The 576716-nt window shown below is 41.6% G+C and overlaps 9 protein-coding genes and 2 long non-coding RNA genes across 31 annotated transcripts; 5 read left to right on the forward strand and 6 right to left on the reverse strand.

The window, feature by feature from the left end:
* Positions 1–277: 277 nt before the first annotated feature.
* On the reverse strand, positions 278–14341 carry RGCC (regulator of cell cycle). Its single transcript, XM_055703147.1, has 5 exons — positions 14144–14341; positions 13806–13985; positions 4103–4210; positions 2509–2571; positions 278–870 (listed from the first exon to the last, which is right to left on the reverse strand). The coding sequence occupies exons 1-5, from the start codon at positions 14229–14231 to the stop codon at positions 863–865; spliced, it is 447 nt and encodes a 148-aa protein (XP_055559122.1). The 5' UTR covers positions 14232–14341; the 3' UTR covers positions 278–862.
* Positions 14342–27460: 13119 nt separating this feature from the next.
* On the reverse strand, positions 27461–106374 carry NAA16 (N-alpha-acetyltransferase 16, NatA auxiliary subunit). 7 transcript variants are annotated; one of them, XM_055703324.1, is made up of 20 exons: positions 105658–106048; positions 93821–93905; positions 91479–91583; positions 79690–79847; positions 78429–78563; positions 72258–72411; positions 70825–70944; positions 68599–68694; positions 64900–65006; positions 41103–41175; positions 40660–40829; positions 40163–40315; positions 38124–38252; positions 37337–37550; positions 34466–34659; positions 33630–33738; positions 33023–33121; positions 32302–32445; positions 29526–29623; positions 27461–29257 (listed from the first exon to the last, which is right to left on the reverse strand). In XM_055703324.1, the coding sequence occupies exons 1-20, from the start codon at positions 105709–105711 to the stop codon at positions 29057–29059; spliced, it is 2598 nt and encodes an 865-aa protein (XP_055559299.1). In that variant the 5' UTR covers positions 105712–106048; the 3' UTR covers positions 27461–29056. The 7 variants fall into 7 exon arrangements, 5 of the variants coding, with proteins under 5 accessions (XP_055559299.1, XP_055559301.1, XP_055559300.1 ...); XM_055703326.1 differs by lacking the exon at positions 32302–32445 and having other exon boundaries at positions 105658–106053; XM_055703325.1 differs by lacking the exon at positions 68599–68694 and having other exon boundaries at positions 105658–106049.
* Positions 105577–131660, forward strand: MTRF1 (mitochondrial translation release factor 1). Of its 6 annotated transcripts, XM_027815899.2 has the most exons (11): positions 106404–106723; positions 110407–110475; positions 113286–113740; positions 116286–116377; positions 117219–117300; positions 117533–117640; positions 117732–117904; positions 119184–119301; positions 120503–120639; positions 122242–122340; positions 123722–131660. In XM_027815899.2, exons 3-11 carry the CDS (start codon positions 113305–113307, stop codon positions 123842–123844), a joined length of 1368 nt encoding a protein of 455 aa, XP_027671700.2. In that variant the 5' UTR covers positions 106404–106723; positions 110407–110475; positions 113286–113304; the 3' UTR covers positions 123845–131660. The 6 variants fall into 6 exon arrangements, with proteins under 6 accessions (XP_055559310.1, XP_027671700.2, XP_005433303.2 ...); XM_055703335.1 differs by lacking the exons at positions 106404–106723; positions 110407–110475 and adding an exon at positions 105577–105712; XM_005433246.4 differs by lacking the exon at positions 110407–110475.
* On the reverse strand, positions 127471–151772 carry WBP4 (WW domain binding protein 4). 2 transcript variants are annotated; one of them, XM_055703337.1, is made up of 10 exons: positions 151638–151772; positions 145237–145309; positions 143709–143771; positions 143487–143610; positions 142576–142797; positions 141630–141685; positions 138510–138576; positions 136387–136547; positions 135099–135325; positions 127471–132642 (listed from the first exon to the last, which is right to left on the reverse strand). In XM_055703337.1, coding segments are annotated over exons 1-10 (1206 nt in total). In that variant the 5' UTR covers positions 151640–151772; the 3' UTR covers positions 127471–132431. The 2 variants fall into 2 exon arrangements, with proteins under 2 accessions (XP_055559312.1, XP_055559313.1); XM_055703338.1 differs by lacking the exon at positions 143709–143771.
* Positions 151762–244006, forward strand: ELF1 (E74 like ETS transcription factor 1). Of its 7 annotated transcripts, none has more exons than XM_055703333.1 (11): positions 173169–173285; positions 174896–175095; positions 176283–176412; positions 202340–202649; positions 210397–210571; positions 218400–218507; positions 219186–219350; positions 224153–224236; positions 226578–226770; positions 227868–228335; positions 242329–244006. In XM_055703333.1, exons 4-11 carry the CDS (start codon positions 202578–202580, stop codon positions 242942–242944), a joined length of 1881 nt encoding a protein of 626 aa, XP_055559308.1. In that variant the 5' UTR covers positions 173169–173285; positions 174896–175095; positions 176283–176412; positions 202340–202577; the 3' UTR covers positions 242945–244006. The 7 variants fall into 7 exon arrangements, with proteins under 7 accessions (XP_055559305.1, XP_055559306.1, XP_055559308.1 ...); XM_055703332.1 differs by lacking the exon at positions 173169–173285 and adding an exon at positions 173445–173631; XM_055703334.1 differs by lacking the exons at positions 173169–173285; positions 176283–176412 and adding an exon at positions 173445–173631.
* Positions 166594–172842, reverse strand: LOC129735463 (uncharacterized). Its single transcript, XR_008731143.1, has 2 exons — positions 172661–172842; positions 166594–172424 (listed from the first exon to the last, which is right to left on the reverse strand). It is a non-coding gene; the product is annotated as an uncharacterized LOC129735463 (long non-coding RNA).
* A 1532-nt stretch (positions 244007–245538) lies between the features above and the next one.
* SUGT1 (SGT1 homolog, MIS12 kinetochore complex assembly cochaperone) lies at positions 245539–272375 on the forward strand. Its single transcript, XM_055702234.1, has 13 exons — positions 245539–245717; positions 245797–245842; positions 249492–249582; positions 250301–250370; positions 250727–250797; positions 255542–255595; positions 257344–257360; positions 258361–258395; positions 259005–259101; positions 260164–260271; positions 270092–270182; positions 271030–271211; positions 271842–272375. The coding sequence occupies exons 1-13, from the start codon at positions 245689–245691 to the stop codon at positions 271941–271943; spliced, it is 993 nt and encodes a 330-aa protein (XP_055558209.1). The 5' UTR covers positions 245539–245688; the 3' UTR covers positions 271944–272375.
* A 4730-nt stretch (positions 272376–277105) lies between these two features.
* CNMD (chondromodulin) lies at positions 277106–291744 on the reverse strand. 2 transcript variants are annotated; one of them, XM_055703309.1, is made up of 7 exons: positions 291509–291744; positions 291105–291239; positions 288539–288679; positions 285760–285873; positions 282933–283086; positions 281425–281627; positions 277106–279046 (listed from the first exon to the last, which is right to left on the reverse strand). In XM_055703309.1, exons 1-7 carry the CDS (start codon positions 291578–291580, stop codon positions 278831–278833), a joined length of 1035 nt encoding a protein of 344 aa, XP_055559284.1. In that variant the 5' UTR covers positions 291581–291744; the 3' UTR covers positions 277106–278830. The 2 variants fall into 2 exon arrangements, with proteins under 2 accessions (XP_055559284.1, XP_055559283.1); XM_055703308.1 differs by lacking the exon at positions 291509–291744 and having other exon boundaries at positions 291105–291500.
* On the forward strand, positions 288686–291021 carry LOC106631606 (uncharacterized). The gene is made up of 3 exons (XR_001335403.3): positions 288686–288990; positions 289105–289232; positions 290214–291021. It is a non-coding gene; the product is annotated as an uncharacterized LOC106631606 (long non-coding RNA).
* Positions 291745–313289: 21545 nt separating the features above from the next.
* PCDH8 (protocadherin 8) lies at positions 313290–317656 on the reverse strand. 2 transcript variants are annotated; one of them, XM_005433250.3, is made up of 3 exons: positions 315144–317656; positions 314791–315001; positions 313290–314312 (listed from the first exon to the last, which is right to left on the reverse strand). In XM_005433250.3, exons 1-3 carry the CDS (start codon positions 317553–317555, stop codon positions 313939–313941), a joined length of 2997 nt encoding a protein of 998 aa, XP_005433307.2. In that variant the 5' UTR covers positions 317556–317656; the 3' UTR covers positions 313290–313938. The 2 variants fall into 2 exon arrangements, with proteins under 2 accessions (XP_005433307.2, XP_005433308.2); XM_005433251.3 differs by having other exon boundaries at positions 314791–314998; positions 315144–317647.
* Positions 317657–407768: 90112 nt separating this feature from the next.
* OLFM4 (olfactomedin 4) lies at positions 407769–432345 on the forward strand. Its single transcript, XM_005433267.3, has 6 exons — positions 407769–407849; positions 410029–410106; positions 413799–413951; positions 420139–420351; positions 421282–421435; positions 429118–432345. Exons 1-6 carry the CDS (start codon positions 407769–407771, stop codon positions 429909–429911), a joined length of 1473 nt encoding a protein of 490 aa, XP_005433324.2. The 3' UTR covers positions 429912–432345.
* The last annotated feature ends 144371 nt before the right edge of the window (positions 432346–576716 follow it).

Here is a 576716-nt window from a genome sequence, read left to right on the forward strand (position 1 = left end):
ACTGATAGCCAGGAAGTCTTTTTCAGAGTGGTAGACTGTTTTGGACCCAAGGGTCTGCTATCAACAACATCCAGACACTTAAATATTTTCTTGCTGCTACAGGAACTCCATACCTTTAAATCCATGGGCCTAACTGTCTGACCTCCCAGCTTGTACTTCAGGTAGAACGGTATGTACTCCTTAATGCTAGCTTTTACACAGGGTTTGAAATAGATGTTATTGTTCCAAGTCTGTGCTAAACCAGCGTTCTTTCATTTGTATTCAAGCAAATCTGAAGTAACAGTTTGACCAATTTTATTATTTTCCTGGTTGTATTCATTTTATGTAGTACAAAATTCCCTTATTTAAGCAATTTGAAAAGAAAAATATGAAGTTCCACACAAAGCCAGCATAACACATTTTACCTAACAGGAAATACACCCTTGTCAGATATTTTAAAGCTTGATGTTTTCAATAAGAGCTTAATTTGTACTTATGTTTGAGTTCACAGCTTCAGACATCTGGATTCCAGTTCAGGGTTTATTTGCATACAAAAATATATTATAATGGAAAAAAGCATTAAAAGTTCTCAACTATATAAAATTACAAATATATTTTCATAAAAGCAACTTTAAATTAAAATTCAAGCTATATTTTAAAGCAAAATACAGCTGTAACACTTAAGTTAATTTTATTCCATCTGCTGCAAAGTAACAAAACTGATGTTGCCAGTTAAATACTTGTAGGAGTTTGCAAAGGTTATGTTCCGAAGGTGAATATCTTGGGTAGCAAAGTTAGCAGACAAGGGCAGCAGTTCTCAGTGATTGATTTTACTTATCCTTCAGAAGAATTTCACAGGCAAGCACAATGCCAGAGATTCATTTCACATACCTGGAAATAACACAACAAGAAAGATCATTAAGTTCCATATTAAACAAGATTGCATGTTGTTGATATACCAGACACCTTATCTATGCCCAGCTTGCTAAACTGCCTGACAAGCCAAAATTATGCCTTTTTTTTAATTAAAATGAGAGCCAGAAGGTTAGTGTGTAAAATATTAAGGCAATTACTGTTCTAATGAGTGTTTAGGCTTGAAAAGGCATCTGTACAAAGTTCTGTGTCACCTCAAGCATGTAAATACAACTCCTCAAATATGTGGTAAGTATCAGATGGAAGCTGGACTTTTTCCTCAGAATTTCTGTGTACGATAAAGATAGTGTCACTTCTTACAGTGATACACTATAAATGAGACTCTGCTGAAATCACTAGAGATTTGCTTAGGATTAAAAAAAAACAAAAACCAAACCAAAACAAAAAAAACCCCAAACCCACTACAGCAGGTGGCAGTCCCTACCCTCACCTTCAACATGTTTTGCAAGGGGACAATGAAACCCATACACTACAGGCAATTCTTTCAGAGTTAGCTGCAACACAGCTGTGCAAGATACAGTAATGTAAATACTTGCTGGTTTGGGGTTTCATTGTTCTACAAACCTTCCGAAACTCTGAAGTTTTTCATAAAAGCTGTCCATTAGGTTTCAGTGGTAAAGATAAAGTTAGCTTAAGCATACATCCATGACAGAAGTCAGGAAACTACAAATATATTTTAAGTCAGAGAAGTGAAACCAGGATTAAGATACACGAAAAACAATAGGGAAGCAGGAAGCTCGTAAAGGCAGCTGTCTTGCGTTAAGTCTAAGGCAGATGGCCAAGGGTTCAAGAATTACAGGGAAGGGAAAATACCTAATGAATACAAGAAACTCAGTTCACAATTTACTGGAAGAGGGGAGTAGGGGGGAGTATCATGCTGCTGTTTAGATCTAGTCCTACAGTTTGTTGGTTTGGGATCTATAGTCTGGTTCCATACAGGAAAAAAAAAAAAAAAAAACCACAACACACATCAGCAGTACCATGTCTGTAACAGCACAGGAAGAAGGAGAAAGAATAGGCAGAGTATGTGGCTGGGAACAGAAGGGCTTTTTTTTTTTTGGTTTTGCTCATTATGATTTAAAAAAAAAAAAAACAACAAAACCAACCACCAACAATTTAGTACTGTGACTGGAAAACACAATCTGTAGATAGTGACAGAAAAAGCGATCTAAATTCCATTCCTGGTAGACAAGCACAAACAGAACATAGCAGCTCTGTAATTCTTCCATAAAGCAAAGTCTAGAATAGAAAGGTTCCCTTCACCTACAGCTACTCCTGCAGTCACTTAGCTTTATAACAAAGAAACAAAACACCACTTTTTAGCTGAGTTTTGAGTATTTACAAAAGTGATGTTTACTTGATCTGCACATTGTAAAGGAGAGGTGAATTGCAGCTGCCCCAGAGGTGGGGACACGGGTCCATTGGAGTAATATGTATGTCTATCCACATAATGATCCATAGGATTAAAAAACTAAAATGAAGCCACCTATGTAAAAGTATTGCTAGCCTTCCCTTTCCTCTCCTCCCATACACTGGCTTTCATCGCCCTTTGACAGTACCAAGTGAGATGCAGCCTACTAATAAAAATCTACTTACTTGCTAGTGTCCTGTCAAGATCAGCAATGAAGTCTTCCAGTTCTTTTGTGTCTCCAAGCTTTGCTGCAACGTAAGAGTAAATACTGCTTAGACATGACATATTTCTTTGGCCAAAAGAAACACTGGAACCACAAGATCCTCCAAATCATTTTCAGTGGTATCAAACATGCTGTGGATTATTTTCAGGAAAGGTCATTAGAGTTGCTGCGATGTCCAGATGCATTCTTAGAAAACAGGGGAGACAATTCAAATTCTGGTTTTTATGGTTTTCCATTTGACAGAAGCAAAGCAATTCTGTTTAATTTCAACCTGTGCTTTTTAAGGAAGTGGAGGAAAAAAAAAACCTCTATGCCAACTAATCCATGTCCTTGCTATGTGGGAGTCTGCCTTATTACATCTATTCAGATACTGCATTCATGACCCTAATCAAACCCCACCCAGTTAGCTCCCAGTCCTACTAAAATCTAAGCCTCTTAAATCATATCAGTATCACTGGTTTGTTGTGATGGACCAAGACCAAAGGATCTGACATATAGTATAAATTAGGATACAAACATCCACTTAAGTTTCCACTCTTGAGAACACCACTGGTTCACTCAATCTAGTTTTACTGCAAGTGGCTTTCTTATTTCTGTGGTCCATTCCAAGCTGGTTCCAACTCTATTTCTGTCTTTCCGTCTTCTCATCAGGAAGAGCATCTTGACTTTTAGTGCAATTCCTTGCCAAGTATTTCCTGACAGTTTAACTGAACTCTTTCTTGCTACTTCTTAGTAACTATTACTCATTATTTCTCCCTAGTATCAGCTAATTAGAAAGAAAGCATTTAACTGTTTTTTTTGTAACTGGTCACTGTGGAAAAGCCATGAAAGCATGAAAAGCTCTCCAGCATGCATCTGAGAAGACTAGTTGCAACAAAAGCACCATGTAGTACATTACGTATGACTGATCATTTAACTCTGGAGTAGACATAGCAATAAACTAAGTTAACCTGAATTAAAAAAAAAAAAAAGCTCCTTGATCATCTGCAAGACAGAAGCCGCTTTGAAACAACATTTCTAGGGTTATATAGCATAGCATGGGTTGTATCAACTGGGCAAGGTCTGTATGGATCCAAGTAATTGTGTTAACTTGAATGACAGATAGGGCTTTGGAGGAGTTGCCAACTGTACCCCTGCATTCAGGCTAAGTATTTCTGCGAGCAGATGGGACACTTATGGTACTTAGTTGCTTCAGTAAGAATTAACTTGTGTTATTTCTTAAGTGAAATATTCTGTAAGTAGTACTATGATTCTTCATCAACCAAAAACCTGGACTTTTTAGTTTAGTGTTTCAAAACCAGAAGAGTTGCCAGGTCACCTGCAAAGAAGTGTAGATGCAGTGTGCTATTGCTGTTGATAATCAAGACAATAATACTTGAATCTGTAGTGTGCTCAACAGTAATCCTTAGTTTTGTTGTAATTAAAAAAAACCAAAAAACAAAAACACACACACAAAAGAGCGAATGCATGTATGTGAATCCTGGCTCACAGAAAGAAGCATATATAATGAAGATTTAGGAAGAAATGCCAGTGCCAGCAGTTAAAATTAAACTTACCTCTACACGGAGTTACGGATGGAGATGGCAAGCTTGGAGTAGATGCAGTTGGAGAATTAAGCTTTTCATCACTGAGGCTGAAACTATTTCTGTACAGTGAATCTGCACCTGTAAAAAGTTTATTATAAAGTGAAATTAACACCTTCTGCAATTTTGCAATAGAATTGAAAACAAAAATAAGGCCTTTCCTCATATGGCTTTCAAAGTCTGCAGAAAAATTTATAGACTTCAAAGTCAGAGGGATAAATAAATCATCCATTGTGTGAAAGCTACTGTTCAAAAGCAAGCAGTCCTAGGCCCAGTCCTCACTCCCAGTGAGGAAAGTGTCAGCTTTACCTGCAGTCAGTATCATTTGGAAAATATTACAAGAATGACAATTATCCCACATGACTAAATTCAGCCTGGTATGACCCGACTGACTAATTCACAATATTCTGGGAAAATCTGGTTACCTGATTTTTTCAAAAGCCATTAAAAAAAAAAAGCTGAATAAAGAGCTCCAGGACAAGGACAGTCCCTGGAATGGAGAATATATTCAGCATTGTCCTCATCCCTGAAGCAAACTCACCCATTTCTCCATACATTACTCTGCTGCTTTAGGTCTTGCATTCTAGATAAATGGTATGGCATCAGAACGTCTGTACACAAGACGTTCTGCAATCTTATTTTAGGTGGTCTTTCAAAGAAAGCTTTATATGCCCTGGAAAGTTCCGATATCATTCTGATGTTCTTTGATTTTTAGACAATGCCTTAAGTTTCAGAAATATCAAAAACTGATCTTTATATTGTCTCTTTTTAAGAAGAAGTTTCAAAATGCACAGTGCACACAAAGTATTAGTCAGGACTCCACTGGAAGGAGGAATTGTCATTGTGTTAGACACACTAAAACTGCTAGTTTCTGCAGCTTTGAGCCAGTGACCTGAAAACTGCAGTTCTACAAAAAGAAACCACTGTAATATGAACATGCCAATGGTCTCCATTTATTTGGCACACTTCCTAGGAAATAAGCGTATGTCTCATTATATGGGGTGGTACTACCACCACTTGCCATTGAGGCCAGCAATTTTGTCTCCCTGCAGCACATGTATCATTTGTCCTTGCAGCCCCAGCCTAAGAAGTGGTTGCACTGAAGCATTAAGTCATCCGAGTCAGAACTGTCACACTTCCTTGGATGCCTGTCCCATTTGCTAATCCAGGAGATGACTGCCTTAGTTAAATTAAGGGTGTCTTGCTGAATTAGCCAAAAGGGGGCAAGAACACAGCTTGCCTTGTCAAGACGCACCCATCTCCACCCCGACTGAAAACTGCCATGACATTTGCAGATAGCAAATGTAGAGACCATCCTCCAGCAGACTACTCCTCTACCACAGTTTTCCCATCTTTGGGAAGAAGAGCATGTGTCCACACCCATCTCCTCCAGCCTGCTGTCCTTACCAGCACAAAACCACCTTCCACAGGAATATGCAGACACAGTGACAAATCAGACCAGACCAGTTGACAGCATCTACTTAGCCTGTCAGATGTCTCCTCAGCCATAGGCCGACTGTCTGTTTCTTCTGTGCTAGCTTCCAGGCCTACCTCTGTTGCAATACACTCCAAAGCAGCTTGTGCGAGAAGCTTCATCCTGGAATATTTTCCTCGTTCACAGGCATGTTGGCCCGTAAGAGTACTGTACCTTTCACAGCTCGCACTGCAATCAGTTCTGATCTTGTTCTAGCAAACACGTGCTACCCACAGCACTATGCAGACATGAGCAATGCTGTGACTGACATCTGTTACCTGGGACTATTGCCTGCCCAAATCAGCCACCAGTTGGTATTTCTTGTTTAAAAAGAGGGGTATACTTCTTCATGCCAGCTTTTTATTGCTATTTCTTTATCTTCACTCCTAAGTCCCTGTTCTCTCTAAACCTGAGCAGACCAAAACCTATCTACTTGGAAGTTCAGATATAAGAAAGATTTGATTAATACAATCCAGGATTGAGATAACTGTAGATAGAAAAACGGAAGAGTAAGCGATTTTGAAAGTAGCTCCTAAAACCATAAAAACCTATGGGGAGGGGGTAATCTGGCAATGCTCTGCAATGATGTGTGTCACCAGTATTGTACTATACAACTATACAATACGAACCCTGTTACTGAACGTAACAGGTAAAGGTAACACAAATTTCCTCCTGAAATCAGCTTATGGACCAACTTTCTACTACAATCACATTTTTTTTTCAGCCAAGATGCAAACACTAGTGACCAAGAAACTTAAAACGGAAAACTAGTTGTTCAGGACAGACCCCTCCCATCACAAAAAAGCCAAACAACTTGAAACACCTCACACAAACAGTCCTGTAGCCAAGAGTACAACTTGCTGAAACACTGACAGAACAGACCAAAGATAAAACACTTTCCAGGCAATGTATTTGAAAAGAGCAGAATAAGAACTTCCAAATTATTTCATACTTTAAAGGTTTTAGAGCTCACTGAATTAACAAAAAATAATCCAGAGAACAAATGGCTACAAAACTGAGTGTACTTTTAATGTGGAGTCTACGCTACTAGTATCCAGACACCAAATGGAGCGATGCTGTGAATTTATATTACAACACAATTCTTTGCATACACCAAATCCAAAGCTCCAGTTGCTCTTCTACATAGCTGGAATAAAATGTTCTTTTTGTGAATGCCTGTGGGGGCAACTCACATTATGAAAGCTTTAATAAGCCATTTAAATTGGCCACAAACTATTCACCCAATTCTTTTTATTTATATCCATGTACACATCCAAGCTAGCAGTCAAGTCAACTTTGATTCCTTTTGTGGTTTTCTCACCATATTCCTTCCAAAAGAAGTTTAAAGTACTGACTTCTCACCTCACAATCTATTGAAACTAGAAAATGTTATTTCATACTGTCTTCCACAAACCTTATGCTGGGAGATATTTACAACTGGGCAAAAAGAAAGTAAGACAGAACAGTTGCTTTAAGTATCTGAATGTTTTTCTTCCACTATCAAAAGGTGAAGTGTTCTCACAAAACAGCTTTATCTTCTGATGGGTTGTAATATTAATAGTTTCATGAAAATATCAACATTTATCTTTCTCAAAAAAGCAAAAACATACTTTAGCTACTGGCTGTGGATTACACGTGCCACCAAGCAGCAAAGAAACTCTGGTGATGGAAGGAGGAAGGCATTGGCTCTACTATCACAGTCCTAACTGCTGTAAACAATGTACTATTAAAAAAATACTGTGATACCCATCACACAGTAATATCCTATTTGGTGAAGTGTGGCTGTAGGGCAGAAAGCTCTGGGAAAAGGACACATCAATCCTTGCTCTCTACTGGCTGCCTCAGCCAAGATTTGCTCATTCACCTCTAATAATGGCCCTTGGAAGGCTTCCACTGCCACACAAATACAGCATCCCCTGCAACCCAATAACCAGAAGCTGATGCCAAGGATCTCTCATCACTGCTGTCCTTTCACATGGAGCCCCTTTTCTCCAACTGCAACGCAAGTTTATCTATCATTCCTAACATTTTTCACTTTGGATTTTGATTCTACTGCCTGTGTGTACATATAAACTATGTCCCTTTGGCTGTTTAAAAAAAAAAAACAAACTCAAACTGTCTCTTAAAGAAAAAAAAAGCCTTAAAATCTGAGAGAGTAAGCTATTGAGCTGATTTACGCAAGTCAAACTAAACCAACAGCTGCAAAATTAGGGGGTTGGAATAAATATGGGCGTATGTTACTTTGGCAAAATAATCTATAGTTAGTATTGACATTTGCTGTTCCAATATATGGTTAAACCACAAAGAACAAGCACGGCAATACCATGTAAATATAGAATGTCCCCATGAAATGAGTAATTGAAAGGTTCTGGGCAGTAATTAACTGAAGGAGGAAAACCTCAAACTTTTCATTTTAAAGCAGATAATGGAAAAGTTCAGCTGTCTGACTTCTTCAGTATTATGCTCTTTCTAGTACCATAGTTCAAGATACAATTTTAAAGAGCCCTGGAGTCAGTAAAATTTTTACGGCAGTTTTCAGTGGGGAAAATTTAGGGGAAAAAAAATAAATCACATCCCTAAAGTTTTCAGGAAGGAGCTTTAAAATTCCTCTTAAGTCTCTACAAGCCATGAATTTATTATAAAACAATAGTTCTGCATTTAATGAGCAGACTACAACTCGCTCCTAGTTAGAATATAGCCTACTTACTAAAAAGATAAAATTGGGAATTTAACGCCATTGGAAGTGAGAAATATTCATGATGTAAAGAGCTTGTTTCACAACATGTGTTGCAGCCCTCAAGGATAGTGTTTATTTCGATCATAATCACACCTATGCTTGGCTCCACTGGGCATTTTTTGTGGGTTTTTCGCCTAGCTAACAAACATCACTTCAAACACTGACACAAAAATCACACCTTTTCATTTTTGACATGCCTAGGCCTCACTACTTAAAAGATTTCAAATCACATAGATACAAGGAAGTGATCTAGGAAGCCTGAAATACAGATGCACACACGCGTGCCTTCTCATTATATACAAAGCTTACCTTTCCACTCCCCCACCACACTCGGTACCTTTGAGGCTGTGTTTCCAACTCCGACCTTCCCATTTAGTAATGTTCCCTTTCTAAAGTGTAATAGAAACAGGAATGCTGGAAAGATAAGAACAGGAAACCTTACAAAACCCCCACATTTCTCATTAAATTGAAATACCTGGAGAGAAGCCTATGCACCTGAAACTTCTGGCTTTTCCTCCCCCTGAATATATCAGTAATTTAATAAAACATTATTTCTCAGATCATTTAGTAACAGGTTATTTCTCCATGAGTCTTGCTTCATGTTTTCCTTATAAATATCATACTGACTTCTTGTTAGGGACAGGTGTTAGAAGTCTGCAGAAGCAATCTAACTCCTCAAAATGTTCTCTTTATCATACAAGACTGATGTGCTGCTCACCTACTCCACATTCTGTCTCTCCTAACAACTCCTAACAGATGCCTATTTAAGAGCGGTGCAGCCACAGACTGATGGCTTCAAGATAAACTCTATCAAGGCACAGACCAGTATCTTTTCTAAGACAGCAGCAGCCTACAGCAGTCCCCAGTGGCCCCATCCCTCCTGCCATAATTTTATCTGATTATTTTTTTGAGCATGTAAACTTTTAGCACCCATGATACCTTAAGGCAATATATTTTACCATTTAAGTATACACTGTGATAAGAAATAGCTTCTCTTATTTCTTTGAAATGTGCCGATTTAATTTAATTTCCTCATACTTGGTAACAGTAAGGCACTTTCCTAATGTCACTTAGGATTTTCTGGAAGACTAGCTTGTCCCCACCCAAGACATCTCTTCTCTAGCCTGACAGTCCCAGCCTATTTAATCACTTGGAAACAATTTTATGTCTCCAGTCATTTCTGTTGCCTTTTTCTGTACATTATTTAGTCACACACTGCAAGATTGCCAATGTAAACAGGCTTTTCAAGATGAGTGCTGCAGTATTAACAGTGTCTGATGCTTCATCTGTAGGCATTATTGCAAGCACATAGAGACATTCATGGCATGCAACCACGAATGCTTGCAGTACACCAGGCACTGGGTGTTAACAGATACTGTTCAACCTCTTCGTAAACCTGCACCTACTTGGTTTTGAGATTATAAAATTAAGAGTTCTAGATGCACTCAGGGTTGGTTTTTTTTGTTGTTGTTGTGTTTAAAAGCCGGAGGTATTTGTCAGAAAGAATTTACATACTCCTAAAAAACCTGAAGATACACTGTAGGCTGTATGAGTGCAAGAATTGAATCTATGCATTTAATTTGCAATGTTTTTAACAAAGAGGCTGGAAGCTGAACCTGTCTCAAGAAAATGCATCCAGAGCTAGAAGTGTGAAACATTTCTGAGAGCGCAACAACAGATTACAGTTTAGCTTTCTGGTGTTACTGTAACTTCAGCAAAAGAAACACTGAAGTGCTTCCTTTCTCAGCCTCTCAAAGTCCAACTTTCTATTCATTATCTTAAGCCTAAACTTGGAAGACTGTCCAGACATTGCCATATACTGTACTAGCACAATGCACCAAGAAGGCATGCAATTTACGCAGGCAAGCCTGCACTTTTCTTTGCAAGCTTATTCCAACACACAAGAAGCAAATTATATCTCTAGGAGTTCATCAACATAGCTGCATCTACACTAGTAGCTTTTGCCAGTACAGCACTCCTGTTTTATCCTATTTTATCACAACCAACACACACTGTAAATAGCAAAGAGTTATAAGGTATCCCTCAACCTACAAGTTTCAGCATGATTAATAACCTTAAGTACAAAGCTGTTATACTCCTATTCAATTGAATACATCAAACAAACACAGTTGGTACTCACTCACAGTCCAGCAACTCAAGAATGTTGGAGTAACTCATCAGTTGCATCATGATTTCCAGCACTGACCCCATCAGCTGTTGTGGTTAATGTAACACTTGTGGGCCAAGTACTAAGATCATCATGAACATCTGCACTTGCGAGCCTTTCTATTACTGTAAGGTCTAGAGTCCACAGTGTTACGTACACTACTTAATGTGGCCAAGACTGACCTCGTCCAAAGATTATTTAGTCAAATAGCAGGACAAGATAGGGGAGAATCAAGTGCTATCATTCCCATTTTCCACAGTAGTCTCTTGAAACGTCTAATTTTTCTTCGGAGCCTGAAATATGTAATGTAAGAATTTAAATCAGTACTTCTGGAGCTAGCTCCCTCAAGAGGGGATTTTAAGGTTAAAAGCAGTATTTGCAGGATTGATAAAGATCTTTTGTAAATACTTCTGTTAAACAGGCTCATCCTCATGGCAGAAACCCCAGGAGAGGAAAGGCTTTCCTTACCCTACTAAACAGTGCTATTCGAGTAGGGCCACTTGATATCTGTTATTAGCTTCTCAAAGTTCAAGACTGATACAGGGGTCCTGAAACAAACAGCTGCAACAGTTTAAAATGTTACCTTACCTTACAGTCCCATCCTGGACTCAAAAGGTATCACTGCAGAAGTGACCAAGAGATACATATGCCTAACCTTCAGTCACACTACATCTGTTAGGAGAATTAGATTAACAAACAAACAAGAGATAGTACTAACACAGGACAGTCTGAACTGTTCTACACGTACACGACAAAGTATACTTCCAATAGTCTTGGCATTGGATAACAAAATTCTTGCAAAGATGTGAAGAGTCTTCACATGAACAAGAGAGTCATTCAAACTATCTGCAGATAATATTGTTGGAATTCTTTTTGCATTGCTACAGATTCAAGTTGTCAGAACTTGGTCTTTCAGCCCTGTTTCTCCTTGACCCTGCAGTGGCATTTAACCTAAGCACTACCATGGGAATTGCAAGGTCATGAACTCAGCACTACACAATAGAGACCAAAGGAAAGGTGAACCTAGGGGAAAAGTTTGAGTTTGAACAGAAAAAGCCTGGATAAGTAGGAAAATCCCTGCATCTATTCTTAAAATAGAGGCAGGGAGTGTAGCTGGATTACATCAGACACTGGAGCCTGTTTTGTAAAAGGAGCTCTTCATAAATCTGTGATTCCTTTCCAATCCTACCATAACTTCAAAACAAGAAGGTGTCTGCACCAAATGACGCCTTTAGGAAGAAGTGTTTTACTGGGCCTTTTCTGAGAAACAAGGCGAACTGGCTGTTTTTCTGTATCACTTTCCTTAGTCATAACCTCATACACTTGACACCACTGGATGCCAATAGGTGACTCTTAGTGCGCCATCCTGGTCCAGTATATGCCAGTGTCCAGAAGACAGTGATTTTGATTTCTCCAGAGCCACCTTTCACATGATGCATCACCAAGGGAGGAACCCCAGCAGAGGGTGGGGTTTGAAAGCTCAACGAGTTCCTCATACAAGAGCCTCAAGGACTTCGTATAGAACCATCAAACTCTGCCTCCCCTGCCATCCCCTTAATGTCTTCAGCCTAAATAAATCAGCGCAAATTTGTGACACAGATTTTTGTTTTCCAGATCTTCCTGAAGAACCAGTCTTCCAGTTTACATGAGTATGCCGTTTCTCACCAGGCCTCCTGGCCTGCCAGAGAACACCATCACCTTCCTTCAAAGGTCCTTCCTGTCAATTCTAACAGAGGAGTTTTAAGCAGCATTCAAGATTTAAGTTTTCCAAACCACAGCAGATATGCTAAGTAACTACAGATAACTTTATCCATGCAAGAATTAAGTTCTGGGTTTTTTATGGTTTTCTCAACAGCAGATTATTTCACTCTATCATTTTAAGCGTCTCATTTGTGGCAAGAGTATGTGAGAGGTTAATATATTACAAAATTGAAGACTGCACAAGAAATAGTAACACTACAGCCATATTGCTGTAGTTAATAATAGACTTAAGATTTGTAACGCAGCTCACATACTACATCAGCTTGACTCAGTAAAGGCAGCCCTCACCTTACACACCCTCAGCCACCCAAGAGGGTCCAGCCTAGATTAGGCACATATTTACAATCTTCCTCAGAGGGAGACAGACTTACAAGGAGTGATTCACCCACTAATTTATGAAACAGCAGAACAGCATCTGGATCCATGTATCTCCACTGACTACAGGAAAAAAGACCCAAAGGCACTGCTAGACAAGGTATCCTAGTTCAGAGCAGGTAAAACATTACCTGTCAACAAAATTAACGCAATCTTAGCCACAATACTGAAATAAAGGGCTCTAATAACATGGAGAAGTAATGGTCTTGCAGCTTAAGTACTAGGACGATTATATTAATATTTTAGTGCTAAGTCAACAGAACTGCACAGTAACTCCCTGAACTGATAAAAACGCACAACAGAAATTAAAGACACAACTTTATTATAAATAGTTGAAAACCAGGTAAGTTTCATGAAGCCCCCTGTACAGTTAGGACCTAGAACAGTGGCTATAGTTTGCTTTTAGCAGAACTTACTTCTGACAAAGTACCCCTTGCACCTACTGCTCCCAAGGAGAACAGCAGTTTCCAATCTAACTGTCTGGAAGAGAAAAGATTTCTTCTTTTCCTGACTAGCAAATTAAGTAAGAGAGATAACGCTTTTTCCCAAGGTATCTGTAAGAAAAAAATTTTCCCATTTCTACGCTTTCTTGCTCACAGCAGGGCCTAAGCCAGTATCTGCTCCCCACCCTTCTCAGGGGATGTTCTGCACGCACCATTGCTATAGATCTAGCATACTTAGGTGCAAGTTCGCTTAAGCTGATCACCTCTGAAACAGCAGTAACACCAAACCAGGCACCTGGATGAGCTTCCAAGTGTTCCACAAAGCACACTTTAGTTCCCTCACTGTCAGCTGGTATTTTGGCTACTGAGATACAACGGACAGCCCCTGTCAGCCCCAGGTTTTGAAGACGCCGCGATGCCCCAGCATTCCGGCAGCCCGACCTTCTCCCGCAGCAGTTTTCGGCCGTGCCCGCTCTCAGAGCGGCCAGCTGTGATGCGGCTGCCCTCGGCACATCTCACCCTCCCTCTTCTGCTGCTCAACACCGGGAGGATGAAGCCAGCGGGGCCAGACTTCGCATCCTTCTAACGCAAAAGGTAAAGGGAAACGTGTCGTTCTCTTGAAAAAGCAGGCGGGTTCCCCACCCTGCCCCTGTCGGGAGCGGATCGCGCTGGTTTTCGCCGCGCTGACCCCCCACCCCCGGGCCCGCCCGGACACTCACTCTCCGAGTCGCTGAGGCCGCTGCCGTCGCTGACGCTGGCGCTGCTCCGCCGCTTCATGCGCTCCAGGTGCTCGCCGTAGTGGAAGCGGCGCCGGCCGGCGGGGCAGGAGAACTCCGCCAGCACCGCGTCGAACTCCCCCAGCGCCTCCGCCAGGCCCCCGCCGCCGTCCTCCCCCAGCGCTGCCGGGCAGCAGCGTGAGGGCCCGCCGGGCGCTGTCCGCCCCGGGCCCCCGCGCTGTGAGGGCAGACCCGCCGCCCGCGCCCCCCCCCGCCCCCCCACCCCGCGGCGGGAAGAAGCGAAAGGGCCCCGCCGCGCCCCCTCGGCCCGCCGCTCCCACCTTGACCCGCCGGCCGCTGCGCCTGAGGCGACTTCATGGCGGCGGGCCGAGGTGCCCCGCCGCCGGCCCGGCCTGCCGCCGCCAGCATGGGCGGCCCGGCGCCGCCGCCGCCGCCTCTTATAGCCCGCCGGGCGGGGGGCTGAGGCGGAGGGGGCGGGAGGGGGCGGCGGCACCGCGGCCGGGACCGGGGGCGGGCGGTGCAGGTGCGCGTTGCCGGCCCGAGGCGGGCGCGGGGCCGGGGGGGGCCGGGGTTCGGGGCGAGTCGGGTCCCGGCAGCAGCTCACCGGTACCACGGGTGGGGGCTGCCCTCTGACCGTCCCTCCCGACGGCGCGGTCGGGCCGTCTTCTGGCTGGCCTCGGCCTCCCCGTCCCGGCTGTCTGCGGGTCGGGACGGGGCCTGCCCCGGGCGTGTGCCGGGCGCTGGCGGAGGAGAGGAGCAGCAGAGCCGGCTCACGGAGGGAATCTCACAAGAACACACGGCTGGATCATCCCCCCCTGCCCCGTGGGTGCTAGTCGCTAGGTGCAGAGCGGGACGACGAGGCGGCAGTCCCTTCCAGTGAGCCTGTGGCTTCACTTCAGCCACCGCCGGGAGCCCCTGCCACGGCCACGGCCACCCGCTGCCCACGGTGTGCTGGTGTGTGCCGGTGGCCACGGCTCAGCTCCATCCCTTAGCGAGCGGCCATGTGCACACAGCCACCGGGGCAGCTGGGCCGGCTCGTCACAGTCACAGAGGGCGACCAGGTGGCAGGGGTGGCACGGGGAACTGCTCCCACACCCAGAGCCGCGGCCCCGGCTGCATCGGCCAGGGCGTTCTCCAGTGGAGAGCCTTCCTTATTCACAGAAGAAAGGTATTAAGCACTTGTCCTGCAGTCAGGTTAACCTGATGTTTACAGACGCCATACCTACCAAATACTGCTCTTGTGCTGCCTCTTGCTCGTTGTGAATATAAGCTGAGCCACTAAAATACCAGTTCTGCTAAATACTTACTGGGGGAGGCTCTTGTCGTGTTTAGTTACAGCCAGTAATACTGAAAACAGACATCAGGTGCTATTCCATGCATATGTGTCAGGAGTTATGATTATATTTGTGTGTTGATGAGAATACCTAGAATTAAAATAGAAGAGTCGAGGACGGGGAGATGGAAGAAAAATGTCCCTCCAAAACTTCTTGACACTTTCAGACATGTTGTCATTGCTCCTGCAAGACACAAAATGAGAAAAACAATATTCTAGACAATAAGCCATCTGTATCTAACAGATGTGCTCACCTCTCCTTACCGGCTGATACAGAGGCGTTTATTTATTTTCACAGTGGATGAAAAGAAGTTCTTACGGCGAAGTTCAATCATTATTTATTCTGCAGCTTCCTCCTTTCTTGTTGTCTTCCTCTGTTTTTCTTTCTGCTAATAAAAGTGGCTACAAACAATTGTTTCTGAGGACTGTAGTGACACAGATGGAAATCAAGGTTAAAAAGTAGGGAACAAGGAGATACGAGGGCACATCAACAGCACAAGAAGGATGAAAGACAGTAGACACAAGGCAGAAAGGAGAACTGTTGAGTACATGACTAGGTAGAACCCACAGCCCCAAAAGATAAGGACCTGGCCTGCAGCTGGCATCAATTCTCTTTTGCCCAGGCACCTACACATACGATGAGCCCTACTGTCCACACACATCCCCACCAAGCGCTGGTCATTTGGTCCTGTGCTTGGGTTGTATAGCAAGACATGACTTTGCAGCAAAAAGATGTTTTAGATTAGGCTTTAGATTATGAATCTATCCATTGTGTGAGGAATACGGGCAAAATAACCAAAGGCTAAAAGTCCTCCCGGGCCTATTATTGCTCCTAATGATGGTCAAGGAATCTCACAGCTGGGACAGGGTCTTATGCCACATCACAAAGAGCACACGTAGGGGGGTGAAGCTGTACAATAAGGCTTGAGTTGTTCAGGGGCCTCGCTGCCACAAAAAGGGGAATGACCTGCGCTACTTCTTCCTTCTTGTACTCCTGGCCTAGACCTTCTGCGTGTCTTTTGTAGTGGGTTTGTCTCGTCTTCTGCTGAGCCAATTCAACACATTAGAACAGCAGAAAACTAATCCAGTGTAATTTTCTGGTGGGCTGAGTTGAATGGGCTCAGCTCAGGTAGGTGAGCTCCAAGAGCTGATAAAAGTAGAGAGCGGATGGGGATGTGGGTAGGGAAAGAGAACAACTGCTTCCCTGTAGTGATACAAGAGTTTATCCCTGGCCTTCTCTTCAAATTATCATTTTACACTCAAATTTACAGTTTTCAGAATAATTTATAGGCATGCTGAAGAAATTATTCCGTAAACCTCCCTTCTTTACAGCCATGTGTTTGAGAATCTTCTTTCCTTAAGAAAAACTGGGCTTAAAACTCCTTGGTCGTGTTTACTGCTCCATAGGCGAGTCTTTTAACATTTCTTCCAGTAAATACTCATGCTTTCTTCTAAGCAGCCTGAGATTCCACTGAGTGCAACTGACATTCAGCTGGTGAATTTCAATCTTCTGCATAAACAATTAGCTTATACACGAGGAAATGAAGACCGACTTTTACACCTATCAGTTCTATGTTATCGACCACATAGCTGTGCACCTCCATAAATATTACTGAAGGGCCCCAACATGCTCCTGCTGAACCAGATGCATTTTCACCACTGATGACAACGGGAGCAGCCCACACCTGGCAAAAAGAAGAGGCCACTTTTAAGCGCAGTGCCCTGAAACACCGCAGACCGATGCGCCTGGCTGCTCGTGTTTATAGGTAGAAACATGCAATGCAGCTTGTAATGTAAACTTCAGCTACTGAATCCATCCCATCTTCTAGGCAGCCATCTAAGGTGTATTTAAAGTGAATTTCTTCTTGACCATTTGACACAGTGTCTCCGGATCCCTCTCAGCTGGTGATGCAATGTTTACAGTGGTTTCCTACTGCATTTTTAACCTCACAAACTTGTGAGCCACATAGTTATTTAAATCAACAAATTCTGCCTGTAAATATGCTTCAGGGTAAGACTTTCAAAACGTTAGCAGGTATACTCTGATGTAGCCAAGTTGCAAGGCTCACAAGATACTAGTTTTCTAAGTGAAACGTGGAGTAATTTGGGATAAAAAACCTTGCACTGATACACAGAAGAGAATGCTAGCACTGGTTTACACAGACATTGGTGCTGCAGGTTGACTAATCTAGTGGTTTTCAAACCATGACCCAGAGATGCCTACAGAATCATGAACAACTTCTGAGGCATTCATGTAAGACAAGCAAAAAAAGACAAATTTATTAGAAGTAGGTTAAAATTCATAATAGATATGCAGCCCCATGTGCAGAAACTGGAGCTGCAGAAGGGGCAATTTGCAAGTCAGAAATGGCTGAAAAGTTCTGGTCTAATCAATCCTTTCTTTTCACTGCTTCAAAGATCCAAAGTACCGCACAATATCAATCCTGCTGAGAGAACACCATGTTCCCACAGTTAAGAGCAGACATGTTCTGAAATCTAAGCCCATCTTCCCACTAGTACTGGTGCCAGACAACAACCAGAGTGACAGATCCCTGCCCATGGAAGCAGCCTGGAGATTTGAACATATAATTCCCATGAGTCTTTTAATATTTTTCAGTTTATCAAAATAATAATTCTCTACAAAAGTAAGAGTACCAAGTGGGTAAAGTAGATACTTCATTTAAAACCTGTGAATGACAAACAGGCGGCCATCATTGCCAAACTTCCAGCTGAAGGAAAGCAAGGCAACCCAAAATTTAGATAGCTGTGAAGGAGAAAAATGAAAACTGCCAGAGGATGAAAAAGCACAGGTGCCAGCCAGACTGACACACAGGGAAACCCAACTCCTTGAGCCACAGAGCAGGAATAGACCAAACATCATCAGCATAACTTGTCTCCCTGTTCAGTGCATTGCAGCCCTGCCCTCAGGATGCTCTTTTGAAGGGTGGAGGCAGTGCTTAACAGTCTGTTTTATCCTTTAACACTGCAAATGGAATTGCCTGTGTGAGTGAATTGCTAAACTTGTTGTGTAATAAGGACAGCTGCCTAATTAAAACTTGGCTGAGATGAGCTATGCATTTTACACTACCTAACTACCATCAGAGGCGAAACAACCTGCAATTGCTGCCAGCCGGGCTAAATACAAGCCTGTGACCTGTAGCTCAATCCACGGCGCCAGTGGGAAAAGTGAATGACTTACAGCAGTAAAATTAATCTTAAAAAACTGCTAAAAGTTAATCTTTTGCCAGAGATCTTTCACAGGACTTCCCTTCCTCTTCTCCCAACTTTTCTGTACACCTTAAACCTGAACCTAGACTTACTACAAACTGATGCAATACCTTCTGTTTTTCCCCTCTTCCTCTGATCGACACACAGTGCATGCAGACTCACGGACCAGCTCACTGCTACCCGTGACTGCGGCCTTGCAAACAAAAAAAAAAAAAAATAAAAATCTTCCTGCTGACTTCTGCCAAAACTTAAACTCACCTTCTCTGACCCATTACACTTTCAAATTTTATGGTTGTCAAATTCACCTCCTAAATGCAAACACCATATAGCCTGTGCAGTTTTTTCTTCCTCTGTCTTTCAGAACCAAGAGGGAGAAGCTCTTGGAGTTTTGAATGGATATATTTAAATAAGTTTACTCTGAAACATGTTTATGGCAGTTTAAATGTAATCACTGCTGTTCCAGCTGGATTAAAAGTCAGAACTGATAGGTGTCATTGTAACCTGTATTGACATTGCTGGCAGGGGCAGTTTAGTGTGCGCTTCTGTCCACAGCAAAGAGATATGCAAAACCGCTCAAGAATCTGAGAGTTCTGGGATGACAGGCTTTGGCTGAGCATTGCATGGGAAAGGGAGAGGAGTTCACATAAGGAGCAGGATGGTAGTGAGTAAGTAAGAGATAAGCAAGTTTCAAAATAACTCATATGCCTTTTTGACAGAAGATGAAAGGAAAGTGTCACTTAATTAAAGGTATGTTCATATTATTAATCTGACTTGGGACAGTAGTAATTTTGATGCAGATCTGCTGTTGTCTCCAGCTGCCTTCTGGTGGTTTCAGTTTCTAAGCATTTTTCTTGTGCATGAGCTAACCTCTTTCAGAGGAAACTTAACTGGGAGACCAGCCCTACTGTACCCCAACTCTACAGGAGACATGACTGAAAACATGAAGATGGTCTTTGCTTCTTTGATTCTTCCATGCTCAGAAAAGTACTCTCTGCATGTCCTTGGTACTACTTCCATTTCTGCTTTACATTGGTGTAACTTAAGCTAAATTTTAGCTGAGACAACTACTGGCAACCTAATTCCTGGTCACATTTGCAAAAACACTTCTAATATCAAGCTGCATGACAGGTCCTTTTCTTCTTTTCTTCATTGAACACCAGGTTTTTCCAATGATGCCTGTGCGTTTTGCTAGTACAAAGCATTGGCGATATCCCGAAAACAGAATGTCTAGGAGCAAAGCAAACTGAATGGAGTGCATTATAAAACCAACACAAGAGGTACTGGGCTGTAATATATATATTACAGACAGGTTTTCGGGAACCTTCAATCTTGAGTTCAATAAAAGTCACAGCAGAAGTTCATGTCCATCAGAAAATCCTCAAAATCCAACCGCACAAAGCATGCACTGACCATAAAGTATATAGGCAATAGATAATGCTATGGTGGCAGTGGAGACACGCAAGAAGCTCCTTTTTAGAGATCACTTCAGACGTAGGAGAAACTAACCAAAACACTGCTTGAGAGCTGTACTAGTGTTTCTGGGTCTTAGTGCAAGGAGATAAACATCTGGTAGTTTTTTCCCCTGCAGTGCAAAGGAGAAACCAGAGAACAAGCAGAAAGAAGTGGTCAAAAAGCCAAGACGACAGCAAGGGAAATGTAAGCAAAGAAACCGTGGCAGTAAGCCAGGAGGGGGAGAGAGCCTGGTGGCTGGAGTGCTGTGTGGCAACTGGAAGTGAAGAAATTGCCTCCTTTTGACTCTACCACCAGGAAAGCAAGGCTGTGCATGTATCCTCTGCACGGGCAGATTGCGCACGAGACTGTGCAAGACTGGGTGAAGGGAACAGTTTGTTCTTCTTCCATGAAGTTGTCCCCCAGTGGAAGTCATCCAAAAGAGTCCAGCAGCAGTAAATACCAATTTAAAAGGGTAGTGTGAAAAAAAAGGAAAAAGTATACACACAAATTCAATTTGACAACTTTTGTTTTGTGTGTTAGGTTGTGGGCTCTAGCTCAGGGCAAACCACTGTTTTGACCTCTACCTGATGCTACTGCCACTACAGCGGGATTGGTGTAAATCAATGTGCTGGATCATGAACTGGAGAAGCCGAGTTCTTCACTTCTCTGCCAGTTTTGCTTCAGAACCTTTCATGACTACCACTCCATCAGGAAACTTGTACCATTTCAAATGAAAATGTGAAACAGTTGTTGTTTTCCACCTGCTTTTGCTCTGAATTGTTGATAAATTGAGGAATTAAGATGGCTGGATACTGTGCTACTTCAAAAAAATGGTAAGTTTGTCAAGAGGAGAAGGAACGTTGACTCAACAGTGGGCAATTACAAGAAACAAATGGGAATTTAAGGCTTAAGAGGCTTGTATTTAATGAAAAATATCTGACACACAAACCACATCGCAAACAGATTTTAAGTCTTGTAAAGTGGAACACGTAAGGGAGCTCTAATGTATTAAAATAATGAAACATCTCTCCTAATTCATCTTCTCCGTAAGTAAAATAAAAGGCAGTGAAATTTTCAGGCAGATGTAATTTACATCAATGCTATTTGCTCTGACTAAAACCTAAGCATTTTGTACTGTTTCTGTTATGATATTTCAGACAGTCACATACACGTAGCCTGTTTGGCTCAGTCATCTTGTACTTCATATCCAACATTGTTTGGGGACTGTGCATTTCCAGAGCCTTAAACCTGGCCAAAAAATACAGATTCTAAATTGTTGTAATTAATAATTACAATGATAATAAAATATACTTGTGGCCAAAATACCTGCTAGAAAGATACTAACCGCATCCAAAGAAAGAAAATTGTTCCTTGCCCAAGAAGAATTCTTGTTAGATTTTCCTGGGAACACTGAATATCCTCTGGGTTTTGTGGTGTTTTTTCTTTCTTTTTAAAAATGTTTCAATTTTGTCTGTTTTACTTGCCCTTGTATGACTAAAGCAATGCTTTGTTTTTTCCATGGTCCAGAAGCACCTCTCTCTCGTATTGCACCAATCTCAAGGTAACTCATGACCAGTACAGCCACAAGAGTAAGGGAAGTCAGGAACGGCAGGGGGTGCAGGATGTCATTCCCATCCACCCTACCAAAGCAAACTGCCAAAGCAGGCTGAAAAAATCAAGTCTTGCTCTCCCTCCCATGCTCTGTTGATTTTAAGGCAGTAGGAGGCAAAAGGAGAAGCCAAGACTACTTGTTTGCTGAAGGCATGCAGTTGCATATGTTAGAACAGAAGTGGAGCTCTTCCTTTATTTGTGTTGCAGTAGTGCCAATCATGGACCAGGACCCCATTGAGTCAGTCACCATACAAACGTGGAACAAAAGCAGTAATCCTCGAGCTTTGGTGAGCCACTAAATCACCCTCCTTTAAGGGATGGGGATTTGCATATTTATGGTTGGGAAATAACCGTGCTTTGGTCCATTGGAGCCTCTCTTGTTATGAGTGCACTCACAGGGGGTTGTGTAGATGGGAAGAAAAGAATCAGTGTTACCAGTCAGTAACTACATACTGCATCCAGCTCTTTCCTCTGACCGAGACAACTGCATTTCAATTTAAGAATAATTATTAAAAGCCCTGGGTTTCTTCCATTTTTCTCAGCCTCAAATAATTTTTGTGACAAGCCATAGCAGCATCCCGTTTTCTTCCCAAATGAAAGTTAAGTAAACCATGCTCTAATTCTCCCAGCCAGAGGGAGGATCCGTGACAACTTCTTCCATATGCTCACTTTCTATTTCCAGCTTTTATTTCATAAATAATAGGCTTTCAAATTGTCCACGCCATGCTGCCCAGCACTAATTTACTAGTTGCATTTCTAAGAGAACTACAGTGCGGAAAAGACAAAGAAGTTTTTAGCAACAAATTGTCAGATAAGCTCAAGGAATCCTGTGGATAAACATCTTTCAGCACAACGTGTTACAGTCTAGGTGGCACATCAGAAGCAAAAAGGGTATCAGCCTTGCAGAGCTCAGTATTACAGTAACTATTTTTAAATGTTTGGCATCCTGAGGTGCCCATAGCTTTGAAGTGGATATGGGGGTTGCCTGACAGTAGAGTTGTCCAACTTTTTGATTTTTAAGAATTCCCTGCTTACTAAAAAAGAAAGTCTCTAGTGAAGCTGTAGGATCCCCAAGATTTACACCTATTGAAGTCACTGCAAATACTGTGTGGTTTCTGTTGCCTCTGTGTCCTGGAGAAGCACCTCGTGGATGCTTCAGTGTTCACAAATCACACAGCTGCGTGCTGTAGCCCTGAACATGCAATAGCGGGAACGTACCTGCTGAGATTTCTATACCGGTTCACATCCGGATGTTTTGCAGTGCCCGAGCTAACCATCAGTACATGTCCCCACCACCTGGAATAGAACTCTAACCCCAAAGCAAATGAATCACGGTCTGTCCTATGGATCCCAAAGTGATAAATTTATCCGTGGCATTCTGTCCACTGGTTTGAATTTCCCTAGAAAGATATTTAGACATGCAGGGAATGTTATTAATAGAAATAAAAGTTCCTCCAACTTCAGGTACTCTCTGAGCTCACTTCAACTATAATCAAGTGAGCGGCTTAGCTGAAATTTGATTATACATCTCCAGTGACAGTTAATAGACTCGTCTGGTGCCTGACACCTTTGATATCTTCTGCACTGCTGTTTACAGACCCAAGCCTCAAGCACATATAATTTGCTTACATTTATAGATGGGTTTCACGACAGTTTATTATTTGTGGTATCAATCCTTGTCCTGAACTAGAAGTGCTCTGCGCAAGGCACCGTGCGTGGGGAACAGGAAGACAGCTCCTGCTCTGCTCCTCCCTTCCTTGTTTGCTTTAAGTTCAACCATTTATCATACGAAATCAGTCCTGGAAATACGACGTCTTTCCTTCTCCCGCCTTACTGCATACCTAAAATACCACTAGGAACCTCTCATAAACCTGAACGTCTTCTTAGTTGTTAACAGCATGTTCTCAAATACTTTGTCTAGACTTGAAATATGTTTAAGCAGCGAAGTCTGAGTGGTCAACGGACAGCATACTTAGTCTGTGATAAATTTAACTGAAGCGAAGGCTAATCTTCAAGGCCAATTCATGCTGCCCCTCTTCAACAGCCTGAGATTAAGGCAGGAACTGGGTTGACTGATGCTTTCTGCATACTAACACAGTATCTCCCCAAAGGCCAATCTCATCATCTGTGGGCTCAAATATGCTTTCACAGTGTCTCTGCTCTCAGCTGGTATGAAATAAGACCAAACAACTGTGCTCTCAACTTCAGAACCCCAAATCAATGTCTACAGACAGCTGGTTATACAAATACAAGTCTAATTCCACCACTTAAGCACAACACAAAAAAACAATGGCCTCTCTCCACTGCCCAAAAGAAAGGAGAGGCATTTTCCAGTGCTCTTACTACAAAACCAGGAAACACCTGAAAATAAGCAAGACTGGAGCCTTCTGTTCCCATGAAAATATTCTGGATGCAAGGCTTCCCTCTAGTGGAAAACCCATTACCTGGCCACTTTTCATTAACGCCTGTGGTTCAGATGTGAAAAAACAAATGCCAAAAGTACACAAAATGTTGCTGTGGAAACAGTAAATGCCAAGTGCATTCCCATATGAAAACATGCTTATGCTTAGAGTTTGTGTGACGGTTAAAGCCTGGCCTCTTCCTAGCTCAGGCATTCATTATTTGGGAAGTCTGGGGATGGTCGAGCTGAAGAGATGCAAGAAACCGCCCCTTCCACCGTAACTGTTAACTCTGGACTAAACTTTTGTTATCTGTGTGAACCTCAGGTACAGGATGTTCCATTAGGGCCTGCCTGGGCTTTTGGAACAGGCTTATTCCCTATGATGTGTGTCAGCCTCAGAGTTTGCCTGCCTGCCTGCCCGCTGGTGGGAAGGAGAGAGGGAAAGGTGGGTACTCGGTGAGATGGCCAGCACTACTGCAGGGACCTGCGTGAGGCTGGGTGCTGCGTCAGGGAGTTCTCGTGGTGTTTACCTTGTTAACACAATTATTTGGTTTGTGCAGAGATAAGCAAAAGGGATTTATAAAAGAAATCCACAATAAAACAGATCAAAACAAAAAGCTTTCAAAGATCCACAAAACAAGACAGGTAGTTAAACTTACAGTAATTTACAGCAATTGCAATCAATGCATCAACAATTTCACATCTTGACTATGTAAGGCATTTTTAAGGTTTTGCTAAGACTGGTGATAAGCAAATGAAGCCTAGCTAATCTATATATATACACAACATAGCAGAATACTTAACGTAAGCATATAGGTGCTACATGAGTGCAAAGGCCGCAGAACACCTGTTGTGGACAGCAGCAAATGCACCTAACCCAAGTTCAAGTCAGAATTGTGCCCGTACCTTTGCTGCCTCTCTCTCTCTAGGGGAGTCAGTTACACACTTACAAAGCACTGCTGCTACTGCCATCACTTCCAGCTCCTGAAAGAGTGCCACAGGCTTCAAGGAAGGGCACAGCCCCAACAGATCTGGACAGAAATGCCCAGCCATATAGGCAGCTTCCCGCACCAAAGGGGATGCAGCATTTTTGATACCCAGCTAGTCAGCACGGCCAAACTGAGAGCCACAATGGCTCGTGGTTCAGTCCGCCGGCACTGAAGCCCAAGAGGACGCACGTATGCCACCCAGCTACATGCTTGCGCTGCCATTGAAGATGAGCTGGCCCGTCTCAGATTGCTCCTTCTGCCACTGCTTCTGGTGATCACCTGATGAATTAATTTCATTAACCACCAGATATTAGACAAGTCAAAAATACATTGAAACCTTTCAGTCAGTTCAGCGAGCTGAATTAGCTCTTCACTAAACCATGCCCTCAACTATCTAATACTGCCGGGTATGCAGCGATAAGCAAGGTCCCGCATCCTGCAGGCAGCATTTTGCTAGGCTGTTGCTGCATTCGCACATTTTCCTTCTGCCTGGACAACAAATCCCATGTTAAGGTAACTGCAGGTGGTTGGGGCACACATCACACCACGCCCACCGGCAAAGATTAAATTGGAAGGAGATTGTGACAATGCATCACAAAATTGGGAAGCATTTGAATACAGTATTGATAAAAACAACTGATAAAAAACTGTAGTGATATATTGTTGAATGTGTTTGTTAATCTGCCAGAGGAAAACAATATGATTTCCTTTATTAGTCAAAGGCTTCTTTTTGCTACCCACCCCATCCCCCAGGATAAAAATACTCAAGCATGTTACAAGACCTGGAAATTTTTTTTGATCTTTAGCAGTTCTAGATTTTTTCAGGTTTGAATCAGGAATGAGTTTCAAAGATTTAGCTACAGCTCTAGTTGTAGGGTATCACGGCTTCACTTCCTACACTACTCAATTTTCTAAGCAGAACCACTGCTACCATCAGACAAAGCTTAACAGTCCTTACCACAAAGATTTGTCTCCAGCTGCAATACGCTATGTATCAATAGCTTCATTGACATGGGTCTGCATGTGGGTGGCCACAGAGAATCTTAAAGCAACGTCCTTGCTGCCTTGCTCTTTATGCATTGAGGCCAGGCCAGAGCTCCAGAAGGAAGGAGATCTGCAGCATAAACGGGTCACTCCTACCTCCCTGTGGGTCAATGGAACAGGTGATGCTGAAAACAGGAAATATCCTAGTCTCAGCCTAGCATATTTTCCGCTAGCCTCATTTGAGAGAGGGTAGCCAGTCTCAGATTTCAGACCTAAGATGAGGTGTAGGGTGTGATTGTGTTGGGGCAAAGATGTGAGGTTCTTCAACTTCACAGTCACCCCCACCAGTTGACTCGATCCACAAATTCTTGAAGCAGCCAAGCAGTTAAGCCTGATGTCAATGGACTGGTAAGAAAAAGAGAAGTCACCTCCTGGGACATCACATTTACTAGAGAAAGAAAAAGGATAAGGGAGAGTGGAGCAAGAATGACTATAACTGACTGCCAAAGTGGACTCTATTTTTGAGATGACAAGTTGCAGAGGGGAAAAAAAAGCAAAACAGTGATGAAGAAAACAAGAATGAAAAAGACAGTATGAAAGGAAGAGTAGAGCTAGGTCAGCTGATAAAATTTAAACATTGAAATATGACACATTGATTCTATGACACTTAACATTTATGTATTACAGCACGTTTCCTTTGGGACAATTTAACAAATCCGTTAAGTTTGATGCCTTTTCTAATTCAAGTTATTGAAAAGACACTGAGTCTTTTCAGAACAGTTTAAAGAAAAACACCTTTCCTTGACACCTGTTCTTCTCTATTACTTGTTATCCTTCCCATACTACCCTACCTGCTCTTTGCAATGGTCTAGCCTACAGGATTGCCAAGAACATACTATCGCAAGCAGTTCACACCTGCGATGACAGCCCTGAAGAAAAAACTCAGCAGCAGTAAGAGAAAGCCTCCAGCAGTTCTAAGAGAAAACCACACCACACACTGGGTGACTGAAGACTCACTTTTTGTGTTTTTAGCGTTTGCAAAAGAATTCCTAATTTATTAGTCTAGAAATCAAAACTATTCATCTGCTTTCTTAAGGAATAAACTGCTGCTGACACCCCAGGTATTTTTGCTCAATGCCAATCTAAAGCGTCAAGCTAAAAAGATACAGAGGACTGGATTAGCACTTAACTGTAGTACTGCAGCCTTCTTTTGAAGGCCTGAATTAAATCCCTAGCAAACCATCGTCACTATAAAAGACAGAAGACCACTGTAACCACTTCACGTCTTCACCTCATGTGCAGGTTGAAGTGGATGTAGGGTATTGCTGAGGCACAACAATCCCATTATGTCAACTCCCTCCCTGCTTCAGACATCTTTGAGCAAGTTGTTCCACAGCAAATGGCACGCAGTCAATACGTAAGACAAAAACATCTTGTCATATTTCTCAGGGTAGCATGTTACTATAGAGAGAGACGTGACTCAATGTGCTAAATGGTGTTTTGGGGTGGGTTTTTTCCTTAACTACTTACAGAGTTCACGTTAAACCAGTGGATGTTGCAACTGAATGGAAAAAACCTAATGGATGTGATGGGCTGAAGTTTAATGTCCATAAATATGCAAAAACTCCAAACGAAAGGCAAGTGTGTACAAAATAATTTATTACAGCATAACATATGTTGGCAGTATTTTACAGTGAGTTTTCCATTCAACAATTTTGAATCTAAACAGATGACACACAAAGGAGAATTTTCATTAGAACAGTTTATTTGTCTTAATAAAATCCCCTCTTCTTGAATGTATATTTGCCTTTGAGGGGCTAGTTAATATTACTGAAATTATTTACATTGCAGTGAAATAAAAACAAACCAGGATTGAATGATTCCATTACAGTTTCCAGGAAACAGATTTTCTGTACAAGCCACAGTATAGTTATGTTTTGATAGCAGTTCTTACAGAATGTAAAGCTGTCATATGTAGCCATTTTGTCCAGCAATACTATGCTTTAAATAGTTATATTAGATTCAGACTTCCATTTTGATGTGTTGTATATTAAATAGTTAATGCACCAGAATACAAAGTAAGAAAAAGGTTCATTATGGTTTGTAGTCAGCCTCTTTGTGCTCCCTTAAACAGTTTTTAATTGTAAAACACACTCCTCACTATTTGCTTTGCAGCACCTCAAGCAACAGTATTTAGGCATGAGAAGTACTGGAGTATCAGCCGTAAGTGGACAACTAAGACTTTTAACGGAGGTAATACATTAAACTTACCGGTGAATTTTTATGCTGTAGAGAAGAACTGTATTCCCCATTACTGTACCTTCTGCGTTTGCCCAAAGTTGGAGCAGCTTTTTCAACTTAAGTGTCAGTAAGTGAACAGATGGGGGGGAACCAGAAGGAAGAGAAGGAAGGGGAAGATGGACACAGGACAAACAACAATATCAAGTTCATTATGTTTTCTTAGGGAATTGCTTCTGGATATTCAGAAAAGTTAAACTGACCATAAACTTAAGGAAACAATAGCTATGGAACACAAGGTAGATAGAATAGTTTTCAAAAAGCCTTAAGGTGTTTTTTTTGTTTGTGGGTTTTTTATTATTTTTTTTAACACACAGACCTAATCTTCATATCCATCAACACTGGTTCCATATAAGACACACACCTGACAAAAACATGCAAACCCCCAATGCTTTCAATGTCACTGTGCTTCAAAAGAAACCAAACTGAAGGAACAGAAAGATAAAATAAAATGAAAATAAAACCAAAAAAGCCTAAAGGACAGTAAAAGACGAAGAGGGCAATTCAAGCAGCACTTCAGTCTTAATCTGCTAAAAACGCTCAAATGATAATTTATTAACAAGATATGATCACATTTAGCTGTATATGTAATGACACTTATGTGAAAGCAGTCTTTAACATCCATATTTTTTGTGAGGGAGGGCTGATGGATTATTAAAAGACTTAAAACTGTACAAGTATAAACATGAAAAATGCTGATTAGGATAATGTTTACATAAATATTGGCAGTTTTTGTTGGGAGGGAAAAAAAAACCAACTAATAGCATACTCCATTTCATTTAACTATCCAAATATTTTGTTTTATACCTGTTAAAGATATTAAAATACAACCTGGAAAAGTAACCCTGATCTGTATCCAGCCAGCATGTAACGAGTCAGAGTTTTGTATACATGTGTGCATGTAGGTATACACACACACGGGCTTGCACACACTACTTCAAATTTCATTAGACAGCAAATCATGGTTAATGGCTGTATGATTCACAGATGCAATGCTGCTATCATCCTCGTTTGTGGCAGGCATAAAGGCAGACGTAAAAGGAAACAGTTTATGACATGCTGCTTGATATTCTTCACATTGAGTGTGGCAGCTTCCAAAACTGCCATCAAGCAGTGCCTCAAAAACCTTTGTTAATGTCTAGAGAAACAAAAGTAACAGTTAATATATGTGATTTACAATTATTTTATTACTAAAAAGATGTACTGTTAAACAATACTAATCTCAGCAAACACAGGTTCTCTGTTGGTATTCAGGTATCTTAGTTACTTCAGGGAAAAATCTGAAACCTTGTTCTTCCAAATAACATTAATTTATCATGATATATGAAGCACACACATTACCCTGCAATTAAGTATACATTCTTTAAAAGCCCACATTTTTTAGCTTTAAATACTCTATCTTTTACCTTCACATTTTTGTCTCTCATGTTTTTATCCAATCTAGTAGCAACAGCAATTGCTTTTTCTTGTCTTGATTTGTCCAGGAAATACATCATCTTTGCACCTTATCACAAGAAAGAACACAACATTTACATAACAGAGTTCCTAAATGTAGTAATACCACATACACAGACACACAGAATCCAAAAACTTACACATCAATGTGAATTAGGATTTCTTACAAGGTTTAAACAACCCTATTTTCCTCCCTTATTTAGAACTTAGAACTAACAGAACTAAAGCTATTTTGAAATGTATTAGAAGCGTAAGGACTGAGTAACACCGATCTGCTTCTGCAAAAGTGAAACGCCTCACTCTACTGAAGACCTGTCAGCCAAGAAATACACATTAAAAGTATGTTGATGTCAGAGTCCTTCAAATCGGCAGGCTAAGTGAAATCCATCCTACAAATGTAGAAGTGAGTAAAAGACATTTCCTCAGAGATACTCTGAATTCCTTTGAAAAGTATTGGATGTAAGTGAACAGTACAGGTACTAAACAACTGTGGAACACAGTCTAGAAGTAATTCAGACCAGTATATGTCTGTATGGCAGAAAGTAAGGTCAGGCTGGGCTACTAACCTGGAGCTGAATGAAATAGCTTAGGTACAAGGAAAGTGTAATGCAAGTTTGGTGCTTTGCCTGGACTAGACTGCATTGGTGACAAGCAAAACACTGCATTAATGTAACTATGCAACTTACTGGGCCACAAGCAGTTTATCAAAACCAGTCTGGGCATCTCTGCAAAATACTGTGTTGCTCCTCATATCACAGCTGCCTTAATTTAAAATCTCACCTTAAAGAATATGTAGGCATTTTGTACACTTTCCTTTTCCCAAACACAAAGCCCAGACACATGACACCTCACCACATAATCTACTACAAAGCACAAGAAGATTAAGAAATCATTTTACTGACGAAGTTAAACACCCACATTCTGAGTGTATTGTCTCTTCCTGCTCAACATATTTCCCTAATTATTAAATTTGTTTTCCTAATTAAAGAAAGTTTCCTAGTTCTTACTGCTTTTTTTTAATCCAGAAAGTTTCAGAGAATAAACTGCTAGACTGAATATATTTGGGTTTGAGTCTTAAATGTCAAAAAAATTAAACTTAAGCTAGTTACATTTGTTTAAAGTCAGGGAGACAACAGTACAGAAACTGAAAAGGTATTAAAATTCTGCTTGCTCACTAGCAATCATTTTAAGTTAAGAAAAAACTCATCTGTACTCTCAGATTTCCGGTTTAGGTCTTTCAGATCTTTACCTTTTCAAACCTGAATTCAAGATGAGTTTCAGAAGTTACAAACTGTACAGTAGATAAGTCAATTGCTTCAAACGAGTTTCCGCATAAAAAGACGACAACACATAGGTGAAGACCTAAAGCTACCAAGGACATGTCTATTGTTAGTTCACTCCTGATTTCACTTTAAAATCCTGATCTCTACGTTTGTTCCCACTGCCTGCAAATTGATACGCTGTTGGATGACAGTCATCAATGGACCCTAAGGTCTGTTGATTGACCCTAAGGAGCTTTCACATTTTTAAGCCTCTCACCTCCACTGAATGCGGATCTGCCTGCTTCAAAAGGGTCCCTGACATCTCGCTAACATGGGTGCTGCCACTGTCAATGATCTAGCTTGGGTTCTTCTCAAAGGCACTAAAGATGTAGGCAGTGTGAAGCCAAATTTGGAAGTATGAGTCTTAGCCTGTAAAATTACTATGTCAAAGTGACTATATATACACTATTTTCCATAATAATGGAGGACTAGAAAGTAGAACCTGGAAAACATCCAGTTAGATGCCCAACAATGACAAGAGTGAAAGGAGCAACTGCCTGCTGAGATATCTGTACTTGACTTCTTGAGCCTGCTCACAGGAAAGCTGTGCCAAGTATTTTTCTCAAGATGCTGTCCTGAAACAGGGATGTTTTAATGGCCTCTTAAGTTTGGGGCTCTTTAAGTTACCTAACCTTCCTTTAAGAGAGATGAACAATCCTCTGAAGCTAACTTTCTCCAGTAATTCTGGACAGACCACAGGTAACTTTTACCAACTAGGTGAGATTAGTACTGTTCTAAGTACTTTGCCTGATAAATCTACACCTATTTTTGCTTCTTAACTGCTGAAGTAGTGTTTTGGTTTCTCCTCTACTAGCTTCTCTGGTGACATCAATTTTTATCCCAAAATTTTCTTTACTCAGTAGACATGATAAATTTAAATTCCAACTTTCCTTGACTTAATTCCAGCAGCTACTTCTACACAAATAGTGTAAGTGTCACATTTCAACATATTCACAGTTGACCATGAAGCAGAAAAGCAAAAGTAGCATAACAAGCTTGTCATGGTCATGGTATTTTTTATTGATGTGACAAAGCTATGAATAGGAACAGAGACATTCCAGCTGACAGGAAAACAGGAAAAAGCACTGCTTCTAATATATAGGATGTTCTGGTTTCTAAGTGTTTCAGAACTAGAAGCTCCAACAGGAGGAGTAACCATGCTTCCATACTTAAATAACTGTGGTGGTTTGATCACACTTTTTGGAGAAAAGCAGCAAGTTCCTTATGCATCTAATAAAACAAGTAGATGAGCTTTTTTAACTTGGTAAAAGCAGTCGGAAAAAAACCCCACAACGTAAACATGAATTTCTGCCTCATTTACATCTGATTTATGGACTCCAGATAAAGATTCTGGATTTAAATCACTCAATCTCCTTTTCAAGAGCACTAAGGAAGTTACACAAACCTGACAGCTGGTGCTGAATGGAGGTAGCATTGTGTTTGAGAAATTCTTCATTAAAACTTTCCAAGTTTTTATTAACAAAGATTTTCTGCATTTCTTGAGTTAGGACCTTGCTCACAATTTCTGGGAGGTTACTATGGTCAGATACTAGAAGGAGGAAGGTAAGAAGGAGAGAAGCAAAAAAAGCCATTTAAAGACCTGTAGAAGACAGTGTGAAACCACATAAACATCACTGCTAGAATTCCCATTTTTAAAATTTGGGCACAGAAAGAAACAACAAATCTCAGTTCAAAACAGGTAAACACAAGCATTACCGATGCATTTATAGATGAGACATTCATAAAGGGCACTATGTAAACTTTCTGCTGCAAGTTCACAACACATACTTTGCTTCAGTCAGAATCTTTCTCCCATATCTGCCACGTATTTTCTTAAAACTTGAGAATTTCAAGAATCTTTGGAATACCTACTCCTCTGTGAAATCTAGCCAAAATGAGCTATTGGGTCCACCTGGTGGATTAACAGAGGAAGGAGTATAATATAGTACATGTACAGTACCCTGCATAGCACAATCTGTGTTTTCTTGCGTATTACCATAGAAAATAAACCATTTATTTTTATTTTTTTATATCAGTTTGCATTTCAGAAGTATTTATGCATTACAAAAATACATAGTTATGTCCTTGTACAATATAACTTCCTATATCTATACATACATACATACCAGCTTTAGAGAATTTAATCAAGCACTCATGTAGCCATGGGTTATTACTGTTGATAGCAAAAGCTCTTTTGACAGACTGTAACATTAAAAGAAACTTTCCTGTGGGAAGGAGAAAAAACAAAAACATGCCAAGATTAAGAATACAGAACTTTTCCTCTTTATATCAACTACTGTTTTCTTTAGTGAATCTAATACAAACATTAGAAACATCAATGCCTACACAGAATTAGAAGAGAGATTTATTTTTCCCCATCCAGACTGCTTAATAAGATAGAAATGCCTGCTGCTCAGACAATGGCAGCACTGCTTAGATGATATTACTACCCATTTGGCTTTGTTTCCCCCTACATAATTGAAGATCACACTGCAAATATCTTTTTACAGCATTTATTAGTATATACTACAATCTATATTGCTCTTAGGTTGTTTGTTTTAAGGGTGGCTAAACATAAATGCTATTTCCCCTATTATTCCTGGATATGATGCAAACCCCAGCTTCAGTAAAGTAAATATCTATTCCAGACCATTTTCAGCTACACTCAGATATCAGGCTGCAGTGAAGAGTTAACATTTTGTAGAGCAAAAATAAAATTAAGCAGTACTTTACCTTTTCTAAAGTATATTTCAAATGCTAATAAATGTGTTTCTATGTCATCTCCAATAAGATTCTTAAGTGGTATAAGGAACTTAATGGCTTCTTCTAATGGATTTTCTACCTGTTTTAATAAAAACACAGTTAAAGCTTAAAATAAATGTTAAAACCCCCACCAAGGGTAGTTTCTGCTACTCAGAGCATTTGAATAATCAGAGGCCAAAAGTGGACTGTAGATAGCTTTCTGAACTAAACTGAGCCACAACATTTGTATTTAAACACCAGATTTTAAAATGTTTACTCATGATTTCATGGTGACAAAGACAACTTCATTCTAACTCTGGCACTGCTTATGTAATGTACATGGTGATGTAACTTAGCATTTAGGAAACAGTTAAATATGACCACCTTAGACATCAAGCTTAAATTTCTGAAGTTACTGTGATAAAGGAGATAGCCTACAGTTCTCTAAGCACAAAGAACTCAAGTCTTCAAATTTTTTGAACAGCCATTAAATTTCTGTTAGTTTTTCCTCTACTCACTGTAGGAAAACCAGATTTCTTCAGGCAAGAACCATCTTTTTGTTCAATATCTATTTTAATGAAGGATGGCCTACCGTTTGAAAGGACAAAATTTAAAGAAAGTAACAATACCAATAATATAGAACTTTGATTTATCAGAGTAAAAATACTGCTTTTCTTTAGTGTAACTAGAGTTGAACTACAAAAAGATATCTTCATGCTAAAACAACCTTATAAAAACCCCTGCATTCTTTAAGAACCTGATAGTAATGCCATATTATAGGCCTTTTATGATAATCACATGAATTTAACAGGAAAGACCACGCTCACCCTTTCCAGTTTTTCAGGAACTAGCTCTTCCCTGGGTCCACTTGTTTCCTCCTCCTCTTCATCTCGTTTTTTCTTTTGATTTTTTTGCTGTCGCTCTCTTTCTGCATGTTTTCTTTCCTCTTCAAGTTTTGCTTTCTTCTGTGCTCTTCTTTGCTTACTAAGCATTTTCTTCAGTTCTTTGGCTGAGAGATTTTCTACAGATTAAAGGTAACAAACAGATAATTCATATTAACAGAGTATTTAATTAAAAAACTCGTCTCTCTCAAACAACACTCAGACATGCCACTACCTTCCTGCCCCACATCAAAATGGCATATTTTACAGCTATTTCCATAAGTATCAGCCTTGACAAACTATCATTACTAAATAGTCCAACATTACTACTAGATTACTATTTACAGCATAGCACAACACTTGATCTTGCCTATTTTCTCTTACATAGTTGTCAGAGAAACCTCAGCTATCTTAAAAGTTAACTACATAAAGTTGCTGCATCTATGACATGTTTTACCTTAAAAAATGGACAATGGTTTTCAAGGGCAATACTAAGCTCCTGTATTGACTGTAGCTCAGCTTCCTTCTAATGCTAACTAGTAACATCCAGATGGATTTACACTCCATCTTAAAACAAGCTTGTTATATTTCATTGAAGTGTCTGAGTAATATACAGCCATGATCACTGCACTGACCTTCTGCAAGAGCCATGGAATATCTATATGGATGCAAGCAAAAACTGATACTGTTTGGGGTGAGGAGCGGTAAAATATTCTGGAATGTATTAGCAGGATCATTATATGAATCTTAAGGCTGCTTGCTGTGTTTGTATTTTTAGACTGGACTGGCATTTAAAAAAAGCACAAAGGTTAAACAGTTGCGTGAAAAGCAGAACACAGAAAACACGGTTTCCTACAGGATTACACAGAAGTAAGGAGCCTTCAGCCTTTCCATTCACGCCTTTTTTTCCTTCCCTGGTGTCCCACTGACCTGACAAGTTTAGCCAGAGTAATACTGTAATTTCCACTGTTTACTGTGGTGTTTCACTGAAACCAGGATTTGTGCTGATAACATGGCAAGGAAAAGAAGTGTGGGCTACTGAGGGACTAACACATCTTTTTTGTGGCTATGGCACCATGACCTCTGTGCTGGGGCCACCCACCATTCTGAGACAGGGAAGCAAGTAGAAGCAAGCATTCTTTTTACCACATTCGTACAGTGCTGCCTTCCCCTGTGGATGACCCTACTGAATCCCTATGTACAGCAGGCAAATAAACGAACATCAATTCTTACGTTCTTCTCTTCACCACCTCAGTTTCTATGACATATTGCTACCAAGACCCTCTGTCACACACAGATCTTACATTATATACAGAAACAAATTAAAATTCAAGACAAAAAAAGATGCAAGTTGAACTGTGCTGTGAAATGGGCCTCTGTTTATATGTACTTCATTATACACAGGCAGATAGGGAAAAACGTATTATTTACCTGTCCTGGTTTCAGCTGAGATGGAGTTAATTTTCTTCTTGGTGGCTAGTGCAGTGCTGTGGCTTGAATTTGGTGTGGGAACAATGTGGTCAGGGGTTTTTTAGTTTCTCAGGCAGGAGGGCTGGAGGGGCACAAGAAACTGGGAAGGGACACAGCCAGGTCAGCTGACCCAAACTAGCCAGAGGTATTCCATACCATGGGACTTCATGCTTGGTATATAAACTGGGGCGGTGGGGAGGTTGGCCAGGGCTGCCACTCAGTGCTCAGGGACTGGCTGGGCATCGGTCAGTGGGCAGTGAGCAGCTGTATTGTGTGTCACTAGTTTTCTTTTTTCCCCTCCCTTTGGATTTCATTCCTTTCCCCTTCTCCCTCCTTTTTGTTATAACCGTTACTGTTATTATTATTGTTCTTTCATTTTTATTTCAATTATTAAATTCTTCTTATCTCAACCCTCGAGTTTTACATTCCTTTCCAATGCTCCTCCCCACCCCCCGGGTGAGGGGGGAGGCAAGGGAGCAGCTGCATGGTACTTAATTACCAGCTGGGGTTAAACCACAACATCACCTCTGAATGAAAGGTAAGATTGTATTGACAACATTAAGTAGCATTTTCAGTTTAATTTAACTTTTACTCCCATTGTCAAAAATTCTTCCCTTTGCAAAGAGCTAGTCATTAATTTAGCCCCTGCCCCGTTAGTCGAGCCTCTGCAATGCTGCGATTCCACTAAAGGAGAAGCAACTATTTATCTTACAGAAAAAAACCTCAGAACTCGTTTGTCATTGTAGCCTCAGTTTTCCAAACCACACCCCACTGGTTTCCTAAGAAAATCCACTTCCCATTTAACACTAGTTTAAAATAATTTCCTAAATGTATCAATTTTGCTAATACACTTATCCATGTATTCTTTGGTCCTGAAGTTACATGAAAAATGATAAAATATAATGCAGTGTTAACTAGTATTACTATGCAATAAGTTAAATACACTAGATCAAGATTAAATTCTTACAATTCAGACTGATTTCCCCCAAAATCTATCCATTGTTTCATAATTAATCTGTTAATTAAATTTATCTTTTGTTTAAATGAATACATGGCTGAACTGAATTTGATTTTTCCTCTTAATATTCTGAAATGCCACTCCTCCCCAAGTACTCCAACTATAGCTAGGTTCATTTGTGTACTAGTTTAACAATATGATGAGAGGAGAACAGAGAGGAAGAAAGTTGTAGGATGTTATCTATGATCTCTTTTCTGCAATCAAATCATGACAGAAAAGAGGAAAAACTTGTGTATGTTACAACTCATTCATCCTATAGCACGTAGCTTAGCTTAATAAGCTTTTTACATGTGTCATACACATGTGAGCCTCCATTATGGTCTAGATACCTGAATTCACTTCTTGTTCTTTGCTTTCATTGGTAAGAGGATTATCATGGAGCTTCAAGTAGATTTCAATTGCTGATCGAGCAGCCTTGAAGTAGAAGGCATGTTTCCTGAGCACATCTTCTAATCTCAAAAGGTCTACATAGGCACGAAGAGTCATCTTTCTCATGCAGTATGTGTGGAAGTCAAATTGGTCATCCGTTATCTCAAAAAAATGCTTCAAAAGAAAAAACATACAACTCTTATGCACTTCCCTTGCTTAATTTATTAATCTCCACCTAATCAAAAAAAGTTACAAGTGATGTATCTACAGGCAATTTTAACAGGCATAGAAATAAATATCCCTATAATACTGACTGTCCAAGAGAACCTGTCAGTAGGGGGATGAAAAAGACCCAGAAAAATGGAATTTTGTAAACAAAAACTACAATGTGATTGTTCAAAGACTTAGGCACTCTTAAAAAGCCAACTGAAATGTAATTGTTCCGATTAAAAAAAACCAAACAAACAATTGGCAGAAGACCACACAAAGTTAATGTACAAATAGTGTATAGTTTGGAGACATGGCATTGTACATTGAATCCTCTCCACTTCAAATAACCAGTTTTCACGTAATAGCCAGGCAGAACATCTTACTTATTACAATACATCAAATATTAACCTGTTTTTAAAAGTCATTGTACTATAAACTTTATACCCAAAGAAAATCATGCTGATTACATCAGCAAGTGTCTTCATTACCATATGAGAAATACAGGGAAACAAACTGACAGCGTTTGCACCTACTTACCCTTTCTACTTCATGGCATTTTTTCAAGGCATCACCATACTTCCCTAGCCTTTGATAAGCTGCAGCACATTCGGTCTGGAACCACATACACTGCATCTCATTTAGGTTTTCCATAGCAGAAGTTCCTTCCTGAAACAAATATTACTATCGCTTTTTGACATTATACTTTACCAGCTGCTTCTTTCAACTATGGCTAGTTTCAGGCCGTTAGTAGGAAACAATCAACGCTTCAACTACTTGGAACACAATAGAAAACGAATATAACCACCCAGCAACTAGGAGTAATACTTGTGATACCCTATGTTCCCCAAGATAGAAAAGAATAGATTTAAATTGTTTAAAAAAAAGAATTATCTGAACAAGATTAGTGTCTCAACAGATTTTTAAGATTAACTCATGCTCATATAAACAATCTTACTTTCACAAATTGGAGGCAGAAAACAACACTATTTTTACAAACCTTGACATTCAGCAAATAATTTCCATTGTTTTTCCTGTCAGTTAAGTGGCATCTACTAGTCTAAAAACTCACCAATTTACTGCTTTATCATGTAGTATGAATAAGTTTCTTAGAATTTGTTAATCTAAATAAATGTAGTTATAACTTCATAGTTTTGCAAGAAAAAATCCTAGGATTTATTCTTCGAATTTTCAGTGCTCCAGATTAAGAATAAACACATTCCACATATCATGAATGCTAGCCACCATCTTTTCAGAACAGTCTTTATAACTAGAAAGAAAACCCAGTTCAACTCACAACACTTAGTTATTTAGGACCAGATTTATCCTATCTTACCACAGATATCTACGCTAGAGTTCTGTATTTCTTGCTCTAACACTTCTGGCAAGCATACACGACAAGCTTTAGTTATCAAATTTTCAATCATTCCTAGAAATATCTAGGAAGGTCAGATTCACTTTCAGTTCTTTTCACACCTAAAATTAGAAAATATTAAGGAGCTCAATTTATTTATGTGCTTCATGAAATCCCACCAAGTAGCTGTCTTCATATTTAATTACATAAATCAATATGGAAATCTGGTCTTTATGAATCTAGATTTTGTTTAATGTCAAAAATATACAGTTTTAAGTGCTTATCCCATCTTTTAAGGATAGGATTTGCTTTAACAATTTTGTCTGTAGTACTAGCTTAAAGGAATGAAATATTCAAGTCCAAATTAGTTTTTGCTAATGCTAAATCACAACAAATACAGTGAACATTCCTGTGCAGTTAGCTCAGATGGTATTACTGGGAAGCAGCAAGTTTTGCAAACAAGGTGTTCATCGGATGCATTTCCAGAGATATTTAGAAACATGGCAATAAAAAAATACTTCTGGACAGCTACCTTTGAACAACCAATTTTTCCAGTATTTACTGGGTCTATACAGCTGGAGTACTGCATCCAGCTCTGGAGCCTCCAGCACAAAAGTGACATGGACTCATTACAGAAGGTCCAGAGGAGGGCCATGAAAAAGCAGAGCACTGGAGCACCTCTCCTGTGAAGACAGGCTGAGAGAGTTGGGGTTATTCAGCCTGGATAACAGAGGGGTCCAGGAAACCTTAATGAAACCTTTCAATCTATAAAAGGGGCTTGCAAGAAAGATGGAGAGAGACTTTTCACCAGGGCCTGTAGGGACAGAACAAGGTGTAAGAGTTTTAGACAAGTAGGTTTAGATTGGATATAAGGAAGAAATTCTTCACTGTGAGGATGGTCAGATGCTGGCACAGGTTGCCCAGAGAATGTGTGGATGCCCCATTATTGCAAGTGTTCAAAATCAGGTTGAATGGGGCTGAGAGCAACCTAATTTATTGAAAAGACATCCCTACCCAAGGCAGGGCGTTGAACTAGATCATCTTTAAAAGGTCACTTCCAATCCAAACCGTTCTGTGATTCTAAAGTTATTTACCATTAAGTGTAAGAGCACTATCTTAAAAATGGACATTAATAAAAGATAATTCTTGTTTTGCTCAGAAGTTACGAGTGAAAAAAAATGCCAGCGGCAAACAAAATCTCTCTTCGTTAAAGCAGTATACTTACCCTCGTGAATTTAGAGCACATCTCCTCTGCATCCTTCACCATATTTGCTCGCAGCATGTACTTAGCACACTTAGAATTGATAAATCTATCTGCAGTATCCAAAGACTGTGCTTCATCCATCCATTTGGCAGCTTCCTTGAGGTTACCTACATGCTGTTAGGAAGAAATTAAATAGCTTTCAGTATAAAATCTGAAAAATCTATAGTTACTGGTATTTCTCCCTCAGAAGTAACAAAAGGCAGTATTATTGTTCCTTCTCCCCTGCCCACAGATTTTTTCAGAATGACAATTTGCTGTAAGTTGTGACTTGCTTTGCAAAACCTAAACAAAAGGGTTTTCATTTTCTTCCTGACAGAATAGCACCCCAAAAGAAATCCGCATGAAAACCATGCCCATAACCATTGCTAACTGAAATACTATCCACAAATTTATGCCAGTTTGACAAGTTGGGTTTTTTTATAAACTAGGTATGCCACACGTCCAAACTAACTTTTTACCTTGTAAATTTTTGCTTTTAAATAGAATAGTTCTATTAATGTTGGAGTGCTTGCAATTGCAGCATTAATGTAATCCAAGGCCAAAGAACACTGGCCAAGTTTGTCAAAGTGCTGTGCCAGGAAATAACGAACCCAAAGCAGTGTTGTTGGGGGCTCTTTCTCTCCGTTTTCTGCAACAAAATGGAAAAAGTTAAAATAACCACTGAAGTTGAAGACTGCATTTGAAAAACAAACAGAAAAAACAAAGCTTGGAAAATTCAGGAAATATTTTCTGTAATGCATTCATTCATTCATTTTCTTATTACAATTATTATATATTATATACTACAAGGTATTACAGCTATTTTCTTGCAACAAGTATCAGTACTTCAACAGTTCTTGGTAACTGCCACGAACAGTATTAGTAATTACAATGTAATTAATATAAGACCTTAGACACTTACCACATGTACTAAAAAGGTCACAAGTTTTCAAAGAGGCTTCATAACCAGTAACAAGTTCTTGGATTGTAGAAACCTGCATATGAAAAAATATCAATGCAAATTATGCTTTACCGTCATGTTTACATAAATTAACACACTGTAAAAAAATACTTGAGCAAAATTAGAACTATAATAAAATTAATTTGGAAAAAATTGGATGTATCCTTATATAAGTTTATCCTTATATCCTTATATATATCCTTATATAAGTTTACTTCAGCTTTCACCTTTGATCATGCATTTTAACTTGTGATACGGCAGGGAAACAAATGTAATCTTTGGCAGCTTATGGCAGAAAGTAATCAAGTACATTTAATTAGTATCCTTTTTAAGCTGTATTTGGGAATTTTTGTTTATCTTTACTATTAGTTTTCAAGTGTCCAAACTGAGCCAACTGAAGAAAGATGCTTTGGAAAAGACTGCATGAACTTCCCACAACAACGAAGATGCAGAAGAGACTTCTGTGGTTTTCTGGCAGGCTGATATGTACTATTAAAGATTTAATTTTTGTGTTAAGAAGGTATTGTTTGATTAGAATATGGGCTGCAACTTTTTACATAAAAATCTATACATTGATTGAAGGCTAATACTTTCTGAAAACAGAACTTGTCAATAATATTGTTATTCATTCCAAGGCTTGAAACTCAAAATTCACCCAGACAATTTTAAACTCACACTACACAAGTTTGATATTTATGATACATACAAATGTTAGCATCCGTGCATTTCACGACAGTGAACTATTCCAACACCAGGTCCATGGCTTACAAATGCCACATATTTCTAAGCATTTTATGAAATGCCTAACCTGTTTTGTAGCTACATTCTAAACGTGCCTGCCATATCCAGCAAGTAACCAGCCTCTTACAGAAAAAAGAGCAATACTAAAGAAATAAGATCTATGTATATATACCCAAAACACAGAAGGGACTTAAAAAATAACATCTGACTGTAAGCATAGCAGGATAATAGCTACACTGACTGATCAGGTAAAACCTACAGACGGTAAAAAAAAAAACCAACCACCTAAACCTCAAATGGTTAAAAGTAAGATTATCCTACATTTTAAAAAAAGCTGTTTGCAAGAGTAAGATGAAAGAAATACTGCGGAGAGACAGCAAAATTTAAAAAAGCAGGATTTGACAAAGCATGCATTCATTTCAAGATATACTTTGGGAGAGGAAGAGAACAGAACAAACCTTGTTCTAGGAGATCAAAGTATACAATTTGAAGGATACTACTTTATTTAACCTAAATCAGCACAACAGGGAAGAAATGCCAAACATTTTGTTTCAAAAACAGCAAAGAAGGTGACACGCCCAAGTCATACACAGCCAGTGTAAATGTCTCAAAAGTATATAAAACAAAACCACACATATTCTGTTTGGAAAGCTCTGGGCAAATCTCATAAAAAATGGTTTCTGGTAAAAAAACCTCATCAAATACAATATAAAGTTTCTAGACTTCAAATAACTACAAAGTGATAAAGGAATGTAAAGAAGTCACAAGTAAATGGACCAAGGCAAACAAATGCATTAAGCTGTTCTCTGGCCTCAAACACCTATTTACTAAAAGAAACCAACAACCTCAGAAAAATCTTTGAAGATTCTCTTCTCTAAAATGAGTTTAAATTCAGAAATTAACATCTGCTTCAGGCAGCAGGCTTGCTGTATATATGAGCAACAGCATGTTATTTCCTTGCTGCTTTTCACTGCAACATCAAGGTTGATGTCCCCCAAAGTTAATCTTATCTGGCTGTTAGTTAACTCAAATTCCTTTGAGACTAGCCATCTTTGCTAGACTGCATGTGAACTGTGTGTAAAGGGGGAAAGACCCCATTCTCTTCTTCGATAAACACACCCCATCATAACCAAACTCCCACTACTGCACACTCTGAGTACGGCTTCATAGTTAAGACAAAGACTGTGCTTCCACCAAAAAGAATGGCGCCACCATCTCAGAGTCACATGTGCCTGGTCCCTCCTTTGGGTCAGGACTAGTAGCTGTATCCAGGGTTACAAGTAATTTACTCCCTGCTCCACCTCAGTGTACAGATGCCAAATTACTAGTTCTGTCATCAGGTGGAGGTGGCAGTGGATAGACCTGGGGCAGCGTAGTAGTAAGAAAGCCTCTCTTCCTAGCCGGAGGGTCTTCAACCAGCTTACAGCAACAGCAAAATCAAATCCTCTGATCTCGAGGTCATGGAGAATACCAAACCATACCATGTTTAAAAAGATGCCAAGTTCTCCCAAATTCAGAACTCTGCAGTGGTTTTGGCTTCTACAGTCCAGGAAAACACAGTGGAATTGTCATTCTGAAAACTACTTTGAACAATACATGTGGAAACAAGTATTCAGTGAAAGCAACACCAACAAAAATAATGCAAATCAGGTAGTTAGGTTATTGCAGAATTTCTTGATGAAAATGACAGTATTTTTGTTTCCTGTAACTATGCAGAATCTTTTTCCTCCCTTTTTATGCTTGTGCTTCAATCTCTCGCTAGTAATTTTGGAAAATAATCCCAGGTTCATGTGCTGCTTCAGGTAACAAATAATCTGGAAATATGAACTCTTAATTTCTGTGTCCATATTAACTGCAAGTTTAGCAGCAAAATCTGTCTCTTGGACTTACTACCATCTATTATCTGTATTCCAGAGTCATCACTGCCATCTTAAAGGCAGTATTAGTTTACTATTTCTGAATGCTACAGCATTCTTCACGAAGATCACTTTACAATTTCTAAAAATCAAGCTGAGGTATCTGATACTGACCATGAGTTAATTTCAAATGGTATTCTTCTAGGCAAAGTTTCACTTATAGCCTTGCCATGGATCTAAAAAAGCTTAAGGTATTACAAAAGCATAGCAGAAGTCATTAACAAATCTCAGGTTTTGTTATAACAATGATGGAGCCAATTCCAGAACTGGGCCCACTGGTTTTAGAAGCATCTTAAATAACCAAAATTCAAACCTCAAACCTTTTCACAGGTCACTACCTACAACTTTAATTTTATTACAAAAGAACAATGACCTAAGAAGCATGAAAGTAAAAGGGGGAAATGGGCTCTACTCTTAGCACAGACAAGTGAAGTGCTCATTTTCTCTTCTATACCTTATATGTTAAAGATTAAAATTGCTCACAAACGAGTACAGATTCCTGTCCAGTGTAATAATCTGGAGAGTTAAGAAAGTATCTTCCACTCTCTGTACTACTTGAAGCAAAGACTGCACAAAGGCCAGAATGGTCTTTATTTCCATTCCTGTGCAGTTTATTTCCATTGGAAAGGGTAGTTTCCCAAGTAAACTTGAAGTAAATGCCTTAAAATGAGTATCTGAGAAATACAAACTGAGACGGGAATAAATATCACGCATACACATCTTAATTTATTTTTAAACTGTAATCAACAGGAACACAATTCACTTGAACCCCAATTCTGAATTAATTTTTCCTGTGAACATGAGTTTTTTACTTATCTGATTATACCGAGAAATATTTTGTATCCTCTTTTGTAAGGGACAGCCTAAGGGAAAGTTACTGTTTTCCAGGTAAATGGCTGATGGCTAGAATTGTTTTATTATCAATTTAGCCAACTGTTTTATCATCACTTGTAGCACCTGTGGGCCTGTCATTAAAAGGAAATCTGTACTGCATGCTATGCCATGTACCAAGCAACTCCTGCCACAGAAATTTTTCTTCAGACAAAGAGCAAAAGAGGGCTATCAGAGATAAGAAATTAATACGGGGGTCCAAAATGGGATGTTAGGGCTACAGTAGCCTAAACCCTAGTAAGATTTTTTTTTTTTTTTCTATACTCCATGGAGGAGGTAAGTTGAATGGAATGACAAAGGAATAAAAGTAAAGCAAAAAGCAATACAAAAAGGCTTTTAAGAAACATATATAATAAAGGTGAGGTGAAAAACATAATGGAAGATGAAGTCAGCAGCCCACTAGCAGGAAAGCAGGGATGCAAACCCTTCAAATAAGAGGTTCAGACTCTCGGGTTCATTTCTGTGGAAGTTAAATTACTACACTGATAGTATAACCTATTATTAAAGCAGTTGGGCAAAGTATTTTATAATAGACTTGTGTTTCAAATACAACCTTCAAAACACTAATACTGTATCTCCTTCTTCAATGAAACAACTGCAAGAAAAGGAACTAAACTATCAATACCAATCATAGAGAAATATTGTAATGTACTATAAAGTTGTCAGACTCAAGCTGTATCAATAACCTTTTCCTGTTAAAGGATTCAGCTTGTTAATTTATCAGTCACAGTCACTATGTTGAAGTATTTTTTTCAGTTTCTGCCATTATAAATCAGTAAGAAGTTACTAGCACTGCCACTGCACAGATTAAAAGCTACTGTAGGCAGTTTCAGAAGCAATCCATATGTTTAACACTTGGCACAGGTTTGAGCCCCTATCTTTTGAATTCCTGAGAACCTGTTTAGTATTACCTGCACTGTTCTCAAAGGCAAACAAACAACAGGGAAAGTTTTAATACTGCTACTGTGATATAAAGTTTCAGGGGACATCCATAAAGCTGCCCAGTCAAAACATGCTACTGACCTGTACAGATGCAACAGTCTTAAATTAAGAAAATTTAGTTAAGCATTAGTGCAGAAGAATCTTCAGGCAAATCCCAGAAATACGTTAGAAAGATGTGCTCTAGTATGTGCTTTTATAAAAAGATATAACTGTTAGAAAATTCATACATATTTAACGCTACTGAGACACAGGCAAGGAGTATGTTTTCTTGCCTTGAACACCACCAGAAATGAAAAGGAAACAAAACAGCGAGAAGAGTGAAAAGATAGAAGAACACATTACTTGGCACAAGTATGTTCAGAGTGACGTTTAAATCACTAAAATGGCCTATCATTGTGCATCAAATGGATCACTTCTGGGAATTAACCACACAGTGGGAGACTGACACTTTAGAAAACCACTTTAACTGTTTCCTTATGGAATGCCTAATAATCATACATACCAGAAGCTAAGCAGTTGTACATTGCTTGGGTTTTTTGTTGTTGTTTTTTAAAGACTAAAAGGTAGCTATTCACAGTTCTGCACTGCATCCAGAACAATTTTAATTATTCAGTTACTTTAATGAGACTTTTTCTTCTCCTTCAAGCAACTGCAACAGTCCGCTGCAACCTAGTCTAAACCAGTAACTTCTATCTTTAAGAGATGATGATGCTGCCGCCTCAGAAAATAGTCCAACCTCGCCTCAGTGTCAAATCTGCCAGCTTCTGAAATTTCAGTGTCTGAAACTGCACCTTGTTCTTCAAACAGAATTCAGTGGATGCTACAAATCTGAGACCCACATGACAGAGCTGGAGACTTTTCCATGTGAGAACACTAGCTAATTTCTTTCATAACCTTCCTTCCACAAAGGGCTAGAGGAGAAAAATTAGTTAACAGTTCTTCAGCTTCCAGTAGATGACCCAACTAGGCTTCTCTTAAGAAAATTCTGAGTATTTACTTCTCAGTAATTACAGCAGATAAGTATAAAAAAAAAAAAAGAAATTTCACAAGAATCTCACCTACTCAGATTCATCTGTCTCAGAAAGCTCTTGAATTAAACTGTAAGAGAAGGATGACATAGAAGGATCATTCTATATTCAAAAGCCATCTAGTATCAGTACTTGTACTAGAGAAAACAAAGAGCTGAAAGCGTGGGTGCTTCTTATTCCCCACATACACATACATAGGCTTGCACAAACACACACCTCCTTTGAGACACCCAATTCTGAAGCAGCACATAAAACCTTCGGTTGCAGGAAAAAGATTTGTAATATTCAGGAATCAGAACTGCCTTGGTATTACTGAGCAGGTATCTTCCAAACAGTTAGCAGTCTGAAAGTTCAAACACTAACTGTATTTTGGCACAAGTACCCAGTATATCCCATACATGCATTCCTTTTGGACGCAGTTGTTATATGGAGCATTACCTATCTGAACTTCAGTTTGCAGACTATTTTAAAGACAGCTGTAGCCCTTCCTGAGAAGGGGCTGGGTTGCTGCCAAACTTTTCTCCCTCCTTCAAAATAAGGGAGTAATTTCACAGAAACATCTTCTCTTATATTAGTGAAGCACTTCTGCTCTAGCAAAAAAAAGATGTCTACTGCAGAAGGGCCTGAAAAAGAGGGAAAACAGCAGGCAGAAGGGGATACCCTTCATGAACTTGATCATATTCTACAGGATGAAGGTATTCTGTGCTGGAAATGAAACAGGATGCTTCTTAAGACAGATGTTCTCAATTCTGGAATCTGACAATTCGGCTCAAATGTCAGACAGCTGCATTTTCTTATGATTCAAAGTGTCAGCATGGGTGGTCTTCACCACTAGGAAGCTTGATTTCTCAGCTGGTTCTTAAGATCTAGAGTGGTAAAAGGCTGCAAAAACAACCAGCAAAGGTAATACTTCTGCACATTTAATTTTCACTTAATGGGAAAGGATGCACACAAAAAAAAAAAAGCGCCAACAGACAAAAAAAAGAAGGAAAAGAGGAAAGGGAGGGACAAGGAAAAAAAAAAAAAGAAGATAAAAGAGCATGCATTCTTGCCCTTCAAAGAAAGGTTATGCTGTTTGTCCTTGAAACTGAACAAACTTTCTTCTTAAATAGAGATTTTTCCACAGTAGTTTATTTCCTGAAGAAAACTTGTTTCTTGCAGGTATTGCGCATGGTGCTGACAACAGTGGCCTGCAGGTCACAGAAACTGATTCCAAAGCACCCCATGGCTTGCCATCAACAAATCAAACATCTCTGAATGAGATGAGAATGTATTTGAAAAACCAACTCCTAAAGATAAAAAAAAAAAATATCTCCTTTAATAGCAGAAAAGTATGTTTCAAGGCTGAATAAATCAATCCCTTTGTTTTCATCTCAAAGTACAATTAAATTTTGACAGTATTTCCCATAACCAATATTCTAAGTAGTGGTATTTGAACAAAACCTCTGGTTCCCTGAGTAAGAACAGTATTCTTTATTCAGGAGAATGGGATGTAGTTGAGTTTGACACCACCTTTCTAGCACAGCAGAAGAGGCATCCACTAGACTTGGTAAGAATCCTTATGTCTGTGCGAGAAATTAAAAAACAGTCGTACTTTTCAAAATATCTAGAAACCACTTGTGAATTGCTTTGCTACAGAGTACCCAAATGAAACTGCTGTCGTGCAACTTCAAAACCAGTCCTCATCATCTAGAAAAACGGGATACCTCAAGACTGATTGACAATCTAAGCCTTTCAACAGCAGCCCAGGCAAAGTGTTTTCCTTGGGCCAGAAGAAAACCTTGTTGACATTAACAGATAAAAGTCCTTGTTATTAGTTATTAGGAGTATCTTTTACAAGACAGAAAGTACTATCTAGTACACACCCTGATGCAATACTCTAAATGCCCCATGGGAAATGGAGCAGCAATGATAAAAACAGTCCATAAGAGTACTACATCAATACTTGAGGCCTTTTCTATGAGATTGTACCTAAGAGAGAGAGAAGCAGCTGCTGACAATGTGCAGAAGAGGTATCAATGGACCCTGAAAAGTATTTATGAACTTGGTACCAAGTAAATTAAGATAGAAAAAACCAGAAAGCAGTTGCTGGTTCAGTTCTGGAGAAGGCCTTTGATGACAGCATTTCGAACAGGGTTTGCAGCTTTTCTGCAGTGCACTAATAGTACTAAACCACCCCTTTCTTGAGTTGTCTCCAGTGTGAGTCCATTTCTGAGACAGTGGTAATCATTCAGACAGGCACACAGAGCTGAACCCACAAAATAAAGAGGAATACTATAAAGAATTGGTTCCTTGCTTTTCTTTTGAAGCTATGCTCTCCACACCATTCTAAACAGAACCTTTCCCAGCAACAGCTTAGGACTGAAAAAAGCTCTGATACAATGATGGCACAAACAAGAGCATCTTCTAAAGTAATATTTCTTGAATAATTCAGATTCAAAACTCCCTTTGCTCACAGAGGCACCTTCACAGCCTCCCTGAAAAGGATTACTTGATTACTTGTGATGGATGAGACATACAGCTTGGCAAGGAACTTGTACCCCCTTCTCTAGGCCCCTAGAGACACTGTACAGGAAGATCCTGGGTTCAGAGCCAATTAAGCTCTGCCCATGTGGTGAATCTGCAAACTAAAGTCCCAACTCTACAAACACAGATGCTTATATGTGAACTTTCAGGCCTGAGAAGTATTTATGGATGGTAGCAGAGGCAGCACATTTCTGACGATTTATTGTATCTAGCACAGCCCCATCATGTGATTAACAGTATTTCAATCCAGGGCAGCACTCTGACCATACCTTTCAGGATGGAAACACTGATGGGAAGGAAGTTTCAAAAAAAAGCAGCTGCCAATAGACTCAGAAAGACAAAAAGCTCAGAAATTCAATTAACCACATCATGGAAAAAAGGGCAGGTGCGAGGGAAAGGCAGCTACACATTTTAAAAGAAGTTTTTACTACAGCCCAATGAAGACAAGAAACATCTTAATCTATAGCCAAGACTTAATCTATAGCCAAGAGGTGATTTCGCATGAATTGAGATTTGGTTTTTAGAGGCAGCAAAGAACAGAGCATGCCAAACACATGAGCCAGCTGGCACACTTATACTGCACAAAAGGTCTGAGTTCAGGCTCTTCCAGTGTATCCACACAGGAAGGTGTATATGGGCAGCCACCTAAAAAAGTTCCATTTCCAATGGCTTACTATAAATCTATCTAAAAGGATATCTAAAATCACATTTGTAAGCTTATACAGATCGCAGAAGTGTTCATCAAGGTGTACAGGGATTTTTTAAGGCACTGTTCCTCTGTTATTTAAAAAATGTCCCAACTAGCTACTTTGAAACTTAAGATACTGACACTCAGATTTATGATGTATAAAGCAGGTGGTGTAGGGTATGCAAATGACTCAGTATTTCCAATTTTACTCAAGGCAGCTACACACTAACTTACTTGCAACAACTTCCTTAGTCTCACTTGAAAAGTTTCTGCTCCACAGCTTGTTATACAGCTGATAAGAGATTTACGCCATCCAATAAGTTATGAACCACAGAACAAGTCCATAGAGACTACTCACATAAAATACTCCAATTGTGACAAGATATTCAGCCTCATACAGAGAATTTCCATTGCTTACATTTTAGTATATGGCTAACATCTAAATTAATCAATTAAAAGTTATTTTACCACCTCATGAAGCAGCCTTCAACTTAACACAAGTCTCCTTAAATTTCTTATCTATCTTTAACATACACAGATGCCAAGGGTTTTTTTCTGTAAGAAGCCTTACTATTTTGTATAATACTTAATAAAAGTGTTGATTTGAAACTAACAGCTGTTCAGATGTAGGTGCATTTCTGTTTTTAAGTTTATTGAGCTGAGCCATCAATACTCACTCCTGCTTCCCTAAGAAAAGCACTGGTAAACGTATGCATATGCTATGTATGCATACACAGGGGAAGATAAAAATCTGTCACTTGCACTAACACACACATCTTAAGGGGAAGTTCCAGTCATTTTAAATTGACCTGAATTAGAGTCAATGACCAAAAAAAATAATCAGTGGGTTTTCATTCAGATCTGTTCCTTGAATTCAGTCTGCTAAGCAGCTGCACAGTCTTGCACCCCTTTTGGTGGAAACCTAGATATTCTACAACTTCAAGTAGCCATTATAACACCTTTCCAGTCAGCTTGCATCCAACCATCTTGACGCAGCTAGTAGAAAATTTCTATTAGTTACTTTTTTGTAAAGCTAATTCTATGGTATCATGGTTAGTCACTAACTTCAGCGTTTCTCAGTCTGATAGCTAAGCAGACACGATTCTTGGGAATTCCACCAAAGAGGTACCAGCTTCTAAGATCTGGCTAGCCACAAAGCATTAACTCTGCAGTACCTTTTTAAAACAAAACAGAATAAAAAGAAAAAAAAAACCTAACCCATTCCACAACCCTGGAAAGTTACACATTTCTTTTGTTCCCTGACCATCTAAGAAATCAGTTACATTTTGAAAGCAACAGAGAAAGTAGCCTTCTATTAGATATGTTTCTTTACAGCTGATTTACACTCTAAGGAAGTTCATGTTTTGGTTTATTGTGTATTTTCATAGAAAGAATGAGATACAAAAGCTTTATTATCTTTTCAGATTTTTCTTTACACTTACCTCCTTACAACTAAACACCTCCATTAATGACTTATATTCACTTTCAAATGTGAAATACGTTCACTGCAGTGTCAGATATACTCAGAATTTAAAATGCACTAAAAATCAAGCACAGCTAGAGCTCCTTACTGCCTTGGATAAGGTTTGGAGGTGTGCCTCATGACACACATCAACTCTAGTAAACTGCAAGTCTTCATGAATGGTACAGCTGCATTGCAGTAAGTTTGTGCGTAATCTGTACACACTTGACTATATATATACACCATCAAATCCTACTCTGATTTAGCATCGGAAGATAATGCTAACTTGCTGTGCAAGTGAAGATTACTGCTGCTGTCCATTGCTGCTAGCACTGGTAACAGCTACTCCCGAAATAAAACAAGTGATACTTTTTTCTAGTGTCAATACCATCGATGAACACACAAACTATCTGAAATACTAAACTCCAGAAGAAAAAGCTTGATCCATTTATCTAAATCATTTTAGCTTGTATTTGTCATTCAAAAAATACCACGGTATTTAGACACTTGCTCAGCTGAAACAGCATGATTTCTTTTTTAGGGCATGCTATGTACTAGCATAATGAATTTGAAAGTTTATAGTACAAGTAGCATTTGAGAAGCACTACAACTGTTTTGTAAATTTTCACTGAACCATGCAACATTTCTAGTCATATGTGACTGTGTTAACCAGTTTTTGTCTCAAAAAGCTGCACTGGAAACATATTTTTGTCCCATATGTAACGGGCTTTGCACTTGCAAGCTCTTTCTTAGAGAACTCTCAGCTAGGGAAGCCTGCTCGGTACACCAGCTTTGTAGAAAGTACAATACTCAGGCAGAATGGCAAACAAGTCCCAGGAAGAACATTCTTCATAAAAGACTTTACTGCTGCTTTGGAAAGGTCTAGTACACATATGCTTACATATTGAAAGTACAACTGCACAAGCTCCTTTAGAGCTGTGCAACAGTATTAGAAGTACAAGATCAGTCTCATGTTAAACAAACCAAACTTTAAGTAGGATAACTATAAATACAACAGTCAGCCATGAATTTTAAGTGCTTCAAATATGACAAGTTGAATATTAAAACAACTCCTTTAAGATTATTTTAAAAGAACACTCCTTGAATATCTTTATAAACAAACTGTTAGGGCATCTATTTGGGATGGAAAAATATAGGATTCATCCAGACTTGGAAAGGTGGTCTTCAGGGAGATTGCTAGGAAGAGTCATAAATGCTCAAATCTTTTCCATGAAATATAGCATCTTTCCATTCAGAAAGTAATAAAAGTAGGACTAGAGTAATTAAATATTTTTTCAAATTCAACTACACATCTAGCTACATTATCAACCCAGTGAAGTTTAACTTCCCTCAAAAACTGAAGGAAAGTTCAGTGAAAATGTATATTGGCTATAGGTGCAACAAATACCCTGCCCATAGTAAAGATACAACACCTAAAAGTACAAACATTAGCATTCAGCTGTGTCATAAATATTAACTAACTTGACAGCTATGTTCATATCAGATTTCTACATAATTATCTTTTTCACAAGTGAAAGCTAACACAGATTAGCTGTTTACAAAACTGTCAATGAGACACAACTGGAAAACTTTTGTGCAGAACCTAGAGTTCAGTAGGACTGCAACACTGAAGTCAGACCAGATTTACTGTCCCAGAAAAAACTCTCCCACAGTGGTCAAGCTGCAAAATGTACAACACAAAATTTTTAAGTTTCTTTTCTGATGTTACACTTCCAAACACTGATCTTTCACTGCATTTTCAAAATAAGCTATAGAAACTCAACACAGCACTCTACTACTGAAGCCTGCACATACTTAGAGCTTACAAATGTATCTGTTATTTCCAATTACACACAGAGAGACTTGTAGAAAAAGTGCATTGCTTAAATGTGTTAGACATTTTTCATCTAGGGATTAGCCCAAAAGGATAAACAGACTATAAATGGGATATTATTCTTACCCAGACATAGTTACAGACATGACGGAGCCTTATGAAACACTTTTACAGGCAGATAGTCATGAATTGGAAAGTTGTGCTAGAAGAGCACTTCATACTCAGGACTGAGGATCTGAAGTCTACCCTTTTTTTTTTTTTAAGACTCCACCCCACCTCAAATTAATTTACACTTAATAGTGAACTGCAAGTATCTGTTAAAACAGTTGACACTTTCTTGATATGAGTGTAGTATAGAAGAAAACCAATACTAAAATTCAGAGGTGACTGGCTAGCTCAGACTTCTTGTTCTCATAGCAGTCCTTTGAGTTACACTAAAAACAATGCGTTATAAGGCACAGATCAAGGAGATGCTCTAAAGGGACAGAAATACAGATAGCAAGCAACACCATATAAAGTATTTTGCTATACACTTTTTCCTGAAGAGTTCTTCCCTCATTTAACATACACCAGAATGAATGAAATAGGAAAGAAATGGGATAATATTCTACAAAAGTATTGACACCCACAGACTATTTGCTTTCAGTTTCATATTGCCTTAAAATCTGGTTCTGGATGTTTTCTAACATGCTGAGCATTCCACAACAACTGAGCTCAAAAAAAGCTTCTGAAGATAAACCTCCCTGAAACCTGACTCCTGGGCTATATGATCAATGCCTGGAGAATTTGGCCTTGACATCTTACTGCCTGTTTTAATATGTGAAGTATGGATTATACTTCCTCTATTGTACTGTGTCAAGACTAATAACATGTGAGATGTGACTTAAGCCACAGCATACAAGAAAACTGCCAAACAAAAAATTTGTCATACCACAGTATATAAACACACTTTGAAAAACCGTATTCTTACTATTAGAGCATCTGACTTTCCAGTTTTACTATTACTTCTAATGATCCAGTCATAAAACTGTTGACACAATGGAATAAGTTAACAACAGCAGTACAAGTCTGTACTGAAAGTTTCAAGACACTCATAAGAACACAAGTTCAGAGCAAACCAATGCTCTAGCATGTCACTGTGCTGATCACACAAGTGATTTCACCAGCAACTGTTTTTTTGAAAGCTTTTGGACAAGCCTGGGGACTGCACAAAAGAAAGAAAATAGTATCATACGAGCAGAGCATCAGTAGGAGCAACTATGAGCAGAGATGAGAGCATTTCTTGTGGGTCTTCAGATGGGTATTTGGATCAGTTATTCCCAATGTAGACCACTCAGACTAAAAAGCTCTCATGATAAAGTAGTTCGTAAGTCAGCTGCTACACTTGTCAGCTCTTGGCTTATGTGTTACCTCAGGGACCCAAACTGTCAGCCATCAACGTGTTTTACATTACCTATTCTCATTGCAGAGCAGAAGCATCCTACCCCAGCAGTATCTAGAATGAAGTTATTCGTCCTTCTCCTTCCTCCACTTATTTTAAAATTTCTTTACTTGTCCTTAAGATACAGTTATATAGCAAAAACGCTATCTTCTCTTATGAATGCACCAGTTGTTAACCAGATCTTGAGCAAGTCCACTTACCAGATTTCCCCTCGCAGAGTTTTAACTCAGAGACACTACTTTCTAAAACTGGAACTGACAGAATCAGTATGAACTAAAGGCTATCCTTGGTCAATCTTAAGAGTTATTTCATCTTAAAGTGTAGAGAGATTCCTAGTAGAACTAATGTTTTTCTCTTCCTTATGTAATCCACCAATAGTTCACAAAGGGCATCTAACTACAAAAAGTTGCAACTTGCTTTAATTCCTTTAGCTTTCCACATAGAGAAGGAAAAATGCCTTCTTTCCTGAAAGGGTTAAAGAAAGATCTTCACTGGAGACAGCCTACCTTCCTGCGTAGACAGTCTTACACCTTTTTTTGAGACTGTTGTTTCTGATGTTTCTTCCAGCCAGACATTTTCTCTCATCCAGTATTTCCTCACAGTCTCCATGTTTTTAGTTACTCAGATAAAGGGCACATGTGCACTAATGGCGAGCTTCAATGGAATCAACCAACGTACCTGCAACACAATCGACGCAAACCTTGATGTTGACTAATTGAAGATCTTCACTCTTTGGACTTTTCTCTCATGGATAGAGAGACCACCGTGTAGGGGGAACCAAAGAGTATTCCCAAATACTGCTCAAGTACAAAGAAAATTTCTGGGTAGGAGGTGGGGGTGGCGTTTCAAGATCTCTCTTTTGTGAGGAACAAAAATAAGGCTGTTTGCAGTTAGTTCTAATACATCTGGACAGCAGCTTACAGAATGTGAAAGTTACTGTATCCCATGCAATTGCTTATAGTTCAGGTTATTAGCTTCCAGCAGAAACATTCTGCCAAGAGCCATGGCTATATTCACCTTGAACAGTAACTTTGCATGAACAACAAAATCCATAATAATGCAGTGGCACTCCTAAACACAAGTTTTTGCTTCTTGATTATGCCAAAAAGACTACAGCTTCTTTCTGAGAGAATATGTATTGTGCCAACTGTGTGAATTTTACTCAAGTGCAATGATATCAACATGACAAATGCTGTTTAAATAGCCAAGTATACTTGCTATTTAGAAACTAAAAGCCCCATTAAAAATAATAATAATACTAATAAGCCTCCATGCTATGTAGCAGCCTTTTTAAATTAAAGGTTTAGCATTATAGAAAACTCAAGAATGGCTACTTTGCCAATACTCATTTTTTAGTAACAGCAAACTTCAGAAACTAAAGCACTAGGCAAAGAATAAAAACTGTAAAACCACTTGTAGCATAAAAGATGAAAAGTCCAGTAGCTAGATAGTAAGTCTACACTAGAGAAAAGGATTAAGACATTCATATAAAGCGGGTGGAAATGTACACACAGACTGTACTGTGAGACATTTTCCTTGTAAATGTTCCTTGTTTCTGAGCATGTAAATAAAACATACATACAGTCACACTTCGAAACCTTTCATTTGCACAGCAGTATATTAAGTGGTTATGCCAAAGGGTACCACAAATCATGAAAATGAAACCTTTCATACTGTTTTCGAAGTATCAACTCTAAGTAATAAAATCCACTATATTCACATTTTTAAAACCCATGTTTTGTTTAGATAACATTTCAAAGTTCTAGAGGAAAGCAGGGTATCTTGTTAGTCAAGAAACCCCAAACTACAAGCTCACAAGTTTCCTTACGCAGGATGAAGCTTCCTTTTTTATTACAGCATCTCCTGCTATCCTCCCATATATCTCACTTGCTTAGAATTAACACATTTTAGTTAATCACCTACAATTTTTACTACTTAGTTTTACTTAGTTTTACTACTTAGTCCATGGTTAAAAGTGACAAAGCAACAAATTCACCAGTATGGCAAGATCAAGAAAATCAAGAAAGTAAATCTTCAAAGGCAGTAAAAATATGTTTTGAACATTTACATTTTTAATGTTCTTAAGTAAAAGAAACTACTTTTTCCAGAAAAAAGCTACAGTTCTTCAAGACACACTACCAACATTGGCCCCACTACACATATGTATCTCTCTCATTGCATGTCAACTTTTTCTACATCATGTGGGTAGATTTTTCAGGCAAGAACAACAACAAATTTTTTTCACACATTGAATCCAACCATCTTTTAAAGACTGCCACTGCAGAAATTATTTGTTGAGCAGCTGCACTTTTAACTAAATACAACATATTCAAAAAAACAAAAACGAGTATAAATTTAAAGCTGTACAGATTCAGAAACTGGTACTCAAACATCTGCACTGTTCCTTCAGCAGAAGTGGCAACCAAAGGACAAGGGTGGCATGAACAACTGGGAACATCGACCACTGTCCATGAATCAGGGCCCTTAGATAACCCATTTTGACTTGCATGACACGCACATACTTGTGAATCAGTTCCTTAAGTAGCATCATCTGCTGGAGTCCTACAAATTCCATCCCTATTACTCTCACCTTCAACACACAGAGTCTACAAAGATCAGTGAAAGATACCAAGAAGATTGGAATAGAAGTATCACCATACCCAGTGTTTGTCTTGGTGCTAGTAGATGAGGGAGGATGCAGGTTGAGAAGGAAAAACAACCTAGTAAGTACCTGCTTGGGACAGTCTTCCTCCCAGAAAGAACAGGTATCTGCTGTATCTGCAGATTCAGTGGATGAAAGGCACAGTTTAAACTGGGGATTTAGTGTAAACATCATCATGATGTTTAGCAGTGTCTTCCTTTTCTAGGTAACTTTTCCCCCCGAATTCTTCCATTTTGCAATAGAAATTACCTAAATAAAGTTAACATGGGGGAAAAAAATCCCAAGAAACCAACATGGAATGAACTTAAAGAGTTTTGCAGAGCAGCAGGACATTCAGAGGGATCCCTCTTGGTGTCTTGAACAATAGCCAGACCCAAAGAGGAATTGTACAAAACAGACACAAGCTGGTATTTGAGAAGGTGACTGAACCCATAGCCAAGGCACATGTGTTTACTGTCAAATCTCTGTAATAGTTACATACTGTAAAAGCTGCTTTAAAATCAGATATTCTTCAAGAGAACCAGGAGTTGCTAGCATTTCTTTTAATATACAGAACAATTTAGGTTGGAAAAGACCTTTCAAGTCAAACTGTTAACCCAGGACTGCGAAGTCCATCACTAAACCATGTCGATACGCACTGCATTTACATTCAGCAAATTCTAGAAACACTTCAAGTCTATAGTCATATTTTCCCCATCTTAGTTTCTTCCTTCAATTTAGCAGCCATACATTAATGTAGATGACTAATTAAAATTTGATTAACGTAGATTAAAGTATGTTCTTCTGAAGACTAAATTTTCTATTTTTGACAGGAAACAGCAAATTGTTTCCAAAAGACAGATAGCAACTACCTAAAACCCACTGCAAAAGTATCAGTATTATTCCTCTCTTTTATAAATACTTTGGTAAAATCATGTTTCATAACACATGCTAATGAAATTACTATAAACTCAATCCAACATGTACAGTTTTAGTAATAACTTATGCAGGAAAGTGGGTGAACTTAATTTGCTGAACAGAGACCTGCTTTTCACATTTTGCTTGTGACTGTTTTGCTACATGTAAGAGCCATCTCCCTGCACTTGCTCCACATGAGAAGCATTTAAGAGTCTGATAGCTGTTTCAGCAACCCAGAAGTTAGCTAACTGACACACCAAGTCAAACACACTTTCCTTACAAGACACTACAAGGACAAATAAATATTGAGCTCAAAATGCAGTAGGTCTGTTCCTTAGCAATAGTAACCTGTATAGGAAGGCCTCAGGTCTTGTTCAGACCAGTCATTTCCTTTCCCTTCTCCAGTCCTAACAAGTAAGTAGAACCCGGTACAGTACTTTTTACTTTGTGAGCTTTGACTTTTATGTAACTACACTTACCTCGCACTCTTCATCATGACCAAGAGTTTTCATATTTAAAAAGCCCCTGACTGTATTTACAGCATTCTCTAGAGGCTACCATATAATAAACAGAAGGAAGACAGCCAATTTCTTCACAACATACAGTGGTATTGTGGTTTAACCCCAGCTGGTAATTAAGTACCACAAAGCTGCTTGCTCACTCCACCCTCACCCAGAGGGATGGGGAGGAGAATCGGAAAGGAATGTAAAACTCAAGGGCTGAGATAAGAACAATTTAATAATTCAAATAAAATAAAAATGAAAGAACAATAATAACAAGGACAACAATTACAGTTGTAATGAAAAGGGGAAGGGAAAGAATAAAATCCAGAGGGCAAGAAAGGAACATGTGGTGCACGATGCAACTGCTCACCACCTGCTGACTGATGTTCAGTCAGACCCCGAGCAACGATATGCCCGTCCCAGCCAACCCCCCAGGTATAATGTATACCAGGCATGATGTCCCATGGTGTGGAATATCCCTTTGGGCAGTTTGGGTCAGCTGACCTGGCTGTGTCCCCTCCAGCCTTTTTGCTGGTAAGGGCTGAGGAACTGAAAAGTCTCTCATCAAAGCCAAAACACAGCACCGCACTAGCTCCTAAGAAGATAATTAAGTCCATCCCAGCTGCAACCAGAACATATGGCTACTTCAAGTCATGTGAAACAAACGATTTCCATCGTTTTCATCACAAAAGTGGTGAACATTATTCTTCCTATTTTTTAAAAAAAATAAGAACAAAACCATCAAGATAGTGTTTCATCAAATGATTTCTCTAATATGTTTTAGGTAAAAAGTGATCTATGACTGAGTATCAGCAATGATGTACCACTGAACATAGTCTATAATAGCATTACAAACTTGTTTTGAATGAGACACTCTGGAAAATACAGTAAGACTCAGTCTGACAGTCTCTACTACCTTCTAATAGATCTTTTCTTCAGTTGGAAAGACACAGAATCTGGCTGTGTACCAATGAACTCTACATAAACATCCCCATTCACTCACACTACCTGTAGAAAAATCACTTGCCAATACTATAGCAAATAAAACAAACATCTTTTCCGTTGGCCTTTGTCCAACACTTCTTTTTGCAATTCAGTGCTCCCCTCTTTTTTTTTTATTTCAATATTAATTTTGTGTTATAGCATGGTATAGGAGTGTGCTCAGGATACTGAACCACTGACATTATTCTTTTAATTATACAGTATTTTAATAATCAAAAGGTCTATCCATGGCACATTTGATCAAGTTTAAATGGCAGTACAGTTTCTAGGCAAAAGACAATTGTTAGCTCTATTTCTTCAAGCATCTCACCTTTCAATCTCTATTACTTCTATCTCCTCCAGTCTAGGTGGTTTGACAAAGAGGAAGAGTCAAAAAACAGTTCACATGCTACTTAACAGACTAGCCTAACAGCAGAAAACCTTAAGAATCACAAGCTCATTTCAGGAACTTTGAAGGATTAAACAATTTATTGGATAACTCCCAAAACTAGGGAGAAAAACCACTAGATCGCTGCTTTGCAAGCAGTGAAGGACCATAGAATCCACATTTGGATCTTGCTGCAGAAGCACGTACAATAATTTATAGCAAAGCAAGCTTAACACTTTCACCCTCTCCCTATCAGCTTCCAGAGTTATTCCGAAGTCTGTCTTAATTAACACTGAAATATAATTACCAAATCTCAGTGAGTTAGCAGCTCACTCCAAGAAGGTGACACACAATATTGCTGAGACTGTGATGAAACATCCAGCTAACCGGTTTATCCCAGGTTTCACCACACCGTATCTGTTACCTTCTCAAGTATCCAAGTTTCAAGCAGTCAGCAACTCATGAACAGTTTCCTTTTCAACCCAGTTCTGCAGTCAAAACCTCTGCACATATCACAAACTGAACAGAAGGCCAACATGTATGATTTTTTTTCTGCTCCAGAATTTTAGGGGAGACAGATTGCATAACATAATATAAAATACACTTTAACTCATTACAGACTTACTTATTAGGGAATATTTTACCTCAAAGTAAGTTTCTGAGAATGCCAAAAAGCAAAGCTGTACATAATCTTTCTTTACTGAACAGGTATCAGATCCTCATGCCTTCGGTTACTCAAAGAAAGTCTTCCAGAAATAACCTCATTTTTTTTCATGAAACAAACAGCTTTACATTATCGTACTACGATGTCTTTCACTTATGGCACTTTTCTATGACTTAACCCAAACAATTTTAAACAACAGTTCTACTTTAGGTGTGAAGGAAGACTACAAGCATCTTTCCTCCTTAACCAAGATAAAGCTTATTTATTTTAGTGAAGTGATAAAGAACCAGTTGTACTCCACACCTTTCTCCACTTAATAATGGCACAACTATGTAAAAAAATTCCAACTAGATACCCGAAATAGTCACATCCCCTCCATCCAGTCAGCACTTACTTCAGTTTTGGGTTTTGCTGGGACATTTATTTATTTCCAGAAGCAACTGCTATAGGTTCCTCAATGTTAGTTTGATAGGAAGTACTCACATAATAGATACTTTGGGAACAAATATGAACAGTTCCCAACACACCCCAGTGAAACAGACTGGAAACATGGGTAGGCACCTTCAGGTTCAGGCTAGATCACCTATACTTATATCACCATAATATAGGTGCCTGTGCTCCCTCTAGAATCCAAACAGATCTATCAGATCTGCCTAGCACAGTCAAAAGGAGCCTTGATAGCTGTTCAACGGATCCTGTGTAGGAAACTACTTAAGGCAGTGAGCTGAACAGTTCCCCATGTCCACTAACCTAAATTCACATGCCTGAACCTGGAATTTAATGGCATTCCTTGACTGTGAAAAACAGATTCCAGAGAATCTGGGAGAAAAAAAACAGATTTCAAAAACTTTCAGTTTGAAAACATATCTGCCTAAAACAATTCACCTACCAAAGAAATAGAACCAAGAAAACAGAACTACAGATAACTACTTCACTGGTCTTTCTACTGGATGATAGTCATGCCATATTTAATTTGTCAGAAATAATGCTTAGCATACAAGAACTATACTCTTTTGATTTAATCAAATACACTGAAAATTATTATCTGAATACAATATACTCTTTATAAGCTATGCAAAGATAATTCTAAGGGTTTTTTCCTACTCCTATAAAAACAACAAAAATACTGCCTTCTCTGTCTTCAGGACCCTGTATTTAGACACAGCCTATTGATCTCCAATTAAGTCTTCGATAAGAATTCAAACAACAAAACAGGAAATTTCAGTCAAATATCAGACACGCTTCTAGTTTCCCTAAAACAACTCTGTGTAACAAACATGTAAAAATAGTACCAGAGAACAATTTGGTCAAACAATTCCCAAAACAAAATGAGTGTAGTTGAAAGAAAGAGTTAAATGTAACATTTGGCCAATATGTAAATTAAAAATTACTCCAGTGTATCCTTGGTGGATTTGATTACTTGTTTGTTGAGCTATTTACCTTTCCAACTCCTTAATTGCTTAAAGTCAAATGATCAAGTCAATGCTAACACAACTAAAACACTGATAGCTGATCATCAGCTGACCATCATAAAACACAGCCAAACTTTAAATCCTTAAATAGACAAAAAAATCAGAATTTTTACCACCTTATTTTCTGATGCTACTTCTACAACTTACACAAGTACAGCAAATCTGGTTTAGATCTTTATCCCACAGTGTCTGCATTAGAATACAAAGCGTAACTTCCAACCTATAACCTTGGAATTTAGAGTCTAAGCAGTGTAAGTACTGAAGAGTTTCTAAAACCTCCCTACATAGTCTTTGTTATGATGTGGGCAAGTCCTAAAGCTGTGCAACTCTTATCTGAAGACAGATTTCACTCAAAACTGTTAACTAATGTTAGTAGACTAGAATCTGGTTTTAAATCAAAATATGCCAGCAATTTTTATTTAACAGTTAGTATCAAGTACCAACTTATAGCAATTAGTTAAACAACATTTTCCCGAATACATTTGACAAACATTTGCCTTCTATAGAAACATCTTTTTTTTCCCTTGCCCTCTCGAAACAGAGGAGAGATCATTATTTTTCTTCTAGAATCAGCTGCTCTTTTGGTCTTCCAACTCTGGTATAAAAGGTGTTCCTTTACACCAAAATCTTAAGTGATACCTACTGAGAAATAAAATCCTCATCTTCGCTGCGCAAGTAAAGCTATAGTTGTTCCCCCATTATTCTTCTGTATTCTTACAGGTATCAAATTCAGTAATTTCCCTTTTCCATTCCTATGTATAAAACATTACAGCATTATTTTTTTTTATCTAAGTACACACAAATAAAAACTTATTTTAATATAAATATTGCTTATATCACCTTTTTCCGCAAAACCATGGTTTATGAAAGATCCAGGACTCACCTGGAGTTCTAGAAAGAAGGAACTTTCTTGGCTTAAATACTCACACTTTCATAAAATCCCCGTATCTACGCCACTTAAAAATGCAACTGCAGTGGACGACAACAAATTACACCTGTTTCCAAAGAAATAAACAGGGAACTGTTCATTCCCAACCTGTAGAAAAGTCAGTAATTTGCTTGGTATCTTCTAGTAGGCATAACAAGATCCCGCCTGCACTTCTCTATTTTCAGTCCAAATATACCAGTAATTTATGTGAGAAGCTAGTTAAGCACAAACTTAGCCAAGCTAGATACCAAAATACAAGATTTTCCTGAAAAGTGTAGCACACATTAGTTTGCCATGGTTCTTCTGATTTTAGTCTGAGACTAGAAGTTTCTCTTAGTTTCAGAGATCCTTCTGTTACACTGTAGTTAAATGAAAACCCAACCAAGTGAAATGCAGAAGAGACCCTGTCTTGGTAAGAGGACAAGAAAGAAGAGGAAAAAACTTCTGTAGAAGTTAGCAGCACAAACAAATCCAAGCATATCTGGAAACCGTCAGGCTCTTGATTTTAATTTTAATTACTTTTTAGGATTAAGTTGGCAGTTCTGAGTGGCACTGATTTGATACAATGAAGATAACTAGCAGCAAGACACCCTTCCGGATAAGTTTGCCCCTGAACACTGTAGTCCTGATTTTTTTCACCCATCACATCAAAACCAATTAAGTGCTAAAAATCTTTGCATACACCAAATGACTTCATATGTATCTTTCAACTTTTAAATTTTCATCCTTCAAATAGCAGAGATACAACTTCCACAGCACTGACTGTACCTCTGTCTATAGTCTGTTCTGTTCTATGATCTGTGTATCATCATTTTAAAAATTTTCATCTAGTTTCAAAAATTTACATTGAAAAGTATGCAGTAGCAATAGGCACTGTAGAAAAGCTTGTCCTATACGATACCAGAATTTACTAAAATTATGTCAACCATGGAGATAACAGTAAAGACTACATTCTCCAAACAGAAGTGTATTGAAAATTTCATGTTAGAACAACTAGGAAAGAGACTCTTAGAAAGAATAATTTTAGTCCAAAGGAATATCCACTGCTGGCTGAAAAACTGCATCATGTTTAGCATTTTTCCAACTAAAATCGCCTCTTCTTACCTAGCCAAGAATGGATCTGAATAGCCAGAGTTTTCTTGCTTGTAGCAAAGACAGCAGTGTCTGAATAGACTGATGTTTATCTCTACACATTTTAGTAACATGCTTTAGTCTTAACATTTATTTTTACTATACCTTACTGACAAGCTTGGAACGAAGAATTGCATTTGAAACAATAGCAGTACTAATGTTACACAATTTTGCCAAAACTGTGTAGAAGTGCGAAAGTTAAAACACTAAACTTTTAGCTGAAGACTGAAGTGGGAAACAAGCCTTTGTGGTAAATACCAATGTATGCATGCAATTTGGAAATGTATGTAAAACAACCAGCATTTGTGTGATATTTTAAAATTACTTCTGGTGACATCATAAACCATAAGTTGAAAAAACCCTGACATACCTGCATTCAGAGTACACAAAAATAAAGTTATTATCTTTGATTTCTCAAGAAATTTAGTGCATTCTACACCAACTTCAAGCATTTTGACATCAACTGTCTTCAGAAGGGAAGCTTCATACATATTAAACATCATCAAGTGATCATTCACATGTGACAAAATAGCACATTCAGGAGAAAAATGTGGAGCAAGTTATTGGGAAGTTACAGGAAAATCTATATAAAAACAATTAGATAATCTATCAGAAATTCAATATAGATAACTTAACCAAAACCAAATAAATACTAAATTTTACCTTTTCTGGATTGTAATATAAAGATTTCAAAGTGGTAAACAAGGGTGGGCAGCCTTTACTGAAGTTAACCCTCAGGAACTTATCCATTAGTTCTCTAAATTTTTCACCTAGAAACAAAAGTGTATTTGGTTATATGTCAGTGATTGCAAGTGTTATATAAATATAAGCACTGATTGCTGTGCAACTCTGGATAATAGAGTAACTGAGAAACTGCAACTGAAAACCCTTAGGTTTTCATCTTTCCTGTTATTTAAGAGTAAGGTACAAATATGCTCTGGATAAAAAAAGATCAGAGTAAAATGCTTAAATTGCTGGTGTTTAGAAGACTGCTGACGAAGACATGGTAACAGTCCTCAAACCTGTAAAATCTATTAAAAAGGGAAAGTATTAAATGCTGACTACAGAAGATGTAGCAAGGGCTATTTAAACAAACATCGGAAAAAATTATAATGGTTAGCATAACTAAGCACTGGAATGGATTACCTTGGAGATCTTGTAAAAGCTCCATCATTGGAAGTTTTTATGATTTAAGTTAGACAAATGTGTGTTAGGAATAGTGCAGATAAAAATTATCCTGCTTTGAGGAAGAAGAATGGATGAAATGAACCCTCTAACTCTCTTCTAGTCCTACTTTTTATGAGTAGGACATGACCTCTGATGATAATATGATTGTTTCTGGAATCAGAAACAGAATAGAAGACTGGGTTTCAGAAGGATAAGCACCATACAGAATCACCTTTATCAAAATACACTGGCAGAAAGCTAAAAATCTTATTTTGTTTTCAAGTAAAAAATTACAGTACTCGCAGCTTATGCCACCTTTCTGAGAAATGCTGTTTCCAAAAAAAAAAAAGTTTGTTTCAATTTTGTGCTTGGTTTTGACTTTTTTTTTTTAATTGGTTTTGTTTGCTTCACATAGGGGTGAAGTTGCTACTTCACTGCCTACTCTGCTGTGGATTTTCTAAGTCTTTAAGCAAGTAGTACACTTCATATAATACTAACAGACACATAAAACTACTGAAATAACCTTCGACTGATTAAGAACACACTACAAATTTGATTAACAGATTTGTTTATAGAAATTCAGAAAATGAAGATACTACTGCTTTGTATGTAACATTCTTATGTAGTTCCACCAGTTCTTAACTGTTATCGGCACCGTTACTAATAAAAGTAACTCATATTCTTGCCTTGCTGTACTAAAACAAACGGCTGTATACAGAAACTCTTACTACCTGTGGCTGGGGATCCATAACTGGCCTATAAGCCCATGCTTTATTACACTTGGATTAATTAAAACTTGTTTTCTCAAGAAATACAAGAAACCCCTCTATGACAAAAAAATCCATCTCAGTTTCTCAATTTCTTCTGTTGAATTATTCTAATTTATATTCTTGATGGAAGAACTGTAATTCGGAATTAATGAAAGCAAGAGGTGTGTTTCCAATTACGTACATATTTATTTATATAAAGCAGAATAACTTTAAAACAAAGTCTGAAAGATGCAAAACACACAGCTAGACACCCACCTATGACATGAAGCCAAGCTCAAAATTTAGTCTGAGGCACAGGAAAGACCTGTCCACAGCATCAGTGAATCCACAGCAGCATAAACAAATCTAAAAATGAATGGCCAGACTCCAACGCTCCACCCTCAATCAGTCTGAAAATTAACTGTAACAGCTTTCCTCCATAAAGGTGGTTTCCAGCTGGATCAGGGAACTCATTTGTATCAAATACAAGGTTATTAAGAGACAATGCATGGCAAGGTCTGGGAAGGACTACTCTTTCAATACAAGCCTGCACTTTAGAGTATTTTAAGCCAATTCTGAATCAACGAGTGTCGGTTGCAAGCAACTGGGCACACTGGAACAGCAACCTCATTTAATGAAAAATTCTATGCTCTTGAAGTTTACAAATACAATTCTGCAAACAAGTTTGTTTCTACACCTTCACATTCTTACTATTACGTTTTGCCAACAGAAATTACCTGCTGTACTTATAAACACCAGAAAGCACTTAGTAAACAGGTTCATTTTTAGAGGATCAAAACCAGTCTTATACATCTATGACTGATAGAAGCTTAACAGACTAACAGAAACACAACTTTTAATTTAGTAAAATTCTTATTTGTTATGAAATGTTGCAGAAAGATATTTTTCTTGACTGATCTAATCATTAATTTTGCTTTCATTTAGACTACTGCTATAGCAGGAACAACTAATCCTTATTACCAAGCATATTTCTATTTCAACAAATATTAGCTGTGAAACTACACTGTCAGGTATGATAAGGTAACCTAGTGCAAAACACACAGTGAAATAAAGTCAATGGCAAGACACACTATTATTAAAGATATGGAAAAGCGTTCTGCAAGTTATTTCCTGGTTTACTATGTATTAGCACAACAATTTTATTACAGCAGAAAAACAACTGCTTGTCACCTAGCTTTTCAAATATAGCTGAACTGCCTTAAAATTTGCCCTTGTATCTTCAAAAAGACTGAAATATCTGGGATTAAGTAAAGCACAAATGCTAACTTCAGGACTAAATCTCTTACAAAGCAATTAACATCTTGTAATTTTACATAGGAAAGGTGTATGCACATTCAGACTCCTGAGCAAGAACAGAGAAGCAGACTAGCTATGCACTGTAGCATTTAAAGGTACAACAAATGCAGTTCTCAGTAAATGAACTAAACTAAAGAGTAACCTCATGAAACTAAAAGCATGAACAGTTAATGCTGGGAATTTGCAGCTGAACTTAAGAATTTCATAACACTAAGATATCTAACCTATGTACTTCGTATTTCTTTCCAAAAGTTTTCTACTGGAGTTACAGCAGTTTGACAGCTACATACCAAGCGGTAAATCCCATAAAAATATCCATTTCATTTAGCCTCCCTCCTTCTATTTTTGAAGATCATAGCTCTCTGTTTTAAAAAGTGTATACATATTCCCTCCAGAACTCAGGATATTTGTGCACTGTATTTCAAAACAACTTCTGAAAGGACAGTTACTGAAAGAACTTAGCTATAAAATTAAAAATAAAATAATTTGTGCAACATAACACTGCAGACCTTCTTTTTGTTCCTATTCTTATTATCAGCACACAAAGTTAGTTTATGCTGTAGATTTAAGTTCTAATAGTTCTGCAACAAAGTGGTGTACACCCAGTAAGGTATTCAGATTCATAAAAATAGATTTGGTGTTTTCTGTACAGTACAGAAAGTGTTAGGAAATTCATCAGTCCTATGCTATTGTGATTGTTATAGACATCCTTTACACCCAGTCTCAGGGTCTATAAATTATGTTACCTTACATATATGTGTATTACAGATACAGAAGCAGCCTTTTACCTTTTGTTCAACAAAACACCCTCTACCTTTTAATTTACAGTTCTTAACTTGCATGATGCAGAAAAATTATGTACAAGAATTCCTGCAACCTATATACATTCTGTACTATAGTTTCATCAATACAAACATCCCTTAGTTTGTATCACCATATAAAAGCACATGAACTTACTCTGTCAACTCTTAAAACATAAATAATTTTGTGTATTCCAAGAGAAATGTGAACATCTGATTTGTGTACACGTACAAATAGGTATTAAATGCACATTCAACAGCCTGATAAAAAAACTTAAGAAAAAACCCAAATAAAAAAACTATTACAGAACAGATATGCAACTTGTTACCTGAAACAAAGTTTAAAGGTAATCTTCTAGGTGAAACTGCTCTGGGATGTCTTTTACTAACTTCTTCATAAATCTGAAGCCTCTCTTCTAAAGTGCCTATTATCAGTAAATATAATAAATATAAGTAAAAGAGATCAAAATCTATTCTTGTAAGTGTTTTTAAATGTTGAGAATTAATTTAGCTAGGCTTCTTATACAGTTTGGATTTGGAACAATTTCAACACTTCAAGCCATTTTTTCCAGTTAACCATAGACATTACTGTGTAAAATTGTGTACTGAAAATGCACTGTATGTACAATACGCAACTACCAGAATTAATCACTGTAAGGATAAACTGCAAACAGGACAATTACCTTGCACATTCAACCATACAGTGCTACAGTTTGGTTCCTTTCAGTTACACGCTGGGCAGACCCATTCACACAATAATTTTACATTCATAGCTTCAATTAACTGCGTTTTTTTACAACGCATCCATTACTGACATACTTAAAGCATTCAAAGAAATATATTGCATTTCTAAATCATAGGTATACAAATAACATACTAAACAAGCATGCCTTAATAGGTCCTCTGGTGGCAGCAAAACCAGGACACAATACTGCCAGTGTAAGTACTGAGCACCAGAATGCTTTACAGCTTAGGGTTTAACAAAAATAAAGCTACTTTAAAGATTTTCTTCCCACTCCTCCCCTTTCCCCCATAATATGCTTTGGAGCTCCAATGTGGTTAGAACTGAAATAAAACTAATCTGTTGCTTTGAAAGATGATTTTCACATATTTAGGATCAATTTTGCTTAAATATTATTAAATTCATCAAGCAATTTAAATAAAACTGAATGTACAGATCAAGACTATGACAACATATATTCAATAAATACATTTGTTTTCCTTTCATAAGAAAAGCAATTTATCTTGTCACTGAGCTCAGATGTTGGGGAAGGGGGGGGAAATATGTTACCCAGTGGCTCCAAGAGATGTAGAGTTCTAAAAGTTATACTAAAATAATGTTTGGATTGGAACTAAAGCATATAAAAGCCCTAATTGAAGTCACAAGTTGGAGCTCCAGAACTTACCATGGGGGAGGAAATAGTCCTAAGACCACCTAAAAAATAAAGTAGCATTATTAGTTTTATAAATTAGTACAGTTTTAATCTATATAGGATTTTAATATGTCAAATAAACTGCTGGGTTGGTTCTTTATTAAGAACTACACATTTTCATTAACATATTTATTACATCAAACAGAATAATCAAGTTCTTGGGTACTTTATTTTGAGAGACAATAATCATGTTGTTCAGCTCTATGGATACACTAGGAAAACCATTCAAAGAGCAACATAGCAACAGGCCATATTCCCAGATCTTACAAAGCCCAACTGTAAAAACTTTCTAGAAGAAAGCTGGTTGAGAAATATAATGCAGCTAGAATAGCTACAAATAACAAATACCCTTGTGGGCTTATGATTTATGATGTCATCAGAATAACTCCAATAAAACTTCCACTAATTAGTGAACAGTGAAATACAAGGTAAACATTCCTGTGTAAAGGTAAACACTTGGGACACTTGCCACTGCAAACCCCTTATTATGGTATAAATTGTTGCAATATTGTAGTTTAAACAAAAAACAACCCCCCCAAACAATTAGCTATTTTCCTGGCAAGACAGAACAGTAACACTGTGAACTAGCACTGGAATAACAAAGATCTTGTATTTATCACCCTTTCCTCCAAAGAACAGTCAGATTAAAAAAAAAAAAAAAAAAAAAATCTTTTTTTCAGATGGCCTATCTTTAAAAGGCCATCTGAAACAGGTATTTGAGTATTTCTCCACATGCCCATACAGAGTTACCACCTAAACAAGTTTCACAATGACAATTTTATGTTGTGGTGTATGATAGTAGTCTGATAATCAACTACTAGACAGGAACAAATTGCAATTTGGTTTCCAAGTTCATGTGTGGCAAGGAAATGTTCTTTGTTTAAGCAAATGCTACCTTTAGCTTCAAGAGAAAGACTTGCTGTTGGTATTTTCATGCATACAAGTTTTTCAGTGAACATTTTTAAACTAGATAAAGACAACTGTATCACATTCAAGATTAGAAGGTACATAATTTTCTGCCAAGTAAAGCTTTTAAATCTAAAACAGAACACATAAAACAGGAGTTTTCAGTATATCCTATATTGTATGTTATTTTCAATGTATTTGTGTATCTTAACTTACTAGGTTGTAGGGCTTTTTCCAAGCCTTCATAATAATACCAGTTTTCTGCATTGCGCTCAATTAACTCTTTGTATACTTCACCAGCTTCTTTCAGTCTTCCCAACTTCAGTAACATCTCTCCTAAACACAATGCAATAAAGAACTGTGAATTACATAAGAAAACATTGATGGCTTGGGAGTAAAGGTTACAAAACCAGATACATAAAAATTGGCTTAATTGTATGCAGATACTTAAAAAGCGGCTTTGTTTTTCCAAATGTATTTACTGCATATTACAAGTGCTACTTGAAGCTACCACACATAGTAACAGTTTGGAGCATTCAGCACCTGTGAAAACAATGACTATTTGTATGTCTCTATCCAAGTATTTAAAATAGCTATTGGGATTATCAAAGAAACAAGCAACTCCTCCTTCCAGGACTCCAACACATGAGTATGTTGCTTCTTACCAAGCTGTTTTCTTAACTACACCTACATTTTTCACAGCAACTAACCAGTTTTTAAACAGTTAAATCACACTGGTTTGCTACAAAGTAAATTGTTCTACCAGGTCTGGTTTGCATTGAATGAATTGTCTTCACAGCAGCCCATACAGTGCTGCGTTTTGGGATTTGCGACTAAACACTGACAACACACCAATATTTTCACTACTGCTAAGCATTACTTGTAAAGCATCAAGGCCTTCTCTTTTTACCCCTACTCTGCCACCAGCAAGAAGGTCAGGGTGGACAATAAGTTGAGAGCAGACACAACCTGGACAGCTGACCCAAACTGGCCAATGGGCTACCTCATGTCATTTGTGTCACGCTTAGTAATAAATTTGAGAGGAAGCGTGCTTGGGCAGGGGGCCATTGCTTGGAGACTAACTGAGCACCATTCTGCTTGTGGGAAGTGGCAAGTGATTGCCTTTGCATCACTGGGGGATCTGGAGTGTTAACTCAGTAGTAGTACTTTATATCTACAAAACTACTATGAGTTATTTTGAATCAAAATAGTTAACTTCAGTATTCACTGAAGTACAGCAATACATTCATGCTTTCTTAAGCATTAGAAAGCTTAGGAAGGGAACAAGCATTTGATGCTTCAGAAAAAAAAAGAAAAAAGAAAAAACTAGTATTCTTCAGGAGATTGAACCTGGGTTATACTAGCTCCGGTTTATGGAAAGCTACCCTAGTATGCACCAGTATAATAATCTCTGAGATCTCCTCTGCTCCTGTGTCAACCCAGGTTAAACTACCTGCATCCACTATCCACTTTGGTAAGGCAAGTTACTTGAGCACAAAATTGTAAATCTTGTATTGTCAGTTTCTCTATAGTAATTTCTTTCATATCAGTTAAAGATTTCATGTTTTTTCTTTTACTGCTTTATTAAATCTGAAACCAAGTAGCAAAAATTTAGAACAAAATTGGCTGAGGGAAGATGAATGACTTACCTTTGATTTCTTCTACTATTAATTTATCACATATTTGCTTTTCATATGTCTCTATATGTTCTAAAGACTCCTGAAATAGATCTGCCTCTCTCATCACTTGATTTTGATATAAAATCAGTTCACTATATTCATAATCTATTTTATTAGGAGGAATCTGAGGGGGGAAAAAAGCAATAGGTTAGTTAACATTAACCTGTACCTCAACTATATGCAATATTACAGCATACAAGATTCAGGCTACAGAATATATCAGGTCTACTTATATACCCATCCAAACATTCAAAATATAAAATTCCCATTATTTACAATCAAAATAGATTAATTCAGGATATCCTTTGTTAGAGAACAGTTTAAAGGAACTCCTGTATTTCTCTTTTCTCTATCACTGTGGCGAGCTAATTAAAAACAGAATCCTTGCCTTCTCTCATACAATTCAATAAAATTTGCAAAGATCTTTGTAATCTTTTCCTTCTGAAGGACTCATCTACTCCACAACAATTCTGACTTCAGTTCCATAGAAGATTGCTGGGATATCAAAATACTAATTTTCAGCAGACTAAAAATTCTGGATCAAACTATTTCCAAGAGCAATGAACAACTCAAATATTGGCCATAGCTTGACAACTAGAATTTTTCAGACAGGAAACTTACACTATTTCTCTCTAACAAAGTATTCTCTGTATTACAATCCCCTAGAAAGTACAGTGCACAAGCATGCCAAGAGTGTTTTCAAGCAGCATATTTTGAGGTCTGCTGCCTGTTGCACACTTAGGACTCTGTCTACATGCCATAGTAAAACTAGCAGATTATCCACCTTCCAGTGATATCAGTCACTGAAACAGAATGACATTCAAAAGTATTCCTTACTAGGGATAATTCCCTAAAGCGTATTTAGGCAATGAAAAGTCTTGCCAGAGTTATTATTTCAGACTAAATGGTCTTCACTAAAATACACAGAAGCTACTTCAATTACAAATAAATTACAAGAATTTCAGAGACCAAATGCAGAAGTCTGCAGACAGTGCCCTGCAGATATATACAACAGTTTTACTATGTGAAATATACTGCCTCAACAGAAATTGTAGGAGACAATTATAGTCCAACATGATTTTTTTAAAATAATAAAAATAGATAAATAGCAGCTGACCTTAATAAACATTAATGATTTTCTTTCCCATGACACTACACACTTTGTTTCTCCCTGAACAAGCAACACTTTGAAGTCACATTGGGCACCAAACAGCTTACTATTACTTTTCTGCTCCCTGAGTAAAGCTTTTCCTCTTTCTTTAAAGAACCAAGTAATTTCATAAACAGCAAAAATAAACCCAAAAAGCTAACCCCCAAAAGATTAAACTGGTTGAAATTAACATTCACATTGAAGGAATCTTGTCCTAAACTACTACTTCCAGCCCTTCCCTAAGCTCGGATCAGTTTTATAAGAGTTAACATTTGTTTACATGCTCTTTGAATTTTTTAGAGGCAGCTTTTATAATACTGTGCATTTTTTCAAGGAAGATTTCCCTTTTTAAAAAACATCCAGAAAGACAGCATAACTAAATAAAATACTGTAAAGAAGTTTATATCTGAGAATTAACACCAGTTTGGGGGCTGAAAATAACAGTATTCAATTATTTTTTAGTAACTGCTAACATATTGTAGCAAATTATGGCTAATGGAACAAGACTAGACCTTGCACACACTAGAGTCAGCAGGCAGCATGAACTCCTGTCCATTTCTTTAAGTGTATTTCCTCTAGTTACAGCTCCATTTCTGTTTCCACCTTCGTTCAAATGTTATCCATATTAAACATTGGAAGTCATTAATATAAACATTATCTGAAAAGTTTCTTAGCTGCTTCGCAGAATCAACACATGCAACAGGGGTTAAGTGTTTAAGCATGTCTTCCTGCTTACCCTTACTACAGAAGTGAAACTGCAGAGCACCAATTTAGTCCTTTCTCCTTCACCTCCCCCCTAAAAAATATCCTCCCCTCCAGTACAATACACATCTAAATTCCACAAGCAGCACAGCTTTTTGGCACATCATGAATTTGTTTTAGGCCTTCAAAAGATGGATTACCCCCAAACCCCATAAGAAAGTATATATAAAAGGCAAGAAATAGATACCAATTAACCTTCTTGTAGCTCTTCTGACTTGGCAGGACTAACATAAATTATGAGATGTCAAAAAAAATCAAACTCCCTCCCTCTTATACATAGGGAAAATCCACCTGAAAGTTACAGCGCTTACTGTCACTCCATTTAAAAAGCCATTTTTAAAAGTAGTTTTAAGAAAAGTTCAATTTGAGATTTTGAAGTATCAGGTTCATGATTTAATGTGCAATTCATCAGAAGGCAAGCAGTTTATAACCCCAGTACTTCATCTGAATAATCAGATTGTCTTATAAAGCATAAAATACTCTATAAATACTTTTTTCCATGCCATTGTTATTGCTGCATAATACATCTTTATTCCTCCCTCCCCCCAGAAGAGTTATGATTCTCGCTCATGAGACGTCCAGCTTTCTCTTGAACTCAATTCTGCTGTTTCAGAATAAATTTCTTCCTCTCCTGGACCAAAAAGAGTCAACTTTACAATCGTAGATGCCCTAACATAACTGTCACTGAAAGAATGTGACAAGATGCAGCCAAAACATACCTAAGAGCAGACCCCCAAAACTCCAGAGGTTTTCTGTCCATATCTGTAATTGTGGGCCTGATGCAGAAATTAGGAATAAAATAAAAATTAAGAATAAAAATTTTGTTCTGGAAAAGAAGAAAGGAAAAATGGGACATACAACAGTAAAGCAAATTGCATTGTTGTTTTACACCTTGGTTCCCAAAATTTTAAATTCTGAAGTGTCTCTTAAATCATTTGATTTAACTTGGACAGCACAGGCTGTTATATTTCCTGCAGCTATGTCTGCATTCAACCTCATAACCTGTTTTTGACTGAAATATTGTGCATCTGGCTAGTTTACAGCTTTCAGATGACAGGCAATGTTGATCTGGATACACTAAGAGACAGCAAATTCACCATTTCCAATGATAACTTAGCCATTCAAATAAAACTGTCACTGATAAAAAGTGATTTATCATTTGAATGTTGTTACTCAGCTTCCTGCCACTACTTGTTCCTTTATTTTTCCCCACTAGGGATTCTTCCTAGCTATCATTCTTCCCCAAACCAGCATCTAAACTGTACTAGAATCACCTAGGGGTTTTACAGTAAACAAAGAAAATTTCTGACCTTCACTGGACAGCATTTTCTCTAGTCCTCTTACATTTCTGTATTCTTTTAATTTTCTAACTTTTTATAAACAGGGTCATCAGTAAGTCTTGATCTCTCAGTAATCAGTGCTCTACAGAGAAAATCCCTGCTTCTCAGAAATAAGGGTATTTTTTTGTTTTTTACCCGCAAGTTTGCCCTGAAGGACAATTTTACAGTAGAGCTAAGCCAACCTAACTGCAGCCTAGATCAACAAAGGCAGTTCACTTCCCTCTATTATTCCCCTTCCTTTTTCCCCTCTCACCTCACAGTTGTTCAGTTCAGCCAATCAATCCTTCAAAAGAGTGATTATTTTTCTGTCACTTTGGCTTCCTGAACCAGCCCTCCACGAGTCAACCAGTGCTGCACAAGGAAGCAGTGGGAGCACACAGGAAAAAGTCAGACTGCTGGTTTTGGCAACAGCTTGTAGCTAATTAGCTCCATTATTTTGTAATATTGCGTCTTCAGATACTCACCTACAAACACTAAAATCACAGTTCCTTGATCTTTTTCTTAGTTTTACTACTTGGTTTTGGCTGTGTTAATTCACATCTGAATGGACAGAGCTGCCTGAGTAATTCAAGTAAATGAATATGATCACCCTACACCACCATTATTTACCAACTATTATGACAGCAGCATTTTACATAACATGTTACATTTACTTCCTTATTCATTAACAATAATGGTAAACCATATCAGGCCTAATACAGATTGCCATAAAACTCATTGAAAACATCAGTTCGTTGAAGATTCCCATTCACTAGTGATTTGGAAACCCTTCAGTCTTTTAACACTCCTTTTAAACTTTGACAAGTATCAGTCACATGCAATATTCTATCAAGTCAGTCACAAAATCTCATCTATTGAGTTGGAGTGCATACAAAGTACAGGGCAAAGGGGAGATTTGGAAAGTGAAGTAAGCAAGAAATGCACCTCCTGGAAGATCAATGGAATACCCTGAACTCAACTATTTGAAGTGCAGGACTCAAATATCCAGAGATCACACAAACAGTAAATTGGAGGACTACCATGGAAGAGTCAATTTGTGGCAAAATTGAGCTAAGAGTTAGCTTGGGCTCTCCTGACTGTTCTGGACCCAACGCATTGACTCTCTCTTCCAGTGGCTGGGGCTCTGCATGGGCCTGCCCTCCTCAGCAAGCTAGCACAGCAAAGCCAACTCCCTATTTGCAAGAAAAATTAAACTAACATGATCATCCTTATTTTCAGTGTTTTGGGGGAGAGCACACAATATGCCACTTAACTGCCTCTACCGATCTCAAAAAAGAGGAAAGGCTTGACAATTAGTTTTCTGTAAACTCATGTTGTCCAATATTTGTAGCATATTTCTGTCCGCTTTTCCACTATTTCCCTGTGACTGCTATTAAAGGATATTTCCCAAGTATTTCCAATTTTACCAAAAAATGGCATCAGAGCTTGAGATCTTCTCAGGATTTCTTTGGTTTTGGGCAAGGTTTACATTGTGGTACCTTGCACAGCAGACTCAACTGATTTAATGTGTTCATCTACAGCAAATGGTATTTGAATCCGGCTTGGCTGCTAGACTGACAGGATTATCAGCATGACTGCCCTCAAGCAAGCATATTTACACACAACCTTTCAGAAAAGACAACATTAACAGCATCCCTTTCATTCTCTCCAAGGGGCCAACAGCACTGTTAAGCCTGTAGTCCCTAAAAGAATCTCAACTTTTTACACTTCATTTACAGTTTGTCCATGTATTATATACTCCAATTTGACTAGTCATTTTGACACTGAATTCAGTCAGATTGGGCTCTGCTGACTCAGTCAAGAACCATGACTTTCTAGCTGTCAAACACTCATAAAAGATGACCCAATTTTCATTGAAACTATTGTTATCAGTTTTTATTCAACACTGAAGTTACAATCTTTTGAAATATCAAGCTATATATACCCAGTTTGCAAAATCCTTTTTTTGACCACGATACATGATCAAGACGCAAACACTGGTCCCTCCTAGCGATTATTAATTTCTTTTCTTATAGTGCCATTCTGGTTGTGTAAGATCTCAAATGCAGTTATTTCAAAAAGGATGAAAGATTTTGGTTTTTAAAAACAAAACCAAAAAAAATCACTATCTATAGGTCAGATAATATCTTACTATTTGCACATGGCACTGCCAACACACCACCCAAGCTGAATGCATTTATAAACATGTTTTTTCCTTCCAAGTTATAGAATAATCAACACATCCACTCTGTTCTGTTAATTCAGACTTCATAGTTCTGCGTTACCACTAACAGAACAAGGGAATGTCTCTCTCAGAAAAGGTTATAATCTGTGATTTTAGCATTATACCATTTGATTCACTCCAACAAAGTTTCAGTTAACACCAACTCTCCTCAAAGAATTTTCAGCTATGCTTTCCTACTACCAAGTACTGATTTAATTACACCAAGTACTAATTTTAAGTGCATAATATACAGATGCATACAAAGCAATGAAAGTGTCTTTTAACACTCTTTGTAGAGACCAAATGGCACCCAGACTATGGCAGGAGAAAGAGCAAATGAGCACATCTAACACTAAATAGTATTTTCTGAAGTTTTACCTACTGTAAAGGGACAAGACCATCATGAATTTTCTTTAGCTACAAGCCTCACAAATCACAATTTACCTCACAAATTACTGCCCATCAGTCTACCCTCATATCCTCAACCCAAACAGCCTACTGCAAAGCATATGTGTTCCTTTATAATTTGCATCAGCTGCTAAGCCCCTGGAAATCTTTCTGCTCAAAGCAGAAAGCTCCACAAATTTCCTACTAATTCTTCATTGGTTCCTAATTATGAAGAACTAATTCCTCAGATTCTGTCTCCTATACAGAAAAGTGTTTTTTTTCCAGAATATAAGTCTTACCTGTTGCGTTTTCCTAAACTCTTCAAGTAGTTTTAAGGCCATATCATAATCTTTTAGTAAGTGGTAAGCAATAGCATATCCAATCCAGGAAGCTCTTTGTGTGGGGCGCAGCTGAAGTAGCTGGTATCTTGTCTCCTTCAGTAAAAGAAAAGCAATTTAAAAAGAACAGAGACGTTAAAAACAGTTACTCCACCTTTCTCATTATTTACTACCAGTAAGGCTAATATTCTAAAATATCTTTCTTAAGCCCTAGGCATTTTTTAAAAATTCTAACAGCAAAGGGAAAACCAGCATGTTTCTGTCTCATAAATCTGGGGGCTACCTTCTGAGTATAGGAGTAATTGCAAAAAGCATAAAATCTGTTTGTTGGGACAGAGGTGGTATAATTTTCAAAAGTACTTCTTAAGGGCCTAAATTACTTCCAAAGGCTGAGCTTTGAAATCTCAGAGAAGGATTTCTGTTAAAAAGCATGAGCTCACTGCCACTGGAAGAGCAGTTCCACTCTCCTCAAGTCCAGGCACATGGTCCTCATACTGCTGCAGCACTTCTCAGACTCCCTTCCCCAAGTCAAATTACATCCGAAAATCAGTTATTCCCTTTTCCCACATTAGCAAATTCAACATCCACAGTGAAAGAGACCAACTAATACCAAAGCCCACAATCCAGTCCTCTACTTCACATGAACTAGAGAATGGAAGATAAGCAGCACTCATCCCTTTCACAGCCAAGTTAAATTCAGCCATTCTGAAACCACTAACTCTGGTTTTAGATAAATTTTAAGGTTTTATTCATGATAAAATCAGTATTGGGATTCAAGAAATCAGCCATCATGTGGCAAGTTTCACACATACTTGAAAGAAACAAGATAGTGTGTTTCTCACAAAAAACACCTTCAGTATATGCACCGGAAACACCATCTGCAGTACTTCACAATAGCACAGTAAGCACTCCCACTTGCTAAGCTTTAAATTCTTATCCTTTTTATTTTCATTATTTTAGTGAAAAAATAATTGAGAATGATATATAAAGTGATCCACAACTCAAATTGTACAGAATAACTGCACTTCTAGTTCTGTTCTCAACATTACATGGAGCTCTGCTGCAATATGCTTTCATGCTTTCCTAAACAAGAGCTTAAAACACTTCTGAAACATCAAAACCAAGTAGCAACAGAATTACTACCAATAAAAGACTTAATAATGCAATACAGTAACAAGAGAATGCTAACAATAATAAATAGGAATTCAAAGAGAATACTTACTCTATACCCTTCTAAATCCCTCATCTGAATCTGCAACAGAGATAGATCCCTCAAGATCTGTAGATTATCTTTATCTAGTTTGAGTGCATTCCGGTAACACTTGATGGCTTCATCGTATTTCTTATCAGAACGTTGCAAAAGACCATAAACATGCCAACCTAATGCACATTAAGGAAGATACATTCACAACCTTCACAAAGTAACTGCAGCGCATTTGTGTTACAGACCAAAGAACTTGACATCTTCCTTGAAGATTAGCACCCTGAAGTTTGATTACTGCTGCCAGACTCTACTGACACATTTTAAATATTAAATGTTTCCAAACAAGCAATGAAGTCTCATTTAAATATCTTCTGCTAAGTCATATTCATAACCCCACAAAACAGTTATGCAAACTAAATGATTCAAGCTCCATATGACCCAGAAGAATTATTCCTAGAGTTGTATTGTTTAAAACATTACTGTAAATACAGTAGGATTTCTTACTCCTAGAAGTACGCTGATTGTATTGTTAGAATGAGATGCAAGTTTTACCTTTCCTCCCTTGCCTATCTGTAACCTCAATTAGTTTCCAATTTTACAGTAAGGGATAAACACAAAGCTACGCTTTATTCATTAACATAAGGAAATCTTAGTATTTTCTGTGCATCAAGTCTTTGTCACATTCTCAACATCTCAGATTTCCATCAGCATTGTGTCGTTTCAGTACTTTCCTTTCACAAGCATCCTTTTTATCCTGGAAAGATTCTGAATTCAAAGCATGAAACAAACATACATCATAGCAACGCATTACAATGCGTGTGTTTACATCAGTCTCCAAAAGTCACATTAAAAGAAAGATTACTTGACATTATCTACCTTTTGTTACTCCAGGTTACTAGTTGCTCACTAAGGCAACATCTTCCACAGTAGTAAATCTGGACTTACTTTGATTTTCAAATTTTCTCTCAAGAAACTCTCCCATGTGCCCCTGAAGCTGCAAAACACAGCAAATCTTAGGAGAGGTATATGCATCCTTCACCTGCTTTCAATAAAAATGGCACAAATAACTTGGTATGCTGATAACCAAAATATTTAAAAGTTCTTATGCTATTGAATTGAAACAGAAACAACCATTCCTTCCAAAGAAACAATCATTTCTAAACTTTGCATCTCAAAAAGTCAAGGAAGCACAAAAAAATTCAATGGGTTAAACTCGTCAAATTAATCAAAGAAACAGAACCGTTAAGTTCCCTTTTTCTAAGAAAGGCTCATATACTGAACTAAGTTCTATGTATGAAGATATAAAGCAGGTTTGAAGTTATTAAAAGGAAAAGATACACAAGACTCCAGTCAAAAGAAAAGACTTGTGAGAATTAAGTCTGAAGGAAACTTCCAGTATACAAACAAGAGACCCTGTTTCATATTTCTATGGGAACACAAAATTAATTTCAGGCAGCTGAAGCACACAAGAACTCCACATGCATCTTTGAGACTACTAGGAGAGCTCCTATTGCTGCTGTGAAGATTGAAGACTAAACATGAAAGGGGAACAAAATGAGTTTGGATACAGTTACAGCAGTTGGACTAACATCGCTACTTGTTTCTATAAATCCTACCTTGCCTAATTGAGCTCAAGTATTCAGGACATGGATCAAAGCTAAATATAGCATCTTCATACGCCTCAAAACTACTGATATTTTAGATTTTCACCTAGAGCAAGACAATTCAGCTCCTAAGAATTTATGTGCACTTTAACAGCATACTTAAACTAAGATGATGCTTTGAATAATTTAATCAGGCATCATTACCATTCCTGGATTTAATAGGTAATCTGAGTTAATCTTTCATAAATCACATTCTTCACTAAGCAATCAGGTAAAGAAAAACATAAACCCATTCAGAAGTACAATAATCAAGACTAAGCCTAAGAAATTTTAACAGCTGATAAAACCAGCAAAGCACAGCACCACCAATTTATTACAGTAGACAGACATCTCTGGGCAGTCTGGCCTGTGTTCCTACAGTGCCTTGTCTGTAACATGTCACTATCTGAAACATTTATTCTTGAAATTAATGTAGATCTCTGACCTGATCATTACTTAGGTTGTATCCGAGACCACATCAGAAATAATTTGCAGTTTGACGAGAAAATTTCTGTATTTTTAAACAATTTTACAGCCAGCATTTTCCCCAAAATCTCAATATGGGCAACTATAGAAGAATTAAAACCTACTCCTCCTCTAGTAAGTCACAACACTGAAGTGACCAGCTGTATTTTACACATAATCTACCAGGTGCTCTCTAAAAAGTACAGATGATAAAATATACCAAAAGTACCTTCAAATGTTAAATACACGCATATATATATATATATATATGAACCCATAGATGTACTGCACTTGCTCAAAACCAGCTACTGGAACAAGATTACTTTAGTGGCTACCCCCTGCCTTCCCCTTTAAAACCATAGTCAACTGGCTCACGGATATGTGATTAACAGAAGACCAGTCCATTATTTAACCTAAGATTTAGACAAAACATGTGAATATCTATAGTGAACAGGAGAGAGTTTGAAAAATATTAACAGATATTTTTATAACTGAACTATATTATATAAAAATATATATAATTATATATATAATTCATAACTGATTATATTATAACTGAATGTTACAGATAGGTGGCGGAACACAGCCTTGGGAGAAGGGACAGACATCCTAAATAAGTCAAGCTGAGGCATAACAAGATAAGCTTAAGGGCAGCCAAACAGCTAAGGAGACCAAACTGAAATTTATTTGAACCATGCGTGAACTACCCTGATTAGCATAGTAAAAGATCCACCCTTGAACCAAGAAAGCCCCCTACTAAGGGAGCTCCTCCCCACAGAACATGCCCAGTGAAAAAAAAGAATGCTGTACCTTTAAATGGACATAAAGCTTGTAAGAACCAATGAGAATGGTTGGTGTGACTAAACATAATTGTAAACCATTGTTCAAAGTGCATAAAATGTTTTACTATGTATTAAAAGGTGTGCTGGCTTTGTGGATTTACCACCCAGCACCTATCTCTGCACAGACATGCAATAAATAAATGCCTGGTCTGGCTGTGTGAACCAGGGCTGTGCTCTCTTTGTGAGCCAGCAGCTTCTGACAACCCATGGGGCTGCCACAGTACCCTGCCAGGATCGACCAACGGCTCCAGGCAAAGCGGCTCTGCCAGACAAATTCCAGCGGTCTCTCCCAAATAAATTCCAGCGTGTGCTGACCTTTTTGATCAGGGACTTAGTACAACCAGCCCCAGAGCCAGAACAACCAGTGACTCAATGGTGCATCATATAGAGGTATTTCTTGGGTGAGAGGGGGGCAACTGGGAATTGAAAAAGTAGCAGCAGGATTTTTTCAGTCTGGGCCCTACGTAAGACAGACCAAGATGATATGCAGCAGGAGCTGTTTGTACACAGGTTTACACACTTGGTTTTTTGGATATGTGTGTGAAAATAGGGACTGGAAGGCTACGCATTTATAATTATATTCTTTTATATATATATATAATTAAATTCTTTTCAGTACCAAAATATGTTCATCTGCTTCTGCAAAAACGCCCCTTCACTCTCCTCTCAGATGCATCCTGAAGAATTTTAGTAAGTTTGGAAGTGATCCCTTGACTACAGATAAAATGATATTGCAACCACTAGTGGCCAAATTATAAACTGGGGAATGGTGAATGGTGGACAACTGATGTTTTGTTGCCAGCTGGGGCAGTGGAATGAAATGCCTCCTACTGATGCTTTTATGACTTTGCATAGAGAACCATACATTCAGAAGCGTAAATGGAGGGGCGGGGGCGGCGGCAACATGTTGCTGCCAGGAGCTAGAAAGAAAGAATGGGACTGCGGGGAGGGGTGTGTGTAGATTTGCAATTGTTGGTATCTACAGCCCCACCCCTTTATGGTACAAATGCAGGATACTTAAAAGAGATGAAAACTTTAATCCTGTTTCTAGCAGGCTTGCTCTGAGACAAGCCATCGAGGTGGAAGGCTTACCAGTTTTTGTACATGTGCCATTTGTCTCCAGTTCAATAAATCAGAGGTAACAATCTGTCAGCTATTTTCAGGAAAACCCTGATAGAAAGTACCAGCTTTTGGAAAACATGGCCCTAAAGAAAGTCCATCAGCTTTTTATGAGTGGTTATGAGGTAGCCAAGAGTGGATGGATTTAAACCCAGATGAGAAAGCTACTCACAAAGCATTTAACATGTTGTTCACTGGAAAATAGTCACAAAATGTAAGAAAAGTTACAGGAAGTCGATGGGGTAGGAGAAGAGTCTGTTCTGCAGTTGATAGAGATAGCATATCAAGTGTGTAAGTGTGTAACAACTCAGAAGAGAAATAAAGCAACACAAAGAACAGAGTAAGATGAAATTGCAAACATCTCTATTGACAGCACCTATAACTGAGACTGCTACAGGTAAGAGAGGAATAGGGAGAAGAAAGCGGTTGGGAAGAAACCAGCAAGGTCACACACCCTTAGGACCAAAACAGTGTGCTATACGCAGAGGGGAAAAAGAAAAGAAAAAAAGGATAGTGGAAGAATAAGGGCCCTACCTGGCAGGAAAGATTGAGTCACAGGACAATATTAAAATTTTCCCAGCTGATCCCCTGGTTCCAGTTCAGCTGGGGAACAAAACTATTAATGTCCTAGTGGATACAGAAACAACATATTCATTCAGTTATAACTAGCTGTCGGGGTTCTTTAAGTAATAGCTATATGCCAATTGTGGAGTAATGGGAAAGTGAGATTTGAAAACATTTCAAAAACTGATGGAATGTAAAATTGAAAGTGAAACCAACCCATGAATTCCTCTATATGCCAGAATGCCCCTTACCCCCTTCTTAGGGTGAGATCCATTGTGTAAATTAAGAGCACAGAAACCTTTCTCTGATAAGACAACATAGCTACACCTGCTGAAGGGAAACATGTGAAAGGCTCAAATCTGTTTATTAACAGAGAAACAACAGAGAGATGCAAATAACCCAGAGGAAATTTTGGATGCTGTAACATCCACCTTATGGGCAACCAACAGACTTGGAAGAACAAAGAACGCAGTACCAGTAAAGATTGAATTAAAACCCAGAACACAACTTGTCAGAAAAAAAACAAAACAATAGCCTATTAAGTTAGAAGCTTGAATAGGCTTAGAACCACTAATAAGTAATTTTATTAAATATGGATGATTGAAGCTGTGTCAATCTGAATATAATACCCTGACCTTAACAGTTAGAAACCCCAAAATCAGTAATACCAATTGGTGCAAGATCTGAGGGAAATTAATTAAATCACAGTCAACATACATCCTGTGGGTTTGGACCTCTATATCTTGGTATCATCCTGACCTAATAACAATATCTATTTTATAGTATTGCATTTGAAGGATGCCTTCTTTTGCATATCCTTGGAGGAGGGGAGACAAAAATCCTGCATTTGAATGGGAAAACCCAACAACAGGACAGAAAGTTCAACTCTGCTTGGCTATGTTACTTCAGGGATTCAACAATAGCCCTACTTTGTTTGGTACTGTATTGGCCAAAGAATTGGCAGCACTGGCAAGGTAAGAACTCTTTCATTACCTGGCTTCAATATGTAGATGACAATTCTACTGGGAGCCACAACGGAACAGGATATCATGCAGCCACCGTTAGCTTACTGAATTTCTTGGGACTTGCTGGGTACTGAGCACCACAGAAAAAAGCACACATTGCTCAGCCAACTGTAAAATATCCGGGGTCTGAGACTTCACAGGATGAGAGAGGACTGGGAACAGAACAAAAGGAGGCGATATGCCACACAGCCCTTCCAAAATTGAAGAATTAAGAGGACTTTTAGGAATGGCCAGGTGGTATCACCTGTGGATATGAAATTTCAGTTTAATTGCTAAACCATATATGCTGCAAAGGGTCTGAAGAAATTCCTTAATGGACTCCTGAATGTTGTAAAAGCTGTGACACTACAGAATTACAACTTGAGGGCCCTCACACTAGGATTCCCAGACTTGAGTAAACCTTTCACTTTGTATGTGTATGAAAAACAACATGTGGCCTTAGGAGTTCAAACTCAAACCCCTTGAAGGCTGGAAAAGGCCAGTGGCATACCTCTTTAGGCAATTAGATGAGGTGAGCAATGGATGGCCCAACATGCCTCAGAGCAGTGGCAGCAAGTGTCTTAATTACAGAAGCTCAAAAATTGACTTTGGGACAACCTGTTATTGGTTTTATGCATTGTGCTGTTTTGGCAGTATTGAAGCAGAAAGGCCATCACTGGTTTTCCCCAAACAGACTGATTCAGTATCAGGCATCCTTGATCAAACCAGATGATGTCACTTTGAAGGTGACTTTCGTCCTAAAGCCTGCAACCCTACTCCCTGTTCATGAAAATAATAAATTGGAATAAAACCTGTTTACGTGTCACAGAACAGGTGTACCCCAGCCAACTAGATCTGAAATACACCCTTAGAGAATCCAGACTGGGAGTTATTCACTGATGGAAGCAGTTTTATGGACGACAGAGAGCCAAAAGCAGGATAGGCTGTGGTAACTTTGAAAGGTGAAATGGAGATGAAGCTGTTATCTGTCAAAATATCAGCTCAGAAACCTGAAATTGCTGCATTGACTCTAGCCCTGGAACGGTCTGAAGATAAACGAGTCAAAATATGCATCTGAGGTGGTACGTGCTCATGAGGCCATCTGGGAAGACGACAGCTTTTATCTTCACAAGGAACTCCAATCAAACATGGGAAAAAAAATTTAAGATTCTTATGTGCAGTTCAAAAATCAAAAGGAGTATCTGTGACTGACTGCAGCGCTCACCAGAACGAAAAATCAGATGTAATTAGGGGTAATCAAAGAGCAGACGAAGCCACAAAACAAATAGCTCTATCGAATTCTATAACGGAAGCCTTGATTCCTATTGAGAAAGTATTAAGAGAGCCTCCAAATTACTCTGAAAGGGATGATCAACTGGCAAAACTTCTGAATTGTACCAAAATTCAAAATGGACGGAAAACAGACAATAGACAAATTATAGTTATTGCTCCCATTAATGAGGGAATCAAAAAATAAAACTCACCAGGAAACCCATATGGGAGCTAGAACAAGTGGCAAGCATAAGACCTTATGCTGTAGAGCCAAGAATGCAACAGCTTGCTAATATTGTGAAACAATGCCTGATTTGTCACAAATAATCCAAAGATACAGAAAATGCCCCCTCCAGGGTAAGTTAAGATCGGACATACTCCAGGGGAGTACTGGCAAATAGATTTCTCTGAGTTACTAAGATGTAATTGGTATAAATATCTGCTGGTTCTTGTAGATACCTTTTCTGGATGGGTAGAAGCTTTCCTGTGTTGAATGAACAAGGAAAGAGAAGTAATCAGTGTTATTGAAAGAAATTCTTCCTAGGTTTGCAATACCCAAGAGTATACCATCAGATAATGGGCCTCATTTTATTGCTAAGGTAGTGCGGGAAATTGCCAAATTTTCAGTTTGATTGGGACTTACATACACATTGGAGGCCACAATCTAGTGGGAAACTAGAGAGAACGAGTCAAACTCTGGAAAGACAAATCTTAAAATTACACCAGGAAACCCAAATGAATTGACAGATGTCTTCACCATAGCTTTATCAAGAATCCAAATTACCCCCAAGGTTTGAGAAGGAATTAGTCCTTTTGAAATTTTATATGGTAAACCATACCCAGTAAGCAGCTTAACAGGGAAAGGTGATCAGATGCATATAAGCAATAATCAGATACTTACTGAATACATGCTACTGTTGGGGCACGCTATCTTCGCTTCATAGGTACCTGAACAGAAGAGCACCTGTACCTCTGGACACCCCAGTACATACCTTCCAACCAGGAGATCTAGTTTATATCAGAACCTGGAAAGATGAACCCGTAAGAGAACAGTGGAAAGGACCACATTTGGTATTATTAGTCACATCCACAGCGATCAAGGTAAACAGAATAGATTCTTGGATTCACTACACTCTAGTGAAGAGTGCCCCTCTGGAAAAGTGGAAGTCAAAAGAGACCAGACTTTTGAAACAGAAGTTAACATGAAATCAATGAACCCCACCTTGACAAACTGAGAATCAGTAGTTCATTTAGACTGTATACAAGGAGAAATGTTTTTATACTTTGTATTATAGGGAATAACATTATTACTGTATCTTTAAAAGTATACTGGCTTTCAGAAATAGAAATGAATGAACTAAAAAGGTTAATAGTCTTCTTTTACTTGGTATTACCATTACTCAAAAGTGAACGAGGACAGTCTTCCAGGTCCATGGGACCTTAATATTCACCTCAAACTGAAGAAGCAATGAGAACTGAGAAGATGACAAATTGTTGGGTCTGTACATGCTTTCCTGAACGTGCAAAGAAAGGAATGTCAGTTACAGGAATCCCTGTTCCAGCAGAAACAACTTGGCAAAATTTATGAAGAAATACTTCTTTCAATGTAAGCTCAGACAGCCAACAAGAACGGGATATAGAAATTCCTGATCACCAGAGTGGTTACCGTAAATGAGTCCAACAGTGTACTCCTCCAAAAGGCACTGGCAGATTTGACTAACAACAACATGGTTACGGTAGAAAACTATTCTAAGTGCAGTGAAATTATTAATTGGGAAGGAATTTTCAGGAATCCTGGCCTGCTCCAGAAAGAAAAGGTTGGTATTGGCTTTGCATAAAAAATGCTAGAAAAAATTTAGTGAAGAATTATGCAGGAATATATACCTTAGGAGCACTAGTTCCAAGCATTACATAACATAACAGAAAAACTAGACTCTAAAGCCTGGTCAAGAACTTATTTACAGAAGCATAAAAGAGGCTGTAATCCACTGATACAGAGACCTATATATAGCTTTTCACTCTTCTGCTCTGTGGTTCCTTCCACGGCTAGAAGGAAGCAAATTTAAAAAGATATTGTAAATATCTCTGCAATTATAGACATATTAGAAATGAAATCGCAGATACTGCTGCAGCTTTACAACAGGAAGTTAAGACAATCAGCTAACATTGCAATTCAAGATAGAATGGTTTAGATATGCTTTTAGCTTCAAAAGGGGGACTGTATACTACATTAAACACTAGCTGCTGTAGACTCATTTCTACTGATTTGAATTAAATTTGGAAACAAACTAAGATTTTGCATGAAATACAAAAGGATGTCTTTATGATCTGAAGAAACATGGAAGTGGTTAACATCTTGGTTGCCTAAATTAACCACATGGATAAAAAGGCTGCTACATTAATAATTGGATTGTTAGTGTCTGTATGTATTTATGTATTGATTCAATGTGCCTGTAAATGTTGTTCAATGTCAATAATGCAATCAGGAGATAAGGTGAGACTTATCTGAAAAAAGTATTCTTAAACAGCCTCAAAGAGGGAAACTGCAGTTTACCAGCTCATAGATACATGATTAACAAAAGGCCAGTCTATTATTTAACCTGAGATTTAGACAAAATATGTAAATACCTACAGTCAAGAACAGGAGAGTTTGAAAAATAGAAAATGTTACAGATAGTTGGCACAACATGGCCTTGGGAGAAGGGATAGACATACTAAATAAGTCAAGCTGAGGCATAACAAGATATGCTCAAGTTGCACTAAACTGAAAATTACTTGAACTATGTGTGAACTACCCTAATTAGCATAGTAAAAGATCCACCCTTGAGCAGAAGAAAGCCCCCTCCCACAGAATACAGGCAGTAAAAAAAAAGAATGCTGTACCTTTAAATGGACACGAGGCTTGGCTTGTAAGAACCAATGAGAATTAAGTGTGACTAAACGTAGTTGTAAACAATTGTTTAAAATGTATAAAATGTTTACTATGTATTAAAAGGTGTGCTGGCTTTGTGGATCCATCTCTGCACAGACATGCAATAAACACATACCTAGACAGGGTGTGTGAACTGGGGCTGTGCACTGGGTAACAAAGTGTTAGGCATTAAATTCACATAAAACAGGGAATGTTTACATTATTTCAGAGAACCTCCCAAGTTCTGTTTAGGTAGCACTGAGGATCAACAGGCCTTCAAGCTTCCATGTGAACTTCATAGCTAGTCACAAGCCTTTGCGAAGGATGTAGAAGGAACCTTTATTAAAAAGCTCAGCTTCTCATAACCTGCCTATATATTCTCCTAGTCTTTACTCTCCCCAAGTACTGAGCCCCACCATTAGGAAACATTCAGACATTTGGGCTCTTAAATGTGTGGTAATTGTAAAAGAGGTTTGCTATTCCTTTAAAATTTAGCAAAAGATGACAACTGAAAGTACTGTGACAAACCTGATGCCTAGTCTGGAATTAATCTAGTATCAGTTAGCTTGTGCACACTAGAGACATTAATTCTGCACAGACAAGACTACTCTAGAGGATTCTCTGTAGAGCTGCAACAATACACTTGAATGCAAAAAGCTGGCATTTCTTGCTTTGCCAGAGCTAGTTCTGTGGATACAGCTAAAAAAAATAAACAGCCACAACTTTGTGCCTAATAGGATTCAGATGAGTTTACACTTTCTCCGAGTTAAGAAAACAAAAATCTTTGTAGTTTTCTTAAGCTAAGGCAATTTAACAAGTCAGTAAAACAATGATGTAAATCCGCTAGAACTCCTAATCAAAAAAACCCGGGTTTTTCTAAAACTTGTCCAGGAAGAAGGTCCCTTTGACTACCCTAATCCCCAAGTCAGATCTGAAAAAGCACAGATCCTTCCAGCATTGGCAGAAAAGTCTTCTTTACAATTGTAAGAGACAGCATAAATTGCAAGCAAGAATTCCTGATGCTGATAAATCCCACTCTGGATTTTTGCTTAGGAATCAGAATCCCCCTATACTCTCCAATAACTCACCCAGATTCTATTGTTCCCTGATTTAAGGGGTGAGACTTCTTATGCACAGATTAAAGTTGCTTTGGTATTCCTTAGGTGTTCAACTTCTAAGATCAACAAGGTACAAATCACCTTTGATTGTTCTGCGGCACACCTCTAGTAACTCTGATATCCTCCACATACTTAAAGAGGTTTTTCCCAGCCTCAAGCTCCCTGGACATTTAATACAGGAATGGTTAAGACAAAGGGATGGCTGTTTACACTAGATGGCCATCAGGAAGTGTTGCCTGTGATACTAAAGGAGGATTTTTTGGTAATGTTAAAAGCTTAAATATTTAATAGGAAACCTGCCCCTTAACATGCAACTCAAACACGAACAGAACAAGTGACACATTCTGTGCAAATGTGAAACAGCCTCCTGCCTGTGGCTTAAATAGAAGACAGCTACTCCCAAAGCCCTTGGGTAGCTGTGAAGTATTTCACAGGTATAAACTTTTCGAAAACAAACTTAGAACAGAGTAGTAGCCATCAAGTCAGTAGACCTAAACTGTTACTTAAAAATCTAGTGGCAAAATAGGTATTTTCAAAGCACCTCTAGACTGGATTTATACCTTTAGGAGAGAAAAGAACTTTAGAAAAGGCCAGATTCTATAAGTCATATCTATTCTCTGTAGAAAGTTATCATCTTTTCCTAGAAGTGTAAAAAGGCGTTTTTCTTAAAAATTCTGCAAAATTGTAAAAAGGAGAATAAAACCTACTTCAAGTATTTGATTACCAATCAAAATTCACTGTACACATTTTAGATTTTATACAGACCACATTATGTACCTCAAAAGCATGTACTGATACAGCAACAAAATCATACATGCAGAAGTGAGAACTCATAGTAAAAAGATCAGGTTTTGCATTACAAAGGATACAGACATGACTCTTTACATCATTACGAAGTCCTTTACGAACAAATTCATATGCTTCTTCCTTCTTCCCTAAGCAGTTCAAGGTCAGTCCTTTCATCGCGAGCGTCTCTGTAAGAAATATCATATTATGTTTCTGACTTCCCATATGCCAGTTTCACAGTGCAGATAGCCTTTGAAGTTGTTATACAGTGAAGTTCCCCATTAAAAGATAATTTTACATCAGGATAGCAGCATGGCACAGCTGACTTATATGAAAGCATTTCCTTTCTTGAAATTGGTAAAAAGACCACTGCAGAGCATCATACAGATGTGATGAACACAGACAACACAGACCTTTTTAATTAAAAAACACATTTAACTGGCTTTAAGGGAGTCAGGAATAACCTAAAACAATTTTGGAGAGCTTCTCAATGTGTGTTCAAGTTCCAGGTAGGCAGAAAAAGAAAGAAAATCGTCAAGTTGTATCATACCATAAGAAACAGATGTCAGTCAGCTCCACTACAGTTTGCTTACAAAGCATTAGTTTTAAGAGGCATATTTCCTGCTACAGTATTTTGGAGGTAAAAGACCTTCTCTAAAGTAGTAGCATTTTAATCAACATTGCAAGACACAAGATATAAATACATCAGTTTGACTATTGCTCCCCCTCTGTCCCCATTCTTCAAGTAACAGTGTGGGAAACAAGTTGCATGTAATGCATGCACTATGCCTGAAAACTGTTCCAAATTCATATTTCAGCATTTTTTTGCTAAGTAAGAGACCACTTAAGTTTTGCCCCTGCCAGAAGATTAGTCACATTTTCACCACAGTACCGTTTTTTCCAATAGCAACATTTCCCCAGTATTAATGGCAACAGCTCATCATCTCAAGCTCAGTCATAACAGCAGTTTGAAGCTTCATCAATAGACCTGTTAAACACCATTTTCTGTAAAAGTACACCTAAAGAAAATGATAACCCAGAATGGACCAGGGTTTTAAAACAAAAAAATTGTTTTTAAGTTATCCTACATCCAAGCTGTGAAACAGAGAAAGCTAGAATGATACCTTCCCAATAATATCAGGAAGCTTCAAAAACAATATCCCCACTGTGGGAAGGAGGACAAGCTACTCCTACCTTCCCACACCAGGGAGGTAACTGTCCAGCCACAGCAATCCATCTGTTTGTCACCTTCTCACTAAATTTTTCAAATTCCTTGACTCTGAAGCTAAGTGTAACAACAGTGCAGCTTCCCATCAGCTCATTTCATTGGCTTAGTTCTGCTTCAGCTGTTCGTTCCAGGCTTTGCTCCCAAGCTTCAAAGCCATTAGTGGCTCAGAGCCCAAGTTGTATGTGGACTGCCAAGGCAGCTAGTTGTCCTGGAAAAGTTTAAGAGGCAGCAAAAGCAGAAAAGACAGAGATGGATACTGGCATGTTACAAGACGACAAATGTTAGCAGAGACAAATGCATTAGGTCAGAGCTAGGTAAGCCACTCTAGCTTTGAAGCAAGAAGGAAGCTGTACTTTTATCTGTGGGTAGTAATGAAGACAGTGAAGAAACAGCAGACACTGATGGAAGCATGAAAAGGATTAGTCAAACATTTTGCCAAGATTTGACAATGTCAAATAAAATAATTTCACTGATGCAGTACATGCACATTCCACGTTAGGTTACTTCTACAGTAGACAAACAAAAAATTTAGTGTATCAGAAAGGAAGACTGGCTGAACCATGCAACAGAAATCCTGTAATACATTGACTAGAGTACCTTATTGACGATTAAGTTCTGACAGATGTAAAAAGAAGCAACATTTTGCTGTCCTGTTTCCTGCAGTATTTATCAGAACAGGATTTCCAGATTCTGTCTTTACCTTCAAGTCTTATCAACAAGAGTATTACACCTAAGTTTGCTCCTTGTAAGTGGCAATTTGGTATGCAGTACAGAATATTTAAGAGCATGAACTTGATGAAAAAGCAAGATTTTTAATTCATTGGCAGAATGCTTTCATGCGATATTCAAAAAAAAGGCTGGGCTTGCTATTAAATAGGAATGGAATTAAAAACCACACTAGCATTCTGCCCCAGAAACCTAGAAAGACTACCTACTTGGAAGCTTCACTGAAGTGTGCTTCCACAATACATTTTGATCTTCATCATCCCAACACACAGGACTGTGGCTGAGCTAGGGTGAAAACTTGGGTCTGAATGCCCAAAGACTGGAAATCCAGAGTAATTATTCAGTCCTAAGGACAATACCATACCCAGCAACAGGCTCCTTTCCCAATAGTACAGAATTGGCTGATTATACATTTTAGCTCATGACAGGGGGCGGGGGAGGGGGGAATCAATCTTTTGAGTCTGCAGTTACCTCCATGTTCAGCGAATTTCGGATTAGAGAGGATCATCTTGCAGAACTTGAGTCCATTTTTGTACTGTTTTTGTTCATAACATTTCTGGAAAAGAGGTGGAATACGATCACTGAAATGTATTTTAAAAACAGAGTACCTTAACATACTATTAAAAATGCAGTAGCTCTTTTCAGTAAGGCATGGTAATCAGATCACTAACAAGCTCTATTTGAATATGACAATTTATACTACATTGCCTTTTTCCAGCATTCAGAACAGTATCTGCCTTCATTTACATAAAGCCAATGCTCTACTTCATGGTCTCCTTTTTATAAATTGGTAGTACCTTTTCAAGCAGAATAGGAAAGTCAAGTAGGAATATCTACTTCGATTCTGAAATTCTAAGGATAGAGTACCAAGTTAGAAATCTTGACTCAATAGAATTTTTGAGAAGAGTAGTTACTCTTAAGAAGTCTAGACACTCCTTTCAACATCCCATTTCCCTGGCCTAGTGACCTTCCAGAGTAAGAAATCTCAGATAGAAAAGACTTTCCTTGTTGCCAGTGTAGACATTTGAGAGGAAGAGAGATGAAGTAGGATAAATCTATCGTAACCTCAAAAAATCTATATACAGATATCCAGGGAGGGAGAATTTACCTGGGCATTAAAAAAATTATTTAATTTCTAGCTGGAACAGTACAACTAAGGGCTACTTTTAGATTTATTTAGAGAACCATTTACCTAATCACTTAGTAAACTGGCAAACAATGCAGTTCAACTGTGGAAACACAAGGAAAAAAACAACATGTGAACCCGAGTCCCTCTTCTTCCTTTTAAAGATACTACCTGATGTTTATAAGTCAGTAAGGTCTTAGTAATTTACATTGATTACTGATCACTACAGTTAATCACTTTAAAACATATTTAAAATATACTTAAGCCAGTTAAAGGCACGCTTGTATCAATTGCGGTAAGCATGAAAGTTACTTAAGCTCTTTAGCTTGAGGAGAAATACCCAAAAGCAAACCAGGCTTAACCTGGCACTATTTTCAGTTAAAAGGTGTACTGTCCTCCTGTAATTTAGACAGTTTCTCCTGAGAATAGCTGTCATTTCAGTTATGTGCTTGAGTACTTTTAATGGTCTCTCATAGATCACTCCCACTCCATCAATCTTGCAAGACAGAGGTAAAGTTTCTGTTAAATTAATGCAGAGTGTAGTAACTCCTTTGCAGTCATAACGTATCACAGAATCACTCCCCAGGGTACAAGCAATACAGAAACATGCCTATGTTCACTTTTGGGGGAATTGGTTAAGGCGTCAAAACAAGGGTCCTCCTCCAGTCTGTGGGAAAGGACTTCACCGCTGACAATTTAAGTCTTGGTTGCCTGAAACTCAAAATACTTGCAGTTAACCATGAAAGTGGGGACTAAATCACAGAATAATTTAGGTCAGCAGGAACTTTTAGAGGTCACCTAAATCACCCCTCAAAACAAAGGAGAGCTAACCTTGATGTATCAGGTTGCTCTGCCTGGCTGACTTCTGCCAAGATGGCCAGGGAGTTCCCAGAGGCAAACGGTTAATTACCACAGTATAAACAACAGCAACAAAAAGATTTGAAAATTTTTAACTGAGAACTAGTATCCACATGCTTATCTAAAATAACCCAGGTTGCAGAAAAACTTGGGAGTCCCCTCTACGAGAAGGTCAAATTCTCACATTCATCTATTTTTTCCTTCTTAACATAAGATGCTTAGTATCATTTTTAAAGAATCATAAGATACCACCAATGCTCTAAAAAGCTTTCTAAATTTATTCAGGTATGCCTAAAAAAAAAAAGCAACAGAACAGTGAATGTTCATCTACAATTCTACAACTCTTGCAATGTTGAGTGAAACTCCAAATATACAGCAATGCCTAATCATAGAACAGAAGCTATTTGAGTCAAGTGTGCACTTAAAATAGATTAACTACTTGAGGAAATCATATCTGTTATCCTTGTTCTGACATTTTTATCTTACAGAGTTCAGTCTCAGACCTAGAATAAGAACTGAGCTTATACAGTTATGGAGAAATCCAAGATTTTTATAAGACAAAAAAATCATATTTTCCAATGGCCAACAGATGTACGGAAGAGAGAAGTTAATGCTCTCCACCAGAAAAGAAGCACAAGTTCAACATTCACAGTTGGCTGGCTTGCTGACAGAAAATCAGCATGCTTGCACTTGTCAGTAAACAAGTTAGCTTAAAACCAGACAAATCACAGCATTTCTTGCCCAGCTGCTAGTTACTAGACAAAAGAGGGGCTCACTACAGAAAGGTAGTGAATCAGCAGGAAATACAACTTCATGTAATTCCTTTGCTTATGGATCAAGCCTTGCTCTTTAGTCAAAAGGAGACTTCCCAGCCCCGCTCCCTCTGAACACACACACACACACAAATGCATTTGTAAGTAAGTTATATATTCTAATACATTGGCTTAAATGTATACCAATATAAAAGGACTTTGCTTAGCAATATAAGTTGATTCTCATCATCAGCATACACAGATACACCAAAATACTTAGGTTCAGTTACATGAACAAGCCTGGGGCATTAGAGTATCCAAACTTCATGAACGGACCACTTTTAAACTTGTCTGTCCAAAAACTGTGAATAAGCACACTGTGCTCCACCTGTATCTTGTTTACAGGAGACCAGAGTTTGATGCCATGTGATACCATCTCATTTTGTAGTACAGATGGGAATTTCATAGTTGAAAAACCTGATGTCACCATGTGCATTCTAAAGTCTTGTACTACTCAGGAGAAATACAGCTGAAGTGTATTCATTAGTACCTGTCCCACTGCCATTAAGCCTTTGGTATATTAAAAGCCTGAGCTAATATGCTGTGTTGGGGATTATTTTGGTTTTGTTTTGGGGTTTGGGTTTGTTTTTTTCTTAAACAGCTTTATCTGTTGTGTTTAATGTGAGGCTCCCCACCACCCTTCCACAGCAATAATTCCCTGCTAAAACTGAAGCCAAATCACAAGTGTTTACACACTCAAAATCTCAAATGGGAGATTCTGGCAAGGCCAAAACATTACCCAGAACTTCTGCTACCAGGTATTTCTGCAAGGATGTTACCTCCTCTAGCACACACCTTCTCCTGATTTGTTCCAACATTAACTCAAAGATACAATTACCTATGTTCTTTGCCACAGAATTAAGCTAGACATCTTACGAACTTTCAGTTAAGTATCAAGTGCCTTTACATAGAGGTTGAATAGGCACAGCATCTAGGAAGTAAATGTAACTGTAAAGGTAAAAAATACTAGTAACAAGGATATAACAATGAAGAGTAAGAGTGGATTTCAATCCTACATTACAGTGCTCTGCTGCTTCTATTTAAGAATGCACCATTCACAAATTGTGATTTATTTTTTGTGTGATGCCATCTTTCACAGACTGTACCTCCCTAGATAAAGCATTTATCACATAAAAAAAGTCTTGTATCAAGAGAACAGCCATGAGCTGTAACAGAGCTGCAGCTAAGTAGTTCAGTCCAACTGAGACACACTGTCCAGTCTCATGGTGAGCATGTGTAATAGGGGCTTACAAGAAAGATGGGGGGTAAAATTTTTAGTGGGGCCTGTTGCAACAAGAAAAGGGCTAATGGTTTCAAACTAAGAAACTACATTCAGACTAGATATAAGGAACATTTTTTTACAGTGCTGGTAGGGGAACAGGTTGCCTAAAGAGGTGGTACATGCCCCATCCCTGGAAACATTTCAGGTCATGCTGGACAGAACTCTTAAAGCACACTGATCTAGTTGAAGATGTCTGTGCTTATTGTGGGTGTGGAGGGTGGACTAGGTAACCTTTAAAGGCCTTTCTAACCGAAAACGTTAATTTTTGTGTAATTATCTTTAGTAATAATAATGCAATTTGGAAGTTGGGATTTCGTTGTCTCTTGACAAGAACTTGTCCAACAGTAAGTGTAAGTGGCAGTCGATTTAACACTATTCTCAGATCCCACCTGTGCAGACCACATTCTGTTAATGCAGGTCTGCACATCTATAGCCTCACCAGAATCACACTGGACCATCAGAACCACCAATAATTAAAAAAATTTCTACCGATTTAACTACTTCTAGGTAGTGAATAAAACCAGCTTCAAGCTTTATTAGAACATCATTTATTTATGTTTTCATCTTCTCTGCTACTGTACTTCCATATAAGCCTGCCTGTAGACCTCTCAGCGCTCAACAGTTTCAACACTCTTCTTGCCAGGCAGTGTCTTCTCTCTTGTTGCCATGACTCTGGTGCAAAACTTTTCTTTTTTGGCAACACTTAGGAGTCGTTTAAACAAAATTGTAATCCTATGTTCTCAGTGCTTATATCTTCAATTTTTTTTAAAATGTTTTTTCTGCTGTGTAACACCGATGGGAGGTGCTGGGTAAGGAAGGAACCCAAGGGCTAAATGTAGAACATCAGAGCCTAGAGAAAAGGACAAAGCTTATACATCAAGCCTTAGGGAAAGAAGGCTAGAAATGCCACAGTGGTGACCAAGTTCAGCAATAAAGAACCATTAGAAATTATCACTGACTGCAGTTCTTACCAGCAACTTTTCCTGGGAGCTATCCGACAAGTATTTAGGGGCTGTTATTAATACACATTTCTGACCGAAAACAGGCACAATCAATACAGGAACACCAGCATACTGTCAGTATTACTCTTAATTGGCATTTAACATCTGGACCTTTTAAAAAGCCTTCCTTGTTTTATTGCACATCTATAAAATAATGTCATCTGCATCTACAGACAACTTATTTCATCAACTGCTGTGAGAAACATAAGATTGTCCAAGTACCTTAATCAGATGTTAGGCAGAACTCAGTATGTACAGTTCCCATGCTAACAAATTACCAAGTTATTCACCAGTTTGATAGCAAGGTGTGACACCATCTTGTTTGAATGACATATGATTAAGACCCAAAAGAGTTTAGCATTTGTGTTGGAAATGCTCCTTGTACGATTAAATACTTTTATAATTTGCAATGCTGATACTGGAAAAGTGTCTGATATTATTAAGTTTCAGAGGCAAGACTAGGGACTTCTGCATGAGGTCCCCCAAACAGCAACCCTCTCTCCACACCAATTTTAGTTCACTGATGTTTGAGAAAATTGATAGAAGTACCAGCTGGAAGGAGCTTAAACTCATGGAAAAGGTCATTATCACTTCCCCATTCTCACAGCATCTTAGATTTCTAGTCGCAGAACAACCCTTCCAAAGTATCAACAAGTTCAATCCTTTTTACCCCAAGGCGCTACTGGTATTTAACATATGCATGACCAGCCCTGCTCTCTGCTGGTAAGAGTGGTTAACCTCACCACCCGAAATAAAAAAAAAAAAAAAAAAAGACAATGAAGACAACCTAGCTCCAGCCTTACTGGCTTCAACTGTCAAAATGGACAGGTCACACAGTTCTACCACAGACCTAGGGACTTGGCAATGCAGAACAGTGCTTAGTCAGACCACAGATTGATTGTGCACAAAAGAACAAGTGGCCAGTAAAATCTAAGCTTTCATTATCACAATTCTCTGTATACATTTTTTCCTTTAACCAGCTTTTTCCAATTATTTAAGTTCAAATCTACAGAGTACGCAAAACATTTCTACCTGCATACAGTAAATTGTAAACACTGCTTTTTGTATTCTTTACTGTTGGCAAAATAAAACTGATAATGCATTTGTTATTGGAAAGAACATGTACAGTAAGAACGTTGTTTCAACATTTGTCAGAGACATATTTAACAACCCTATAAACTATGCCTCTTTTAAAAGGGGAAGCTTGCCTTAGATTAAGACCTAGTCTAATTCTGCACTGTGCACACACACTCAATACTGAATCCCTAGAATATTCTTTGCTTTGAAGGGGCAGAAACAAGAGAATATGCAGTAGCAAGAGCTCTTTGCTTACAAGTACTTCACATCTGTAGCTTCCTCATTATTTGATTTAGTAGAGTTCCCTACCATTTATGAACACATGTATACCTTGGCAAAGCAGAAACCATAACAGCAACACTAGAAATCAGACTAGTCATAGCCCCGTCATAGATTTTGAACCAGTTTTTAATCTGCACTTTGTGTAGAAGTACTGAAGAGACCAATCTGCCACATCTCCTGGGATGAAACTGCAGCTTGCCTAGCAAGAACTCAGACTGAACAGGCACTCCACAAGCTAGTGGAACTGCATCTGTAAGCAGTTAAGCAAATGAAACTATCAACATCAGCACTGTTTTGTGAAACCCAATACATACACATGTAAGTCTCAGGCTTCAAAAAAGTTTATGCTTATTTAGACACCTTGAAGCAAGTTAAAGGCAATTACCAATGTAAGTCTTAACTGCTAACTTCACCTCAATCAACATTCTGTAAGATTTCAGTGATTCAGATTAAAGTGCTGCATAAATCATAATAGATCAGGACAGAGATCAGACCCACCTGGTACAGGCTACTAGAGGTGAGATATAAGTGTTAAGATGCATAGGGAGAGGCTTATGGGTAAGACAAGCATTATTAACAGTTCCCACCAGAATGTTCTCAGCCTCCCGTTATCTGTGGGTTCAGCAATCCTCTGAGCCAAAGGCTGTATCTTCACACACACACCCTGTAGAGCCTAAAAACTTTTCATGGTTACTACATCTTGCAGCAAAGGGTTCCACTGTAACTTCTTTTTTAAGAACTTCTTATTTGAAGCCTGCTACTTTGCAGCCACCACTCTTACCAAAATGAAAACTAGGCATGATAGTTCAAAAACAGGCAAGTCCCTACTTAACTTCTCCAGATAGATAGTAGATTCTGAAATTACAAGCTATTAAGTTCTTTCTCCTTTAAGAAAGTGATTTCATATTTGCATCCTTCTTCTGAGGAGGCTCAAGGGCAGGGGAAACAGCAACACACACAGCATTGCAAACATAGACTTGCAGTGTACTTGAGCAGTGCCATACCAGCATTTTTCTTTTCCCAGTATTCACCAGTTTTCAACTACCGTACAAAGAAACTGTTTTAACAGAACTTCAAAAATCCCTAAAAATGTCAAATCTAAGGGGCAATCTAGCTCACAGTCCATGCTAGAAGTACATTAAATTAGGATTTCCAAGTCTAACATTCACCTACAAACAATTTTACTTGCTATGACTCAACTTACTCCAGAAACATGAAGTATTTTCAGGTGGCCTTCACTCTTGTGCCATGAGCAGTTTAGCACAACTGAACTCACCTTGCTATTCATCACTTGTTCTGTTCAATATAGCCACAGGCAATTAAAAAGTTCAGCACAAAACACAATGGGACTTAACTCTGGAAGTTATCATATACAGGAACTTGCCTTTAAAAAAAAAAAGTCCAGAGTGAATAAAACAACCAGTACCATTCCACGGAAGCCTGCTTTATGAGCCTTTCACCATGACATTTATGAATTTTCAAAAATTAAAACAGGAATATTTATTTGGGATGAAGTGTTACCCAAATCAGACTCCCTCAAATCACTGACATATGTGAAACATTTTCCCTTACGAGTTTTACTGCCTCTTACCTTTAGTCTATTATCCATTTGCCACAATTCTGTTATTTTAGTAGTTTGCAGCTGGCCAGGCACCCTCACCACCTCTTTTGAGAGTTAGTACCAAGGAAACAGCCTACAGTCATCCTATGCTGCCCCTCCTTTAGCAGCACCACACCACAAATCAGTCTTATTAGTTACACCAGAAGATTTTTACTGACAGCTCCATATACCTATCTTTAAAGGAAGGGATCTTTACCACAGACTTCAAATTTCCACTACTCCATTAGTGGATTACAATGGCTACCTCTGCTATGTTATCAATCTGATTTGGGAGGCATTAATTAGCCCAGATTCATGTGTTCCCAATTATTGAATTTAATACCTTAGTAACTCCCCCACATCATTACTAGGAGACTATTTGCATGCTTATAATTATTATTTCATTAAATAAAATTTAAAAACCTTTAAAATTTTATGAATAAGAATTAGTTTAACTCCTACAAGCACTAGCATATTTATCTTTTATCAAAGGAAGAATCTTTTAAGATTATTGTAGAAGTCAGGGAACAAAAAGGATGCCACAGAGAAGCTGAACTCCTCAGAGACAGGGCACTTCAGATAATTTCTAAGATTTCCTCACCCAAAAAAAGTGCAAGATGCACACCTGAATAAACTAAGCAGCAAGACACTACTATAAAGGGATACACTTTGCAGACTTCCTGTGTTTAATTACTTGAAGTCAAACAAGAGTAAATGACTAAACTGGTCTCAGCAAGTGTAATGCCTTGTACCTGAACAGATACAAGGACTTATCTCCCACATACCAGGATGAAATACTCACAGGCTAGCCGTTCCTCAAGGGAAATAAATACATTTGCAATTAAAGCAGCAAACCTTATTTTATGCAACAACAATATGTTGATTTCACTAAGAAATCAAAGGATTAATTATTTACAGGCATGATACCATTCCAAGTTATATTAGGTATCAAACAAACAGCAGATAATACCTTACACTGTAATGCCAGGCAGACACCAGCAGTTATTACAAGACCCCAAGCATTTCTTAAAAACAAAACTGATTTGACAAGTAAGCTATGAAAGTATGACAACCCCATGGCCTTCCTCTAAAGCACTCATAAGGATTACAGAGCTGATCTGATTCTATAATGTCAAAGATTAAAACTAATTGTAAGATGAGACATACTTCATAATCTGGGTTCTCAGGTGGAGAAAAAATAAAATTAAAGCTGCTTAAAACTGAAACATACTCTGAAGGCAAGCTTACAACTCAGTTTTAAATACACAAAATAGAAGATCTGCCTAAGCATACTGTAAGTAAACTTAAAAATGCATCTTGTTAACACTGAAGTTATCACATGTACATGTTTATTTTAGATTGCATCTGCCCCATTCACTTAAAGCCACATGAGCTGAAGACCGATTTTAAGTGACAAGAAACACAAAAGCATTCCTGTATTAATTCATCTTTATGGATGCCGTTCTCTTTCCATGAAGGGGGAGCCAGGAAGCTTTCAAACACTTCCTCCATGCTGAGTGACTCAAGAAGTGAAAGAGAAGAGCTTGACCCCACCCTTCCCAAGCAACATCACACCTGTAAGCACCATCAGAGCTTCCAAGGGAAGAGCACCAGTCTGAGAAAAAGCCACTGTGGAAGAGTGAAAGTAGGGCTTAAGAAACAGACCTGGAAGTCAAGACAGCAAGAAATATGAGCGCTAGCACTACCTTACAGCAGTACTGAGAAACTAAGACACTATTAGGTATGCTGCAATTGCTCTTAGTTCCCTAATAACATCACAGCTAGTTTTAGGTCAGCTTGTTCAACAACTGCTAAGCATGCAGGCACATAAATTGATATGGCTTAAAGATGATTTACTCAGCTTCCTGAGCAGACTTCACAGCTTACATGAACTCCATGAGACCACACTAGTTTGGGCAGCTCGCTAAGCTTGGTCTGCTGTTAACATGGTCACCTTGTTCAGACTTTGATAACCTGTCTCACATGTTACATACACACATCAAGGCACCAACTCCTAAGTAGTTTTCGTGACCTCCAAATGAGTTTCCCATTTTGTAATTGCTAATTCTCTGCAGTGTGCTTGTAAAAATACTTAATATATGAGCACAGTTTCCTCACATCTGTTCCAAGTGATTAAAACTTGGAAGGTCTTATTATACAGCCTCCCACATACACACCCCACCTCCAATTTTTAAAATGCCCACAGCATCCCTAGTAATTTCAAGTATTCTGGCAGTGCTAAAGTAGGCAAGAGGCACTTCCATTAAAGAGCTTTTAGCACTACGAGCTATACTACTACACTAAAATACTCTGAAACATGTCATGCAACTGAAGGGTTCTGTCTGTACTACACAGACATTAGTATTGCAGAAAAAGTGCACCACTAAGCCAAAGCTAGCTAGAAAAAATAGTACAAAAATCAAGCTTCAAGACTTATTAATCTATGAAGTAGCAAGCCAAGAAGTAAACGTTTGTGATTAACACCAGGAACTGTGACTAGTTAAACTTCCTGAAGGCTGAGAAATTCAGATTTCCTGAGAATTTTACTCCTGAAGTAAATTTCTGTATCAGCTTCATTGAAGTTTTATGCACCTCTTTTCCTCCCCTGCTTCATACAAAAACAAATGTCTAGAAAAGCTCTTCTCTATTTCAGTTGAAAAAGCTACAAAGTGACTGCTACTGTGAACTTGTTTGCTACTAGTAAGAATAATCACTTAACTGTTCTAATATTAGTCATTTATTTTTAGCAGAGAGAAAGAGGAGTGCTAGAATGACTTACTAAGATGCATACCATAGGCATGCAGTAAGCAACACATCACCATTAAGAACCATGAAGTCTTTCTAAAAACTGCATACTACCCAAAGCAGGTAAAAGGGAATGGCTCTGAAGCACCTGCTGAAATGAACCAGCTACATAAGAGTACACAGGCGTTACACGTCATTTATCTTGAGCTCAGCTTCCTGAAGCCAAAATGCCCACCTCTCAACCACAGAAGTATTGAAAATCACCTAACAAATTCTGATATAACCAAAGAAATTTGTGCCAGCCAACAGATTATGATCGTGCTGCAGAGACCTGCTCTGCCTGCAGACTAGCAACTGGCACAAAATACCTCGACTTTGCTGAGGCTCAAACTCACACAGATTACTATCACATGGAAAAAGTTCACAAAAGGGGAAGCCTGGTGTTTTGGTGTGGGTTGTACTTTTATCGGGGGGGGAGCTTTTTTCCTTTCAGTAAAGCATTATAAAACATACAGCAATTGAGTAGAAACTTAAAAGTAAGCTCTCTCTTAAAAGTTACCTCACAAACACCAAATGTCCTTTTCACCAGTAAGTCTCAAAGAGCTGAATCAGCCCGAGATGGTAATTGAGTCGAAGTAGCCCAGCACCTAAAAGAGACGAATCTCCCAAAGGGCGTACAGAGTCGGGATACTTTAACCCACCAGACATCTCCACTTCAGACTGCTCAGTGAACTAGCTTTAATCTAGTCTCTATACTAAAAGTGCCGTTCTTACTGACCGCCAAGTACGTGCGGAGGTCGACTTAGCAACATCAAATCCCTGCTGCACTCGCATCGCGCTTCGAGGGCTCCTTCCCGCCTCCGGGACGCGGCGACACGGTCCGCAGGCGGCTGAGGTGAGCGGCAACCGACCCTCGAGCCAGACCCCCGGCGTGCGGCCGGCAGGGGTGGTGTGACAGCCCCCCCCGGCCGCCGCTCCCAGCCGCCCGCACGGCCGCCCCGGGCGCGGGTAACGGCCCGCCCACGCCGGCAGGGCCGCCGCCCGCTGACGGCGGGAGGGACGGGGAGGACGGAGCGGTGGCGGCGGGCTGCCGAGCCCCGCAGCCGGGGCCAGCTCTGGAGTTACCGTGGCGGGCGGGTAGGAAGGAGAACGGCGGCCTCCGGGAGAGCGGCGGGCAGTAGCTGGCTCCCTCCCTCCTTCCCGCCCTCGCCCGGCCGGGGGCGACACCAACCCTTCCCGGCGCCCCACACGAGCGAGAGGGGCTCGCCCGGCCTGCTCGGCGGGCCCCAGACAAAGGACGGAAACGGGGACGAACCGGGACGAGGAGGCGGCGGCGACGCCGGTTCCCCTCAGGCGAGCGCGGCCGCCGCATCCTTTTTCGCTCAACCGGAGCCAACTCCAGCAGCAGGCGAAGTAACCCGCGCCGCGGGTCGGAGGGCGCCGAGCAAGGCCGGCGTGCGAGAGGGAAGAGGAGGGAGAAGCGGCGGCGGAAAGGAGGGAGCGAGGCGCAGGGCTGGTGGCTCACCAGGATCCGCTTGAAGAGGTTGCTCTCCTTGGGCGGCAGCGGCACGGACGGCATGGTGCGGGCGGCCCCAGGGCAGGCACGGCGGGAGGGAGGAAAGGGAAGGGAGGGAGAGAGGGAAGAAGGCTGCCGCGGGTGGGGGCGGCCCGGGAGAGACGGCCGCTGGTGCGAGGGAGGGGAGGCGGGAAGGAAAGCCCCGAACTCCGCGGGGCGGCGGCGGCGCGATTCCTGCCCGAGCGGCGGCGGCGACTCTTTAACTCATTGGCCTGCACCGCCCTCCCCGCCGGCTCCCCTCAGACGCTGCGCGCGAGCGCGGCCCCTCTGCGCAGCTGCCGGGGAGGCCTCGCCGCTCGGCTGACGCTGCAAAATGGCAGCCGGGGTCCCCTCCGCGCAGGCGCACCGCCGCCGGGCGGCCCCCCGCTGCTTCCCCCACGTACCCCCCCGCCTCCCGTCGGCCATGAGGGGATCCTCCGCGGCGCGCTTCCGCGTATCCGCTTAGCCCGCCCGGCCTCGGGGGAAGCCTTATTGCGCGCTGGCCGTAGCTCTCCGCCCTCGGCGGCCCCGCAGGGGTTACCTGCCGTGAGCCGGCTCCGCGGGGGGGAGCCCTCGGCAACGCCCCGGGGGGAAGGGGCTCCCCCCGCCGGGCGTGACAAATAACGGCTCCGGCGCCCGCGCGGGCGGGGCGGGGGCCGCGGGGCCGGGGCGCGCAGGGCTCTGCGGCGCTCGGCTGCCGCCGGCCGCGGGTGAGAGGGCAGAAGGGCTTTGTGTGCTCGCGGTCCTGCTTCCCTGCCCCTGGTAACCTGGTTTTAGCGGCCGCCATCCCAGCGGCTCGCTTAAACTGGGATTGTGGAGAGCTCGGCTGCCGGAAAGCCTGGGAGGTATTGGAGGAGACAAACTGCAGAGCGTCGAGAGGCTGCGTGCGCGCTGTGCCCTGGCTGGTATTTAAGGAAACAACAGCAAACTTCGCAGTCAGACTTTCGGCAGGCGGGGATGTCATCTATTGCATTAATGCATTTTTCAGCAGTGGGTTATGTAAAACTTGCCAGCGCTATCGTGCATGCTTAGAACAGTAAGCATTTATTCATGGCTTGGCTCCTTTGCCAAAGGACATTTAAGGTCTTTTGAAAACAATTTTTTCTTCTTGTTATTCCCAGAAATTGCTCTTAAATGAATCTTCGCAAAAATTTAAAAAACAAACCAAAACAAAAAAGCCAGAAACACAAAGACCAAATCGCCTGGGCCATTTACTTAGGAGGAAAACTGGTTAAACCGTCAAGGTTACAACCAGTTAAAAAGACCATCTTACAGGGAAAGAAAATAGGCAGTTTCAATTAGAATATCTGTTTATGTCATTACCCTTTTAAAACCTTAATTATATTTTGGTATATTTTAAAAGGATACTAGTTTTGTAATAAAATGGTTATTCACGTACTGTCCCAGATGAAGAACGTGATAGATAGCCACAGTAAATAGCCACAGTAAAGCAAGCATGTATAACGAGACCCAATTAGAAGAGCTGTGTACTTAGCACATTTTTTTTGGTTACTCATAATGTAGGTGACTATGTGATTGACTGGTGATCCCAAGCAGTGCGTCTGACTTGTCAGAAGTCTTGCTGAAGCTGATGGATGTGATAGCTGCATTTCTTTCAGGCTAAAGCAAGGAACAAGAGAGTAGACAGTTTTTGGAAGAGAGTAACCTGGATGATGGCCTACCTTGGGGACTATTAATTAAAAAAAAAAAAAAAAAGTGGTAGGCTTAAGAAGCCTTCTGAGATGAAAATATCAAAGGCAAGGAGAATATTAGAGAACTGCAGCATATGCTTTCCTAGTTCTTCTTATCTGAACATCAGTTTATGGACACTGTTTTTGTGGATGGTGGTAGTTTTCGGTGGTGTTTTGTTCATTTGTTTAGATGTGTGGTCTTGCAATACATTTCTTTGTAGCAGGACTATCTTTATTGTGTGTATCTGTTAGGTCGTACTTCTAATGATGTCAGTCACTTGGATCACTGATAGCAGTATGTGTATTTTCCACAAGCTGTACCCAATTCACTGTTTTCTGCTATATGGTATAGTACTGCTGTGTTTATTATCTGATTTTTTTCAGAGCAGTACTGTCAACAAGGATGGCCAGCTTGACTTTGCCCTGCTGCATCATTTTCAGAGCGTGTATTCAGCGCTTTTTATAACGAACTGAAGCCTTGACTTTATGAACTCTAGTTTTCTGTCTTAGCAAAAGGCGTATTATGCCTCCAGTTGGGTTGAGTGATAAACAGATGCATCTCCAAGATGATCAGGCAAATATTGTGCTAGGTGGACCTTCGGTCTGAAGCAGTAAGTCTGTTCTTGGCAGCTAAAGGTTTCTGTTTCCTGCTAGTCCAAATACTGGAAAAAACGCTGTCTGGAAATAGGCAAATTGCAAATAAGAGGCAGGGGTTCGATTTGCATTTAGACATGTGTCAGTGTCAAAAATCTGTGTTAAAAGCAGCAAGAAAAGGAAAGCAAGGAGGCAATAAAAGAAACGTTTGTAGACTAGCTGGGAGAGAATAAACAAACGAGCTTTTGGGGGAGGCAGAGCTCTAGTTGAAAGTGAGGTTTGGGAGCGCAGTCAAGAAAACTTCTTGTCATTTAATCCCACTGTGCTGGGCAAAACAAAGCTCTTTCTAAAGGCTTTGTTAATAAACAGGACTGTATTCAAGACGTGTATGATTCTGTCACCAGTTTTTCCTTCAAACAGAAAGCATTCAGAAGTCCGTTGACAAACCATTGGGGTCGAAAGGGGGGAGCAATACTGAAGTAATACATACTTTATAACATGCTTGTGATTTTGCCCTGTCTCTCACTTTATCCATGACCTGTCAACGTCACTTGGTATCTGCAGAAGTTGTGGCACAATGTTTGCAGACTGCTAAACCCAGTTTGGGCCCCCTGAGTAAAAAAGGGCCTCTGTGTGGCATGGCCCTGCCTTCAAGCCAAGCACATTGTGAGGCCTGGAGCCCGTTTTGTCTGATGAGCCATTTCTTTGCCTCCAGTTTCTAAAGCAATTGGCAGGTTAGGATTATCAGATTTAAAGTACAGGGCTGCCATGTCTGTCGTGAAGCCCAGCTGTATTTCTGCTGTCATTCTTCCCTTCTGCACTGACGTTCCTGTGGGCTGCCGTGGCTGCTGAGGAAGGCAGTGGCACCCTGGCCCAAGCAGCCTCTGCCCCACAACCCCTGGTCCCCACTGGCTCCATAGGCAGCTGCTTTGGACACACAGGTTTTAAGGCATCAAAGCAAACCATAAAGGGGGTGGAAGCACAGACAGCAATGAAATTTCCCGTTCTTTGTACTCAATTCCCATATTGCATTCTAAAAGCATACAGTAAATATTGGGAAAGAGTGTATCTTGTATGTTTTGAAAATGAGATGCATGGACTAGGTCCTGTGGTTGGCGGTGTATCTGGCAGCCCTGTTGACAGTAGTGAGTCCAGCTTTTGTTTTGGCCATGTGGTCCCTGCATGGTCTGCTGCCTGGTAGGGAGAGTAGGGAGAGCAGAGAGTTTGTTGCAGTCTCAATTTTCACACTTAAGATGAAGAATTCGCCTGCAAGGCGTAATAAAAACTGAATTGTGATTGCATTTAATCAGAGGATTTAGTGAAGAACCATCACTGGCTGGAGTAGAAGCTGATTTAATTTTCCTTGGCCTACCCTCTTCTTATATAACACATTTTTGAGTGCGTGGTCTACTTACAGTTTTCATGTACTTATTAGCTTCTTGGTTGTCCTCCCATGGATTACCTTCCCAAGATTTTAGTATCAGATTGCATATTTAGATTCAGATATCAGTTTGCATCCAAATGCAAGGATAATTTTATTATTTCATTTCACAGAGGTCTCAGTCATAATGGAAAAAGAATGATGCGTGTTGGGGATTACATCTGGACAATGACATCTCTCACAGTGTGGCACTGCAGGCTCAGGCCTGGGAAGCACCTCTGAGGTTTCAGGGTGCTGTTTGCTGTGGCCCTTGGATCATCTCTGGGTTGGGACCTATTCTCTGGAAGAGCCTTTTAGCCTGTTTTCTTGCCTTCTGTCCCAGGGGATGGAGCAGAGCCAGAATCTGTCCTCAGACCTAAACAAGCTGTTAGTAGTCTTTCATGTGCTGATGAGGTCTGAAGTCTTCTTTTCAGTCTTTTGTAATATTTACCTCACCAAACCCCAACGACATTACAAGTGTCAAATGCCAAATTTTTACCTTTTTTTTTAAATCCTGTTGAACAACAGGGGCTGGGAAGGAATCTTTTTGGGTGATTATAGGTATAAAAAAAGCAATGTTACTTAAGTCTCTTTAAATGCAAATATAATTAGGGAGGTAGTTGTATAATCTGTTGAATATTATCTTTTAAAATGGTGTATAGGTAGTATGTTTTAAAACACACCTTATTAGGAAGCTGCAGCCTATTAGCATAATGATAATCTGAGTGGTTATGTTTATTAATATTTTGTAAGTGATATTTGTCTTCAGTAGCGTAGTAATAATCCATTTAAAATATAATCGAATAGTGAGCTTTGACATAAAGTAGAACTTATCATTGTTTTATGCATACTTCTCTGAAATTAATCTTTGAATAACCAGATTTGAAACGACATTTATTTTCAGCTCATGTTTTGGGAAAATAGATGGAAAAGTGTATGTAATATAACAGCTTAGAAGCTGGAAACAGGAGTGTGTATTCCCATTTGTTGTTACTCTTGCCATTTCTCCCAAAGTGTTGCTGAAGTCAGAGTGTTACTGGGCAGCTGTGAGGAAGATACCGAAAACAAAGATCTGTTTTTAAGGTCACGTTCCCCATTTTTTATTTCAGGGCTTGCATTTCACAAAGTAAAGCAAAGTCTGCCTTTACCGATAGCATTGCTCAAGTGATACCCACAGACTCTTGGTGCCGGTACGGTGCCTCCATGGGCTGGCCACATGGGCCAGAGCCAACGCATGCTTCGAGTCATGGTTTTTAGCAGGCATGCTGGGGCTTGGAGCTCTTCTGCTCTGCTTACCATCTGCCATGACCTCGTGTTTGGAGGCAGGATCTGTCAGGCGCCGATGTGTGCGGACAGTGAGTGCCAAAGCTTTTTGACAGGTGGTGGGGAGCAGAGCCCCCCATGTCCCTCACAGCCCTGCGGCCTCCAGCTGCTCCTGCCTGCTCTGCAGCCCTGCCTTCCCTGTCCACCCTCAGCCCCTGCAGTGGGGGAGGGCTGCCAGGGGACTTCATGCACAGCTTCTGGGGGGTTTGCTCGGGGTCGCTGTGGTGGGAGGCAGAGGTGTGTGAGAAGTGGCTTGGAGGCCCAGCCTTGAGCTGTTCCTGTTACAGTGTGCATTGAAATACGTGCTTGTTCCATGTACCTACATATTCTTATGTGTCTGAATTCAGTTGCATGGAGTTGATACCATCTTTGATTGTTAGAAATTATTTTTAAAATCTTTTAAAGTGTTCACAATATTGATAACTCTTTCCCATCTGGAAATTATAAATTTGCTTGCTTGTTTGTTACTTTAATAAGACAATTACAGCTGTCACTTTTGCTTAACTGGTTTTGATTTGCGATGTGTACGAGGTAATTTTGTCACATTAAAAAGTTATTAAAATCTGGTTGGGAAAGCAGTTAATAGGTCATCTGCTCATATCACTGTAAAAGTTTTATATGTGCTTATTTCTTTTCTCTGAAAAGGGGATACCTTTTTTATTTAACATAGGAAAGTTATTTTGAAATTCCTGGCTTCCTTTAAGGTCTGTGTCATGCCATTACTTAGGGGTTTTTAGGCATTGAAACCCAAGAATTTTATATCTGAGAGCTCAGGCAAAGCGATACTACAAATCTATTATTATTTGAGTACATCGCTTCTTAACTACACCAGTAAAAACTGAGTTAGATGCTTGTATTTAATATAATTAATTAAAATAGTTACATTTTGAAAATGAGTTAATGATGGTTAGCACTTGACAAATGACAATGGGCCATGCTGATCTGGAGCAATTCCAGTATCATCATTGGAATTAAGTCTTTTGTAGTTGAGTCTACATGTGCCCCTGAGCAACTAAGTCCGGGATTGTGGATGATTAGCCAGATATGTGCCTTTTGCTGTGTGCGTGGTGGAGGGAACATGATCCTTCTTCTACAGCTGGTTTTAGTCACTAGAGCAATCCATGAGTGGTATCGGCGGCTTTCTGTAAATTAAAGCAGTGCTGAAGTTGCCCTGTGGGTTCAACAGCACCTGCTGGCTGGGAAATCTAGGGAAGGTAGTAAAACAGACATCCAGGCAAGGAAGGCACAATACTTCTGGCTTTACTGCGTATTGCTCTTTCTTTGTTGTGGACAAATGGATGAAAGTAAATAGAGAGGATGGTGGCTAAGTTGAGTAGTTAGAATGCCATAGTAATTTGTTAATAAAATGCCTGAAGATGCATAGAATGTCTTGTTACTGATGAGTAAAAACTAATTGTGTTAGAAAACTGAAGTGTATGTTTCACGGAGATCCTGTAACAAAAGTTTCATGCTCTCATTTTCTTTGAAGCCACTTTTTTGTAAAAATCCCTAGACAGATGCGATTGTGGCACTAGCAGAGGTATTAAGGAGTGCTTCTTTATTTGTTAAACCTTTTCTGTGTGAGTAGTCCTAGAATACAAATTATTTCAATTTAGTCCTCTTGGTAGACCCTTGCACTCAAATATAAAGTTTTTGAGCACCATAAAATTTCATAACATAGTTTGCAATGTTGATAATACAAAATGAAGAGGTCTTTCCTAGAGCAACAGGGATGCTAAGGGGAGCCTGTGTTCTGCAAAACTGTAGGCCAAGTCTCAGAGAAATGCAGAGGTTGCATTTCAGAGTACCAGCTTCTTATTCACTTTTTGGATGGAAAATATTTGTCACTTATATGTAAATATATCATGGGAAGTAGTACGCAGGTATATGGGTACGTAATTTCTTGCAAGTGTATTGTAGTCCTGTTGACTAATCTGTTGCAGGGTCACCTCAATGTTCCTAATGTTCTCCTGCCAAAATGTTATCCTGTTATGGTAGTGGGTACAGTTTTGCACATAACACTGGACATATCTTACATTGCCTCTATAGAATTGTGTACCTCTAGTATGGATTTGTCTTCTCTCAGCAATATTTTTCTTTCACCAGTAAGGTATGAAATGGTCGTAGTTTTCCAATGAGACATATGGCAAAACGAAGCTGTTGTCTGTAAAGCCGCATCTACAATAGCTTTTCCATTTTTCAGCGTAAATAAATCGAGGAGGTAAGGGAAGAGACATCTTCCAGCGTAAAATTTTCAGCGTAAATAAATTGAGGAGGAAAGGGAAGAGACCTTTTCTAACCCTCAGTCAGTACAATCGTGCTGATAAGAGTTTCTGGTTTAAATCAGGACTAAAACAGGAATAGTTTTGTCCATGACAGTTGCATTTATGTTGGTGTAATCAAGAACAAGATTTGGGCTTGATACAGTTTTTGTTTGCTTGCTCTTTGTTTGTTTTGGTTTGTTTGTTTGGGATTTTTTGTTGTGGTTGTTTTTGGGTTTTTTTTAAATGGAATGCTCTCTTTTTTTAGATAATAACACTGGTCCATGTACTATCTACTTTTAATTTCAGGTGGTGGAAAAGTAAGAAAATGAAACCTTTCCAAAGGGCCTGTCTTTTCAAGAGCCTCCTTGCCAATTGCTGCTGTCATGGTCAACTTCACAGCTGTCTTCTCCCTCCTGTTGCAAAGAAGATAGGTTATGTGGTGGGACTGCAGAACTGTGGGTTTTGGAGGCCAGAATCTTTATTGGACACAGCTAGATTTGCTCTGTCTTTTAGCAATCAGCACAGGAAAAAACATCAGGATTCTCGAGCATTGTGGAAGCATGAGGCTGTGCAGAAGCATCTGGAGACTCTAAGCAAGGAATACCAGCAAGTTAGTAATCTGTTAAATACTGACTCAATAAATGACATTGAGCAAAGAACCCTGAGGAGAAGATGTGCCAATCTGTCCCCCATTGCAGCTGCATTTCAAGAAATCAAATGGGCTGAAAGAGAAGTTCAAGAGTTAGAAGCCATGTGCAGAGGTATAGAGAACACATCTACTTACTTGTTTCAAAATGGTAGCTGTGTTTGTGATCAACTTCATTGCCCAGACTTTGAGGAAAGCTTTTAAGTTAAGCCAGCCCAGCCCTGGAACACTCTGGTCCTGCCTGCTCCTGGGAGCTTGTGTGCTGCTAGGGCTTTCTGCATCCAGCCACATCCTTCCATTTTTCATCTCACCTCACTTCAGTTTGAGGTCTTAATACTGCCGGTTTGGGAGAGTAGGGATCATCTGGAATCTCAGGGCTATCCATCTAGCAGGAATAGTTTGGAAATGTTTGTTAAAGGTTGCATTTTGATAGAACCAAGAGCGGTGTGAACTTAAGGAAAAAAAATTAGTGAGCCTAATACATTTGATAGATGCAGACTTCACCCGTCATTGTTTAAAATGGGATTCCAACTAGATACTGAGTAAATAAAATTGAAAAAATAAGTTTTAGAAAATTATGCTTGCTGAGCAAATGACATGAACTTTCATTAGGCCCTGAATTTCCAGCTTCCAATTTAAATGGCAAAAGCTGATATTTCTTTGAAAATATTTGAGGACCCCTTCAGGGAATAAAAATATTTGTCACCACCAGACCATTCTTTCATCTCTGCTGACAGTAGTTAATTTGATACTGTTTATTTAACTAATTAATAATGATGCTTTTTGGACCAGCTAGAAGCTTTTGATTCAGTAGTAGGTTTGGGTTGGAGTTGTGACATACTGTTAGGGAAATGTGTATGGTTTTCCCTTATGTACGGGAGATGCCATGTTTAAGTGTTGATCTGACATTTTGTATTTAAGGAAGAAAACCCCAGAGCATAACTGAAAGGCTCAGATACAGAGGAGCTGCTGCTGTACTTGCTCAGTGCACAAAGCTGACTCAACATCCCAGCCCATTCAGTTCTTAACACTTGCTGCTGAGGTCACCAGTAAACGTGCATGTGTGTTAGGTGCTGAGAACAGGAACCACGCTCCAGATCCTGGAGATGTGGAGCTCACAGTCCTTGCACGGGCCTGCTGCAGAATCCAGAGCTCAGGCGACTGGTGATGCAAGGCCAGAAGATGCATTCAGCTGTTGAGCGTCCACTTTTACGCTGCATCTCAGACAAAGCCACTCCTCAGCTGGTAGAACAGTGGGAAGAAAGATGAGAAGTAGAATGTGCTCCCTGTTTTGGCAGTGGCAGGTTTTCCACTTGACTCCCAACTGTCTTCCAAGTTTCTGCTTAGTGTATAATCTAATGCTAACTGAACAGCATCTTTAATTACTGTAAACCGGAGCCTCCATAGCAGAAGAGGTTTAGTTTCTGCTGGCTTTCCTTGAGAATGTTTCCTACTTTGGTGGTTAGCTCTAAAATGTGGGAAGAGGCAATCTAATCACAGAATCATCAAATAATTTAGTTTGAAGAGGACCTCTGAAGGTCATTTGGTCTGATGTCCTGCTCAAAGCAGAACCAGTTAGAGCAGGTTGCCCAGGGCATTGTCCAGTTGACTCTGGACTATATCCAAGGATAGAGATTCTACAACCTCTCTGAGGCCCTGTTCCAGTGTCTGACCACCCTTAGCCTTAAAATAGGTTTCCTAATGTCTCATCAGTATTTTCTGTATTCCCACTTATGTCTCCTTTTATCACAATATACGGAGTCTGTTTCCATCTTTTCAATGTCTTTTCTGTTAGGTAGTTGTACAATAAAACTTCCCCTCCACCTGCTTTCCTTGAGGCTGAACAAACACAGTTTTCTTGGCCTCTTCTCATACATCCTTTGCTTCAGCCCGTGACCATCTTGGCAGAAATACTCACGGCAGTATTTCCATGCCTTTCTTGTACTGGGGAGCTCAGAACTGGACATGGTGCTCCAGATTGTGGTCTCATGTGCTGAAGGGAGGGGAAGGGAATCTCCTTAAGCAAAGCAGAGTCCAGGTGAGGACTCCCATATCCTGATGACTTGCATCCATAACTCCCACATCTCAGTGGCCTCTGGAATAGCAGGAGACAGAAGGTTAGAAACCTCATTGTTATCATCATACCGTTATTTGTAGTGCTCACCTTAATGAGTTGCCTACAAATTGTTGAATAGAGGAGTGTTTCTGGGCTAGTCTAGAAACAAAAGATTTTGTTGCATGAAAAATTGTAATAAGGGAAACTGAGGTGGTACTTGTCTGCAAGCGTGTTTTTGATGTATTTTGTCAAATCCATTTGCGGACTTACACTGGACTATCAATCTGTGTGACATAACCATCAGTATAACTGATAATAAATAACTGTTGGGTGGGACTGACATCTCTGTGATGCAGCCTTTGAGCCATAAAGTAGAGATTGAGAGGTAAGAGATCCACTGCTCCTTCCAGCACACCTGAAAAATATGATCATTTAGTTAGCAATATGCATCCGGGCTTGGGCTGCTCTTACTTGGTATTTCATGCTGGCAAAATGCAACTCCAAGCTTTTACGTGCTGCAATGCCCGTCCTCGGGCAGCTGTATTACAATTTGTTCTAAGCTAGGTGAGATTGGCTAACATCTGTTCCTGTTGCTGGAATTTAGAGCTAGATGGAAGAGACGAGAAACAACTTCTAGAGCTTGCCTTAGAAGAGAAGGAAGCCCTGGATAAAAAAATCAACATGTTGTGCAGAAAGGTGAGCCTGAGGTAAAATTACACAGCTTTCTAAATAAAGATGTCAGATAAACATTCCTTTGTGATCTTACCAATAGACTCTGACACTTGCATTTAATGAAACAGAAGTCCAGCTTCTGGATTCTCCCTAAAAAGAAGTGGCAACATTAATTATTAATAAGCTTCTAACTGACAATTGTGTCTTAGAAAATTACTATTTTAGTCATTTTTGCTTGCTTGCTTGTCTGTCTGCAGATGCTGAAAGGGATTAAAAAAATAGTGAGTCCGTGCTATTGAGACTTGACATGACATCCTAGCAACTGTTTGTGGCAGCGGAACATGCATTCTTGAAAGATTTCTGATTGGAACTTGCAGTCTTTCATTTTCTCTTCGGCTAATGGCACCCCATGAGTGGGGAAATTAATTATAAGCAGAGTAGCCGAAACGATTCAGTGGAGAAGCTCGTATGTTTGGGCTCACTTCTACATTCAGATTAAAGTAATATGAAACGAAACTTTCTGAAAAATAAGATTAATGTAAAGTTTGTTTGGGTTATGGCTAATAACTTTGTGTTCTTAGGTAGTTGAGGCTGGAGTAGATGACCTGGCACCTGACTTTGCAGGACTGAATTTTCAACTAGCTTTCCTACGTTTGCACCAGCATAACCCATTTCCACACTGCACTGCGTTGCAATAGCCCCTGGACAGTTTTTTGGTCCTACTTACTAGTTTGCTGAAAGAAATCGGTGGTTGTGTACGCTCAAGCTGTGGCAATTGTGAAGGTTGGCTGTAAATTTGATTCAGAGGAGATACAGAGTCATGAAGGAGATAATGACCTTTTTTTTTTTTTTTTCCCTTTTCCAGCTTTTCCAGCTTCTAGTGCCAAAGGAAAAATATGATAGAAGTCACGTCATATTAGAAGTGACAGCTGGCAGAACAACCGGAGGTCAGCAAAGTCCCCACAGTAAAGATTACTTCAAACCTCCATCCACCTTCATTAAGCCTCATACGGGTTGTTCTTAATGCCATTTGTATACTTTAATTTATGAAGTAACACTTTCTAAAGAAGAATATTAATCTGTCTGATGACTGTGGTTAGAGTTGCAACTAAATCTAAAAAGTGGTGGCTGCCATTTTGTGAACTGCTATTTATGTTGTAGCGCCTTTTTTATTTTTAGGAGACATCTGCCAACAGTTCACTAAAGAAATGTTTGAGATGTACCAGAACTATGCAGACTATAAACGGTGGACCTTTGACATTGTGAACTATACGCCAGCAGAGATAGGTACAACGGTTCTTCAGACATTCTACCAAAACGATGAAATTAAAAGCAGTGTTTCTGTGCTGTATTTGTCACACATTATTTGTCTCTCTAGGTGGGTTGCATCATGCTGCTGCTCATATTTCGGGAGATGATGTCTACAGGCATCTGAAATATGAAGGAGGAACTCATCGAGTCCAGCGAATCCCTGAGACGGGCCTATCATCAAGAATGCAGCGTATTCACACTGGGACAATGTCAGTTATCGTCCTTCCTCAGCCAGAGGAGGTAAAGTAGCTGTTAAGTAAGGGTGGTAAGGTGCTGTATCCCCGTTCTCCTATTTTAGCATTGGAGTGGGTGTTATTTAAACCCATGTTACTGTTTCGGGATTTTACTGATACCCAAGTGCTTTGTGCAAGTCCCAGCAAGTGAACCACAAGTTCTCTGACTCTGGAAAGCAGTAGTCCTTGCCTCTGTACCTTACGTGTTTAAATGTCATCAGAAGCAACTCCGCAGACATTTGATATTGCCTGAAGTGGCATGTAAACCAACGATCGTTTCAATGAGTATTCCAGTCCCAACGCCTACAAAGCTGCCTGCTATGAGTAAGCCAGTTCTAAATTACTTCATGTATTAAGACAGGAAACATATCCAAGAAATATTCAGTGTTGCACAGTAGTGTGATTCTGCCAGTCCTTTTTATTTTTTTGATGTCATTTAAATTATTGGTGTCCTCTGTTAAATCGAGGACAACCTGCTTTGAATTTGAATGAGTGAGTGTGTGTTGTCTGGTCTTTCTGAGATCTCACTGATAACAAAAGTTCTCACTTAAACCAGCAATTTACACACAAAATAAATGAAAACAGATCCTGTAGACTTTCTCTGCAGGTTCTTTGCTTCCTTGTAATGCTTTCCTTGCAACATTGATCAGATCTGAATGTTCCTTTCCCATCCACTGAGCTCAAACTATGGCCCAGGTCATCGCGGACTCGTATTTCCAATGCTGCAGTCTGGATACACCCATTTTTTCCTCAGTTAGATATTTTTAAGCCCTATTGCAAGAATCATTCAGGCTTGACTTGTGAACAAGATTCTTGCAACGCTGTTTGAAAGTATTTTTTTATTATTTGCTTGTTTCTTACTCTTCCTGCCAAATCTAGTGGTTTTTAAAAAAGTTGTTGATTTTGTTTTGTTTCACACAGAATCACACAGAATGGTTGGAGTTGGAAGGGACCTCTGGAGATCATCTAGTCTAAGCCCCCCTGCTAGAGCAGGTTCACCTAGAGCAGGTTGCACAGGATCACGTCCAGGAGGGTTTTGAATGTCTTGTTTTATGAAGGACCTGGAGTGAGAGTTTGAAAAAATAAGTGAAATATTTAAAGCATCACTTGCTTCGTAGAGATATTTGACATGCATTTTTAAAAAGTATAGTAATTATAGCTGTTAGTCAGGAACAACTGTAAAGGAGTAATTTTTTGAGAAGTTGTGGGGTTTTTTTACAGTGAGTATCATTGACATTCAAATATTTTTAGAATGAGCAGAAAGTAGTAATTTTCTTTGATTCTAGGTTGATGTTAAAATGGATCCCAAAGATTTGCGTATAGATACATTCAGGGCCAAAGGAGCAGGAGGGCAACATGTTAACAAAACTGATAGTGCTGTGAGAATTGTACACCTTCCCACAGGTAAGTCTGGCTGTATTTGGTACTTCACCCTAAATGTGTCTTGAAGAGAAAGCTTGTGATTCTGCAAGCTGTCTCTTAGAGTGTCTTTGCAGGGTTGGGCCTTATACCAAAAAAAGGAAGTAGCCCCTTCTGGTTCAGCCCCTTTTCTAGCCAGGCAATGTGTGAGAAAAGGGGTATGTACCAGTGGCGCAGTGGTCAGCAAGTTGCTGTTACGCCAGTTTTGTCTTCAGAGGGAGCGTTTAATGAATACGCTGTCTTTGAAGGATGAAGGGATAAATGGAGGGTGACAGGGATGGGATGGAAGGTGGAAATATTTAGTGCTGTGTGCTCTGTACCTTCAGCAATAATGGCCATTGACAGCCAAGGGTGTGCTTTGCCAAGCTGGAGCTTGTGTAGTTACATGACTAAGAAAAAAAGGAGGCTTGAAGATTTGCGTTCAGTGCTAGGTCATGCTATCATATATTGAATAGGAAGGAAAATACATGCTGATGGGAAGGTACTTTATAGACTGGATCACTCTGTCTTTCTCCGGATTTGTGTTTATTGAAATTCAGTGGGCTCCTATCTGTCCAGATGCAGAATCTTTTTAGCACAGGAAATTCTAGTAGTGAGCTGAAACCAGCTGTTTCCTATATGCCTTTTTGTTTCAGAAATCAAATGAGAAGTAAAAATAAGTACTAAATTGCTTTTAAAGACCTTTCTTTTACTTTATTTCATGATTCATAATTAAGTTCAAGATTCGCCAGTATTGTTTGTTTAGATACCTTTCTCTGCTAGAATAATGCATTTTTCAGCCTCCAAGAGCTTATCTAAACTAAGACTTTAAACACTTGTGTTATACGCTGTTTTAAACATGCTTCTGTAGACTGTGCAAATTACATTTTTAACATGTGATACTTAATTGGAGTGAACCTGTTTTTTGGAGGCAATGTCAGAAACTTGTTTGCTTCATGAAATTTTAAAATACCCCTGACTTTTCTGTAGCACTGAACAGAGCCCCTGGTGCAGCTGTGAAGAGTTTAAAAACACACTAATGGTTCTGGCCAGTGTGTTAAAATGACTTTTTATCATACAGCTGAAAGGCCCTACAAACCAGCACTCTAGAAGGTTTCATTGGCCCAATGTGTTAGAATTAATTTAGCTTGTTTGTTCTTTGTTATAATGGGCTTTTGATCTGAGCTTCTTGAATCCCTCCGTAAAGGACTAGCAGTTGAGTGCCAGCAGGAGCGATCGCAGCAGTTGAACAAGGAAAGAGCTCTGCGGACACTGAGAGCTAAGCTGTACCAGCAGATCATTGAAAAACAAATAAGTCAAGAGCAAAGTACCAGAAAACTGCAGGTGAGAACATGTGATTGCTGAAATTTGGAGAGGGTGCTATGTTGTAGATTTGTTTTTGGTGTTTTTGAGTGACAGTGACAGTGCAAATAAATGTGTGTAAAGGTGTGCAAAGGAGACTCTTGTATTTTAAGATGGGAATCCCGGTTTTCACTTATCCCCCTTCAGTGCTGTTATAGACTTCTCTGGCAGGCAATGAAAATAGACATCAACTGTAGCTGGAAAGAAGAGTCAGACTAGCTGGAATTATCCAAAAGGCAACACTCAACATCATGTACTGAATCCCTCTATTATGGCCAGAGTTACACAAACAGAGCATCAGTAAAACGTTATTTTCCATAAAAACTAAGATCAGAAGTTCTCAAAGTTGTATTTTAACCTGTTTCTAAACCAGAGTATTTCATAAGACCATATAGAGCTTCTGAAAGAAACAAGTATATCAACAATTGTGCCACTCTGTGGTTAGGTAGCAGTTTGCTTGATACGGTTTAGGTAACCTTTTAAGGACGAAACAGCTTCTGTAAAAAGAGTTACCTCGAGTTGTGCTGCTAAGTGTGCTTTTCTCTTGAAATGTGCTATCATTCTATTCTCTTTCTTTGAGTATTTTCCCATTTGTAGTGCAAATTTCAGCTGTGATCAACAGGAATAAAAATGCTTCAGAATTACAGAGTTATTCAGTGCTCCAAAATTTCCAGCTTAGCTATTTAATCACTAATTGCAGGTTGCATTTAAGTGTATTGGTCTTGCATATTATTAACCCAGTCACTCTAAGTGGCAAGCCATTTATCTTTTGTTATTAATTTTAGCTTGAGAGCCTTCAAAGATGCATAAAGTACTTAGATGTATATTTGTATGAGTACTACAGAAAATCAGGCAAAAGTAAATTACCTTTCTTAATGTTTCAGAATTTATTCAATAAATTCCTTGTTTTGAAAAATATGTGTGTTGAGTGCAGGTGAAATTTTCAAAAAAGCGCACTGAAGCAGACACCCGTTTCCCTAAGCAGTTTTTGCATTTAATTCTCCATTTCAATAAAGCATTTAACCACACAACAATGCTACATCTGGATTTGTTTTAAAATTGTTTGCATTCTTGGACTTTACCGCTAGAGGACTACTCTTCGTGTTCTTCATTTACTGCTCTTCCAGTGCTAATTTCCGACAGCCAAATGTTAGTGGAACTGCTTTGCTACACGTTGACTGTGCTGCTTCTGTTAATAACGGTGCCTACTTTCATTATTTTTTGTGGGAGCTACAACCCCCCCAAAAATAAGACCACATTTTTTGAACTAATGTCTCCTATAAACATACCTCTTGCCTTATGTGACTTTTGAGAGTTACTCAATTCTTCCAGTGACAGAGCTGGAACAGAATGTACTAGAGGATGTAAAAACTTGATCTGTGATACAGAATCACAAAACAATACAGTTTAGTAATGCCACAATATTTTAAAAACCCCATATGCTAAACCAGTGACCACTAGATTTGTAGTTGTAATAGGCTGATCCATGAAAGTTTATTCGAGGTATGCTGTTTTAGAGTAGTATTTGATATTTCTTTTTAAAACGCAATACAATAGAAGTTTTTTTTTGCTGCTTCGCTGCAGTTGGGAACAAGAGCCCAATCAGAGAGGATTCGTACTTATAACTTCACCCAGGACAGAGTCACTGACCACAGGATCTCATATGATGCACGCAATATCAAGGTAATGGTTGCTTATGAGAGTATTTAAAGTTAGATACTTATGTGTGCCATAAGGAGAAACAATTAACTTAGTGAAAACTTAGAAAAATTAAAAAATTCATATATATGAGGAAATCAGATAGCCAGTTGTGCTCTGACAAAACATCGTAGACTTAGAAACGCTAAACTTTTTTCCTGCCTTGTTGTAGAATACTGTGAAAGATCACTGGCACAGGATATAACTCACTGGCCTACTTGTCTGTGTATTTTTCTCCTACTATATGAATGAAAAATGATCAAGCATGTAGTCCTTAGTGAACTCTGAGTCCCTCAGCCAAACTGGGCAAGGGACATTTGAGATCCTTGAAGCTTAGTACATGCAAAAGGAAAACGTGAGATGAAGGACTCTTTTTGTTTTGGTTTGGGTTTTTTTTGTTTTTTTAAGTCATTCTTTCTTCCTCCTAATGCTGGAGTGGCCAAAAATGAAAACTTTTATGTTTCCCGTGCAGGCCACAGTTAAAAGAAACTGAAACTGAATGCTTTCATTTTAAGATTATCTGAGGTCTTATTTCTGAGTAAATCTCTACACATGGCGTGAATCTTATTTATTTATTGGGGTTTTTTACAGGGAAACAAATACCTAATAATGCATTTTTGTGTATTAGATTTATGAAAATGTTTCGGATTATAGGACAAAGTTTAGGGAGACCCTTCAACATTTTGGCTTAGGTATCCAGTTTACTGTTAGTGCTGTGGCATAAGGAGCAACACTTTTTCAGCTGTACCCACAGGTGTCCTGGGTAGCTTCAGGAACCACAGGGCATGCTGAATATGGAATGGTTGATATTTAATGGAGTGGGCAACAGGCACACAAGTACCGTGGTGGGGGAGAATGGGAAGAAGTTCCATGACTGCATAAAAATTACTTTTGTTAGTTGAGCTTTGCAGTTACTTAACGTTGGAAACTCGTTACTTTCTTGAGTGAAACTGGAACCATGAACTGCCTAACAAAAGTTAGCTGGGCTTTGCTTGCAAGGCGAACTGGTTCTGGGCATGAGCAACAGTATTTAAATTAGGTTCTTCAAGCCTCGATTGTTTTTGCTAGGGGATTTTCATGTAAATGCATGGGTTACATGAAAGCATGGTGGGAAGGCACCAGTAGCTCCTTTTGTTGCTGCCAGAATCATTGTGCTTTTCACAGGCAGCTAGCTGAGGTCCTGCTGCGGGGCACCATGCCACGTTGCTTTCACATGGGGAAGCCGCAAAGACGAGCAAGTGGATGCACCAAGATAAGACTCCAGGCAAAGTGCATTCCAGGAGCATCTTGTCTGAGTAGCCAGCATTTCGGAATGATGCCGACGTACAGTCAGTAATGCTTTTGTCTGTTTTTATTTTTTCCATAGGAAGTTCTGAGTGGGAAAGAAGCACTGGATAAGCTAATAAACAGACTACTGGAGTTTGCAGAGATGGAAGCTGTCACCGAGTATCTAGAAAATTTGCAGGCGTTAGAAGGAGGAGGCTGCTGAAGACCTTGTGTAAAGTTAAAAGCAGAAATGCTGTGTTCAGTAGCAAAATAAAACAGATGCATTTGTTAGATGATAGATTGATTAAAATCTATGCCTCTGTTTACAGTGTATGATACTACTCTTTTTTATATATATTTTTTGGTGCAGATGGGTTGAATTCATTACAGCTACCCTAGCAGAAAAGAACAACCTTGCAGTACTGTGTGTGCACACCTTCTGTCTTGGCAGCATGGCTTTGGTAAGCTGGTCCTTCTCCCGACCATGTTGCAGCTGGAAAGATACAGAATCGTGGTGATGGAGCAGAAGAAATACCACGCAGTGCATGTTTTGTTTTGGGGCTGGGAGATGTTCCTCTCCAGGTGAAAAAACATGTGCGCCCCAAACATAGTTTAGAATCCGGCTTCATGAATGCTTATTTTTATCCATCGATTGGGTGAGCTTCCTAAATGTAGTCCCTTAAAAATTACTCTATATTATGATGCTTTATTTTTTAGAGTGACTGTAGAAAAGCAAAGGGAGCGATCTTGGCAAGGGGCCAGAATCTTAGGAGAGAAGCCTGCCAGTTTTCTTCCAGCCATTCTTGGGTCCGTTTAGGGTGGGTCTGGACCACATGCTGCAGTGGCATGTAAAAGTATATGTTCTAGTTTCAAATTAAGTTGATGAGATTTTGGAAGGAGTTCAGCAGTGATAACGGGCAGCTCCCTGCTTCTTGGCAGAGAAAATGAGTTCATAGCGTTGATATGAGTTCATAGCGTTTTAGCAAATCAGGTAGCTCTGGAATTCAGTTTCTGCCTTGATATCTTTGGGAATGTGCGCCTGTCCCTGTGGGCGATCCAAGTATTTGTAGAGCTCACTGGGCTTTAATAGGACTTGTGTGCGTGTTTTCACCTCCGCGCATGTTGTACGGTGTGCTGACAGGCAGATGTGTGTCGGCAGGCAGCGGTCGTACGCAGCGATTCAGGAATACTCCCGTATTTAACGTTACACAAGAATATGCAAGTGCTCTGCTGAACTGGGTCGATGTGCTAGAGCACGGAGTTCGCTTGTTATCCTGCTCTTCCCAGGTTACGCTGTAAAGCTGCTCTGCCCAATCTTGAAGAATCAATTCATTGTGACAGTGTAAATTACACCATGTGGTTGATTTACATTTGCACATTTATTTGTAATTATGAGTGATACAGGACTGAGAAAACATCAGTTATTTTAAGAAAAATAATTATTTCAATACTGAGTTCTAAATGGTGCAGGTTTTACTACTGTATGTCAAACAAACAACAGTTTTAACTTTATCCAGCTATATTAAGAAAGAGGATTTGTACCAGGAAAAAAGCAGGTAAAATTATACTCGGTTTCTCAGTCCTGGAATTATTTTTCAGTTCTTTTGTGTTTTCGCGCGTTCTTGTCAGCAAGCTTTGCCTAACAATTTTTTTTATGTTTCCAACACTTCAATTACAAAAGCTTTTGAGTTCTGGTTGGTGGTCGGGGTTTGTTTTTGGTTTTTGTTTGTTTGGCTTTTTTTCATTTATAGCTCTGTAAGTCAGTCAGGAAACATATTACCATGCAATTTAAGAGTCATTCGTACACTTGAACTTTGGCCTATGAAGTTTTCTTTACCATGAACAACTGTTGAAACACTTTTGAAAAATGAGCCTCATTTTTTTTTTCTGGAAAGAAGATGGGCATGTTTTGACTGCAGCACTTCAAGGATATTTGCAATTAAGTTAATCAATTTTCTGGAGCCCTTTGTTGTTGGCTTTGTGCAGCATGATGAGAAAGGGGAAAACAGAAAGCAGCTCCCCTCTGCTATTAAATCCTGGATGTTCCCAATGTAGGCATTGAAATGTGGTGGCTAAATCCCTTTTCCCATCCTGGTCCAGTGCATTCTGAAGGATCTTTGCCTTATTAAGCTTACCCTGCAATCGCTCATACCTGTATATGACAGCAAAATACAGCTTTGCTAAGTCGTGACACAGAATTGGATACAGAGCAGACCCACTTCTACAGGTCACTGCCTGCTTTGCTTTAATAAAAGCAGATATATTTGCTTCTCCTCACTGAGAAAGCATTATTTGAAGCTATGTTTCCTCCTAACTTACAAAATACTGTTTGAAGCCATGTTTTATTCTAAGTTCTTCCACCCCAGTCTTTCTGTGGGATGCAAGAGCTGACAGATTGTGGTGGGGGTTGGCTGTGGGCTGGCACTTGTCCCTGAGGGAGGGATGTGGGGTGTAGCAATGGCACCTCTGAGGCGTTTTCAGGATGGAATAGTCCACACTTGGGCTTCTCAATTTCTGCGAGCAACCATGACTTTCAGCACTGAAATTGCTAGCAGGAAAAATTAGGGAGGAAAAGGAAAGGGAAGGCGGCTCCTTGGAAGGCAGTGAGCAGTCCCAGGGCACAGCACAACTTCTTGTGGGAGGGCAGAGCAAGAGCAGGTTCAGGTGGTAGAAACAGCCTTCTGCGGCTTCCCGTTTCGTTATCAAATAGTGTTACAACAAACAGAACAAAATACCGCCCGTCTGCCTGGCTCCCCCCATCGCTGTGCGTCACCCAGGCCTTACGCACGGATGTGACGTTGCAGCTGGTGCAAAAGACACCAACCTCATCTCTCTTCAGCTCCTGTCGACTGACGTGAAACTTAGTTCCTGGATCTCTTTCATTTCCCTGCTGAGGTCCTGAGCAGGGAAGGAAGCCAGCCAAAAGCTGCGCCTGTAAGTGGCCCTTTTTGTGACAGCAGGAGGGTGGGTGCTTACCCTCCGCACAAGCACAGCCCGGACACCTCACCTGGATTACTTTCATTTCATCATCAACAGAATGTACAAGGGAATGCCTCAGAAATCCTGCAACTACAAATTCATTTATTCACTCATAGCAGCACGCTGCTTGTTCTCGTTTAGTTAAAAGAAAGGACTAACTAAACGCTGTTAACAACAAAATATATTTCATAATCTAGCAGAACTCTTTGCCTGCATCATACCTTTTTTTTTTTAGCTGCTTAGTACAGCTGAACAGCTTCTTCACTTTCTGTAAAAAACAGCTGCCAAAAGACCACGCTGACAGAAAGGGGTTTTTTGGTAAAAGAAATGTTATGAAATAATTTACATGCACTCCCCACCGTTTAAAAGCGTGTATCTTTAACTCTCAGGGCATACTCGTCATTCTTAAGACCAGCAAATATGAAGACTAATGAATCACAACCCGTTATCATCAGGAAGTCTATCTATTCAGCCATATTTTGAATATAACTAAATAGTAACTACAACAAAACTTACCTGAACTCTGTTAAAAATTTTAAAATTAACAGCAGTATTAAATTTAATAAAATTAAAAATTTAAAATTAAAAAAAACTATTAAAAAACTTTAAAATTAACTCAGGTCATTTGTTACTCATAATTGATGCAGAATAAAACAATTTCCAGTATCTGTTTCATGTACTGCTGGAAGGCACCTAGATACTACACTGGTGACCACAAAACAAAAAGTATTCATTTTAAAAAGCGTCCCCATATTTATGTACCTATTTTGTTTTTTATTTAACCCAGGCCCCATTTTTAGCAGAATATGCATCCATAAATCCCTCAGGTTGTCACAGAACCCACAAAAAGATGAACAACGGTAACACAGATTGTTGAAAGGAAAGCTTTATTCAGTATTTTCATATAAACTCCACTTCAAGAGCCTGCAATATTCTATAATCGCAACCAAGAAGCTGTTAAAGAGAAACCAGCTTGTTCAACTTTGCAGACAATACTTATAAACTGAAACAAGTGCTTTTCAATCACCCACTGTTTTTTACTGTATCTTCAGTTAAGCAAGCCATTAAAACCCACTGCCTTCAGCTTGTGGTCTGTATTACGCCATCTGCTGTTTTTTTTACAGAGACCATTTCTTTTACAGTTAAAATCAAACCTGCGTTTGCTAACACTCTCTGGAAATCCTCGGGCAAATTTAGGCTTTTTCAGATTATTATTTGCAACACTTTTTGCTTTGTACAGAAACTTTAATTCAAGCTCTATCCCAAAACATTTCACAAAGCTAAATTTGTTAATCACACAAATGGTTAACACGATTTCTACGTTCAATAATTTAGTAGGTAGAAGGTAAAGAGGACTTAAGAGGTAGATACAAGAGAGACTGAAGAGAGAGGCTGACAAAACAGAACCAAAGGGTTGCTGCAGCAGACAGCGGAAGGTATGCAGACAGCTTTCGTACCGACAAGCAAAAGGATTTAAGGGCTGCAAACCCTGTAGGAGGAATGGAATGAAATCTGTCTCAAGAAAATGAATTATCAAGGAAATCAAAAGAGCACATGTAGTCAGTCTTGAAATAGCTTGCGTGTTTGAAAATAGGCAAAGTTGTACTTCTTCAGGGCATGACGCACAGAGGCAGCAGAAGTGCTCAGCATAAGCTGGGATCTGGAGACACGGTGGCCTACATAAGACAACGTGAAGCTTTCTGAAGGTCTCAGTAGAGCAGGGGATAATTATGGTGGAGGTGGGTGCTAGAAACGCGGCACAACGGTGATACCGAGATTTGCATATATAGGGGTACTGGAGGAAGACAGTTTGAGGAAGACCGCAATAATAAGAAAAGTACTAAAAAAGGGAGGCACAACGCAAAAAGCAAATAAAGGAAACCAAACAGCATGAAACAGTTTTTTACTCCCTTTCTGAGACGCCACAATTTACACTGAAATAACATCTTTTTTCAGGGCAGGGGATGATGCTTTTATACACGCACAGGTTAGTGAATTTAACTTAGATCGATGTCGTGACCAGCCCTACCACTCCTACACCCGAATACTGGGACTGGATGATGCTGCATCACAGATTCTGTCTATGAGGTTCAAACAAAAAGCAAACTTTACCCTATTGTGGAATTCTGAATTTCAATCTACAGATTCCCAGGTGAAGGGTTGCGATTCACCTTAGCCTAAATAGGAACAAGGATTGTTCTATAACCTGGGTCCAGTTAAGCAGGTCTCTGCCCAGCTGCTGGAATAACAAATGCCCAACAAAATATGTTTTTTCTTAGTATATGCAATACATTTGCTGCTAAAAGCATCACCAACTTTAAGCATGCCCTGCTGTAAAAACACGCACACCAAAGACAAGCATCCTGCACTGGGAAGCTGTCTTTCCAAACGAACAAAGATGAGTCAAGGAAAGAAAAATAGAGAGCAAAGAAACTCGCTCAAAACCACACAAATCATCATCAGAAATTGCAATGACTCCCCCTTTTCTCTCGACTCTCCTTCTCATATTGCTAATAATGTCTACGACAGCTTATAAAACCAAGGATGTCTTGGTTTAATATGTCTCGCTCAAGGAGCTTGCCATAAAAGCAGGCAAGCAGACAAAAACACGCTGCATCATAGAAAGTGAATTAATCAGAGAACAAAAAACTCTTCTGAAAACACTGTTCTGGAACAGTAAAAGGAACATTCCTTTGTCAGAAGCCACGGCAGCCCAAGGAAGGATTAGCAGATGAGGAGTGTAACTGTGGTAATACCTGGGGGATTCCTATGGCAAATTCCAAAGGCAGATTTTGCAGGGAGATAGCACAGAAGGGCGAGAGACCTGTGCAGCACAGATGTCCTGGAACAGCAGCGTCTGCCTTAAATCTCACACAAGACTATTTTTGTATAGAAAATACTTGGTTTAGATACACATTAAGGAAATGGAATGACAACATGGTGCAAAATTAAACAGTGGCTTTGGATAGATCAAATTTGATTCAGTTGGCCCTTAGAATTTACCCTTAAGGACAAAGAATAAACTGGTCTCTCCTCAAACTGACTTTCAGAGGTAGTGGGGAGCGAAGCGCTGGATTTGTTTGTGAAATGCAGCCTTTAGATGTCACATCAGCAAAAGCAAGCATGTGGTATTTAAACCAACTGTACTAGCAGTGAGAAAAGAAAACATTTAATCTTTTTTCCTAATATTTTGGTTTGTCTGTTTGACACAGTACTTGACAAAGGCCTTTGGTTCATATTACGACTGATTAACAGTTGTAATTGTTCTTCAAGGAAACAAGTTTTGAACACTTTTATTTTCAGATGTTTTTAAAACATCTGCTCAAGCAATTTAGTTACAGCTACCTTAAATCAATGCCTATGACCACTTCAATGTGACTAAACATTTCAAAGGAAAGACGCTAGTGTATTTTGGGAACCTTAGTAAAAGAGGAAAGATGTCTTCCTCAGAGGCTATTAAAAGTGGAGCCTACAAAAAGACTAAAGTATTGTATAAAACTACTAAGAAACAATACAATCAATTTACAGAGATCATACAGAAATGTATATACTTCAGGCTTGGAGTAACACAAGCAGGATAAGTACAGCAGTACAAACTGAATTTGTAAGGAAAAAAAACTGCTTGAAAAGAAAGCATGATCAGCTGTTAACTCTGCAGCTGGCAATGGCAAAGGAGTAGAAAGAGCTGGTTGTACTGGTGGATCACAGGGCACCTACGGCAGACAGCACGATGCAGTCATGTGAAAGGCAAATGTGATTTAGGAACATTATCAAAGGAACATTATCAAAAGTTACTTGTGGCCTTCATCTTCCTTGAACATAGAATCTAGGGAAACTCGGGCTGGAACAGATGAAGAGAAGTGCTGGTGGGGCACTGAAGGTCCTGTCACACAAGGACGCTTTATGTGATTCCGAAAAGATGTGATGGATTCAAGAGGAAAAAAAAGCTACTTAGCTGAAATAAGTACCATTACTTGTGTAAATTGGGAGGAAATTAGTTTAAACTGGTCACAAACACACAGAAGCTTCAAATTAGAGCAGGCTCCTAGCTGCAAGAATAAGAACAAAACCCGAAAATCTGTTTTTTAGGAAACCTGACAACCTCTCCTTGGCATAAAGGACATTTCTGTTCTAGCCTTGCATGTGAGGTCTTTCACGCGGAGTACACGTTGTATTTTCCTGCATCTGTGACTGTGGTAACACCCAGCACACATCCTGCATCTCTAAATGGCAATCCAGGGCTAGATATTACAGGAATTCTCAAAACAAACATCAGAAGAAATACAACTACCCTGATGAAGCCAAAGAAACACACAGGATTAAATTCAACACTTAATTCTCTTCTACACATAACGAAAATATAACAGAGTAGAAAAAAGGTCTTCAGCCTCTTTTTCTATACATGATAAACCAGATTCTCTGTCTTGCGCTCCTTTCTCTGCTGATCTGACAGATTAACAGTCATTCACAGTTACCAACTCTTACTTTGCTGCAGCTGGACTCTGACAACTAGTTGTCTTAAGTGCATCCTCTGTTTTTGATCAAGATTCTCCTGAACAAAACACCGTGAGCTTTAGGAACAGAGGCATATTTTTTTGTGGATTAATGATTTGAACCTTTATGGTCCATTGTTTGATACCTAGAGAAGCAATTAATGTAGCTGTATTTATTCTTATGCAGCCAGTGAATCCTGATGGTGCTAAATGAAGACCAATCCAAGCAAGTGAAGAAATCAAATCCACATTCCTCAAGAAAATGCCCAAGCCATCTTGGACAGTACAGCCACAAGCTCTGCTTATTCATCTTTTGTCTTCCTCTCCTATGCTACTGAGAATGATGAAGCTTCAATACAGTTAGCTCCTCTCAGCTTAGCGAACACTACTGACTATTCAATACACTCCTCTTACCAACAGACAAACCCCATCAACCTCAAAAAGGGTGCTGTATGCTGTAGCAGGGCCAGGTCTTTGGAATGTACTTTCATGAAAATGTCAGGCAATTGGTTTTTTACAAGGAAAGAGACAAAAAAAAAAAAAAAAAAAAGGCCAAAAAAAAGAAAACCTGGTATGTGAAAAGAAGGAACGATTCAAATAGAGACAACAGTAAAGCAAAATACAACAGGAAAGACACCACAGAAATATCTACTCCAGCAGGGGTGGCACTGGTGCTGTTATTGAAAGTTAAGATTCATCAGGTTTAAATCTTCTGCAGAGGTTTAATACATTTATCATGCATGTACACAAATAATTTTGTAGAACATCTTTTGGAATGAGTGGCACTGATGTGACTCACTCTGCTAAAAACAGCTTTTAAATGATCAGTTTGAAATGTTGGCAGTCTCACCACCTACTCTTTTGCAAGCGAAAGGTTAGTAAGCACAATATTTTTACTCATTAGTAGGGAAACTACTACACACAAACTATCTTGGGGGATGATTTTACTGTCTGGTACATGCCATTGATCCAGTTCCTCTGTAAAAATAAGGATCTCCATCATTTTTGCCAGATTAAGGATTATTATATTCTCCCATAGTTAGAAAAGGAGTAAAAAACCTTACATAATGTATTTAGAACAGCATTCACAGAGCAAATTGAACTTAGATGGCATGGTAAAAATAAAAAATATATTTACAATATTGCATAAGTAATATAACACAAACTTCCATTCCAATATCACTCACATCAAAATAAAAAAATATGACAACTCACATATGTTTTAATACCTATAAATCCTTAATTTCTACCCAACATTTTCTTTATAAAAGCCTGTTTAAAATATTAAACTTTTGATTCACTCTAGCTTAAACAGAATCTAAAATGATTTGCTTAGTACTACTGATCACTTAGTCTTTGTCTTAAGTTTCTAGATTTTCCATTTTCAAATTTCCTCTTTTTAAATGTTGGCACCCCTTCTGTAAGGTCTCCCAGGGAGGTGACTGTCTTCTCTTTAAATATCACTGTTGCATCTTCTGGAACCTCTAGCACTGGAGGTGGTGGTACATTGTCACTCTCTGTACTAGGAAGCTCCAGGTCCACTTTTTCACTGTGAGAAGACAGGAAAACATGAAAGGGTTAATCTACATGGAGAAAGCAACACGCTGTACTGCAGACAATATTATCCATATTTAATTGTCACAGCAGCTTTGGGCTAGATGCAGTCTTCTAGCCAAGATCATCATCATGATGGGACCAAGAAAAGAACAGAACACACGTTCTTTGTTTCTTCTGCGTGGGCTGCCATAAAGAGTAAAAAACTAGGACCTCATTCTGTACAGAGCTTACAGCATGGCCCAAGCACTCATCATCTAAGCCATCCTGCAAAAGACAACAGAGCTGTGTGTATGAATTTAAGAAAGACAGCAGCCAGTGAGTAATTAACAATGGTTCACGGACAAAATACTATTGAGTGTTCTGCCACAAGTGTCCATCCTTGAGGGCGTGCATGACAGAACAGAGAACAGGTTACCAAATCAGCCAGAGACCCCAAGCTGGGGGAAGCAGTTTTGCAGAACAAGAGCAGAGCTAACACTGATATGAACAAATCAAAGACATGGTCTCATAATGACCAATCAGTTTTAAGGGTTTTAAAGGTTTACACAGTTTTAAAGGTTAAGCAAACCACTGTGTTCTACAAGGACAACCTGCGGCACAAACATACGATGGGGAACAACCGAACGGTTCACAGAAAATGATCTAAATCACAAGCCCATTAGGAATCACACCAGCATAATGCTGCTGCAAAAAGATACACATCATATTCCTGGCCAATCCATACAAGAAATCTTTCAGTACTACTGAGCGTTAGTCTGATGCCAGCTCGTGTACCATACCTAGTTTCAGGTCCTGTGCTTCAGGGAAGACACAGATCAGCTCAAGCACGCAACCAAGAGCCATGAGAATGACTGCAAGCCAAGCAAGTCAAGAAAATGCAACTGTTACAGTATTGCTAAAATGTAAACCTCCTGAAAGTGGCTGGCACTGTGCCTAGTTTCAATTAAAAGTAAATAACAAACAGCTGCATTTTTTTTATTTACACGTGGGTGTATCTCAAGCCTGTGTGTAAATGTACAGAATGATCTATAAGGTTCAGTAGCTGAAAGCACTTCTTATGGGACACTGCTTTCCAAAAACCTGAAAGAATTTATCAGCTCTGAAGTGAAGGCAAAGTTAGCTGGTCCAATACAGTAGGTGTTATGAGAACATTATAATCTCCAAGGAAGCGTATCAGTTCTCAGTTTAGTTCAACCAATGTATCCACTGAATAATTTAGAACTAAAATGCTGGAGAATGGGGTGAGTATGAGGGACAAAGACTCACTGGTGTCATCCTCTGAAACCTAATTTATTCAGACTCCTAGAGGGCCCCACAAGGAAAAGCTGGACATGAAAGCATGCTTCACAAAAAACCAGAAAGAGCCATCTCAGGCATTATGCAGTAAAACGAAACAAAACAAACCTCCTGATCAGATGCATGTGATGAAAACACCTGTAGTACATTGGTTGGACATGGGAGAGAGAGAGACAGCTTCCAGATTTAAAATTGGCATAGCTACATTACACGTTTTATCTTTCATCTCCTTAGTTAAATCATTACAGAAAGCATCTCTCACATTATAGGAGCCTCCAGGACTTACCCACAGTGACAACAGAAAAGGTTGTAGTGGATTTTGGTTCGGTTTTACTTAACTTTGTTTTGAAATGATAGAAATTAGGGAAGAAGAAAAACAGTTGAACCAGGAGTTTTTTACGGCAATTATGGGTGGAAGTAAGACAAAAAAAATTGAAGTCTTTTAGGCTGTGTCCTTCAAGTGAACAGTTAGAATTAGTACATCACAAAGTGAGAAATAATGCACTGCTTGTGGAAGTAACTCAGTCAAACCTATCAGGCTTAGGTAGAAATTGCTTGGAGTCTAAAAAAGCATACTCATTATATCAGCAACTATTGATCCCACAGGGAAGGAACTGAAAGCAATGCTAACCTAGTACAGTCAACATATGATTGCTGGTGGTCCTAGAAGACCAAGATAGATCTTAGCTCAACTAATTACTCATCAGAAAGAAACAGAACTTAGCAGGGAAGCTGGAGGCCCTGAGAAAGCTGCCTGTGCTGTTCCAAGGCTGAAAGCAGTTGAAAAAAGAGCCACAAGAGCTCCTGAGGCAGCTGAACTAGACTGTTGAAGGAGACAATGTTAGGGAACATAACTACATTTAAACAGTTCATATTCAGCCTCTGAGAAAAATGATGGATGACAACGATCCTTTAAATGACTTCACTTTGTACTCATGGTGAGCTTCTACACCAAGACCAAAACAGCACCACTATCCACCACGGAGAGCTATGACTTAAAATAATCACTGTGGAATTAACTGTATTTGGGCTATGTTTTCCATCACTGCTGTGCTAATTCTGCCAGAATTCAGAAGAAAAAGCTTCAGCTCTTGAAAACAAGTTTTCTGGAAACAAGTATTACCACAGTAACTATAGTATAAAGATCCTCACCATGGTTCTTTTTCTTCTTCTTCTTCTTCTTCCACTGCTTTAATTGCTTTCCATTTTCCATAAGGGTTAGGTGCATCACTAGAGGTTTCTTGGGAAGCTGAAGTACTCTCCTCTTCATTTACAGTTTCTTCTGGCTTCACTTCTCGCCATTTCCCATAAGGACTTAACTTTTTAGCTCTGGGAGATCTTTTCTTTTCCTCTGATCCTTCACCATTATCTCCTTTCCTCTAAAGAGGAAAAAACCCACCTTAAGCAAAAATGCCTAAATAAAAACACAATGTAGCTTTATTTTACATCTTTTATTTGCTATTATCTACTATTCATACTTTTCAACCAAGAGTAACTTGAAACAATAAACTCCTAAAGTAATACAATATTTAAATTTTTTTCCTTGAGATTTCATCACATACAGAGTTGGAAAAAAACCCTTAAAATGTTACGAAAAGTTAAAGCTGGAAAATCCTATCTATCACGGCTGAAGTTAGCAAGGAGAAGCCAATACAAACTTATGTAAAAGCAAACCTTAGCACGTGTTTAGAAAAAAAAAAAAAAAGGAAAAAAGAGGCAAAAATTCACATACAGCTTTCTGCGCAAGCAGATACACACACTTTACAGCTAACACCTGGTAATAGTTTATAATGATGCCCAGTGATTCTAAAATACGTATTTTAGAATTAACACTTGTCTATTAATACATTTTTATTTAAACTGTCTCTGCCTGATCTGAACTACCAGTTTCAGAAAAACCATTTGACCCTAACAGAGCCATAATCATACCCTTTATCTTGTTTTAAATCTGAAGACAAGAATTTATAGTTGACAAAGATTTTGTACTATGAGCTGCCAATGTTTTTCTCAGTTAATAAGGAAACTACAACCATTTCAGACATTTTCAGTCAAAAGCATTCTCTGAAGGTCTCTTGGCAGTCACATTTACCAATAAAGGTTTGAAGACACCCTCACACTGAAATCCAAACCATTTTGTGGATTATTTCAGAGAGATAACAGTGACCTTTCTCAGAAAACATCGCATTTCTGGCAGAATTAAAGCTGCTTCTGGTGGGCTGAAGGAAAGATCATGCTTTCTATTCTGGAACAGTGCCACTAATGGGCCAAATAATTAAATATAGATTCATTTTACTATTAAAACAAGTGTAAACATCTCCTTTCAGTCATACAGTTTAACCTCATTACAATGAGTACAGCCTGTCGCAGGAGGTAAAAGATAAATCATCTTACACTAGAAAATTAATACTGTACGTAAAATAAATCTGAAGAGAAAACCTACCTTGAAATTTGTTTCTGAACTCTGTGCTTCATTTTCACTGTCTTCTGAGTCTGATTCAGATGCTTTGGAATCTGTTTCTGCAAGCTCTTCAGAATGCTTGTCACGTTGACTCTTCTCATTTGAAGATGAAACAAAACCAGCCGGCTTATCCCATGTGGATACTGTCCAAGATATTTGAACAACCGCATTATTTATGTTTCTAATTCTGATCTGTTATTGCTTTGACAACATTACCTTACAGAATCAGTACTGCCTTATGCAAAAATACAGCAAATAATTCAGCGCAAGGCTTTTGCCTTTGTTCAGTATGTTTGTTTTAATAAACGTAATCAGAAAGATAACATTTCACTTCCTAGCAGAGAGACAGTCATGACAGCCGAGTCCACTGTTGATAAAGCTTGTTTTAATTAGTGTTTAAGAAAAATATCATCCACGGCAAACTACGGTTCACAAGACTGTGGCTCCTCTCATCCTTACACAGGACAGACAAATTGCCCTCTAGAGGTGCCTATTTGATTTGAGTTGTCCATTAATTACAAAGACAGGATAAGGTGAAGAATGCTAACTGCAAGCCTCAGGTCTCCGGGCAGACAACCCCCTTCCCTGTGATACTTGGCTCAGTAACATTAGATCTCTAATTAAAGAGCTCTGAAGCAAACAAAGAAATAAAAACATGAATCTGAAAAGTTATGAAAGCATGTACAGTATATGACCTTATTTTCAATTAAAAGGTCGTATTTCTGAGATTTCAATAAAAGTTGACTCAGTGGTCTTAAAACTGGTTTTAAAAACAGTAAGGTAAGAGTACACTGATTTTCAATCTATTATTTTATATAAGCTTACATGTATAATAAAACTACTATTTTTCCAATTATTTTTATCTGTTTCCAAAGAAATCTCTAACTGAAAACAACTCTGTGAGTATGTACCTAGATGTATCTTGAAGAAAAAAAGGTGCAATAAACTGGCAAGAAGTGACTTTGCATGAACAGAAAAGTCTCTTAAGGGTACTGCTGTCATCTGCCTTTAGACTAGTAACTGACAAAGTTCATGTTCCCAGGTGCCACGTATAGCCAGTGGAGTAAGGTGCAGCCTTCCAAAGCATGGCTTGTAGTGCTAAGCCTAGAGATATTGGTCTCTTAAGTTACATGCCTGAGACGAGACACTACAACTATCTCCCTTAGTTAAAAACTCGTCTTGTCTTCATTGGCGTTAACAAAACTGACAAATAATTCTCAAGTATTTCCGAGGCACTTACAGTTATACAAAAGTAATGGATCACTTTAAAATCTCACAAACCAAAATTTTACCAAATACGATGATTACAAAGACATTCTTCACAAGTGTCATATGTCCATGAAGCACTTTAAAAAATAACACAACCAAAGGCAAATAATGTATCCGAACTTAGAATGCAATGTTTAAAAATAACCAGCATCTCCTTTCCCTTTCAAAAGAAGAAATCAAATAATCTGGGCAGGGGAGTGGCATGTTAAAAAAACTAAAAGGTTTGTGGGGTTTTTTTTTTTAATTCTTGGTATCGTTAGGAGCACCACTTCATACCCATCAGCAGAAGGAAATCTCATAGCTAGCATGAAATCACTTGCTCTACGGAGAGGCATCACTGACCTTAAAATGTATTCAGATTTAGAAAACAGATGCTTATTCTGAGGGAGTTACCATTAAGTTCCCCATGTAGGGAAAAAAAACAGGTAAAAGAATGAGGAGGCAAGATTCTGGACTCTCTTACTAATGCTATGTCAGCAAGAGGAAAAGTTTAATAGATTCTTATTCAGTCCTACAGGCTTGTCAAAATAAAGCCCTGCCTCTTTCTGGTTTCCAAATTACAATTTCAATATCTATGTAGAAAAGGAGAATCCGTCGTTTATAGTTGCAAGTTGAACATCTAAAACAACCTATGAAGTGCAAATGCATACACACTGACAATACAGCTACAATGGCAGCACCGACTTAAGCAACAAGCGTATTTCAAATAAAGTAGCAGCTTAAAAAATACAAAACTTAGTAACAGCCTTAAAATGCAGTTATTTGCAAAACCAAATGCTTCTCTGAAAATCCTCTCCTCTGAAACAGAGCTTAGGTGGAAAATAAGCTCTCCTTACCTCCTGTCTGTGTGTTATAGTAATAGGTATGACCATCTTCAGTGACACCTTCTACCCACTCCACTGCCTAAGAGAAAGATACAGGAGCTACTTAAAAAACTTTTAAGGACCAGCCAAAGCATCACTTATAAGACCATTCAACCCTTGAGTATTTTTTGTTCTTGATAATTTTAGTGTTTTAAAGCCTGAACCCCTACAGTTGTTAGAAAGTATTCCCTTTGACTCAAATGAGATTGAATTGCTTAACTTACAATACTGCAAATGCACATACACAGTTTTTTTCAGTGGCTAATTAGTACGAAGCAGTACTGTAAGTGTTGTCATACAATTAAAATTATTATACAGGCCATTATTTTACATGTTCTTGATTTTCCAAGGTATTCACCCTGAGACTGTAATTTCCTGTTTGTGTCATTGTTTTTAGTAGAGATTGATAAAAATTTTTTAGAAGACTCAGAGTTTTGTGAGGGCTACAGAAAACCAATACCAATAAATATGATCACAAATTAAAGATAAACAAACAAACAAAAACTCTAAAATTTATCCCAAAATAGATCTTCAGCAAAAATAACTGAAGAATCAAACTTTGCAGGAATGTGTGCCAATGAATTTACTTCTTTAGTAAAGCACAAATTTCAGCAAACCACTGTTTTTCCCTACTGATTAATAAATTTGGCAGAAGTTGCTGGTACATCTTTGAGGACGTGTAATTAAAGATGTTTCGCAGAATCAGCCCCAACTAGACGATCAGTCATTACCCATGACTTAACATCTTAAGAACCCAATTTCCATCAACACGTAAATGTACAACTACTTCACTGCTCTGCCCACTACTAATACTGCCCACTCCTCTGTATTAGGCAGAACATCTATGGAGCTTCACCATACATTATTTTTGCATTAATATCTATCTGTGTGTATACAGACACACATCTAGACAGGCTTTTGTACACACATATCTATACATCTGCTTAATACTCTATTAAAACTTTGGTGTTTTTTCAAAAAGCACAACAAAATCAGAAGTTATGTTTCTTGCACCCTTTCTGTAAACAGAAAAAATTGTACCAGCAGGTTTAGAGCAGGGAAAAGCAAGAAAGCCTTCAGTGAGCAAGTTTCCTCAAGGTTTTGCTCTCAAGTTTCGGTGTGCTAGTTTCAATAAAAGAAGCAGAAGGAAAATTTACGTTATGTAAGTAGAAAGAGGACAAAAACATAGTTTTAAGTATAACCTGTCCTTTTTGCTGAGTTAGACCTCGTTCTTCAAGGTTTTCAGTTGATAATCTGACACTAGGCAGAGTATCCTACTACCTGCATGCTAACAAGCAAGATGTCAATCCAGCTGAAGTTACAGGTAGTCTTTCACATGCCTTTTCATTACCATTTTCTCCACCTCTTACAAAGTTTAAGCAGCAAGCTAATGTGCTGTAAAACAAGGAGGCCCTGTGAATCTTGCTTGCACTACGTATTGCAAGCATGCCCTTTTATTTCTGGGCAGTGAGTCCTTCTTAGAGATCTGGAATGTTCCCCATATCTTTAGCTCAGACTAAATAAGGGAGCAATCAAATGCTTGTTTTTAGCAATAGCAAAAATAACTCAAGACACCACAAAGTCACTGGGCAGGGTGAGGGAGGAATGGCAAAATACAGCCATGTGGCATTAGAGAGATATCTGAGGCCAAAGGTGTGTGTTTATGATATAGCTGAGATGAGCTAACTTCAAATTGCTGCCAAGAATGAAGCTCCTCTCCTCCATCTGCTCTCCCCACACTGGCATTTTTCTGATTACCCAGGAAGCTCATGACAAGGGAATAAGCCTACAAAACACTAACCTAAACTCTTTGCTCCCTGAACTAGTTCACTGTCAGGGCAAATATGCACCAAGGACCATACAAGCTTAGTCACAGGACCACTTTTTTCAGTGGAAGGCTACAGTAAGACTGGCTTATGAATATTGCAAAGCTACATGCTGATTGAAAAGATTAAGTTGAAGTGCTGGTTAACAAGTTGTGCAAACCCTCAGGATAAAGGAATCGGAAAGCCAGAGTTGCATGTGATGGGCAGCTCTCACACAAAGTGTGCAGTGTCTTAGGAACAAACACTGGATGGCAAAAGCCTGCATTTTTTACATAAAACACTGCCCTAACAAGAGATGGAGTACAGACATGACGTCATGTACTTTGTGAATTGATTCAATTGCCTAAAAATATACACAATTATAACCATTTTCTCCTCTGACTGCAACTAAACCAGTATCAAGCATAGGCTACCTTCTGAGAGGGGCCAAGATTGTTTCAGAATGTCAGGCACTCTGAAAAAGCCAAGCTTTTTTGGTCTCTAACATAAAATTCAACATTAGCAAACAAAATTGACTTTAATTTATACTGTACTTATGACATCTATCTTGAAAATGGGGAAACAGATCACTTCACAGGAGTGTCGTAGAAATCCTGTTTTTAATGTTGTGAAGCACAAAAATCCTGGAGTGGTAAGCATCTGGGGAAAGTCCATTAATCATTAGAAGAAATATAACTGTCTTTGGACTATTCTGCAAGTTTTCCTGTGCTTTAAATAAGGACAATAAAGTAATATGCTAAAAGGTTGCTTGCACGTTGTTTCCGTGACCGTAAGAATCCTTTGAAAAAGACAAATTATTACATAACTGTATCCTAAAGCAAACACAAAAAACAGGCATTCTTTTTTTATAATTATCTGGACAATGCAATCTCCATGTTTCTTAAGACAAAGGAGTCTTAACTATTTCAAATGTCTAAGACTTATTTTTTAATTACATTCAATCACAAAAGGATGAACAGAATTTATTCATAATTTCTGAAAAGCTTTCAGTTTTATGGGCATCAAAAAAGTATATTCTGTAAAAATACAAATGACACTATCACTTCTGTTCCCATGATAAACAAAGCAGCCAAGAAAGATTTGTATAGTAAAATTTCAGTTTTCATCAAGGATATCATAAAACATTCTATATAGCCAAATTATGTTTTCCTAAGCTTACTAAGAGCAAACAATTAATCTTCTGCAATTAGAAGACGTGCAAATTGCTTACCTTTTTTTTTCTGGTAACTGTTTACAAGGACACAGAAAAGTAATAGTATTTGATTACCGTTTTTGAGTTTTGAGAGCTGCCTTGGAATCCTTTAGGTTTCTCCCACTGCGATTCTTGAAAAAACAAAACCACATTTTACCTATCATTCAATCCTGTGTGTGTTTCATAATCTTTACAAAAAACAGATCTAAAGGATATGACACTGATGTATGCACACATACAAATGAGTAATACAGATACATCTTATTGGAATATACATCATCCTTGATCAAACTATGGTATGAACAATAAACTGAAGTACCATAATTACAGTTGGCTTTTACCGGGACTAACCACCTTCCAGACTCTATTAAACTATGGCTGATACAGAGACACTGGAATTTTGGTACAGAAAAGACGCTTGTTTTTTGAAATGGTAGCACAGGCCAGAAGAACCGAAACACACAAGATTTTTACCTTTTGGAAGTTATCTTGTATGAGGAAAGACTACAGTAAATACTAACGTCAATCCTTAAATTTGTAAGAAACTGTAATATTCTCAGTAATCATAAAAGAGGGTTACTTTTACGCTCTAAAGCAGATCAAACACATAGCTCCTCAACCAAAATCAGTTAGATAAATCCTGTGAATGTGGAAAGAAACAACCAGACAGCAATCCATAACTGCTCTCATTTACTTGGGCACAATCAATTTATTCACATTCCTCATCAGAAAGCTTCTTTAGGAAGAACACAGCTATCTTTTGTATACCTAACCTGTGAAAGGCTAAACATTTCAAGAAACTGTGGAATTACTGCATTCTTCCATTATTAGCAAACAGCAAAAGCAGTCTGAAGTTCTGGATGCCTAAGTCTTGAACATTAAATATCTAAACTCCATCTAACTGTTCACGTTTGAATTACTAGCTTACTACTGAAAGAGCTAAAGAGTAAAGAAGTGCAGGTAGTCTTTTCTTACTTATCTCCAATAACTATATCTGCATTCGCTCCTCACTACTTTTTACCTCCTGTTCTTGTGTTGTAGTAGTATGTGTAACCTTCAGGAGAAAGTCCTTGTACCCACTCCTTTGTTTCAATTTTTGGTGGCATTGAGGCATCCTGAGGTGTCTTGTTTTTCTTTTCTTTCTTTTCCTTCTTTTCCTTCTTCTCCTTCTTTTCTTTCTTTCCTTTAGTTTCCACTGTGTTACTCTGTGTTTTACTCTGTGTCGAACTGGGACCTACATCATCTTAAAGAAAACAATACTCCCTTTTAAAAAGAGCAATAATCTGAGCTTAAATATTAGTCACTCTTGAGCAACAGCAAACAGGAAATTTTGTTCTTATGAGTATTTTCACTCAATAGTATTACACTCAAAGCAGGTAAACTTAAAAAGATTATGTTCAAAGAGTCTTGCACTGTAGCAGTACTATAGAGTCCTAAGAAAGTTTAAGTATCAAAAGATGAATAACAAGAGAAAAACTCTAAGGACCAATGACCTCTAACTAAACAACAGCAAAAAAGAAACTAGAAGAGTTATGAAAAAGATGGCTTCTACAGGAGCTTGAATCTACAAACTGTTTTTAAAGGCTAATATGTCTTCGCACAGACAGAGCAAAGATACTTGCTGAACTGCAAGATGAGTAGGAGATTCTTATCTCCCCTGTTTGACACTGGTGGAAACACAACCTCTCATACTCAATAGGAATTTTTGTCTCCAACTGGCAAAGTGAAACTTAAAATCAACGAAGGGAAGCTACACAGCTGATTCAAAGGACCAACTAAAGCCTATTTTTTGTTATCACTGTTTAATTTTTCTACTCCAAATCGGATTGTTCCATGCAGCAGAGGATACTGTAGCTTCTACTTAAGAAAAAACTTTCCTATTCAATATTCTTTCAATTCTGTCTTTAATCTTCTGGCAGTTATATGAACTACCTGGCTTAATTCCAAGCCTTTTCAAATCCTCTTGATATGCTTTCATTGCAGCCTCCTCCATTGCTGCAAATTCTTTTGACATGTTTTCTTCTTCTTTTGCTTTTTCCAAGCTTTTCTTTTTAATCTAAAACAAAACAAGAACACAAAGAGAATAAATTAAACAAATCTGATAATGAAAGACATTAAAAATAAGCATCTGTGCAAATAAGATATTTGAGTTACCTCACTAATTCTATTTGCCACATTTTCTTTATGATTCTTTCCTCTTTCATGAAACTCAATGCTCTTCAAAGTGAGAAAAAAAACAAGAAAAATAATACATATTATACAATTTTAATTTATTTATTTTTAATTAAGTTAAAATTCAGTTACACTAAACTTAGTTAAACAGCCTGAATATATCCTGTTCTGAAAACACAACCAACACTACAGCTATAAAATGACTACAGGAATTCAGGGACACTGAGAAACTATCAACATAGAAATCATGAAAAAATCAGTAACACTCCAAAATGGTATCACAAAATTTCATAGTCTGTTATTTATAAGATTTAATATTTTTCAAATAATACTGTTCAGCACACATATTAGCAACAAGTAACAGGGAGACTGGGCTCTCTCTCTATGCTATCCTTCCAAATATCATACTTTGATTCTTGTTTTACCCTCTCTGTTTTCACGCAAACTTTTAAAAACCATATGGTTTATTTAGTGTTCCAAATACTAGCTACAGTCCTTAGATTATGCTACACCCCACAGATATCTTACGAACTTAAATTAGTCTGCAGGTCCAGAAATCGGGGGCGGGGGAGGAGGAGCAAAGTGGGAGAGTTGGGTAACTAAGAACAGAACAATCTCCAAGAAAAAAGGTGCCAAAGACTGAAGCCAGTAGGAACTGCAAGGAATTCAGCTCTACAGATAAAACAGTGGAAGTCCTCATGCCTCATGTGGTACTCGCTAAAAACATCTGACCTCACTTAGGTGTTCAGAAGTTAGATGCCTAAGGCTGGCCCAGTAACCTTAGAATTTATTTGCATGAACTGATGAGCAGAGGATGCACACCCAGGGGACAAGTCATCTCATTTAAAGACAGATTTTGTAAGTTACCCAAATCCCCCCCTTTAATGTGTATTTCTTTTCACTGACTACAAGAAGAAACCTAAACCAATTAGCTCCCACTCATCATTCTGAACTCCAGATCAAGTCCAGCTCTAGGACTACCCCTGGCATTAAGTCAGGAATGAAAAACTTATTTCTAAGTAAGAAACTAATGGGTCTAAAGTCTACAAAAGGCATCTGCAAGTCAGGAACACCTTTCTGTAACCCTGTAACGTTTCTGTATGAAATGAAAGAAATGCGCTTTAAAGCTCAGCGCAATGGCTATACCAGGCCTACCATATAAAACAGTACGTATGCCAGGTTTTGCTTTCTATTTGCATATGAAGGCTAGGAACTGCCGCAGACAAAGTTTCAAGACAGATCAACTGTTAAATTACAGGACTTGCAAAAAAAGCAGGGTCAGGTATTTCAGTTCTCATCTGTACTGCCAAGTAGAACAGCACACAGCATCTTGTATGCAGGCATACGGTGCTCACAAAATACATTCTAAATATTACAGGTATAACAAAGGCATTTTTAAAAAAACAAATGTCATGCATCAATAGATTAGTATGAAAAATGATGTTAAAAGCCTGTAATTCAGATTTCTAGTGTTTCAAAATCATTGACATAGTATGGTAGACCATCGTACAGGTCTGTTGTCTGCTATCCAGCACTTGCAGTAATCACAGAACTTTTTTGGTTGCGATTTCCAGTAATCGGCCCTGAGGAGAGAAAAAAAAAAAAGTATAATCTGAAACAATAATCAAAGCGACAGGTTAGTATACATACATATACATAGCTTCAGAAACCAAATTCAGTCTTCTTCACATGACAAAGGACTAAGAGTTCATTTTTCTTTTTTTTTTAAAAAAAAAAAAGTATGGAAAACAAGCAAGAGCAGCTATATTGACTACTATGTCCCATAAAGCACAGTTCAGTATTAGGGCTGTGCCCATCTGACCCCCAGACTGCAAAATTTTTACAGTGGAGGTGATGGTGTAAGAATCAAACTACAAGACAAAGCAAGCCAGAGTGAAACATACCGCTCTAGATATCCCAATTAAACACAGAACTGTCAGAAAAGTGCAACTTGCACTATTTTTCATAAAAATGCATACTATAAATGTTTCTAAGTGTAAAACTTCAGATTTAATGTCAGAGTCTACTCTAGATACTGTACACAGCTTAGCAACACAAAAGTGCGGTTCTGGACATGAGCTACTGTGGAGAATCGTAGAACAGATTCTGACCTGTGGGTCACAGGCACAGTAAATTGGATGTTTCAGTGTAAAAGTTAATTTCTGATGTAAATTTTCAGTGTAAAAATGTATTTCTGAACCATGCAATTTAGGTAAGTTGCACATGTGTAACCAAATTTGGTGAAAATTCTTCAGAGCTCAAAAGTTAGTACATAAAAGTATTTAATGATAAAACAAACAACCCCTCCAATGGTTGTTTCTTCATGAAAACCCTCCTTCCAATGCCAGATGAGGCTTGTGCAGAAATAATTCCATTTCTCATTGGCTTGCAGCAACAGATGCAATGCTTTGGTTCAACAGAACACATTCCAGCAATGGAATTCTATGTTCTTAAGTTAAAATGAAAAAGAATGAGGGGTGAAAACAAAAACAATTCAAGATTACACTGAGAACATTAAAAAAAGGTCAGTCCAAAAAACGAATCTTTGCCTTCTGTCTGCATCAGTGTATGGAGTTCAAGGAAAATAATTCCTGACACTTTTATTCAAGAAAAACAAAACTTTTGCCATGCACAACAATAGCCCCTTCAATCCTTATGATACATGTGAGCAGATCCTTAGTAACAGAAAGACTTGATCAATTCAACTCTTGAAATTTAAGCAGGAATCAAAATACACTCTTCCTACCAGTGCTTAATGTAAAAATATAGCTTCCAAAAGGCATGATTATTTAGAAGTGTCAGTACAAAGGATATGCTCTGCAAAAATACATCAACCTATAAGCAATACTGTGTTAACAATGCACTGCTTTTCAAGACATTTTCTGGAAAGCTAGAAAGAAGCAACTAGGCGTTCCTTGATTTAAACAGAAATCCAGTCATCCCTAAATAGTATACTTTAAAACTGGGTGATTACTTAGTCACACATTTAACTAAAAGACTTTTGAGATTTATATATCAAAACATACTAGGGCCAAAGCCTGGGAAATTGAATACTCTGGCTGTAAAACCACTGAGTGGAAGGAAGAAATCCAGAGCTCAGAAATACCTTGAGGCCCTTCTTCCTATTTGAGCTATAGCTCCTAAATAGTCTCCACATCCTACAATATCATCGAAGATAAAGTTCCAGCTAAAACTTGGGTTAACCTTCCAAAGGAATGGACCAGTTCTGACAGAAAACATAAATTGTGAAAGCCTCACTGTATGTTTCAGATGTGTAAGAACATCCGCATATTTCCAACTTTAACCTAACAGAGCTGGCTCTCTCTCTTCAGCAGAATCAAGTGTAAGTGCTAAAATTAAGACTGTACAGCTGCACCCACCAAAAGCCAAGATCTGAGAGTGCAATGAGCTGTATTTTCACAGCTAAATTTCCCACTTATTTCTTTCCTAAACATAAACACTACTGGACGTCACATCTGCTGCAAACCACTGTAGCTACACATGGAGTAATAGTCTGGAGACCCAGAGGGGACACCTGGGCCTTAAGTACAAATCCAAGCCTTCGTAACAGAAGCCTTTTGCCTTCATCTCCTATTGGTTTTGCTAAAGATTGGAGCTGGCACTCTGTTATTACATATAAAATAAATGTAAATGATACTCTGTGCAGAAAACCTGATATCCTGGAAACCTTAAATACTGCATTTCATGATTAATGAAGTTAACTGTGTGAATTACGGTCCCAACTCTGTGACTTATGAGCATGAGGAGTGTTATATGCTAAGTAATTATCTTAAAAGATTTTCCACTTGACTTCATAACACTCAAAAAACCAGCAAGCTCTACTGAAATATCCACCGAGTAACACCTGCCATTGCAACAATGGTGGAGCCTGCAAAGCACCAACAGTGCTGCAAACCAAAGAGTAGCGTTTGGGAAGAAGGAGCAACTGAAGCAAGACCCCACTTCATCAAGATGCTAAAGGTGCTTCACAGGCTTTGATCAGAAAGCTGAAAGTTAATCCAGATCGATGTCAATGTTTAAGTACATGATTATTTTATTAATCTGCCAAATACAGGCTTGAGAGTAGATGCTGTTGAAGTGGTACAGAGGTCTTTTATACTTGAACAATTGTGTACATATCAAGGGAAACATAGTTATTTTAAAAAGCCACTGCAGTCAAAACGGTACAGCTTTTAAGACTCCTTATCTTCTGCCTGTGCTTGCATCAGTAAAATTAAGGCTGATTCTTGTTTGCAGCTTTACAGCTCGGCCAACCTGCTCAGGACCAGAAAGTTTACCAGCCAGCCAACACCACCACAACCATCTTTCTTCCTTTCACTAAAGCAAGAGAGACAGTCATAGACTCAGGTTGGAAGGGACCTTAAAGATCATCTAGTTTTAACCCCCACTGCCAGTCCAGAGTGCATCAAGTCTGGCTTGTCCAGCTTTGCAGGGCTGCGCAAGTCAGCTTGGCAACTGGCTACTGTGCACACAGGGAACAGAGCAGCACCAGTACAGATGGGTACCAGGCAACTTCTGGACAAACTGCTGTAAACTTTCAGCCAGTGTTGGAAATCCTGTACCAACTTGCAAGAAATTTGTGTGTCCTGAAGAACAGTGATTTTCTTTCATCTTTTACTGGTCAAACCACTCAGGGGCAGAACGTGCAACAGTTCAGAGGGCTAAAGGGGAATGAGGGAAAAAGAGGCAGTGAACATCAAACTGTTTTCTTGAAACTTTAATGAAATTACAAACTTTTTGCTGTGAACAGCTGTGCAGTGCAAACAGTGTCAATGTTTAAACCATCTTCAGATTTCTGAGATTAATTTAAAACTTCAGGGGGAGCGAGAAGATGGCAAAGAACAAGTAGCAACTCTGCATTAACAATGCCTGCCACATTTGCCATTTCAAAAGATAGGAAAACACTGAAACTCAGAAGACAACTCTGAAACTCAGGCATTTTTACCTGGCATAATTCATTTCTTGAGCCAAAAGAGTAACTCAGCCTGTGCTGCAGTGACCAGGTGACACATTCCAGCACATGAACTGCAAGTCTGGGAGCACACAGTGGACGGGTTCTGTCAACAATGTTCAGAAAGTAACCTACAGAGTAACTCCAGCAGTGGGTCCAGGGACCCGAACCATCAACCTACAAGCTGCTTTTCCTCACAGGTTATGGTATTATTGTTTTAACAGGTGGTGTCGTCAGCTTTTCTTACACAGGGAAGCTTAAGAAACCCTCACAGAGAAGCTATATTCAGCTGAGACCACTTTGTCAAACTTTAAACCTTGAGACTGGGCTGGCAGCTTTTGTTCCTACCACACACTGGCTGAAATTAAAAGAGGCAAGGAGAGAAGAAACAACTGTTTCAGGTGGCTCTGAACACAAGAGAAAAAAAGAATTTGGCTGTGCAAACAAAATCTTTCTGGAAAGAAACAAAATCTGGAAGCATTTGCTTTGACTAGCTCTGTTATAAAACATCAGTCTTGAAATTTGGCAGATGTGGGGGGGTTGTATCTGTCCAAATTATAAGCCTTTAGGGGGTAAAAACCACCATATGCATGCTCAGCAGGTTTTGAGATTTTTTTTTTGTTTTAGTATCTACAACCTCTGAAGACTTTACAGAAAGTTAGCATCTTACAGCTTTCTGCAGGCTGGAGCACTGAACAGCTTGTGCATGCATCCTCATATTGAATACAGGTGTGCAAAGTAAACTATATACAGATTCAAGTTCTTGACTACAGAATGAAATCAATTCAGAGCAGCTATTGTGGCTGCTCTGTAACAGCCACACAACAGGACACAGTATTCAGAAACAGTAATAAATTCTATTTGGGAATACTGTGTATTTCTAGAAAGTAAAATAATAATTCTGTAATGGAAAGAAGTAGAAAGACAAAAGAAAAAATCCCCACATATATTTCACAACAGACCCTCCTCTACATGGAAAACCATTCCAGAACAGCTAATTCTAATTCAAATATCCCAGTATTGGTAAGACCTAAGAATGCAACACTAAAATCAGGAGGGGAGGCGGCCAAAAAGGAAAAGGTTTTCCAGTACTGTGAAAGTAGGTCCCAGCGCTATGGCCCTAACGACACATGCTCCCAAAGAATTCACAGCAACTCCATTCATTCATACCGCACGAATCTTAGCCTAAAAACTCTTATGAGAGGCATAGCCTTAATTTCTATTTTTTTTTAAATGGTATTTAAAAATAAGGACTCAAGAAAACAGCATCCCTAACACACCAAGTACATGGGGCTGTCCTACCTACTCTCAGCTTGTTGGCCTTCTAATATACCACAGAATATATGCCTGTATGTGGGCTCCCACAGAGTAGTACTGGATGGGAGTTTCATCCACATGAAGCAGGGCTGTTCTCTGAAGAGTTTTGTTCTTCTGGCCTTCAAGCTGATTCTATTTTTGACAATCCTTCCATAAACTCGAATTTACAACCCAAGTGGCTGCTTCTTTTTATTACTATATTAGCCCCCTCTGAACAACATACAAATCATAATATCCTGCAAGACAATCTGAGCGGTGAGCAGAGTCTGCAGAAGCTGCCCAGTCTGACCTGTATTGGTGCTGAAGCTCATTTGCATGGATCTGCTTTGCCAGATCTCCTTTCTAAATAGTAAATTACATAACTTCAGAAGTAATCCTACAAATATTTTTAACAATGCACAAAAGCACACAAGAATATCAGGGCAGGCAGTGTTCCACATGTATGGAGCAACAATGGCCTTCATTTCCCCTAACTTCAATTGTCTGAAAAGTGAGATGCTGAGTTGTCCAAGTTCTCCATGTCAATAGACAGAGATTATAATTTCCAAAATAGGTATCTGAGAAGCAAATGTAACTCTATGGGTGTGTGTTTCTTCCTTACACAGGGAACCTAAAGCAAACTGCCCGAGTCAGCCTTCCAAAGTTAAGTATCTGGAGTCAGGGATATCTACTGAGAGCAGAGGTCTGCTGCTGTAGATGCAGCAGGAGGATATGGGCTATTTCAGGAAGAATGTGATAAGAATTAGAAGAGAGGAAAAAAACAGAAACGTAAATTGGGTCAGGAGGCTGTTCAGGTATAATTTTAGCAATAACTAAAATTAAGAACACTGCTGTAATGTAGTATCAGTCAGCAAGACAGGCTCACACAACCTAACCATCAAAAACTTCCCCAGAGAAAGACCTCTGACAAAATTTTTGATCAGGTTAAGAATTTATTTTCTTTTTTCAGCAGAGAAGTCAGGATATCTTGAAAACTAACAGACATGAGCAAATACCATTCGTATGACATTCTCAATAGAGACCAAAGCTTAGATATTTTTTTTATCCCCCCAAACGTGGTCACGTATTAACACAGTTTTCCAATTAATTTGCAAATTAAATACTTAAAAAAGACGGAGATGGCCAGCAAAACCGAGGCACTGAGGCCTTCCCCCGCGCGGTTCACCCAGAACCAGAGGCGCCGAAGGAGGCGCCGGGGCGGGGGGCAGGGGGACAGGCACCCCCCGCAGCGCTCCCCGCTCCCCGCCGCAGGGCGCCCGGTAGGCGGGAGGCGAGGCCGCCCCGCAGGCGGGAGGCGAGGCCGCCCGGCGTGTCTGCGAGAGATAAGGGGCCGAAAGCGCAGCACAAACAACCGGGGGGGTGGGTAAGCCGGACTGGAGCAGAGGGGCCGGAGCGAGAGGGTAGTAACTGGGTCAACGAGGCAGGGGCCGCGGCCGCAGGTGGGCACAGCCGCAGCCCGGCCGCCCCGAGGCCTCCGCACGGCCTGCGGGCACCCGGGGCCCGACCCCGGCCACCGGAGCCCCCGCCCCGCCGGCCCTGCCCGACCCCGGCCGCCGGGGCGGAGGGGCCGCCCGCGGAGCACGGCCGCCCCCGCCCGCTCCCTCCCGGTCCCCGGCACTCACATCGTCGCGTCCCCGGGAGCGCCGCCGCACCGCGCCGGTCCCCTCCGCTCGCCGCCAGCCGCGCCGCGCCGCTGAGGGCGGGCCGGGGCGGGGGCAGGGAGCGCAGCGACGGTAGCCGGGAGGGCTCAATCCGCGCTCTCCTCCCCCGCCCTTCCCCACCTCCTGCCTTCGCCCGCTCCTCCTCCCCCGCCCCCGGGAGAGGCGAGCGCTCTGCGGGGAGCCGCTCGGATAGGGAGCCACCGCCGCCGCTCGGTGAGTGCCGCCCGGCCGTCCTCCGCGGGCTGCGGCCGGCTTCGCGCTCGGGGGGACGGGGAGCCTCCCCCCCTTCTCTCGCGGCGGGCGAGCCGCCGGGGCCCGCGGGTTCGAGCCCCGCCGCCGGCAGCACCCTGTGCCGGGCTGCTCTCGCCCCGCCACGGCTGCGGGAAGCGGGAGGTGCGCGGGGGGGTGCGAAGGGGTTGGGGGGGCGGCGGCGGCGGCCTCCTGCGTGCGTGTGGCGGTGCGCGCCTTCGCGCCGCGGCCGGCGGCGCCCCGCCGCGCTGGATGCCCATGCCAACTTTCTGAGGAGTTTGGGCAGCGCGTAAGATCGGGATATCGGGAGCGGTGTCTCGTGCAGACTTCGCCGCCTCCGTCCTCCTGCTCCCCGTCCCCCTGCCCTGACCCGCCGCCTGCCTCTCCCCGCCGTCCTGGGGCAGCGGCGGCCCCGCGCTGCACGGGGCGGGCGCGCGCGCGGGACGGTTGGCGGCGCGCACGCGCCTGAGGCGGCGGCGGGGGCCAAGGGGGGCGCCGCCCCGGGGCGGGGGAGGGGACGCGGCACGGTCTCACTTGGTCACCTCCCCACCCCCCCTTCCCCCCGGCTGCGACACGTTGGCCCCGGCCGGGCAGCGTTGGCTCCCAGGGGTGTCGGCCCCGCCGGGTGGCCGGGGCGGGTGAAGCCCCTCTCCAGCCCCTTCCCCCCACGGGCAAAGCCCGTACCGGCTCTGTGCGCCCCCCGCCCCAGCGCTGCGCGACTTGTTTGCCGACGGTGCCGCGAAAAAAGTAATGTTAATTCACCAACTGCAGCTGGCAACCTTTTTGCTGTAGTCACGCACAAGGGTGGAGGAAAAGCCTGTGGAGTGAGTCATGGATTTAAGAGGCCCTCTGGTTGTTTATGGCGAAAACAGGGGGTGGCTCCTTCGGCGTGCGGGAAATAAGCGGAGTGAGGTTTGCTGAAGTTTGGAATAACAGGGCGAGACAGGGATGCCCGTGCATACCACCCCCCCTGCCCCAGCTGGCTATCGAGCAGCCTTGGAAAGGAGGGCGGCAAGCAGCGCTGCTTTTTACTGAAGGCAGAAGGGCCTGCGGTCGGGCTGTCATAGCGAGATGTGGTAGTTATGCATTTGTCAGCATTTCCATTATAAGTGGCGTTCTTACGTAGTTTACAACTTGGTTATAAAAATATGCACTGGGTTGAAATTTGGTCAATGGCCTCTTCTCCGGAAACATCCTCTAAGCAAGTTTTGAAATGGTTCTGCTTAGATGCTAAGGGGAAATCCATGGAAAGTATTGGCTTTTAATGTGTCTCTGAACTTTAAAACTTAGCTGCTTAGGCACATGGATGCATTTACAGCTGTTAGTGAAAAAAAAAAAAAAAAAAAAAATCCCATGCCCCACCACCATCACCCTCACCACCCCCCAAGTCTGTTAAACTGGGGAAGAGTTTAAAGGCTTAGCCTCTGCAGGCCTTGCTTTTTACATGTTAATTACTACAGCAGAAACTCTGGAGACTCTTGCAAGGTCCCTGCACCCTCCCGTTGGGGCACCCACCTACAGAAGTGATGTAGGGCACCACGAGTCTGCACAGCTCTGACCTTCGAGTGCCAGGGCAGTTCCAACACCTCAGTGCTGCAGACAAGAAGCTGGTGTTTAAATGAAGGCGGAATATGTTAACTTTGCTCTGTGGGATTATTTTATTTTTTTTTTACCGTGTCTGTTCAGATGTTGCTTCTGAGACAGGGAACGGGGAACAAGCACAGTATTCAAGAGGTTTCGTTTGTATACCACTGTATATACATGTATCTGGATCCCGTGAAACATGCCTGCCACCCAGTGGATATGTGGCTGATCTATATATATTCTATACATTGACTACCTCTCTGCCCCATCCAGCCCTTCCCTGTTGGTAAGTTTGCAAAGTCAAATGCTTAGGAGCTGTAAAAATGCCAGGCTTATCTGGCCGCCCTGAGTCTTTGCATGATGATGGTGTCTGTTGTGATGTTATCTGCCACCATCCTTCCCAGCCAGCTCAGATGATGAACCAGCTCAGGTGATGAACCAGTGGCACATTTGCCAAAGCATACCAGCTCCCTGGCTGGGTAGTAGCGAGAAGAGGTAATGTGAACAAGGCCGATGATTGTATGCAGAGGGAGAGGCAGTTTCACACCTGGGACGGCTGGAGAATTGGGTTTTGCAGCTCCTGCCATTGCCACAGGATTTCCATGTAAACGTAAAGGTTTTGTCACATGGTCTGTTGGTTTTTCTGGGTGCCTGGCCTGAGTCCCTGGGATCTCCTTTGCAGTTATGCTGAGCTTGTCCATCTGGAACAAAAGTCAACAGCTGTTTGCTCTTGACATACAGAAAATGTTTTGTAGGTCTGAGCGTGTTAGAAATGCAAGTCTTGAGTGTCAGAGTTGCTGGACAGTGTCTGTAGCTTTTTCCTTTAGTCTTTCCATATCTTAGTTTCCCATCTTTTAAAAAAATGTCGATAACAATACCTTTTATTTGATGGATTGCTGTCGTGATGAGAACCATAAAAGAACCTGGGAGAAAAGAAATTATTCCCTCTGTGGTTTGAAATTGTGTAGTGATGGTCTAGAAAACAAGGGCAGAAAGAAGAATTTGTGTGTTAACTACAGGAAAGCTTATATGGGGAAAAAAAATGTGACCAGGTCAGTTGCAATTAGAGATTGACCTCCATGCATATAAGCACTAGGAGACGTGTTTAATTACTGTAAGCCACTTAGTTCTAAGAATTCCTAAATTCTGCCATGTTAATCTCACTTTTATTACTGCTTTTTGTGTGTGATTTCCTAGGTTTTCTTTCCCTTAGGAAAAGAGCTAGGGTAGCATACTTGTGCCATCATCCTTCATTGACTGGATTCCTGATGTAACATCTGGGATTCTGCTGTTTGAGCACTCTGTTGAGATTAACCAGTGGTCATAGGTTGTGGCTGTGGTCTGTGTTGCTGTGAACATCCATAAGACAGGGCAGGGAAGGGCAAGGAGAAGCAGGACTTCTGCTCGTGTCCCAAGTACCTTGTGCTGTCATGGCCTCCACCAGCCCTTACATGGAAAGCCTGGAGCATCCTGCTGTTCCCTGGCTTGGAGCGTGGTTATTTGAGCTGCAGACCTGCCCTTCACAGGAGCTGGGCAAGAAATTGTTGCTGTGGGGATGGCCTATCGTCTGATCAGCATGAGGCGTTGAGAAGAGTGTGGACATGGCCTAGCAAATACCTGCTGAAAAAGCACAAAGTGCAGTTTGTCTTTGAACGTTTGATCAGATGCACTTGGATTTTTCATGGGGGCAGCAAAATGGACACCTGCAATATAGTGGCTCCAGCCCTTATGTCAGACTTCGAATCTGTCACCAAGAGCTGGAAGGGTGCTGTAGCCTTCCAAGTTTCCCAGAGACTTCTGTTAACATTGAAAGACAGCATTTTCCTTGGTCTTGTTCTGAAAACAGCTAAAGTATTTTGGCTAAGTTCTAATCGCAGTCTGCCTCTTGCCGCACCTCTCGCTCAGAGGTAACCTCTACAACACATGGAACAAAATTTAGCCTGAGGCAGACATTCAGCTGGGAAAATTTCAACCCAAACAGTCAAAAGTCTGGCCAAGTTACAAGCAGCTGGAAGCAGCATCTTGCATTGGAAGCGTTTGGGAACTGCCTAATAGCCAGTGCTAAAAGTTTCATCAATACTGTTTACATGTTTATGTACATGGAAATACACTGCTGAATTATAGTATTTTACTTGGTTGACTAACTGGCAGCCAGTTGATTCTGATTTTTTTTTTAATAGAGAATCAAACCTAAAATTCTTTGATTAATTGTACAAATGCTTTTCCTCACTCACATTATTCATTGTTTTCCTGGCTGAAAAATTGAAAACTTTAAAACGGAGCCTATGAAATAAATGACAAACCAGGGCTTACTTGTTCTGAATCTTTCAGAATGGCTTAACAATTGTTAAAGACCAATTTATAGAACTAGAGCAAATTGCTTCCCAGCATTTTGAATTGTAAAAAACCACATCTCCCAAATTCCTAAGCTATTCATCAACTGTTCTGTTGTAGCAGACTCACCCTATATTGTGTCCCTGATATATCTATTAACTCTGCAGTGAAGTGTGAGTATAAAACAATTGTGCCATGGAGTCACTGTGGAATAAATACCACAAACATTGGCAAAGTTGCTTCATAAATCTTAGTTCAGAAATGAACTTAGGCGTGCCTTTCTTCTATGGGAGTGCAGCTGTTTCTTGTGGCATCCCCTGAGGGCTGAATCTTGGCGTAGGGCTGTTTAGTATCATTATATTCTCAGTTTCTGTGATGATATCTCGTTGTTACCAATAGATTACATGCAGGTTTGTGTGTGTGTTGAACAAATTACTAGTACAGTGTGCTGCATTTTTTTAAAATGGTCAGAACACAGCAGAAGGCATTTTTCATGCAGCCACATATAAAGGAACCAGGAATGCAGTTACACCAGCAGGATAAGAGACTGTCTTCAAACTAGTAATTTGCAAGAAGGCTTAAGAATGTGTGCAGAGAATCGTCTTAACAGGATTTTTCATTGTAATGCTGTGACTGAAGTGTGATCTTTGGCTGTATAGCAATATAAATATTGCACAGAAATAGGAAAGAAGGTATGTGGCCTTAGTAAGATTGCCGGAATTCTGTCTTCTGGTGTTGCTGCTCACATGTGAGGGAGGATGTGAAATATTAGTAAGAGCACGGTGACAAAAGTGATCCAGGGTTTGGAAACCCAGCTTCACAATGCAGGGTGTACAGTTTATTCAGCTTGGAAGAGACTAAGTGGGGAAATGACGCCTGTCTATATTGTACATATGTGTAAGGAAAATACATGATATTTACTTGACCCTACTGAGACATCCAGTGTCTGGGAGATTAAGTTAAGATACATTGTACCTTGAAATAATAAGTAGCAATGAGGGCAATAAAGCATTGTCATGGATTTGCTGTTGCTGGGAGTGTTTAAAGTGAGAGGGGGTTTCCTTCTCAGAGATGTGCTTTGGCTTGATTCTGTGGAGGACACTTGCAGTGCACGTAGAAGAGGGAAGGACTGTGCTCAGTTGAACTGTATTGTTGCTAGATTGCGAAAATAAGATTATTTGCAGTCCTGTCCATGTATTGTAGCACAAGTTGCTACCTTGGACAAGATTATAGTAAAATGTCATGCTTCAGAACCTGGCTGGTCTTCTCTTGGGTCAGGAGCACCATTTCTTCTTGCTGCTTAATTTGACTTCTGGGATTATGAGTAATTATTGTATACTTTCCTCCAGAGCATCAACATCTGGTGGCAGCTGGAGACAGGATATCGGGTACTCACCTTCCTCGCTTGCTGCTCTCTGTCAGTACAGTTCGCTCATATTCCTAGGTTAGTGTACTGTCTTTGCTCAGGATGCTGACAGCTGTATTCAGGGATGAAGAAATTTCCCCTGCCATTAGATAGACAAGGACGTTGCTCACTGTTCAGAAGTCAGCTGCTGAGGGCTCAGTGTACCTCCAAGCCTGCTCTCACCTTAACCACCTTTCTGTCCTTTGGGTTTGCCTCTCCTGCTGCCAGATCTCCTGCTGCAAGCGGACACCAGAGATGGGGACATGGGAAAGTGTGCATATGGCTTGACAGCACCCCTGGTAGTTACTAGAACAACAGAAGTTATGGTGGTGAAATCACTTTGTTGAAGCGATACCTGCAGAGCTCTTTTTCAGGCAGCTTCACAAGAAAGCTGAAGTTTTAGTTTGCCTGGGAATTGCACTTGGGCCTAGATAGTTATGAGATGATGTTTTATTAATTCCATCATTCATTCTTTTTAATACAACATTCACATTTTTTCCTCTGGCATCTGAATTTGAAATATACTTTAAGTGTTAGAAGTATTGCTTTTTGTGGAAAATTTACTTTATAGCACTTACTCTAGAGTGCCTGGTACGCAAAAGAATGCCAGGGTTTGATGTTCAATATTTCACACAGTGGCTTTGATTTGGGCTTTTTCATTCACACCTTAAAATATCCTATGAAAGTTTTAAGGTTAAAAAATTGCATTTTCTGTAGAGGATGACATTACTGGAAGTTTTCCTGTGGAGAAGAACTGAAACTTGAGGAGCATAAGTTCTTGTAAATCAGTATCTCTAGACTTCCCAAAACCATGCATATATTTCCGCTTACTTGGAAATAACTTAAGCACTAAAGTACTCCTCTCAAGCATGATTTCTAAAAACACTTTCCTCAGCTACCCTATTGAGATATGTGTGTTTGAGAAAATAATGACAGTACAGCCTTCTAGGGTTTGGCCTGTATATCCATTGCTACATTCATTGGAGTAAATGATAATGCACTATTGATTTCTAGGGGATACAGGATCCAATTCACTAATAAAGTACAAATCAGATTGCATGTTTTCAGTTTTTAAGAGCTCTGGTTAGGTTATTTAATAAATTTCTTCCCAGAAAATGGCAAAATCAAAGAATCAACAGTAAATTTTGAATCTTATTTTAATGTTCCAGTAGTTGGATAAAACTTGGGTTGATACAGGGATGATAATGAGTATCGCCACGTGATGCCTGTTTTGAAAATGTGGTCATAGTTTGTATTTTGCCACCTTGTGACATCTTACTGTGTTGGTAATATTAAGTGATTTTTATTCCCTCACTGGCTGTCAAGTGAAACAATGTTTTAGGATGAGATTAAAATTTACAGAATTGTCAAGTGACCTAAATCCACCTCAGGGGCATATCAAAGTTGAAAATAATACTACTAAATAGCTGAGCTGTATAACTGATTGTATGCCTAACAGCACTAGATGTGCGTGTAGGATAATTATGCACCCAGACAACCAAATTAACAAAGGCTACAAATAGTATTAGGACTGTGTTCTCTGCCAGGTTTGGTTTCCCCCTTTACCAGTGCTAAATGTAACTATAATCAGGATAATCGAGAATTAGGTGTTTTTATTGAATGCATTACGCTATACCTGATGTGTGTGTGTGCGCAAACTCCCCATGTAGTCCCTAATCTAGCACATCTGTGGCCAGTGAAGACATAATTTTGCCTTCTTCCCAGAATTAGTTTGATTTTCTTCTTTTATTTATGTGTGTATACAGAAGTATCTTTTTTTATGTTAAAACCTACTATTTCAGCTTCACCTGCGTACTCTAAGCCGTGTGATATTCCAGTCTTTTCCTTCATTAATACAGTGGTGACATTAAGCAGTTACAGAGTCTGAGGTACCTGGTCATACAGGCATCAACGAAATTTAATGAGGTGTTTCAGCATGCTTGACCTTGTTCTGTGACTCGTTTATGTGTCATATTTTCATGTAGGAAACCGAGCATGCTCCAAGTCCTGGCAGAAGGTCACTCACAGGGTATCTGCTGCTGCAGCTTCTGTTTCCACATCTGCTGCTGCTTGGAGAGGCACTGCTGCTGTGTCGTTTCCAGCAGCTTCCACATTAAGTGTGTTATCGGATGCTTTTGGGCTGGGCTTGGACTCGTCAGGAGGGGACATGAACTGGTGATTGAGAAGTGGAACATTGCAGGATTCTGCAACTTGCTGCAGACCTTCAGAGAGCCTTTTTGGGCAAGGGGGTTTTGAACAGCATCCTGGCATCTGTTCCCTGCTCTTTAATTTTGTTGAGAGGAGAAATTCAATGAGAAATTTCAAGGTGTCTGGTTGATCAAGGTCTGACGTTGAACAAGAGAATTGCAACAGATACCTTTGTTTTGAGGAGAAACTGGAAAAGCACACTTTGTCACCAGTATAAACTATTGAAGAGGTGAGGAGGTTATTCTACACTGTGGCATAGAATTTGCTATTTTTTTAATATAAATGACAAGGGAAGTGGTATTGTGGGTAAAAGGACAGCCAGACTAGTCACAAAAAGGATGGTGACAGTACTTAGTGTTCACATACTGCTGTAGGAATGCTGACTGATCCAACGTGTTGTGATAATAATGTGTTACCTAAGGGACAATAAGACTCTAGGAAAAGAGCATAGTCCAAGGCAGCTTCAGAAACTGCAGTATTTTGGGGAGATAAATTGATTTAAACATCAGAAATGTGCAAACTGGGTAACTAAGTCCAGTTGTTTGAATTCATACATTAAAATACGCTTCGTGTGCTGAGGGCGATGGCAGCGGGTGACAGAGAGCTCCCACATTGCCTCGGCCTGAACCCTGGGCCTCCTCCCTCCTTCTCTGCTTCCCAGGTTGCGGGGGAACGCAACAGAAATGAAGCCACCACCAAGCTCCAGAATAAAGTCCAGCACTTGAATATTTCTAGCAGTAATTTCCCCAAACAGACAGGCCTTCAGGCAGCTCTTGCACAGTGTTTTTTCTTGCTCTCCCTGCGCATCCTGCCTCACACGTGACAGACAGCAGCATCTAATGAAATAGCTGGCATTTAATGGTTATGGATCCCAGCTGCAGTCATCTTCTCAGTAAAACATTAGGCCTGAGGGTCAGCTGTGCAGAAAAAGACATCAGCCTCTTCACACTGTCACTGGAAGTTGGCAGTGTGTATGGGTGTCCCAAGGAGGGACAGGGTCGCAGTGTGTGTAGGAAGTACAGGCAGCTTGGCCTCCGTGCCCATGGATGCTGTGGCTGTGATGGCCACCTCTCTGCTCCGTCAGCTACTCCCCCCAGCACCTTGTCACTCATCTTCTGCCATCATTTACTGCCCTTCCCACCTCCCCCCCCAGCCTGCCAGCTGAACACGGGAACCCTTCTGTTTCTGCCAAAATTCTTTTACTTAACTTACGCAGTTTAAACAGTAGATTTATTTTAGCCAAAATGGATTGAGGTGCTGAGGTGGCAAAGCTGAGGCAGGTTCTGGTAGCTGTACTGAGAAGCTGTTGTGGGGTGGGTTGAGGAAATTAGTGGTGTGTTAGTGGAGATAATGGAAATGAGATGTGTCCGCAGCCTATTGAACTGTAAGCCTTTCTCCAGCCTTGTGCCAACAGACTTGTGCCAGTGTTTTACTTTTGTATTTCCTTCTGGGAGAAAGGAATTACACCCATATGTCACTGTATGCAGAGAGTAGGTCTCCCAGCACCCACTTACCTCCACTGAAGTGGTCCTGAGCTTTTTTCTTTTGTATTTGGGTATCTATGTGCTCTGTGCAGCTGTCTTTCGCTGAATGCATTTTCAAGCGAAACCTTAGTCTTGAGCCATCCAAAACAAACCTCTAGGGGCTTTTTTTTTAGGTTTTCCTAGTTGAACAAATCTTATGGGTTAACAGATTTTTAGTCTTTATGGTTTGTAAAAATTTTACTAAGGCTTTTGCAAATTCAGTTTTCAAATGTTAATATTACAGGGTAGTAAACCTCTTCAACTGTTACAGGTATAATATTTTAATAAATGAAAGAACTGGCTTCTGACCATAAATATACTGCAGCCAAGATGGTGAAAGCCAGAAATATACTTTTATGTTCTTGGCAAATGGCCATTTGTGAACATTTTCCAGGGCATATCTATTGATGTCAAAGAGTTTTACTGTCCTTGTGATCAAATTTGCTGGTGTACTTCTATCATTATTGTACTCTTTCGGGAGGGGAGGGGGTGATGGCATCATTATGTACCTCATCTGAGGTGAATTATTGCAAATACATTACCTAAAGTCTGACCTAGCTACTTGCTTTGACTCTGGACGTAGTTTTTGGCACAGTCTAAAACAGAGGTCAGACAGCTGGATGGTCACAACACATTTTCAGGAGGTTGTTTGCTTAAGAGGTCTCTGTATATTTTGTATGAGAAAATCAATACATTAGCTTTTGTTTTGTCTTGTCCTTCTGAAATAAAAGCTGCACAAGAAATGGGGGTTTGTAGTCTCTTGTTTTATCATTGCTGTGTGACTAGAAACTGGAAGGTCAAGTCATACACAAGGCTGTTACTGTATGAGCCCCCTCAATGTCTTTACTAGTTAGGTGGGGTTTTTTTTCCTCATTTCCCAAATCTATGTGTGTTAGTGGAAGCAAACAACTCATTTCATGTTTTTCTGAAGAAAAAAGGTAGTTATAGAAGTAATTGTTTTTATTGTGGAGAATTAATGTTGAATACTGTGTATCTTATGTCTCTGCCTCAATACCTGTCGAGAATATTACTTATTTTTCTGAATTCTCTAATCCTCTAGGGCTCATACATTCTCCCTTGTCTTGTTTCAGATTGATGTCAAGACATGTAACGACACTGAATATAGTTAGAGACTATGTTGTTCATTGGAGCTTCTGCTTTATGGTATGATGGACAAACATATCGGTCCCTCTTTATTTTTGTTTCCAGAGGTGGAGCAGGATGTGTTACACACATATTTAGATTTAAGTTTCCATTCTGTATACTTCATTGTCAGACCGAGCAGTAGTCTTATTATAGGTGTTTCGATAGGCACAGGTATTTGTGCAGGTGTGGTTTAAGGGAGAAAATGCATATTTATGGTTCTTTTGTATAGCACTATGTTCATGTTTGTGGAATGACTGCCTTTTAGCAGAAGAAGCTATTCTAAATGGGTAGTATTAGGAAAACTACTGAATTTAGGTACTGTGTTAAAGAAACTGGAGGAGTGATGTGAAAAGGTGGTTTTATCAACACTGTCACTGGTACTTTTTGTATGTGTGCTCCCCCTTTCTTATCCAGTCAGGTTTCTAAATCATGTCCTTAGGTTTCTTACTGGACTTAAGACAAGTAGAAATAAAAATCCTGAAGGTTTTTTTCACCATTCTGTGATAAAACCTTTTTTGGGATTACTTGTTTTATCTGCCAGAAGAATAAATTACCAGTTCCAGATTAAGCAGGGGAGAAGATGGCAATTGTCTGTGGATTCTGACTGGAACATAGTCACAGCTTGGGTGGCTTAAAACCAGGTGCTTCCATGCTTTTGCTCTGTGGAGCCACTGCAATCTAATTTTTTCTATTTATTCCAAAATGTATTTTGAGTGTTTGTTCATACACCTGAAGAATAGGGAATAGAGCTGGGAATGAAAGAAAACAAGGTAAAACAAATCAGAAAGGGAAAGAAATAGAAGAAGGTAGATCCAAATTGGTTTCCTCCTTCTGACTGTAAAGATATCAGCCATGAAAACGAGATGCAGAAGAAACTGTGAATAGTCCCACTGATAAAACTGCGATAATTTAAACTACAGAATCACTGAGAGCTAGATCAGTGCTTACAGCAGAATGTTGAGTTGTAAGCCATTACCAATAGTAAGGAATTTAAATTCCTCTCACCCAGCTTAGTGCATGGACATTTGTTTACTGAAGGATTTTTTTGTGTCCTTTTTAAGGACAAGGTGTTAGCTTTTACTAATGGGAGGAAAATGGACTCAAATCTGAATGCTCATACCAAATAAGGCTGAAGCCTAGTCATCTGTAATTACAGTTTAGATTTCTTTCCCTTCCTCTCCAAAACATTGTGTTAGCGTGATGTAGTTTTAAGAACAGCAAGAGCATGAAGTATGGACAGGCAGTTTTTTCACCTAATTAATGACCAGATTTTCTAAGTGAGCGGTACCCATCAATGAAGCACCAGAGCTTTCCCAGTTGAGTATGACCAAGAGCTAGAGCTCATGATCTCCCAATTCACTTTAGGCAGTCTGGGCTTACTTTGCTGCCCTTTACAAATAGGGAGGAGGGTACAGAAAGTCCTGAGCAGCTATATGGGGAGTCAGGTGCTGTTGTTAGCTTGGGATTGGTGCCAGTGATCAGACCCAAGGGGAAAGTGATGGGGAAACTGAGGTAAGAAGGCCTTATCAGGGATGTGGGGGAAAAGAATGTATGAATGAGTAGCCTGCCACCAGCTCCACTTTACCTCACTAGTGATGTTTGTGGTTTTTTCCAGAGGATTTCAAGTCTTTATACCTTTGGCATTTAATAAAAATGAAAATAAATGGATGATGAGGAGACATCTTTTGGGGGCTTGTACAAGCACAGCTATCAGATGCGTATTTCTGCTCTGGTCAGAGTCAGAGTGATGGTGTGAATGAACAAGTACTCAAGGGAAATACGGGGTGCTTGTTTAGGGTAGGGGAGTTTGTTTTCTCATAGAACAGAGAGTAGTAGGGAATAAGCTGCTCCTAGTTTCTGCAAAGCAGCAAGGGCTCATATCCCAAAACCAACAGGTCTGAGGTTGTGGGCATTTAAGGCTAAAACAAAAGGTAATTTTCTTCACTCTTGCTCCTTCCTGAGTGAGATTATTGACCACTGCCTTAAGAAAAGATGTTTTAATTATTCTTATTTGGAATATTAAAATTAATTTTGTTTGCTATTACTTTTCAGTAGTGGTTGAAATAAAGGAAGATTTCTGTGACCGCAGTCACAAATAGTATATTTTTGTCTGATAGGCGAAGCTGGAAAACATTTCTAATGTGTCTTGCTAAAAGTGGGAAGCATTAAATGAAAAGTTCATGAAATAAAGTTGATTAGAGAGAAACAGTGGATGAAACACTCTGAATTTAGACTACTGTCCTAGAATGTGAGCACTCTACTCAAATTTAGGTCTGTGTCCCTTGATGGCAGAGGGAGCTGAAATCATTCCTCTCTGGCTAGTGGTATGTTTTCCAGAGCACAGATCTTCAAAGCTGATGGACTCTCAGTAAATGCAGGGCAAAATGGGTTGTAATGTTAAACATATATACTGAAATGCTAAATTGACAATATTAGACTAAAATAATAAACATAGATATATACATAGTACTTTGAATTGAGCATTGAGGATACTAAGTCTATGACAGGTTATTTAGGGAGAATATTGAACTCCCTCCATTAAATGAATGACCTCTATTAGTGGAAAGCAGGAGAAAAAAGCACATCTGAGAAAATGTGCCTGCCATAATGTGCTCTTGTTCTCTTAGCCTCTGTTCCCAATGTTGTTTTCAGAGCTCCCTAAACCACAGAGTCAGGAAAAATGGTTCCTCAGAGGCTTTTGGAAAACACATCATAGTAGCAGAAATTCTCTCTGGAACTGAGCTTCTGTGCGTGTGTGCAGTGGTATCTTCTAGGCTATGTCTGACAGCTGTACCTAGTTTTTATGGGCAAGTGACAATAGCAGAGGTGACGGTTTGGTTTCTTGAGGTGATCCACAGGATTATAATCTTACAGGATTTGCTGGTAAGACTGCCCACCTGGCTGAAGATCAGCATAGAGATACAAGACTTCTGTTGGTGCAACTTGAAATGTAGCTGAGAGTTGGCCTTCCAGCAGCCAGTTCACCTTTCCTGCAGTGCCAAGCTTCCCCACAGCTCTGCTTTTTGTGTCCTGCAGTCTTTATTTTTTTTCTCTCTTCTCCATGATTTATGTATTCACCAAGTGGTTAATGTAGCATGTATTTGGGTAGGGAAGCCCACTGCTTAAAGTATTGATTGTTTCCTGAACAAGCAAGTATTTGGGTTGTGTTTCTAGCTAACGTTTCTTTAATAGCCAGTTCTCTGTGTGAATGAGTTGCGATGGAAAATTGATTCATTCACATGAGCTTACTTTTTTGCAAATCTTTTTTTCTCTTGCCTCTCCAAGTTAGCACTTATATATTTTTCCATAAACACACGTTCTTTTTTTTGTGTTCACATCCTGAGCAGTGCAGAAATACCCTGTTGCATTCTCATAAGCATCTAAAATATTTGTGGAACTCTGGCTCAACATTTTTCTAAAAATGATGTTTATCTGGTTTTCCTTTAATTCCATAAATTTGGCCTGCATCCGTACAGGGAGTCGGCACAAGTGTGCAAGGTAGCTGATAAGGCCAGTCTAAGATGTCGGGATTCAAAGGATAACAAAAACTGGAATAGAAGCAAACACATTTTCATCTGACTTGAGCAGTAGAAAGCCTTTGCAGCAACGACCCCGACATGTGCATGTACTAGATGCTTTTTGTTACTGTCTAAAACTGAAGTGTGAATAAATAATTCCCTGGTACTTCTTCAAGATATCAACAATTTCCTGTAGCACAGCTGACTTTCTGGGACTGCGCAGTCTCTGCAAACTAACTCTCTAGCCTTTAAAAGAAAATTAATTTAACAACAACAAAAAAAAAGCAGCTGCAGAAGTACAGCTTTGGGTCCAGAACTGTCTAGTTAAGGGCGGTGCCTGGCTGTTTTCCCTCAGGAGAGGGTTTGATGGGGAACATTATGATCCCTCCCCTTGTCCTCTTGCTCTGTATAAAGGCCAAACAATAATAGTAATACTAACATTGTCGTGCTGTAACTTCTGTGCATATCTGTGCGCTTGTCTCTGGCTGTACCAAATACTTTCTCTGTGATTAATAGCATTCCTTGCATAGAAACTTCTACAAATCTCAGCTTCATTCTTGATTTGATTTTTATACTGATAGACATAAAAAAATCCAGTGTGAACACTGGGTATTTTTTTTCTTCTTCCCCATATGTGTTTATTATTCATGAATGTGTTGCAACATCCAAAAACGTAATGAGTGACTCACAGAATGAGAAGAGGAAAAATACAGTTATAGCTTTTTAATGAGGATTTCTCAGTCAACTACAGTGTCCCAGTTAAGAAACCACTATTGGACTATATAAAACCCACCCAGTCTTTGCTTTTATGTTCCTTCTCCGTATTTGCAACATAGTTTCACTTGGTATACATTTCTGTTCATTTGCTTGTTTGGTTTTTTTTTCAGTCTTGTATCAGGGATTACAACATTCTGACAGCAGAAACAAAACAAAAACCACAGAACAACATGTTTACAAATAGCTCTGGATTTATTTCTGTGTGTGTATAAGAGAGGAAAAGAGCAAAGGCTAAGTTTACTGCTACTGGTGTAGTAACATCCTTTCAGAGTTTAGATTGAGCTTGGATTCTTCAAAAATTATCCTTGCAAGGACTGCAGAGCAAATATAACCATCCTGTTAAAGCAACACAGCTCTGAAGGAATATAATAGTGGGAGATCTGAAGCTTACCTTGTGGGATGACATCCAGTGCTGGTCTGCTTTAAGAATCAACACTGACTTTCTTTCTGGAAAGATTGTTTCTTACCCTTGGAAAGTCTAACCTTTTCTGTCATATATATGTTTTTGAATTTTAGCAGTATTTATCAATTTCATTTCATACCTAGTATTCCCTCACCTTTGTGTCTTTCTTGCACAATAGCAGGAAATCCATATTTGCTTAAAGGCTTTGTTTTGCGTGCAAATCCATAAAAATAGACGGGCGACCTAATACTTGTCTTTCAAACCAGCTGTATACCCAGGTGATAATTTCCTTTGGAAAGCTAAGCATCTAGCTGAATCTTACTGCAGTCAGGGTTGTATAGCCTTGTACAATATTGAAGTATATTATTTAAAAAAAAAAATATTCAGGGCTGGTACATACAGTGTGTGAGAATCTGGGATTAGAACATCATAGTGTTATGTCCTTGCTGGTTCTCTTGGGATATCCAGTAATTGTTACCATACAAAAATGAGGTCATTTTGGCTTTGATTGTTGCAAATATGTTGTGGTCAGGTGTTCTGTACATAAAATAGCATTACCTTCACAGTGCATAGCTGTGAATTCTAATTAATGGGCATTAATTAGAACTACACTATCTTCTGCCTTGTTTCAGAAACTGTTTCTGTCTTTTCAATCAGTAAGCTCTTCTAGATGAAAAAAAAATAATCCAGATACAGTTACCCGTTTGTTGGTATAAAATACATTTCTCTGCCCATTTACTTCCCATTAGTTGCCTTTGTTGTAGGGCCTGTGCTGGAACAGGGTCTAGAGATGTATTTAAAAGTATAAGGGATGTTGGCCTTCTTGGATCAGTTTAGTGACTCTGAATGAAGAATTGGAAAGTAGCAACTTATAAGTGAGTTGGATTTCAGGATGCAGGAGCCTTAACTGTCTGAATGTGGTTATTGATAACATTGGGTGAGGCACGATGATGAGGCACCTGAGAAAAAGAGGTAATACATACATTATACAAATATTTGCAGATTGTGGTTTAATTCTTTCTGTTTCATGATTTTTTGGAGGGTCTAAAGCTCACTGAGAGAACTATGGGGGATGAATTTGTCCTGTCTTTGATTTCTTTGTCTTGAGTGCCTCAGGGCTATGGGTTTACAAGTATGACTTCTGTCACACCTACTGGCAGGTGTATTTATAGGATGTTAACCGACTTTCAGTGCATTTTCCAAAACAAACAGGCAAGTAGAGTGCAGAGGGAGGGTGGAACAGAGCTAGCTTAGATCTGAGAGCTGTGGGTTAAGCAGCATCTCAGTCCCTTCTTTCTGTCTGTAGCATCCCCCAAGTAACATGTGTCGAGCTTTTTTTTTTTTTACAGCTGTTGTGCAATCATGTGAGTCTTAGAGTGAAAACTGACTTTAGTGCTGGCCCAGTCTTGTAGTCCATTACTACCCACAGAGGGAGATCCTATGCCCTTCACTAGCAGTGCTCATCAGTCTTTTTGAGCTGATTCAACAGCAGCTAGTGCTCCCCACCCCTCCCAGTCAGCTTTCTGCCACAGTCATCATAGAATCATGGAACGGTTTGAGTTGGAAGGAACCTTAAAGACCATCTACTTCCAACCCCCTGCCATGGGCAGGGACACCTTCCACTAGACCAGGCTGCTCAAAGCCCCGTCCAACCTGGCCTTGAACACCTGAGGGTGGGGGCATCCACATCTTCTCTGGGCAAACTGTTCCAGTGTCTCTTAATGTCTTTAATGGGATCAGTGGAAAGTTTAACAGGTACCACATGGACAAAAACTGGTGCAAGGAGAGGATGGGGAGAGAAAATGCAGTTGAGGTTGGTAGAGAAGTGTCAGAGAGAAGCTGGAGCCTGCAGCTTCTGGCTGAGAGTGGATCAGAGATTATTCTGTGTCAGAGCTGTATTTTCTACCTGGATTTTTGCAATTCTTTCCCTCTGAATCTTGCTTGTCAGTAGAAAGGAGGATATAACCACATTTTAAACCACTCTCAGAAATATGAGAAGCATTACTTCTCAGCAGAATAAACTCATAACAAAAGGAGGAAGGAAGGAACTTAAAAGAGCGAGGAAAAGAGACTATATAAGTAGATTTTCCTAGACACTTGTCATCTCTGGGATGTGACCTAAGAATACCTTAGAGGTGATCCAAGAAGAGTTTGTGCAAGGCTGTACAAGGTCAGGGGTTTGTAGCTGTGTGGGATGTTCCTGTGCTGCTTGGCAAAGGCAGCTACCTTGCCAAATATGCCTTCGCTAGGAAACACGAGGCAAGCTTAGAAGCATAAAATGGATGAGGTTAAAGCTGCCTGGTGCTCAGTTGGGAATCCATTTCATTTCAAACACCTCTCTTGCCCCTTCTGCTGCAAAGGCATAATTTCTGGAAGCTTGGAAGACTGCAGACTTGTGAAGGACTCTTGTGTATTCTGAAGGAAGATGACATTTACTATCTGAAGGATTTAAACTTAACAAAGGACAGCTGGGTTACCTTCCCTCCCAGCTTTTGAAAAGAATAGTGGCCTGTTCATATGTACTTGGTTTACTACCACCTTTCCTTTCCTATGATTCAACTACAGTTCAGAAGACCAGCACAGTGAAAACATAGACTGTTTTCTCTCAAATTCATGGTGCTCTACTTTCAGCCTATACTCAGTGCACACTAAAACATCACTGAACCATACCTTTAAATTGCAAATTAAGAATGGATAGCTGCATGGGCTGCAATGCAGGTATCTAAACCCCTGGGTTCTACATTTCTCCTTTAAGATGGTTTTTTACTAAAACCTCTGAAAATACAAGAGGTTTGTAGATGGCAAACAATTGTCTTAAAAATATTATAAGTATGTGGCCTGAACTGTGGTTAAATAACACAGTGAAGAGAACTTTTCTATGCCTATGTCCCATAGCAGAGACTTCTTCTGGGAATAGGAGCAAGTTACCTTACAATCTCCTGTTGCAGTTTCTCCATGCATAAATATTTAGGTCATTATGCATCTGGCAGTGTTAGAAACCCACAATAGTTTCAGTCTGTTTTATGTGGCACAGTGGTATGTGCCAGTCCACAAATCCAAAGTACCAGGACAGTAACAGCATGATAGATAAGATATTATATTAAAATATTGTAGCAGTGCTACTATATGTTTCTCAGTGTTGTATCCAAGGAGAAAGGAAAGTGCAGGAGTTTGGGTGCTAACTGAACACTTGGGGAAAGGCTGGTTCAAATGTTGTCCTTACACACACACTGTGTGATCTCAGGCATGTCCATTGCTCAGGTGTTCTTCCCTGCCATGCTTGTAAATGGGATTATTAGGATTTCTTTCTTACAGGGGTGCCTGAGATTAAATACGTTGTGAAGGTTGAGATACTGGGATCCTACAAAAACAATATGAAATGGAAGTTCCTTAAATCAGATTTTTACCCAGTCTTGAGCCAGTTTGATGAGGCCCTCAGCCTGTGCGAGTTAATGGTATGAGCCTGAGCTGACAGCAGGGTGGTGGGATCTCCTCTGGCAATAGTGGAGAGGAGTTACAGCATCTTGAGCTGCTTTAGGAATGGCACCACAGGGTACCATGTAAATGAGGGCTTGCTAGGCTTCTAATGTGGTGACCTTGTGTGTAATACAGTGTGAAGATAAAAACCAGTGAGCTTTTAAATCTAAAGTTTCTGCACCCTTCTTCAAAATAATGTGTTCTCCTCCACAAACCTCCCTTTTGGCCCATTTTCATGAGACTAAAGTGTATCTGTTTTCTGGGTAGGGCAGCACACCTCCAGAGCACATCTCTCTGGTCTGTTCTCATGTGGCTTCAGAGCCTCATGCTGTCCCTTCTGCAGGCCATCTGCTGTGGTCCCATTCTGCATCTCCTGGGGAAGCATCCCATCCCATCCCATCCCATCCCATCCCATCCCATCCTTGTAACAAGAGTTGTTGCTTTCAAAGCCAGTTGAGAAGGATGGACTCAAACCAGGGCATAAAAAGAGAAGTGGCTTCCTTGGGGTCAAACATGAGGCCAGCAGAAGTGGGAGCCGTATCCATGTCTCTGCCACCCCAGCCGGTGTGCTGCACTGCTCCCCTCAGGGTGTAATTTGGCATGTGTTTCTCTGCAGGCCAGGGCCAATGGCAACGTGAAAATTGGATTGTGTGTTATTTATTTATTTATTTATTTATTTATTTATTTATTTATGCGGCCTTAACTTTTCCACTGGTGGGTTCCACCCTCTGCCATGCTGTGCGACTGCACAAATATTTGTGCTGGGAAACAGGTTGGGGGGGTATTTTGGTGCAAGGAATATGCAGCTGTGATGGAGCAGAGGGCTAAAGCTGTTTAAATTGGCTTAAGCCATGTTTTTGGTCAGTGTCTGGCTATGTCTTCTGTGCAAACAATGATCTAAGTTTCATAGAGATACTTATCCCAGCAATGGGCAAAGTCACTTCTTTAAGCCAAAATTAAAATTAGCAAGAAACCTGATACAGTTCCAGAGATAAACATTCACCTGCATTCTCTTTTGTTAAATACGTTTACTTTTTACATATGCTTTTTTTAGAAAATAATGCTTCCAGATTTAGCTTAGAAATGGCTAAATGTTTGCATAGCTTGTGCTTGTACATCATTACGAAATGATTTTTGTATTTAGTTGACTGACTGGATAAGGTTGTGTTGGCTTTTTCCCCTGTAAAATGTAAGTATTAGACTCTAGTAATTAAAATGGCACTCTCCCTGTGCCAATGTTACAGTTTCCTTGTAACTACTTGTGCACCTGGGTCAGATTTCTCCCCGCAGTGCCTCATGATTTCCAAAGGGTTTTGCAGCAAAAGAAACAAATACTTTTAGATGTAAGACTGGATTATAATTAAGTTGCTGGAGAGAGGGAAAATACATCTGTTGCGAGAGGTGGAAAATATATGTGACTAAAATAACATCACTGTGTTTCCTCCACATGGTCTCTTTTCAGCTGAGAAATACAAATGAAGACATATTTTGATAAAAAGCTGTAGTGAAGCTACTTTAGTAGCGACTTAATTGAGACCTTTACTCAGCTAGTCATAAAAATGTGCTACTGCTGTTTTTTTCAGATCTCCCACTAAAGCAGGCTGCAAAATAACATGATAAAACCTATGTAATAAAATCGTACGTGGGTAACTGCTCTTTAAACAGTAAACTGGGAGCCAGTTTTGCCTTTGAGTGCCATGTAGGTATCACAGGGACTGCATTACTTGCAAGTAAAACCAAAATTTTCTTCTTGGTTATTAAACGTAACCAGTAGCTGGAGATATTAGCATCCAAAAAGCAATGAGTTTTGCTCAGCATGCCACTTGTGGCATTACAGTTTATTACCGGGAGGGTTAATGACAGCCACACTTAAATCATATCTGGAATTATTTCGATGTGTTTGCTAGAAGTAGTGTCAGGTTTTTACTCGCAGCTTCCCTGCTCCTTGCAAGGTTGCCTCTGCTCCTGCTGCCCTCTCTGGCCTCCCAGCTCCTTGCCCTGCAGTTACAGCCTCTCGTCGCCTGCATGGCTTGGGTCTTTGTGCAGTGTCTTCCCCTACAGCCGCCGTGCCGCTTTGGACTCTGTCCTTCTGCCAGTCAGTGGGAAATGAATGCACGTGCCAGCCTGCAAACAGAGCCTGCGTTTACCCTTCCCACTAAAATAAGATGGAAGTCATTCTGTCCTCACCCTCCACGCCATGTTGTTAAGATTAAATATGTGTCAGGCATGCCCGATGAGTTGCTAGAGCCTGGCTGAAGTGCTGACGTTGCCTTCATCTGTGGGCTGGATGGCTCGGTGCACGATGCTTGTTAGGCATGGCAGTTCCCTGAAAGAACATGAGGAGTGTATCAGAAACTTACTGAGGATCCTCGGCAGCCCTGGCTCTGCAGTTAGGTGCGTGTCAGCGCTTCACTGAGTGCTGCACATTAATGGGATTTCACTGAGCGATTTGGGCCCAGAAAGTTTTGAGGGTTTTTTCCGGGGTTAGCCAGTGTAGGGCGAGCAAGACAGCATTGGTGAAACATACCATATGTTCCCCAGAAAAGTGTTTATTTATTTATTACTCGTGAAGGGGAGCGGGGTGGGACTGTACATAGGGGCTCCTTAGGTGCCTCTGCGGCCGGGGTGGCGGAGCAGGGAGGTGGGCGGGAGCCGCCATGGGCCCGCCGCTGGTGTGAGCCGGACGAGCAGCCGCGCTCCCTCACGCTCCGCACACGAGGCGAGGCGAGGCGAGGCGGGCCGGCCTCTCCCCGGCTGCCCGCACCCCGCCAGCACAGCCCGGGGAGCGCATCGCGGCCGCCGCCACCTGCGGGGCCGGGCCCGACCGAGCGCTGGCCGCCGCCCGGGGCGTGTCGTGTCGAGCCGAGCCGCCCGGCCCCGCGGTGACTCACCGGCCGGGCCCGGGCACCACTTCCCCCCCTCGACAGGAGCCATTTTAGTTGCACGAAGCGGCCGGGGCGGCGCCGCAGGCCCCGCGGCGAGGCGGTACGTGCTCCCCGGGCAGGGCGGGGAGGGGAAGGGAAGGGAAGGAAGGGCGGCCGGGCGGGGGGACGCGGCGTCCCTGGGCTGCCGGCCTCTGCCGCCTCGACGTGCCGCCCGCGCCGGGAGCCGCGCTCCTCGGCCGTCTGGGGAGGGCGGGGGTGGCGGGGGAAGGGAACTTCTGGTAAAGTGCAGCACCTGGGCGCGCTTGGGAAAAAACCACAAAAAATCCAGGGAGCCGTGAGTGAAGGCGCAGTTTCGGGGCAGCAGCGCTGCGAGCTGCCTGTAGCCGAGCGCGTCGCTCCGGGCGAAGGGCAGCGCGGCCGCCGCTGTGCTGTGACCGGCGCGCTCCGTGAGTGTCGCGGCTGGCGGGTGATTTTGATGCGTTTCATAATTGTGTTGCCTTTGAAGCGTTTGGAGGTGTCAGGCAGCCTGCTGGTCTGACCCCTTCGGCCACTGCTCAGCTGACTGTAGGATAAATTAATTTTATTTACTCCGAAGCCGCGTTTACCTGGACCTGTCCAGCACGTAGCAGAGCACGGCCCAGGTGATTGGGACAGTGTTTGCACTGGGCGCTGTGGCTCTGAGCACCTTGGCTCTGCCGCTGCCGCTCGCCCAGTGTGGCCCTGAGCGACGCTAAAATGGCAGGTTTGCTGTTTCAGAGGCAGATCTCTCTGTGCCCTTGGCCTTAAATTGTGGTTCTGTTTTTGCCGAAACAAACTTGCTTGCTGGCAACCGCCGTGGTGTAGTTTTTATATAGTGAGGGAGAAATGGGCAGGTACTCGCCTTTTCCTGAAAATGACGAAGAAGCGATAGTAATAGGGATGGTGTTTGTGGCAGAGGGACAGACCAATTATAAAATGGGCTTAGTGGTAGTTGTAATGGGAGAAGAAAGTGCTGGAGGTAATTGCGGTGTGTCAAATTGCTTTTTAAACTTTCAGTGGATCAAAACTACCTTGATTCTCCTAATTATGTACTTCTGAACTCTAGCACGGTATTATGAAAACAAAGAGTGCTTCCACCTTGTTTACAGTCGAACAGAAATGCAGGCTAATATATTTAGAAGTTTTGTCTGAGTATGTAACTTCGGACTCTGTATTTCAGTCTTCCAGTTGAGAAATAAAGTTGAGTATCGTCTTACTGAAAATGAAATGGCAGGGAGCTCGAACTATTGCACACAGGGGAACATTTCCAGTTTCATTTACTGTATGGAGCCTATATCTGATAAGTATAATGGAGTTTTGCTTAATACTGCAATTGGTTGCAGGGGAGAGAGGGAGGCAACCATTAAGTAAATGGTCGTGCTTTGGGTGAGACTGTCTCTTGTCTTCAGCCTTTCCAGTGTTCACCCATATCTTCCTTCTGCATGTTACCGTACGGTGTGTTTTTACCATCTTTTGGTTTTGTCTGTTTTGTTTTGAAAAGCAACGGGTTTTGCAAGGGTTTGGGATATTTATTTGGTGCATTGTTTCATGTTGAAAAATCCACAGAGGAGATGATAAAACTACAGAGGAACTGCTTGGAAAAAAAATGTTTTGAGTTGTTGATAGAAGTTTTTTACTGAAAAAAATCTTTAAAGTATTTGCATCTTCCTTTTTTTCATCATTAATTTTCAGATCTTAGAGCCGAGACAACTGTCTGCTGTGCTTGCAACTGGCAGAGCACGAGCCTCCCTTTCCTTACCTCTTTCCTCCCCTTCTTTCTGCTGTACTGGACCTTGTTGAGACATCCAGCCTTAAAAACTGGAGTTATCCTAAGACGGTTCCCAAGCTGCAGCTGTTTATCTTGGGCAGAATGCTTTTTTGTGTGCTAAAGGGTAAGTAGCTGCTGGTGCGTTCTCTTGAGCAGGGCTTCACGCAGGAGCAGTTCCTCTTTGAAGGCAGTGCTGCCATGTTGAGCATGTCTTGCTGCTGCACAAGGACTACACCAGGGCTACAGGAGCATCTGTGGTGCAGTGGTGGAGCTAGGAAAAAGTGATTTGAAAGTCCTCCAAGCCTTACAGATGACAGCTTGGACAAATCTAGAAGGCAGAGAAGAAGTGGATTAGCAGGGACAGAGAAATGACATTAGTTTTTGTTGATTATTATAGCTGAAGCCTGTGTTTTGTTTCCAAAAAAAAAAAAACAAACCCCAAACCAAAAAAACAAACCACTTTTCTTTTTTCCTCCCACCCTAAGGCAGGGATCTTTCAGTTTGGATTGAGTTTGTGGTTGTTGTGAGATGAGCCATGGGAGTGGTATGATTAGATGCCAGTTAGCTTGAACTGTATTTCCAGACCCATGCTTTTACAGAAGTGCCTGTTTTCTAATGTGCTCTTTTTTTCATCCATTGAATATTAGAATTGCCAAGTCAGTGATCTTGGCACTCAAATGAGGAAAAAAAGAAAGAAAAAACCCCAGTAGTAAACGTCCAGATTTGAAGAATGTTGTTGGCCTGGTATAGCCTGATGTTTCAGTATTGCTGCGAACTCGTACTTCAGTGGTGTGCATTACTCTTTGGACACTTCTGTGTATAAAATAAATAAAAATACACGAGGTGTGGAAGTGTAGCCTTTTCTCCCTTTTCAGCATAGCTGTATTCAAGGGAGGGGACTTTTTGGTAAAACTGTTCAGTGAGCTGATGGAAAAGACTTTGTAAGAAAATGCAGAATTTCCCTCTCAGAAGAGAAGCGTTGATCTCCAAAATAGCTTTCACTTCTTGCATTAGCAAAAGTTTCTCAGCTTTTGCTGCAGATTCTGTTGTTTTCACTGACATTGTTGGTAACTCTGTGAAGTTTTGTTGGGTATGCGAGGAGCAGTGAGGACTTTTCCCCACCGGAGTGATTCAGCACAGGAGTGGCAGGAGGTGGAGTTCACTTTTCCAGCCTTGGTTACAATCCGCTCCATAAGCGCTGAAACTTTGCTACCATATGCCAGTGACTTACTGTGCTTATCGTTTTAATGCCACTGATGTGCTTTAGAGACGATTTGCTTCCTTAAATCTTACTTAAATGTTCCTTCACAGATAAAGGAGTTGACAGAGACTATACATACTGAAATTTGAAGTCTTTTGCTTATCGAAAGTCCGCAGAAGCCATGTGAAAGGCTGTGGACATTATCACTCTCCTGACCTGACCGGGCTAATCTGTGTGGAGGTAAAAACAATTTATTCTTCAGTATGGACTTGTCCTGCGGCAGAGCTTCCTGCTGTGTCAGCCTTTGTGCTAAAAGCATCCCATTAGATAGACTAAAGTTTATGCATTCTTACCTTGATGTGCTTTAGACCTTCACTACCTACCAGTTATCTTTAGCGAGGCATCGAATGGCTAGAGCTCAGGTCATTTATTTGTCCTGAAAGAGATCAGTCATCTTGGGTCATGTGACACTTTGTGCTAGGTTCAGGTTTGAATGTGACAATGATAGCCATTTTGTTAGCCTGGAAAGCACCTCCAATTTTTAAACTTGCATGTAAAAATTATTTCTGTCTGTGTTGGGGGGGGAAATATTGTGGTTAAGGTAAGTTGCTGGGAATAAGAATACTAAATACATAGGTTGGAAACTGTGGGAAAAGGTTGTTTTTAGATGGATTGAATGTCACTGCCTGCTGCTATAATTAGATGTTTTAGTCTATTTCTAGAATACCCTATATTTAACTCATCATCACATCAACATTTCTGTGTGAATATACCAAATTTTTTATTTTGAGGGGAGTGTTCAAGTGCTTCTTGAATGGTTACCGTTAGCATACTAACGGTTTCATCGCTTCATTTGTAAGCTCCTTCCGCATTTGCCTCGCCTTCTTGCATGGCAAGGGTTTGACTTCTGAAGTGGGTTCAGTATAAATGTCATCCCACATGAGAGTGGGTTTCAGAATTGGAAGAAAGGGGTGAGCTTGGTTGATTCGAATTGCTGCCTGCTGTTGAGAGAAAAAAATATGTTAATACATATTGTGGCTGCATATGCTGTTCTGTCATGCTGTATGTTCGTTCCTCTAGGGTTACTTGTGTTTTTCATGGGAATTTTTGAGAGAGTTAACAAAGCTGACAGGTTAGGAGAAAACTACCTTGCTTTTACGAGCTTTGTATCATTCACTTACACTCTTCTCCAGTTCTTGCCTGTCTTGGTGTTCATTCAATTTTATATTGTAGCTAGGGAAAGAAGCAGCAAAATATGATCGTGAAACTACAGGCTGACTGCTGTCAGAAAATTAATGTTTAACTTGCTCTTCCAACCAGACTCGATTTCAAGTTAAAAGCAAGTTGACAAGGGTACTGTTAGTTTTCTCCTAAGTGCTACCTGTTCTGCACTAGACAATTTTGGAGCTAACAAGAATAGTTGCCCAAGGATGTGATGGCATGGTTTGTTTTTAGTGGAGACCATCTTTCTGACCAGAAGATGACCTCTTAGGGAGAGCTTTCATGAAAACGGTGTCTTGAAAGTGCCAGGGCTTCCACGTTGTCTGCTGAAAGCAGTTTTGACTGACATTGTCCTCAGAGGTTCTGGTTATGTTATCCACCCCTGTTCTCTTGGGATGTTTGCTGTTTTGTGGTGCTGTCTTCCCTGCCTCTCCAAAGCACCTGTAAACCCTTTACAGCTGTAGCCATTCAAGCTTTGTCATGCTGCCTTTAAATCAAGCATGCAAACAAGGGTATTAGCCATCAAGAAAATAATTATGAAGCTTACGTGCTGTGGAGTGCAGAGAATGCTGCACAAATCGCAAGAATTTACTTCCCTGTCTTCTGGTACCTCTGAACCAGCTTGGCAAGAGCTCTGTGAGCCTGGCAAAGGGCTCCAGGTGCCCTTGGTGTTGTGCTACTGAGAGGCAGCCATCCTGTGGTGGTTTTTTTTTTCTTCAAAAAAACAACCAACTTTTTTCTTTTTGAAATAAACAAAAGAAGGAACTGCAGAGAGGAAGTGTCTGTTTGGGGACTTTTTTTCTTTACAAAGGTGGTTTTAGACCTATGAATGAAAATGAAACTTTCTGTGTTGAGAAATAGTCTCAAGTTTGACTGCTAGGGATGGCTTCTGGCATCTTTGAAAATATTGGCTCTTTTCTTCTTAAAAAAATCATATTTCTTTTAGTGTCAGCTAAAAGCAACAATGAAATAAGTTGCTATTGAAACAACTGAGTGAAATACAGTTTTAATTTGTCTGATAGGGCCATAGTATAGAAATGTGTTAATTTAGGCTATTTAAAAATGGGTTGTGGAGGGGTTTCCTGAGAAGAAAACCAAGAAGTTACTATTGGTAGAATATTTTCCTAAATGTGCACTTCTGAAAGACATATGTCTAATTATGAATGCTTGATGTAACACAACATTCTACCATTTCTTTTTATAAAAAGCTAATCGTTTTATGATACGGTCCTTCAAATGAGCTGTATTATGTGTTGTTTCAGTGGTAATGGCCTAGAAATAATTCTCAACAGTAAGAAACATCAGAAAACTTTTCCTAAACTACAAGCTAAGATCTTGGTCTTGCAAATGTTTTATTTAAAAATAATAGGGATATTTGAAGAAAACATTTAATACTTTTAAAGCCACATAGTTGGAAAGGGTACATTTTGTGTCTGGATTCTGATGTTTGTAATATTGAAAGCATCTCTTAAGTTCACTTGAATGCAGGGCACCCTTAGGAAGCATTTTGTTGGTTTGTACTGCCAGACTTTGTAAACAAAAGAGCTGTGACGATATTTTATTGATATACTGTGATTTAAAATGTGTGCGTTTGAGGGGAGAGACCATAGCAGTTATTAGTTGAAAATAGCTGCTGCCACGAGAGAAGCGACACAGAAGCACTTATCCGTACATGCTATACACATGCAGCATGTCTAGTGGAGAAGAAAAAAAAAATCGGTGGGAAGTTTTATGGGTTAATTTTTGCTGCCTTACATGAGCATCTCTAGATGGGGTGAAATCAGGAAAAAAGATGCCTGTGTGGAGAAACAGCTTTCTGACAGAGGCTGCCTTGGGGAGAACCTGTTACATTGTCTGTTGTGTGTAAATACTAAGCTTGGTATTTACTAACTGGATGGCAGAATTATGCTAGTGCCTCGAGGCTGCCTCTGGTATCTCCACACACCCTGTGCTTACTGAGTTTACGTGCACACTGAAGGTGCTTCAGCCTCAACCCAGCTGCTCGTTTTCACTCATAAGTGAAGGTTGCGTGTGCAGCCACCCCAGTCGTTTGGCTGCACATCCCGTTAAACCCATGTGGCAGTGGTTTACATGGATATGCCCTGAAGCACAGAAAGGAGGTTTGAACCAAGCAAGTTTTACTTGGATAATGCATTGTCTTAGAGATCATGGGTTGTAAATCCTTAAACGGCTCATTTAGCATCTGCCCAGGCCCTTAGCTTGCTTGCCCTTAGGTTCTTGACTCAACAGTGAGCCGCACTAGTTGAGCTAAAGTTGCAATTTAAACTCTAGACGTACGTTTTTGTGAGCACACAAACTTGTACCAGTCTGATTTAATTTAAAATGTGCTTTTAGTGAAACAGTTAAAGGTGGGCATGATCATTCCTAGATGTTTCCATGGCAGAGCACTCATCCAGCTACCTTAGTGCTGCTTGAGGGGTGCCACCTTTGGTTTTCCTCACTGACAGCATAGTGTCAGTTTGTTTCCTAGTGTTTTATTGCCCTCCCCTCCCATCCGCAGTCTGAACTGTTTGTGTGAGCAACCCCTTATCTGGTTCAGCCACAGTGAGCCAAGCTGGCAAGTCAGGTGTCCATGCCATGGCAAGTTGTTGGGCTGGTTGGCTGAACCAGGTCAGGGATTGATTTTGAAGTGGTAGAGTTTGTAAGAGCTGGGGTTGAGAAATAAGGGGAGGACCAAGTAGCACAGTTGTCCTTGGAAGAAGATAGTTTTCCATGGCCAAAGCTTCAACAAAGTGATAGAACAGTTAACTCTCTTTTTACACATCACATCTAAGCTCTCTTAAAAGCTTGCATTCCAATGAGTTGTCTGAACACCACAGCTAGATGCTTCTGATTGAGAGGAAGGGTGTGTTAACGTTATAGTTAGGTTTTCCCCAAAATTATGTAGAGGTGTAAGTCTTGGTAATATAAAATGAGAGAAAAGGTGTTTGCTTTTTAGTTGGGGAGCATGTACAAATAAAAGCTTTTGGTAGAGGGGGAAGCTTGGGCTTTTTCATTCTTTTTCCCTCTGGGAGAAGAAGGGGAAGGAAACACAGGAACAAGAACCACACTGCTGTGTCTTTTTGAAAGAATGTTAGCTTCTTGACTTGTTTTAAAATATTCTAGTTATTCCTGTCTGCTAAATCAGATTATTGAAATGAAATGATGACCTTTGTTCTGAGCCTGGAAGTATACAGGAAGAAGGCAGGTGTTTGGGCAGATTAAACCTCCTAGCTAGAAAATGTTCAGATAGAGCTGAAGCTCTAAGAATGCTGTATTCTTGCTGAGGCTAAAAATGTAAGAATGAGGAAGAATTTTAAAAGTTGATTATGGTCAGTTGCCAAGAGCAATGCCGTGATAAATTATTAACTCATTGCTCTGTACTGCCTCGTAGTGCAAACAGAAAAGCTGGTTGTTGTGCTCTGCTTGGTAAGTCAACACTGTAAAAAATACCTTGGTTATCTGGAAAATGTCTTCTTTGGAGTGTTTATTAAAGGGACATTGTAGGATTAAAAATCATGTTTCCCCTCTGTTGAAGCTGGTTAAAACAAATACAAATCCAGGAAGGCAATTTCTTTCTTGCTGTCCAGGGAGCCTGGTCAGTGGCTGTTGATCAGCTTGGTTTCACTTTTGCTCCTCTCTGTTTGGTGCTTCAGTGAGGTGTGATCCCACTTACCTCCCCAAAAAACCATGAGTAGCAAGGCAATTAGGCTGCTAGTCACAGAGACATGAGGCAAGCTGACTCATAGCTGTTCTGCAGGAAAAACAGTTCTGTGGAGACCACTCCTCCCTTGTTATCTGTAACAGAGTTGGAGGAAGACATGCAAGGGGCAGGCTGTTTGGAGCATGGGGGTGCCTTGCTGTTGACATGCAGCAGCAGCTTCAAGGATTACATTTTCAATTTTGTAACAACGGAGACATCCTGATTTTTGTTTTGCTTTTATAAATACAAATTCCACAACATTCACCTTTCCATTTTTACTTAAAATATACAGTTTGAAAACTTAGATGATCTTAAGGTGCCTCAAAATCATTTATAAAAGAACCCCCCCACCCTTAATCTAGCCGTGTGATTGTGTTACATGACATTTTTGGCTAATTTAATTGTGTATAATCAATATAATAGAGATGATTATGCTTGTACATATAACTTTTTATGTGTTATGCTTAGAGCTAATACAATAGTAATAACACCATTGAAATAAATATGTATGAACATTTTGAAATATTTGCTGTAATTAAGTCTGTAGTTCATTAGCAGGACACAGATGAACTTTCAGCGTTAAAAAGAATATCCAGCTTGAGAGTAAACTATTTCTGGATCAGTGTCAGTATCTGCCACCCCAGTTTTCTTAGGAAAACATTGAATCCTGCCAGTACATGTTGCAAGATATGACCAACGTGACTTAAAAACTAAGAAACAAATCTACAAAATGCTGTTGGCTACATAGTATTGTTGGAATCTGAGATGGAAAATAATGTATTTTTTTTTTTCAGTTCTTTTCTAAGCTGTTTTGCCAATCCAGCAAAATTTAGTAAGGTTCAGCTCATGCTGCAAGGCTTTTTTGTTCAGAAAGGGTTTTGAGCAACCATTACTTAGTATCTTTTTAAAATGTGTTGGCTGCTTGGGATTACTTGAGTATTTGTCCAGGGTGGGACCTGTGTTTTAAGCCGGCATCAAACTACAATTATTCCACCAGCTTTCTGTTGTGTCTGTCCTGGTTTAGGACTTTAGTTCCGACTTTCAAGGCATGAAGGGGTCAAGTGCCCAGTGACGTGGAGAGACTAGTCTTGTCTTTTGAAGCACTGAACAGCTGTGGTTCTTTGGGATAACCCAGATGGTCACAGAGCTCAGATGGGAGCTTGTGAAAGCTGGGGACAAAGCATGCTCTGTTGGAGGAACCTAGTTACAGAATGGGTTTCTAGTTAGAAATGAGGAGAATTTGGAGCCTGGTCATTTTCAGGAAATTGCAGACCACTGACTTTGAAATGGCTGTTTTACTAACAGTGCCCGTCACCATGTGTAGGCATTTCTATTCTGCGCTGTTCTGGGATGGGATGGAGAGCATGTTAGGATGGAGAACCTGGGTTCCATAAAGGGTAAAGTGTGCTAGAAACCCTAGGAAATCTGATAAAAGCTTTTTTTTTACTGCTTTTAAGTTTATGCAGAAAATGCCCCTTGGCTATAGCCGTAGATGATGGTGTTAAATCTAGTAGATATCTACTGGTTGATGTATTTCCCAATTTTATTTAGCACTAGTGGCATGTCTTCTGTTGCTTTAGTTGGCAACCCTGCAGATACAGCTCAAAATTTCTTTTCTTCAGTTTTATACCAGCAGTTGGCAATTGGTGGAGGAAGGATATGAGGCCATCTTAATAATTTCTCATCCCACCTGAAAGTATAATTTTTAGGCTGGCTAAGGAGAAGATGTTTTCTGACGGGTGACATAATGGAGTAATTCAAGACTGAACAGAAGACTGCTTAGAGAGGGGCTGAGAATAACATAGTGCTTCACGTATAGATAACACAGAAATTACAGCTATGCTGCCGTTACTGCTTTTCACTGAAAATTTGCTTTGTCTAGCAGTTGGTTCTTTACTTGCTTAAGCTATATTATTTCTTGTGCTTATGCCGTTGGTACTAAATACTTCTTCAGTGTTTCAATTTTGTGGTAGGCTAACAGGTGTTACTCTAGGTATTAGTGTTAGAAAAGCCCCGCAGGTCATCTAACCTGTCACCTTTTCTAGGACAGTGCAGTCCCATTAAGTAGACATGCACATTTGGCAATGTGATTTCTGCTGCTGGTTGTGGTTCATTTGTGAAGATTTCGGATTGTTTGCCTCTTCATCTATTAAGTCAAGTAACTTGGTTTCTTGGTGGTGTACAAGCCCGTTTGAGGAAGGCCAGGCTCTAAAACCTCTGGAGCTGGCTTGAGTGCTGTCCTGGGCCATGCCCGGCAAGAACAGGCCACTGGTGTTTTACGCCCTGCTTTGGTGGCCTTCTGGGGCCACATTTCAGTACGGTTGACCTGATTACTTTTTATCCATCTGGCTGACTGGCTGTGCGTGGGCTTTTTTTCTTCTGGGGTTTTTTTGGTTTGTTTTTTGTTTTGTTTTGTTTTTTTTATAGAAGGTGTCACAGAGTTTCTCCCTCCCGTGGGAGGCCGTGGCTTGTGCAGGAGGGCAGGCATGCTCCGTGACAAGCGCGGGAGGGACGCGGCTGTGCGGGCAGGAAACACTCGTGGCTGGGCCCTGGTATCTTCGGCTGTGCTTCCTGTCAGTTAAACCACGAGCAGGGGAGCAGATGCACCCAGAGATGACGACTTTGCTGTCTGCCCCCGGCAGCCATTGTGTAACAAACTGTCTTTTCAAGAGTGTACTCATGTCTGTATGCTTTTGACTTTGTTATCCCTCCGAGACCCTTGTTTAGATACCTGAGAGTAAAGATCAGAATTTAATTAGTGCAACAGAAAGCAGTACTTGAACTCTTGAAGCATGAACTGTAAAAGAGTAACCATGGGACTTATCCTAACACAGTGAGAGCTGAGGTTCAGTGTTTCTTTTTCCACTGCTGCCAGAGTAGGAGTTTTTAAATGTGTATGAGAAGTGGACAGATTGTGTTTGGAGTTATGCAATTTCATTAATATCTTTCTGGGCAGATAATTGCCATGTTACTTGACCCACTGAGTGTGTATTGTAAGATCCTGTGATCTTTGGAGTGATTCTTTTTTATAATTACTAATTTTTTAATTTGAATCTGCTTGTTGATCTGTGTTTCTGAGGCAACTCTGGGTTTCAGTTAAACAGCTTGCTACAAGTGCGCAGAAAAGGCACACAAAACTGTCTAAAAGATAAGTAGGTCTCATGATTTCTGAAGATAGGCATGTTATTACAACATAGTTAATTTATTGATGCTAGAACTCTAATAATATCTTTCCCCGCATCAGATTTTAGAGAACCAAGTACTCTGCACATCAAGATTATGTTAGAACTGAAACTGTGTGGATTCATTGCAACCTTTTTGCTTGACTTGATGCTTTCTTCCTCATGTGACAGCATAACTCCCACAGTATTGGGTTTTTTCCTTAAACTGTGTATTTGTTAACTAGCCAGCATGGAGTAGAGATGTCTTTGCTGTGTGATGAAATATTTCTGTCTACGTGCTGTTTAAAACAGAGGCGCTCAGCCTGAGAGGCACATCCTCAGGGTGAGGAAGAGTGGAAGGGTTGTAGGGGCAGTAAGATTAGATGGGTAAGGGGTTTTGGGGGTGTGTGTGTTGGGTTTTTTTCTCCTGACTTTTCTCAGGTGATGAAGCACCTTGTGTGAGAGGTGGGGAGATAGTTCTGTGCTTGGCAGAAAAGCTGCTTTCATAGAAGCAGGCACCACTCGTAGCTCTCAGCAGTGCCTTGACCCTGAAGGAGCAGCTCCTGGTTCCACCAGGTGTCCGCAGGGCCATGAGCCAGCACCACAAGGGCAAAACTGCATTTTGCCTCTTTGAAAGGCACCAGCTCTCGCATTTTTAACATAGCTGCACTAGAAGCTTTTCACAGTGACAGCATATTTCTGCTGATGTGTTTCCTTTCAGTTTTGAGCACCATTTTTCTCAGTACTGTCTTGTTTGAGAGAGGAAAGGTACAAATGGGGCACAACCCTCTGGGGGGAACACATAGTAAAATTTCCATGAAACTGCTTGAAGTCCATGGCACCTTGAAAAAGGCATAGTGTTGGGGTTTTTTCCTCACCTACTCATAATACTAATATTAATGTATTGTATCTGTGATCACAGCAAGCCACTGAGACTGCACAAAAGTAGATGAAATGTTAGGCAGCAGAAAAAAAGAAAAAGGAGACAGAGGAATAATAAAGGGATGGATTAGAAGCTATGTAAAACAACTTATCCCTGCATTACTTTGTGTTTAACTAGTTAGTCTTCTACTTTAAACTCAGATTTCCCTTGGGTTTTGGGTTTTAGGATTTTTTTCTTTTTTCCCCTGTGACAGGTTGAATGTCATGGTGGGAGAGGAAAGGGTAGGGTAGAAGTGATAGAATGTTTTCTGTCTCTGGTTTCTATGATAATTTGCAAGTTTTCATAACAGAGCTGATACCTGCTGAGGAGCTTCTTGCGTGATGAAGCTGTTGTGCTGCAAGAAAGGCTGAGGGCTTGCTTCATCCACACTGTACACTTGTTTTCCCAGAGGCCTAAATAAAAATGGTCAGAGGGGTGTAATACCTGTCCTGTGAGTAAAGGCTTCAGAGAGTTCGGATTGTTCAGCCTGGAGAAGAGGAGGCTCCAGGGAGACCTTATTGCGACCTTTCAATGTTTGAAGGGGGCTTATAAGAATGATGGAGAGAGGCAGTTCACCAGGGCCTGTAGTGACAGGACAAGGCATAACAGTTTTAAAATGAAAGAGGGTGTGTTTGGATATAAGGTAGACCTTTTTTACCATGAGAGTGGTGAGACCCTGGCACAGGTTGCCCAGAGATGTGGATGCCCCATCCCTGGCAGCGTTCAAGGCCAGGCTGGACGGGGCTTTCAGCAACCTGGTGTAGTGGAAGGTGTCCCTGCCCATGGCAGGGGGTTGGACTGGATGATCTGTAAAGGTCCCTTTCAGTCCACACCTTCCTGAGATTCTATGAGTTGAGGCCTGGATCAGCTCCTCATAATTTAGGCAAGTCAAGTGACTCAAAGAAAGGCCTTTCATCTCCAGGAGATGGAGCACACTTTTCCTCCTATTGATTACAGGGAGAACTTTGAGCAACCAAAGTCCTTTTTTATGGAGGTGTTTGAGGTTCTTAGAATCAATCTGAATTTAGAGGACTTGATCGTCAGGAAAAATCCTACTTTTTGTGGGTCAGAGGGGAAAAGTTGTCATAGGATAAAGTTGTTTCCTGACAGTAGAAGCTGTGTCGGTGCATATCTGCTTGACCCTTCTCCTGGGTATGACACTAATCAGGGTTTCTATTTTGGGAGGGATGGGTGGGCTTGTGCAATGGCCCTGTTCAGACAGTGCCTGAGAGGCAGGGCAAGTGCATGTGTGTGGGGGCGCATGTTTGCATGTGCATGTTTGCCTGTGTGAGTAAGAATGTGCGATATGGTGTTGCCTTTTCCTCTGAAGCCTGTGTAGCAAGAGTGGTCATCTCCTGATCTGACAAGCTGCATATCAAAATCTTTGAGCCTAGGTGCAGTAATATCTGTATGATTCATTCTGCAGGGCTGAGAGGAGGTAGAAAGAGGTCTCCAGGTTTGTGAGCCAGTGGCTGTGGCGAGGTTGTGCTGCTTTCTGTTGCAGGATGAGACCAATTTGGGCACACAACTCGGCCCAAGGTGACTGGGCAATTTTGTGTTTTCCCCATGCAATTTGGTTCCCCCCAGCCTTGCTGCCTTGCTTCCCCCCCTGCACCTGGGGAGCCAGGCTGGCTCGTGGACCCCTGCAATAGGGGCTATGGCTGGATGACAGCGTGACGTGTGCAGCAGGCACCTCTGGTGCCTGATTTAGTTCTGCAAAAGACACAGGAACTTGAACGATGAAATGAGGAAGAGGTGAGGCTTTAATATCTCTACACCTGCTTTGTGGAGGCTCTGAAACTTTCCAGAATACCCTGATTCTGTAGGTCTTCTCATGTAACACTCGTAAATTCTGTGTCTAGTTCATTAGCAGTGAATTCCCGTGTCTCCCAGGAGCAGGTGTGTGCTCATGTGAGAGTGACTTAGGCTTCAGTGTGAACGTTTCCCCAGACATTACGAAATGAGAAAGACTGGCCTGTCCAGACACTGCTTTCCCTGGAGGGACCTTTGCAGACCCCATTCCTTTTCCACATCACTCTTAAGAGAAATCTTTTTGCTTTTTTATATTAATCTTGTTGGTCTTTAACTTGTGTTTCATCACTGTTTGAAACCCCTCGGTGGGAATTGTTGGTCTAGCAGCAAGTCAGGAGATAATTTATATTCTCTTAATAGCAGAGTTTGCTAGTTTGAAATTCCCCAGACAAGTAGTCTCCTTTCTTAATCCCACCCCATGCAAATAATTTATAACATAAAATTTAAGCTGCGTTGATCTGTAAGAAGAAAAATGTACAAATGGCATGGGAATATTAGTTTGTTTTATCCTACATAGCTGCAAGTTAGTGTATTTGTTATTGTAATTACGCTAACTGTCATGAAGCACACACATTTCCAGAATAAGCTGAGTGAATACATTGCATTTTCGAGTGCATTAAAATTGGCAGCTTAAAAAGTATTACCTAAATTTTCATTATGGCTTGAGTGAATGTTATTCTCCACTATAACTGTGTAAATGGTCTCTTGCCTTGCTGAAGTTTTAAAGGCATGATTTTAGATGCAGTATTCTCTGTTTGGTTCTTTACCTAAGATTTTCTTTTCTGCAGACATTTAAGTGAACCAGATATGTCATGTTATGTTCTGGATAGATGTTCAGTACAGCAGAAACGCCTGTACTCTTCATACTGTTAATGCTCCTCCAATTTCGGCGGCCTTCAGCATGTCATTGATTTAAACGAGCAGCAGCTTTTGGGGAGGGGTAATGCTGAACAAGTAGGTGAAGGGCTGCCTTTAAAAAAAGGCACCGTGTTGGCTCAGGAGATGACCACCCTTGCTATGCAGGCTTAAAAGGCAAAGGCACCACCATATTCCATATCTGTGGACTTGGATGTGCTGGTGGATGGAAAGCTGGACATGAGCTGGCAATGTGTGCTTGCAGCCCAGAAGGCCAACTATATCCTGGACTGCATCAAAAGAAGCGTGGCCAGCAGGATGAGGGAGTTGATTCTCCCCTTCTGCTCTACTCTCATGAGACCCCACCTGGAGTACTTTGTTCAGCTCTGGGGACCCCAACATAAGAAGGACCTGGGCCTGTTGGAGTAAGTCCAGAGGAGGGCCTTGAAGATGATTAGAGGGCTGGAGCATCTCCTATGAAGAAAGGCTGAGAGAGTTGGAGTTGTTCAGCCTGGAGAAGGGAAGGCTCCAGGGAGACCTTATCACAGCTTTCTGGATCTTAAAGGAGGCTTATGAGAAAGATGGGGGCAAACTTTTTAGCAGGGTCTGTTGCAATAGGATGAGGGATAATGGTTTTAAACTAAAAGAGGGTAGATTTACACTAGGTATAAGGAAGAAATTTTTTACAGCGAAGGTGGTGAAACTGGCGCAGGTTGCCCGGAGAGGTGGTAAATGCCCCATCCCTGGAAACATTCAAGGTCAGTCTGGATGGGGCTCTGAGCACCCTGATCTAGTTGAAGATGTCCCTGCTCATTGCAGAGGGTTGGACTGGTTGACCTTTAAAGTTTCTTTCCGACCCAACCTATACTGTGATTCTATAGTTGTCTTAGAAAACTCACAAAGACTTTTTCCCAGGGCCCGTAGTGACAGGACAAGGGGCATTGGTTTTAGCCTGAAAGAAGGTAGGGTTAGATTGGGCATAGGGAAGAAGTTTTTAATGTTGAAGGTGGTGAGACATTGGCACAGGTTGCCCAGAGAAGTTGTGGGTTCTTTATCCCTGGAAGTGGTCAAGGTCAGGTTGTGGTGGGACTGTGAACAACCTGATCTAGTGAAAGATGCCCCTGCCTGTGGCAGGGGTGGTTGGAACTACATGATCTTTAAAGTTCCCTTCTGACCCCCCAACCATTCTGTGATGCTGTGAAAACAGCACAACTGTTCAGTGAATGTCTGACTTGGCAAACACCTGGAATCTGGACATAGGGTGTTACCTTTTGAAAAGCTGGCTGAAATGAGAAGAACATGTCCAGTAGGGAAATAAGAGAAATGCAGAAGCCTTTGCACCTCAAACAATAGCCCTAATGTTTATCAAGTGAGTTAATGCTGAAGATGCTAACAGGGGAAAGAAAGATGATGCCAAAGATTGAGAATGAAAAAAACCCAAACCTATGGTCTCTAGGCAGGTATGAAAAAGTTGTCTCAGGAAGGTTTAGAGACAAGAAAATTCTGTTCTTTTTTCTGCATACAATGGAGGTATATTCAGTGCGTCCACATGAGGTGAGTTTATTGGGATAACCTGCACATAGAGCTCTTTGTGCCGTGCATTCCACGCCCATAAGTAGCTGGCTGTCTAGTAACAAGGTAGTTTGTGTACCAAACAAGTTACAGCTAGAGCCTAAGGTTCAGTGGGTTGGGGTGTTTTTTTGCTTTGTTTTGTTTTCTGGAGTATGTAATACTCACCTTTTGCAACCAAGGCCATGTTGCTCCTTCCTTGTCTCTGCATGTGTGTGTTGGTGCTTCATTAAAGTTGTTTCCAATCTCAAGTTCAATTTTAAACTAATGTTTTGAGAGTATTCCTTGAGTTCAGAGCAAACTGGTTGGTGGGTGACTTTGCTCCCTTTCTGGCATGCTTACTAGTCATGTTTACTTGAGCATATCTGGAGTATTTTGTTGATTCTTGCCTTTCTCTGTGGTAAGCTGTGACCAGAACGCTAGTATGAATTACCCTTGTAGAAAGTACGTACCAGATCAGAGCTGTGACTTGTTGTGCTGAACAGAAACATACAGGCCCAAATGAGCCTTAGCCCTTCTGCCTGTGAGCTTAGATCCCTCGTTTTATGGTTTTAAACAAATTTAAGTGGGGTTTTTTTTGTTAGGCCTGTAGATGAGAAATGAGTTGCAGCTACAGTGAACTGTAAAATATGATCCACTGGAAGTCAGGCAGAAGAGTTCACCTTGAACAGGAGTAACAAACCCCATGCCTTGATACAGGGGACTCTCTTGAAGGCATGGAATTCGTTTTGATACCCCATTTAAGAGAACGAGTCTGTTGTGGCCTACATGAATTCTTCTTACATGAATGCTGTCTGAGCTACAGTAAAAAAACTGATTAAGGCAAAAATAAAATTGAATGCACTCATGCTAAAAAACCCCAGACAATTACATTAGAAAAGACAAACAGTGAAGAAAAAAAAACCAACAGACTGGTCGGTCAGTCCTGGAGGTTAGTGGGAGGGTGTTCATGAAGTCTGACTGACATCACTGACTTCCCTGTCTGCAGCTGTTCCTTACCAATCTGCCTGACTGTAGGTATGGTTTGGTACTTTGCAGCTCTCCTTATATTACCTTTCATTCCTGTTTCTACAGGCTTTTTTGAATCAAGTATTTCTGCCTGTGAAATGTTAAAAGGTGTTGTCGTTCATTCTTGGGTTGGGCTTTTTTGTTGCTTTTTGTGTTCTTTTTTTTTTTAAATATGTATGAAAGCTTAGCACAAACATTAGCATTGTGATTGTGATAAAGTAAGAGATTTCTCCTAATTTTTCTGAGAGGTTTGCTAACAGATGTGTCCCTCCTGTCCCAACCTCAAAAATAGCTCCTTGGCTATGTTAGTAATAGTATTGGACTATCTAAGCCTTGAAAAACAACAAAAAATCACAGTACTACTTTTCTTAGTTCACTCATCAAACTATTTCAAAAAGAACACATAAAAGAGGTAATCTCGATGGTCGTGGCTGAACCGGTGACAAAATGGACCCCTGGGGATGTGTAAGGAAGGTGTGTGTTGGGGCATTGTACTGTGTCTGATTACAGACTGGAGAAAACAGGTCACCTCTTGCCTGGCGTGAAAAACCTCACTGATTAATTCCTGTGGTATAACCATTGGAAATGTGTGCCTGAGTACTTAACTTTACCCACAAATACAAGAAATTAAGTGAGGATCTTTGCAACAAATAGATTAAAAAGCTTCAGGCACAGTTTGCAAAACTGTATTTTAACTGATAAGCTTTATAAATAAGTAGGACTGAAAATCAGATGTTTCTATCTATATTTTACCCACATGTCATTGTTAACCACAACGCTAACTTAAATATAAATGTAAGTGCTCTTCTAAATCCAGAGCTAGAATTTCTCAAAGACCAAAATGCTTGCTTAATGCCATGTTAAGAAAGCAGCTTATAGTTAAGTGTTAGTTGCAGTGCTTTGTGATACGGGCTGTACTGTTTCTCCACACAAGCCCTCTTAGCCATTTATTCTTTGCTTTGCTTTGACTGGGTCTGTGATTCTTATCTGAAGGATTAAAACGTTACTTAAGAGAAGATTTAGGTAGAAGCAGCAGCAAATAAAATTCTTCTTGTGTGTTTCATCCGTGCTCTCTTGAGTTCGCTCGCTTGTATGAGTGTAATGGTGTATTACCTTGTATTCTCGGCTTTAGCAAGATGGACCACTTGTCCCCAGAAGGAACCTGCCAGAACAACCCAGCATGAGTTGTTAGAACATACATATTTATTTGCTAAAACTGTTTAATTTCAAGGTGTATGATGTGCATGTAGGAAAGCTAAGGTACCCATCATACCTTGTGTAGTCCTCTGAAGTGTCACCATCACAGCTGATGTTCACAGGAATGGCCATGCATCTTGCATAAAAAGAGAAATCGCAGCTACTTTTTTTTCAGCATTGTGCAGTTTAACTTGCCACTGTTTAGACTGTGCACCTTAGACTGTGGAAATAGGATTAGCAGCACACCCTCCAGAAAGGGAATGTGGGCTAAAAGCTATCAGGGAGAAGGTAGGTGGAAGAGCCAAGCCCAGGGCAGCACCGCATCCTGGCCAGGCAGAGGGAAGCTGGTGGCGTGGGAGAGCTGTGGGCTGGAAAGGCCATCCACTGGTGCCGCACCAGTCACGTGCTGAAAGCCCGCCCGCCCGCCTCCTGCTCCAGCAGCTGGGTCTGGAGGGTGGTGAGGAGGTAGGTAGTGTAGTTATGTAGTCTTGAACACAGAGCGAGCCGTTTGGGGTTTCGGAGACCTGCTGAAGTAAGCAGCAAGTGTTTGCAGGCCATGGTTCTCGTTGGAGGTACAAGTTTCTCTGCTGCTGGGTCCAGGTTTGTTCCTGCGGGCATTGCAGAGCCGCTGCCCTTGGCATAGACTGTCTGTCTCCTCCAGTTTGTAAAACGAAATCTCACGCTGTCCCATAGCTGTCAGGTAAGAAGGAAAACTGACTGCTGGAAACGTTTTTGAGGTGATACATTCTAGAATAGACATTTTCCCTTTTGATAGCAAGGGTTAAACATTGAGGGCAACAGGTATAGGCAGACCTAGGTATGTGATATGTTCGACTGTTTTGCAAGGTGCTATAAATGTTGGCTCCGTGTAATCTGATACCAGGGTAGGACAGGCTAACTTAATGAAGGAAAATAGACAGCAATGTAAAAGAACTGGAAATTCAAGTCTAGCTGACTAATACCAGCCTGCTCCAGAGGCTCTTGACTGCTCGTATTGCTGACAGCTGACAGCAAATGAGAGGCAAACAACAGAAACATTGCCTAATCTGCTCTATATTAATACAGATTCTTTAAAGGTACTACAAAGGTAAGACCCTTTATGTTTCTCAACCTGGGAGAGTAGCTGAATGCAGCCTTCAACATACACATTGTTGACAGGAGTAAAGGCTTGGAAGTCCGTGTGTGTTTGGGAAAGGGGAGGCTTCAGCAAGTTCCGTGTGGATTAGTTTGTGCCCCTTGATATTTGGCGCACATCAGTTAAATTCAGGTTTCTGAAAGTGCTCAAATGCTCAAACATAGAAATGCAAATCACACAGTATTTATATGGCTACAATACACAGTAATGTTTTGTTTGTTGTGCTTGACAGTCCAGTTGGAAAAGTTTAAAAATAAATTAATTGCAAAAGGAAATCCACAGAATGCTAAAAATCTGTGTTGCAGAAGTTGTAACAGGGATTTTTACTGAGCTTGATCCTGTAGCATCTTCTGCAGAATGCTGAAAAAGTCCTGTGGGAGTTTTAACTCCCTGGTCTAGAATTACCGATGCTTGGCTGGAAAAGGTTGCCTGGAATAAGAAACTTTTGACTTGAACCTGATCTCTGCTGGCCTTTTTTTTTTTTTTTTTTTTTCAGTTTCCCCCTTTAATATATATTATTTTGTGTGCATTTATAGTCCAGTTGGGAGAGGGGAAGAAAAAAAAAAAAAAAAAAAGAGGAGGTCTGTCTTTGGCCAGCAGATTTTTCTTCAGTAAACTTAACTTTTACCTGCAGGTGATTTAAAAATAATGACTGTGTTACTAATTTGTGGGCGAAGTGTTTTTTTAGAGAAGAGTTGACAGTTTTAAATCAGTATTGGGTACAAGCTGGCAACTGGTAATTTGTGAAGTTTGGCACCTAGCCAAAGCAATTATACTTGGTTTCCCCTAATGTTTCTTTCTCCCACTGCCACCACTTAGTTCTCTGGTGTGTACTCGTTAATCAAAAGAGCAAAACCTCCCAGCATCAGGCAGTTCTTCCCCTCTCCACCGTCTTTCACAAGGTTCCTCATATCCTGTTTTAGCTGTCTTGGAGCTCAGCCCTTCAGCTGTCTCTGTACTGAGACCCTTTCCCTTTGAAATCAGTGAGATCTGACTTATCTGCTGCTCTCTTGTTATAGTTGCTTATAGGATTGTGATCTTTAACGCTCTTTAAAAGGTGCTATTAAATGCCAGAAGCCACTTGAGGGTGCCTTTTGAAACATTTGTTCTGTGTCACAAGAATAATTCATTTGGTTTACAGAAATTTCTGAACTGGATTTGGAATTTTATCAATTTACAGTTTTCTTGGTGTGTTTTTTAACCAGCTTTTTGAGGTTTTTGTGCAATATAAAAAATCGTATGGTATCTTTGATACTAATGTTAGTTATTAATGCTGGTAATTTGGTTATCTTATGACAACATGTGAAACTAATCCTGTCTTTGCAAATTTACTGTTGGATAAAATAGCTTGTACTGAGTGTTGTAGGAGAGGAAGCAATGAGAGATCTTTTGTTTTCCTTTCTCTCCATAATTAGTACTACTTACCTCTTGATGAGCTAGACTATGCAGACATTTGCAGTGTAATATCAAACTTGTAGTCCTTCTATTCTGGTTTTGGAGTGTTTAATATATTGTTCTTTTTCTGATGGAGAATATGAATCCAGAAGTGAGCAGTTGCAAAGAAAAAAATTACAGCAAAATCCTGCCTGTAGAGACGTGTGGTTGTAGTCTGCATTACTGGAGGTTTGTCTTGTGTTACGACCGGTCTTTTCGATTCTGTTTAAAAAGAAATCCTTATGTAATGAGGCTGATTTGGTCTAATTACAAAAACATTTAATAATTTTCCTAAGCTTTTGACTTCTGTCATGTCTGTAGCAAGGGGTTTGAGCAAGTACATCTAGGCTGATGTGCTTTTAATTGCTTTCCTTTTATCTTTTCAAAACTGGTTGCTTCTCAACTTAATTGAATGTCTCCTTGTTCCCATTTTATCAACCGGGAAATAAGACCATCTGATTCTTTTCTTGTATTTACCAATAGTGATGAATTAACTACAAAGGCAGAATCAAAGAACGGACTTTAGTGATTTCCAAGAGTTTTAGACCAGCAAACCTCACTCCCCAGCCTCTGCATTTACTGGAGGTTAGCATGCATCTTGTACCGTTATGTAGTAGCAAGGAGAGAAGCAGGTCTTTGCTATGAATGTTACTGTTCAAAGCTGGCCCTTGGATCCATATTAGATTGCTAAACAAGGCCATGCTTTTGGAAATGTTCTTCATAACAAAACCTGATGGTTGTTAGGATAAGAGACCTTTAGACAACCCATCACGAAGTTCTTAGAAAGACTGGCAGTCACGCTGTTGGTCACCAGGAAGCTGAGTGTGACCGTGTGCTTGTGGACAGTGTTTTTCAGGTGGTGAAGGCCTGACCTGCACCTGAACTTCTCCCCTTTTTGACAGTAACTATGCACAGATGTTATCTTTACAAGACAGAGACTTCAGCGCTGCTCTGTTCCCCAGGCTGGTAGACCGACTGGTAAATTCTTGCAGACTTGGCAGACTGTGCAGGCTCGCTCTGCAGTACCTGGGGGACACTGTCCTTTTTAGGGGTGGTCCAGTTAATCTTGTTTGTTTGGCCTTCAGTGGATGAGGAGAAGATCAAGCTAAATATTCTCCCAGCAGTAGAGAGGTGGTGATGAGCAGCAAGTGGGTGACGGTGACTGAACTGGAACCAAAAGAGGAGCGCTTCTGCATATCCCCTTGTTGTATAGGGATGTGGGAGGTTATGGGGTTTTGCTTCTTTGGTAGCCAAAACAGCTACACCAAAAGTAAAAAGTCAAGTCAGTAGAACAGCACACATTTTGTGTATTTATTTTGGTGTATACATATGTGTGTGTATGTGCACATACACAAAAATGGGGATAGAGTATGTTTATGTAACTGCAACTGATATGTGTATGCATATATCTGTGCAGGCATGTAGAGTAGGTGCTATGTAACATTACATGGCTTTTATCTAACTGTAGTTCAAGTAATGTAGTTTGTTTGTGAGCTGAGCCTTTAGTAACCCAAATACGATCTGAAAAGTTTCAAAGCCCTACAGATAGCCAAGGCTGCTAGGTCACATAACCATGTCTGAAAATTTGCCCTTATCTTCTCTTTTATGCGTCTATATGCCAAAAAGTGTGATTTTAGCAGCTGCAAAATGGTGTTTGAATCCGGTAAGCAGTTTTCATCTGGTGGGGGGTGGGGTGGGCAGGCAGGGAGGGAACATCTTACATGATTTGGGGAGGGAGGGTGGGATGGCGTTGTGATGTCCCATCTCTGTAACCTCTTCTTATACCATGCACCGAGCCTATGGAAATGCAAGATTCGGTTATTTTCTTCTCAGGAGAATGAGGAAGTAGGGGAGAGGATTTGGTGGATCCTTCCCCCTGGAGTGCCCTTGCGCCCCTGCTTTAGGGCAAGTTATAGCTAACTTTTCCTTTTGTGTTGTCTCTACTTTGCAAGAGCAAACACTGCTTGGAGGAGTGACTAAAACCCAGCATGGCCTTTCTCTTGCATGATCAGATTAGAGAGGCTTGCTCTTTATCTTAGCAGATGTTCAGATACTTTATTCAGAGCTCAAGAGCCTCAGTAGTAAAGTTGGGGAGAGCCTTCCTCACTGCAATATGAGCTTTTAGCTCGCTACTTTATTGAGCTCTTTTAGCTCGCCGTTTAGGACTGGCCTTTCGGTGGTAGTCTGATCTTTTGTTGCTGCACCATCTATCAATTATTTACATTGCTCTATGTCTACACACACTTACATTGATTTGGGGCTACCTTTTATGCATTGAACATGTTGACAGGAGAGGGTACAGAGGAAAAAATGCCTCAACTACACCGTAATTTTCTTCAGATTTCCCAGCAGCGCTCTGCTGGATTTGTGTACAGCAGCTGTGTTATATGAACGTGCTAAATAAAAGGGACTTAAAAAGAGGAACGTTTTCAGGGGTTGGGGAGTCTGTAAACAGGGCTGGAGCCATTACTGTTAATGGTCTGGAAATGAATTTTGCCTCGTATTAAATATTCAGGCTAAAAGAGGTAGTTGCCAAAAAAAAAAAAAAAAAAAAAGAAAAGATGAAAATATGTTGGGGATTTTCTTCTGGTGATGGCAAAGAAGACCTTGTTGCTTGCATTTGTGATTTCTTCTGTCTTTGGAGTAAGCATGTGCTTTTACATGAGGTGTAGGGAAGAGAGGGGTTTCGTTTAACATATTTTGTATTGACTGAATTATGTGCCAATTCATTTTTTTTTAAAAAACCCAATGCTTATTTATATTTAACAGATGAACCTTATTGCTCTCTGTCCTCCTTGCTATATATGTACTGAGAGCCCATGGTGACATAGGCTGGTTTCCAGCCTCGCTGCAAAACAGGGTTTTATTGATACCAAAGATTTCTTTGTCCTTAATGAAAGCTCAGCAAAGGTCACTCAGTTGACTTTCATTATGTCAGCTACTTTTTGTAGTTTCCCTTAGGCAGCGTGGATGCTTTCAGAAGATTTCAGGCTGCTCCTTAAGGTGTTTCTTTCCTTCCTCGGTGATGCCCCCTTACCATGTTGTTTTCCTATCTCCTTTAATTTTGTGTGAGCAGTTGAAATACTGAACCTTCAGAAAATTCTTGTGCCAAGTAATATATATTAACTTATTCGTGCTTGTCATTTTGGTGACTGCAGATGTCTTGGGTCTAAGGACATGGTTGAAAGCCCCTGTTCTGTGCAGTTTCATAGTATTTCTGAATAGGAATAATCTGTCAGTGAGGAATGCAGTAGACTATATTGTTAGCATTTATGCTTAGTGTGGACCATACACAAAGATCATCATGGGTTTGGGATTTCTGCATTACAAGAACTGTGTTATCATTCAGCTTTTCCCCCTTTTTAAGCAAACCAGACTCTATGATATATTACTTGTACAGTATCTTAAAAAGGTGTGATTCTGCAGAGGGTGGAATGGCTCTGGCTTGATCCATCCTTAACCTCCACTGGTAGAAAGGAGTTAGAACCTTGAGTGAAATGGTGCGGTTACCATCCATGTGCTTGTCTGACCTCACCCAGGATCATTTTCAGTCCTTCAGTCCGAAACTTCCAGCTGATGTCTTTATTCTTCCCTTTCCTCTCATTCACTCCCCTCTTCCTCCCACATCAAAGATGGTGTTGAGAAGGGTGTTCAGCTTTCCATTTCTGTTAAGTCACAACTTAAACACTTCTAGGCTAGAGTTAATTCTGCAGACTGTCTTGGAAAATCACTGGGAGATTTCAATCAGAAGTCACTTGTCCCCGTGCTTATTGAGCTGAGCTGTTTCAGCAGTAACTCAGGACTCAGATCTGCATTTGAATCTTAAAGCAGCTAAGCTGGTTCTTGATTTTAAATGTACAAATGATCTTCCTAATTTCACAGAAAAGGCAATGCAAGATGGTTACAGTCATCTTTAGTAACCCTAAATGGGACTGGATCCAGTGGCTTGCTGGAGGCATCATTCAGCTCAGCTAGGGTGCTCTCAGTCCCAAGACTTAAGCTTTCCAAGTTTATAGCTGAGTTTCTTGCACCAGTTTTTGGGTTTGTACCTGGCACTTTGATGCCTTCTACACCTGCTCCAGTGTGGTGCTGCTGTGTTCTTTCAGTGTTCTGTGTTACAGCACCTGAATGCTTAGGCGGTATGGGATATAATGGCTCATAGTGTCAGGAGCGGAGGGAGACATTGTGGATTTGTTACTTATAGGTTGGAGCCTAGTTGCAGCATTGCAACTTCACTGTTGGGACCAAAAATGTTCGTTCTGGAGGTATTTCTTATGAGCTTTGTTGAATGGGCTAAATAAGGCTAGGATTAGGTGCAGGGTATATGTGATGAAGAGTGGTGGGGATAAAAGTTGTGATGTCCACCTGGAAGGAGTCCTACAATATCTTCTGAGATACCAGAGTAGCAGTGTGCTAAGGGTTACGTTGGCTGAATGTGCTTTTTGACAGACTGATGTAGGAGGTTGTTTCTAAATGCTGAAATCGGTAGAGGAGGGGAGTTTCCTGAGGAGTTGAAATCATGTATTTTTATGTTCAGTTTCAGGGATTAAGCAAAATTAAGACCTCTATTCATATTGTTGTGTCTTAATATTGCTTTTTATAATATGTTTCTACAACAATTAGTAAAAAATTAAAGCAAACCCTTACTTATTCTGTCATTCTGAAAATCTGATGTAAATTTTATGGTAATATATGCTGGGTTCCCTTTCTCCTAGGATTATTTGTATGTAGTCAAGCTTATTGTGCATGTGAATACAATTTATGCATTTTATGCTCTTTGCAAATAACTTACTTGCTACTCACAGATGTATGTAGAATCAGGCAGGGAGATAAGTGGCATTATATAGCAAAAACAATAGTCATGTTTGTGTTAGTCTATAGACCACAGGATCCTGTGATACTTGGAATAATGAAAGCACAGTTTATAAAAATAGATGTGGAGGAAAATATAGCTGGTTTAGAATTGTGTTTGCTTCTGTGAAAAGCTCCTCTTGTTTTCTGTATGCCAGAGAAAGTGATATGGGTTAAAGGAAAGTACTGTTGCATTATTTTGTCATGCTGTTATTGCCCAATAGATCATTTGCTATTACTGTGTATCGCTAAAGAAGTAATGAAAAATTTCCTGTAGATAATAGTAGTTTGAGTGCCTAACCTTTATAAGGTTAGATATAAAAGCTCACTAAAGCCTGTTCACTCACTTGTCTTTGGCTTTGGCCATAATGTGGTTAGATATTTCTTTTCTTGTAAGAAGAGGGTATCATTTGACTTAATTTATAGAAACCTTGGTGGTTTTGGGGAGAGGTTGTAGGGGGGGAGTAGGGTGGTCTGCTCTGTAGTCTTACGTCACTGTGGTGCAAAATTAGTAAAACAGCTTTTAAATGTCTGGTCCTGCAACAGTATCAGATGATTAGGAACTTCATGTTACCATGAAGTGTAATTGTTTCAAATTGTGTTTGTGGGGGTCTATTTGTGATCCAAATACATTATTCTGCAGCAGTCCTTAAAATAGTATTAAATCATGATGATTTGTTTCTTATTGTGGGTTTTGTTAGTGGGTGGGGTTTTTTTTAAATAAAAAAAAAGATTTCTTTATGGCTTTTAGTAAGTTTGTGGCCACAGTTTTTTGATATGATATATTTAGTGTGCATCTTGGTATTGTATCTACTGTCAAATATTTTTTACAGAATAATGAATGACCTGACACTAGTGGAAGAATAAGCCTGTTCCCAATGCATGCAGGGAACTTATAAAATCGGTTTTACGGTGGTGGTACCTCCAGTTTTCCTTACACCTCATGAGCTTACTAGGTAGCCTGTGTTTCCACCACTTCATTTATCCTGATTTTACATTGATGCTGCTAATTCTTACAGACCTTTGAAAGTTACTGGACCTTAAGAACTTGTAGACTTTGTTCATATATGTGGCTTTAATTAGTGCAATGGAGATGATTATAAGCTCTTGCTGTATTCTGACTCTGGTTCTACCTGGATGATAGCTTAACCCACTATTTTAAATTTTAAAATAAGTCTCCATTTGGAAGCTAAGGAGGTTCTTGTATTTTCCCAGTGATCCTTTGGAGTGAAGTTACTCTTCACTGATTAGAAAGAGTGACAATATATTATTTCATCTTATTGAAGAGTTACAATTTATTTCTAGGCAGTAACCAAAATGGAAGATGTACTTAAATAAATTTGCATACCTGTCCTCTCTTCTGAAAGAGCTGGTATGTCCCTGTTGGCATAGGTTGACCCACTTCAAGCACTGTCTGTAGGAAATACTAAACTATATATTATTTGATTATGTACTTTATTTTCAGGTTGGCATACAGGATGGTAGGAGTCTGGGATGGGACAAGCTGGTCTTAGTTCCACTGTGCTGGCACTTGTGTGTAATTTCTTAATGGCATTCTTACCTTCTAAAAGGCGAGGCCAAATAACGACATTTAGGGAAGTTAGCCAGGATTGTATGATTGCATGTAACACTTTTGGTGCCATAGTCCTGCTGAAGTATGGAGAAAGCCGTGGTAACTACTCAAGTCATCCTGCAAAATGGCAAGGGCTGAGGTTGAACAGTCACGGTTCCTAAAGCACCACCTCCTTTGTTCATGCATGTAGCTCTCATTAATGCAAATATTCTCTAGTTAGGGTTGTGGCTACTCTTAGGAACCCTTTAACAGCTAATTAAAGTACACTTTGGAAGTTGGGGAGGTTCTTGTGTTTGCATAATCTTGGGTTTCCTGATTTCTTAGAAGGGAAGGATCTAGTGACTTAAATGCTTGAATGCTCTGCCATCACTACTTAGGAATTTGGGAATACCACAATCTATATGGGAAAAACAGCTGTTAAATTTCTTAGAGTGAGGGAGTATGAGGCTGTGACGTGATCCTCCCTAATTAAATTGCTTGACATCAGGGAGAGGAAGATGCCCTTCATGTTTTTGAGTTTCAGCCTACTGCAAAAACAAGGCAAAGTTAAACTTCCTGTACAAAGGCAGATGTTAATCCTCACCAATGGCACTGAAGTTGCCCAGAGGCTTTCCTGGAGGTCTCAGTCCAGATAAGTATGTGTTAGACCTCTGCCCCTTACTCTTCTGTCACAGCAGCCCTTTAATCAAAGGCAGCTTAAAAAATTTTTGTCAAAATGCTAGGCACCACACGTTTCACTTCCTTAAAAACATATGGATTTAAATTCCTAGCCATCATCATACCCCCTTAGGTTTCTGATTTTAGACACCTGTTTCTGTTAACTCTTTTGAAACAGCAGACTTTTTTATCAATATATTGGTCACTTTAGTTATGTAAAAAGATTACATTTTATGCTTGTCTTTTTCCTCAGAAGTGATACAGCATACCTCTTTGTAAACTCATGTTAACCTCTTTTACCTGTTGTGCTGATAAGTAAATGAAAATGTGGGAGCTGTAGGCACTCATCCCTCCAGTGAAGCTCTTTACATTCCATAGCTTGGGATATTATTTTTTTCTTTGTTATTGTACTGTGCAGTTTTTTTTCCTGTTCTAATTTGCCATGATGTGGTCAGTGCTGTTTCCTTCCGGCTGCTTGTGAGCCTGTGATAGAGATAAGGATACGTTTACAGTGCATTTTTAACAAGAAGCTGAAAGTTTGCTTCATGTAGAAACTCAGGGACTCTCTGCATTGTACAAAGAATTTATTTACTGGATTCATCTGTTTGATGCTGTGGGAATCAAGATCTAGAGCATTTTACTTGCAAAATAACAACTTTGGTAAATTCGAACGATGTGTAAAGAAGAAAGGTGATATACTTGAGATATTCTACAGCTTGCTAGGTCAGTCTGGGTTTTGTATTTTTACTTTTGAGTATACTTTAATGAATCAAATGAAAAAATGGATTTTCTTTTTTTAACTTTTGTAACTTTTGCTTAGTTTCATGTTTTTAATGTGAAACACCTTGAAACTGATGTATTATTTTCTGAAACAGTTTTATGTTTAAGGGAATGAAAAATTTGCATGTGTGTATCAGCAAAAGTAATACCTCTGAAGATACAAAGGTGTCTCAACTTCCTTGGAAGTCCGAGTTACAGTTTGGAGCAAGCTTTTTTGTGACTGCTACTATTTCGTATAGCTAAAGCAATCATTTCTTAATTAGAACTTTTCTATTTTTTCCCTCCACAGTCATAAAGGCTATCGAGGTGGGAAGAACAACTCAGGAAAGGATTTCACTTGGTTTGTTTCCCTTTGAGAAGAGAAGAACCTGGGAACACCGATGTTCTAAGAATTACGAACACTGCTACTTGATTCATTTTATGATCCTGCCTTTCTGCCCAGCTGGGCTTCAGTAACTCTCTCCGTTCTTTCACATTTGAGAACATTTTTCTTCGTATGTGGAGCTGAGACCTGGGAATGCGTTATTATGGCAGCAGTTGTACAGCAGAATGAACTTGTGTTTGAATTTGCCAGCAACGTCATGGAGGATGAGCAGCAGGTATGATGGGACAGTGTAAGAAACCATATTCATACAAGTTGGTGCTAGGAGTATTATGAAAACATAAGAAAAATATATGGTGTAAAACACAAAACAGCAAACACTGAGGTCATTATTGTTGCAGCAGATCTTTGTGCTGTTTCAAAAGCTTCCTGTCGCTTCCTGTAACTTGCATGGGCAGAACAGAAATTGGTTGAAATGTTACAGCTTCTGCAGTATTGCAGAGACATCCTCCTCTGAAAATGTTTTTCCTGTGTTGCTGATTTGTACCAGTAGAATCCATCTATTTGCGGTGCAGAATTCCCCACATTCTGGTATTTGACAGTAGTTTTAACTTCCCTGAGTGCTAGGATAAAATTCTGAATTAAAGTAACGGTCATACTACAGATGACTAGCAGGAGCAGTAGGTACCCGCTGGCTGCTTTTTGCAGATTGGTTTCTAAATTGTATTACTGTATGCTGGCTATTCAGAAATAAGCTTCAAAGTAATTTAAATTGGTTTCTTTCACACTGCAGGGAAAATACGTCTGTTTCTATCTGAGCAGGCTCTCAGTTAGGTGTTATCTAAACCACATCCTGTGAGTCCTGAGGCTTCAGTAAAGGATTCCTGCTGTAAAAATTAGGCAGCTCCTATATAGGTGGCGGTTAATAGTAGGGTTTTGAATTTAACAAGAAATCAGGTGTCTGGGTACTGTGGAGAGGCAGTTCTTAAAAGACTGAGAAGTACCATGACAAACTGTTCTCCTTTCTGTGAATGTGAAAAGCATTTGTGCTCCTCTTTCAAAAATACTTTTGGCTTTATAATCTTGTGTCTGTTTTTTTGTGTGGCCTAGTATCTGGCTGGGTTAGTGGCCTGCTTCTGGTGTCAGAGTCATGTGATCATTTCAATGAACTGAGTGTTGTCTGTCTAAAGTGCTAACTCAGTTTTGGGTGGAACTAGTAATGTAACTTCCTTCCCTGTATTTTTCCAGAGCTTGTGGTAGCCTGGGGATTTAGATATGGGAATTGCACAAACATAGCTGAAAATGAGCCTTGTTTATTACCTCTGTTTGTTCTTCATCGCTGGCTTTACTTTACAAGCCTATGGGAGAGGGGAGAATTGAGATGGGAGGGCTACTTCAGTGTGGTTTCTGGAAGGGGTAGTGCAAGCAAACGTGCTTTTGTTCAGTTTAGCTATGTGTTCTGCTTCTTGAAATTTCTTCAGATGCTCACCTGAAAAACTTCAAAAATACTAGAGGGCACTGAACAGGGCAGTAAACCCTCCCTAAACAGAGCTTTCTGCAGCTCCAGAGCAAACTCAGCCTTATCATTTATCTCATAACTCAAATGAATCCTACACCAGGTGAAGCCTAAGGAAAGAAGGTGTCCTGTAGCATACAGGAAATCAAAGATATGAAAGACCAGAGAGAGTGTGCATAGCAGAAGGTCCATCACTGCAAACAGTTGGATACAAGCTTCTCTCAAATTGCTGAGTTGACTTAGTTCAGATACCAAAGGTGCAGGTAGCTAGCTGGCTGGCTGCATGAAGGTAGATCTTAAATACTCACTTGTAGAAAAGGAGTCCTGTGTAGGGGAAGATGTGGGAAGGTAGAGCAAGATTTAGTTGAACAAGGATTTCCAGTATAGCATTAACCCAAAAAGATTGCTAATTGCTTATACCTGGTTGTTCTGCTTGTTACAATATAAAATCTATTGCTACTCCTGAAGTTTTGAAATTCTGGATAGATGAGCTGTATTTAGGGGTGAATTACATGATTTGTGTACGTTGCAAGAATTTTAGCTCTGGAAGTGCTCTGTGTTGGTCAAACATATTTTTTGAGCTTTATCAGTATAGAAAAGGTGACAGGTGTCATTCAACTGATCTTTGGATAAATATTTTTATGATGCCCCCAAAAGCTGGCATTGCAAGAACTTTGGTACTTTTCTTCTTGTCAAAGCTTTGCCTGGAGCCCTGTTGTGCCAAGAGCTGTCAGGACATGGAACAGCTGCAGGGAGGAGAGGTTCAGGGTCTAGATGGCAGCTACACTCAGTATTTCAGGGAAGTCATAATTCATGGCTTTTTTTTTTTTTTTTAAAGGCTTAGTTAAACAACCGTAAATTATGAACAGTCTATTTGCAAATGTAAGCATTCAGCCAGTGGCAGATGCTAATGGGAGGGACTCTATCATGTAGCTCTGTGTGAATGGGAAAGTGTCTCTTTTATCAGCCGTATCCTTTTGAGGTCAGAAAATAAGGTGGCGTTTTTTATTTTTTTTTATTTTTCTTGGAGGGTTCATTTATCACATTGTGCATGTATGATGAGGAAGAAATGGGGTGAAAATATCCTTGTAATTTCGAGAAAGGAGTAAGTGGCTTACATTAATGCTGCTGGTAACCTGCTACATGCTGCTACATGTCAGAGATCCTGGTTAAATGAGGGTTTGCTTTCTCTCCCTCTCTGCCATCTCTGCCCTTCCCCCGCCCAGGTCAGAGTGAGAGTGACTGCACACATAGTCGGTCCTGCTGCCTGAAACTGCTTTTCTTCAAGTCTGCAGCTTCTCCTCTCAATGTCTTTTGATTTAGTCCTTCGTGAACTTACAGTTAATGTGGTATTTGATCAGGACATTCTTAATTTAAAAAGCTGAATAAAAGCAGCCACAGAGGCTGGATCTGTACTAGGAAGTTTTAAATGGTGCCGGGCACACGCAGAATCATTGCAAACATTACATCGCTGGTGTGGTCCCCGGCATGACTGCTCTGTGCCAACAGGTCAAGTCACTCAGCCAAGGCCAAGATCCATGTTTTTTAGCTATTTCCAACTCCTGCTGAAGTGCCCCTCTTGTCGACTTGCAGTTTTATGAAGACTTTGAGGAAATCATTGTAAGGTCCATAATGAGATTGTCTCCCCAGAAAAGCAAGCAGTATTTAATTGCTTCCAGCACCCCTCTCTGAAACTTCATGACTTCCCAGATGCTGGCCACAGGAACACCTTTAAAGTCAAGAGGCTGCCTCTGCTGTTGGCACAGGAACCTTCAGCAAGAAAAAAATAAATTCCATTTTCTAGTCACTGAGTTCACTTTGCCTAGGTTTTTTTAGGTTTTGTTTTAAAAATAAATGGCCAACTGAATTGGACTTGCAAGTCTGAATTCTGTTGCTCTGTTAAAAAGACAGGTTTTTTTCACTGAGGTTTCTTTCTCTTCCCTGTGCCCTCCCTGCCCCCCCTGTAGCTTTTCCCTGCTCCTACCTATTGCATGCCTTTCTTCCTACCCATCACTCTCACAAAATTTATTCCACACCAGTTAGAACATAGTCGCCATATTCCTGGGACAAGTTTTCTTCCTTAGAGGACTTATAGGATGAGAAGGCACTACTTCCAAAACAGAAGTCCCCTTCCTTATTTTCCATTTCAACAACCAGGATGGTATTTTGATCTTCTGTCAGTTGGTGACAGCTGGTAAGAAAATTCTCAGAGAAGAGAAAGAAGCACCTTGTCAGCATGTGAAACACCCAAGAAGAATTTGAGAGCAGGAGGGAAGTTTGCTGCCTTTGGCCCCCAGAGGAGGGCAGAGTTCAGTTTTCAGGGGGTCATGGAGCATGACCGATCCTTTCAGGGACCTGCTCATGGGACCTTCCATGGACGGCAGCATCTGTCTGAAGCTTTGCACTCCTCCGAATTGTTAAAGGCTGGCCTACAGGACTGGTTTGTAGGTAAACTACAGTGAGGAATTTGTTGTCTGAGTCTTGGGAAGATTTCAGCAGTAGCTCAACTCCTTTATGTGTCCAGCAGACGTGGGAGATGTGTTGAAGTCAAACCAAAGCTTTGGCAGAGCTAGGGTGTCATATTTTAACTATATTTTGCGTGAGAAAGATGAAGTAGCAGAAATAGGCAATAGGAAAAAATGCACAAATTGTTCTTCTATGGATTTTTGTATTGATTTCTTGAAAATTATCGCTGACACTTTAATTTGGGAGGTTTTTTTTAATTTTGGGATGCTTTACACACTTCCTGTTTGTTAGTGCATGTAGAACCACCTTTGTATTAGAAATAAATTATTTTGTGATCTTGCTATTTGAGAGGCAATTTAATTTGTCTTAATGGAAGCACCACTCTCTAGTCTTTAATTTAATGTTTTCCCTGTGTGTAATTCTCATTACAAACTAGCATCAAAGGGAGCAATAGTAAACATGGGCTCTTCTGCAGTTCTAAATGCATACAAAGTTATTCCTGTGTCTTACAACAGCAGAACTACAGGAAGCTTTACCTTGGCTCTCCACTGGGATTCAGGTGCTTTCAGTGGAATCAGGGACATTGTAGAAGTACTGAGGTGAGATTTTACCTCTCAAAACGGTCATATGTACGTCAGCATATATTAACAGTAGCTTTTAAAACTGAATTAAGTGCTTGTTAATGAAATCATAACCAGTTGCAAATACTGTACAAAAAAGTGATGACTGTTTCCACAAGAATAATTTCAAATTAAATTTGTTTGAAGTAGTGTGAATGCTTTTCTCTCTGACGGTGTATTATTTATTTGGTCCAGCCTTTCCTTTTCACAGTTGTGACAGGAAAGAAAATCCGTATCTTACATCTCCGTAAAGTATAAGTTGGAAGCAGGTGTAACGATGGTTTTAAAATAAAAGGCTACAATAAGTGTGAATATACTCTGACTCTTCCAGTTCAAAACTGTTATTAATTTAAAGAAAACCACATTTAAAGTGTTTTACCACAAGTGAATGCTTTTGTGTTTGTCTCTTGTCTTTCGGAAGCACAGTGTGTCAGCAAGCGCCTTGGACAGTCTGGCACGGAGTTCAAGTGCCCAGGTATTCCCACGCCATGGGAGTTTCTCTGCCTGTAGACAGACATGGTTACTGTGCCAGAGTATGTGTGTATAGGATGGTTGCTTCTAGACATGGTCAAAATACAGTTTAACCTTGTGGAGCAGATCATATCTGATCATATGGATCAAACCAAGTGCTGCTGAAATGTATGACAGCAGCACTGTTTATTACCACGGGAAACATTTCAGTCAGCGGTGAAGCCTGTTTTGTAATTAAGTTTCATAGCAGAGTGACAAGAAGGGTGTAATATAAACAGGGCTTTGAGAAACCGAGCTGAAAACGTGTAACAATCAGTTGGGTTTATCTGTGTTTCATTTATTATTCTGAAACAGTTTTTTATGACTTGCCCCCACTAAAAAGTAACAGCAGTGTTTTTGCTTCTCAGAGGCCAAGTCAATTATGTGGTTGTCAGTCATTAGAGAAGGATGATGCTGAGCCAGAGTGATTTTTTTTTTTTTATTCAGAAGAAGCTAAGGTGAGGCTTGTCCTTAGCACAGGCAACTTGATACACTGCTGCAGATGCTGCAGCTATCGAGCTGGTGCAATGGCAGAAGCAGGGAGGAAGGAGCGCCTCGCTTCGAAGACATGTCAGGGAGTAAGCTGGCCATTTGCAGACGAGCATGGAGGAGATAGATGCCTACGTCAGCAATAGATACTCCAATGCCTCCACCCTTTTATAGTCAACAGAGAGGAATAGGCATTTTTAGGGTATGATTCATCCTATCGTAGCACAGGAGCCTAAAACTGGGCAGGGAAATTGTGCCCTAGAAATACCCCTCTCTCTCTTTTGGTTCTGAAGGATCCTAGCTCAAGTCCAAGTGTCTGTATCACAGCTGTCTGAAGTTAGGTGAGATGAACTTCACCCATAGTCTCTATGAACTGGAGCAGGATGACAAGACTGATTACTTGCATCTTACATCCTAAAAGTTATATGCTGTGGCATATTACTGAAATGGAGGTATTTAAACTATTTTTAGAGCATGAATTTTATCTCAGTTATGAGGCTGTAATCTTCCTTCTAATTTGTGGAACATATTGTTGAATATAAAACTTGTTTTAAATGCATACAGTATTTTATTGTATTTCCCTCTTTACAGTGCTTTATCTTTTTTATTGATACGGCTTTTGTTTAATCAAATCTATTTGTTTGTTCTTGCCTGGAGGCAAATAAGATCAGGGATGTTGGTGTTAATAAACAAACAGGATGCACAATGTGAACACGATTCTTTCTGAGGAACAGCAGGGACCTCTTGACCACCAATGGTGCCTGATTTCTCAGCCTTGGCACAATGCAAACTTGGACAGATGTGGCCACAAATGTGTGGGGTAGAAGCTGTCCCATTGCTTGACTCTGTGTATGTCCATCATCTGGCAATGTGATTGCACAAGAGGGCTTTAACTGATCTGCCCTTTGCTCATTGTTACGGATCTCCTACCATGTTACTCTATTTTGAATCTTCTGTTTGGTAGAGTAGGTAGGTTATTTGTTGGGGTTGTTTGCTTTTCATTTTGTTGGCGTTTTTTGTTTAGCAGACTGTCCATGATAGAAGCCCATGAAAATACTAGTTTTGTTTCTTAATTCTTCCTTTTTTCCTGATTGCCCTTTACCACAGTGGTTGCTGAGACATGCTTCAGAAAACACAGAGCAATTTGAAGTGATATTTGCAGCCTTTTAAAACTTCTAATTGCAGTTTCTGTTTTCTGTACTTAGGTTCCAGACTCTTCCCTAGGAGAGGCTTACTCCCATAGCTGTTTGTGTTGGGCCAGTAGCTCTGGTACCATTTTCCATTGGTGGCAGTGTGTGTAGTGGCAAGGCTGTGAGACATGAGTAATCCCTAAGCAAGTTCATAATCATGTGGTTGGGGCTTTTTTCTTCTGTGGTTAAAAAAAAAAAAGTGCTTGATCTCACATGTCTGTGCTCTTCTATGGAGGGTGAGACCAGATGTGCGTATATTGGTTTTCTCAGAAACATGTTTTAGCAACTTTGTCCTGTGTTTTCTTGTTTTTAAGCTTGCCACATTCATAACGTTCTTTATTTTTATAGTGGGAAAAACGTAGTTACACTAGGCTTTCTCTGAGCCTGCTCTGTTATCATCAGCTATGACTTTCTTCCTGCAAATGACATTTTAAAAGACTCACTTTGTAAAATATTGTGTCTGTAATAAACAGTATTTTCTGAAAACTTCTTACTATTGAATGGATGCCTTTTCAGAGAGTGTGCTCTTGTTATATTACTGATCAGCTAGATTTCTCTTTTCCCAGCTGCCTCTTTTCTTCTGTATCTAATGCAAAATAGCTATTGAGACAGAAGGGTGATGTCAGAAAGCTGACTTAGGAAGGAAAGCAGGGTGGAAGTAGTGTCAAGTGACTAAAGCCATAGGAATTATAAAGTATTATGGCACGTGTATCAAGCTCACTCCCTATTACACCCCTTGCTCTTGTATCAAGTGTCCCCTAAAATAATCTTAACTAGCAACCCCACATGGGGGACTCGGTACCTGTGAGTTCTTCATGCAGTCCTGATATCCAGGGGACTCTTCCACCCCCAGATTGATGGGAAGAGCAAAAGATGTAAGATGCTTGCAGCAAGTGGCTTGCCCAGTATTATTGCCAGCAGAGTTTAGCATGTGTTGTGCCACTCCTCCGTATTGTCAGCTTTCATGCTGCAAAATAATGTCATGGGAGTCTGGTATTACCGAATGGAGTAAATACATTAGATACTACAGTGATATTCAGCCTCTGGCTCATAGTGGGACACTGCTGCTGTATGGTTTTATGTGCTAGAAGTCATCCCATTTTTTGGTACTCCATCCTGACGGCCTAATAATATTCAAGTGATGTAATATAGGTCTGTTGACATATTAATCAGTGTTTAGGTTGGATGTAGTCTAACTACCATTATTTTAATTTTCTTTTTTCTATGCCCCAGCTTGGTGATCCGTCTATATTCCCTGCTGTCATTGTGGAGCATGTTCCTAGTGCAGACATCCTACATAACTACTCTGGCTTAACCTGCGTGGATGAACCTAGTGACATGATCACTGAGAGCTCTCTGGACGTCGCAGAAGAGCAAATCATAGAAGATGATGATATCACCCTTACAGGTTGGCAATAAAAATATTTCTGTGCCATGTTTTTGCACCAAGATGGCTGTGGCTAATGGTAGAGAAAACCTTAATGACAAAAACCAACAGGAAACAAAATTATAGAAGTATTGAATGCTGTTAATTCTGTACAAGACACAGAAAATGTTATTAATGCTGCAGGTGGCTTGCAATCCCAGATGCACAGCTGATAACGGTAAAGAGCTTCATCCATCAACAGAGATTAAGATAGAGTCCTGCTCAGAGTACCAACAAGATTTTCCTTTGCTAGTATTTGCATAGGATTTGTTTGTTCTTCTTTAATGGTTGGTGTATACCTAAGTAAACATACATAAACCAAATAAATGAACATACATAAACCAAACAGCAGGAATGGGCAACTTGAGTAGATGTACTGCTTTTAGCTTCCTGAGAGTATACAGTTAGCCATAAAATGTGCACATTAGCATGACTTCCTGGTGTAAGTATGCTCAGCATAGAATTAATCTTGGATTTCTAATAATGATTAAAGCCTAAAATACATATGTTCTGTGTAAATTCTGTTAGAAAATGTAACCCCAAAGAGAAGACAGCTCTCAAGAGGAAAGCTCAAACATTAAGTCACATTTTTTTTAAAAAACAACCCCTCACTGAATGCACATATTAGAAATATTTTTGCAGAACAAGTCTGAAAGGTGGGATAGATACTTCCCAGAGAGAGGATCTGTTTCTGCATCTTCCCTCAGCCATTAGGCTTCACACCTGGACTGTCTCCAGGGCTGGAGATAGCTTGCTGGTTTCAGTAATGCTTTTGACATTATTTCCAAAGGCGTACTCTGATACAATCTTTTACCACCAAAAGCAAAACAAAAACTCAACAAACTTGACATGAGGTTCACAGAGTAAATTGACATGAGCAGTTCTCAGTAAGTGGTTTTATCTGATAAAAATGGCACCTTTTTTTTTTCTTAGTAGTGAATTATCTGTGAACAGACTGTGACCATACAAGTAAGTTAGCTGATTATTCAAGAAGATTTTACATACTTTATTTCAGGTTGAGACCTCTTGCCAACTGTTCATTTGCTATTCATGTTAATTATTCACACTGCAACTGGCATTTCCTCAGTGTGTTACTTAAGCACCACTTAACGCGGCTGTGTGAATTTTTCGTAGCAGATCATTTTTGTAAGTCCATTTTAACTGTAATGTATTGTGTGTGAATTTTTACTTGCATGAGTAATTGTGAAACTCCACTTTTGTGAATGCTCTTGTTAACACTTCTTTTGTTGCTGGTCACATGGGAAGGGTTTGCAAATTGCTGCCAGAGACTGAAAATATGTAATCCTTGTAACCAATGGTGTCCAAGGGTTTCTGGGATACTTTGGAGGCAGACAAGTACAGTATTGTTCCCATCATCCATTGTGGTTCAAGCAATCTGGTTTTCTTTAAAGGCAAAGTCCTTAGAAAACCAGAGCTGCCACTTTGCAGGGATTATTGTTGTGAACGAGGTGTTAACTAATTATCTGTTTCACAGTCTCCATCCTAGCAGTTACTGTGCATACTGTGGGTTTCCTTGGAAGGGAAAGCGTATGAACCCAGGCCAGGCAGGGACCAGTACTGCTGGTGAAAGCTCCTGCTCAGGATGCAAGGCAGGTGGCACTGGCTCAGTCCATGGTTTCTGTCAGTCTGACACAAGTGGGCAGAATCTGGGGGCCCAGGGGTGTGAAGGCACCCCACAGGAGGTGAGGAGAGGATGCTGGGGAAGGAGCCCCCTGTCACCTCCCTGCCTGCTGCAGGCAGGCGTCGACTGTGGCTGCAGCTGCCCACTTGAACTGCCAGGCTGCCGTGGAAGAGACCCAGTTCAAGCATGACTTGCCGTAGGCTGCCTTTGAAATGGGACTAATCATAACTGAAATTTCCCACCTACTCTATTTTTCAACTGCCTTTTTTTTCCCCTCCCTCCTTTGAAGTACCCTTCTTGATATTTTTTTCATGGGGTGTTTGGTCTCAGCAGTGAAATGTGTTGTTTTGCTTCTTTGAAATTTGTACCAGTCTTTTCAGTCACTTCTATGCTATGCTTTTGAGAGAGGATCAGACATTATACAGACTGTACTAATTCCATATGAAAATATTTATAAGACTGAAGTTCACAGCAAAACGAAACTGAAACCGCCTTAATTTGTGACAAAACATTGCTGAGACATGTCTGCTTAATACGCAGGATTTGGGTTTTTTTAAGTTACCAGTTCTTCAGTACTGTTTTATCTCTCTGTCATACATTAAGCTTCTCTTTTCTCCTAAACTAACAGAAATTAGCAGATCTCCTGAAACCAAAGCAATCACATTTTAGGGATCTGTCTGCAGAATGATTGGTGCTAGTAGGTTTTTCCATCTATAGGATGTAGCTTCAGCCCTTCAAAGGCACAGCTATTGCACATCAGTGATTACTTACCTCTAGTATAAATTATAACCTGCAGAAAACTGTAAGAACATCCGTTTCACATGAAGCCCTGCTTGAAACATGGCTAACAACCAGCTTTTTAGTTACAATAATGCTCATGCTGTAGTTTTTTTGTAACGAATAGGCAGACCTGCCTTATCACCACCCTCTACTTTAAAAGCACTTATCCCTAGAAAAGCTGGGATGGCAATTTATATAGTCAGTTTCTTGCCAATATTATGGGATTTTAAATGGTTAACCATCATGTAGTAAAAGGCGATTAACAAAATAAATTGGAGCATTTGGCTTTGAAGTTTTATCTCTAAAGGGAATGTTGAATTGTGGGGGTTTTTTTCTGAAAAATACAGAGGATAATGTTTTGTGCAGAATAAATTCTAGACCAACTCGTCAGATGGTGCAGTTTGCTATGCTTTATATAACTTATTAATGTGACTGATTATGGTTATAAGGTGCATAAGGAGGAGGAACTAATTGGATTATATAACTTCCTGGAAAAAAAAGTTGTTATTAATTATTTTTTATTTTAAGTTTGCCATGTCTGGCCGGTTTAATTTAGAAAAATAACAGTTAATCATACTCAGCCATTTTGTGCTTCACCTGTTCTGGTGTTGTTTTCATGGATCAGGGAAGCAGCAGCACTGAGAGAGGAGAGAGAAAATTCGTGCTTAGATGCCCTGTGCCCTAGTCTGAATAGGGAGCATGGAAGTGTGCATATTTATAGATCGATAATGGTGCTAAATAACCAGTTCAGAAGTTATTTTACAACATTTCGAAGCGCAGTAGCATTTGGCTTGTATGTTTGGTGAAACTCTAGTGTTTGTGGCACAAGCCAAGTGGGTCAGGTAGAAGAACGCAGGCAAAGACACGTGAGGTGCTGCAGCCCTGCACAAACCCAGCATCTTCGGTGATAATTTGTGATGTTACAAAGAAATCCAAAAGAGTAGTTAGGTGGAAACTGTGTTCGTAGTGTTAACCCATGAGGATTTTGATTTGACAAGATGCCAGTTGTAAAAAAAACCTAACAAGTACTGTTTCAGTTACTTTATAAAGAAATTATTCACTGCTGCAGGTAGCATCTGGTTAAAAAGAGCGAGGGTTTTTTCATGTAGCTCCCCAATGAGATAGTTTTCTTTACAAATTTTAAAGCCTTACTTAAGAAAATGAAGGGTGTTGTGTAGATCTCTTGAAATACCTGTTCTTAAACTCTGTTCCAGTGGTAGTTAACAATCAGCATAGAGCTGACACTAAAAAGCAATCACCTAAATTTAACAGCCAGCTCTTCTGCAAAAGGGGGCTCTGCCCAAGTTTAGCGGATCTCTTTCTACTTTTAGCAACATTAGATTTCTTCCGTTGTTATTTTGAGGCTCTGCAGTCCCTGGTTTTGTCTATAGTGAAACCAGCAGTGAATTTAAACACAGCTGTGACTAGCACAGCCCTTATCTTGGCCTGGGCAATGACTCCTGTGGTCTGCTCTTGGGGGGCAGCTGACCACCGGGGAAGCAATGGGAGCAGGATGGGATCACCAAAAGCAGTGTAAAGCTTTCAAAAAAGGTGCTAGGCAGGAGTAGGGAAAGCAGGACTTTGGACTGAGGTGGGGAGCTGCTAGCATGAGGCATAGTTTCTTTCTCCACCAGGTGAGAAGAACAGAAAGCTGTGTTTGGGCAAGCCTCGTCCTAACGGTGAGTGCTGATTCATAGCAAACCTGGATTCGCAGTATCTGGGCTGGTATTGACGTGCAGGTACAGAGGCTTACATTTGTGGCTTGCTCAGATAAACAAGAACTTGTAGAGTACCCTGGGAAAGAAATGAAGTTACTTTTGAGTGCAGTTTTCCCTTTCCCTCCCCTTATTTTTTTCTTTCTCCTCCCTGCCTTTTGCCTCCTTTTTTTCCTTTCCCGCTCTTTTTTTTCCCCTCGCTCCTCTCCCGCTCTTTTTTTTCCCCTCGCTCCTCTCCCGCTCTTTTTTTTCCTCCTCTCCTCTCCTCACGCTCTTTGGTTTCCCCCTCTCCTCTCCTCACGCTCTTTGCTTTCCCCCTCTCCTCTCCTCACGCTCTTTGCTTTCCCCTCTCTCCTCTCCTCACGCTCTTTTATAACTCTTATTTACCTCTTTTTTTTTTTAATAAGTGTCTACCTATTGAAGATAACATTTGAAATCTGATGCTTCTCAGAAATTGCTTCCATCACCACCATTCTTTTGGCTCTAACTTTTCCAAAGTGTAACAAATAAAGCGTTTCATCCCAGTTCTTAAATTTGTGACTGCATCATAAATGCCAGTGGTTAGAATACTTTTCTGCAATGTTAAGAGAGAAACTAAAATAACAGACACCAGCTTGCCTTTGGTGGTTGAGTTGGTTATCTCCGAGCACTTTCTCAAGCTGGGTGATGTGAATTAGCATCTTGCTGCTAGTGGGACAGAGAGGTGCTGCTCCATCTCCTCTGTGGTGCCCCACACCTTGTTTGTGTTAGCTCTTATGTTCTTGTAATTCAACTTGCTAATCCAGGAATACACTAAAAAGTTCTTTTCAGCCATTTTATAAAGCTGAATTGTCTTGCTGCATGATCAAATAATGTGAAGTCTGGCTTGTGTTAGGTGACAGGAGTTTGGATCATGAACCAGGGGCAGAGATGGGAGGAAGAACCACAGCCCTTGTTTTTTCAGCAACAGGCAAATACTAATTTGGCTCAAACCACCTTGTGAAGTCATCTTCTAAGAGGCTTGAAGGGTGTTAGTAAAAGCATTAATGTGGTTAAGAAACTTATTATTGTCGTTCTGTGTCTGTGGATAGATAGATAGTTGGCACTCCTGATGTTTTTTGTGAGCATCTGATTATATGAATTTCTATGTTTATGTTAATTTATATGACTATTCTAAGTTCCTTTCATTAGTCCTGGATATGAATGGTCGACTTCTAGCCACAGTGATGTAAGGCTGGTGACCTCTGCCTCACCTGCCATTATTCAGAGTGAAGAATTGACTCTGCTCCGTCACCTCAGTGCATGAAAGCAAGCGGGCAGGTTTGCTCCTCATACAGCTCTTGCCAGGTGAAAAGCAAACAGAAGCTGCACCCTCCTCCTTGCCCGCAGCACCAAGAGCCAGGGGGTAGCACTGCTGGCTTTTAAATTGTATGTGGCAGCGTAAACCAGCCCCGCTCAATAGCTTTGGCTGAGCTGGATCATGGCAGGTTACCTTCCTGTCCATTTCAACAACGTCAGAACTGATGACAGATGGCTTTGGCGGTGCTATGTGTCTGTAATTAGTGACGTCCTTATTGTGGTCTTCATTATGCTGGTAGATGATAGGGAAAGTTCCCATCCAGATAAAGCTTAGAATCAGAAGCAATCAAGTCAGCACTGCCAGGCCAAGCGCGAGCATGCCTGCAGACTGCGTGGGCTGCACTTGGTTCAGTCTCCTGCGCTGGGCAGGCATTCCTTAGGGATACTGTTTGACTTCTGGGGCTGATGCTGAGCTCCAGAGCCTGAAGCTGCACAACAAAAGCATCAGCGGTTTGCTGTCTCATCTTGCTTTATGGCCTCCCAAGCTAGGACCTTAGTCCATACTCACTACCTCCCCTTTTCTTCTCATGCTGTCCTCCTCTCCAGCTCTGTGCTTCTAATTTCTTAAACTTTTTTGAAGATGTCAGCCAGAAGGCATAGAGCCTTAACTGTCTGAATGTCTGTGCAAGACATGGGGTGGGGGGGGCCTTGTAGACAACAGGGTGAGTTGCTGTGTTGGTCAGGTGTTCCCAACACCCGTCTACTTTATTATGTCTTAGCCTGGGCCTCTGATGCTTGGGACATGGTAGGACTAAGGTCAAGAAAAAAATCTAGAAGGTAAGGAGGCTTTCTCCTGAGCTCCATGTGCTGCCTGTAAATCACAGCTGGATGGAGGAGGTGAGGCTGATGCATGAATATCTGCATTCATCTTTGCCATCTCCTAATGATACGATTGCTGAAACTGTAAACATTTGGGGTGAAACTGTTTTGGGGTTTTTTGGTTGGTTGTTTTTTTTAGTTGTATGATTGTTTAGTGCTAGTGAGCTGAGCGCTTTGTTGTTACCGTGATAGTTAGATTATTTATTTTTTTTAGGTATAGAAATTCTGGCATAAATCTTTTGGTTTTAAGCAAAGAAGTGTTCTAATAGTGTTGTGCTTTATGGTGCATTTTTGCTAGCTGTGTCAGTGTGTCTCCTTTCTTTTTTTTCTTTCTTTCTTTTTCTTTGGTGACTGCCCCACCCAAAATTCCTCAAAGCTAAACAGGGAGGGGGGGTGTGAAAGCTGACTCATTACCAGACTGAGAAAGTAACTGAGGTTCATTAGTGTCCTGGGGAGGGGAATACTGATGCAGCCCTTTGTACTGCTTAGATAGGTGCAAGTGAGTTCCACAATGTAGCTTCAAATTCCTGTCAAAGGATAAGGAAGCCTGGCCCGTGCATTTCCATCTAAGAGAGAGGAATTTCTAAAAGAATGTGTTAAATAGTTCTAAAGGTTTATGGTACCAGGTGCTGGAACTATCATCTAATTTACTTGTCACTACAATTACTTTCAAAAAATTTCTCTTGTAAGCTACTCCTCCAGTCAAAGCAATATTATCTTCTTGGACAGACATTATTATGCAAAATGATACTTTTGGGGATTTTTTTTAATGTGTAGCTTCAGATGACCTTCATTATATATTAACGTTCAAGACCTTTGGATTTTTCTAATGACCACCCTCACCCTCGTGAGACTGATGAGGAATTGTTTAGTAGTCAAACTTTTTTCGAATTTTGCCAGCCACCCTGTATTGCTTTTTGTGTTTTACGTTTGCTTTCCAGTGTTTTCCTGGAGCCTGCACTGTTAGCCCTACCTGTAATTCCCATGTATTTAAATAGTTTAGGATTCATAGTTTAGGTCATAGAAGTCATGGAATGTTTTCTTATCCGTACTCCAGGCTAAATGACAGGATATTTTTGGTGAGCATCTCTTAATTATGGGATTCACTTCCTTTGGACCACCATAAGAAGAAATTTGCAATATTGGGGTTTTTTTAAAGGATACTGTTTGGAATATTGTTTGTGGTAGTGATATTTCTTAGGGTTCATGGGTGTTGTGTTTTACTGCATGTGCTTGATAAGCAGAGAGAATGGTTAGAAAGATGAGGCAGAAATGAAGTGTTTGTGTTGGTTTTGGGTTTCTTTTTTTTTAATACAGACAGTCTGAAAAAAGTAGTGTATTAAATAAATTTTTGCAGTGTTCATTTTCTCCGCAGCTAACCTGTTACGACTCATCTAGTGGAAGACCGTGTTTTCCACTTCTTTTTTTCTAGAAATTAAATAAGAATAAATATTGTGTTAAGTTTTAAGTCCAGTTTGTAGCTTGTTAAGAATTAATTTTTCTCTCTTGCTTTTAGTTGAAGCATCTTGTCATAATGGAGATGAAACAATGGAAACTATTGAGGCTGCTGAAGCACTTCTCAATATGGACTCCCCTGGTCCTATGTTGGATGAAAAAAGAATAAGTAAGTTTTTTATGAAAGCAAATCCAATCTATATTTGCCTTGTTTATTTGTGAAAGAAGGAGGGGTTCAGTGCAGCATGGTTGCATGGAATAGGTAAGATTATTTTGCTTCCAGGTAGCCTTTACTTACACAGTTTGGATATCAGAAATCCAGTGTTGTATTGCAATGAAGGATTTCATTGCCATGTCAAGTTGAACAGGTAAGGTAAGAATCAAAATTTACAGAGGCAAAATTTACAGAGGCAAGGTATGAATGAAGTTGGGGTGTTTAGATTGCAGTGTTTTGTTTGGCTGATTAGTCTGTTTATATTGCCAAGTTAAAAGAATACATACATCTGTAGATTGCCTTAAATATGAATTAAAATGTGTGATCACCAAATAATTGTGCTTTTTAGAAGAGTGGGTTGTATTATTAAATTATTTTATTTTAATAGTGCTTCTGCGTGTGTAAAATGTTGTTGGTGCATATATTCTGTTATGAACTAGCCTTCTCTCCCATGAAGGCCTTAAGTGCCATAGTTTTACTTTATTCTGTGTTTAAAGTTTTGCTGTTAAAAAAAAACAAAACAAACAAAAAACCCCCAAAAAACCCAAAAAGTCAAACACAAAAAAAACCCAACAAACTTCTAAATGTCCTTGTGTCTGTGTAAAAATATTCCTATTGTCTGTTTCCCTTAAGCAACGATGTTTGGTGCAACTGATGATGATGATATGGTGGCTCCTATTACACATGTGTCAGTCACACTTGATGGGATCCCCGAGGTGGTGGAAGTTCACCAAGCCCCAGACCCCTATGCCGAATCACCAGAGACTCCAGAATTTGAACAACCAAAGAAGAAAAAAGGTAAGATGCTACTGGAGAACAGTGGCGTGGAGTAGGAGAGCCGTGGGGTGGCATCCTCGCTTCCCCTGCGGGTGACTGGAACCATTTTGAACTCAGCTAGAAATACAGAGAAAGCATTTTCTTACTGGGTAGTGGGAGCACAGATGCTGGTGCTTAGATACTAGTTTTGGGCAGGTAGCAATGATGGCTTATCCCATAGGAAACAGGAATCTCTGCTTGTGCCTATTTATAGTTTCTTCTTACAAGCAAAATTGCAATACAAGCTATAGAGCTTTTGTTTCTGTGAATCCTGAAGTACTTTAGTTGGCTCTTGTTTAGATTCGGTTAAAGATACTTGGTCTGTTCAGAATATGGGATGAGAATGAGGAGGGGTTTTTAGCTTTTGTTAAATACGAGCAGTTTAATTTTATGGTTTTTTAAATAGTTGCGTGCTTATAGTAAGTGTTAGTCCCACATGCGGTAGATAGCATTTACAGTGATGTTCCATTGGAGTCAGTGCTGTGCTAAAGAGTAAAGAACCGGTTTTAATCAGACTTTCTGCTCCTGTTTTCCCATCATGCTTCAGCATGGATCCCATCAGAGGTCCTGAAGCTGATGTCTACAGAGAAGGGAGTCGTGATGCGGTGCAGGCAGCTGTAAAATGTTGTTGCAACAAATCTAAAAGAAAAAAAAAAAAAACAAAACACCACCACCCCAAAAAAAAAGAGAAACCAAGAGAGTGAATTTTCTGGAACTAATCCTAGGGCTGTATCAGAGGATGAGGACTTGACAGGTTCCCTTGCGAAACAAAAGCCTTTCAGAGCACGGCTCCTGCTGCCCAGCCATATTCCTGCTGAGTGAGAGTGCATTTTTCTGCTACTTTTGTTGCTACTTCATAATGCGGAGAGTCATTATCTGTGAGAGACGGCATATGGGCCTGTGGAGATCTTAGGGAAGTCTTCTGAGCCCCATGTGCGTCACCGGGTCTGGTAGGGATGGGTGTGGGTTGGGAAGTCTCAGATTCCTATAAGAAAGCTGAACTGAAACCACTGTGGAGGAGAGCTTTACCAGCAGCTGCCCTGAGAGTGCTGCTGGGGAAACTACCGTGCTGTGTGCACTACTGTGAGATAACCAACCGTAAGAGGATTTTAAACTGTTTTTTTGGTTTTGTTCTTTTCTTTTCTTCTTCTTTTTAATGTTGGCTGCTATGTAGGTCAAAACAAGGAGCCACCGTTTGCCAGACATTTAACCTCTTTGGCTTGATGCTTTCATATACCCTCTTCTGTGTTGTGCTTCTGCTTACTCCCACTCCTTCCTCCTCCCTAGCTGTAGGTTAGAAAACCAGTTGCTTCACAGCAAACATGTGTGCTTGTTTTTGGCAGTTACACCACACAGAAAAAATACTAGAAAAGATGCATCAGCTTACTGTTTCATTAACTACTGGTTTTCAATGAAGTTGAGACTTCACAAGGTAGATGTTATGGTCTGAGTGATGTTGAAGTGTTACTTCAAAGTCAGGGATTTGTTAGGCTTTGGTGTACAACAACTGCTGCAAAATGTTACTAATTTTGTAGGGTACTTCAGGATGAGGTGCAGTGTGGTGTGGTGTTCTTTTATTATTTTTTTTAAGTGCAGTGTGTTTCGCTTCCTTTGGTCAGTTTTGCCCTATCCATACCACTCATGAATTATATAGACTTCTAGCGTATATAACCCATCAACTAAACTTTCATTGTTTCATTGTGCTAAGTCATAAGGGCATTTCTTTAATTGTGCAGAGCATTGCCAGCTGAGCCAGAACAGCACTGCCAAGTAGAAATCCGCTAAGAATGTGGTCTGCAGAAGTGATGGGGTGGTTTCACTTCTTTTTCCTTGCAAGCCTTACTGCTGCAGCAGGAGAGTCGTATCCACCCATCTGCTCAAACCCATGTTCAGCTTCGTGTTTGTATTCATGAATGTCAGAAAGACAGGAAAAGCAAAGGGATGTCAGAGAAAGAAACTTGGAATTTTGCTATACTAATATCTTTGGTCTCATATTTGCTTTGGGAAGTGTATGGCAGTACGTGGTCACATAAGTTATATACACGTTATATTTTAGATATATACTGTTTATTGTAGTTTTACATTTTACATTGTTTTTTTAAACAAAACCCACTGAAAACAGTGCAAGAAAATGTATTGAACTTTTTCTGGTGAGGTATAAAATATTGAGCATCTCGCTGTCTAAATATCACATTAATTTGTAGCATGAATTTCTGATCTGAAGTGGTTTTGCAGCCATGGAAAGTGGAAATATCAATTATAAATCCAATTAGCTATACAAAATTATTTTAGCCCCACATAAGGCTTAGCTTTTGCACATTCTTCATACTTCCTCTTTGTCAAATTCTCTCCTAAAAAGGAGTTCAGCTATGTACTCTGAAAATCAACAAATTCATGCTCTATTGAACCAAAGGAGGAAGTGTGCTAACACTTAATGTGCTTTCAGAAAATACCTTCCTCTCAACAAAGGAAACATATATGACACTGTTAAGTGGGGGTTTTTTTGATGGTATCAGTAAGTGCTTGGAGATTATAGCTCACAGTGTAGTCTAAAACCATCATCTAAAGTATCTCTAGCCCAGATACAAAGCTTCAATACCTTGCTTCAATACCTTTCTGTAAACAAGTTTCATGTTCTTCACTGATTTACAATTTTGGATGGGTGTCTGGTAGAGGATTGTCCAAATAGGATGTCCTGAATTAGCGTAGTCTGAATCTGAAGTAAGAGAGCCTAGAATTGCTGTAGCATTAGTATTCATATTTAATAAATTAGAAGTGCATAAATCACATGTGATCAGTATATATGTTTCCTGAAGCTGACTAGCAGTAGTTCAGTCATGACCTAATTTTGCTCTCATCTGCTTCATTTTCTTTTAAGACCTGATCTCATTTGAACAGAAGGTGATTAATGACATCAAAATGACACTCCTCACTCCTTAATGGTGTACATTTACACCTGTACAAGAGAGGAAACAAGATGAGCACCCAGCAGGGTCTTCCCGTGACACAACTCTAAGGGGAGGAAAGCACTTAGCCAGTTACCCTGAGGAACTTCCTGTGCAGTAGAAGCTGATCTATACAAGAGTTGACTTCATCTAGACATTTTAGGGAAGACAGAAGTTTCTGCAACCTGTAATGGTGAGCAGAAAAAAGCTGCTAAAAATGTACTCCAGTAGTTCTTTATCCTTTCATATGATTATAAGTGGAAAAAAACCAGTATTGTAGGATTTCCTCCCTCCCATCTTCACTCAAATCAAGGAAGACATTGCTGGCCAAAAAGATGGCTGAACTTTGTGTCCCATCTTCAGTCACTAATCCTGTCTGAATGGAAGCAAGAAAATTGAAGGACTCCAGGCTTTACTAGAGTTTCTTCACTGTAGCTCTCTCAACTAGCTATCCCTCCTCCCCCGTGCCCTGTCAAAAAAATTAGAAAGAAAAAGGTGCAAAGGTGGACTTAGCAAGGCTGCTTATGTCAAAAGGTGAGTGCTCAAGCCAGTGTTTCTTATGCTTCTTTATAGATACTTGGAAATCTAGAACAAAGCAGACAGCACAGGCTGACACTGAGCGTTTTTTTCAGAGCCAGTGAAAAACCCTCGCTCTTAACTGCAGCAGAGCTGTTTCTGTAGTAAAACAGCCCCTGAAAACAAAACCAAAAATGGAACATCATAGTTTATGAGATTGCACAGGTCTATTGGTCTTGTCTGCTTAGAACATCGACTCTTTGGAAATTCAATAAATAGAGAAAAAGAAAAATATTTTTCTTTAGATCTTTAATTATAACAATATCCTACTGGATTAGAAATATGTTTCTCCAAGTCCAGTGTTTGCTTGGTCTATTCTGCCTCTCAAAAGAGCAAAGATAGTATGTGAATAATGTAGGTATTGCCAATGTATTAAGGGATCACTGCAAAACCTGATAAGAGAAATTTTTATTTTACAAAAAAGGTCTGAAGGTTTCTGATGAATTGCACTACCTGTAAAAGCTGCCATTGTAGGGAATGAGAATTAATAAAGGGAATAGGTTCAAGGTTTTATATTGAAGAATACTTCAACATGACTTGTATTTTTCACTCCACTTATGTTTAGGTAGTTGATTTCTCCACATTTTCAGAGGAATGCTCTTCATTCTTCTGATTGGTTGTAACTAACTTTTTCCTTTCAGCCTTCCTCACCAGATGGAGCCACCATGCTTATGACTTAAAAACTAGTGTTTTTTCAGAGCCTGTTACTGGTTCTGCTGGTCTTAACATACAAACAAGTGATTTTCCTTTACCTGTAGCCACTCTTGAGAAAGATGTAAAAACCAGTAGGACTGAGAAATATTTTCTTCACGTGATAGTGTAGTTTGCTGCTGTAAGTGGAGACTTCCAATCTATTAACAAGCAGACAACCTTGTTTTATCCATAAATCTCATTTTGCTGATGAGTGAACAAGATAGTGCTCTGTATTTTATCTAGCTTTTCCTGTTTAAACTCTTGGCCACAAGAATTAATAGGTTATTCTTCTCATCTGTTTTAAATGCTCTTAAGAGTACCTAAAAAGCCACAGAAATTTCCAAGGTACATGGACTTTGGGAACACAAGCATAACCTCTACTAGTAGTACGCTAAGAGCATAAGCACTCCAATCCTGCTGAGAAATTGAAAAAGTTCAGTGTAGAACTGAACTCCTAAATAGAAATGGAATCCTCTCTGAACTGGGGAAACAAATCTCTTTCCTTTTTAGGTCCTTGTTCTTTTTTATTTCCTTTTTTTCTAAGCTGCAGTTACTGGTGTTTTATTTCAGGGAAGAAGCCAAAACCATCTCGTCCTGAGTCCCCTACTACAACTCCAAACATATCTGTGAAAAAGAAAAACAAAGATGGAAAGGGTAAGTCCAAGAGTTGTCACTGAAGTTTTTAAAAGAACATTATTTCTGAGAGACCTGTGAAAAGAAAAAGTTCGCAAGACATCTTGTGATGTAAAACCAGGCCTTATGCTCAGGGGTGGTTAACATCACATCTTAAGGCAAGTAAAAAATTTAGCACATGAGATTTCTTGGTGAAATACTCAGTTTCTTAGGAGAATAACATATTTGTCACTTCAATTGCAAGAGCTCTTGGAAACTCTTCAAGCCCCCACAGAGGCTGCTGTGTTTTGAGTGAAGTCTTGGGGAGCGCTTTTGCATTGTATTAGTGTTTCTTGGGCTGTGGTTGTTCTGACAGATGATCTTTGAAAACATTTTCCATCTGTGTGTGTCTAATTCTGCATGAGGAGCTAATCAAGGCTGCCAGTTGGCAGCAGGAAGTACCAAGCCCTGAATTTTGAGGAAACTTATAACCCAGCTTGAAGACTTGGGCAGAAAACTTGGGGGTTTGATACTTCTTTCATTCCAGTGTGTTTAAAAGGAAGAAAGAAAATAAATGCCAAATAACTGATACAATAAATAATATCTATCAGATGGAACTGTTCAGTAGTGCTTGTCAGCTTTCTCAACAATTTAATTGCTTTGCTCTTGGGTCCAGCACCCACACCTGTCCCTGGGCTGGGTTTGAATGGCAGCCTGATGCCCTAGGTCTCACTAGGTTCTGCTGCGCTCAGTGGGAGCTGGAAATGAGCCTCCCTTGTGTCACCACAAGTGCCTGCCCACACACCTAGGGACTGATGTGCTTGCATGTGTGCAATACTTGCCAGGACAGAAGTCCAGCCAAACCTGGAAGGTGGTGGCATAAGACTCTAGAAATCGGAAAAATCCCTACACTTTTTTTATTATTATTATTTTGAAGAGGTATTTTCGGCAATAACAGGAAAAAAAATTACTGCTGGCAAGTAATAAATATTTAACAGGTTGATGCTAGCAATTTTGAGTATGCATTTTTGCTTTCTTTTTATAAATTAAAATCTAATTTTTAAGTAAAAATGAAAGAAAAGTATCAGAGGAATCTCCAAGTAATGCTCAAATTAAATAATAGAAAATATTAAAGCAGCTAGCCAACAAATTAAAAGGCAGAAGAGTAATGTTTCTGTTGATGATAGCAAGGATGCACCATATTTCACATTTGTCCATTGTTACAAAATTGCTAATTCAGAAAGAATTAAAAAGGAGTGTGTTGCCTGAAACCACTGCCTGTTATGAAAAAATACAACAAAAGCATTTGTTTTGCATTTTGAGGAACATAGAGTTGAAGTAAAAGGGATATTAATATAACTGGCCATGGTAGGGAAGCAGCTACAAAATCATGAGTTGCCTGTCCCAGTAGCCACAATGTTCCCCTAAGCTAAAATGCCAAGGCTACTTGTGGGAGGTGATACTTTCATACAAGAAGTTTTTTCTTCCTTTCTCAGACTAAAACCATATCACTAAGAAGCTTGTGTACAGCTTCAGGTGTCCCAAAGAACATCAGACATCAAAAGCTTTAAAAGAAACAAGAAAAGGGTGTCATTATTTACACGAGTTTATATTGCTTAAATGTGCTTTTGAAAAAAAAGGATATGCAAATTTTTTAGTAGTTTTAAGTATTCACAATCTGTAACTTTAATACTATTTCTTTATAAGTGGTAAACACTGAACAGATGTGGTGGATTTCCATAGATAAGTGTTTGTGTCTGCTTGTTTGTAAAGTGAAATTTGGATATTGTCTACCAACAAGTGCAAATGCTTACTGGATTAAAAAAAATCCACCTTTTTCTGAACATTTTTCTTGAAGATTTGCCTGCCTCAGCATATGCCACTGATTGCCCCATATAAATCTAATTGTTAAAAGTAAGGATTTTGTTTAGCCTTTTAAAGGATCATAACGCTCACTCCATTCAGCAAAGTATTTAAGCAAGGGCTTAATTTCCAGCATTTTCAGAGGGTGGACCTGAGCATGTTCCTATTGGAGGTAAGGCAATAGTGACTGCCTCTGTAACTGGATTAGGCAGGAGGGAAGCATTCACATAGGTGACTAATGCTGTCTGACATTGGTGCTTCGAACAGGGTGACTGTAGGTTGACTGCTACCTGACTGTAGGTTACAGACAGTGGCTAGGGTGTTTGGGCACCCAGATTATAATAACAAACAAGAATCCCTCCCCATGCCCTTCCATCACTTTTTCCTAGTCTTGGTGGTTCATTACAGTGCATTTGTAAAGATACCAGCTTCTTAAATTTTAGATTATTTACATCATTAATTAAATATGATCAACTAATATTTTCTTTTCTTTCTGTGTCCTGAAATACTTTTATTTTAGGAAATACAATTTATCTCTGGGAGTTCTTACTAGCACTGCTCCAGGACAAAGCTACATGTCCTAAATATATCAAATGGACTCAAAGAGAGAAGGGCATTTTCAAACTGGTAGATTCCAAGGCTGTGTCCAGGTTGTGGGGAAAACACAAAAACAAACCTGACATGAATTATGAAACAATGGGTAGAGCTCTCAGGTATGTGCATTTTTAATAATAACTGGTTTTGTTGCCTCAGTGTTTGTGTGCGTTAAATGCCTCATCTAACTTGTATAACAACAGAAGAGAGTGAGTATTCTTGAAGTATGAATTTGGGAAATGAAGTTATTTCGGCAAAATAAGTAAGCTAACGAAAACTAACCCTTACAAACCTCAAACCCCAATCAGTCACCTTCAGTCTCAGCTCAGGTATTTTCAATGCTGCTGCAAAAACTCATCTTCACAGTCAGCCACGAAGTAAGAGACTGAAGATTCCAAGTGTGGCAAGCCTTTTACAGAAAATTTTAATCTCTCTTCCCCAAAACATCCAAAATTCAGGTGTATTAATGACATTATTTCTCCTTGTTGCAAATGATTCTGTTTCCAATGGAAGATGGAGTTTTAGAGTCCAGGTCTGCTTGTGCTTCTCTAAACTTGCATGTACAGACAGTTTTAAAATATCACATGCCTCTGCCTATTGGGCTGGAATTTTTCTCACACATAAGAGACTGCAAAGCAGGCAGACATCCATGAAACTTCAGTCTTACCTGCTGATTGATAATCATCCAACTGAGCAGCTATGCATTTATTTTCATTTCTATTCACCCCTCACCTCAGTGTGCATAATTTCAAATTGTCATATTAATTTTTAAATATAACATAAGTAGTGCTCTCCTATTCCCTTTGCTCTGTTGTAGCTAAAATGTCTGCCTGTGCTCACTGGTGAGTAAGCATGAATTCAGGTAATGAAAGAACTGTATGAGTCAAGAATTGTGAGTTTCATGCAACCTTTAAAGAGTATGAATTGATGGCAGAGCTGCAAAGTCAGAGTTTTTATCTTTCTCCTCAGTTACCTGAGTTTGAAGTTAAAAGATTACAAGAAATACCAGTAAAAGAAAGTTGTTTGAGAAAGAAATAACGCTATTAAATTGGCCACTCCTTTAAAATGAAGAAACTAGGCACTTAAAATATTGTTTACTTGTTACTGCTGGTCTTATTTTCTGGGGGTTTTGTTACCTTTTTTGGGGGTAGGAGTTAGTTGGATTGTTCGGGGTTTTTGCAAAAAACACTGTGAAATGTGTGTACGCTTTACACAGATACTATTACCAAAGAGGAATACTGGCTAAAGTAGAAGGTCAGCGCCTAGTGTATCAGTTTAAAGAAATGCCAAAAGATCTCGTCTATATAGATGATGAAGATGCAAGCCCTAGCACTGAATCATCAGATTCGACTCTGCTCTCAACTGCTGCCGCCAATAGAAACCAGTCGAGCAGATCTAGAGCATCTGCAAACGCGGGGACAAAGGGAGGATCAACCACAGTGCTAAAAACAGGAAACTCGAAGCCTGCTAAACTGAAGGAGCATGTAGAAGTTGCACAGCAGCAGACACCTGGCTTGACTTCAGAAGTTTTGAGGACAATGCAGTCTCCACAGCCAGTACATCCCACTCAGCTTTTTCGGACAGTTCATGTAATGCAGCCATTGCAGTCCCTCCCGGAAGGACATGCAGCCGTAACTAGTAGTGTTCCAGATGAAACGTTAAATCCCTCAGTTCAGAATATAAGGTAAGAAAATGTATAGAAAATAAATGTATGAATAATAATAAATTCACTGGATGATGGCTAGATAGACTAGATTGTTTGTTGTGCTTCAGAAAAATGCTCATCTCCCAGTTTTGTAGAAGTGAAATGATACCTTTGTGGCTGATCCTAGGAACTGGGAGTTACAGCATACTGTGACGTGTACACTCATAAATGCTCGTCTTTAGTGGAGGGAAGGGCATCTTTCCTGCAGTATTAGGCCTGATGCAAATCCTTTAGAGAGGAAAAATACACAACTTCTCTTTTAAATAGGTGTTGTCAGTTCTGTCACGCAGCAGAGGCAGTGTTTTCATAGCTCCACTTTTTCACTGACTGATGTCTTTGCTTTTGAATTACACATAGTGTGTCTGCATGATCCCTTCAAAAAGATTTTCCTTCTTCTTAATTTTTCTTCAGAATTTTTTGTCATCTCTTTCATCTTTTTTTACTGTTCCCAGTTAAAACAATGGAGAACTCCATGTTACCTACTCTAGCATTTTGCTGCTGTTACAAGAACACGTTCTTTTGATTTTAGAAAACAATTAACAGAATAATCTCGTGGGAGCTGTGTATCTGCAGACTATTTTGGGAGACAGTCATGCTTCAACGCTTAATTTGTCAATCAACTGGCTAACACTACACAGTGTTTAAGCATCAGGACTCCTTTGCACCTACTCCTTAGTAGCAATGCCCTTATTGAAGAGGCTTTAAAAACAATCACTTAAGCCTAGTTTTACCCTAGCCTGAGTCGTCCCCTGATGGAGCTTGTTCATCTCCACTGACTACAAAAGACCTAAACCAAATAAATGTTCTTGCAATGTAGGCCCCTCACAGGAATGTCAGAGTTGTCTCTGATGATTCTGGACCTTAAAGCTGTTTCAGGAAAGCTTCAGGATATAATTCAGGAGGGGCACGTTCTTAATGAGTTATGAACGTGGGGTTTTTTTGAGGTTTACTGTGTTAACATCACCATTATAATGGTTTTGATTTTGTGCTGCAAAATGGCAGTAATGCTATTTCCTGCTCCCTTCCTCTGTTCTTTCCTTTGAAAATTACATCCAGAGTCACCAATGGATTTGGAGTGGTATTAGCTGTCTGAAGTTAACTAGGCAAGTTTGTCAGAGCGAAGACACTGAGACCAAATAATTTCTTCATTTCCAAAGAAAAAGTTTTGCTCCTTCATCTCTGCTACTAAAGGGATGCTGTAAAATCTACCCAGTTATTACAACTCCACTTACATAAAAGGAAAATCCAAATAGCAGTAACAACTAGGTTTTTCAGAGGAACTGAAATTGTTTAGATTTGTTAAGATTGTTAGCCTCCAGTGAGTGATATAATAAAATCAATAAGAAATGCTTTTGGAGATAACCAAGTTGTTGAGGAAGCTGAACATTTGTAAACGGGAAATTACAGACCAAGACTGCAGCTTCAGTCCAGAAAAAAAGTTCTATTATCTCTTCTTTCCTTGGGGTGAAAAACCCCAAACTTTAAAATTATCCCTGGACTTCCTAGTTTGAATCCTGTTTCTTTTATTTACTTAAAAATTATGAAATGTTTTCATTCATGCCGCAATATCAAAAATTCGCACTGAAAAGAGAAATTTTACTGGTTAGTAAAGGCTGCAAGGGAATAAATACGTTGGGCCATGAAAGCAAAAATATTTTTCATAGTTACTGGTAAGCACTAAAACAAACTGGAAGGAGTTAATGTTTTTAAGCAGGCAATACAGGGTTCCCTGGTCAGCAGGAGAGCACCTGAAGAGCAGCACAAAGGAATTCCAGCCAGTAGGTCAGCTTCATTGGGGCCCAACTTAAATGCCTCTGTGCAAACAGAGGTAGCATGGGGAATAAACAAGAGGAGTCAGAGACATGTGCCCGCCTGCAGGGCTATGATCTTGTTGTCATCGTGGAGATCTGGTGGGATGGCTCATATGGCTGCAGTGCTGAGATGGAAGGATACAGGCTCTTCAAGAAAGACAGGCAGGGGAGACAAGGAGGGGGTGTCACCCACTGTGTCAATGACCAGCTGGAGTGCACAGAACTTTGCCTGGGGATGGTTGAGGATCCATGAGTTTATGGATCAGGATTAAAGGGAGGCCAGGGACAGGTGACATTAATGGGGGTCTGCTATAGGCTGCCCAACCAGGAAGACTGAGTGGATGAGGCCCTCTATAGACAGATGGGAGCTGCCTCATGTTCACAAGCCCTGGTCCTCACAGGGGACTTCAACCACCTCAGTATCTGTTGGAGGGACAGCACAGCAGAGCATAAGCAATCCAGGAGGTTCCTGGAATGCATTGATGATAACTTCTTTCTCCAAGTGGTAGAGGAAACAATGAGGGGAGGTGCTGTGCTGGACCTTGTTCTTACCAACAAAGATGTGCTCATGGGGGATGTGAAGCTCAAGGGCAGCTTTGGCTGCAGTGACAATGAAATGGTTGAGTTCAAGATCCGTAGGGCAGGGAGGAGGGCACACAGCAAGCTTGCTGCCCTGAACTACAGAAGAGCAGACCTTGGCTTCTTCAGGGATCTGCTTGCTAGAGTACCAGTGGGTAGAGCCCTGGAGGGAGGAGGCACCCAAGAAAGCTGGTTAATATCCATGGATCACCTCCTCCAAGCTCAGGAGGGATGCATCCCAACAAAGAAGTCCGGCAAAAATGCCAGGAGGCCTGCATGAACAAACAAGGGGCTCCTGGACAACTCAAACACAAAAAGGAATCCTACAGAGGCTGGAAACAAGGACAGGTGGCCTGGGAGGAATACAGAGAAGCTGTATGAGCAGCCAGGGACCAGGCTAGGAAAGTTAAAGTTCGATAGAGTTAAATCTGGCCAGAGACATGAAGGGCAACAAGAGCTAGGTACATCAGTGATAAAAGGAAGACTAGGGAAAAAGTGAGCCCTTTCTGGAAGGAAACAGGAGACCTGGTTACCTAGGACATGGAAAAGGCTGAGGTACTCAGTGACTTTTTTGCCATGGTCTTCACTGGTAAGTGCTCCAGCCACAGCGTCCAAGTCGTGGAAGGCAAAGGCAGGGACTGGGAGAATGAAGACACACACAGACATGCAGACACACAGACACCCTCCTCCTCAAGATCAGGTTTGAGAACATCAAAGGAACCTGAAGGTGTGCAAGTCCATGGGACCTGATGAGATGCATCCGTGGGTCCCAAGGGAACTGGCAGATGAAGTTGCTAAGCTACTATCCATTGTATTTGAGAAGTCATGGCAGTCCAGTGAAGTTCCCTTGAACTGGAAAAGGGGAAACAACCCCCATTTTTAAAAAGGGAAAAAAGGAAGACCTGGGGAACTACAGGCCGGTCAGTCTTATCTCTGTGCCTGGTAAGATCATGGAGCAGATCCTCCTGGAAACTATGCTAAGGTACATGGAAAATAAGGAGGTGGTTGGTGACAGCCAACACGGCTTCACTAAGGGCAAACCGTGCTTGACAAATCTGATGGCCTTCTACAAGGGGGTTACAGCTTTGGTAGATGAGGGAAGAGCAGCTGACATGATCTCTCTCTGGACTTGTGTAAAGCATTTGACATCCTTGTGTCTAAACTGGAGAGACGTGGATTTGATGTGTGGACCACTTAGTGGGTAAGGAATTGGCTGGGTGGTCGTGCTCAAAGAGTTGCAGTCCAAGGTTTGATGTCCAAGTGGAGACCAGGGAAAGGTAGGATACCTCAGGGGTTGGTACTGGGAACAGTGCTGTTCCAACATCTTTGTCAGTGATACGGACACTGGGATTTAGTGCACCCTCAGCAAGTCTGCTGATGACACCAAGCTGTGTGGTGCGGTTGACGTGCTGGAGGGAAGGGATGCCATCCAGAGGGACCTTGAAAGCCTTGAGAGATGGGCCTGTGCAAACCTCATGAAGTTCAGCAAAGCCAAGTGCAAGGTCCTGCATGCGGGCTGGAGCAATCCCAAGCACAAATACAGGCTGGGCAGAGAATGGACTGAGAGCAGCCCTGAGGAGAAAGCCTTGGGGGTGTTGGTGGATGAGAAGCTCGATATGGCCCAGTGATGTGTGCTTGCAGCCCAGAAAACCAACCAAATCCTGGGCCACATTGAAAGAAGCATGGCCAGCAGGCCAAGGGAGGTGATTCTCCCCCTCTACTCTGCTCTCACGAGACCCCACCTGAAGTACTGTGTTCAGCTTTGGGGACCCCAACAGAAGTAGGACCTTGGACCTGTTGGAGCAAGTCCAGAGGAGGGCCACCAAGATGATCAGAGGGCTGGAGCATCTGCTGTGAAGAAAGGCTGAGAGAGTTGGAGTTCTTCAGCCTGGAGAAGAGAAGGCTCTGGGGAGACCTTATAGCAGCCTGTCAGTACCTAAAGGGAGCCTCCAAGAAAGCTGGAGAGGGACTTTTTACAAGGGCACGTAGTGGTGGGACAAGGGATAATGGCTTTAAGCTGAAGGAGGGTAGACTGAGAGTAGATATTCAGAAGAAATTCTTCAGTGTGAGGGTGATAAAACACTGGTACAAGTTGCCCAGAGCAATTGTGGATGCTCTATCCCTGGCAGGCTGGATGGGGCTTTCAGCAACCTGGTGTAGTAGAAGGTGTCCCTGCCCGTGGCAGGGGGTTGGACTGGATGATCTTTAAGGTCCCTTTGAACTCAAACCATTCTGTGATTCTTACCTGTTTTCATTCGACTTTTAATTCTAAAATGCATTATTTGAAATCAAAATGTTTTGCTTATTGTTCTAACCAACTAGAATTAGTTCAAGATGCACATAGGGGAGGGAAGGGTTACGTTTGATCAGAAGTTTATATGAAAGATAATTATAAAGAATTGGGGGGGGGGGGGGCAAGGTGGGGGGAAGAACCACTTTTGGAATTCATTTAGAAAATAAATACAAATCTACATCAAGGTTATGTCTTCCAAATTTTTAAAGCTTAGGAATGAAGCTGCTCTGTACAGAGCAATCCTATGATTTCAGGGTTGATGAAGGATTTAATTACTTGTAAAGATGAACTAGGGCAATATAGTGAAAGGGAACAAGTACAGACGTAATCGAAGCTATACAGTACCGTTTAAGTCAGTAGAATAATGGTGTGAAACATTCATGGGAAAAGTTCAGCAATTTGCAGAGTTAAATAGCTGTAGGCTAGACCTACACTAGGTTATGTATCAAAGACAGTATCAACAGTATCATTTTATGATATAAAAAGTGGTAACAACAAACAGAAGTATCAGTAGGACCTATTAACGCAGGCAAGAAGTTCAGCCTAACATTTGGAAAGCTGCTCAGTGACATTATGACACCCAATTATTACATTACGGTATTTCACAATTGGACCTTGGGCAATAAGCTAAGGGGAAAAAGGTAGTAGAGGTGATACGTATGTGAGTTTGGATGAAGTACAAGCCTTAGAGTTCTGTATTGCATTGGTTCTAATCCGTTGTTCCTAACTTGAAACATTATTCCATGAAGTCTTTAATTGTACTTTCCTTATCTGTATTCCATTTGCTCTAATCCATTGTTCGTAACATAAAACATTATTACACGAAGTCTTTAATTGTACTTTCCTTAAGCAAGATGACAGAGTGTCTCAGATGAAGGAAAAAAGATAGACCCATCAGATCTTTTCAGTACAGTATGTAATTACTGAATGGTATGGAAGTATTGCTAATTAAGAAAGAATGTACTGTGTCTGAGCAGTTAAAGTGAAAATAAAAACCACAACCCAGGTTTTTTTGGTGTGCTTTTAACCAGGGTGGGCCAAGCTGCAAACCAAGGTGTTGGTGAGTCCTGTGCATTAGTCACTACCCATTCCAGGCTCTAAAAATAAAATTACAACAGATACATTTCTGTCCAGTTTCAAAATGCAAACCAAAAATAGTTTGGTGAGGTAGAATGGCACACTGAACTTTTTTCGGAGCATATTTTTAGGTCTTGTTTTATAATAAGGCTAAAACAAAGGAACTAGATTTTGGCTTTGTTCAAACTGCTATAAACCTCTAGAAGTTGAATGTGTTTGTGTATTTGTTCTGAATTGCTGCAGTGGGGCTTCCACAGGGGTTGAAATGAATGGTCTACATGATTTGAAAACGTACAGTAGGTATGATTGCCATTACAGAATAAGAGCTGACAAACCTTCTGATGTGTGCATACTCTGTAGGGTTGTGGTTGGAGTCACTTTATAGTAGTTTAATAGGGAAGCGTGAGGACAGATAGTAACGTCGCTTGTCATTTGGTGTTCAGAGCTTGGGGCAAGTAGATAGTCAAGGTCATTTGGGTGAAATGGCAGCCAGCATTTGGAATGATCCTCAGGTTTGCTGATGCATACTGGTTAGTGGTTGGGCTCTACCTTGAAGCATGAACATCTTGGACCCATATAATTTGTCTTAATGCAATATAGCTACTACAGTTTTATTCATATAAATGGTCTTCCCTCTTCTTCATGGAAATAAATGGTCTTCCCTCTGCAGGAGTTTGCTTCTGTTGTGTTGTGAGAAGAAAAAAAAATAGAGAAAATATTGAGGATTTTTCACCTCAGAATAATTGACTTCTTAACAATTAACCATATCCTTCAAAGATGAAGTCTGAACATGCATCTCCTCTGCTGAGGGACTTGGTAAAGGAATCATATTTGAAAAATGTTGTGAAGGGCTCATGTCACCATCCCTCCCCTGCACTAGGCAGTACTGCCTGGTAAAGTTTACTCCCAGAGCATTGTTGGAAGAGTGTGGTAGCTGTCCCCCAGGGCCTTTTTGCATTTCTCAAAGAAATGGGCATGGCAGTGAAAATCAGGTGTTGGTTCTTCACAGGAGACAGGTGGTGGCTTCATTTATAGCTGTACAAACCTTGTGCAGAGTTTTGTGTACTTTGAGGGGAGGGTAGTGTCTTACTCTGAAGTAGAAGGGTCTTGGCTTTTGGATGGCTTTTGATGGGCTTTTTGTACAAGTCTTGGTGTTGCTGTATGCAGGGGAGACAAGAAGAGTTGCTGACCAGGGATAGATGCCTCTTCTTCAGCCCCAGTGCTTAAGCAGAAAGGCTGTGATGTGGTGCTAACCAAAGCTTGGGAAATGGGGTAGGAGCAGGGTCAGGTCATGCGAACTGGGTTTTGCTGACCAGGGAAGATGTCTAGTATCCCTAGTGAGAATATTAAGAACTGCAAACTCACTGCAGTTCTGCAGGTCTAACTGCTCTGGCTTGGTGATGTAAGCAGTTATTGCAGTCTCCAGTTGTGTAACTGGGAGCAGAATTTGGCACCACATGTTTCCAGTAATAAGACAAAACCAAAAAACACCTCTCTGGATGAGCATTTTATTTCTAACTCTTTCCAATGAGCCAGCTTTTTTAAGGATGGGGGAAAAAAGTCTCTTTGAATTTAGCACTTGTAAAATTGTTCTGTTTAAACCAGAATGACTGATGCAGGTTGACCAGAATATCTGGTTTATTGGAATAATTGTGCTTTAGCTTGAAATTCAGAGGCACTGAAGTAGGCCTGGGATTCAGCTCCGTGTTCATTGGGTTGTTTTGAGTCTAAGTGGCATCCTTTCTATTGCTCCAGAAAGTGTACCTCTCCTGTAAGTCTAGGGACTTACCTTGTCTAGGACACTGTACAAGGCTCTGAGGCACCTGTGTTTGGGCAATTAAATCGCTCTCTTAAATGACTAGGGCTGCAGATAGAGAGATGCCATTTTCATTTACCTTTAATCTAGATTAGTAGTGATTTAAGTTGGAGTGTCTTCTGGATGGAGTAAAAAGAGGTTCTCATGTTACTAACGGTTCAGAGAAGATCATACTGTGAATAGTTTAAAAATATGTCTCTGTTATTGACTGTATGGGACACAGCTGAATCTTCTAGTTGGCAGATCTGTATACCAAGAAATTTGCAATTAGCCGGCTGCTGACAGATCTTGTGCAATGCTTTTGCAAACTTCAGGTTTTAAACACAATGTTTCTATCAAAATTCAGCTTATTGTTTCTTTTCTGTATTTTCAAGTTGTTATTGTGATAGCTTGGCCAGAGCATGTTAGCAGACCAGTGTCCTGACTGTTCTGTAGCTGGGGGGAAAGCTAATATAGACCACAGAGGACCAGTGGGACATGCTTTGTGTGTTCACTTCTGACTGGAGAACAGCTACATGATGAATCAGCCACAGCTTTCATCTTGAACTTTTTTGCAACCTTTGGGGTAGAAAATGTTGCAGTAATTCATCCTGAAGGTGATGCAAGTGTGGACCACAGTGGCAAGATCCTCATTCAAGAGGAGAAGGAGGTAGCTGAAGGTGAATCATGTATTTTCTGGGCATGAGCATTCTGTGTAAGAACAGCAATGAAGCCAACAATATGCCAACAAAGTGGATTGGTCCCGATAAGCAGAGGGAATTAGCTTTGAAAGAGTGATGTCTACCCCAAGCAAACCCATATGCTTTCTGCTGTTGTTCCATAATCTGTTTCTGTGCCCAGGCTATGATGTGTTGGTAGTCTGACTGCAGCTATGCTGATGCTGAAAAATAGACAGATTTGTCTAGCATGGGTTTGTCAACTCTGAAAATGTGATTACGGCTGCTGTTCCAAATGAAGTGTCTTCATCGTGCCATATAAAGACGTTAGCTTGTGTAAGATGTGCAGTGAATGTCACTGTTAACGTTCTGTAATCACACTTTACAGCCTAGCTATATTGGTTTTGCTGGAGCTTGCATAACCACACAGACACAGGGAGGCAGTCTGGCACTGTCCTACTGAGATTTTGCATTGACTATCTGCTTTCAGTCCTTTTTCCCTGAATAAGAGGAGGAGTCAAATCTGCACAATGTCAGTTAATGTTGTAGCCCATCACTCCTCTGCCATTCATATAGGTATGCTGAATACAAAACTTCACAGGTGTCAGTCTCGGCAAAGAGCTCACTAGGCTCTCTGGGACTTCATGGAGAACATGAGTGAAGGAATACCATGCCAAGTAAGGACTTCTAGATAACTGGAAACAACTCCTGGCTAGTATTTGGAAGGCCTTACTTTGATCAGCCACCATTGGTGCACATGCTTTGCTTCTGTTTACAGTTAGACAGTAGTCTTCCGCCCATGCAACAAGTTGGGTCTTCATGCTCCAAAGAAAGCCTGCAGTAGAAGCTCTTCAGTGTACCAACTAGCGGGCACTGTTGGAGCTGGCTTGCCACTGCTGTAGCCTTTCCCAAAGGAAGGGAAGCAGGTGATTGTTGCAAAGAGCTGATTTTTCTTGTCTCTTTAAGTGAAGCTTGACTTAATTTCAGGTTTCAGGATGGTGAAGAAAATTCCCTTCCTAAGGGAGGTGTTGGTCAGAAATAAGCTAAGGTGATCTCAGAGGGCTTCTACAAGAAACTCTTGTTTAGCTTATAGCAGGGTTTGTTTCTCAGAACAGTTTTACAATAGGGACAACTTCTATCACAGCAAAGATTTTTGTTATAACCAAACCTTTCAATTTGATTTTCCTGCAGCTGAGAAGACCTTTTCTTAAGCCCATTTCTGATTTAATTTCTGTGGTAGGTAGAAATAAGGTTGCTCACAACAGAAGGGACTTCAGGATCATCTAGACAGATTAAATTTGTTTCTGTACAATGAGAAGCTATCTACAGGAGCTCTCTTTACATATCTTTGGCACTGTCAGAAGAGGTCTCTGCAGGTCTCAGTAGCAAAGCTTAGGAGTGTGAGTGTGCAGTTCTGAAAAATTCTGGAAAAAAGACTGTAAGACTGCATGCGTCAGTAAAAAAGGACACCAGATTTGAGAGCCGGGTCCTCTGTCTCTGTCCTCATGATGTTAAGAGATTATCTTGTTCAGGCAAAGAGCTAGACAAGCACAGGCAAGTTCTGCCCTCCCTTTGGAGGAGGTGATGTTCAGACTGGGCATGGAGGCATCAGATGCCTCTGCCTCATGGACATCTCCCCCTAGACTGCTTAGCAGCTCCTGTCTGTATGGCTTGTGCTGTAGAAAGGCAAGTGGTTGTGGGGCAATATGTTGGGGCAAAGTGTTGATGAGTTGTTGACTCTGAAGATCATGTTCATGAGTGCAGCTGTGGAGCAGTTTGCAGTGAGAGTAGAGCTCCTGAGTTGCATTTGGCTGATGCTTCCTATAGTCACTCAAGATTGCCTCTGGACTTGGGCATCTGAAGTACTTCTAACAAGCACATCCCACCTCTCACTGCCCTCACTCTTCCTAGCTTCATTGAATAAGTCGTTTGCAACCAGGTAGTTGAATAAATGGAGAAAGTCCCTGGAAATTCCACCGTTTATCTCAAGGCCATTGTTGCCCCTATAGCTGTAGGTTGAACAGTGGGTATGTTGGAGAAGAAATTCTCATCTGTTACCTCTCTCTATGTATTTCTTCATATTGCCTTGTTTCATTTTCTTATTGTGCTATGAAATACTTTGTTTACCTTGACTTGCAGCTTCAGTATTTTTTTTGTCTTCTCCCTTTCTCCACTTCATAAACTTCACATAAGCTGCCATGAATAAACTTGTTTTTCCTGCCTGTCACGTATTGTTAGCTTTATTGCTAGCTACCTCTTGATGAGCTAATATGATACTGCACAATATTAGGCTGTTAACAGTACTGAACAAATAGATGATGGTTTTCTGTCAAGCTAAAATGACTTCAGAATTTTTGTCATTCTTTTCCTAGTTGTAACCAGATTGTTTTATGGCAGCGTTTCCTTTTCATCACTGTTGCTCTATGTTCTTGTTGTTTTTGTAACATCAGCAGTAACTTTTAAAGTAATCACCCAGTATATTTGTACCTAGGAAGGGTGTTAGCAAATTTACAGGGAAATTCAGAAGCATAGCAAAATACAGAGTTCAGTACACCCAAAATAACACAGCCCAGTATTAACAGATCACCTTAAGTAACATGTTGGTTTTTTTAAACAAGCAAAAGAGCTAAGAAAACCTGTATTTTTTTGAATGATATTCAAGGCAAATAGTTTGAGCAGATAGATTTTTAGTTAGTAAACAGGCACAGTTGTCTGTAGTTTTACCAATTAAGGCTTGGCCACCATTAGCATAAATAACAACATGTATTTATGGTGCTGTGTGCTACTCAATCCTGTGCTTGTACAGACATCTGCTGCACGCTTTTCCTGTAGCAAATTCACATGCTCTCTGTGTGTGTATACATATATGTGTATATACATGTTTATATGTGTGGGCATCATATATATGTATCTTGACTGATGGAGAAGATAAAACATCTGGCGTAAACTATTAGCTATGGTATGATGTACAGGTATGGAACTTGCTTTTTCGAGAAATAAAATAGCTTAACATCAATATGCAAATACTAATTACAGTGTGCTGAGACAGTCTGGTTTGGTCTTCTCAGCTGTTGCTCCTAGTGTTTTGCAGAATACCTTCTGCATTGATTAGATCTAGTTCATGCTTTTTGAGGTTGTCGTCTACAGCCATTTAGCAGCTAGAAGCTTTTATTTTTACTGTTTTGTTTAAAACAAAGCAACTGAAGAACAAGAAAGTAGCTTCAAAGTAATACTTGGATGGCATACCAGCACAGGCTAACAGCTTCAGCTGCTGTTTTCAAAACTGCAGCTATTTGAGTTGAACTTAATCCTTGAGGCTCAAGTAAGTATCTTCATGGATTAAAGAGCTGGCTTGGTATCTACTGTGATGCTTTAATGCTTTTCTAGTAAGGGTCAGTTGTCTTTCCTTCTTAGCTGTTCTACTTGTACTGTGAGTCTCTGTAGACTTGCTGTATCTATCTGACATTTTGGTTTTACTGTGAGACTGTTTAACTGTAGGTAGTTTACTATGGGTTTTTATTTTTTTAAAAAAGCTAGTGGATGCCCTCGTCCTGTTACTACTACTTTTGACAGACATTTGTGGGGTTTCTGTCCAGGTCCCAGGGGAATTGCTGGGGGTGGGAAGAGTTAGCACTGGTAACCCTTAGTAGCCTTGGTGTGAGCCTTGGTGCTGTCATTCTGAGCCTTGCACTTCAAGCTTGGCTGTTGGTATTTGCTGTGCAGCACCAAGTTCTTCAGAAGTTGGAAAGAAAGAAGCAATCACTCTAGCTGGTGCTTCACCTCCAGCCAGCCTCCATTTCCATGAGCTTCTAATAGGAGCTCAAGTTTGACGCTAGTGTCAGTCACATCAAGTTTTGTGCCCTGGTTATTATGGCCTCTGTGATAAGACCTGCGTGGGAGCCTCATGGGCAAGGATTTGGATTTGTTTTGCTGGAGCAGCATTCCTGGGTACTGCAGCCTTCTTTCTTATGAGGAAGAGAAAGCTACAGATGCAGATGTTTTTCCATGTATTACAAGTCACATAGAAGGTGGGGGAAAGATTGCCTGCAGCAGGGACTGGCTGCTGGAGGATGCTCAGCGAGTACTGATGTGCTCTGAGCCTGATACCAGCTGGGTTACTGAAGCTACTCTTGCTAGAGCAACTTTGGAGCTCAGCTAGAGGCCTTTCCCAGAGGACTGAGCTGAGGACCTGGGAAAGCCTTTACAAGTATTCCTTCATTTGTCTCTGCTACTGCACTAAGAAAGAGGGAATGCAGCTCCCTGTGCAGTTAGACCACTGCCATTGGCAACATCGGCATCCATATTGCCCCATAGCTTCAGCGTCATATAAGTTCTGCTTCAGTAAGCTTTTTGTTGTAACTGTGATAGCCAGAGCATAGTTTTGAATATGCTGAGTCTGCTATGACTAGTCAATGTCTAAATGCTGGCGACTAGGATTTCATAGAGCTGTAAATAATAGGTACTACATGGATAGGACTATAGAAAGGAGGACATTCCACAGAAGTATAGTAGGCAACCCTTACAGCGTATCTGAGGACCAATTTTCAGAAGGAAGAACATGCAGTATTGTGGATGGACTTGAAAGTACAAATGTTGGCAGTAAATCTGTTTCCATATAAAATGATTTCAGCAGAGGTAGAAGTAAGTCAGGAGGAGGAGACAGTTATTTTTGTTTTGGTTGGTGTCACATATGTTCAAGAGAACGCAAGTGAGAGCTTAAAACTAAAAAAGGGGAGGAAGGCAGACAGGAGAAAACACTGAAAAGCAGCAGGAAGGTTGGAGAGAACTCTGCAGGACAAGCAGAAGGAAAGAAGAAGGTTGTTGGAGAGTATGGCATGGTGGACTGGAGCAAGCTGTGGGAGGATGTCAAAGCAGGTACCCTTCCCTTCCTCTTTCCCTGCCCTGGAAATAATTTGCTTCACCAGGAGTATGTTGCGGTTGGGGAGTTTTGTTTGTTTTGCTTTTATTTGCATGACTGGAGCATATGCATTTCAGCCACATCTCTAAGTCCACATTGTCCATTGTAGTAGTAGTGTACTTCGCTAATATGGCTGTTAATCCTCTAACTCTGCCCTCTCAGCTGTACATATGTAGAAAGTAATGTGGTATCCAAGTCTGCGAGCCTGCAACGATAAAATCATTCCTAATTTAAACTGATGTTTTGGGAACAAATTCTGTTCGGTTGCTTTACCAGAAGGAGTGTACAAGCCTGGCAAAGAACTGTGTGTCCTGGGAGTCTGAAAAGATCCCAACCGGACTCACAGTGCAGATACTTTTGCATATAGGTAAATAATATAGAGAGGTGTCAGGAGAACTGAGGCCTGACTTAGGAATTATTTAGGCATGTTACTTAGGAATCACTTAGGGTACCTCATGAGACTGATGGCAGATGTGTAGTGTGGGTCATGCTCGTGATGTCGGTTGATGCTTAAGAAGGAGATCTTAGATGCAATTCCCAGGTTTTCTGATGAGCTACTGAACATCTTAAAAGCAGGCTGTTCACTATGATGATGGCAGTGTTGTTTATGCAGGGTACCTTTACTTTGGGAACTGTGTTGCTGAATTCAGGGGTCAGGTCCAGCTCTCATTTTATTAGGAGAGTGACTGCTACCTCTTCTGGAACAGCTGGGTAGATTAAATGTTTCTGATGCCAAGTGCTTTTTTCAATAGTAAATCTAATTATTTTTCAAAACTCAGAGCGGCAGTGTTCTGACCCTAGAATCTTTTCTAATCTTAATAGGACTTTACAGACTCCAACTCAAGTTCCAGTGGTTGTTTCTCCTGGCAATCAACAGCTGCATACTGTAACGCTCCAGACAGTGCCTCTTACTACAGTGATAGCCAGCACAGATCCAGCCTCAGCAACAACGCCCCAAAAATTCATTTTACAAGCCATTCCTACTTCACAACCCATGACGGTTCTAAAAGAAAATGTCGTGCTGCAGTCTCAGAAGCCAGTCTCGCCTCCTTCCTCAATTGTGCTGAGCCCAGCGCAAGTTCAGCAGGTGCTCACCAGCAGCGTGCAGACAATTTGCAATGGAACAGCCAACATGGCTTCATCTCCATCCTTCAGTGCCACTAGCCCCGTGGTAACGTTTTCACCAAGCAGCTCGCAGGTGGTAGCTCATCCATCAGGCACAGTGATCACTTCAGTTATTAAAGCACCAGAAACAAAACAGATTGGCATACAAGGAGTGGTAAAAGAAGATGACAGTGACAAATTAGATGATACTGAGCAGTCAGAGCAGAGATTCCAGCAGCAACCGTTTGTGATGGTAGTGTCTAGTTCGAATGGTTTCCCATCTAACGTGCAAGTGAAGCAAGAAAATGAGCCATTGGAAGCCAATTCATATTAATAAATTTTTTAAAAAAAGACCCTGTGGATGATTATTTTCATAAATGTGATGGGACCTTTTTAGTTATGTATATTTGATTTGATTCTGAAGCAAGATGTTGCAAAGCTACTTAATTTTTGCAGTTAATTGTTAGAATTCATGCTTTAGAATGGATTTTGATTTTCTGTTAATTGCTGAATGTTACCATATAAATAAAATTATATATTACTCATGTTTCAAAATAAGGCATGAAGGAACATGCTTTTTACGCTATGAAGACTTTCCTATGAGGTTGCTGGCCAAAGTTTCAAACTTATTTCTTACTGTACGTTTTCAGTTTGTTGCCGATTTACATTGCAGTAACATTATTATAACCTTTTCTGTTTAATCCGTGCGTGTATCACTTAACTTTTGAAGCAACAGTTACTTTTAGTGGGACATTTTCATTCCATGTGTATGAATTTTTATGATCAAGTATGTTTCATACTGGTGAATTACACCAGTTTTAGACTTTGATAACCAGGTATCCTCTTGCATTTTTTGCAGCACAAGCTCTTGTGTGTGCGAAATTGAATATACACTCCTGTTGAGAGTACATGCAACATTTATTCCAGTAATGGACAATGCCATGTCTGTATTTTATATGAAAACATCAGATATATTTAATTACAAAAGTTAATGGCATCACTACAGGTGCAAATGTTTCATGCCATTTTGCAACTATGAAGCTTAACAATCTTGCTTTCTACTTCAGATTATTTTTAAGGGGGGAGGGAAATAAAATACATACAATTTATGCAGGTATTTGGAGATCAATACTGCTAAGAGTTCTTTTTTTGATTGTAAATAATGTACATTCAATGTCACAGGGAAGTTTTTTCAGCTAATTTGTTTCCATACAAATTTTTGATAGATGCAAATAAGATCATTATGTTTAGAGGTCTAATGTTATATGTATTCATATTACAGAGTGAATTTGTATTTAAAGACAAATTTTTAAATGATGGAGCCCTCTGAACCTTGGGTCCTTGCCTTTTGTATTTTTAATTGGTTTCTTATGAAAATAAATCAAGTGGAAAAACATCTTCCTGTATTTACTCTGAAGTGTTTTTATATTACTATAATGTTTTGATGATAGACATAGGCAACCAAAATACAGTGAGAAACAGGACAATATGAATAATCAGTGTGAGTCTGTGGTGGGACATGAGCAATTCACATACTGCTTCTGAACAGACTTGTTGAACGCAACCAACATGCTGTGGGTATCCTTTGAAACAGCAGTACTGTATGTTTTTGCAGCTCAAATGAAAGCTGAGCTAAACCAAGAACTGGACTTAAACTTCTTTTCTGTCACTTCCCAGTATGTTACAAACAACCCAAAACTTTGAACATAATTCTGTGGTGCCTTTCATCGCAAAGGGAGCTTGTATAACACAGTGCTTCAAAACCTCACATATTGCAGTGTTTCAGCAGAAGGTGGATTATAAATACGATGCCAGGTAAGATCAGCAGAATGTAAAATTAAAGGAAATAGGACTTTCTTTGATCGAATTCATGTAGAAGTTTTATTGATTGGTTTATAAGATTAAGTTTCACTCCAAAGATAAGCATATGAGTACTAGAAAAACTAATGGGAGCAGAACTGTGTCGGAGGCAGCTTGGTACAGTTGAATAAAGTAACTCTGCAAACTGTATCGGACTCTGCCACAACTGCCCTGGTAAATTCAGTGTTTCTTCCCTCTGACTCCCCTGTGGTCAGGCTTCCACCTGCAAATCCAACACACCTCGCCCCGCTGCCAGGAAGGCTGGCCATACTCAAACCGGAGCGACTGCTGCCAGCCGCCTGCTGGTTTTATCTGGCAGCGCTCTCCACAGCTGGGGAGTGCTGCCGGGATCGCTAGGAACGCGGGGAAGCGTTACAGAAGCACAAGTGATACAGTTACCATCCGGAGGGCTATTTCAGACTGACAAAAGCACTGGAGAGGGAGGCTAGGTTTTTTTAATCAGACTATAAAATAGGGGCTTTTTCCTGTAGTACAAGCGCTTCATAATGCTAGGAAACCTGAAGTGAGAATGCTTGACTGATGAAGTTTTTAAACGCGGGGAAGTTGTTTTGCAAATTTACTGGAAACATGAAAAAAAAATAATCGCACCGTATGGTTACAACTTCACCAACAAAACTTCTTGCCCTAGGTGCGGCTGTTACAAAGGGACAATGATCTGTCAGCTGGAGAACTGGAGAAATGGTCCAGCAGACACTGACGCGTCCCCAGCAGCGGACTGTCGTGTAATGAACAGGAAATGAAAACCGCTCTCGTCCCGTGGGCTCCAGCCTACCAGCCGGGTGTATCCAAGGGCCAGCTTAGCTTAGTACGACAAAGCGGGAATCTGGAGTAAATCACGAAGCGAGGCCCCGCATGCGGTGCTGGAGCACGCTCCCCGCCCCTCCCCGTGCCCGCGCGGGAAGCCCCCGCACCGGCACGGCGCCACTTCCCCCTCGGCGGCGGCGCGGCCGGAAGAGGCGGTCGGCAAGGGCCTACGGGCCGCTCTGCGGCCGCCGGTCCTCCAGCTCTATGGTAGAGGAGGTGGCGCGCCCGCCGCGGTAGCCAGGGCCGCCCCGCCTCGCCCGGAGAGGCGCGGGAGGAGCTTGCGGGGCCGGTCGGCTCCTCCGCATCCCGTCGGCCCTTGCGCGGCTGCGGCCTTGGGGTTCGTTGCGCGGGTGCCTCAGCGGCTCCAGAAGTTTCCTGGGGACGGCGGGAGGCATGGCGGCGGCGGGAGCGGCCCCTCCACGGTGAGCCCCCCCTCCCCGCCCCGCGCCCCTTCCGCCCGCCCCCGCCTCGCCCTCTTACGCCGTTGTGTTTCCTCGACAGGCTCTCCGACGGGGACATCGACCGGGACCCGGGGGCAGCGGCGCAGGTGAGGGCCGGGCGCGGGGCGGCGGCGGGCCTCGCCCCTCGGGCGGTTGAAGCTCGCCGGCCTGCCGAGTCCGGGGCGCTGGGGGGAGCGGGGCGCGCAGCGTGCAGTGCCCAGCCGAGCCGTGCCGCTCTCGGGGGCGAGGGGAGCAGCTGAAGCGCCGTGCGGTTGCCCTCGCTGCGAGCGAGGCCTTGCGGAGTTTTCCCTCTGTCATGTGAGGTCCGGCTGCCGAGGAGTTCAGCGCGGTTCTGTCGGCGTACTTGTGCTACCTGTGCTGCTAAGAAGGAAAACAAAACAAAACACCAAACACCAAACCAAAACCACATCGGCTTTGTCTTTTATGTAGGTAGATGATGGTTCAAATAACTAAGTTGTGCTTAAAAAAACCCCAAGCTTGTTGAAGAAATGTACTCAGATCTTTATTAGTTTTTATTCTGCCCTGATCTATTTTTTTATTCTTTTGATATTTTGTGGGGCCCAGAACTGATTTGCATTTCGTCTAAATGCAAAAAATATTTTACAGTGAGAGTGATCATCCACTGGGTCAACCTCCCCATGGACGTTGTAAGATCCTCATCAATGGAGGTTTTCAGGACGTGACTGGACAGGGTGTTAGATAATTTCATCTGGGCTCCCTTTGCCACAAAAAGTTGGATGTGATGATCTTTTGGTGTCCCTTCCAACCTGGCCTGTTCTATGAGTCTATGGGTTTACCCATTAACACGTGTTTATGTGCTTTCAAAGGTTATTTTTACTTAAAACAGATGGTTAATGAGAAGATAGAACTGGAGGGAGGACAAGTATTTCTATTTAACATACTTGCATAGGAAGAGGATGTAAATGGTTGGTTCTGCTTCAATAGGGTAGGTGGCAAAAGCATGAAATGGAACTGAATTATCCTTCCATAAAGAAAATGGTGAAGCTAAATCTTACAGTTCTTTGGGGTTTAGGCTGTAGCTTGTAAAACTTTTTCAGAAGCTAAATGACATCTAAAAAGCTGTTTGGAATAACCAAATACTTTTGGCATAGTACAACTAATGTAAGATATTAAAAAAAAAAAACAGTAGTTTCACCTTGAGGGGTGAACCACCAACAAACAAACCAGAAAAACCCAATGCCAAAAAGTCTTTGGAAGTATTAAAGAACGCTGCCAGTATATGCTTTTTTTTTTTTTTCTGGAATAACATAGTTGCTTTGCTTTTCTGTTTTATATTTCAGTTCTTTGTACATTCAGGGCTTCAAAACAGTGTGTAACACATTCTATAGGTGTTAGTATCCGATACAGTGATCGTGGTGTCATTGTTGCAGCCTTTTTTAAAAGTACTTGATTGAATAGGCAGATTGTACTTGATAATCTCTGAACTGGTAAGTCCATAGTTCAGTGTAGCATTTAGCTGCCTTAGAGACTTGGAACTGCAGGTAGTATACTATGTTTGCATGTTCTTACGTGTTGCCTTTATAACTCACATGCTCAATATTTCTAATCTGGGACATGATACTACATAAATTGTGCTGTGTAATGCTTCCACACCTGACTAGACTTCTGCCCAGTTGGCTTGGCACTTACATGCTGTGTCCTCAGGACTTTTGATTTCTTTAACTCCTGGAGGGCATGCTTCGGCTTTCTGCACCTGGATCTGATACAACCGAAAGATCATCATCTATCTTTAAATACTGTCTGCACGATTAAGCTGTGAACTCTTTTAATTACTTTTAGGTTATTTTAAGTTGGAAAAGTAGGTTACTGTGTGGAGACCAAAAGCACCTTTATTACATACAAACTCTTATTAGCACAGAGGGTCCTGAAACTTCCCAATGGATTTAGAAATAGATTTGCAACTTGGTGGCATGGTAAGGGCCTGCAGGGTTAAAGTATGTAGAAAACACATACCTGAGTGTTTGTGAGGACAAAGTCTAAGCTTGTTCCAAGTAAACTGTTGCTGATGTCCATAATCTGGAGTTCTTGGTGTTAGTTGAGTATTACTTGGCTGTCTTCTCAAATATCTGTGTTAAAGGAGTAGCTTTATTCATGTGTGTGTGGCTGAATGAGATGTGATGACTTGCTGATCAAAAAACCAACAGAGATGAGTTTCACACTATTGAAAATGTTTGGGTTTGGTTTTCCTTGCTTTCCTGGGGTGAGGGCTAGTTCCGTAGGAGAATCCATTCACATGTTGTGTGCTTGTTCTAACTGGTGCTTCTGTCATCAGCGTAAATCAGAGGAAAGAATGTTTGGAGTGAGAGGTGATCTGTTAGAGAAGTGACTGGTTGTGAAGTGCCTGCAAGTTCAACGTCAGAGTCAGACCCCACTTGGTTTTGAGGGTCAAAAACTGAACTTCACCTGTCAGCATAGTATGAACCAATTTTAATATGTGCGTTGCTTCAGTGTCCCTCACATGTGGAATACCTATAGCCATGAGTATTTCCCTAATGACAACTGCTTTTGAATGACCTTAAATCTTAGGAGGGCATCGGTACAATTAGATCAAGTTACAGTTGTCTTGCCTGCTGCTTTCTTCAGAGACCCCCAAGGTTTTAGATTTATATGCTGTACCTATATATAGATTTGCATATCTTACACTGGTTAAGAACTTACGCTACTGCTAAGAGAAACGGTTGTGGACACTTAACTCCTATTTAGCATAAACATTTTGTGTGACATCTGGGAAACAGAACAAGACACTGATCTAAATTAAAACTAAGGTAAGTCCTTCAGCTCTTCTTTTTTCTCTGGCTTGGTGGGACAGAGTTTTGGCAGCTGTGGTCTGCTACTATTTATGCAGGTTTAAAGCCTGTATCTTAGCTACATTTATGCTTGTTAGATTCTGAGTAGAAGTCAACTTGGCAAATGGAGTTACTGTACTGTAACAATGCACTGTAGTGGCTTTGGAAGACTTACTGTCTTCTAGCAAAGAGAAGAATTTCTCTTACTAGTAAGAGAATTGGAGATGTTCTTTCCAGGTATATGCATCAAGTCATTGTGATTTTATTCTGTTGTGTGAAAGTCATAAACTTTTCTTGTAGAGAGCATAATATAATTATTTCAATCTGTATACCAAATGATTCCCCTAATAAGGGACTACTTTATGCTTACACCCATTGTACAACAATTATTTTATGGAGCACAGGGCTCACAGGAGTCTTTTTATTCTGCTTTTGTGCTCAGCATAAATTGGAACGTCTTACGCTCGATAATGTCATGTAACGTGGTATTTCATCATGTGTTACAATGCTTTGAGCACGTTATCCCCACGCAAGTGTTTTGGCATACTACATGTTGACTTAAAAATTCCTAATACTGCAGTGCTTCCTCAAATCCAGCAGACCTGTGTACAAATAACACTGAAAATTGTAGGAAGGTCTTTGGAATTTAGAAGATCATCTACGCAGTGGAGTTCATGTTTAAGGTATTTGAAAGTCATGTTTCTTCTCAGTAAGAAACAGTCTGCTTGAATCTGATATAATTGGCAAGTTCCTTGCACTTCAAGCTCTGATGTTTAAGCTTTGTGGATGAGAACTGAGCAACAGGTAAACAGTCATGCCAGTTAGTATATTTTCTTCTGAAATGTCCCTTAATCGACAATTTGGTATTGTGTTTTTATGGGGACTTCCAAGGTGCCATTTCATGGGGTTTTCTTGTGTGTCTTTACAGGAACTGACAACGGCTTTGGAAAAGAATCCAGATGATGCTGAATGTTATTGTCAACGAGCTTATGCTCATATTCTTCTACAGAAATATGCTGGTAACGTCTTCAGACAACACTGAGAATCCTCTTAGCAAGGATGTTAATGCATATGTGTTATAACATGTTCTTTGCAGAAGATGTCTTCAATCTGAAGCCAAATACAGTAATAAGAGAAAGTGTTATCTGTAACTTACTATGCTTCTTTTGCAGTTAGTGCATAATTTTATGGTTTTCTTTGATTTTTTTTTGGTTTTGTTGTTTCTGCAAAACTTCCCATGAATTGGGTATTCTGCAGTCCCAGCTTTCCATATGATTTTAGCCTAGGATTATCTTGGCAGCTTTTTTTAAGTAGAATTCTTAGGCAGATTTGAAGCCTTGTGTTGTAAGCATCTTCCATCCTTAAGTTTTTGGTTGAGACAATCCTGATATGATAGGAGTGTGATAACTGAATAATGCCTGGGAAAAAGATTAACTGAAAAACTTAAGATTTGGTCTATTTTTTTCCTTCCAGTAAAAACCAAACAGACTCATGCTTCAGATCTAGGTGGAGGATCTGACTAAATGAAAGTCATGCTACATCTTAACATAGAGCTCTGCAGCTGAATGAAGGATTCATCCATAGCAGTTGTGGCTAGATTTAATTCAAATGATGTGATCTGTGTGCAAGCTAAGAAGGCTAACATAACCTTAAAAAATTTTCACTACTGAAAGACTCAGAGTTCACTGCTTTTTATAACATTATTATGTTCCTCACGTTTATACTGACTTCCAACAGATGCTGTTGCAGATGCAAAGAAGTCCCTAGAACTGAACCCAAATAATGCTGTAGCACTCCTTAGAAAAGGGTATGTATCATATATTGTACTTTGAGAATATTGTGATAATCTGTAGGGCAATACTAGTATTTGGATTATGGCTCTGTACAAGCTTTCTGCAACACCATGAATGAATAAATTTAGTGCAATGCTGCTCGTAACCCATCCATAATAAAGCTGTGGTTATAAGAAGCAGTTTGGTTTAGAGTCATTATCTTAAACATCCTAGCCATTTCAAAGACACACCTCATAAGTGATTTAAATTCTTCCATATGTAATTTTAACCAATACAGTATGTTGTGATATAAGAATGTTGTGATCTTCAGAATGTGGATTAGACTGGGAAGTAACTACTGTTTCCTTGTGGTTTTCTTTGTTCATGCCAGGTTAGGTGAATATCATATCAAAAACTATGCATCTGCCGTAGAGTCTTTCAGAGAGGGACAGAGGCTGGACAGTAAGTATTACAATTTCTTCTGAGCACGGTGCTCCTTTGCTAATGAGAAAAATCTTTTCTAATGTGTTAGCTGAAAGTGAAGACCAGGGATTTTTATTTATTTTTTTAAAGGCTAATTAACTAGGTACCTGACTTCATATGCCTGGATTTTGGAAGGTTTGTGCAGTCGTTGCATAGAAGTGTAAAACTGCTTAAAAATGTGTATCAAACTTCTTAGCAAAGTAGGATATGAATCTTTTTTTTTTTTTTTTCTTTGTAAAATTGGGAGTGTTTTCCTACTTCCTGGAGGTCCTACAAATAAATGGTGGCAATGGTGTGGCATATGAAGTGTTGTAGAAAAGTTTCTGAACAGGACAGGCTCCTTATACGTAGCTGGAATTTCTTGAATGGTTTGATAGGTCAGCCTTTAGAAAGGACATGCAACTTACTGGGTATTCAAACTATCAAAATGAATGATTGCCTCACATTACATACCACTTAATTACAGAAGCATATTTATATCTCTTTTTTTAACCTTAAAGCGTTGGCTTCCTGGCTGGACTTGAGCACTTCTTAGTTTGGGGAGAATTGGAGCTTTTTCAAAACCTGACTTTATTCTAGAAGCAGGAAAGGAGTAGTTTAATACAGAAAGCTTTGGTAGAAGACGTGGGGAAGCATAAAACAAAGCAATTGCAAGATGGTTGTGACTCCTTTCTCTTCCCTCCTATCCCCCATTTTAAATAAAACCCTCTCCTTATTACGTTCCCTTCCTTCCCAGCAGCAGAAGAAAATGGTAGGAAAAGCACCTTGAAAAGGTTACACAGAGCAAAGCGTTCTAATATGATAAGCATTGTCATGGTCTCAGATCTTTCCACTATGTTGTCTTATCTGTGACAGTGGCTGGGACCTGAAGGTTTAACAAAAATTGGATTACTTCGCCTTTCCCAAATAAGTGATCTGATCCTCTGATCTAAAACTGGAGTTTCATGGGAGTGTAAGCTAGCTTGTTCTTGCTGCCAAGCGATCATACTCCCTCCTACTCTTGTGCTTGCTTAGCCTCTTCTTTCAGTGCAGTAAATCTGCAGAAAGTTATAATTTTTTTAAAGTGTTTTTCCCCTGGATTAGTGTGTTGAAATGGCTCAGTGAAGGGTCTGAGTGCTGAAGCCAGCAGTGCTAGCAATAGTGGAAGGGGGATGCGGTGGAAATGCAGCAACTGTTGCCAGCTTTGGCTGTTCTGGAATAGGAGTTAAAATAGAAGAAATTTCCTAAAGTTCTTTCAGTTGTGGTGGTTTGGATAATTAGGTAGTCTCCAGTGGTTTGTGCACTAGAAAGACAAGTGTGTCTTTGCAGTCTAACCAAGTTCTCTATTTAGTATCTTACCTTGAAAGGAAGTGATTCCTTCTGGTGGCTTCTGTAGCTTTCCTTACAGCTCTTCATACATCTCCAAACTCATCGTTCCTGAATTTAATTGAATGATTAATCTATATTTATTCATGTTCTTGCCCCACACCAAGCAACCACTATCAGTTTAAGGCTTTTCACATGCATGGATTTTGTCACCTTTATAGTTTGTCAGTTGCAGCTGTTCAAAATACGGATGATACACAAAATCTCCTCAGGCCAGAACATCACTTCTGGGTTGGTGGGTTTTTTTTCATTCTGTTTAATCTCAGATTCTACTTATGTTGTAGGGTGCAACAGCACAACAAGCTGCAGATATCTTTTTGGATAAGTCAGTGAATACCAGGATCCCCTTAGCTAATTCAGTATTCCTGAAATACAACACAACGTTTTCCTGTGTTGATTGCTTGACTTCTACCTGTTGGAATTTAATTTGCCATTTTTTTGCTGCTTGCCCAAGTTGAAGAGTTTCTGAAGTGTCCTGGTCCTTCCTGATTACTCTCTCACCTGAAGATAGCTTCTGCTCTGCTTCCTGTATCTCGTTACAAAATTCTGTGACCCGCTGTGAGATGAGTCCCCTGAAGGCCTTTATTAAAATACAGATTTTTAGTTGATGCTTTTCCATATATTACCTAATTTGCTGGCAAGTTTATATCAGTAACAGAATTTTCTGTTCTGTGGAGTGTTTGATGGATCCCAGGTGAAAACAACTGTGAGCATAAGCATTTTGGCAGAACAGTTAACTTCCAGTTAAACGCAGCTAGTGCAGAATGAACAAAGCTTAGAGAGAATAATTGCCACATACTGCTAAGCAAGTGGTAAAGAGACAAGACACTAGCTGTTGTTGCTTCAGAGAGAATTGCTGTGGTGGGGAATTCTTTGCTGGCAAGGCTGGTTTCTTTGCCACACAAGGGGCAGAAGTACACCAGTACACATTTCTGTTCCTTGCTGATGTAAGGGCTCTTTTAAATCTTAACCTGGAATGCTAACAACGATGAGCTTGCTACTTGTGCTCGTTACTGGTAGGACTGACAGGCCCAGGATACCACAGCAAGCTTCCCATTACCCACCTACAGGGATATCTAAATAGGACTTGACATGATGAATTGTTGAATGAGCAATGTTTCTTTATTTTCTAAAATAACATTAGGAGTAAGATTCCTTTCACTCAACTGTGAGACTAGACATGTGGATTTTCTGAGTTTATTAATTTGCCTTAGATTGAAGCAGCATTGTGATCTGTTACTCTTCACTGTCTTATGTGGGTTTAGGACAATTACACTCAAATTTTCTTGTTTTTTTCTGTGACCACCTAATGAATTTATGAAAGGTGGAATGTGTCAACTTTTTAAACATCTTAGTAGGTACTTTTCTTGTATTCTAAGAATTAGTTTTTCAGCAAGTGGCAACCCAGTTAAGTTTTCTGAATGAGAAAGTTATTAATAGCAGTTGTTGGCAAGTTCCTTGGGAGGATAATGCAATTGTAGAGCACACACACGAAAAAAAGTCCTTTGTCTCAAGTTATCAAAAGTGCAGGGATACAGGGAAGGAGGCAGTGGTTGGTTAGGGGGACCTTCTAGAAAAATAGGGAAGATAACACCGGACCTGTCTTTTAAAGTTTGTGTTGCATAGTGGTCCTGTCATAGGCTGTAGTTGAAAAGAGAATTGCTTGTCTGCTGCTGAAAGTCAGAGGCTAGATAAGTAAAGAGTTGATTCAGTTTCTCTTTTCTTAAACTCCTGAACCTACTTCATTTAATTTCACTTTTGATAAATAATTTTTGTTCCTAGCTGCAAAACTTGAAAGTCTTTTTAGGGTATGGGTGCTAAGTTTTAAAGTTATAGATTAATTTAGGTTGCAGTGAAGCTCTGGAGCTTGTTTAATTCCATGCCCTGGCCAAAAGCAGTATTAACTTTGAACTTTCATGTGTTTGCTCGAGTCCTTCTACTGTTGACTTCCAAGTATCTCTAAGACTTTAAGATTCTACAGCCTCTTTGGCCAACCTGCTCCAGTGTTTGACCACCCTTTTAGTAAAGGACTTTCTTGCCTGATCAGAACTTTACTGCATCTTGGATCCTTTGCCTTGCTTCCTTTCCTCATGTACTTCTGAGGACAATTTGCGGTCAGTCATTTTAATCCCTTAAGTATGCATTAGGTAATCGAAGACAGCCCCTTAGATAGTCTAGCAGAACCCTCTGAAAATGTGTATCTTCTTTCTAGGGTTTGATGGGAATATAGAAAAGATGGCAGCAGTCAGTGACTGATTGTATTGTAATATCAAGACAGCCATATTATTATTTGCATTTTTATCTCTTCCTAACAACAACTGAGATATTACTAAATGTTGTGTAGCTTAAAATTTATATAACTTTTAAGATGACTGGTGGGGCTAGCAGAAGAAAAGGTAAGAGGAAGTGGATTGAGGAGTGGGGGAGCAATTTCAAGACTGAAGGTGCACCTTAATATTTATGTACATTTTATATTTGAAGTGGTTGAGATCCGTACTTTGCATAACTTCAGTGGAGTCACATTTGGTGTTACATGTGTGTCTGCTGGGAACTCTTCTGTCAGGCCTCTTCAAGCCTTCTGCTGGGTAGCTGGCTGCATGAACTCCCTCAGTGTGAATACTCTCTATTGCAAAAAGATAAAAAGTCAAGGTGTTTTTAGTAGTTGATCGGTAACGTTGCCACTTCATTGCTTTCCTGACTGTGAAAGATATTTCTGGGAATTTTATTGAAATAAGGTGATTCCTCTGGTTTTACACTGCTACCTTTGAGCTATTTTCCAGTGAATTAATTTCTGGGAAGCAAGCTCCCCAGATAGAATATCAAGGTCTTTACTAAACTTTTCTGTGATTTGGATTCATAGGATGGAATTGGCACCTGTGTGTTTCTACATCCCTGAAACTTCAGGTGTGTTTGTAAAGTTTGTGTGAAACCACCAGGAGAAAATGCTTGATATTTGTGAAAACTAAGTGCAGCTTTGGGTTGTCCTTGGAACAGACAGTCTCTTCTGATATTTCTCTGGAGAGGAAGTCTGTGACTGTTTGAAAAAATAATTTTAAGAATAATGGGAAAATGTGTAAAACTATACTTGCTTTTTGAACAGTTATATAGGGGTTGACCAGACTGGAAAGCAATAGCATATTTGGGTCAGTTCAGGTAAAATCTGGTGTCCTACAAATTAATTCGAAGTTAATTAAATATAATAGAGTTAAATAGTAGCATTGTATAAAAATACTTAAAGCTTAACTGGAATGACAGAGGTTACAAGAAGATAATAGGAAATAATACCTTTTTTAGTAAATTGATACAATATGTGTAGTACTTGAAGAGTTTTAATGTTACTGTGTTTGATCTCTTCTAGATGTAGATGATACCTTTTCTATTTGGATTAAAAGATGTGAAGAAACACTAAACGGTAAGAAAAAAACACGTTTACTTGATAAGGAATTTGATATACCCAGTGCTTTGAAGCTGTGTCATGTTTTTCAAAGATTTACAGCTTACCTCTTACTTAGGAAAAACTGATTAAAAAAAAAATAATTCTTTTGTTCTGTCTCTTGTTTCTCTCACAGTACACATCCTGAACACGTTTATACTTCAGATTGAGGAACATTAATATTAGGGTTTTAATGTAATAATTGGCTGTGACAGGGGAGTGCCTATTTAAAGTTCAGACAATTCATAATTAATTTTAAGTTGTCTTCATACACAACTGCTAATAAATTTCAGCTGTGGAAACTTGTCAATTTTAAGCTTTTTTCTATGTCTACTTCTGCTTGCTTTATAAAAACAACATCAAAAGAAGTTTTCAAGTCTTACAGAATATAATGTTGGGAAGAGGTGGAAACGGGGATTTTACTCTTGAGTCCCTGTGGAGAGTACTTTAGGTGCTAATTGCTGCTTACCCATGGTAGTCAGTGAGTGGGACTTTAATTCCCTTCTGTACCTTCCTACAGACCTGGCAACTACCTCGTCCACAGTGCTTAATCTGGATGTGGTTTTTGATGAGATATAACAGAATAACTGATGTAGTTTTTTCCTCAACAATGACTGTTTCTCCTCTTTGTGGTGCACACTGGAGAATGGGGCAGTAAAACAAGTTTGGATCAACATGCTGAATAAAAACCAGATAGAGGAGAACACTTTTGTGTTGTGTAGGAATGAACAAATTTCTGCTTTGTGATACGTATTTGCCAGGTTTATTTTTATTTGTAGAAATTGGATAAGTGATTGGCATGCATGATCTTATTTGCATAGAGTTATCTTGGGTGACAACTTTCTCTGCCCTCTCGAGGAAAGAGGTTATAATACACGTTTTTCTCTGATGTAATAATTACTTTTTGCAGTGTTTTGTCTGGTTCAACTCACTTGTCCTGTTTTATCCTGAATATTCATCCCTGTCTTTTCTTTTTTGAGCCATTTTCTTGATGCTTATGATACACTAGCAAAAAAACCCCAATAAAACAACTCTGATTTCTTCATTAGAACTTAATATTCTTTTTTGTTAATCTTTCTCTCTTTTTAGCAGTATGTGTTATAAAGAAACAGGCAAAGTTTAATTCTTTTCAAACATCTTTAGTCTGAAATAGTTTAGGGGAAAATATTTAAAGAGATACTGAGCTATAGTTTAGTACATTTAGTACATTTAGTAGTTTAGTACATTTACAAATATTACAGTACATCTAAGATCATATATGAGTGAATTTCTCTGCCAGCTTTCCATCTCATGCCCCAACTGGGTTTGCCTAGTCTGAGATACAGATTTGATGAGAACTTTGTGCTATTCCTATGGATGGATGATAAACCTAGTACAGACTTTTGGGAAGTAATTTTTTTAAAACTTTTGTTTACCATGATGTTGCTTTAAATTAAAAAAGTCTATGTAGTTTTCTGATAAGCAAGTGAAAGTAATGGAAAGTTTGTTCCTTCTGTTAATCAGAACTTGCTTTACATTACAGTTCTTTTGCACAAGTTGCTGATTGAAGTCTAATGAAAGTGCCATAAAAGCAAAATACTAGGGATAGAACTGGCATGTTATTAATAATTCTCCTGTTGAGACTGGAATAAAAGCAGAATGTTTGCAGTAAAGAAGGGTCAAGTGGGTATGTGCCTTTTAAGTTCAATATGTCTTTTTCTGAAACAGCAACTTTTTTCTTTCTGCAGCATCACAGACAGAAATGGTAAGATGTTTTCCTTAGTATGTTTACGGTCTTGATTTCTTTGTTATGCTGGGCTTCAGTGGCTTCTTAGGACTTTCAGGCTTTAAAAATAAACTTTTCTATTGCATGCAATTCTGAAGGATTTAACTTTTCTTCTAAACGTGTTCTTTTATTTGAGACCAAGGCTGAAAAATTTAAACCCTGAAAACTCTTGGGAATGGCATACAAATCTGGCAATTCTTGTGCACTCACTGAAGTAAATTTTAACTTTCCAACTTGCGATTTGTTGCCTGATTTACAAATTAACCAGCTCATGTTGTCAATGCTAACTTGCTTGTGACTGTTTGAAAGTAACTTTCTTTTTCCCCCAGTAGCTTGCAAGTGATTTGTGCAAACTTTTTCTGCTGTAACTTGTTCAGCTTTCAGTTTGCTTTATTTATTGGAAGCCTTCAGAAGAAGTGTTGAAATTTACACTCACACCCCTTTTTCTATGTTGAGACAAAAAAATGGGAATTTGCATTGGATGTTCTGCTCCTTTTTTCACAGGACTTCCGTTTTTTGCATTTTAGGAATAGGGTGGAGGAGGAAGGTGCACAGCAGACATGGTGGATGTATATAAAGACAAATCTTATGCTTAAAAAGTTACACCTTGCGTTCTTAGATATATTTCAAGCTTCCTTCATGACTTTTTAGATCAGCAACATAGCCACTGTGTTTTTCAGGTATATTTCTTATCCAGGAAGAAAATGAATTAAAGCTGAACTTAATGCTATTTATAAAATGTCTGGCCAATAAATTCCAAGTTACAGACTGGCATATTTAATGTAAATTTAAACTTTTTTAATCTGGCGTAAATGGCTAAGATGATGATGAAAAGCTTCACCTGTAAGCTAATGCTCATACATAAAATCAAGAAAAGGGGAACAATCAGTATGAAAATTATGTCTTTGAAAAGTATTTCATGGTATGTTTTCACTTACACTGATGTAACTTTTTTTCCAATGGAATGTGCTTCAACTAGAATACACAGCAGCAACCTCTGCCACCAAAGATCAAGTAAGTTTGCTTTAGCTTTACTGTGAGAATTAAAACCATTGACATAACTTTTCTTTGACTTGGGGATTGGAGAAGCAATATAACGACTGTAGGAATTCTTTCTGGGTGCCTTCAAAAACATGGCAGTTTAAGCAAAGTGTTTCTTAGTGTCACTGCTTTTGTTCAGGCTGAATTGTACTTCTAGGAGATTGTGTTTCACTGGGAGAATGGGCAAATGGTGTAAGCATTCTGACTTCAGCTTAATTCAAAGACTGCCCCATTGTGCCTAGTGTAGGTAACGTTTCTGAGGTATTTTTAAGATGCTGAACTAAAAAGCTAAAAAGTGCTGTTTAATTTATAGAAGGCAAACAGTATTATGAATTGGTTAAGAAAGTGACCTAAATATTGTATGCTTCTTGATTAATAAAAGGTTCTTTTTTTCTTTAACTATGTATCTTGTCAATTATGCAACTGTTCTTCTAGAGGAAGGGGAGGAAATCTAATTTTGTATATCTTTTCTCCCCATTAAACTACACAACGTACTGTTCCAGCTTTTAGTATTCTTCTGTATATATCTTTGCAGTTAGTTTTCCCTCTCTTGACCCTCTTTTTTTTTTTTTTTCTTTAAAGATATGACTGGTACCAAACAGAATCTCAAGTAATTGTGACTATAATGATCAAGAATGCACAGAAGGATGATGTCAGTGTGCAGTTCTTGGAGAAAGAGGTGATTTGTGTTGCTTATTGATATGCATCCCTAGATTCCCTAAGATGTAGTAATTAAAACAGTAAATGTTATCTGCTGCAGCAGCATGAAAAGAATGGTACAGGTGGTCTTCTTTCTGAGCTTTTTTTTTAATGTACAGTTATGCTGTACATGTGTGTATGCCCAAGCAAGTGAATTGGGATTTGTGGCCACAGCAGTGTCCATAGGATTTATACACAGCGGTATGCTGTGCATGCGGCAATGCAAACACCTGGTTTTCAGCTGCCTGTGTGTTTGGAGGGCTGGGGGAAGAAATGATCTGGATTTCAAATACTTCAGTATGCATGCATCTGGAGTAGGAATGGACAGAGACAATGGAATGGACAGACCTATTTCTAAAAATAGGTGTGAATGAGTAATATCTTGCTTTAGTACAATTATAGAAAAAGAATGAATGTGGGTAGGTGGGTTTCTCTGGCTTTTGGCATCACTGAAATTGCTGATGGTGGCAAAGTGTGTCTCAAGGAAGTGTAGTAATCTCTTTATTGTAATACCTTTTGTGGTACCTGATGTTCATGTTTAATACAGCTGAGAATATTGTAGAGTTAGGTTCTTATTCTCAACTAAGCTGATACTTCACAAACTACCAGAACTACTTGGTTGTTACTATCTCCTTTCAATTGTTAAAACTATGTGAGTGCTTCCCACATAGTTTGCATGTATTAGAAGGGAAGTTGCATATTGTTTTCGTGTTCCATTATTAACGTGTTGATGCTTTATTTGCCATATAATTCTTTCCCCAAAGAACGCAGATAAAGCTGACAAGATAATAGGCTTCTTGAGTAGTTGCTGGCTAAGAATTGAAATCTCCTGTTCATTTTCTAGTATATTTTAGAAACACCTTGTTCAGTAATGCAGTAATGTAACGGTATAATCTGAAATTCTGATGCCTGATGCTTTAAGTGCCCCAGTGAAGGGTCATTAAATTAATCACTTAATCTTGGTGCCAAATGACAGTCCTTTACTTGGAAATGCAAAACTGCTCTCAAAGATGACCAGTGGTGTGTTTTCAACTGTTAACAGATGAATGCATCGGTGAGACTTCCATCAGGTGAAGACTACAACTTAAAGCTTGTTCTTCTTCATTCTATAGTGCCAGAGCAAAGTACATTTAAAGTGCTTTCAACAAAGGTAAGCGTCTTAAAAGTATAAATTATTTCTTTTGACTATTGCTGATGTTGAAAACATTTCTGCTTTATTGTCTTGTCTCTCTGCAACTGTCATAGTGTCTTGCTTTTCCTATAAAAATGCTTTTTCTTCAAGGTGCCTTTCAGCCAGTGGGGAGGCTTTCTAAACTTGTGCAAGTATCAGAAATACTAATATGATAGTGCTTATTGAAGTGCAAATGACAGTTATGTTGAGGGTGCTTTCAGTTGTTGCTGTGGAAAGAAGACACTGGTCTTCACTCTTAAAATTCAGGTATTAAGAAAGTATGAACACCTTTCTAATAAGCTTTTAGGAGCCAATATTGCCTTACGAGGTGTTTTTATCTGTTTGTGCCCAAGAAATGTAAGTCAAGACTTTGAAGATTTCAGTGTTGAAATAATACTTTACCCTTTCATGACCTCTTGCTGGTAAAGGTTAGCCATATGGTTAACTGCTCTTGGCTTTTCAAGAGAGTGTATTCTATGCTGTTCCTGGAAATTGTACTTGCTTGAAGATACTTGAGAATCACGTAGCGTAAGAGAGAATGCTTTTGTTTCAGCATTTTGTTTCTCCTTTATTACAGGTATAGAAAAATGAGAAACTGTCTGTGGTCTGACATAGCATATATTGTTGATATAACACACAGACAGACATATACTGTGTCCATAGAGCCTGGCCTGAATCTCTGAAACAGGAATGTGTTGTTGATTCTTTCCTTGTATTTCAGCAGTGGTTCTGCAGAGCTTTTGGAAATTCCTTTGCGTTCTTATGTTCCGTTTTACCTGTTCCCTTCTCAGAAAGGTACCTGTAATAGTTCTTGCAACATTTCAGGGAAGAGGGACTTTGAGATGACATGAGAGGATTGCCATAGAAAGTTGGTCTTGTTTTTCCACTCTTTGCACTAAGGAAGCTGAGCAGGTTATGTGGTTGAGTCATGTGAGCTCTTATGCTGTGGGAGATAAGCAGAGTGCTCAAAGTATGTAGAAAATCTGTTAGTCCATTAGCATTTGTATAAATTTGAGTGGAATGGGCATGGATCTTGTCAAGAGGAGTAACAGTGAGGTCCTGTTTGCTTTATGTTCCTATCTAGCTTGTGTTATACTTCTCATTTGTTGAAGTTCACCATTACTTCTATGAAGCATCTGCATGTTACTGAGCACTGTTGAAATGAACTTGACTTTGTCTTTCTATGCTACTATCTCTATCCTTCATTAATCTCTGAAATAATCTCTAGTAGTCTAGAACCTGGTTTGGATTGAGGTCCCCAAAGTGGTGTGAAAGCTTTAGTTATGTTCAGGTAGTGTCCAAATCGTATATATTTTGTATTTATTTTCACATGTTACTCTTCCTATATAATTGCAAGAGAATATTTTTGAGATGAAATGGTATAATAGAGAACGTAAGTGTGCTAACAGCAGAAGTCAGTGCTTCAACATGTTCTTTTTGCAGAAAAGAATAGTGTAAGGACGTTTGTGAAGGCGTAATGAAGAAATATAATTTAAATGATGCCCGAGCTAATTCTGGTTCTGACCAGTAGATGGAGTCTGGCTGAAGAAGAAAATTTAAAAGCAGGTGTATGTTAAGCATGCGAAGACTTCTTCAAAGGCTTAGAATATTTTACTTTGAAAAACAGTAAGCACTTTAAGGTCATGGTGCAGCCTTAGTGTTTGGATACTAGAAATGCTGATTTCATAAGTTTCATGTACGTACTTTGTTCTTAGGAGCGGTGTGGAAAATGCGCACTTATTACTTCGAATAAACTATCCTGGAACTTCTCAAACCCTCTACAAATTATTTTCTACCACTTACATGAAGTCCTTTTGTAAGGACTCAGAAGGAAAGACATAATCTCATTATCTTCCCAATTGCAGGAAATCTTCACTACACACTCCTGAAGAAATTGTGTTTTCATGGGTTAGGAACAGATCTGTTCTTGTGGATTAATAATTTCAGCTAAGAGTAGCTTCAGGTGTTCACATTGCTATGTTTGTATTGCTGCTTTGAATGCATGAGCTGCGTTGCCATTAGCATCATGTAGTCTTCACTACACAGACAGCAAAGAGTCTGGTCTTTCTTTTCCAATTATGTGAGGAAATAGATGAGGAGACACAGTAGAGTGTATGGGCAGGTTATGTGGTGGATAGTTCGGGTTTCCCATGAACTTCATAAAACTAACAAATGTAAAGGATAAGGGATGAAACAACAGAACTGGCAGACAGTAGAAGAATCCCACGTGGTTTTGTAACTAAGAGAAGCTGGAGAGGGATTTCTCAATACTGCTTGAAATTCAAATTCACTTGACAAGTGCAAAGGAATAAAGGTACAGATATGAACTCAGGAGGAGAAAATGGCCTTAACTGAATATGCAGAATTACAGATTCTAAAATAACTGCAAAAAGCAGACAGACTCTGGGATTGGTTCTTTCAGGGATGTTAACAGTGGTGAAAAATGCAATTGATACCTCAAGAATTGTTTCTTTCCTAGCAGTGAAACAGAAATTACACCTTTCAATAAATCCATGATACAGAGTCCCTGTTTAGAAAAGAACAGAAGTGGCAGTGGTATAGAGGTAGCATAGGTAAATGTTTGGAGGTATTTGAATGGTTTCTGTATGAGCAGAAGCAAATCAGTGTTCATGATCTGCATACTTTTGACTTCAAGCTGTGAGCTAGAAGAAGTCCAGTTTTGGGATAAAATTGTCATTTCTTTATGGATCCTAGTATTGTATGTTCTCTAACTGTCAACAGTTTTACAGACGATACTGACTGCCTTTAGTAGGGGCTGTATGTACTAGTGCCATGCTTGGAGCCGTTTTTTTACCTAATTCAAAAGTTTATTTGCTGTTTAATAGATATCGTTACTTGCAGATTCAGCTTTCAGTTGATTATGGTTCCTGTTCACAATTTAGTTGTGAGTTACTTAGAATTACCTGATGTTGTTCGCCATATAATTCTGAGATCGAGGGCCTCAACCAGCATTCATGTGAGAGGATACTGAATACAACTGTATTGAGTCCTTGTCTTGAGGGAATTGGTATATATGCATAGCACTCCCTTGTACGTGAACAGCATGGTTGATCGTAACTAGATAACTAGATCACCTGATGTTATTGATTATACTCCTCATCTGTCAAAGGTATCTGACAGTAGTAATCTAATCGAGAAAAAAATAGCAGCAGCTCCAAAAAGCACTGTATAAATTCGAGAGTTGTGTCTTACAAATGGAAGGCAATCTGATCTTTGTGTGTAGCATCACTTTGTACACAACAGGTAGGATTTTGTGTGTTTTGTTGGTCATCCTCAGGTGTCCGGTGAGGTGGAAGAAAAACTGTGCCAAGCTGAAAACTGCATGTTGCATTCAGCATTTAAGAGGAGGAAGGTACCCTTTAGTGGTGCGACTTGGTTTTTTACTTCTTTCCAGGAGAGGGAGCCAAAATGTAAAGGCTGCACCGAGTTTGCTCTTTAGAAGTTGCCAGCATGCAGTTACCCAGTAGCACAGTGTGCATAATATCATTGTACTCCCTTCGTAAAAGGAAAAAGGTATAAAAACTTCAAATGAGTGACTCAGTATGTTTAAGATAAAACTAGCTGATCTGTTTCTGTCCAGAAAATATGGCAGGAAAGTAGAATACACAAACAGTGTAAGCATTTCTAATGTTCTGAAGCAGTTCTTCAGGCACAGTTAGCCTCACTTTCCTCTCCCTTTTCTGTTCAGTCTACCAGTTAGTGTATTGGGGATTCCAGGGGAATGTTCTGCCACGTTACTGCCACAGGTTGGAAACTTGTGCAACGTGAGCAATTTCTCTGGGTCTTCTGTTGTGGTTTAGGTGATGCTCAGGGTTTTCTTCTCGTTAGACCACAAGAGGAGAGTGAGGATGAGTATGTGCATTTAGCATGTGTGCTTATGAACTTGAAAGAAACTTGAGCTAGTGCTTTCTCTTTTTATTCCCCTCTTCTCTTGCATCTACAAATAGTCTGGAGACAATTACTGTAAGATTTTAGTTTTTAGTGGTTTGGGCTTTTTGCAGGCAATGATTTGCAGCAATTTAGAGCCATTTGAAAAAGTGGTTTCTTTACCACAGAACTGTCCTTTAATTAGAGATCAAAGTTTTGCTGCAAACAGGGGAGGTGTTAGGAATCCTCAGCCTCTTGTACAGTTGACATTTGTTACTTAATAGAGATGTCTGAGGTAGAAGCATGCTCTCAGCAGCTTCTGGCCAAGAATACGGTAGTGTGCATCAGTGGAATGTTTGTTTTTTCTCTCAAACCAACATTTAGCCTTGCAAACTCTGAAATACTCTGTACCAGAAAAGCACATCAGTGCCTGTTGCTAAATGTAAAAGAAAAGGCAAAGAGTGAAACTGTTTCACACGCACTTGGACGGTCCTCAGTGTCTCTTTTCAGAGGCAAATATACACAAATAGTTAAACAGAGGAACAGATTTAACTGAAGTCAGTTCTTACTGTATCCTTAAAAGATACTTTCTCACTTTGGATATTTTCATTATGTTGCTTGCAGGTACTTGAATGCAGACTTCCCTGCTGTTATGTTTTCTTAATTTCTTTGTGAGACTTTCATGCAGATTCATATCTCCCATATATATTCTTGAGCATTTTCTGTAAATTATAAAAAGATATTTAAGATAAGAGTTGGATACTTTCTGAAAAGGGCTAGTCGGAGCAATTTCCTGACTAGACCATAAAGAAACCTTCCCAGTGATTGGCATGATATTTACTTAGCTCAAAATAAGTCTGGGGTTTTTTTTTTCTTTATGAATGCAGATGGGTGTGGGACAGATTTAAACTTGGTAATGCTCTGAGAACAGTATTTTAAACAAGCATGTAAGTCAGTACCCGTGTTTTATATAAATACGTAAAGGAAAACTATGCATAAGGGGTTTTGTTTTGTCTGTCTTGAGAGAAGATGGACTTAAGAACTGTTGGAATAGTGATGGTTTACTATAGGATAGGAGGATGCAGTGACAGAGAGCTTTAGGATACCTAAATGATCTGTATTGCTAGCTCCTTCTTTAAAATTCAGAATTTTAACAAGTGGCTGCTATGTAATGTCCATGAGGTGGAAACCTGGACATTATTGGACTCAGTTCTCCATAGTATGTATTTGGCAAAGAAACTGAAAGGTGCACACTAGATCCCTTCTGTTGCAACATATTTGCTACAGAATAAATCTCTTAATTATCATTTGTGATAAGTCTGTAGAGTTATTTTCATCTCAGTATATTTTGTTTAAAGTTATGGGCCAAAGATCTTGGAATTCAGAATATAAGCAATGTATAAAAGGTCTTTGAATAACTGTGATACCAAAACTGTGTGTGATATGATCTTAGAGGTAAGTTTGAGTAGGTTATACGTTTTTAGAAGATAGTGCTATTTTGCGCTAAGGTTAAATTTGGGTAACAAAATGCACAAGATGAATACAAAATGACAACTCTATAATAAACAAAATTTACAACATAGACAAGGCAGTCAGTAGTTCAGGAAATAAGTAGTTGATTGGAAACCCTGAATTCTTGGTTTTGTGTGTTTGATACATCAGAACATCAGAATTTAAAAGGGTATTTTTTGATGTATCTTAAAATTAACAGCTGAACTACTGCTTAAGCTCTGCCAGTTCTGATTTCCTTCATCCATCTGATCAGAGCTTGATGCACATTTGCCTGTGGTAAGTGAACTTTCCTAAGCATGGACTGTAAAATATAAAATGCAGTAGAGATTAGGGAAAAATTCTTGTAACTTGTCAGTGTACACCAGAATCTTCTTTTAGGGAGGTAGTTCTTTCCCTTTTAATGTTTCTCAGTTAAGCTGGCAATGTTTGTCCCAGAATGTAAGTTAAAGTGACATCTAGTTCATTAGAGGTTTGGGCTTTTTAACAGCAAGCTTCAGCCTAGAAAATTGATGTTAGCTAACTAGTGTTGTGTTTATCTGTAGATAAGGGGAGAAATTCTTTCTTAAAACTAGATTAAAAGCTCTCTTATGCCAGTCATCTTAAAGTAAGGGGGTTTTGTGTTCTTAGGCTACCAATGAAATAGTTTAGAATAGGTTCTGAGAGTAATTCTGGCATCTTTTGTGATTGCTAGCTTTTGGATTAAGCTGCAAACAAACAATCTCTCGTAGGTTTTAAAAAGTCGATTACTTCAAAAACTAGAAAATTCGGTGATTAGAAACTTGCCTGTATCCTTCCATTGCAGCTAGGGTTTCTTCTAGACGTTGAATCCTCCCTTTGACCCTCTTCTCAGAAGGGTGGATTTCCCTTGAGAGTATTTCACACAAGCAGTGGATGATTTGCTCTGTCAAAATTCCATGTTTCTTTCCCTTTTTGCTTTGCTCACTTGGACCCCAAAGTATCAGGAACTTAAAAATTTCAAGAGAAAGTGGACTATTTCTGTGTAAGAACTTTTCATGGATTTGAAGTATTGTGTCTAGATTTGGGCTCCCCAATGGAAGAAAGGCACTGATGTAGTAGAGCAAGTTGTAGTGGAGGGCTACCAAGATTGTCTGGTGGCTGCACGACATGAGCTTCAAGGACAGGCCGAGGAATTAGGCTTGTCCTTGAGTGGCATGTGAAACATTTAATTTGCAATTAAATTTCCCAGTCTTTTATTCTTAGGTTGTCACAAGGCACACAAGCATATGTTTTATGAAATACAAATGTTAAATCAAAGTAGTTGGCAAAGTGTTGATGTATTTCTCTTGCCTGAGTACTGGAAATTTTTTTCAAAGGAGAGGAAGAATCTAACAGTACTTGTGTGTTAGATGACACGAATGTCTGTACTGGTATGTTACTTTTCTGTGTGACAGATACTAGTATCTGCTTTAAAATGTTCGTTAAAATGCATTTATTGCCATTCGTGCGTATAATTGGAACTCACCAAGTTGTTTCCCTGTAGATCAAATAAAGCTCTCAAGTTGGAGAAATATGTGCCTTCACAAGCAGAATTTTATAGCTTTATATTTTTGGAAAGTGTGGTTATATAATGGTGTGAAGCTAATGATTTTTCTAGTTTTGCTCATGCCTGCCACTTTGCCTAATGTGTAACTTCAGTGGAAGTGGATGGAGTAGATGGGGTAGAGGTTTAATCATGTCATAAATACGTTCTGGCTCATTCTTCAGCTGTGTGTACTTCTGGCTTGGCAGGGTTTAGATTTAAGAAATCTGCATGTTACACTGGGAATTGAGTTTGTAGTATTTCCTTTTCCTTAGGGTTGTTTATTATGTAGTACTGGCTTAGGGACAGTTTCATAGAGGAAAGTATAAGAACTAGCAGATGAAGAAAAGGAGAGGGAGATTACTGGAGCAGTAAAAGCAAAGACCTGCCTTTTTTTCCCCTTCTTTTTATGCATGGGCAGAGTACTCTGATGAATAACCGAAGGTCTTTATAAGGGCTCTTTGAGGAGGATTGTATTCTGAAAAGAAAAAAGTTCATGTTTAGTAGCTCACACCAAGCATTATATTGCATTAGAGGTCATTCTTGGTGTAGATGAAATAGTCTGTTTTTGAGATACTGAAAGATATTGGTGGAAAGCCTGAAGTATAAGGGTAAGAGGAGACAGTGAAGGAACAAACGGAAGAGAAAATGAAGAAGTGTAGGCTTGAGCAGTCTTAGTATCAGGCATTTATTGTGGGTTGTGTTGTTTTGTTTCGGTTTTTTTACAGAACATATGGGGGATATGCTAATAAGCAGAGTATAAAATCTTAAAATTAAGGCCTCTTCAACTTAAATGTGCAACTGAATTGATAATACAGTTTCCTCCGGTTGTGAAGTTAGATAGGAAGCAGAGGAAGAGACAAGTTGTTTTAAATTAATACTCACGTTTCACTTGTAATTAATTAATGCCTTTGTAAGTGGCTAATTAACTTAAATGTTTGACTCATGAGATCCAAATCCATTGGGGGAAAAAACCCCTCACACTGCTAGTTCTGGCACTTGTGGAACTACTTGTCTGTCTTATGTAGATGTACAAACATTTTTTGCTTCCTCAAGCTAATTGCAAAGCATTAGATTTATGAGTGTGGGTGTTAAAAAACAAACTTTAAGATTGTAGTTTCCAAAGTGTTTTTATAAGAGTCCAGTGGAGGAGGCTTTGCTGACTTCTTTCGTTTTACTGAAGACTAATTATTGGTACAGTCTGAATGCTGCTTCTGCATAGTTTTAACAGAAATCTCTGTGTCCTTACAGATTGTAGTATTAAACTCTGGAATACAGGCTGCCTTTAGGGACAGTAGGTTGAGCAACTGGAGTAATACAGTATTTTAATGTTATATGATTAGTTTTGGTTTTGTGACTGATACTGACACTATTTTAAAACCTGATACTCTTAATTTGTGACTTTTCAAGTTGCTAAAAACATTGGAAATCAACCAGACGTGGGGAATGAGAAGTTAAGGATATGCAGGTATTAGACTCACAAACTTACTGAAACTCCCCTGCTTTGAAGGGCATTCCGCACCTCATGTCTTAAACTTTATTGTTCTCCGTACAAGTTAGTGGTGGAAAATAAGTATTTAAACTTGACTAGGGAAATGGTAGCTTCCCGGGTGGAGGGGGGGGGGGCGTAGGGGTTAGGGGGGAAGCAGCAGTCAGCACTGAATACGGTGAGTCTTAAAATGAAGCATGATTGCAAACATGGAAGCTTTAAACTTAAATAAGGTAATTCCTTCGTTTTTATAAGGTATCTCAGTCTTGTTGCTTACCAGTGACTCATTTGAAGAATGGATTAAATAAAGCTCAGATCTCCGATCAACATGATGCTAGGCAAGGAGCTTGCTGTTAGGATCTCTAGGGTTAGCTTTCACAGTGGTGCCTTTGTTTTTGGGTCTGCAGGGATCCCCAGGTTATAGTGGCTTTCAGTGGAACTACGAACTCTTCTGCTGAGCTGTTCACAAATAAGAAACTGCTGAAGTTTAACAAGTACTGATTTCAGTTAATTAATACATCATATAAATTTTGTGATGTTTTCTTAAGTGAGTTTGTCATTTGGAGTGACCTTAGACAGTCCTTGTTTTGCAACTTTGTAACCCTGTAACCAAAGGATAAGGTTAATTATGAAAAAACATTTCAATATGGTTGTCTAAAGAGATATGTGTAGTTGCGAATAGGGCATGACATACTTCACTTAATTTTGTTTTTCCTGTGATAATTGCAACCATATCCATTTTTAATTGCCAGTTTTGTCAATGAATACTAGACAGTTTTCTCCATAGCAGTGTTTGTTCATTGAACCAAATGAATACAGCTTCTGAATTTCTCAAATGGGAAGATCTGCATAGTCCCTGGGTGTTACCCTGGTTTGTGTACTACAGATCAAATATTTTTTTTTTTTGTTGGATGAAGTGTAAATTTAAAGTTGGATTTTTTTAGTCCTTCAAAAGTGCTATTTAATTATTTGAGCTGACTGGCAAGTAAGGGATGCTTGGAAGGTAATACCTCGGTGCCCAGCAATGTAGAAATATTGGGACTAATTGTTTCTTTTGGGATGCCATAATTTACAAAAAGAATCAAGTAACAATAAGCAAAAGAATGTTAAGTGGTAGTAAACAAAAGGGGAGAAGTCTGATACAGGAGCTATGCAGCCACAGAAGAGCTTAATTGACATATGACTCGAAGTCATGTAACTTCATCTTGTAAGGTAGGTCAATTTTGCTAAAATACAGGCTTCATATTAAAGACCGTGTTTCTTAAAACAAATGTGTGTATTTTATTGCTACAGGATCCAACTACTTTGAAACTATTTGGCAGAACTGTTTGCCATCTGGATTAATTTGTTCTTTGTCCTATGTTTTGTAGGTTGAGATAAAAATGAAGAAGCCAGAGGCTGTAAGATGGGAGAAGCTGGAGGGACAGGGAGATTCTCCTAAGTTAAAGCAATTTACACCAGGTTTGTTTTCTGAACTATTGAGTATTAAATGGTTTATTTGTATTAAGTCACTTGCCCTTATTAATAATAATTTTTCTGTGAAATTGTTAATAAAATCACAGCTTTATATTTACAATGAAAAGCCTAATAGTCTTGTTTTTACTGCTGAGAATTGACGGAAAAAGCCTGCAGGGCATTACTAAAACTTAGATATTAAATTTAGTCATAACTTCCATAAATCTGATGGATTGTTAAAGATACATGCTTTTCATTCATTCCTCTGGGCTTATCTGTTTGGCTGTGTGTATTGGTCGCAGTTCTGCAGTTCTGTGCATTGTTACACCTCTGTTGTTGCTTAAGTAATGAGCTATTATTTGCGTAAGTATTCCATCTCTCTTGGAAAACAATACTGTCGAAGTTTTTCAAGACAGATTACCAGTCTGTTTTTGAGAGAGTTTGAATTTCCTGATTAATTGATTTCAGTTTTTTTTTTTTAAATTTAGCTCATATTTTCTTATGGCTCTAGGCTACTGGTATTTTTTTCTTACCATCAGCCAATATCTCCCGCCTCATTTTGACTTTAATTATCTGTGTTGCTGTTGTCCAACTTTCTTTTTCTGTTGGATAGCTAAATTATGTAACTCTGTTTACTTAAAAGTAAACTTTTGCAACCACTGAATGTAGCCTCCAGCATTTCTTAGTTTCCTTTATTTTTGTTACTGCACTGCTTATGTCAGGAGGAATCCATTTGCATTTTCGGATTCGTGTTCCATTCTAAACTCTGATTCATTGGGTACATATGTGTCTGTGTGTTCTCTGCTACTCTAAAATCATGAGAAAATGCTTAGTTAACACTTTCTGTTTTCAGATACCCAGCACTTATATCCATCATCCTCTCACTATACAAGGAACTGGGACAAACTGGTAGTTGAAATCAAAGAAGAGGAGAAGAATGAGAAGTTAGAAGGAGATGCTGCTTTAAATAAACTCTTCCAGCAGATTTATTCAGATGGTACAGATGAAGTGAAACGTGCTATGAACAAATCATTTGTAAGTTTTCGTTCTTTTTTTCTGAAGAAGTGTGTAAATTTTGCACGCTGACACAATTTACTAAACTGTGCATCACTCGGGAAGCCTCTAGCTACCAAAAGTTTAGGCCTGTAACAAATGGCAGTGGCTCTGTTGGAAATACTGGTGTAACAAGTCTCACTGAAAGCTACAATGCTGTACACTAATGAATGTCCAGGGTTGTGCTTTGTCACTGGTCTCTGTCTCAGTCAGTGTTATCAAAGGAATACAGGTTTTGGCTCATATAGAGCTTGAAGATTTGGGTCTTTCACATGGGTGAAAGGATCAAATTCCTCTTAATTGTTTGTATCTAGTTCCTTTTATTTGTAGTCCTCATAGGCAAGAATGTGACTGACCCTTCAAACGCTTCTTGTTAATGAAGTAGCATCTCATTGTGTCCAGTACTGATAAAAATACTGTTGGGCTGAAAATTCCAGAATGAGGGCTTTGTCAGATTTTAGTCTATATGTACACAGAATTCCTGTCTGCAATTGCTACTACATGGAGCTTAAATCCTTAGTGTTTATTCAGTATTTGTTAATCTGCTGTAAGAAATGTGGCTTTTACTAGAATTCCACTAGCACACTAAACAAGCTTTCTCTCATATTGCAGATGGAGTCTGGAGGCACAGTTCTGAGCACCAACTGGTCTGATGTTGGTAAAAGGAAGGTAGAGGTCAATCCTCCTGATGACGTGGAATGGAAAAAATTCTAATCCTGTTTTTAATCTTTTACCAACTATACGTTGCTATTACCATGTACTGACCACAGTGTACGGACATAGCATTCTTGGATACAAAGCACTGAATGTTCCCTTGGAAACAGGAATTGTCTTTATATTTTGTGTGCTTTAGGAATTCCTCCATCTGCAGATGTTAAAGGTATACTCAAGAGCGGAACCCTATTTTCATTATCTCTGTCTAATTTTTGGAAACTGAGTCAATCATTCTAAATTTTCTGCCACCTTTATCAGTTCTGCCCTTTGGGGTAGGGTGATCTCTAATGGCTGGTCAGGATTATTGCCTTACGCCCGATATTTCTGTTCAATAACTTATTAGATCTTGGCAACTTTGGATAAAAACACTTTTCAACAACAGTGTTAAAATTGTTTGCTCTTTAACTCTGCTAAATAAAACTGTAAATATAACTTTTCCTATACAGAAGCTGTTTCATTTCTTTTTTAGTAATTTTGGTTTTTGATGGGGGAATCACTTAAAGCATGTAAGTAAGGATGTGAATACACTGCTTAAAAACACCCAAAAGCTGGCAAGTATAGGAGCAAAATGTGCGTTCACTTAAGAGGATGAGATTGCTTTTCTTGATGCAGACACAAAATTTCCACTTTTGGAGTCCTTTCACCTGGGTGATAGGTTGAACTGCAGTCAGTGATGGGAGGGAGAGAGTCAGTTGTGGCTGGAAATTTGGAGAGAAAAGTGGGTCCTCTGTCTGCCTTCTGTATTCATAAAGAAAGATCTATTGCAATTACCTGAAATCAAAGTTAGCAAGCGGTTGCTTTAAGCTCTGTTATTTCAGAATATTGGAAACCTGTTTATATTTTAAAGAAGAGTTCATGTGTCCTTAATTGTTTCCATCAGTGCAGCTTTTCCATCATGATCGAATTGTAAATAATTGTATTTACAGAAAAAGAACTGAGACATGTAAGAAATGCTGCCTGTGCTTCTACTACTTGGGTACAAGTCTGTCGGGGCCTACAGATGCTCAAAAGCCATCTGGACGTGGTCCTGGGCATCTGCTCTAGGTCACCCTGCTAGAACAGGGGGGGTTGGACAAAGTGACCTCCAGAGGTCCTTTTCCAACCTGAACTATTCTGTGAAAGATAGGAACTCACAGAGTTACGGTAAGTGTGCCTAGTCCACATGCTGCTGTCTCATGGGAATTCAGAAATTCATAAATATTCTAAGATTCTAGAAAACAGCATGAATTGCAAATATTGGCAGCACCCTGAAAGCCACTTCCTTCCTTGCTAACCACTGGATGCTGCTTTAAATTTGCTACTTTGCCTTACATTCCTAATTATGTAGGTTTTCCCATATTGTTTGTTGTTCTACCTGTTTTCTTTGTATTTGATATGTTATTTTACTACAGTGAGAATTGGAGGAGTTTTGTAAAATATGAAGGCTATTAGAACAGGTGTTTTAATAGGACAAGTCCGCAGCTGTTACAGTGATAAATGTATGTATATAAAAGATGATTGAAAACTAAGGAGGAGGAAGAAAGGATGTATTCTGCTCCTCCTGAGGACTAGGAATCTAGGTTTTGCAGGGAAAATGCAGTAGTGTTTTTCCTGCTATTGTTACTATGCCTGTGCAGTAGATAGATACCAAGATTTTAAATTCTTACAAGTTTTAAAAAGAGAGCTTGGCTTTGTACGTATGCTGTGGCTGTGAACTTCAGATTGTCACACTGGGCAGCTGTAGACTACGACTACAGTCTTGCAATCACTGTGGTTTCTTGATGTGCTCAGATCGTGATTATCCTATAGTGCGAGCTGGGCGGTGGATTTCTCTTTCAGTCACTTTGAGCTTCAGAATTGATTGATGTTTTCCAAAGCTCAAATGTTATGACCTTCAGGACTGAATGTTATCCTGGTCTTTGAATACAGTGAACGGAGGTGCGTTGAATTTACAAGGAGTTTTTTGTTGTGCCTTACCTCTTGACTCTTACTGAGCAATGTCTGCTTCTTGGAATATGTTTCTCAAAGGATATACTTGTGGCATATTTCAGTGAAGATTTGTTAGCTTCAGTGAGGAGTTTCTTGCCCTTTGGAGAATCCTGAGTAGCTAGTTGCTCAATATGTAGAGCATTTCCCGTCCATATGGGATGCTAACTTTGAAGTTGACTTGATTTGGAACAGGGACTTGAACTTGATTCTCCTGGGTAAGTGCTTTGCTGCTTTTTATTTATGCTCTGAAAGGCATTTCTTGCTTTCTAATGACGAAGGAAGACAAATGCCTGAGCGCTTCACTTTGTCACAAAATTGGGTTCTTGTCTCCTGGCCAGCCTTACTTTATAAATGTCATTCAGAGCACTTAACAGCGCTTAGTAAAGACGTGCTGTGGGAAAAGCCTAGATAAAAATCTCTTAAATAAAAATGAAAAAGTAATTTGAGGATGTCTTCTGCCAATCAAGTTCTCTTACTTACTGAAGAGAACACAGCAGGGGTTCCTCTGTCTGCTTTCACTTACAGAATGTCCATGGGACTATTTCGTCACATGAGCACAATATAGTCTTGTATTAAATGCGTACTATTCAACTGCTTTGGGATTCAATTCACTTAGCTTAAGGCAAAAAGTTAAATAAAAGGCATTGCTACTTAATGTATTCGAGGCATATGTAATGCAAATATAATGCTTTAGCTTCGGGCTAAAACTTGTAACAATCAAGTGATAGACCTCCTTGTCCATCTCAATCCTGTAAGTCAGGTTTTGCAGGTCTAACCATAATTCCAGCGTGTCTCTGAGCACAGGCAGGTCATCTCTGTGTGTTCTGCCTTAGAATTCAGGTAAACCAATAGTGATGGCTGTTGTTGCGCTGTGGGGTGGTGATTTGTGGGGGGAGGGATCGGATCAAAGCAGTAGGCAAAACTTCCTTATAAAGCTGGGAAGAAGGTGCTTCGTGAACTTTGTGAACAGTATGTGTTTTGTTCTTGACAGAACACGTGCACAGAATGGTTCCAGAAGCCCTAGGTCAAGAGAAAGATAGGGAGAGAAGGGAGGAGGTTGAGTAGAGGCTGTGAAGTGTACCAGTGACAAGGAATGTTCTTCGGGGCTGGAGGCAGTGAGTGCAATTTGTTGCAGCACTGGCAGTGAGTTGGCTGGAGGCAGAGAACTACCTGCAGGGACAAAGTGGATGATGTTTTAATGGTATTCAAACTTCTCTTGAGGCTTGCTTTTTTTCCTCAAGCCTTTTGATCATCTGTAGATAGTGCTGTCTGCAAGACCCAGGCAGTTTCACCTTAGTGTCTGATCTATAGTCCTGTTGCAAATATGGGAGCAGGACAGCAAGAGGTAACAGTAGCTTTCCTATTTAATACCACAGGTGGGATTACTCTCTGCTGCTGTTCTGGGGTCATAGAAAATGCCCGTCTGTTGTGGCTTAAGGCTGCCTCTCATCTTTGGTATACACACCGTGTTTGTAAAAGATCTGTTGAGCCTCTCGGAAGCAGAACATGGTGGTGCTCCTGGTTCAGTCTAACTCTTGCCCTTTCTGAGCAGAGATTCTGTCCACCCTGACTGATGTGCCAATCAACAATACGTTCTTTGCCAACTGTAGTTTTATGCTTCTCTATCTTTTTTTTTTTTTTCCCCCCCACTGCTCAGAATAAGTGGTTAATCTGTTCTTCACTGAAACTTTCTTGAATTTATTCGTGCTGCAGTAGGGATGAAGTGTTACATGGGAGGCAGAAGACAGATCTTCCCAGCTTCTTATTTTCTCAGTGTAGATACAAGTGGAGGATGGTTCCCATATCAAAAAGGACAAAGGGAGACACTCGGGTTCATTCTTTGTAAGTAGGGAGAAAGGGGGCTGTAGATACAGAAGAAATTCCTCGTGCCTTGCCGTCACTGGCTTTCAGTCTTTTTAACCCTATGGCTTTGTTGCTGGTTTTCTTTCTCTTTTCCACCAGCCTGAGTTTATCCTCATTTTCTACTCTGATCTGCTCTGCCATCCTAATTCTGCTACTACACAATCACATGGGTATTTAAGTTTTAAGGGTAGTAGAATTATGGTCCTCTGACCAACATCCAGCCACCTGTGGTGGGAAACACCACTGATAACAAACTCATCTCTCTTTCTTTCCTCCTCCCCTAAACTTTGGCCAAAGGAGAGGTTTGAACTAGTTTCTGCTAGTGCAGGGTCTGGTTCAGGGAGCAGCCCTTCCTCCCCGCCCCCTCAAACGCAGACATGTTGTAACCTCTTCAGTGTGCAAGGTACTATGTTTGTGGTGGCAGTGGAAAAATGGTCTTCGACACTGGCAATAAATGCTGTACCGTACTGAACAGGATCACTGCGTGTAGTTAAAACTGTTGTCTGAGCCTCCACTGCGGGGAATATTGCTACGTCTTTTCATACTGTTGGCTCATTGGTTTTATTGTCATTCCTATGTTGCTTCAGAACATTCACTTTAAAATTAGATGTTGCGCTTTAAGACTTTTCAACCTTGCCACAGCAAGAGCACTTTTTTTTTTTTTTAATCTGATATATAGGTAAATACAATCTTTCTTACTTGAAGCTTGAGTTGAGGACAGCATTTTGTGCGTGTCTTTTGGAAATGGATAACTTGTGCCCTCTGTGTTGTACTTGGGCGGTATTGTAGTTCTGGCAATTTTACTAGTCACAGACCGCTTAAGTAGCGTACCTGTTTCTCTTATGATCACTTGGGCTTTCTTGGCATGGTGCGTACAGGAGAGTTCTCAAGATGTACGTGCTGTATGTGAAGGTCCGTAAGTAGGATGCTTTTTTTGCTGCTTAAGTCCTTTGTGACTGCCTATAGAAAGGAGCTGATACAAGCTTTTGTTTAGGGAGAGTTAATCTTGTTAAGAACATGTAGACATGGAAATTACCTACAAGATAGGGGTGTTTTTTCTGTCTTCAGCAGGAGACTGGGTTGGTTGTGGTTTTTTTTTTTTACTGGAGGGGGCAGGGAGAAGCAGGTCATGGGTTGCCTCAAGGTGGCCTTAGGTACAAAAGACAGCAACAGTCGAGTTCATATACAGTCAAATTCCCTTCACTTTGCCTTCCGTGTTTCACTTGCTGATCCCCTTGTTTTCCTTTTCTGACAGTTCTTGAGCAGGTAAGTAATGGTACTGTTAGACTTTATACATTGAAAAAAGTACAGAAAGCAATTGCTGTTTTTTAATATATTTGTTTAATCTGCAGTAAAAAAAAAAAGGAAAACATACTTTTCTAAGCATATGAATGACATACTTCTAAAACAACATAATGATCAAGGTCATTTTCATTGTAAAAAGCAGAAACAAATTTAACAGGCCGCCTTGAAATCCCACTTTAAAAAGTTTTTAATTTAAATATTTCAAAGTGAGTCTGCTCTTCAGATTAAGAGAAAGTGAAGCTTACATTAAAAAAAGCTACAATAGAACAAAATACTGAATTCTATTCTCATCTTATTCTCATTTAACACTTTGCATTTTAGATATGCAGTTCAGCATTCCACATGAGGCTGTCTTTATTTTCTTTAAGCCATGATTATGTCAAATTAATTCCTCTTTTCTGTGTGTCATGCAGTGCTAATAACATTACTAGGCTTGCAACATCTCAAGAGCTATTTAGTCACAAAAATGAATGCTCCAGAAAGTGAACTCTAAGAAAAATAGGACCATTCTGTTCATAAAGCCCATGTAGATGGCTCTGTAAACTCGGCGGTAGGGTTCAAGCTGTATAGCATGGATGAAGGCAGTGCAATACCTGCATCTTTGTTTTCCAGGGCTAGAAGCCCTAAGTCATTCCATCTTTGTGTGTCAGCTTAGTACCTCCCTTAGAAATTTAGTATGTAATAGGATCAATCCCAATAATTGCAGAGTTTGCTTAAGCACAAAGGGTTGAGGTTAGAACAACTACACACACCCCCACCCCTTCTGGGTTTTTCTTTTTCACCCTTTCTTTCTTTTTTCCTCCTTACTGGTAAGCAGTTTCTCTTTTGGGGAGCGGAGGTTAGCTTCAGTGAAGCTAAAGGAGCTAGCGTGAATGGCTGCTATCCACGTGGAATAAAGAGGGGTTGTAATCTTGTGTCAAAAATGTCTAGTTCAAGGATTTATAAATACAGTGGCTGTTGTAGATTCAGAAGGGTCTTGAGACTCTTTGGTCTGCAACTGTATGTAAATACTTTTGCTGTAGTAGCTGGATAGCAGATAATTGTTAGACACTGCAGTGGTATCATGGATACAAGATTTTTGATGCTGGGGCTTCTTTGATGTTGGGATGTGCGAAGGGTTTTGATTCTGTGGCGGCACAGATTCCCTTCTGCAGCCCCCTTTCCTGCCGTTTGTTTCTGATTTAGCACAATGTGTGCTTTCCCGTGTCCCCTGGAGCAGCTTTGTGGGAAAGGTATGCTGTAATTGGTTTATAACCATTCATAATGACCTGGCAACCTGGTATGAATAGCAACGGGGAGCAACTTAACTTGTGATTTATTTAAGTAAGCTACATGGATGAAAGGTACTCCCAAGTGTACAAGTTGAGCTAGTTGCCTAATTGGATGTAAATTTTCACATGTAGTTTGGAAGGAGAGGGTTTTGTTCTGAAGGGCTGAATTTGGATTTATGAGCGAGCCTCTGGACTGCTAAACCAGTTTGTGAGCAAAGTTTAATGGTGTCATTTTTGGGGATGTCTCAGTTTTTGAATTCAGTAAGTGCTGTGTAATACCCTTGTCATTTGTAAAGCTAATGGAATATTAACTTAAGATTTTTATTTACAGTTAGAATATCTGACCTTGCTTTTGGTGCAGTAACGCTAACTTTGACTTTTTAAAAGGCAGGATTGGTGCTGCTGCTTTGGTTGTAGTCTTTCACCGGTGAGCTGTCATTGCATTCCTGCTTGTTTTGTCAAGGCTCCAATGACTTTTTCTCACACAACACCCATGATACGAGCCACCCACCAGCTGCAGGGCATGATGATTCGGCAGGCAGTACGACAGCCTTGGTAGTTGTAAGGCCATGGGTAGTAGCCCATGAGAGGCTCGCAAATTCTCTGGCACTGTGTGTAGCTTCGTCGGCATTCAATGCAGCACACGCCTAGGTGATCCAGCATGGGGTCAAAAGCCATCCCCTCACCTTCCAGTTGCTGAAATGTAAAATATTAAGTGTCATCCCAGTGCTCTAGTTCTCAGGGAACGTAGAATGTACTGATGCTCCTGTTAACCCTACAAAGGGTGAAAACTGAAATCTTGGTCCTGTTGAAGTGAACAGAACTACCACTAACTGACCCGTGCATCTTGCTGCTTGGTTTTTTTTTTTCCTTTTATCTTGCTCTGGGTAATTGCACAAATCCTACACTTCTACCGTGTGAAACAGAAAGAACAGGGAGCTCTAACTTCATTATTTTTCTTCTACAGTCCTTGCAAAAGCTCTAGCAGCAGTAACCTCCCAAGTTTTAAATATTAGCGATGAAAAAGATGTCAAGACAGTTATCTGGGTCTTCTGTGTAGATGACAATGTCTGAAGTGTACACTGTGTTTTTAATGTTTTAAATTTTGTATTTTAGTGCTTTTCACAGCATTCCCAGGAAACTATGCAGTAAGCTGTATTACCCTGTAAGTTTCTGACTGTTCCTCCCTTGTCTTTCAGTCTGCTTTTTTTTCCCCTGCCTCTGCCACACTTAGGTGCGTTGTGGACAGTGAGAATTCTGTGTGTTCTGTATCTGACAGTATGGAGTTACATGGAGCAAGGCATGCATAAAATATGTAAAAGCAGGTTCTTACACTGCCTTCAGGCTTCAAAATTCCTTTACTCCTTTCTGGGGGGAAAAAAGTAACGTGGATATTCTGCTTTTTGAAACTCATTTGTTCTTCTCTCCATTGGTTATATTTCAAGAAAAGCAGCAACAAAGAGCAAATGCCAGAATAATGCTTAGCTTTTTACCTGAGCATTTTTCATTCAGAAAGCTAGCAGCACACTGAAAAGGTGAGGCATGGAAAGGTGCCATCTCTTGTCTGGGCTTGTTCAGGATGCTAGTGACAGCTTGGTGTCATTTGGGCCCCCAGCAACCCGTTCCCAGTCCTGAGAGCAGGGAGGGTGGCACTTCCTTGGGCAGGATTTATCATCCTTGAATTCGGATACTTGCAGTATGAACTTTACACCTGAGCTTGTCATTCACACCCCACTCATAGTGGGTGAAGAGAAATAACCTCTAGGAAGGATTTAATTCGTCCTGCAGGAAAGACCTACAGTATAATTAATGGTCCTTTTGAATCGAATGAATCTGTCTAAAGAAAGCTGGGATACAGGGCATCTACACGATAGCTGTTGGTGAAGGTGAATCCCACCCTGCGGGCTGGGGGAAGTCTGCGGAGTGCCCGACTGGATGTTCCCCATTTGGCCCAGGGGGGCTCTGGCTGGAAGAAGAGACCCGTGGCCGTTGTTCTGCCCTCCAAAGACAGGGCAGCTCAGACCCCATGGACGTGGTCACGTTAGTAGCTGCGAGGAGAAGTTAGATTCCAGCGCTACCGCTGTTTTACTGACCTCGTGAGACAGTAGATTTAGATCCACTTTATTTGGAGTGATTAATTTAAGTTTAATTAAGGAATGTCAACTCGGCAGAATGCTGTCACAGTATAATGATCTCCTGCTGTTGCATAAATGTCAAGTCAAAGCTGGGACTTATTTCCAAAGCAGGAGGCATTTATCTTGTGACAGTGTCGTATTAAAATGACTTGCTCCTGCTGCACCAAATGGTGGGTGTAAATTGTCTGGCGCTGGTGCAGTAGACTGGAAGGTGCCTGCTGCACAGTCCGTGTTCCTGCAGCACAGCAAAGGTGCTGGGACACAGCGGGGCGGCTCCTGTGCTCCTTCTGTGGGCTGCTTTGTGTCAAAGACTGCAAAACCTGTTCTCACTAGTCGTCTTCCACCCGCTGTTGCTGTCTCTAAACGGGTTCTCCTCTGTGAGTTGCTTGCGCTAGATCAGGGCCGTTTAGCCTGATAGAGAGGAGGCTGAGAAAACAGATTTATTTGGCCTAACCAGAAGCTTTTTGCAACCAGACAGGGCTACTGTTTTCCTCTCTAGCGGTCATTTCTGATGCTAATTTCTGTTCGAGGGCAATGTTTCTGGCTACTGGGCTCTCTCCTCACATTGTCAGCAAATGATAGGGTTTAACTGTCTGATCAAGACCAGCTTTGGTTTGTTTTCAGAAGGTGCTGTCCTTGTCAGATCTCTCTCTGGTGCTGCTTCCGTATGAACCTGGAAACCCTGAAAAGCAACTTGGCATCGACTTGCCTTCATCTTGCCACCCCGAGCATCAGACTGAAGTCTAATGAAATGAAAGCTGGGATGAGGGAGGGAGGGCTGAGGGAAGACTGTTTTGAGCTTCTTCGGTATTTTACGAGTCTGTAATTTCAGAGGGAAGCTGAACAGGCAAAGACTGCGCGGACATACCTCGTGTCACCAGTGGTACCTGTCTGCAACAGTTCTGGGCTCTGAAAGAAGATTACAATGCAAATACTTACATTATATGGGTTGTCTGGATTAAGTGTTTGATCGGTTTCTTGTCCGATTGGCCTGGTTTCATTAGACTGGTGGTCAAGCTCTTGAGTCAGCTGCGTGGTGGGTGACCTGGCGTTTACTTCCTCAGTAGCAGCTTCCAAGTCTTCCATACCAAAGTTAGATTCTGATTGGCGTTTGTTTCTCTTCATTTCTCTCCTCTGGTTATCTGAAGAAATAATAATGAGATAATAACATGACCTTCAGCTCATACTTGTGTTTATCCACACATTATCCATGGCTTCAGTCATTTCTTCAGATATGAAAAAAAGGGGGTGGGGGGCGGCAGTGAGGGGCAGAGGGAAGGATGGAACTGTGTGGTGGCAAACTTGATGAGCATCCCCATGGGAGCTGCTGGCCATCCTGTGTTGTATCTGCAGCCAATGTCACTCCAAAGGGGTGTGAGACTGCCTTCCCCGCCCCCCCCCCGGCTTCTTCCCCTTGAGACAAAACGCATGTGAGGAGATTTGTTGGGGGTTTTTGACCCACCCTGTGGTCACTGATGTTAACTCAGCAGCAGTTTCCAGCGCTAGCAAGACCAGTCATGTGCATCTCATTTTTTTTAAAGTGCTTTTGTGACAGATTGGTGCCCCGGTGCCAAGGGCAGCTGGTGAGCCTGGTGGAAACAGCTTCTGGACAGCTTTCATACTGCTTTTTTGTTGCCCAGTGGGATGTGCAAGGTCACGAGAAAAGCAGAAAATATTGGCAGTCTGGATCAACAGATGCTCTAAAATGGGGGGGGGGGGGCGGGGTTCTTCCTTTTCCCTTCTTTGCGTGTTCTAATATTAACTGGAACAAGGAGGAGTGAATCTTTTCAAGTCATCTTCTCTCCTCCCAGGCCTGGAAGTCACCTGGAGAAGCTGTCATCTCCCTGGTGACTCCTGAACACCTTTACTAAGCTTGGTTCTGGGTAATGGGAATTCTTCAGTCCTGGGACTGGCCCCAGGACCTCATAAACTTCATAGACCAGTTGCCCAGCTAAAGCATCTCGTCCTTCCACTGCACTGAAATCCTCTGGAGAAGCGGGGTAGGAAACAGGACAGGCTGTGGTCCCAGATAGATCAGAAGCTTTTGACGTCCCCCAGCTCTTGGCTAGATACAGTTGTCCTGCTACCTGGGGTCAGCTGCCTAAACATATTGGGGGCTAGTTTAAGCTGTTGTCTTGTCCTTCTGTAGGAGGCTGACCTCCCTGGGAATGTTTCACCTTGTAGTAAGTCACCAATGTGGGCCATATAAATACAAATTTATGTGTAATACAAATAGGATTTTATACGAAATACAAGCATGGAAAATGTCCAGTAAGTGTGAATAAACTCCAAACCTGCAATCTTGGCACCAACCCAAGAGGGCTTGGGAAGATGGAGGAAAGGATCTTGGTTTCCCAGATGTGCCGGTCTTGGTGGCAAACTTGATTTGGGGAAGGCACTTAGATGAAGGGAGGGATAACATACTTCTCAAATAAAAGAAGTGTTACCTTTGGGATATGTTGGTCGCAGCCAGAAAATTGGAAGATCCCTGCAAAGCTCTAAAATTTTGGGGCTTAGGAAACTGTTATGCTTGATAGGCTCGTCTGCAGCCACCCAGATAAGGGAGTTTTCGTCAAATCTCACAGGCATGATTTCATCTTCCTGCAAATAGAAGAGCATAAATCCTTTGCTGATCAGTGAACAGTCATGTGTCTGCTTGCTGTTAATTCTTGAGCATCAAACTGTATAATCATCTGCTGCAGCTAATGCTGAGCATCCTTGTATTTCATGAATGTGAAACGATTGTACTGAGCCAAAGCCTGAGTAAAGGTTGTCGCCACTGAAATGAATGGCAAAACTACTGTCAGCTTTGCTGGGGCTAAGATGTCACCTGTCTCTCTTGGAAGGCTTTTGCCCCATGTGTAAGGACTAGGTTCAGAGATCTTTCAGCCCAAAACACCAGATTTTCAGGTGGTAGAAACTGTGAAGATTCACCACCTTCAGCAAAGCAGCAATGAAATACGCCAGTAAAACCAAGACCCTAATATTTTATCATGCCCTTTACTCATTTGATGTACTCCCAAGATATTACTGTATTTACAGTAGGGGTGGGGGGAGAATCTTGTTCAGAAGCTTTAGGATTATAGCCTGAGAACTGCTCCAGCTTCCAGTTTTAAGTCAATGTGATTGGTCTGATTAAAGGTCTTGTTTGGTGAAAGCAATTCAATTGACCAAAAGCTTGAAGTGCAAGTTAAAGGAGCCTGCCTTTTTGAAGTGTACCCTGCAGGTTTTTGGTTCATATCTTCAAAGTAATGTAGGAAAATGCCAGTGATTGATTCTTTAAAGTTGTTAGTTCAAAGTATTATTTTACATAAAAATGTGTAAGTATTTTATAGCAACAGTGAAATATTAAAAGAAAAGCAACTTTTGAATCATGAAACCCAGTATGATTCAAAGCTAAAATTCTAAATTGCTTCCATAAAAGTTATCAAAACTTGTTATATAACAGACTAGATCAATTTATTCTGTCGAGTTGTTGTTCCTTTAGTGTGTTTATTGATTTCTTTTGTAGGTCTCAAGTCATTTCAGTTCGCTATCCAATCTGTCTAGTGAGAAGTGCTCTTTATTTATATTCTCTCACTTAAGCTTTTATCAGCATCAGAAATATCTGAATCTAGTTTTCAGAAATAAAAATACCCTTTGTTTCTGTTTGAGATGATCCCGACTTGTGAGCAGGCAGAGTTTGGGTACCTAGAAAATCTTGGTTTAATCAACCATTTTTATAGGTAGTGTTGGTTATGATACGTGTTGTAAGAAAACAGCATATGCATACTTTCTCCTAAATACATATGTGTCTGGGAGAGGACTTGATCTAGAGAAATAAATACTGCTTTGTGCTATTCCTGTCATACCTAACCTGGAAGGTCAAGCAATGAGGGAAGGTAAGAATCCCAACAGTAGCACTAAGTCACCTGCTTGTTTTGGCCTCGGTGCATGCGATTTATTGCAGCAGTTGTGTAGGTGATGCATCTTTGGAGAAGACGCACAGAAAACAGGACAAGGAAATAGGTCCACTGTAGCCAGGTAGAAGATTAGAAATATCTTCTTGACTGTTTCGGGATAATGTCTTCAGGAATGTGACTTCGTTCTTACAAAAAGATGAAAAATTGAAACCTTGACTTTAGACAATAGCGCTAACAAAGTCAAGAAGCCCAGACTGCCTTTAAAATAAGGCAAGGCAGGAGAGGTGTAGATCTCTGCCTGGAATTTGCACAAGATTTCTTCCCCATGATGGGGAAAATCCCACCAACTTCAGGGGGCTTTAACATCACTGCCGCCTTGCTGACTAGGTTTAGAGACACCTTTCTCCACTTCGTTTTGAAGTGGATGTAATCACCGCAGCGCTGCAGGTAGGTGCAGCCTTAACGGTGCCTCTCTCCCAGCTAATTGTATCTGCTCTTGTTTCCTCTGGAGTGGAGCAACAGGGAAAAGGGTTGTGGATCTCCTGTGATCTCCTGCTGGTAGCAGAGCCCCCACCAGCATCCAGGCTCAGCTGCACTTGAATCACTGGAGCTAATCCTGTGTGAGTGATGTGTTTGGGGGGTCTGAGCTCCAGGAAACTCAGGCTTTGCACACCTAAAGCAATAGGCTTTTTTACAAATGTGACGTAAGGAGAAATTCTAGCAGTGTATCGGTGAAAACTGCAGCGTTTGTGGTGGTTGTGATGCAGATTCCATGAAATTTGGTTATCACGGTGTCCTAAAATGAAGTCCGATGCTGTCAAAGAAGGCAAATCATTGATTTAACTGTCATTTCTTCTGAGTTAGCTGAATTTTTGCAATAACGCTTTCCACATTTCCCCTTTATTGACTATTTCAGAGGACTGGAGTGATGGAGTCCCTGCTTCTGCTCAAGAGTGTTGATAGAAATCTCCTTGGATCTACCACAATCCCTCTTTGCACTGACTAAAGCACCTGCTGCTTTAATGCCTCTCCCTTCCAGCTTTGGGCACAGCCTGATCTTAGGCAGGTACTTCTTTCACTGAGGTCTCCTACAGATCTGGTAAAAACTGGTCTGTGGCTTCCTCCACTCAGTAATCTGTGTCCTCTCACAGTGCCCCTGGCTATAGTGGCACATCTGACACCAATCTTGCTGTTCTTATCTTTCAGAGACCCCTCGCAATCAGTCAATGAAGCCTCAGCTATCCCACCCTACCCTCAACAACGCTACCACTATCCACAGTAGCTCTCAAATGTCATTTTTATTTGTATTTAAATATTGCTTTATGACCCTCTCTATACAAAGATATATTAAAAAAAAAAAGTTACCCCTTACCAGCTCAGACGAGAGGCTCACTTTAGTCATCGCATCAACTTCAGGGACGTGAGCTTTTGGCTGAGCTTTGATGTAACACTTTTCTCCTTCAGCAAAACGGATTCCAGTTATGCCCTGCAAAAGCAGAAGGCCGGGGGTTGTGCGCAGCCCTCCAGCTCCACACCACCCCCAAGAAAGCACTCAAGCTCTGCTAAAACTGCCACTGCTTTTTCAGTCTGAAGGTTAAATCTTATTTAAAACCAGATGCAATGAAGCGCTCTTCCCTCATCCTTTTAGCTTTACAGTTTTGGTCAGATGGGTCTAGAAGTTTTCACTCTAGTTCTGAAAGATGGGGGTGTTTTATGTAAGTGCCTCCATGCCCTCGCTGTAGGCTACTTGGAGTAGCTTTGTTAAGGAATTAGTTGACATGATTTGAACTGTAAATTAGCACCTAACGTAGGCAGCCTCAAAACTGTGTTAACTGGTGGTGCGGTACCCTTATGACACAGATTTACAAAAATATGGGGGCAGCTTGGTCCCATCAGTGGCTGTGACAGCAAGGGGAAGCTCGTGATGGGGAATTTGGTGCAGAAATCTGTGTGTGGGTCTTCCTTCATCTGGCCTACGGGGTGAAATGCAGTTGCCTAAACCATGGATGTCTAGTTTTAAGCAAGAGAAAAACAGCATCCTAGCAGCTCCAGAGGGCTGCAGGTCTCCTGCAAGTCCTGCATTGTATCTGCCAGCCCTGCGCCAGCACCTTGGGCATCAATGTTTTGGCATGAGAGCCTTGTCTGCAGTTGCTATGTTTCTGCTGTAGGTTTTCAGGTACCCATAAAAAAGCTGTCTTTCACATTATGAATTTAGATACCTCATTGTAGATGGCAAAACTTCTGTTTTTCATAGGGTTGCACAAGCTCTGTTTAACCACCTAAATATAATTATCTAGTGCCATTTGAGGTGTGCTGGTTTTCTGCCTCACCTCTAGATGCCAGGATGGGGGTGGGGTGGGCGGTATGTACATTGGTGTCATCATGACCCCTCTCCCCGTCCTCTTACAGGCATCATGGATGACTTGGGCACCTAGTGCAGCTTGAGATGAATGGTACTGAGGCACCTGAGTCTCAGCCTCTGTGCTTACAAGTCCTGTACCCCCATCAAAACAAAATGACTAATTCTAGAGCAGCGAGAGAGGGGATGGCTATGCAGGGATGGGTGCACAAGGGAATGAGACTCTGTGGTGCATCTAGCATGCTACGAGTATCCTAATACTGCTAAATCCAAGTCTTCGCTGACCGTGCAATCGTTTGAGCAGTGCGAGTCAATCCAAAGCTGCTAACGTAAATACTTGGCCGCTGGAAGCACGTGTCTTCAATTTCTTTCTCATTTATGTGTGTTCTTGGCTCAAAACTCAACTGGCAGCATCCCTTTGCTCTCACTGAACCTGACCCTAGCCTGCTGTAGTTACAAGTGGGCATTGTCCCTGGGAGGTCCCTTTAGCTGGTTGGTGGTGCAAGCTGATTTCTGACCTGGCTGTGACAGGCTGTAGCTTACCAGCAGCACATATGGAAGCAATATGAATTCAGCATCTCTCCAGTGGGCTGGTGCTTTTGTGCAGATGTGGAATGGCAAAGGCAAATGAAAAGAGCTGCTTATGGGTGCTCTTATCCAGCTGCTAATAATGTTGCTAGGGTGATGATAATGAGAGAGTTTCATAAAGGCTGAACTGCAGCTGTTGGGAAAGTCAGGGTCCTGGGTCCCCTGGTGTGGACTTGTTTGTACTTGCTGAGAAGCTAAGGAGATTAATTTCCTCACCTGTCTAGATTCAGTGAGGGCAAGGTGGCTGCTCCAGAAGCCCTGTCTAAATCTTCCCAGCAACATCATCTTTATTTTAGGTGCTGCTTTGACTTACAGAGGACTTAACTCTGAAGTTGAGCGTTTAGCACTTGAGGACGTTAATTGCGAGATCTGGGCCCTGTAAATAGGTTTCCGTAACATCACATAGATGTGTCTTCAGTAGTTGAGAGGTGGTACAGCTCAGTGAATTACCCTATCCGAGCTGTTGAGCTCTGATGAGATTTGGCATCTGTTAGTCCAGTCTCTGCGCTGAGCAGCCACAGCCAAGATGCTGAGGGACTCAAATGTATTTGCTGTCAGCCCAAGTGGCCCAGCACCATGTTTAGCGCACGGATGCATAAGCTATGCTAAATGCCTCCATCCTCTCCCCTGGCCAGGAGCCATGGACCCAGGCCAAGCCATGCAGAGCAGGTCCCATCCCTGATCTCAGGGCAGAGCAAGGGCTGCTCAGGTCCAGCACTTTTTAGTGGTCTCTCCTTGATGTCTACTTGGCTTACTGTGTTGATCCTATGCTCCTAAATTGGTGACATGTGGGGGAAGGGGAGGTGGTTTTTCCAGTTCAAATCATATGAACTCATGCAAGAGCTGTGTCACAGCCTGCCAGAACATTTTTCAAGCAAGACCCCAAGGGCACATGTTGTAGCTCTGTTCAATGGTTTGACAATGCACAATGTTACATGGAGCCAAACTTGATGCAGCCTAATCCATACTGCTTCCTGGAGTGGGACCTAGCATGGCCTATCCCCAGAAGGCACTTAGACTTTGTTTTGGAGGAAACTGCCTATCTCACTGTGAAAGCAAGCCGGGGAGAGCAGGGGTGTTCATGTGGATAGCCTGGGGCTGGAACCTGAGACTGATTAGGGCGCAGAATTCAGGGCAGGGCACGATATCTTTAGGATCCAATGCTGGAGCATGTTACATGAAGGACAAAGGTGGCGGTACTTACAATCTGAAAATCATGAACTTCAACAGCCTCTTCACTCCCGCTTCCTGTTTTGAATGTCTCCAAGTTGTTTCCAGCATCTATTTCCATTGATCCATCTTGTACCTTTCCATTAATGCTCATAGTATAGTGAACGTTGTACACCTGGAATTGATAAAGGAGCAGTAGCGCATGTCAGTAGTTGCTTATTGCCTTCCTCCTACGCCAGGCAGTGGGTCAGTCTGACTGTCATAACCCCATTCAGCTCTGACCTTCTGTTTCTGTAGGCCTTTGATAAACCTCCAACAATTAACACCACACAACTGCAACACTTCACCACTGAGGCAGGCCAGCAGTGCAGCAGGTTGCCCAGAGAGGTTGTGCAGTCTCCATCCCTGGAAATTTTCAAAGCCCGACTGGGTAAGGCCCCGAGCAACCAACTCGGACCCCACAGCTGTCCCTGCTCTGAGCAGCAGGTAGGACTAGAGACCTCCTGAAGTCCCTCTTCCAGGGAGTACTCACAGTACTTCAAAAACGATGGGGGGTGAGTCCACATCCAGGCTCACTCAGGCTTAAAAACCTTCTTCTAGGTCATATTTTTGGAACTGCTTCTTATGCTGGCATGATTCCCAAAGGACAGAGGAGTGAACATCCTACTCTGAAGGAGGCCAACCCCTATTTATCTCTTAGGATGTTCTGCTGAGGCACAGGAAAACAGGTTTGTCTTGAATATGAACATGCTTTCCAACTTGTAATGGATGTGAACTTTGTTAAAATTGGATGTGAAGTTGTATAGACTTCTATTTTCTTTGTCAGCGTATTTGCTCTTATCCTATTTCCAATGAGGAGAGCTGCAGCATGGTTTGTATTTGCTGAAGGACCGCAATCTGTGGAGGGGTTTTGCGATTTTCTTGTGCAGCTTTGCTAAAAGTGCTGCACAAGCAGTTTACTTTTGGCCTTAAAAAAGCCTTACAGCATTTTAATGAAAAATTTACACTGACAGCTAGAGACAAAATTCTTCTCTCACCTTTGCTCAGGAAAACGTAAGATGCTAAAGATTTATGGTTCCTCAGTTATACAGATTCAGTTCCATATTCTCTGCTGTCTAGGACTCCTATTGAACGTGATCCATAAAACCAGACCAATGTACACCATCTGTCCTGCTACAGGCTGAGCTAGAGTTGAGACTTTGTTACCCCTGTCAGTTATGGGATAATTGAAGGATTTAAAATAATAATAATTTTTAAATTGCCTTATTATTATTTTTTTAAATGACCCATAACATCATTTTTACAGTTGCTTCCCAAACATTTGCAAGTCAGGTGTAGCTTTCTGAGTTTGAAGGCAGCTTAGAAAAATAACTCTAAGCTTTTTCAGTGTCTTCACCTGGAGATCAGCTTCAAAGCTTAATGACAACAAAGAATGTGACACATCTTACAAAGTGGAATTTAGGTGATGGGAGCAGTAAAAAAAAGGAAAAGTTTGTCCCATACTCCACAAATGCACCCGCCCTGTCAGAGTTGAATACGCTGTGCCCCCTCCCTGCCTACGGACCCGTTTGCATCCCTCTCCCTTTTCAAAAGCCTAGAAAAGCAGATGACTTTTACAGCATGTTGTGGAAGTCAGCAGCCTGTCCTGTCTTTTTGGTGTAAAACCTTTTATTTCCTTTCTGATTATCTGAATTATCCCTACGTGCCAGGTGTACCTCGCAGGAGGACCTCTGCTCCGGCTGCTGGGATTCGCACAAGGCTCTCCTTGATGAGGACTGGTGTGTGGCTGGAAGTGGTACAAAATTTCTTCCAAGGTAAATTCAAAGATACTAACTGCACTTATGGAGCAAGTTACATTCACATGTGCGCCACCACGTTTCGAATACGGTTTAAACAAAAATCTTATGTGAACAGAAAGAAAAGTTTGTATGTTAACATGTTCTAATGCTCCAAAGTTTGATTCTTAAACTGATCGGCAGCTTCTTGGGTTTTGCTCTTTGCATACAGGATTTTCCACGTACCCCAGTAAATGTAAATAATAAAACTTATCATGGCTGAAAAAACTGCTCCACAGCTGCTAGCCATAAATGCCTGTGTGTACACACAGTCACACAAACCACCAGAGTGAAATAATGGTGCCTGTTAATGCGTTAAATATAGCATTACATATTTGAGGGGCCAGGTAGAATCCGGACCAAGAATGCAGATGATGTGAAGAAGGAATTTACACATTTCAATGCCTTTTTTTGTCCTGAGAGCTGGAGTTTGCCCAGGATGTGAATCCCCAGGGACTTGTTGGGCTTTGAGTTTGCTGAGGATTTGCGAGCAAAAATCAATGTAGCGTCTGTGCTCTCAAAGATACGTTTCATGTTTGTTAAGAAATGTGCTTGCCGGAGGCTCCATCCCAACAGCCGGTGAAGATGATGATTATGGGTTTGGGTTGGGTTTTTTGGGGTTTGGGGTTGTTGGTTTTTGGTTTTTTTTTTGAAAGCATGGAAAAAATTAAAGATCTGCTTAAAGAGGTCTTTATCGACCCCGCAAGATGAGTTTCCAGCCTGCGCCCCCCCTGGCGTGCCCCCAGCCCCGCCGGCCGCGCTCACCTGCCGCTCGGTGGCTTTCCAGAAGTAGAAGGCGCCGATGGCCCCGGCCAGGAGCAGGAGCGCCCCGGCGATCAGCACCGCCGCCCCCGCCTTCAGCAGCCGCCCCGGCCCGGGGGGCGCCGCCGCCCCGTAGGCCTGTGGAGAGCGCGGTGCTGGCTGCGGGCGGGGACCCCCGGCTGCCGGGGACCCCCGCCCGGGGACCCCAGTCCCAGCGTCCCGTCCTGACCCCACCACCACGCACCTTCCGCCGCCTCCCGGTCCTGACCCGCCCCGGCCCATGCTGATCCGGCCCGGTTACCACCCGTTCGGTCCCGACGCGATGCCCCCCGCATCCCGCCCGAACCGCACCGCTCGCTCCCGCTCCGTCGCGACCCGTCCCGCCGGTGCCGCCGGGCCGCACTCACGGGGGGCAGGCACTGCTCCACATCGTCGGGCCCCGCTCGGGCGATGGGCACCTTCTCGTAGCCCTCTGCCATGGCTGCCGCGGCAGGGAGAGCTGCCCCCGGCTCCGCCACCGCCCCGGCCCCGGCCCCGACGGGGGGCAGCACCGCCCCGGCCCGCCCCGGCCCCCACGGGGAGGGCAGCACCGCCCCCCTCCCGGGCACAATGAGCCCCTTCAGCTGCCCAGCAGCCGTCAGAGCTGTGACCCCCTATCCCAGCCCCGACCCCCATCCCCCCACCCCCGGGGCTTGCCTCCAGCTTTGGAGAAGGGGAGGGGGTCAGGGGCGTTGGGGATACTCGCGCTCCGTGTGCCACTGCGGACAAGGGGGTGCCCCGGCAGACAGCCATCGTAAAAAGCATCTTGTAAAATAGAACAGCATTTTAACGGCTTTTTTTGCATTTGCCAGAGCCATCTGCAGGCGCTGGAGCTGAGAAGCTGCCGGTCGGTGACTGCTCTGCAGAGCGCCCAGACGGCCGGGCCGGTGGCTGAGCCCTGCGGGGGCTGGGCATCGCCTGGGCGACGGGACAGCGAGCCCTGGCCGGCTCGGTGCGGGCAAAGCACGGGGACGGGGTGGGGGGGAATTTAATCTTTTCATTTAGAAAGGTCATGGACACCCTGCGACTTGATCTCTAAAGCAGACGTACCCTCGGGACTTCTTCTGCCTCCTGTCACTCACGATGGTCCTTTGGTTTTGTGAGCATCTAAAGTACAGTAGGATCATAGGAAATGTGGATTGAAAGGAATGTTCACCTGCATCTATTTCCTTGTTCTAATATTGTACGTGGGAAGCTTTTAAGGGTTACAGCGGGCTATGTGTGCCTGTCCGTGTTTCTGTCTGTGTCTGTGTTTCCTTCGTGCACTGCACAGATATCCGTTCTGCCTGTACATACATGCACATGTATGTGTCTGTTTGTGCATTTTTTGATGCTGGAAAATAGTGCTGGACCACTTTAGGGCTGACATTATCAACCACAGAGCAGAGTATCCTTCATAAAGCTGAAAGCAGAGAAAAATAATATCAACTGCAAAGAGAGCATGAAGAAGGGACATCTGGGTTGTGCCTTGCCCTGCCCGGCCTTATCCTGCTCTGTCCTGCTTTGCCCTGCCTGGCCCTGCCCTGCACTTCCCTGCCTTGCTTCGCCTCGCCTTTCCCTGCCGTTCCCTGCCTTTCCCTGCCCTGCCCTGCTTGCTCCATGGCCCAGCTCCAGTTACCCAGACAGGCAATGGCACAGGAAGGAGGGGTTGTTAAACTGGGCAGACCCCTCCAGCTGGGGCCACCTCATGCCGGAGCAATGCCTATGCTAGCTAGTTCGCCGATAGCAATGTTTTTCTCACAGTATGCATTCCCCGTTCATATTTCTCTTCCCCTCCCTTCTCCCATTTTGCTTGCCTGGCAGGTCTGTGCCTCCTTGCTCAGTTGCTGCACACTACTCTCGTGCCCCCCCCCATCCTAAGCCTTCTGGGATGTTGACAGCAGAGGACAACTGATGACCCCGTCTCACAGCTGCTCATCCCAGTTCTGCGTGTCCTCCTGAGGCAGGTTTGGCCCCTGCAGTTTATTTCTTACACTTGCCTCTCCTCTGCCCCCACTCCATAACTGCAAAAATCCTTCCCGTTTTTCATGTCTAAATCCCCTCACTGACCTGACCAGTACCATCGCTAAGCCACACAAAAGCTGAGAAAACTCATGCCCACCAACTGCCTTGCGTCTGCGTGCTTGGAGACTGATTCCCAGGGACACGATCCCCATTTCTCTCCCCTTCAACCCAAATTCATCCTTCCCGTCGATTACTGTCGTTAACTATCAGACCTTAAACAAAAATTTAATGGGCATAGTTGCTGCCGAAAATAAACACAATCACAGCTCATTAAATCAAAAGCGAAGCCTACTGTGCAACTTCCTAAACTAGGGCATATTCCAGCCCGCTCTTGAATGACATACTCTTGTAGGTTGGGACTAATAATAAGATTATGATCCTCTTCATTAGCAAGTATTTTGTTACACCAAAAATCTCATGAATGGATGTGTCTATCCTGGCAAAATGTGAGGCTCCCAGCCTTTGATCTCAAATCTTCATTTAGCATTTCTGCTTTAAAAAGGCAGATTTATTTTGAGGCCCCTGTGCTCGTCTCCCACGGCAAACCACGCCAGGGAGGGAGCGCTTGCCCGGCCAGAGCTGCTGCTCACTGGGGTTCAGCTTGTTCGAGCTGCTCCCCTGTGACTGAGGTGGGGGAGCAGCTGTCTCCCTACCCCGGTACTCATCTGAGCACCCAGTGGCTCTTTCCCTGGGATAGGAGTGGAAGGACAGAGGGAGGCCACACCATTTGGGCTAGCAAAAGGTTGGCTGAGGGTGAGGAGGAGTGTTAGCAAAGACACTGTCAGTGCAAGAACAAATAGGTTTAATTAATACATCTACGCTGGATATTCACAGCAGTACCTTCACTCCAGGTGCTGCGTGGTAAAGTGCAGTATCACCCCCGGGAACGCAGAGGATGGGGCCAGAGGGCTCACTCCCACCATGGGGCAGTGGTGGCCCTGGCAGGTTTTGGCTTGGCCAGACTCCCACAATCCCAAGCAATGGTGCCAGCCACAAGCTGATCCACAGGGATGGGTGTCTGCCTGCAAGTCTTCAGCGGGCTGGAGCGTAAGGTGGGTTCTGCTTACGTGGGAGGTGTGGGTGGGAGAATCAGTCCTTCAGGACTCCTTCAGGAGGGAGCTGTTCCGCCCAAACCCTGGGAGAGAAGCTGTGCAGTGTTTCCTCCTCAAATCAAGGTGCAAATCCCCTGAGTAATCCTCCAAACATATTTTTCTTATGCAGGGAACAATCCCAGATATTTTTCCCCCGACTCAGAGCACTGCTGCCTCTTCTTCTTTTGTTCCACAGGCAAAGGAAGAGCAGCATGAAATTTCAAGCAGACAGGAGAGAAAAAAATATTTTCCTGTTATACAGTTTGCAGCTTACAACCTCTAGTTAACCCTGATGCTAATGCTTTGCCTTTTGTGTGGGCACGTATCTTTTTTCCTTGGAGGGTGTAGAGTGCATCTTTTGCTGTTTGATTGATTAGGTGACAAGAGAGAAAATGGGATTTTTTAGACAGATGCAAATCCTTACAAACAGCATTCAGCAGTTCCAGACACTCGCTGCAGAGTGGAAAGATGAGTACAACAGCCAGTGTTTGCAGGACTCGGGACAAAAAAACGTGACTTGCCTTTCACTGGCTGAATTCTTCATTTGGAATAAAGATGATGATGATACTAGTGTCTGAGCTCAGTCTCCTCTCTAAATAACATGTGTGTGCTCAGCTGGATTAAGCCAACTTCTGAGACTAGAAATCATAATAACAGTCTTTTACAGGACAGCCTTTCTGGCTGTCTAATACTATTTTCCTCTGGGCTGAAAAGCATTCCAGAGTACTTGGAGTGCTGCAATGAATGTGAGGTTGCTTAGCTGATAGTACTGGCTTGTCTCAAGGGAACACATTTTCTCATTATTTTTCAGTTTAAAGAAAAATTTTAGGAGAAATGGAAATATTAAAATAGGAAGGATTTGGTGATGCTGTGTGCCTTTCTGTAAGTCTCTTGTGGTGTCTTATGCATTTATCTTAATTTTCTAAGTGTCCCAAATAGTTATTTGAATCCATGATGGCATGAACAGAAATTCATGAGGGCTATGGAGACTGGGCACCTGATTCACTGCTTTGCTTTTCCATGGGTTTATACCACCGTAACATGGTGCTGATTCAGGTCCCACTTACCTGATGACTCTTCAAAATAAACAGAAAAAAGTCCTACAGAAAAAGAAAATCTTGGCTTTAGTATTGTGGCGGGCTGACCCTGGCTGGATGCCAGGTGCCCACCAAAGCGGCTCTACCGCTGCCCTCCTCAGCTGGGCAGGGAGAGAAAATGTAAGGAAAGGCCGGTGGGTCGAGGTGAGGGCAGGGAGAGATCGCTCGGCAGTGACCCTCACGGGCAGGGCAGGCTCCACTTGGGGGCATTAGCTTAATTTGTTAGCAATCACATCAGAGCAGGATAATGAGAAATAAACCCAAATCTTAAACCACCTTCCCCCCACCCCTCCCTTGTCCCCGGGCCCAACTTCACTCCCGCTCCCTCTCCCCGCTCCCAGCAGCGCCGGGGCCGGGAATGTGGCTGGGGTCAGTCCCTCACAGGCTGCCTCTGCCGCTCCTTCCCCTCAGGGGCGGCTCCTCACACCCCTCCCCTGCCCCAGCCGGGTCCCCCCACGGGTGCCGTCCTTCAGGCACAGCCGGCTCCAGCCTGGGCCCCCCCGGGGTCCCCAGCCCCGCCAGCAAACCTGCCCCAGCCCGGGCTCCTCTCCCCGCGGGGCCACAGGCCCTGCCAGGAGCTGCTCCAGCGTGGGCTGCCCACGGGTCACAGCCTCCCTCGGGCACCCACCTGCTCCGGCGTGGGGCCTCCAGGGGCTGCCGGTGGGGATCTGCTCCTCCGTGGGCCTCCCCGGGCTGAGGGGGACAGCCTGCCTCAGCGTGGGCTTCACCGCGGGCTCCGGGCCTGGAGCCCCCTGCCCCTCCTGCCTGCCATGGCGGCTGCGGGGATGGGCCTCTCACGTATTTTTGCTTCTCTGACTCATCTGCAATTGCACAGCTTTTATTTCCCCTTCTTAAATATGTTATCTCAGAGGTGCCACCACCATGGCTGATGGGCTTGTCCTTGGCCAGCGGTGGGTCCATCTTGGAGCCAGCTGGCACTGGCTCTGCCAGACATGGGGGAAGCTTCTCACAGAAGCCACCCGTGTAGCCACCGCCTCTACCAAAACCTTGCCACAAAAACCCAATACAGGTATTTAACCTGTGATATGCTGAGGATTCTGAGAAGCTCTAAGGATTCTTGCTGGCAGTGAAACCAAAGGATGAAAAACCATATACATGTGTCACTACCACAGATCTTGTCTCTGTGGTGGCCCTGGACATTGTGGTGCCCCTGGGATGCTCACACTTTTCCTCCTCTCACCCCCGCATTGTGTGTGGGGTGTGCTGACACTGTCCTCCTTGTTTTGACCAGCAACACACGACATTTCAAGTACCAAATCCACTGTTTTTCCTGGTAGGCTCTGAAATTCCACCTAAAAAGCCCTGCAACATCCCTTGCTCCAATGCTGCTCCCTGGGGCATCCCCGTTTGCTCTGCTTGGGGTGTATCCCCAGATGGATGGTGCACAGCACAGGTGAGCTGGCCCTGCTTGAAAGGATGGCCCAGAACACGCTCCGTGCAGGACCTTGCTCATCCTGAATCCTTCCTCTTCTCTCCTGTGGTTGGGTGAGGACATATGGCCCATCGCAGTTTGCTCTTCCTCACCTCAGGACACTAAAGGCTGATTTGTTTTTCCCCAGGGCTGAATCCCATCTATCCATATGTCTTCATCTCATTCATCTTAATTTAGCTAGTGGCTGTGCCTTCTGTTTTGCTTGAATTAAAGAAATAAAATAAAATAACTAGCTGTCATTACATGCTTTCATTCCTACCTTTAACAATGTGGTCTCTTTTGTAGCTATTCTGTGTAAATTGCTCATAGGCTACTTTCTTTCTTAACTTCCAACCACAGCTTTGTGCTTTGGAGGTAGTTATCTTAAACAACTCGGTAGCATCAATCTGTTTCTTTCCCAGAGGCTTCTTTACACTTTGACGAGAAATCTGCTAAGTTTCTTTTTGCTTTGTAGCGAAGGCCGAGTCTGGCTTCTTTTTTGTTTTTCTCATCCGAAAGCACCCATGCATCAACTATATTTCTCTTTTTCGATCTATGCACTGTTCTAATAATTTCATGACCCGACTTTAGAGAATATTTCCGATGAGATTGTCCTGGAGGCACCTGCAGCACCAGAATGTTTTTCACAAATCCAATCTCTTGAAACATATATTTTACTCACCCTTCTGACAACACTTTAAACATATTCTTTTTTCTTTCTTTACCTTTGTGAGGCATTTGTGTGGGTCAATTCCAGCAAGTTTAATCCTATTCACCTACTCTGTGTTCTTTCATTTAGCCTCTCACATCGGGCTTTATTTGATCCAATCTATAATACTTCTTCCCTCAGATTCAGATCTCTACTTAAAAAAAAATAAAATTAAAGATTCTTCCAGAAAAACCTCCCTCACATCAGATGTAAGAAACTAAACCTGGGAGAGTGAAAGAACCAATAAACAACCACGTCTTCTGCTAAATTTTAGGGCTGTGTTGATTTTTTTGGTCGCTTCACATCCCTTTTCTTAAGATTGCTGGTCCTCAGAGATGACCATGGAGACTATAACATGTCCATCAAGGTGGTCCAGGGCCTCCCTGTTTCCCACTGAAGGGTATGAGGGTTGCATTTCCTCTGAGGACATCTGTGCTTAGCATGGGACATGGTGGGACATGGCGGAGAAAATGGGTAAGTTCTCGCTGGAAAATCCAGCAGACAGTGCTGGCTCTGGTTGAGCCACGGACCACTTGGATGAATATTTCCCTGAGAGATAGGGTAGAGAGACATACATCAAGAGCAATCACCATTTCTGGGTGCTCCCTGTCCTCCCTCCACATGGCTTTCCTTACAAAATCAAGCTCTAGCAACACCAACAATAATAATTTTGGCCTGGCTAGGGCCAAATCTCCTTTCCCAAAGATGTAATTTGATACACCTGAAGCAGCAGGGCCCTCATTGCATGTCCAGTGTGGACTGCTGAGAGGAGCAGATGCCTGAGAAATAGCATGAAGAAAGCTGGGGACCTTTCACCTTGGACAGCCTAGAAGAGTGAGAAAGAGAGGGAGGAATGACAGCCCATGAACCTGGAGGCCAGCTGAAGGAGGAGAAGGGATCATGAGCTCCTGGGAAGAGCTGGCTGCTGTGGGGCTCACAGTCACAGCTTCCCCCCGGACCCCCAGCACAGCTCTGCTTCTCAAGACTTGCCCCATGGTGCCACGAGCAGCCATTTCCATTACGTTCCCTAATCCCCAAAGGGGAAACTGTCAAATAATTTAAGCTCCACATGTAATAGCCCGTCTGCTCTGGGCCGTGCACGGCATGGGGTAGAGCTGAGAAGCCAGAAAACACCACTGCAGGATACCAGACTAATTGGAGAGGGGGTGGCAGTGGCTTTTGTACACCAGTTTGTCCTCCAGCAGGTCCTGTGAGTGCAGGGGCAAAGCCCAGCCCCACTGCCGGGCTGGGGAGATGTAGGAGAGAGCTGAGGATGGGCTGGGCCTTTCCCTGCTCCCCACCAGCTTTCTCTTTGCTGACAGATGTTCTGGTTGCTGCCTCAGGCTGTTGGCCTGTCCTTGCATGGTCTGGCAGACAGTGAGGACTTGTCTGCAGGCAGTCTTTGGGCTGGTCTGGGGGAAAAAGAAGTTAGCTTACAGAGAGCTAGGCACATGTTCTGCAGTATTACACTAGGTGGAGAGAGCCACCTCGCAACTGCTCTGCCTTCCTCATTTTGAAGGTCTCCACCATACATGGCCTTGGTGGCCCAGAGAAGGTGCTCAAGGTAGCCAATTTCCTTGCCTTTGCCCACAGAAAGCCAAGCTTGTCCCTGGTTGTGACCACATGTGACTCCCCCCTCCTGCAAGGAGGTGGCTGCAGCTGTCCCAGAGCATCTTGCAATGCCATAAGGGAAGCCTGCCCTTCCTGGCCAAGCCCAGCAAGTGGCTCTGTGGGAGTAACATCTTCTGCACAAGCTTGGCCTGATGAAAAGAGCTTTGTTCCCCCACTGCCTGTGCTTGTTGACGCTGAAGAAACCTGGCCCCCAGCTGTGGCAATACTGGTTTTACAAATGGATGTGACTGGCATAGCCTTTGCTCCATGTCTGCGATGCAGCTGGGTGGTCCCTCATGCGATGGATTAGTTAATGCGTGAAGAGGCTGGAGGAAGGCGTAAGGCACTGAGCATTTCTCTCGCCTTCTGAGGATAATGCATTTTAAAGATCAACTTGGATTTGCCTGCAATGTGATTTGTTTAATTATTTAAAGCCTGTTAGCATATTTTCCTCAAGGGATGGAAAATCCTCAGTGAAAGGATCCTTACACCAAAACAGAGATCTCCATTGTATGCTGAAGGTCTGTGCTCACACCCAGCCACCTGCACTGATCCCAGCACCTTGTACAGCAGAAACACCATGCAAATACCCACCTTTCCAACTCCAGAAGATGCCTCATGCCAGCCTCTTTTCCATACCTTCGAGTCACCAGACACTAAAGGGCATTTTGTAGGGCAGCTGGGGTTATAAGTGGTAGGTACCTGGTACGGAGAAGGCTTTATAAGACAGTTCTCAGCCCTTTCCAAGCCTGTGCGTGATTTGGTATGTCTGCACAGTGCAAGGTGGGATAATGTTGAGATACCTGGGAAAGTACATCTGGGACTATTATTGATGCCCAAGAAAGAGCTTTCTGGTTCAGGAGTCTCATCTCCACATGGCTGCACAGCAGAGGACTGTATGAGGAAGTGCAGAGAAGGTAGGGGAGCAAAGGGTCCTGTCACGGGACTGGACTCACTGTACCCCAGGTGCTCTTGCTCTGCTTGAAAACAGTTTCTTGCTCCATTTTACTGAGCCGACTGTGACAAACAGCACATGCAACGCTGATCCCACACTGCTGAAATCCCAAGGGATGGTGCCTCTCCTTTCTTCACTGTCCCTCCATGAAATGCCAGCTTGACAGCTCTTGCTCCTTCATGCCACCTCCAAGTCTGACCTGCAACCTCCCATTTAAAAGGGAAAAAGCTCTCAATTTTTCTCAAGTTTGTGGGAAAACACCATGTTTCATCTGAGTAGGGGGGGGTGTGGGGGTGTGTTGGGCAGGGTCAGATGGCTGAGGCAGGACTTCTCTTCAGCATCCCCATCGCACCTACAAGGTGTTACACAGCAAGCTGTACCAGACACAAGCTCCTTCTTTCATCTCCTTCTGTTCCATTGAGCAATGAGTGCTCACAGATGTGCCAGCAGCACAGCCATCCTGGCTGTGGGACAGGTTGGAAATGTTTTGGACTTGGTGTGAGAAAGCACTAGGGCTTTCCACTCCTTGGCACAGTTCATGCTGGTTTCTCCATCAGTACCCTTCCTGGAGAAGGCACGGGCTGCAGGCTGGCTTGCAGCTCAGAGATTTAGAGAATAATGGGGACCATGCTCTCCCCAGCTGGGGGATCACATCCCCACCTGGATGGGCACGTCACCCAGGTTTTCCCAGCACTGCTTGGAGCCGAGGTACCTGGGTACCAGGTCTGGTGCCATGTTGCCTTGCCTGTGCTGGTGTCTACAACACCTTGTGGTTTTCTTCACTGCAGTGCCCATTGCAGGGACAGTATTTAGATTTGCTCTGACATTGTAATGGGGGACTCCAGAGACTGATGCTGTTTACACTGGCAAGGCCTGACATCCTCGTGGCATTTGAGCTGGGTCACCGCAGATTCAAATCGTCGTTGATTTTTATTTTGTGGTTTACCCACGGAACCCAGACTCAAGGCTCAACTGGGGCATGGTGGCTGGTTTCCATGAAGTCCACCCTTCAGCCAGTTTTACAGCTGAGTTGGCTGAGAAGCGAAGAGGTCAAGAGCCCCGAGTGAAACACACTGAATGGGTGGCTCATTAAGGGCTGAACTCCAGACCTGTGTTCCCAGCCCTCTGCTCTAATCACCAGGCGAGACATGGGAGAGCCTCATGGGGCTGATGCTGATGAAAGAAGAGTCAACAGCTTTATTTCGCAGCTTTATTAGCAAAATGAAGTAAAGCCAACGTGCCCGACTATTATTGAACCAGTAATCTCTGCATGCTTACATCCAGAGCTTCCCAGCCATTTAACTAAGAGGCTGAACAATAAAATATGTTAGGTCCAAAATGGCTAAAGCAGAGGCAAAGCAGGAGGTAAGCCGTCTAATTGGAGAAATTGCAGCAGGAATCTCACCCCAGGGGTCTGTCCCTTGGGATTAACGGTTTGCTGACATCTGGGTTGCAATGGCACTGCTGTCTTGCCCTTGGTCCCACCAGGGCTGATGGCAGGGAGCCAGGGAACAAAAAAACCCCAAAAAAATAAAGTCCTCAAACTCGTACAACAGGGAAGATGAAGATTTTTATGCTGTCAATGTGGAGGCCTTTGGGAGAAAGAAACTGGCAGCTTCTACCCAGAGATGTACGGTTGTGACTTCTCTTGGCTTGCAGAATTACAGAAGGAAAAAATGGGGATGGGAAATACAGTCTTTTCTCCTGATGCCAGGGGTTGTGCCAACAAAGGAATCTCCCCACTGTCTTATCCCATCCAATTTTAAAGGCCTGGTGGTCTTATGGCAACTAGTTAGGATGGCTCTTCCATGGCAAACGCACAAGGGCCTGCTGCACATCGCTTCCTCTCTTGTTTTGGCAAAGTGGTCCCAGGTCCACCTCTGCCCAGGCATGCGCCCACGTTTGAGGCATGCCAGGGTCTCAGGGGAGTGCTCCTGCTTCTGCTGGGCATCCTTTCCCAGATGCAGGCAATATTGAGACCTCAGCCACTACCAAGGACAGAGAGATTAATTTTCCCTAAATAAGGTGCCTGAACTAGTTAAGAGAAAGAGTTAGCAGCTAGAAGTCAGAGGAATCACTGTTTGGAAACATCTATTTCTTTCCTTCTTGTGAATGAGGCACTGCTGCTTACTAGTTCAGACCTTTGCAGACCTTTGGCGGCCACCAGACAGGTGAGATGCATCCCACTATCAGGCAGTTGTCATGAATTTGCACTTGCCTCTCCCTCTGGTAGTCCTTCAAGACGAAACCCAGTCAGCACCCTAGCTCCTGTCCCCCTGCTTCCTCTTCCCCCTGTGATTCCATTGGAGCCCTTCACTGATGCAGATGGAAAAGTGAACATGGAGAAGTAAAAAGAAAAAAGCAACCAAATGTGCTAGAGCCAAGGGACTGAACTGAACAAACAGAGTGAGGACACCCTGGGAGGGACACCATCCCATGTCAGCTGCTCCACAGCAATGTGCAGTCTCACGCAGGCTTAAAGCTTGACGTAAATCTACCTAAAGTATTCAGCCTGTTTTGAAATTCACCCACAGCCTTACTTTTTACAAACTCAGGAAGAAAATGGCAAATTAATCTGTTTTTTAAAAGGATGAGTTGGTTCCTTGTCATTCCCCGTGCAGCTCAGCATATGATAGTTCCTGCTGCATAAATACAGATTGTTTCTTTTCACAACTTCCCTTTCATCAGACTGCTAGGAAGGCCCAGAGGTTGTTAAAAAATGTGAAAGAAACTTGCTTCCCAATTAAGGTCAATCTCTTTTATCAGAGTCTTTGCATATAAACCTCAATTTCAGAAGGATTTTTATAAACTCCATCCCCAGCTCTGACAAATTTGGAGATGCCCAAACCTCCGAAGGAGCTGGAGAAGCAGCTGACTTCTTTCCCAGCTCGCAGTGCAAAGCAGGGATCTGATCTGTCATGATGACTGAGAACATGTCACAACAATCTGTTTGTGTTCTTCAGGAAAGAAAAACATCTTTCTCTCCCTGAGCTGTAAGCTAATTTGGAGATTTTGCAAGCTGACATGCAACCTGATTAAAATGACCTCAGGCCAACAATTCTTCTTAGGCAGCTCGACAATTAAAGTCTAGACCTATCTGTAGCCCAGGGTTTTTTTGCTTCAAATCCCTTTTAGGGAGGAAAGAGTTCTGTGTTTTTATTTTTAAATCTACATATTTGGAATTTTTCTTTTACACTTTGCTTCTACTACAGCAGAATGTGCTAAGGGGATCTATATTTTTTCACATTTTGAGCAGATGAAACTCGTACACAGAAGCCCCAGTTTCTTGCCTGCTGGAAAAATATGCTGAATATCCTAGGAAATAATACATGAATAAACTCCAGGACTCCAAGAAATACCCAAGGCACTTTGTGGCCTACATAAAATTGCCCTCTGAGGTAAAAAATGTTGTGCCCTCAATTTTCCAAAGTCGGTGGGTATTTTTGTAATGACCATCGTACTACTACTCAAATCACTTTTTGGCTTTTTGCAATTAGTTAAGCAGTGGGATCAGTTTATTAATCCACTGAGTTTTTGTGAACACAGCTATTTGTCAAGAAGCAAGTGATGAAAAATAAATGGGTGCCTTCTGGCAGAACATTTGTCAGACCACAAGCAACCCCTGAATTTAATTCAGTGGTTTGGGGAGACTTGGCAATTTGTCTGTGAATGTTTTAATGCCTGGCTTTTTAAAAAAAATCACTGACACTGTCATTCATCTGGGGTAAATCCAGGAGAGATTTCCCCTTTGCCGATTTGGCTCAGCCTGGATCATCAGCTGGTGCTCTAGCTTGTCAGCTGGCTGAACTGATTGACAACGGATGCTCTTCACAGTGTAATGAGATCCCCTAAAGGGCTTTATTTATTAATTCAAATTATGTACTTTCGAATTACATACTAAACTGGAGTGACTTGCAGACTAACTTCTCAGCATCACTGAAATACCCTGTATGGCGACAGTTACCTGACATTGGTACCAGGCCGCTGAGGCAGGGTGGGAGCTTTCCTGGACGTAAGGGTGAGATGGTGGCAGGGGATGCTGGTGGCTTTATGCCCGGGACCCACAGCGGGGCCTCGTGTGCCTGTCCCCTGCCAGGGGGGCTCAGCCCCTTGGCTGGGGGGGGGCTCACACGGGGGCTTTCCTCACCTGATTGCACGGCCCTGCCCTGGCTTTGCCCCTTGGCAAGACTTTTCTTCTCTTGGAGAGGGATTTGCCTCCAGGCCCATTTCTTAGGTGGAAGTTTGCCCTGAGGAGGGGCGGGAGATGCCTCCCGGGGGGACAACCTAAGGGGATGTCGGGGGAGGCCGGCTCCCAGCTCCCGGCTCCCAGCCAGGCCCAGGGGCGCGGCCTGCCCCGCCATGCCCGGCTGCCCGCACCTCCGCCGGGGCCTCACGGCGCAGGCCCGCGGTGCCGGGCGGGAGCTGGCGGCGCCCTCCGGGCTGGCAGCCCCGAGGCGTAACGCCGCCCCGGTGAAGGCGCAGCGAGCGCCAGCCCCCGCCTGCCCCGGCTGCCCTGCGCGGGCCGGCTGCGCCGCCGCCGGGGCAGAAGCTGTGCAGAAACGCGCAGCTGAACCTTGTTGGTGTCCAAGCGGCCGCCGGTGCCGTGGCTGAGCCGCCCATCCCGCACCAGCGCCCAGGCTGGAAACCCCATGGAAATAAGGGGCTCCACTAGCCAGAGAGCTCCGAAACCTTACAGGCCGTCGTGATCTTGGCGTAGCCCCCGCCCGCTCCGCCTCCACGGCGGAGGGTGGCGGAGTCCCCTCATCCCGCCGCCCCCCCGCCTGCCGCCGCCTACCCGGCCCCGGCCCCGGCCCCGGCCCCGGCCCCGGCCCCGGCCCCGGCCCCGGCCCCGGCCCCGGCCCGCGGGCGCTGCGCCGCAGCCGCAGGCCGGCTCCGCACTGCCGGGCCCGCACCCCCCCCTAGCGGCGACCCCGGCCCGGGACGCGGGGTGGCGCCGGCAGCGCGGGTCCGCGGGGCCTTTGCCCAGCCGGCGGGAGCCGTGCCCGTACCCCCTCCCGCGCCGGGACGCTTCGGAGGTTTCGGAGCAGGCGAAGTCCGGCTGGGGGGAGCCCCCCAGGGAGAGCCCCACCGCCCCGGCTACCGGGGGGCGGCGGGCAGTGCTCCCGGCGGCCGCGGGTGCGCAGCGGCACGGGCTGCGGGCTGCGGGCTGCGGTGCAGCCAGTGGGGCGGGCAGGGCCCTTCGCTATCCGCTCCATCGCCGCCGTTTCCAGTCCCATTTCATTCACGCCTCGCATTTCTGATTGTCTTGGATTAAACGTTACCAGAGGAAATAATACTAATAGCCTTTCGCAGCGAAAAAATCAACTTCTAAGGCGGTTGTTATGGAAAGGATTATAATAAATTAAATGCTTAAACTAGCACTGTGCAAGCATTTTTGTCTTGGATCAAAATGTTTGCGCTGGCTGTTTAAACATTTAATTTATTATAATGAGAAATATCATTGTAAAAATAAGCATGTTAATTAAACCTGAGTTTTGCAAATGTGAGTCATCCCATGTGGACACAGTATAATGAATATAGACAGGTAGAGTCTGCATGCCCTTTTTTTTCTCATTAAGAAAATTAACATTTACATCTTTAAACCCTGCAGCTATTAGTTATTTTTAATGAACTGTGTTGCCATTTCAAAGTTAAGCTCTTATATGATGCAATCAGATATTGCTAGGTCAGGGAAGAACTTTGCTAATTAAGTTGCAGAGAAGTTCTTTGCCACAGATAATTGATTAAAGTTGTTACACGGATAATCATTTACGCAGTTAAATAAATAAAAATAAGTAACTGCTAAGAAAACCCAGGTCACATCAGAGTGGTAAAATGAAGCAGAACCCTGGCCATCCCGGGGCCCACAGGAGCCATAATTTGGAAGCGACAGACTGAGCCTCTTTGTTATCATCTGACAGGGGAGCGAGGGACCGTGGGGACCTTCACAAAGGCGGCTCGGACAGTGATGGTTTGCTGCTGGCATGGGCGAGAGAGGACGGAGGCAAGATGCTCCCTCACTTTCAAGCAAAGCGATTGGAAAGCAATTGTTCTGCCTTCTCATGCCACTGGTCTCCAGTACATCCATCTGGTCTTGTCCTGGATTCATGTATATGCCGGTTTGTATGCTGATATGTAAACAAAAAGCAATTGGATTTACTTCCAGCTCTCTTCCAGATGTGTTGCGTGGCTTTGAACATGTTCCTTTACCTCCTGGGCGTTCATAAGTGCTCTGAGCTGTGGCCCTGCAAACAGTAGAGGTAGTGTTACTCTGTTTTAATTAACATCCTGCCAAACCGTGCATTTGGAGGTATCTCAGATCTCTTGTTATCGTGCATTACTCAAACAGGCAAAGGTAAAAGCAGGCTGCCAGCCCTGGCTAAATCCCATTTCTGAAGTGATCTAGCCCCCAAGGGAGGGAGGAGGAATGTCTTTGGTATAGAAATGAAATTAAACTCTGGGGAGGGAGGAGACCTCAGTGAGTTATTTGCTGGGAGCCACAGCAAAGAGCTGGGAACGGGAAGGCCCCACTCAAGAGTCACACACCAAATGCACCATTGCCCCACACATAGTGATTCAGGCAGCAGCAAATTTGTAGGCAAAACCAATTTTAAGATCTTGATCTCTGGAGGTACCTCTTCATGCTATTCTCTAGCTGGTTGCCTGCTGAACCCGCTCTGAGTGTCTGCCGTAGGATTTTTGGAAGGTCAGGATTCTTGAATTTCTTCCAAATCCAGTGGACATGTTTTGAATGAAAAGAGAGGATGAATTAACCTGAGGATGCTCTGTTCATAATGTATTTGGTTATTTTACTGGGAATTGTCCTCCAAAACTGTTTGTGCAGGGTCTAGACAGCTTAGTCCCACATCATGTGGGTCCCTCTCTCCTGTCCCCCCATAAACTCCCTGCTTTTTTTTCTTCCTCTCACCGTGAGTGGGTTTCCAGGAGGAGAAAGCTGTTGCCCTTTCTCCTTTTTGTGTGTCTCTGTCCCTCTGATGGAGTTTTACAGAGCAGTCCATCATCATAGCCTCTGCTGACCTCCCACAAAACTACCCCTCTCCTTGCAGGAGGAAATTCAAATTATCTCTGAGCCTTTTTGCTTTTTATCTCTAAGCCTTTTTCCTTTAACCATAAGGAGTATTTCTATGTCAAGGCTGTGGGGAAAGAGAGGTCTTGTCTGCAGGGCCCTTTGTTGGGCTGGTTGTTCTTTGGTGAGCTGCCGCAATCCAAGGGGATGGAGCACATGTCTGAGGTTACAGCGGCCGTCTGTGGAGCAGCCAACCCAGGCAGGGCCAGGGTTCATCACCCTGGCAGAGGGCTACAGCCAGCAGGCAGGTGGTCCCAGGAGCTGGGCTGCAAAGATGGGCAGGGGCTGCCTGGCAGACAGCTGTAGGAACAAATGTGATTTATTGCACCCAGCATTGGGCCATCCACCCTGCAACCTTGGGAAGCTGCGAAGATGTTGGTGCCCACCTACCTGTGGTTGGCGCAAAAAGTGTTCCCACTGCATGTCCACTTTAGATCCAGAAGAAAGCCTAGATGCAGCTTTGCCGTGTTGGGAACTGGGACCTATTGCAGCCATCTGTGTGCTTATGCCAGGACAGAAATGCCCAAATCCCATGGCACTCAGGTAAGCGAGAGGACAAGTGTGACCACAAAGCCTTATTGCTGAGGCCCCATACTTTCGTTTAAGAAGCACCTGTAGATTGTGTGTCAACTGTTTCATGGCTGGAGGTAGCTGGAAAACAGACGTTGTGTTGGGATCTGAAATAATCACCTGGGAGGGGAGAATGGGTACAGGAGCAGCCTCCACCTCTGGCCTTCTGCACATTCACCCTACGTAGGTTAAGGCAATGGAGAACAACTGGGCTTTGAACAGTCACCTGCCTTCAAATCTGAAAGATGGAGTTACCACAAAAACGTCTGCATCCTTAAACAGCGCTTGACTACAGCACCACACAGGGTTGGTTTCCTACCTCACATGTGGGGCCAGTAGGTCCTCCTTACTCAAAGAGTGCTGACAGGGCACAGCAGGCAGCTGCCCACTGCAGCAGGAGCTGATGAGCAAGTGGGGCTTGACCACTGCAGGCTAAAATGGGTCCTCATGCCTGTGACCCCAAGGATTCTAAGGCCCACTCAAAAATAATTAACAATTACCAACTGAATGAACCCACTGACTTCTCACATGCAGCCTAAGTCACTGTTTTTCTCAGCTTGGTGACCATCTGCTCCATTTCCAGTTCAGCTTCCAGGGTTTTAACCCTCCCTAGGCAATGTGGCATTGGAGGAACCCCCCAAAGCCAGTCTCCCTCCTGATCCCTGCATCCCTCCCTGCCTGTACTAGGGCCCCTGGCTCCCTGTGAACTCTCCCATATGATTAATTTTGGATGAGCAGCATGCCCCAGGAGCCCTGACAGTGGTGGGGATCCTGCTGCCATGGGCATTGTGGACATGAGTGAGAAACCAGCTTTTTGCATCCTTCAGGAAGGACAGGTAAGCAGAGGAATCGTTAAAGCGGGGGAAACCCAGCTCCAGGGAGCTTCTCCAAGCCACCCTCTTCCATAAGGAAGGCTTGAAGACCTTGGCATACATGGTGGGAAGTAACACTTACTTGTCTCCCAATTGCTAGTTCACATTCTTCAGCCTAAATCTGGGCTTAGGTGACGTTTGATGAGTGAGTGGGCATTATCACTGGTGATGCCAAGCCTTTAAATTATTCAGAAGGCATTATGTTCCTCCTTGGCCAACCTTGAAATTGCCTAGAAGCCTCCAGAGGTTTTACATTACGTATAGGCTGATCTGCTTGCTGGCTGATGCCCAAAAGCACAGTCCTGCTTTCTTCCCAGGCCCTGGGGGCCTCCTCCCTCTTGCCTCCCTCCCTGACAGTGTCTGACATTCACCCGACCCCTCATTGAGCTATACCTGCAGAGATATACCCGGTTTTGGTACTTTCCTGGGTCCTGGTGGCAAAGGAGTCACGGGAAAACGAAGCTGGAGACGGAGAGAAGGGTGGGCCATCCCCTTTGGTGACAGCACACCCACCCAAATATCCATGTGTGTGTCTATGTGTAAGGCAGGTGCTTAATCTGCTGTCATATACAAAGGTGAGGTAGTCAATGCAGTTCTGGGAGATCAGAGAGCGATTTTGCTAAGCGAATGCAGATGCCTACCGTAGATGAACCAGACAGCCCTCTAGACCCCTTCATTGTCTGTCACAGGAGCATAGATGCCTACAGTAGACCTATGCATTGGCTGCAAAAGGCACATCAGTCTGAATCTTCAGCTAAAATCCATCCTTGGGTCTCTCTGCCTTCAAGGCCTGGTCCAGGCAGAGGCACATCGGTCTGAATCTTCAGCTAAAATCCATCCTTGGGTCTCTCTGCCTTCAAGGCCTGGTCCAGGCAGCATTCTCTGAGCACCTCTCGCACATGTTGAGATCACAGGATGAAGCCCTTATCCCAGAGGTCACAGCCATATCCACTTACAAGCATGAGTGCTCCATTTTGTTAGGAGTCCTGCATCTGGAGCGTGCACTGCACAAACCAGGATTAGGCACCTCACAGTGGTGCTTGACTCCATCATATATCACTAAACATAAAAAAAAAATTGAAGGTGTTAAAGAGGCACAGGAGAGAACAGGTCAAGGGGAATTTGACTTCATTTTTTTGGATAAAGCACCACAGAAGGCATCTCTGGGATCTTGTTTCCTTGGCGTGGTAGTGGGTTGACCTTGGTCAGCAGCCAGACCCCCACCCAGCTGCTCACTCACTCCCCCTCCTCAACAGGGCAGGGGGAGAAAATCAGATGAAAAAGCTCATGGGTTGAGATAGAGAGAGAGCAGTTACCAATTACCATCACAGGCAGAACAGACTCAACTCTGGTAAAATTAATTTAATTTATTGACAGTTAAAACTGATTTGGATGTCTGCCCAAGGTCTCTAGGGTGGAAGTTGCAAGCCCACAGTCCCAGAACATCTCTGGGGCACTCAGGAGACAAGGCATTTTGTGGCTATGCTGCTGTAGCATCATCACTCCTCTGTGTCCTGGGTATTGCAGCTATGTCTCAAAGGCTGTGCAGGTACACCTGGAAAAGAGTCGTTGGGAATTACTCACCTCTGTGTTTGTGCTGTTTTAGTCCTCTGCCTTGATGCCAAAGAGATTGGACACTGGCTCCTGGCTGTGAGTCTGCTGGTCTCCAGCAGACTGGCTCAATGCTACTGATACCACTAGGTATCTTCATCTTCACCTAACCTACTTTGGTTACAGCTCCGTCAATGCCTTCAACTTTTGCCATGCTGCCAGTATACTGGAGTCAGAAACCTGGGAGTTTTTAGAAGCACATAGGGTGAGATTTGTTTCACTAGATGTTGGATGTCCACAGTGCAAACATCTACTGCAGGCTGCCTGTAGGGAGGGGTGGGCAGCTTCTCAGTGCAATGCACCAGACCTAGTTTAGCTGGCTGGTTCAGGAGGAGATTATTTTTGTCCTAAAAGGGCCTGTTTCACCCCACGGACTGTGAAGGGAGCTGTGGGTGCTTTGCTCCATCATAGGTGACTACCAGAGACTTCTGCAGGAGCTGACTCAAGCTTGGTGCTAGGGCTTTTGTGATCTCCAGCTGCTGTAGCCAGTTTGGGCCATGGATTTAACACCAGCTCAGTGAAAGAGTGCTGTCTCCAGTCCCGTGTCCCTGTGCCCCGCTCGTCACCTCTCCCCCTGAGCCAGGGAAAGGCAGGCAGGAGAGTGCAGCTCTCTGCGACAGAGAGGTTGTGTGGTTGCCCAGTCTCATCCACTGCACGTGACACAGGGCCTATGCTGCACCATGCTTGAGGAATACATGGAATTTAATTTATAAGTCTGCATTAATTTCTGAAGTATGTTAGCAATAATCTCAGTTATGTTAATCAAAAACTAAAAGAAAATAACTAGGACATACAGAGTGAAATAGCATCGATGGAGCAAATGTTTAATTCAAGGGGGCCTGCCCAGGAGCTAAGCCTTGGGCTCCCCTCTCCACTTATCTGCACTTTGATGATGATGTGTGCTCTTATCTGATGGAGCTTGGGGATTTTCCTCACCTAATTTTAGGCATCTAAAAGTTAAAGTAGCCTGGGCAGAATTCTGCCCCTTGCCCTTACAGGCAAAGGAGAGATCAGGAGCTTCAGTGATGCACCTGAGCTGTCCCCATTGCCTAGCTCCAAGCCAAGACGAGAAGCTCACAGAAGAGGTCTGTGTATTTCCACTAACCAGAGTGTCCCTGCAAAGTGATGGGCTCGGATTTAAATGCTGGATGAGTCCCACATTTTAATGGCAGCATGTAGGACCCCAGAACAGAGAGATCCCTGATCCAAACAAGGCTAGCTGCTTGCTGCTGAAAGCTGCTTTTGGGAACAAAACCAGGAGACTTTATTTACACACACACACACACACACACCCCCCATTTCAAGATCGCCTCACACTGGGGTGGCCCAAACTCCTGGTTAGGCAGCAAGGAGCATCAACCCACCCATAGAAGTGCACAGGCTCTGTTGCAGGTAACAGTGAGAATTCAGCACCTCAACCCAACGCGATGGACTTGCCTTCGGCTGCGCTTATCTCCTGCCAGCCTCCCCCAGGAGAGCCTAGGGACCTGCGGTGGAGGTGTTACACTATGTAACCCAGGCTTTTGAACTAGATGAGGAAGAACCAGCTTATCAGACTGCCCTGCTTTTTTTACAGAGAGCCTTTCCCTCCCTGTGTTCAGAGTTATGACTAATTACTTCACATGCAGGCTTGCTGCTCTGCATCACTGATGATTAGCCAGCAGGGAAGCTCCTAGCCTTCCTTCTCTGCACCCACCCTTCAGTCCCAGCTTCAGCTCTAAATTTAACCAAGACGACCCTCTTAGTTCATTAGATGCATCATGATTTTTACTACCAAGTTTAGATGAATCACCAGAAATGCTCACCTATTTTCCTGACCATAAATCTGTATCACAGGCGTTGCTTCCCAGTTGAGTCTTGCATCAGCCTGATTTCAATTCCCTTCAAGTACAGCCTCTGAAGCTCTCTGCCCACCACAAATCTTCACAGTGGCTTTTATGAAGCCCCTATTAAAACTCAGACTGTGTGCCTAAAAACTTGGTCAGGCTCTGCCACCTTTGCTACATGGGCTGGAGAAAGCTGGAAGTTGAGGGAGAAAGGGAATTTCTGTTCGTTAAGGGACATGCAGGTAGGATAGTGTTTTCTACTTACATTTGGAGACACAAAGTCTAATAGCACCTTGTTTATGTTTGAGAAGGCTTTATATTTTCTTTGTGAGTAATCTTCTATATATACGTACCATAGTAATTAGACATACAATTGAAGAATTAATGATAAAACCTAAAAGCTTTGCTAAATAAATTTTTTGGATTATTGATTTGTTCAAAATGTGAAATTATTTACTCCAGTTGAGGAGCAGTTCTTCTTTTTGGAAAAATTCAATCTAATATTAAAGCGCCAATAGAAGTGTTATCTCTGGTATAAGCAATTTTTTGAACACAGGAAGAAATGCTCATGCTTCAGTTTCATTAAATGCTATTCTATACCTGATTTCAGCAGAAGGATTTGAGATCTGCTTTTAGCTTCAAACCTTGAGGGGAGGGAACTTCAAAGCTCTATATGATTTTTTTTTCAGGGCTGTCATTTCTGGGAGAAGACAAAATACATATCACGTACGTTGACAAGCTCAACATAATCAACACCTATTCTTTCTGTTGTATGTACCTATATCCTTTCTCTTGATGTCTAAATATATGTACGCAAATGCAAGTTATTGTCCTTTAGTAAGGCTGCCTTAACAAAGGACAAACATATAAGCACATACCTATGCATCTTGACTCATATTGACATCTCAGCCAGATCAGAAAGCAAAGTACTCGAGTGGCTGCTGCTGCAAAGACGTTTTAACAGCATGAGCACTTCACTGATGGATCACTGAAGTTACACCCCTTCCCACCAGTGAAGGATCAAGCTGGAAGAGCTCAGACTGGGTAGTAAAAAAGCAAAGGTGAGCTCTGCCACCCAGCCCTCTCTCCCACCCATCATCAAAAAGCTCTAGAGCTAAACCTGCAGCGAGGTATTGCTGTAGATGAAGGGTGAGCAAGACTAAAAGTAGCATTGTTCATGCCCAGCCGCACCCCCCCCCCCCCCCGCAGTTCTCTGCGCAAAATACTTTTGTTGACCTATAAAGACTTCTGTGCTCTGAAGCGTGAAATCCACAAACAGATCCCTCCGACACATCACAAAACCTTTATTAGTGTTTACCAGTGACACAGATTACAGGAACCAAAGGCAATTAAATAACATTTAAGTTGACCACAGACTCAAGAAATACAAGTCACATTTGGCAAGGCAAACTTCTCAGTACACTGGGTTGCTTAGGTTATTACTACACTGTGAAAGAAGAATTTTCCTTACAAGGTTCTACATATTCAGGATATTATTATTAATTATTATTGTGTCTTTCAGACAGCTCCTTTGGCAAGAATTCCCATTTTTTAAGCTTTTATTATATAAAAATATAACCAATTTTCATTATGTACAAACATTACATTACACAATGTACAGGTTAAAAACACTACAAAAATGGCAGGCCATGGGTGAACCAAAAAAGAAAAAAATGTAGAAAACATGAAAAAAAAAATTTAAATACTGCACATTTCATAAAAATTACATTAACTACAAACAACGGCTTTTTGTTTGCAAATATCAAACAGTACTGACGTGATTGGAAATCTTTCCCAACAACTTCATTTTTAAGGCACATCTTGCATATTTACACACACGACACTGGATCTGGTCAATAACTTAAAGGCTCTCGGGAGTCACCTAGTTGTGTGCGCACAGGGACAGGGGTACTCGGGTAGGCTGCGTGTTGGGCTACACTTTCTCAGCTGTGTCAGTCTGGGGGCCCAGGTACCTAGTCGATGGGGCTGGATAGAGGGGCACCCCGATCTCCTGAAGGTCAGGGAGCCGTGCGGGGCGTGGTGGGGAGAGGAGCGTGATCGTCCGGTCAAAGTCCCTGTGCAGCACTTTCTCATAGACACTCTGAAGACCCACTGTTTTGGGCAGCTGGGCTTGATAAAAGTTGTCCCTGCGAAGGGGATCCCTGGGCAAGGACGTGCTCTTACAGAAAGTGGAGAGGGGTGCCGAAGGATGGGGAGAGGGGTGAGGGTTGGCTCGGCCACAGGAGGGGCTCCAGCAGCGGTCCGAGTGACCCAGGATCTTGCATTCTGCCGTGCATGCCCATAGACCTAAAGAGAGAGACACAGGAGGAGAAACTTGTCGTTACTGCAGGAGTAAGTCCACACCACTCAATCCTCAGCATTATTAGTCACGGGATGATTCAATGCACTGATGGAGCTGGGAGGCAATGCTCTACGGCACAACAAGAAAACAAGCTTAGGAAGGTTACGTCATTTTGCTAGGGACACTCCTCATAATCCTAACTTTAAGGGAGGTTTTTTGGGGAGGAAAACCCTGGATCAACCAGCATTTCCAGCATCTGCTAATTTGTGCTGGGCACTCAGTGTGGAGAGGAATCGGGAAAACCTAGCAGCCTGCTGTGAAGAGATGCAGAGGTGGGCAGTTTGAGCCATCCAGCATCAGGTTTCCTCCTCCAGCTGCCCTGCCTAACCACTGCGCCCCAGGGATGGGTCCCTCTGTCCACCTCCCTGTCCACCCGTCCCCTCTGTCTGGCGGGCCAGCCAGGAGCAGGGGCTGAGCCCTTACCGTTTTGCATGTGTGTGATGAGATCCTTCTTCAGGGCATCTCCGCTGATATCAGAGTCACTGTCATTAAAATCGCTGTCACCTTTGCCGCTGTCTTTGCCACTGAACTTCTCTGCCTCCCGGCCAGAGATGGTGTTGAACGAGTGCCCCTTCCAAATAGCCATGGGGGGAGCGGGCTCCTTGCCGTAGCTTGGAGCAGCAGCAGAACCCTGCTGGGGTGGGGGATCAAAGGAGACATGAGAAAGGGAAGTGGTGGAGGGTAAAAATTATCAGAACTGCACCTCTGTGATTCACATCCTCCGGGATGCCCCCCTCCCCATCCTCTGCCCCCCCTTCCCCACGGTGGGACCTTACCTCCCCACTCGGTCCTCTCAGCCTCTTCTGACCCTCATAGAGGCAAGTGCTGTCGCTGCCGCTCTCAGCAGTGGAGATCTCTTCGGCAGCGGGAGAAGGGTCAGGGCTGGTGAAAGAGGTTTTGCTGGGAAAGGTTCGTACCTCAAACACATTCCCCCTCTGGCTGCCCTCCTCCTGCCGGCCCTTCTCCAGGTGGGAGATGTCTACCTGGTCCTTCAAGGAAGCATTGTTTTTGATCTCATTCCCCTTCTTGCGCTTGTTACAGGTGGTGGCGATGGTGATTATAGCCACCAGGAGCAGAGTGCAGCTGCCTGCCAGGACAATGATCACGATCAGAGGGATGTCCCACTGCAAAGCCTTTCCTTCCCAGGAACTGGGCTTGGCTACATCCTGGATACTGGAAGGAGCAGTGGCAGTCACCAGGAAGTTGACTGTGGCAGTCGTGGCTAGGGGGGGTCTGCCGTTGTCTGTCACAGTTAGGATGACCTTGAACAGCTGTCCCAGCTCTTCAGAGAGGTCACCCCTCAGCACAATGTCCCCAGTGCTTGGGTTGATGCTGAAAAGGTCCTGCTGAGGCTCCTCCAGGAAGGCAAAGGTGAGCTCGGCATTGGCCCCATCATCTGCGTCTCGAGCTTTGATCTGCGCCACCAGGGAATCACGGGAGGTCTTGCTGGACACGCCAATTTCCACTGTCCCATTGGTGAGCACTGGGTGGATGATGACAGGAGGGTTGTCGTTCTGGTCCACCATCCTCACTTTGACCAGGGTGCTGCTGGAAAGCTGTGGGGAACCACCATCAGTGGCCTGGATCCTCAGGTCCAGCTGCTTGAGGATCTCATAGTTGAACATCCTCAGGGCATAGATGGCCCCAGTGGCAGGGTCCACTGAGACATAGGTGGAGATGGGGGCCCCCATGACCTGGGTGTCCAGGAGCCGGTAGGTAACCTTGCCATTGTGGCCAAGATCAGGATCGCGGGCCACCACGGTAGTGATGTAGGCACCTGGGGGGTTGTTCTCTGGCACGGCCACCTCATAGAGGGGCTTGGCAAATAGCGGTGCATTGTCATTCTCATCGCTCACCCGCACTGTGTACTGGCGGATGGTTTTGAAGGGTGGCGAGCCCAGGTCCTCAGCCACAACAGTGAGGTTGTACTCGGGGATGCGCTCGCGGTCCAGTGCTGCTGTGGTGACAATCATGTAGCTGTCCTCATAGGCACGCTGCAGAGCAAAGTGGTCGTGGCCACGGAGGCTGCAGCGCACCTGCCCGTTGGCACCTGAGTCACGGTCTGAGGCACTGACGAGGGCCACAAAGCTCTCGCTGGCAGCTGCCTCACTGACATAAGCCACGCCAGCGGCACTGGCAGCGCCACGGAGGGCACTGATGCTGATGCGTGGCGCATTGTCATTGACATCAGCGAGGCGCACGACGACGGTGCAGGTGGCGGCACGGGGACTGGCACCACGGTCCTGGGCACGCACGTCCAGCTCATAGGTGCGGGTGCGCTCATAGTCCACAGCAGCCTCCAGTGTGAGACGGCCCGAGCGCGGGTCAAGGCGGAAGAGTCGCCGTGCCTCGGGGGGCACCTGGCTGCTGAAGGCGTAGACCACCTCACCATTGGGACCCTCATCAGGGTCGGCAGCATCCAGATCGAGCAGCAGGGAGCCGGGCGGTGCATCCTCAGGCAGCTCCACCGTGACTGAGCCCTGGGCAAAGGCAGGGCTGTTGTCATTGGCATCGAGGACACGGACATGCACCGTGGCTGTGCCTGAACGTGCTGGGCTGCCACCATCTTTGGCCACCAGCTCCAGTGTGTAGGAGGGCTGGCGCTCACGGTCCAGCTCCTGGAGCAGCACCAGGTCAGCGCAGCGTGCACCATCTGCCCGCGTCTGTGCTTCCACACCAAAGTGACTGTTGAGGGAGACCTGGAAGCTCTGGATGGAGTTGGAGCCCACGTCCTCATCGACGGCCACCTCCAGCGGGAGACGAGTGCCAGGTGCAGCACTCTCTGACACTTCCAGTGCCATCTGGGCACGGGGGAAGTGTGGCGCGTTGTCATTGATGTCACGCACCTCCAGCTCCACGTGCACCAGGCGGTAGCGCTCCCTCCAGCAGCTCACCACATCGAAGGCCAGGACGCACTGGGGGGCCTGCCCGCAAAGCCGCTCGCGGTCCAGCCCGGCTTCACCGATGCTCAGCTGCCCGTCCTCCTCCCGCACCCGCACCAGCGAGCTGTTGCTGAACTGCCGCATCAGGCGGAAGCTCATCTCCCCCGGCGCCTTCACCGGCATCTCGTCGGCCAGCGTACCGATCACCGTGCCCGGCGCACCCTCCTCGTCGGTGCGGTACCTCACCGTCTTGCAGCGGGACAGGGCCAGCAGGCAGGCGAGGGCCAGCAGCCGCAGGGGGCTCATGGCACTTGCGCGGGGCTCAGCCCGGCGGTGCGGTGCGCTCCGGGGAAGGGGGTGATGCGCGGTACCCGGGATGCAGCGCCACACACCCTCCACCGCCGTCTGCGCCCCTCCGCGCCGCCGCACGGCCTTTAATAGACGGCGGTATGCAAATGCCCGGGCGGCGGAGCCAATGGGAGGCGGCGGGGCGCGGGCGGCGGGCGGCCCCCGGCGGTCCCCGAGCCGGGGCGGCCCCGGCAGCCGGCGGGAGCGAGGGCGCGGGGCGCTCGCCTTTGTGTTCTTTAACTCTCCGGGGTTTGGGGGTTTTCCTTTTTTCCCGGCTTTATTCCTCTTCCCCCCTTCCCTTCTTTCTTTCTTTCCTTTTTTCCTCTTTCGTTCCTCCCCTTCCCGTCTTTGCTATCTCTCTGGAGGCGCGGTAGCGGAGCTGGCGCGGGCAGCGCGGAGTAACACGCGCGCCGGGGTTTGTTTAATTGTGCCACAGGTCGGGCAGGTGTCGTGTCGCGGCATGCTGTGGCATGTCGTGTCGCGGCATGTCGTGCCGTGTGGCGGCGGGCGCGGGTGGGTGCGCGGGCGCGGGGCGGCGGCGGGCGCGGGTTGCGGGGGGCGGCGGCATTCAGCTGCGCGCCCGGAGTGCTGTGTTACTCGCGTGAGAGCCTGTGATCAGCGCCGTAAGTCGCCTTTCAGGAGATGTCCCCGCATGCTTTAGTATGCATGTCACCGCCCGGGTTTCTTAAGCCTGGGGCAGTAGCAGGCGAGGAAAAAAAAAAAAAAAAGAAAGAAAGAAAAAGTTCCAAATAGGATTTAGCATAAGCTTGAGGAGATTTGGAAAGGTTTCAAAGATCAGGCTGTATCAAAGGCTTATGAAGCCCTCGTTAGCTGTAGAAATATAATAGCGTGGCAGGCTATCCCATTCGAGGAACCTATGTCTGTATTATTTCACTATGACAGGCTAAAGGGAGAGAAAGTTGAACAGTTTCCACAGAGGAGTTGGACTAAGTTGAATATAATGAGCAAACGCCACATGTATCCATTATGTCCCTCTATTCATTCCCAATCACTGCCATAACTCTTTGACTAAACGATGATGAGCGCTGAATTACACACAATGCCCTGCTCATATTAAAATACATTTAAGACCTATCCCTCCTGGTGCCCTGTTACGCCTATTCACAGGATTTTCTTTTTGTCCTAATAGGGCCTCTCTGGGAAGCAACACCAGTCTCGTTCCAGAACAAAATAACAGCATGAGGCTGAAACCTGGCACGAACCGGGGGGAACGAAACCATCTGCCCCGCAAGGCACCGGGGCCCAGCGCGGAGCCCGGCTCGGCCCCCCGGCCCCGCCGCGCCGGGCGGCTACGGGGGACACGGCCACGGGGGACACGGCCACGGGGGGGGCGGCCATGGCGGGGGGGGGGCGGCCACGGCGGGGGCGGGGACAGGACCCGACGGGGAGGGAAGCCGCGGGGTCGTGGGGGGACACCCGGCACTCCGCAAAACGGCATACCCTTCCTTCCCTCTGCCGGCCCTCTTCTTCCCATCCCTTTCCTTCCCGCCTATCTCCTTCCCTCTCGCTTCCCTCTTCTCCTTTCCCTCTTTCGTCTTCCCTCTTCCTTCCCTTCCTCTCCCTCTTTCGCCTTTCCCTCTTTTCTCATGCTTTCTTTTCCTCCTTCCTTTCCATCTTTCCTTGCCTCCTTCCCTTCTTCCTTCCCTCTTTCCATGTGTCAGGGAACCTAAGCGATGCGTTTCAAAGGAAGAGGGGTGACAAACGGAATTGGGGGGGCGGGGGGGAGGGGAATCCCTCCCGCTCCGGTTTTCTTTGGAAACCTCGGGTAAAGGCGCTCCGCTCCGCGATGCAGCATCCCGGGGGGCTCCGTCCCGGCTCCCGCGGGGGTGCGCGGGGTGCTGCGCGGGCGGCACGCGAGCGGGGGGCGGTGGGCTGCCCGCGGCGCCGGCTTATGGAAATGGGATTTAAATCGCGCCTCCGCGCTGGCTGCAGGGACGCGGGGGGGGACGGCCGCCCGGCCGCCAACAAAAGCTCCCGGAACGCCTGGTTTCCATACCAAAAGCCTCCGCGGAGCTCCTCGCTCCGGCCCGCGGGGGCTCCGCAGGCGGCTGTGCCGGGCCGGGGGCCGGGGCCGGGGCCGGGGTCAGGGGTTGGGGGTCGGGCTGCGCGCCTGGGAACGGGGCTGCCGGCCGGGAGCGGGCAGCGGGCAGCGGGGCGGCCCCTCGTGTGTAACAGGATTATCTTTGCCATTTCAAGTTCCATACAGCATGTAATTTATTTTTAATTAGGATTAGATCGAGCAGGGAAGGAGACCAGACCTTACACAGCCCCCCCCCCCCCCCTCCCCCGCAAAGGCATGGCTATTCCAAGAGGAGCTCTTATTCTTTATAAAAAAATCAATCAATCGATAAACCAGGACCTGCGTTCACCTCCCACACACTTTGCAGGAGAAAAGGGTGCAAAGGGCTGTATTTTCAGTGTGTGCCCGAGTATCTGCAACCCAGTCCTTGCCTCACGCACTTGCGACCCAAACCCATTCTTAAGAGGGGTCCCGGTGGGCTCTTGCTCCTCATGCCTTTTTGGAGGGCAAATGCACTTTCTGTCTGCTTGGCTTATTCTGTTTCCACAGTCGTGACTTTGATTTAAAAATAAACATAGTTATCAATGACTCTGATGGAGCAAAGACTTTTCCCCAATAGTTTGGATAGAGTCCATTACAGAAATGTTCTGAAAGGCTAGTGAAGAATCCCATTTTACAGCTCAAAAATAAACATACGGATCAGCTGCATTAAAAGCACTTCTTTGAAATATTGTGGTTAAACAGCCCAGATTGGTTGATTGCTCCATGTGGGGACATATGTTCTTACAAACTGTGCGTATTGTTACTAATGGGGATTCTCACACCACAGCCTTTCCTTTGAATCTAAGGCACTGGTGGTTTCTCTGGAGCTGTTGCAAGGTTGTTTTAATAATTTACCAGATCTCTTGCACTTTGTGCTTTTGCGGAGACTCAGAGCTGGCTAAGAAGGAGGCGTTTTGCAGTGTCCAGAGGTCTGCTCTCTGCTGCCAAGCTCCTTCCTGTACCTCTTAGACACAGAAATCAAATCTGCTCCGAGGTGGGTGTCAGGCATAGGAAAAAGCAGGACTCCCCCACCCACCCCTGCAAACTGAATGCCTGGATAACATGTTGCTCCCCAGGAGTAAAAGCACTCCTAGATCACCAGCCTGATGCCAACAGCAACCAAGTCAGTGATGGCCAGCAAATCACTCCAGGTTCCCTTTTTTAGCTTTAAATTTACTTTTTCCCTGATTCTGATCCAGCTTTTTGAAATCAAGTTTGTGGGTGCTTTTCCCTGCTCCCCAGATAGTTACTGCCTTTCATGGGGTGACAAAGACCCAGGAGCTCCTTCTCCTCTTCCCTTCACTCTTCCAGGTGAGCACAGGCACTTACCGCTCTGGCCCTTTTCACCATCACCTACAGCGCTGTAAGTTTGCCGATGTCTCAAGCTGTCAGTGTCCTCAGTGCAACAGGGCAAGATTTTCCTCCTCTCAGCAGGTGTCTGGGAGTCTCTCCAGTGATCTCTGTTGATGGAGATAAGCCAGAAGGCATTGTATTTTGGGGCCGTGAGAGAAAGTAAGACTCCCATAGGGATCCAGCCCAGTACCTTAAGACCACATCTACTACCTTTAGCGGGTACATGCAGCTAAATGCATGCATGGGACGGTGGAAGCAAGCCAGGCTTTAAGAAGAGGTGGCTGTGTTATATGTGCTTACCCTTTCCCAGGAGATCTTTGGGGCACCAAGCCCTGGCTATTGAAAGTGTCCCTCTCTCCCTGGCCCTTGGTTCCCCTCAACATATGGTGCATGGTGACTGCATGCCCTCAGGGTGGTAGGGCCGGATCCCCTTGTAGCATAAACCCTAGGGTGGTATGACTTTGCTGGGGCTTTGCTGAGCCTTGCAGGAGAAGCCAGGCTGGCTGGGCATGTTCTCCAGCTGGTCCTGCTCACCTGCATAGCCAAAGGGTCTGGCCAACTTCTCTCCAGCCGTGAAGTTGAGATGGAACCCGTCCCCCCAACCCTCGACTGTGAGCCTGCAGAGGGGTGCCACAACCTCCTTCCCTAGAAAGCCATCTCCACCCTCAGCCCTTGTCTCTTTCTTCTTAGGCGTCCCTGCGGGCTTGGCTGCCTTGGCTGATCTACAAAAACAAAGGAATTCCTTCTGCTTCCCGGGCTAAACAATTCCCCCTGTTTAATCACTTCTTCCGCAACCAAGGAAGTGTGGGTTAACCTGTCAAGCTCCACAAGCCCAGGCTGACCAAAAATCCTGGAAAACAAAAGAGTGGAATGAAGCGGCAAAGGGTTTTGTGGCTCTATGACTGTTTGTGTTGGAGGGTAGCATGTGGCATTGTGCTTCTGTCTCCGGCCATGCAGGCTATAGAAGACGGAGGCTGCGATCCTTCCTGTGAGCTGCGCGTTGGTACCAGGGTTATAAATCATCCCAATCATTTGTTTGTTATATTTGCTTTAAATGCTTCCCTGCCTGTATCTGCCGTCTGTGAAATGTGTGCTAGAAGAAAGAGTTTGTTTTGCAGAAGAAAGAAATCGCATGGCCATACCCCCCACTCGGCAAGCAGTTTTGATTCCACAGGGAATTTATTTTTTAATTGGATTAATTTCTAGCCTCTCCCAGAGTAGCAGCTGGGGTCTTTGATTCAAGAGGTTAAAACAAAGGGGCATGAAACAAAAGACCAGCTCTTCGTATTCCCCACACAGCGTGGGCCTCGTGCATGCTGCCCGGAGGTATCCCTGGAGTGGCGCATTCCTAAAGGTCCCCCCACGTGGCCCTCAGCTGGGGTCTACTGCAGGCTTTTTTGGGGTGCTTCCTAGCCTGTCTTGCCTGCAAGGTGGCTAGATGTGAGTTTTTCTGTCCTATCCCACAACCCAGCTTGTGGTCCCACAGAATCTTACCCCTTGGTGTCCCTCCCTTCTTCTGCCCCCTCCTTTTCCAGCTCCTTTTACTCTCTACCTTTTCTGCCCCAGAAGAGATAGATGAGGCTTTTCAACTGTTAAACCGCAAGGCAGATGCCCAGGTTTTCAGTTCTCAGCTCTCTCATCTGGAGCAAGCTAATGAGGCTTAGCCCCACCACGGTCTGGGGTATTTAGGTACTTAACTGCCATTGAATGCCACACGAGTTTGACATATTTTAGCCTGGATGAGGGCTTGAGGCTCTCTCAAATTCATCCCCTTATGCCCACAGAGCACTTCATTACCTCACAGCGGAGTTGTGAAGAGGAGTGCACCACGGGCTGCGGGTGCATTGGACAGATGACAGCCTAAGTCCTGCTGTTTGCCCACCGTGAGGACCGTTAGGAGATCAGAGATGCCCTTAGAAGGAACAGTCTTTATTATGGACCCTTTCTGGCTATTTTGCCTCAGTGCCTTTGGGTTTAGAGGAGGCAGGTAACAAAGTAGTTATTTACACCAGGTTCTGATGCAGGCCTTCAGAAGAAATGCCCACCCTCTCTATAGCTTGGAGTCTAGTCAGATTGCTGGGATGTTAGAGGGGAGCTGCATGGCTTCTCTCTCTGGCTGTTGTGAATTGGTGTTCCCTCTCCATGGCTGCTGCTGTACACCTGGCTGGGATGTCTTTCATACCACTTTGAAGGTGTCCAGGCTGCTATACTTGGCTTTCCTCCAGCAGTTCCTTGTTTCCTCCTGGGCCTCATTCACATTCTCCTCCTTGAAGGACTGTTTGGGATTTTAGATTCTTACGAATGATGAATGGGTGGAAGAAATCCACCTCTCAGCTACCAGGAAGATGTACAGTCCTCTGTGAATACTTATGTGTGGTAGTTGTGAAGGGCTCCACTGATTTCTCTGTGGCAGGTCCCTCACTATCTGGTGTGCAAGGTCCTTTCCTGAACGCCCTTCTGCTGCCCCTGGCCAGCCAGTGCCACCCAGCCAGTGCCACACTAAACCAGCACAGCCACATCACTCCCTGGGCTCTGCCTACTTCTTACAGTTTCTGAAGTCCTTTCCAGTAAGGTCATATCATTATATAAGCACAAGGAGAGTTTACATACATGTCAATATGTTGTTACTATGCCAGTAAAAATATCCTCTCCGTTACTCTGCTGTCTCTGCATTTTCAGTCTTACCACACACACATGATTTCTTGCCCCGCTGATACATCCATGCGATGAGGAGGGGGCACAGGGAAGTGATCCTCGTTGTGGTCCTGGAAACAGAGAAGTGGCGTTAGTGTGATGCCATGCTCGAGGTAATTAGCTCAGTGTCACAGGGTTAATGAGCTTGGGCATGGCACCACAGCTTCAGATTCCCAGGCTGGTGGGGCTTTGTAGGTTCATGCCCTGGTCTGCTCCTGGTTGTTTCCCAGAGGATTACTGTGAAGGACAGCATGGGGGAAAAATGCAGTGCAGAGGCAGGGACTCAGCCTTGTGCCATGAGTTCCTTCCTCCATCTCGCCTCTCCCTCTCCCCCCTCTTCCCCCCCTTGTCCTCTATCATAATTGTGCCTCAGCTAGCAAAGTCGGAGCCCCCCAGCTGTGAAGGACTAAGTCTCTTCTTCTCCCAACCTCCTGAGCAGCAGCAGGCTGCAAGCAAGAGTGTGCCTTGTGTCACTTGTGTTGAAGAGGCTGTGAGAGCAGGGGAAGAGCCCAGACGCAGGCGGCTGCCGCACTTGGCCGCCTGCCAGGGCAGGAACACTATTCACTCCCGGGAAGCCGGCGAGCATCCTCCCTCAGCCAGCCGCCTGCCGAGGCCGGGAGCCTGCCCAGCCCAGGTTTTATTTTGGCATGGCAAGGAGCCTCCTGGCACTGAAGGAGTGAATTCGATCAAGCCACTCTTCTTCATCCCGATTTTGGGATCATCTCCCTTTCCTATCTGCAGGTGGGGCTCAGAGTTAAATCTCCCTCGCTGTCTCTACCTTTAACGAGCTGGATTTTTTGTAAGGATGGATTTCAGCTTCCATGCCTGCCAGCATGCTGTTGCCTGACATGCAGCCAGTTCTGGGCAGAGCAAGGCAGGGAAATAGTACACAACAGTGAAGATGAGGATGGAGAGCACACACATCCCATTACAAGAAATTAGGAAAGGCTTTAAATATTAATGCCAAATTGATAAGAAGTAAACTTTGCAGAAGCTTGGGGACTAGCGCAAATCTGGTTCCTAAATCATGTATGTACTTTTGAGTATTTCACCCAAGATTTTTGCTTTAAGGTTTTCTACTACTGCATTTTGCTGCATTTCATGAGCTTGGGGTGTTGCTCAGGATTAGGTCAGACTGCTTTATGAGGCTATGGGAAGACTTTTCCCTTCAGATTTTTCTGTCGGCATCTGACATTCTTTGACCTCCACAGGACTTTGACCTCCAGAGCTACAAAATGTTCCAGTACTCACCTCCTGTCTTTCATGTGTGGTGTTTGCTCATTCTCCACGTATGCTTCACTGAAGGGGGCTGGCTGAGGAGGCCCAATGTTGCCTCTGGGTGACGTGACCTGGGACTGGAGCTGCTGTTAGAGTGGAGAGGAACAGAGCTGTTTCCCGTGGCTGAGGGATGCACCTGCACTGTAGCCCAGAGCAGCATGTTTGCCCATCTTTAGGAGATAGCCAGGCAGCTCCTGAATGTCACCCGTCTCTCCCATACCTGTAAGTCTGTAACACTGAATGAAATTCTCCACACTCTGGCTCTGCCTAGTTCACTTCTGCAGACGTGGCGTATGATGATATGGACCTTTCCCAGTTTTGGGGGAATTACCGGTTTACCTTTTCAAGTTTAACCATCTGGTACATTCACTTATTTGATATACTTTAAAAAGAGGTGCACAATTTTACACGTCACCCAGCGTCTGTGGTTTTTGCATCTGGAAATACATCTGGAAATAGACACCAGCATGTATTTCACATGTGATCCCCAGGAAAAAAAAAATTGGCCCCAAAGTCTGCAGAATTCTGTTCTGAAAAGTTAAATAAATTGTTGTCACTTTTTAAGTGCTGTAATACATGTGTGGAATGATCTCACAAAAAAAAAAAAAAAAAAAAAGCTTGAGGCTTAGAGAATAGGTGCTAAAGAAATGCATCAAATCAGACCAAAAAAGAGGCATAAAATCTATGTTATCCCAAGAAATAAGGGCTGACAGCTCAAGTGACTTTTCTGCTTGCTGCTGTACTAAACATCAAATTTGTGTTTCTGCCTAAAAGAATTTGCATCTCTGCAGTGAGCAGATCTGAAGGTTTTGTTTTTGCGGGAGAGTTATGCGGTGGTGGGTGAGAAGCAGAAAATGATGCAATTGGGCACAGTTTGTAAGCAAAGGGTCACGGATGGGTGAAACCTTGCAGAAGTTAAAACTGAAAAACAAGCATTCGGACATGCTCCTGGAGCAACCTGAACATTTAGAACTGGAGAGGTCTGAGTTTGCCTCAGCAGCATTATGTATGTATATATATGTGCCATATATTATAATGAATATGATAATTATAGGAGATAATTTATAATATATGTGTATTAAATAGGAGTGCCTCCTCAGTAGGCTAAAACAATGCTATGAGAGTCTAAAGAAATGTGAAATCTAATTACTGTAGCTGTGTAAGTGAAGTAATGAGGAGCTTGAGAGTGTGACTGATAAGCAATTAGATACTAGACTAATGAGCAAGCTGTCTACAGTCCATCAAAAGAGTAAGGGAGGCTTGTGCAAGACACTCCTGGCATTGCAAAGAGGAAGACCGTATCCAAATGCAGCTTTCCAAGATACATAACACAACATGAATACATGATGCTCGTTAATGACTGGAGACTGTGTGCTCAGCTCAGGGGTAAAGTCATTAACCAGTCAAAAGACGTGTGGCAAACCCACCGGAGATGAGGACAGCAAAAAGTACAAAATATAAGGAACTGCAAGTATGTAGTGAAAAGCTGTAGTCTGGAGTGAAGGCGTTGGATTAGTGACCCCCCAGCACTGAGTTTGCTGTGCTATCTTACCCCAGATAAAGGAGCCAGGGTCAGAAATTGGTGTCAGGTTGGGTTTTGTGGTCCTGACAGACCACAGTCTGCCACATTGGCAGGTCCAATGTGCATCTGGTCCTGGCAGAGCTGGGCTGGGAATGGGCAGTGGAGAGGTGAGCAAAGGCAGCAGGAGCAGAGGTAGAGGGCACACTGGGGAAAGGCACTCAGGCTCTATATGTCCTATAGGTAGTCCTGTAAGAACAATACTTGTATAGAAGACTGCCTCCAGGATCTTATTCTTCAGCAAGTGTTGTTAACTATTTAAGTTGAAATTTTTCATGCTGGGTGTCTGCTTCAGGCTGTTTATTCTTTCTAGGAGAAAGTTTCAGCTGAAGCCATTCAGCTATCTCCAGGAAGGAAGCTAGGGTAGATTTATCCTAGGCCTTTTATTGGTTGTTTTGCCTGTAGGATAAATACCTAGACTCTCCTCTTTTTATTTTCTGGTTTGTTTATTTGTTTTTTAAATCATGGGGTTTTCACGGTTTCACTTGAGGACTTGAAATTCTGCAAGAAGTTGCCCTGCTGAAGCAGGCAAGTGACTTGTGCCATTTCTGTGAGCATTCAACTGAACCGGGCTATACTTTTGAAACAGTGCAGTCCCCAGGTCAGTAGACATTAAGCAGGTAAATTCCCTGACAGGGTCTACCTGCAGTGAGCACACCATGACCTTAGCTGGGACTGGCTTTTGTTTTAAGTGCAGGCTGGACAGATCCAGAGGCCTGAAAGCGGTCTGCATCTCTCTGTGATCTCAGGCAAGTGGGTAAGGAAACTGCTGGGTTTGACGAAAGGAGGGGTGAAGGTTTGGGGAAAGAAACATCAGAAGAATCTGTTTCAATCATAGTAGCTTTTTTCTTGGTCTGCTACAAACTTGGATTGCTATTCCAGGTGAGACAGAGCCAACTATTCCTCTGCTATCAGGAAACATCCATCAAAACCCACCAGCAAAACATCCCTTACCCTCTTGATTTCAAAAGGTTGGTGATGGTAGCCCAGTGCTGGCTTTGGCTCTGTGCTTCCTCAAACGGGGCACTGTTTGTGCAGTGTCCCTAAGGCTCCCAACCCTGGGGACGACTGCCAGAGAGCTGGTGGTGAACTTATGCTTTTCCAGTATCTGTTACTTTAAAGTCTAGGAAGATAGGCATCAAGCATCATGGTGTCTGCAATGTCAGGCCCTCCAGAGTGAGGGGAAAGCAGGCCTTGAGTATTTCATCTTAGGTGTGCAAAATTAGTGGATATTTATCTACTAACCTGCATCTCTCTGTGCCTCAGCTCACCAGCTGTAATGCAGAGTTAATGATACACCCTCCTTCCACAGGTTCATTATGGAAATAAGATAATTAACATCTGTGAATCACTATAATTTAAGAGTGGGGAAGGCCAAAGAAAAGTCTATCAGAAAATTATTGCCTCCATCCTGAGCAGGACTTCAGTGATGTGAGGAAACTGTGGCATGGAGCAAGGACCCAGAATGGGCCACGGAAGGGAACGAGGGCTCTTGGGTCTGTGGAGCAGAGCAGGAGAGCGGTGGAGATATAACGTTGCACTGTGCAAACATAAGGGTTGTATCACAGTGTGACTGGGGCTGCAAAGAGCACCTTAGGCCCCATATTTCCTAGTTTAAGTGCCTGACTTTGCAGTCTTACTAATGTACTTCCAGTGCAGTTCTCTTGGGTGTCATAGCCACTGAAATAGATAGGTCTGTGGAGGGAAAACCCTGTCCTGCATGCCCTGTAATCACACAACTTGCCAGTGGCATGATGGAGGTTTAGATCAATGATTGCTCATTAAGCAACAAACTTCGTCTGCCCAGGTGGCGACTTTTTTTTTCACTGTCCTCCAGGTACGCAGTGACCTTCTTGGCTTCCTTTTCCCTGCAGCTGTAAACCTTCTCCCCTCTTCCTGTGGTGATGAAGGAACCTCTGCATGGGGCTCCCTCATTTTTCTGCCTCACAAATGCGCTGTTTGAGAATAAATAGCACTGACGCATTATAGGGGGTCTGCAGCTTCCTGAGAAGGAAAACAGGCTTCTAAGGTGGTCAAAGGATAAAGATCCACGTGAGCCTTGAGGCAAAGCTGTGACAAACTCATTTTGGGCAGCTGAAAATGATGCTCAGGCACAGTTTGGTTAAGGTGTGCCTTGTGAGTTTGAAGATCTAGGTTATACTGCCATGCCACGGCCTCGCTGTGTGTTCCTGGGCAAGACATCTCTGTCTTACGGTTGACACAATACTCCACACAGGGCAGTGGGTTCAGCCTGTGTTTAGGTCCTTTAAAAATGCTGCAATGAAAAAAAGCAACACTACTGATTTTATTTTTCTAAAACCCTTCCAGACACCTAAAATCTTGGTGAAGTCATTATTGATGGAAATTTCCTCCAGAATAACTCTTCTGGAGAAAATGTGGGCAGGGAAAGGGGGCTGTGGGGTTTCATCCAGTGGGAGAAGCTGAAGGTCTGCTCCCATTGGGATGTCAGGGCTGTCAGTGGTGTGGCAGATGTGAGTGGCAGGGGTGGAGGCAGGTAGGACTCTCTGTATAGGGAGAACATAGTGGGGAGATGGTGGGGTGGGAAAACTTGGGATGAGTGAGCAAAGGTGGGAGAAGGAGGACCAGGTTGGGGGACTGGGTGGTGAAAGGAGTTGGCGGGAGAATTTGGAAAGGGAGAAATGGGCTAGAGCCTGGAGGGAGGAAAGGGGGTGGTGAGACGGCAAATCTGGGGTGCATGATTGGGCCGTGTTACAGGGTTTGAGGAAGCCTGGGGAGCTGAGGGCTTGGTGGGAAGTGATGGGAGCGATGTGGTGGGAGTGCTGGTGTCCCAGAGGCTTTGAGGCCAGCATCTGGAGTCAGGAAGGCTCGGAGCTGTGGTCTGGGAGTAGCTGGGGAATTTGAGCTTTGAGGTGGTTTAAGAGGCCTGGGGCAGCAGAGGCTGGGTATGGGCATTTCTGTGGGAAACCGAGAGATCTGGAGCGGGAATGCTGAGGGAAAGGGGCTTTGCTTCTGGGGGACAGCAAGGGCATGTGTAGGGCTGATTTTCTGGAAGAGGAGGGACTTTGGGATGGCTGCTAATATGCATCGTAGTGTGCTGGGGTGCAGGCAAGGGCATGAGCTGGGGACCACTCCCAGAAGGCTACTGCATGCCTTCTTGCTATCATAAATGTGGTAACCCTAAGCATGCCAGAAGCTTCATCTGTGCATGCATCATGCAGCTGGACGGTCATGTTTGCTCTATCACCTGCACAAATTAATTACTGTTAAGTGGGGAACAGACCTGTCTGGACATGTCCATGCCTTGAGTGAGTCCTATTAATATAACAATATTAATAGAAAAAATTCACAACTTCTCTCTCTGCTCCCCTGTTCTGTGGCTTATCCCACTTCCTTTCCACATCCAGTTGAGACAGTGCACTCCTGTCTTTCCAGTTGCTCCACAGTGTGTCTATCTCCCTTTCTGAGAGTAATCCTGGAAAAAGCATTATATACCTTTACAACCAAACATGTACCACAGTACAAAGCATTTAATAGAGAGCTTTCTTACATCTCACAATGTTGTTTAGGGGCATAGTGTCAGGACACAGGGAATGGTTGTAGGATGGCTCTCAAAAGCATTTAAAGCTGCACATAGGCAAGCTCAAACTGTGCATAGCACAGTGGCTGCCATCCTGTGTTGAAGCACAATGTCCAGCCTGATGATGCTGGTAATGTAAGCTGTACTCCTAGCCTGTCCATTTCAATTTACAGTATTTCACCTGAAATCCCTCTTTAATCATAAGCAGATAGGAAATTACTTATTACAGAATGCCATAGGTACATATGGTGCTTTACGAACATATGAGGAGACAGATTGCTGCCCTGAAGAACTTGCAATTGGATTTAGACAAATACAATAAGAAAGAAAAAAACTATCGGGGCTGAAACTTTGAGCAGACAAATGCCTGTATACAATTGCATCAGTTGCAGTCCATGGAAATATTCTCTGGTTTTTGATTCAAGTGTTCAGCTGTGTCACATCTACTGCAGAAGCTGACAGACTGTTAGTTCCTTAGGTAGAAAATGCTTATATTTTAATGCGTGTTATGTCACGAATTATTAAACCAATTTAAATGTAAAAATCAACTGAAAGGACAAACTTATGTTTAAGGATGACCTGCAGCATCTAAAATGGAGACACTGACCAAACTAGTAGAAGCAAGGTCAGATTTTGTTTAGTTCAGATAATTTATGCCCAAGTTGTAATGCTGATGTAATTTATGTTGCATTTAGTGCTTTGTTTCCTATGAAATTCGACTGTGAGACAGTGTGATACGAGTAATATTTTAAGACGGGATTTTTATAGATGATGCTTGTAACTCATATACACGGCACTTTTACTGGTCTTTTTTTGTGGAAGGGAGAAAGGGATGAAGAAGGAAGGAAGGAAAGAAGAGAAAAGCACAAGGCAATAGCCATGTAGGATTCTATCCCTTTATATCAGGAATAACATTTTGCTCACTTTAATTTTTTTGGGTGTATTTTTCCTGAAAAAAATAAGCAAATATATTTTGAAAATTATAGACTGGCTAATGTAGCCTTACTATCCAGAGCAGTCCTGAGGTAGCCCTCCTGTTCTCTGCTCCATGCCTTTTTTTTCAGGCTTTTTGTTTAACCATTAGTAAAGAAGTCCAGCCCTTGTGCTACAAATCAGCTGGAAAAGATCCTGCTCGTGTGCTGTGAAAAAGTGCTGCTGAAGTATGCTTGGTACAGCAAAGGGAATGGTCCTTAAAGGCAGTGCGTAGATTTATAAAGTATGACAGCAGAAATAAGACATGTTGGCTATCTTTTATGGGCAATCATTAAAAAAGCCCTTATTTATCAAATCTGAGACCATGGCCATATAATGGGTTTCTTGGATTCAAGGTGAATCAAAGGAAAATTGTGTCCAGGAGGACAGAGATGCTCAGCCAGTACCACTACAGCATGTGGTACACATGACATACCCAGCGGCAGGCGCGGACGGGGCTGTGAGTACAGCTGCCCACAGACTCTGCCAAGGAGCCAGATGATGCTGGAAGAGTATCTTTCACAGCTCTGGATCTGGCTATTCTTGGCTTGTTCTCTGGCTGCAGGAGCTGGAGCTCATTGCTGGGCAGATAAACAGAGAGACTAATAAAGAAGATGAGGAGCTGTTGATCGTTTGAGCAAATCAGAGATGAGCTGTGAAGCAGAGGAGTGTGGTAATCCCTATGAAAAATCACCTGGTGGTTGACACTTGATCCTGGATGAAAGTGGGTGCATAACTCCTGGAATAAAACTCTCCTCTCCCCGCAAGCAGTCCCCCTCCCCAAATGGTTAAATCCTGTGCATAATTACAAAAGTGTAAAAAACTACCTCTTTCAGACACGGATTTTTTTCTTCCTAATTCCCATAATTGGCAAGCAGGTGTACATGGGGGAAAAAAAAGGGGAGAAGGCTTTGATATTTTTTTTTCCAAGCTGAAAACGTGCAAGCCCTGTGTGGGTTAGGTCCTTTAGATATTTAAAAAGATTGAAACAACTTCAAAGGAGACGTTCTGTTCTATCAGGTTCAGTATATTTTAATATTAGCGAGTCTTATTTTTTTTTTTTTTAAGAAAAGAGATCCGTTCTCTTGAGGAAATAAAACATTCTGAAAGATTTTATCCAGAAAGGTTTTTCATTGTTTTTAAAGAGAAAACACAGGATTTCAAACATGCTGAAGCTGGTAAATGTCCTAATTTCTGCTTATCAGTGTTGGTTGTTCTGTGTTATCAGTCTGATAGTTGCTCGTTATGTAAATCAAAATTTTCTATCCACAGACTGCTGTTTTTTGGAAACGAGAAGGGAGAAGCATTTGGCAATGATGTTTTTATTTACCTGTTATGAATGCCAACACGTTGTGGATGAATAGGGTGTGGAGTGCCAGCCATTCAGTTCAGAGACACAAGGGAACTTCTCCTGAGGAGGGTTTGCTGAATTCCCTGCATGTGGCCCAGAATATGATGGATTACCAGAAGACAGAGCTATTCTCTCTCCAATGCAGGTGTCTATTTGAGCTCCCTCTCCTGTCTTGCCTGGTGGGCTAAGCGCATTTCTCATGAGAAGCGTACTTTAAATACAAATTAGAAATGTGTGCTGGGCAAAAGGGAAGGAGAAGATTTAACAGAAATAGGATGAAAAATCTTTGGAGGAGGGTCACTGTGACAGCTTGAAGCAGTGGTGAGGTGAGTAAGAAGTTGTGAGATGCATATGGGGAAGAGGGTGGGCAGGGTGCTGCAGTGGCTAGGGGCAAAGGCAATGCAAAGTGTGGGCCCCACTGCTTGTGGTCCTCATGGGACTGCCCCTCCAGGTCCACTGGCAAGAGCTGGTGCAAGTGGCAAAGGTCTTCTCCAAACCCTGAGGGACGTGATACCAATGGGGCTGTGGGACTCTGCACAGCAGGCAACGAGTGGCTGATCTGCCCCTTGTGAACCCTGAGGAGATCCAGCTGCCAGATTCTGAATATTCTAGTTATTTTAGATTAACCTCCCAGCCTGTGTGCCTTTTGGGGTCTCCAGACCAGAAATGAGGCAGTGAGACTGCGCAATCCTTGAGCAGGGTTGGTTTTCCCCTTCACCTGGCTCAGACTCCACATACTCTGCCTAAGATGCTTTAGTCTGGGAGAAAGCCTAGAGAAAGGCACCTTACCAGGTCCTCCCAGCTTGTGGAGCCTGGTCCCAGGAACACAGGGCAGAGGGCTGCTCCACAGGGTTTCCTCTGTCCCATCCATCATGGATGGGGAGGAGGCTCTGCGTTTGGTGAAGGAGCTCCTGAGTACAGCTGTCCAGGGGATGTGGGGCAGCAGAAGCGGTTGACTGCTCTCTCCTGGGGTGTCCTCCCTTGGACCATGGGAGGGCAAGATGGCTAAAACTGTCATTACTAACAGTAGTTAAACATGTGTTTTCATGTATAACATAGTACATCTGTCCTCAGTTACCCAGACTCCTGTAGCTGAAATATCATGTCCCTGTTGTCTATAATCACTCTGAAAATTCCCTCTATATTTGATGCCCCCTTGTTCTTCAGATCATTGGGAGGGGGATTTCATTTTTCACCACTGGGGTGATGTTAGGCTAGAGTGGTCCTGAATGAGTCTTGATGAGGCGAGGCGAAACGAAGAAGGAAAAAAAAAGCAGTCTCCTAGTTTCTGCACTGCTTATGTGCATCTTACAATCTCTGCATGAAGTGTCTTAATGGTGCAAGGTAATGAGCAGAGTACATATGCTTGATAAAACAGATGATAGACATGTTTCCTTAAATAGATTTGTTGCTAATTCAGCTCAGTGTTGGCCCTCCGCTTGCTCTGGGTGTCTAGACTGTAATTCCCCTGCTAAAGAACTTGCAGAAGATGCTACAACTTGGCCCAGAACTGTGACCAGGGACTTTAGCTTCCCTCACAAACAACCAAAAAGAAAGGCCCCCAAAAGCAGACTATCTCTAAGTGACTGCAGATAGCCTCAAGCCATAGTTTTCATTTAAAAGGATTTGACGAGCTTCATTCATGCCCTGGATGAATCCAGCAACTGAAAGTTAACATTTCACATGGCAAAACTCTCTCTTGATGCTTACTTCCTAGCAGAGACATCCAGGTAGTACCAAACTTACCCCGCTCTTTCCTGGATACCAGGTTATCCCACAGGAAGGTACATTGGCAATGCTAATGATGGCGACACTGAGTTAGCTGCACAAAAAATTTATGGCTCATTCTGTTCTGGAAGTGGTCTGATATATAAAATATGTAAAATGATTAAAAAAGTCAGATAAATAACAGAGCGTATGCTCTCATTATTCATCCTCATGTTTAATTTAACAACATCCTTCATTTTGTAATGAGTGTGACACTTCTACAGGATTTCCAGCCTGGGGCACTGCAGTGCACCAAAACCAGAGGCAAGATCTAGAAGTTGTTCTCAAATCCATGTTCTTTGCTGTCCATCTTTCACTTGCTCAGCCAGAGCTCTCAGGCATAGCTGTGGGCTTGGCTTTTCAGAGGAATGTCTGTGGCAAAAAGGGCTGACCAGACCTGTGAGCTGCAAATGGGTGGTGGAAGACTGCACAGTGTCAGAAATCCTCCCAACCTGCCTACCTCCTGGCTGTAGCGAGGAGCACCTCTAACTTCACGGTAGGGCCTTTTCAAATGTTAATTTAAATTTTTCTTCAAGGATGGAACTGGTTCAGTCTTTTTCTGCAAGAGACATCTGGAACATGATGAAGAGTCTGTCTCTTGCATTGTTGCCTCCTGATTACAGTGGTTATCCAAGCAATTAAAGGTCCATGTCTGTTCTCTGCTCTGCTGGAGAAGGTTTGAATCTGCAGGTCACAGAAGACACAGCTTCCAGGTGACGGGCTTTTTAGGTGGGGAGAGACACCATGCAGGAAAAAAATGCCTTATTGTTACTCCAGGGAGAAGGCATGGAAGAGGGAACAGGAATATAAGACACAAGATAATTGTGTGAACCTCTATAAAAGCCTCTTCAGGCTGTTATATAGAAGAAGAGTACCCTCAATATTCTGTTTTCCAAATCCTTTTTAAAAGTAAGAGGCCTCAGGGTACATTTTGTGAGATCTTGAACTGCATCCATGTTCGGTGCGCTCTGAGAATGCGCCTTGGAGAGGGCTGCACAGGCAACCTAGTTTTTTGTATATTTTATTTCTTCATCCTGACAGTCTAAAAGGCTGAGCTCCCTACCTGGAGCAGATCTAGGCTTGCCAGGAAACAGAACTCTAATTTTTCTAATGTTTTCTAATGTTTTTAACTGCAAAAGAGAATGCCTACTGAATTTAGGTATTTCTGGGGCTAAATAGCTTTTGAAGGGAAGAGGTGGCAGGTTTCAGTTTCATTGAAGTCCCATTTTAGATACCCAAAGCCCTAAGAAAATTACTACTACATTGATGGACTTTTCTCGTCCTTGTGTGAATACTGCTAGTACAAGCAAAGAGACTCGTTAAACACAATTCTTTTGCAACGCAACATGAGCTATAACACCAGGCTTCAAAAAGTTTAAGCTATCTACAGCAGATTCTGTCAATTGTTCCTGGTACCTCTCTTTAAAAAGTGCAGCTGAAGATAAACCAGCTTGTTGTGTAAATAGAAACAACTCAAAAGAACAAAATTGTGGACAGTTGAGGCCAGCACCTTGAAATCCTCCATTTGTCCATCATCTCACCAAGCTGATACATGCCAAAGTATAAATGGATGAGGACACCAAGAGACTGAACTGGCAAAGCACTGGCAAAGTGCTCATAGCGGGAAGTGAGGTTCCTCAGCAACCAAATAGCAGCATGTTGACCAGTCCAGCTCCTTACCCACATGTAACTATGTTTTTCAGCTTGAGTAACAGGGCTGGAAATAGTTGTTTTCTGATGTGGCTGTATTCAGTTAAGGTTTTCTGTTAACACAGCCACGGACCATACGCCTCTGTGAGCATTACTGCAGCATCACTGTGAGCACCCTCTGCATTACTGGGCAGCCTTTTGTAGCACCACATGAGAGACAGTCAGCTCAGAGTAGCCCTGGAACATTAATTGTTTTGTGATGGTTTTGTCTTGCTAAGATGTAAGGCTGTTAAGCAAGCAGTTAAGAAGATGCTATATTGGAATATCATTCCCAGTTCTGATTGTGAGAATTTTAGAGGTGATCCAAGTACCTCAAGATTTCCTTTTTCAGTTACAATGGAAGACTTTAGGAAATGGAGAGTGGTGTTTTGGGGTGGAGGTGGGTTTTGTCATTTTTTGTCTCTTTTGGGCTATGAGAAGGTAATTTTGGGGCTGTTTGGAGGGAAGCGAACTCCTGTTTTCAAATGACCTGCCAAGGATTTAGTGTGCATGTTGGCCATTGCCAGTAAAATAGAAAGATTTGCAGAGGAAGACAAGATCTTAATAGTGGGTAATGGAGCTGGAAGTCCTGATAGCAGGCTGTTGAGATGCATTAACCCCATTTATTATAGCAAGATTCATCAGGAGAGAAGCCTAAATGGGCAAACCTAGGAAAATGTATTAAAATAAATCATTGAAAAGATAACTTTTGACTTACTGTGTCCACAGACTTAGTGTTTCATGGAACAGAACAAAAAAAGACATTTTCCAAAAAAGTGTGCTCACAAAGCAGGGCATGTGTGTATGTGTTATGATTCCAAATGTATTTATTCTTTTTTTCCCAGCCTTTGAATTAATTAGCTACTGTGTTGAATTCTAAGTGCAATAATTAAGCAAATTAATGCTGCAGTGAAGTTATTAATGAGGCAAAATATGCTAATATGTTTCGATAAAGAACTCCTTTTTTCTCTTTTACCAAGAAACTGGAAGAGCTCTTTTATTTCAGGCCAGACACCTTATCTGGAGTTCTTAGAGAGAGGGTTCTCAGCTGTGTGCTGGTGAGCGAATGTTTAAAGCAGGGGTTAATATCTGCATTTTAGACACGTGCAAAACCTTGCAGAAATGTTGCGATGACAATGAAGTTATTAGCCTGGTTTCTAGCAGCATCAATAACGAGGAAGGGAAGGTGTTCTGTGACCTATGCTTCCATTATGGGAGAGTATAATACCTATTAAAGGATTGCTATTTTTATTATGATATTTTAAATATTCAATTCATATAAAGCAAGGAAGGCAATTATTACCATGACATAATAAAAAATGCATTTCTCTATTCAGTGTGTCTGGTGCCATTATGTTTTCATATTGTGAAGAAATATTCTGCATTGAAACATGATGGTAATTATTTAGTAGTTTGGAAATATGTGCATGTAACAATAATAATAACTAATAACTGATTTCTGTAAACTTTGCCCAGGCATTTGGAGTTGGGCATGTAATCCGTAAAGCCATTTAAAATATGCTGGAAAAATGACAATAAAAGACTGTTCCTTGAGATGCTAAGAGTATCCATCTATGAAGGAAATCAGCCATGTGATAACTTAGAGATCCCTTGTATGGCTCCTGTTCTCTTAGGCTCTGCCTAACAATCACTTTTAATCCCTGACACTACAATCCAATGGACACTACACTTTCCCAAACTGTCTTCTCATTTATAAGCAGCTTCTATGACTTCTAGGTATTGTTTCCCTGTGAAATCCTTTCAGCCTCTTTTCATTCACTCCTTACCTACCACTTGCTGTATGTACTTCATGTCTCTCGCTCTTTGTATTAGTTTGGTCAGATTTCCAAATGCTGAAGGGTTTCTAACTCGTTCAAAGAGGACCTTGAGCCAAGCCAGGCACCTGTATTCATTAGTTTCTTGCTTTTGTTTCATTGTTTTTTAAATAATTTTATTTTTATGTTCAGCAGTATACACGCCTTGGAGATTTTCTTACCAATTTTATGAACAGATGTATTCTTGCTACCTCTCAGGTTTTCACTTCCTTTAAACCTTCAGGATATTTTCCTGCTCATTTGCTGACATGTCAAATGTGGCATTAGCAGGTCCCTTTTTGGTATCCAACTAACCCCTTAGAGATATTTTAGTTATTTTGCAGTCAGTAGCAGTGATTCAGGTAACATTATATACTGTTTTTTACCTCTATGCCAAGAATAATCTCCCCTCTTTACGTGCTCATTTCCTGGAAAGGCTAATTTTAGAGCACTAAAGTGGTGAGAAATAATTTCTCTAAATTTTCTCCCTGCAGGCAGTTTGACCAGTTTACTGGACAGTGGTTGAGGTTCTCTGTTAAAAAAAAAATAAAATTATTAGGCGTTTGCTGCTGCTTTGATCTGTAATTGTGGCGTCTACTTCTTCCCTTTTTCTTGATCCAAGGCTCACAGTTCATCCATATATTCGTAACCTTATGGGCTGGAATCTGTATCAGATGTTCTCTGCTGTCTGCTGGATCTCACCAGTCAACATTTTTCCATCACTGGGGGTGCTGGATTCCTTTAATTAGGACACTACTCACCCATGTCTTTAGCCTTACCTGCCTTTCTGGCACTTTATGGGTCTCCACTCTTCCTTCTTGCCATTTCTGCAGTACCCTCTTCTGCAGGTCCTCATCTAAGACAAAACTTCTTACCTGTTTTTTGCTTTTGAATTGCTCTCATTCATGTTCTGGCATTTCCAGCGTTCATCCATGATGAGGAGCTAGCCTCAGTGAAGAAGGATCTGTGTGTTTACATGTTAGGTGGCACATTGATGTTTGGCTACCAACAGTACAGCGAAGAGGTCCCCATGCCAACCAGAGAGGCTCCTCCAGCAGGCTGGAGCTATGGATCGAATAGCTCTCCACACTGGGCCCTCAAGAACTGGTCAGCATTGAGGGCTGAAATCCAGTCTCAGGGAATTAAGATAGATTGAACTCCAGTTTATACTGCCCTACATTTGGGTGTCTGAGCATCAGTTGTGGGCCTAAAATTCCCATTTATATTCAAAGAGAAGTGTTTAATACAGTCAAGGGAACGTGAATTCTGCCCCATAGACTCATTTCAGCTGCCGGCCTGCCCGTGTCCATCTTCATTGTGCTGCCCTTAGGCAATCCATCCAGTCAGTCTCAGAGGGAACAGGTTTCCAGTGCTGCCTGTGTCATGCCAAGCTCCTGTGTGTGAGTAGTGAGGGCACCTCAAGTGGAGTTACGTGCCTTTGGGGGGAACTCAATGAGCCCTGATGTCTGTTGTCTCAAGGCCACGCTGTCAGGGGAGGACGCTGAGCCTCCTAGCCCACTGCTAAGGTGAGCAGCAAAGAGCATGTAATCCCTGGAGGAGGAAGGATGAGACTTAGAGATGTAGAGTGGAAGCAGGGAGTGCTGGCTACAGAATTCCTGGAAAAGGGGCTTTATATTCAACAGCCATCTCTTAAAAGACAGAAAAAGTCCTGGAAAGCAGTATAGTTAGGAAGCTTTTTAGCAGTGGTCCCTGATCCTGGCACACACCACACACATGCAGAGCAGGGATGACTGACACATCTTCTGGACTGAAAAAGAGGAAAGTGTGGCAAGGTTGTTGTTGGAACCTGAATTAGAGGACATGGGAGGTTGTAAAAAAGCAGGGTGAGTCTCTGGTCATATCTGGCAGATAAACTGAACAGGGCCAAGACACTTCTCCTTTACGGTCTGCATGTGAAAATACTATTTGTGCCTTGACCTGGTCTTGTGCATGTGGCTTGAGGGAGAAGACAGTCAGGGTAGGGTCTGGTGGAGGCTACCAATGCATACAGCTTCTGCAATTGCAGGTAATGCTGTAGTTCCTAAAGCCATGTAGAAAAGCGGTCACTTTCCAAAGAGATTCACTTCAAGAAGAGCACCAGGCTACAGCACTTGGTGTTAGTTTCAGTATGGTCATACCCTGGTTAAATTTGGACCGTTGCTATTTGTTTGTGTTCCTGAGTGCCTAGGAGTCTTTGGCATGGATCTGGACCTTGCTGTGCTCACACTGCATGACAGCAGAACAAGAAGGTCATGGCTGTGTTAAAGAGTTCACATTGTATGGAGCTGAAGTTTGCACATATCACCCTCTTCCCCCTGAAGACTGTCCCCTTGGTTAGACATGAGAGCTCTGATATCAAAGGCTGAAGGTCTTTCAATTCAAAGGCCAGGAGGTTTTGCTATAAAGTAAATAGTGCCAGTGCCTAAGGAGGGTCTAAATGACTTTGGCGGAAATATGCCAAGAATGACTGCAGCCCTTTGTATGTTAGTTTGCTTTTCTGTATGATTTCCTTTGATCTGAAATGTGTTGCTGCTTCATTTATTGTGGAGGTTTTCACATGGTTTCCTTAGTCAACAGCAGAACTCCATCAGGAATTCATTAGACAGTGTTTGTACAGATGTAAAGCTCTGCCTATGATCCTATTATTATTTATATTGGGCCTGATCCTGCAAACCCTTAGTCACAGAAATAATTCCCAAGAAAGTAGTCAACTAATGTGACAGAAAGGACTGCAGCAGTGAATTTGAATTTGCAGTGCCCAGGCAGCAGTAAAATTTTTCCTTGGTACATAAGAGTTTTATTATGTGTTGTAATTTTTATTTTCCCCCATTTTTTAAAGTTATTATAATGAACTGCACCTCTATATTATGCACTATGCATACTTTTTAAAAAATACTTTAAGATAAGTAAGGAACACCTTACTTTTGCTGTTCCAGGAACTGACTATTCTAAACCTTGATCTTTGCTTCATTTTATGTTGTCTGCAATAATTCCCTTCTGTAGCCTCCAGAGATACAGTACATTGGTCATCTATATATACAGATGTCATCTATATGGGTGGCTTTTGGCATGGTTCCCTACAACATCCTTCTCTCCAAATTGAGGAGATATGGATCTGATGGATGGACTGTTTGGTGGATGAGGAATTGGTCAGATGTTTGCATCCGGAGGGTAAGGATCAGCATCTCAATGTCCAGATGGAGATCGATGATGAGTGGTGTCCCTCAGGGGTCTGTATTGGGACCAGTACTATTTAGTATCTTCACCAATGACAGACAGTGGGATCGAGTGTATCCTCAGCAAGTCTGCAGACAACACAAAGCTGAGTGGTGCGGTTGACACACTTGAGGGACAGGATGCTTCTAGAGGGACCTGGACAAGCCCGAGAAGTGGGCCCATGTGAACTTCATGAGGTTCAACAAAGTCAAGTGCAAGGTCCTGCACCTGGGTTGGTGCAACCCCTGGCTGGTATCTATACAGGCTGGGAGATGAAGGAATTGAGAGCAGCCCTGCTGAGATGGACTTGAGGGTACTGGTGGATGGAAAGCTGGACATGAGCTACCACTGTGCGCTCACAGACCAGAAAGCCAACCATATCCTGGGCTGCATCAAAAGAAGTGCAGCCAGCAGGTCGAGGGAGGTGATTCTGCCTGTCTACTCCACTCTGGTGAGACCCCACCTGGAGTACTGCATCCAGCTCTGGGGCCCTCACCACAGGACGAACATGGACCTGTTGGAGCAGGTCCAGAGGAGGACCACAGAAATCATCAGAGGGCTGGAACACCTCTTCTATGAAGAAAGGCTGAGAGAGTTGGGGTTGTTCAGGTGGGAGAAGAGAAGGCTCTGGGGACTCCTGTTTCTGGCCTTTCAGTACTAAAAGGGGGCTTATAAGAAAGATAGGGACAAACACCTCAGCAGGGCCTGTTGCAATAGGACAAGGGGTAATGGTTTTAAACCCGAAAGAGAATAGATTCAGACTAGGTATAAGGAGGAATTTTTTTACGATGAGGGTGGTGAAACACTGGAAAAGGTTGCCCAGAGAGGTGGTAGATGCACCATCCCTGGAGGCAGTGGGTTGATTAGCATAGATAACATGCAGCTGTGGCCTTGCCTCAGCGGCAGTGCCTTGATTGACATGGACAATGTGCAGCTGTAGCTTGTTCCCACTAAGTGGTTAAATAGCACTGAGGACGGGGGTGGGGCTGTCAGATAGAGGAGGAGCAGTATGGTCTGACTGCTGGAGGAAGGTGATACAGCACAGACAGTAGAATCTGACCAACAGTAAAGCCTTATTGCAGTCTGCTAGTTTGTGCTGTGACAATTAGTGCCCTGTGTGAGACTGACTGAGTTGGACTCCAACTGCAACAGTCAGGTTGGACAGAGCTTTGAGCAACCTGATCCAGTTGAAGATGTCCCTGCTCATTGCAGAGGGGTTGGACTAGATGACCTTTAAAGGCGCATTCCAATGTGTATGATTCTATGGTCAGTAATGATCCAACACAGATGTCAACCTTATGTGATGCTGTTGAATTTTGAGTCATTACTGTAGAACACAGCATTTCTGAGGTCGTGGTGCCCAATTGTTTGGCTGGCAATGCAAAGAGAGCAAAGATATGTTTTTACAAATAGGGTAAGAAAAGAAGAAAAAACCTCTTAGTTTTTACCTTCAGAGACCATAGCAGTAGACATTTAGAGGTAGTGGAGTCAGAACATATCCTCTCAGCTGAAAAGGAGTTGGTGGGTTTTCATCTCAATGCCAGGTGATACAGGCTAGTTGCAGTCAAGGCTGAAGCTGGTGATTGTTTTCAGCATTCAGCTCTGAGATGTTGCTTCAATGAGGTGACCCCAGAGGTCCCTTCCAGCCTAAGCCTATGATTCTGGGGGGATTCATTGCCAAATCAAGGTTGGAAATGACATTAGATATTTCTTTGGCTTAAAAAATTATTGGCACTGTTGTATGTGCATGTGTGTGTGCATACATGTAAAAATGGAAATACTCTTCCTGCAACCAGTGAATATTTAGGCCCTGTATACATGAGGCACCATGACACTTGCAATGGATAAAACTTGCTCCAGGATATGTACCAAATCTTTGCTGAATGCAAAGGCTTTTCAGTGAGGAGGGTATGGTATGACCAGTGAAGACTTTTTCTGTTCTTCAGGACTCACAGTTCATCTTCTTACAATATTCAGTTTGAGGCAGGTGCCATAACAGATTCACAGTGCTACTGTCTCACTGCAGTGCTGAGCTGAAAGCTTTGTCAAACATTGGAGAATTACCACTTTGGAGGAGGAAAGCTAATGTACAATAGTTACAATAGAAGAAGTCTCACTAGGGCTATAGAGGGACGTGGCTTAAGTCTTCATAAAACTGCTTGAAAATGGTCCTCTCAGTTCTGAGTTCCCATAAAACCATATTCCTCGCATGAACATAATGAAAAAAAAAAAATGTCATCTGTCAGTTTGCAGACACTGAGTAGCACAGTCAAGAAATGAAGCATTAGGTCTTAGGAATGCATATCTTGCTGAGGGGCCCCTGGGAAGCCCCACATCAGTGATGAATACAGTTGGCATATGAGGCCATACCAGATTTTCCATCCCAAATACCATGCATCTTTTGCCCATCTGGAACATGGTATGGTTCAGCTTATGGTGGCTGAAGGACCTGTGAATGAATCTGAGTAGATGTACTGAAGGTTTCTCCTCAGACAGCTATTTGCCTCCCACTGTCAGGACCCTTCATGCCAGTGATTGATGCCATGCTGGCAATGACAAACCATTGCACTGACGAAGCTGCACATGTGGATTGTGGCTGCCTGTGACCTCTTTAATCTGAGTGTTTTATATGGCTTGCAGGCTGATGCTTTTATTTTTTTTTATTTATAGGTCCTATTTATAGGACTGGTCTGCACTGGGCCTACTGCGTTTGGCTTGTTGCCTGTCTCCAGCACAGTTCAGGGCACCTTAGGAGGAATATCTCTTTGTGTTCCAACTGGCTGAGACATAGACTTCAATTTTGTGTGCTCCTTTGCATCTAGGCAATAAATCTTGTAATAGCTTAACTTCTTATATGAATGCTGCCTCAGGCAAGGACTGTGTGGCCTAGAAAGCAGGAGTTTTAATATTTTATAAAATTTTCTAAATGCTGTTTTGCTGCTACCTCTCCTAGCAGATAGACCTCCAGACTCCAAGCTGCATCAGTCATGGATCATCTCAGTTAACTGACATTAGGCAGAAGTCAAACACTGGGGAAAAATGGTTTGGGTGGAAGCTTTTGAGGAAATCACAATCTACTTGGGGAATAAGCAAATTAAAAAAAAAATAAAATAAAAAATACTATGCCCTGTGGGTAAGTAATTTGAGGGAAAGTGGTCGATTGTCTGTAATAATAGCAGGGCTGGAGTGTGTTTTGATCTGGGCAAACAGCTCATGTGAAGGCAGACATGAGACAAAAGGGTGAAGTCAACAGCCTGTCTCTGCACTTCAGTGGTGTTAGAACTTTGATTTTTTCCTCCATTTTCTGGGAAATGCTCGGCGGGCATCCCTGCAACCACTTTGTTTAGGTCTATTAGGTGCTACCTTGCAGCAAGGCATTGGGGGACAGTTGACTTTGTTGCGTGGAGTAGTACCTTGCATCCCCCAGAACAGAAATAATTCCCTTCTGTGTGGGTTAGGACTGAGCTGTGTGATAGTGGCACGTGTGGGATTCATCAGTGAGATTCACCAGCAATAACTTAGGGATGTTTTTGGACTCAGGATAGAGCTTTGACTAAGTGAACTGAAAAACAAACCGTGCAGAATGAAAAGAAGCCAGGCGGGTTCATGAAGAAGCTTGAGATCTTAGCAATTTGCGTATTTCCAGGCATAATATAAACCTTTCTCGAGGTAAAAAGGTCTTGTGGCTGCTGCTCTTGGTATCTTAACCTATTCCCAGCAGTGCAACACACAAACCAATATCCCATGACATAGTCCGATGATTATGCCTTGGCTATGGGCTGAAGTTATTGTTGGTAGGACTTGGGTCAGCAGAGCACTAATGTGTGTTCACCCAATGAAAGTTCATAGGGCTGAGTGAAACAGAGGGAAAATGTAGGGGGTTGTGCCTTCCCCTTTGTCCCTTTTTGGTGTGGTGGGCTGTGACATGTCACATGATGTGGTTGCATCCTTCCCCCAGTTTCCCCCCTCAAAATGACCAAATTCAGCCAGGAAAGCTGATAGGGTTCACTTAAATGCTTTAAATGAATCACAAGATTAAGTGGGTAGCAGAACTGTGTTTGTAAAGTCCCTCTGGACACCAGAAAGAATTGGTTTGAGTCCGGAGCTCACATTGCCATTTGCGAGGCTTGCTTGAGATATCTCATTTTAGACATAAGCCCCACTCAGGGAGGAATCCAGTGACATGGAACCTGCATGCATTTAATCCCTACATATTTTTTTGTTGTTGTTGTTGAAACAATTACTGTTCTCACCACATTTTCAGCCAGAGCCACATGGTGGTGGGCTAAAATGAACAGAATCACTTCTTGGAATTTGGCATCTCTGAGTGGTATTACTTACCAGTTGAGAAAGATAGGAAATGTGACAATTTGTATAGATTTTTTTCACAAATTTGCCAGCTGGGGAAGAGATAAATGACAGTTCTTGAACATGCTTCACTTATTCATCCATAACAAGTGAATGGACTAAAACCTGGAAATGTGTTGGGGTTGGGGGTAAGTGGGACTAAGGTCTTTTACAAAGGCTGGGGTAGGACATCTCTGGAAAGACGCTTTGCCCTTTGCATGGGTGCCAGCTGAGGAGCCATCAACGTGGCCGAGCAGGCAGTTCAAAGTGCTAGGCCTTCAAACTGCTTTTTTCCATACTTCTTTCCAACCCACTGTTCCCAGCTTGTATTTTCATACCAGTGCAGCTGCTTGGCTTGGTTCAGCTTTGCCTCCACTTTCTGCACCTCATTCCTGCCCTTCATTCCTGCACAGGTCCTTCACTCCCGGCTGTTTCTCCTCCCTCTGGTGTTTGACTTGCAATGGGGACCTGGGGATACCAATCCCACAGGACACCCTCCACAGAGTTTGCTGCCTGTGTGCAGATAGTAGTGCTGGGAGTTTGCAAACGGGGCTGGAGAGAAAGACTATTAATAATGCAAGAAATAGTCAACCTGGACTCTGTCTAGTCTCTCTCTCTCTTCCCTGCCCCCTCCTTCTCCCTCCCTGCCTCTTTCTTGGGGACTTTGTCTTCTTTCTGGAGCTGTGCTTGGCATGTTGATGCAGGTCCGGTGTGTGAAAAAACAGGCTGGGTCTGGGTCTGCATTTAAGGGGGATTTCTTTAGAGCCATCTGCCATCTCGAAAATTAAAGCAGGGAAAGGTCATTGGGATAAACCGATTTGCTAAACAAAATGGTTAACAACTCATGAATAAAACTTAAAAAAAAAAGAATATCCTGAGGGGAGGGGCAAACTTCACAACCAGAAAGAAACCCACCCCAACAAACCCACAGCCTGCTGGTGCTGAGCTCCACCCACCCCTTTCCCATTCATTTAGACCCTTTTGGGGAAGGGACTACACCCCCTCTTTCCTTCCTGATACCCCCCCCCCCCACACACACACACACTCCTGAGCCCCCCATGACCTTCTGTATGCCTTGAGAGAGGAGGACTTGCAATCTGTGCTGGGGATGTGGCTGTGAGCTTCTCAATGACTTTCCAGTGGTAATGTCAGGGGGGGTTTGTGCCCCCCCTTATAAGCAGTAGCGGTAGCAACCAAGTCACTTTTGTCCCTTGTTTGCTTCAGTGATACCTCCTCCTCCTCCTCCCTTTTGCTGGATTTCTTGCAGGTCACACACAGGAACAGTGAGCCTGCCCCTGTGCAGACAAGAGAGGAAACACAGCCCTGCACAGACACAAAAAGCAGCAAAATCCACCTCCTTCCCCTCCCCCATTTCAGCTCTAAAGAATAATCAGGATTATAGGGGAAGCTGGCTGTTGAAATATGGAACACTGGCCTTGCTGGCCACAGCCATCACACTGCTTATCTGGGCTAACCCTGACAAGGGAACAAGATGCCTGAGATGGAGAAGAGGAGGCCACCCACCCATGACCTGCTTTTGTTCCTCTCCCCAGCAGTAAGTTCTCTGTATTTTGATGAGACCTTAGCACAAAACCAAACAGTAGATGGTTTTGGTGATTGCTTACCGCTCCACAGGGTCTGTCCTAAGCACCAGTTCTTAGGGGTCTCTTAATGGAAGAAATGCTTAAAAAGGTTGTGGTCTGCATGACCTGCTGGAGACTATGGGACTTCTCTTGGAGATGGCTGAAGAGAGCCCCTAAAGAACTGAACAAAGCTCTTGCGAAGAGCACTGTGAGAACTTCAAAGGGAAGTTCAGCTGCCTTCAAGGTGAGTGTCACATTGCCCAACTACCCACGTAGGCTTGCTCTGGCTCCTTGTACTTGTCTTGCCCTCTGAACCATCAGGGCCATGATGCAGCCCACATCATCTTCCCCTCAGGACTGCAGGAATGATGGGAACTGCCCCTAACCTTAAGAAAAGGGGCTTAACACACCCCAAGCCTCAAGGGTCCAAGCCTGCATTTTTACTGGAGGTGAGGGTGCAAAGGGGTTCTGTTTGGTTTCTTTCCATCATGTCATTCTTCTCACCCACAAGTTTCTGATGCAGGAAATCTTTCCCTGTGCTCTGATGCTTGCCAGGGAAACTGACACGATTTTGTCCAGTCAGTGAGGTTTTGTCCATGTGTGGCAAAAAAAGCCATTTTGAGGTAGGAGCTCTGGAGTCAACTCCTTTCTTAGACTCAACAGGCCATGCTGGTAAGCAGCCAGAAGGTCTCATTCCTCCCCCAGACCTTTTGGAGACAAAGCTACGCACCTGCAAAGGCTGTGGGAAGAGGGTCTGAGAACCCTAAGGTACAGAAAAGAGAAGCTAAGGTGTCAGGAGATAAAGATGATTGGCTCACGGTGTGCAATCAATTCCAGATCCCATCCAAATCACACGGTTACATCATGGGTAAAAATAAAACCTGCTGGCTCTGCTCCCGTGATCCAGCTGTGTGCCAGTGGTTTGCCAAACAGCATCTGCGGTGGAAAGCGCTGCCTTGCCTTAGCTGCTGAAGGGAATTCACGTGGGCCTATTATGTAAGCTTTTTCAAAAGCTGCTTTTTGTCGGTATGTCGGGAAAAGTAAGAGCATGTTAATGTAATTTCCCATTTATTTATCTGAAGACCACTGGCATCAATTGAAAGACATCCATTCAGTCAGTTCTTTTATAATGGCTTTTAGTGTGTGCTCTTTTCTCTTACCTATCTCCATTTTATTTAGTTTTAGAGTGGTTAAAAAGAACAATATTAGGGTAAAATGAAAGTACATGGCTGAAAAGAGTTAGTTAATATTGTTATAGCTATTGCTACAGCAGAGCTCAACTTTTCTGTTGGTCTTGCAAGTGAAAGCAAAAACCTACCAGAGCAACCGAGGAAGGTCCCCCTGACCACATAACTGGCTCTATCATCAAACTTAAATGGGCAGAAAGGCATTTTCTGTGCTTATGTTTAATTTTCCAGCGTAAATGAAGTTGGCCTACATTGCTGATATGCACCTATATCAAACTCATACTTGACTTTATGAATTGTTTATAGAATTCACACCATGAATTTTGCATAAAATAGTTACAGAAGAGTTGCGCCTGGACCACATTTGCTTTTCCTGAGTAAGGTGGTGAATACTTAATATTTAATTGATTAACAAGCAAGACTGTCCAATATATTTCCTTTCTAAAATGCACAGTGTAAAACCAAGGATCTGTAACAATTATGGTCAAAACACCATCAGGAGAAAAATCTCAGAAAGCTTGAGCTGTAGGAACTTTATAAGGAGAAATCTTGATAGAATAAAAAGATGTTATCTCTGGATTAGTTGTTACTCTCATTATGTCTCATTTTCCTTTAATTCTTCCTACAAAAGAGCATATAGCTACTGACTGCTGTTTGCATATCCAGGTGATTTCTCATTTGGTTTTGGGAAGTAGAACATGCATTTAATATGTTGCTTACTTGCTTTGATCTTTGACAGTCATTAATACAATTTTAATTTTTGGACTTTCTTGCTTATATGTAGAGTATTAACCCTGAAACATTCTTCAGGGAGATGATTGTTCCTGACTTGATCTATTTAGAGTTAGAAAGAATCAAAAAGCCCTACAGGGCTGTGGCAAAGCACTCGAGATAAGTGTTTCCCCCCCCATGTATTACTTATTTATTAAAGCTGGTGGAGCATTACTAAAAGGGAGAAAAAAGGCCAAAGAAATACAGAATACAATGGCCTGGAGATTTTAATGGGAGATATGGCTGGAAGCAATTTCTAAATTATTAAATAAATCGATTTTATTCTTGCAGTCACCCTCCAAGGTGTATTTGTCAGCCTTATTATATTCATCTTCAGTGCTATTCAAACCCACTTACAGAGAAACATGTTTTCCCTGGCCACAGTTCGCCAGCCCTCCTAATTAAACATGAAATTTACATTATAGGTTCAGCTTTCTTTCCATTTCTTTCTTTTTTCAGCCTTCATCTTTTTTTTCCTGTCAGTTCTCCTCTTGTTGGTTTGTAGGTCCAAAGACAAGTAGGCAGCAGGCTGACAAACCTGGAGGTAGCCCAGTTCCCATTTAAAATGCAAGACCTGTTGGCTACAAAAGAGTTTTAAGATAATGTGTGCAGCACAGTCTTGCTTTTTCTGTTCACAGATGATGACAGGGCACAAAGCGTTAAACAGCGTATTTGTGACAGCAGGGTTGTAGATAAAAGGTTATTGCACAAAGAAAAAAACTTTAAAAAACCCCATTTGATTTATCATTTAAGTGATTCTGTGCTCTCTCACTCTCTTTCTGTGCAGACACACACTACACAAAATCCATTTGCTCAGCTTTTCCCATGAGTAATCCAACTGTAGTAGTTTGAAGAAAAAATCTGAAGAAGCAATTGAAAAAAATCTGGTATTGAAAGTTATTATTAAATGCCCATCGATAAACCAAATGCGCTGGCATGCTGAGAAGGGAGAGGGAAATAGCGAAGTATTTATTTCCTAAAGAACAACTTTACAGTCTCCAGCAATTAAAAATGGATAAAGGCAGCGCATTCTCCCCCCCCTACCCCCCAATTGTCAATAGTGCCTGTGCCTGTGCTCAGTGCACAGAAGCGTGGAAGGAAACTGGGAGCAATTTTTGCTGCTCTCTTTATGGGGGAGTGGGAAGATGCTGTCCTGAGGACAAACACTTCAGAGCGGTGGCATGGGGTGTAGTTTTTGTGGCCAACCCCTCCACCGGCATCTCTGCTGTAGTACAACTGGAGCACAGACCATGAGAGGTCTGTAAAGAGATGAGTGTATGGAGCTCAGAGGTGAGGTACTTCACAACACATGCCTAGAGGTTGTGCTTTTAGAGAGGGTCTCTTTGTATGTGCAAAAACATTGCTAGCATTCTGCTGCTGCTTTCTGTGTGGATTTACCATAGTGAAACAGGGCACAATGGTACTTAAAATAGATGACTACCTCTCTAGAAAAATATATGCCCACTGTGTAGTGTTCTTCCAGCTGACTTTTTTGCTCATTGTTTTTGCCAGGATATGTAATTTTTATTATTACACATTGTACCCATAAATAATATGCAACTTGAGAAAGAATGAAAACATTCCTCAGCTCAGTTAAAAAGCAGGTTATCTCAAGGCTAGAGCAGTTGCCAAGTACATAATGGCTGTTTCACTTTACTGCCACAGTCACTTTATTGTCAGAGCCAGGCTCAGTACTTGGGGCTAGCTTGCATCTCAAAGCTTTGCTCTGAGCAATGCAGAAGCCAGGTAGCTGCCTCTTCTCAGGAGCTGCTCCTGGAGACACTGTACCCCTCGCACACTGCCCCACTTCATCTTTGCTACCGGGGACAGTAATTTACTGTTAACCTATGGGCAGCAAATAACAGCAAGCTTTGATGTGCTGAGCAAGGTGTTTGGGAGCACAGCCCGTTCCCCACTTCTCTTTCTTCCCTCCCTGCTGCTTCCCCCTGCCCACAGCCCCTCCTCTCTGCGAGCTGACAGATGGGCCCATGCCTACCAGTTTTCATCTCGTGGGATGCCCAGTGTGACGAGCCTGGGCAGGGCACAGCCTGGGAGCTCCCTTCTCTTGTGCAGCCCCTTGGCTTAAGTCACAGTTGAATCCTTTGTTGTGGGGGTGCTGGGTGGGATGGCTGCAGGAACAGACTCACGCCATTCAGTGATGCACCATCTAAAACTTTTTTACTTGGCGAGATGGGTTCAGTCATTTTTTATTCCAAGAATACCATTCTGTCACACACAGATGTGCGACATGCGAATCAGAGCCCAGCACCAGCACCCCGGACCCTGGGGGGCAGATGCGTACTCTGGCAGAGGGACACGTTAGGTCCTTGGTGGCAGCTCACCCCGACACAGGGTGGTTCCACCTTGGGCAATAGCTGCTTCACCGTGTCAGCTGTCCTGCAATGTACGTGCTCCTGCCCCCAGGAGACTGCTGTTTTAACTATTTATTACTTTCTAAATCAGACTGTTGGCATAAGCTGCCAATGACTTTGCTAATTACATTGCCCCAGGCCAATCTGTTTGACTTACTCCTTACTAAGGCCAATTAGCAGTTGCCAGAGTGGTTTCTGTCACCCGCTGGCCTGCCGCCCCAAATGCGGGTTCAGCGGCAGTTACATAACAAAGTTCGTCTGATGCTTTGTTTTCTGGCTCATGCTGAATTAATGCAGCCAGTTGGAGCTGGGCAGGCACCATCAAGGTTTCATCCAGTGCTTTTGGGTGGGCTGTAGCCTACCTGATGGCTCATGGCCTTCTCAATAGAGATGTCACCCATGTTATTGAAAGAGATGTCCAAAACCCAACCTGGTCCACATCTATCTCAACCTTCCCATGACTTTTCTGGAAGAATACTTCGAAGCTAAAGTGACAGCAGATGCAGGACAAGTTCCCTCTGCCCTGTGTGCGAGTGCAGGGGTATGCAACCACTTGTCCATGACTCATGAGGTCATGTCACACACATCGCTCTTAGGGGTCATAACAGAGAAGCTGCTGGTTCTTCTGCCTCGAAGTAAGTCTGTGCTGGAGTCAGAAGATAAGGCACTAGCATGGAGCAGGCGCGGGAAAATGTGTGTTTTGACACTCTTCTTGCAGTCCCTTAATAATACTTTGTCCCTGTTCAGAGGTGAAATGACTGGTGATGTTGACAGTGAACACATTCATCAGTCTCACTTTTTGGTGGGACACTCCACCAGAAAGCTGGGACAGCTACGTGGGGTTCTGGCAGAGACAAGCAAGCCTTGTGTAACTCAGACTCAGTGAAGAGACTCTGTAGCCTGGTTGGTAGGCTGAATAGTGCTGTTTTTTAACCTTGTTCTGTTTTTAAGCTTATTTAAATTATGCCAATGCAAAGGCCTTTGTGGGCCAATTAGTCAAACATTGCTGTTGATTTTAATCACGGAAATTATACAAGGCTGGAGCTTTTCTCCTTTGGTTTTCTCATCCACACTCCACGGTGGAATACGATTGCACTGCTTATGTTTATGGTATCAGTGCCAGAGCTAGATAGAAGCTAGCCCATCTGGGTGCTGCTAGCAGGGTAGCAACACAGCAAAAACTTTGCCCAGGATTTGCAAGACCCTCATTTTAATACTACAGACCTGGGATTTGCTTTCATTTGTATTTACCAGCCAGCTGGGGTGAAAAAGGAGGCATGACCAAGACTGAGGAAAGGGGCAGCTGGCAAGGATGCCCCTTTTTACCAGAATGTAGGGAAAAAGGATAAAGTTGGGACTAAGGAAGAGAGTTGACCTAAAACAACATGCCTTTTGCCAGAGAGGGTGGCAATGGTGGAATGGAAACGGTTTATTGAGGTTTTTCGTGAGGTTGGAAACTCTGGCATGATTTCAACAAATGGTTTGACAGAACCAGCCCAAGCAGCCCCATTGCTGTCATGCCTTTGTCCTGCAGTCTATGCATATCAGCAGGCAATTAGCTCTAAGGATATATAGACTAGTCTCACCAGACCTTTCCCAATTGGAGTAACGAAGTGGCTACTTAGGATATATAATAAATTCCTTTCCTTCAGGACTACAGTGCTGGTAACTAGTCCCCAGAGGTTAGCTCCAGTGTATTACTTACTGCAGTTGTTTGTGTAGGCACCATTAAAGTCTTTGCACATGCTTTTGAAAGTAATTTGCAGTGAGCACTGTAGTGTTTGCTAAATATTCCTGGTGCTAAATTCTTTACAGGGAATCATTTGAACATGATGATATCCTTATCCGCTTTCAAAGGCAAAATTGGATGTGTTTTAATGATAGCCACTGTCTATGCATTTTATGCATTTTGGCGGAGTTTTTCAAAGCATATAGGTAATGAGGACATCCAATTCCCATTAATTTTAGAGGCACCTTAAAAGGCTTTATAAATCTCAGCCTTTATGCTCTAGCCAAGAAGAAGGAAAGATTGATTTCCATACTGAGAAAAATTTTAGCAAAGTACTGATAATGTACTATAATAATTTCCGTGATAGCTCACAGAAAAATTAACCTCATTATCTGCACCATGTATGAATTCCCCTTCTTAGTGGCTTACCTTGCATATCAAGGTAGTTGAAGGTTATGATTGCTGGTGTGGTCAATGTTCCATTAAGACTAAGACTACTAAGTACTTATTTTTACTTTTGCACTTCTTTTGGTCTCATGAAGTTGCTTAGATCACTTTACATAGCAATGTCACTTGGGTTGGACTAGAATTTCTCTAGGAAACAGCTTCCTATTCCTAGGGCTTCCAGACATCTTTTGTAGGACCTGGGTTTTTTTTGGCAAGGTTTTTTCAGTTCAGATCAGTTCAGCTTTGATCACTTTTGAGCACTCCTTTTATAATATCTTTTTTTTCCCCTAGATTTTTCTTGGCTCTCCTTTAATTGAGTGGAATTTGTCCTTTCTTCCAGAAATCTGTGATCCTTAAGAAGACTGGACACTTTATATAAATTTCTGTGAACTACAAGCTTATATATAAGCTAATATATTTCAGCTCTTGGATTGCTCACAAGCTGTTTTTGAACAGATTTTACTTTAGGTTCATAATTTTGAATTTGAGCTGCTTTGATTGTATGTAAGGGGTAAAATGGTGTCTTTGCTAAAGCCAGTGGGAGAGAGTGGTCTCAGTTCACATGCATATGTTTGTGTATCATTTGTGAATCTGTTCTTAATTCGAAAATTGCATGCTGTGAATTGCAATTGATATACTTATCTATATATCTGTAGAAACATGCAGATATGGATATCTATCAGTGCAGCTCTCACCATTGCTCTCTGTGGCGTACCTGTGGCTTCACCCCACAGAACTCCCAATGCTTCTTACCTTATATCTCCAGTTGCATGTAAGCAAACTGAGGCCATGTAGTGCCACCTGGAGTGAGTGACACCTTTTGCGTGCACCGTATAATTTGGTAGGTGAGGGGCTTAAACACACATCTCTTGACATACAACGGCTATGTCTAAGTGGCGGGAACTGATAGTTTGTCGCGGCTTCTGGGTCTTGCTACACAGCATGGCCATGTGCTGTCTGCTGATGGGGGCTGGAGACCAGGTGTGGGACAGCTCTTTCTGTGTCCTGATTTCTGTGTAATTATATCCTTCCCCTGCCTCCTGCACCTACCTCTTCACTGACCAGCAGTCTTCTGAATGGGTCTTGATATAGAAAGAGCTACCACGGATACTATATATAATGTACTTAACACCTACACCTCTCAGTTGGGTGGGATTCAGCTGACCCACCTTTAGTGTCAGGTTTGTGCTGAGTGTCTGAGCTCCTGTTATTGCCAGATGTAGGCAGAACAGCTCTCCAAACTCCACTGACCAGATTGTGATGAGAGGTAACACCAGATGATAAAAGGAACCACAACATATAGCCATGGCACATGCACTTAGCTCATACCGATGTCATAGATAACTCATGACAGGGAAAGCTAAACTCACAGTTAGAGACTATAATTGTGCTCATTGCTGTGTAAATTTATTGAATGGCTGTCCTTACAGTTTGGGAGACAAGCTATATAAACTCAGAGCTTTATATGCAGAGGGTTTACTGGGATGTGTGGTGGCGTACTGCATGCAAACTTGCACCCAAAGCAAAGCCATGCATCCAGCTCCTTCTGTGGAAGTTTGCATGGGAATGAAAATGTGAATTATGTAGCTTGGGTCAGTCCCTTATTATGTGGCTTGCTGAAAAGTGTATTGGTTTCTTACAGGCAAAGCTATTCCCATGAATGCAAAACACTAAATTCATCCTTGTTACGTGCCCAATGAGTCGGTGAGTTACACTTGGGCTGAGTTTGGTCCAGAATTTTTATAGGTATCAGAATTATATAAAGCCATAATTATTAAATGCTTCCTTTTTTTAGAGCCGCAATATGTAATTGTCATGTAGGTTGCTGTGGTTTATGCCTTTAGTTGCATTGCCAAGGTACTTAATGTTTAATAAAATCCCTTCATAACCCTTTGCCATTAATACATAACTTGAAAAGAGCTGGGACAACAGTCATGGAATCTAAATGAAGCAGTAAGCTAGGCACTTTTAGTCTCCCTCATTATCTATCTTTCAAAGTAGGCTAGAGCTAGAACAAACAGACTTCCTGGAAAGTATTATTAAGACATGTAAGACTAGTGTTACTGGAAGGAGTCTTGTGAAACAATTGTATTCAGGGTAATTTTGTTGATATTGTTTATTTTTCTGAAAAAAACCCCAACCAAACCCTGAAAAGAGTTTCTTGATAGAACAAAATATTCATTGAAGTGTTTTTTTCCTTTTTTATAAAGTTACTCCATATGCTTAATAAAGTTCCTTTATTGAGCAATTATGGCATTTTGTTCATTATGCATTACAACTTGTCACATCTGATGAAGGAAACAGCAAACTCTTTCTCTGTCCTTGAAAACCAAAAATGTAAATAGTGGCATCACTCCCAAGGGAAGAGCTGTGTTAATTGTGGAGCACTGCGTTAGAAATCCTGGATATTGTATGTCCTCTTTGTTTAGTTAGCACGGGGTGGTTACTGTGGGATTTAAACCATATGTCGCTTGAATTCCAAAATTGGTCCTTTCAGTCAGCTGTGCTCTATCATTCAGTATTGATCACAGATAATATGCTTTGCAAATTAGGGGTGGTTACAGTGCCTTTGTCCATAATAGATGTTGTCATTCATGTAGAATAGCCTGAAAGTGAAGAACATTTTAAACAGGGTTAAAGCTTCTATAGTCATCATTAATGAATTTTCTAATGCTCTCTGGATTCCATAATCGTGTGGAGATCAATAGCTATTACAGTATAATGTAAACAAACAGACAATCCATTAGGAATGGAGGGGTTGCACTGAAGCATTTTACTTCTTCCCTACAACAGCACATTAGTTATTGTCAAGGCAAAACTGAATAATCAAGCGTATAAAATACAGTTTGAATGAGATGGTGATTAGTGAAAGTGAGGCTATTGCTGAAAGAAGGCAGTTTTAGTACCTTTTATAAGTGAAATGAATTTGAACAAATTTAGCTGCAATAACAGGATCCCATTTAGGTATTGCTGTGGTACACAGGAATACTTATGAGCTGGGTGTTTGAAAACGGTGAAATAACAGGCTATTTTTGTTGCCTCACACCAACGCTTACACCGTGAGAGCACATAGGTGCTCCACTGGGGTGGGCCCCGCATTGCCACAGGCACAGGAGAAATACAGAGGAAATGGCAGTTCTTGTGCCTGAAGGGCATGGTCTGAAATGTAAGACATAAGAACAAGAAACAAACCAGGAGGTTAAGGGATGACAGGAAGAGGGGTGGTGCTGAGCTTCTCTCAGCATACTTTAGCATAGTCTGGCTAGCTGTGAATCTCTCATCCAGCTGGCGACAGCAGCCGCCCCCTAAGTCCATCGCTGAGTTGTGGCATTGTAAGCATTCACTGTTGCAGAATGACTGAATGATGAATCCAGACGCCAACACAACAAAATCTGCTACAATGGACCCTGATAAAGTGCATTTCTTTTGGATGGTCTGTGATACTGGGTCAAATGTGTGCTTTCTTTAATGCTTCATTAGCTTGATTGCAATGACAGTCAGAGGTATCTATTGTCCTTACTTGCAAGGAGCTGTGTATTTCTTATTATTGTTATACGCAATTTAGTGCAGCTTCCCTTATCAGATAATTGGAGAGCTCAGACCTGGGAACGTCACTGTGCTTTGCAGGACTAAGCCTGCCGAGGCCTGCTGGTGGTCCTGTACGGCGCCTGTACAAGGTTGTGACAGTGTATGTGCACAAACAGAGTATAACTGCCTAAGACTGAAATGTGTTTCACACTGCCTGCCAGCCTTCAGTGGGGAATGTCACCTGGAATATCTGTCATGCTGCAGCAACTGCTCCAGCAGTTACCAGCGCTCACCATTCAATATCACTGTTTAAAGAACCCACTTCACCAAAAAAATCAAATAACCGACTTATCAGGCAAAAAATGATCTGTTTTTCTGTCTCTCTGGTACAATTGGCAAACTGTGTTATTTCCCTGTCTGCTTTATCTATGTTACAAAAGAAATGAGAGTTGCTTGAGCACAGGATGTAACACAGTCCTGTTATTGTTTCATGGTTGGTTGACTTTTTAATGGGAACTGTGGTGCTAACACCAGAGGATCCACACGAGAAAGCAGCTCTGACTGCGACAGGGTTTTTTAAGCATCTGTTGTAGAGCAAGACCCAATGTGAATTTGTGATTTGGAGGTTCATAAAGCCACATTCCTTTTAGGTTCTCTGGAGTCTAATACAAGCTGACCTCACTCAGCAGACTTTCCTTCCGTGGTGTCATTACTGCCTCTACTAGGCCACCCATTTTCATGAAATTTCCAGGATCTTTGAGGCTGCTGTTCCTCTGTGATGTTTGAAACAGCTTGGAGACAGGCTGTATGGTTTAAAAAAGAGAGTGATTATGCCTCCATAAGAAGCTGGGGAAGAGAAAAGGGACATGAGACTTCCATCTCAAAGAAGTTTCCGCTCCATAACACACCACAACTGAAATACAACACAGCATGTCCTTCACATGCATATGAGGGTGCATTACCCAGGAAAAAAAAAAAAAAGGCCTCCTTTTCTTTTAAATTTCTCCCCAGTGGTGTTTCTTGTGGTGCTCCAGCAAGGAGGATGAATGCACCATGCAAATGTGCAGCTGACACTATGGCCACCAGGTTTACCTCTGTGCAGTTGGGCAGGGCAGTGCATGCAGCACACGGCATGCAAGTCCAGAGTTCCCACTCCTGCTCCTGACAGTGGACCTGTGTGGCTAGCAGTGAAAGCAAGGGGAATGAATTCAGGCAAAGCCTTGGCATGGAGAAAGTCATGGCAACTGCTGGAGAGCTTTCGAAGGCACATAAGGCAACTGGGAACTGAGGGTGAGATTAAAAGAAAAGTATGTAGACACCTTAGGACAGGTTAGGTGGATTTGAAGCAGGTAAGCCCTTAAAAACAACATCAAAACTGCCATGCATATTCAAATGACTTAGTGTGTAAGAAGCCACAGGATGTGTTTAATTTACCCAGGAAGTTTCTGTGGTTAGTTGGACTTGTGCTGTTGTACACAGTCGCAGCATATTACTCATACCACCGAGCGTTTATCCACCCAGATGATTCTCATTTACCAGCACCTGTACACTCAGAGGAGCCCACACAGTTAGGAACATTTACTGGGAAGCCTTCTCTGTCCTGTCTGTGAAGTTGAGATCCCCTGTGCTGTACTAATCATGTCACTGCTTCCATTTTTGCAGCAAGGCACAGAAGAGAATTTGGCTTAATCTTTCCTGAGCTGACAGTTTGCTATTTGTGGCATTTTCTCAGATTACATACCCTGTGTAGCTGACAGTAGCTTGTGATTTTCAGCAAGTGGAATGCAAGGGAATGACACGCATCCCTGGCAGTCTGGTAACACATCCACAGTGGGCTATTCCCAGAGCCCTGAAATGTCAAGCCAGTGTGAACAAATGGCTGGAGAGGCTGCCTCCACTGGTGCCTCCAGCCAGGCACAATTGTCCCTGGGTTTACTATCCAGCTTTCTCGAAATATTACTTAATTTTTGTCTGAGTGCAGATTTGCAGGACTGAACCGAAAGAGTTGATCTTATTTCAAGCCTGAATTTTCTTTTCCAGTGTGTCAGAAATAGCCCTGCTGTAATTACCCTGGTCTGAAACTTGGCAGAGAGGAAAAAAGGGCCAATGTGTTGTGTTATTTTCTGCTATTTTTGATTCCTGAGATCTTTCTCGAGCCCTCAGATTTTGTGCAACTGCCGTGTCTCTTGGAAAATTTTCCTGTCAGTCTAAATTGTCTTGCATTTGCTGTAAGTTCTTGAGGCTAATTGCTGCATAGTTGTACACTTAGTCCGCAGCTATCCACACCTCCAAGCTGCGGACTGATCGCATGTGGGTGCAGACCCACCATGGCTGACTTTGAGCATAACCAGTTTGGCTTGGTTGGGCTTATTCTTTCAGACACAGCACTGGGAGAGCAGGGCTACGTCGTTTTCTGGCCCAGCAGGCCTAGGGAAGCATTTTAGCCATTTTTGCACAGCTAGGGTATGTCTGTACCCTGCAGGCAGCTCAGGCCCGTGGGCACTGTGTGACCATGCCCTAGGAATGCCAGCAGTGTGTGTTTGGCTCTGCATGGAGCTAAGTCCCATAAAAAATGGGTCAGCCCAGCTCTACTATTAAATAAGACAGACCACAGGGATCGAGTGCTGGATCTGAGGCGAAGTGGCACAGCCTGGCTTGTGTCCATGGGCCTCTTCTCTCCAAAACAAAGCAGCCTCATGCAAACTCCCTATTTAGAAAAATCCAAGGTCTGTGCTAATCTCTTAAGGGTGCCTAGGCATTGTGTGGGAGACAGTAATTTGTTATGGGCCAAAACCTTACCAGGGTGTGTGCTAAGAATTAACCAGTATGGACAATTGTTGATCAGGGCTCAAGCCCTCCCCTCGGCCCTGGTTTATTTTCCTGTACAGTCTGCTGGAACCAGGGTGGGCTCCTGCAAAGCCCCTGGGTTTGTTTGCACTCTGCAGATGTGAGCTCATGCTTGGCAGGGCTTTGCAATGAGGTGAGCTTGCTCTGCCTGCATTTTGAGTGGACACGGTCTCCTTTTGCCTCTGAGAGCTGAAAGCAAGCCTTGTGACCATGTTAGCATGCTGCCTTGACTGAATAAACTCTGATGAGTTCCAGAGTTTATTACTCTTGGCTCAGGGCTAGGCAAAGGTGTTATCAAAGCTTCATTTTGGCCTTAAGTAAAGTTGGTGCTACATCCAATACTTGGGGTCAAAGTGCCAGGAGGTATATATCGTATGTCTCCCAGTGCACCAGTTTACTGGGATGCTGAAGCCCACCTGAGTTAACAAACTGCCCAGAAATCCTGCACCTTGGGGAAGGATGTAGGAGATACCCCAGGACCTTTGCATGAGTCAGGCTGGAAGTGATGGGGCACACTAACTCCGATTCTGTGCCAGGTCCTGGTTTCCCAGGGAATCACACAGGGTGTCTCCATGCTTTCTTTCCCTGTATCCGTATTTTCCAGGCTTTCTCTATGGCCTCTGGTATTTTAAATTCCTGTTCTTCTGAAAATGGAGAATGAACTAGGTATGTTTGTCTGGTAATATATAATAGTCAAATAATTCTCATTCAGGATCTGAAATTCCTCAGTATCTTGCATAGACGTGAACAGGAATGTACCCTTTAAGAGAGAAATTTCTGAGGAGGAAGTGCAGTTGGATACACTTACTTTTCGTAGCTTTTATGTTGAACATACTTCAGGCTTATGTCAGATGACCTTGCGACTGCAAAATACTGTATGTTACTGTACAGTGTGATTTTACATTTAATGCCTATTTTCTAGGATTTTTTAAAACTGTATTTTACACTGCTTTTAGTGTCTTTAAAAACCAAAGAAGAGTTAGGTCTGAGAAGGGAAAACTAGAGGTATCAAATTGTGTCTGCAGCGTGGGTTTGGGTTTGCCTGGAATGGCAGCACATGGAACCAGGACTACATGAATATCTACTGAAGTATAAACATGCACACTGCTCACATGCTACTCTGAACTCAGAGTTGCTTGGGAATGCAAATCTCTTTTGTTTAAGATAGAGCATTCTGCTTTTAGGAAAGCATCTACTTGAAACAAGTGTCTGCATCACAACTGATCTACAATAAACAAAGACAAATTTCTTCATAAGAGATTTTGAAAGAAAAGAAAGGAAAGAAAAGGGTATCCCTTAATTTCTGGGATGTGAAGATATAACTTCTTTTAGAAGCGAGAGTGAATGAGGGAAGTTGCAGCTACTGTGCTGCTGGGTGTAATTAGTATCCAGATTATATCACTTTTGATAATTAGATCTACATGAAACCGCCTGTCAAAGAATTCACAAGACTTTCTCGTATGCCAGCCTGGATATGTAATAGTCAGAGTGATAGATCTACGGGATAGATCTAGGCTAGTAGATGCTTTGGGAAACACCTTCATCTTTCTTTTAAGCTGGCAGATGGTTTAAGTCCAGGCTGGACCGCCTGCTGTTGTTTTCAATGAAGGAGTGTTACCTTTTTGGATTCATGAAAGGCTCTCAATCAAAGCTAAAATGGCAGGCCAGTGCGGTGAATCAATAAAATCTCTACTTTCAGCTGGAGTGTTGGATAGTAATTCTTCTCGTGTCACTGCCTGGTTAAACAGTCATACTCCCACTAAAAGCCCTATAAAACATAATAGATTCATGTGGCGTTAGTCTATTGTACTGCATTTACCCAGAAAAAGGGAGAGAGGTTACTGTTTCACTAAAACAAACCAGACACTGATGCATTGTGTATCAAAATGTATTCACCCATTTCGCTCTGCCTCATTAGAGCAGGGGGAGCTTGTTTTCCATACCGCTTGTGGAGCAGTGTTAAGACATCTGACATATTCGTTGCAAATCCTAGTTTAATGATGACTTAGACATCAAATCCCAAATGATTTTACATGCTGGCTTTCTGGTTTCCCATTACAGCACATATCCATGTGCTTTCTGTTTATTAAACTACAATACAGATGTACAAACTGGATATATCAGAACATTTTCCAAGAGGCTTTAGCATAAATCAGTTTGCCCTGCGGAGCAATTATCCAACTGTATCATTTCTAATTGCAGGAAATTAACTTGGTGCATCTGATTTGATGTATTAAATTTCGTCGTATGTCATGTTTTTGTAGAAAATGTGTATGGACAAAGAGGTTTCATTCAAAATGAATCTGAAAGTCCTTAAATGTTAAATACCAAGGCTCAGAGCATGCAAGAAAGAATGGCTGCTTTGTGCCCTGCAGCTGGAAGCTGGTGGCACTAAACCAGTCTTACTCAGATGCAGACAAGTTCCCCAGCCCTTGGAGATTCCCAGGTTGCATGTATCAGCTATGGATACCCTTCCCCTGTTCATTCCTCAAGACTGACCTCAAGACTAATCCAGAGAACTGGATTAGCAAAATGCATACAAGAGGTCTGAGTTAAAACTCTGGAGCCCTCTCATGAACTACACTGCACTCTTCTGGGACAGTCAGAATTTAGATCCAAAGTTAGACCCAAAGAGCCAAAGGCAAAACAGTCAGCGTCTTAGAGGAGTAACGTTCACCTTCCAAACCATATTTACCTTCCCTGTGGAAGAGACCTGCTCAAACAGTGGAATTTTTTCTTCCTAATACTCACATGGTGCTCACACATCTGCCATATCTGCCTACCTACCTATCTTCATGCATATTACTCATGGGAATCATTGATTATTTTGAAGAAAGTCATTAACTAAGTCTTTTGATTCCTTATTTTGGAAAGAGTTAGATTACCCTTGCTAGTATACTTATCAGTGCAGCTTGCTAACATTGTAATTCAGAGGTGATGTGCAGGATTTTTATATTTAATGAGACCCACATACCACATTATCTCACCATCTGCGTAGATCTGGGAATGGTTGTAGGAAGTTCCCATTAATCATATTAACATCCATCATGCCTTCAGCTCACTGTGAGGATACAACCACGGAAATGTTTCTTTCACCATGGAGGTTGTTTTCTTTTGAAAATCCACTGAACTTTGCAGCCTGAACAATTTCAAATATCCTTCTCTGCTACTAGGTCAGGTATGACCCTGGCTACTAAACAAGGGCAGACTGCAAAATATCAAGGGTCCCCTCCTCCACCTCTCTGGAACAAACCTCAGCAGATGTAGACAAGATTTTTATAGTTACAAAAAGAGAAATGCATGACAACCTCATTAAGGGAACTATAATAGGCTGTCAGAATATCTCCAAGAGGACAATATATCAATGTCTAGTTTGTTGCAGCATTGCTAACTATGGTAGTTTGTCTGTCTCATAATCTTTCATTCATCTTCTATTGGTCTGATTTCCAATAATACTTCACCACCGCATGCATCCTCTCTCCCTTTCAGCTGCCTCACAATTGCTGACATAACTCTTTAAGTACAGAAGAATCAGGGCTGGTAAGTGACAGTAATAAAAAGGCAGTTAGTGGTCCACCCCACTGCTAGCCCTGATACGGTACATTAGAAGGGTTTTCATTTTCTTCCCTTCTCTACCATCCTGAGGACCATTTTGTCCCATCTCAACATCTGCAGGAGGTCAAGGTCCAAAGAGCCCAGGGATTTTACACCATCTGCCACTAAGAAAAAGAAAAAAAAAAAGGAGGGAAAGGAAGCCCCTAAATGTTGCATTACAGAGCTATTTAAAGTTATTTATCACTGTAATGAGGAACCAATCATTATTAATTGTACCCACCCATTGTCTTTCATGTACACCGCAAGGCTGTGAGACATTATTAAAACAGATTTAAATCACTGCAGCTGGAGTTCTCCCCTTTCACCTTCCCCAACCCTTTGGGAAGATGAAATGGAGTCAAGTGATCTTGTTCTTTTTCTTTCACAGTGAAGCTGGCTCTCCTGTTCTGCTGGGGATCCAGCATTCCTCCAAGCTAGGAACAGTCCATAAGGGTCATGAGCCATCTCACACAGGGCTGTGACAGCTGCTGAAACTGCTTCTGAAGCTGTGCTGGAAACACAAGCAGAAACTCACACCAGAGACCCCATAAGATTGCTTCCTCCTGTATATTTAAAGATTTTCTTCCCCCACCTGCCTAGGAAACATCAGTCCCAGTCAAAAGGCAAGAAAACAACAGTGGACTTCAGGCTTTTCTGTTCATGCATCAGTAAACAGCACTTTTGCTGAACCTGCTTTTGCACATCTTAGGCAGCTGTGGTTACAATAATATGTCTTGAATGAAATGTGCCAATTGGAGGAAATTGTCAACTCATTATTGTGGCTAACAACTGAGACACAAATGTTTCAGCCAGAGCAGGAGGCAATTTTGTAAACAAGGAGCATTCCTAGGGGGATTTTTTATGGTTAAAATCGGTATGAAGCAGACCTGAAATAATTGTAGTGACAAAGGGTACAGCTCTGCTCCAGCTGGAGTTGATGAAAACTCTCCATCTGATTTCCACAGGGTCAGGATCATGCCCTTTGGGGAAACACACCTTGCACTGGTCTACGCTCTGCAGTGTTACTCGCATGGGCCCTGGTACAACCTGGAGTTCAGGTCAGCCAATTTAAACTAGCTGATTAAATGGCTCAACACCCACGTGGATGCTGCATTCCCTCTACTGGTCCAAACACACTTCCAACAACAACCCCCACTGCTTGCTGGCTGTGACAGCTCTGGGCGCGGGCCTGAACACTGCTGTCCAGTAATCCCAGTGACCAGACGCTGCCTGACCTACTTTTAAATCTCCAATGTTGTTTTAGAGATGCCTTTTCTCTCGGCTTTGCTGACATTTTTGAGCACATGTGCATGGATCCCAGAAAACTAACACTTCTGTCCTTGTGGAGGCACAGGAGACTGGGCTGTGTTTGGCTGGGAGGGCAAGGAGGAGGATGGGACGAATGGGACCATGAAAGCTTTGAGGCGCTGTGAGACTGAAGATGCCTCTGGGGACATGGCATGGCAGATAGGAGAAGATGAGAAAGGCCAGGCAGAAGAAAAGAGCAGTGGCAGCCATGAGAACACAGAAGGCCAACGGTGAGTTCAGCACTGTCTGCATGCCACTCGGCACAATTGAAGGGGTATTCATCGTTATCTTCTGAAGGTTTATATTCTCCTTGGTGCAGCATAGAACTGAAGAACATTGGTCCAGAACGGGGACAAAAGGTGGCATGGGATTAGTTAGGGGCACAGTGTCTTACTGAGAGACACCACAGTCATCCTGGAAAGAGGCAGATGCTTGGGTGAAGGAATTTCAAAAGCACAAACCAGCAAGGAGTTTGCTGAGGCTACAGAGAGAGGGAACAGAAACCAAACTGAGGCCTGGCAGCTCTTTGCAGTTCAGATGGAATAAAAAAATCCTAAGAAAAAAATAAATCCTGTCTGTTCCCTTGGAGCCCTTCTCCCTCTCGCCTTTTTTTAAGAAAGTGGCTGTATGTATAATGATGAGGTAAGGAAGATGAATATACCTGTTTTATGATGAAATCATGTACTTTCTGTCATTAACTAAACCCAAAAAAGATGGAACGAGCAACTTTATGTTACTACAAAGAACAAGCTTTCAGGTAGGGCAGACAAAAAATAAATTTCTAGTTGCAAATCTTCATGAATAACAATCAAGAAATGCTTTACACTAAGACTGATGCTTCAGCATTCATCCATAGCCTATGAAAAATTTAAAATAATCTTGGCCAGCAACCCAGTAACTGGTCATTTGTATTCCATGAGCTGTGGAACAACCCAAAAAGTAAACAAGTAAATGCTGGATGCTTTGTTTTTTCTCGTCCCAGCCCCAAATAGATTATTTGCACATTGCAAAGTCTGCAGCTGGTGCTTATCACAAAATAAATCATGTTTCAGCATTTGAGCACACAGGTTCCTCTGCCCAGATGTGTGGCTATACCTGCGCTGCTGCTTGGGGAATGCACCCAGCACCGATGGCTTTCAGGCGACCCTGCTCTGTGGTCTGCTTTTCACTGCATCGCAACTAGCTGCAGCAGGAGATGCTGAAGCTGCCCAAAGGCAGGAGAACTGTCTCTGTCACCAGGGATGGTCCACTGACACATGTGGCATCCAAGCCTTTGCTAAGTCAGAGCTGGCAGAGGTGTTGAATCCTGGCAGCTGGACAAACAGGTTCTGGGATGTACCTGTAGAGGTATAGTGATTGTGGGATGGAAGAGAAGGAACTGTGGGAAGTTGTCCCTGTGGTCTCACAATTCCTGGAAAGCAAGGCTGGTGTCCCGCAAAGCAGACATTACTGTCCCGCAAAGCAGCAAACATGACAGGGAGTGACTTGACACAGACCAATGCATCTTTTTCTGGCAGAACTCAAACTGAGGTCACAAGCTCGGATAAAGACCACATGCGCCTTTTCTACTGAAACAGCAATTTCAACCGATTTTAACCAGTCTGCATCAGCAGAAATACTTCTGCCCTCTAAAGTATGAGTGAAAGCACAGTAATTCCAGTGGTATGCCTAAGGGAAGACAGGTTTGGGATTACAGCCATTCTATTAACAGAAAATTGGCGCCCTTCCCTGCGCTGCATTCTCCTTCCCTGTACAGATGACTTTGTCCTTCCCCTCACCTTTCTGCCCTTCCACCCTTCCCTTTTAGTGATCCAGTTGCCTCAGAAAATCCTGCCCATGCTGTGGGTTTTCTCCAGGTGGTTTACAAAGCAGCTGAGTTTGTGGTGCCATGCAATGTGTTCACACAACAACTCGCTGTTGCCAAATGCTGAGGTTTCTTTTGCTCCTCTGCTCTCTTGCCTGGTTCCTTTGTGCCTGCTCCTGTTTGTCAGACCCTTCCCATAGCCAGTTTAAATCACTGAAATTATCAACATTTCTACATTTCTTTTGGATTTGTTTTCTGCCATTTTCATGAGTTAGTTCAGCTTCTGCAAGGACCCTTTAAGTGACAAGCCAGGTGAGTGAATAGGGACCTTTTATACAGGGCTGAGCTGTCACATTGACTGGCCCAACCTGCTAAAACATTATTTTGAAGCAAAATGACTGCAAAAACTCATTTGCCAAGATGCTGAGCCACTGCCATTCTTTGCTGAAGCCAGTTCTGTTCTGGTGCTGCAAGAAATGCTTACTGCAGTGAGTTCCCAGGCCTTGGCACTGAGGGCAGGCAGTTGTAGTCACACCATTTACAGGCATCACAAAATGAAAAGCATCATCAGAGATGACTGTTCCTTTTGTAGAACTATACACACACCTGGACACATGATGGCTTGGTGAATGGCTGATAAAAGATGTTATGGAATAAAATCCTTTCAGCTCAGGCACCTGGCAGAAATAATATGTGTGTTGTGGGAAATAAACAGCAGCCCCTCAAATCACGTACAGTAGAGGTGGCTGTGAGCTCATCATTTGTTTTCATCCACAAAAGGATCAATAATTACACCTGAGCAGAGTGAAAGATACTGGGATGAAAAGCTTGACACCCAGTCAGTCAAAAATCTGGTCTAACTATTCAGGAAAGGATCCATCACTGCAGCGTGCACGTACACAGGCAAATACAGTCGTCCTCCTTCTGCAGTATGAACATGAGGTCTTAGATGTTTAAAGGGCTGTTTGATTCATAGCAGTTTTTCTCAACCTAAATTACAATCCACCTATCCACCTTCTTTCCTTTTGGGTAGTTCAGTATTCCTGATTCCTTCAGGTGCACTAGTTCAAAGGCAGGCAATAATGTCTTTGAGGTCACAAGCAGAGACGTATATCTGGCATAAGATTGCACCTTGTTACTTTCCAGAGGGCCCAAGCAGATGGTACCTTACGGGGCAACCTGAGAAAGGCTCTCTGCATTGTGCTGTGGGTCTCTCCAAGGAACAAGAGCTTCAAAAAGCCACAAATATGGTTTGTAGCCCTATTCTGCCCCATGTTTTTTGCCTCATTTATCTGAGACACAGCATTTTGAAGATGAAACTGGGTTTTTCCAGTTCAGGATTTGTTCTGTTTTTAAGCTCGGTGTTTTACTAAAACTGTTTGAGAAGACACACAAAAGAGATCCACAGACCTCAAGAGGAGATTCTTTGTGTGAAAATATTGATTTTATCTGACACACCTGCAGTAAGTGAAAAAAATTGTTCCAGCTGTAGACAAGTAATCTCCATTGAAATCAGTCTTCTGGCCCGAAATGAACAATTTCTAAGCTAAAATGGAATAACTTCCATTTATTTTGGTTTTCCTGGTCAGCTGCATTACTTTATTTTGCTTTTTGCAGCTATGATGCTCCTATGATTAGAATCAGGCCGCCCTCATTTGATATGGCATGAAGGGTGTTAAATATTTTCAACTTAAAGACTGTCAGCATGAGGAAAGTTTGTGGTTAATATGAGTATTTATTGCTTTTCACTAAAGACACTATAATGAAGAAACCTATTTTCTTCAGATACTAATTAGACAGGTACATAATTAAACATCTTAAATAATGAAATAGATGCTCTGTAAAAGGCTAAAAATATCTGGCCATGAATTAGTCATTCAGCCTATATTAATAAATAAGTTCTGGATGTCAGCTCACAAAGATTTCCTTTCTGCAATTGGACCACCAGTGCATTGCAAAACCATCAGACTCCCCATCTCGATGCTGCTCAGTTGCATTTCTTTGTGCTCCAGGATCACTGCAGCTTACAGAGCTGGAGTGTTTTGTGTACATACTGAGCCTGATCTGATTCCTGTATGGACATCTTGGCATGTGGAGTTAAAACAGAAACGGCACACTGCCATATGTATAGTGGAGACAGGGAGTGGAATGGTACATAGTGAGATAGAGCATACTCTTTGGTAGGAAGGTTTGGGGAGGGGCAGATTTGTGATATTGTCACATACATCTGGGAATATACGCACAACGTTTGTAAAATTTTATTTCCATCTACCTGGAAGAATGACTGACTGGCTTCATGACAAGAGCTTTGTGCAGAAGGATAGGGTGGCTGTGCTGTGGAGGATGCATATAGGGCTATGCAGCAAACCTTTCTGAGTGCTGATCTGCCTTGTTATCAGTGGGGCCAGGATTTCATCCCCAAAGCCATATGAGAAATCTCAGTGCTTGCCTGTCATAGATGTACTGTGTTCTTGGGAAACTAATCCTCTTCGCTGCTTCCTTCACCTTTGAAGACTGTGTATGTCACCTAGCCACGTGAACCGTTGCAAGGACTTAACTAACTGATATTCGTACAGGACCAGAACGAGTTTATGTTCCAAAGGAGGTGGCTATTCTTAGCCGGGTTTCCTAAGGAAATTAGACTCCCGTGATCCCACTGTCTGTGTTTGCTTTACTGTCGTACTCCCTTTAGCAACTACTGAAAAGTCCATTTTAAGCAAATTTGGCACAGCAGTAGAGGCTCTAGGACACTGTGGTCCTATAACTTCTGTGAAAATAGGCAGTAAGTAGAGGAAAAGCAAGTGGATTAGTGCTGCCGCCAAAGGGAAACTTGCAATGAAAGCAAAGCCAAGCAGTAGGCACTAGAGAATCCACTTAGGAAACAGATCATGGCCACTGGAAAGGCTGTGAACAAAACTCACGCAAACTGTGTAGCACCTTTGTTAACTCAAATTATAGGGAAAGGGCAAATTGTTTTTGGAAGAAAAAAACCACCACACTTCTCCACTGGACTTTTGCCCTTTTCTAAAAGCCTTGCTCAAACTAAATCTTTGTGAAGGTTTTGAAATATTTAGTTACTGCCTTTCCTTTCTTTGCATTTTTTTCTTGCGTGTTCCTGGACTGTGGCCAGAATGGGAAACAGATTGCTGAATATGGCAAAAAAAGCTGTTCTCAAGGTACTTCCATGCCATCTGAAAGCTAGAAATGTTGTAAATCTTGAGCTAGCCTGCTCTTGAAACCTTGAAACTTGCTGACGGTGCTCTTCCCTAGTCTGTGCTACCAGGTGTAACCGCTGACTGTTCTTGTATTAGCAGGTCTCGGCTTTCGAGGGCTGGCCTGCAGGTACCAAGGTAATACTGCTGTTCTGTGTGGTACCAGACAACTCTGACAGCATTCCATGCTGCTGCTTTGCAATGTGCAGTCCTAACATCAGCCAGGCTCCCTACTACATAGTCTGTGCTCTGCTGTTGCCGCCATCCATTTTATCCCCTGGTGCCTTTCTTAGAGCTGAAGTGGCACTTGCTTGCATGCTGTCACAAATTCAGCTTTGGGGACAGGAGATGGACTTTTCAGCCTATTTCCCTGCATCCTACCTCAGAGCAAAGAGGTGCAGCAGAGCAGAACTACGGCATATGTCAAACCAGTGCAGGACCATGCCTATGTTAGGGGCATGCTTGGAAGAGGGGTTTATAATTCCATAGAGAAGCATGGAAGCTCCTATGATGCTCTTTTGTGTTGGAAACTATCACCATGTAGAGACAGGTCTTTCCTTCTGTCAGACAGCAGGATCAGGTGAGCTGAGGTAGAAAGAATTGTTCAGTTTCTAATGCTTCTCCCCTCAAACTCTCCTAATCTTGCCAGTTCTAGCAATGTGTCATGTTTATTACATTACAGTACTTGGTGATATCATATTGCTTTTTTATCAGTGTTATGAAACTTCCAAATAACACTGCCGACGATTCCTGTTCACTTGTTCCTTCTGCTTCTTTGGTACATCTTTGTCTTACTTTGATTTAAATGTACAAGATACAGGCTGTGCCTTTGCTAGGTTATTGCAATCCTCAGAATAACATGTCCCTGATGACTGGCAGGATCTCAAGGAACTGCTATAACACAGATAATGAACACTGTTTTTATTAAAACTTCTGCAGAAGTTCTAGCCAACTTCCAAGATCATGTCAATAAAGGTAGTTTAGGTAAGTCTCAGAAGGTCATAGTTTCCTTATACCCCAAATAGACATTTTTTCCATGATTAATATAAATTGGATTATTGATTTCTGTTTTTCAGAGAGTACAACCAAATCTAACAAAGGGAAAGGATTAATATTTTTGCATATATTTAATGAAAAATGGTGAATAATTATGGACTGCAAATTGATTCCAACCATGTTTGCTAGGAAAAAGTCTAGTTCTTTTGTTCTGCATTTTATTCTTCTGGACAGTCAACCTCATAAGAGATAGGCTGTGTAGATCTTTACAGAGGCTTGTATTCACATGAGAGCTCAGTTGATTTCCTGGACAACAGCCTAGGGATGTAAGTCCTGCCACTTCTGATGAGCACTTAGCAGATGTGTAAATGACAATAAGCATAAATAAGGTATGTATCACTCAGGTCTGTACCATGTATTCATTTGGAATGCCACTTACTGTTGTGAGTGTGTCAGCTAATCTCAGAGCAGCATGTGTGCAAGAACAACTGCTCTGCAGCAGGAGGACGGCTCCGGAAGGAAGGGTAAAAAATGCCACAGAAAAGTGTTGAGACATTTCCCCTCTTTGACTGTGAACGAGCCACAAACCATTTACTGCATGTGGTGGTTGTCAAAGACAGAGAGAAGAAAAGGCTGTTCAGACGCCTTGAGAAAGACATTCATGAAAAGTTAGGGTTTGGTTATTTCATCTTGGGTTGACACATGTACCTTCACTGAGGCCAGTATACCTTCTTTACCTCCACAGCTCCTTCAGAGGCTGACTAATCATTTGATATTCTAGTATTTGATTAATTCTGTAACTATGATTCTAAAAATTGATGTCCTGCTGATTAGGCACCCTGTACATGGACACTTCCTGCCCCAAGAAACTATCTTTCTAGAGAAGCAGACAATAGCTAGGATAGGGGCACTTCATCTTCCCTGCTTTAGAGATGAGGAATTGGACATGAGAGATTAACTGGCTTTTCAAATTGTGTCAGAGCCAGAAACTAGTTTCCTGTTACCTGATTCCCCTACAAAAGCTTTAACTATCCCAACAACAGCTTTAACTATCCCTTCCTCTCAAGTAAATCGAGACCTTTATGAATTACTTTTGCCAGTGAGGCCATACAATGGTGGAACATAGGCTAGTGAGTGAATGGGGATTTGTAAGTAGGGCACAAACATACACTATACATGTAACTGTATAATCTCTGACCATAAATTGAAATTGCTTGCTTTCTGCCAAGGAAAGGTATATGCCTGCTTTTTTCTTTACAGTATTTCAGTAAATTTGGCTTGAAAGGTTACTTCTCACCTCTAAAGGATATATGTTAATATCTACAATCCAATCCTGTCTCCCTTTGGGTTGAAATAATGCTGGGTGAATTATATGAATTCAGGTGAATGCTCAAGCTCATGACAGTAAAATTTGCTACTTACTGTTGCCTGTCCCTGAACTTTCAGAGGAGAAATGTTCCAGGGGAGGGAGAAGACAATGGAAATGTTCTCATCACATAATTTTCAGAGTATGGGAAAACTAAAAAAAAAAAAAAAAGAAAGAAAGAAAAAGAGAGTACTCCTGCCAAACATACTGCAAATTTTCACATAATTTCTGGAAATGAGTTGCATTAGAAGACTCAACCGTTTAAGTTATGCAAAATCAATATGCTGTCATCCACGGCTATGAGCATGTCTCAAGGACAGTTTCATTTCCACAGAGGGAGGTGACGGTAGTTGGGCAGTGCATGTTGAAGGTTGGAATTAACTCAGAAGAGCCTGTTGTATATATGAATAGAACAGAACCCCAGTAGGTGAATGATTTACATAGGGGTAATCAAATCTGGAAGAACTAAAGGTTTACCTTGGTAGCCATGAATCTTCATATAGCCTTATTTATATATTTTTTTAAACATAATAACATCAGGTAATCAGAGGACCCTCACAAACATAATTGCTTTTACCAAGTTTAGGTGAGAAACTTGAGGGTTTGGTCTATTCCTTTCTACAATCCCATTGTACTTGATTCCATTGTCAATATGTTTCATGGCAAGTACGATTTCCAAGTGTTATACTGTACTCCATGTGACAGGGCCATCCTGATCTGGTGGTTTTGTTTAAAAACCACAATGTATTTAGAGGAACTGAATTCTCACGGACATGGCATGGCTAGCAATCAGGGCTGGCGTATCCTCTGTTGTAAATGGCTGTCACTGTTCCTTGTTGCTCATAGGGCAACACAAGTTCTTACCAACAACAGGGTTGGAATACATGGCACTTGCTCACCATCTGCATTTCTAGCCAGTGGAACAATTCCCTTTTTAAATCTCAAAATCAAACAAATCTGCATTTTAAGACACCGGTCTCCTTTTATGTGTACAAAGGCTTTTTTTCTTTTTCCTGAAAAAAAACCTCCACCCCAACAACACTTGCTTGAAAATGTCTTAAATAATATTGAGTTTACTTACTGGAGTGTTATGTGGAAGCACTGCAATTTATTTCAATTTCATTTCTGTAATTTCTTAAAAGAAAACAACAGAAACAGAAAACATGACATCAGGGAGTATGAGGTTCTGGCAGCTTGGCATCTCTTTCATACTGTCATGGAATGCAACTATGATACCAAATATTTTCTGCTCCGAGTCACATTCTTACAAAGGAGAGGCAAAAAAAGATTGGATGGAGATGGAAATCCTGGTTTATAATAGAAAGGAACTTGGTACACTTATAAGTTTGCGTATGTTTGGATAAAGGAACCTGGAGTTTGTATGTCAGGAATTTGGTAGGAAGCAGTGAAGAAAATGGCAATGTTCTCGATCATTTTGCCTTATCTGGTTGACTTAGAGGGTTTTTCAAGGAAAATGAGGACACAACATATGCTAGCAAATCTTTGATCTCAGTGAATAACTGCCAGCTTTGTGAAAATGGGGGTGACTGCATTTTGTACAGTGATGATACTGTTGCTCTGTACTCTCTATCTGCTGTATACATTTTCACGTGTTCTTCAGAAAAATAGTCAATAAGGGAAGTCAGCTTTTTCCCACCAACACTGCCATGTTACATTATGACTCTGATAGTCAGTGGATGGACTTTTTCTTCCATTTTAAGTAAATTCTAATTGGTTGCCCTTCAATGGGCAGTAGAATTTTTGTTTATATAAGTTCGTAGCTTTTTTGAACAGCAGCTTTGCATGCCATGCATGCAGGTTGAAGTCACCTTCTTGCTGCCTCTCCCATCCTTCAGATCATAAAAGATTTCCACTCAAGGCAGGGTGCAGCACCACTAGTTCACTTTCACACCCACATGCCACCTCCATGAGTTAAGGCTCAGAGAACTTGCATTTGCCTGCACTTCACGTTTCTGACTGTTGCCCAACGCTTTGCCCTTTTTCCTGTGGCTCTGCCCATTACCCTGATGCAAGCTGGGGTTACTCCCATCTGTGGGCAGCAGAGTAGCCCTCCTATTCAGCAAGTATCTGGTATCTTTGCTTTCCATCCCTTTTTCCTTTTTGGCATGATATAAACTCGGGGATTCAAGCCCGCTATAGATTGATGTTGCTGATACACAATGGACAAGGTTGAACCTGAAGTTCAGACTCTGAAGTCTAGGTGATACAATAATCAATAATCAATCCCTGGAGCATTTGAGAGAGGTTCAAACTCTGACCATGACCAAGACACACAGAGAAATGAGTGAAAGCAGTCATTCCTCAGGTCAGTGTGGGTGGCTTACAGAAGCACCACATACTTTTTTCAAGATGAGCAGAATCACAGGCAGGAACTTCCAATCCAAGCCAGCAGTCCAGCTATACCCACACCCCCCTTTTTGGTCGGTGGCTAGTACCACCACCGTCGGTGCCAGCTAGTGCTGGGAGAGTTTCCTATGCAAACAAGAACTTGCACATAGGAAAATTCCTTCCTATATCTATGCCTATCAGTAAATCTCTGTCCTGTGTCCTGAACCAAACCTCTCTTTTTCCTAATTCTACATATTACAATTGGAGAAGCTGGCACTATTCAGACAAGTCTTGGATCTTTTAAAAATCAGTAAACTAATGTCATCTGAGATGTCTTTGACTGTTGTCTTCTTATATGCAGCGCCTATTTTTGTTATGGTGAAGGATGAATGCACAATTTATATTTCCCTATATCACTTGCTGTTGTATATTTTTATGTGGTGTCATTTCTTATTCATTTCCTCCCTGAATTGAACTTCCCTCATATTTTCTACTTGCTTTACACAGCTTTTTCTCCACTTTAAACAGTCTTACTGATATAGCAAAGCACTGACAGTGTTGTACAAGACTCCTGTGAGACCTCATCTGGAGCACCTCGTGTAACTTGTGGTTGGGAAATGACACACTCTTGCACAGGTGATTGGGGAAAGGGAAGATTATCATGTGAGAGAAAAACAGAAGATCCTGGCTTGTTTAGCTCCGCAAGCTGAAGGCTGAGAGAGGAGATAACTGCTCTCTGTGCATCAGGAGGTTAAATACCAGCAAGGAAAAAGAACTTTTTACGCAAAGGCTGATGTTGACATAATAACAACATGGGTAAAGACTCGCTATGGCTGTATTAAACCTTGGGAGTTATAAGAATGTCCCTAGTGGCTACAGCGGTGAGGCTCTGCAATTGTCTTCCCATCAGAGTGGGGAAGGACTAACTGCTTCCAGGCTGGAACTTGATAGTTTTATGGAGGAAGAAAGCATGACATGGTGCCCAAGGTCGTAAAGGACCATTCAAAGTCATTGAATTCAGAGGTTAATTTCAGTTTCTCTGTCTGGGGGTCCAAGGTCCAGACTGTAAATTTAGATTTCTAGAAGACACTTAAGTGTTTTGTCTCCCGTTATATCCCTCAGATAATGGAGAACAATACCCCTCAGCCAAAAATAGATACCAGCATTTGATCAGTCTCCACTAACTCTAATGAGTAGACACCTACTTTTAGACACCTCAGTTTAGATGTTAGCACTGGAATCTCATCATAGTCTGCTTTAATTGCATAAAGCACAGGAGCTTGACTCAGCTGGCTAAGGAAAAGTGTCTTGTCCAATCTGAGAGGCAAGTAAGAAATCTGCAGGGGCAGGCAGATATGGCATAGGACCTGCAGAAGACCTGCTCTCTTCTGAAGGAGTAGCCAGGGGCTCAGCAGACATGAGGGCGTCTTAGACAGCACAAGGTGCCTATATCTGGGCAACTGAATTGGACCCCCAACACAGGGGAGCATCGAATCGATAGTCATAACCTTGATAGTGTTCGCTCTTCTCCTTCTCTGCTTTTTCTTATTTTCTGCTGTATTTTTCTTCCTTGGCTACAGCAGTTACATACTTCAGAACTGACTCCAGAATCTTGAAAAGCAAACAGAATTATGCATATTTAAGCTAAAAGGGAATCAACTAAGAGTATAACTTTCCTTCCCAAGTAAAGGCTTCCATGTGCAATGGACATGTGAATTCTCTTACAGCCCCAATCCTTCTGCTGATATTTCACTAATGTTCTCAGCACAGTAAACTGAGCATTTTCAGGCTTCTCAATGACACAAGTTAGTTTCTTCTTAGCCAGCAGAAGCAGCCTTTTAGCCTTTTCATAATGTAGAGCAAGAAAGGACTTTAAGGAAGGGCAAACAGCACCAAAAGGTAAAGCACTGGTTCGCTGCACGATCCCAGTTGCCAGCCATTATTAATATGCTCATTTCTGGATTTGTCTTTGGGGCTTTCCTTGCACAGTGACATTAAAAGTCTTGGCAGATGTTAAAAGTAAACACATTCCACAGTGTTTGTCACCCCTCTGTAGGGAAGGAAGGTGTTACTGATCACCGCCTTGCAACCCCTTGATAGAAACAACCAGTGTTACCGAGGCACGCAGAGGGAACAAAACCCAACCCAAGCTGTAGTGAGGACTTCTTGAGCAAGTAAGAAGGGAAGGAGAATAAGACTGAAGATTTAAGAAGAGACAAGAGATTATGCAACTATGAGCTGTGAATAATATCCTGGCAGTACAACCCCTCCAGAGATAACTTGCCACCTGCATTTCTCTAACAGGCACCTCCAAGTCAGTGAGAAAAATGGAGCAGCTTTTGAACAAAAAGGGAAGGGGAAGAAAGAAAAATCAGACTAAGCGCTCTTTAATTCTAGCCACGTTAAACTCTAAATGCTGCCAAAAAGCCAGTAATAAAATTTAATTCTTTCTGAGGACATGATGATCAGTCATCCAACCAAGAATCTGAGTCTCCTGGGAGTGTTTCTTCCATCGTGGGGCTTGAGTAGACTTGACCCTCTCAGCATTTCATATTTCATAATTGAACTCAATGTCCCTCACACTTTTAACATCTTCCTAGATTAAATAAGTGCATTAATCACTCTTGCCTCAGAGCACCGCTGAAGATGGAAGTAGGACACCAGGCACATTTTTGGAGAGGTGTGGGGAACGGAGGTGTTCGGTGCCTCGGTGCGTGTGTTAGTACGTGTCTGTGCCTGAGTTGCAAACAAGCATGAAACCCCCTGCAGGCGCGTTACAGACCCCAATATATTGCTCCAATATATATGATCTACCACCACCTTAACAGTTTCACTCCAGAGACAGTGGCATACAATTGAGCACTGTGCTTCTGTGGCTTATCTCTGGAGAAGTAAAAAAAAACAACAACAAAAAAAACCCCAGCAAACCCTTTTTAACTGGGTGCTTTGTTATGATTTATACATTTCTCTTTTGCATAGCTGGGGTTTATCTTCTTCAGCTGCAAGAACTTAGAGCAAATGATAAACGAACACATCAACCCAGAGCCTGCACTAATGCCTGACACAAACATGTCACTCGATATTTAAGTATTTATTTATTCATTTATGTTTTTGTAGTCTTTTCTTAGGCGCAGAACCTTTGTATTTATTGTAATAATGGTGACAAAATGTGGGAACGGGGCGAGGGGGGGTGTGTGGGGTGTGGAGGTAGGGGGGGAGAGACGAACATAGATGCAAGCCAAAAAAAAAAAGCAGCGACACCAGAGACAGGGGAAGGATCCTCGCTGAGGTGGGGCAGTTGCTCTTGCTCCTTCTCTTAATTTTCACTTTAGCGGAGGAAAACCTAGCTGGGGAGCGGGCTGCCCACCGGGTCCGAGCCCGGCAAGGCCTCGGGGCTTGGCCGGAGGGGAGGCCTCGGGGGAGCGGGGCGAGGGGAGCCTGAGGGGAGCGGCCCTGGGGCGGCCGCAGCTGTCTGAGGGGGGCGAGGTGAGGCCGAGGCCCAGGGGCCCGGCGCGGGCAGGCCCGGCGGCGGGGCGGTCCCGCCACCAGCACGGCGGCGAATTGCCGTGGCCGCGGGCCCGGCAGGGCGGGGGTGCGGGAGGGGGGTCCCTTCCGCTCGGTCGGTCCGCGGCGGGGGCGCGGGGCCGGAGGGCGCGGCGAGGCGGGAAGGGGACAAAAGCGGTGGCCGGCGCTGGCTGCCGGAGCGGGGTGCGGGGCTGAAATCCTTCACAGTCCCCGGACACAAACCCTCTTAAATCTTCATCGGAAAGTCATTAGGAATCTGCCGGCGGGGCCGGGCGCAGATTGCCAGGGGAGGGCACCCCGGCCCCCCGGGCGCCACAATACCTGCAGTGAGCTGGAAGGGCCGGGGCGGGCCGGGGCACCGCTCCTGCCGCCGCCGCGGCCCCGCTCAGCCCGGTCGGCAACAGTTTTACGATGTGTTAGAATTTACATTCACGTGTTGTTAACCATTCTTCGGCGCAATGAAACGTTTTATCTGTCTGACCTCAACCTTTGCCATATGCTGGTGCAAACTGTTCAACTTAAGCCCCGACGAGCTTAAGAAAAGGAGGAGAAAAAAAAAAAAAAGAAGAGGAGAGAAAGGAGGGTCCGAAAAGCACATTGCAGGGTAGGCTCTGTTGTTGCTATTGCTAGCTGCCTTCCTCTCGGTTTTCCATGGAAACGTTTTGAAAGCCAATTCCAAAAAAAGAAGGAAAAAGGGAAAAGAAAAAGATCCACGCTGATAAATGAATGGTGGCTCAGAACATGCCAGCTCTTCACTAATTGTCCGCTTTACATATGCTCCTCCATGTCTGGCAATTCCTTTTATATTGTGGAGAGACAGCAATGAAACTTCATTATAGTGCTTTAAGGACAGATGCAGGGAATGCATTTGGAATTGATTGGAATGAGTTTTATAAGGTTTTTATTTATTTTATCCTAATTTCCAGATTGCCTTAGCAGCCCAGTTGGTTTGGAAGAATAAGAGATGGGGATTACAGAAGGAGAGTGATAATTTTGTGAGGCAGTCTGGTAATTCGTAATGAAAGACCCCATTTTGTGCTTTTGAAGATGTGCCTTGCGAATTCCACCCTGTTTCTCTCGGGGACATGCATTGTGGTATCGCCCTAGTCTTGCTATTCGATTCCTCTGAAACTGGTTACAAACCTGTCTCTGCATTTTGCCTCTGGTGTCTGGATGTGGTTAGGTGTTTCTCACAGTGTTTTGGGGTGGGTTCAGCAATCCAGAGTGTGCTTCCTAATATCTTGTGTGGTGTCTTTTCATGGGATTGTGGTTATTTCTGTACCGAGAAACATCAGTTTTCCTTCTTCCCACAGATGCCTCTCGAGTCTAGTAAGAGTGGTGGCACTGAGGAAACCTGGCTTCAACTCAGCCTCCTGAATGGTCTTGGACTAGTCCCTAAAGAGGATGTCTGCAACAAGGTGCTGTAATGTCATGTTCAGAAGCAGGGGGGCTGTGGAAACAAAAAAGCTTGAGTAGCCCCTGTTCAGCTGTGAAGTTCATGCCTGAGGAAGGTGCTTTAGCAAGTGCATGGAGTTGTTTATGAGAAGGTTTTGAATGCTTGAGGATACTAGATTAGTTAGGAGTTAAGCAAGTCCTTGGTGAATCGGCTAGCACTTAGGTTCCTGGAAGGTCGCCAGCTCCTTTTGTAAATCTCACCGTTGCTTTGTAAGCCTCCCTCTGTAAAGCTATGGTGGCCCTGGGGGGCATTCAGGTAAGAGAATTCTCGTGGCTAGATAAGGCTCATATACTCACTGTAGTAATGAATCCTCCAAATGAAGAGCCTAATGATGTATGTTAGCATTGTGAGCTGATACAGCCCGCCAGTAATCCCTATGCTGAACCAATCATTGCTGCAGCCCCTTGCAGTATATATTGCTGCATTTCATGGTATGTGGCATGTCTCTTGGGGGAACAAAAATCATTGTTGCTTTCTGTGAAACCCTGCCAACCCCTCTCACATTTTTATAAGTAATTTCCATTCTGCTATGGTCTATTGCACATGATGTTTTGAAAGAGTGGGAAAGAGTTAAGCGAAATGAAGACCATTATCAATATTTTATTTGTCACAGCTGAAAAATTGCATTTATAGGTCAGTCCATTGCAATCCATTCATTGATTTCAGTACTCAAAGCCCCCAGGGAGCGTCTAAAATCCACTGATGTTTCGGAGTGCTAAGTTTTGTGTTTGGATTTCTGATAAAACTGAAAGATGTGTCAAAACCATGTAACAGACTCTGGATCTGATTTACCACTGTATACTTCCAGTCTCTGCTGGTGTTAACGCCAGTGATTTCATCGGAGTGGAGCTGCATGGTATTGATTTAATTCTTAGTTGATGTGACCCTCCAGAGACATACTTCCCTGCTCTTATTCCCACTGACTTCAGTTCAGGAACATAATCAGGATCATAATTAGGAATGATGACCTGATTCAGTCAGGCATAGAAATACAAGCCAGTCTTGAAGTTTCTCAGTGATGCTACTGACTGTAGTGGGACTATTTTCTTCCTTAAAGTCAAGTATGTGTTTACATCCCTTGCAGATGGAAACCTATGTATTTAGCTTCACTCTTGAATTCTGTGGAAGTCTTTTGACTGGCTATAACAAGCTGTGGATCAGGTCCATAAACAGGAGAAACTTGGTAAGAGGTTTAAGGAGGTTCAGAATCTAAATTGTGGGTGCACCTCGACCCCCATCTATGCTATTCCATTTGCTTCAATTAACCTTTATGTTTGTAAATTGAATGGACGGAATTTGATCACATTCCCTTTCAGAGTACATTTATGGTATTGTCTGCAAAGCTGTTACTTTCAGGAAGCAAAGCAGGGTAATGCACTTCTTTCTGCAGATTGTATTGTCTGGTCTAGGTGCCATTTAAATACCTAGTGCCTCAAAAAGCATATCCAGCAGGGTTCAAATGTTTTTGTTGATGTGTATTTTTCAGGCAAAAATTTGCCAAACTCCAGTGTTGGTTGCGGGCTTCTGGGGAGAGAACTTGGCTTGGAATTAAATACCCTGGAAATGGACTGGATCCAAGAACACGTAAAATCTGTAGCTGAGGTGCAAACACCTAATTAGAACTGTTATCCAAAAATTTTATATAAAAATAATAAGGGAGAAACTACTCATTGCGTTAAAAGGTGTATTTTTCAAATGGAATTAATAGATTTCAAAACCAGCCAAAATATCAGAAATTGAGTAACCAAAGTATCTGTGATCAATATCTATATTCAGGTCAAAGTGAAGAGTCCTGAGAAAATGAAATTTAGAAATGCAGGTATTGTAACTTGATTTGAACAGTCAACATTGGTAAAAAGCCTAACTGTTTACTATAAGATTACTTTGTGATTCAGCATTGCCACATAGAGCTACATACAAAAATTACCTCTAATCTAATTAAAAATAGAATAAAAGCAGGAGCTTGATGTCCTTAGGAAGTCCTCAAACTTATTAAAGCTAAAAGTAATCCAACAAATGTAAAGAATTAATGGAATTAATTAATCGGGGGCTAGAGTCTGGCTAGTGACCTCCAGCTGCAAAGGTAACCATGAGGAATAAGAATCCTAATGCAACATCAGCAGTGTTCTTATTGCTTGATGGCATTAGTAAGTGCCTGTGATATACTTATGTTACCTCTGAAGCCACTAATTTGACCTACGTTGCCTTTGAAACAGCTAATTTGAGTTGGGCTAGCTGCAGCAGCACTGGGCTCAGTGTGGGTTGATTCATTGTTCTTGTACTGCAGGGGACTAATTTCTGCAGTTAGACTGCTAGCACTTCAGACTAGGTTAGATCTACAGATACTCTCTCTTAAGGAGTATGGGGGTACACAACAGGAAGAGAATGCAAATTCAGGTAGGCTGATTTGTGTCTTGCCTGGTCCCACCTTCTTTCTGTTGCAGATCTTTAAACTGTGACCTGAAAAAGGCTTGCATCAGAATTTCCCCTCCAACATAGTAAAAGCATTAGTTCTCTGAAGTACAGTAGATTTTCTCTAAAAAATTAATCCAGCATCCTAGCAATAACCTGTTCTTTTTTTTTTTTTTTTTTCTTGCCCATCTGCTAATCCTTTGCCTGGAAAAGCCTCAACTCCACAAAAGTGGTCCCGCAGTATTTTGTTCCAAAAAGCCTATGAAAACAAACACAGGCATATGCTAGGGAACAAAGTGCGAATTTTTGAGTGTTACATCTTATGATAAGTGACTAATTAAAATAGGTAGAAAATTAGTAGTCCTAAGTATTTGTGTAACATTATATGTTCTTATTAGAGGTCTCCACTTCCTATAACTAAGAGAGGACATTGGTTTGTCTTTTTAACGTGGATATCGGTGAACACAGACTAATAAATACCGTATCTGTTTCTGGTACTAAATCTTGCTGAATTGCATTGCAAATTTCAGGTGGGATTCAGGTTACCTAGCTTTAGCTGTTCAAAAAAAAAACCACACCCAAAAGGCAGCTAGCATAAGGCAGCCATCTAAGCTTTGCTTTCAGTCAATGAAGAACAATAGACTTCTCCAAATTGTGGTGTATTCTGTCCTGATGGAGGTATGTAAGAGAAATGGGGTCAGTAGCCTTTGATGAGCACCAAGAAATGTCTCTCTTCAGTGACTGTGGAGGGAGGAAGCCCAGGGAGCAACCTGCCTACACCAGATGCCTCATTCATTGCAGCTAGTTAGTCGAGGTGAAGCTCTCCTGCTATGGTGCTGTTGTGTGTCTGTGAAAGGCACAGACACTCTGATCGGTGGTTTTAGTAGACCAGATGTAGATGGTCAGATGTAGATTTGGTAAGGTGAATGCTGATTGCAAGGTCTCTGGCATTCCTGAAGGAAGACCTGTATTTCTTCCTGTCCTTGTAGAGAGTGGTTGTGGTGCACTACAGCAATTTCTCATTCAGCAGTCGTGTGTCATGTCTGGATGCCGTATCAGAAGTGGGGTCAGTGGGTGGTTGGCTGCTAAGCAGTTTTGAGCCTGAAAGTACAGTCTTGGATGTGCCTAAGGCACCCTGCTGTCACAAGCAAGGGAGTGTGGTATGCCATCCTGCTTGCCAAAGTTAGATGCTTGCAGGATCTCCAAGAGAAGCCATTTGGTTAGAAGTGAGGTGGGACATATTGTAGATGTGGCTGCTCCACAAACCTCTTCCACTTGAAAATGTAGAGCACCTTGACCTAACTCCCCAGATAAATTATTTATCATTAATATTAGATTGTCCTTTTGGAAGGAGTTGAAGCAGACAGGCTTGATATTATAGGGGCAGCTTTCAAAGAATTCAGATCCAGCTGTTTAAATATATGGCATAGGTTTCATCTTACCTGCCTCTCTAAGTCTGTGGTTTAAGTGTTGTCTATTTCTGAGCTGGTCACCTTTGGCTTCTGTTAAAGTCAGCAGAAAGAAACTAGCACCGCCAAAGGGCATGTCTTCCACATCTGCTGTATGAGACGTCTCACCCAACCGAAAGTGCTTAACTCTTCCTACTGACTAGGCTAGCCTGGAGCAATAAGCTCAGACTAGACACCTTGGTTTTAGATGTTCAGCATTAAGTGGGGTGAATCCTGTTCTTAGCATGTAGGTAGTGCTATTTAAAAATTACAGATAATAGTAATGGAAAAGGTGCTGATGATTTGCATGAGAAGTGTGATCTTCCAACCTCATGGGACTACTCACATGAGCAAAAACCATGTGAATGTTTCACTGCTCACAGGGTTTAAGCCACACTTAGTGCTGTTTAATTAAAAATAAAAGTCTGTATTGATTTTAACTGGTATCATGTTAGGATCCCACTATAGATCCTTCTTCAGAATAATCCCTTGTGTACCAGGATGAGTTTTCTAGGTTGACATTGTCATTTTCCATGTCAGAGCACATACAGGAAGATCTAGACATTGCAGTCATGGAGTGCAGTTTTAGAGAGAAGGTAGTTTTGCAGTAGCTGTGTGGCATACTGCAGGAGGTACTCTGTGCAGCTGGGGGCTGCACTGCTATGGGCTTCTGTGACTGAAATGTGAGATCTGCTTCAGCCCACGGGATGTGATTCCTTACCTGTGCTCCTTGCAGCATACAGCTGCCACTGCCCTATTGCTACCTGCTCCTGTCTCTTCTCCAGCAGCCCCTCTGGCTCCTGCTACTGTGCAGGCAGCAGGCCCGGGTATCGGAGGTGGCTTCAGGTGCTGAGCGCTGTGTTGTGTGTATCAAGAAGAAATGGTGAGAGCTGTCTGTCTCAGGCTCTTCCTTGTCCCTGACACTCCTCCTTGGACTCCTGTTGCTTCCACTGCTGCCTGAGGTTGAACTACCACCAGTGGTTACTCTGAGTGGCCAGAGGAACATGCAGGAAGCTGTGGAGTGTAGAATACAGAAAGATGGCAGGACCAGAAGACTAGAAGGCTTGTTACCCACCCACAGCACGTCCCATAAGTATCTATCTCTCGCTGTCCTTGCTATGCCACCAAATGCAGAAGTGCACTTGCACCAGTGGTCATTCTGTTCTTGTCATCTGTTTCATGAGGAGTGGCAGAACACAATACAGAAAGGAAACTGTTTTGCCATTGTGGGATTTCAGAGCATATGTCTCCTTTCTTTCACCTCCTGATGCCCTTCAGGGAATGTAGGGGAATTAACCCCATTCACAATGTGACTGCTTGTAATTAGAATTCTCATGCACTCTTAATAGCCACTGGTATCTGCCACAGGCTTGATTTCTAGGTCTGTTGCATAGCACAGTGAAGAGGAAAAGAGCTGAAGGTGCTAAGCGTGTTGGCAGAACGTAAGTGGCATAGGGGGAGCTGCTGTGCTGACGCTGAGAGCAGATTTGGAAGTCCCAGCTGTGCTTGGCATACCCCAGGGTGCTGTGTAGTCTTGAAAAGCTGGTCAGAGGAGTGAGAGTGGAGCTTTTAAGACTATTTTCTCCTGGCACTAGGGGCAGGACAGGAATGGCTTTATAATCTATTGTCATGGTTCAGCTGACAGATGGCAACTGGTGAGCAGTGATATCTTGAATGCTTCATGGGATTGAATCCTGTGCTAGCTACTATAAGCTGATGAAAGTATCCCTGTGCAGGGGAGCTGTGCTAGCTAAAGGCTGAATCGATCTGAAAACCAATTAAATTGTACTGGTGCAAATTTTGTGAGCAAGCACACAATCTCCTTGGCAGTAAGGAGAGAGATACCATTAGTGGTGTCTAAGACTGGTCCACGCTCTCCAGACAAGGTTAGCACATACTGAGAAGAGTATCAGAGACAAGGTAGTTGCCATAATATAAAGGTTAAAAGTCCCTTTATATTGTGATGGTACATGTTAATCTGTCCCTTGTTAACAGGATCTGACTGATGATCAAGCTGTAATTCAGACTTCAAAACTGGGAAAACTCCACACAATAGTACCCCATTAAAGGTACAGGAACAGTAGATTAATAGGGTACAGGGAAGCCTGCCAGATTTGTGTGATATCCTAAGATCCCCATCCCATTTGGCAGCCTTCTCTTTACAGTGCAACAAGTGTCACTGCTGTGAGCTGGCTGCATGCTGACACATTGGATCTGTGACCTCGCACTTTAGCCCTGTGCTGGTGTAGTGGCTGAACTGACCCCTGCAGCCAGGGATCAGATGGAGAGCCATTAGGGGTGATTCCTCACCAGCACAATGTCCAGACTCATGTCACTGCTGCTTCGAGTCATCCTGGGAGCAATCATCCATGAACTGATTTTATGGCAGCGCTGACACTTGCCTTCATTCTTCCAGAGCTGGGGAGAATTGCTCTTAACCATGCCCCCTGCTGCCTCGGGATATAATCTCAGGAGCACAGTTTAGGGGCACAGCCTGCTTCAAGGAGCATTACTTTGCTTCAGTGCATTTTTATGTGTTTTCTTTTCCCCGCAGGCCTTTTTCTGCGAAGGGGGGTATTTGGTCCGGTGAATGCACTTTTCTTCTTCTTCTTAGTAAAGCAACAGTCAAAAAATCTATGTGCTGTTTTCAAAAATACAAATGTTTGTCCAGTTTGCTATTGGATAGCACCCTGGCTTTATGTCTTAGCTTCCAGCTTGGTAATAATATCCTCTCTTAACAAAGGACTTTACAAACAAATGCACGTATCAAAATCAGTTCCTCAATACAACTGCATTTTGAAGCCTGCATTTGCCAAATCCACAATCCTGGGAATACGTTTTAAGGATAAAGCAAGTAAGATTATTTATGCAAAGAAAAAGGGGTTTTTTTTAGTATCAGGACCAAAATAAGTTGGTTTTTTTTCATAGGTCAGAAATCCTTTGAAGTACTTACTTTTTTTTCTGTAATTTTCATTAGCCTAATTAATTGTTGCTCTCTTTTGAAATTAGGGAGAACAAATTGTTCTGCTGGTACTGAAGGGCACAAGAAAATAATTGCAAAGAGTCTGTTTGTACCTGAGTTTTTATTATATTTCTCTTGAATGGAATCTCAGGAAAAAGGGAGGCAAATTGTTAGCAGAAAAAACCCCGAGTATATTAAAGCAAGAAATATGTTTGTGTGGTGATTTCTTGTGGATGCATGTAGCATTGCAATGTTCTGATAATGGAACCAATTTGTTTTAGAAACAGTGTAAAGGTTGCTAATTTGCAAATAATGGGAAATGGTCCGCTTGACAGGCTTTTCTTTTTGGTATTTATACTGCATATATAGTAGCAAGATAGCAGGAGCAGGGGCAAAGCTGGGCAGGCAGGGCAGGCTTTCCAACAGCTGCAGCACATCCCTGCTGTACTGATGCCAAAGCCGGTGCAATGGGACAGTGATAAGGACACAGGCTTTTGGGGGTCTTATTACATTATTAGCCCTCTCCCTTCACGCTGGAAAGGGAGAGGAATTTCTTTTTTTCTTTTAAAGAAAAATGAAGTCAACACCTACATAGGCAGAAGTGGGTGTGTTTTCCCTGTTTTTCTTTTCTATGAACAAATATTCTGAAAAACGAGCATGATTTGGAAAGGCAGCCTGGCTGGGGAGTTTGCAGAACTACATTTCTGCCAAGCTGGTTTTAATTTTCCTATTGCATGTTTCATGCATCTGAAACATGGGGAGGGAGCTTGTGCTGTTGTATAGGCAAATGGGGTTGAGCGTTGTGAATTAATAGGATGGGAGGTGGCTTCCTGCCTTTGCTGGTGGGAGAGGTAAAGGTGCCTTCTCACCTCAGAGGTCTTTTTGAAACAGTCTGTCAAGTTTGGTATAAGAAAAAAGAGTTGGTGAAGTGGGTGGGGAGAAAAGAGTTTCTGGAGCAGAGTGCATACATTATGATAACTGACTAATGATTTTATGAGTGTATTGGTCATATTGCTGTGACAGTATTTGGGACGAAGAGCAGTGATGGACTATTTAGGAAGCTGGAGCTTACTTTGGGAAGAGTGGTTTGTCTGGATCCTATTTAGCTGAGGAGTGACTTGAAAGTGGGATGGGAAAGCATGAAGACAACCACCCATGCGTAACCTCTTTGCAAGATATGAAGATTGAAGAAAGGCTGTTATATCTGCTGTCTTTGCCAGCTCATTTCTTCCCTTGTCTACATGGGAAAGCAGTTAGGAGGCAAAGGACTGTTTCCCCATCAATACATAGTAAGAATATGTAATGGCAGTGTAAGTGACAGGAAAACTTCATAGATTTTGATAGAAGGTGAACCATCCTGTGACGCTCTGTAGAGACAAGGTCATGGTTTCAGACTTTTGAATTTTCTACTGAATTCCTTAGCAGTGACATGTTTTTCTAAAAACTTTTAGAAAGGTTAGCACAATCCCTTAAGAATCTTATAAACTTCCAGGCTTATAATAGTAGAAAATCTTCAAACTTCCTGTCTTTTGGGATTTTATACTCATTAAATCCTAGAAGGCTTTACATGTGGCCAAAACTGCAAATATATACAGGAAAGGGTGGGACTCGCAAACCCCAAAAATGTGGATAGCAGGAACATGCAAAACTTCCCTCAGTGGAGTAGTTGAATACCATCTGCTCAAGGAAGGCTACAAAGATACGTGGTCAAGGAAGGCTTAAAAGGATTGAAGAACAATTGAAAAAAAAAAAGCTAAAGGAGAGTTACAAAATGGCCAGGAGAAAAGGAGGAAGAACCAAGACTCCATATGAAGTGCTGCACAGCTTCCTTTCCCCTTTGGCTTCTGCATCATGTGGCTTTTAGGCTCTGTGGAGCAAGGTCCATCCGTCTTACACACTGTTCATAAGGAACAATGTACTGCCTTGTACATGCACATACACATAATGAATCTTAATGTGATTCCCAATATAATTGTTTTGGTTATTCAGTGTATTGTGGATGAGAATGAGTAATTAAAATAATATTTAAATGTAGATTTTATTTGCACAGATACTGAAAAATATGTCTCTTTAGCAAAGCCTTTTGCTATTGCTCTTTGCACCCTGGGGAGAATTCAGATGCCTGATCATTTCCCTTGGCCCCCCAGCTCTGGGGAAATCACATGTTTTTGTTGGCTCACTTGGCTTCCCAGGCAATGCAAAGAGCTGGCTCAACATGGGACCTAAATGACAATTCATTGCCAGGAGGGAAGTAATTTTCAGGCCTCCTCCCCTTCTTCTTGCCATGAATATAATAATACACTTTGGAAACATTACTGGGGTAATCTGAAAACAGCAACGTTGTCAGAAATCAGAAAATGCCTGATAGAACTGGTTGTTCACATAGCTTTGCTATGATGTTTAGAATCACTTTACATCATATTTCACTCTTCACTGACATCCTGCTGGATTTTTCCCCAGTGAGAAGTCATCTTTGCACTAAACCACCGTAAGAGCACTATAGGTTGGACATTGTTGTTATTTTTCTTCACCTTCCTCCCTGTCACCCCCCCCACCCCCCACCTTTTTTCCTTTTTTTTTTTTTTTTTTTAATTCCCACAGAAAGCTACTTCATGTTGCAAAGATCATCAGATGAAACGAATTCAGGCCAGCTGGGATTTGCTGGAAATGTGTTCAGCTTGGCAACACCTCTCACAGAGTGGCTGGGTCCCTAAAAGCTTTGTTTAAAATGATGAAATGAAAACAAAGGAGACATAATTAGCTGGTGTGTAATAATAGAAAAGGCTTGTATCCAGCTACTGTAAAAGTCATTTAATGAAGGGTAATCTGGACATAAGCCTGCACACTATAGCTGTAAAATATTTAAGCTTTTTAATGAGAAGGAAAATGGAGAGAAGGGTTTGCTAACGTGATTAGGAAAAATGCCTTTCATAACCATTTTTACAGGGGCTTGCAATTCCTAAACTGAGGTTTGTAGCTTTCTTGAAGCCAAAGCAGCAATAAAACTTTTATACCACACCAACACTTAAAAGCTACATACATCACATTGGTTTTATACGTCTGAGTGGGAACATCAGCGTACTACTTTTTATGTCTGCAGAGGGCTACACTGGCTATTGAGTAGCGTCTCCAGTTTTTTCTACTTACCTCAGATTGTAGAGTGCATGTGGATGAACAATCATTAATCTTAAGCTGCAGTAAAAGTTGTTTTCAGTGATGTTCTTTCTCATCTCTCCCTCCTTGTTCTGTTTTTCCTCTCTATGTTCTCTCTTCTCCATTTCTTCCTCCTTCCTGGAAAACTCCCTTTTCTCATACTCTCTGTACTTGCCACTATTAGAACCAAAACAGGTGCTGCTTGGTCTGAGGTGGACCAGCTGCTCTGATGTGATGAATACATACCATTATTTTTAGTCCATTCAGAGGTTACTAGGCAAAATGCAGGAATCAGCTGGGGATTCTCCATGATAGGACAATTATAAAGGATGTAATAAAACGTTATTGTACCCCTGTGAAATATTTAGAGCTGGAATCCAGTATGATTACGGTATTTACCTAACCTGAGCGCAGATGTGTATAAATTTTTGTTACCTGTGCCTGGGAGGGAGGGATAATCTTGTCCTCCTGCAGGGAACACCTTCTTTCTAATCAATGGAGAAGGATGGTCACCTGAGAATGGTGGACACCTCTGAAAAGCTGCTCAGTTATAGTCATTCCTCTCTTCAGGAAAATCAGTGAAGTCTCACAGTGGTACACTGCCTTTCCTATTCTTCTCTAAGATACTGGAATGGCTGAGGAGGGCCACATGGTGCTGAGACAGTGTGTATGGTTATGCATGGCTGTCTGAGACCCAGGGGAGCAATAATAGAGACAGACTGGTTTACACCTTAAACCTCTCTGTGGGAATGCCAGTGCCCATGGATAGCAGGATAGCCACGGGTGGGGCCTTCCCTGAAGTCCTCTGGGCCAGTGACAGGTGGAAGAGAGGGCTTGGTGATGGGGAGGAGGTGCTGGGCAGTGGTTGGGAGTTTTGCCACTGAAAGTTTTCAGGGTGAAAGGAAGAAAATCCTGGGAGTTCATGTGTCCCCGTAGCAATACTTGCCTGGCTGCCTCATGTGTGCTGACATTGTTCAGCCGCTTCAGCTGCTCTCTTCCCCTTGTTTCCTAGCTGCCTGTTTTCAAGGGCTCCATGGATTGCCCTTATTGTCAGTACAGCCATCAGGGTAATTGTTGCCATTATTTCAATGATACCTCGCAGAAATAATATGCTCATAGACATGGCTTTCTTGCTTTTTCAAAGTTATCACTGCACCAACAAAATTTTAGCTCAAAGGTTTTGCTTAAGCATATAAATAATACTTGTAGGTCTGTCCCTCAGATTCCTGCAAATTCTTCATTTAAGCTTCCATGTAGGAATGGAGATAATAAATATTCATGTATTTCTTCCTACCTTGATATGCTAATTCTGGTGTGAATGGTAATCAAGAAGCAGCTGAAAAAGATGACTCAATTCTGGTATTATTTATGAATCCTGCACTGAAGTATTGGGCTGGGGGTGTGTGACAATGCCAGTTAAGAGTGATTTAACATGAGTTGCTCTCTGGAGTTATCTTCGTTGCTTTATTCATTGTATAAAATCATTTAAGGTTACTGAATTCCCTATTTATTACCTCAGTGAGCTGTCTCAAATTAGGTGAAATTGGTTCTTTCTTTCCTACCTCTCTCCCAGCCTTGTAAATGAGGTGCTGAACTCCAATGCTACAGTTTTTGCACCTAATAGTCCAATGGGCTGCAGTGAGTTAGTTAAACAAAGCCTAAATGTTTGTAAGAGTGGTGGTTCTTCTATAGTTACCAGCTTTACAGGTTAAATGGAAGAGTTCATTTCTGAATTATGTCAAGTTGACTCATTCGGTGTTTGAAGCAGAGTCACAAAAATGCTTTCATAATGTTGGAGAATTAAAAATAGGCCTAAAATGAACCTCAGACTCTGAAGACCTCCAGACTTTGTTTCAGAAAGTTTTATATTTGAAAAAGCTGGGTAAGAAACCTGGGTTTTGTCACTCATCTTGAGCAGAGATCCAAGAAGACACGCTGTACTTAGTATCAGTGAAATGGGTTGAAGTTTGGATTTAAATTTCGCATTGGGATTCTGAGAGGCGGATGAATCTCTGCATAGAATATTAGTGTGAAAATACAGACACAACTGTTTCTCAGCTGATTATTTGTACAGGCTAAAGATATCAGGACTCTACTATTGAATTCAGTGGCAGCAGGGACCTGCTTTCATCGGTACCAGGACCTGACTGAGTTAGGAAAGTAGCAGTGGCTCAAACCAAACCAGTCACACCGAACTAACCTCCATGATAAACGCTTGAAGGACAGACAAAAGACAGCTTGAACTACTTGTAAATTGGTAACTCTCATCAGAGTGTGTAAACTCTGTTATGCACCATACCATGTTTGCTAGAAGTGTCATAAAAGTGATCAGAATTAATTTTTAAAAATTATTTTTAGCATTTCAATGACATTGTAAATAACAGGATGGATTGGAAAAGCATATTACCCCATTATAGCCAATCTTCCGTATCACAAGCTGGTCTCCATTTTTACTAAGTATGAAATGATTGTTATATCGACAAATCTTGACTGCTGAAAGATCAAATGACCTTTGAATGTAAGGGGTTAAAAAGACCAGATGCTCAGAATTGAATTAATTGTAGATTCAAAGTGCTTAAAGCTAAAAGCTAAAAGTCTGAGCTTTGTCTTTTCTCGTTTGATGTTGCAGGTCATGGAGGTTACATGCTCTAACTATGTGAAGGCCCTATGAATACGAAGACTTCTTCCTTTTATTGTAGCGGCTTGGTCGTAGAATAACCCATTAAGGTTATAAATTACAATTTTCTTTTCAAATGGCTGGAAAGACAAGAAGGACTAAATTTAAAACCCTAATTCAAATATGCCCAGTTTCAAGGTCTTTAGCATGGGAACTGTGGGGAGTGTATTTAACTGGAGGTAGATGGCACTCAATTAAATAATGTTGTTTTGGCTCATGAGCAGCATCATCACCAGATGTACCCATAAACTGCAAACATTCTCTTTATTCTGTTTCTCCATTGGTACTGAGTAGGTTAAGGAAGAATATTTGCCTTTGTAAGTGGCCAAAAATGGTCCAGTCCGTAAAATGAGAAAAGTTATTAAAAATGGTGTAAAACATGTAGTATGATTAAATACAACTTCTCTATGCTCTCGCTAATAGGCTTACTATAAACATAACATTACAGTTTTCAAACTGTGTTTTCTATGTGTGAGATCAGCTGTTTATCTGATTGATTTTATCATGGGCAGTGGGTGGTTTGCCACATTTGACACGTGATACTTGTCATAGATAGGGCCTGATGGAGGCTGCAGGATGCAAAACTATTTTTGTGCATGCTCTTGAGCAGTCGTAAGGAAAGTCATATTCACTACATCAAAGATTTATTCAGTCTCATTATTGGTATTTCACCCTGCTGGAAGGAGGGCCTGAGTGGAGAGGACTCTTGAGAAAGTGAGAGTTTAATATTTCTTGTTAAGGATATGCAGAGACAATGGAAGGAAGTGGGACCTCTGCCAGAGGTGTCAGGGAGAGAAAGCAGGTCATTGATGCCTTCTATCAAAATGACAGCTCCCAGTAGGAGTTCCTCATCAGGGACTTCTTGGGAGCAGTGGAAAGGTAGTCAATTGTAGTCAATTTTGTTGGTGATGAGGCTCATCAGGAGCTGGCATTGTATCCATCAAACCTTCCCAGCTATACTGCTGTATGACCTGCTGGTGGGAAATGCACTGTACAAAGACAGAGGCACTGCTGGCATGGTAGCAGTCCAGCAGAAGTTTAGAGATGTCAGGAAAGCACTGACAGCCTGTGCTTTTCAGATATGGTAACCGGCTGATGCATGGCTTGTTTAGCTGTGTTACGAGGGTAGCAGGCCTTTATATGTGGTTTGGTGATGGTGAAGCTAGTTATATGTATGCCCCATATGTTGGTTTGCCTCACTACTGCTGAAGTATGCATGTGTTTTTATTATTCTTCTTGTTTCAGGAAGCAGACTGTAAGAATTACTTCTGTTTCAGCAAGACACACCTCTCAAACTTAAACATGCTATTTGTGCCCTGGCTAGCCGTCAGATCCAGGTGAAAATCATATATTTTCCTGGTTGACTACTCTTTGGGGAACCCGCTGTGTTCCTGTGGACTAAATGTGAAGGACTTACCACAGCAGGGCCAAGGGGGGAACTCTGCAGATGAGGTAGCAAGGAGCTGAGTTGCCTCCCCACATATCCAGCTTTAACCTTTCAGCATATCTTTTGGACCTTGGTGTTTCAGGGCTATTCCCTGCTTTAGGCTATATTCTCTGCATTGGCCTTACCTAAATGTAACTGTCTAAAAATTAGGTGTCTAGCCTAAACTAGTTAGACAGCTAGCTTCTAGGTTTTACTGCCAGTGGGGGGAGAAAGAGAGGTGATCCATCCAGCCTGTTTTATTTAACCTCTCTGAACCATCTCATGCTTCTCTTCTTTATGAAGGGATTTGGTGGCTACATCATTTAAAGTCACCAGAGCCTGATTCTCAGCTTTGCCATCTATGTTGACCAGACTAAAAACACCACAAAGATTCAAGCATCACTGTTGAAGATGGACTCCGACGTAGTTTGCTGCCATTTTCATATCAGGGAGCGGTAGCACAGATGGAATTTAATCTGTAGACACTTTTTCTTAAATGTAATCCAGGCATGCAAATTTAACGTGTTTGCCAGATTCTGGCCTCATTGCTGTCTTCACGGGAATTTTTTACACTGTAACTGTTTTCTCCCTAGACACAAAAGGAATGGGTTCTCTATAACGTATGATGACACATTTCGCTAGAGGGACAGAAATGAGTGGTTTACTGAAAAAAGGCCCTGTTAACATCCATCTTCCTCTTTGCAGAATGGGCAGTTACTATTATTTCTGTGAATGTCTCTGCTCGAATGTATTTTCTTTTGCATTTAAACTTGATCAGTAGCTCTTCATTAGTGCTGTTAGACCCTTAGGATGAGCAATCCATTGTACTAACTGGCTGGGTTGCTAGATACAGAAATTGGCACAGAATGAAACTCAGATGGTCACTATCTGCTTACTACACAGCCTGCCAGGAATGAGATTCACCAGGAACATACGAGTTGTTTAACACGTCTTTAAAAAGGAGCACATCTTTATTCAGTGCCCGTACCTGTTCCCCTCTGTTCAAATGAACACTTGCTTTTCACTTTGCCAAGAGCATGACTGCTCCCTTTGCAAAACTTTGTTGGCCCTCCTTTTAAAATCTCTGCTAAAATATCTTATACTTTGTCATGAGTGATCATGCATTTTTCTACAAAGCCATGGGATTTTGGTGTGCTGAATATTCCTAGATTTCAGCAGCTACCAATGCTGAAATTTTTGAGTGCTTCAGTGTGAAAGAAATATGGAAACACAACTTTGATGTAGGCACAAAGAAAAGGATTTATTTCACAAGTCAGATGCCCAGTTGAATCTAGTTGTTTTTCTTCCTCTCTAATTAACAGAAAGAGCATCATATCACAAATCTTACAAAGACACTTACCTTAATGACATGCAAGTCACTCTTTGGAATTACCTTACCTTCCTTTTTATGGATTTTAGAGATGAATCCCACCCCTGCTTCCCATTGTTTTCACCTTGATGTCAGTGGGAAATTGGACATAGAAATTAAACATCTGAATATCTTTATGGATCTAGGTCAAAGCTAGAAAATTTTGTTTGATGATGTTTCTGTCTGTTTCTAAGTTCACAAGTATCATCTTACCTTTTATTTTCTCATGGCAGAGGAGAAAAATCGCTGCATAAATCCTTTCCTCAGAAAAATACTACAATCAGCTGAACACCAGTAATTGTGTTCTAAATCTTTATAGCCTCAGTTCTAGTCTTTAAAGTAAATTTAGAATAGCCTATTTAGCTGTACTTCTTCTCTTGCCTTTAGAATGCCAGGCACACCAATAGAACTATATGAATAATAAATTATTATGCTATTTATCATCTAAATTGTTATCGTTTAGAATTTTTCTCTCAAGTGTTTCTTCTAGAAATCCACTCAACCCTCCCTAATGACACATTTGGATGAACATTTTTCAACTGTGAATGCCTAAAGTTAGTCATCTAGATCTATATTTAGGCACAAAAATGAATGACCTGATTTTCAGAGTTGCTGATTACTTATTTTGACACATTAATATGAATTTAATAGGTTAGCTGTAAATGCCAAAGTCTTAAGAAAGTTAATTTTTTTCCTGTGCACAACTTGTCTATCAAACTGCGGAGCACATACAGAATTAAATTACTAATGAATGATGACAATATGCCATATAAAAACAAAGTTACATTGATTCATTTATTTGTTTACATGGTTGGGCAGGCTAATTTTATGCACAAAGTCCACGATGAAAGCTGATTTATAGTGATTTGAACAGAAAAGCATATATTTCTCCCATTTCATATCAAGACAATGGTGAATTCTTTGTGAAGAAAGCACATCCTCTGGTTGTTCTTTGTTGTATGCCAAAGAGAAATATAAGCTGAAGATGTTTTGCTCATTCTATCAGAAAAGCAAACTTAGTTTTTCCTGATGACTTTCATTATGTTAAAAATTGAGAAAAACTGGATACTGTGCAATAGATCGACACGGATGGTAAAACAAAAGCCTTTCAGAAAGCATTAAGAGCCATATGTTCAATTTAGAGATATACACTGCGACTTTGAAGTATGGCTTCCTTTTTTAAAGGCCCAGTTCATCAAAGCGCTTGGCCACTTACATGAACAGGTCATAAGCGTTTGCTGAAGGGCATTGCTGAATAGGGGCCTAACAGCCCGATTTGCTATACCTTGTCTAGTTGAGTTTGAGAAGGTCCCTAAGCTACTTTGAGGATGCCCAGGACTATTTAGAGAATAAGGACCGTTGAACTGTAGTGTGACAGGCAGGAGCTAGACTTTAGAGATAAGGCTAATAAATACCCTTTGTTTAGTGTGTTGGCCTATTCTCTGTTTTTACATTGAATTATTCTTAATACACACAAGGGCAAAGAAAGAGGTGAAAGTAGGATCAGCTGCTAGATTTCCTCATCTTTGATAGTTGGTCTTTGGGCCCTGATCCACTAGTGGGGAGACTCCTATGAGCCACAGGGTCGTTGGGTGCAGGATCCCGCCTACTGCACTTAATTGGCTTGCAAAAACCTTGAGGAGAATGGCTTGAATAAAAAGAGGTAGGCTGAGTGAGAACTGCACATCTCCACCTGACGTTATATTGACAGCAGGTGGTAAATGTGGATGGAAGTGCCAGAGTATCGCTGAATAAAGCACATAGTCCCTTCAGCGTCAGCAGCTGTGTGATCGCTGGGGAGTTGTTTGGTTACATGTGGTTTTTTCACATCTGTCATTTTAACTAAATTGGTGGTCTAAATGAATAGTGTCATGCACAAAACCATTACATGGATTTATGACAGCCGAAATGTATAGCACCTAGAGGATTTGGTTTCTGTGAAGCAGTGAATGGATTTCAGAAAGGCATGATTTTCATCTGTGGTAGATATAAGCTTGATCCATTATTCATCATGTTATGCAAAAGAGAATTGCACATTGGGTTCACAGGGCAGTCTTCTGGCATTTCAGAAAGAAGAAAAAGGAATTTAAGAGAAAGATTTATATGTTTATGTTGCTCTGTTTACGATGTGAGCAAAATAAGTTCCAATTTCCTCCTAATTAGATTATAACAGGTGCAAGCAAATCCAACAGAAGGGAAGCTGTTTGTAAAATATCTATAGAGCATTTGGTGTGAGTGTAGCAGGGAAATGGGAAGCATCTCTCAGCCATGCTTTTCTTCTCCTATGGTCTGACACCTGCCGTGTGTTCTGCCATCAGATAGCGGTGTTACTGGGCTTGGTGAGGTGGCTTCATTCTGGCTCAGGTAGCACAGGTGAGTTCAGCTGAACCAGCTGTGGAAGTGAGTCCCCTTTTGATACTCATTTCGCACTTGCCTTGTTCTTCTGAGGGCTGTGTTGCCTCAGATGCTCCTGTTCCCTTTCACGCACCCTGTTTCACGCAGGCTTGGGTCCATTGCTGTCACTCACATGGGAGGCATTGCAGTTACTTGCCACTTCTCCACTGCTGGTCCTGCCTCATGTTCTGCTTTGCCCCCCTGCAGCTGAAGAGGCAGCAAAGAAAGGGTAGCACAACCTGCATGCAGACATAGCCTCCTCCAGCCATTTAAGCAGAGATGCTGAGATGTGAGCGGAGAAGGCTTAGGGGGTGTCACACATTCTGCTGTGTTACCACGTGGTCCTACCAGCAAAGTGATGCAGTGGACAGTTGGAGGCAGAAGCCTCTGAAAGTGTCATGCCAAGAACTGCCAGCGCTTGGCTATCAGAGATTTGAGGTTGTCTTGGTATGTGCAGATGGTGGGGGTTAATCTCCTTTCTCCCTAGATCTGCACTGGTGAAGCTCTATTGACATCCCTCCGCTGTACTTCTGATAATGAGAACAGAGTCCAGATGGGCCGATACTGAACAAGGAGTGTAAGAAGATGGATGTTTCACCCCTGTTTTTAAGCAACCCAGGCAGCGATGTTATTTCAATTAAAAGAAAAACTAATGAGTTCAGAAACTTTCATTGCATTTTAAAGGAGCGCTAGACTTTCTACTTTCATTTTGAGTTTATAACCTAATATGTAAGAAAGGTGAAGACCTACTTTTTAATTAAAAAACTGAAGAGATCAGAACTGAGATCCTGTTTGACTAGGATGTTAATGCTGTTCTTTAAAAACTGCGACTGAAACAGAAAATCTAGAGGATTAATTTATGGATATTATGGAGAAATGCACAGAATTGTTCGTGATGGTGAACTTCCTTTTATTGTGGGCAAAACAAACTATTCTGATGTCATATAGTGTATTTATGAGGAAATAAGGTCTATTTCTGTGTAACTACATTTTACCATTGCTTCAGACTCCTAGTGAGATCATAATGATAAAGCAGTGCAAACTGCTGTCACAAACTGGCAGAAATCAGCCTGGCAGGAAATTCCAAGCCCTATGGCAAACTTCCACAGGCTATTGGAAATTAGTTGCTGTTCCGCTAAAACAGTGATTGGGGGTATGTCTTTTGGGAAGAGGACTGAGTTTTTAATATGTAGATGTGCAGATGGGTCCTTGTCAAGTTTATGACGTGCTACTCATTTACCTTCAGGGGGAAGCTGAAATCCAAACTGTAAAGAAAAAACAGGTTCCACAGGCAGGATCTGTGAAAAAACATATTTTTTTGCAGATACTGCTCTTGACTATTCAGAAAGGCATGCAAAGAAGTGCATTTACAGCAATTAATGGCTAGATAAGTGAATGTTATAATTCTGGGTTTTTTTCCAACCTGGATTTTCTCTCTGCTTCTCTTTTTACCATCTTTTCCTCTGCTACTACATTCTTACCTGTTTTTGATATGTGTTTTGAGAAATTGCTCCAGACCTGTCTACACAGAGATCTATTAATAGCTGTTCATTCTCTAGGCAGGTGCTCTAATTCCATTGATAGAGTATGGGGGTTTTGGAATTAGCTTAGCTCCAGTCAGAGTGGACTTAAACTAATTCAGACTAAGTCACTCCTATTTTGAAATAAGAGACCCTATCAAAGAATTCATTGATGAGAGACTTATTTTTCTTTAAAGTTGACACTATCTCAGCCTAAATACACTTTGTCTATAAACAAGCCCTTGGGAACATGCCATGTGTTCTGAATTACATTTGCAAGCTTTTGTGAGTATTTCAACTCATGTTCATGTGCAGTTCAACCTACCGCAATTCAAGATGTTATCACTTCCCCACCTTCTCTGCTATTTATCACAGCCATTCTGTCAGAAGTTCATGCCAGGGTGGCAGATAGCAGACTGGAACACCGGCTCATTCAAGTTTTACTGCTCCAGTTCAAAGGGTACCGTCTTAGCACAAAGCCAGTTTCACTGACAAGTACACTAGGCTGTGAACTGGGATGTGGTTGAGGATGCACGTTCCGTGCCTTTGACTCTGTTTTAGGGGTGCTAAAATGTTGCAGGAGGGCAGCTGGATGTCGCACCATCTTCCACTGCTGCAGCAAGATTAGCCAGGCACAGAGATGTGTCAGAAGATGCCTGCGAGGTAGTGTGGCTCAGTAGCTCACCCTGGGGTCTGGGCACTGTAGACTCACATTCTTTCCCCCGTCATTGTATGAGTGGCCTTGCATAGTGCTGTTATTTTTCTGTAAAAGTTCAGTTTTGAACTTGGCCAGATTGGATTGGGTTTTTCTAGAGATCAACAAGAGAGCTTTTTCAGTCCCTGTACTAGGTTCATTTGAATGTCATGTTCCTCTGAAAGCCAGTGAGGCTGTTCAGAATTCTGCCAAAAAACAGCATTCAGGAGAACTGTCTGTTCTCCTTTAACCTTGTTCTCAAAGCAACAGCAACGAAAAATTGTTCTGGTCCTCCTGAGTCTTAACAAAACATTAAGGCAAGCACTGAGCTCAGACACTTGAAATTTGGCTGTATTACAAGGACTGAAAATAAGGCATTTGCCCTAGTAAATTCCCAAACAGAGGGGTCATTACCTGTGTTCTCACTTTGACTGGAGTAAGCCCACTGCAGCTCAGGATGGATTGGACTAATAAACTCCAGAGCCTGTAGAAAGCCTGCAACAGTCAACAGTGGCGAAAGCAATTAGCGTGCATGTTATAGTGTGAGCATTACTGTAGGAAAGCTTGCCTTCCCCAAGGGTCCCTGGGACAGGGAGAGGGTGTGCTGCTTGGGCCACTCTGTTTTCTTCAGATTCTTTTGCAATAGTTGTCTAAAAAGTTGAAACTAGATGTGTTACTTTGTTCTGAGAAGCAGGCTGAGTTGCATAATAGCAACTGCAGGTGACGCAGAGCCTATCCTTCCAGAGACCTGCAGAAATCTGGTTTACCACTGTAGTTAGAGTTCAGGTCAATCAGCTGCAGAGAACACCTCTGAGCATGACTCTCCTTCATGCTGCCCAATATGTACATTCTCCTGTGGTCCATTTATTTCTAAGAGAGCAGGGCTACTTTGGCATCGCTTGCAGTTACCGTTACGCAAAGTATGTATCTGGTCAGAATGGATTATTGTGTCCATTGCAAAGCTCAAAGCACACATGTCCAAGTCTACAGGTACAGCAAAATGGAACATTTGAATAGTTTATAAAATGAAATGATGACTTTCTTTTCTAGGGTCAAGTATTATCTGGGTGTGAGCTTTCTTTTCAGTGATCCATGAGTGATGAATTTAGCTGAAGAGAAGGGACTGCTGATGTGAATAGCTGCTCATCTCGTCTGTTTGATCATAGTCAAGAGTCTATGTAGCCTATCTTACATATGAATGCAGCATGTCTGTGCTGCACAACGTCAGGCTGTTTGAAGATACAATGGTCACACATTGATCCTGGATATATTAATGCTCTGATGATGTAATGCTCCAAGGAGGCTGAGTAGGTGTAGGGTCGGTTTAACTCTGTGTGCATGCCACAGGAGAGGCATGACAGTATTCTCCTTTCCTGGGAGCAATGAAGCCTTTGAAATACATGTTATGGGTTTCCTTAGGGATATCTAATATTAATGTGAAAGTATTCACAATGCTAATGGCTAAATAAAGCTGCAGCTGTATCCAGCTGATAGTCTGTAAGTTTCTTCATCTCTTATTCCAGCTCAGATATTTTCTATATCCTCTTCATTGTGATATCTGGCTGAAGATGAAGACCTGAAGGAGGACCTTTTTGCTACCATGCCAAGCCCAGAAGATACTGCCTTTTGCAGAGCAAGTGGTCATTGATGTTTTTGGTGCTATTGAACATACTGCACTTTACATTGGTTGGCCCATGTAGGGGGAAGAGATCCGCTTTGTATCTGTGAGAAGGAAAGTATTAGTAGAACTGCCGTGAAAACCCATTTCTCGCATCACCTCCTTAGGCTGGTCAAGGCAACCCTGGGCTGAGATTCAAAACAGGTAGAAAGATTAAGAAGCAGACGACTACATCATTCAGATGTGGGTTTATTGTGTAGGAGGTTTTTTTCTTTCCTGTCCCTTAAGTCTGTATAACATGGTGTATGCATGTTTAGTCAAGCGATCACCAAATGCTTGCTGTCTCCTAGTCGAGCTAGCCACATTTCTTGTTTGTGGAGCAGCTGGGGCTGTTGGGGCATGAGGCTGGTGCTTCTCTGCAAGTTGGCAGAGACAACAGTTTGCCTGGAATGTGCAGAGCCATAAAAGCAGCTGGGAGCCTTTTCCCTCTGGCCAAGTGGCTGTATTTATATTCACCAAGCAGAGGCATGTGTAGGCATTAGAGAAAAGGCTTTTGTTTTTTTAATAAAGGTCTTAATGTTGTTGGGACCTGTGATACAGTGGTATGTGGAGCAGATGTTTCAAGGACCTTTCTGTATTAAGTTTGTATTATATAGATGGCTGTAAGTGTTTGGATAGGTATTAATGACTTAGACCATGTCCAGACCATGTTCCTCTGTTCCCTGGGACTGGAGACGTGTGAAGGACAAGTGTTTCTGAAGGAGCAGGTATTCTCATCACTGGATGCGCTTTTAGAAGGGATAGGAGCTCAATGCAAGACTCTTGAGAGTTTCAGCTGCCATGTGCTGATGTGCTAAACAAATAGGTGCTTAGATGAGAAAACGACCCTTAGTAGGCTGGGGTCTTTCCTAACTGTATGTCAACTTTTACTTTTGAAAATTGATTTATCTGCAACATAATACCAAGTTAATATATCCTTTCAGTGTCATGTTGGGTCTGTTTCTGAGATGGCCTTTGAAGGAACAGTTATCTGTTGTCAGCAACAACATGCTCCTTGCCTTGTCATTGCCACAGGTTATTGTTTGGCAACTCTTCTTTCTTCTTTAAAAGCATGTGCATGCAGGTTTCTCCTGCCTTCATACATGTGGCTAGCTGTCCATGCAAATATATCATAATCCCAATGCAACGGTACACTTCTTCCCTAGCCCAAATGTCTTCTGACCCTTTCTCTTCCAGATGATTTCTTCTGCCTTTCTTTGCCATGCTGTATGAATATACCCTGCTCTCTGGTTTTGTTCTTGTTTCTTTCAATGAAGTAGTTACTGCTTTTCCTTAAGTGTCCTGGCAATGGGATTTCATTCTTACTCACCACCCCAGCATATTCTGATACTGGTGTCCGTGTTTCATATAAACACACTTACACCTCTCCTAGATTTTGCTTTTCATGCATTTTTACGTTATTTAAGAAAATGTGCCAGTTTTCATTTATGCTCTCTCCCTTTTCCTGTCCTCTGTCCCTCCTGCCTGTTATCTTCCCCTCCTTACAGACGAGGACTATACTTCCTTGATTTCTTTTGTCTTTGAACTCGCAGGCAGATTATGGCTAGACACAATTAATTTATCAAGAGTCTCTAGGTTGCTTTGTTTCTGAGTAACAAGTTTTTCTGCCAAGCCACAGAATCTGTGGGTAATAATTTCTCATCCTTCTGTCTGGCATGTAGTTCACCTGCTGTCTTCTTTCTCTTGTGTCTTTCTCGGTGAAGGTCTTTCTTTTTTGACATTACAGATATTTTTTTTTCTTTGAATTTTGGCACCTCAATCACCTCAGTTTGTGTCAGTGGCATTTTTAAAGGTGTAAAGGAAATTTCACCCTCTGCAAATAGCACTCAGTTTCTCATTCTGCTGCAGGAAGTTGTCCCTTTCCTACAGTCTCAGAAAACTGAGGCTCACTCTTACTACCATCATTTTTTAAACTAAGTGTTAATATTTCTCATACTTTCTTATTTCGGATATGGCCCAAAGGGATGGTTTTTAAAACACTAACCTGACATTCTACTGATAAAGGGATTAAATGAAAGTATTTGCATAATATCTTCCAAAAAGATGGGCTTTATGATAGATGACACCAAAATATATTGCATAAGAATGTGAATCACTTGGAGGGGGAAAAAGTGCAAGTAATTTGTAAAGAGATTAGCGGAGTAGAACAGGCCTGTGCCAGACATCGACACCGTGAAATAGTAGGATTTCATAATGTCAATTGTTAAACAGCATCGTGCTGAAGAGAGCTGCCCACCCTAACTTCCTTGTTTCACTACAGGATGATCTTATAACCAGAGAAGCACAGACTGGCTAGCTTCAGAAAGAACCATTTTGCAGCCACCTTCAGGAAAAAAAAGGAATATTAGCTGTTATGTTCTTGTATCACAGGATGAATTTGAATTAATATTTTCTCCATCTTTTTGGCTTTACTTCAGAAATACATAGTTTGGTGGGAGGGGGGATTTAACAAGCTTTAGGCAAGCTTTGCTAAATCCACAGTATACAGGGTACTGGGCGACATGCACTGGAATGCTAATTCCATGAGGCTCGGAGTCTTATCGTGTCTGCAGGCAAAGAGTAGAAATGCTTTTATGTTAGACTTGCAAAATGTAATGTGCAGTGCAGTACTTTCCGTTTGAACCGTTCTGTCAAGTTAGCATGATTAGATACTACACCCCATTTTGAATCTTCTTTTTAATTGTTGTTTTTGTTTTAAGAAAGTTTAAGTCATACACCTGTCCTGGGAATGTCCTGAACAGTTCAGAGAGAATTTGACATTGTAAAATCAGCTAGAATAAAAATATTAGTTGATTATTTGATACATAGAACCAAGATGCATAACCTACATTCAGTTCTTTATCCTGTCATTGGCCTACTAAGCTGAGACAAGTTACCTCCTTTCTTTTGCCTTTGTTTTTGCGTGTTTAATGTTCTCCCTGTTGCTGTAGTAGTTGAGTGCCTCTTGTTCTTGTTAATGAACCTAAGCTGAAAACATGACTCTGAGGCATGAAAATAGAATCTTTTCTGAATGTAGATGGGAAGCTGAGATGTAGAGGGTTATGTTTATGCCACCAAGCATGATCAAGTCATATTTGACTCCAATGACTTTGGACCGTGCCGGCAGCTTTAGAGAACAGACAATCTGGATCACCTATCTCTCTGTTGAATAATAAATTACAAAAATCTGTGGTGTAATAAACACAATGCTTAAGTTAGGCTGGTCTTGAGAAGGGCTCTGCTGAACAGGCCTATGACAGACAAAGGGCTTTTTACTCAGACATTTTAATATATAACTCCCACTGAAATCAAAGAGAAGTTCTGTGCCCCGGGGACTTTGCCCTGGATTGCCCACTAGGTCTGTTGCACAACAAGGAAGTACTGGTAGGTGCAGCTCTAGAAGGGGAAAATCCTTGTATTTTACTCTTTTCCTCAGTGGAAATTTTAAATAAGTGCAACCTTTCAGTATGACATATGAGTAAAATTTCTCTCCTCTAAAATGCAGACAATGAGTCTGACTTATTTGTCAGATGCAGGGCTCTACATATATCCAAAGAAGGTATTTTTACTTAGTAATAATTAAGGTTTGACTAGGAGTAAAAATGTAGGTCCCCACTGTCTCTGATCTCAGATCATGTGCAAACAGAAATACAGGAGAAATTGCCAAAGCACCTGATTAACTATCATTACTTAGCTAATATTTGCTTCCTATCTTGGAACTGCCTTTTAAGCATAAAATAAAAACTGGTAAGAAACTATTGTGCTTTGTATGGGACTTGCAGTACCAGGCTGTGGAAGGAACAGAGGCTCACTGTTACACTTAGGAAACAGGTTTTTCCCCTGATTAGAGATCCATGCTCCAAAGTCACAGGCTGTCTCTGCTGACTGCACGAATCTGCCCTCAAAACTGCACTTGCCATGCACTGCAGCCTGCGTGTGTGGCTGTGTGTGCTGCAAGGTTGCTCTCCCTGTAGCTGGTGGGCCTCCAGGTGCCTTAGCAAGGCCAGTGGGCTTGTATGTGCCATAGCCAGCTGCCTTCAGCCAGCTTTGTGTTGCTGCCTGGATGGGGCATGGGGCATGCTGCGCATCTGGGGTCTGCATACATACAGATGCATCTGTACTGTCAGGTTGGTTTTCCTGTGCCTCTGTGTTATGCTTTCCCTTCAGGCTGCATCTATCCTGCTAAATGCATCCACCCCTGGGAACGATGCCTGGTCCACAGGAAAAGTGGCCTGTTTGCACGCTCCTCAGAGCTGGTTTCTTTACAGCAGCCTGGTGGTTTCCCTTGTATCCTTGTGATGAAGCAGTTGTCTTTTTGGGTCTCTTCTGGGCCCTTTGGTTCAAAGATGTGATCACTGCTTTTCTGTGTTGCTTTTTTTGGTCTTTTTTCTTTTTGAAGCGTCAGAAATAACCTGAGGCATGGGTTGTAGCCCACCAGAGTGATACTTCCATAACAAGGCATGTGCCAGGATGGCTTGTGTCGGGATTTAGAGAGCTGGTTAGGACCAGGCAGGGTTGATAAAGAGCAAACCCTCATCAATGGCACATTTTAGGGGCGATCTGTTTCTAGTACTTCTCTCAATTTTGTATGGAGAAAATCAGTTGATTCACTCCGAAAAAGAGGCTGGGAAGGAAGCGGCAATTAAGCAATATCAGGCTATCACAACCTGAGAGCAAACTGGGAGTTAACTTGGTGGGTAGTGTAGGCTTACCAGTTATCTGCAATACATATGTGTTGGTTTGCACCTGAAATCTGCTCTGGAGTGGCCAAAGAGTTTTTCTTATGGTGCAGAGGAGAGTTCACAGCCTATAGCTGCTCTGATGTAGACCGGTCTGCTTCTCTTGGACTGGAGCTCAGGGCTCGAGCCCTTACAAAGAAACTGTAATTACAGCTTCAGTCTCTCCATTCTCTTGACAGGACTGTGATTTACCCCAGGAAAGCAGAGAACTACAAGCTGGGAGGGAGGAAGAGGCCTGGACTTGTTTTCTTGCTCTGCCACCATGGCTTTGGTGCTTTTTGCTAAGACATTATCACATGCCTTCCAGGTCTTACCTCTCTTACATTGACTTATTAGCCATGTAATCCTCCAGTGAAGTTGCAGCTTCTTCTGTGAAGAAGTGTTTTTGCAAGAACGTATTATATCCATTCCCTACAAAATGAGCTACTTCTCAACAAAGTTGCTGCCGCCAGCCTTGTGGATCTGTCAGGAGGCTTATGCTTATGTGAAGTTGTGGTAAAACATGTTACCCCCAATGGACCTGACTGCTCTGAAGAGTTTTCTAGTATGTATCTGCCCTAAGCCTCAGCTTTTCCATTTGCCACCTGGAGCTGATAGTGCTATGGTAACACAAGAAAGCCACCTGAGTTCCTCACCCGGGAGATGGGTTTCATCTAAGGCAGTACTGCTGCTCGCAAGTACAGCTGCTCCTGCCCTCACCTCTGCCCTCCGACACTGGAAGGGAATAAGGGTCTCCTAACCACTTCTGCCACTTACACACAACTGCAGCCTTTTGTTGCTGACCTGGTAGAAGAACTAAATCTGACAAAATGAAGAAGGAAAGGGAAATGCTTCATTGATGATACAGGTGCAGGAAGGGCCAAGAAATGACATGTTTTGGTCTAGGGAATTCTTGACTTCTTTTACAGGTGCACAGACGTGGCCATTCCCTTAGTCCCAACTGGAACCTTCCTTTCAAACACCTAGCTCATTTTCCGAGTGATCCACAGAACTCTGCAGAGAAATTTTAGTCTTGTGCCAGGTGGAGGCTTGCAGCTGACTACTCCAAGGTGGTAGCTTGCTGGAAGTGGGGAGTTCCTGTGGTGGGCTGGATGCGTTGGGAACTGCAGGCAGCTCACTGCCTGCCATGCGGGGAAGTGTGGTACAGTTAGAGAGTGTGGGGGTCCCACTAGACATTGCCTGTGGCCTTTTTTATCTTTGTGGATCAGTGCTCTAGAGGCAGGGACAGTGAAACATTGTGGTCAGTTGGCATGCAGCTCCATGAAAAGAGAGCGAGTAAGCATTGATGGGTACACAGTGTTAATACATGAATAAACATTAACGGGTACATAGTGTTAGTGTACAAGACATAAACCTACTGAGAAGGAAATGGGAGAAGATTGATTGTGTCCCACCTGTTCTGTGTGAGAACTGAGGGAACAGAAAAGCTGTAGAGACCCTTGTGCATTTTACGTATTGTCAAAGTCCGTGGGCCTTCAAAAAAAGGGGACGATGTTTCTGGTGTGTGAACAGTCTAACCTGACCTGGTCTTCTCTGTACCTATAAGAAGTAATAAATATCACTCAGACCTGTATTGTCTGCATAACTTAAATGGATCTATAAGAATTTTTGTGACTAAGTTACAGTGAGAGGAAATATCTATCTACCTATCCTAGCAAATAAACACCCGATGTTTTATATAACCAAGATTAAGATTAGATACTGCCCTTATGGGAAAGCTTTCCTGTTTGGAAACTGGATGTAGTTAATTTCTGATGGTAACTCATATGTTCTTTGTACGTTAGTAATTTGACACCTATTATTGCATGACTTCATGATATCACTTATCCAAAAACTTGAAAAAAATATCACACAAGTTCCTTAAGATTTGGGTGGGGAAATCCCCAGACTCTACTATAAAAGACCTCCTTTGTCCCTTTGCTGTCACATCTGCTGGCTGAGAAGATGAAGCACACACAGGTGGCTGTGCTGCTGCTTGTGCAAAGCATGAATGCTCTGGCTAGAGCAACGGCAACAACAGAAGCGGTAAGATGGGGGTGTTACAACCTGCACTTTGGTGCCTTCTTGTCTTCCCATGTAATTTAGATTGCTGAAAATTCTTTTAGGTTACTGGAAAATTACTAGGCAAATGTTGAGATCCCTGCATGGAGAAAGTTTATAAAGTATTCCTCCATTCTTCCTGCAACTAATGTATAGGGACTGGATAATACATGTGAAAGTGAGGCACGGGTTTAAAATCAGAGTCAAATTCTGCCTTTGGTTAGACAAGTGCAACTCCCAGTGAGGATCTGAGTGGATATTAAATGCTCGGTGTAGCTTCTAATTAATTAGCAAGGGCTTATAGCAGGAAAGGATCCACATCTTTGATGTGGAAGGAGTTGGGAGGTGGGGGCTTTCCTAGTTGCATGATTGCTGTCACACTCTGTGACCAGGCACATGAAAGCCATACTGGATGTTTTTTGTGGGGTCGTGTTCCTCTTCCCTTATAAAACTGTATCTAGTTGGGCAAAAGAGAAGTTCAAATCAAAGCCATCAACCAGAATAAAAGGCCCCTAACCCACAAAAACAACAACAAATCCAGGGAGGAAGGGAGACAAGAAAACTTTGGAAAATTACATTAGTGAAAGATTTGTTTTAATTTTGTACTGCCTCTTTTTTAAAAAAAATTAAATTTGGCATAAATTATCAGAAGAAAAAGGTTGAGAATAGATTAAAAGCTCCTGCAAACGAAACAGAAACATTGTGGCTTTGTTTGACCCAAAGTGACTGCTTTTGGGTATTTTTTAGTTAAAATTTGGAAAAAAACCATTTTGGCTCCCAATGACTCTTTCTGATTTGTCTGGTTTAGTCACCAGCCAGAAAAATCCTGTGTGCCCTAGTTACATTTTTTTTAAGTTTGGGAGCACTGAGGATGCAGGCAGTGAAGTTAACATCTCCTGGGAAAGTGCTTTTATCTGCTCAATGAATGGGAAGTTACAAAAGTCAAGACGGAGGTAAATAAATGTTGATAAGCTGAGGGTAGAAAGCTTAATATGGAAGACACTTCTCCTCAGTCTGCTTAGCTTTAAGCTAGTCCCCAGTTTGTGTAGTTTACACAATTTGTGATGCTTTTTGCCCTACCACAGTTAATTGCTACTAGCTGCCCCTCTTCATTTTCAGTATGATCATATGAGCACACAAATATTTGTTCAAATGGGTTTATTTGACAGACCATCCTACAAAAGCTTGTTTACACTGTGCCCTTTAATAGACCTGCCCTTTGCTGGCCATTTGGATTTTCCTACCATTCCCTGGATCGGGAATTGGGCTTCAGCTGGGATTTGGGAAATGCAGAAAGACCCAGGGGTCCGCTGCAGGAGAAGCCCATTTGACGCTCCGTCTGTCACACCATTTGACATTGAGGGTGTCTTGCTGCAGTTCCCAGTTAGTGGTGAGACCCCACTATGGGTGACAGCATGCTGCATCATGCTGTGCACACTGTGCGTGGGGGACACAGTAGACCTTTGGAGACACACAGTACAGTGCCAGAGTGACAGCCAGTCTCCTTGCTGTGTCAGGAAGGCCGGCACCAGACACAGATGAAAGTTAAAGGGGACGTATATTGCCTTGCTAAGTAGGACTCCCAAGGTGGACCTGGCAGTGCAGGGGCTTCTGCCAGTGCTCCCTCCCCGCGGTGGGATGCTGTCCCCTCTGTAGTGTTAGTAGCAGAGCAGGACACGTGTCCCAGCCATCACAGCTCACAGCCTGACAGCTTGGCATGAAAGGGGCAGTGAGTCCTGTGCTGGGAGGCTGGAGCATGGGCTGGGTGGCAAGGAGCAGACATTCCTGCTGGGAGGACAGTAATCTCCGGATTTAGGGCAGAGGGACACCGTACTGTCATTTTAGACTGCCATGCAATCTGCCAGGGCTGCCTGTCAGAGCCCCAGCTCACACCTCCCGAGCAGGCTGCACGTCCCCTGCCTTGCACTGGTCACACAGAGCCTTTCTTCAAGAGGAGGTGTCTGTGAAGTGACAATGTGCCCGGGGAAACGTTAGTTGCCTCAACAGCAGGTCAGATAAGCCAATTAATTTTACTGTTGCTGGGGATGGCTCCAAGAATAAAATCAAAGTGCTTTGGAGCTGCAGGATGGGGGCTAGCTGATGGGGAAGGGACAGTTCCATACACAGGAATTCACACTGAAAAAGGCTTTCCTTTGCTTTTTAGACCCCTCGTCTCGATATGACGCTTCCACATCTGACTCAGTCTAGCAAGATGACTGGCAACCCGCACGCTCCCCCAAAGGTATAACCATTACTGTTCTGCAATAAAGTCCAGGAAAGAGCAAAATTAGGAGCTTGTGTCCCATTTTTTAAATGCTACACAGTCACTCAGAGACCCTGATATAGGTACATCATTTAGGCTGCCCAGGAAAAGAGTTTAGGTGTTGTGTATCCCACATTTTAGGCAGTAGCAGATTCCCCAAATCATCAGTGCTGCTGCCATGTCATTTAATGACTCAAGTCACATCCAGTTTTCTGCCACGACTGTTGTGACTACTGAAGTCAACCCCAGACATGGAACAGCTGGGGCTGTGGGGGTTTGATGGCAATGTACCGAACAGTTTGGTGGTTACAGCCTTCCTGGAGGAAGGGGAAGACTTCTTTTCAATTCTGTCCTCTCATGTAAACCAAAACAGGGCCTTGAAACTTACCTTCTGAGAAGTCCCCACTTGTGGTTGCTGGGAGTGAGAAAATCTTCATTCTCCCTATTCTACTTGGCTGAAATTTTATTCAATTATTTGCTGATACAGGGACTTGAATCTGATTTCCGTGCCTCTGGCACAGTGCTCAAGTCCATGGTCTAAGGATTTCAGGGTTTGGTTTCTTTGCCTCTCTCTGTCAGTGGCTGCTTAATAACGTGTTCGCTTTGGAGCAGATTCAATGGGACACACTTGTTCTGAATGGTGCTGCAACCTAGTATCAAGAACAGAGTTTTTCCAAAGCACAGCTCCAGATCAGACTGGAGATGGAAGACAGCTTGACAGCAGGTCTTCATTGTCCAGGCTAGCCTAGTGTGGCACCTGGGATGTGTGGAGGCACCTCTTCTGAGACAGAGTTAAGTTTCTGCCTCCAGTGGAGGGTTTAGAAAGTTAAATGGAGTCAGGAGACTCTCTCTCCGAGTCTCAGTACCAGAACCTAAATCTCATCCATCTCCTTGTCCAGCTGAGGTGGTCTCTGTCCCTGCTGTGGCCTCTGTCCCTGATATGTGGTTTCTGAGGATCCCATTCTATGTTTTAGGATGAGGGAGTAGCTAATTCAGAGCTGTGAATGCCGCTGGGCTACAGTGCAGCTGAAATTAAGTACTAAAATGGCTAGGCTGTTTTGAGGATGTAACCCTAAGTCCACATTTAGGCAGCTGAATAAATTTCCTATTTTTCAGAAAACCGAGTAACTCGAAAAAGGCTCCTACTCCCTTAAATTGAAGGGATGTGGGAAAGGAACATTTTTCATAGCTTCAAATATGTATTTGTAACAGCTTAATTTTACAGAGTGAAATGTTGCTGTCAAGTAAGTCCTTGCTGTAGGCTAGGACAGTTTGCTCTCTTTTAAGCATTCCGTATAAATTATTAAACTTTAAAAAACATACAACTCCATCAGAAGTAACAGCCTATCTTGTGCGTTTTTCTACAGGATGAGGGAAGGCATTTTTGGTACGTGGTTGTCATTTGACTGGTATTATATTTTGATTGAAGCGCTTGCTGACCCAAGGGGCTTTTAACTAAACATTGCTTCTTGGTCTTGTCAACATCATGATCCCAATGTTTGTAATGTCAATGGAAGAATAGAAGCAGTTCTGTGTGCCCAGGCTGTCTGCTCCTTCGGGGAAACTGTTTTTTGGCTTAGATATAAGCTGCAATTACTGCAGTGAAGCTCTGCCTTCTACTCAAGGCTTTCTCCCAACACAAATGTTAGAATATAATGATTGTTTTTTATAGGGAGCTTAAATGCACAAATTGGAGTTTTTTGGGGAGATCATCTGAATACATTTATGAATGGCTTGTTTAGCACATGAAATAAACGTGGTATCTCTAGATAAACTGATGGCTATATATAGTCAAGGCTGTAGTTTATTGCAGAGTATACAATGTATAGTTCACACTATATATGTATGGTAATGTATATACATATGTATAGTACACACTATGCTATACTATGTATAGTATACTCTCTAGGTATACACATACACGTGTATGTTACATTTGTCTTATACACAGAAAGGATAAAATACAATACCTTCCACACAAAAAATGAGCATGCCAGTGCACAACAGTCTTATTAGAAGATGCTGAACCACATTTATTTCTTCTTTTGTTTCTTCCCCCTCCCCTCTCTGTTTCTTTTGTTATTGCTGAGGAACTTGCCATCCCAGTTATGCCCATACGCAGAGGACTCAGAGGTGCAGAAGCATTTAAGTGACTTAGGAACCCTTTGGCTTTGATAACCACCTTGCAGGGAAATCAATGAAAGTTATGTGCTGGGAAATGCTTGAATGCCACGAGATACTTCTTTGCTTCCTTTCACATTAAATGTCTTCGGCAGTCTGTCTATGACTGAAGTTTTAAGGCCCGTCGTGCTTGAATACTACAGATAAAATGTCTTTTCATGCTTTCTTTCAAAATGAGATGCATGCTCTTTGTTATGGCTGTGGTAAAGGTTGCCAGAAGTGTGAACTGGGATCATTCCTGCTTGCTGCTGTTCTCTTCTTGGGCTCACAGATCAAGACAGCTTTGCTGCTGGTCATCACTGCATATTCTGGGCTGGTTTGGTGGTGAGGATGTTGGTTGAAATCACTGTGAAAAAGCAAGGGAAGAAGTGCTGCAATGTCAGTTTTCAGTAGATAGTTTTTTGTTTGCTTGTTTATTTTTAAGAGGGAGAGAGGAGAAAACACATAAATAACACCGGGATTTCTGCAAGGCACGCGGAGAGATTATAGGAAGAAGAGTATTTAAAGAGCAAATCTGTAGCTTTAAAATATGCAGCTGCATTGAAGTGTGTGCCAGAATATTTTAGAGTAACATCAAATGTCTTTATTAATAAATTTGTGATAGATTTATGAACGGGGAAGAGTTTTGTGTACAAACAAAAAGGAACTGCTCCAGACACACTCAGTATGCATCCCATTGCTTATAGGAAATTATGTGCTTCGGCTGTAAATTATGGCAAGGTCATGAATTGCCAGCCCTGACCTTTGCATGCACCATACACATTGCTCCAATGGTGATGCTTTGAGCATGCAAACAACCAGGACCAGGCAATTCATGCTAACGGCATGGGCAGTCACCTTGCAAACTGTCCACAAATGTGGGTGGGTGGGCTGTGGTGGGTGGATGTTACATGCAATGTTTTCTAGCAAAATAAGTATCTCTACCTTAGGCTGAGCCTGCGCATTTAATTCATCACCTTTCAGCTGTGCATAATTAAATGCATATGTCTGTCAGCTAAGGCAGGCTGAAAACCTTCAAATGGAGCATTTTTCTTTTCAAAACTTTCCCCATTACTAGTTCTGTTTTGGTGCTTTCATCTCTATGGATGGAAATGACTAGATGATCTGATCAATTCAGATCAACAGAACAGTAACTATAAGACCTAACTTAGTAAGTTATTATTTTCCTGCTGTTGTGTGCTTTTCTATCTGCTGTAAAATTTTTTTCGTTATTTTAGGAACATTGTCTGCAAGATTGGGAAAGGAAGGACTATTATATACTTCTGTTTTTCCAATGGTAAAATCATTTAACTATTTTCAGAAAGATTTATGAGACTGAGTCATAAAAAATTGCTAGATATTTTGAGTTCCTTGGCAGAAAAAGGTGAAAGATGTCTAGCAACGAAGTTATTGATCTCATGGTTGTCACAGCTCATATTATTGTCAGACATTAGCTACTGAATTCAAAGGATAATATTAACACTTTTTTCCTTACCTATTTGTTATTGCAGCTCTTTGCCAATGTGCCTGGCACTATGGATGACGAGGGAACTTGTCAGTGCTCTGTGTACTTGCCGGATACCACCTTTCCAGTGCAGAAGGCTGAGCAATTGGAAATTATAGCCGCAACGCTCTCGGAGAAATTTGAGATAGAGCTTTCTCAAGTAAGGTGTTCTTTTCTCATAAATACAACAACTGTATATCTGCTGAAAAATGGTTGCCTGTGAAGAAAGTACAGCAGTCAGCCCTTTTCTGTGATGTGTCTTTTAAACAGCAGGAAAGAGGGCTCTGTAAGAACGAAGAGAAGGGTGACTTGAGATTTAATCTTTGACATTGTAGCATGCCATACATTTGAATATCCTTAGGTCTCTTTTCTAGGCCTTTGTAGCCAGAGGCATATGGCATTTTTGGAAGAATGGTTATGTTTTTCCTCTTTTGGCACAGTTTTATTCATTTGTGATTGCTACACAGAGCTATAGGAAGCCAAGCCTCCTGCTCTTTCATGTGTTATTATTTGTATCAAGCCAGCCAGATTGTAGGAGGGAAATGAAGGGAAAGAGGAGAAAGGTCACCACAGCCCAGAGTGAGGAAGTAGGTGAATATTTGCCTCTTCACTTCTTCTGCTCTCACAGATTAAAACAAATTTTAAAAACTCAAATATCTTCCTTGTCAACATCTGAAGCTGTGGCAGTGAGACTGCTGAATTATGCATTGCTGTTGAAGACAAACATACCTTCAGTACTTTGGCTGCTTGTTGCATGAATTCAGATCCATTTTTTGAGGAACTCAGGCAAACCTACACATGCTGCAGTGTACTGGGTGAAGCTGCCTGTGAAGACAGAAATCTGTCTTTGACTTTTGATAGTGGATAAATATTCAGGATTCAGATTAGATGTCCAGCAGAAAGTGTTTTCTTCAGGAACTGAGCATCTTAAGAAATGAAGTGTCCTTGAATTAATCAGCAGAAAAGGCACAGCATTAAATTATAAATTCTAACCATAAATATTCATAACCCTCCTCTGGTATAATCAAGAACAGATAAGAAGTTGTGCATAAAACCCACAACAACAGGCGGAGGATCCTGTGGTAAGATCTTTCAGTTCAAATAATTTGTTTGGAAAGAACTAGAGCTAACAATGAAACACATTCAGCTGTCAGCAGGGATATGAAGGGCAAGCTGACAGAAGCCCCACTGCCTCCAAGCACAGGAGTTACCTGAGCCCCTGCATGGAGGGTTAGCTCAGAGTGAGTGACCCATGAAAACTGCTGAGATTTCAGGTCCCCATAATGTTCCCACTGTGGTCAGTGCTGGCATTTTAAGCTAGTTGTACCGAGGCAGGATCAGGGGCATGCTTCCCAGCCAGAAAGTTGGTGTGATTCTTCAGGGTGTTTGTGTACCAGCTTTCCCAGTCACTGGCCCCGGTGTAACCAGTCCCTTACCAGTACTTTCCTTGGAATGGTGCATGTTTCATTCAGGATGTGTGACTTATCTGATAGTGCCATGTAGTTCTGCAGAGCAGAAGTACTGCTGACCTCCTTGAGTGGACAACCTCAGATCTCCTTTGAGTTCAGTCATCTTGCCCATATGAAGACACAAGTTACTATAGATACCTAAATTCAGGTACGATTTTATGGCAACCTAATGCCTAGGTTGCCAGCTGATGTCAACTGGTGTAACTGTGTTGTCATCCTTAGGTGCCCAGCAGTGTACCACTGTGTAGATGCTGACCTCGGCTTTCAATTCTCCCTGCAGACAGCAAAAATACTCGACCTAACTCAGGCTTCACTGAATTTCGTCCTGTCGACACCAATCATCCAAGCAGTGTTACAATGCATCTAGTTAGATAAAGTGTGACATATACTTTGGTGTGATATAGGCAAAGAGACACTTTGGGTCAGAAATGAAAATGAACAGATTGCATTTTGGTATAACTGTGTGTGTAAGATTTCTCAGTTATGATGTTGTTTTTCTGTAGAAAGAAGAAAGCTGTCAAGCACTGCCCTATTGATATCTGAACTTAAGCAGTCTGAGATCTTGTGATGCATGAGTCTCCACGTTGTGGGAAAAATCATGCTTACACAATCTTGCATATTACTTTAGTCATGGTAATACTCAGAAAGAAGCAAATAATGAAATAGAAGAAAGCCAAGCTCTCATTACTGATCATTATTAGGGATAATCCTGAGCAAATTCCTAGGGAATCTTGGCCAAACATAACCTAGTTGCACCACAGGGCTGGGAATTTCTACTGAGTACTTCCTTTTTTGACTGAAGATCTGTGCTTTGGTTGCCCTTCTAAAACACCCTTTGAAGCTCATGGGAGCTTTCCCTGGGTAAGAGCTGCAGGATTGGACCGTCTTAAGGATGCTTTCCATGTCCTAGAAGCCCCAGATAAACAACCTGATTGAATCGTTAACCTTTTGCCTGATTGTAGGCTAATTCAAAAAGCAAGGGGGTCCTTTTATAGAATCAGCAGGCAAGGAAGCTCACAGATAAAGAGATGCTCTCATGTGCCAAATGAGTACAAACTGTAGACTGAAAATACCAGAATAATTTTTCCCCTGTCACATCAACCTTTGCCAGCATAATTATGATTGCAGAAGAAAATTAACCTTTCAAAGCAAAGCAGGAATTGGCTGCTTCTTTCAATAGGAGAGGGGAGAGGACACCTCTGTAACAGGATCAGCACATGATCCCAAGGAGAGAAAGTGCCGTTCAGAACTTGGCTCACAACGGCCATAACATCCTCATGTAACAAAAACAGGAGAAAAAAACCATGCCTGCCCTCTACCAGGAACAGCTGTTTTCAAAACAGATTAACCCACAGTGGAATTCCTCTTGATGTCAGCTTGCAGACTACTTGCCAACCTTGCTTCTTACGGGTCTGTAGAAGTCAGGCCTGCCCAAAGCCAGTGTCCTGGGCTGAGTGACTTTATAGAGTTGCTGGTTTTGTCACTTCTTTCTTATCTTCCCTCAGTCCTCCCACTTTTTTTCTTTTACATCTTCATCTTGCACCTTTGTTCCCTCTTCTGTACTCTCCAAATGCATGCTGGGTAAGTGTCTGTTTGCATGCTGCAAAACCTGTTCTGATAAATACCAATTGCAGGTAAATGACACAGTAAATGAGCATTGCAGATTTTTCCTGCCCTTTTCATTCCATGAGGGTGACAATGCTCGGAAAGGAGTAAAAACTGAAACTGAGGAATTTTCTTCCTATGTATGCCTCACGTGGCTCCATTCTCTTCCTATAAAGGGCTAGGACAGGCCCTATGCACTCATCATACCTCACTTTAGGCTTTTATGACACATGTGGCAGCAATCAATACTATTTATTGGTCTGTATCGCTAAGTATGGGATATGCACAGAGTTTCTGTGCCAGCTTGTCAAGAGACAACAGCCAGTCCCTAACAGGTAGATGCAGCGGAAGAGCAGGGTACAGTACAAGCTGCTTAAACGTATCTGCCAAGCAACAGAGCAACACCATGTGCCTTTTTCAACTGGTATTTCTATATTACAGAAGCTCTTAAGCCAAATCTGAGCAGGTGGGGATGTCCACACAGGGCATTGCAATGCTTGACGTATGTGCTGGATTTGTCTGCAAAGGCAGCGTAGACCTGTTAGAGCAGCACTGCTGAGAAAATGGTATTTGTCCAGTAATTTGTCAGGGAAGCTGTTAGCTTAAGTTCATTGTGATGCTGGTGTGGCTGTACAGAGCACTGCAGAGTGCTGGAGCTAGTGCAGGCTCAACTTGTATATATCTCTCATCTATACTCCACTGGATGGTGTTGATATGTCCTTAAGTGACCTAGATGGTTGACTGAATGAAAACCCTCTGATGTGGAAGGAGAACTTCAGGTCTGTGACCTGCAGCACTCTGCAATCAGGGCTGAAATAACTATGTATGCCTTGCTCCAGCCCTCAGCATTCTGTCCAGGCTCAGGACCCAGGAGAAACCTTCAAATTCACAGGTTTCTCACTAGTGAGTAGCCATCACTAATTCCAGCAGTCTGTTTATTTCAGTGGTTTGTAGATTTGGTCTTAATTGCATTATTGTTATTTTTATTATTGCTATTAGTATTACTATGAGAAAGGTTATTAATACCTAGATAGATTTCCAAATACCTATGTGATATATGTAGCTTCACACAGCAGTGCAGTTCTGTTCAGACATGGGCTTGCTTTTTATTTCTCAGGCTGTAATCATATATTCTTTCTTTTTTTGTTGTGCAAACTCTAGACCAGGGATCCTCAAACTTTTTAACCAGGGGCCCGGCGCGCGGATGAAGTGGCAGGCAGCCATCTGCGGCTGCTTGGTTTCCCCCGCCAACCCCCGGTGGGGGGGGTGGGGGGGTCTGTAAATACCGGGGGCCGGATTGAGGACCCTGGGGGGCCGTATCCGGCCTGCGGGCCGTCGTTTGAGGACCCCTGCTCTAGACACACAGTCTAAACATTACCCTTTGAAGACTTTTTTCAGAAGTTTTTTTCTGAGGATATCCAACTCCAATCTGATTTTGGTGATCAAGGAAAGTCTGAGGTCCAACTACATCTGGCTTTTCCAAGAACGTTGTCCAGTTTTTGCTACTGTTCCCTCCTGAGCAGATGATGGTGACAGCTAGAAAAAGGGATCCCAGCTGTCTCTGTTGCCAGTCACTTACAAGGAACTAGGTCTAAGTCTTTATATGTTATTATTTTTTATTCTTAATTGTAACAAATAGCTCAGTTACCCTGGCTTGACCCAGGAGATTTAGAGCATTCAGTGTTATGAGTCAGGGTGCTTCTGCTGCAGCTTATGGAAACTTGCCAGTTTCCGTATCAGAGCAGCGCAAAGTCTGGCTGCACACATTTAGAACAGAAGATCTGTTTCAAGCTCGGATTTAAATGCATGGGATTGAGCAGCCTGGGTTTGGTGTATGTTACGTATGTGCATGCAGAGGTTTGGTAGTGGGTTCTTTCAGATTTATAGTGTAGTTATGCCACTATTGAAAGTTATTCTTTTGAAAACAGGGTCTTCTCTCCTGCAGTTCTACTTCTTAAGTCACATCACTGAATATCTTATGATCTTAAAGGATCCTTTCTGTCCTTCATGAATTTCCACACCATGAGTCCCCATACGTCCTCTTTGGTACAGAAGGGCTTCAATCAAATTTGAAAGGAATTATTTGATAACTGTGTTTTTGGGGGACCCTGTCCCAAGCACTGCTGCCAGAACAGCAAAAGAGGGAGTCTGTGGTCTTCACACCATGACAGGATTTTAGACACCATTCCAGAGACAATGGGGAAAAAAATTACTTTAATTTCATGTTAAGATAATGGGAAAATGATTGAGAGGATGTGGCCTAAAAATCTTTCAGTTGAAGAAGTAATAATTATGGAAGGCATAGTGCTGTAGAGAGAGGGACTTGTACTACAAATATTATCTGAGAGTATAAATATGGAGTTACTGGTTCAACAAACTAATTGTATTTATTTCTACTTCTTACCTCTTGTGATATAATTATATTGATTTAAGGGAAAAGAGACATGACTTTTATGAAGCATATGGAAGAGAAATTTCAAGGAGATAACATTTTCCAAGGAATGTCCCAAATCCATATAAAATTCTTAACATTGTGCATAACAATGTTTGTGCTGTGACCTTTACTTCAGTAGACCTATCTGTGAAAATATATTTATCTGGACAACTGTTTAACAGTTCAAAGGCTGAAAAGGCTGCTATGTAAATTACTTTAGCTAAAGCCTGCAATATATTTTACACTTTCATTTAAACAAGATTTAATTTTTAACACTGTGTTTAAACATTTTCCCCCCACCCAAAGACAAACCGCAAACCAGTTCTGTCAACTTTTGACACAATTCAAATGTACACAGGGTAAAATCCTATTTAGATTCAGAGTTAATAGGAAATGAAGTTGAAAAACATGGGAATCCTTTATTGCATTTTTCAGCCTCCTTGGGTTTCTTTTGTGAGATAATACACTGCAGATTTCCTAATAAAATTTTCACCAATGTATGTTCTTGGCATACTGAGGATAAAATTAGCTCACAGAGACAATATTGGCAAAGAATTAAAAAAATGGAGGACTGCAAGTGAAATTCTGCCTTCAGTTATCCCCAGGCGTTCCTGAGGGGACTATGTGGAACTGCCAACAATAAATGAGGGTTAAATTTCACATTTTTTTCTTCTATGTGATGCAAATTTCATTTATGTAGTGTATGTGAAGAATATATATGTCAAGTATGTGGAAGTTAAGCATGGGGTACTCAGAAATACAATGAAGATGACAAACAGACTTGTCGTACTTGCTAACCTGGACATGAATATGTCCCTTCTTTTTTTTCTTTCTTTAAGGTTAAAGAGTACTCAAAAATGATTGAACTATATCAGCAGCAAATCCTTAATATAACCATCAGAGTGGAGCATATGGAGAAGAGCAGTGTATCTTACACAGAACTGGACTTCCAGTTACTGAAAATGGAAATCAATGACCTAGAGAGACTGGTCACTCAGCTGAAATCCAGCCTTGTTGGAAGCAATGTCATTGTTGAGCAAATATATTTGGAGGTATTGCCAAAGTCTTAATTAGCCACAGAGAGTTCAAATATATAGATAGTCTATCCTTTCATTAGTGTTTATGTTGAGGAAATGTAGCCTGTCTCTACTGCAGCCAGTGGAATTACTTTAGCATTTCATCAGCATAAATTAAAAGAAAGCTTGACCTTAAATGTATTAACATTTTTTCCTTGATACAGAGCACAGAAAAGCAAAGAAACCCCCAAACAAATGGAGACCACTGTATTTTTGCCAAGTATCTGCCTGAAAATTAACAGTTTTGCATAGCATTAAGCATATAAGCTGATTGAATTATTATAATAAATATCAATTTACAGACCCCCATGCTTGAAGGCCTCTGTGCTTTAATGTAGATAATTAAAAAATTAGCTTCTGGTTGCTAGGGCAATGGCCCAATCAATATGAAATCAAGAACTGGGAAAGACTATCACCTTCCCAGCAGACTATAAATCATCTTTTCAAAATTGTAGTTAATCACTCACCTAGAGAGAATAATTACTTCAGATGGAAAGTGAAATATCATTTCTCCATTGTCCTCTAGGTCATCAAGGATGTTATTGAAAACATTATTTATCTTTACAAATAAAAATCTCCAGATACTTTTGTAAGGCTGTAATAAGTACTTTTCATATATAATAGCTAGTAGTTGCCTAAGACTTACTGGATACTTTTATATGAGCTATAAAATAACACTATATTTTTGCATTATGTTATACAACTGAGTGTTAAAGCATTTCCTTATGGTCACATACCTCTGCTGGAAATGTAAAGTTCAGGCTAGCAGGATAAGGCCTATTCTTAGCGATATTTCTTAAAACCTGTTCTGTAGTATCTTTTGTGGTATGATCAACCCTGCCTGGAAATATCTGTTAAATAAAGTTGATGGAAATTTAAACTTGCCATCTTTTTTTTTCCCTCTAGATCACAAATCTGACTATACTGGTAAATGAACTAGAATCACTGGACAAAAACAATGTCCTTGCAATTCGTCGACAAATTGTGTCTCTGCAGAATCGATTGAAAGAGTGTGAAGAGGCCACAAACAAAACTATAATACCCCCTTATTTCCCACCAGGTAAGCATTTCTGTTGTATATCAGATAAAAACCAACGTAATATATGGGTAGAACAGTGAATTCATACATTTCCATTTGTTAATTTTAAATACAATTGTAACGATACTACTTAGCTCTTGAAAAATTGAGCAGACCACTCCTGATGTTTCATCAACAGGTTCAAAAGGAAAACGAGGGCAGGAAACAAACTCTTCCAGACACAGTAGCTATTTTCAGTGGGAAAAAGTTGTGATCTTCCTATCACCTGCAGCATGAAAAGCAAATCTCTAACCTCCTTCTCTTTTTAAAAACAATTACCTTTTGGGGGGGGGGGGGGGGGAAGCTATGCTTTTTTCTGACCAGCTTTGATTTTTAATGGTTCCTGTGGAAGTGACCTGTGTCATGGCAATTTTGCTCTAATGCTGCTTGGGAAATGTATGAGCAGCAGTTGATGTACTAAAGCTGTGGAATGCAAGCTCTGGAAGGTAGCTTTGCATGAAGATTACTTTTGCTTCACAGGCAAAAGATTCCTCTAAATCAGAAGGCCAAGAACCTTGGGGGAAATTCTGGTTTCAGGGAAGTAAGTTGGAGCTGTATTACTGATTTCAAAGGAACTAGGATTTTATAATTTCCTTAACTAGGAAAGGTTATGTTCTGGGGCTTAGATCAGTAGTTCCTAGAGTGCAGTTCATACAAAAGTGTCAAAAGTCACAGGACTTGTGGTAATTAGTTTGCAACAGGAATGATTTTTGTCTTGACATTGTGTTCAGTTTGAAAAATCACATTGTGAGTGAATCATAGTCTAGAGAAATGTTGAGAGTCAAATACGATACACTGAAGCAAACTGTTTAGGAAACAATAGTTTAGGTATGCCAGGTCAAGCATCCCACTTGCCAACAGACAGGAAGATTTTTCAAACTGTGTTGATCTCCTGTTTATACACAGGAGGTTCCTTTTGACAGGGTACTGTAAGAGAGAAAGTGCTCTGTTGTATACAATACCCAGGGGAAGGATCCTGCTTTTCCACATAAGCTTGTTAGCAGTCAGCTGGAAGAGCCCATGAAAAAGGAGTGGTGTCCTGCTTGCAAGGAGCACAGTTTTGCACCTACCAACATTTACCCCTTATCACCTTGGGGTCAGCTAGTTCAAACATCTCATTGGAAAAGTGAGAGGCGGAAATACAAGCTTCCCTTAGGGTCAGCAGCCTTTCCTATTGTGATCTCTGTAGGACTTCGTGGTGGTGCATGCAGCTGCTTCACTTCTCTGACAGGGTGCATGGGTAACACCTTGTCTGGGGATCAGGCAGGAGGAAAAGCTGAAACAAAATTGTGCATTGCAAAACCTCAAGGCCTTTCTGTGCTCATTATGGAAGGGCTTAAAATGTTTCAATGAAAAAAAAAAAAGCAGCCATGTTTTAAAAGTGTTTGAAGGGCATCTTATTGATTTATTGAGGGTGATGGTGTGTGGAAAGAAACAATCTCTTTCTCTTCAAGCCTACAGCATGCCTTTGTTTTGGTGAGAAAGTACTGGGCTCCAGAACAAGAATACTATGTCCTTCCATGAGTGATGGAGAAAGGGGCTGCTTTTATGCCTGGGTGGTTGGTGTGGGCATCTGTGGGGCACAGGGGCTTTCCCAGAGTGGGACAGTGCAGCTCCATGCAGAATAGGCAAGTCATGTCTAGAGCAGTATGATAGCTCTGGGATGGGTAAATGTAACTGCATAAGGCTGTGCCCCTAACAGAATTATTTAGCATTGTTTCTCAGGGCATGGTGTGGAGGTGAATAGAATTCATCTGGGACTAAAATGGTATTGCTTTAGTGTTGCCTTATTGCTGACTGTGTGGTCACTGCTGGCTCAGGCATCTTGGCATACATTGTGTGGGAACCACAGAATGGGAAATAACCTAGAAGGTCAAAACCCCAGGGTGGCATGAACAATGACAGCTCCATTGACTTCCAGAGAATTACCACCACTGACACCAGCTGAGCACATCCTCTGGTGTTGCCTGTGAGTTTATCTTTTGCCCACAGCAGTAGGAAACCCAGAGGAGTTGTAGGGGGGGTGTGGGCATATTGCCATGGCCACCTTTAGGGTGAGGGTGATCTCTGAGGCTGGCACAAAGCAACTTCCACAGACTGATAAGTTTCCTGGCTTTTGGGTGATGCCAGCTATACACATAACCCAGGTGTTATGTAGGCTCAGACCCCTGCTAATCAATGCAGGACTTGCATATCCTGACTTTGTGTGCCTGGCAGGGAGCAAGTATTCTCTAGGCAGAGAACTTTATAGAGCAATTGCATGTCCTGCAGACTGTATCTGAAAACAAGTAGAAGTAGTAAGATGTTACTGCTTGGGGAGATGGAGTAAGCACATGAGAGAGCTGCATTTTCTAGATGGTCATTTTGGAGGCTTTGCATGGATGCTCACACCTAGGCCTCTGAAGCTCTCTAGCACTCATTTATGCATTTGAACACAATTTCCATACTTTTTCTCTGCAAGCCTGATTGCCTTGAATTCCTGCCAAACCATTTGGCCTTGCCCTGCTTTTAGTTCATATTATATTTATAATGTTTCTATTAAACTGACTCTTTGTCCTGTTTTCAGATAGCGTTTTCTTTCCCCCTTAATCTTCTCTCCTACATATTTTGGGTAGTCAACATAAACTAGAGAAAGCTTGGCTAATCCCCAAGCTGCCTAAGACCATGAGTCTAAAGGCAAGTTTAATTAAAGCTTCTTGCTTCTCAGTGCTGTAGTACACAGCCCCTCTGACTCTGTCCCCCAAGGCTTTTGCTGCCGTGTTTCTCCGAGTGAGCAGGCCTGTTCTCCAACAACACAGCAGTAATACATCACTGGTCTTCATTTGCCTTACCCTCCAACTGGAGAGGTGGGTGTCTGAGTGTCTGAGATGGAGCTCAGTAAATTAGTTAATCATCCTCACCATCATTACTGGCTTTCCTGTCTGCAGCAGTTTCTGGCATCTCTCTCCTCTTCACTCCAGCAGGAAGAAACATTTATCCATTCATTTTTCTTTTGTGCTGATCTCATCTGGCTGCATCAGGGCAGGTAGAGTGAGAAAAGACCCCAGGATGGTTCTTTAAGGACTCCGCAGCAGCTTCTTTGTCACATCTCCCTGAAATGATCTGAGAGAGGCAGCAGGGAGAAGCGAGTCAGATGAAACTCTCCAAGGCAAAAAAAGAAAGGAAAAAAAGAGCAAAGCTGGTTTTTCTGGCTTTTATACGTTTAGAAATTTAGAAGGATTTCAAATTATTGATGAATAGGTCTCAGCAGGAGGAAGGCCTGGTGTAGCCTAATGCTGAAACACAGGCAATCGTAATGGAGTCTTAGTTAGAGTGATTTCGCTTTTACCTTATATATTACCTGCTGTGTTCCCAAGATGTCTGTGTTGAGTGTTTTGGATTGTGTTTTGAAATGAATACATCCATACATAAAGAGGGAGACATGCCCACAGGCACCTGAAAAGAGCTGGCCAGTGCCTTCTCTCCAGGACTGCCTGAACAGCCCCTGGAGACACATGCATTTCTCCATTGGCCATGGAGGGAGCTTAGATGAGGCACCTGAATTTTTAGTTGCCTGAAGGTAGGTCAGATGAACTCCAGCCCCTCACCTCATCCCCTATTAGGTACTGACAACGTAAATCTTCTCTGACACAGCTGTCAGCCTGTGTCTGCACCCCATGATACTGGTGAAGACTGAGGTATCTGTGTGGGTTCCTGTGTCAGGAATGAGCCTTTCCCTGAGCAGCACCATCTCCAGTGTCTCAAACCATAATAAGGCTCGTAACAGCTCACACATCTGGATGCAGTGGTTCATCTGATGGGAAAGGAAGGCACATCTGGTGCTTGGGAGCATGTGTGAGAGTGTATCACCAGCCTGCTCCTTGTCTCTGTGCCCCTCATGGGAGTTCCTTTAAATGTGGGTCACACCTTGCCTCATGATCTTTGGCTGCATAGGCAAACCGTGGTCCCTTCTTTTCTGCAATCAGATGCAGCTGCTTGGTGGGGGAAGGCTGCTGGAGTTTTCTTGACACCTGTATTGTTGGAGTGAGAAGCTGATGTGGTCTGTGAGTGCTTCAGAGTGAAGCAGGTAAAGCAAGACCTCATACTCATGTCTCATGCTCAGTTCTGCAGCCTGTTAGCCGAGCAAGTCAGGCTCCCTCCAGTCCTGACAGCAAAGTGCCAGCTCCTTTTCTGATGAATCAGAAGGATTAGTAAACAACTGAGCTGAGATACTGGCTCTTTATGTAGGGAGAAGGAGAACTATGTGTGTATGTACCTGTATTGTCCTCCTCTCGCCTGCTTGCTACATAAGCATGAAACAAAGGAAAGCAGAAATACCAGGACATCATTTATCAGTGGCCCAAAACAGCAGAGAAAGGAGTTAAAAACTTGAAAGTTTGAATAATGCATATGGATTTATTTCAAGTACCTTCTAATATTTACAAAATTACATGACACTTTGTTTCCTTTGTGCGTTTTCCCTCCCCCCAAGATCCAGACAGGGAGGCAAGTTTAGATTAAATAAACAACACTGAATTTTTCTGAACCTGTGCAGAAGACAGATCACCCCCTGACTACCACAGAGTTTTCTGGTTAAAAAGATAATAATTCTGGGAGAGTTTTCAGAGAAATCAAAATCAAGCACATACTCTATAAAAACCTCAGACAATTTTTGATGTCATTAAAACGGAACATGCTTCTAACTTTATTTTAATAATTCATTGTTTCATAAATAAAAACCAAACAAGTGTTCAGCAGAGAGATCTCTTTAAGGGAAGAAATAATAATTTATTATTTCTTTTGTAAAAAAAGGTCTCATTGCTGAACACACGTTTGTTTTTTATTTATGAAACAATGTATGAATTATTAAAATAAATCTGGAATTGTGTTGTGCTTAATGACATGAAAAATTATTTGAGGTCGCATATAGATGAGCTTAGCAGTGCTTCACTACCTGCAAGCCTCAGCACTATATTTTTCTAAACAAATCAAGAGTTTTAGAGCATTTAATAACCATTTAATTCTGAGATAAGTTTATTGTGATTTAAGCACAGTAACATATTCAATATGTCACCAGCTTGAAAGAAGCCCTCGTGCCAGAGGTAACAATACATAATAGAGCTATAAGAAAAAAACAGTTCAAATTGATTTATGGAGTTGGCAGGCTGCAAGCCATTTTGCACTGTCTGCCTTAGCTTTCTTTCTTTGCATGGGTTGAAGTATAAGCACATCCAAACACTGGTATCTGTGTGCAGTGCTGAGGCCGCGTTACTAGCCATGCTACGTGCCATTTCCAGAGATACAGCCTGGCTAGCCATACAGCAGCGCCTTCCTTGTGCTATATTTGGAAATGAGGTTTCTGCTCCAGGGCCTCATCCTTTCTAAAGCACTTAAGTGCATGCTTAAATGCTCATCTGCTCCGAGCCAGGAATGTTGATTTGCATCGACTCTTGGTGGCACAGAAGGAAGCAGTGTTCAACCAGGGTCATCCCATGTTCCAGCTGCAAGAATCCCAGGACACAAAATAAGTTGGGGGAGGAGGTGGGATTATTCACAACTCATGTCACCCTCCCTGCCATGAGCTGGGCACTCATTAATGTAGAGCTGCTCCCATGGGCAATACTGACCCCAAGAAAGTTGCCAACGTGGCCTAGGGGCTCAGCATACCAATTTGCATTTAATATAAAGCTGCTCCCCACCGTCCTCATAGATGTTGAGGGGAGGCTGCAGGTGAATCACATGTCCCCCAAGCCACTAGTGCAAGACAACTCAAAACTGTGAGGGGTGAAGGTGTTATGTAGCAGAAGGAGAGAAATACTACATTTCGAGAAAGGAGGAGATGTGGAGAGCTTCACTGCTCAGCTCGACTGTACATATTGGCACAGATGTTACCCTTTTGCTTAGACAATTCTAACGTTCAGGCCACAGGTTTCCCCTGGAGGCAGAACATCTTTCCCCTGGGCAAAACAGATCAAAACAAGATTTCTCTGCATTTGCTGCAGTCTGTTTTCCACCAAATATCTCGTTTCCCAGACCTTTTCCAAGTAGAGTACGTCAGATTGGTCTGTCTCTGCATTTCCCTCAATCAGTGGGATAGACTAGGATGCCTTTGAGGACAAGATGCTTCCTGAGCTTTTTATGTCGGTGGATTTAGGAGTTTTCAGTTCAGCTCTATAAGTATCGTCTGGCCTTGCTTAGGGATGGCCAGCTTTGAGGGCAAAGGTAAATTCTTTCTTTGTTATTTCTCTTTTTTCTTTGTGCTAAGACATAGATTATTTATATGCTAGACATCCATTCATATGACTGAGCGTACAAACAACCATTCTTTTCATACAAGCTGTCAGGCAATCATGACATGGTACCCATGCAAAGTATTAAAACCTCAAAAGGTAAGTTTGACTTTAATCATTGATACCATAGCTGGTGATGCAAGGAGTTCCTGTGCTGAGGGAGGTATTATTAATATCAAACAGTTGTGGCCATTAATTGACATGTGAAACTTGGGTCTGTTCGTATCATACTCCACCTTTAATAAGGAAGGCTGTCGAGTGACTAGAGCACCCCACTGGACTGGGATGCACTGGAATACCACTATGTTTGTCAGGTGGTGCCAGTCACTTGACATCTCTGTCTTCATTACCTCAGGTGAACATATCCTTACAATGAAAAATCTGGGACACTTTTGTGGCAGTAATACAAAAAGCTAATGTTAACACTTGGAAAAAAGCATGCTGGTTTTTGCCAGTGGCGGCTTTGGACTCATTAAAAGCCCACGGGCATTTCTGAGTCGAGGATTTTTTCCACCAGTGACTTTTACAATATTGAGAATTTATCAGGAAACAGTAATGTCACAGCCATTCACCAGAAGTAAAAGGAAAGTATTTCTTTTATTTCCATGATCCTGGAAATGGCTTCACAGTTGATATGTGGAAAACAGAGCTGTTCTGGTTCAGCTTGAAGTCATAGTCTCTTTAGAGTTGCCTCACATGAACTTGGACTAATATCTGTCTACATTTCCTAGGCTGTGGTTGTTACTGTCTGCAGATTTCTTTGAGGGCCGGAGGTGGAAGGCACCATGTGGCTGTGATGCACTGTTGTAAAGCTGTAATTCTGACAGCAGAATGCTAATCTGAAATGTGACTCTGGAATTACTGTTGTTGCTGCTCCTTCCTTCCCCTCTGAAGTGAAATACACAAAAATCAGATACTTCTCTCTCTTTTCCCTCTGTCTCTTATGCTCTCAGTTCCACTGAGGTAGAAAATAACCTAAAAAGCTTCTGAAATTTTATTTTCCAAGGGATTTCCTAGTGCATCAGGCTAGGGTACATCAGATGGGTAGATACAGAATTCTGTCCCTTGTCTGGACAGCACAGTGAGCACTTATTTTCTGCAAATTAATCATGAGGATGGATGCCTTTTATCTTTTCTCCCCCCGCCCCCCCAACAGCCGTAATAATATGCATTTTATTTTTTTCCCCACTAACTTTCTGAGTCAACTTGGAATACTTAGTGCCATCCGGTTGCTGACCTTGGGCCAAAATGAGCCTTACACATAAAGCTATGCATTTATGCCTATGCTTTGCCACAAAACTAATCCTTAGTAAACACACTCTAGAGGTACAGTATGCAAAACTTCTCTCCTAATGATGACATTTGGAAAACCTGATCTTTTCTCTTCATTTGCAGGTAGCTGCAATCATCGTGGACTGCTGAATGTTAGCCAGCCCTATATTGTAAAGCTGAACTGGAGAGGATTTTCCTACAAATATGGTTCCTGGGGTAGAGATTACTCTCCCTCTAACCCAGAGAGGGAAGTCTATTGGGTTGCACCATTGAACACGAATGGGATATACTTGGAATACTACAGAATTTATAGTTCCTTTGATGATTTGCTGCTGTTTAAACCCATATATGAAAGTAGAATAACATATGGGGAAGGAAGTGGTGCTGCCCTTTATAATAATTATTTGTACTATCATGCTTATAATTCAAGACATATGGTGAAGCATAATTTAAAAACAAACACCATGGTTTTGAGGAAGGAGCTTCCAGATGCTGTTACTGGTAACCGTTTCTCTTATGCAGGTGTTTCATGGCAAGACATGGATTTTGCTGTGGATGAAAGTGGGTTATGGGTAATATATTCAACAGAACATAGCATGGGCAACATTGTGATTAGCAAACTCAATGAGACCACACTTGATGTGGTAAATACTTGGCAGACAAGACAGTACAAACCATCTGTTTCCAATGCTTTCATGGTATGTGGTGTTCTGTATGCCACAAGGCCAATGAACACTAGGAAAGAGGAAATCTTCTACACATATGACACGGCTACTGGCCAAGAAGGTCGTATTAGTGTCATTATGGATAAAAAATTGGACACAGTGCAGAGTATTGATTATAACCCCACAGATCAGAGACTGTATGTTTACAACGATGGTTACCTTCTAAGGTACGATACGACCTTTCAGTCTTAGTGGTTCAGTGACGTAAGCATGCGATAAAACTGGCAGCAACTAAACCAAGAGATCCAATACAGCTTTAGCCAGTGCTATTGCCAGTTTAGAGTTCATCTGGTCTGATGTACTGTGTCTGTGGATGTTGTATATATATATATATATATATACTTATGCTCTAAAGGAATTGCCCACTCTGGTCGGTAGTATTGCTGGCAGCAGTGTTTGGCATTACTGGGTTATTTAGGTCTTGATAGGTGTTTATTGGTGGTTGGTGCTGTATGATTGTCCTTCCTCTAAGGGTAGATTTACTGCATAGATTTAGTGCATTTTGTTAACAGGAATCGATGGACACAGGCTATCTACTGACCAAGAAGTTAATTACCCACTGATGTGTATTTGTCAGTGTAACACTGGCAAGGCACCCAGAAAATGAGAATGAGTTTTCACTGATCTTCAGCAGAGTGGATTGAGGCCTCAGAGGAATTAGTCAAAGGATTAAAATAGTATAGGGAGTAGACTTGGTTGGAAGACAGCAACCTCTTTGTTCAGTGGAAGCAGTAGTATCTGGCTCAAGGCTTCAGGAGAGAGGGTGGAAGTGCACTTTGCTGTTTGAAGTCCTACCACAGGGATGGAAGAGAAGGCGTCAGGGCAGGGACAGAGCTCACTGCCCTTACCATCACTGATGCAGTGGGACAGCTGCACCTGGGCCCCCACCTGCAGCTGCTTCCTAGCAGCTCAACCCTCTCCCAAGCTGCTACAGCACCAGGCTGGATTCTTGGAATGACTGTGAGGGAGAAACTGGCAGCAGGGCTTTCACCAGCTTTCCCTCTGTCCCACTCTGCTGCCTTTAGCAGTTCTGTGTGCCTAAACCTGGCCTTACGAATGGTTTTACTGCAATCTAGCCATGCTTTGCGGTCACCATAGCCCCATTTTCCTGGCAGTACAGTGGAACAAACTCTGTTTTCCTTTCCTTTATTCTCTTGTAAGCTGATGTAAATCCTCCTGTTGACTTTATTGGCCACAAGTGGCCTTTAGGTGTATATCATGCATTGCCATAGAATGACAGTCGTGTTATTTAATGTGCCTCTATGCAACATTTTTGCAGTTCTGTAATTAGATTCCTGAGAGCCTTGTTAGTGTAGGGTCCAATTTGTTCCCTGGGTAATTCTGTCTTACAGCAAGGTAAGAGGTCTTGTGGAAAACAGAAGTCTGGTCAAGCTAGCTGGATATATGTATTGGGTTTTTTAACAGGTATTGTGTAACAGTTTCTGAGTGTGTGCACTGTAACGTCTTACATTCATCATGTCAGAAAGCAGGCTGAAAATCTGAAATTCAGAGCTCTACAATGATGAAGAAAGTGGTTCATGTGGTTCCTTTCTTCTGTTACCTATGCAATCATGTCTGTGTCCTCTGATAATCAGAATCAATACATATGCAAACAATTGCTTTTTTTTAAATAAAAAAATATATTTTCAAAGAATCTCGGCTGTGCTATAGAGCAATGTAAAGCTGCTTGTGACAAATAGGTAACTTCTGGGATGCAATGGGATGCCAGGGCACCAAATGTTTGAAAGAGGACCATTGCACTCACTTGGGCTCCATGTGCTTCAGTAGCTCTGTGAACAACATAGAAGTGTGAATCAGTATGTCAACAAGTACGTAAAAGGAGCTTTATTTCCCCACACAGAAATATGTTAGCTGGTTAGGGTAACATTTCTGCATCAAAGCTGAGATGTTACTTGAGATATTGAAGGCTGATGAAATGATGACACATTTTGAAGCCAGGTGCTGCCACTTATCAGGTATCAGCATCTGTTTCTTGGAAACCTGTGAAATGAATTTGAAAGCCATGGAGGCATTGATGCAGTAATCTGATCAGTCAGCACAGGCGGTGCTGCTGTGTGAATAATCCATAACAGCCCAAGTAAGGATTTGGCTGAGAAAGGAAGAAGAAAATACTGCAAAAATATTTTTCCCTCTATATCTGCATGTGTGTCACAGAAGGTGCGCAGCTTTCCACTTATTATCAAGAAATGCTGTCAGCACGGGCCTTGAGGCTCTTCAGCTCGCCACCGTTTAGGGAGGGAGTGGGTGTCAGCATGGAAGTGACTGACTCTAGTGAGTGGACTGGGATTCTCAAGTCCTCCCTGGGGACAGGTCCTCATGGTCTAGCTTTCTCCCCTTTGGACACAGCAGTCAGCCTCAGGTCTAGAGGCTTCCATGGTGGTGGTGGCAGTGGGAATGGCATGGCTGCCCACTGTGCCAGCAGCAGGGCAGCTGGGGAGCATCAGGGCAGCTCCAGCCCCGGGCATCGGGCACCTCCCTGGGGACAGGGGCAGGCTGAGGTTGGGCTGGGACATGGGCCCACGGGTGAGCCTGGCTTGGCGGTCCCCACGGCCTGGCAGGGCAGGGCTGCAGGGACCTGGAGACCAGCCCTGCTGCTGCAGCAGTGGGGCTGACAGCCCTAGGGGGCTGGCGTGGGGTCCTGGGCAGTGTGGGGGGAGCCCCAGAGGGGTAGGTATGGTGGGAAGTGAGGCACATAAGTGAGCCCGAGGCCCCAGCAGCGTTCCTGTTAATATTGTAACAGGCTTTGCAGAATTGTAGAAAGACCATTGTCCTTTTAAAAACAGAAAAATAAAGGCACAAAATGACTGTATTTCAACTCTTGGCCTATTGATTTGGCATCTCCCCATGGAGGTTTTGGGGTATATAAACAATATTGAACATAAATAGCACTGGCCACAGAGCCCGAAGGAGAGGACATCTGTCTGCGCGGTGACACAGTGAACTGCAGTACAGGAACTGCGATGCAATTTCACACCACCTAACTTGAGGCACCTAGGGCAGGCGCCTTGGCTCTGACCTGTGCAATGACTGCACACAGTGAGAAAGGGATCTTCTGCAAAGGAGCAGTTCAAGAAGAGGGAGTAATACATCTTTTCACTTCTTCCCTTAGACTTGTCCTTTCAGGCCTTGGATGAAGGTGGTTCAGTAGAGCTGGGTGTTAAAGTGTGTTTTTGAGCTGGCTACAGCACACAACTTTGCGCAGGCTTCACTCACTGTCCCTGTTGTCCCCTCTCCTGTAGCTGGTGCTACCTCTGCTTTTTCTGGGGGGTGTTTCCTCCTCTCCTTCCTCCTTGGACATGGAGAAGACCTCACCCCCATGCTTCCCAGCATGGGCTGTTACTGGTTTGGTGGCTCCACACCACTTCTTGATGGGGCATTTCCACCCAGACTTTCCTTACACCCACTGACCTCCACCCCCCCACCCCCAAGTCTATTCAAAGTGACAAATTCATCCTTTTTTGCCTTTCACAGTCTTTCCTGGTCCCACCTTTTCTTTAACAAATTAGATACAAGCTCTTTATTCTTTGGTCCAGGACTTTCACATTCTTCAGCTCTCAGCAACTGTGTCACCTGAACGTCCCTGCTTTGCTGCCTAAAGGATGCTAATCTCCTTCATCCTCCTGTTCTGTTGTCACACACCTTTCCCGTTATTCCACACCGATGCTTTTCTCTGGGATGCCTTCTCCAAACAGATCTATCGGCTTCCCTGGGCTCCTCCAAATTTCTCATGAATTTCTCGGTGAAGCTCCTGATAAATTGCCAGCTGACTACAGCTAACTTGTTGCCTTTCAGTAGGAGACTGGTATTTATTTGCATCATGTATTCAATTAGCTGGCACATGTGAGCATAAAGCTGGCACATATAAACTCTCTTATTATTCATACCCGTATGTCACTCCCTGACTCTGTTACATTCACTTGTTATATCTTGTTTTAAATGGAGATTGTATGTTCCTCAAGGGAAATACCTGTCTTTTAGTTTGGGGTGGTACAGCGCCTAGCACAATGGGCTGCTACCTTCCTCCTCTCTCCTAGGTACTTCTGAGCAACAAACAGTAAAAAGCAGGGAGAGCTGGCTGGGGATTGTTGTATGCATCTGTGTTTTTGTCTGAATTTTCATGCATGCTGCTATGTGTGCTGCATATAAATTGGCTTTGAAAAGTAGGCAAACAATATGCTTCCAGACAACTGTGTAAACATTCTGTTGGAAACTGTTTCAATAGCTATATGTACATAATGTAGCTACAATGCATCCCTAAATTTGTACCATGTGGGGTAGGATCACTTTTCCTCCTGTAAATATTGGATTTCTTTCCTTCCTTTCTTTGCGTTTTTGTGACTGCACAACAGTTGCTGCCTGAAAGCCAGAGACCAGTGGCACAAGCGTGCATGGTGCACAGAGCCTGCAACCGTGGTCTTTTTTTGTACTGCCAAGCAACCTGTGATTTTGCAGGCCCAGGAGTTCTCTTTTCTAATAGGTCAAAATGTTCACTTTGTAGCTAAGCTGGGTTTGGAGAGATGCGAATTAAGGAACTGCAATGTTATGGTTTGTAAAAGTGAGCACGTGTGAGGGCAAATGTGTGTGTCTAGCAGGAATCCTGTCTTCCCCTCTGTTGGGTTGCTGCCAGTTTGCAAGCTGTTAGCTATGTATGGGGAAGAAAATGTAGTGAGGTAAGCTGCAAGGGCAACTGTTCTTTCAAGTCTTCAGGGAATGGCTCCTGCCACTGGCCTACATCCTCAGGCCAGCTGGGCTGTACTTGGCCTTGGGCCACAGGTGCAGGCAAATCTGGCTTTAAGCCATGCTCTTCCTTGGCAATGATGCTGGAAAGTGGTGGCCCAGTCCTCAGCCCAGCAGCCCCCAACTTCTTTAACTTCTGCCTGCTATGTGTGATTCCTATGGAGTAGCAGGACACAGCCATATCTCACATAGATCTCTGCTTTTGGTACATGTATTATGCCAGAGAGGGAAAGAGATGGACAATACTTCTATACAGCTAGTGGATCCACCAGTGACAGAAGGTGTCACTAGAAGAAGACATCTGAGTGCGCTGCTTTTGGCTGGAGTTATGCAGAAGAGGGGCAGAATCATAGACAAAGATCCCACGAGGTCTCCGTGTCCACTGCTGTGCTTGAAGGCAGCATCACATATGTCTGAGCTGCGCTTGACAGCTGTTTGTATAATCTGCTCTTTAAAACCTCTAATGATGGAGATTTTGCAGTTTCCCTAGGTAGCCTCTTTGGGCACTTAACTACCCTCACAACTAGGAAGTTCTTCATAAACCTCTACTGCAAATTAAGTGGATTTAAGAAGATAAGCATGACTATGTTGCTGAGACCAAAGGCTCAGTTGTCCCAGTGTCTTCTACATAACAGTGGCCAATAGCAGAGGCTTCAGAGAAGTGTATAGGAGCAGGGCAAGGTTGCAGTGATAACCCTGCCACTGGACTTCCTTAGCCTGAAGTTTGGGAATGTTTTCTTAGTCTGTCTGCAGCAGATTCAAAGCACTGTTAACTCTCACCTATGTAAGAACCATTTACGTGGTGGAAAATGCTTTTCATATATCTACTATGTGTTCTTTTTTCTAGATAATGAAAGCCCAGATTCCCACCTCTTTCCCCTAAGCCACATTTTCTAAACCTTATAAAATTTGCATTGATCTTCCCTTTCAGTTGACCTACAACTGTTTTCTTCATCACTGAGAGAACGGACTGGTTCCCTGTAAGTCTCACATATAATATTTTGAACCAGTACCATCTTTTCTATTGCTGATGGGTTTTGGGCCCCATTTGATTTGAAATAAAAGCACTGAGGAGCCAGGAAGAGAAGAAACAAGCAGTCAGCTAACAACCTAGCCCAAGCAACTTCCCTGAACATGGAGAGTCCCATGGCCTGCCTCCTGTGTCTAATGTTCATGAATGGTGTATGTAAGATATGCAGAAGCTGCCTATAGGAGCCAGCCCTGGGATTTCTTCATCAGAGAGGCACAGAAGAACTGGGCTGTCATTACCCCTCAGGTTCCAGGGATGTTGCATACCTGCCTGCATGGTAATAGTTTTCAGAGGTGGGATGGAGAATTTGCACCCAAACTCCACACCCCAGCCCCTCTATTATTCCCTGCTGGTGCTGTAATGAGAGTTGAGAGATATATGGATTTGTACGGGATTTGGTGCTGACTTCTAGTGTTGCAATGGCAACTAACTAGGAGATTTCAGTCTTTGGCATTTCCTTCTGGCTGGCTCAGTGTGTCTGCATCCTCCTCTCAGAAGCTCAGATCTCTCACTGAATTGCATGGGGAACCAAAGATACGTCTGTGCCCTGCAGTGCAACTCCTTACAGTGACACTTGAGTCACTAAGCTGAGATGAAGTAAAGCTGCCAGTGCCTCTTGGACTGAGGACAGAAATCTCTTTGCTGTCTTTCATTTGGCATTATAGACAGCTTCTTTAAGCTGAACAACAGGATAGCTACTTTAGCGTGATGCTAACATGAGCACTTGGCTAGCAGGCTATGCTAATGTCACTAACTTGCTTCCAGAGCGCAAGCACTGTGTCACGGAAATGACCCAGCTTGTTTAGAAATACCTGACAAACCCCTCTGCATGGTGTGGCGTGGGCACATCGACAGGAAATTTCCTCAGTGCTGGGCGCTCTGCAACTGGTCGTGGGAATGCCTTTTGTGCCTTTACCTGGTGAGCTGTAGCTTTGTTAACCCGCTGGGTTCTTGGCTAAGTTTACGTGCGTCTGTGTGACTCAGTTAATTAGATCCTCACCTGTAATCAGGGTGGCCCTAAGAAGACTCTGGAAAGACTGGGGTGATGGAGGACTGCTGCCATTGCCCATGCGATGGAAGACTGCTGTTTGAAAGACTGTCATAAAATAACTCAGGTCGTTGATGTTTATGTGGGAAGCACATACCTAAGCTACGCAAATCATTACCATCTGTATTACGAACAGACCCCAGAGCTTTAACCTGTTCTATTAGTTGCATATGCTGGCAATACTGTTTATGTAGCAAAGCTGAGGTACAAATCCGTCTTATGCATAATGCAGGACATTTTATACATTTGACAGGAAAGCAATTTGAAACATTTTGAATGGAAACATTCTCTGCTGAATTGTTTTATTGTGATGAAAAATACCCCCAAGAAACAGTGATGTTAAAGATGCTGGGTCTTTGGAATCAGGAAAGTTTGGAGTGATCAAATGCACCTTGATTTAACATTTTCTGCATCACCCTTTTTGGTGTGTTTTAAAGGAGAAAGAGATTCGTTTGGCTTTTAAAATGGGAATAGTTAGGTCTTCGTATAGTGTCTTTTATCTGTGGGCCGCAGAGTCTTTCACTAACAGTAATTTAACATGGAAACCTCAATGTGAAGAAGAGGAAGATATAATACCACTCCTCATATTCATGCTAAGTTCCATGCCTTTATAAATGGGGAAAGAGAAAAAGTCAGTAGGAAGTTGTGAAGTATCTCTATATCTGCAAAGAATTCCTTCCATTGCTTCCTTCCCCTGGAGGAATCTGTGGCTTTGCAGAACAGGGGACAGTCAGGTTTCTGTAGATCAAATGAAGTGCATACACCTGGGCTTTTGTCTCTGTGCTGGCTACTGGGGTCTTTTCCCTTTGAGCAGCCTGATTCCCTTAAAAAATTTGGGGTGCAGTCTGTGCAGCACCACGCTATGCCTGCCACGCAGGACAGGGACTGGGGTGGGGGTTTGTACTGCTTCTGGCATCGCCAGCTCCTGCAGGGATTTCTTAGTGCAAATCTTTGGGAACTGGATTATGTTTTGGAAGCGATTCTTTGATGTCGTCTTATTGAGGGCCTGGGGGCTTTAACTGCGTGTCTGTTCTTTTTGGAAGATGGGAAGTATTTTCTCTTTTTCCTAGCTCAGACTAGTTTCTGCTTTTGCCTTTGTATTGGCAGTAACAGAAGTGGCCCAGAGAGATTCAGAGGTGCATCTACAGACACAGAATCAGGCTCAAGGAAGTTGGCAATTATTTTTCTTGTTCTGATCTTCTGGAGTGATGTCCAGAATCTGGGGTGATGGTCAAAGCATAAGAACTTCAAGACACAAGAATGATCTGTTAATTTTTAGTTTTATCCAGTGTTAACTCATCATGTTTCCATATGGAGAAATATGAGCAAGGAACTTCTTTCTGCTGCAAAGCAGCCTAAAAACATTTTAATATAGTTAGGTTCAAAAATCAATGGCTTTGTAAGTGCACATATCTGCCTTCTCTGAATGGAATTGTGGATTCATAAGCAGATCACAAAAGTCCATTTTTGCAACCTTCAGAAAAATAACTGGCACTATATTTCAAGGGAAACAGGGCTGAGTCCAGGTGGCACTAAGTGACACTAGTCCCTGCAGGTGAGAGCTCCTAGTTCCTTCAAAGCTAAGTCTAGAAGAAATCTAGTTAGAGAGGTTCAGAGCAGAGCCAGAGAGTGAGGAAACACCATGTGGATGATCAGCAGTCCAGCATGGTTCCTTATCCTCCATTATTTAGTAGTATAGATTTTCTCTTACTGCATAGCTTCAGCTTCCAGCATGGGTCACAGGCAGGTCATGGATATACTTCTTTGCAGCTTGGGAAACTGAGTTCCATATGAAATATGTCTGGGAAACATGAGCGAGAAGTTTTTCCACTGCCAGCCTATGGTGGGGTTTTGGAGAGGATGTCCTAAGTGGTGTGTCCAAGGTAGCCTGAAGATGATATTAACAGAATAAAAGTGAAAATGGTAAATACAGATATGTTGCCAAAACAGAAAGAAGGGTTTTGAATGGTTTGGCTTTGAAAGGATTTGGAGGTGAACAAATAATGAAGATGGAACACAAGGTTTCTGGACTTACAGTCTTCAATAGAAACAATGCTTGACCAAAATTTCCTGTCACTTAAATACTTTATTAAGTAAGCTTTTAGCACATTTTTCTTGAAATAAATAGCATGTGTTTACAGCTTGTAAAATATGTTCACAATGTACTTTTGGCTAAGTATTATTTTGTACCCATAAATCACACAAGTTTACTTCATGCAGTGAAAAGTGCTGTTAATTGAACAATGCACTGAACAGGGTTTAGTGGTAGCACCTGTGGAGCATTCCCAGGAGTTCATGCTTTGTGATCTTGGTAAGGAATTATTAATAGACTGCAACAGGGTGAAAACCATCCTGCATTAGCCCACATTGTAAAACAACTTCTACTTTTGGGAACAAAATACAAGATATGTGTTACTATAGGTACTAGTGGCTGTATTGACAAAGTCTCTGTTTTGCTGCTGAAGTAAGGTGCTCCAAAGAGCATTGCTTAGTTTTAGACGGGGCAGACATCATCAGCAGAAAAGTAGTTGATGTGCTGAGAGCTGGAAAAGAGATGGTGTTTAAATAGAGCAAAAATTGCCATTTTGTACCCGGCTTTTCACAATCCTGCTTTCATTTGCAGCTGTATTGTGTCATCAAACTATATGCAAGCCATGGGGTTTCAGCTGCATGACTCCCATTAGCTTTAATCAGGGTCAGGTGAATAAACTGCTGAGCAAAGCACTCTGAAAATGTACCCCTTCATTCTTAACAATTACATTACTCTGCTTTGTGTGGTGGGGCATCTTTGGGAGGCAGAGCTGAACACTCCATCATTTCAATACCTGCTCTTTGTGCATAATGAAATCAGCACTGTTTGCAGCCTGCTCCCCTACTACAGTCAACGACTGATTTCACTACACAAATGACCAAATGATTGACTTCAGCATTTTGCTACATGAAGCAGACACAGATCTTTCAGGGAAATATCAGCTGTGTTCTGTGCATGTGTTTGAGATTTTGCAGGATGGAAAGGCTGTTTAGGAAAACTGAGTGGCGTTGTCCTTTAATGAAAATTGTTGCCAGGATACTGCCAAGTTATACAGGGTAACTGCGACTGTGGTCGTTCTAGTGTTAAAGAGATGAACAAGTAACAGCAGTCAGAACCAGTGCCATGTATTTAAGGCTAGAGCAGAGGTCCAGGTGCAAGGTGATATATGTCCGCTGCCATATTTCCATGGACTATGGCAACTGTGCAAATCTCAGGACAGTGCATGCAAACAACCCGGCAGCAGTCAGAGCCTGTGAGATGCTGAAAATTCTCATCCCTCATTAGTGTCACTGACTGAGAGATACGGCTGCTCAGAAACCCAGATAGGCAGTGAGCATGCAGAGCTAGCATCTAGCCCTCTCACTGTATATGTGCTTCCTGGCTTTTATGCCCAGGCTCAATTGTTCTGAGTAAATAATCGCTCTCGTTTACAAATCTGCATTCTGAATAATTTCTTCAGCGTTCAAACACGCCCTGACCTTTTACATGACCCTCAAAGTGCATATAAAACCACTGAGATTTCCTGTGGGAACTTTAAAAAAACAATAACCGCAAACTCCTCTGAAGGACAGATAAAAATGTGGTGAAAGTTTCATTAGCAAAAAACTCTAGCTCTTTCAGTTGCACTAGCAGCCATATTTTTTGTTCAGTGGGATGGTTTTTGCACAGATGTCAAGTTTTGCTACTTGAGGAATGTGAAAATGAGAACAGAGTTTTCAATGCATTTGGATCAGTAGGCATAATTAGGTCTCAAGACTACCATTCCTTATCCAGATAAACAGTAATTCTTTACAATTATTTCTGAAGTGTACCATGTTCCCATTTACTTAGACACGCAGTGCTTGTAGTGGGAACCATTGAAAAGCGTTGTCCTGCATTATCTGAGGGATTTTGAAGGAAATGAAGCAAATCTGCTTTACAATACATTGTTCCTGCAAGGAAGGATCTCACAGAATCTAATCTTTTTTTCATTCATTTTTTAGTGTAGCCTGCACAACAGAGGCAGCTCTTCAGCATCATTTGTATGATAATAGCATTATTTTGTCCCAAATATGGTGCACATCTCAAGGACCTCCACAGTCACATCAGGGGAATTGTTCAGTCCAGACAAGGAGGAGGCAATTGTTGGGGGGGAACGAGTCCAAACACAGTGAAGTGAAGTGAATTTCAAATATTACCGTTAAACTGTTGCATTACCTTTTTCGGCTGCCACCAAAAAGCCTTTTCAGCAAGAGGGACGTTTGGCTTCCCATGGAATTTCTGCCAGACCAGAATAAACTGAGCTGTTCCAAGAGACTTAGTCTCCTGAACGTCACCTGTCTGCCTAATCCTGGATTGCAATAGAGCTTTAAGCAGTCAATAAATGCTTAGCCTCAAAACAGAGGCCCTTTTCAGTGTGCATGGGTAATTAAAGATAAACTTCTGGGAATTTTGAGGTGAAGTAGGAAGGCACTTACACCTTACTGTAGTTTAGACCTAGAGCTGTCTGAGGTGCTGCGCCTGGCCCCCACAGCCATTCCAGAGGGGTCTATGCTTCATATCGGATAGCCATGATACCCCAGGGTAACTCACATCATCCTAAATACCCACACGAGAGCAACTAAAAGCTAATTCATTAATGATTTTAAGCATCTATAAGGGCTGGGAGGGCTCTAAAGTCTGCAGAGTGGATTGCTATTTGAGGTTTAGGTGGCATTTAGGGAGATTGGTTCCTTTTGTTCTTTCTCTGTGGATTATGCAGGGACCCTAGGGAAATTGGCCTCCTAATTTAGGCATTTCATTGGGATGCCTAAAACTGGCAATGTGAATTCCCCGAGTGCCAGTTAGAACACTGCCTGGGCTTCCACAAGTGAAACTAAGTGCTGTCTATGACACTTTAACGAGTAGTTTTATTTTAACAGAGAAAATGTTTTGGCATGGATGCTTTAATTGTAGAACTGAACCCACTTTTCCTTTTTACAAAATGTTAGTGAATAGCTCATGAAGTACTTGTTGTAACTGGCTCTGTTTCATTCGTGATCTTGCCAGTGTGAGAATTTGCTGTGAATATTCCAAGTCCACACTTGCTATTATACTACAAAGCGACACGAATCAAATGGAATAGAATTTATTTTATGCATCTTTATCAATCTACAAGATGTATTTACTCTAAGCTAGTTGTATAGGCACTATTCATAGAAAGAGTTAGGCACTGTCCAACCATGATTCCACCTGCTCCTTAACGGAAAATATGAGTTAAGAATAATAGGTAGGCTAGATAACACTCTGGGGTATTGTTGAATGTTAAATGGATTAGATTAAACACGCAGGGTTTAAATCTGTGACCCACCCTGATATTTTTAGGGCCATTTGAAGTGCCTTAGGGTGCACTGCCTTGCTTCTCTCTGGTCTAGAGAGACACTTTTTCCATAGCTTCTGTGTCATGGGTACTTCTTCTAGGGCATCTCAAATGGCCCCAGGTGCTTACAGTGTGTTGCAGCTGAATCCCTGAATGTGTGTCCCTCAGTGATCATGGTCAACAAAACTAGGGATTTCTTGATCTGATCAGATGTACATGATTACTGTAGGTTGTGCTCAATACCTTTCTAGACTGGTGGCTGTATTCACTTTGCCTTGTGGAGGAAACCCACCTGATGTGTAGAGACCTGCACCCTGAACATCTACATGTAAGTATCTGAATTCTGCTTTTGGGGGAATTCAGTTGGATGAGATGAATGTGACCCAAAGGTTTTGTTTCTAATGAGAATACAACAAGTAGCAGAGTTTATCATTTGAGGGTTGAGACAAGAAAATTGTGAGAAAAACCCCTAGCTCAGCTTGCATCAAAATGGAGTATCTCTCATTTTTGGGGGAGACATTCAGGGACCCAAAATAAGATGATTTGCTACATACTGGCATAACTAAAATGTGTAGTCAACTAAAACTATGTTTTATGTTCTATATATGGTTGAATCACCTTATTTTTAAACGAGGTCAATTTTGATATGAAAAAGCCATTTCAAAATAAAAAATCAAAAGATTCCTTTTGAAAATGTTGAAATGAAATGTGCCATTTTGAAACTTTCATTCCTGTTTTTTCAAATGAAATGTCAAATAAATGCAAATCAAATTTACATAGTCTATCACGTGAAAACAGCACATTTTATCAAATCTATTATTCATCTATATTTTCAGGATAGCTCTGTGTCTGATGTGTGAGCAGACAACTTATAAAACTAGCCCAGTATAAATTCAGTTGTAAGAAGATGACAATTCATTCTCTGTGACTCCCAACACTGTAAAAGAAAGACTGAAAATTCAGCTCCCACAATATTTGTGTTTAAAAGGTTGGCTATATGATGATTTTTACTGAATAGACTATGAATGGAAACTAATTTTGACTCTAAAGAAGTAACTCTGGAGTATTTTTTTTGCCTGAATTGAAAACAAAAAGAAACTGAACTTGGCATACAAGATAAAAATAAAGTCTAGTCCTCCTACTTTATGTATTTAACTTCAGCTTAAATTTTAAGTGGCTTGTTAATGATCCTTCTACAGTAATTACCTAAGTTTTTATGTGAGTGCTCTCTGTGTAGGTATTTGGGAATTATAAGTATTTCTGAAAAAACTCCAAAAAATTATGTGGTCCATCTATATCTGGTCACTTGAGTTGGACACATAATCTCCCTGTTGAAGGCTTCACCTTTCCATATTTGCTGCATAGGGACTGAAACACGTAAATTAGGAAGACTGCCTCATCGTAAGCCTAATATTTGAAGGTTAAAGTAGAGGCCAAGTTCAGCAAGCTGGATTCTATTCTAACAGCTTAACAACATTGGTTCCAACCAACTGGTGAGAGTTAGGGATAGAAAGATTATTGGCACCTATAGCAGGAAAAGAAACTGAAATGAAAAGTTTCTGTTGATGTGCACACCGCTTTTCTTAGCTGTGGCCTAAAACTTCTGCAGGCAGGGACCTGTGCAGGAATTAGGTTCTTATTTTTGGCAGTGCCATCTTAGATTATCGCCCATATGGCTCAGGTTCTGGGCCTTTCCTTCAAAAAGCAGCTCCTGCAGCCAAATAGGTCAGACTTTCTGGGCAGTGGCTGTGCAAGTCTGGAGACTCAGACGGAGTGAATTCACACCTCCTGCTCAGGGAGCCGGTCTCACTGCGTGTACAGCCAGTGCCTCAGCTGCACATGCTTGCAGTACCCTTGGCCTCCAGCACCCTTAAGACACCACTGATTTCTGGAGTGAGTTTCCTATATGACTTTGGACAAGTCACGCTTTAGTTTCCTCATCTGTGGGCTGGGGATTATATTGCTGGAATGAATGGAGACTAAAATCACTGATGTTTGTAATTTGTGTTGATATTCTCTGAGGGGAGGCAGGCACAATAGAAGTGCAAATAAATTGTTGTGACTGTTTAGTATTTCAGTAAATGGAAAAGCTCTTCAAAGCGGAGTTCAGAGCAAGTACAATAGAGTGGAAAATTACATGTGCAGAGCTAAGAAAGACGGCGGGAAGACGTAAGGAAGCAAATTCATTGCAGTTGTTCTAGTAATCAATGAGATGTGTACTTTTATTTGCCAGCGTGGATTGTAATATCAGCCATAAGTCTCTCAAGAAGAACAATATTGGATTTGGGCAGGCAAAGCAAATTTGAGACATCAGAAAAGTGCAGGTCCAATCCTGGTCATAGAAGTCCGAACTGGTTTCCACTTCATACACACTGCTTATAGTTGGAAAGTGGAGCTACACATTTCTCTGGGGAGGGACAGCTGAGCAGGCTCATGGCTTCAAGGTGGACACACAATTTCCCCATGAGTCTGCCTACAGTGGGACCAGGCTGTCATGGTTTAACCTCAGCTGGTAACTAAGTACCCCGCAGCCGCTCACTCACTGCTCCCTCACCCAGAGGGATGGGGAGGAGAATCGGAAAGGAATGTGAAACTTGATGGTTGAGATAAGAACAATTTGACAGGTAAAGCAAAAGCTGTGCATCAAAGCAAAGCAAAGCAAAGAATTCATTCACCACTTCCCATGGGCAGGCGGGCGCTCGGCCATCCCCAGGACAGCCGGGCTCCATCACGCGTAATGGTTACTGGGGAAGACAAACACCATAACGGCAAATGTTCCCCCGTTCCTTCTTCTTCCCCCAGTTTATATACTCAGCATGGTGTCATATGGTATAGAATACCTCTTTGGCTGGTTCAGGTCAGCTGTCCTGGCTGTGTCCCCTGCAATTTCCCGTGCCCTTCCAGTCCTCTCGCTGGCAGGGCCCAAGGAACTGAAAAGTCCTTGACTGAGTATAAACATGACCCAGCAACAACCAAACCCATCAGTGTCCTACCAGCATTATTCTCACACCAAATCCAAAACACAGCACTGCACCAGCTACTAAGAAGAAAATTGACTCTGTCCCAGCCAAACCCAGGACAGACATATGACAGACAGCTTGGCGCAACAGGGGATGGTTGGAGTTTGGTGCTGGCTAAGCACAGGGTGGACGTGCTGAGCTGAGAGCACCTCTGTGATGTGGGTGGAGGGCATGTGGATCATGGAGCTTGTCATGATTGTCCCAGGTCTGCCCCTCTCAGGGGGGTGAGCATGGGCTTTGTAGACAGTAGAGGGCTGCTGCGTGGGAAGGGAGAGGCAGCTCCTGCTTGAGCCATGATGCTGGAAGTCATTGCCACTTGGTGAGGAGGGATTGGGCTGGTGACAATGCAGGAGGCAGGTCCTGAGAGTGAATTATGAGAACCAGTTTCCTGTGGGCAGATTATTTGCATTTTTTGCCATTGTTTTGCCTCTCCTTAAACCAGGAACAATATGTATAATTTCCTAATAGGAATGAGCAGGGTGTGTTTCTGTGAGAGCATTTTGAATATGAAGGCCTCTGTGTACGTGCTGTGGGCTGTGACTGTGGAAGTGGCCATTTGGCAGCTTATGGGAAATGAATTCTTTTTTAGCCTGGCTTTTAGAGGAATGGTTGTCCTCACATCAGCATTGTCTCCATAATGCTCTGCACTGATGGTCACATCAGCAAATGTGTCAGGGTGGAATGAATGCATGTCATTCCTATGGGCACGTTCCCTCAAACTCAGCACCGACACATACCATGAACTGAAGTTCTTGTCATGTTGCTACTTAAGCTATGTAATTTCTGTCCCTGAGCAAGTCTTCTAAATTTGCAGATTATCATTCTCACACTTCTAATAAGCAGTTAATCCTCTTCCAGAGAGAGATAGCATTGAACTAGACCCCAGCCGTAGAGTAGCCTTCATTCTGGGAGGTGGATAGAAGTGTAAGCAAACATGAACTTTGAGCTTGCAGCTGGGTCAATATCACCAGCAAGCTCCCTTTCCTTGGTCCAAATGCTCCTGAACTTTGATCTGCTAGGAGTATTGGTTAGAAGCAATAACTGAAACATTAAGTCTCTCCTATATAAAATGCATCCATATAGGACAATATTCTGAACTGAGGTAGGTTGTATCAGTTCTAGTCCAGCGGGAGGATGATGGTACACAGCAGGTGACGATATGCACTACTTTTTAATACCTATGTATCACACAAATGGTAGGAGAGAGAGAAACCCTGGGAACAGAAAATATGTGAAGATGTAAAGAATGGAAAAAATAAAGTGAATCATGAAACCCTAAAAGGCTTATACCTGAAAGCTATATGCAATTGGAGAGGAGGTTATCTGTGCTGAATAATGAGGACAGAAGTAATCTAAGCTGTGGTAATACAATATTACTTTATTTAAGTAATGTGTTTAATTGTTTTTAATTTGTGGGATCTTTTTCTTGGAAACCGGGGTCCTTTTGACGCTGAAGGAGTGTTAGCCCTCCTTAAAAAGCTGACCCTGCTACAAAAGAGACTGCTAAGAAAAAATGAAAACAGCCCCTTAACAATGGATGCTTCAGTTATACTGCGCAAGTGTTGGAAAAGCATGTCTCAGGACTTCCAGAGGGCTGCTGCATAGAGCTGAAAAGCGATTAAGGCTGGCAAATCACTGTATAGTTTTGCACTGCCAGTCTTGAGACTGCCTCAGTAATGGTGTGACTTACTCAATTCAATATAGCCTTGAAAAGGGACCTCTTGAGCTCAGAAATGCTGTTGTGTAGACCACTCATGTGCCTTGAGGGGATTGTCACAACATTTCCATGGCAATTGCTCTTGTAAGCTGAGAAACGTTCAGGAGGCTGCCATAATATAGACACTGGATAGTATGTACTGACTTGTGTGTGCATGTGTGCGAGAGAGAAAGGCTGTCTAAAGGAAGATCTATCTATCTGACCTACTAATGTGGCTGAACTAGCTGAGGTGCTTGTCTCAGTGCTATAAAGATCTGTTTTTAGACCAATTTCTGAGTTTCAAGCAGATACATTTGCAGAAATCAGGATTGTTCTGTGAATTATTTGTCAGCAGAAAAAGAGGTCTAAATGCATGAGATAATGTATTCATAATGCATAATTTGACTATTTTAGAAGCAATTACACTTTTGAAAACACCAGCATAAGCTTGATGCAGACAATACGGAGCTCTTAGTACCCCCTCCTGAAACCCTCTTCCTTTCCTCTGCTACTGAGCATTGTACAACCTTTTTTTTCTCACCTGAATCATTTATCCAAATCCCAATATACAGGTCACGTTAAAACCTTTCTGTTTCTTCCTATACAATATCCATAAGAGCGGCCCTTTCCCCCAGTTGTTTCCCATTTAGGTCCTTATCACCTCTCATTTCACAAGCTGTCACTGTGGTTAACCACCTCAGGAAGATTTCTGAAATTTTAGTGTAGAATAGGTGCTGGGTTGGAATTTGGGGCCAAATTTTCAGCAAAACCTTAGCCATGCAGTCATTTGGGGGACATATTGACAGTCTGCAGCTGTGCAGGTAGGACTTGGCTTCTGCCCACTAACTGGCCTTAACTGGAACCACCAACAGCGTGTGGCTGCAGAGAGATGAGGCAACACGGACATTGCTATGTCCTGAATATTCCAACTAGGTCCTCAGGGCAGGCTCTTGCAGCAGTACAAATGGATCCTGGTCTAGTTTGTGGCCATGGCTTAGCTAAAAAGGCAGGGAAAAGAATACAGTCCTACCTGGTGGTGCACTCTGTTTCTGTGGTGCCCTGTGTGTGCAATACAATTGTCACCTTAGTAATGCTATTGCCATGTGCAAAGGCTGTTGTCACCCAGCCACGGTTTGTGGCATATCTTTTCTTTTCAACTGATAACATGTTGCATGTTCGACAAGGAGCACATCAACAGCTGGGGTGTTTGGTTATATTTGAGAAACTTCTCTGCTATCATTTTCTTAGCTCTGCACTTGGTGCTTCTTTCCACTTCACCATGTACCAGTGTTACTGACCATGGCCCACCTGGCCAAGTTCAGCATGCCTTAACTGTGACAGCTGGTGAAAACACTCCAGTTCTATTAATGTTTTTTCCTTCCTGGTGGTGGATGGTGCTGAGAAGAGAACACGGAAGGGAGAAATAAACAGGCAAAGGGCTGTGTCAGCTGGAAAAGGAATGAGCTGTTTTACACATCTGCAGGACACAGGACAAGGAGTGACACACTTAAGTTACAGCAAGAAAGCAGTATGATCAGGATTTGGAAAGGTTTTCTAACTGGAAGGACAGTCAAGCACGGAAGAGACTGACTGGAGATGTTAAAAGAGTATTGGAAGTTTTTAAGGCTGGACAAATATCTGTGAAGAATAATGCAGACTTTGTTGTTCATGCTGTGGTGCTGGGACTAGTCTGAACAGCCTCTTGTGGTGCCAGAGGTCCTGTTCATGAGTCCATCTGCTGTCTGGTAGCTCAGCAATAAGTTTTTCCTATTCTGACTTACAGCCATGGCTTTAAATTCTGGAATTACAGACTTGATACTGATCTCCAGCTTCACTCCTGAATCTTGCTTGTGGCCACTTACTATCTTGTTATCTATGTTCATGAGGCATCTTGCTTTGTTTTTTCATCAGTTTATACCTCCAGAGGATGTAAACACTGGCTGCCTGACGAGTTAGGATGCTTTTGACAGCGATCTACCTTGGTTTTCTGTATTTCTAACCTTGAATCTGTCCCAATTAGCTTTACATATGGTTTCCCAAGGCTTTGGAGAATATTTCAGTATTGACCCAAGCAATCAGATGTGTCACACAGAGCTCAGATTGTTAACAGTACATTGACAGTTGAAAGGTATTTCATCTCTCCTTGACAACTGCAAAGAAAATTCTTCAGAAGAAGAGTGCTGAAGTATTTGTAAAACTCTTTAGGAAAGCAGTGTGTTCCTGTTATTTAAGTAGTCGCTGGCAGATGACCTGTTATCCTGGATCAGAGAGCAGGATAGAATTTCTGCTTCCTCTGCTGACACTTGCAGAAGCTCATCAAAGGTAGTTCATTTTCACATCTGTTTTCTCTTCTGTGATCAGAAGAAAACTTCTCATACGTAATCTCTCAGTCCAACCAGACTGGATTTACATGGTGTTTCAGGGTGTATTGACTCTTTTGTGACATCCAAACTACCTTCTGAGACAACAGCTTGATTTATTTTCTTTTAGTGGCTCAGACAGAGTCCTCCTGGTTGAACCCTGAACCTTGCTGTAACATAGAGTGTATTTTCAGTTAAATGTCTCTTGGTGTTCTAATTGAAGGATGCAGGCTGACAATCCTGATGTTTTTCAACAGTTTTCCCGAGATCTTTGATCTCTTTTTATATTCTTTGGGGACTACAGTCACTGTGACCACTGAAAGAACAATTTAATATGCTTTCTGTATTCCTCTGCAGCTTTGAAGAGCATACACATCTTTCGTATGTCTGTGTGTCTGTATATGAATGCATATGTACATTTATTTCTGACTGGAATCAAGACAGTGTAAGAAATAAAAGTCTTATATGACAAACCCTCAGTTGCCAGTCATGAACACAGAATACAAAATCAAATTAAACCCCTGTATGCTAGATGATAGCATTAGGAACAATTTGACATTTATTGAGCAACAGATGGTGATTAAAAGGATAAAACTCTGATTGTCTTGCTAAAAGCCAAACCTTATAGTTCCATCTAAGGAATGTCTAACATTTCAAATAAAACACTCAAGGCAACAATGAATTCATAGGAAGATCAATCTCAAAGGCATTCTTATAGACATTCTTATCAGAAGCGCAGTTAAAATCTCCCCTTTAAAAGTACCACATTTTTAGCTTGACAGTTTTCTGGAAATGAATCCTCTCCTCTAGGAGAAGGTCACAGATAGTAAAAACTTAACAGAGAGACCACGTGTGTTAAACTGATTTTATTAAATGAGGGGAGAACTGAATACTCTCTTTCCCTTCAACCCTGTTCTTCCAACATAGCCCAGCTTTCAGTGAGTTATATGAGGTTGCAGTGTACGGTCCTGTTCTTCGGAGTGTGAGCCCCTTGGCCGCGGGGAGATGCCTTTGTCGATCACAGTGGAGTAAATGTGGGGGCAAAGAGAGAGTCCAAATTAATCAGTAGTCTTTCCTGTCTTTCTCTTGCACCATGCTATTAGATGCTGCTCTCCATGGAGTGCCTGTGAGCCACCCAGTAAAGGTGTTGTCTCTAACCAGTAGCTTTGTGTCACAGATCCCTACAAGTCTGTATCCTGCTTGTAAAGGAATTTATGAAGGAGAAGTAAGAGAAGCAGTCTATTGTCAGCAGATTTATATTCATTTTCATGTGAAAGAGGGTGGATGCACATTGTGCCAGGCAGTGGTCTCAGGCAAGTGGTCCCGTTTTTACCTCCAACCAGCACATCTTGCCTGGCTGACTGCACTCAGAGATTGTCTGCTCTGAATGCACCTTCTGGCTGAGTCTGTTGGTGGACACAAACTGAGGTATGCTGAATTTATATTTATAGGATCAGTTATGAACAATTTTGCTTCATCTCTCTCCCTTCGTGCTAAACAATTTATCACATCTTTGTGTGCAATCACAGCGGTGCCCTTAGGAGTGACATACTGATAATTAGCAATTATTGACAGATATATTCAGCTTAATTGTTTCATTGTTCTGACTACCCACCCTTCTCTCCATGTGCAGCTGTCATGTCATTCATTGATGGATGATGGATTTGTTTTATTCTCTGTATCTAAAGCCTGCCTGCACACCTCAGACTTGTTTGCTGTCATGTCCTCCTTTGCATAGATTATGCTTATTCTCTGCATTGGCCATACTTTTCTCCTTCAGCATTTTCACCTTTCTTTTCCCTCTTGTCTTGGCCTTGCTTCTGTCTTCTCTATGTTTCACTGACTGTGCATAATGAATTTTCAGTCTTCATTCACACATATTTGCTCTGCCAAGCCTGTTTCACAGATTGCATTTGCTGTGTCTAGGAACAATAGCCAACAGCATGGTCCCAGAGACTTGATGATAGAAGATATTTCCTGTCAGAAATACCCTCTAAAGATCTTTGGAAGTCAATGACTATAAAACTCGAAGTACAGAGGCACAATAGGGTCTTAAAAGAGGGTGGGCATTCCCATGTCTGGTGACAGGGAGAGAGAAGGATATGCAATAGGTAGTTCCTCCTATCCTGGGACAGACATCATGGTAAGATGGCTGAATCTCTCTCTGAGGCAATTATACCTTTCTGTTAACTATCAAGGTTGACACAATGACGGTCTTAAAGTAGACATTTAGCTAACGGGAATTTGAGTATGGTCATGAACTGGAGCAAGAGACATCTGACTTTTAACTTCCCTGTGCCAGCATCTGGTGGTGTGCTCCCCCCACCCCCACCCCCCATGACCTTTATTTCCATGACAATGCTCAAGTGATAACCATCAGTGACAGTCCTAATGCATGCCTGTGGTGGTGATGGCTGCATCTGATACAAAGTGGATTCAGGGGGGACAGATAACACCACAGTAGCCAAGGACTGATTTGAACAATGTGCCCACGTAACCACAGTGCTGGTCAAGGTCCAACGCAAGCCAAATTTGAAAAAAACTAACTTTTGTAGTCGGTATGCAAATATGACTATAAATCATAAACCTTACTCCATAAACAGCCCAGGGCCCGTTAGGCATTCCTTCACAGCAGCGGGGTGCATGCCAGGACCTCCCCTGGAGCAGGGATGCCTCTTAAGGGTACTCCTTGAGGTTGAGATATTCCTAATCGCAACAGATTCTTGGTAAGTGATTAACAGCATGCTGAACTTTGAAGTCTTAGCTGCGTGGTATAAAGAATTGATTGAGCACGTATAATCCTTTAGATGTAAAGCATTGACCAAGTTTGGGACTAAGTCTAGATCCAGCTGCACCTAAACTCCCCTCTGAGAAGGAAATCAGAATGCAGGGAGTCCTTTCTAAACCTCATGACCCGATGGGAGGGTCCCCCTGACAGCTTTGTATGACAACTGCAGTAAATAATCAAGTGTACCTTGCCATCAAATCTTGTTAAACCACTGTCACATTTACTACCAAAATTTGTTAATCACTGTTTTATATCAATAAGCATATTGCTACTTCTGTTTTACAAGGGAATTGGATCACTCATTTCCATGACAAAGCATCACTGTGTTTCATCAAAATATTTACCCTTTTGGTTAGCATTATTCAGATTTTGAGTTTTTGGCCAGAAGGTTAGGTTGGGGTTTTTTTTCATAGCATTGCAGGCATTTTAAGGCAAGATCTAATTGCAAATTAGAATGTAACTGAGAATAAGAAAGGTCAATATAAATATGTGGTACTTTAAGAGCAGAAGAGAACTTTAATGAAAAATCTGAATGAAGCATTAGGAATTTAAAGTACAGGTGTTTCGACCTTGATGTAAATAGTGTGAAAGATGTCAGAAAACCATTACTGCTAGTTAAGGAAATTGCAATTAGCATCAACTTATTAGTGATACAGAAAGCAAGAGACAGTCAAATTTGGAGGGGGAATACCAAGGGCTATGATGAAAGGTGAACTGGAAGTGTTGGTGAAAGGAACATCTGAAGAGTCTGGAAACTGAATACTGGAGCTCTGGGTGTGCTTCAGAAAGCAGAGGGTGGCTAGTGAAAGTAATCAAAGGAAAACAGAAACAATACATGGAGAAAGACAGAGAAGATGATGTTCTTGCAATGCTCCATGGGAACTTGAGGACTCTGTCTTTGAACATGGTCGCATCTCAAGTAGATAAAGCCCTGAGCAACCTGAGCTAAGCTGACTCTGCTTTTAGCAGGGTGTTTGATGAGATGATTGCAGAGCTGCCCTCCAGTCTCTGCTGCTCTGTCATTTTGTGTCTCTTCCAAACTTCAATCATCAAAATATGGTGGTTTTTTTTTAGTTTGTACATCAATAAATGACGGAACTTATTTTCATTGCTATTAAGTGCACAAAGGCCTTCTGCTATTATCCTGTAAAATTTCATACTGAAGACATGTACTAAGGAAATCTTCCGTTACCTTAGGATTAACATTATCGCATCAGTAGAAAGCTGTAAAAGAAGACAGTAAAAAAAAAAAGAAAACATTTTATTTTGCTGATGCTTGCAATAGGTAATGACGGTATCAGCAGTAAGAACCTATTAAGCTACTTCAAATTAGTATCTGATCTGCTTTAAAAAGACACTCATTATCAGTTAATTCATTAAGGGTATTTGTTGAGGTTTAAGACATATGAAACAAAAATACCTCATTTGCAAGTAATTAATACAGAATTACTTAAGCAATACAGTATCACAAATGAAATACTTCTATTTGAATTCCTTTTAATCCACTTGAAAGAGATACTTAAATCTTTAATCATCAGATAAATTAGATATGTTTTGTTAATTACCTATCAATCAATATTCCAGCTCAGTATCTGCATTCCTCAGGAGAAGGGCACACAGTTGAGACAGGAGTTTTTTTCGTTAAACATTCTTCCTTATTTATTTTCTTTGTGGAGAGTATTAACCAATTCAATTGTTCAATAATTCAAGGGAGAATCACTGTGTTTATTTTTTTTTTGTCTGTGTTGTAAGTAAAGATCCCAGGAGATTTGGTCATGTATTCCTATGCATTCAAAACCTTTTCTAAGTTAAAGAGTTTGCTGCTATTTTTTTATTTTCTTTTTTTTTTTTTTTTTTTTTTTGTCAAGACTTCAGGAGTAAGTGTAGCTTTATTTAAAAATATTATCACAAAGACACCATTGCATTTAATCTCTCATTTCAAGTTTGAATTGACTGGACTGTGCTGGCAGTTGTGTGAGTTATTGATTTTGCAGAGCCGGTTCCCTGGCCAAGGAAGGCACATGCTTGTGTTTGAGTGGTCCACTAGGTCTTCAGGTTGTGTAAGGTGGAAGCACTAAGCACCTGCAAGGGTCAGACTTCATAATTCTGGCATATTCTGGAGGAGGACTGGGAAGAAGAGATTCTGCAAGAAGAAGGTTACACCACCAGGAGAAGTTGCCTGGGCTGTGGTTTAAGCTCCAGCACTCACTGGAAATCCTGCTATGTTTCCCTGTTCAGGAGCAAAAATGGGTTTTCATATAAAAGTGGGCCAGACTGTTTCTTTAAAAATTATTCCAAATGATTCACACCTAAGTTGAAAGTATCTACCAGTCTAAAGCCAGGGATGATAATTCTGTTAATGTCTGATTTGGAAAACACTGAAAAACCAGTGTTAATAATGAAACGCTGACACAACTTTATCTACAGCCCTTCTAGCAGAGGGGCTATAATATGAAAATGTAAGATTCAATAAAATGCAAGGCAGAAATAGCAAATTATATTAGATGTGACATATTAGCCATAAGGCCTTTTCTAAACTACACTGAAAAAATTAGGACAAGGGTATGGTAGTATATTTTTCCCCAAAGCGTGAGAAAGGCCTAGGCCCTGGAGCATTCCCTCTGAACTTGTATTCTATTTCTAGCATGTGTTTGATTAACTTTTATTTTTGTTTTGCAGGCTAGACACACAGCACCAACCTTAATGTCAAATTAGATAATGAAAAGCAATATTCATCCTAAAAAAAATCATTCAAATAACTGTCATGTTGCATTATAGTTTTTGCTGCTAGCAAAAGCCTTAATTAAGCCTGCAGAATGGTTTCTTTTCTCATCTTCTGATTTCAGATGCTCTGAACTTCCTAAGCAATTTTTCTGTTAGAGCTGCATCTTTATGTTCTTATAGAAATTTTTCTGTGTATAGAATAGAGCAATCTCTAAAAAAAACCCTGTAAATGTAGGAGGGGAGAGTTTCAGATAGAGTTGTGCCATTTATCAAGTTGTAGGGAAAAAAATGAAAGCTAGAACTTTGAGTGTTGCTAGATTTCATCTGGGATGATGAACACAAGCCTAATGACTGCTGCTGCTGATGTATAGTGATTAACAAATCAGAACAACAGCGAATGACATGTTAGTATGACAACCTGGAAATATACTATGGAAGAGATCATGTCCTCCTCATGGTGCAGTGAGGTTACCCAAGCTGGGAGTAATCTCTGGCTGGTGCTGAACCAAACTTGCCCCAAAACAAATTTTCCTAAAGGAAAGATCATTGCTGCTTTGAGCAATCTCTGACTGAAGCAGTAATTCTTGACATGGAATCTAATTATGCCTGGGGCTGAAATGGTAAGTACAGGGACCAGAAAGTGCAAGGAAAATTGAGCCACACTTGGGTGCTGAATCAAGCAGAGCACAGCCAGATCTGGAGAAATGGGTCTAATGAATGCATGCATGCATAATAAATTGCAATCAATACCACCAAATGAGTCATTGGTGTGATAGGCATTACCTACTATAAGTGCATTATTGGAATTAGTAAATTGGATGTGTTACTACTGCTTACGAGCCTGCAGCATTTCTCCTTAACCTTAAGAGCAAACCCTTCCTCACTTGCTATGCTTTGATTTGTATCATGAAGTGGTCTCAGCATTCATGAACCAGAGTCTCTTGGGTTGAAACTAAACTAAAAGCGATGGTTGAGGAGATCACTTACTGCTCTAGAGCTGCAGATCGGTGTTCAGTCCATAGAAACAGACCAGAACTATTTACAAAATGAAGTACTCATAAAACTGTTTATTGATATGCCAGAACCTCTGCATCAGCTCCTGAGGTCTGTAGATCTACTTCTGGTGGTCCAAACTGCTTGCTGAAGCAGTTGGAAAGATCCTTAGGCCCCAAACAAACTTTGGCCATGAGGAAACCATGGTCTCCTCTGTCTAGCATTTGCATAATACAGGTGCAAAATGTTTCCAGGTCAGAATATTCCATTGTCACATGTTCCTATTTATACAATGTCCTGTAGAAATGACAGTGATTACATGAGGTAGCAAGTCACAGTGAGCCGAGCTTCTGTTTTTCCACTGAGTCTCCAGACTGAGTTTTCCCTGGCTTTGTTAACTCCTGAATTCAGTTGGGTCTATTGCTTATTGCACCTGTGAAACCAACAGCAGTATTATTGGCTGTTAGGGCTTGACTGTGAAGCCAAGTATTGCACGTGTCTCCAGGTGATTTCGAGAGTATGATACTCTAAGATGGCCTTTAATGTTGGCCTAAATTCCCCTTCTGCAAAACTGAAACAGTGAAACTACATTTCCCCCATAGTTTGCCCTCTCCACCCCAGTGATAAGTGCTCTGTAACGTAAGAACATAAAATTATTGGGCCAGACCATCCTTTCAGGATCATGTGCACCAGGGAAATGGCATCCTCCTGGGAATACATCCAGTTTGACACGAAACCAGACTACCTTTAGTACATAAAGAGGAAAAACAGCTCGAAAGGAAACACAGAAACTTTCCACAGAAAATGAAAATGTGGTCAAACGGAGAAGGAAAGGAGAAAAGTAAAATAAGCAAACAAAATGGTTTTAAGAATTCTTAATGGTGTCTTTTGAATTTGGGTGCTGTCAAGATTTGCCTGTGCTTTGACCAGCTCTGCAAAGTCACAGTAGAGCTGACAGGAGGAAAAGAGGGTCAGGACATGCCAAGCTGTAAAAGTATACACCCCTTAAATTTACTCATGCTTGCTGCATCCACTAAATGATTTGCTCATAAAGACCTGTAGCTAATGTTGCCTAGTTCTTCAGATTTATGACCAGTTTGCATGGCAGGCATAAGCCAGATTTAAACCCTTTTGAGACACGCAGGCATGTTTGCAAATTCCTCCCTTCTTTCCTTCCTTCCTTCCTCTGCTGAATCAAAACCAAAATGATTCCCTTTACATGGGTATGTTATAGCTTTCTCTGCCAACATAAACAGCAATAAAAGACTTGGTCACTTATCACTACATACATGTAATAAGTGACTAGGCCACCTCCATATTTTACAGTGCTGTTTAAAAACATTTGTTTCTGGAATGTAGGCACTGGTTTCTAACCTGGAAATGAGAAAGTAAGGAATAGCATATGAGGAAGATTTATACTGTAGATTGAAGGAAAACCTTTGTTAAGCAGGGTTTTGGGGTTTTTTGGTGTTGTTTTGATTTTTAGTTTAGTTTGTTTATAGGTCCTGGAAAATCCATCAGATTAAAATACATCAGAAAATCCCCAGGAACCAGGCTGAAAGTGAACAAGAATTTAATCTTTCTTCATCACTGTCAACTGAAATTCGTTCCTCCTGATAAATATAAGTAGATGCTGTTTCTGCTTCTTTATTGATGCTGGTGATCTCAATCCAATAGCACCGAAGAAAGTGGAAGATTAAGATGTATGGTAAAGCAGGATTGCAATAAAATGGGAAAACTGTCAGTCACATATTGCCTTAAGATGGAATTTTACAATGCTTTTGTGGTTAGGAAAGGTTAAAACTCTTCCAAGAATATCTTTCTTACTGATAGACTTTCCCCGGAGAAGACCTTGTAGTCATTTAAGTCCTCGGTGACCTGACTATAGATCTGATAATATCAAAAGTACAAAAATAAACTGACTTGCTTAAGGATTTTCAACTGTTGAATTTATACTTGCTGTAAACTGCATAAAAGAGAAAATTAGAATCTAGCTAAAAATCAGTGTCCATGGTGTTTTCAGCACTAAACCCAGCATTTCCAATAATATTCAGTTAACTAGATGGCAAGAGTTCCTGAAGAACAGGATCAATGTGTTAACCAAAGAAGCCATCTGGGGATGATATGAACAGTAACTTAAGCTGGTATCCCAAGAAGCCACCACTTAAATGTGACTAAGGTTATTTGGACTAATAAAAATTGCTCCTGAGATTTTAGTAAGGCCCAAAAAGTGTCTGGGACCTGCCTCTTGGAAATTGCAGTTTTAAAATGGTAAAGATAAAATTAGCATACAAACACCAGCATACAAAGAGCCTGGGGTTGTGCTAGCACTCAGATTGTCACCTGAAGAGAGAGTAGGATGTGATCACTGTAGCAGAGGGTTTTGTGTAGGAGAAATCTGTGTTTATCTGGTGAAGGCCTGAAGTTGCCTTAACAGAGGCACAGGGTCTGGAAATATGCTGCGTGCACAGGCAAATGTTATCGCCGCAAGAGAATTTAAGCAGAGCCCTTTCCCAGCACAGGATGCTGACCCTGAAGCTTTACAATAACATCAGGCATGTACATGTTTTTTCACATACCCTCTGCTTGGACAATTTCTATTGTGAAAAGGACCAGGCAGGCATCACTCCTGTTCTAGCATCCTTTGACACTGAGTTGAAAATATTTAAGCCTGTGGGGAGATTGATGAATGCCTCTTTTGAATATTTTTTCATCTAAATCGTTAGGCACATGAGTAGTGAGGGGAAGAAGTCCTGACAACAGTTGCATGGCATATGTCTTTAACATCTCTTAACTACAGAGAAAGAAGTGACCACAGAAGTTGGTCTGAGGGCCCAGTATGTCAAAGCATTTCCAAAATGCTTGCATTCCCTATTTACACCCCTCTATTTGCATGTGAAAGGCCTGTATTTGTGGATGTCAAGATTTCACTAAGGGTCAGACTGAGCTGAAACCCTGAGATTCAAACACTTCAGAAGGCCTGAGAAGGCTGGTTTTCACGGCTCTGGTTTATGTCATTGTTGGAGATAAGAAAGTGAGATGATTCAGTGCAGAAATAAATCCCTCCGGGGTTGGTATGTGCTTTGGTTTTGGCCACTTCTGTCAGATGGCATTGTCTGGTTGTCTTACTTGGCTGGTAAAGCTTCATACACATTTTGCTCTCATTTGAAATGGAGCTTACTCTGCTCTTGATCAAGATACTTCAGTTTCCTAGAGAGCTGTTTTACAGAACTGCTCTAGGGCACCTTTCAGCATGATCAGCCATGTCCAGGAATGGGGTGGCAACTGAAGCAGCATGCCAGGAAAGCAAGGGAAAACATGAGAAGAATGTTCTTGGTGTCACAGTGGCTACTGCACTTCTAAACTTGGCTTATGCTCCCTCATCCAAGGCAGGGGAAACTGCTGCTGTAAGTATAGCCCTTCCTGAGCAACTGGGGGTGCCATGGACCTCCATGCCCCCAGCAGTGGGTAGCTCTGATTCTGCTGCCTGCATGGCCATCCCTGCTATCAATCCTCCACCATCCAAGCTCCTTTGTATCCTCAGCAACTGGCTGCAGCAGGGTGGAGTGTCAGAGCTACTGTGAAACTGCATTTCCCTATCCAGTAGTGAGGCTGCAAGAATTTGTCCTCATTCCTGGGACAGTAAAATTTGATCTTGTCTGTGCTGTCGTGAATCCTTGGTCTTCCCCTGAGGACTGCTCTTACAGAGCGCAGAATGAGACTGTTATTACATTACCATTCAGAGTGGGCTTGCCAACATAATTATTTCCTATTAGAAGTGCCTGCATCGTTGCAATTTCAGAGTCTTGAATTTGCATTACACAAAACTATAGGCAAAGATCTTAGCTGATGTAACCTGCACCACTTCGCTGAAAGCATTTGTAGTAGGTATGGCTCTGGCTATATGTATGTACGTATCTGTGTATGTAGATCCAACACAGAAATGTTACAGAATACATGACATCAGTAGGAAAAATCCTGCTTTATATTCATTTTGGTGCTTCTATGATAGAAATTACACAAGGAGAATGAGTTTGATTTTTCAGATAAAGAATGGAAATTGGTCAGTTTTGCCTTTTAGTAGAATTAAACCTTGAATTATGTACCATAAGTCTTCAAATAAAACACTGCAATTACCTATCTATTCACTTCTCTGTTGAGAGACTTTTTGTCAGGGAATGTGTATGCAGAATGGGAAGGAAAATAAAAATCAGTTTTAAACAAAACTAAAAGGCATTTTCTCAGCTGGAGGTTAGAAAAAAGTGATTCCATGAATGCAGAATTTTGTGAGAAGTCCTTGATGGTATCTGGAATAACACAACATACAGCATAACATAATAATGAAAAGAGAAAATAAAAAAAAAAACCCACCAACCCCTGCTTTAAACTTATTTGATTCAATGCATGTACATTTTTCTTTTTGGTATTGTTTCTGTTCTACACAAAGTTATTTTAAAGACTACTTAGATGTTTAACTGCATTGAGATCATGCATTATACAATTTGTCCTTTACAAAAGAGGGCATACCTGCCAGGAACACATAATTTAATAAAGAAAATAACATTATAACTAGGTTTTGGTGACACTATAATCAGGAAACACAGGCGAGGGGTCAGCCAGCCAGATTGTTTCTACTGAGTATTTGAGAACTGTGGGCTGCTGTTATTTTCAGCTGCACCGTAATTGTATTTTATTGTGGAGCATAAATCAAGGTTTTAAAGGGAAGATATATATATATCTATATCTCTAGATATAGATATATATTTCATATCTAAAAGCTACAGATGTTGGCAGGAGAATTGCTTGTTGCCAAAACTAGCTGGAAGTATATTTAGTCCAAGAGAAAATGATCGGGTTTATAGCTCAGAGGTTGAAAAAACACCCCTATGACAATTATGCTCCGTTTAACATCAGTGCAGGTTCTTCTGTGCTTTCCTGTCCTCACTTCATTCTTCTTTACATTATTTTCTTGTTATTGTGTCCTGTAGGGAATGGGTCTTTACAGGCTGTTCAGTCTCTGAATGGGTTCAATCCCTCACTTCTGTGGAGACCACTGAGAAAGGTGTCACTTGTGAAGGCAGTTTTGTGGGGAGACAACTCACTAATAAGACCCGTACTCAGACAACCAGCCTGCTCCTGCAGGCCTCCGAGCAGCTATTAGAAGCTAATTGTAATGCTTATTAAAGACAGCTTAGCAGGGATGCGAAAATGGCAGGCAGAGCTTTGCTATTATCTACACCAGCTCTCAGCCCTCTTAGCAGCTCTGCTCTCTGGGTCTATTCAGGGGCAGAGATGCTGCTTTTCTAAAAGGGGCGGGGGCGCAGGGGGGAGATTCCCAAACCTATATAACTTGGCAGTTCTGAAAAATCATCCCAGCCTGGGAAGGCTGATGGAGACTCTTTCGATTGCACTTGCATCGTGTGCCAGTTTTTTGGTGGAAGGCTGTCTGCAGGACCACTAAACATATCGTACCTTTTTCACAGTCAGCAGGTGAGCATGACATAGGTGTTTCTGAGGAAAACTGATGCACAGATGTTCCTAAGATCCTTTATTAGTGGTGATAATAAAATAAACAGACACCCAGAAAAGTACAACTTGAATTAAACATCCCCATTTAAGCTTTTCAGTGTCATCTCTTATCATTTGCAACATCTCCTTCCCACCTTCCTCCCACCTCTTTCGGGTTTTTCCTGCAAAAACTAAGCAAGTATGGTATGGAAATCAGGGACACAACACATGTCAAACTCAGCATGCCATATCCTTAAACTCCCTGTCAGAGTAAAAATTCAGTTTGAGGCTTTGCATCCTGTTATTCCTCGTGCAAACTGCCACTGAAGGCAAGCACTTTGCCTGTGGTAAATGCTCTTGTTCAGAGCAGATGTTTCCCTCAGTTAGCATTTATTCAACTATTTAGCAAGTACATTCTATTAAAATATTTTAATTTATGCATAAATTATGTTATTAAATTTACAAATTCTTTTTATAAAACACATCCTATAGTTTCAAGCTAATAATTTTCTATCAGTAACAGTTATCAGGGACCAGAGAGTATTCCTCTAAAAAGAAGCCTTTGCATTATGTTTTCCACCAGTGAGACATTTACTTCTTTCATGTATTCCTCATAGCATGATGATGGCATTTTTTTATACCCTCCACATAAAGATACTTAATGTTTAAGACACTTGACAGGTTTTTGAAAACATGGAGATGCAGATTTGAGTTTTCAAAGTTCTGTACATATGTAATAACTCTTTTGTTCTTATTCTATTAGCTGTCCTCCTTCCAAAATCATGGATAGACAAGACAGTCTTTTCTCCTTATCTTTCCATCTGTTCAGACTGTTTTCACACACTCTGCCAGTGCAATTCTGCCCTAATGTTACTTTTCCCCTAAGTATTGACTTAAATGGATAGCATAGCTTAAGAAGTCCATATGCAGGTCAGCATTATTTCTGAAAACATTTTCATCTGTCGATTAAAATTAGCTATAGCACAGGCTAATACAGTTTTCTCCTGGGAGACTGAATAGCTCCTGTGCTTGATAATGAAATGCAGGTTTTTTTGCATCTAGGTTGTCGGCAGGAATCCAGCTCAGGTTACTAGTGACCGACAGTTGCTACCATCTACTGGCTGTTTGCAGTCCTCTGTGAAACAACGGGGCACCTCGGTTCCTTCGCATCGCGGAAAGGTGGGGTCTGTCTTGTTGGCAATCTGACCAGAATCTTGTTGGGATTGGCAGCTGACAAGAGGAGTAGCACTTTCACACGTCTTTTTAGCAGGTCTTCGGGTTCAAGAAAATGTGATTTTTTTTCTCTTGCTATCTAATGTAATGCTAGTTGTTTACTTCAGACAACTGTGTTTAGGAGTGTGCCAGCTAATTGCTGCTGAACTGCAATTTTATGCGGAGCAGTCCTTGTGTACCTTGGATATTAACATTCAATGTCCCATTGGTTAGTGTGTGTTTATCTGTATATTTGTAATGGTCTTTCTCAGTGCTGGCAAAACTACAAGGCTTTGTGGGTAAAAAAATAACATCTTTTATCAAGGTTAGAACTGAAAGACTGTAAGTTAGCTGTGAAGATCCTAAAGTGCCTAGGCAGTAAGGCAGATAATCTTTTTTCCATAAACAATAAACATATTCACTTCATAATGAGCATAGAGTAAAAAGGTTCACTGCCACAACACTGTCCGTTTCAGGTTTTTCAGAAGATTCCATGCAATTTAATTTAACTAATTTTTATATGCATAGCTTAACTACTTTTAAAAAATTGGTCTAATCTGGATACATGCATGTTTATTCTTCATGCTTATGATTTTGGGGATAAACATTGGTTATTAATAATAATAACAACATACATGGGTTATTGTACTAACCCAAACTCTTCCTTCTTTCTTGCTTTCCTTTGTTTCCTAGCTCTCTTAATACTGGAGTTCAACTGCGTTTGGCTTTTTCTTTCACATCTCCTACATGGAGCCTCCCTGGTCCCCAAAGGCGAATGGCTTTGACTAGTTGCCCAGTCCTTGTCAGCTACTGTTGAAAGAAAGGTTTCTAAAGTAGACTAGCGAGTGACAGTACACTGGCAGTGTGTTTGCAGAATGTAATAGATTATAGATCTGCCCATCACCTAAAGGGAAGTCACAGAGGCAGCAACGGCAGAATGACAGTAGAGTTTGCAGAAGCCAAAATTCTACATAGCAGTGAATGTTCCCAAAAGCAGTGAACTCCAGCAAGAGGGAAAGTAACCTCAGATTTCTTGTAAATTTGGGTCACAAACGAAACCAACATGAACCTTGTAAATAACCAGAGTGTCACTGTTGATTTGATGTTACGAATGATGATATTTCCCTGTATCTACCTGGCCATGAGCAGTTTTTTAATAATGTAGGAACTCTAGTGCAGCAAAACACTGATAATATTCACTGCCATAATGGAAGAAATAATCTCTCCTTGACAAAAGTATTAGGTGGAATTCTCTGGCTTCTCCTCTGTAGGAGGTGAAACTAATTATTTGACATATTTTTATTTGGCCCGAACCTCCATGGAATCTATGGATAATATCCTCTCTGATTCATCTGTTTCATCTCTCCAGGTTTAAATGAACACATACAGGTCATGGTGGGAACTGTTGTGGAGTTGAGGTATTTGTTATCTATGCAGTGACTTCCAATTTATGCAGTTTAATAGTAGGGTAAGAAGATGAAGGGGAACTATGTCCTCCTGATAACTGGATCATAAACTGAAATACTTTTTAAAATAGTTGAAGATGAAAAATTATAGTGAACAAGTAATTTTTACTGGGCATTGGAATTATTTGCTTTATTAGTTACTCTTAACTGTGTGGTAAGCTAAGTGGTGTGGTCACCACAGAAGTGGTCAGCACTGAGGAATCTCTAGGATGATCTTCATTACTAGTTCTGTATAGAGCTATTTAAGTGACTGGGACTTCAGTGTCTGTATCCATAGCACTCTGACACAGCTGACCCTGGAAGTGTACCATCCTATTTTCCCCTTTACAAGGACACATTACAGCCTAGCTGCCCACTAGCTGTGCTGAGCGGTGTAGTAACCCAGAATTCCTCCTGCTATTCTGAACTAAGGCTTGCAGACTTGTTAAATGGTGGACAGATTTGATCCTGTGTCTGCTCTGACTGCAGCAGTCTGATCAATAAGACGGGATTCAGCTCCAGGTAAAGATGCCTAAATGTAGGTGTCTAAATGAAGGTATTTGCTATAATCATACCAAAGCCCTACTGCAGGTTTTCAGCATTATCTGAGTCACTTTCTAGGCACTGCTGAATGTACAGACTGGCAACTGACCTCAGATGCCCACACATGGCCTCAGTGATGTTTCAGATTCTCTGAAATATCCTCCCTGATTTCACTTGCCACTATGGAAAGTTACTGCTCTGTTGTAGGTCTTCTGTCATATCTGCCATCTCCACATGATGGTCTTTCACACTACAGGGCATCTTAAATGTAACTCCGTGTGTATGTGTGTGCAGCTGAATTGAGTCAGGATCTCCAGTGGCTATATTGGGAGCTTATATATACAGGTCACATGTAAAACATCTGATGTACCTAAACATTAGAGTCTCCTGACATTAGAGATGCCTTAGGATGCTCCACCTGACTGTCCTAGATACTGTAGCCTGCCTGAAATGGTGCTGCATGTTTTTGTTTAGTTAACTGAATCCTGCTCCTAAATTTAGATGTCTTGGTCTCAGACTGAGTCTTACCCTGGCGGTTTGATACAGGTGCCTGAAACACAGGCTTTCTTCCATGTTCAATACCCACGGGTACCCCTGACATCTGCAGAGGTGTAACAGGTATGCCACAGGATTTATAGACCTGAGCAGCGTTGGAGTGGCAGCTGGAGAGATACCCTTAATGTCTCATGGAGAATAAGGACAGTGCTGCACTACTGGGTCTGGCTGCGGTATCTTCCGAGCAGTCTGGGTTATATGTGCATCCTGCCTGTGTCCCAGACAGAGCCAGGGTGGCTGGAGCCCTGTGAGAGACTATGTAGGTGCACATGTGTGTGTGTACGGGTGATTTATCTGGGTCACCTGCTTCACTTCAAAGGGAATATTCTACTGTTTAGACTCTGGGAGGTCAGATGTGCTTCATTCCCTTCAGAGACTAAGCTGGTTCACTAGGTTAGGCACTGAACCATCAGGGATGCCAGCACTGCTAATGGAAGTGCTGCTTTGTTTTTTATTTTTTTATTTCTTTGATGGATTTCATTTTTCCTGAGCCTGGCTGACTAGGATGAGCAAATTAGGTAAGATAGAAATGGTTATGGAAATATCAGGAGAGCTAGATAAAAATGGTGCCTGAATCATCTGTTTGAGGCATTTTTTTCCTATTTACTATATGGTCATCAGTTAAAAGCCATACTTGACCTGTCACTCTGTGTCCATTTCCAGACAAAATTGGTAGCTCATTGTGTCTTTTGAAATCTATTTGGACAGAGGATTGAAACACTTTTTTTTCTTTGATGAGGGGCTTGTCACACTTACTCATGTCTTTGTCATTCCAAGCAAGATTTCTGCAACATGTTCTGCTTTAAAAGGATTTATAAATATCTACTAGAAAGAGAAGTGAGCAGCTCATCTCCTTTTTAAAGTGGTCACCAAATACTATTCCAATGTTGCTTGCCCTGCATTTCGCTCTCCCTTCCAGTTTGCTGCCAGCTGAAGCTCAGAGAGTTACTTCTGACCTTGCAAGCCCCATGGATACAACAGCTTGAGAGAGAAGTCTTGTGAAAAATCCTGATGGAATGGAAAGTTGTAACTGAGAACATATTTATTTGTGAGGAGGAAAAGAAAAGTTTTTGTTTTTCTTGACAAAAACTGTGATTTTGGCTGGGGTGCGTGTATGTGTAAAACAGGGAAATTCCCCATAAATAGTTTTTTTGACAATGGAGGCATCCTGCCTATGTACAAATGCTAGGTCAGCTTGATAATGGGAATTTGCGATGCATACAAGTGTTCAGCTACAAAATACATTTTGAGGATATGGTTTAGTTCTCTGATGTGCTTTGCTTCCACTGTTGTAATTAAATCCATAGTTGGTAACAGGAAAAATTCTTGCACCTAGTGTATAAATAACAACAGAGCTATATCAAACTTGAATGACTGCCAGTAAAGGCAAAGCATCGCTGGACAAAGCAATATTTCAATTCTGCACTTCAAGAGAGGTAGCCAAGTGACAGATTACTTGGTAGAAAGTGGTTTTCGCCAGGTGAAACTTAAGGGGAAATTTCCCACAAAGTTGAGATCAGAAGGGTTAACTGACAAAAACGACAGCCTGTGAAGGGACACAAGAAGTGGGGAGACATGTTTCATAGCAAAGGTGCCAAGGACAAAGTAATTTGGCTGTGGGAGTGGAGGTGTGAGTCAGAGAGACTACCTATGAAAAGAGAAAAGTGCAATTCTGAGCAGATGTGAAGCTGAACCCTCAACGATCAGGACTGTTGTGGCAGAAAAATACACAGAGATGGCGTTTCTTTTATCTGTAACTGTCTGACACACCCTTTTCCTTCAGGAAATCATGTTGATGGGAAATTTTCAACAAGTTCTGCCTGGTTAATTCAAGAGAGAGGAACACTGGCACCTTCTGTGCCTGTCATTATGCCCAGTCTTCTACCACTTTAGGCTGTGATGCCAGAGAAGTCTGCTCAGAAATATGTGAACTCGTTTCCTCTGTACATCTTGACTATGAATATTGCATTTCGAATGACTTTACTGGAATACCTCTAAAAGAAATCTAAAAGAAATTACTCTCCCTATGACACACATATCATCTGCCCAGTTAAGGATACTATGCAAAAGATGCTTGTATATAGTATTTGTTCTTGCAAGTACTGCTCAGGCAGTTGTTGCTCTCCATAAACTATTTTGTATGCTCCTCCACTGCAGCAATATTATGTTCAGATAGTATGGTGCTGAGTGTCAAGTTTAAACGTACAAATAAGCAAATTAATAATCCTTGGTTATTATAAAATTCTGCCTTTAGTTCTCCACTGGGGGCCGGGGGGGGGGGGGGGAAAGGTTCACAGAGTTCTTTACAGAGTAAAAAATGCCTGTATATTTTATGAGAAAACATTTTCCACTTTAAAAACATTAAAAAAATAAACACTTGCATTAAACCTGGCTTAAGGTTTATTACATATGACGGTCTTTAAAAGAGGAATATATCTGGAGGTTTTCATGACTTCATAAAAATACCTAAGTTACACATGCTGAAAGTGCTGCACGTTAGATACTCTTGTCTTGGAATGTAATTGCCTTAAAGGTATAAAGGAGGCTGAGACTAATAATTCCCCCAGCGTGTCTGTTCTCCATTTCTGTTCCACAGAGGAAGCTAGAAGGATGTGGTATCATCAAAGAAGCATGTGTTGGGAGAGGGAAGAGCTAATCCTTAAACAGTTGTGCCCTGCATCTCAACTAAGGAATGAAAACCTTGCTAAAGGATTTCCTGAAATCTTACATGCACTATATCCCTTAACCTATTAAATGCTATAATTGTTGCACTAAGATAAGAGATGCTTCCAAAGTAATCCATGCTGGGTGGCCCTAGGTAACAAACTATTTATTAATATCCCAGACTTGTGCCATGCAGTGATAGTGATGGAAATTTGGCAAACCAGCTCTACTTCTGTCAGATGAGGGAAACAGCCACTTCACTCAAGACTGGATGACAGATAGATGTAGAGATCATTGTACTAGGGAAATTTGAAGGGATGGCTTATGATTAGGATGGTGACTGAGAAAGATGACAAGAAAAAGAGAAGAGGGTATTGAGTATCTTCTCATCCAGACAGTTTTACAGACATAAATATGTCTGAAACCTCTTTCTCTTACGATCCATATTGACAATATGGATTGGCTGCAAAATATTGTTAATTTGGATTATTAACATTTGGCACCAGTTTTGAGTTTGTGCAAATTATTTGGGGTGGTGGACTGGTTTCAAAGAATCTCTGCAATCTGTTTTACACGGGCTGGTATGATTTTTCATACTGTGTAAATGGGAGAAGTGTGAGATGATAGAACTGAAATAACTTAAGTGGAACGAGTAGAAAACTTGGGTGATAACTAGTATTTATTTTTGTGACTAGTTAAGTTCTTCGGAAAATATGCTCTTTAGTTGTCCTAAAATCCTGAAGTTGGCCAGACTCTTTTCAGTGGTGCCCAGAAACAGGGCAAGGGGCAACACACACAAACTGTAACACAGGAGGTTCCATCTAAATATGAGAAAAAACTTGTTTACTTTGAGGGTGACAGAGCCCTGGAACAAGCTGCCCAGAGAGGTTGTGGAGAGTCCTTCTCTGCAGACACTCAAAACCCACCTGGATGTGATTCTGTGCAACATGTTCTAGGTGAACCTGCTTTAGCAAGGGGTTGGATTATTAGGGGTCCTCAAACTATGGCCCACGGGCAGGATACAGCCCCCCAGGGTCCTCAATCCGGCCCCCGGTATTTACAGACACCACCACCCCCCGCCGGGGGTTGGGGGGGGGAAACCAAGCAGCCGCAGATGACTGCCTGCCACTGCATCCGCGCACCGGTCCCCTGGTTAAAAAGTTTGAAGACCCCTGGATTAGATGAACTCCAGAGGTCCCTTACAACACCAACCATTCTGTGATTCTGTGAAAACTAGTCATAAATGTGGGTTAACAGTGAAAATCTGGCAGAATAATGCAGGAGGAAGAATAATGTGGGAGGTTTCATTCAGGAAACAACTTTTACTCAGCAGTATAGGGGAGTGCAGCATTTGCTCAAGTTCTGGGAAATTTGGGGCTGACTACTTCAGCTGTACTGAAACAATTTTCATTTCTCCTGGTCTACCCAGGGAAGGTCCCTCCTGTTAAGCTACCCAGGGCTAGGTAGTTCTCTGCTGTGGATAACGTCTCATTTTTTTTTATCATCACCCAAACTTTCAAGTGCTGCAACTCTTAGGACAAAGGATGACTGCTCCATGTAGGAAACACTGTCAGTTGGTGGTGGGGTTCTTCAGTGAAGACATAGAGCCTTGGATCATTTGTCTGTGATAAATTGGTCAGAATGTGGCCTTGAGCTTGTGTGCCCGGCTAGTTAGATAGCCCTGACCTAGTTTGGTTTTGGGGAGACATGTGCTATTGAGTGTCCTTCCTAGAGCTGTTCCACTTTATGAAGCAGACATTAAGATGGATGTTCTGCTAACAACACATGGAGCAACGTTGCAAGGCGTGCTCTCAACCCAAGCCTGATGCTTAAATCCAGGATTGCAAAATCCAGTGCCCTGTTCTACTAACAGGTAAGAGGGGAAATAATGTCACTAGTAAGTTTTGTGAATTTGTCTCTCTCGCTTCAGGAGGCAAAGGGTTGTTTGCTTTTTTTTTTTTGTGTCCAAAACACTCTTATTCTTTGTTGAGTGGAATATTTTCACAGTGGAATATAATACTATGCACTAAAAAAATGTTTTCATTTAATTTTTTCTTCTTCTAGAGATGAAGAGCTGAAAGGCATTCTGAAGGGTCTGAAATGAGGCTTGCTTTCTTTTGTTTTCTTTGTTGGCTGACCTGAGAAATCAATTACACTGCCTGATTGTGGGGGATGCCCCAGCTCTGAGCAGTGAGGGGATATAGGCGAGAAGTCCCAGTGAAGAAAAGTCACTAGTACATATTAACTGCTGTGAAAATCCCACCATGCTTGAGGTCAATGGTGTTGTCACACTTCCTTTGTGAAACACTTCTTCACATGCTTTCTCTTCATGCTTCACTCTTGCCACTTGGACCTGTGCTGAGTTTTACCAAAAGAAACTAGATCAGAGGATCTAAATATTACAGACAATAACACACCACTGCACAAAAGCTTTATGAATGTCTTGGTGACAGGGCTGCTTGGCAGGGAAAGGGAGCAGAGGGTGGTGGCAAGGCAGGCAGGGGCAGCGTCCTCCGCTTCAAGGGCACTGTACCACTGTGCCCCAGCAAGACCAGCAGAGCAGTGACAGGGACGGAGGGTTGTCCAAGAGCCCAGTGATGACTAGAGATGTTCTCAGTGACAAGGCAGGTCTGAGATCAAGCCAGTCTACGCAGGCACTTCAGGGCCACTGGTGTACTCAGAACCTTGAAACTTACAGCAGCTTTGTGTCATGGTAGACCTTGGGCATGTGAACAAAATTTATGACCATCAATACATTGAGCTGGGTCCCTAAGATGGCCAGTTTACAAAAACTGAAAATTGTGAATGAAGTTAGTGAAAGAAAACATTTAAATATAAAGATGTATACGAGAACTGCAGTTTTTTAGTGAATGCTTCCATAGATGTTCCTTTCCACCCTGCCAAATCAAGAAGTTCTGCCAGGTAGAAAAAGACATCAATATATTTTAGATATTATCAAAATGAATGAGAAATAGAGAAGTTGATAAACACATATATAAATTAGCAAAGGAAACACTCAGACAAATGAAAAACTAAGTTAAGCGTGTTTGTGAAAGATCTAGATGTACAGCAGCAAAGAAATAAAAATAGTAACATTACTGATTATGATTCAAAAAAGTAGCCATATATGATCATAATTATTTTTCTTACTTACACAGTCCGGATGATGCATTAGTATCAGATAGTGAAAGACTATAGCTTAAACAGGAGAAGCCAGATGTTGTTAGATATTAAGTGTTTGGCCCTCATTTTGTACTCCACAATCCCCAGGTGGACACATGAGTTCCCTTCTCTGTGTGAGGGAAGCAAAGTGCCTTGGGCTGAAATCCAGACTTGCCCATGGACTGACTGAGTGGGAGAACACTGAGCAAAGAGAGATGAATGAACTCCTGCCCTTCCTCATGCTCATGCAGCAAAACCGCAGATTTCAGGGGATTACCCTGTGCTCGCTTTGCAGTGAACTGACCTGGAATCATGCAGCTGTAAAAACCTTGTTCTTGTGTTGGGAGGAAAAAAACCCAGCAACCCACAGTCAGAAGATGTACTATCTCTGGCAGTTTTCTACATAATAATGTAGTGGTTAGAGCACTCACTTTGGAGAAAGGGATTTTTTCAGAGCTCTCCTCAGCATGACAGAGTCCTACTTACACCTTCCATCATTCTGGAGTGTAATCTGAGCTGCCAATTATGATGAATTGCCTCCAATAGTGTTTGTGAATTCACAATCAGTGACTAAACACCATTTAAACACAGCCTGGGTGTAAATGAAGAAGAAAGTAGTCCTAGAGCAGGTTAGAGCACAGAGCTCCCTCTGAATGCAGGTGAGCTACCTACCAGCTGGGTTACTGAGTTTATGTCTCATCTTGTTCCCTTTTCCTTTTGTCCACCTTCCATAAAGGTTTCATTTCTTTCTGAACTCTACAGGGTGAAGAGATACCACTCCTCAGGATACCTACCCAGCATTCTGACAAGTTTGTATTCTGGAGCTAGGACATTTTAAGGATGGCAGGAGATGTGGCCTTGACATTAATGAATAAATCTGTGCTGAATTCTTTGCCTGCATAAAATCCCCAGGGGGGTGTTTCCAGGCTGGTTGGAAGCAATGCCCACCCAGGTACTTAGGATTGCACCAGAGCACAGTGGAGAAGACAGCTGGAATGTACTCCAGGAGTCAACAGTCTCCTTGCTCTCCATCCCAGTAATGGTGTGGGTCTCAGCAGAGATATGAGGGTGGTGTGAGCAGGCAACCAGCCTCTGAGATGAAGGGAAGACAAATCCTAATTTGCAGTTGCTTCTGTTGTGGCTGCACATGTAGCAAGTGGAATTCTTTGTCCCTCTCCTCTCTCCCCGTAGACTTGCCTGTTCCTCAGTGCTGGTGAGTGCAGACCTGACAGCCTCCTGGTGATGGTGGCAGGGCTGGAGGGGAGGTAGCAAGGATCTCTGGGGATGTGTGGGGAACAGCTGTGGCAGATAGCAGTAAAAGGGGGCTGTGGAAAGGGTGACGGTCCCCACAAGCTGGATGCAGTTGTTAGCTGAACTCCAGGTACCTGGTAAATGTAAATGGCCAATTTTGGTTGTTTTTCTGACTGCAGTTTTCATGTAGACACTTTGGATGTGCTTAAGCCATTATATGTGCCCAGCCCATAATGAAATGTTTTCTGTTCTTCCAGTAACTAAGAATGGAGTACAGGGGGGGATGAGCATGAACGACTTAGAACAACCTCAAGGTTCTTGGTATGGCCACAGATGGGGAGAAAGAAAGATGAATTAGAGCCACCATTTGCTAGGCTGCTTCTCCTATCATCTGTTTTTTTTGTGTGCTAGTTCCAGCTAGCTTCAAACATTCAAGGACCCCATGACCACTGAGTTTTTTTGTAGTAAATACTCTTACCTAGTGACCACATTCACCTGGGCCGGGCTTGGCGTCTCCTGTAGACAACATTAGGACTCTGGCATAGCTCAATTTAGCTTGGGGAGGATGATGCAGGATTTTTTTTATTTAGGCCACACTGGAATTAGGAAGCGTAGCACTATCTGCTCTTGGTGAAGCAGCACACAGTGGATCCCATGGCACACATCCAAGGAGTCAGACATGACTCACCTTCCTATACAAATACTTCATTATACATTGTGTCATGTGGTCTCCTAATGACGTTCTCTCATGCCTCTACCATGTAATTGGTCCATTACTTTAGCCCTGTGCTCAGCATGCACTCAGATGCCAGTCATTACCAGTACCATGTGTTCAGTTTGAACTATATATCTTTGAGTGCTATATTTGGTTGTTTTCTGGTCCCTATGCACTATTTATACAATACCACATATGTTTTGTGGAGCCCTCTGATGAAATGCAGACTTACTTCTTGTTAGGCTATTTTCTAGCTGCTAATCAGTAGCAGTTCTCAGATGCCTTTTGGTGGAAGTTACAATAATCGAGCTTCCTGGTTTTTGGGTCTGTACGGTCTATGACTTTACCCTTCAATGATGCTGGCCCTTGGCCTGCTGAGGGAATCTGGGCCCGTGAATGAAAAATAGGGTGAGGCTGCAACAGATAGTTTGATGATTGTAATCTTTAATAAGGGTTTTATGAATTGACTAGTGCTTCACGAGCATACAGTAAGTGTTCTAATGAATCAAAACCAAATATTTACGGGAGAAGAGCAATTAGATGTGAGCAAATAGAAAAAACTATTAAACCAACTGGATGGTTCAAAGAATTGGTAATTTTCAGATAAAACATTGAAGGGTTAAGGACACCAGGTAAAATCTGACCCTTGTTAATGGTGATTAGATATTACTACCACCTGATTGCTACCTGGGAGACAGGTGAAATGACTCAGGGATTGCTTTTGCGCTTATGGCTAAATTTGAAGAAAAGATTTTCACATTCTTGTCATCTTTCCCATAGGTCCGCAGCAGAAAGAAGAAATTTTAGATTATTTTTTTTCTGCATCAGTGTCCTTTCGAATTTAAGTTGGGATGTGTTAGATGTGGGAAAGCTTGTGTTTCTATAACAAATTATATGTGTATTCTAACAATTAAAAGAGAAGTGGAGATTCCAAAATGGATGATTTTAAGGCAAAGGGGGAAAATCTCATGAAAAAGATTGGAAATCCACAAGAATGTTTTATATGGAGCATAGACAGACATGGAAGGTTAAAAAAAAGAATAGAGCACTAACTGAAACCTGCTTATAAGAAATCTTTGGCAGCAGAAGAAAATTACTTGAAAAATTTGAACCCTCAGCAATTAAGAAACCAAGTCCTCAAACAAGTAAGAAACTGAAGGAAGCAGGAATTACACAACCAAGTTTTGTCTGAATTAGAAAGAAATTAAATTCAAGTGGCTGGAGGTTGACTCTCACTTTGCATAAAGTGATATTTACCATTGTCACAGCTGAGAACAAATTTCAGTCAGACAGCTGCATTCAGCTACAGTCAGGCTAACAAGCTGTTAATATATCTTACAGCTAAGAAGCTGCTTATGTGACCCAGTACTACATTTAGCAGGAAGTTACTTTAGTCAAGAGCATCTGAACGTTTCAGAGTGGTGTTATTCTCTTCTCCTTTTGAAACAGCTACTGATTCAGCAGGGTTGTGATTAAGGAGATGAGGAAGGTAACATTGGGGTGCTGGAGTCTACTTTGGTTCCTTGCCCTATGAAAAGAGCAGTGAGTTTCTGCCTCCAGCTTCTGCCACACAATGAGGTTGCTTGTGTTGTTAAATACATCAAGGAGAAAGAGATGGGTGCTAAGCTGCTTGGAGCAGAGCCTTTGTGCTGTATGCAGCAGTGTAGCACCACGTACTATTTTAGTTTCCTTATGGACTAGGATGTGCTTAGGTCATAGAATCATCAAATCATTTAGGCTGGAAAAGACCTTTGAGATCAAGTCCAACCATTAACCCAGCACTGCCAAGTCCATCACTAAACCATGCCACTAAGCACCACATCTACATGTTTTTTTAAACACCTTCAGGGATGGTAATGCCCAGTCCCTGTGCAGCTTGTTCTGATGCTAGACCACCCTTTCTGTGAAGAAATTTTTCCTAATATCCAATCTAAACCTCCTCTGGTGTAACTTGAGGCTGTTTCCTCTTCTCCTACCTCTTGTTATCTGGGAGAAGAGACCGACACCCACCTGCCTATAGCCTCCTTTCAGGTAGCTGTAGAGAGCGATAAGGTCCCCTTTGAGTCTCCTCTTCTCCAGACTAAACAACCCCACTTCCCTCAGCTGCTCCTCATAGCACTTGTTCTCTAAACCCTTCACCAGCTCCGTTGCCCTTCTCTGGACATGCTCCAGCACCTCTACATCCTTCTTGAAGTGAGTGGCCCAAAACTGAACACAGCATTTGAGGTGTGGCCTCACTAGTGCCAGTACAGGGGAGTGATCACTTCCTTAGTCCTGTTGGCCACACTGTTCCTGATACAAGCCAGGATGCTGTTGACCCTCCTGGCCACCTGGGCACACTGCTGGCTTCTATTCATCCAGCTGTCGACCATCACCCCCAGGTCCTTTTCTACCAGGCAGCTTCCCAGCCACTCTGCCCCAAGCCTGTAGCGTTGTGTGGGGTTGTTGTGACCCAAGTGCAGGACCTGGCACTTGTCCTTGTGGAACCTCATACAACTGGCCTTGGCTCATCAGTTCAGCCTGTTCAGATCCCTCTGCAGGGCATTCCTACCCTCAAGCAGCTCAACATTCCTCCCCCAGCTTGGTGTCATCTGCCAACTTACTGTGGGTGCACTCGATCCCCTTGTCCCGTTCATCAATAAAGATATTAAACAGGACTGGGATCCTTCATTGGGATTGACCTTGGATCTGGTTTTATCTTACAGCCCTATGTGCTAGGCACCAGCAGAGGACACAGAGAGAACTGGATGCCCAAGAAGAGACTGAAGAAGCCAGACAATGTGGTGAGGAACTGCCTGAGTGAGCCATGTGGGGCTGCCTCCTGCTGGAAGAACACCAATTTTCACTCCATCACGTAGTGGTGAGACACTTTCTGTATTTAAGTGCCTTGTGCACAGTAGCCTTTCTTGGAAAAGCAAGCAGCAGTCTGACATGTGACAGTTAACCATCTGAAGGCAGTTTCTGCTTGATTGGGAAGGTCTTCAACCCAAGTTTCCCACCCCTCTGATGAATGCTATAACCAGGAGTCTGCAGGTACCAGCAGGTTAGTCTCTCCTCTTGAAGCTGTTCTCTTTGATACAGGCTATTTAAGTATTCGTTGGAGCAGAGACTGTATCAGAGCAGGTCTCCCAGGTGAGTCTTCTAACCACCAAACTACAACATTTCTTTCCCTCTCTCTCTGGCCTAATGAATATTTAAGATATGATAGTGATGACAGCCATAGAAAAGCCCATGAGAAAATTAATTCTGTCTTCATAGAGGATTTGAATAGTGTGCCGTAAATAAAGCATTTGGACCACATACTGAATGTGGAGGATAAAAGAAAGTGTTGAATAGCTTACTCATTAAGTGAGCACCATCCAGCAGGAGTACAGAATGAGGCAAGAACTGTGTGGAAAAAATAGTATGTCATCAAGTAATTAAAGACTGTGGCACAATGCATATGTATAAGGGGCTGAATTGATGTTTTCAGGAAATCTTAATTTTGGCATTTACTAGCACTGGAGTGCTTGACTTTGCAATCTGAACAATATTCTTTTAGTGTCTCTTTTTGTGTAGATATGCTTGACATAAAAAGGAACTGAGGGAGCCTCACAAAGCCTTAAAAAGCCTATTCCTTTTTCCCTCTACCACAATTGCCTCTGAATAAGAAATTATGGTAGCTGGCTGAGAATCATAGTCAAAGAGTGAAAACTTAGTGTAGTTGATAATTATTAACATTGCATTTCCTCTGTAGGAATTATTTTCCTCATTTTCATTCCAAGCATTCTCTGCTTCATAACTTTTCAGACTAACATGTAATGAATGCTACCAACAGGAGGTTTTTACAAAAATCTCTACCACTACAGCCAAAGTTAAAAAGGGAGGGGGCAGGGACATTTAAAGGGTAAGGTTTCAAAGAGGCAGTTAGAATAGATGGCTAAATAATAAAAAGTAATGAAGATGGCAAATTTTGCCTGCTGTTCTGATGATGAATCTGCCCATGAGCAGATTGGAATATTTTAAAAACATATTCGTTATTCAAAATCATTTGTCAAGGGTCAAATTCTTTCCTGGTTACTCATATTGAAGCAAGAAAAACCTGTCTGTGGAACAAGCTGCTGCTGTGTGTGAATAGACGTGAGGAAATCTGTTCCCAATTAATTTATGGAAATAATTCTCCATTTCATAAGCAACTCCTTGTGTGTGTTTGTTATTCAGAATGTGAATGGCTTTGACTGAGCTTGTAAGTAATGTGGCATGTTACAATGTGTCACAACACATTGAACTGGGTTTCTTGTACAAATATTTGGCTATATTCTGCTATAATTTTATTTCTGTGATTGTTTTCTGATATTCATAGATAGTTGTCCTTCTCAACAGTTTTCCTCCTTCCGCCAGAAACATTTTCCTTCAAATAATCAGAGAAAGTAAACACAATAAGAGCTGAAGTGAATTCATGTTACCATCTACAAGAACATGTGTGATTTGCGGTGGGGGGGGGTGGCAGTATTTTCCTAGTACCAGTGATTAATGACTGAGGAAAGGATTATGTTTAGTAAAACACGTGAGAATACTCAGACAAGAAAACACACACACAATATTCCTAAATTCTCTAATGGTTTTATAGTGAAAAGTTAATGGACATATAAAAACTGTGTCTTGTAGATAGCTAAAGCAAATATTACGCTGTATAAGACACTTCTTATATTGATTTGTTGGAAGCCTTTTATATTTTGGTAGGTTGCCAAAGAGTCATTGTGGCACAATATTTCTCTTTGTCTGTAATATACATTTGTTTGCACTTCGGCAAAAATACTTTTAAATGTGACATTTGGGTGAATTGAGACACCCGACCAAATCTCATTAAGAATTCTTGCTGTCCTGTAGGACAGATTTGTAGGACTCCTGTAGGAGTTCTGAGAGACTTCAGAGACTCTTTGAAGTGCAAGAACAACAGAGGCTAAAACTGGTTACTTGTTTTATGTCACTCATACCAAAATGACTAACTCTGGAAGAGCAGAGATGTGTTCGCAGCCTGTGCAAAGCACAGAGCCTACAAGAACCTGTAGACATACTTTGTTTATTAGCTGAGGACTAAGTTTCTCCCCACTTCTTTCAAGACTGACTTGTAAAGGGGGTTGCCACTCAGCCATAACTAGAAGGGAGTTGGTGGGACCTAGTTACAGGTCAGTTTGGGTTTAGCAGTCACACTGGCTACATGAGGACGTTTTGCTGATTGAAGAGTAGAATGGGTTTTAGTAATTTTGGAATTTCAGGCCACATCATGCAACATGCTTGGGTTTACCACTAACAGGGTACAAGGCAGTGAAGCCCTTTGCTGCCAGACCTGTCAGGGCAGGCTCAGAGGTGTGGATTTCGGATGCTTTTGACCTGTACATCAGGATAGCAACAGCGACAATCCTACTGACTGCATCTGCAGGTGGTTATTCCAGGCTCTTCAGGCCAGTGTGCACTGCACTTGGGAACCAATATGGATTTCTAAAACACAATATATTCACATTTAGCCTCTGAAATAACATACTGTAAGCATCTTTTAGGGATTTATTTACCATGATTGTGTCTTTGTGATGGAAAGCTATTTATACAAATATGTTAGCTAACGTGTTAAGCTTGGCACTGCTGAAGACGTAGACTGGGCATCTGAAAGTTTCTTTTTTGTTCAGTTTTGGACTCGGCTGGTTTAATTTAGAGTACTCTCTGAGTCAAGAAGGTTGCTGTTGTGTTTTAACTGGGAATAAAGATGCTGATTTTTCAGCCAAGAGGGCCGTTTATGACTCTGGCCACCTTGCTATAGAAAGACAGCCAGAGGCCAATCCATGGTCCAAGATTTGTGTGGCACAAAATGGCTTATGTTCACATGGGGTGAGTGTTAGCCCTGCTCTAGCAGATTCGTTTTTGAGATAGCCCAAACTAAGCCAGGCTGGACTGAAAAACCAGGGTTCCCCACGCATTCTTGCTTCCTGATCCTTTAGTGCCAGTGGTGTGGATGTGCTTATTTCAGGACCTAAAAGGTGAAAGACAATAGTGTACATTAACACCCATGGATTCACTTGAAAAGACTGAGTCAGGCAGTAGGTTTTGAGTGTTGCCTCTCACCTCTTTTGCATCCCTGCCTTGCATAAACAGGGTTCAAGAAAGGGGCCCGTTATTTTTGTGTTCATGAGGCGTATAGATAAGCACTTCAATATCGAGTCACAGATACCCTGAATAAATTAATGAACTGCAGTGGGAAATGAAGAATATTCTTCTTTATTGTAATGACTAGTTCCAGTAGAAACTGAAACTTACTTTTATTCAGAGAGTAGGTCAAGTAAAAGCAAAGAAAAATCAGTTTTCTCCTACAATAATGGCAGCCCTAACAAAGGGAGAACGTCTTTGATGTGAAAAGATATCTCAGGATCACAGAGTGAGGTTGGAGGGGACCTCTAGAGGTCATTGGGTCCAACCCCCCTGCTCAAGCAGGACCACCCTAGAGCCAGTTGCCCAGGCCTATGTTCAGACAGCTTTTGTATACCTCCACAAAGGGAGACTCCACAATCTACCTGGGCAACCCATGCCAATGCTGTCACCTTCACAGTGAAAAAATGTTTCCTGATGTTTAGGAGAACCCTCCTGTGTTTAATTTGTGTCCTTTGACTCTTGTTATGTCACTGGGAACCACTGAAATGAATCTGGCTTCATCCTCTTTGCGCCCTCTCTTCAGACATCTATATTCCTTGATAAGATCCCCCTGAGCCTTCTCTTCGCCAGTCCAAACAGCCCCATCTCTCAGCCTCTCCTCATACATGAGGTGCTACAGTCCCTTAATCATCCTTGTGGCCCATCACTGGACTCTCCTTACCAGTGTGTCCATGTCTTTCTTGTACTGAGGAGCCCAGAACTGGACATGGTGCTTCAGGTGTGGCATCCTTAGTTCTGAGTAGAGGGGATCACCTCCCTCCACCTGCTGGCAATACTTGCAATCTGTGTAATGCAGCCCAGGAATTCATTAGCATTCTTTGTGCCAAGAGCACGTTTCTGGCTGATGCTCAACTTGGCGTCCACAAGGACTACCAGGACCTTTTCTGCAAATCTGCTTTCCACCTGAGTGGCTCCCAGGATGTATTTGTGCCTGGACTTGTTCCTCCCCAGATGCAGGAATTTGCACTTGTTGAACTTCATGAGGTTCCTATCAGACCATTTCTCCAGCCTGTTGAGGTCCCTCTGGATGGCAGCATGACCTTCTGGCATATTAGCCACTCTGGTTTTGTGTCAACAAGAAACTTGCTGAGGGTACACTCTGCCTCATCATTCCCATCACTGATGAAGATGTTGAACAGGATTGGAGCCAGTACTGACCCCTGGGGTACACAGCTAGATGGCTAGACTGACTGGACTTTGTATCACTGATCACCACCCTCTGGGCCTGGCCATTCAGCAACTTTTCAACCCACATTATTTATTCAGCCCATACTTCATTGGCTTCTTTATGAGGATCTCATGGGAGATGTTGAAAGTCTTCCTGAAGTCCAGGTAGACAATATCCACTGCTCTTCCCTCATCTACCAGGCCGATCATTTCATCATAGAAGGCTATCAGGTTGGCCAAACGTAACTTCCCCTTGGTCAATACATGCTGACTACTCCTGATGATTTTCTTGTCCTTAATGTGCCTGGAAATCATTTCCAGGATTAGCTGCTCCATCACCTTCCCAGGGATCAAGGTGATGGGCCTGTAGTTCCCTGGGTCCCCCCTCTTGCCCTTATTGAAGACAAGAGTGATGTTTGCTTTCCTTCATTCCTCAAGCACCTCTCACAATTGCCATGGTCATTCAAAAGTAGTTGAGAGTGACCTCATGATGACATTAGCCAGATCCCTCAGCACTTGTAGGAGGATCCCATCAGGGCCTGTGGACTTATGTTTGTCCAGTCTGCTTAGGTATTTTCCAACTTGATCCTCTTTCACTGACGATATCTCTTCGTTGTTCCAGCCTTTCCCCCTGGTCTCTGGGATTCCTGAGGGCTGGTCTTGCTAGTAAAGACTGAAACAAAGGCAGCATTCAGTACCTTGGTCTCCTCCATGTCCTGTGCCACTAGGGCCCCAGCCCCATTCACCAGTGGGCCCACAATTCCCCTGGTCTTTTTGCTACTTATGTACTTACAGAAGCCCTTCTTGTTGCCTTTGACATCCCTGGCCAGATTCAATTACACATTACAAAGCCTGAAGCTGGGTTTTGGCTTTCCTAACTTCATCTCTGCATGCTCAGAGAGTGCCTCTGTATTTCTTTCTGGTTACCTGTCCCTGCTTCCACCTTATACATACTAAATTTTTGTGTCTGAGTTGTGCCAGGAGTTCCCTGGTCATCCACACAGGACTTGTTGGGACAGACTGCTCTTGATATCAGGGGAGGCAATTTCTGAATATCCATTGGCTTTCTTGGATTCTTTTTCCCTCCAGAGCCTTATCCCATGGGAGCCTTTTAAGCAGATCCCTGAACATTCTTTGCTAGTACCCATGCAGGGACTAACGTTTTTTCTAAATCATGTCTTTTATACTAAATATGAGGATGTTCAAAGATGCCAGCCTGCCTCTGGTAGGACAAAAGTGGAATATTTTGTGCTAGTTGCTGAACTGCCACTCACCACAGTATTTCCCAGCTTCCCTTGCTCTAAAAACTGATGTCCCAGAAGTAAATATTTCTCTAATACAGACTGATTTGCTACATCTGCATCTGCAAATTGAACAGAGAGGTGATCATCCTTTGGCTCTGCAAATATAACAATTCACACCCATGCAGCTAGAATTATCCCCCAAATCAGGCTGGCTGTGCCCAGCTATCTGTTGGGAATGGCCTCAGAGTGGTGCTAATTTCTTAATAGTGCTGTGAAAGGAAAGCTGCTCTGAGCCAAAAGTGTGCCAGAGAAACTGCTTGCAATTTAATATGCTTGGGCCCGTGCCCTGGTCCTCTATCTTTTACTGGTATTGATGTATCCACATAGTCTGAGCAGTTGCCTTCTCCAGGGAAGAGCTGCATGTAATTTGCTGCTACATTAATTTATTTTTTGCCTCTGGCTTTACAAAAGCACCTAGAACTTTCAACATGGCAGAGCAGCTAGCCAGCCCAGCCAGCCATCATTTGAAACCTTGGTGTCCCGCTGCCCCTAGGTCTGTAAAGCCAGAAGTGGTCTGGGAATAGAGACTGATGATATTTTTTAATAGAACAAGAACAACTGTACTTAATTTTTAATTTATAAAAGAATTGACTGTTTGCTTAAGAAAGGATTTGAAGCCTTTTGTGCTTTTTTAAAGATTTTTTATTTTATTTTAGATAAAGGCAAGCCAAGTTGTTGTTCTTAAGCACAGTAGTTTTACAAGCAAGCTCTCTCAGGAATGAAGAGTTACTCCCCAGTGCTTAAGCATTATTCTGTATAATTATGGATACTTTTTCCTTCCAAAAATATTTTTTTTTTGAGAAGCTGACATTTCAAAGGCTTTCAATTCTGTGTGTCACTATCAAATAATCTTTTTTGTACTTGGCTGTTTATTATTGGATTGCAACAACGATAAAGCTCTAGGGGTTTTGTCTCCTTTGGTATGTTAATTAGCTATTTTCTCTTTGATCTTTTTCTTACTGAAAAGAGTGAAAAGCTATCTCGGTAGGGAATCTTACTGATGTACATTCATCCCCTCATCTCCATAATCTGAGGATCAGAGGGAGACAACAAATTTCACTGCTGAGTGAGGTTGCTATAGGCCTTAGTTATAACGTACTTGGTTTCTAAATAATCCCACCACCGTTTATATTTGGAATATTGAAGAGGAACCTCTGAGAAAAATAAATGCAAAAATAATTAATTTTAAACTGTGAACTACCTTCATTAATTGAACTTTTTCTTGAAGTTTTAAGCTCATACATATGCCACAAGCTCTTTCTTTCTTGTATGCCTCTACACATTTTTCCTTCCCCCCCCCCCCCCACCTTTTTTACTGTTAGCTTTTGATACATTTTCAGTTCTCACAGGAAAAAAATATAGGCTAGGTACAGAGTAACTATTGAGTGAACTTTTAAAATATTAAATGTTAGAATAGCTTTCCTATGGAAATGATGAAAGTCCTGTAACTTTTGAAAGTGATGGGGCAGGACTGTGGACTGGTAGGGAATAAACACACATATACACAAGACACATTATGTGTATTTATTTCTGTCTCTCAAAATCCTCAATCAAAAGCTGTCACCCTCATATACCATTTCTTGAAAAAAATGGAAAAAAAGCATTTCTGTGAGAGGCAGAGGCAGACAGAAATGCTTGATGGGGCAGTCCAGCAGTGGCAGAAGTGTAGGCAAGAGTTTCTACTACAGACTTTCCAAAGAGAGTTTCTTTAAGTGAGTTTGTTCATCTCCACAGGAGACAATGCACGAGGCAACCTTGCCATTGAGATTTTTGTGTTCTGCAGTGTGGGATGCAATCAGATCATAATGTTCCCAGCGGAGATGTCTACATTTGAACTGGTCATGTAGACTGCCTTGGCAGCCAGGGGAGGAAAGCTGGCACTTACAGAGCAAGAATGATGCCATCTTACAGGAGATATTTAATATGGGTCAGGTGAACTGTACCCTCATGGTATCCATTTCTCTCCAGTGGCCAGTTTCTGTCTGTATCAAATTGATATTGGTGTTTTCTCAGATGGGATGGGACAAATTCTTCCTCTCCCATGTTACCTTGCCTGTGGAAGGGTGCAGAGGATCTAAGGTACTCCTGCCAGTGTACAACCATTGCTGCTGTTGCAGCGCATCATAGTAATGGCTCACCTGTGTGCATGTGTGGGAGGAGGTGCCAGGTTGTTCACATCGTTTAGATGCATCACCTGTTGAGGGTTATAAAACAGTATTGGCATTCTGCTGGTAAGAACCCTGGGGTTGGAAACCACCCCGTTAACTTGCAACAAGTTCAATGTGGTTGTTAAAATATCAGTGGCTAATGCAGTCTGAGGTGCCCAAAGGAATCTCAGGCAGCCATATGTAGATGACTGCATGCATAACTTATGAAAGGCACATGTTCTTCTGGAGCAGCTGGAGGTCTTGTGGCATCTTTTATGGCATTTAGGGAGCCAGATGCTACTCTAAGACTGGGATTTAATGCCACATTCAGACACTGAAATTTATGTCTGCAAGCGAGGTATCTAAGCTTCCATTACAGTTGATGAAGTTCTTGTCTGTGCAGTAGAGTCTAGACAGCTGTCCTGGTTTCAGCTGGGACAGAGTTAATTGTCTTAGTAGCTGGTGCAGTGCTGTGTTTTGGATTTGGTGTGAGGGCCATGTTGATAGCACACTGATGTTTTTAGTTGTATCTGGGTCATTTTTGTACTAAGGCAAGGACTTTTCAGTTTCTCAGGCCTTGCCAACAAGAAGGCAAGAGAGTCATGAGAAACTGGGAGGGGACACAGCCAGGACAGGTGACCTGAACTAGCCAAAGCGATATCCCATACCACAGAACATCACGCTGAGTATATAAACTAGGGGGAGTTGGATGGGCCTGTGGAATGCTGCTTGAGGACTGGCTGGGCATCAGTCAGCAGGTGGTGAGCAATTGTATTGTGCATCACTTTTTTTTTTTTTTCTCCCTTTGGATTTTATTCCTCTCCCCCTCTCCCTCCTTTTAATTATAATTATTATTACTGTTTTGGTTTTTTTCCTCTTATTTTAATTATTAGGTTGTTCTTATCTGAACCCTCAAGTTTTACATTCCTTTCCAATTCTCCTCCCCATCCCTCTGGCAGGGGCAGTGAGCGAATAGCTGTGTGGTGCTTAGTTTCTGGCTGGGGTTAAACCATGACAAGAGCTAACAGTCTTGTTCTAAAGGAAACATCTACATGTGACCAGCTGATTTCAGATGTCTGATATGCTTCTATATTCTGAACCTGATTCCATCCCTGCTATGTTAAAGTTCAATTCACATGCCCACATTAATGTGGTACCTACTGCAGTTTGAGATGCTCTTTGTCTCCCATTTGGCTACTTGCTCATATTCCAGGAGGGCACAGGTCCTTTGTCATATCTGACAACCCCATGTAGATACTACTGGCACCCTAGGACATCTGAAATGGAACTAGATGCTTGTATGTGTGCATTTGACTTGGGCATTAAATGTCAGCTTTTTTGTGAGCTCTGAAGTTCCCCTGAAAGTATCTCTTTCTCTTCATTGACTGTGAAGGAAGCTTAGTTCAGATGTTGAGACATCTGTGGTAGAACTCTAGACATGGTCAAGTGAATCCGACTTCTGGTCTCCTGGGCACATGCATCTCAAAGACTCCTGGGAATCCTGTTATTCCCAAGGTGGCAGTACATTGTTTGCTTTGCTAGAGCTCCTGCATGATATAATCTCTGCGTTGGTGTTTCTGACGCAGAATCATAAATGAGTGAAAATCATATTGGAGCAGCTCTGGAGTGATTTCAATGCTTATTCCTTCCTACATGCTCTAAAACCACAGGATGTAACTTGTGAATGATGCAGGTTGGTGCTATGATATGAAGCGCCAGAGATTTTTTTTTGGCTATAGTGAGATCTGTGGTGTTAATTTTCTACATATGTTGCTTGCACAACTACATCTCTACTCAAGCTTTTCACCACTATCTCTAAGACTTATCTTTTAAAACAATGTCAACCAAAGACAATGGGAAAAACAAGACAGGAGGATTTAGATCTTATTACAGTCTTATGCAATAAAAATCTAGTTCCTACAAGGATCAGCTGTTCTGAGCAAGATTTGGGTGGGATCCCCAATGGCCTGTGTAATTACAGGAGGAAGAATTGCTGCTTTCTGCCCCAAGTTAGGCAACTAAGTCTGAGCTAGACACATGACCTTCCCTTCATTGAAACTGAAAAGAGAAAGTCTCCAGAGGAGATTCAGCATTTAGGACTGCTCTAATAAATCATTCTCTGGATGTGCTCATTTCTGTTTACTGACCGTAAAAGGCATCTCAAATGATGAGCTCATCCAAACTTAGACATTTATAAAGTCAATGAAATAAAAACATCTTATGTGGACCTGGGACTAGTGGAAGATTTGCTCCTGCTCTTCAAGATGAAATGTTCTGTCAGCCCCTACATGAATATCTGGAGTTGTATACACAAGACCGTTATTTTTATGTTTATAAACCTTATATTGTTATATTATTTTTTCAATATTTAAATGATGACCTTCAAATGAAAGTCATCAATGTTTTCAGGAAAACTTAAGAAATTCTTCTGGTCAATCACATCTATCCTTAAGCCATGGTGACAGTAAAATATGCACTGGGTTAATGCTAATAGAATCAGGTATGGTACAAAGTCCCCTGGACGTGATGGGTGGGGGTTCTATTTGTCCTGGCTGACTATCTCTTCTAGAACCCATTCTGCTTCTTTATTTCTGACCTCTTCACTATTAGGTTTGGCTGTTGTCCCCTTTCTGCTTTTTCTTTTTCCTGTCTTGCTTTTCCCCTGTTTTTTTTCTTTGCCTCTCATTTGGTTGTCAGTCAGTTCCTCAATTCTCCAAGCTAGGGATCATCTACAGGAGATGCTCAGAATTCCTTGACCTGTGCGGCTTGTCTTTGTACCACCACATCTGCAGTGAGGTTTATCAATACTCTGTCCTGAGACCTGACCTGTATAACATCTTTATCAATGACCTAGAGGAGGCGATGGATTCGTCAAGTCTGCAGATGACACCAGACAGGGGAACACCAGTCAATATACTCAAGGGCAGAGCTGCCAGAGAGACAGACCTAGACAGGCTGGAGGAATGGGCTGACAGGAATCTTATGAAAGGAAGGCTTGTGGACAGCAGGCTGCACATGGGCCCTGCAGCACAGAAGGGCAAAAGCCTCAAAGGCTGTATGACCAGGAACATGGCCAGTAAGCAGAGGGAAGTGACCCTCTGCCTCTGCTTGGCACTCATGAGACCACACCTAGATAGAGCAACCAGTTTTGGGACCCCAGTAGAAGAAAGTCATTGACAAACTGGGGCGAGTTTGGCAGGGCCACCACAATGGTCAGGTCCTGAAGCACTTGTCCTATGAGGAGAGGTCGAGGGAGTGGGGTTTGTTCAGCCTGGAGATGAAATGGATGTGGAGGAACTCACAGCAGCCCCAAGCACCTATGAGAAACACTAAGAAGATGGAGCCAGGCTCTTCATAGTGGTGTGTGGGGGCAGCATAAGAGACAACAGGCTTACGGTAAAACAAGATGGGTTCAGACTGGATAGAAGGAGAAACATTTTTCTGCATAAGGCCAGTCCAGCAGTGAAAGAGGTTTCCTGGGAGACGGTACAGTTTCCATCTCTTGAAGTTTTCAAGATCTGACTGGATTAAGTCCCAGGCAACCTGCTCTGACACCATAGCTGGACCCTGCTTGAAGCCGGAGGTTGGACTAACAACCTCTTGAGGTCCCTCCCAGACTTAATTATCCTGTGATCCTATGGTTTAAACTCAGTCCTTGCCCTATATCTTTGCCTTAGCTAAACTGTAGTCCCTATATTTTGCTGATCCTGACCTTGCTTTGCTGACTTGACTTTGGCTTCAGTGTTACGGGCTTGATGTGTAGTCATCAAACCTGTGGTGGAACCTGTTACTGCTGCCAACCCAGTACTGCCTGACAATCCCAGCTGCTAAAAACCTTACTCTTTCTTAGTCTGCAAGGACTCACTGTCATCATAAAAAGTTCTGAAATTTCAGATATTACTTCAAGGCTCCCAAAATCTCCAGAAAGTTTCCTTTTAGGGCCCAGATCCTGAAATCCGATTGGTGTTTATCAGCCTCTTTTAAGGCCTGGTTTTGCAGGGGAGGGAAGGATCCATTTTTCCTCCTGAGAAGGGTATTCCACACACTACATTTTTTCATATCTCCATTTCACAACTTCTCCTTGTTCTTTCATCTTCCTGGGAATAGTATCTAGATCAGCCTGGCACCACAGTGGGCTGAAGCACAGGCAAGAGCCAGTGGCGTAATGATTGCAGTACAAGCACATACTTTTATTAATAACATCCTGGAAAGGATAGAGAAATTGCAGCACCACTTCTGGATATAGTAAAGCCCTCATTATGTCCTTATGTGCTTTGAGGAAAAATAGTCTACCTTGGGGCACTGTTGAAGAAATATGGGGAAAGAAACATTCCTGAGGAATCACACAGTGGGGGGAGAGAGTAAGAAGCTAGAGAGCCTATAGGAGTTGCAAGGAAGGTTGCAGAATTATCCGGCTTCTCCTGTTACTGCTGGAGACAGGAGGCATTATAGTCTCAGGGTTCTCACCTCAGCCAGTAAGAATTTGTTTATGTAAATACAAAAATATTCCAATATGAAATTTTCCTTGCTGTTCCAGGTCAACATCCTAGCAAGAGTGCTCATCCTTGAGTATGCTGTGCCAAACAAGACCAAGGGTATCTATAGTCTGTTGATTACAGTTGCTTCTGCATCCCTCTAGAATCAGGAGTTACAAGTTGTGTGGTGGTGGTTTGAAGAAATTTGTGAGGGATATGGAGGCTTTCTATGTGACAAAATATTTTGGTATGGCTGTGCTGGATTTGTTCCATGTAGTATTTGGGATGCTGCTGTAAAATGATCTGGTGAAATTTAAATGGATTTTGTAATCAGAAAATCTGTCCCAAACTCTCATGCATGCATGCTCAGTGACTACCTGATCAGCTGCAACCGGTCTTCTGATTAACTGTCTAATTCTCAGAGCATCATGGAGAAGCTGTCCCCATATGTTGTTCTTCAAGCTCCTGACAGCACAGAGATTTCACAAATTGCATTGCTGCAAGCATATCTTGTTCCCTACTTGCTACCTTCTACTGTCTGCTTGTCCTTGTTACACAGATCTAGCCATCGTAGTTGCCTGCGGAGCTATAACCTCTGAGCTTCATGTGGGCTTGGAAGGAAAGTGGGCTACTGTTGTTGCTGGCATCCCCAGAGGGTTTGGAGACATTAATTAGGAATTACTCCTCATACTGATGCGTAGGAGATAGATATTTTATTTTAGTGGTAACTTTGAATTGGGTTGCATTCTGTTCTCGTATGTACTGTGGAACAAGGGGTGGGTGGTGTCACAGCTGAAACTTTATGCTAAATGCGTCAGGATCAACTAAACAGACAAAGCTCACAGATAGGAAGATGATAAAACGATAGACATGTTTGGCTGGAAAGGTCACCAAACAATTTTTTACTGCCACTCTGCAGCAAGGCAGGGTCAGGTGTACCTAAACCTTTGGTGTCAGAGTGTTGTCTCCTCAGCTGTTACAAACCCTCAATTGCTCAGCCATTATAAACCCTAGATTTCACAACCATCCCATGCAGCAAACTCCAATGTTCAACTAGTCTTTCACTCACAATGCTTTCTTAAATGTGAAATTAAATAATCTTTGCTACAAACTGGAAGTATTTCCTTTTATCCTCTCTTTGGGGAACAAGGAGAACAGTTGATTGCTATAATGAGCAGCAGAAAGACTGGACCATTGAAACAGGGCAGTCTGTCTCCAGAGGTTTTGGCTGTGTAGGGTTTGCTGGTACCTTTCTTACTTTCCTCACCTGAAGGACAATACTGTGTGGATCCTAGATCTCCACTGCCCATCTGCAATGGCTGACAAAAAGCATCAGCAGAAAAGAGGGAGTTTCCCCAGGATTAGTGAGCTCAAGCTAATAATTTTTGAGGGTCAGAAATGGCTAACTTGTAAAATCAAACATCTGGTGTTGCAGACAGTGTCCAGAGCATGGTAGTGTGGGAGACTGGATACTGCAGAGAGGAGCTGGTTATGACTGTCATATTCACGCAGATGTCCTATATCTGGTCCAGTGTCATATAAATTGAGCTGGTGGGGTGGAGAAAAGCAGCTCTGAGCCTTCGTGTAAAGGTGGTGATGCAGACACCTCTCCCAGCTGCTCCCCATCTGCTTCATTCACACCAAATGCCCTTCCATTTGCTCAGAGGCAAAAGACAGGAGGAAGCCAAATGCTGCATAAGCTTCATGAGGTTGCTAATTATGATGGCTGCCTGGAGTCAATGTGGTAAATAGAAATACCACAGCTGAGTCCAAATGGACATGCTGGTGTTTGGTTTTACCTTGCAGAAGCAAGCTGAACATGAGGGCTTGATAACATCTGATCCAAGCCCTCAGAGCATGCCCCAGCATATGGTACCCTGAGTGATGAGGGGCATGCCAGTTGGACCATTTGGATAAAGAAAGTGACCCAGACTCTCCCACAGCCCACATTTAGGAGATTTTGGATCTATGCATAGATAAATAACACAGCTGAACAATTTTCTGTGTATCACATAGCTGCCAGTGACCTTGTATTTCCAATCTATCCCAAAAGATACTTATCCTAGAAAAGTGGTAAGTACATTTATGTAAATACAGCAAGCCATCCTGTTTACATTTAACATACACGTTTAAAGAAGAGTAAGATTGCAAGGTCAGTATTTAGGAACAACTAGAGTTATTATTAAGCTTATTTATGTAATACCACTTCTGCCCCTTTGCATATATCTGATTTTTATAGTTGTATTTACCCCTAGTTATAGTCTTTATTCACATCTGAGAAAAATTTAGCCTTTTCTGTTGCAATGGAAGACTGTATCCTGAAAGTGCTAGAAGGTCATAGAAGGATTTTTAGAGCTGGCATTTTCTAAATTTACACAGCCATTTCTTCTTATACAAGCCTATTTTCTGCTCATTTATTTGTCTGTGCCAGTGAGATATCTATGCAGTTCATTCTGTATATATTCATGTCCACATTCTCTTCTTCTTTATTTCTTTCCATTATAAAAAAAACACAACAAAGACTATATTTCATTTTTAGTTTTAGCCATCTCAGTTCCTTTTCTGTAAAACTGGGATTTACAATTCAGGTCTTTGCAGTCCTCTATGGAAAAAATGTGTTGATTGGCATCTGGATGTTGTTATTTTTGCTTCATATTCTCCGTTATCTGTTGAAAGAGTTAATAATATTTTTGCCCAGACATTTCTGAGCTGGGGCCATGGAAACCAGCTTAGGTTACAGAGGTTTATTGACCCATGTGCAGCACTGTGTAGGTGTGACTACACTGTGTGGAGGGCCCATGCAGGCTCTGGTATTTCACCTCCTATTGGTAAACTCTCGTGGGAAACGGAAGCACTGGAGACACTCAAGCAGGGCACTAGCATCTGATATGCCACATGGCACTATGAGGTGCAGTATCATCTTTGGGATGGTGGTTGGCTGAGATGAGGACTTTAGGCATTAAGTACAGAGCTCTAACACCTCTTACGGTGCTGCAGCATCCAGCTAATATTGCCCAAGGGTGTCTGTACTGTGGCAGGTGTATATTGCTGCTCTAAAATGACAAACAGCAAAGCTGTAGCATACATTTTGCGTTGCTCGCTTAATGAAATGGAGCCGTCTGCATGCTGGGCTGTGTCATTTCAGCTTGCTTGTTTTGCGGTCAGTGCATAGAAACCATTTAATTTAGGTCACAATATGCTACAATGCAAATAAAGCAAAATTTGGAGTGACTGCAGTCTAACATATGCATTCTTACATGCTGTCTTAAGTCATGGCTTAGAGACTGTTTATTTGCAAAAATAATTTCCTCTCTGAGAATCTGCAAAGGAAACAGCTTCTGTGCTAGTTCAGTACTGTAGGATGCATGAAAATGACAACTGTTCTTCCCTTTCTGACTTTGCAGCCTCCATTTTTATTGGGAGCCCTACTGTGAAGTGCATCATACCTGTTGTTTTTTTTTAAATACACCCTCCAGCAACTCCTGTCTGACTATCAAAGAGAACCCTTTTGTGTGTGTGTTGCTGAAGTCTAGGTGCGGTTTCTTTCCTCTTTGGTTTTTTTTTGTGTGCCCAGTGATGAGCCTTTTGAAAAGAAACATGGAATTTGAATGCATGAGCAAATCTATTTGGGCATCTGCTTCTTGAAAGAGAGGAAGACAGAGAAAAGGATAAATGGCACAGGCACTACATGATTGCTGGAAACAGCTTTTTTCAAATCCATGTTTTTTCAGAGTAATCTTTTCTTCTCTAGTGGTAAAAGTACTTTTTTTTCACTGCTGCTTTTCTAAAATTTGCTTTTACAAATAGATATTAGTTAAAACTTGTGGCGCTCTTGTGAGAGAAGTAATATACTATTATCCAGTTTGGCCTTGTAGATCTGTTTGTATATCGAGCTACAAACCTGCCCACCAGTAAAATCTTTAAGGTTAGGTTCTGTGCCAGAAAAAAGTATGTAGGGAAGTGTGTGGGGTCTGCCCAGGAGACTGGTGGTGTAAGCTGCATGAGTTCCTGAGCAGAGATCCTTTCCATCCTGTGGAACTTGTACCTGATGAGGTATCTTGTGCTATTTCTACCTTTCTTGGTTTCTGTGGTTTGGTTTTTTGGGGGGTTGTTTGTTTGTTTGTGGTTTTTTTCTCTCTCTATCTGTGTTTAAGTGGCAATGAAAGGTGAAGGAGATCAGGAAGTTTCAGAGGAACCTAAATCCAACAGTGAGATAGCTGCAGCTCCTGGCAGGTATCCCAGGAGCCAAGTGGCTGTTGGGTCTGTGATGGTGGAGAGCTGACCATGCTGTTTTTCAGGGATGAGGAGGACAGCTCTGATGTTTTCCCCCAAAAGAAGAATTTGAAGGAAACATCATGTCTGTCCTGCCCCATCTGTTCTGTGTTATTAGTTTTCCTGTGTGAATGGTTAAGCTTATTCATGACTATATGCTACCATGGCAGTAGTGGAACATGGCTGCTACTTCACAATGTCCTTAAAGTCTCCTTCTCTGGATTCATCCAAAACCTGCCTGAATGTGACTCTGTGCAGCCTGCTCTAGGAGAACCTGCTTTAGCAGAAGGGTTTGACTAGATGAGTCCCTTCCAACCCTGACCGTTCTGTATTTCTGTGATTATAACCTGGTCTAGGCTGAGTCTTGTAGTCCAGGTAGAGCAAATATAATCCTAATGGTCCTGCTGCCTTGATATTCAGTTCCAGCTGCACACTGTCATGGCAGCAGGGCTCCACTCCTTAACACAGGTGTGATGCTACCTACTTTCCTACACAATACATTTAGATTTCTGTGACAAACATTCACACCTAAATTCAAAGTGTTATTATAAATTCATAGCAGTACTAATACAGAAAAGCACTGCACCCGGCTGAAACTGTAAAGAGTATTTAAGCAGTGTTGCAATTATCTCATTTGAAAATTGAGCAGGATGCTGCTGGTAGCAAATTTTATGTAAAGTATTTTAGGGTTTTTGAATGACTGTAAGTAGTCAGGACATTTGCTCTGAGTGTGTTGTGCAAGATGGAATAAATGGCGGAATGATGTGGGCTTTTACAACTAGGCTGAATAAAATGCTACAACATATCCTGCATGGGTGGGCTCACTCTGACAGGCAGATGCATTCAGGAACATAACGTGTCTTGTATGGCTCTGATTTATATGACTCTGTGAAGGTGCCTACGGGCTGGTTTACACACGAGCTTGCACTGTTTTAATTAAACCTGTTTTCAGTCTAGGGTTTTCAGTTCAGAATAAAAGTTACTGTCATCAAGACAGCCAAAAAAATATCAAGCTCTGCTTTATGCATCCCACTGTAGGCGTCTAAGTGGCACAGCTCTGCAGGTATTGTGCATATGGGGGATAGAGAGGTAGACACCTCCAGAGCAAATGTCCTGAATTCCCTCAGGAAGGGGTTTATTTCTCTCCACTGACTCCAGGGCATGAGGAGATGAAGTCCATAGCCTAGACAACTGGAATAAGAAACCCAGAGCAGATGATGTAGTATCTCCTCTTGTTTGTGCAATTTCCTTTTTTCCTGTCTCTGATTGTCCTCTCATTGTTTGTACCCAAATTGCTACTGTTGGGTGGATATCAGGACCACAAATGCAAATGTTCTGAAAAAGACATGAAGAATAGCCTGGATAAGAAATGAGGGATAACAATAGTTTACTAAAATATAGGTAGAGAAATTAAAGAAAAAAGTGGGGGGAAAAGGAGAAAATAAAAGAACAATGAAAAGGTGCAGATGATGAGTTCAGGCAGATGTGGCTGGAGGTCCTGTAAGTGGAATATAGAGGGGGGGTTGACCACATTTGGTGGCTGAATGTTGAGTTTTCAGAAGTCAAAGGGAGTGAGATAGGCAACTTAATGGGATTTCGGCACAGAATTTTATTTCAGAAAATCTTGCCTTAGATACCCAAGTGAGAAAGTATATTCTGTTCATGTATATAGATACATTAATCTATATATGCACATAACCCACATGTATATATGCATACACATTTATACTTATACATGTATATATACCACATGCACACAAATATAAAATGTATATTCAATAGGTTTATGTGCAGAGTAATTGGGTATGCATGTGCATATATACCTCCCTCCCCTTTATATAAGTACAACCCTAAATTGACTGGAGTTTCTAGGAAAAAGAAATAAATAGCAGTTAGATACCAAACATGCCACTTGGACTATTAGCACTCAACTCTTAACAGAGGGGTTCAACTGTCCCTCAATGCCTTACCCCTGAGTTTAACCCTCTGGGAAGGTGTGACCTTCCCTGTTTCCTCAGTGGTTTAAATTCTGGTCGCACAATTGCCCAAAGATTCCGGGTGCCCATCTCCTGCCTCAGCCTATCTGTGATTTGTAATGGATTTGCATCCCTGTGTCGATGTTATCTGAGCCACCCGGCTGGAGGGATGGCTTCACACAAAATACAGAGCTCGGAGAAGTAGAAATAACCTTGAGATTGGAGCACTAATCTCAAAATCATTAGGCTTGGATTCAGTCTTCTGTTTCATAGATTCACATCTATGTTGCCTCATAGAAAAAAGCAGTAGCCAGGACTCCTGGAGGGCTCTCTCTGCTCCTGGACTGAGGCCACAGCAGTGTCCAGATACAGGAGTTCTTGCAGTCAAAGCCAGTGTCAATGTCCTGCACTGATACTGCTCAGAGCAAAGCACCTCTGAGCTGGCTTTCAGGCTCTTCTGGACTCATTGTAGCCCTAGTATTTGAAGTATCTAAACTAAAGAGCTGGAGATAGCTCCAGCTATCTAAAACAGTGCTGGAGGACTGAACTTGATGCGGTTTCACCCATGCCACTGCTGAGCTCTTTACCAGGAGGGTTAGGAGTAGGAGGAAACAAGTTTAGCAGAAAATAAATTGTTTCACTCCGAAGGAGGATCCCAGGCAAAACTAAAAGTAAACAGTCAGGGTGCTGGAGAGAAATGAAGAGGTAAATTCCCTGCCATTTATAGCATTTGTGTCTAAGAGCTATGGGACTAGAAAAAGAGCAGAAAAGAGAGCCTGACTTTGCAGCTTAATGGGTAGGGTCCTTGATTGTGAGGATTCAGTTACAGATCATTTACAGTTTTCCTTCATCATTAATAACGTTTATCATCACTCCTGGACAAAAAAGGTAGAAAATATTCACAGGGGTGATTAATGGTAGCTAAAAGTCTGGCCCAGGTATTTCACAGATTGAAATACTGCAGTCTGGGGAGGGACTGACTATGGAAAAAGAGTATAGAAAATAATGAACACTAGAAAAAGTGAAGAGACGTTAATTATGTAGTGTAACACCCAGTGAAGTTGTCTGGGAAACAAACAAATTTGGTATTTTCACATCATTAAATTATGATACTCATTGTCACGGGATACTGGGAAAGTCCAGACTTAAATACTGTTTGGGGCTGAGGAGCAGATTCGTGGGAGAAGTATCTCTTGCAGCCTACTCAAGTTGTAATACAATGTCCATTAAACAAAAGGATCTGATATAACCTGTGGCTGAGGAAGGCTCTAAGCTGCTGACAGAGGGAAGCAGTGAAGGTTTGCTACTGCTGTGCTTTTTCTTTCTTTCCTAATGTCTTCCTCAAAGCCTCTGCTATGGGTTGCTGTCAAAAACAAGAACTAGGTTAAACATGCCTTTGGTCTAACTTGGTGGTGCTCTTCTTATGTTCTTGTAAAAGAAATCACAGATAATCCTGAGAACTGTTACTTTCAGTGCTGGAAAAGGAATATTTCAAATATTTTCCCTGTTGCCTGGATAGCGCACCACACTGCCACGCATGAAATGTGCCAATAATCTCATTTAACTCTCCTTATTCCACAGAGGATTCAAATTCAAGACAACAGCTCCAGGCACTTAAAATGCCATGTAGGAAGCCCAAATAAAGGACAATAATCAGAGAAAACCCCTTCTAAGCTGCTTGAGCTTGATTGAAAAGTTCCTGCTTATGAACCAGAATGTCACCGATATCTTGGAGCAAACTTCCTTGGTACCTGCCTGTTATGGTGGAGGTCCTGCAGTTATATTGCTAGTTTACAGCAAACAATGGAATATAGGCAGTTTAAGCCAGTCTGAGCACCACCAGAGGAAGTCTGTTCCTACTTGTTCCCCCTCCAATCATGGGCACATGGACTCCTGCGGGCACAGGCATTTCTATGTCTGTACAGTCAGCTCGATCAGCAAGATGATAACGATATGGCTACCTCAGTGCTAATGAGCAGAAATGTGGGGTACAGGCTAAAAATTACTATTTTTGAGAGCAATGAGGCTTTATATGGGCTTGGACCACTTGTGAAAGCATGTATAGCATCTCTCGTAATTACTAAGCTTGCTCGGTCCAAGATGAAGTTGTTTGGATGACACTCAGTTAAAAACTTGAGTTAATGATCATTTATACAGTACATACTGTGTGGAGCATTTGGTCAGGAGGCGGAAGACTGAGGATTTAAACTAATGTTCACATTGTTCAGGTTAAGAAGGGGGATTGTACAGCTGAGAAGGATATCCTTACTATAAGTCAGATATACTGTGAAGAAGATCCCCCTACATCCTTCCTGTTTAAAGCAGGGGTGAAAAATGTACTGAGTCAGAAGAGGTGAGGTAGAGTGTATTTCCTGCTTAGACATTAAGTGCCTCAGCAGGGGATGGGGAAGCCTCTTTCTTTTCCCTGGATGATTTTTTTTCCCTCCAGTTACTAATGTTGGGCAGGATGTGCACACAGTATCCTGTAAGCCACATACACAGTTGCCCCTCTTCCCAAATGCAAAATCAGGCTCTTTTGCTGATCTTCCTTTGGGTGCCAAGAATTCTGCATGCCTGGTGCACAAGAATTCTGCTTGAACAGATGTGGAGGCATCTTTCTACTCAGGTGAGCCTACAAATGGCAGTTCATCCACCCTCCAGCACTTCTGGGAGGTATAAATTCAAACCCCCTTAGTCTGAGGAAGACACTGAACTTGGCATTACTGTTTCCTGGATAAGACATTGTGCAAGAGACCTGTTGCAGAGGCCTTTCCTCAAGGGAAATCCAAAAGCTTAAACCAGGATTAGGTTTCAGGCTCTGAATTGCACGCTGACAGCCGTGTCTAAGATAAGTGCTCTAGTCTAAGCAAGGGGCAATGTTTCAAATGCGTGCTTCCCTTTGGCTTTGTCTGTCACTGCAGGCTGCAGTGTAGGAACCAAATCATCTTGTTTTTGCTCGGAGGGTACCCAAGCACCCGATGCATCCGACAGGAGCAAGGCACCTGGGCATGTCACTGCTGAGCCTTGTGCTGCAAAACTGCCTGAGCCAAGCGTATGCCAGCGTGATCTGCCAACATGGGCCCATTACTCACAGAGGAGGAGTGGAAGAATTTGGATTAACTAGATTCCAGTTACTGTAACACCCAAATCCAAGTTTTACTTGGTGCTTGAGTATGTCCCTTTGAGTGCTGAAGGCTACAGCCTGCTCAGGAAAGCCCCATGGCTATCACTCACATAAAAAGATGACCTCGGCTGTATTAGTACATGCAGCAAGTCTTCCCAGTAACTGAATGGATCTGTGAGTAAGCTTACAAAGAAATTTAATTGCACCTGCCCAGAAAATGAACATAAAGATGAAGAAATTTTTAAATATCTACTTGTTTTTATGTTAGGAATAAAGAAAAGTTCAGCAGTGTAGTGAAGGTGTTTTTGTAACATACAGAAATTGAAAAAAGAGGGAAGTCTATTTGGTGAATATTTATATTTTTTTTAAATAACGGTAATTAAAACAGTAAGGAAAGAGGAGGTGGGAGGACATCATATACCTCCTCCTATTCCTTGGTTGAAAATCACAAGCTGCAAATACTGTCGTCAAAGATAAAAGGCTTGTTGTGTTGACAACTTTACAGATGCTTTTCAAGTCTGTCAGATAGTCATGCTGTGGCATCAGCCATTGTTCTTCTAGAGGCCTCCTTCTTCTCTGACTTGATGGGAAAGAATCTGTCATCTTTTAAATGATATTCCCTCCCCAAATTAAAAGGAGGGCAAGAACTAGCAGATCCCTCTTTAGGTGAGAGAAACCATCTATTATTTATATACCTCTTTTTACCCTGCTGCTGTTACGTCTGAATGCAGAAAAACCCAACAAGATGCCACCGACCATAAAAAAAGTAAGTAACATTGAAAATGCTGCTTTGCATTGAATTAAAATATCGGAAATGCAAAGCTCTACCTTGATGTTTGGATCAAGGGAGATGCATTTGTGTTGCTGCAGTCATGAGACAGAACCCATTCTTTTGAAAGTAATTGGCTGCCTGCTGTCAGAAGTCTTGAGGAAACTTTGGCATGTTTGTGCAGAGCTGCATTGTCTTGCTGTATATATTTAGACTAGGATGCTGCCTATGGCTGGACCTCTTCAGTCAGAAGTACATGTCTACCCACAATCCAGCTGCTGAGTTTTGACCATGTGCATCGTGCATGTGCACTTGCTTATACTGTGCAAAGTTTTTTTGGTTTGTGGTTTGTTGTTTTGTTTTGTGCCTTTAAGCTGTTTTGGTTAGGAATAAAACTAAAAAACCTCTCTGCAAACACAGACAAAACTGAATTCTGAAAGATTTCCACTTCAAAATTTGTAACAGAGACTTCTGAAATCCTTGTTTAGAAGAGTTTTAGAGAAGAGATGTGACCTCAAAGCATCTCAAATGCCTCATCTCTGTCTAGAAGCTCAGAAATAAATCTCACACACCATCTGGCAGGGAAAAGTAGCAGACTTAGACTGTGGAGAGGAAACGAGCCATTGACCAAATGTTTCCCACTTAAGTATCATTCAATGGATATTTGCCCCCTTCTCACCCTGAGAGCTCAGATTACCCAGTGAACCTCTTTGCCACAGTGTGTAATGTGTGTGCATCCAAGATGCAAGCTTTCAAGCAAAGCTATTGATGGCTGATAGTTTAAAAAAAAAAACAAACCCAACAACCAAAGAACCCCACAGCGAAACAGTTGGCTAGTTCCAGTAAAACTTCATATGACGAACAATACAGACTAGAGCTGAAGTTTTGCATGAAATCACAAAGCAATTATTATCAAAAGGAGCTTGAAGAGATATGATATGAAATCCTAGCATTCCCCTGGGATAAATTAGTCCTGCAGGGCCCTTCCTGACTCATGAGTCTGTACTGAATTGAAGGAGGAAAATAGGACATATCAGCTGATAAAACAGATAAAGAAGTAATAAATTCTTAGTATTATGGACCAACCCGCCTCCTGCTGTAAATGTGTTTCTCATTGAAGGGGCATATTCTGCCCTCATCTCCACCCTGAATCATTGGATTTTTGAAATATAGCCTGAAAGTAAAATGAAAACCAAAGGATACGTCTGATATTATTAGCATCCTACTAGCACCCAGATTTATTTTTTATGGTAAGACAAGGAGAATATCAGTGTTACTGTTTTTTGTACATACACAGTTGGGTTATTTTCATACTATGAAAAGACTTTCTGAATTTTGAGCTTTACAGATTCAGGAAAAATGTATTTATCCAGCTTCTGCATCTCACGTAATTTCCCTCATCAGCCAGCTACTCTGTACCTTCCCCTAATTTCAGATACCTAAAATTAAAAAAAAAAAAAAAAACCTCTGGGCTAGTAATCTAGAAACTTCCTCTATTTTATGGAGACAAATGGGCATCTCCAAAATATGATACATCTCAAACTATGCTAACTAACATGGCTGTCTGGGTGAGTCATTCCCTGTCGTGCCCATCCCAGTTCAGATACTTTCTAGGAAAATGTGAAAACTGGGAAAACGTGGGTGGAGACGACTAGGCACAGAAGGCTGCACAGAAGCCACAATAATTTTGGTCCCAATTTCGAGTTGTTACTATGAACCTGGTCTAGATCCAATTAGGGACCTGCTATAGAGGTGAAAGCCTGAACAGCCCATTGGTAATTCTCTGAGTTATTTGGTCTCGCAAAGCAATTTTGTTTAGCTTGAAGCCTGTTCTTCCAAACTACTGATTTGTATTTTAGCTGAGTGCAAGCAGGATTTTAATCATTAAATGTAGTAACAGCATTTGTTCTTATAGGGTAAAATCAGCTCAATCCATATCCAGTAAAGAAGCCTGAGTAATTGAAATAGAAGCTTACTATCCATCCCTTTGGGCATGTAGCAATAATAGCTAATAGTAAAAGATGATGTATCTCATCTCCTTAGAGACACTTGAGTAATTTGTAGACCGACAAAAAGATCATCTATAGCAACTATTCAAAGTGGGCAAGATGTTTTCTGTCTATTTGTATCTTTTGATTTATGCTTTGGATTGTATTACTAACCTCTGTGCTGGGGGTAGCTTTGCACAGGGTATCTGTAACTAGACAAATTACACTCTCAGAATGACCATACTGTAAAATCAATTTTTTGTGATAATAATTTGAGCTCTGTAGAGCAGAACATGTCAGAGCAAGGGTGTTTATTTAAGTGCCTGAATTTCATGATGTTGCATCACTTTTTCACTTTTGCAATGGTAAATGTATCAAAGGAAATGCACTTGTGCTCAAAAAGAGAAAACCAAACCACTACAAATCTGGTAACTGCTGCTGGCAGAAGCTAACTGCTGCTTCCATGGTGAAAATAATGGAACCAATGTATTATGTGAAATAAATCCCTAGTTACCTAGATGGTTACAGCTCCCTCTATATAAGAATAAGGTTTGTCGGACACAGCTGAAAGGTGGGACAGAGTTTGCCTGACCTACCTCTCTCCAGGGAACATAGAAACTTCCCATAGAAAAACTGCTTCACCTGGCAATGTGTGTACAAGTGAGGCATCCAAGTTAGCTGGATTAGTTCATTCTCTGTTACGAAATCAAAATACTCAAGTGAATTCTTGACTCGCTGTAGCCCCTTGGCTATTCTGTGGATCCATACAAGCAAAAGTTTTTCCTTTTACCCAATTAGATTGTGGAAGCTTTTGAAAGATTCCTTTCTAATTCAGAGAGGTGCACCATGGATCATATGGTTCATCATTACCCATACTCTTATCTAATAGCTTAATTAGTTTTCTAAGAGACTGCATAAACAGCTTGTTTCCATAGTACCTCGTTATGACAGCATGGGAATGGAAGCATGCTCAGGTTGCATGGGGACAGAGGAAAAAAATAATTACTCAGGGTGCAGGTGTATAGTCAAGAAAAAGATAAAATGGAATAAAGAGTGATTTGCTTGGGGGAAAATAAAAAAGCATGCAGTCAATGAATTTGGGTATGTCATTTAGGTGTGAATGAATGGAAAGAAATGGGTAATTTTGAAAATACAAAGATGGAATGCTTTTTTTGGCTTGTATGTGAAAAAACAAGACTATGGCATGGAGATAGCAGTCTCTCTGGGTGAGTTGTGTGTGACCTTATTCTAGGGGCTGGGTTCAGCTCCAAATTAAGGCACTTAAAGTTAGGTTTGTAAGTATGCCTTCCACATGCTGGTGAGGTTGTCTGAGATCCATTGCAGACAGCAAAGACATCTTCTAATCAGTTGCCCCCATGCAGGTGCCTATTACCACTTGAGAAGCCCTAAGGCAGGGGTCCTCAAACTATGGCCTGCGGACTGGATATGCCCCCCCAGGGTCCTCAATCCGCGCCCCGGTATTTACAGAACCCCCCTGCCCCACCTCACCTCCCCCCCCCTCCCGCTGGGGGTTGACGGGGGGAAACCAAGCAGCCACAGATGACTTCCTGACACCAGCTCCCTGGTTAAAAAGTTTGAGGACCCCTGCCCTAAGGTATTGTGCTTTGTCTCCAGCTCCTCTCCAACAGGCAACAGGCTCTCCGTCTTATATGACGTGTCATCTGACAATCTCAGGTATTTCAGGGCATCTTGAATTGCCTCAGATGGCTTAATGTAGATATCTGAACCCTACTCAAAATGTGTTTAATACTGGTGGAATCAAATGTACTGAAGCAATAGGCAGGACAGTCTGCATGAAGGAGTCCATCTACTACCCTATGACTATGAGATAAAGCTGGAGTGGTATAAGGAACAATGAAATACTTAAGAAAGAGAAAATTCTGACAAAACTTTCTGAACAGGGAATGTTATTAAAATTATGGAACAGTCTTGCTAGTGAAATTGCATCAGCACCTGGGACTTCCAAATTTTGATAGCATAAAGCAATAGCAAAAGTGATTTTCAACTCATTTGCATTGTAGATACTCACTTTACATAAAAGTCTTCTGCTACCCCCTCTGATAACTGTATTTGTCCAAATAATTTATTGCAAATGAAATACGAGATGAATTCAACTATTTTTCCCCGTTTATAAATCATTTTCAAGCTCATCTTAATTTGTATGGAAGTATTCATTGCACATAAGTATTTGCCAACTAGTTTATGAGGACAAATTACAGATGACAACTTGCTCATGAACACTTATTTCAATTCTTTATTACTCCTGAGTTGTGATTAGTCATCCATATCACATGGTATTGAACTGACTGTTACTTTTTAATCAAGAAAACAATGATTAATGATGGCAATTAACTGATAATGAGAAACAAGAATAATGTGAAGTTCAGGACTCACAAACATTTTTAAATAAACCAGCAAGCATTCAAAGACACACAAGCAACCAATACTAGGTTCCTATGAGTATGACTAACTTAATATGTTCATTGATGAAACACGCATCTTCTCCAGGTATTATTCTTAAAAATTCATACTGCCATTGCTAAATCTAAAAGTCATTTTGGGATAGCACTTAAGTAGTTTGTTGTTCCATGTTGTATTTGCTCACTTTCCAGGTGAAGGATTTTATTAGCATTGTATTTCCCCCTGTGGCCTGCAGTACTCTTTGAAGTAGTCTTTTGGGGTCTTTCTGAAGTCTGGTTCTGCACAGTATGTGTTAATCCCTAGTTTTGATCCTGGCTGGAGCTATACCAAAAAAGAAAAAAAAAATCAACAAAACCAGACATGAAGCAGCTGTGTGGGTTGTAGACTTGTTATTTTGAATTTACTTGGTTGAAATATCCACTGGGAACCCTGGAAGAACCTTGTTCTGGGCTATAAGGAGCAGAAGGTGTCACTGCTCAAAGGGTGACTGATGCTTCATGGTTGTGACAGAAGCAGCTCCAAGCACTGTCATTTGAGTACAACTGCACTAGCAAATATGTGGTGGAAATAAACTTGCCTTGGCAGCAAAATGGATAAAAGTACCTTGTGTATCTTTTTACAGCTTTTCTTCCTCTGATTTCAGAAACAAACAATACATGTAACATTTAAATTTGTGAGATTTCTGTAATGATGTCTCTTGATGAAGACAGCTTTGACTTTTTTTCAAATTAATTGGGGGGGCGGGGGGAGTGAGCAGAATATCCATTTTGACTCTCTAGTCTCTCTTTTTACAAACACAGAATCTCCTTTGCTCACCCAAGCTGGGACCCCCCCACCTAATAACATTTGCTATAAGATAAAAATCCAGAAGAACATGGAGCCACCAGAGAAGCAGTGGAGCAACTGGCACTGGGGAAGCAGGATGAAGTTCTTTCTCACTCCCTTACTGCTCAATATGCTGGGACCAAAACCCTGTGAGCACTGACAGATGAGCTGACTAGATCATGACCCACTGCAGCCGGTGGAGTTAAGCTGATCACACCAACAAAGTTAAGCTAAGCAAGCTGCAAAGGCAAACTTCTGATTGTTGTCTGGCAGCTTCAAAGAGTGATGGGCAATTTAGGCAACTTCATGAACAGCAGAGCAAATTAAGCCTATTTCCTAAGGATTTGTTCCATGAAGTTGGATTCTCTGGGGTCTGATAAAGAGTAAGCACCAATTGAAGCCTCTCCAGCAACTAAAGCATTCGTAATGGCTCTCTCCTTGGTTGATTCTCTGGTGTGTAGTAGTGTATGTGCCTATGCTGCAGCCTTTCCTCTGCTTTCAAGCTGGCCTTCCAGTCCCTATTTATTGCAAGAATATAGTGGTTTGGACTTCTACTTGACTCTTAGATGTGGTTGTAACTGATGAATGGATTTGGAAAGGACTGGGAAGGGGCAAAAGAGCACACATTCCCCCAGAAAGTATAGATAAATGCAGAAAGACAGGCTAAAATAATGATCGGTTTACATGCATTTTCATAGGCAGGTAGTATTGCGTGATCATAATTTTTAAAAGACTTGGTTTAATCAGGTAAAAAAAAAGGGATACATACACTTTCTTTCTGTAGATATATAGGCATTTCAGTTTGGCTGTGCAATTGCTGTCACCCCAGTCAGACAGAACAGCCTTAAACACAAAAAGCCCCTGTCCCCACCCCAATAGGTAGAATAGATTAAATGCTGCAAACAAAAATGGAAGCTCAGCTGCAGAGAGGGTATTTCTGAAGCATCTCTCCTTAAGACAAGTGAAGGAGTAAAGTACAATGGACCATAAATCAGATGAACAGGTGTTCATAGCCACCTCTGAGCTATGCAAAGGGCATACGCCTGGTTGTACTGTGACACGGCTCTGCCCACCTGATCAAACCAGTTCAATAGTGTGCTGGTGAGAGTGGCTGATGGCAGGAGCCTGGGGAAGGTTATAAGATTGGGATAACTACGTAACTGGTATTCCTGAATGAATTCACTCACGCTCCACCAAGTCAAAGTGCCAGGGCTTCCTCCGCCGAAGATGGGAGTGCTGTGTTTAACAGCTTTTGGTAGTTTTTTCTTTTGTCTTTCGTTTTTTCAAGCTTGCTAAACTTTCAGCATCTGTACTATCATGTGACAGGGGATTCCTCAGTTTACCTACATAAGGTGCAAAGAAGTGCATCACCAGAACTTCTTCCCTGGCCCTGGCCTGGTGCTTTGACTTTCCTCAGACCTACTTCATCACTGCAAACCTGTCTGTAGTTCCTGGGCTCTTGGATGGCCCTTGGCTCCCCAGATCTGCTCTGCTTGGGTATCAAGGGAAGGTGTCCCTGTCAGTGAGGCACTGCCCCTACCTGCCTTGCTGCCAGCCTCCACTCCCAGCTCCCCTCCCGCTGTGGAGCAGCCCTAGCTGCACCCTGGCAGTGTCCCACTCGGTCTGTTTTGGACCTTCTGTATGCCCGTTCCACTGGATGCCCTTTGGTTGCTGTCTAGGAGGGTGATCCACCGATTCTTCTTCATCTTCACAGGGTTTTACAGACTTACTTTCTCATTGTACCTTAGTTTCCCCATATATAAATTAGGAATAAAGTCATTGCTTTCCTCTGAAAAATTATTTATGATCTAAAGATGAAAAGTGTTATGTAGGAGCTGCCTAGGCCTAGACCTCAAAGCGTCTCCCACTGAGACCAGTAGGAGTAGACACCTATGTACCTGTATGGAACTGGCTTCTACTATAGCTATGTTATCCTGATGGGGAATTAATTTTTGCTAGGTTCAGTAGTCTAAATAATAGGCATTTAATATCAATTAGTCAACTGATACACAAGTAGTTTCAGTCTACCTTATAATCCCCATGGTGTCCACAAAGAGAACGTACATTAATTACTTAGATGGCCAGACCTAACTGGTTGCTTTATGCTAGGAGTCAGAAAGTTAATGGCTAATTTACTTGTGTCCAGACTGATGGATCCAATATTAGCCTTTGCTAATAAGTGAAGTAGTTGGTTATAAATCATTGGAATAGCAAATACTGTCCTGCTGCGGCCTTATAATGCTGCCGGTTTAGCATGTGTCTGAAAAGGTGCTTTGGGTAAAAGAAAGACTTAAAAGATTAGAGATAAGATGAAGGTGATATAATTCAGGAAATCACCTTCTGCATCTGGTCCAGATATGAATAAATTCTGATTCTTCCTTCATTTCCACCAGGTTAAAGACAAGATGGCTTTGAATTGAAACAGGTGATTTGTACCTACTCTGCTGGGCCTATCTCAACTATATATTTACTATCTTAACTATATTTTAGCCTGTCATGAGGGTACTGAATATACGGCACATTTAGCTCTGTGAACTGGAATTATCTTCTTGGAATATAATTTATTAGAGCGATGAGTATTTTTACTGATATCTTTCTTTTTAGCAGGCTGAACCCTCTGGTCCTAATAACGAAAGAATGTAATATCGAAGATTTTAACAAGAATATGAGATTATATGGCATTGAGACATACCTCTTTTGTATGTTTTTGGTTTGGATTATTAACCCTGGTTCTGTTTCAAGGAATGATTATAAAACTAAAAAAAACCCAACAACAAAACCAAATCAACCGAACCGAAAACAAATGCTACTCTTGAGATTTATTTCTCAAATATATCAGTTCCTTCTTAGTGTTTTCTGTTCCCGGTGTTTAAATCTTGACGTTACCACTCATGATAGCATACTGCCATAAAAGCTACAAGACGTGCAGACAATTGGGAAATGCAAATTGTTTTCAGGTTTTGCAGGAACCTGCACCAGGGATAAAATCCAACAATAATTGTTTACTTCACAAGGAAAACAAAGGAGCGAAAGAACCGAAGTTCTTCAGGTCTGGCAGAAGTTTGTGCTCCAGCTAAACCCGGCCTTGCTGCCGCCCGCTGCCGTACACCCAGAGCGCGAGGCAGCCTCCCTGCCGCCTCGTTTGCTCTCAAAACACGCTAATGACACTCCTGATCAGAGCTGGCGAGAAGCAATGTGCTGGGTGACATGTGCGGGCGGCTGGAGGAGGCGACGAAACCTGCGGCGCGCAGCTCCCGCGCCGTCACGGCGCTCTCCGTCCGCCCGGCAGTGGCTGCCCGGCTACCTTGTCCCTGATACTTCTTTTTCACGGAGAGGAGCGGAAAGCAGCCCTGGGTGCCACCTCGGCTGAGCCTTTACCGGGCGACGGGGCGCTGGGGGAGGGCGGCCGGCCGCTGGGGCGGGGGGCGGATGCTGGTGGGGGGCGGCCGCCGGGCGCTGGGGAGGGCTGCCGCTGCCGCTGCCGAGCCGCCGCCCGCCCCTCCGCCGGCTCCAAAGCAGAGCCCCGCGCGCCCTCTGTGGTTCGATCCGGGAATTACAGGCGCCTCCCGGCTCCCGTTCCTCCTCAAAACGGGAGGGCGCGTCGGGCGGGCGTGTGGCCGCAGCTTGGGGGAGCGCGGGTGTCTTGGGGGCTCCCCGGACCAACTCGACGCGGAGGGGCAGCGGGTCTGTCTTCTGCAGGGCTGTGATGGGAAGGGCCAGCCCGGAGACTACAGCAGGCCTGGCGAGCTGCAGGGTGTGTGACCCACGTCAAGTTGATGCCTGGTGCCCCAGGGGACACATCTACAGTGTCTGCTCTAGCCTGCCTGTCACTTCACGGGTGTAGCGTTGATCTTGCCTCAGAAGATGCTTTTCTTTAAACTCCAAATGTCCTTCATTAGAACACACTGCTTTGTTCAGAGACGGTCGGTCACAGCACACACATAGAGATAACAGGACGACCCGTGCACCTATGGCAGTCACCCACGGGGGCGTGATGCCCAGAGCAAGTGCCATCCTCTAGAGAATCAAAGAAAGTCCCAGAAGAGCCAAGGGAAAACATTGCTACCTCAGGCTTGATTATGAAAAAGTAAGACCCAGAGGTAAGTCATGCACTGTTGGCCCCTAATTGCTCAAACAGCCTAGTCAAAAGCATGTCTTGAAATGCTACAGTAGCTGTCAGCCCTGGTGGGCTAAAAGGGCCCTTCTGCCTTTATCAAGAAAAAAAGACATATTGGAAAATCAAATCATTCACAGATGGGAGATTTTTTGTACAGAGCTTATAGGATAAAGAAATATTCATGATTCCTATAAAAAGGCTATGTTCAAAGATAATTTTGCCACTGTTGCTACAACCAGAGGCCGACAAGTGGAGCGGAGCAACTGCTTCCCTGTAAGCGCACGAGTGCATAAAATCAGCCTGATGCAGGAACAGCCAGACAGCTACAGAGGGGCTGCATGGCTGCTTTTGGCATCACTTCATACAACTGAGTTTCTGCCACTTTCTAGCTGTGACCAGTCTCTTCAGTTCCATGGGTCATTGGTCATTTGTGTTTCAGCACAAGCAGGAGTTGTCTCTGAAATCAGAGTAGGCTAAAGTTGCTCTGCAGTTTTTGTGCTCTTTCCATGGGCCTTACTTTTTGCTACTTTCTAAAGAAGGTTAAAGGGGGAATTCAGTGGTGACCTCAGAAACAGACCACTGGCACATGCTGTTTGGGTGGGACAGAGAGCTTCTAGCTTTTAAAACTAGCCTCGTATTTCTCCTTTTCTGGGTTTTTAAATAAACGCTCTTTGCATTACATTGTGTGCTCAGAGCAAGTTAAAGAAAGGACCTCATAACATAGCTTTAACTCCTCCTCATCGATAAGTCTGCAAATCTCTTCCAGCTGTATCCTTAGCTGGTAGTACTGTCACTAACTGATGTCTTTTAACCTTGCAATATTTGCCTGAGGTTCTTGCTGATCAGTCAAGCTGAAGGAGAAGACAAGGGCTGGTCATTTGTTCCCTCTTTGCTTTAAATACCCTGCTGGAACAGTCTGCCCTGGGTTGACTGAGCCATGCTTCCCTCTTCCCTGCCCCATCACTGTCCTGAGCAGCCCTCAACAGCCCCTTCAGTATGGAGGTGCAGGCTTGCACTGCGCTGACCTGGTGCTGCTCCAGGAGATGGACCGCCAGTGCCAGCCCTCCTAACACACTGGAGCTGGCAGCCAAGGATGGTGGCACAGCCACTCTGCACATCCCCATCCTCGAGACCAATGACAACAGCCCTGGTTTTGCCCAGAGCTGGGTCATGGTGGAGCTGCCTGAGGATGCGCTGCCCAGCTCTCTGCTGCTTGGCCTGCACACTGCTGACCCCAAGAAGGGGCCCGAAGATGAGGCTGCTGAGTGCCCAAATGGCTGATTTCTCTGTGCTTCAGCTTCTCTACCTGTAAACTGAGAAAACCAGATTTGTTCATCCTGTACATATGCAGGTTATACTGCAACTAAATATTATGCAGATGTTTGTGCCATATTTACATTTACTATTGAACTTTTTTTTAGTTCTTGCATTTCAGTCTTTTTTAATCTGGATTTGTTTGTGCCACGATATTTAAATCTGTGCAAAGAAATAATCAAAGATATTTCTTTCCTTTAGGACAGTAAAATTCTTGTCTCTTTTCATCCTTCATCTCTTCAGACTGAGGAAAAGTCTGCTTCCAATTTAAGGTAAATATGTCTATTTCTCCAAATTAATAGTTGAAAATACTGTACTTTGTATTCTTGTGGTGCCTGGAAAAGAAAGTTTTAATGGTTTCCTTTTGTTTTTAGTGCCCATTCAGCTTCAGATCAATTGAGTGTGAAGGACAGTGGGAGAGGAGACAGTGAATTTAATGACAGTCATTACTATATCAGTGGAGGAAGGCTACAGAAGCCTTCATAGATGATGGAAAACCAGGTTGGAAAGTGTAACTTTTAACATCTCAGTTTTGGAGTGCAAGACATAAATGGAGGCAATGAACTAAAACAAACCTTATCATTCTCCTTTCCAAAGGCCCTGGATGAAGAAAGGCAGGAATAGATTGAAAAGTAGAGATGCTTGACCCCTTAGTCACCAGTGTCTCTGACTCACCAGTGAAACATCTCAGTGATGTTACACAGACATGAAATCACAGAGGAGGCTCAGTCCCATGTTAAACGCTGTCAAACTCCAAAGTGACTGGCTTCTGAGTGCCTGAGTGCTTTGGTTTTGGATGCTCGGTTTGGTATGCTGGAGGAGAGAGGCTTTAGAGTCAGCAAGTGCTGAGCATTGCTTTGTTATGGTTTCTTGAAGCTGAGCAGCAGAAATTGCAGACACTAAAATCATCAGGTACTCCTGAAATGCTTGGCCTGTGTCTGTCCATGTGTGTTGGAAAGTGGATGTCATATGTGTGTGCACTGTAAAAAAATAAATAAGATATATTAACCATTGAACTGCTGAGTGTTGAATCACATGTATTACATAGATATATGCTTATTACAGCTCACTTCATACAAGTGCTTGTAGGATCCTAGCATAATACCTAGTATCCTAGCATAATTTTTGGATATATCTTAGTTCCTGCAAAATCAGCACAAAGAAATGTAGATATACTTATTTGTAAATATAATGAATTGTTTTTTTGATAGAGGAAGAACACCTAAGACCTTCCTGTTGTGTGATACTGCTGATCCAAGCACAAGGTTGCTAAAAATCCACTGTTATTATGAGAATATATTATTTGTAATGTAGTAAACCATATCGGATTCTTGAATTCTAGCAAAATACCTCATATTAATTTGAAGGACTTCAAAATATTGCTTCCTTTCCAGGTACCGTATCCTCTGCAAAGGAAAAGACATAGAAAGATGCAGAGAGCTATCACAGCTCTTATGCCCAACAGCTGAAAACAAGGAAAACACTTCCCTTGCCTTATGAAAATGATTGCACGATCGCATATTCTACAATGCCGATTTGTCAGCACATACCTCAGTTTAGAAAGTCTAATTTTCATCCCCGGCAGCTAAAGCTGAAAGAATGTTATTATCAAGTGAATATTCCTAAACCCAAAAGACTGCAGAGTGTATCTGAAAGATTTCTAAATGATGGGCAGACCAACCTAGGAGCTGGCCAGTCAAGACAGCACAGAGGATTAAATCACCATTCATAGAATATTTTACACCTAAGCACCTCTGAAATAGGAACATCATTCTGAGACATCAATGAAAAGGTATCCCAGAGTATCATAAAAATGTACTGGGTATTTTTGTCCATGTTTATGAGAAAGTGTTGCCAACTGAGATGTGTAAATAAAATTCCAGCAAGATCAAACATTACTTTAAATTATGGCAAAAACAATCAGTGTCTAGAAAAATCATCTTTTTAAAATCATCCTTTATACTTTGTAAGTGAATCTAAGTGAAAACCATGCAAAAGCATGTAATTAATGCTGCTAAGAACTAAAAAATAAATGAACACAAGCCAAGTCTTTATACTGAAATGATTACTTAAGTAAATAAAAAGATCTGTGTACACCTACAGTCAAATATAACCCAAAGTAATTATTGTCTGATATATCAGATGGCCTATCTATATTTTTTTGCTTTTTAAAGATAGCATTGAATTGGCCTCAGGTCTGCATCCGAAAGAATGCAGATAGACTCTTATGCCCACATGGCTGGGTGAGTTCTGTGCTACTATATGAGCAAAGACTCCATCATTAGGGATCTAAGAAAATCACAAAAATAGCTGTGCTGGAGGGATGAGGAATGTAGGTTATTTAGGAAACTATTGTACACAGACATACTTACACATGTGTCTCTCTGTACACACATAGATAAAACTTTTCAGTATTTCTTTTATTGATTGTATGGGTTCTTGCTGGGATAGAGTTAACATTCTTCACAGCAGCCCATACAGTTCTGTGTTTTGGATTTGTGCACAAAATAGTGTTGATAATGCAGCAATATTTTGTCTGTTACTGAGCAGTGCTTGCACAGTGTCAAAGCTTTGTCTTTTTTGTCACTCTGCCCTCAAAGTGATTAAGAGGGTTGTGAGCAATAACTTGGGAGGGGACACAGCCAAGACAGTTGACCTGAACTCCCCAAAGGGAATCCCTTAAGGTATATTCTATATCATATAACAGCAGTCCTACTTTAAGATATGTTTGCTCTCAGACTAATTTAGCACCTATTTGTGGGTCATTTCAGATAAGGTTAACTCAGTTTCCAATGAAAAGCAAAATTTGAGAGCTGTTTAATAGAAATTTTAGTTAAAGAAGAGTAATTAATATTGGGTACTGAGCAATGGGTTCCTGTTATTAGGCCAAGTGACCCAAATGAAGGTCATTTTAGGACAGGCTTGGGGATCTCTACAGTTGAGCTAAATAAAGAAGCAATAGAGCAAAGATTTTCTATTTGAAAATGCACACTTTCTCCTGGTAGTTTCCTGGATCATTTTATAAGGAATTACTTTTCACATCAGAAAGACATAATTCAAGCACTTCACAACACCAAAAAAGAGAAAAATATCCAAAGTATAATATAAATGATCAATGATCTAGGACCAGTAAGTTATTTTAGTGGATGAGTAAGGATGCTCTTTATGCACTACTTCGGTAGCTTAAAGCACTCCAGGAGGTAGTTACACATTGGCAGCATATTCTACATTATATTCTTTTTTAGCTTTTAGTTACATTATGTGTACTTACTTAAAACAGGCACTTTAGATATGCTTTTTTGAAAATTGAGACGATTCTTGAATTAAAACCGTGGAGTTAAATGCTGGCTCTTAACTTCAGATGTGCTTAGTAGGGCACAGTCTCAGAAATTCCTAGATTCAGCTCCTAACCAAAACTTCCCTAAACAAACACCCAAGTAGTTTGAACTCTGCTTCTCAGGGCAAATAAATACATACCTGAATCTTAGTCTAGAGTCAGAAGTTTGGTCCATGTCTCTCACTAAACATAGTTTTCTAAGTCACTGTGAAAATCAGATTGCTGTTAAATAGGCTTTTTTTTTTTTGTAAGTGTTTTCAGTCTTCTTCCAAGCGTGTATGTGTGAACCGTCTTTGATAGGTTATGTGAATGTTAACAACCTCTACAGTACAACAGAGACCAGGGCAAGGGTAATGTGGCTTGGTTTATGTCTGTGTTCTACACAATATCAATATTAAATAAGATTTGATTGTCACAGGTGTCAGCCTAGTTTGTTAAGGGAGCCAGTTTACCTGAACAAGCCTGTGAAGTATGACAGTTTAGCTGCTGCCTCATTTGCAGTTGCGATGTCCCAGCTGAGACATTCATACATTGAGAGAAGGCTGGGATGAATAACTAGGATTAAGAGCCACTAGAGTCATCCCAGGGGAAGCAGCTGTCACTCTGGAGCAGAACCCTTGGCTTGTTTGAAGCATATATATAACATTTACTATAGACTGCTGTGGTGATTTATCTTTGCTACAATTTAGAGAGGTAATAAGTGAGGCTGGCAATTTCTGTGTACAGCCAATGACAAGAAGTAGGATCCTCCAAGGGACAATTCGGAGCATGCAAGTTAGATGCTAAAGTAGCTGAAAATGGATGATGTGGTTACCTCCTTCTGCACCTCATTTTCTTTATCCATTACAGTGGAATAATAGTAATTCTTTACTTTCTCGCCCCCCCCCCCCCCCCCCCCCGCTCCTTACAGATGAGTTGTTTTTCAGGTACAGCTTCCTCCAGCAGCACAAAGGCAATTTTAAATCCTGCATTTCCCATATGTACTTTGTGTTCTAGGAGCCAACACATCCTGTGAGCAATGAATGCTGGGAAGGAGTACTGCTTTAGTATGCATGTCTTCGTACATCTTGTAGAAAATAGTTTTCTACTGCCTATTGTATTGATACACTAGCTATCCTCTTTGACCTTTGGTGGTTGAAGTGAATCGAACTGATCGCCCTTGAGGAAGAACTAATTTCTGAGATTTGTTGACTATGCATACAAGCCATAAAGATGTGAAAGGAGACTTTGTGGTTCAAATCCATTCCATAAAGCCGATATCATTGGGCTCAGCATAAAGGTGAAGGAATCCATTCTTAACCAACATAACCAGTGCATGCAGGCTCAGAGTTGGTATGCTAGGTACTATGGCAACAATATAATAAAAGCGGGGAATCAACTACTGCCTAGCCTGTCAGCTGGTTTGAATAAAAGACACTAATTGCTAAGTGTCTGTGCCTTCACCAGATGCTCAAGGGCTCATTAACCTCAATAGAATAGCAGGCTCATTAGCAGGCTTGTCTATGGATTAACCATTCAAGGCTGATAGAGACCTGCATTTGCCCAGGGTAGGTTAAATTAACTCCATACCTTCACATTAGTTTTATGTTTTATAGAAGCCAAAGGATCTTTAAAAATACATTTCTGTAATTTTTTTCTATTACAGCTCAACTAGGTTTTAGGAGGCTAGGAAGGGGTTTTCCTGTGGCTTAATTAGTGTGTAAAAGCTGGCATCAAAGTGAATTTTTTTCTAAAAAAAACCAGGGATGCAAGTTGTGATTTGGTAGTTTTGCTCTTTTGTCCGTCTGCCTTAAATATTGGTGGAAAACCCAATGACAGTCTATAAGCATGTGTAAAGATCTGTCGTTTCTCAGATCTAGAGTTGGGTTCTGGCAATTACTCTAGAGTCAGCCCTGAGGCATCTTTGGTTTTGAGACAATTTATAGAAGAAGCTAAAAAATGGTTGAAAAAGAAACTCGGACCAATCAGTTTAAAATCATGGTGATAACTCTACTTCACCATTAATTTGAACTCTCCACCTGTCTTTCTTGATTCCTTTTCTCCCAAAGGAGTGCCAAGAGAAACTAAGAGTATCTTACTTGGATGTAAGAATAACTCTGTGCTGTATGGGCTGAGAAAGAAAATTCTGGTTTATTTGCAGGTATAGGCCTGAGGCTGAAGCCTCCTTTAAATCACTGAACTTGATGCAATTTTGAGAAATGAGCAGTGGTCAATTTGTTATATAAGTGAGGTTTGATTGTTTAATTAGAAAATAAATCCACAGATTATTACTTGTTGTAAGTGAACAATAAAGATTAAAATAAAATTGTATACATAATATTTTTTCTCTTTGGTATTTAGAAAGAACTCTTTGACTCAATGTGATTTTTATTGTCTTCGTTATTGCTTCACACAGAACTAGGTGGTGAAGAGTCAAGCTTGACAACCACTGCAGGTTGCAAATTTAGTCTCTTTTGGGCAGAACGGAACCTCTGCCTAAGGTACTGAATTCATACACACACTTTGCTTGCCTCAGAAATAAGGTGTTTTAAGTTCCTTACCTTGTGGAAGGAGGCAGCTGTCTTTTAGAGGCTTTAGAGAAAGATCTCACCTGCTTAATCTTGGACACCTCAATCAGCCAGGCAGGCTCTCTGCTTGAAGGCCTTCAAAGGTATGTGCTAGTCCCTGGTGACTATGTGAGGAACTTAGGCATGTGATTTAGGAGCATTCCTTCACTAAGCACCTGGAGCTTTGGTGTGAATAAAATGTTAGACTTGGTTGGATTAGTTTTCATCAGATATCATCTGTCTGCAGTCATCTTTTGGGACACCAGGTAATTACTGAAGACTGAAGTTGGGTTGCAATTTACCACTAAATTTATGTATTCTAATGTAGCATATTTTTGTGCACCTTTTCACTCTGTTAATCATCTCAATAAATCCAGGGTGAGTAATACACACACAGCCTTGCCAAGGGCATAACAGCAAATGGCATCATCTGCAGAAAGCTGACCTCAGAGGTTTAAGGTGGGTGCCTTAAAGCTGAAGGGATGTTGTTTAGAAAAAAAGCTGAAACCTGTGCTGGCTTGTAGGAGGTGAACGTTGGTTACATCTCTACTGGTGAATTAAGTGGTGTCGGAGTGTTCTCTGGGATTTGGTACTTGACCATATCTATTGTCAGAGTGGTCGCTGGTAGAGTTTTAGCTCAGACCTGGTAGCAGCCTCTCACGTAATTCCTGGGCACTGTTTGGGGATTAACATAGGCCAGGGGTATTTCCAAGAGGCACACTGCATGTGACCAACTTGTTTTGGAGAGCAGGAGAGCTGAATTCCGTGTGGATGCAGGCTCTCTTGCACCATCTGGCCTCAGTGCCTGAGGTCAGTCCCAGATGTTTTTAGTTTACTGAGGTGGATGCAGGCTCTTCGTGGCTGCAGGTTTCAATGCTTGGTTTTAGTGCAAAAGACTGCACTGATCTTCCAGTGGCCCGAGATCACTTGTCCTCTGATGTGAGCAGACATTTTCAGGAAAGCAATCACAAGCTAACTGAAGCCACAGGTGGGAGTTTTGAAAGGGACAGGAAATGCCTTAGGAAATGGCTCTGAAGTATACTCAAAAGTGTAAGTGATGACTGTGCTCTACCCATCTAAGGTGATGGCTTCTGTCAAGCCATTGATTTTTCTCAGCCCTTTGAATGATGGCTTAAGAGTTTTTGCTGTGTTGTTATTAGCCAGGGAAGGAGCAAATCACTTCTAAAGTTAGCCCATACACACATTCACTATTTGTGATATGCATGAAAATTAATTAGTTTGAATTTACTCAACACAAAGAGAAGCTAGTGAATCACAATTTGCAGTTCATTGAATAAATGTCAGTTATTGATTTCTGTGGTTGAATACTAGTGAGGTAATGCTATGTTTGCTACTCATTAGAGGTGGCATAGCACAATATATCATAAAATGTAATTAGGGAACATCAATCATTTAAAATATGCAGCTAAGTTTAAATATATTGCTATGTACAGAGAAATGAAAGGGCTCATTAACAGCAAGAGAGAGCTTGATTTTCAAAAAAGGAATCTTCTACTGTGTTGAAGATCATGACAGCCTCTTCTTCATATTTTAATTAAGATTTTAATCTGATTTTGCTTCTGCTGCTAGAACAGATGAACTTTCATGTGTGCCATTTTGTCAAAAATATTTATGATAATGTTCGTTAACTGTTGATTAATAGAACTTCTCATTAAGGCTCTTTTAAGACTGGGCAAATGTCTTTTTGAATGGGGTATTCAGTTCATCTTTGCCAAGATCTGAAATGCGGTTGTTTAATCGCAACTTACTCCAACAAATGTTCAGGTTTTTTTGGTATCTCACTTGCACAGAGAGACAGCGAGCCAGGACAATGAAAATCAGGGAGGGAAGGACAAATTAAAGCTTTACCTTGTTGTGAAGGAGCTTCTTCAAGGTGCTAGTGGAGAAAAAAAAAAAAAAAAAAAGCAGAGGAAAAGCTAGAATCCATCCTAACACCCTTCTACTTTCTTTAGCAATACAAGTAGAATTTCAGTAAGTGTCGTTCTTGCAGCTCCATAAAGCACAACTCTAGTCTGTGAGCTTTTAGAAATGTTTGAAAAAGCGAAGGCCTGTTGAGAAGGCTAATTTTAGCTCCCTGTGCAGCAGAGGGATCCAATTCTTGTGAATGGTGTGAAAATGGTCTTTTTACCCCTGCCTGCAGAGTCCCTCATCTGTTCTGTCCTAGCCTTTTCTTTCATCTGGGCTGCCAGGCTGAAGCAACAGCTGAGAAGTCTCTTAGGAGGAGAAACACTACCAAATAGCTTTGCTAATTCTGTCACTTGAAAAGCTTTAAAATTTTCCTTACCTGAGGGAGCAATGGATTTTATAAGTAATCCAGTTTTAGGAAGTGTGGCTCTGTGAGCAAGTGCCTCATTATGCCATGTGTGGAACAGGAGGCAAAGATCTTCTCTAACAGAGAATTTGTTTTTAATGATTCTTAGGTATTCAGTCCCTGACTTATCCTAATATGAAGCAAACTCTACTAGCGTTTACATTCACACTGGAAGTTGTTAGTTTCCAGATATTCTCACTTGTCCTTTCCTTTCCTACTTTTAATAAAAAAGAGAAGAAATCTGGCCACAATAGAATGGCTAAAATGTAAATTTTAGTTGCATATATATTCCTTTTCTCTTTCACTGTTTCTCTTCCCTTCCCTCAGGGCTACATCTGTGTTGGCAGATTAACTCATTAATGAACTCTAACTAAAGTTCCTTAATAAGGCTTAGTCAATGCCCCCATGCCCCAGCCCCTACCCCTAGGGTCCTTTGCTCAGTTAAAATTTGAAGCCAGAGATAGGACTCATGACACCAAGCCTGTCAGAGTTCAGGGACATTCTGGACAATGGTGTTAGTCATATGGTTTAGTTTTAGGTAGTCCTGTGAGGAGCAGGGAGCTGGAGTCAATAATCCCTCTGGATGCCTTCCAATGTGAAATATTCTACAAATCTATGACTCTGGCCCTCTGGGGATGCTTGGGTTGGTGTCAAGCCTGGAATCCAGGCCTCAGCCAGAGTTTTTCTGTGGGTACAAAAGCATCCAGGACTTCATTCCTAAACAAGCTCATCTGTAGATCATGTTTTATTCACATGAAAATTCAATCCCAGTAGCTGTGTCTGTGCAAAAATGCTGTTCTACCAGTACCACCTTGTCTTTTCTCCACCCTTTTGGATGAGCTGTCCTTCCACCTTTTCTGCACCAGATTTTCCATAACTCTGCTGGTTCCTGTTGATATGCTGATGTCTTTGAAAAGGAGAAGGTTCTCAAGTGGGAAGGAAACAGGACTGTAGATTGTAGGACTGTAGGCATGCAGCACTTTCAGGCCATTCCCATCCCAAGAAGCATCAATGAGGAATGGTCTTCTCTAGGATAACAGGTCCTCTTGTTGGTCTGTTGATCACATTTGACTTTATGGCTATAGGTCTATTAACTACATATTTAACAGAAGCTTACATACCTATCATGCTAGTAGATACCTAGGTGGAGGACTCACTGTCTGTACATGGCTGTGTAATGCTACTTCAGGTAGATTAGGTCCTGCTTGGTTTCCAGCTGCCATTTCAGCAGGGCATGGGGTCTTTTGTACTTCCTGTGTCATGTCTGCCCACTTCATGTGGGTACCTGTGATATCCCAGGGCCTCTAAACTGGCTTCGGGTGCCAATGTGTGGGGAACCGAACCAAGTATCTGGAGTTAGGGTCAACTGAACCCTACCCAGCTCTCTGCTCTGTTGATGTATTTTGAGCTAGTCACCATAGGCTCCCTTTCTTGTCACATGAGAGGGCCATCTGACCAGTTCTAGATGCCTTCTTGAGATGAGACATACTTTGGAAAGAGATAAGTCATACTCCAGAAGTACCTGTTTTCCACTGCTGATTATTTAGGGAGGCCAAATGACTGACTTTAATACACAGAGATTACATAGTACACAGCTACATTCAATCAGGGGCCTCCCTGCTTGCAAATAACTACTACCTCTTCTTTTGTTGTTGTTTTTTTTTTTGCATAACCACCTTTAGAGATGAGGGCAAACAGAGACAGAGTATTCACACTGATCACAGTCTGTTGTTTCTCTCAAAAGGAGTGAAAGGGTTTGCAAAAAGCAAATATCTTGGCAAATGAATCCAGGGCACGCAGCAGTGCTGCAGGTTCTCCTTCCATGTCCCCACTCCTCACCCAGATGCATTTGGATCCTTTTATTTTAAAGAAAAGCAAAAGGAGAGCCAAATTAAATTGCAGATCCCAGAATGTTTCTTATGATTCAGTCTTATTGTGTGATAGGACATAAATTAGTGATGTTTGGTCTTACACCAAGACAGAGCTCAGCCTCAATTTCTCAGAAGTGGTCCACTTAGACACAGCTTTCATGTGGGTGTGTAGGGCAAGGACATGTGCATTTAGGTCTCGTTTTTACATGTTACCACAGAATTTCAAAACTAGTTTCCGTAACGCTGGTAACTTTCACCCTATGTTTGACAGGTAAATCACAGAAAGCAGAGAAGCTTTCTGACTCTTGAAAGACCTGGCTTCTTGTGTCCTCACCATGTACTACCCTGAAACAAAACACAATGTCCTTTATCTGCAATCCACTTTCTGCACTGTAGCTTGTCCTGTTCCTGATGTCTGTGGCTTTTCACCTTTCAGATGTTTTCTCAAACAGGTACAGAAATGCTAAAGATCAGTAGGTACATAGGGCCCAGACATTGTGGATTTTTGAGTTCAGTCCAAACATGGAGCTAGACCTGAAAAAGGTACCTTTGTGTCTACTGTAAGATGTTGGTTGAGTTAGGGTATCTCACTTTAGAACTGCAGTTTTTTAAATGCCTTTTCAGGTGCTTTCTGACTTAGAAGAGCCTAAGCTATAAAGGCATCTCAGTGTTGGACATCAGCAAGTGAAAGAGGACTGCTTGGAAGTATTGCACTCTTGATCGGGCTGATGAGTTTTTCTTACCCCTTCCTTTTGCTTCTGGCCAGAGCTTAACCCTGTGGTGTTCTTGGGTTGCCTACCAGACAGATCCTAGCTGAAAGCATAGGATGAGCATTGGCTGCCAGTGAGTTCAGCAGCCTCTGTGCTAGGAATAAATTTCTACATATCCCACTACCCAGTAAGATACTTCTAATTCAAATGAAAAAATAAGCATTTAATAATTGTTAAAAAATAACTTTAATATTCAATAAAACAGGATAAGAGATAAAGTCTAGTCTCAGAGTTAGGGGTCTTAGGAGTAGGTTGATCAGATTTTTGTTTGGAAGAAAAGGCACATATGAGACATGATTGTGTGTATGGTTACTTGGAGAACACGTCCCGGCATGTTCATGCAGCACAAAGCAGGAGTAAGTAATGCCACTGTGTAAGATCACAGGGCAGAGAGCTGGGTTTTGCAATGCATTGAGGAACACTGGCTCTTACTGGTCTTTGGGTGCTTTTGTTGTAGCATTGAGATTGTGCACATTTGAAGGGTTATTGCTTGAGAAGGAAAGCTAGAGAAGTCTCTGTATCTTGGATATCAACTAGGATTAAAATAGCATTCTAGTGACTCTTGTTAGAAGACTAGGTCTGTCCTGGGACTACAAAAAAAAAACACATTTTCCCCTATTTTTATACTAAGCCTATTTTTTTGTTGTCAGATTTTCTGGAATACTTGACGGTAAGACAGTAGAGAAAATTTTAAACAAAATTTTTCAATTTGAATAAATTAAGCTTTAATGTTAGAAAGTGTTGTGCAAGCAGAATAGGAAATGCTGCAAGGTCTGCTTTTAATGTATCTATTATAGTATTTTACATGCATGTATAATGTGTATCTGGGGTGTATTGGTCAATAATGGTGCAGAAAGGATAAGTAAATTGATTGCCTATATAAATTCAGACTCAAGACAGTAATTGCATAATTAATGTGTATTACACAGCTTTAGCTGAAAACTTACAAACCTCATCTACTTAGCAAAATACATTTAAATAATGTTTCAGAATTCCAGGGAGACACTACAGTGTATGAATAAAATAACATTAATCCATGCCTAGTTGAGTTGAAAGCACAGCCAGAATATATGAATTTATTTAAAGCAATTCAAGAAGTGTGCCCCAGTGCCTTCTTACAAAGTTAGCCATGTAGAGAACCTTTGTTAGTTTCCTTTTTATCTTTATTTTCAAATGAAAGGAACAATTAAAGAAAGCATTTAGCTAAATAAAGAAGAAAAGGCAAGGTAAAAAAAAAAAAAAGATTGTGAGTCAGCCAGTCTTTTTGTGTCATTCAACAGGCAGCAGGCAGAAATTGGCAGCAGGCCATCTTTCTCCATAGGTGAAGGCAACAGTCTGAGCTCCACTGAACAATGGCTTTTCCTAAAACATCAAAAATACAGTGACAACTGTGCTAAATGACTTTGTCTTGGAAGCGTGCGGAAGCTTCGGGTATGTTATTACCTCTCACAACTATTCATTTGGTGAGGTAGTCTCCTGGCTGCATATTGAGCTGCAGTACAGTGAACATGAATGCAGTTGGTCATGGACTTGAAAGAGGGTTTTAAATACATAGTTTGACTTTTGGAAGGTTTAGTAATTCTTAATATCTTTCTCTATTGACAAGTAAATGAATTTTAAAGCATTCATTCCACTGATAGACACAGAACCAAAAAGGGAGAGGTGTCAGAAGACACAGGATTTTCTGTGTGATAGTGACTTTGGTCTTAGGCCAAGAGCTCGGAATCTGCCAATGCCATGAAAGCACAGGAATGCAGGATAATTCAGCTTGGGAGGGACCTTAGGACATCTCTAGTTCAACGTCCTATGGCTGGCAAGGCTGGACTGCACTAACTTTAAAATGAGAGCCACTCCTGGTTGTACTCAATCAAAACATTCATTCTTGAAGATCACCTTTCCATGCTCCGCTTACTTTAACTGTTGCAGCTGTACTGCTGTTGTCTGTGCAGGATACGGGTTTTTGGACCTCTTAAACACTTAAGGCTTTCCAAAGGTTGTGAGAAAATTTTTATATACAAAAAGGCACCTTAACAAACGTCCTCATAGTAAATGTGACTTCCGAAAGGAATGAATACCTCTTGAAGGTAGGAGTGACAATTTTATCTCCTACATCAGGGTGAGATGCCAGTTTTCTGGGCTCCACTGGATACTGAATATTTTCCATTGCCTTTAATGGAAGCTTAGACACCTCATGTTTACATGGCTGCATTTAAGTGTGAATGAAATCCAACTCCTGATGATCAATTAAGTTGCTGAAACGTGGGTTCCTAGTGCCGTTTAATATGTTACTGCACGTCCTGTGTGTCATCTATCTTCCTGTATTGATGACAGATGGTGTCCTACAAGTCCAGTGTCATACCTGCCAGCTCCATCTGGATGCAGTGGATATGCTAAGGCATTTAAGATGACAACAGTTCCTATGTTCAGGCAACTAAATCAATATCTTGTTGTCTACAAACAAACCAGCTGGTGAGCAGTCTGTGTGTGTGGTGTGATTAGAGGAAACTACCAGGCTAATTTTTCCAGCTGTGTAGCAAGTATCAGGAAACATTCTGCGGAAGTACCATCTTTAGGTTGGGACTTATTTTGTGCTTTATCAATAGTAAGAGGGTCCTGTGCTTATCAGCTGCCACTTATGCCACAGCTCCAACCTGTGTGTGTCACTAGAACTGACTAAGAACAGGGTATCCTCGCTGTAACTGCCACGGATAAGATGATTGCGAGATAGGAAAGAAAGATCATGCATATCTATGACTAGAAATTTGTGATGAAGTCCAGGTTATCTAATTTCTTATTTACTAATGAAATGTAACCAACTGCATAACGTTGACTTGCTTTAAAACCTGCCCAGTGCTGCACTATGTTTGAAGGGAGAGACTGGGTGTGAGAGAATTTGATAGGTATTGGGCAAATTGTCTTAAGTGTAGGGGGATTAATCTCAGGTAACATTAGCCACCTTATGATTAGCTTAATTTTAGCTAGCCACTCAAGTTCCTTCTCAAGGGAGTAGAGATTCTTCAAGAGAACGGTACATAAATATTGAAGAAAGATTAGATGAATCTTCCAGATCCTCAGCTGATGAAACCAAGGTAGCTATCTGAGACTAGTTGCCTAACTTAGATAGCCAAAGTCAGGTAAAGTGAGTCCCATGTGTGATATTAACCTTCAGCAAGATAAGTGAATGGACGCTTTCTGTGTCAGCCTATTTGGCTGCAGAGGAATCAGATTAATTAATATATAAAAAAGAATTATTGACATTAGGGTTGATGGTGTTTGATTATTTAAGGTCTGATAACTTTTTCTTGTTCCAGTATGAAAGCTTTTTGGAGGCTGCTGTTCTACCATGTATTCATTTGAAAATTACATTCGCATGATGACTAGATATTAACCCATAGTATTCAGATTTAATTGCTGTTAATCTAATGCAGAAGCAGGGCAAAGAGTAGTCAGGCAGCTTAGTTTTAAGAAGGCAAAATGCAGGGCTGAATGGAAAAATATTATTTTTCTTTGTCATCAGGTTTTAGAACAGCAAGAGGAAATGAGACAGAAATCAATAAGTCTCGCAATTGCAGTCTACAGTCTCCCTCCTATTCTCTTCCTTAGAACGGATTTGGCACCAGATATGCAAGCCTGGAGTGTGCTAAAAAAAGGCTGTGGTGACTGGAAATGGTAATCTGTATACTTTCTCCATTTTAGGGCACCAGTGCAAGGAAATATTTCATCTGAGCTGGGACTGAAGATACAAGTTTACAAGTTTACATGATCTTGTGTCAAATTTGCCAAGTCCCATGCTGAGATGTGGACAGCTTTCTCTGTTGTGTGATGGAATGCAGACAGAGGGCCAGAGGCAGAGAGGGTTTAGGCCTTTCTCATTGATATTTTGCAATCTGAGCTCAGTGACAGCCAAGCAATGTTTTGCATAGCTTCCTTCTCAGCATGTGGATTTTCTTTTTTTTTTTTTGTTTTGTTTGCCCTTAGCTTTATTTTTCCTTCTTGTTTCTCAACAATTGCCAATAACATATTGCTGTATTTAAAGTGAATGAGTTAGCTGTTAGAGATGTCAGTATTACCAGTCTCAAATTAAAGAGTAATTTGCAAGTCAGACTTCAAAATCTGCAATAATTCATTAAGATAAGTTGTCTATTGTATTCTTATTGAATTTTGTTGCATTCTATTGTATTCTTGTATTGACGACTTTTTTTTTTTTTTTGAGGAAGAATGTCATCCAATCTTCTAACCTTTCGAACAAAGGTGAATTTCCAGTTTCAAATTTGAGTTTGCTGGCTCTCCCACATTTACATTCTCTTCTGCCAGTCATGCTTCTTCTGCCCTTACACCCTCTGCCCCACACCCTGACTGTGAATCATATCCCCAGATACCCACATTGTTCAACCCCTCCGTTCTCACCAATCCCCCTGCCAGTGAATTCAGTGTGCTCCCAGGTTTGTACTTCCATTTCAAGTCCCACATGTGACCCTGGATGTTCTGGTCACCCAGTCTGGGATTTGTCTTACCAGCTATAGACTTCTACAATGTACATATTAGTACTGGAGGTAGTCAGCCTCTGCGGCCTTTAAAAACGATGGAAAAACCCCAAACTGTATCTCATCTTAAAGTTTGCAGCAAAAATGTGTGAGATGAATCTTGTCCTGTAAACAAAGTTTTACTGTGTCTGCTAAGAAAGCCTAGAGTGACAGGCTCAGATGAACAGGTCTGTAATACAGAAGCCTAAGGATAGGTGATATGGTCCCCACCTTTGTAACTTGCAGGGCTTCTTGATCATGGTTTCTGTTGGCATTGTATGTGGAGGGAATATATTAGGAACAATCAGACTAATTAACTTTTTTATGAGGGTGGTGAGAGGAAGAATCAAGAAAGAGTTGTGGTGATGCTTCTGAGGAAAAGTGTAAGAACTGATTAAAGTGACTTCTGAATTGATATGGGAGTAAAGGACTGGCTCCCTTGAAAGAGGGAGCAGAGTAGAGGTAGCAGGTAGAAAATACACATAGGAGTCCGGAGGCTGGGCTTGCTGAAAACAGAGAGCTTCATGACTTGTCTGGAAACGCTACACATCAAAGGATCTATAGAATTAACCTAAAGAAATAAGAAATGTCCTTGTCTTGGAGCATGATTAATCAAGAAGGTAAGTGGTCGTGTTATAATGGATAATTGGTCCCTGCTGAGAACTGGTCCATGGACACTAGGGGTCTGCAGATGAAAAGCAGACTACCACTGTTCTGGCTTGAGCTGATTGCTTAGTGATCTGCCTCAAAGGCTCAAAGTCATGAATTTGGGGTTTTAAGATGTATTTGTGTGTTTTTTTTAAAGTATCATAGTGGTTTAGTCTATGTTAATTAGGGCTCTTGGTCTATTCATCTGGTCTACCTGAAGCCTGAGATAAAACAACACAGGAAGTAGTGAAGTGAGATATTCTCACTTACGAAAAATTAGTTCTAAGGACTGCAAGAGGAGGAAGCTCTACCTTTTTTTTTTTTTTTTTTTCAATTATTTTATTATTAACGCTTTGTTTTCTTTCTGATTAACCACCCAAATGTAGGAGAATTTTATTTTTCCATGACCCTACATATGTCCTTCATCCAGAAAGCCACAACTATACATACTCTGGTGTACAAGCAGTGGTACTCTCCTATTATACCTGGCATAACAGATCATGATGAAGTTTAGTGACTAGCAGTATAAATCTTGGGAAACTCAAGAACAGAATCCCTTAAGTTCCTTTGCTCATAGCATCTGTCAATTAAATAAATGGTTGTGCTAATATTTGACAGACATCACAGAAATAGTTTAAATAATTAAAATTAAATTTATTATTATTATTAAATAAATAAAATTAAATTTAAAATCAGGCAAGGATGAGAGTGTGTAACTGATGTGACTCAACTATTCTGAAAACACCAGAGCAGTCAAATGTCCTGGAAAACCTGTATCAGCTGCTCTTTGAAGCCTGACTCTTGCACATGCAATTATTTAGATTTTTGTTTAAAATAGCTGGGAAACTTAGAAACATGGCTCCCAACATGAACGTGGCAGGTAGTCTCAACAGCTGGGAGGGGAAATGTAAAATAGCATCTACCAAAATCTCTAAATTGTGTGAAATTCTAGTGTTGAGGAGAAAGTCAGGAGCCTAATGATTAAACACAGAGAGCTGTCATTGCTGCATTATATTAAAATAACTTGCCTCTAGCAAACCACACACTATTTCTTCCTTTAAATCTGTCACTTTTCAGGAGCCTGTTACTCCAGCTGGCTGTATCAGTATCTTTGGAGCTATGTAAGTTTTACACTGAAGAGGGCACTTATAGAAAGACTTTTCATGAACAGTGGGGGACCCATTAACCACTGAATAGCCACTGCAATGTGCTAGTTATATTTTCCTGTGACTTAATGGGACTCAGCACAATCAGAAACTTAAAGCAGAAATGGTCCTCAGATGTATTTTTAAGCCACAGCAAGACTCCAGGCAAAATGGAACTTATTTGTTTATGGATTGCTGTCATTAATAAACATATCAGAAACTTATTACTGCCTCAAGCCACAGCACTTTTAATGATGTCCAAAGTAGATAGCTATTAAAGCTGTGAACAGCAGCACAATGGAGCTGGCCTGAATGAGCAGGAGAAGGAAGAGGAATAGCATGTCAATGGCAAAGTCCCTGACACTCAGAGAATGAACAGAGGTTTCTCATTATAAAGGTTGCTCGCTCTTTATACCCTTTGTCTCTCTGAAGCAGACTCTGGTGTCCTCCAATAGATCCCCATTAAGTTTGTGGTTTTTTTTCTTGAAGCTAGAGGCATATTCTCTTCTACTTGACCTCTGGGATTTTTCTTTACTTCACAAAAAGCAGCTTTAATGCATCTTTGTGAGAAGCAATTTTCCTGTCCCACGAAATTTTGTGCCTTAAAAACTGAACAGAACTCTCTTTTTCTTTCCACAATGACTTTTTTTTGGGGTGTTTTTCACAACCCAGCTGTGTGACTGGAGGATGAGGAAATTGGGTAATTTGGAGATAAATAGTTGCACTTTTTTTAAAATAGGTGTGTGACATATGCATGTCTCTTTCTTGTTTCCCCAGGGAAAGTGCTGCTAAAAATTGCAAAAATAGTTAGCTTTTTTCTTAGTAAACCAAAGAAGCTGATTCAGTTGCCAGGTTCTTTTAGGGATCAAGGGGATTCAGGTTCAAGATTCTCATCCATTGAATATTCAGTCTCTGTGGTATGGGGAGCAAGACAAGCACCCGCTGTGCCTACTCTTTTCCAGAGATTTCTTGCGTCTCATCTTCAGCCTGTCCCCAGACATTAGTGTCCTACCTCTACACTCTGCTCATATTTCCTGTTGAATTGGTGGGCGTACAAGGGGCACGTCCCTCCTTCCAAGCGTGCAGATTTCCTCACAGCCTGGGGCTTGCTGAATGGCTCTGAAAACTGTGCAGGTAAAATTTAGTCAATGTGGAAATTATTTGCATGCATTTCGAGGGCATTTACATGCTTGATGTGTATTTGTGCTTCTGTGAATGTTTGTCGCATGGATAGGCATGTCATGTTCATTTAGATAGCTCTTCTTTTGGAGGCAGCTGTGGAATTAAGTGCCCTTAGAGTTCGCTGGTCTGGTTAGGGATGGGCTAGAGGTAGGTATGCGCAGGAAAAGGGGAGCTGAAATGGGAAAGAAGGGAAAAGTAGAGGAATGAGGAGGTCTCTTAAATGTCTAGGGTTGTATGGTAATGAATAAAGCTTGTGTAACTTTATGACGGGTAAAGGAGCCAAAAGGCCAAGGGGCAGGATGAGAGAATCTGTGAGTTTATCTTCTTGTAACAGAAAATTGTTGAAGGCCCTAATGAAGAAGAAGCTACACCTCCTCTTTGTGGCCTCCCCAGGTGAAAGAGTGCACAGGTAGGACACGGAGACACAGGAGGGTTTGAACTATAAGTCAGCTGCTCTTTTTTCCAGAAACCCTTGGAGTGTACTTTCCTTTAATGGGAAAAGGTGGCCAACAAGTCTGGAAAGGGTAAAGTAGGAAATATAATTGCTAAGAGTATGGTCAAAAGGGGCAGGTTCTCCTGCATCTAGCTTTTCTGCCTTCAGCAAGAGGCCCTTCTCCTTGCAAGATGCTGTTTCTTCCATTGCCAGGAAGGGGCCATTGTAGGTCTCTTCTTCCTTCACACTGACATCAGGGGACTTGGCTTTAGGACTTTTCTAAAGCCTTTGAAGGACCATGAGTTGTCTCATAGCAAAAATGAAGCAAGCATTAGAAGAAGAGGTGGGAGGTACCAATTCACACCTCATGTGAGCTCTAAATGGGGCTCATGGGACCTATTTAACAATTCTGAATGCTTTTTGTTTTTAATGCAAGTGTTCATAAAAATGTTTATGTCAATGAAATTCCTTCTACAATGTTGTCATTAAATTAAAATGAAGTTGATTTTTTTTAAACAGTTGTGACTTTTTTTTTTTCCTTTTAATGAATATACTGTGCATGTGTGAGCTTGGGATGCTTCCTGCATATTATAAAGAACTCTCAAAACATGCAGGTAGAAATAGAGGTATCAAAAATGCATCCTCTGGTAGTATGTTTCTCTTGGAAAGTATAAATAGCCTTAGCCATACACAGCACCTGTATAGGAGACTGTGCCTAAATCCTGGATTATTAGCCATCAGTTGAGGAGTTATGGATGGGTGAAAAATGGGAGTGAATTGACAAGTTCCACCACTGTTGATGAATGAAAGGTAGCAGGGAAAGAAGGGGAGAAGAGGAAACATCTCAGAAAATGCTGAAGTTTGCATACAGTACTGCTTGTCTTACAATCAAGAATGTATGTGAAACATATATGGTACTTCTACATCTTGAAAAATAGTAACAGATTGTGACTTTCCTTGTTACATTTGATCTTATTAACTGTTTGAGAGTGTTTCAGTTATCTGCTGCAAACCAAACAAAATTGTATCATTATACAGAACATGCTTTAGCTTGTGTCACATTGCTTGTTAGGAGATGGTAGTGGTGGTTTGTAACTAATTAATGTCTCTGTGCTGTATTTTCTATAAAATCATATCCATCTGTGTAGATGATTTCAGTGAGTTTTAACAGGGTCTCTATAAGATGTTATTACTTCTGTCATGCAGAGACAACTATATAACGATTTGCATAATTATAGATGGAGGAAAATGTTAGCCTGCATATTTAAAACTGTTATATGCATTTCCACCTCATTAAAGAAAATCACTGGAGCTAGGTAGTGTACTCAGGTTGGAGATCAGGTGGCAAAATATATAGATTACACAATCTAATTTTCGAGCATGAAGGAGCTCCAGCTGAACAAAACCAATAGAACTGACCTTGCTCACCAAAAAAGTTACAAAAGAAAACTCATTTAAAGAGTCCTTCTGTGAAAACACACACGTCCCTCTTTGTCATTCTAACCTTGGAGATCAGTCACTTTGGATGTGCTAAAGAGATGCTTTCATGAATAAGTGATGATAGGCTTTAATATAATTAGGGATCTTAACAGGCAGAGCAGGAAGAAGGTTATGGTACTTGCAATGTGAAAGCATAGGGACAGATTCACAGAGGTGACGCGTGAACTCAAATCTAGTTTAGGTCTTTTCTTCCCTTGCCTAAATCTGGTATTGTGTAAATTTCTGGTGGTAAGCATCTATGGAGTTGCTCAAGCCTTGACAGCTCTGGATGTCTCAGCATGTATTAGATGCCATGACCACAGCAGGAACCTGCAAGGAGGCAGATTCTGCTAATCTCACACTTGAGGTCTAGCCCTGATCCTGTGAGTGCCTCAAACCACTTATGAACATGGTCTTACATGTGAAAAAACACATGTTCTTCTGACATGCTTATTCGAATTGAATGAATGGGAATACCATTTGACTCTGCAATTAATTTGTATAAGATGTTTGCCCTTTCCCCATGTTTGCATGATAAAAGCACAGGAATGACTTTTAGGGTGGGTCTAAATTGGTATAAAAAAAGAGTGCCTGAGAATAAATTAAGGAAGTGAACCTCAGTTATCCACATTTATTACTTTACTGCCTGGCTCTGACTTGGATTGCTCCAGCTGGTTCTCTGCAGGACTGATTTGTAAGCGGCTAATGCAAAGCAGTATGAACTTCATTCTTGACCTTGGGGTCAGGAGTGCTTCCTGTTCTTTTTTAGTTTGGTATTACAGACATAATTTAGAGTTCTTAGCAAATTCTGCCAGAGCAAGGATTCTTACGGGCACTGGGAGAAGTGGCCTATTCATCCTCATAAACCGTGTGCAGGGGCTTCCTGCCAAGGGGCACAGTCTGAGCTGTGTGAGGTCCTATAGGACATCCCTAGCGATATCCTGATTTAGACAGATTTTTCCACATTCTGCAGGGTTTTTTCCAATTCTCTCCACAAATTTAGCACTGGATTAGGAAGATGCAAAAAAAATGCTTAGAAGCTGAGATGTATAGGATAACTTCAATTGGCCTGGTGTACCTGAAGGCTGGGAATCAGTGCTGGACAGACAGACATGCATGCTTAAGACTGAGAAACTGTACATCTCCCTCAGGGTGGTTGTCTGGGCTTTCAGCTGCATGTAACACATGGAGTAGCAGAAGTCAATCAGTGGCAGATGAAGGCACTGGCTTTCTGTTTGGGGCCTCCATCATCTGCTCACTGGACCGCACTGGAGAGGTGTGACAAGGTACGGTTGTTCTCTACCACTTTTGAAGCTGGCAGGGAAGCTGGCTGAAGTCTAATAAAAGTATGTCCAAGTCCATCATCCCAACTTCTGGTATAACAGAGATCCTTCAGTGGCTTCGCTATTAATTTTTCACTGAGTTTTAAAAATATAAGAGGAATTCTATATTTTTTGTTGATGAACTGTATATTATAGTGCAAATTTAAAGGAAACTCACTTTGACTAGGTTATAATTTAACTGAGAATGTAAAAGGCACAATTTTAATTAAAAAATGATTGAAAAAGATTGGCAGGGAAAGCAGAAGAAATAAATTTCATACATTCCTCTTGGTGAAGAAGGTAGCTTGAATAAAGAATTTTGAAATGGGCTCAGCTGTATATCTTTACCTACTGTAAGAATTGGCAAAATTAAAATTCAACATACCTTAAACTATTATTTTGTGATCAGTACTTCTCATAAATATTTCTATTAGCCTGCCATGGTCTTCATGCAGTCCTACTTACATCAGATGAATTTAATTAAAAAATGAGTGTGACAACAAATATTTTTGAAATTTGCAGGTTTTGTTGTAGGGGTGGAACTAGTATTCAAATAAGCAGTGCTTTGCTACTGGATATTATATAAACTCAGTGAATCATGAAAAGTGATGAACTGTACAACACCTAACTTATTACATGGGAAGGGGGGGCCCAAATATTCGACATGCCAAATTTCTTTCAAAACACCCAGTTGCATTTACTATCCATTTAGTACGTTTTGTACATGCATCATTCAAGTTTTCCCTTATGTGCTAATACGTTTTTCAGGTAAGAAAGCTGGAAAAGAAGGGTTTTCCAGTAACTATCGACACAGGCAAAGCAGCAACAGTACAACATGTTGACACAGGAAAATGAAGGATTGGGTCACACTGAATTAATCAGCCCCTTTCATTTGCCAGTTCTGTTTTCCCTGGTGTTTTTAGGAGGTGCGGGTGAAACAATCCTAGGTCACTGCAAGGCGGTGGTAATTTTATCACTGATTCAGTACTGTTACATTTTCTCTGCAATACTTATCATCAGATAAAAGCACTGAGTAGTGGCAAACTGATTGATCAAGGTCACTGTAGAGGTATTTTTTGAAATGCAGGCAGCAATGTCCTAAAATGGCAAGCAAGTTCTAGTTCTGTCATTTAGATGCATGAGCAAAGCTTCAATAAACAGAAGGAACAGCGAACATTTATAAAACTCCTGCCCTGGGTCTGCTGGTGGTAGTCTCATTTGTCAATACGTGGCCCTGAAAACTCAATGCTAAGATGCTTCCAAATGAATTTTGATCCTGCAAGGAGCTACTTGCCACGGGAATGATTTGTCTTTGCTCTGACTCACTCAGCTTCGTAATGCTTCACCTTTTTATTCTGTAAGCTGGCCCCAAGCAAAGTTGTGTGGAGTCTGTTGCTGATCCTCCCATTTCATTCAAAACTACTGTGAAGAAAAGAGAAATTTTTGAAACAAAACTATATGCATCTTTTGTTGCGTGCCAACCTTCTTTTAATTTCAGAGTATTCAACAGATAGGGAAGAACCTGATGTTTCTGTAATGTCCAGAATGACAATTTTATATCTACTGATTCATCAAATGCTCCCCTCCTGGGAGCTGCGCTCAGGGACTTGGATTCACACATACTGCCTGCAATGCAAGCACAGAGCAGAAAGATAGCCCTCCCTCAAACACTTTTCTATCTAAAAAGGATCAAAGAGGTGGATGAAGTGGGAAGTACAAAGGGGCAATGAGGTAAGATTGTGGGGATCTTGAACACGAACTGCAAAGAGGTCTTGCTGAAGTTTATGGGGATCATTTCCCAGTCATGGGGGAGGCACCGGGGAAGGCATGACAGCCGCTGCTTGAAAATGCAGCAAAACTGTGGTGGAAGCTCTGAGACTGAGCATCAGCCAGGATGTTGGTGGTGGCTGGTAAGAAAGGAAGTACTGATGTTATGTCCTTTCTCAGATGAGACTCAGGAAACCTTTGGAAGGTTTCTTTTGCTGCCTTGAGGCAGAGCTAAGTAATTCCTTTGCATATGCAGTTTGGATTATGCAAATCCTGGTGGGTGTTCCATGGGAGTGAAGGCACATGGCCACATAACCCCTAGCCCCACATACCCCATTTCTGTTACTGAGGTGTTGCACTTGTTTAAATGACATAAAGTTTTGCCAGATCCTGTGAGTTTGCAATGCCTTTCTTTTTGATGCTGGAATTAAAGATGCACTTTTGCTTTATGTGCATGAAAGTTATTTTTAATTATAAGATAAAAATGCCTTTTTTTTTTTTTCTTCTTTTAGGTGTCTTTAACTTTCCCAATGGTCTTCAAGGGACATTCAACATGCTGGGTGATTCCTACTGAGGGACCTGTCATGTTTTATACCTTCTGTATCCAGATAAACAGATTCCCAAAACAGAGATTCCAGATTTTCTGTCTAACATTTAACTGGAGTGTTTGTCTCAAAGGAATCATCCCCAGGAACATCAGTCCTGCATGTACAACACTGAAAGATTCTGGAAAGCAGTGGAACTAGCCCAGGCTAATGCTGAGGATTTGTTAAGAGCAAAATTAATGTAATTATTTCCTGACAACAGCTAGGTCTATGCTCAACTCTCTCCAGAAACAAGAGTTCTACCTGACTGGTTGTGACTGTCTAGAGATGTTTTCTTCTGAGCTACTGCCTCTACACCCTTGTGCAGTTGCTGGGAGGTAGTAAGCACCTTTGTGGCTCAATTCAGTTCACCTTGAAGGAGAAGGTATCTAAATTCTAAAAGAAAAATACCTCAAAACCATCTGTTTATTCTCTTAACAATTGAAAGAACCCTCAGGTGGTTGGATCAGATGTGAGCACCTGGCTCTTTGCAAGCCTAAAACTCAGGAAGATGAACCCAGTGAAGAAGGGCCCTCTCTTGCCTCGAACGTAGAATGGAGCTCACACCATCCTTCTGTGAGCAGTGGGTCTCTCCTGATCAGAGGCACACTACAGGGTAATGTGAATTTTTCATATGCCTCTAAATCAACAGTAGAAGGCTGTCTTCAAATCTGATTCCATGGGGAAGCATTACCAAAGCACATTTAAAAGACCTGTATCATCAGACCTGAATCTGAATTTGTTTGCCCTTAAGCAAGATGGGCTAAATGTTAAAAGCAATATTGAAGGTGAGTATCTGAAAATTCCAGGAACTGGCTAGCTGATTCTTCAGGTACTTAGGCATCGAGTCCCAGTGGCAGTCCTTGTCCACGGCAGTGCCTCTTTCCCCTGTTTTTAACAATGCATCTGAAAGTGTGGGACTTCTGTGTAAATAAAAATTACTCTCTTCATGTTTACTGAGCTCAACAAGATGAATCGTGATTTGGAAGCAATACTCATCAAATGGTGGAAGAAATATGAAATTGAGAGGAACTGTAGATAATTTTTATGTCTTTTGTTTGTTATTGTGGCACACTACAAAGCAGAGTTTGTTTGACTTCATAAATTATATTTGCTTTTATAGAAAAGAGCTAGGTCTCTCTGGTTTTAAAGCAAGCTTAAAACAATCAATATTTTTTTAGCCTTTCAAAATCCCTGGTAGTTTAGATGATCCAATAAGGGACAGATAAAAGCAGAAACAAACTGCAAGTATAAAATAAGCAAGAATGAAGGGTGCGTTTAACCTGAAAAGCAATTTGCACGGTGTCTTGTTTTTTGTAGCTGTTAAAATAAACTACAAATGAACGTACAGGTTTATACGTCACCTCAGAGGATAGCTGCAAAGATTTGTATGGAGTCGCAGGACACTAAGCCTATTGAATCCATTCCAAAATGGCTTAAGTATCTTGTTGTGCAGCCAGCAGCAATAGATATTTTGATATATTTTTGCCTACGTAGTCTCAGAAGCAGCCACTAGATGGCACTGGTTTAGCATAGCTGAAAAGTAAGCAAGTTTTTTTTCCAGAAATTGAAATGGCTGTTTCCACTAAATTCTACTTTACATCAGTAGGTGGCAGATTTGGGCTATTTATGAAAAAACAAAGGCTTTAATGTTCTGTGCTGCTTCTTGGAAAACTATTTTCATTTATTTTTTCTTAAGCTTTCTGTATGTAAAATATAATATTAAAATAAAAATTATTAACTGAATAAAAAAGGACTTTTATTTAAAATCTTTGTTTCATCTTTTCAAATTACAAGCAGAAATAGACTAGAAAGTAAGAGTCTATTAAAGCCATTAATAAAAAGGGAATCAAAACATAAATGAGTAAGAACAGTTCTAAAAACAATTTCCATCAGAGCTTCAATGGTAATAAAAAAATAATTCTAACATATAAGAATACTTAAAAAGCAAAACCAGAGACGTGTCTCAATTTAATAATATACGACAAGGATACTTTTCACTTCTGTGATGCTTTCAGTCTAAGATTGCAAAACCCATCAAATTTTTTGGTCTCCGTGAGCCGTTTTAAATACATTTACAGAGATAAGTAAAAAGGGGTGTAAAGAAAATGATCACTTCCTAACACTGATTTTGGTTTGGGATGCTTGTGCTCTCTCTAGTGCAAGAAATCAGGAAAGTAGCCTTGGCTCCCCTGAAATCCATGAAAACTGCTTTTTGCTAGGAAAACTTATTTGCCAGGAAGGAGTATGCCTACATGGTGCAGGTATCGTGCCAGCTAGAGAGACCTGGGCTAGCTCCAAAGCAGCACCAGAGCGGCCACAGTTCAGGTGATGCTTTGTCTGGGTAAATTAGCTTTCAAAGGATGGGTGATGATGCTGCTCCCAGGACCGGAGCTGTTATCTCTGCAAGCAGTGCACTGTGAACCAGCCAACAGAGACAATCTAAGGACAGGAGTGAATCTTCTCCCCTCTAATACGCTGCTATGGCATCAAGTGCCTCCATCCACTTGGAAACCAGAACTCGATATTTTACTCTCAGAGTATTTTTTGCCTTTCTTTCCTGAAGTGGTATACAGGTCTCACTTTTTTTTCCTCTCCTTTTTTTAAATTTTAGTTTTTAAAATCCAGATGTACTGTTGAAATCGTGCCACCCTCTTATGTAAGAGCCAAGTGCAGTCACCCAAGACGCAGCAGCCCACGCTTAGCTCCCACCTTCCCACCCTCCCCCGGAGACTGCAACCCACCTCTCACCGGCCTCAGGTACCACAGCCAACCGACTGCGGGGTGCCTGAGCGTGGGAGCTCTCTTTTCACTTGTTGGGTGGATGGTGCACGGAAAAGATATCACTGGGGCCAGAGCAGAAACGTGAGCGCCATCCCCTGAGGGGTGTGGGCTGTGGTGCTCTTCTAAGTGGGTGCATGCCAGGCTGCTTCTTGCTCTCTCTTACCGCTCCCAGCACCTATGAAGTTAACTGTTTCCTATGCAGTGGAAAGCCTTCGGTTAGAGGGCAAGGACTATGAGCTGCCAACCATCTGAGTATAAAAGCTTATTTTTTCAGAACTTCCTTTGGGAGGCCATTGTAGTCTTGAATCCCGTCAGGCAATGGTGGGGATTGAACACAGGTCCCCTCTGTGACCTTCACCTGCTGTTAGTACTGTGCAAAGGCAGGGACAGAAACCTCTTCTGGCTGCCTTTTCAAAGCAAGCTGTGAAAACCATGGCGTTTGGTAAAGGTCCTATTTGTGTGGGTGTGTTAGGTGAAAAACATGAAACTGTAGGTGAGTTAGAGTGGGTTTCTGCATGTTAATTGGGCTTGGGTGTGAGATGGAGCTCATCAGTGTTGCCAGAACTGAGGGTTTATCTGTGTGCATCCAGATCTTTAGGCACGGAGGGAGTTCTGATGTAAACAAGTATCTGGGCACTTTTGGGACCAGAGGAATGTGAGCAAAAGTTTTGTCTTTGCATTCTGCAGCCCATGTTCTACCTCTTGCAGACACCCAGCAGCTCTCTTCTGGATCGGTCCCATATGGCCAGCATAAGAACTCAGAAAAATTGATCTACATGCTTAAACTGAACGGAGCAGACACAATTTCCATTCTGTAACTCTGGAAGCTCATGAATCTACAGGAGACTCCAGTGGGGCCTGAGTTGCATGGCCTGGCAGAAGGATAGCAGAGATTAGACCAGTGTATTACACCTAGACCAGACAGATTCCCTAAGGGATGTGTGTGTAGGATGGATTGGGGAAACCTGGATGAGAACCATACAGTGCACAACAACTCCAGGCAAATTACACTGATGCCTGCTGCTTGGGCAGGATAAACGCAATTAGTTATACCTGCTGTGCTAATCCGGGAAATCCCATCCCAGCCAATTCACTGAAATTGCATTCTTTAGCTCTCCCTCTGCTTGTCACGTAGACGTTCCGGTGCCTAATTGTGGGAGCTTAACCAGGGCATCGCTCTGCACACGGCTGCTGGAGGCGATCATAGCAGGAGTCACGCCCTCACATGTTGTACTTTTTAAACTTCTAGCAAATGCCATCCCTGTCTCAGAGTGGCTCTGAGCTCCTGCAACTCCTGTCAAAGCCAGTTCAGTACCGTGATTAAATGCAAGTATGAGATTAACCACCATCTCCCTCAGATTTAGGATAGGGCTCATTTCTTTCGGCTTTAGCTGTGTAAGAGGTACATGCCCCAGCTACTCATCTGAGTATCCTGTCTCTAAACAAGAGACACTGTCACCTCCGAAGTGGTGGTGCCCATCCATTCCCACATTTCAGACCTTGTTTTATGGCAAGATGAATTTCCCATTCTTCCCCTTAGCTATGGAGGGGGCTCGCAGAAGTGGCCAACACTGGAAGTCTAACTTTGACAGTCTCACTGCTAGTTGGGGTAAACCCCAAATCATCCCTGTGATGGAATCGGAGATAAAAAAAAATCTCGAGCTGATAGCTCTACTCCAGGGCTATTAGCATTTTTGTGGTCCTGCTCTCTGCTTCTTAAATCACCACAAGAGCAAAGCTCTCTGGAATTTCATGGGTAGGTTATAAAATCATTCAGATTGGGATTCATTTCAGGAAGTCTTTACTCCAGCATACTGCTCAAAGTAGGGCCATCTGTGGGGTCAGAGTAGGTTCCACAGAGCTTTATCCAGCTGGGTATTGAAAACCTGCAGTGGGCGACCTGTTCTGCTGATTAATTTGCCTGAGAGTGAAAAATGCTTTCCTCATACCCGCTGAGAAATTCTTGCTCTCCTGCCATGTACTGCTGTGAACAGCCTGTCTCCATCTTCTCAATGACCTCTTCAAAGGTGCTGCGGTCTGCAGTATGGTCCCTCTGATGCTGTCTCTTCTCCAGGCTCAACAAGCCCTGTTCCCTCGGCCTCTCCTCACAGGGCAAGTGCTCCTGCCCCAGCCATCGCGGTGGCCTTTGCTGAACTTGCGGTACCAGAGCGGGAGTCCATTAGTGGTTGCCATGCCCAGACTGCAAGATGCTCACATACCTCAATGGGAGCTGCCTCAAGCCTGGGCTCCCCGTAACCCCACCCAGGTCTCACAGAGGAGCCATTCTAGAACAGCAATCTGACAAACAATTGTTAAGATAAGTATCTCCATGTCTTTAAGACTTCTGTTTTTCCTCCCCAGAATTTTCAGGCATGGAAAACAAGGCCAGGTGCTCTCCTTGTGCCCCGTGCCCTAGTTGTGAGGAACCACAACTTTGGCCTTGACCAAGACCAAGCTTTGGGAGTGTTCTAGTGTCAGGCCTCTAAAACAATTAAGAAACCAAAAAACAAAGGTAGAAATGTACCTTGTGAGATTTTCAAGGGATATCGATGTCTAATCCATGTCCACTATAACTCAGTTGACTCCTATCTCTGTTCTTGAGCAAAATGTACATATACAAGCTGTCATATTCTTTTTTTGACTCTGGATAGCCTTGCATACTCAAAACCTGTTCTTTCTAACAGGGTTCAACATGCATGATGCTTCTCCTGTGCTTAGCAAGGCTGATGTTTCTTCCAGCAAGTGGTCTCATTACAGTGAACGGGAGTATTTTTTTTTCTCCTTTTGTATTCAGTACAAAGCAGTGTGGTTCTGACATGACTGTGGTTAAAATGAAGCAAGCTCCAGCATCTGCATTTATGAAAGAAGCTGCAGTTTGTTATTGCCGCTAGATCTATACACAGCTCAAAGAACTGACTGTAGCCAGCCTGCAAATGAGATGCCTGTGCTGGTATTGTTTAAATATAGAGGGTACCTTGATTTTTCTGGGGACGGTAAAGACAGATCAAGCATCACACCTGTGTCTGCAGCCTCTCTGGACAGAGTCACTAGGCAAAGGTCACAGCTGCACTGTCCTTCTTTCTGTTCTTCTCTAAACCATTCTATCTCCACCCTTGGTAGCAATTTGCACAGTCGCTGTAAGCTGTATGGGAGGTATTTCTGTCTGCTGTGCATGTGTGTATGTGCCCCATGCTAGCCAGGGCAAAGAGGCAACAAAGAATCTGGCTCCCCTACTTGTCTCCGCAAGCCCCTTATCAGCAGAGGAAAAATTCTTGCCCTTCTCTCCTTCATTTGCTGTTAAAGCAGTCCTAGCCTAGGATGTTAACAAGGACTGGGTTTTGTCTCAGTTTACTTCTTTGACAAATGTGGGATTCCACTACTGCCTTGGCATTAAGCACTTTTTAAAATGTAAATTTCTCAGCTGCAAGGAATCACATTAAAAAAAAATATTCAAAAAGCAACTGTCTAAATCAAAGACTAATTGGCTGCCAAATTATGGGTTTATGCAACTCCCTCCTTGCAGCTTGTTTTGCTTTTTTACCAGAGGTAAGTAAAAAAGCATCAGAAAACACACAAAAAATACTTTTGTTTTCCTTTCATAATAAAACATATGATGTCAACCCATTTACTTTGAAAGCTCTTGCTGCTTACAGTGAAAATCCTGTCCACCTGACATTGCCTGTCCAGCCTAAGGTTGTTTCCACCTTAGGGAAGGTGGGAAATTGTAGAGGAATTATAGAGGACTGTATGAAAAATTTATTTGTAAAAAGGTTGTAATGATTGTTAAAAACATAAGGTATGAAATGTTAAAAAAAAGGGGGGAATTGTAGAGGAATGAAGCTGGGTTATTTAACATTGATAATATACAGCTGTGGGTTGGCTTCAGGGGCGGTGGGTTGGCTGATGTAGATAAGGTGCAGCTGTGGCTGGTTCTGTTAAGGGATTGAGAGTCAATGAAGAGAGAGCAGCCGAGGAAGAGAGAGGAGGAAGAAGCAGAGAAAGAGGGTGCACCCTGGATGAGGAGAGACTAGGAGCAGGCAGCAGAGGGACTGACATGAAGAGTATGCCGGTATGTGATGGTAAAAGACCTTGTTGCAGCTGGCTAGTTTTGAGAGTGCAGTGACAGGAAATGGAAATAGCTCCTGTGATCAAATCCTGACTAAGGGGAAGCTGAGGCAAGGAGCACGGTCACCAACAAACTGTTGGGTGACTCAGGAATGGCAGTAGGTTTCTCAAAGACCTGGCTATCATGCCTTCCTGCAGATGGTTCAAAGCAGCATCACTGAGATTGTCTTTCTCTAACTGTGTGGCAAAGGGCGTGAAGATTCATAGTTTTCTCGTAGCTGGGATTTGGTTGTTGAATGTCCTCTGGGAGTGAGGCCATCTGGGGACTGAATATGGAACTGAAAACTCCTGAAATCAAAGTGTAGCAGTTGGTTAACTTTATTGCTGAGTTCTCCATGGTGGCCTCAATCTCACACCAACTTAATAGGAGCAAGCAATTGCTTCCCTGACAGATGTTCACAATCACATGGGTGAAGTGCTCTGAACTATGACCCATGAGGCGCTGGGGTTAATGTTAGACCTGAGGTACATTATTCTGGGTCAGTGCCTTTGTGACTGACCCAGTCCCGGTGTGGAATTTGGAGACAATCTCCCCAGGATGTAACAGGAGTCAGATCACATTTTCCTTTCTTCTTTCTTTCTCTCTGTGACAGTTCCTCATCCTGCCTCAAGCTCTTGTTCTTGCCAGCCTCTCAAAAACATCATATGCAGCAGACTACCTGGACGCAGTGATCTTTTTCTCTGTATGACCTTGCAACTATGTTATTCTTCCCTGACTCTGCGCCAGGAGTTTTATCTTAATCCTTTGTTGCAATCTCAGTATGTGAATTCACACTTGCAATGAAGAACAAGGATTTCAAGCAAATTACAGTGAAGCAATGGGAGTTTCTACCAAAGTATTTGCCTTATTTCTTCAGCCTTAATGCTTACCTTTTCATCTAAGTTTTCCCAGTGATTCGTGTTTAATGGGTAACAAATCCATGACCACTGGGGAACTGTACACCTGACACTGTGCTGCAAACCAATTACCCTGGAATTCCCATAAATAGTGGGATAAGAAAACTGATTCTCCTGCTTCAGCTACACAGTACCTTACTAGAGGAGTGGGGGATAGAATGCCCCCATTCTAACAAGATATGGGCTCTGTGAAGCAATGAGGATTTTGCCTAGCAAGAGGCTTGTGGTGTGTATGTACATACACGAACCAGGGTGGGAACTTACCTTCGCCTTTGAAATGTGCTCTGTGGTAAGTGACAGCTTAGAAAGAGAAGGGTACAAATACCATTCCAAGAGCTTTTCTAACCGTACTGCATCTTTGCTATGTCAAAAATAAACTGCAAAATGAAAAGATGAAGAATGAGCCTACCATTTTGCGTCGTCACCTCTTAAAATAAAAGAGTAGTTTTAAAACGCATAAAAATGTTCTGCTGTGATGAATTACACATTTATAACCCTATTTAGTGAAGTATTTTACCTATGTAATTTTAAAACTGTCATTTTGACAAAAAATATAGATGAGCGAGTTGGCCTTTCACATTTAATGTTTTCGTTCTTATTTGCAATTCACCAGGTTCAGCTTTGATTAAAGAAGTGGTATAAATGGAATGCATAATGGTCAGGACTTGAAGAACATATTACTCTGACACTGCAGGATAAGACTTTTTTCTTTGTTTAAGCAGATTTGGTTTCTTCACCTGAGAAACTTCTTCAGCCTGGGCCTGCTGGCTTTATTGCTTCTGAAATGTTTCCTGCCTACGAGTCCAGATTTGCATAGAAAAAGATGCTTGATTTAAAGAGGAAGAGACAAAAGTCAGTGGATAGACATATTTATAAACCCACACTTTCTTTTTAACAGACTTTCAGTGCATGAATCATCCTGTGCAATACGACTTAGAGTCTGAGATGAGGTGTGGCTGCTGCAAAAGATCTTACGGCCAATGCTAACTGGTGATTAGGAGAGGTTCTGCTATGGACATGGCACCTCCTGGTAACAGGGGGGTTTCTCCTCAGCAGCTGCTATGAGTACTTGGCATAATGTGATGCTGAATTAACTCAGCGGAAATATTTCCCTCTCTACTACTTTTCAGAGAGACGTTTTTATGTCTTGGACTAATTTTCTCTGGGAACCTCATTTCTTCCAGGTTAAGTTAAAATTTGTGAAAAAAACCCCAAACTCCAAAACCAACCAACAGAACAATCCACGGAAAGGCTTCCTTTTAAAATAGTTACTCAAATACACTAATATCTGCTGTTTTGGTAGACACATTAAATACAAATTCTCTCTCCTGTGACTTTCTGTAATTATTATGCATTACATTCTAGCTCCACACTCAAAGTATTTTGTTGGTTTCCTAATGGAGTCACTCTGTATCAGTATTTAACAACCAAGGGCAGTATATACAGTTGATCCTTCTGGAAAGACCTTAGGTATGCAAATAAATCAGTGACCATTGAGGCAGGCACCTCAGGAATGAAGTAGGTAGCTATTTAATGGCTGATAACAGCATCATGCAATTATCTATAGGTCTGTTACTCCCTTAGCAAACCGCTGATCTTACTCCAGATTTGTACTTTTTGTTTAGTTCCTCTTGATTAAAGGGACCCCCTCTCAAGGGCCAGTGACAGCAGAGTTTGCTTTAGGATCCAAGCTTGCCAGCTTGGATAAAAAGAATATAAACAAACAGCTAAAGAAGAAGACAGATGTGAGAAACAAAGAAGATAACAGAATTCAATTACTCTATTTGGAGATGGTCCTGACAGACGGCGTGAAACATCTACATATCTAGGAAGGCCAATTGTAGGAATGAGGGTAGCAGTACACTGAAGCATTCATTCTTGGTTTTTAATTTCCTTCTTTGGATGCTGGTTTGCAGCAGACCACTCGGCAGTATCTTTGAGCCAACAAAAGATCTGACACCTGGCTTCCAGCCCCAATTCCAGGGAATTTCATAAGTAGTTTATGTAAAGCTGAACAGTATCAAGAAGAGATATTGAGCCCATAATTTTAGATAATTTACCCTGTGCTGTTTAGAAACCTTTCTTTAGAGGTAGAATCTGGGGGTCTGAGTCCATTTTAAGAACTCTGCATTTTCTATATCTGGGTTGGTGACAACTGGAGGAAAGTAGTGGCTCTTTCAGGTACTTTTTATGCCAGTCTAAGTTTAAGAAAGCCTTCCCAGCTGAAACTATTTGTCAAATTAATGGTGAATTCATAAATTGTTTTGGAATGGATGAAATTGCTTGCAGAGGATATGAATAGTTCATTCACAGGAAGAAAAATGTGCCCGGCTCCAGTGGATTATATTGGCAGAGATGCACCCAAATGTTGCTAGAAATGACTTCCAGGCTGAGGAATGGTAATGAATCTCACACTTAACCTTAAACATGCACTTAAAAGCTTTCCTGAATGCAAAGTATACTCTTGTTACTGGAAATGTTGGGCAGAATTCTGCACTGCTTTATGTGCTCGTGTACGTCTGGGCAGGCTAAGTGCCAAAAAAATGCAATATGCAACACGTTTGCAGAAGTGTTTGCCACATCCCCACCTTTTTCCAGAAGTGTTTATGCAGGTTTCTTTGACAGCAGAGAAGTGGATCCAGTTTTCTGAAAGACCACATTTTTTATATCACCCTGTCTCATTCCATTTGCATGCAGAGATGGTTAAACAGAAAGTCTCCAGTGAGGTAAATGAAATCTTTTGCTAACTGTCCCTTTTCACATCAGGGCAGCGAAGGTATTTAAGTCAAATATGACTCTTCCAGGCTGAGTGTGACACAGCTGCTGTACCTTTTCTTCCTTCATTGCCATTTATCCCACTTAACGGTGGCTTGATTAGCTGGCTAAGTGGAAATGCTGAACTGTAGCTGAAATGCTCTCCTTCCCTATCAGGTTTTGAAAGGCCAAAATGATAAATGGGATTCAGAGCTCAGAGCCTCACTTGCATCACAAAATGTCAAACCAACCACTGCCTGATTTCAGTGTTTCTTAAAACCTGCTCCCTGCCTGCTGTGTCTATCTTCCTATGCATCTGTGTACGTGCATGTGAGAGCACCTGTGTGCGTATGCAGGGGCATCTGGCTGTCTTGAGTTGTAGGCACAGGGAATGTGGGAGATTTTAATATATATCTTCAACCTTTCCTAATCCTCGATATCCAGCAATAGAAAGATCTGATGCATGAAGGTAAGAAAATGAAAGGAAGGAAAAGGAATGGAAAATATTTGGAAACTCCAGAACAAACTATACAAGAGATATGCAGAAAGGCTGACAGGACATCAACTCCACTTGAACCTCCTGTTGACCATAGCCAAAAAGCCATTTCCATAACAAAAAAACCCACTATACCGATTTCCACAGCAAACAGTTAACCTATAATAAAAGATTAAAAGATCATAAATGGTATAATATGTCTCTAGAGAAACCAAGAGAAATCATGGCTAAACATCCTGAGTTTCTTCTTGATACCAGAAAGCAAACCTTTTATCACCATAATGAGAAAGGCAGGGAGCCTTAAATGTCTCCCATCTATCAGATTTAGATGGAAGCGCCTACCTGCCCCTGAAACTGTGATTCTTTTCAGCCTGAACATGCAAGCAAGATGCAGTTGTATGGCACCTAAGAGAAATTAGTATTACAAGGAGTACGAGTGTGTCCTGCCCTCTGTCTATAGCTGCAAAATCTACTGTCCTGGACATTACGATGCCATTGTATCTTACAATTACGGTTTTATCACCTTGTGTGTTGTGCACCTGTGGCTTTTTCAGGCTTCTAATTGTACAAAGCTCATTCTGGTGAAAGGATCATGAGCATTTTCAAACAGTTTATAATGAGGATGTCATTGCTTTTCATAGTGTTAACAAGATTGCTATCATGTGTTCATGAATACTTAAGCACATTCAATAAAAAGGATGGGATGTGAAGAGGATGAGCTATTGCAGCTCTGAGATTGTTAATCAAGGTTGTAAATTATCCATATCCTTTAAATTCATGGTAGGACAGAGCAACATCAAAGCACTGTTTCTCCAACTGGCTGCAGTCAGAAAACAAACTTTTTTTTTTTTTTTTTAATGAAGATCATCATATCCTGCAAGCTTTCAGGATAGAAAATTAGTTCACAGTCCCAAAGTACATGTGGGCATGACCTGATTCTGCATTTGCTTGCTTCTGTCAGCTGATTACTCAGTGATGAGAGCTAGAAGGAACACTTTATTCAGTGTATTGGATCAGGGGGAGGGTGTGACACAGGTTTGAAGCTTTACAATGTAGGCTATCAAATGTACAGCTTTGTTTCCAGGCAGTTCCATTTATGTACTTACTGATTTTTGTATTGAACCTCCTTCTGCCACCTAATTAATTCTTGTTAGTTCTGTAGACTCTGCTCATTCACGCTCCCTCACTCATCTGGAAGGCTCCCACTGCTGCACTACTCTGGGGACACAGGACCCTGCTCTCACAGTAATTGATGGCTACTTCTTGGGTACATCAGCAGGCACAAAAGAGGGTCAGGGACTGAATTCTAGCCTGGGAGTCCAGTGCCATTGACCAGTTCCTGTCAACACTACTTAGGACAAACCCTCTTAGAAAATTCCTCTTAGAGTTTGTTGTTGTGGTGCAGCATCAAGGAGGGACCAACAGCTAAGTAGTATGGACAATCAGGTGGATACTCAGACTCTGTCCTCTTTAGCTCAGTGGAGTGGCCAAAGCCTGTGAGTTAGAGTGATGTTTGTGTCTGCCTGCTTGGGTCTCTACCATAGAAGCATTTGTCTATGAAAGTCTTTTTAGGACTACAATGGCTTCTAGTGAACTGCTCAACTTTGGGAACTACTAAATCACCAAAATCCTTACTTGTTTCTTAGCTTTTCTGTTCATAAAAGTCACTCCAAAAGATCTTCTGTCACCCTTAAAAATAAAATGTACTGCTGTGTAATGAATTATTATTGCTGTGACATTGTGATAATTCCCAGAGGCCCAGTTATTAACTGGGGTGCTGGGATCTTGCTAGCACTCAAATGTCTACTTAAGTGATTTGAATACAGTGGGGGAGTCCTGAGTTCCAAGCTCTGCTGAAAAATCCCACATTTTATTAAGTATAGCACATTAGAGGAAGTAGACACAAAGAGTTCCTATTTATTGCATGTCTTTAGCCTCTGTACTAGAGTTTCACTTTCCTTCTATGTTTTACTCCATTTACATCTCTGTAATCCTTCTTTTTAGCTATATGGCATGTTGTTGTGGGCAAGGGGGAAGGCAAGTGGTCCCAGCCCCTCTCAGCCTGCTGTGTCACTTGGTGGTTTAGGATACTCTTGTAGAAGGTAGAAAGTAGAGGTGTCTCAGAATCTTCTCTGGAAGAACAGCAAATTAAAACTAGGCTCCTGTGTGGCTGCTGAAATGACCAGATTATTGAATAAAAGGTTGCCACAGAACTGGTGATGTTTGTTCAGTGCTGTCAGAGAGTTAAGCATGTTCTCTCTAAATATGCTTAATTTGCTGTTGAGCAGGGTGTTGGAAGGCACGCTGACCTTGTTGTGCCCTGATGCACTGTGCTGAATTTAAACCTATGTAAGACTCGATTAATATAAGCTTATTTGTAACCATCTGCAAGATGAGTCAAAAGACACTTTGCTTGATGCAGGGGAATATCATCTCTAAACCACTTACCTGCTCTCTCAGTCAGGTTGGTGTCAATGTCAAGTGGCCGCATGAGGAAGACATTTCTCCTGAGCTTCTGAATTTGATTCTTAAAGTGATGCCTCCAGCGTCTGGGCTGACACTAACAACAAAAAAAAACATTAGACTCTAGCAAGCTCCCATTTAGACTAGTTACCACTAAGTTGTGATGGCCAGGTGCTGGTCTAAAGAAAACAACTTGTCACACCTGGTGGTACTACATGAGCTGGGTTCTTGTTTGTCTTTCAAGAGTAGAGTGAAACAATAGGAGAGGCAATCTTTGCAATTAATGTGATTGAGTAACACAATGTAAACATTCCACAAATTGAAACAGACTGTTACAAACAGGCTTTGTACGTAATTTCTCCTAAAGTTGACATGAAAATACACTTTTAATCAGAAAGGTAGAGAACAAAATTATTTCATGTTGTTATTGCATTATTCTTTTAAAACTTTTTTTATCCTTTTATTTTGCACTGTGCTGAGCCTCTAGTATCATAATTGAACTGAGCAGATACTTTTCATTAAACACCATGCATCTTTTCTGTGCCCTTCCTCAGAAATTCCCAGAAGTAGCTATCTGATTTCCTTCTTATTCAAAACTCCCTTCTAGAGAGGACAGTAAAAATATATATGATTACTTTCAACCTTAGTTGAGGTAAATGTAATGTTCAATAACGTCATCAAATAAAGCTTGAATTCTATGGTACAAATGCCAGTCTTCATGGTTCAGTGAACTTTTTCAAATAGTACACAGCCTGCCTATATCAAATTTGTAGAAAGGAATTGATTTTGTTGTTGTTGTTGTTGGAATAAGGCCATTTTAGCTTCATTGCATGCTTTCCTGAAATAATAATGCTGTATTAAAAGATAAATGATAAACAGATTACTGGTTTTGAGGATTATTCAGAATGTTAACAACAAATATGACAGACTTTCTACTGTAAACTTTAATGGCAAGTCGCAACCTGATTATTAAAGTCCTGTTTTCCACAGTTACATAGGATTATAGGGCAAGCATTTTTCTCTGCTAGAATGCTAGATGCATTATGCTTTCAACTAGAACTGTAGACTGTTGTGATTATTTTTTCCCCCAACTATTTCCTTAGTTTTGTGGCGGTATTGATAAGATAGCTATGAGAGACTGCAAAATGCTTCCTGTGCATAGCTAATGTTACCAACACTGATAGCAGGAGAATATGTGATGCAAGCAGACACATTTAGAACATTATCCATTTCCAGACTGATAGTCAGTGACAGGGCAAGTGGTAGCTGTTTAATGAATTATTTTAAAACCTAGCTAGTGCAATGAATTACCCTCAGATTTTTCTATCTGTGTTTTCTAAGGCCATTTGTATGTAGCTGTTTTTTCTATTTGTTTGCTTTTATCTGTAGTCAGATGATGAAAAAACTGCCTTTAGCATACACAGGCAGCAGCATGTTTAAAAGCATCTAAGATGCAAATATACCTAAAATTTGGCTTAGGAAGTATGTAGTAGCAGGTCCTTACACGGTATCAATGAAGATAACTCCATACAAGTCACTGGCATAGTGCTAATGTGTCCAAGCTGAGCCTGTATATGTTCTTAGGTCCCTATCACAGCAGTACATGATCAAAGCTTTCTTTGTTCCTTCTCCCAAATAATTTGCAATCTAACATTCAGTTCTAAGTGGTTTATCCTAATTTCCTTTTTGTCAGTGGCACTGGCAATTTTAAATTACACGCATCTTGGGATTTCACAGGCAAAATTTATGCCAATAATAATTAGATTGCACTGAGGCCTAATACCTAAAGAGGAATAGGTTTACCTAGTGAACAGATAACAGCAGTATTATCTGAGCTTCTCAATGTTTTCTGAATGCCAACGACATGGTGTCAGGTAGTCTTTGGTGTGCAGTTGTCCAGGCAGTATGCAGAAAATGAGAGTTTATTTACATTGGCGCAGAAAGGGCCAAAACCAGATAAACCAAATTTAGCTCTGTAAGCTAAATGTAAAAATTAAATGATGGAGGCAATTCACTCGTTCTATATTTGGATAGAAGCTGGGGGGGGGGGTGGGTGGAGGGCGAGGAGGGAGGGAAATCTGCAGTTTGGGAAAGTCTGTACACAGGAACTTTTATGAAGAAGTAACTTCGGGCTAACACTAACAGGTACAACGGGGAATGAGTACTTACTTTGCAGAGAAAGAGATATTGGGCATTTTTTTCTCCTCCTTACTCTTAATTTGCCTTGAAGCCCCCAGAACACATGGCATTGCTTGGCAAATCATCTGAAATCATTGACTGTAATGATGACCAACTCTCTCATATGTTTTCCTTGCCCTCTTGTGGGGCTTTGAATGCAGCTGCCATCTGCAATGTAGTCTTTGGGTCAGTGATTTCTTTTTCTGTTTTCCCCCAAGACTTGTAGCAGTGAGGCCCTGGTCCTCATGAATTTCCAGTTTGATGGTACAAAGAATCAGTAAAGCAGGGTCAGATGAGAAAGAGAAATTGTGCAACAACCACTAGAGAAATCCACATTGCTGAACTCATGCTTCAAGGTTGGGATAGGTTTTTAAACCTATACGATATGGGAACCTAATGCCTTAGACTACTTTGAAAAGCCTAGTTGTAGGGTATGCTTAGTGTAGTGAGAATATCATTTGTTCAGTTAATGTGTCCATTAAGTCCTTGTAATCTTGCTGTCCTGGTCCTGACAAGGAATTGGTGCTGACCTGCTCAAAAGTAACCTGAATGTGAAACCAAGTCAGTAGCAGATACAAGATGTCAAGAAACCGGTAGATAAATATTAGGGAGTTAGAGAAGGCACTTCATTAAAAACACAGTATTCAGACAAGGTTAGAAGTAAATTATAGATTCAGCCTGCCTCTAGGTTTGTTGGGAGCAAGGGCCTAGGTACTGAAATCTCTTGGGTATTGTTGTCATCAGCTATAAAATAAAATGTACAACCAAGGGCTTATGCGGATAGTTTTTTTGGCTGAACATGAAGGGTAGGAAAAAAAAAAAAAAAAGAAAGCTTAAAAAAAAAAAAAAGAGAATAGAATAGGGCAAGAAAGACTGGTAAATACTGGTTAAAACAGTAGGAAACTGAACTTTGACCCATGGTAGAAAGTTGATGAGGTTAAGCTGGCATTGCACATTAGAGTGTTTAACATATTGTTCTGTGCATCAACATTTTGATTTCATATTCATTTGATAAATAATGCAGTGAGAACAGGAAAAGGTACATATGAACCTCCTCTGACATTGCTTGTAACAGTGGAAAGGAATAGACTTGCAGTGCCTGGAATGTCAGTTGCCATACATACTAACAATTATACAGAAAAAACCCTCAGACAGCAAAATGCAAAATTATCCTCTTACAAGTTACCCTGCTGCTGTGCTGGGAAGACTTAAATAAACTTGCATTTCATTTGCACATGCTGCAAAGTGAGAACTGTATCTCTAGGTCTATTTATTTTTTGTGGCATTGGAACTGGGCATTTTCAAACCTAATGCAAATGAAGAATGACCCTCACACTGAGACAGAATTTGGGTTCCTTATGTGTATACACACACACATATATATTTATATAGAGAGACATATTTATATATTGCAAGTAGCAGCTGAATATCTGTAGCTCATCCAAGTCCCTGGGGGTGATCTCACTGGAGACATGCAGTCTCATCTACCAGAACAAATTGAGAGCACCTTCCCAAGTGACACTCCTTTTTCTCAGTGCCTTTACCCCTTCCTTTGGGGTGTGCTTTACAGCTTGGTTTCTGAGTGAAAGCAGCCAGTATTGTGAGAAACCAAACCATGACATGCACAGCCAATATATTAAAGTATGAAAAACCCACCCTTAGGAATAAGAAAAGAATATGGTTAAGGTTAGGCACAGTTTAATCAAAAAATAGATTTACCATGGTTTTTTTCACAATATATGTTGGTAACAGGAGTTAGAAATAGTTAATGCGTTTACTCTTTTGTGAAGTAATGAGGTTGATTGTTACTTTTGGCTTTTGTTATGACTGGCAATCTGATTCAATGAAAAATGACATATAGTATGTGTAATTTTATTATTTATTTCTTTGTCCACTATTCACTTTACAATTTGGCTTTAGATAGCTATCATTTCAAATTATTCAGTTCAGTCCTGCAATTAGACATTCGATAGTCAGTCCTAAGCAATGCTTTCTTCTGGCACATGGTAATACTTGAAGAATAATTCCACTCTCCCCAGCGAAACAAAGCTGCCGAGAACTGTGCATTCAATTTTCTCCCACTTCATATTGGCTATTTGAGTTACTGCAGCTCCTGAACTTATGCAGTTTCAGCTGCTTACTTACCTGCAATAAAACTGTTAGAACTGAGAAGCGTCTAAATGTTCTTCTGATTAACAGGCTTGATGCTCTGTAGAGTGCATTACTGCTATGGTGAGAACTATATGGAAACAAGCAAGCCGAGTAGCTTTGGTGCCACAGCAATATGAAAAAAAAGAAAAAAAATGTTAGTTAATTGGATTCATTTGTGCTTGAATGGGATCTGGACAGCAAATTACATTTTTTCCTGTGTATTGCCTCTGTGAGGTAGCCCTGCCACGGAACAGAGTAAGTTCTGCTGGATAACTAAAGGTTCAGGTTGTTTAAAGATTTTTACATAAGGCAGAATAACTATAAAACAAAAAACAATATTCATATGATGTTAGCTGACTGCCTGTTTCCATTTTTGCTACACTCTTTGTCCCAAATCTGAAAAAATGAAGTGTTGTCAGATCCTGTTTTTGTTACAATTTTTTTTCTGAGTAATGAAATATCAACATTTTCATGGTTTGTACACTACACGAAATATAATATTTTGCTGGGATTCTTTGACCTTTTCAAAAACATGTATTTTGATTGTCTGGCAATTCTGCTATTTCCCTGCAGGTTAGAGAAGAAAACTATGCTTTGTGGAGGAGGTGAATTTACAATGGCATTGCGCTGGGCTCTGTGGCAGGTGTTCAGAGGCAGACTGGGTAGTTTATTGGATATAGGGGTGGTGGTGATTTGTAATGATTAGTCCTGCAAAATGCAGTGGCCTGGACAAATTTTTTTTTCTTCTCCTAAGTGTCATTGTAATAGGATCTGCTCTGATGATAAGCAAAGAAAAAAAACAAACCCACAACTCAGAAAATGTCTAATAACCCAAGATGAAACCCAAGCCAGGCCTCCAGAAATGATACCCAATTCTGTCTTGCACCTGAAGCCATCTTTTTTCCCAACAACACTGATAAACACTACTTTTCTCTGCAGCACAGAGGCTCCAGGCCGACAAAACTTCCCTGCATGCTGTTCTGTGAAAAATGTCAGGGTTTTGAAAACTATTCTCTTTTTTGTATCAGAACAAAAACTGGACTTTTCAAAATATTTTATGGGAAAGAAAAAGAATGATCCCTTATCCTTTATAGTGGTATGAAATAAATAGGTATGAGACATATATGCAAGGCAGAGAGAAGCAGAAGTAAACCTGAGCCATTGGACCAAGTTAGGGTGCTGAACAGGAGTTTAGTGCTTCTGGTAGGGCCTCACCTGACCAGGACTCCCTTTGGAGGTTAGGAGATGGTTTTGACAGGGTGATACAATAGCCAGAAGGGTAAAAGTGCCTCACTAAAAAACTTCTGCCTAGTCCTACCCACAGCTAGAGCAGTTCTTAGAGCACCAGCCCTGCCAAGTTAAAGCACTGCAATCTCTTTCTGTTCATGAAGCTCTGTAGCTGCTGCTCCAGGCTGCAGCAAAGCCCCTGGTCATGATGAACAGTCCAGTATTTTCATCCTCTTTTGCAGATTCTTGCTTCCACCTATTTCAGTCCAGCCTAACGACACAACATAATTAATTTTTCCTATCAGGTATTGCCTGCTCCTTATGCATCTGGCTGTGTCTTTTCATCGGTTTCCTCTGCACCTCTTCCCTTTACACACTTCCTCACTCCAATTTATTTTATGTCCTTTTCTAATCTGAAGCACTCTTTCTTTGCATGGCCAGTGTCTTCTTTCAAATTTTTCCACAAAAGTAGGTTTTTTTCCTTTTCAGTTTTGTGCATATCAGGCAGTTGTATTTTACGCTGCATAAAGTCTTGCCACAAGTCTGTGGACAATCTTTCTTTGTGTGTGAGCCTTTGACAGAAGTCCCATGGGCTTTATTGGGCTTCACATAGGGTGTGATGCAAACAACAGCAGAAATTATATAATCACTGTGTTCTGGAAGTACAAATAATAAGGCTTGTTTTTCAAATATCCGTAAGTTACAGGAGACAGGAAAATACCCTTATCACCTTTATATGTCTCAGCTCCAGATGTAACACAGCTTTCAGACCTTTAATGTTAGTGGTGGCAACCTGGACACAATCTACTGAGGATGAATTTCTTCTTAACTATGGTATGTGATTTAATCTGCCATCACACAATTTGTGAATAATAATTTTCCTGCCTAGTTATTTTCACATTTGACATTCACTTAAACCTTTCTTACACTGTAAAGAAGATAGCTCTGATTCAGGCAGTTATAGTGTAATTTAACATTTGTGTCTTCGTTATTTGGGCATTTCAGTTGTATAACATGTCTTGCTTATCCACTTGATCCCTCCTTCCCATCAATCAGATCACAGAAAAGCTATTGGCATAAGTGAAAGTTTCCCTTATCATTCTAGTTATGGAAAGATAGAAGATTTTCAGAATAACATGCTGTTTTACAAAAAAAATTCTTTTGATGACAGTATTAGATATAAGAAAGTGACTGATCTTAGAGACTTCATGCAAAAATTTCCTTGGTTATAGCAGATCTGTTGTTAGATTTGATAACATCATATTACTACAGGGAGAAGAGACAACCTTATGCATAGATATTTTCTTTTAGAAATGAGTGTGTATGTGTGAACTTCAGTTCTAGACTCGCCTAACTTTCTCCAAGCTTTTTCCAGTACTCTGGATTAGATCTGCCAGGAGATATCTATGTAAATTGTAATTTCTTAAACAAAATGTTCAAGATGCAGCTTGAATCTTGCACAGAAGCGGAACTGTACTAAACCAGTCTTTCACAGATCAAGGACATGCTTTACAATAGATACCTGCTAAAATTTTGTCTTATATTGTTTTTACACGAACTGTTACAAACCTCTTCTTGTATAAAAATGCATTACTGAACATTGATCATGTAATGAACATTCTGGGTTTTCTTTCAGGGGTTAATTGTCAGACCAGATTACATTGGGGTCTGAAACAATTCTGAGAATTGTTTCCTCTTATCGTCTGGGAAAAACAGAGTGTAGATTTCTCTTGCTAAGTTGTGTGACATCAGAACTCAATATTCACATGAAAAATATTCCTCTAAACTCTGCTATTACTGCCTGTCCTCTTTTTAACGTTTGTGGAAGTGCTGTAAAAGGATGAAATGCAATAGGTGTAGTCAATAAAAAAGAAATAGTCTGCCATGAGAAATTGCATAGCAAGCCTGTGCTTCCAGAGCCTGGGCTTGGATGCTGCTGCATGGAGGAGGGCTAACAAGCTCCATTGCTCTGGCAGCTTTCTAAAGCTCATTTGTACAAGCCTGTGTAGTAGTTTTAAAGGGTACAGAGCAAACCCTTCCTTTTGTGACTTCACTGAAGTCTTTTGCAGTTACCAGGTAGGTAATCAATCTAATGTTTACCAGACGGTAATAATAATGATAATAATGATAATAATAATAATAACAACAACAACAATAATAAATAATGTTATGTGCGCAATTATCTGAATTTTAAAATCTAATTGTTAATTGGAATGGATTCATATGCAAGTTTTAGCCTTAATTCTGTTATGGTGTTTCTGCAGACATAAAGATTTTACATGATCAGATTTCTCGAACCCATACCTTGGCACAAGTGAATGTTTGGTTTACTGAATATTTCACAAATTTATTTTCTTTATTTTCCCATAGACTCATCTGCAGGTCTTTATACTCTTAAATCTCCTGTTACCCTTAACAGAGATTTTCCCAGTGCCACAACCTTTAAGATTTTACCCACAATGTGTAATGTTAGAATCAAATAGCTGCAAGACTTGAAATGGAGAAGTAGTTATATGTCTCCCTCCGCCTTTTATTTTTTATTTTTAAACCTTGTTTTCTGAGAAACACTTAGGCAGTGCAGGTCTGGTCACATGTGAGGGACAGCTCAGGCTGGAGGGATGAGATAATAGAGAACAGCAACAACAGAAAATTCCCCTCCAGAACCTACTCTGCTTGTTCAATTTCTATTCTGTCCAGAGGAGCTATAAAACTGGAGAAAGGTGAGTAATAGATTTGAGAGTCATCAGAAATATAAATTATAGCTAGACATTTCCTATCAGCATTCCATGCAGTTAATGATAAACAGTCAATGAGATGTATGCACTTCTAGCATTTTTATAATGAATCTATTGCTTCTATGACAGCTTACTGTCAAACATTATGCTTTGGAATTTATAACTTTTGATACCATTTTAATAGATGGTCTAGATATGCTAAAATCTGTTCTTTTCCTTTTCAGGAGCATGATACTTTCACCTAATGAACCTAACGAACGTACCTAATGAAGTCCAAATGGCTCTGCAAACACATGCATGTATACACATGAGGAGGATTTTCTTTCTTCCTTCTTTCTCTCTGTCTCTCCCTTTCTTTCTCTCCCCTTCCTTCTTTCCTCCCTTCCTTTTAAATGACTGCCAATCAAATATTCTTAGAGACTAACAGCTCAATGGCTCAGAGGAAATGAAAAAAACCCCACCCCAAACGATACAAATGGGACTATTTAAAATCTGTAATTGCATAAAGAAGGATCACTTCTGTACTTACTGCCTGATTTATTATTGCTTTTCCTACTAGTTCTTTTTGTGTTTACAATATTATATGCTAGATGTCTTCAGAAACGTTCAGATGGTGACTGCTCTGCAGGTTTGGCTCCTCTTTGCATCATTCCAGCATTATTTGCCCAGGAATCAGTGATCAGACCAGATTCAAGAGGCACAAGAGTGCAGTCTCAGGCCCCTGTTACTGGCAAAGTAGGTTTCACCTTTGAAATGCTTGAATATCAACCTCTTCACTCATTGATGCTTGATTCTGATTGTTTGTAGAGGAAATATTTACATTAAAAGTTTCCTGCCCTTTGTACCCAGCCTAGCCCTAAGGAGGCCGTGATTTTAGATGACAAGAAATGTGTCCGTTTCCATCAGGTTGAGCACAATGTTATTTCTGCTACAAAGGTCTGGTTCTCCCCATGCTACTTTTATGCCAGTTTAACTCTACTGATTTTATTAGCTGCCAAGGTAGGTGAGTTGTCCGTGAAACACTTTCCTCTCCCCGTGCTGCTGCCGGGCAGCTGCAGGCTCCTTGCCCTCAGACTTCTCCTCAGCCCTGGCTTTCAAAGGTGGCTTCAGGCTCCTTGTCCTGGCTTGGCTGCTGGCCCGTTTCTTCTTCACAAGCTCTTCTTCCTTTTCTGTTACCATGGGAGGGGTAAGGCCTCTCTTGTAGCTAAGAAGTTTTGGAGAGGATAGATGACATATTCAAGTCAGGTCTGGAGGCGAGCTGCTTATTGCAAGATAAAAAGCACCGAAGATCAAAATGCATGAAAATGGCAGGCTAGGCCTTTTGTTTATCTTCGTACCTTATAATTTGAATATTAATCCCATCATTTGGAACAGTATCACATGCTCACTCATTTTCATAAATACAGGGGGAGAGTTTTTACATACTGTCTTATAACAGAAGTCTACGCAGTTGATAAGAAGCTTGGTGTTTTTTAAATAAAACCATGCTGGAGCTGAAAAACCTCAACTGTCTTTTGTCTTCTAATAGAAAACCGACAATTTAGTAACACCTCGTAATGTATGCAGGCTTCATGTATGTTCATTACCTAGAGTCTAGGAGCTGCTGCCTAATTGCATAATCAGACTAGCAGTTATAGAGGAACTGGTAACTAATATAGCTAATATCTAGCCCCTCAGCTATGTACGAAGGTTGCATATAAATGTGACAGCAGTATGTGTGGCTATCCAACTTACTGAAGTCAGGATAGGAACAAATGAAAACATGAAGGGACTGCTGCACGGAAATGGATACAGAGCAGTGTAATGGACAGGCTAAATGGCAGAGGTGGCGATGTGGCAGCTTGAAGGCAGGAGAGAGGTATGAGAAGGAGAATTTATAATCAGTGCTATAGACTCTATAATCAGATTTTCAAATGTTATAGGGCATTTGGAGCAGGAATGTGAACAACTAATAAAGGCTGTGAGCAAATTAGGATGGAGAGCCCACTGGGATTGGGGGGTTGTGAGGCAGGCTAATTTTCCAGGAGACAAAGCTGTTGCTAGCTATCTTAGAGACTAGTATAGGCATGATGGTTGTGAATGGATATATTGAAGAGGAAACTGATAATGAAGCCACAAGTATGGATAACAGAGCACAAAGGAGAGGAGATAAAATGGAGAAGTCTGTGGTAGCTGTTCTGGAGAGGGATGGGGAAGTGAATGGAAGACAAGAGGATGTGCTACATAATCTCACATTACAGGAAGAGAATGGACCTAAGTACAGTCCTGTATAAAGGCTTTCCCCCCACCCCCCCCAGTTCACTCACAGGGACAACTACAGGCTGAATTCTGTAATTTTGTCTTTTGCTATATTCTCTTGAAGCAAATTATTTTAAAGTCTTCTTTCTGGTGAGTATCTGAACAGTTCATAAGAAATCATCCCTTCCAGGAGATCATTCATTATTAGACATATTGATGGTATGTTTGAATCTCTAAAGTGGTAATTTATGCTATTAGCTGAGTTGTCTTGATGACCTTCACTACACTAGTATTTTACTCATTCTTTCATATTCTTGTAGTTCATACATACCAGAGAATAATTCATATCCTTGGTAACCTTTGCAAATGATTTCCCCAGAGGTTTTTCTTCATCAATATCAGAGAAAACTAACCCATTGTCATCATCCTCTAAAAAGTAATTAGCCATGAATAATTGCTCCTTCCTGACATCTTTCTAACTTTGCACTGAATTGATTTTTTTTTTTTAAGTAGATCTATTAATTGTGGAAGCATTAGGCTGCCTTCACACTTTTATTCTCCCATTCCTTATTCTATGCTTTTGTTACAAGTGCTTTGGATTACATTTTGTTTGTCTTGTTTAATGTTGCTTGCACAGTTCCCTAGCTTTATGATACTTTGAATTCCAGACTGGTAGAATAGATTTTTCTGTACAGTGTTATTAGATTCGATTTTGGAATACTTTTACTTTAGTGAGTTATTTTTGTGGAAGTTGTATGCCACTTTCATGGGAATTTTTTCTCTTATTTGCCCAGTAGGATTCCCAGTTTGTATCTGCTAAGCAAGGTCCAAGGAAGAAATATTCACCAGAGGTGTTGTTCCCTATCTTTTTGTAATGGAGCCTTGCTTGATTTATCTGGCACAATTCGTGCTTCATTGAGTCTTCTGGAGTAAGCTAAGCTACTGCCCAGGGCTTGGGGATGTGGCCTACCTGTGATACGATTACGTCTCATCATAAAAACCGTAAAAAAAAGATGTCTCAAAAATAAAAAAGAGGAAGAGAACATGCATTCATATGCATTGTCAAGGTATTCCTCTGAGGAAGAACTTCTTTACATCAGTTACCACTAAGTTTGTCCACTTTCCACAGTGGTCTTTTTATAAAGAAAGGTTATGCTGGAAATACTTCTTCAATGAACTATGAGGGAGAAATGTGTTTTCTTTCAACATAAGGGAACCCTTCAACCATACAGCTGCACAGCGAGAAAAAGCTGTTGTTTTAAACTGCTGCAGCTCCATTGACTTTAATAGAGCCATGCTTTTTTTAATAACAAGCGATGATGCAGGCAATATAGTGTTTTGTGTTCCACATGTCTACTCCTGTATTTCTGCATATGAGTACAAAATCACCCTATTTTTCACCACTGACCTGTCTGAAACCTTCCTGGTATTGTCTGAGACCTGCTACACCTCCACCTCTCTTTCATATAATGCAATAGTGCTTAAAGTATGCTTGAGAAAGCTCTGCATCCATTTTAATAATCAACATAGCTTTTCATTTTAATATCTAAAGAAATATCTTCTTGGACATTTCCACACTTTTATTTTTTGGCCTTCTGTATTTGTGGGCCTCTTTTTCTGCGGTATATCTTCCGCCTCATCCAATGTATTTGTAAAGGACTTTTTTTCTTTGTCTGATCAATTGTGCTACTTTAATTCTCTGGTTTGTTTGTTTTACACAATTGTCTGACTAAATGATGACATTTTTGTTGGTTTGCTTTCCCATATCTTATATAACATATTTTTTTAACCTTCTGTAATTGTATGGTCCATCTGACTGTTTATTCTTCATATTTATTTTTTTTTTTTGGGGGGGGGGCTAAGTCTAGAAGATCTTAATCACAATGAAATTGAAAAATGTGGTGGATTTTAGTGCTTTCTTCCATTTTTTCCTGGTAGCTTCTTGTTTTTGTAAGCATTCTACATGCCAGATACTCCTTGGTTTCCACTGAAGTTTTGCCTTTAGGACTGAACTCTTGTTTATTTAAATCCTCCAAGTGTGCCTTTCCAGAACTGAAAACCTTTACATTGTTTTATTATGTGAACTCATTCTTTACTCTGTTGGATACAAGCACCCAGCAGTCACCATTTTCAGGTTTCTCCCCTCTCCCTCTCCCTCTCCCTCTCCCTCTCCCTCTCCCTCTCCCTCTCCCTCTCCCTCTCCCTCTCCCTCTCCCTCTCCCTCTCCCTCTCCCTCTCCCTCTCCCTCTCCCTCTCCCTCTCCCTCTCCCTCTCCCTCTCCCTCTCCCTCTCCCTCTCCCTCTCCCTCTCCCTCTCCCTCTCCCTCTCCCTCTCCCTCTGTAAACATTACTGTAGACTGAGGACATCTTATCTGCTGACTTTGGTAGTTGCTTTGTGAATCCTAAAGTTAACTTCAAAAAGATTCAGATATTTTGTCTGTACATATATCAGTGGAAATCCCCCAGAAATATGTCAACATAGCATGTTAGCCCAGAAATGTTCTATACTTCTTTCTTTTGCATGTTTTCAGTATGCTTTCCTTTTATGTCTTTCAATCCCAGCTTGTATCTTCACTGTAGAACTATAGCTTGTTGGGATAGTGAATATTTTCCTGGACCATAATACCACATGGTTTATCCTTGTCTTTCTGTCTCAGCCTTGGAATGCAATATTTAAATTAAAATGATGTCTGCTTAGAAGGGAGATTAAAGGACTGCCAGGGAGATACCCAGGGACAGGGAATCTGTGTTCTTATATAGGGAAACTCTAGCTGTAGTTACAGATTCTGGTTATAGAATTGCCATCCTGAAAGGATTTCTTCATATTCATTAGTGAAAATTTTATCATGTTTATTTACATATCTATGCCTGAGTAGGACCACCTGAAAATGGAGAACATTCAGATTATATAAACTACATGTATGTGCACAGTAGGGAATGGAACTTGTCTCAAAGAATTTTAAAAAATAAATGTTTTGCACTTTTTAAACTTATTCTTATAAAAATATACTGGACTATTAATAATGGACTAGAATACTACAGCAGAATCTTCATTGATTTATATCCCTCTGGCATAGCTCAATCTACAAGATGTCAACAAACGGAATGTAAATTTTTCTCCCAAATGAATGATCCTTTCATGCCACCACAGACTCTGAGAGACTCCTGATTATTACTTTTGATCTCTGTAGGTCCTGATGTTACAAAATCCTTCTGTAAACTCAGCTGCATGCACATTTAATCTGTACAGAAAACACTTAGGCTGACTTTACATTTTTTCCACCTTCCAAATTCTTTGTTCCTGTCCATGCAAAGTTAAATTTCTTAGGGGAAGAGGAGCTGAAGCCTCAGTAGAATAGGAAATTGGGAGGAAAATTCCTTGTTGACTATTGGGTATCAAAAAGATTCATAGGCATCTCACTGGGAGTGTTATTTAACCTCAGATGCTTCTGTGCTGCCTTATGTATAATCTGGTATTTTTCATTTGGAATCCAAGTACATCTAATTATTCTTACAGAAATGTAAAATAAATGTGCATATAAATTATAGATTGGGAATGACGATACCCTTGTAAGTAATTCCATATAGTTTGGCTACTTTTTTTTCTATTACATTATTGGTTTATAATCCTTTTTAAACTTCTTCTAGAATTGCTTGTATTATTCCTTATTTGCTCCTTCTGAAGCCTCCATATATGAAAAGTTATTTATTGTGGCACTAGCACTTGCTAAAGCTTAATAGGAAAAATTCTTGTAAGCGTCACCATGTTATCTGTCACAGTTGCAAGTAATAATTTTGTTTCCAAAATCTGTTGGCTCCTTTTTTTTTCTGAAAAGATGCCCTGCTGATACGAAAATTGCCTGTGCTCCAGTGAAATGGACAGAGAAAAAAGAACCAGGGCCAAAGCTTTTCATAGATGAGTCTGGTGAAATTCCTTATCCAGGTGAATTTTCACCTTATTCAGGTGAAATTACTTATGTCAGCAAATAATTTGGTCTGATATTGTTCTAGAAGTCATTTCAAAAGTTAACAATGTGAGTCTCACTGTACCTAGAAATAGTGCTGACTGTTCATGTCACTTCTGGGTCACAGTGTTGTCAGTTCCTGCTTTTAATGGAGTCTCATGACATTTGTTGTTTTTTTTTCTTGAAGTCCCAGATTCTGGGGGCATATCTCATACTTCATTTTTAAAAGCACAAGTTTATAGTTCTCATGGTACCTCAGAAACCCTTGATAACTTGACCTGAGCGCACCCTATGGGCTCAGAAATTCAGAGTTAAATAAAAGAACCAAGTATTCATGAGGCAAAAAAAATCAGGTGGTTTTTGGCCAGTATTGTTCGTTGGAAACTGTAGTAGAGATAATTTGTGACTTTTGAATGCATGAGGTTAGCAGTGTAGATTCATTAACAGGAAAGAATAACTTCCCTCTGTTTGGAGTAAAGCATGCCTCTGACTGGTTTGTGCTCAAAACTCAGCCAAGCCCCAGTTACGTACGCTGAGTAGCAGAGTAGCAGCTTTTCTACAGAGAGGGTACTTTGGCCATCCAGACATGGGCAAATGACAGACTGAGGTTTGAACCACAGATATCCTCCAGGTTGTCTCAGTAACTACAGGCAACTCATGTGTAACTTCATCTCTGCCACGACAAGATGGAGCTGATATTACTTCACCCTTTGCAAGGCTGTTTTGAGCATTGACTCATTAATGTTTGAATCTTGTTCAGTTGCTGTGAAGGGGGGGAGGTAGAGGCAGGTTGAAATTGGTGGGCAAAGTATGAAAAGAGGCAGAAAGAAATATTGTTACATGCTTTTCATAAAATTGTGGGTAAAATTATCCCTTTTTTGTTACTCCCCACTACACAGGAACATATTTATGCAATATGTATATTTTATGTATTTATATAGTCCCATATATATTTACAAAAACATTTCTTTGTAGTTAGCTGAATCTCTCATCCCTTCTCCAAGGCACGCCATGCACAGTGTATTGAGGGTCAACGCAAACTCTGCTCATGCCCTGAAGCGACCAACATCTAGGTGAGTATGGTGCAGTGTGGCCGGTGAGGAGGCTCCCCCGGAGGCTCCTCTGGAGGTGTGTATCCCATGCTGCTGCAAAGGTACGTGGTGGGCAGCAGGGCCACAGCTGGGGTAAGGACTGGTGGCTAACCCAGTCCCCGGGAGCGGCTAAGTCAGGGAAGACACAAGGTAACATAAAGGAAAGAGGATTTTAAAACGGCGAAGGCCCATTTGCAAGTCTACCTTACCTGGATTACTGCCAAAGGCTGACAGAGCTCCTAAATAGGTTTCCTGCTCGCTGTCAGCCCTAATGGCTGTGGTTAGAGCTATAACTTCTGTCTGTCTGTCTCCCTTACCTGCCTGTGAAAACCCTACCCCCTTCTGCAGAGGGAGTTGTGTTTTATGACACAAATCTTTTGTCGTCTCCCCTTCCTGCATTTGTAACCCCCCAGGTGTTTGTTGAGAGGTGTCTTGTCTGAGGTTAGTTCTTGGCTTTCCTCACCATTTCCCAATTTCCGTGTTGATTCTACACAACAGCTTTTTCTAGTAAGCCATGGAGTAACTGGGGTGGAACTTGGTATTTGGGAATTCACCCAGTGCCACCCCATTCCTGCCACAGCTTGTTTCAGTGTTACAAATAGTGTCTGGGTTTTTGGTGAATACTCACTCCATTTTTTATGGCATCTGGTGAAAAAAGAGCCACTTAAAAATCACGGCGTTATTTTATGGTAAACCAGATAACGTCTTGCATAATAAAGGCAAGGCTGCTAAAAGCTTTTTTCCCTCTCCAAAACGAGTGATTTCTTTTCTTATACCATGAAATATTTGGACAACAGTTACCACAGCGATTCCCTCTCAGTAGTTTTGTGAGGCTACGAAAGTGCAGGAATCAGAAGCAGGTATGAAGGAGGAAATCCTAGTCCGGTTAGAGTGTTGCCATGGTCTTAAATTAAGCCAGGGCTTTGCCTGAAGTTTCTGCACAGCAAAAAGCCTGCTATAGGCAGAGAGGAGAGGATTCTGACGTAGCCTCCTTTCAACCAGGGCTGGAAGTCAGCTCATCTAACTTAAGCTGCCTGGAAGTCCAGTATCTAGTCTAAACCAGTTTTTCAGGCTACCCTTATAATTAACAGGAGGAGATAAGTTCCAGAGGGCAATTCATGCTGCTTTTCTGAGACACCTGCTTTAGCACTGGATCAATCAGTCTCTTAAGTGTTTTTCTTTCTTTGCTGACTACAGGTGGATGCCAGACAACTAGCTCAGACCAGACGTTTCCGGTTAGGGAGGGGAATAACAGGATGCTTGTTATCTGCATAGTGTTGTGCCTGTGGAGCATGAGTACAAACTCCTGGAGGATCTCTGCTCTCTTGCTCCGTGTGATTAAAAAAGGAACTAATGTTTGGAAGTGAATTTGCCCCTTACTGTTTGCAAAAGACTGTCCTTAGCTGTGTAGCAGTAATGGCAGGCTTGGTGTGGAGTAGGACACAAATGAAAGTAGACTGCAGACATAAAACACAGATGCAACAGCTTGTAACCAGCAGTGCCTCTTGCGGTGGTTACCACACTCCTCGCAGGCACTGTGACTGTCACAACGTCAAAGTTCAGCACGCAGACCACACTAATGCCCCCCACCTGCTGCTAGTCAAGGAGGAGACATAATGTCCATATAAAACACAACTTATATACAGCCCAGGTGAAATCAGGGGTGAGCAGCAGGGATTGCAGTGTGACTTGCTCATCGGATGCACAGACACATAGTAATGACTTTGTAAGATGACTGGCTCTTTTTTTTCTGTAAGCCATGCAGTCCTCATGCATTACTGTGCTGTTTTACAGCAGCATTTGTGGGCATTCATTGCTCCACACCTTGCTTTTTATAGCAGAAGAACTAAAGAAGAAGAGGACTTGCAGTAGCTGTCTAACCCCTTGTAAATGGCAAGGGGGCAGAGACAGAGGCTGCAAATGGCAGGCAGAGAGACAGTTCTTGAGTTTGACAGGCTAAAGCAAAGTTAAAAAGCAACCAAACAACCAAGCCTCTAAGTAGTGTTTGTCTAACTATTTTCAAAGACAGCATTTTGAGTTTATGTTGCTTTAGTCAGTGATGTGTTTTAGCAGAGAAACAACAGGAATCGCGTTGAGCTCATCTCAAACACACATAAAATATTTTAGTATCTTTTCTTTTATCTCCCCTTTCAGATACAGCTCAGGAGAAATATGTTCCAAGTGACAGCATCTTTGACAACCTGTACTTTTTGTTCTACCTTTTGTTCTTCTTCCTGTGAAAAGCTGTGTGATGAAGATTGCTGGAGAACATTGATACTGTCCCTACTTATGTAAAAGGAAAAAAAAAAAAAAAAGTAGTAACCGTATACTTCCCAGAGGGTCAGACTGAGCCTTTAACTGCAACATCAAGTGAAGGGCTCTGTATCTCTGAAGCAGCCTGGGGCAGGACATATCCTTGCCAGTATGTATCAAAACCCAGCAGTAGAGCGCTGAACAGAATTCCTCACTCCAGTGTTAACAAAATTTCTCACAATAAGCTAATAAGTCTGCGCAGCACCATGGAAGTGCCATAGACTGAGTTTTCTGAATGTGCTTTCTCCCTTTGTGCCACCAAATGCTGCTGTGATGCACAGAGAGAGGCAGAGTCTGAAAATGTAGGCAATGTTTTTTAACCTCAAAGTTACTGATTTCTTGAATTGGAACATCACCTTTTCATTTTAAGAATTTCAGACTTTGGATTTTTGCATTAATTACACCTTTCTTGACACAGGTCCAAAGCCAGCAAGCACTTATGAGTGTATTTAACTTTCATCATGTGACCAATGATAAGTCCAAATACAACTAGTTTTTTGAGAGGCTTTTCCACAACCCTTATCTCTGGTAGTAGCGGCTCTCACAAGAATAATGAATTTCCTTCACAGAATCCCAGTGAGATAAAGCAACGTTATTATCCCATTGTACAGCTGGGAGAAATGATGACACAGAAATTAAATGCTTTTCTTAAAGTCCTGTTTTCAGTTAAAAAAGAGGCTACAACTCCAAAAAATTTCATTGTATTAAGTTAATTGATCTTGCTGTCCAAAAGACTTTTTCTCTGTATCCATACACAAAGTAAGTGGTGCTCTTAAGTGCCAGTGATCATTTATGATGACAGAGCTTTGCTGGAAAATGAATAAAACCTCTTTTATAATGTGAACCCTTGTGTCTGTATGTTCGTGTGTGCCTGTTTGAGCGCATGTTTTTGATTTTAAAGCTACTAAACTAAAGTTTAGATCCTCTAGGTCTCCCAGCAGGGCAGACATTTCCAAGAATGCTGAACACAGTAGAAATCAGCAGAGACAGTAGAGAAGCAGTGAAGAAATGCACACAGTATATTTTCAAAGTGACGTCATTCTTCATTAATATCGCTACGGAGAACTTAGCCACACACCGAGTTCTTCACAAGCTCAACTTATCAAACTGCTTGATACTTCAAACCATTGCCTTCTTGTAGAGCAGCATGACTAGTCATGCACTTACAAAGGCGGGAGAGCTGGCTGAAACTGTGAGGACCTGCCCTCAGTTTGATGCTGTTTTTCTTTTTTACACTCGTTGAGAGTTTTATTCCCCCACTGACAGCAAAAGCTCAGGAACGAGCTGTCTGTAGTAGGTTGGAGCAGAATTCAATTGATTTCAATGACAAACAACTGGAAAAAAGGATAAGGGGTACACCATCCGCCTGGCATTTGCAGTGTAGAGCCACCCACTATTATCAAATTTGAAGTTCTCTCCAGATTATGAAGCAAGTCTATGGGGAAGTACCTTCTTACACAAAAGAAAGGTCAGTCCCAACCAAATTTCAAAACTACTGTCCTCATAGACAGGAAAAGGATAATGAGAAATGGAAACACAGGTAGAAATCAAAGGCATATGAACCCCATACAGAATGTAGAAAACACAATTGTCTCTGATGTACTGGAAGCAGAGTAAGGAAGAGACCCACACAGACACTGGAATTGGGGAAGATAGAGAAACTGAAAGAGGACATGGGAGGAGAACAGGGAATCTGTGTACAGAAGTGTGAATATGGAAGTATAAAGAAGACACTACTCATTAGAAGAAAAGAATTACAGATCCTTAGCATACAGGAAGGAGAACTGCATCAAGTCCTTAAAACAAAGGGTATGGGGGAAATGGCACACATTTCTGGAAAGGTGAAGGAATCAAAGACTGCTAGTGACTACAGTAAATCTAAGCTGCAGAAGCAACAAAGTGTTTATGAGTTAAAAAGCAGCATATCCTTGGATGTGCCTGTTCAATTTCTAATCTGGCCAAGCTCCCATACTGTCTTCAGGAGGTTGGGACAAGGACCTCCTCAGTTGAGCCTCCTCTCTTAGATGGCTGTGAACACTGAATAGGTCTGAATCTTGATGCCTTCATTGGGAGGAGCCTTTAAGGTAGCTGCGCAAGGCAAATTGGGTGTTTAGTGTTGGGAGAAGATCTTACAGATAGGAAACTACAGTACTTCTATTTCAGTGCCCAGGAGTGATCACAGTGTCCTACCATAGTTAAGTGGAGAACTGAGCTTGACAATTGGAACTGAATAAAAGAGTTAAGATCCGAAGACAGTAAAATTTTATTCTGGGAGAAAACTATAGGATCAAATGCTATGTTACCAGTATTTCAAGATATTTGGTTTTTCATTAACAAAATCTCACTTGAATGAATTGCAGAAGTCCTCTCTCTATTCAGTTAAATTTAATATCTGAGGTTTCCCAGCTATAGAGATTTCATTTCATTATCATCTTCCAGATGCAAAACGTCTACAGAACAGATGAGAGTCCATGATAGGTCACTAGTTTGCAGAACTCTTCAGGTGTATTTTTTCCCTTCAGCTGAAACCTCACATATGGGAATGGTGTGAAGGTGAGAAAGCAGATAAAGGCAGTGTGGACAGCTCAGGAAGGCCAAGGAGGATGTTTTTTTCTCAGTGTTTTGAACTCAATTTAAAAAACTGCTCCCAGCTACGGGGAGGGGGGGTGGTGGTGGCGGAAGTTACAGGCCATTAAGCTGTAATGAAGATACATCTTCAGATCTCTGAAGTGTAAGAGAAGGTATGTGTAAAAGCAATAGTTAGAGTGTTTTACTGTTTTGTATCAGAGATTGCCAAAGAGCTTTGAAGAAATAAACCTCCCGGAGTCCCTGCCATGTGTGTACTAGTTGTTGTTTCCGTTTTACAGAAGATTAAAATGAGTCCTAGAAAGTTTCATAGGACTGAGGTAAAATAAATGGGAAGCCCATTACAGATTTTGGTATACCACCCCATTCCCAGACCTATACTTCAGCTGCATGGCTGTTTTTGTGTTTGCCTGCAGCAAACCAGAGGTTTAAAATAATAGACAAGTTGCTATATATGTATTGAAATTCCTTTCAAAATACATTTGTTTGTACGTTAATGTGAAAATTCTACTTTGAATGCTTTCATCTAGTTCATAGACATAGACAAAAAGGAGATGATATTTATAGGCAAGTTCTTAACAGATAACATTGCATAGCAGGAAGGTTTGTTTTCTGTGTATTAGAGTTGCTGTAATCTGCAAAACACCCGCTAACAGCAGTCTGCTCTGGTAGCCTTAAAATTCTCATTTCTCTCTTGTCTTTCTTGCTATTACTGGAGATCTCATGGATCCTATGTCTTGCCGGGCTTTTAATAAGTTAGATGGTATATGGATTAGGACATTTTGGGCCAAAAGAATTTCATGTGCTTACAGCTGGACTGATTTTTGGCCTGAACAACACTTTGACCACTTTTCAACAGAAGAAATAATCAAAAGGACATGCAGCTGCTGCATAAAGGCCAGGGGAAATTAAAATGTTTCCCATAAGGAAACAAATGAACAAAATACATATGCGGCTTGATTACAATTTGCATTGTAACATCATTAATTACTAAAAAGTCACAGGTGGGAATGACATGAGGCATGAAAATATTATTGTGAAGGGGGAAATGATGATTCTGTGTCAACAGCACAGTTGTCACAAAGGGATATCAAACCGGTGAATGGTTAAGGCTGTCAGATCACTATCTTAGCAGGTGAAATATTACATAAGAAGTACAAAACAATGGAATGTTTGTAATGCTTAATGTTTTTCATCCTTCACAAATATAATTTAATTCCTTTTTTTCAACAGTAAAATGTGTAAACAGCTAGCTACTGGCCCTCTGTAGACAATAACTAATCCTGACAGTTTATAATTTTATAGTTAGGGAAGGGAAAAAGAGAGATTCTCAGGGTAAGGCAATGAGTTCATACCAGAACTGAGATTAGCAAACCCTGCATTTAATTGACAGCCCAGGGATGTTCTGGGCTCTCTTTGATTGTGATTCGTCTTGTGCTACCTTACTCTCCTCCTGGTAATTCTGTATAGATGCCTTTGTCTGGGAGCTTTACTGTAGGACTCTGTCACTGGCATCTTCCAGATTTTAAAAGCTGCAAATTTTACAGAAGCATCTGCAGCCTTCACTTTTTTTTTTTTTTTTTTTTTTTAAATTAAACTAGTAAATTGAAGTAATAAGGAAGAACACCAGGAATAGATCCAACTCATTATGTTTACAATTGTTTAACTGCACAAAATTTTAAACCAATTTTACTGGACATGAGGCTACATAGGTAAAGCTAGTTTAGCTAACCTTTGTAAATGTTGGCGAAGCTGCCAACCAGCAATTAATCTATTCTTTTTTGCTAATCTTTTCTTGCCACAAATTACAAAAGTAATGGAGCAATACTTGGGAAGATATTTCTAGCCTTCTGAACACAAAGATATGTCCTCTTTCAAAGAATTCAATAGTGGAATTGATAAATGAATTAAATCTCCCTTCAAATACTGAGAAATAGGTATTGATGCCTGTAATGCTAGCAAAATGAGTAATATTCAGAAAAATAAGCCTTGCCCACCTTGAGGATATGTTGAAAATCTCAAAGACCAAGTTTGACAGAGATAATAATTTTAGACTGGTTGCAAAAAGCACAACAAAAATTCTTAAGACTGGGCTGTGGCCACCACGCTGGAGTGCTGTGATTGTACAGCTTCCTCCTACACCCATCCCCCACCTGCTTGTGACATGTGAAGTGCAGAACCAGGAGTTTGTGGACAGGGCAATTTGGGTGGCTAACTTCAGTGAACTTCTGTTCACTGTGCTTTCCATTCCTGCTGGATGGCTTATATTCATTTTGTGGTGGAAAGCAGCTTAGTCTGTAACAGCTGTAGATATATCTATGCGATTGATTTGTAACACAAATTCTTATATGGGATGAATCAAAAGCAGGAGCAGAAAGTGAAATGAGACTCAGCAGCAGTAGCATATGACTGTACAGGAATACACATCCTTACACGTAACAGCAGCATGGATGAGAATGCAGTCTGAAGGCTGAATAAACAGTCAGTTTTGAGCCTCAGTCTATCTGCAGTGCACTGAAGCCTTTTCCCTTCTTTCCCTTCAAAGTAGAGTACAATATTTTTTTCATCCTTTTTCATATTTTCTATGAGAAGGGGCTACCCCACTGTGCTCAGAAGAAAACAGTAAAAAATAAAACAAACAATCTGAAACAAAACCCAACAACTTTTGTTGTTATATGATTGTTTTCTATCTCAAGTAAAGCAATAAAAATATTGATTGGTGGAGGAAAGCCTAAAAATCAAAATGATTTGTCTCAGTAGCAGTCCCTAGAAGAATGAGCTCCTCAGCTGCTGTAAATTGGCCTACTTCTATGGACTTAGATTTTAGTGCAATTGTCGCATGTGTCTGAAATGTCACAAGAGCTATGAAACATTAGATATTAGATGGTAAAAATAAATAGAAACTAACAAGGTTTGCCTTCCTGCTCAAGCCCTTCAGTCATTCTCTGCCCTCTTTGTTCTAACCTAAATAAAAGCAAAGGACTTCACTTTATTCCTGCTACCACAACTGAGTGATCACTTGTACCCATGGAATGATTTTGTCCATGAAGCTCCCCTCCATCATCACCTGAATTTGGATCAATCAGCCCTGCACAGCATGAGCCTCACCATGTTATTATCAACAGCAGCTGGTTTTCCCTGCCTGCTATGAGACTGTGCTTTAGAAAGGGGCAGTGCTCCCAGATTCCTTGTAAGTGAGACCAGAGGGTGGTCTGGAAGCCCTACCAGTAACATACGTGCTGCATGCAAATTGTCATCCTCTCTGTCGAAAATGTAGATGTACAGAGATTCGTTTTGCTAGGCAATTTGAGGAATCGTGGTACTGCTGCCACGTTCATGCTTCAGCGACTCGGGTCAGCAGAGGCCGGCTGGAAGGGCTGAGGGGGATCCTGCCTTAGAAAGAACTGCATGGTACTGCAGGAGTGCAGCCACTCATTTCAGTTCCTCATCCTCAGGTAAATTTGTCCTTCCTGGACTTTCTGTCTCATAATATTTTTCAGTTGCACCATTTTCCCTTCTGCCTTTGTATATATCCTCCAATTATTTTTTTGTGCTCTTTCTGCATTGTGAGTCCTCTGTTTTCCACTGTGGCTGCTTTAGCATTCTGAATCCAAACTCAGTAAGATTTGCCTGTGGTCTAATCATTGTGCCAGCTATGTCTTGCTATTAGAATTTGCCCTCTGTCTTCTCATCTGTTTCAGTAATTGACCTCTTTATTTGTTAGTTTAACATTTTCATTCCTTGCTCTAGTTATTGTCATTATTCTACTTATATAGACTCACTGATGTTTAACTCCATAATCATTATATGGAGAGAAAAGCTGCAAGCAATTTGGAACAGTAAGTCCCTCTAAAAAGAGAAAATGCTTTAGAACGATTTCCCCCCCTCTCTCCAAAGACCTGTTTTTCAAAGCTAATCAACTAACACACCAGAATAAACTACTCCACCTAGAGACTCAACACACGGCCCTCTGTCCAGTAAACAGGGATGAAACAATGCCCCATGAATGCCTCAAGGAGAATGAGGTTTTCTGCATCTTTCACATTCAGAAGAGAAGCAGTGGCCAAAGTATTTACTGTTGACAGACACTGAAATGGCCCTTGAAGGTTGCACTAGACAAGTTGCTCTACCATAGGCCAAATCTCCAAATATGTTTCCTATTCATGTTACTCCCGCAGTTTTAATTAGAGATGTTAAGTTTTTCTCCTTAAACTTTGCAGTATTGTTTTAAAATAAACACATCGTATTTCACTTCAGAGGCAGCAGCCTGGCTCATAAATCTAGGCTCAACTGACCTAGACAGGCCATTTCAGCCAACTTCAGCCTCCAGGCAGTCAGCTATGAGTAAACATTTCTCTTTTTCATGTATCCTGTTTCATGCATCCTTTTTTAAAAGCCTGGTGGTGAGACTCCCCTGTATACCTCATCCAATCCTTAACATTAGGAAGGTTTTCCTAATGTCTGGTCTAAATCTTCCTTGAAATAGCTTAAACTTACAACCTCTTGTCCTACCTATAATGAACATAGATATCAATTTATCCCTTCCCTTTTTCTTCAGCACATGTTCCAAAATATTGGCGTTTCAGTCCTTACAAGTAAATGGACCCATTTCTTTCTATCTTTTCTGCTGGACAGTGGTTTTTAGACCTCTGGTCATTTCTATTTCCTCTGGAGTCTTTCACGTTATCCAGCTGTTGTCTTGAACTATAAAAATCCAATGATTGATATGACATTACACTGACACTTTCTTTACCAGGTGCTAAGCAGAGTATGAGGTTTTCCTCGTTTGCTTTACATTTAAGTCAGCTATTCATGGGTTCCACTATGATGCTTGCTGTTTTGAAAAAATTGGTTGGACAGAACGATTTCTTTAAAGCAGTACTAGCAAAATGTAGGTCGCTAGTACAGCTACAGAAGAAGCTGCAAAATATTAGAAAATTGTATTTTAATGCTTGTCCTTCATTCCCCTTCCCCACCTCCTGTACAGGTACTGCAAAGTCTCTGACTAGTAAAAGGCTTTTAAAACTTACATGCTGTTTAATACGACTGAGTTTCTGAAAAAGAATTTTTCTTTTGAGAAGCAAGTAGCAGTGCTGATCCCTCTAAAACTTGCTTTCCATGTACAAGCTTACTGCTTCCATTCCTCTGCCTCTTACAGAGGACTGGGTTGATGCTTCCTTAGGAATCCTAAAACCCTTTTGTGAAAATGTGTCTACTTTTGGAAAATGGTAAAGCCTTATATAATACTCAAGCTTCATTAAAGATGTGCTTTGTCTCCAAAGCTTATGAGCTAATGCAGTGTAAAGAAGGACAGTGCAGGTGATATTGATCAACGGTATTTTTCTTTGCCTATGTCTTTCTTGTCCTCAAGCCACTTACTGAGTTATCTCAACCCTAATCTTTCCAGCGCCCTGCATACTGCACTCTAGCTGAAGTTAATGGGAGAGCTGCATGCAAACTTCCAGGTTCAAGCCCTCTCTCACAAGCAATCTCTCCTACACTTGCAGATCCTCTGATACCATGAAAGCTTTACTGTGCGGTTGCTTTCCTCTTGTAAACAGGATCAAAGACAGCATGTCATTTTTTTTATTTTATTTCATTTTGGTCTGCTGTCTGGTTGCTGTCATCTCTTTCTATTCTGGTTCATCGTGTATCGTACCTTGAACATTATATCTCTCACAGCACTTCACAGTTTGGTTCCACCCTTTCTGTGTGGTACATGACACATTTGAGTACTTTTTCCCATCAGTATGGCATTTTGTATGATACATGCTACTCTGCTAAGCTAATTGTGGTAAGTCGTGCTGCTAGATCCAGTACAAATGTCCCTTTTTCAAGGTTTCTCTTATGCTTACATATCCTTCAATCTCTAAGCATGCAAGTTCTCTTTTCCTAATTGATCTACTTGTATGACAATTTGATAATGTAAATTCTGTCGCTGTTTTCCTAGGACACAAAAATACAGGCTTTTCTGGATGATACCTGAGAACAGTCTTGAATATCTATCACAAGGATGATGTAAAGTGCCTAGGTTGTAAGTGCCCTAAATGTCTCAGCATTACAACTTCGAGTAGCCAATATTTTTTTTCCTGCAACCCTTATTCATAACCCTTTGGTAACACTAAGCAGCTAAAGAGAAAGCAAACTCTTCTGAGCTGAGGAACCTCTCACAAATCCCAAATTACACTAAGCAAGGTCATTCCTGCAGTTCTCAGCAGCTCCAGCAATGTAATTGTAACCTTTCAGTCAAAAAGGAATCCTCAAAGTCATTTTCATTGCTTCTTTCACATCTGAATTTTGACTCCTGCCTTTCAGAAAGCAAGAAAAGCCTATCAGATGAAACACTGGCTCCTGTAAAGTACATTACATTGGGCGTACATGAGCCTAAGTCACCAGAGGTGGGTGTAAGGGGTTACTCTGAATAATTATAGAATTCTATGCAATGCTGTGGGGGGAAAAAAAGATGGGTTTGTATATGTAAAAAGGGATAACTGAGAAAAACTAGTGAAGTGTTTTTTTTCCCTTGTACCAACATTGTTAGAGGCACTATGAAAAGATGTCCTCAGCTCAAGGAGAATGTGGAAAATCTAACAGCAGAATTTACCCTCTTTTGTTTTCTGAAAAAGTGGTTGAGAGGCAATCACTGGATTTATTTGCTTTTCAGTGGATTTAGTTACTTCTCTATGGAAAGGAGTCTTAATAGCTGTTTGGGAGATAGAAAAGGGTTCACTCTTGTTGACCCACATCAAATGAAGCATTGTATCTGAATGCCAAAGTTAGGAGAGATCATCCACAAATAACAAAATGTAAGCTAGACAAACATCAGGAAGCATGGACAAATTCCCCAGTCATTCCATTTCTGCTGAAGGCCATGGGGAGAAGAAATTGGGTGTTCCCACTAACACTTGCAGCCCTGTATTAAGACAGAGATGACAAGCAGATTTTTGTCTTCAATGTCAGGAAAACTGTCCCCCAGGGCAAACTGGATACTGCTCCTATGTGGTACAGATGACCCTCATGGTTTGGTCCTTGCCCACTCTGCCAGGATCATATGCTCAGAGACAAAGGTGGCTTCTCCCTAATTCAGAGCATCAGGGACTCTGGCTCTTTACTGCTACGCAAGAGCGCTGCACCTTTGTTGCCTGGCATGGCAAAGGCCTTGGGCATTTGTGGCAGCTCTGTTGCAGCTGATCTCTGTCTGAAGCACTTAACAGTTAGGTCTCAAAGGAGCTGAATTGTTTTAATTTGAGTAAAGTTACTGGATTTACTTACAGGGGAGAAATGTAATGGCCTGTGATACAAAAGAGGTGACCTTCAGCTCCGATTTTAAATCCTGTTATGAATTCCTGTGCATAGATACTGCTGAGGGAAGGCTTTGGCACAATATGCATTTAATTTTAGAGTCTTGTTTATTCCGATTGTGCAGAGGTGTTCTAGCACGTATGAAGAGTTAAATCCAGGGAAAGTCATTTTAACCAAAGATCAAGATGAAAAGCCAAGTTACATTATAAAGATACTTAAGCAAATGTACCATATTTAATCTACTTTCATCTTAAAGCAACTTCCAATTTTCACTTCAACTTACATTTCTAATGCAGTGGTATTTATTACCTATTGCCTACCTTACCAAATGAGCAACAATCTCTAGAGATACCTTCTCTCTGATTAGAAAACTCCTGCTGCAAAATAACAGATTTATGAAATATACATGAAGAAACTTTTATTAAAATTACATTAATAGCCAAATTCTGCACACAATTACACTTGGCCATCATGAAATCAATGAATTGCACCAGGATAATAGACAGCAGAATTTGCCCTGACCGAATAATTTTAGCTGATTAGAAACAATGAAATGAGATATTAATATTGACACTCCCTGTTTGAAATACCCCCATTCTTTGGACCCAGGATTGATGATTTAGGGCTCTGCATGGAAGAACAAAGCCACTCTGCCAGCCAGCCTTGACAGCAAGACCGTATATACTCAGACAAATGGTTTCATATATAACTCCACTTCTGGGAGGTAAAAAGGAGGAGAATCTTATGCTCTCCTGCTTTGCACCGGGTCACAATTGATATTCCCCTACAGTACTGATAATACATACCTAAGTAAGCTTTAAAGTCGCTAGCTCAAGTGTTGAGAGCAATGGAGCTACAGCAGCATAGAGTTCAACAGAGGCTAAGCACCCAAATATTTACTCACTTCTGTCACTAGCTAGCTTTGGTACCTCTTTTAGGTTAGCTACAGTATGAGACTGGCCTCAGTCCAGCCAGTGGGTTTATTACCTCCAACGCAGAGCTGGGTTTATTAGCCTGGGTAGAGCACTGTGCTAATGTAATATATATGATACTGTACAGATAGGGAAGCGAAGTGGCTTTAATTCTTCTGGTCTGCAAGATAGCTCATGGCTCTGCACTGTGTTTTATACTGCAAAGGAATTATATTCCTCATCTGAGGGAACGTCTGGCCTGGGCAAAAAAAACCTCTGGGGCTAATGACTGTGCTCAACTCTTAGGGCGGTGTTGCCAGCATTCAGACTTTCAAGCAAAGGAGCAAAACAGCGCCCACAAGAGATGCAAACATAGACAAGACCTCAGAAAACAAGGACTCTTTGGGAGCCAATTGCTACTAAATAAGCCACAGTGACTGACAAGTGCTGTGCTCCCTCCTGGTTCCAGGTGGGGCAAAGGTGGGCTCAACCCTCTATGCCCCTTCGGTTTTGAACTGTAGGATTATGCTGGAGGAGGGTTTCTGAACTATGTGAGCACTTCTCTCTTAAAGTTGTGAGATCCCAGTGTCTTTAGAGATGCCTAGGGGTTTTGCACAACTGGTTTGGATAGACTACCTACCACCCCAACCAGACCTCAGCAGGGTCTTCTCTGCCTGACTTGTACCACAGCCTCCCTATATATTCCTGTACCAGCACCAGTGACTAGGTGCAGTACAGAAACCACCACAATTACAAGGAGATGTAAAGACAATGTTTATAAAGCTATGTTGCTGGCAGCTTCAAAGGTGCTAGATGTCTGTTTCTAAATTGGTTTGGTTTGGAAGGGGCCTTTAAAGGTCATCTAGTCCAACTGCCTCTGCAATGAGCAGGGACATCTTCAACTAGATCATGTTGTTCAGAGCTGCACCCAACCTGACCTTGAATGGGCATCTACAGCCTCTCTGGGCAACATGTTCTGGTGTTTTATCACCCTCATTGTAAAGAATTTCGTCCTTATATCTAGTCTAAATCTATCCTTCATTAGTTTAAAACAATTACCCCTTGTCCTATCCTACTGAATGATAAATGCAACAATAAAGAAGGGCTAAAACCTGAAAACTGCTAAGGAAAGGAAAAGGGTTTGGGTACACTGACAGGCTGGGAAGACCCACACAGATATAAATTATTATTATAATATATATATATAAAAACAATAAATGAATATATAAATAAATACAAACAATGCAGAATGTTGTTCCTGACTAAGGTGCTGGGGCCCTGGAGAGAGGAAGCAACTATAATGAGATACATCCCTGTTCTCTTTCGCTTATGTTTTATGCCCTATTCCCAGGCACTTTTTTTCGGGGTGGAAGCAAAAGCTGTGTCTTTACTGGAGGAATCTGATTGTTCGGCCACTTAATTCAGCTCTGGTCACAAGCCTCAGGTGGGAACACTTGTACAGCTAAAACGGGACGTGGGTGCTGCATTGCCCAGCGCCTGGCTTGGGAGCAGATGAGCTGAAGAGGTCAGTCCCTCTGATCAAAACCCCTACCAGGGGTGCTACCACAGATACTCACAAATTGAACATATGCCTCCATGGTACCCTGGCAGAGAGGTATATTCTCTAGAGACCACTGCAGGCCTGTGACACAGAGTGGCAGGAGGGGGCTGGGCAACAGGACCCCCACATCCCTCTCTCATTGTGTATGCTGAAAGGAGCAGCTGGATTAAGATGCCTCCTTCCCTCTGCAACTCTTCTTATCGCACTGAAATCACCAAGGCAATAATATGTTGGATGTCTGAGGACTTCAGAATGGATGCCCTATTATTTCTCTCTTTTGTTTTGTTATAATATGTGTGACCTTCAACTGCTTTCACACACTTTTCACTCTGTAGAGA

The sequence above is a fragment of the Falco cherrug genome, chromosome 2, assembly GCF_023634085.1.
Source record: "Falco cherrug isolate bFalChe1 chromosome 2, bFalChe1.pri, whole genome shotgun sequence".
NCBI classification, from domain to species: domain Eukaryota; kingdom Metazoa; phylum Chordata; class Aves; order Falconiformes; family Falconidae; genus Falco; species Falco cherrug.

Bases quoted from the DNA above. Each gene is read 5' to 3' on its own strand.
- MTRF1 (XM_055703335.1), top strand. From the start codon at position 113,305: ATGAAACCTTTCCAAAGGGCCTGTCTTTTCAAGAGCCTCCTTGCCAAT. The intron at 113,741-116,285 runs GTATAGAGAACA...GCTGGAATTTAG, and splicing joins GTTAGAAGCCATGTGCAGAG to AGCTAGATGGAAGAGACGAG. The intron at 117,905-119,183 runs GTAAAGTAGCTG...CTTTGATTCTAG, and splicing joins TCCTTCCTCAGCCAGAGGAG to GTTGATGTTAAAATGGATCC.
- PCDH8 (XM_005433250.3), bottom strand. From the start codon at position 317,555: ATGAGCCCCCTGCGGCTGCTGGCCCTCGCCTGCCTGCTGGCCCTGTCC. The intron at 315,002-315,143 runs GTAAGGTCCCAC...CCCCCACCCCAG, and splicing joins TGAGAGGACCGAGTGGGGAG to CAGGGTTCTGCTGCTGCTCC. The intron at 314,313-314,790 runs GTAAGGGCTCAG...CTCTCTCTTTAG, and splicing joins CATCACACACATGCAAAACG to GTCTATGGGCATGCACGGCA.
- ELF1 (XM_055703330.1), top strand. From the start codon at position 202,578: ATGGCAGCAGTTGTACAGCAGAATGAACTTGTGTTTGAATTTGCCAGC. The intron at 210,572-218,399 runs GTTGGCAATAAA...TCTTGCTTTTAG, and splicing joins TGATGATATCACCCTTACAG to TTGAAGCATCTTGTCATAAT. The intron at 218,508-219,185 runs GTAAGTTTTTTA...GTTTCCCTTAAG, and splicing joins GTTGGATGAAAAAAGAATAA to CAACGATGTTTGGTGCAACT.
- SUGT1 (XM_055702234.1), top strand. From the start codon at position 245,689: ATGGCGGCGGCGGGAGCGGCCCCTCCACG. The intron at 245,843-249,491 runs GTGAGGGCCGGG...GTGTCTTTACAG, and splicing joins ACCCGGGGGCAGCGGCGCAG to GAACTGACAACGGCTTTGGA. The intron at 250,371-250,726 runs GTATGTATCATA...TGTTCATGCCAG, and splicing joins GTAGCACTCCTTAGAAAAGG to GTTAGGTGAATATCATATCA.
- OLFM4 (XM_005433267.3), top strand. From the start codon at position 407,769: ATGAAGCACACACAGGTGGCTGTGCTGCTGCTTGTGCAAAGCATGAAT. The intron at 413,952-420,138 runs GTAAGGTGTTCT...TCTTTCTTTAAG, and splicing joins TTGAGATAGAGCTTTCTCAA to GTTAAAGAGTACTCAAAAAT. The intron at 421,436-429,117 runs GTAAGCATTTCT...CTTCATTTGCAG, and splicing joins ACCCCCTTATTTCCCACCAG to GTAGCTGCAATCATCGTGGA.
- WBP4 (XM_055703337.1), bottom strand. The intron at 142,798-143,486 runs GTAGTTCATATA...GTTTTCTTTAAG, and splicing joins AAGGCTTGGAATTAAGCCAG to ATGATGTAGGTCCCAGTTCG. The intron at 138,577-141,629 runs GTAATCAAATAC...TCTTTCTCTTAG, and splicing joins GCTCTCAAAACTCAAAAACG to GCAGTGGAGTGGGTAGAAGG.
- NAA16 (XM_055703324.1), bottom strand. From the start codon at position 105,711: ATGCCGTCCGTGCCGCTGCCGCCCAAGGAGAGCAACCTCTTCAAGCGG. The intron at 93,906-105,657 runs GTGAGCCACCAG...CCTCTTTTCCAG, and splicing joins ACCTCTTCAAGCGGATCCTG to AAATGTTATGAACAAAAACA. The intron at 32,446-33,022 runs GTATGTATGTAT...TCCTCCTTCTAG, and splicing joins GATTAAATTCTCTAAAGCTG to TATCTGACCATAGTAACCTC.
- CNMD (XM_055703308.1), bottom strand. From the start codon at position 291,383: ATGGGCCGGGGCGGGTCAGGACCGGGAGGCGGCGGAAGGTGCGTGGTG. The intron at 285,874-288,538 runs GTAAGTACCGCC...CTGCTTTTGCAG, and splicing joins AAGTTCATGATTTTCAGATT to GGCATAACTGGAATCCGTTT. The intron at 283,087-285,759 runs GTAAGGGGTAAC...TTCTATTTGCAG, and splicing joins TGAGCCTCTCGTCTGAGCTG to GAAGATGAAATCATGCCTGT.
- RGCC (XM_055703147.1), bottom strand. From the start codon at position 14,231: ATGCTGGCGGCGGCAGGCCGGGCCGGCGGCGGGGCACCTCGGCCCGCC. The intron at 4,211-13,805 runs GTGAGTGTCCGG...AACTTTTTACAG, and splicing joins CGGCCTCAGCGACTCGGAGA to GTGCAGATTCACTGTACAGA. The intron at 2,572-4,102 runs GTAAGTTTAATT...CTTACGTTGCAG, and splicing joins ATCCGTAACTCCGTGTAGAG to CAAAGCTTGGAGACACAAAA.